Source organism: Pristiophorus japonicus, chromosome 13, assembly GCF_044704955.1.
Source record: "Pristiophorus japonicus isolate sPriJap1 chromosome 13, sPriJap1.hap1, whole genome shotgun sequence".
Taxonomy (NCBI): Eukaryota; Metazoa; Chordata; class Chondrichthyes; family Pristiophoridae; genus Pristiophorus; species Pristiophorus japonicus.
This window is the reverse complement of record NC_091989.1, coordinates 150,531,812-151,108,527: the sequence shown is the minus strand read 5'-3', so window position 1 is coordinate 151,108,527 and position 576,716 is coordinate 150,531,812. Positions and strand designations below refer to the sequence as shown.

Sequence of the window (576,716 nt, the reverse complement as noted above, 5' to 3'; positions counted from 1 at the left end):
GGTCGGGGAGACTAGAACTAGGGGGCACAGCCTCAAAATACGGGGGAGCCAATTTAAAACCGAGTTGAGAAGGAATTTCTTCTCCCAGAGGGTTGTGAATCTGTGGAATTCTCTGCCCAAGGAAGCAGTTGAGGCTAGCTCATTGAATATATTCAAGTCACAGATAGATAGATTTTTAACCAATAAGGGAATTAAGGGTTACGGGGAGCGGGCGGGTAAGTGGAGCTGAGTCCACGGTCAGATCAGCCATGATCTTATTGAATGGCGGAGCAGGCTCGAGGGGCTAGATGGCCTACTCCTGTTCCTAATTCTTATGTTCTTATGTAATATCAAACACAAATTTGGCCCAGTGGAACTGAGTGTTGAGCAGTTGAACCAGGGGCTCATTAAAGGACCTGCTGCACAACATCCTGGAAACTCTAAGAAAAGCTATGGCACTGATTTTTGTGGGGTCAAAAGTGCTCCATCTGGCTGTACAAAGATCTTATCCAGCACTGCTGGTTCCTCCGTGTCACCGCCCAGCTCGGTTCCTGGGAGGAGCCAGTGGATTCCCCCTCAGATTGGCGAGCTGTCAGTCAGTCGCAAGTTGAGCACTGGCAGTTCGGCAATTCCATTCTAATAAGGTCGAACCATGAAAATGGTGTGGGTCTCCACTGGTGCCAACGAGTAGGTGGCACGATTGCTCCGTCCATCGCCCGCCCAGCGTGCACCCATCCTGAAAATCAACTCCAATGTTTTTTCACCCAGATATTCGATTCTAAATATGCTATCAGATGTAGAAAATGCAGTAGACTCTTCAGTTCTCACTCAAACATTGTAGGAAATGTAATATGGGACAGTGCAATGGTTGCGGAGGAGGTTGGGGGTGGGTGGTCCCTTGTACTTACTAAAGGTCTCCTTTTACACTATGCGGTTCTGGATTGTGTGGGGGTGAGTCACACTTCCAGCTGTATCTCAGCATCTGCATGGACACTTGTACCTTCATTTATCTTAGTAACATGGTGAGATCATTGAAATATTTCCAGCACTGAAAAGCTGTTTGTGGGATTGCAGAATTGGCACTGCCTACCAGTGTCAACTCCTAACAAACTGCCTATACATCCTTCTTCTGGGACATGTCTCCCTGGGCAGCAAAGGGACTTCATTTGCTTACTCTTATCTCTGCAGGCATTATTTTTACAGCTGTTCCTGAGAATTTTGAGGCCTTGCTTATTGCAGATTCCCCCACAGATGGTGCTCCTACTTCTGCCCATCATTTTTCAACCTTCTCAACGCAGTTCCAGCACACTCTCGTTCCCACTTCTGAGTCACCTGCTGTGATTCTGGCTGTTGCAACAGCCTATTAAATACCCGAGCAAGCCCTGATTCCCCTCCCTACCAGCAGGTGAGATCCAGCCCTGCATATTAAATTAGCTTCTCCCCACCCCAGAAGAAAAATGTAGTCAGGTGTCAGCAGGATCACATGGGTGGACAGAAGTCCCACCCTACTATTCTCCTGACAATCTCAAGAAAATACAGTGCATTCAGTCTTAGACTCAGGCGGCTTTCCGTTCTCCCTACCCCCCAAGTGGTAAACATCCCGCAGACAGTCACTATATAAGCTTACATGTGAAATATAGCCACCAGGGCAAGGTACTGGATGGAGGGTTGCTGATGTCTGTGAAATTGCGCCATAGCAGGAGTCAGCACTTCAGGAGAGGGAGCGAGGGGGAGAAAAACAATCCCTAAAAGGGAAATGCTTTGCAAAAGAGTTGTGACTGCTTTAAAGATATCTTCAGCTTCCAATTCTGTCACAATTTCAGTCAGGGAGCTCGTTCAAGAAAATGTGGAAGAATCCCAACTTTTTCCCTTCAAGTTGGAGAACATTTTAGTACAAATTAATCATATTTTTGATATTCTTTAAATGGTAAGAATCCATATCACTCAATCAAAATGTGCAACAGTAATTATTTTAAACTGGAGTTGTTAGGTAAAGGTTGAAAAGATTTTTTTGCTAAACTGCAGAGTATGGACAAACAAGACAAAAAGGACTTTTGTCTTGTTTGTATATGTTTTTAAAAGCTGTTGTCAGAGTACTCAACCTAAAGACCTGATGGAAGACTCTTAATAAATATATATCCAATGTGTTGTACCTTTCGCAGCAGAAAAAAAACACTCCAAAACACAGACAGTCATCACTGGCTTTGAGGCCAAGCTGTGAGCAATGTCTGTATGCTAAAATGTTTTGTGCATTAACATCAATCTCTGTTTCAGTCACTTAAAGCAGGGAGTAAACTTTTTTCAATATTCCTTTGCAGGAATGCAAAGGCATTTTTGGCTGCTTTAGGAAGGAAAGAGTGAATTAGTCAACTATAATGGGGCCTGTGTCACCATGGAGATTAGACAACAATTTTTACAACCAGTATTTAACTCTTCCTTGGTTGTTATTTTCTCTCCCTTCCTCACTGTTTATTTACTATTAATTTGTGCTCGTTATTTCCAGCTGTTACACGTATTTTCACTTTTAGGATTCTAAATTTGTTTTAACATTTTTTAAACTTTGATCCTGTTTTAGTTTGGAATTAGGAATACTTGTTAAGCTGTAATGCCATACATGTGACAATTTATTTTGAAAAATAGTCAATTGAAAACTAGAATTCCACCATAATAAAGCACTAGAACATGACAAATTAAAAAAAATTTAATCTTGTTTCTTGACATTAATTCTACATGCATAAAAATCAGAGAACTCCTAAATTACATTTTGTAATTTTATTTTAGGATGGTAGGATGAACTGCGAGTACAGTTAGATCACTTTTTAATATTAATATAGCTCCCACAGCCATGTGCTGAGGAGTGGAAGCTGATGGGCTTGAGGCAGGGCAGGATGTGATTGGTCCAAACTGACCACTTAGCCTATAATATTGCATGTTTTGCATGGACCAATCAACAATCCTGCAAGATGTTTACCATGATATGCATCCCACAATCACATTCCTACGAACACAAAACTTTTACATAGTAATTTATGTCAATTGATTACAGACTGCAGCAGACCTCCTGACATACTGTAAGTCTGAATAATGTATTAGTAATGAATATTTTTCAAAATAAATGCTGAGATTGATCCCATTGTGGTACGATAAGCATTTTTACATTTATTTTGTACTTGTCTTACAAATGGAGATGACAGCATGTGTTTTTAAACTTCAAATTATTCTTTGGTGGGATGATACAGATACATCAATAAACTGTTGATGCAAGGAAGCAATCAGACCAATGACTTCCATGGCATTAGTGCCTTTTTAGCCCACTACAAGGCGGATTCAACCACTTCAGCTACCGAATCGCACAAACCAATCATAATTATGAAATCAGTTGCAAAATGACTGAAACTGCATATGTCTTCCAGCTGTACTGACATTTAAACCAGCTGGTAAACTCAAAAAATTCCTTAACATTTACTTTTTAAACAGCAGAAAACACAGAATTCTAGCAGAACGTATATAGACAGACAAAATCTGAAACTTCATTTATTCAACGAGTTTTTGCTCCTGACAAAAAAAGTTTGTGGCTTTGCCACTGCAGGGTTTGGAGTTTTTCACACTAAATTCTTCTGCTCCGAAAGAAACATCTTTGGTGTGCTTCAAATTAATGTGTCATTTTCAGCTCTGGATAACTCAGCTTTGATCATGTTTTCTAGGTCTCAAGAATTATCTGCTATTTCCTCCACACCGAAGAAGCAGCATCATAAACATGTTTACTATTTGTGTTCTTAAAATCTCTTTAAAATACCAGTAACAATTAAAAAAATATTCCAGTTCAACCTTCATTTCCATCTGGTTAGTTATTAGTAAGACAGTTTATCTAGTTTTTGAAGTGAGTTAGCAAAATTATACATTACTGTATTTACATTTACCAAACTCTGATGATAGATGGATAATCTGAAGTTTTGCAAGGTTTCATTTGGGAGAGAGACAAAGAAATAAGTATAATTCATCAGAGCTGTTTAAGGATTTCACCTTCCTCCTTGGATATCTAGCATTGAACAATAACAGCTCTATTCAGTCGGATTTCCTCTTATTGATAGTAAGAGATGACCAAAATATCTTCTCCCACTGTCTCCCCACCCATAATGCTTCACAAGTTGTAGAAGTCATTTAAAAAGCAGAAGGAAACATACTCAAAAATCAATGTAAAATAAAAGGCCACTGATTGGGAAAATACTTGTTTTAGTGTAAACATATTTTAGCTTGAAATATATTTTTGCTAGTTTAGCATTTATATGTTATTTTTGAAGTGTAGTCTACATCAGCATAAAATGTTTGGGTACTTTTGCCAAAGTGCAGATTAGTGTTAAATCTCACCATATGTTCAAGGTCCAAGTACCAGTTAAATTCTAGTTTGGTGAAATAAAAGGAATCCAAGCCATCCGAATCAGATAGTGTGTTTGCGTAGTAATGGCTGTGTTTTTACTGAGTTAGCGTAGTACTGATGATCTGCCACCAGATGTGACTAGAAGATACTATTTACAAAGTATGCTAAAGATATTTCACAGCAGAACAATATGGCTGCTCTGTACTCCTCAAATCCAAGACATCATTGGACTGCTCCACCCCCTCAATTTTTGTCCTGGTATCTCCCTATCTCTTCTAAAGCCAGTGAGCCATGCAGGAGTACAGTTCAACAGACCTCCAATAGCCTATGAAACCACTCATTCAGACATCAGCCTGAACAAGCTGTCTGCAGATCACTTGAACACAGCCATCACAACTGGGCTAAATCCGGTTTTCACCCTGCCCACACATATGGAGTTCCAGTAGGAATTGATAAATAGCAATCAGGGAAAACAACCCTGGTCATTTTGCTCCTCCTTGCACTGAAGAAACGGAGGCTAATTGTATTGCCCACAGTGCCACCCAGCTGACATCAGGCAAATTACACAGACTGGGACCTTGCTGGTCTGTGTGGCCTAGCAGGCCATGCATTTGTCCTTGGATTCATTAGAAAGCTGCAATATTGGTCTCTAAATGTTCAATGTCTGACACTTTCCAAACTTCTAATTTTAGAAGCTTAGATCTAACCACAGGATGTAATTAGAACAAAATGTGCAAAAAAAAGTTAGCACCATGCTCATTAAACCAACTGAGTGTCCTATTAAAGAAAATTACTGAGTTTGACTAAAGTCTGGACTTTACTTTTCAAACACACAAATATGGATGAGTACTTATACTTTGTTTGGAGCCCAATGTGACTGGAACAGATGTCATTTCAGGTCATTGTGCTGTGGCCAAATTTGGACCATTTCAGATTTGGGTTGTAAAATATCTGTGTGTGCCTCTGTAGTACCATTTTCCAACCTGCTGTGAGTTTCCTGCTTTGACTGCCAATGAGCAGACTGTGTCTGTGACAGAAGCTGTTTTAACAATGACACATGTTGTGTGCTTTATACATGAGATGGCTGTCTCATTGACATCAGTTTACTGAGGGAGGAGAGGGGGGATGATTTCCTGATGGTCCAGAAAGGTCTGAATACCAGTCACTAGAATCTTAATCAATTTTCAGCTACATAAATAAATGATTTTCTTTAGCATCCAAAAGCTAAACCTGAAAGCAACATTCATTCTTAGTCACAAATCAATATTTATGTACAGTATGGTTCGCAGCTCATCCACGCTCTTGACCCTGCTGCATTCGCCAATCTTAAAATATTGGACACGTGCGGAGTGATGGAATGTTGGGAAAAGGTGCTAATTAACAATTAATCCATGGTGAGCATTGTTCCAAGCATTTCCACCCCCTCAACAAAGGCATAACAAAGGCTGAAAAAGGATGAAAAATTAACTTGTTTGGAATTAAATGTCATTGATGCTAAACTGAAGTGACATTCCACATCAAAAAGTGCTTATTTCGCTTTAAGTTAGGACTAAATGGGGAAGCTTTCAAAACTTCACCACTGTAGTGAGAGAAGTGAGCAGTGCAAAGGAGTTTTCTGTCGGAGAGCATGGGGATAGTGGACCTAGGTGTGTCAACTGCAGAGAAGAAGATGGCCTATGTGATCCTCATTCTAGCCAGAGCATCCAGTCATGGAGAGCATATTTTCCCCCTCTGTTACTTATCGCTATGCTTCCTGCCTACTTTGCATGTGAGGCGACTGTTTTCCTACAAACAATATGCTCACATCAAAAAAAATATGGTCACATCTAATATTATGTCTTCCAGCACTTGCAGGTTTTCATTACTGAATTGGCTTTTTGTCTTTTGGCATTCAGATATTTTCATTTAATGTTGTATATATCCACAGCTGGATTAACAAAGTTATGAACGGCTATACCAGTGCTCAACTGCCTTAAAAACATTACTGAACCATTTTTGCAGGAGTACCAGGATTGGCTGTTACTTTTTCACTGTCACTAATATTATTTCACACGAATCACATATTTTCAAACTGTTGCTTTAGTCAGAAAGAGGAATATCAGCTGCTATCAAAAGAACTGGGGCTGGATTTTTCTCTGCTATCCTAGCCCAAATTGAGCGGGATAGCAGCAGGAAAATGGGTAGTGGGGCATACCACTTTCCACCCTGTCCTACTTGGATTTTCTGTTCCCCTACCCAGGCTCATGCAAATCCCAGTGGAGAGACAGGTCCAAGTTCCCGGCGGATTTTCCTTCCTCCTGTCCCTTTTACCGCTACGTGAATGGTGGCTGTAGACCTGAGATAGCGCCTTAAAGTCTCATCAAGAGGGAGAGCCTCATAGAGGCCTTCAAATGGAGTCTAGAACTTATCTTTGTTGTCCTCAGTCTTGGCTGAGGCTGACCGAAACTGCAGAAAGAGGGAAATCCAGGCCCAAACAATCCAAAGGGAGGTGGTTCCTCAACAAGTTTCATGAAAATACAATAAACCATCTTTAAACTATTGACATGCCCATTTAGGATTTATAAACAGACAATAACTTACAGACAAGTTCTATTTTATAATTCCCCCGTTGTGTTATAACTCAAGGTTCTAGCAGAACGGGAATTTAAAATAGATCAAACAGCTGTGTAATATAATCTACTTCTCCAAGTTCTAGCACAGCAGAGATTTAAAACAAATCAGACAACAATGTAATATAACTGCTCTACTGTTCCAGGACAGCAGGGATTTAAAAATGAGCAGATCGGACAGCAGTATCATATAATCCCCAAGTTCCAACACATCAGAGGCGTAAAACAGACCAGACAGCAGTGTAATATATCGCCCCCCCCCCCCGCCCCCCCGCCACTCTCAGTTCTTGCACAGGAGGTATATAAAAACAGATCAGACCATAAAATATAGTCCCTCCTCATTTCAAACAGTGCAGAGGTTTAGAGATAAACAGATTAGACAGCACCGTAATATAAATCTTTGAAGCTAAAAATGCAAGTTGATTAAAAATGAATAGATCATAACATAGATGCAGATGCTCTATAAATATTCATAGTATTTTACTGCTTTTTATTGACCTTGATTCAATGCTGACAAATATTACAGAGGAACATGTATAAGCTGTATTATTACCTGTATTATTACGCAGTACGGTAAATTTGTACATTGTGCAGATGCTCCTGTTCAGGTATTAATGGTGAACTGTCTCGAGCAGCGGGCAATTTCTTTCTTTCGTCTGCAAAACAATTAGTATGTCTGTGCTCGAGACTACAGTATTATTAATAAGAAACCAAACATCTGGTTTTACTTCTTTTCTTCAAATCAGGACTTAATGGTTGAATAAATGTGTGATTTATGCAATTCTATGGAATTGCATGTGGCAAACAGATGGGGGCATTACACACCAAACTATCCCAAATGTGAGCTGTGCTGCTTTTATTATTGGACTGTGTAAATTTTCAAAGTTACAGTAGTTGAAAAATAACATTGTTTTTGATAGGTTCCAAATTTATTAAATGCATTTTGTTTAAACACATTATGGGGTCAATAATATGATTGTTGGTGCCTGAACTATAGCATATCGCATGCCTACTCCTTGCACTATTGGGAGTTTACAAAATACCATAATCCAAATTTGAAGCACAATATCAGTGTGCACAAGGCTGATTAAGGCCCTGATGAGCATGCAAATTAGGGAATAGCCCCACAATTCAGTATTCCGTGCGCATTTGTAATGGATCTTCAAAGGGAGGCCTGCAATGAAATTGACATACTGCCTCCCTCCACATAGAAAGAAAAGAAAGATTTTATATAGCGCCTTTCACAACCACTGGACGTCTCAAAGCGCTTTACAACCACTTAAGTACTTTTGGAGTGCAGTCACTGTTGTAATGTGGGAAACGTGGCAACCAACTTGTACACAGCATGCCCCCACAAACAACAATGTGCTAATGACCAGATAATGTGTTTTTGTTATGTTGATTGAGGGATAAATATTGGCCAGGACACCGGGGATAACTCCCCTGCTAGAGTCACATCTTATTGCAGGATCTTCTGCACCATGGACTGCCTCTGATAACTGATCAGCAAAATGGGCCTTTTTTTGTGGAGACTATTTTTTAAACAAAAAAATTAAGCACTGCTTCAAGAGCAGGCCAGCTGCGCCACTCGATAACCCATTCCTGACACCTGGCACTGTGTGTTGGAGTGTTCTCTAAATCTCTTAATGAAGCGACCTCGCACTGTGGGGCAAGATCAGCTATGTAGAGTGTAAAACTATGCAGCAGCTGAGGAACAGCAATTTTTCACAATACATATCCATGGAACGATGGATAAATATTGCACAGTAGCAACCTCCAAGATTCTGCTGTTCACAACCTAGGAGTGGGGGAACAGACCAGGAGGCTATTCGGCCTGGGCTAGGGGCGGGACCGGCAAGGCACTCGGGGCTGGGGGGGGGTGGGTAGCGGGACCGACAAAGCACTCGGGGCAGGGGGGTGGGAGTGGAACCCGCAAGGCACTCGGGGCTCAGGGCGGGCGGGAGAGCTGGAGTTGGACCAGCACCGGCAAGGGGCGGGCTAGGGAAGCAGACCGGCAAGCCCTTCGGCCAGGGCTAGGGATGGGGGAGCGGGCCGGCACCGGCAAGGGGCTGGCAGGGGAAGCAGACTGGCAGGCTCTTCGGCCTGGGATAAGGGCGGGGATCAGTAACGGCATCGGCGGTGGGGGACTTTAATAATTGGAGGCAAGTTGCTGCAATATATTTGAACGTGTTTTTAAGTTGATGCAATGTGTTTTTAATGTGTTTTTAAGTTGATGCAATATGTTTTAATGTGTTGTGAGCTGGCTGTATGTTTCACTTTCCAGCCTCAGCTCGCATTGTGTCCCTGATTACCGTGGCAACCCGATCTTTTTGGCGCAGATCAAGGCTCCACCCCCAAAACTAAAGGACAGGTTAGGCTGTACTTGGGCCCCAAAAAACAGGTGTAATTCTTCAAGTATGCCAAAAAAAAGTTTTGGGGAAAATTGAGCCTTAAGTTTGGAGTATGGTACAAAGCAGTGACATGATCACTGCGACATTACATGAATGAAGCCCAACTGGCTTCCGAACTCAGCTTCACCTAAGATTGTGTTACACTATCCATTCCAGTGATTATTTTTATTGCATTGGCACATTCTTCGTTGGGACCGTTCAGGATTAATTCAGGTAGGCATGTTCCAGAGCAGTTGCAGCCATTGTAATGTAAGTACTCGCATCTGGACAGTAAGAGAAGGTGAGATACTTCCTTTCTGCAGTATGTTCCCCTGATTACCGGTAATTCACTCTATACACATTGTAAGAATGTTCTGCTCTTTTACTAGTGCTCAGCTACATTCATCAGCTTTCCTGCACCACCCTCTGCAAGTATAGCTTTAATATCAGTTACCTTGACTATTGACAAACCCAAATTGTTACTTGAAAGTAAAGTGGCTTCTTTAAAGAAAAATGTGCGCATGACTTCAGTTGCAGTAGTAAATAGCTTAAAGAGGATTTGTACTAACAATACTTGAGATGTTGATATAAGTCCTTTATTAGTACATGAAATATTAGCCCCCATACATGTCTGGGATTTGTCCAAGTTAATTATATTAACCGTTGAACTACTCAAAGCAGTTTTAGCTTGATTCATAGCCTTCACAAAACAAACATTTTTGCATATATGATTTATAAAACTGAAACAAAGCAGCATTTTTGAACAGAAAATTAGCCTGAAGTACAGTTTTAAAAATCAAAATGTTCTTGAAACAAACATTGTAAAGTTACATTGCAGCATTTATTTGGTTGTCAAAATGCTACAGTAAAGCAATAAGGGTTAAATTTACTCCCATCAATGGAATGCACAGATCATCATGTTGAAACCCACAGAACAATGACAGCATTTTCAAAAATTCTGCAGCTTAATTGTTGCAACTTTCTGCAAGACCATTATTTTCAACAGAATTGTGATGACATTCAGCCATTTACATCTCGGTAAGTAATACGCGCAGTGGATGTTAATGATGTGACTGTCATAGTTACAAAGCAGACACATAATCTACAGAATAGCAGAAAACACATCAGCAAATTGCAAAAGTCAACTGGAAAAAGTCAGTTTCAAAAATGCACGACTTAAACCCACTGGATTCTTGGGTAATGACAATTCATAAATTAATCAGGGACAACAATCCCCTAATATCAAAGATTTTAAAAGAGATTTAGTGTACCACTGGCCTTAGTTGCAGATCATAAGCATCTTGCAACTTTTTTGCTACTTTAACCACAATAAAACAGTAACAGTGGGGCCAAGTTTAGAATGGAGTATCTTAGAAATTGCAATTCTCGGCATTTAGTTTGCTCCAGTTCTAGTCAGTTAGAACAGTTTCAGTTTGGAACAGATTTTTTTTTTCAAAAGGGGGCGTGTCCGGCCACTTACGCCCGTTTTGAAAGTTTAGGCAGTGAAAACATACTCCAAACTAACTGAGAATAGAGTAAGTGTAGATTTTTGTACGCTCAGAAAAACCTTGTCTACACTTAGAAAATCAGGCGTAGGGAATGGGGGGGGGGGTTTAAAGGGAAGTTTACAAACATTAAACACTTCAGTTTTACAAATAAAGAGCCATCATCAATAATAAATGATAAATACATTAATAAATCAACCAATAAATCAATCAAAAAAAATTAATAAAAATATTTAAAAAAATTAAAAAATCAATAAATAAAACATTTTCTACTTACCAACTGCAGCACCGGGAGTCCTCTAACAGCATGCTGGGACGGCCCCCCCAGTGTGTCTCTGTCAGTGTCTCGATCTCTCTGTCTATCTGTGTGTGTGTCTCTCACCCTCTGTCTATCAGTGTCTGTGTTTCTGACAGCGAGCGGAGGGGGAGGAGGGGGGTGGGGGAGGAGAGGGGGAGGAAGGAGGAGGGAGGTAGAGGGGGGTGGGAGGAGGAGAAGGAGGGAGGGGAGGAGAAAGGGGGAGGGGAAGGGGGAGGGGGGGGAGGGGAGGGAGGGTAGGGGGGAAAGGAGGGGGAGGGAGGAGAGGAGAGGGGAGGGGAGAGAGGGGAGGAGAAGAGAGGAGAGGGGAGAGGAGAGGGGAGAGGGGAGGGGAGAGGGGAGGGGAGAGGGGAGGGGAGGGAGAGAAGGAGGCTGAACGGCCAGGCCCAAGACTTCGGGATGGATTTACAGGTAGGTGGCGTCGGGTCTCGGGTCCGGGGGGGTGGGGGGGGATGTCGCGGAGGGTCGCGGAGGGGGGATTCGCGGAGGTCGGGGTGGGGGGGGGGGAGAACAGTCACGGAGGTCGGGAGTCGTGGAGGTCGGGGGGGGAGGGAAGAGTCGCGGAGGTCGGGAGTCGCGGAGGGGGAGCGGAGGTTGGGTCGCCGTGGGGGGGGGGGGGGGAGCGGAGGTCGGGTCGCCGCAGTGGGGGGGCGGGGGGGGAGCAGAGGTCAGGTCGCCAGGGCGGGGGGGGGGGGGGAGAGCGGGGGTCGGGTCTGGTCTGGGGAGCGGGAGTCAAGTCGGGTCGGGTCCAGTCGGGCAGGAGGTGAGCTTTAACCACGCAGCCCCAGTGAGGCCATTCGGCCAGGGCTAGGGGCTGCGTGCTTCGGGCCCCTCCCACAGTTTTGGGTGCATGGAGCTACTGCACATGCCGCCCACTGTAGCGCGCATGTGCAGAGGTCCCGGCACTGTTTTCAGCGCAGGGACCTGGCTCTGCCCCCCCACAGCTCGTGCTGCGCCGCGTCCAGCTCTAGAGGGCCTGCAGGGAACCGGAGAAGAGGTGAGTTTTTTCAAAGCGCACTTTGTGATGCGAAAAACGGGCGTCCAAGTCCGGGCTGCGCCGTTTTAGGCGCAGCCCGACACTTGGGCCCATAAGGATGCTTTGCAACTGAACTGTGAGTCACAAATGGCTTTGAAATTAATTCTGATTAAATAGGCTCTTGTGTTCTTTACCAGAATTAACTTTAAGTGTTCAGTATTAGTGTTTGGCAGACATACTTTGCAGTTTGCAAAGAACTGCAGAAAACAAAACTCAACAAAATGACTACTTGCCTTCACCAGGAGAATCCCTTCCATTACAGCGAAGGACTTTGTGTGAATAAAGCCACCCAAGAGGACAAACAGTTAATTGTAGAACTATGCTTCTTCTTAGCATGATTCTTTCAGATTACAGGACCAGTTGCAACAGTGAAACAAAATCAGGTCAACGAATTAAAAAGTGCTTGAAAGTTCTTACTGGACAGTTAGAATTTAACCCCTACTAATATTACCATCGATTTCCACATATTCCTGACATTCAAGTGAGTACAAGATTACTGGAATTTCACCAGGAGACACCTGTTACCTGCTGTATGGGTGTTCAAACAGTACCTGAATGTGTTGTCATTTTAATACTAGTTTGTAGGCAGCACCATGGTGGAGCATTACTTCTATGAAATCCCACCCTTTCAGTTCATGGTCCTGGTCAGTCTATTATAGACATGCACCAAGCATAAGCGGGTGCTAGACCCTCGAGAGGGAGAGTTATTCCTGGTTGCACTTACCTACCGCTTAATGGCTAGATTCAGTGGCCATTGGTAGAGGTCAAGGAGCAAATTGGCTGTTTTCCCGATCAGTTGTGCTGTTTGGTGCAGCAACATACAGAAATGGGGTAAAGGAAAAAAAAGTGGGACTTTTGCACTATGTTAGTATGACTCCACACTATACTGCAATTTCAAGAAAATTCATTGTATGCTGGCTGTAGGTTAAACCTGGAATTCAATGTGTGGCCAAAGAGAGGAGGTGGAATGAGTAGACAGAGGGAGACAAAAAGGAGGGAGGCAAAAGCAAAAGACAGAAAGGAGATGAGGAAAAGTGGAGGGCAGAGAAACCCAAGGCAAAGAACAAAAAGGGCTACTGTACAGCAAAATTCTAAAAGGACAAAGGGTGTTAAAAAAACAAGCCTGAAGGCTTTGTGTCTTAATGCAAGGAGTATCCGTAATACGGTGGATGAATTAACTGTGCAAATAGATGTTAACAAATATGATGTGATTGGGATTACGGAGACGTGGCTCCAGGATGATCAGGGCTGGAAACTCAACATCCAGGGTTATTCAACATTCAGGAAGGATAGAATAAAAGGAAAAGGAGGTGGGGTAGCATTTCTGGTTAAAGAGGAGATTAATGCAATAGTTAGGAAAGACATTAGCTTGGATGATGTGCAGTCTATATGGGTAGAGCTGCAGAACACCAAAGGGCAAAAAACGTTAGTGGGAGTTGTGTACAGACCTCCAAACAGTAGTAGTGATGTTGGGGAGGGCATCAAACAGGAAATTAGGGGTGCATGCAATAAAGGTACAGCAGTTATAATGGGTGACTTTAATATGCACATAGATTGGGCTAGCCAAACTGGAAGCAATACGGTGGAGGAGGATTTCCTGGAGTGCATAAGGGATGGTTTTCTAGACCAATATGTTGAGGAACCAACTAGGGGGGAGGCCATCTTAGACTGGGTGTTGTGTAATGAGAGAGGATTAATTAGCAATCTCATTGTGCGAGGCCCCTTGGGGAAGAGTGACCATAATATGGTGGAATTCTGCATTAGGATGGAGAATGAAACAGTTAATTCAGAGACCCCCCCATGGTCCAGAACTTAAAGAAGGGTAACTTTGAAGGTATGAGGCGTGAATTGGCTAGGATAGATTGGCGAATGATACTTAAGGGGTTGACTGTGGATGGGCAATGGCAGACATTTAGAGACCGCATGGATGAATTACAACAATTGTACATTCCTGTCTGGCGTAAAAATAAAAAAGGGAAGGTGGCTCAACCGTGGCTATCAAGGGAAATCAGGGATAGTATTAAAGCCAAGGAAGTGGCATACAAATTGGCCAGAAATAGCAGCGAACCTGGGGACTGGGAGAAATTTAGAACTCAGCAGAGGAGGACAAAGAGTTTGATTAGGGCAGGGAAAATGGAGTACGAGAAGAAGCTTGCAGGAAACATTAAGGCGGATTGCAAAAGTTTCTATAGGTATGTAAAGAGAAAAAGGTTAGTAAAGACAAACGTAGGTCCCCTGCAGTCAGAATCAGGTGAAGTCATAACGGGGAACAAAGAAATGGCAGACCAATTGAACAAGTACTTTGGTTCAGTATTCACTAAGGAGGACACAAACAACCTTCCGGATATAAAAGGGGTCAGAGGGTCTAGTAAGGAGGAGGAACTGAGGGAAATCTTTATTAGTCGGGAAATTGTGTTGGGGAAATTGATGGGATTGAAGGCCGATAAATCCCCAGGGCTTGATGGACTGCATCCCAGAGTACTTAAGGAGGTGGCCTTGGAAATAGCGGATGCATTGACAGTCATTTTCCAACATTCCATTGACTTTGGATCAGTTCATTTCGAGTGGAGGGTAGCCAATGTAACCCCACTATTAAAAAAAGGAGGGAGAGAGAAAGCAAGGAATTATAGACCGGTCAGCCTGACCTCAGTAATGGGTAAAATGATGGAATCAATTATTAAGGATGTCATAGCAGCGCATTTGGAAAATGGTGACATGATAGGTCCAAGTCAGCATGGATTTGTGAAAGGGAAATCATGCTTGACAAATCTTCTGGAATTTTTTGAGGATGTTTCCAGTAAAGTGGACAAAGGAGAATCAGTTGATGTCGTGTATTTGGACTTTCAGAAGGCTTTCGACAAGGTCCCACACAAGAGATTAATGTGCAAAGTTAAAGCACATGGGATTGGGGGTAGTGTGCTGACATGGTTTGAGAACTGGTTGTCAGACAGGAAGCAAAGAGTAGGAGTAAATGGGTACTTTTCAGAATGGCAGGCAGTGACTAGTGGGGTACCGCAAGGTTCTGTGCTGGGGCCCCAGCTGTTTACATTGTACATTAATGATTTAGACGAAGGGATTAAATGTAGTATCTCCAAATTTGCGGATGACACTAAGTTGGGTGGCAGTGTGAGCTGCGAGGAGGATGCTATGAGGCTGCAGAGTGACTTGGATAGGTTAGGTGAGTGGGCAAATGCATGGCAGATGAAGTATAATGTGGATAAATGTGAGGTTATCCACTTTGGTGGTAAAAACAGAGAGACAGATCTGAATGGTGACAGGTTAGGAAAAGGGAAGGTGCAACGAGACCTGGGTGTCATGGTACATCAGTCATTGAAGGTTGGCATGCAGGTACAGCAGGCGGTTAAGAAAGCAAATGGCATGTTGGCCTTCATAGCGAGGGAATTTGAGTACAGGGGCAGGGAGGTGTTGCTACAATTGTACAGGGCCTTGGTGAGGCCACACCTGGAGTATTGTGTACAGTTTTGGTCTCCTAACTTGAGGAAGGACATTCTTGCTATTGAGGGAGTGCAGCGAAGATTCACCAGACTGATTCCCGGGATGGTGAGACTGACCTATCAAGAAAGACTGGATCAACTGGGCTTGTATTCACTGGAGTTCAGAAGAGTGAGAGGGGACCTCATAGAAACGTTTAAAATTCTGACGGGTTTGGACAGGTTGGATGCAGGAAGAATGTTCCCAATGTTGGGGAAGTCCAGAACCAGGGGTCACAGTCTAAGGATAAGGGGTAAGCCATTTAGGACCGAGATAAGGAGAAACTTCTTCACCCAGAGAGTGGTGAACCTGTGGAATTCTCTACCACAGAAAGTAGTTGAGGCCAATTCACTAAATATATTCAAAAGGGAGTTAGATGAAGTCCTTACTACTCGGGGGATCAAGGGGTATGGCGAGAAAGCAGGAAGGGGGTACTAAAGTTTCATGTTCAGCCGTGAACTCATTGAATGGCGGTGCAGGCTAGAAGGGCTGAATGGCCTGCTCCTGCACCTATTTTCTATGTTTCTATCTATGTTTCTATCCTAGTGCATCATTAACCTGTACTCTGCAGGCTTATTTACACCCTGTCAAATGTGCTGATGCAGACAGTGAATGCTCTATATTTTATTCTTAAACAATGTACGAAACCTACTGTTTATCTTCAGTTTTGTCACAGATACTTTTAATGATGCTTTCACCAAAACATTAAATTGCCATTTGGATTTTTACAATTTTCTCTGCTTCCAAAAGCTCTGACCCGCACTACATACAGTTCCACAGACTGCTCAATCCTCCAGTACATTATGCAACTGGACATTCCTCGAGTGGAAACGATGAGCAAATGTTGCCGTTTGGTTGAGGGAGGCATCAGTGCAAGTCTGATCTTGCTCACAGATATGACAAACACGCACTGCTCAGCAGAGGCCATTGGATAGCAATAAAGATCGAAGAGCTTGATTGACATTCCCCTCCTTCACTGGGAAACACCATGACAAGTTGTCGCAGCCCCACTGCTGCCTACCTGAAATCAACTAACTCAGTACAGACCCATTACTGAACATGGAACCTTTCTGGTTTGTATAATCCAGTATATTTTGCAACAGAACTCATTATTTAAATCTGAGAAACTAACCATTTTCCCTCGTGGATCAAACCGCTACACCAATATGGATAAGACACATTTCTAATTACATTCTGGGCTCAATTCGGAACTAGTACTTTCAACCACACTAGATAGGTCACTTTATACTACTGTACTAAGCTATTATTTTGACTTACCTCAACTCTTGAAAATATGGCTTAAATATAACTACTGCTGCCTTCATGCACCGTGATCATTTCAACAATAGCATCTGGGAGAAAGAGTCATGCACTGTACAAACCAACTATTTCCCCTACCCGGTCTACATTATCAAATTCAAGGGTGGGGAGGCGGGCGGGTGGGGGGGGGGGTGGATTTTAATTATCAATGGGTTTCCAGTCGGAAACCACTGGTTTCAGTTAGCTTCCCATCCACCCGTGGCAGTATGAGGACACGCTAATTTTAACTGTCAGGCCTCATTAACATTCTGCCAGTCCAAGTGGGCAGAAAGTGGCTCTGTAAGATCAGGCAGTCATTGGGTGCCTGCTGGCATGCAGGTAATTGTGAGGAATGGGATTCTGGGGGGGGTGGAGGGGTGTTGGTTTCATGACAGGGAAGTGGAAGAAATGGGACCCAGCGGGCCCAAACTATCCTAGTCATCATCATAGGCAGTCTCTCGAAATCAAGGAAGACTTGCTTTCATTCTTCTAAAGTGAGTTCTCAGGTGGTTGTACAGTCCAATGTGGGAATTACAGTCTCTGTAACAGGTGGGACAGATAGTCGTTGAGGGAAGGGGTGGGTGGGACAGGTTTGCCGCACGCTCTTTCCGCTGCCTGCGCTTGATTTCTGCACGCTCTCAAGTGTGGAGACTCAAAGTGCTCAGCGCTCTCTCGGATGCTCTTCCTCCACTTTGGGGGCGGTCTTGCACCAGGGATTCCCAGGTGCCGGTGGGGATTTGAGGAGGCTTTTAGGGAGTCCTTGAAGCGTTTCCTCTGCTCAACTGGGGCTCGTTTGTGGTGTAGGAGTTCCGAGTAGAACTCGTGTTGGACATGTGGACGATGTGGCCTGCCCAATGGAGTTGGTCGAGTGTGGTCAGCGCTTCAATGCTGGGGATGTTGGCCTGGGCAAGGACACTGACGTTGGTGTGTCTATCCTTCCAGTGGATTTGCAGGATCTTGTGGAGGCAGTGCTGGTGGTACTTCTCCAGCGCTTTGAGGTGTCTGCTGCATATAGTCCACGTCTCTGAGCCATATCGGAGGTCAGGTATCACTACTATCCTGTAGACCATAAGCTACAGCCTGCTCAGGCCTTAGTTAAAATCGCTGTCAGGACTCTGAGACAACATCGGACTCTGTTTAGCATGTGTGAATTAGGACCCCACTGGCTTTAGGCGGCCGGCTTATCCTCTTGTTCATAAGCAGCCATTAAAATTGGAAATGGAGTGATCCAGGTGGTTTCCGGCTGATGGGTAAGTAACCCAGGGAACTTTATCTGCCCAACCACTTAGAATCTCCCCCGCAGTCTTATTTTAATTGTTGAACATTTTTGTGACTAAACAACAATTATATTCCTTCCACAGCTGACCCACTGCACACTGCAGTGCTGTTTTGTAGAAGCGAACACAAATATTTATACCAGTAACCAACAAAATGAGCTTAGACCAAAAATCTAAGACAGGACGTATCTTTCCATATGATGCTAGGGTCACAATATTTTCTTTGAGGTATCAGTAACAGGATGAATATTGATCGCCTTTGGAATCAACAGCAGTAAAAATGCCTGGAGGTTTTTCAACATAGGTATATACAACTCAAAAGGAAAACTTAAAGCTGTATTGCAGAAAACTGGAGAAGAATTACCGATGAATGGAGTTTCAGATACAAAGATCGGAATGTAGTTGCCGACATGCGCAACTCTCAATGACTCAAGTATGTATACTAGCATTCCAATTCACTTATAGTAAAAGAAATTCATGCAAGTCAGAGTAAAGTTATTACATTAGACTTTGCACTTTACACATTCTAATTCACTGGCTAGCAAGTATAAATCTCTGACAGAGTTGTGCTTCAGAACAACACTATTTAAGTCTGACTGTAACACAACCAATCTATTAGGGGCTATAATATACTCCCACCTCTTGAATATGGATCCTGAAATGATGAATACACTCACCTATCACCTAATCATCTCGCTTCTTCATATTCACATAGAATCTGCCCAGAATACAGCCATAATGATATTCTGTTCTTATTTATTGATTTATTTTGAACAAATGAGCATTTACTGATACATAAGCATAATGGCATTTCAAACCAGCCTGAAGAGTACACAACTGTATCATTAATAATAGGTATCAGAATATGAAGCAACACAACAGTAATTATAATTTCATACACAGCAAAAACACCTGCACAGTTGTCTGCTTTATCTCAAGACATTCTGAACACACACAAAGAAAATCTTTTGGCACAGCAACATTTGGAAAAATTGTAGCGTATTGTATAGGTTAAAAAAAATGTCCAATTGACAAATACATCACCCTAAATCACATGAGATACCACTAATCAAGTTAATTATTAATCAATTTATTTTGTCGTTGTTTCACCAAACTCTCAGAAATTTTGCATGGCACAGTTTCTCTCTGGTGCATGAGTGTAATGAGTCTAACAGGACTGAGAAGCTGTATAAAGATGTGCAAGATGGGGTTCCACCTCAAATGAGCATTCCCAGCCTTAGCTAGCAACATGAAAAAGTTTCCTGCAGACTGACCTCTTTCTTACTGAGCAGAATGCATCTGACCTCCCCATTCACTAGATTTCAATCCCTATGATTGTTTCCTTGAAGATTATCCAGTATGCTTGCACGTGCTGTATATCCCTATATTCTGGAAGACAGAACTAAATTATTGCAGAATCCCAAAAGACGTGATATCAGGAATTGGACACAAACCACAGCCCTCGCAGAGCTGCGGTCATCCATCAAAGCAGAAAATGACTGCAATGTAAGCAGTTGACTGTGCAAACCTAGGGCACCTTTCCTTTAAGCTTGTGAATGCAAATACATCCTCCAGTCATACTTTTCAGAAGACAGCTTTCACTTCATCATTGGTTAATAACATTTTGTTTTTGAAGTTGTGAAAACATTTTCTCCACCTAGTGTAACCATGTAAGATTAAAAATACAGTACAACCAGTGGGTCGCAAGGATGTAAATGTGGTAATAAAGAACATAATTGCAATTGAGAGAATTTTACTGCTCAGCCTGCAACTTCCTGCATTTCTACTAAAATCAAACAACCACCCAGCCTAAATCTAAACACATTAACTTGGGCTACTGTTGGTTTATAAATAATCACCTTCCTTGAAGCTTTGCATTTTCACATATGCTGTTTTATTCCCACATGTGTTATTAACTCTGAGCACTTGATTATAGCCATGTCACATCTCATACAGATTTAAAATAATCACAACAAAATGATGAAAGTAAAAATGAAAACAGCTTTAAATTTCTGAGGGTTTGGTAAAACAACTTCAATCATACTAAAATGTCTGATAGCAGGTCTGACACATTTCCCACATTCCACAGCAAAACAAAAAGGTATTTATTAAATATTCCCTCACCTTGTGTTTTCTGTCACTTATGCATGTTGCTGTCCTACTAGCCTCATCCTACTTCTTGAAAATCTTTACACAGCTTCTCAGTCCTGTTTGGATTCATTAGAATCCAGTCATGCACCAGAGAGAAACAGTGCCGTGGAAAAGCAGCTCAGACATTCCTGTCAGGGATATTGTTTTTCATTAACAGGACTGGAAGGCTAGTTAGTCCTAGTAGAGTTTCCCAGTGAATCAAACCTGGGTTGACTGGAGACACACCTGTGAAGATGTTACCGAGGCCGAATAATATATTGTGTGAAAGAAGCATGAAGAACCTGGGTCTCGTCTGCTGATGACATCATCTCATTACCATCTTACTGACAACAGTGAATGCCTTTGACTGATACATTTGGATCTGTGCACAGAAACACTGGAGTTTAAACAAGCTAGACAAACCAGATCAATTCAACTAGTTTTAACTTTGATCACAAAAGTAAAACAAAATCAAATGTCTATTCACTGATTTTAAGTTTAAAAAAATCCTTTATACAAAGTAGATCAGCCCTTTCAGTCTGCACACAGGAAAAGTTATGACTGATGAGTCATCAGCTGCTGAAGCCAGCAGTGCAATTATTGACTAACTGCTGACATGGCCCACCAAAAAAATGTGATTTACAATTGTTTATCCTTTACAGCTTTATACAATTTGTTCCAAAACTTACAAAGATCCTTTGAAATTCTGTACAATACTTGAGTCGGCTGTTTCGCAGAGATTTTTGGAAGAAACACACTGATTTTATTTGGCTTGATTGCGAGTTATTATGGACAGTACCTTATAAACAATGTGGGTCATTGGATTTGGGACAAAACCTTTTGTTTAAAAATGGTTTCACCAATAAGGACCACTAACACTCAAAACTTTGAAAATGACACAAGATTTACAAGAGCTCACAGGAAATTGGAAAATTGTGCAAGTAGAATTCATGCATATTTTGTTCCTAGTTCCTTTTGTCTCTGAATTTCCAGTCATCTTCTTTTATGTGTTCGCGTACCTCTTTTGCCATAACCACAAAAAAGGGTCAGAATACATGCAAAAGTATTTAAATTAACCTATCATTCAATTTCCCAGATTTTGTGTTGGTTTTATGTTTTGTGTCCGACATCCAATTCTGGATGAGCAGAAATTTTCTTCAATTGAATATTGGGAAGACCGAAGCCATTATTTTCGGTCCCTGCCACAAACTCCATTCCCTAGCCACTGACTCCATCCCTCTCCCCAAATCCTGTCTGAAGCTGAACCAGACTGTTCGCAACCTTGGTGTCATATTTGACCCTGAAATGAGCTTTCGACTTCATATCCACAGAATAACTAAGACCACCTATTTCCACCTCCGTAACATCGCCCGTCTCCGCCATTGCTTCAGCTCAGCCGCTGCTGAAGCTCTCATCCATGCCTTTGTTATCTCTAGAATTGACTATTCCAAATCACTCCTGGCTGGCCTCCCACATTCTACCCTACGTAAACTAGAGGTGATCCAAAACTCGGCTGCCTGTATCCTAACTCGCACCAAGTCCCGCTCACCCATCAGCCCTGTGCTCGCTGACCTACATTGGCTTCCGGTTAAGCAACGTCTCGATTTCAAAATTCTCATCCTTATTTTTAAATCCTTCCATGGCCTCGCCCCTCCCTATCTCTGTAATCTCCTCCAGCTTCACAACCGCCCCCCACCCACCCCCCCTGCTCCCTCCAAGATGTCTGCGCTTCTCTAATTCTGCCCTCTTCCATCCCTGATTATAATCGCTCAACCATTGGTGGCGGTGTCTTCTGTTGCCTAGGCCCCAAGCTCTGGTACTCCCAACCTAAACCTTTCCCACCTCTCTTTCCTCCTTAAAACATACCTCTCACCTGCGCTAATTTCTACTTATGTGGCTCGGTGTCAAATTTGTATCTCATAATACTCCTGTGAACTGCCTTGGGACGTTTCATTACGTTAAAGGTGCTATATAAATACAAGTTATTGTTATTGTTGTATTGCACTTTATGCCCTCAAAGTCCTGGGGAAGATCCACATGTGATGGAGCTCTTAAAGAGAGACAAATTTTGTATGTTTTTGTTGCAATGTTTATAATACTTTTTTAGTATAGAATCAAAGAATGTTACACAGAGAAGGAGGCCATTGTGCCTGCGCTTGTTCTTTGAAAGAGCTTTCCATTTAGTTCCATTTCGCTGCCTTTTCCTGATACCTTTGTACATTTTTGCATTTCCTACTCTGCCCCACCCCTACCTGCCGAAAGTAATCCTACCACAATCAAATGTGCTCCTCAAATGGAAGATTGGGATGCCCCCTTGTCCTTTCCTGAGACTAATGGATCTCTATTGTATATCTCATTCTAGTGAGAGATTGGACCCACTCTCACTCCATTATGCATTTCATACAATGGGGGACTGCAGAAGACTGCACAGTGGCTGTGTTCCAAATCTCAAGTGGAAGATAAGAGGCGCAGCCACTGCCCATCACCCTTCACCATGAAGTTGGGAGCAAATGGGATGGAATGTTCCCACCACACATCTTTCTCCAACTGAAAATGATTCCACTGAAATCCAGTAAATGCTTCTCTTACAGATCTCTTTCAAGTGAATTGGCAAACAATAATGGGCTATTTAAAAGACTCATCATACTAAGTACATAAAATTATCCCTGAACAAAATTATTCATGAACACATACTAATAATAAAAAATTCAGAAATATTGGAACATCTTTATTAAAAGGACAGAAAACAGAGAATAGTTAATTCACGATTTTCATACTGGATACAGTGGTATCTCCCAGGGGTCAGTGTTGGGACCGCTGTTCTTTTCAATACATTATAACTGATCCAGAAGCAAAATACTGTAGATGCTGGAAATCTGAAATAAAAACAGAAAATGCTTGAAATACTCAGCAGGTCGGGCAGCATCTGTGGAGAGAGAAACAGAGTTAATGTTTGAAGTCGATGACCTTTCGTCAAAACATGAAGTTGTGAACAAATGGGATAGAATGTTCTGACGAAAGGTCATCGACCTCAAACGTTAACTCTGTTTTTCTCTCTCCACAGATGATGCCTAACCTGCTGAGTATTTCCAGCATTTTCTGTTTTTATAACTGATCCAGAATTGACTATGGGATGCAATACCCACATTTGCAGATGATCAAAAAAATTGAGAATATGGTTAACTGTGAAGAAGACTGTAATGGACTTTAGGAGGATAGAGATAAGTTAATAGATTGGACAGATAAATGTCAGATGAAATTTAACATGAAGAAATGTGATGTGATACATTCTGAGAGGATGAATAAGAAGAATACATATACATGAAACAGTAAAACTTTAAAAAGGAGTAGAGACTCAGGGGCTCACATACACAAATCCTTAAAACTAGAAAACCTTTCAAAGTAAAAATGCATAAGGAGTTTGGGGGGGCGGGGGGTAAATTTCCGCAAAAATGGGGGTCCCATGATCTTCTGCCAAATTTACAGTAGACAAGCAGGAAAACCTCGGTTTTAGAAGTAGAAGTACAGAATACAAAAGCAGAGAGAGAATGCTAGACCTATACAAATCATTGGTTAAGGAACAGTTACAATATTGTGTCCGGTTTTGGATTCCTTACTTTAGGAAAAAGAAAAAGGGTACAGAAGAGATTCACCAAAATGATATTCAGGAGGAGAAGCTTTACTTCAGCAACGAGATGATAGAAACTGAGGTTCTTTTCAGTAGAACACAGCAGACCGAAAGGAGATATGATAGAGGTGTTCAAAATTTTAAAGAGTTTTGTTAAGGTAAATCAGACAAAATTATTTCCATCTGTTGGTGAATCGAAAACCAGAGGGCATAACTTGTCTTCACCAGAAGAACAAAGGGAGAATTATGATTTTTTTAACACGGAGGTCTGTTAAGACATGGAATGCCCGACCAGAAACTATGGCAGTAGGAGAATCCATAATAGCTTTTAAAAGGGATGTGGATAGATATTTAAGGAAATAAAATCTGCAAAAGAATTAAAAGGGAAAATGGAGAGACAAAATAAGAAAAAATAAGTTAACCCCATCTGGCATGTCACAGCGCTTATTGCAGTAATGCTATGAAGTTCTGACTTATTTTGAGTTAATTTAATGATGTGGTAGATTTGTTAAACAGGGAATTTTAGATTACAACTAGAAGTTAAGTCTTTCGGGCACTGATCCAGATGATTGAGAAGGAAACGCACACAGGCTGATCGGCCAAAATGTTCCTTCATCACTGAAGTTCAAACTGTAACAGAATCTCACAGATTAACCTGGATCAGTTGCAGACATGACATAGTGATCCAGCACTGGTAAAAGCTGCTGGCAAATCCACACATTACTACTTACTCTTTGACCCCATGTATCTAACAAAACAGGTATACTGAACAGAACAGAACAGAATGTAGGTCAGGACTCAGTTACTGCCTTACTGTACTTTGAAGTCAAAAAATAATTTCTAATGATCAAAATATTACACTTCCTTCTCCAACTATTGCTTGATTGATAAAACTATTTTCAACCATTCCCTGCTTAAGGCCCAGATATATTTTCTCACTCTTTCTCTTTTGTGCATTCAGAAGAAGTAGGTGAATGCGACAATCTAAGGTTTGTTTTATTTTTATTTTTTATAACTACGATATTCTACAATCAGTTTCTGATATATTTAGATCCAGACGCAAATTACAATGCCTGCTCAGTACATTACTGTTGCAGTTTCTCTTACCTGCCACTAGAGATCAGCACACAAGCCAGATCAGCACTGCAGTGACTTACAATGGTGGATACCATTCTTTTTACTGGTTATCAAGGTCTCAGAGGGATTCTTCTTTACAAGTCCATGACCCAAATAAGCAGGTAACCAGGTTAGTTAATTGTAGTTGTAACTCAACTTAAATGCTCAGAAAGTTCTGTAAAGTTTCAGCCTCACTACAACAACAACTTGCATTTATATAGCACCTTTAACAAAATAAATTGTTGTTGTTGAAGAGGAACAGCAGAAGAGCATCAGAATAGAGCACAATTTTTGGGGGCATTCGTTCCTGGGTGCGGGTATCACTGGCAAAGTCAGCATTTATTGCCCATCCCTAATTGCCCTTGAGAAGATGGTGGTGAACCGCCTTCTTGAAGCACGGCAGTCCGTGTGGTGAAGGTATTCCACAGTGCTGTTAGGGAGGGAATTCCAGGATTTTGACCCAGCGACGATGAAGGAATGGCAACATATTTCCAAGTCAGGACGGTGTGTGACTTGAAGGAGAACTTGCAGGTAATGGTGTTCCCATGCAACTGCTGCCCTTGTCCTTCTAGATGGTAGAGTTTTCAGGTTTGGGAGGTGCTGCTGAAGCAGTCTTAGTGAGTTGCTGCAGTGCATCTTATATATGGTACACACTGCAGCCACAGTGTGCAGGTGGTGGAAGGAGTGAATGTTGAAGGTGGTGGATGGGGTGCCAATCAAGCGGGCTGCATTGTCTGGGATGGTGTCAAGCTTCTTGAGTGTTGTTGGCGCTGCACTCATCCAGGCAAGTGGAGAGTATTCCATCACACTTCTGACGTGCCTTGTAGATGGTGGAAAGGCTTTGGGGAATCAGGAGGTGAGACACTCGCTGCAGAATACCCAGTTGCCACAGTAGTCATGTGGTTGGTCCAGTTAAGTTTCTGGTCAATGGTGACCCCCAGGATATTGATGGTAGGTGTCATGTATCCTACATAGTTACTGCTTGTACTATCACAAGGTGTGCCACCAGAGGGCACCTCAGTGCAAGGCTTGTAGGTTACCTATACAGGTGTGCCAGGCCTAGTATAAAAGGCAGGCCACCAGGGGTGATCCTCACTCTGGAGTTATCAATAAAGGACTAAGGTCACTACAGTTCAAGTACTACACATTGCCTCATGGAGTCATTATCAGAGCATCTAAAGACACAGCAGGAGGGGATACGGCAATGGTAATGCCATTGAATATCAAGAGGCGGTGATTAGACTCTCGCTTGTTGGAGAAAGTCATTGGGCTAGTTTTTCCACTTTTGTGCATATCACCCAAAAATGGGCATTATTTCCGGCGTGGGCGGTAAAAAACAGTTTTCAGATCGCCGGCTTCTCACCCATTCTCAAAGCACCTAGTCGGCAATTTTTAAAATGGACGTTACAGCCAACGATATGAAATGATCGGTAGCGTTAAATCTTGCTGACCTTCTGCAGTAAAGTGTTGCTGTTATTAGCAACGGCATGGCAACACTCGATTCCCGCGATTCAGGAGGTCAAGGGTCATCATGACATGCGCAGAAGAGGAGACAGAGAGAGAGGGAGCTGAGAGGGGCTGAAGGTGTGTGTGGCTGTGGTGTGTGCTTGTTTGGCTGTTGTGGGAGGCACGAGGGAGATTCACCAGCACCAAAAAGCCTTCTAAGCACCAAGAACATAGCTGGCACCGAGTTTTTGTCCAACAAATAAGATATAACATGGAAGGGATGGTGGAGGCCCTGGAGCTGGTAGCCAGGAACACTGGTGGCAGAGGGCTCCCAGTGGTCCTGCAGCGCAGCACTGGACCCCAAGGTGCTGCACCCCTATTGCCAACCACACGAGAGCCAGCAGTAAAATCTTGCTTCTGGCTCGGAGCACATTTCCACCTCGGGACTGTCCTCTCCATTATCCGCCCAAGCAGCAGTTCGGCCGTCATTCCCCGCGTCCCCCCCCCACCACACCCAATAAAGCATCGCCTGAGGAGCTCCTTGGCCAGGCGACTTGGAGTCAGGAGGAGAAGGGGAAGGGGTAGAGGTAGAGGTAGGGAGGAGAAACGGTTGGGGTGGGGGGGGGGGGGGCGGCGAGAGGGTTGGTTTTTACAGATATACTGATGATTTCAGACAAATGTTCAGTTTAAATGTTTTTTATTTAACAAAACCTTGTTGCACATTGGCTCAGATAGCTACACTGTTACACGCTGGTGATTCCTTAACATCAAAGGTATAATGACACTTAACTTCAATCAACTTAAACTTTAACTGTCACCAAGGTGATGCCCACCATTGATGTATCATCTGCACACCCAGCAGTGTGTCAGCCTTGTAAATAACACCAACGTTCTTTCAGGCAAAGCGATCATTGATGAGCTCCTGACGTAAGGCTCTTGCAGCTATCATGCCACCACGGGCCCTTTTATGCAGTCTACAGGGGAGTGGGGGCATGGCTTCAGCGTCAGCCTGATTGTCTGGGCTGATGTCAGCGTCCACCTCCTCGTCTTCCTCTTCCTCTCTCTGGTGAGGTGGACAGTCAGACTCATCAGGCAATTCTTGTTCCCTCCTGATAGCCAAGTTGTGCAGCATGGAGCACACCACCACGAATTGAGCTACCTGCTCAGGGAGGTATTGGAGGTCGCCTCCTGAGTGGACCAGGCATCTAAAGTGCTGCTTAAGCACTCCAATGGTTTTCTCCACGATATTGCGAGTGGCTCTGTGGCTCTCGTTGTATCGCCTCTCGGCTTCGGTATGAGTGTCACGCAGGGGTGTCATTAGACAGGTGGCGAGGCCATATCCTTCATCACCAAGCATCCAGCATCGACCTTGTAGCTGATTGTTAACCACGCAGGATCTGAACATCATGGATGCTGCCCGGAAATTGAGCATTCACGGCCAGTATAATTTGCTGGTGGTCGACAACGAGTTGGACATTCAGGGAGTGGAATCCTTTGCGGTTCCTGAAAACCTCTGCATCCTGAAAAGGTGCTCGCATCGCGATGTGCGTACAGCCTATTGCTTCCTGCACCTTGTGGAATTTTGCAATTCTGGAGAATCCTAGAACCCTCACACTCTGTGCGTTCCTGGTCATAGGGAAGTTGATCAAGTCTCTCCTGCATGCGTACAGGGCTTCAGTGACCTGTCTAATGCAGCAATGTGTGGCATGCTGAGAAAGTCCGCAAATGTCACCAGCTGTGGCCTGAAAAGAACCCGAGGTGTAGAATGGCAATGCCGTGGCGACTTTGACCTCGACAGACAGTGCAGTACTGATGGTGCTGGCAGGCTGCAGATCTCCCCTCATCAGCTGGCGTACCTCAGTGATAATCTCTTTGTGGAAGCGCAGTCTGCGAAGGCAGGTGGTGTCGGGCAAGTCAAGGTAAGACTGCTTCTCCCTGTACTTGCGGGGGGTGTAATGTCTGGTCCTCCTCATCAGTCTGGCACGTCATACATTGGGCACATAATGCTGTGGAGTGTACCTTCAGCGATCTCGAGTCTGCTGCATGTAATTGGTCATCAAGAGAGGGTGAGAAAGGACAGGCCCCATTGCAATAGCTCTCTGTTTTCCACCGATTGGACACAAATAAGGAATGTCCCGACAAAGACACCGAGTAAATTCCAATTGGCCACAGTCTAGTCAAGATGTTTGTAGAGATGTTCACATGAACTCCAACAATCTCCAGAGTACATCTGAACTCCCCCGAGGTTGAAGCACAGCAGCCTTTTAAAGGATGCGATATGATATAGAACATGGCGTCCATAACGCTGCCACTTTTTCTGGGTGAGCGATATTGTGGGCGATGTGTGTGCGAGGTGGTGAAAGTGACGCTGGGCGATCTCAGGGCCGTTAGTTTTGGTAAATATGCTCTTTCCGACAAAAAAAAGTGGGTGGGCGGTATTATTGAATCTCGGCGTTACATCAGTGCGGAAATTAACACTGAGCGATATTATGGCCGTTGATTTCGCCCATTCTGATGATTCTGCCCAAAAAAAGGGGGCGGGCGGTATTATTTTTTTCCTGGCGTTAAGCACATGGGAAAAGTAACGCTCAGCGATAAGTTTCCGAAAAATGCCCGTCAGTTTTCATTTTGTGGCTAAATGGGCGTTATCTGGGCGTTATACGTCATTTCAGCGGTAAAATGGGCATTAAGTGGGTGTTAAGCATGCAAAAAAAGTGGAAAATCTAGCCCTATGTTCCTGAGAGCAGATGATGGAGGTCTGACTTTTAAAAATCTGCCTCCGGGGGGGGTGCGATAACGGGTCGCTAATGACTTACTGACCGGGTGTGGCGAAATAAACGACTCCCTCTAAATTGCCCAAGAGGTTTGCGAGGCTGGTAACCCCTTACGCCACAATTTCCTGCACTTGAATATCGTGACGTCATCGTCCTGCGCATCACCCCGGTAGAGCCTTAGACCCGAACTTCGGTTCCGCAGCCTGCATGATTTCACTGGGCGACAACAGCGACAGCTGCAGGAGGCATTGTTTAGGAGGCTGGGAGCATGGGGGGGGGGGGGGGGGGGACGCAAGTTAAAGCGGATGTTGGCACGGGAAACAAAAAGGGTTTGCAAATGCATAATGGCAATTTTTCCGCATTTTCTTCGGCCACGATCAATTAGTCCGGCACTCTGCTAGAGTGCTTGGGGCTGATCGGGCCGGATCGCAGTTACCATCATCTACAATCTAACTCATTTCAATGCAGAGCTTGCAGCAATGGCCCTTCCCTTTAACGGAGGGAAGGAGTCTTGGATCGCGACAGCACTGCACGGTACATTGCGCAGCGCTGCACCACTACCACCCCGCCTGCATCCTTTAGCGCTCCAGGAAGTTCATGGAGCACTTGATTTAGCATGCAAAAAAAGTGGAGGTTCTAGACCATTGCCTTTCACTTGTGTGGCCACTTATCAGTTCAAGCCTGAATGTTGTCCAGGTCTTGCTGCATACGGGCATGGACTGCTTCATTATCTGAAGAGTTGCAAGTGAACACTATGCAATCATTAGCGAACATCCCCACTTCTGACCTTATGATGAAGCAGCTGAAGATGGTTGGGCCTCGGACACTGCCCTGAGGCACTTCTGCAGCAGTGTCCTGGGGCTGAGATGATTGACCTCCAAAAATCTTCTTTTGTGCTAGGTATGACACCAGCCAGTGGAGAGTTCGTCCCCCCTCGGCCAGATTCCTACTGACTTCAATTTGACTACGGCTCCTTTATGCCACATTCAGTCCAATGCTGCCTTGTGTCAAGGGCAGTCACTCTCACCTCACTTCTGGAATTCAGCTCTTTTGTCCATGTTTGGATAAAGGCTGTAATGAGGTCTGGAGCCGAGTGGTCCTGCTGGAACCCAAACTGAGCATCAATGAGCAGGTTATTGGTGAGCAAGTGCAGCTTGTTAGCGTTGTCAAAGACAACTTCCAACACTTTGCTGATGAATGAGATGGGGCAATAATTGGCCAGTTTGGATTTGTCCTGCTTTTTGTGGACAGGACATATCTGGGCAGCTTTCCACATTGTCGGGTAGATGCCAATGATGTAGCTGTACTGGAACAGCTTAGCTAGAGGCGCGGCTAGTTCTACAGCAACTCTTCAGCACAACAGCCAGGATGTTGTCAGGGCCTATTGCCTTTGCTGTATCCAGTGTGTTCAGCCGTTTGTTGATATCACGTGGAATGAATCGAATTGGCTGAAGACTGGCTTCTGTGATCGTGGGGATCTCAGGAGGAGGCCAATATGGATCATCAGCACTTCTGGCAGAAGATGGTTGCAAATGCTTCAGCCTTGTCTGTACACTCATGTGCTGGGCTCCACCATCATTGAGGATGGGAATGTTCATAGAGCCTCCTCCTCCCATTAGTTGTTTAATTGTCCACCACCATTCACGACTGGATGTAGCAGGACTGCAGAGCTTTGACCTGACCCGTTAATTGTGGGATCGCTTATCTCTGTCTATAGCATGCTACTTCTGCTGTTTAACATGCATGTAGTCTGGTGTTGCAACTTCCCCAGTTTGCACCTCATTTTTAGGTACGCTTGGTGCTGCTCCTAGCATGCTCTTAAGCACTCCTCATTGAACTCCCTGGCTTGATGGTAGATTGAGGGATTTGCTGGGCAATGAGGTTACATATGGTGGTGGAATACAATTCTTCTGTGACAAAAGACAGTGGCGCACTCACTATTAGTCATATTGGTGTTGCTTCATTTACGTTTGTTTTATGCCAGTTTTGTGTTCTGATGTAGGGAAATGAGCTCTGGAGGAAACTGTGGCCCATGTTCCTGTCTGGAGAAACCAGTATCAATTTTGGCATAACTGTGATCCACGATATTCGGGGCCAAAGTACTTGGATATATGTGTATCCCTTGATGCTGATCAACTGATCTCCACTTATAAAAAATAAAATTATTTTAAAGCTCCAAGTCATCAGTTTTTGTGGATCTGCTCCTTAGTAGAACTGAAAAGGCGACTGGATTATGTTCCCCAAGTCTCAGATCCCATTTATGCAAGCAAAATTCTGCCATATGGTAGGCCTTCATTTAATTTTCATTCTGGCCAATAACTAAAAGTAAAATATACTGCTTTAACTTTAATTGCACACCACATAACATTCTAGTGCAAAGATACACAAAGCTAGACCCAGCTGTGGGTTCAATACAAACTTGTACTTAAAATAAAAACAGATAATAAAAGCTGAGGGTTGGATGCATAGACACTTCTGATGGTTTTAATTTTACATTTTCCACTTACTTGCATGTTTTGTTTATTTTACACACCCCAAGAAGGAACATCTTGAACTGTTCCAAAAATACTTCCTTTGCTCAACTGACACGCTTGTAGACTTTTTCTCATTTATTGCTAAGGCTTTGGGCGACTAGTGCTCCAGCTGTCCAGGCCCCAAGCTCTGGAATTCCCTCCCTAAATCACAACGCATCTCTACCTCTCTTTCCTCCTTTAAGATGATCTATAAAACCTACCTCTTTGACCAAGCTTTTCCTCACTTGTCCGAACATCTCTGTACATGGCTCGGTGTTAATTTTATTAAAGGCATTGCTCCTGTGAAGTGCCTTGGGACATTTTACCATGTTAAACATGCTATATAAATGCAAGCTGTTGTTGTTGAGTAGAGATCCATGGCCGATGAGCACAGCTCTCTGCCTTCCACTATGTCTGTGTTTCCCAGCATTCACTGGAGGGGCAAGAGAAGGAGCTGATTGTTTTCCATGCCTCCACTCTTAGAAGCCATGAAAACTGCAGCTTTTGTCAGAGGTATGAAATTCTTGCTTATATTATAACGCACTAGTGGGAGAGTACTGCAATTCTGCCATCAACAGCACTCTGTCAATGCATAAGAAGTGTGTCCAGACTCGATGGTCTGGCCATTTGTTGGGGCGGGTTACATAGGTGGGGGCGTGGAGTTTCGGAAAGGAAACCAGGAAGTCTGGGTTCCCTTGCATATTGTGGAGTTTTAGCTCCACAGCGTGCATCTTTTGGCCGATAGGTTCCCTGCCAGAGGTCAGTCTGATTGACAGTCTTGGTTTCCAGTTGTGTAGGGAGCACTCCCGAGGCCTGGGAAACTCAGCTGCCCTCAGTAAAACCTGCAAAGCAGGTTAAAGCAGAGGCTGCCAGCCTCATTAACATATTTAAAATGCCAACCCTCCTCCTGAGTGTGAGTTAGCTGCCCATCCCTTGTCCTGCCTCAGTAAAACCAGAAGTTGGCGGGTTGGAACCGGCTTCCCGACGCACTCGGAATTTTTCCCTATTTAACCTCTCACCCGCACCCAATCCCACATGCTCACCCACGTTAAAATTCACCCTATATCATTCTCACCCATGGTGGACTCGCTTAATGAAACTACAAATCATCATTCTAAAGCTTTTCAAATTAATTATCATTGTTTTTCTTCCTTAAAGGAATTTCATATGTACAGATTCACATTTTGTTTGAAATAAAAATAAAAAATACACTGAGAATTCTCTAACTGTATATGAACTTTCTCTCAACCAGTCTTGATACAGTTCTCAGTGGACTTGACCCATAATGTAGAGTTAATCCTGACATAAACGGTAACCAGTTGAACAGTCAAATATCATGAGAATGTACATTGTGGTAAACAGAAAAGTGACACCAGTGCACATGCGTGTCAACCTAGGTATACCAGCAACAGCTGACTAGTACTTTCAAAAAAGCTGACACAGATGATCCCCAACTGATGATGACGCAAGAACAGCCAAGATTTATAAGTCTATTACATAGGCTTTGTAACTTAAACTGCCAATCCTCCTCCTGGGAGTGAGTTAGCTGCCCATCCCTTGTCCTGCCTCAGTAAAACCAGAAGTTGGCATTGTAACTTAAACTGTGATTGGCACAGAGAGGTCTTAAACGAAGTGGAGTTAAACAGAGTGCTTTATTCTGGAATTTGGAAAGAGTGGGAATTCGGAGAAGAGGGGAAGATTAATTAAAAAATTACAAATAGGTAAGTGATATTTCACAGAGGCAGGGACCTGCGTGGGAGCAGCAGTGGGAGCTGAGGCGGAGGCTTAAAAGGCAAGGCTCAACAGGCAACATTCAAAAGGGACGTCAAAATTTAAAAGTGACGTCGGCACAAGGGAAGTAGCTGATTGGTGAGTGGGTTTTTTTCTCTGTTAAGTTAAGGCAGCGGCTCGATATTCCAGAGAGCAGCGCGAGCAGGTTGGTGACTGTGACGAAGTGGAACTGGGCGATTACATTAGATGTCACAGGAAAGCAGAGAAGCGATTGGCTGGTGAGTTCTCTCTTCTTTCTTGCTTTTCTTGCTTAATTATTTAATCAACTGTTTTCTAAATAGCAGCAGTGTGTGTTTTACTAAGGGTTAGAATTCTGTGGCATTGGTGGGACTAAATAAAACCCATAATTAATTAATTAAATACATTAAGATGGCAGAACGGGTGATGTGTCAGTGCTGCAACATGTGGGAGCTGGTGGACCCTATTGAGGTCCACAGTGGCCACGTCTGTGGTAAATGTCTGTAGCTCGAGGAACTTCGGCTCCGCATTGATGAGCTGGAGTCCGAGCTGCAGACACTACGACACATCAGGGAGGGGGAGAGCTACCTGGACACTGTGTTCCAGGGGGTAGTCACAGCCCTTAGGTTAACTAACTCAGATTTGGCTAGCGGTCTAGGACAGGAGAGTGTGACAATGAGTCAGGAAGGTATGGGGATCCAGGAGGCAGTGATGGAAGAGCCTCGACCCTTGCTCTTGTCCAACAGGTTCGAGGCTCTTACTCCCTGTCTGGATGAGAGCAGGGACTGCCGGGAGGATGAGCAAACTGACCACAGCACTATGGTACAGGAGGCCATTCAAGCGGGAGGAGTAAAAAGAAACATTGTAGTAATAGGGGATAAATACAGTTCTCTGCAGCCGTGAACGTGAATCCCGAAGGCTGCGTTGCCTGCCCGGTGCCAGGGTTAAGGACATCTCCTCAGGACTGGAGAGGAACTTGGAGTGGGAGGGGGAGATCCAGTTGTCGTGGTCCATGTGGGTACCAACAATATAGATAGGACAGACAAGAAGGCTCTGCTAAGGGATTATGAGCAGCTAGGGGCAAATTAAAAAGCAGAACCATAAAGGTAATAATCTCTGCATTACTACTCGAGCCACGAGCAAATTTACATAGGTTAAATAAGATCAGGGAGCTAAACTTGTGGCTCAAAGACTGGTGTGGGAGAAATGGGTTTTGATTCCTGGGGCACTGGCACAAGTACTGGGTTAAGAGGGAGCTGTTCTGTCCACTTGGAACGTGCTGGGGCGAGGGTTCTGGCAAATCGAATAACTAGGGCTGCAGAGAGAGCTTTAAACTAATTAGTGGGGGGGAGGGTTCAGGTGAGCAGAAACTTAAAAGCTCAAAGAACAAGGTGAAGGCAATAGAGCAGGGTAGCATTGGGGGAAACAAAAACCAGAGCATGACAGAAAGGGACAGAATCTATAAACATAAGAGTGTAACAGAAACTGGGGTCACAGCAGGAGAAAATGGTAAGAAAACACATTTAAAAGCTCTTTATCTGAATGCATGCAGCATTCGTAACAAATTAGATAAGCTGTCAGCACAAATAGTTACAAATGGGTATGATCTGGTAGCCATAACAGAGACATGGTTGCAAGGTGACCAAACTGGGAACTAAACATTCAGGGGTATTTGACAATTTGGAATGACAGACAGAAAAGAAAAGGAGATGGGGTAGCTCTGTTGATAAAGGATGGAATCACTGCAATAGTGAGAAATGATATTGGCTCAAATGATCAGGATGCTGAAACAGTTTGGGTGGAGATAAGGAATAATAAGGGGAAAATGTCACTGGTGGGCGTAGTCTATAGGCCCCCAAACAGTAGCAACTCTGTTGGTCGGAGTATAAACCAAGAAATAGTGGGGACTTATAAAAAGGGAACAGCAATAATCATGGGTGATTTTAACCTCCATATTGATTGGACAAATCAAATTGGTCAGGGTAGCCTTGAGGAAGAGTTCATAGAGTGCATAAGGGACGGGTTCCTTGAACAGTATGTAACGGAACCAACCAGGAGGCAGGCTATCTTAGATCTGGTCCTGTGTAATGAGACAGGATTAATAAACAATCTCCTAATAAAGGATCCCCTTGGAATGTGATCATAGCATGGGTGAATTTCAAATTCAGATGGTGGGTGAGAAAGTTGAATCTCAAACCAGCGGACTAAGCTTAAATAAAGGAAACTACAAAGGTATGAGGGCAGAGTTGGCTAAAGTGGACTGGGAAAATAGATTAAAGTGTTGGACGGTTGATTAACAGTGGTGTACATTTAAGGAGATATTTCATAACTCTCAAGAAAAATATATTCCAGTGAGGAGGAAAGAGTGTAAAAGAAAGGATAGTCATCCATGGCTAACTAAAGAAATAAAGGATGGTATCCAATTATTTGCTGTACCTGCATACTAAACTTTTGTGTTTCATGCACAAGTACCCCCAGGTCTCGCTGTACTGCAGCACTTTGCAATTTTTCTCCATTTAAATAATAACTTGCTCTTCTATTTTTTTTCTGCCAAAGTGCATAACCTCACACTTTCCAACATTATACTCCATCTGCCAAATTTTTGCCCGCTTACTTAGCCTGTCTATGTCCTTTTGCAGGTTTTTCATGTCGTCCTCACACATTGCTTTTCCTCCCATCTTTGTGTTGTCAACAAACTTAGCTATGTTACACTCGGTCCCTTCATCCAAATCGTTATGATGGTATCCAAACCAACAAGGGCATACAAAGTGGCCAAAACTAGTGGGAGGACAGAAGATTGGGAAGCTTTTCAAAGCCAGCAAAGAATGACTAAAAAATGATTAAGAAAGGGAAGATAGACTATGAAAGTAAACAAGCATGAAATATAAAAATAGATAGCAAGAGTTTCTACAGGTATACAAAAAGGAAAAGAGTGGCTAAAGTAAATGTTGGTCCCTTAGAAGACGAGACGATGGAATTAGTGATGGGGAACATGGCAATGGCAGAAACTCTAAACAAATATTTTGTATCAGTCTTTACGGTAGAGGACACTAAAAATATCCCAACAGTGGATAGTCAAGGGGCTAAGAGGGTGAGGACACAATCACAATCACTAAGGAGGTGGTACTCAGTAAGATAATGGGACTAAAGGAGGATAAATCCTCTGGACCTGATGGCTTGCATCCTAGGGTCTTAAGAGAAGTAGCGGCAGGGATAGTTAATGCAATGGTTCTAATTTACCAAAATTCCTTGGATTCTGGGGAGGTCCCAGCAGATTGGAAAACTGCAAATGTAACGCCCCTGTTTAAAAAAGGAGGCAGACAAAAAGCAGGAAACTATAGACCAGTTAGCCTAACATCTGTGGTTGGGAAAATGCTGGAGTCCATAATTAAGGAAGCAGTAGCAGGACATTTCGAAAAGCATAATTCAATTAAGCAGAGTCAGCATGGTTTTATGAAAGGGAAATCATGTTTGACAAATTTGCTGGAGTTCTTTGAGGATGTAATGAGCAGGATGGATAAAGGGGAACCAGTGGATGTGGTGTATTTGGACTTCCAGAAGGCATTTGACAAGGTGCCACGTAAAACGTTATTGCGCAAGATAAAAGTTCACGGGGTTGGGGGTAATATATTAGCATGGATAGAGGATTGGCTAACTAACAGAAAACAGAGAGTCGGGATAAATGGTTCATTCTTGGGTTGGCAATCAGTAACTAGTGGGGTGCTGCAGGGATCAGTGCTGGTGCCCCAGCTATATACAATCTATATTAACGACTTGGATAAAGGGACCGAGTGTAACATAGCTAAGTTTGCTGATGATACAAAGATGGGAGGAAAAGCAATGTGTGAGGACGACACAAAAAACCTGCAAAAGGACATAGACAGGCTAAGTGAGTGGGCAAAAATTTGGCAGATGGAGCATAATGTTGGAAAGTGTGAAGTTATATACTTTGGCAGAAAAACTGAAAGAGCAAGTTATTATTTAAATGGAGAAAAATTGCAAGTACAGTGAGACCTGGGAGGGTCTTGTGCACGAAACACAAAAAGTTAGTATGCAGGTACAGCAAGTGATCAGGAAGGCCAAAGGAATCTTGGCCTTTATTGCAAAGGGGATGGAGTATAAAAGCAGGGAAGTCTTGTGACTGTTATACACGGTATCAGTGAGGCCACACCTGGAACACTGTGTACAATTTTGGTTTCCATATTTAAGAAAGGATATTCTTGCTTTGGAGGCAGTTCAGAGAAGGTTCACAAGATTGATTCTAGAGATGAGGTGGTTGACTTATGAGGAAAGGTTGAGTAGGTTGGGCCTCTACTCATTGGAATTCAGAAGAATGAGAGGTAATCTTATTGAAATGTATAAGATTATGAGGGGGCTTGACAAGGTGGAAGCAGAGAAGATGTTTCCACTGATAGGGAAGACTAGAACTAGAGGGCATAATCTTAGAATAAGGGGCCACCCATTTAAAACTAAGATGAGGAGGAATTTCTTCTCTCAGAGGGATGTAAATCTATGGAATTTGCTGCCTCAGAGAGCTGTGGTAGCTGGGACATTGAATAAATTTAAGACAGAGATAGACAGTTTCCTAACTGTTAAGGGATTAAGGGGTTATGGGAGCAGGCAGGGAAGTTGACCTAAGTCCATGATCGGATCAACCATGATCGTATTAAATGGCAGAGCAGGCTCGACGGGCCATATGGCCTGTTCCTGCTTCTATTTCTTATGTTCTTATGTAAACTGCAGGCACACCAAATATACCTGATCTTCGGAAAGGGAGGAAAAAATACAGGAAAACCTGAAGGGGAAAATCCAAATAACAAACGCTCAAAATTGTTGGTGCATTTCTGGGATCTGCAGGGGCATACCCATCTCCACATTAGCCCTTTGAACGGACACTAGAAAGCAACCAGCCTAACACCTGTTTTTAGTAGCTGCTATCGCCCGACCCAAACGAGGCGTTCGGGCCCCCGGCGGTGTTCAGGCCTCTCCGGCGGCGACCAAGCGTTCGGGCCCCTGGTGGCTTTCAGGCCTCTCCAGCAGCGACCAGGCGTTGGGGCCCCCGGCGGCGTCCAGGCGTTCGGGCCCCCTTCGGAGACGACTTGGCCTTTACTTCCCCGCAGTGCTCCAGGTGTGGTCTAGCCAGGGCTTTGTGCAGCTGCTGAGGCTTGGCAGCGCCCATGGAACAGTGCCAAGGGAGGTAGCTTACTACTGACTTTCATTTTAAACTTTTAATCAACTTGGGAAACGTTTAAACCACTTGGGAAAACATTTAAAACTTCGGGAGAAACTTTTAAACAACTTGGGAAAACTTCTTTAAAAATTCAGGAGAAACTTTTAAAACTTCTGGAGCAACTTTTAAAACTCTGAAGAAATTTTTAAACAACGTGGAAGAACTTTCAAGAATTATTTTCTTTTAAACATTTTTATGAAAGGAATTGAATACTGTACCCCAATCTAACTAGAAAATAGTTTGGTGTGTTTTATTAGCATCATTTTCAATCATTTGAAAACGGGTTACTCACGATGATGCCCGGCGAGCAGTTGTGCCTCTGACCAGGCGACCGGGACATCACCTCCCCACCCACCCCCCCTGCGGCGGGCCTATGTCCCTCCAACGGTGGGCTCTCATCCCTCCAGCGGCAGGTCTACATCCCTCTCCTCTTCGACGGCTGGACCTCTCCTTCCCCACTGGTGACCGGGCCTCTTCTACTGGTGAGCATCACGGCTATGACTCTTCCACCCTCTCACTCCTTTCTGACCTCCCACTCGGAACTCCAGCGGACAACTGACCTTCCTAATGCTGCCCCTAACCAAGCCTCGGGCCACCTACCATCGAGGGCGCTACTCGGCTCCGAGCTTGCGGCCAACATCTCGCCGTAGGCAATTAGTCTCATACAGCAGTGCCTGGTCTCCAGTCGTCTTGGACCTCCTTGCCACTGGACCAAGACCTTGTTCAGCTAAACCCGTGTGGTGGCCGGTGTGCAACGGCCACCCCACGTTAAAAGAACTCACGCACAGACATCTTTCACCCTTCATAGACAACTCCAACAGCAACAGGCCGGAACGCCGCACCGCCATAGTTGTCCGGGAATTTAGACACTTTGACATCGACATCGCGCCCTAAGCGAGACCTGGCGGGCAGGGGAAGGCCAGCTCAAGGAACAAGGTGGAGGTTACACCTTTTTCTGGAAAGGGAAACCAGAGGAAGAACGCCACCTTCATGGAGTCGGCTTTGCCGTCAAAAAATAAGCTGGTCGACCACCTCAAAGATTCCCCCCGTGGGGTTAACGAATGCCTCATGACTCCTTGACTCACCCTATCCCGGAATTGATGCGCCATAGTCATCAGTGCGTACGCCCCAACACTCGATTCAACGGATAAGACCAAAGAGAGTTTTTATTCCAACCTCGAAACATCCCTATTCAGGGTCCCCGCGGGCAACAAACTGATCCTCCTAGGTGACTTCAACGCCAGGGTCGGCAAAGACAGCCCTCTGGGGAGGCGTGATAGGCAGAGAGGGGGTAAGGAAAGCCAAATCCAGCGGTACCCTACTCCTGACAAAATGTCTAGAACATGAACTTCTCATCACAAACACTCTTTTCTGCCAAAGGGACAAATTATTGTGCATGTATAATATAAGTATACACCCTGTACACTCAATATACAGTTACATAAGACTACTGGATGTATCTTCACACTGTATACACTATGCTTGTACCACCACAGGGTGCAACTGGTGGAGACCTAGGGGTCAGCTGTACACTACAGGTAACCAGGTATAAAAGGGAGCCCACCATGCTGTACCCTCACTCAGGAGCTGTAATAAATGGACTAAGGTCACAACAGTTCAAGTACAATACCTTAGCTTGTGAAGTCATTACTAGAGTGCTTACAGACACAATAACTGGTGACGAGATTACGAATTTCCACGCGAAAAATAGCTAACCTTGGCACGTTTCAACAATTTGCCGATGGAGAAGATTGACAGGCCTTTGTGGAAAGGCTCGAACACTTTTTCATTGTGAACGACCTGGCGGGAGACATACCGACCTCACTGTAGCGCGCATGTGCAGAGGTCCTGGCACTGTTTTCAGCGCAGGGACCTGGCTCCACCCCCCACAGCTTGTTTTTTTAGGCGCACTTTGTGGCGCGAAAAACGGGCGTCCAGGTCCAGGCTGTGCTGTTTTAGGCGCGGCCCGAAACTTGGGCCCATAATAAGGATTGTTGGATGTACCCTTTACAATAAGGATTGTTGGATGTACCCTTTACAATAAGGATTGTTGGATGTACCCTTTACAATAAGGATTGTTGAATGTACCCTTTACAATAAGGATCGTTGGATGAACCCTTTATAATTTATTGTTTAAAATTTTGATGGGTTTAGGCAGGTTGGATGCAGGAAGAGTGTTCCTGATGTTGGAGAAGTCCGGAGCCAGGGGTCATGGTCTAGGGATGGGGGGTGTGCCATTTGGGACCGGGATGGGGAGAGGCTTCTTCACCCGGAGAGTGGTGAACCTGTGGAATTCTCTACCACAGAAAGTTGTTGAGGCCAGTTCACTAAATATATTCAAAAAGGAGTTAGATGTAGTCCTTACTACTGGGGGAATCAAGGGGTATGGCGAGAAAGCAGGAATGGAGTACTGAAGTTGCATGTTCAGCCATGAACTCATTGAATGGCGGTGCAGGCTCGAAGGGCCGAATGGCCTACTCCTGCACCTATTTTCTATGTTTCTATGTTTGGCCGATCATCTGAACTCCAGCGACGATGAAAAGGGAGTCCATGAGGCAGCTCAGCCCCACGATGAGGTGTACGGAGTGTTTACCTGCACCACCGAGAGCTCTCCGTTGAAAATGGAAGTCGAAATCAACGATGTTCCAGTTACGATGGAGATGGACACAGGGGCTAGCCAATCGCTGATGAATCAGGCGGCCTTTGAGAAACTCTGGGACAATCCAATCGAACGACCTAAAATGATCCCGATCCAAGTGAAGCTGCTCACCTACACAAACGACACCATCCCAGTCGTTGGCAGCACGGATGTCCAGGTGTCCCATGGCAACATGATTCACAAGTTACCTTTATGGATCGTGGCTGGTGATGGTCCAACGCTGCTAGGAAGAAGATGGATGAAACAAATCCGTTGGAGTTGGGAAAACCTCCAGTCTCCAGCAATCAACGTCCTACGCGGCCCCATATTTGGATCTAGCACAACACCTGAGAAACCAGCCGCTCAACTCGACTGCGTGGAGACGACACAGACCGTTCCACACAACGGCGAGATGATCCAGCCAAAACGACCCAACCTCATCTTCCAAGCTCCAGTGGCAGGACTCCGGAGGAAGAAAATCGGCGCAGAAGGTAACTTCCCTGCTTCCGTGGCAGAAGCTGGGGAAAAAAGGATCACCGCAGCCTACCTTGTGGAGAGAAAGAAGATGGCGCCCGCACCACGAGGTGAAGCGCTTGAAGTAAAGATGGCGGCAGCCAGACCACGAGAGGCAGTGTTGAGGGAGCAACACGTGATGCCGAGCAGCGAACTGGATTGGGGTAAAGATTGCAAGGCCCTCTTAAAGGAGACTGGCAACCCATCACAATTAAAGGGACCATTCCACTCTTTATACAGCGATGCCGGTGATACACATGTAAACAATGTAATTGATAAATGCAAGTATGTAAATGTAATTAACCATGTTAAGTCCAGCGATCATGGTCAGAACCAATGTATTATGACAGTCAATGAAGTAATTATGTGCGACGCTGACAAAACCAAGGGCAACCTCCTGTTGGAAGCACCCAGGTCCAGCCGGCTATCTGATCATGTAGCCTGCGCCTCTGGGACCAATGTAATGCCCCAGGGAGCGTGGCCATACACAGAGGGAGCATACCAGCTGCAGGGCCAGCGATCAGCGGACGGCAAAGGTACCGGTACGCTGCCCCTGATCGGCTCTACCTCTCTGGCCACCAGGGCCAGTGCCAGGAGCAAGAGGCTAGCACCCTCCAGCCCTCCCAACGGGACCTGGGATGGCCAGGCTCCCACTATTGCTGAAGGGCAACACCGCAACCCTCAAAGGAGGACAGGGAGGCCACACACTCCTGTGGCTCTGCCCACCACGAGGCAACGGCAAAGGCCCTGGGACTCAGCCAAGTGAGCGATCCGAGCCCACCCAGCTGGCAGGAGGCGCAGTGCTGGCAGGAGGCGCAGTGCTGCCATCAGACAACCTGGACACAGTCCGGGCACTCTGGAACTAGCGTCCTCACCCACCTGCACCTACACGACCCAGGGGCAAGACTGTGATACCACGTATGTACCTTACCTGAAAAATGTACTTGTTCCACTACAGCAGAACCCAAACAGTGATGTAATTAATCCTATGTTTTTTTTTCTTCTTTCTTTCTGTACATGTATGCATATGCAGGTGTTGAGCCACACACATGGTCTATGTATGGGGGGGGGGGAAATGGATGTCATCATCATAGGCAGTCCCTCGGAATCGAGGAAGATTTGCTTCCACGCTTAGCATGAGTTCTTAGGTGGCTGTACAGTCCAATAGGAGAACCACAGTCTCTGTCACAGGTGGGACAGATAGTCGTTGAGGGAAAGGATGGGCAGGGAGCCTGGTTTGCCGCACGCTTTTGCTGCCTGCGTTTGATTTCTGCATGCTCTCGGCGATGATACTCGAGGAGCTCAGCGCCCTCCTGAATGCACTTCCTCCATTTAGGGCGGTCTATGGCTAGGGACTCCAGGTGTCAGTGGGGATATCGCACTTTATCAGGGAGGCTTTGAGGGTGTCCTTGCAATGTTTCCTCTGCCCGCCTTTGGCTCGTTTGCCGTGGATGGGTTCCAAGTAGAGCACTTGCTTTGGGAGTCTCGTGTCTGGCATGCGAACTACGTGGCCTGCCCAGCGGAGCTGATCAAGTGTGGTCTGGACGAGGACGCTAACGTTTGTGCTTCTGTCCTCCCTGGGGATTTGCAGGATCTTGCGGAGACATCGCTGGTGCTTTTTCTCCAGCGACTTGAGGTGTCTACTGTACATAGTCCATGCCTCTGAGCCATACAGAAGGGTGGGTATTACTACAGCCCTGTAGAACATGAGCTTGGTGACAGTATTGAGGGACTGGTCTTCAAACACTCTTTTCCTCAGGCGGCCGAAGGCTGTACTGGCGCACTGGAGACGGTGTTGGATCTTGTCGTCAATGCCGGCTCTTGTTGATAAGAGGCTCCCGAGATAGGGGAAGTGGTCCACGTTGCCAAGGGCCATGCCGTGGATCTTGATGTCTGGGTGACAGTGCTGTGTGGCGAGGACAGGCTGTTGTGGTCTATGTATGGGGGCGGGGAAATGGATGTATGTAGCCATGGACACACATGGATCACACCCAGAACCCACTCGACCCCTACTGCTGACCATTTCCCAACGTTGTGGCAATAAGGACTTGGGGGTCAACAGGGAGAGAACCAAGCCAAAGCATAGACAAGGTGCCAGGGATTTGGGCACTCAAGTCTAGGGCCAGAGCACACAATGCAAAGGCCAGTGGCACAAGACTTAGGGGAGAGTGATATTGTGTTTGAATAATATAAGTATACATCCTGTACACTCAATGTACAGTTACATAAGACTACTGGATGTACCTTCACACTGTGTACACTGTGCTTGTACCACCAGAGAGTGCAACTGGTGGAGACCTAGGAGTCACCTGTACACGACAGGTAACCAAGTATAAAAGGAGCTTAGTATACCCTCACTAAGGAGCTGTAATAAATGGGCTCAGGTCACCACAGTTCAAGTACAATACCTTGCCTCGTGGAGTCATTACTAGAGTTACAGATACAATACAAATACAAGGCAACGTGGCAATACCCTCGCTCTAAACACTGGCACCTGCTCGACTATGTCATCAGCCAAGCCAGGGATTGCAAGGATGTGCGCATCACCCGCACCATGACAGGAGCTGACAATTGCTGGACAGACCACCGCCTAATCCGATCCATCATCGGCATCAACATAGCCCCAAAGCGGAGGGGACAGCAGAAGTAGTGCCGCAAAAATGTCAATGCCGGGGCACTTAAAGACCCAGCATAAAGAGCCATATATAGCTAGCGCCTCACAGCTATCCTGGCGTACCTTGATGACCCTGAGATGCTGAATGCCCACAGTGCTTCATCTGCCCTCCAGGCCTCCATAACCAGTGCCTGCAAAGAGACACTTGGTCACTCAACCAGAAAACACCAGGACTGTTTTGATGAGAATGATCAGGAGATCCAAGAACACAAGCGCAGAGCATTTCTGAGCCTCAAGCAACAACCCAACTCAGGAGCAGCAAAGCGACATTACAGGTGGCTCAAGGCTGAGCTCCAACAAAAAACCGAGGGCCTAAAGAACAGATGATGGATGGAGAAAGCACAGGAGCTACAACAATTGGCCGACAGCTATGATGTGCGAGGATTCTTCATCGCAGTCAAGGCCACCTACCGTCCAAACTCCCAAGGCCCCACCCCACTGCTGGCCAAGAATGGGGAAACACTCATCAAGAACACCGAGGCAGTCAGGGCCCACTGGAAGGAGCACTTCGAAGATCTCCTCAATCGAGACTCTGCCTTTGACTCGAGTGTTCTCGACTCCATTCCGCAGCATACGACCCACCACCACCTCAGTGAAACCCCAACGTTGCACGAGGTAGGAAAAGCCATAAGACAGCTCAAGAACAACAAGGCTACAGGAGCGGATGGAATCGCTGATGAGGCGCCAAAGTATGGCGGAGAGGCGCTGTTGGCGTGGATACAAGACCTCATCTCTCTCATCTGGAGGGAGGAGAGCATGCCGGGAGATCTCAGAGATGCAGTGATCGTGACCATCTTTAAAAAAGGGGACAAGTCCGACTGCGGCAATTACAGGGGAATATCCCTGTTATCAGCCACTGGAAAAGTTGTCGCTAGAGTCTTCCTCAACCGTCTTCTCCCTGTGGCCAAGGAGCTCCTCCCGGAGTCACAGTGCGGATTTCGTCCACTCAGAGGCACAACGGACATGATCTTTGTAGCGCAGCAGCTGCAGGAAAAATGCAAGGAGCAGTGCCAGCCCTCCGTTTCGGATGCCCCCAAAAGTTTGTCAACATCCTTCGCCTGCTCCACGATGACATGCAGGTCGTAATGCTTACCAACGGATCCATTACAGACCCAATCCACATCCGGACAGGGTCAAACAGGGCGGCGTCATCGCTCCAACCCTCTTCTCAATCTTCCGCGTTGCCATGCTCCATCTCACAGTCAACAAGCTCCCTGCTGGAGTGGAACTAAACTGCAGAACCAGTGGGGAGCTGTTTCACCTTCGCCGCCTCCAGGCCAGGTCCAAGATCACCCCAACCTCTGTCGTTGTGCTACAGTACGCGGATGACACCTGCGTCTGCGCACATTCTGAGGCTGAACTCCAGGATATAGTCGACGTATTTACTGAGGCATACGAAAGCATGGGCCCAACGCTAATCATCCGTAAGACAAAGGTCCTCCACCAACCTGTCCTCACCGCACAGCACTGCCCCCCAGTCATCAAGATCCACGGCGCGGCCCTCGACAACGTGGGCCATTTCCCATACCTCGGGAGCCTCTTATCAACAAAAGCAGACATTGAAGAGGAGATTCAACACTGCCTCCAGTGCGCCTTCGGCCGCCTGAGGAAAAGAGTGTTCGAAGACCAGGGCCTAAAATCTACCACCAAGCTCATGGTCTACAGGGCTGCAGTAATACCTGCCCTCCTGTATGGCTCAGAGGCATGGACCATGTACAGTAAACACCCCAAGTCGCTGGAGATATATCACCAATGATGTCTCCGTAAAATCCTACAAATCCCCTGGGTGGACAGGCGCACCAACATCAACATCCTCGACCAGGCCAACATCCCCAGCATTGAAGCACTGACCACACTCGATCAGCTCCACTGGGCAGGCCATAGAGTTCACATGCCAGACAAGAGACTCCCAAAGCAAGTGCTCTATGCGGAGCACCTTCATGGCAAACGAGGCAAAGGTGGGCAGCGGAAACATTACAAGGACACCCTCAAAGCCTCTCTGATAAAGTGCGACATCCCCAATGACACCTGGGAGTCCCTGGCCAAAGACCGTCCCAAGTGGAGAAAGTGCATCCGGGAGGGCGCTGATCACTTCGAGTGTCAGCGCTGAGAACATGCAGAAATCAAGCGCAGGCAGCGGAAAGAGCGTGCAGCAAACCAATCCCACCCACCCCTTCCCTCAACGACTATCTGCCCCACCTGTGACAGAGTCTGTGGCTCTCGTATTGGACTGTTCAGCCACAAAAGAACTCACTTCAGGAGTGGAAGCAAGTCTTCCTCGATTCCGAGGGACTGCCTATGATGATGATGACCTCCCTCCAGACAGTTTTGCATTCAGGTTAATTCGAAGCACTTTTATATTGACAGCAAAAAGTGACTTTTAGCTTTTCAACGGACATCGATTCCACAAAAGCTGTTGCAACAGTCACACGCCCATGTTCAAATCTGCATGTGGTCTTCCCAATGTAGAAAAGACCGAATTGCGAGCAACAAACTAAATTGGAAGACGTACAAGTAAATCGCGATTTTCACCTGGAAGGAAAGTTTGGGGCTCTGGACGGTGGGACAGAAGGAGGTGAAAGGGCAGGTATTGTGTCTCCTGAGCTTACAAGGGAGGAGAACGAGGGAGAAGAGAATGAGGAGGAGGAGAACAAGGAGGGAGAGGATTGGAGGGAGGTACGTGTTGTGCCTCCTCCCTCCACATAGTGCGGGACACTTGTTGTGAGGGCCTCCCGTCAATTGGCGGGTACAGGACCATTTGCCTTCTCTCGACTGTGAAAAGCAAAGCCTCCAAAGCTTCACTGGAGAATCTCTAGGCTTTCTCCCTGGGGCGACGATCTGCCATTACGATTTATTAGTAACTGATTCCTATTCTTCTTCATTGTCGTCGTCGTCATCTTGGGGCAGCTGCACACCCCAAAATGCTAAGAATGAGGTGCTGCAGCACTAATGGTAGTTGAAATTAAATATTTACCTAAAACACATAGGGCTAGAATTTGCACTCCATTTCCACTCCATTTCACAAAGAGTTCCGCCAGCGGTTTCGGAATATCGCTTGGGAGCGGACTGCCGGCATGCACCACCGAAAAACACCCTACCGCCCAAGCTTGGGCTCAGTGGTGACCCGTCGGTAAGATTTTTTAAAACGCCCACGAAAAGCAGCCGGAGCTGGGCAGTAGGTAAGTAGCCTTGCAAAGAAAGCTAAGTTGGAGTGTTTTTTTATAATTCTTTTTAAATTCTTTTACAGCGATTAAGTTAAAAAGGGTCTTGAGAATGTTTTCTGATTTTCAATTTTTTTTCTTGGAAAAAATATTGTGTGTTTTCTGCCCCTCCCTCGGCCAATCGTAACCTTGGTCTAAATTTGAGTAATTATCGCCCACTTTGATTAAGAATCGGCCAATTTGCCCAGGATCGCATTTAACCGGTGAGAATCTGCATGTAAGATCCATTTTCTCGCTGGGTGGTATTTTTTCCTTTTTTTGTGGAATTTTTCGCCGCGTTAATTTAAGAATCTTAGCGTTTTTTTCGGGCAGCAATCCGGCGGTGGCGGGTTTTATGGAAATTCTAGCCCAAAGCACGATAAGTATTGGAGGCAAAAAGCAGCAGCTCCTTCCTCCTCTGCTCCGAATTCCCACTCTCTCCAAATTCTCAACTTTAACACTCTGTTGAGAAGCACCCTGTTTAAGATCACTGTGCAGACCACTCTGAAGTACTCTTGCTCTTCTTGGCCCACAACATGTGCTGAAAAGGCAATCAACTGTACCATCCAGCCTCTCTCTCACCAACCTACAACTGCCGGCTTTCCTCAGGAAACCCAGCCTTCCAGCATTAAATCTGGAACAGAGATAAAATCTTAGGCACACAACCTCATTAAAATATTTTAATGACCAGCCCACCTCCAAAGAGCAGGTTAATCACCCGCCCCCCAACCTGCCTCTGTTCAAACCAAAAGTGGCCGTGTTGGAGGCAGGTTGGGGTTGGGTTTCTCATTTTTTTTTGTTTTTAACCCTCCCATCTCAAAATGAGCACAAAGATTTTGTCAAGGAAAGCATCACTGAAACATTCATAAAGAAACTGTTTCTGTATTATCAGTTCATTGGATGTGGGGGAGGTTGTGGGATACAGCTGCAAAGGTCTCCTGGGAGTAGTGACAGTGGTATGTAGAGATCTGATGTGGGTGAAGAGCGGTTACAGGGTTGGCAGTGGTGGAAGGGTGGTGCAAGGATGGGCTGTGGGATTTTGGAGTAGAGAAGTTGCAAAGTGACATACTGAGGAGGACTTTGTGGGATGTGGTAGTACAGAGGGTCTGGAGTGTAGCAGTATTGGATGGAGGGGAATCCCAGTGTATAGGAGAAGTTGAAAAGCAATCCTGAGATGTCAGAGTAGTGGGAGTGGTTCCTGGTATTTATGAACAGTGGGAAAGAGATACTGTGGCGTGGGAGGAGATGCTGGGGTTCGGGAGCGTGATAGATAGTTTTAAACACTGGCTATCCCTTTAAATCCAATCTGTCTATATATATATGGCGTTAATAAAAAAAGGCAACTGTAGTTTAGATCTTTGTATCAAGCTCATTTTGATACACCTGTTTTTAGAATGATTTATCTCCCAGTGCTGCCAGACTTAGTAAGTACCTTCCCCTGTTGCTGCTAAACCCCGAGAACTCTACCTCCAATGCAGCCAAACCCTTATCCGTGTAACTACTACCCACTTCCTCGTGTTATAAGACCCGAGGATCCTGCTCCCCAGTTATGACACACTTTAGGGATCCCTCAATGTTCCCTCCTTAATGCTGTCACATTCGGAGATATCTCAGTACCTCCCCAACCACAGAACTCCCACCCCAATGCTCCCAATGCTGACATGCCCGGAGAACTCTTCCCCAATGTACTAATATTACATTTCTGAGAGTTCTGCTTGACACACTATCAAGCTTCTGCACAACATCAGCTGCCTAAGTGTAAAACCTTTCAATATTTTCAGTTCAAAAAAATTATCCACCTTTTCTGGAAATCAAAGGGACTGTGTCAGGTTCAATCAGATGTTCTTTGCTTGATTTCACATTTAAGTAATTATTTCTCACCAAAGTGCTGAACAAAGTCTTTTCCCTTTTACTCGTTCAGAACAGACATGTTGGCAGCACCTGCACGTCCCTCACAAAGACAAGCAACACCTTTGCTCAGAGCTTTTTTGGTATCCTTGAAACTATCATGTTTAAACATTTTTTGCACGTGTGGGTGAGGGGGGGCGGGAGAGATGCGGGGAGACTAGGGGATGAGGAGACAATTGATACAGGAGCTCTGGCTGAAATCTCCCTTTAAAAAACACAGCCAGTCAGTGAAAAACATAGACGTGTAAGGAATAGTTACAGAAAACATAATACGATTTGAAAATTGATGGAGGGTGGGGGGATATGTGACAATTTTTTAAAAACTCTTGATATAATGATGGTGTAGTCACTTGGAAAGGATAGATACATTGTGGATAAAGAGTTCATAAAGGAATGGCAAAGAAAACACAGGATTTTGTGGCGATAACTGCAATAGGGTTTCATTATTTAGCTTGTTTTATGCTACAATTATAAATATGTATTAGTTATGAATTTCTGGTGGATGCGCTCCCCAACAATTGCTATGAATACTGCTCATCTCCCATCATGCCTTTGATCCATAATGGGTTGTAAACTCATATTAATCCAGCATAAACAGCTTCATGGGGCTCTCTGAGTGCTTGAAGACCAGAAAAACTGTCAGGCAATGTGTTGGGGAAGTAATTTAATATCTTCTGGCGCATGAACTGACTGGAGGGCAGTCGCTGGTTTGAACTCAAACGGACTACATTCAGCTCAGGTCATCACGACCTAAAAGGAATGTGATCATGCGGGACTGAGAACTTACAAAATAATGAAGCATCATTATGAAATGGACTTTCGTGTTTTAAAAACTTATCCAACAGATTTTGTGTAACTATGGTGAGAAATAATATTTTGACTTTTCTGACAATTATCTACCATGAATTTGCCCTTGTTACACTTAATGTACCTACACTTCATGCAATCATTTATTATTTGCAGTATGGTTATACAGTTTAGAAAATTGGAGCGATGAAAATGGGAACATTACATTTTTCAAACATCCATTAAAGTGAAGTTATTTCACATTTGACGTTAAATCTTTTATAATTACATTTTTAAAATGAACATCTATTCCGAACCGTGATGAGCACAAAATTCACAAAAAGCTAGTAACTTCAATTGCCCATGAATGCTGTCATTGCCACATTAAATACAATAAAATATTTTACAGGCACATAAATTAAAAAAGGAAGGTCGGGATGGGAATAGGGCCACTAAGGGATGGAGAGGATAATACCACAGGCAGCAATAGAGAGATGGCAAAGATATTAAATAATTAAATAATAACTTTGCTTCAGTATTTACCAGGGAGAGAGAACAGATGGAGATGCCATCAAATGATGAGATTATTAATCAGTTAACTGCATTTAAATAAAACGAGGAGATATACTAAAAAACTAATGAAACTCAAAGAGCAAAAAACCTCGGGTCCGGATGCATTACATCCCTGCATTTTAAAAGAATCCAGCAAAGAAATAGCAGAGGCTTTGTTGTGTATCTGTGAAGTATGCACTCCAATGTCCCGCCACCAGGGAGCGCATCCCCTGAAGTCCCAAGGGATCCCAGCATTCCTTGGGAGCACTGTATATAAGCTGGCCCCGAAGGCCTGTTCCTGACTCTGGAGTGTCTTAGTAAAGACTGAGGTCACTGTTACTTTAACCTCTCTGTGTGCAGTCTCATCTGTGTTGGGAACACAACAACTGGCGACGAGCACACGAATCCAACGCAAAGATGCAGCAAACTGTGGGCATCCTGGAGAAGTTCTTGGAGGGTGAGGACTGGGAAGCCTATGTCGAACGGCTAGACCAGTACTTTGTAGCCAACGAGCTGGACAGAGAAGGAAGCGCTGCAAAAAGGAGAGCGGTCCCCCTCATGGTCTGCGGGGCACCGACCTACAGCCTCATGAAGAATATTCTGGCTCCGGTGAAACCCACAGATAAGTCGTATGAGGAGCTGTGTACACTGGTTTGGGAGCATCTTAACCCGAGGGAGAGCATGCTGATGGCGAGGTATTGGTTCTACACGGCTCAGCAATCTGAAGGTCAGGAAGTGACGAGCTACGTCGCCGAGCTAAGATGACTTGCAGGACAATGAGTTTGATGGCTACCTGGAGCAGATGCTCAGAGACTTTTTTGTACTGGGCATTGGTCACGAGACCATCCTATGAAAACTTTTGACTGTCAAGACACCGACCCTCAGTAAGGCCATTGCAATAGCGCAGGCGTTTATGTCCACCAGTGATAACACCAAACAAATCTCTCAGCACACAAGTGCTAGCAATGTTCATAAATTAACTGGAACTGTGTTTGCGAGCAGAAATGCACAGGGCAGAAACCACGAGTCTGCAACTGCCAGCAGGCCGCAGGTGACGCAGATGACTGAGTCCGCAACAAAGAATGAATGCAAGGCAATTCACACCTTGTTGGCGTTGTGGAGGCTTCCATTCAGCCTATTCATGCCACTTCAAAGGGTATGTTTGCAAGAGCTGTGGAACAATGGGGCACCTCCAACGAGTTTGCAGATGAGCTGCAAGCTCTGCAAAACCTGCTAACCACGTGGCAGAGGAAGATCGGTCCATGGTGGATCAAAGCAATTTCGAGCCTCAGAGAGAGGAGGCAGATGCTGAAGTACACGGGGTGCACACATTTTCAACGAAATGTCCACCTATAATGCTAAATGTAAAATTGAATGGCTTACCCATAGCTATAGAACTGGACACTGGTGCTAGCCAGTCCATCATGAGTAAAAAGATGTTTGAGAGACTGTGGTGCAACAAGGCACTCAGACCAGCCCTGAGCCCCATCCACACGAAACTGAGAACTAATCATTGTCCTCAGCAGCGCCATGGCCAAGGTCACCTACGAGGGCACAGTGCACGAACTGCCACTCTGGATTGTCCCGGGCGATGGCCCCACACTCCTTGGAAGGAGCTGGCTGGGCAAAATCCACTGGAACTGGGATGACATCCGAGCGCTATCACATGTCGATGAGGCCTCATGTACCCAGGTTCCTAACAAATTTCCTTCCCTTTTTGAGCCAGGCATTGGAAACATTTCCGGGGTGAAGGTGCGGATCCACTTGGTCCCAGAGGCACGACCCATTCATCACAAGGCGCGAGCGGTACCTCACATGATGTGGGAGAGAGTGGAAATCAAGCTGGACAGGCTGCAACGCAAGGGCATCATCTCCCTAATGGAATTAAGCAGGTGGGCCAGCCCGATTGTTCCAGTACTCAAAAGTGATGGCACGGTCAGGATTTTCAGCGATTATAAAGTAACTATTAATCGTTTCTCGCTACAGGATCAATACCCGCTACCTAAGGCAGACGACCTATTTGCGACGCTGGCAGGAGGCAAGACATTCACCAAGCTCGACCTGACTTCGGCCGACATGACGCAGGAGCTGGAGGAGTCTTCGAAGGGCCTCACCTGCATCAACACGCACAAGGGACTGTTCATCTCAACAGATGCCCGTTTGGAATTCGGTCGGCTGCAGCGATCTTCCAGAGAAACATGGAGAGCCGACTCAAGTCGGTACCATGCACGGTGGTTTTTCAGGACGACATATTGGTCACGGGTCGGGACATCGTTGAGCACCTACAAAACCTGGAGGAGGTCCTCCAGCGACTGGATCGCGTAGGGCTGTGGCTGAAGAGGTGAAAATGCATCTTCATGGCAACAGAAGTGGAGTTTTTGGGAGAAAGATCGCGGCGGACGGCATTCAGCCTACAGACGCCAAGACAGAGGCTATCAGGAATGCGCCCAGGCCACAGAACGTCACGGAGCTGCGGTCGTTCCTGGGACTCCTCAACTATTTTGGTATCTTCCTACCGGGGTTAAGCACCCTCTTAGAGCCCCTACATGTGTTATTGCGTAAAGGTGAGAACTGGGTATGGAGGAAAAAAACCAAGTAATTGCTTTTGAGAAAGACAGAAGCATTTTATGCTCCAACAAGCTGCTTGTATTGTATAACCCGTGTAAAAGACTTGTGCTTGCATGTGATGCGTCGTCATATGGAGTCGGGTGTGTATTACAACAAGCTAACGTTGCAGGGAAGTTGCAACCTATGCCTCCAGGAGCTTGTCCAAGGCTGAGGGCCGACAGCATGATTGAGAAAGAGGCATTAGCGGGGTAAAGAAAATGCATCAGTACCTGTTTGGCCTCAAATTTGAGCTGGATCACAAGCCCCTCATATCCCTGTTCGCTGAAAACAAGGGGATAAATACTAATGCCTCAGCCCGCATACAAAGGTGGGCACTCGCACTATTAGTTTATAACTATATCATCTGCTATAGGCCAGGCACCGAGAACTGTGAGGATGCTCTTAGTCGGCTACCATTGCCTACCACGGCGCAGCCCGTAGGCTTGATGATGGTCATGGAAGCGTTTGAAAATGATAAATCACCTGTCACGGCCCGCCAGGTTGGGACTTGGACCAGCCAAGATCCTCTGCTGTCCCTAGTAAAAAACTGTGTACTGCATGGGAGCTGGGCCAGCATCCCCGTTGAAATGCAAGAGCTAATCAAGCCGTTCCAGCAGCGAAAGGATGAGCTGTCCATTCAGGCAGACTGCCAGTTGTGGGGTAACCGCGTAGTGCTACCCAAAAAGGGCAGGGAGACGTTCATCTCGGATCTCCACAGCACACATCCGGGTATAGTAATGATGAAAGTGATAGCCAGATCCCACGTGTTGTGGCCCGGTATCGACTCTGATTTAGAGTCCTGTGTACGGCAATGCAGCGTGTGTGCTCAGTTGAGCAACGCGCCCAGAGAGGCACCACTAAGTTTGTGGTCCTGGCCTTCCAGACCACGGTCGAGAATCCATGTCGACTATGCGGGCCCGTTTCTCGGTAAAATGTTCCTGGTAGTGGTGGATGCTTTTTCAAAATGGATTGAATGTGAAATAATGTTGGGAAGCACCACCACTGCCACCATTGAAAGCCTGAGGGCCATGTTTGCCATCCACGGTCTGCCTTACATACTGGTCAGTGACAACGGGCCATGTTTCAGCAGTGCCGAATTTAAAGAATTCATGACCCGTAATGGGATCAAAAATGTCACCTCAGCCCGTTTAAACCAGCCTCCAATGAGCAGGCAGAGCGGGCAGTACAAACCATCAAACAGAGCCTTCAACGAGTCACAGAAGGCTCACTCCAAACCCTCCTGTCCCGAGTACTGCTCAGCTACCGCACGAGACCCCACTCGCTCACAGGGGTGCCGCCGGCTGAGCTACTCTTGAAAAGGACACTTAAAACCAGACTCTCGCTGGTTCATTCCAACCTGCATGATCAGGTAGAGAGCAGGCGGCAGCAACAAAATGTGAACGATGGTCACGCCAATGTGTCACGGGAAATTGATCTGAATGACCCTGTGTATGTGCTAAACTATGGACATTGTCCCAAGTGGATCGTGGGCACGGTGATAGCTAAAGAAGGGAATGTTTGTAGTCAAACTGGACAATGGACAAATTTGCAGAAAGCACCTGGACCAAATGAGGCTGCGGTTCACAGACTGCCCTGAACAACCCATAGCAGACACCACCTTTTTTGAGCCCACAACACACACCCAAAGGATCAACGACACCACGCCGGACCAGGAAATCGAACCCATCACACCCAACAGCCCAGCAAGGCCAGGCTCACCTAGCAGCCCTGCAGGGCCAACAACACGCCAGCCCAGCGAGGGCTCAGCCAACACACCAGAAGAGACATTTGTACCGAGGCGGCCCACTAGGGGAAGAAAGGCTCCCGACCGCCTCACCTTGTAAATAGTTTTCACTTTGACTTTGGGGTGTGACGTTCTGTATCTGTAAAGCATGCACTCCCATGTTGCGCCACCAGGGAGCGCATCCCCTGAAGTCCCAAGAGATCCCAGCATCACTTGGGAGCGCTGTATATAAGCCGGCCCCTAAGGCCTGTTCCTCACTCTGGAGTGTCTTAATAAAGACTGAAGTCACTGTTACTTTAACCTCCCTGTGTGCAGTCTCATCTGTGTTAGGAACACAATAGGCTTTACTACACATATTTAGTAATTCTTTAGAAAAAGGTGTAGTGCCAGAGGAGTGGCGGACAGCTAAAGTAATATCTATATTTAAGAGGGAAGATAGAACATGTCCAGGGAACTATAGGCCAGTCAGCTTAACATCGGTGATAGGAAAAATAATGGATGCCTACTAAAGGAGAAGATAGAAGAACATCTCGAAACCCAAAATATAATAATAAATAGTCAGCATGGATTTTAAAAGGGAAAGTCTTGCTTGGCCAAATTCATTGAATTTTTTGAAGAGGTAACAGAGAAAGTAGACAAGGGTAATGTAGTAGATGTCATTTATCTAGATTTTCAAAAGGCCTTTGCTCCGGTATCACATAAGAGACTAATGAACAAGGTCAGGGAATGCGGAATCAGGGGACAAGTAGAAGAATGGATAGCTAGCTGGCTTCAAGACAGTAAGCAGAGAGTAGGGGTAAAGGGTAGCTGTTCAGAGTGGCAGATGTTGGGAAGTGGTGTTTCACAAGCATCAGTGCTGGGACCACTGTTGTTAACAATTTATATTAACGATTTAGCCTTTGGAATCAAAAACACAATTTCTAAATTTGCAGACGACACCAAATTGGGGGGGATAGCCAATACTGAGGAGGACTGCAACAAATTACAAGAAGACATGAATAAACTTGCAGAATGGGCATATAATTGGCAAATGAAATTCAACGCAGATAAATGTGAGATATTAAGAAAAATAGTGAGGTCACATATTACTTGGGAAATAAGAATCTAAATGGGGTAGAGGAGTACAAATACACAAGTCACTAAAAGTATCGATACAGGTTAGCAAGACCATAAATAAGCAAACCAAGCACTCGGGTTTATTTCTCGAGGGAAAGAAGTGAAAAGTAGTGAAGTTATACTAAACTTGTATCGAATCTTGGTTAGACCACATTTGGAGTACTGTGTGCAATTCTGGTTGCCATATTATAAAAAGGATATAGAGGCGCTGGAGAGAGTGCAGAGAAGATTTACAGATACCAGAAATGCGAGCGTATACCTATCAGGAAAGAATGAACAGGCTGGGTCTCTTTTCTCTTGAAAAGAGAAGGCCGAGGAGTGACCTAATAGTGATCTTTAAAATTATGAAAGGTTTTGATAGAGTAGATACAGAATGTTTCCACTTGTGAATATTTCAGATGGGGTTCAAGTTCTGAAGATGGTTCTGTATCTTGAAACATTCATTTGCATTTTCTCTTTCAGATTCGAATGGACCTTTTGTGTATTTGCAGTATTTTCTGTTTTTTAATTTTTAGATAACTTTTTAATTTCACATAGCCTCAGTCCCCCCGTCCCCCACCCCCGCTAAATATAGGCTACTTTCTAAATGTTTCTTCTTTTCTTCCGGTTTTTAATTTATTTTTAAAATGATTTCTCCAATAATTTGAAGCTTTGTTTTTCTAATTAAATGACTCCTCGCCTCATGTGGAATTAAGAAGCCAGACATTGTTATCTTGACTTAAAAACAGAAAATACTGGAAATATTCAATTCTCTCTCTCCCCACAGATGCTGCCTGACCTGCTGAGTGTTTCCAGCATTTTCTGTTATTATTTCACATTTCCATTGTTGTCTGACAGCTGCTTCAAGCCAACTTACTGAAACAAGTTTTAAAAAAAATAATGACAACATCACTGCAAAAAGTTAATTTTATTTCAGTATCAGAGGAATATACGAATTGCTCGATGAGAAAAGTCCATCTATGTTCGCCTTCTCCCATTCTGGTAGAGTCATAAAATATAATCACAGAATCGTTGCAGCACGGAAATGGCCCGTCGAGCCCGTGTCAACTCTCAGCTAGTCTCACTCCCCTATCCTTTCCCTGCAACCCTGCAATTGTTTTTTTCTTCAGATAGTTATCCAACTCCCTTTTGAAAGATAAAATTGAGTCTGCTTCCACCACCCTTTCAGGCAGTGCATTCCAGATCTTAACCACTCGCTGCATAAAAAAGATTTTTCTTACATCGCCTTTAGTTCTTTTGCCAATCACCTTAAATCTGTTTCCTCTGGTTCTCGACTTCTGCTAATGGGAACAGTTTCTCTCCATCTACTCTGTCCAGACCCCTCATGATTTTGAACACCTCTATCAAATGCCCTCTCAACCTTCTCAGCTTCAAGGAGAACAACCCCAGTTTCGCCAGTCTATCAATGTAACTGAAGTCCCTCATTCCTGGAATCATTCTTGTAAATCTTTTCTGCACCCTCTCTAAGGCCTACACATTCTTCCTAAAGTGCGGTGCCCAGAATTGGATACAATACTCCTGTTGGGGCCGAATCAGTGTTTTAGATAGGTTCATCATAATTTCCACACATTTATATTTTTATTTATGAAGCCCAGAAACCCAGAAGCCTTTTGTCATGTATGTAAGCTTGGGGTTACTAGCCACCAGGTGGTGCCACTGTCGGAGATCATTGGGCTGTACGCACGTCAGTGCCAGCCCAAGTATAAAAGGCAGGCCATCTTGTAATGTAATCACTTTGAGCCCGAATAAAGCAGAGCCAGGTTTGTACCTATGTTAGTTTACAGTATTCAGTCTATCGAGTTATTACATACACAACATTTGGCGACGAGGTAACTTAAGAACCTTTGCATGCAAAAATGAGCTCAATTGGAATTCTGGAGAGATTCGTGGAGGGAGAGGACTGTGCAGATTTTGTAGCTCGTCTGGACCAGTACTTCATGGGCAACAAAATGGAGGCACTCACTGACGCAGTTAGGCGCAGGTCGGTCTTCCTCACGGTTTCCGGTCCAAAAATCTATGGACTCAAAGAATCTGCTCTGGCCTGCAAGTCCAACGGACAAGGACTATGAGGAATTGTGTGCTCTGGTATGTGACCATTTCAAACCAGAAGAAGGCATCATCATCTCACGATATCGATTCTACAAGCACGTTCGTTCTGAGGGCCAGGATGTGTCGGAATTCGTTGCCGACCTAAGACGTCTAGCTGGACCGTGTAAGTTTGAAAACACATTGGGAGACATGCTGTGGGACTTCTTTGTAATCGGCATCAACCACGAGGTGATCCTGCATAAGCTACTGGTGGCGGAGAGGCTGGATTTGAGCAAGGCCATCACGATTGCCCAGGCATGCATAACGACGGACAAACACTTGAAGCAGTTATCATCGAAAAATCGGAACTCGACAAGTACTGTAAACAAGATTGTATCGTCGTTTGGCAGAACTGCATATGGCAGGGCCTACTCAACTGCGTATGCGAAACCTGTGGCTGCTCAAAGTCCGCCAACGGGAATGAATCTGACTTCACTGTGTTGGCGTTGTGGGGGCAATCATTGGTCTCATCAGTGTCGGTTTAAACAGTACATTTGTAAAGGCTGTTCGAGGCGGGGGCATCTCCAGTGTATGTGTCCGCAACTGAGCAAACGTGCTGCAACACACCACGTGGAGGATATGCAATCCGAGATCCAGAAGAGGAAGTGTATGGACTGTATTCGTTCCGAACAAAGAGCCAACCAATAATGATTAATGTGAAACTTAACGGTGTGCCAGTATCGATGGAATTGGACATGGGTGCAAGTCAATCAATAATGAGCCAGAGGACATTCGACAAGCTGTGGGATACTAAGGCTGTGAGGCCTAAGCTGAGCCTAGTCAATGCCAAGTTGTGTACGTATACTAAAGAACTCATAACGGTGATTGGCAGTGCAGTAGTCAAGGTGTCGTATGATGGTGCAGTTCATGATTTACCGTTATGGATTGTTCCAGGAAATGGTCCAACGCTGTTCGGCAGGAATTGGCGAGAAAAAATGAAATGGAAGTGGAACGGTATCAAAGCGTTGTCGTCGTCGGATGATACTGGTTAGGTGAATGGGCAAACGCATGGCAGATGCAGTATAATGTGGATAAATGTGAGGTTATCCACTTTGGTGGCAAAAACACGAAGGCAGAATATTATCTAAATGGCGGCAGATTAGGAAAAGGCGAGGTGCATCGAGACCTGGGTGTCATGCTACATCAGTCATTGAAAGTTGGCATGCAGGTACAGCAGCCGGTGAAGAAAGCAAATGGTATGTTGGCCTTCATAGTTAGGGGATTTGAGTATAAGAACAGGGACGTCTTACTGCAGTTGTTACAGGGCCTTAGTGATGCCTCACCTGGAATATTGTGTTCAGTTTTGGTCTCCTAATCTGAGGTAGGACGTTCTTGCTATTGAGGGAGTGCAGCAAAGGTTCACCAGATTGATTCCCGGGATGGCAGGACTGACATATGAGGAGAGACTGGATCGACTGGGCCTGTATTCACTGGAGTTTAGAAGGATCTCATAGAAACATATAAAATTCTGATGGGACTGGACAGGTTAGATGCAGGAAGAATGTTCCCGATGTTGGGGAAGTCCAGACCAGGGGACATAGAATAAGGATAAGGGATAAGCCATTTAGGACTGAGATGAGGAGAAACTTCTTCACTCAGAGAGTTATTAACCTATGTAATTCCCTACGCAGAGAGTTGTTGATGCTAGTTAATTTGATATATTCAAGAGGGAATTAGATATGGCCCTTACGGCTAAAGGGATTAAGGGGTATGGAGGGAAAACAGGAAAGGGGTACTGAGGTGAATGATCAGCAATGATCTTATTGAATGGTGGTGCAGGCTCGAAGAGCCAAATGGCCTACTCCCGCACCTATTTTCTGTGTTTCTATACTCCATGTGCTCAAGTGCTGAGCAAGTTCCCCTCGCTGTTTGAGCCACGCATCAGCAATTTCGCGGGAGCCAAGGTGCAGATCCACGTGGACTCGGATGCAAGACCCGTCCATCATAAAGCTCAGGCCGTTCCGTACATGAGGGAGAAGGTCAAAATTGAACTGGACAGACACCAGCGTGAAGGGGTCATATCGCCAGTCGAATTTAACGAGTGGGCCAGCCCCATTGTTCCTGTGGTGAAGAGTGATGGCACTGTCACGATTTGTGGAGACTACAAGGTTACGGTCAACCGAGTTTTGAAACAGGATCAATACCCGTTACCGAAGGCCGATGACCTGTTTGCAACGCTAGCCGGGGGGGGGGGGGGGGGGGGGGGGAAGTAATTCAATAAACTGGATCTGACGTCGGCCTACATGATACAGGAGCTGGTCGAGACGTTGAAGAAACTTACGTGCATCAACACTCATAAAGGACTGTTTATCTACAACAGGTGTCCTTTCGGAATTCACTCAGCTACAGCCATATTTCAGAGGAACATGGAGAGTCTACTGATGTCTGTCCCTAGAACCGTCGTGTTCCAAGATGACATCCTGGTCACAGGTCATGACACCGCCGAACATTTGAACAACCTGGAAGAGGTTCTACATCATCTGGACAAAGTGGGACTCAGACTGAAACATTCAAAGTGTGTCTTCATGGCACCGGAAGTCGAATTCCTGGGGAGGAAAATTGCTGCTGATGGCATCAGGCCTATGGACTCGAAAACCAAGGCCATCAAAAATGCACCCAAGCCTCAGAATGTGACGGAGCTACATTCGTTCCTTGGTCTACTCAACTACTTCGGTAATTTCCTACCTAGATTGAACACTTTATTGAAGCCCTGCACATGCAGCTAAGAAAAGGCGACAACTGGGCTTGGGGTGCGTCTCAAGGTAGAGTTTTTGAGAAAGCTACTAATCTGCTTTGCTCTAACAAGCTGCTGGTACATTATGATCCGTGTAAGCGTCTAGTATTGGCCTGTAATGCTTCGTCATATGGAGTTGGTTGCGTGCTCCAACAAGCTAATGAGTCGGGTAAACTACAACCTGTTGCGTATGCTTCTAAAAGTTTGTCAAAGGCAGAAAGAGCCTACAGCATGGTAGAAAAAGAAGCATTTGTCTGTCTGTATGGGGTTAAAAAGATGCGTCAGTACCTGTTTGGTCTTTGGTTTGAACTGGAAACAGATCACAAGCTACTCATTTCATTATTTTCGGAAAACAAAGGTATCAATACCAATGCATCGTCTCACATCCAGAGGTGGGCGCTGACATTATCTGCCTATGATTATGTCATTCGCCATAGACCTGGCACCAAGAATTGTGCCGATACACTGAGCCGTCTGCAGTTGCCGGAGGTGGAGACGCCACAACCTGCAGACCTACTGTTAGTTATGGATGCTTTTGAAAGTGAAGAAACCCCTGTCACGGCTCAACAAGTTAAGACCTGGACCAGCCAGGACTTGATATTATCGGTTGTGAAATGTTGTGTCCTTAGAAGTGATTGATCTGCCATACCCAAGCAATTGGGTGATGAGACCAAACCTTACAACCATCGCAAAGACGAACTATCCATTCAGTCAGATTGTTTACTGTGGGGTAATCGTGTTGTTATGCCTAAGAAAGGCAGAGAGAAATTTATACATGATCTACATAGCACTCATCCCGGTACTATCATGATGAAAGCCATTGCCAGGTCTCATGTATGGTGGCCTGGAATTGACTCTGATCTGGAATCATGTGTGCATCAGTGCAACTCTTGCATGTAGCTAATTAAAGCACCAGCGGAATCGCCACTGAGTCTGTGGTCGTGGCCATCTAAACCATGGTCCAGGATCCATATTGACTTTGCAGGTCCTTCCTGGGAAAGATGTTTTTAGTTGTGGTGGATGCATATTCCAAGTGGATAGAGTGTATAATCATGTCATCCAGTACATCCACAGCTACTATTGAGAGCTTTTGTGTCATGTTTGCCACTCATGGTCCGCCCGACATCATTGTAAGTGACAACGGACCTTGCTTCACTAGTCTGGAGTTTCAAGAGCTCATGAAACTCAATGGTGTCAAACATGTGAGGTCAGTACCATTCAAACCCGCATCTAATGGTCAAACAGAGCGTGCTGTCCAAACCATTAAGCAGAGTATGAAACGTGTAACTCAAGGTTCATTGCAGACCCACTTGTCATGCATATTGCTTAGTTACAGGATAAGACCCCACACGCATATGGGGGTCTCCCCTGCTGAACTACTGATGAAGTGCGGTCTCAAGACCAAGCTCTCTCCTGTCCACCCAGACTTGAACGTTCATGTTGAATACAGACGTCAAAGTCAGCAGTGGTATCATGATCGCGCTGCTGTGCCACGTGACATTTCTGTTAACGATCCTGTGTGTGTACGAAATTATGGTCAAGGTCGCAAGTGGATCGCCGGTACTGTTACAGCCAAAGAGAGTACCAGAATGTTTATTGTCAAGCTCTGGAATGGGCAAACATGCAGGAAACATGTTGATCAGATAAACCTGCGGCACATGGATGAACCGGAACAGTCTGAGGAAGACACAATCAGTGACCAACCAACCTACCCTCAGTCATCAGAGGACTCCGCTGTCATCAATGAATCTGGACTTTCAATCCCTGACATGGTCACTGCCACTCCCATCAGATCGGCTACCCAGTCCCCAGTCGTAACAGACTCAGAACGTTCGCCCAAGGCTGGAGTTGAACTGAGACAATCAACTCGGGAGCAAAAAGCCCCGGACCGTCTCAATTTGTAAATAGACTGTTACTAATATCTTAACGGGGGATATGGTCATGTATGTATGCTTGGTGTTACCAGCCACCAGGTGGCGCCACTGTTGGAGATCATTGGGCTGTACGCACGTCTGTGCCAGCCCAGGTATAAACGGCAAGCCATCTTGTAATGTAATTACTTTGAGCCTGAATAAAGCAGAGCCAGGTCGGTACCTGTGTTAGTTTACAGTATTCAGTCTATCGAGTTATTACATACACAACATCTTTTTAACTACTTTCTCAACCTGCCCTGCCACCTTCAACGATTTATTCACACATACCCCCAGGTTTCTCCATCTGTGCACCCACTTTAGGATTGTAGTCACATGATACAACGATAATGGAATTGTTGATCAATCCCAGCAATCGATCTCTATCAATGAGTCTACAACAGACCCAAAGATGAGGTGAGGAAAATCCTCAGTGGTGGAGAGCTTTGGGAACCTGTTCCTCCCGAGCACGCAGCGCTCACCACACGTCACGTCCCAAGTTACTCAGATACCGAATCCCAAATAGCTGGTTCCACATCCCTTCGAATCCGCTGACTGGGAAAGTGGGCCATGTGGATATATCCAGGGGTAGCCTGTTCAACACGGCCAGTGCTTAGTCTCTGCACATTGAAGCTGCCCATATTGTTAGCAACAATGTCGCTCTGAGCCCCTCCCCTACTATAAATTACCGTAGAATTTTCCACATTATCGCGCTGTCGTTTATACTCAACAGGAGCCTCCTCCCATCCCTATTGCAAAGTCTTTATTGCAAGGGGGATGGAGTATAAAAGTAGGGAAGTCTTGCCACAACTGTACGGAGCGTTGGTGAGGCCACACCTGGAGTACTGCGTCCAGTTTTGGTCTCCTTATTTAAGAAGGGATATACTTGCGTTCGAGGCAGTTCAGAGAAGGTTCACTAGGCTGATTTTTGAGATGAAGGGGTTATCTTAAAGAAAGATTGAGCAGGTTGGTCTGATACTCAATATTAAATTGGAGATGGACAGTTTTTGAAAGGTAAGAAAGTCAAGGATTATGGGTAGAGGGCAGGGAAGTGGAGTTGAGGCCAGGATCGGATCAGCCATGATCTTCTCGAATGGCGGAGCAGGCTCGAGGTGCCACATGGCCTACTTCTGCTCCTAATTCTTATGTTCTTATACTCATTGGAGTTTAGAAGAATGAGAGGTGATCTTATTGAAATATATTAAGATTATGAGGGGGTCTGACAGAGTAGGCAGAGAGGATGTTTCCCCTCGTGGGGGAATCTAGAACTAGGGGGCATAGTTTCAGAATAAGGGATCGTCCATTTAAAATGGAGATAAGGAGGAATTTCTTCTCTCAGAGAGCTGTGGAGGCTGGATCATTGACTATATTTAAGGTGGAGATAAACAGATTTTTGAACGATAAGGGAGTCAAGGGTTCTGGGGAGCGGGCAGGGAAGTGGAGTTGAGGCCAAGATCAGATCGGCCATGATCTTATTGAATGGCGGAGCATGCTCGAGGGGCCAAATGGCCTATTCCTGTTCGTATTTCTTATATCGGCGTATCCTTGTATTCCTTTCTCCCTCTTTTGATTATCCAGCCTCCCTTTAAATGCATCTATGCCATTCACCTCAACCACTACAATCTACTTATGGAAAACTAGCTTCTCACTGCGATCACAGGACAACAATGTGCGAAGAAACCCTGAATTCCAAATCCCTATTGGCCATCCCGTCAACAAAACAAAAAGGAAAGGAGGGAAAATTCAGAAGAAGAATCACTCTGGCTCGACTCTCCCGCATCTCCTCACGTCAGACTGTAGACCAACATTAGCAGTGGCCACCATTGGCGGCCGTGCCTATAAGCAGTCTGGGCCCTAAGCTCTGGAATTCTATCCCTGAACCCCTCTATCTCCCCACTTCTCTTTCCTCCTTCAAAACCCTCCTTAAAGCCTATCTCTTTGACCAAGCTTTTGGTCATCTATCCTGTCTCCTTCTTTGGTTTGGTGTCAATTTTTGTCTGATTACGCTCCTGTGAAGCGCCTTGGGATGTTTTACTATGTTAACGGCACTATATAAATGCAAGTTGTTGTTGTTGTTGTGGGGAAGAGCATAACTAGAGACCATCAATATCAGATAGTTACCAAGAGATCAAATAGGGAATTCAGAAGAAAGGTCTTCACCCAGAAAGTGGTGAGAATGTGGCATACGCTGCCACAGGAAGTAGTTGAAGCGAATAGTATGGATGCATTTAAGGGGCGGTTAGACAAGGGAGTGAAGAGTCGAGAATATTTCATGGACTTTATGGAGTTTTTTTTCTGAGGGTACTTTCCCTGTGATGGGGTCACCCTGTGCAGATACGTGAAAAGGCTGCTTTGTTAAAACTCCAGAGACCACATGGCAGTTGGCTGTGACAAAGAACTGTCAGTTATCCAGAATGTACGGGTTCGCCCTAGCAAAAGGAAAGGGGCTCAGATATCTGAGGCATGCATAAACTATTGGAAAACCACTCTAATATGCAAAGGCACTTCTCACCTCCATCTCAGAAGAGAAGCAGAACAATGGACCCACTAGCCTGGCCAGACTAAGAGGGGCCAGTTCTTCCCCACACAAAAGCCAAGAAATATCCCAGACCCAGGGCCATCAGTCCAATACACATGGGTATGATGGCCCATCACCGACTAAGCACCGAAGTACTTAGAAGCAAAAGGATTTCAAAGATTGGCGGGAGAGATAACGGCAGCAGGACACCTTTAAAGATAGATTCTTTTCCACCATTCCCTAACATTCTGGAGCGTTCTCCAGCGTTCCCTCTCTCTCTCTCTCTTTCCACCAAGACCGACGTGACAAGAAGAAGGACCAGCTGAGCGATCGAGACCAACTGGTGAGCATGGTCGCGAGTGTCCCAAGCCGATAACCAGAGAACCAGGCGAGCTGTGTGGGGTCTAAAGGGCTCAGAGTTTTCTTGGAAGTGAAGCTTTTTTGGGCTATTCTGGGGAGGGAGCTTCATGCGACTGGGTAATTCACTGGAAAGGGGGAGTTAGACTCCACGATAGCAACAAGGAAATTACTACATGTCACTGGTCCTCAGTGTTATATGTTGTTTTAACCTGGATCTTATTCTCCACAGAGACAGTGATTTTGGTTAGTAGTGCATGTTTTAGCCAGTGTATGTTACACCAAATAAATAAGTGCGATTTTTAACCGAAACATTCCTGTCCGTGACTTATTCCATTTACACTCTGAATAATAATCCCCGGGTATAGAATTCTCGTAAGGCGGGGGCGTTTCGAACCGTCCATCTAGCCATTGGACTCGGATCAAAACCACTTACATCTCATGGCGACCACGAAGGGACGCGGGTTAAAAGAGTGTAAATCAGTCATGGACAGCGCTTCTGGCAAAAAATCCCAAATGCAAGAAGGGATTTCTTCATATGTATTTAAAAAGGTTAACATCACCAAGAAGTGGGTGCTCGGTTTGTTGCGTGCTGAGCATCCAGCGGACGCAGCGGCAGAATGGACGGAGGGCAAGGAGCCTTGGCGCAGTATTGAAAAGGCGATATGGCTCGTCTATCTACAAAGACAAGTCCAATTGCTAGATGAGCAGGTTGGTAAGTTAGAGGCAGAGCTCAGGGAGTCCGAGGCAGTCAGATGCAAGGGCTGTAGTGGGGAGCGGGTTATGCATGCAGCTAAGGGATGAGAAGAGGGGAAGAATAAGCCAGGAGGAAACCTTCCGTAACCATACAGAGTTCCTGCAATGCCAGGTAACTGAGCCAAAGGGGATCGAGAGGGTGGTTAGTGGGGAGAACGCTCGCTTGTCGAGTGAGGTAGAGGCACTGGAAGAGCAGTTGAAGGATATTCAGGTGGCATACAGAGTCGCCAGCACTAGAGGGTTTGATGCGGGTAATCATGGTTCTTGCCAGGAGCAGATCCGGAATTTAACCGATGCTCTATCTAAGGCCAAAGGGATGGTCTGCTTGGTAGCTCCACTAATGTTATTGAGGAAGAGCAGGGGAAAGATAAGGAGGACTGTGAGGCAGAGGAGGACACTTGAACATCGCCCGAAGTGCCAGGGCCAGGACCCATGTGCCCTGTCCGGCAGCAGAAATACGGTGCGCCCGTAGGCAGTAGAGAGCAAGGACCACTGCAGTGTGATTTCGTGGTCCCGTATACGACCTCCCAGCTGCAGGCAATGGTCTCTAACCTGACCAAACTGACCAGCAAAGGGGACCCATCTGTCCATTTTACAGATGTGGAGCAGGTGGGGGGGGATCAATAATTGTAACGAAGCTGAGTCAGCCAAATTACTTTTGTTTTCTCTGGATAGTAGGTTGTACCAGTCGCTCTCAGCAGGTAGCAAGAGGGGGCAGGGTACGTTAGAGGGGATAAAGGATGACATCCTAGAGGCTATGGGCCTCAATGATGGAAGTTCCTTCTCCCGAGTGGAAAGGACATTGCAGTTAGCTGGGGAGGCACCGCAGGCTTTAGCGGACAGGCTTTGGGCCGTCTACTGGAGTGCCTGCGCGGGGGTGCCCGATTGGGCGCAGCTGCAGGGGGAGCCTAGGGCTCACTTGCTGAGGACCCTGGTAGCGAACAGCCTGCCCAGGATCAAGGCCAAAGCAGAGGGGTGGTTCGATTCCAGGGATCCCCAGACCACAGAAGAGGGGGTGATCTGGCAGTTAACTCTCTTTTTTAAGAATGATAGGAGTGAGGATGACAAACCAAAGGGCAGAGTGCATGAGTTAAAGCCTAATGGAGGCAACGCTAGAAAAGAGTGGCGCCTGGAAGGGGTTAGCTCAGAGAAGAAGCAGGGTTGTTATGGGTGCGGGAGTAAAGGGCACTGGAGGAGAGACTACCCAGACCCTGACAAAGGGAGCGGGAAAGGGGATCCTCCAGCGCCAGCGCGGAAAGCCGCAGCTGTGGCGGGAAGCAGCACTGATCCATTCACGGTATTAGTGGCTGCTCTCCACGCAGTCTTTCCGGCAGGGTAGGGTAGGGTGGACGTGCCAGCAGGCAGCGTACTCCCATCTGTCCCGTACAATCCCGACCCATGACTAGGGGCTTCTCAGCCCATTTACCTGTGCCCACTAAGTTATGATGCTTGGAAAAAACTGTGTGTGAAGATGGGGATGGAGAAGATGCAAGGGACCTAGCTGCTGGACACTGGAGCTTCAAGCACTATTGTCTATGCAGATAACCCAGCCACATCACCTCTATCGAACGGGGTCCCATATAACTTAGTAGGGTTCACTGGGAATGAACGAACTGGGTCTTTCTTCATCCCACTAGCCATCGATCTGGGGACACTCCATACGGAGTGGAAATGTGTTCTGATGCGGTGGGAGCGTGAGGGAATAGGCATTTTGGGGGCAGACTGCATACTGGCCCGCAAGATATTGGTGGATTTCCGGAATCACTGTCTATGGGGGGCAATATGCACAGGAAAAGAGAAGGAGGTGGTAGTTATACCAGGGAAGCAAGGCAAGGGAACTGTGTGTACGATGAAGCCCAAGGGTAGTTATGACCTTGAACTTTTGGTCACTTCTACCCGGCGGAGTACAGAGCGGATGTGCGAGTTAACCTCGCGGCATTCGCTACACACAAGCACAACTGCGGGAGGGTAGCAGGGGTGGAGGTCAGAGTAGAAGGAGACCCCAAGGCCCGACCACAGAAACAGTACAACTTCCCCAGAGAGGCAGAGGCAGCTTTAGAAATGGCGTTGGTATCACTGGTTGAGCAAGGTGTGTTGAGACCCATAGCGACCCATGAGAACTCTCCGATTTGGCCGGTTAGGAAACCGGACAATTCGTGGAGAGTCACTATGGACTATCGGGTTCTTAACAAGAACATCCCACAGCCTGTGCCCGCATCATCGCAGCCGTAGTCAACCTGATCAGGAGTATGCCAGCATCCGCGAAAACATTCACGGTGCTGGATATTTCTAACGGATTCTGGTCTATCCCTCTCAAAAGGGAGGACCAGTACAAGTTCGCATTCACTTTCAAGGGTCAGCAGTACACTTGGACCTGCCTTCCCCAAGGGTTCCATAACAGTACTTCTATTTTCCACCAATGTATGGCCAATTGTTTAAAAGGGTTCAACAGACCACAGCAGCTTGTGCAGTACGTGGACGACCTGCTTTTGTTCTCCGACAAGAGGGAGGAGCATGGCCCACTGCTGGCTGAGCTGCTGAGTCTGTTTAAGGAAGCTGGGTTCAAGGTTAATCCCAGGAAAGCACAGATCGACCAGCAGGAAATAAAATTCCTCGGGCTGACCGTGCGTGCTGGGGAGATGGCCATCGATGAGGCGTGGAGGAAGGTGGTACAGGAGCTACCCACCCCGACCACGGCAACGAGGGTAAGATCCTTCCTGGGACTCACAGGGTACTGCAGGTATTTCATGGAGGACTATGCCGCTATGGCAGCCCCTCTCCTCCGGCTCCTCCACAAGGGAGTGGGCTGAAGACTGCAAGGCAGCTTTTAGTCGTCTCAAGAGAGATCTGCAGACCGCACCGGCTTTAGGAGCAATTGATGGGGGAGAGGAGTTCTTTTTGGAGGTAGCTGCCACAGGGAACAGTTTAAGCGCAGTGCTGCTCCAGGAGCGGCATGGCAAGCTGAGGCCTGTGGTATACTCATCAACAGATATAGAGAGGGGATACTCCAATTGTGAGAGGCACCTGCTTGCCACACATTGGGCCGTGAAGAGATCACAAATCTTCACGGGGGTGTCCCCCGATAACTCTCCTAACCCATCATACGCCCACTCAGATGCTTCTGGATGGGAGGATAAAGGACGACATGGTGAGCAGTGCACGCTTTGCTCACTGGACTTTATTGCTCTCGCAGATTAATTTGAGTGTGAAAGGCCTCTGTGAGCCCAAGCTCGCCGCAAATTTGATCTACCCAGGGGTGGCTCACAAATGTTCTGTTAAAGGAGTATGGGACGTAGACATAGGGTTTTGGGCTGGGATCCATCCCACGGGTCGCGAGATCTACGTAGACAGGTCCGGTACAGTGGTGGCAGGGGAGCGACTCACTGGATGTGGGATTTTTGACCCAAAGGCAGGCATTGCCAAGGCCATTAAACTCCCGAGCACCATGAGTGCCCAGCACGCTGAACTGTCGTCGGTGGTGTATGTGGTTACCCACCCTGAAGAGTTCCCTACACCCTACACGATTTGCTCGGACAGCATGTTCACTTGCAATTCATGTACAGAATATTTGGCCAATTGGTCTCGTCGTGGGTTCACATCTGCAGACGGGAAACCCCTAGCATTGTTGCAACAGATCATAACATCGATAGGAACTCAAGGGGATTTCTATATCCACAAAGTCAAGGCCCATTCTAAGACAGAACTCCATGCGGAGGGCAATCAGCAGACCGATGCACTAGCCAAGGAACGGGCACGTTTTGGGATCCTTATGGGTCGAGTCCGGTAGCCGCGATCAGAGACAGAGGTGGGACACAAGGGAGTGCAGGGGCAGCATTAGCCCCGAACCTAAAGATGGTCCAGATACAGGATCCTGTCCTAAAGACTGTTCTGGAGACGCTGGCTAAGGGAGATAAGGTAGAGGGTCCATACGGAGTGGCAGGCATTACGGTAAAGGAAGGGATGGTTTTCAGAGGGGAACAGTGGGTAGTCCCGCAGCAGCACTGGAGAGAGTTCCTTCAGTTGGCCCACGAGGGTCCAGGAGCGGGGCACCCCAGGCCGGAGACCACCTGGCGACGGGTGGAACAGGCAGGATTGTGGCCGCAACAGAGGGAGGACGTCCACGACTTCTGCGCGGATTGCTTGCAAACAACCTGACCCCCAGAAAAGGAAGGTATCCATGGGACACACTCGGAGAGTGGAGGGACCATGGCAGTCCATACAGGTTGATTATACTGGGCCATTGCCCACCACAAAGGGGGGGTTACATGTACCGCCTGGTCCTGGTAAATGTGTTCTCTAAATGGGTAGAAGCCTTCCCTGGCCGAACAGCCACAGCTTTGGGGACCGCAAGGATTCTAGTGGGAGAAGTGTTCTCTAGGTGGGGGCTATTACATTATGTGGAGTCCGATCAGGGAAGTCACTTCACAGGGGCAGTCATGCAGGTGACACTGAAGATGCTAGGTGTAGAGGATAAATGGCACGTTGCCCACAACCCGCAGTCATCAGGGATTGTGGAGTGAATGAATAGGACCATGAAGGAAAGGTTACGAAAGGAAACGGGAGACTCACCTAGATAATGGGTGGAGGTCTTGCCGTTAGTTTTGATGGGGGTCCGAGCGAGCCCGTCTAGAAGCACAGGGTATTCCCCGCATGAGCTCGTGACTGGCAGGGTCATGAGAACGCCCAGCCTTGTACTGGCACCAGTTCTCACAGAAGGTCAGTTGAAAGAGGTGAATCGGGAAAGGTTTGTGAAGAATCTGTTTGAGCATCTCAAACAGATCCTTTGGCAGGCTGCCAGTAACATGGGGAAGCAACATCGTAGAAATCGTTTATTGCTTGAGCCTCAGAGGCACCACGAGTGGAAGGTTGGAGATCAAGTACTGGTCAGAAACTTCACCAGGGTAGGGACTTTTGAACCGCTATACATGGGACCGTACAGTATCGTGGATAAGGCAAGTCCGATGGTATATGCGGTCAAAATGCCTCGACGCACTAAGTGGTTCCATATCAATCAGTACAAGCTTTTCAACCCTGGGGAAAGAGCTGATAACAGGAGGAAACAGCAGGGAGTGGTGAGCTGCATGACAGATATGAGTCTCCAGCCCATAATCTGGAACTGTGAGGAGCCCACAGAGGGACCAGCCGTTCCGCCTGTGGGGGCAGGAGTGAGGAGGAGTGCTAGAGTCCCATGGCCCAGGGCACTATGTACACCTCCTTACACGCCGGTTGTCATGTATGTAACCATCATGCAACGGTAATCTTCAAGTAACTGTAACCTTCATGCAACTCCTGTACCCTACTTATACCCTAGAAATGCACACCCTGACCACAGGGGGTGAACTTGTGGGAGACACTCCTCACCTGGGTTTCCAGGTATAAAAGGGGAGGTCCCACCCAGGGTCAGCACTCCTTGGTCCTGGGAATAAAGGTGAAGGTCACGTAGTGACTGTGCCTGCAGTACATGCCTCGTGTGAGTTTGTAGTACGGTGCAGGAACACCACATTTGGCGACGAGAAACGGGAATCATCGAACCACGAGGATGGCCGCCGCTAGCACAGGGGAACGTTACTGTGTGGATGAGGATTGGGACGACTTTGTGGAAAGACTCCAGCAGAGCTTTGTCACGAAGGACTGGCTGGGAGCGACAGCGGCTGACCAGCTGCACTGATGAAAGACCTGCTCGCACCCCAAAAGCCAGTGGGCAAGTCCTTTGAAGAGCTCAGCCAGCTGATCAGTGAGCATCTCAAGCCAGCCGGCGAGTAGCGTACACATGGCCCGGCACCGGTTCTACACACACCGGCGTCGGGAGGGACAATACATCTCGGACTTTGTTGCAGACCTGCGGCGCTTGGCCAGTCTCTGTAAGTTCACAGACGCCTGCAGAGGAGAGATGTTAAGGGACTTTTTAAATTGAGGACATTAATCATGCCAGGATTTTCAGGAAGCTCATAGAGGCCAAGGACTTGGCTTTAGAAGGGGCGGCATTGATAGCTCAGACCTTCATGGCAGGGGAAGAGGAGACCAAGCTAATTTACGCGCGCAGCCCTGGTCCCTGGACCAGGGAGTTAACATTGTAAACACGGCTAGGGACCCCGCAGGCAGGCAAGGGCATTTCGAAACCGCCCAGGCAGCAACAGACTCTAGGGTGGGCCCACAACAGGGACAATGGAAAGGGGATAGGCAATTCACGCCATCATGAGGAACAATGCGTCCCGCGATGGGACCATTAATACCCACCATCAGAGTGCTTAGAAACAACCAAATGGGCAATCAGAGAGGAATGCCTGGTAACAGTCCCTTTGTTAACAACAATCTCAGCTCATGCTGGAGATGCGGGGGTAGACATACTGCGAAAAGCTGCAGGTTCCAGCAATATACCTGTAGGATTTGTAACGTCAGTGGACACTTGGCCAGGATGTGCAAAAAGGCTGTGGCGAGGCTAATCTGTGAGACAGAGGAATCAGACGAGGGGTCTGCAATGCAGGTTGATGCCTGGGGAAAAGCCATGGATGCTGAAGTTCAGCGGGTTCATGTGGCTGACATCCACAGCTCATACACTAAAACGCCACCCATGATGAAAGTTTTATTGAATGGCATCCCGGTGCGCATGGAGCTGAATACGGGAGCTAACCAGTCACTTATGAGTGCCCAACAATTTGAGAGACTGTGGCCACACCGAGCTAGCAGGCCCAAACTGGAATGCATTGACACGCAGCTACGGATGTACACCAAAGAGATCATCCCTGTGCTAGGCAGTGCAAACTTGGTGGTAACACATAATGGATCACAGAACCGGCTGCCACTCTGGATCGCCCCAGGAAATGGCCCCGCGCTCTTGGGGAAGAGTTGGTTAGCCGAGATGAATTGGAAATGGGGGGATGTGCACGCCATTTTATCTGTGGAGCAAAGTTCCTGCTCACAGGTCCTACAAAAATTCGGGTCACTGTTTCAATCCGGTGTCGGAATGTTCAAGGGCACTAAAGTTATGATACGCATCACTCCGGACACCAGACCAGTGCACCACAAAGCCAGAGCGGTGCCGTATGTGATGCGTGAGAAAACTGAAAGTGAATTGGACAGGCTGCTCAGTGAGGGCATAATTTCGGCTGTTGAATTCAGTGACTGGGCAAGTCCCATCGTTCCTGTCCTTAAGATTAGTGGGAAAGCGGGTTGTGTAGAGGACTCAGAGAGGCTGCAAGGAGATTTGGATAGGTTAAGCGAATGGGCTAAGGTTTGGCAGATGGAATACAATGTCGGAAAGTGTGAGGTCATCCACCTTGGGGAAAAAAAAACAGTAAAAGGGAATATTATTTGAATGGGGAGAAATTACAACATGCTGTGGTACAGAGGGACCTGGGGGTCCTTGTGCATGAAAGTCTTTTGGAGTCCTTGTGCATGAAACTCTTTTAGAGTCTACCTATAAAACATAAAACATTAAACCGTGCCACCCGACCTGGATGACACACCAGACATTTACAAGGCCCTTTTTTTTTTTGTGTTTTTCTTTTTTTGGGGTTTTTTTTTTGGGCACTAAAATCACCTTTTTCGCCAGTGCCCCCTATAAAAGGGAAGGGGACACTAAAAACACCGGCAATTAAAACAAATTAAACTTTAAAACGTAAAATCAAATTAAAATTTGGTTGCCGGGCGTGATGATGCACTCCAGTCCCTCCAGTGCCCACCTCTCGCGGAAGGCCGCGCATGAATCCCAAAAGGTTAGTTTGCAGGTGCAGCAGGTAATCAAAGCAAATGGAATGTTGGCCTTCATTGCGAAAGGGATGGAGTACAAAAGCAGGGAGGTGTTGCTGCAACTGTATAAGGTATTGGTAAGGCCGCACCTGGAGTACTGCGTGCAGTTTTGGTCACCTTACTTAAGGAAAGATATACTAGCTTTGGAAGGGGTACAGAGACGATTCACTAGGCTGATTCGAGAAATGAGGGGGTTACCTTATGCTGATAGATTGAGTAGACTGGGTCTTTACTCCTTGGAGTTCAGAAGGATGAGGGGTGATCTTATAGAAACATTTAAAATCATGAAAGGGATAGACAAGATAGAGGCAGAGATGTTGTTTCAATTGGTGGGGGAGACTAGAACTAGGGGGCACAGCCTCAAAATACAGAGGAGCCAATTTAAAACCGAGTTGAGAAAGAATTTCTTCTCCCAGAGGGTTGTGAATCTGTGGAATTCTCTGCCCAAGGAAGCAGTTGAGGCTGGCTCATTGAATGTTTTCAAGTCAAAGATAGATAGATTTTTAAGCAATAAGGGAATTAAGGGTTATGGGGAGAAGGCGGGTAAGTGGAGCTGAGTCCACGACCAGATCAGCCATGATCTTATTGAATGGTGGAGCAGGCTCGAGGGGCTAGATGGCCTACTCCTGTTCCTAATTCTTATGTTCTTATGTTCTTATGTTAAAGCAGATGGCTCGGTCAGGATTTGTGGCGACTACAAAGCCATCATCAACCGAGTGTCGCTGCAAGACCAATACCCGCTCCCGAGAGCGGAGGACCTTTTTGCCACGCTGGCAGGTGGCAAGCTGTTCATGAAGCTGGACCTCACTTCGGCCTACATGACTCAGGAACTGGCTGAAGAATCCAAACTTCTGACCACCATCACGACGCACAAGGGATTATTTATCTACAACAGGTGTCCGTTTGGCATTCGTTCGGCGGCAGTTATCTTTCAGCGGAACATGGAAAGCTTGCTCAAATCCATTCCTGGAACAATCGTATTCCAAGACGACATCCTTATAATGGGTCGAGACACCGAGGAACACCTCCACAACCTGGAGGAGGTGCTACGCAGACTGGACTGGGTAGGCTTGCGGCCGAAAAAGGCCAAGTGTGTGTTTTTGGCCCCAGAGGTCGAGTTTTTGGGCAGGAGGGTTGCCGCAGGCGGGATCCGGCCCACTGAATCAGAAACTGAGGCGATTCGCTGGGCGCCCAGGCCCGGCAACACGTCGGAGTTGCGATCATTCCTGGGGCTTTTGAACTATTTCGGGAACTTTCTGCCGAACTTAAGCACATTGTTGGAGCCGTTACACACGCTCCTGCGTAAAGGTTGTGAATGGCTTTGGGGGGACTGTCAAGAACGGGCTTTCAATAAGGCAAGGAACCTGCTGTGTTCTAACAAACTGTTGACTTTGTATGACCCCTGTAAAAAAACTGGTTTTAACGTGCAATGCATCGTCCTACGGGGTTGGGTGTGTGTTGCAGCAGGGTAATAAAGATGGCCGACTCCAACCGGTGGCTTATGCCTCCAGGTCACTCTCCCAGGCAGAGCGTGGATACAGCACGGTCGAAAAGGAAGCACTCGCTTGTGTTTACGGTGTGAAAAAGATGCACCAGTACCTTTTCGGTAGACGGTTCGAGCTCGAGATGGACCACAAACCGTTAACATCCCTGTTTTCCGACAGCAAGGCTGTCAATGCCAATGCGTCAGCTCGCATACAGTGATGGGCTCTCACGCTGGCTGCGTATGACTACACCATACGGCACCGGCCAGGCACCGAAAATTGCGCTGTCACGCTCAGCAGGCTCCCACTGGCCGCCACCAAGGAGACGGTGGAGAAAAGCGCTGAGATGGTCATGGCCGTTGAGGCTTTTGACACCGCAGGCTCCCCCATCACAGTCCGCCAGATCAAACTCTGGACCAACAGAGATCCCCTCCTATCCATGATAAAGAAATGTGTCCTGACTGCGATTGGGCGCCCGCACACAGGGCGTGCCCCGAGGAGGTAAGACCGTTTCAGAGACGGATGGATGAGCTCTCCATCCAAGCCGACTGCCTGCTATGGGGCAGCCGGGTAGTCATGCCCCAGAAAGACAGGGAAGTGTTCATCAGGGAACTCCACAGCAAGCACACTGGCATCGTGTTAATGAAGGCCATTGCCCGGTCACATGTATGGTGGCTGGGGATTGACTCAGACCTGGAACACTGGGTTCGCAGGTGCACGACGTGTGCCCAGCTGGGCAATGCCCCCAGGGAGGTCCCACTCAGCCCATGGCCCTGGCCCACCAGGCCATGGTCATGTATTCATGCAGACTATGCGGGCCCGTTCATGGGAAAATGTTCCTGATCGTTGTCGATGCATACTCGAAATGGATCGAGTGCATCATATTAAACTCGTGCACGACATCCATCACCATGAAAGGTCTACGTATGGTTTTTGCGACCCACGGCTTGCCGGACATCCTGGTCAGCGACAATGGCCCGTGTTTCACCAGCCATGAATTCCAGGAGTTTATGTCGGGCAATGGCATCAAACACGTCCGGACAGTGCCGTTCAAGCCAGCTTCCAATGGCCAGGCAGAACGTGCGGTCCATTCATAAAACAGGACATGCGACGCATCCAAGGACCCTCCCTTCAGTACCGCCTATCGCACCTCCTGCTGGCCTACAGGTCCCGCCCGTACTCGCTCACGGGAGTCCCGCCAGCGGAACTCCTCATGAAACGCACACTTAAAACATGGCTGTCCCTCATACACCCAGCCCTGGCAGACATTGTTGAGGGCAAGTGCCAGTCCCAAACCGAGTTCCATGATCGAAACTCAAGGGGGAGGTGTATAGAAATGGATGACCCTGTATTTGTTCTTAACCATGCTTTGGGACCCAAGTGGCTTGAGGGCACAGTAATTGGCAAAGAAGGGAATAGGGTCATCGTGGTCAGACTAAACAATGGGCAAATATGCCGCAAACACTTGGACCAAGTAAAGAAAAGGTTCAGCATAGACATGGAGGAACCTGAAGAAGAGCATGAGATGTCACCCACACCACTGCCAGTGGACGAGCAACAAGGACAATCCACAGCATGCACAGTCCCTGCGGCCAGCCCGGACAGGCCGGAATCACCTCAGGTGACAGAGACACATGCCGAGGCTCAACCACCAGAGCCACAACTGCGGCGCTCCACAAGAGAGCGTCGACCATCTGAAAGACTCAACCTTTGACACAAAAAGACGTAAGGGGGGAGGTGATGTCATGTATGTAACCATCATGCAATGGTAATCTTCATGTAACTGTAACCTTCATGCAACTCCTGTACACTGTACTTATACCCTAGAAATGCACACCCTGACCACAGGGGGTGAACTTGTGGGAGACACTCCTCACCTGGGTTTCCAGGTATAAAAGGGGGTGTCCCACCCAGGGTCAGCACTCCTTGGTCCTGGGAATAAAGGTTAAGGTCAAGTAGTAACTGTGTCTGCAGTACATGCCTCGTGTGAGTTTGTAGTACGATGCAGGAACACCACACCGGTGAATGAAGGAAGCCGGTGTCATAAGAGGCCCAGGTCAAGGAGATCTAGTATGGCCACCGGAAACAGGTGGCACTGTACATAACTTCTTTCTCTCCTGTCTGTTGCCTTAGCTTGTCTGTATATTCCGGTTACCAAAGGTAATCGTGTGTAGCTGCGTCTGGAAAGGTGTGGCATCAGCCCAAGGACAACGATGTCTTCTGTGTGTTTTCAGGGAATGCCTAAGAACAAGATGAAGTCAGTCATAGTAATTCTGATCATCATGATTGAAGCCAGCATGAGTCGCAGGGACAACACTGAGGAATCGGTTGTTTTTGGCTGCACCGGCGGAGATGGACCGACCGTGACTACTGGAGGTGGCTCGAAGGATGGGGCGAGCATCTATCTCCACAAGGGGAGATGGCCGGGATGGCTGGGGTCGAATTCCACCCAGTATTCCAGCCATGACAAATTCACCTATGGTGACGCATCCATCCCATGCCCGAGAATAGGGGTCACTACCTCCCGGATTAGGGTAACGGAGGGTAAACGGGTGTGCCTTAGCTGTAGGGGACACATTCCACTGGGAAGGTGGTGGTGGCTCAGGAAAATGAGCATGGACACATGGACAGCTGACTGGGAAAGACTAAGTAATGACACGTACCGGATGATCACGGGTTCTCAGGAAGGAGTGATTGTGTGTTGGGATAAGTGGTGGGACTCCGAGGAAGGGATTTGTGTGTGTATGTGGGGTTTGGAAAAGATCTGCCCAACGGGTATGTCGATCGCGTTTAGCAGGCGATGGCAGGACGCCGGGGGTGGGATCGGTTGGGATCGGAGTGTGGACTCCTGTGTGATCCCAAATCCCCCAAACACCATCAACACCACAGTGCTCATTTCATACACCAGGAAACCCCCGCCCAGAGCCCTGATGATACAGAAGACTGTAGATAGGTGTCCCACCACCAGGGGTCCAGGGAATGGGTTGGTGTTAAGCCCCACTGAAAGGTTTTGCACAACACCGTGGCATCCGTGATCTTGAACCTGACTGAAGTCCATCTGCCTGTGTGGTGCCCGAAGACAGAGAAGCTTTATGAAGCTCTGCTAAAAGTGATGTTTCAGGAATTTTATGAACTGGAGTATGGAAATGTAGATAAAGAAAAGCTTTATGGTCTGAATGTTGAGAATAGTGTGGGGTCCGGGAGGCAGAGAAGAGGGACCTGGAACGATGTAGCCACAGTGTTCAGTACAGGAATGGGTATTGTTAATAGTATGGATGATGTACAACTCCAGATGCAGATCACTGGGTTAAAGAACCAACTGCGTAAGATTCTAGGGAAAGAATACAGTGGTGGGTTCAGAGCTTCATGAGGACCAGGCAATGACCGTTCATCTAAAGGAGGTCATTGCGGAGCTGGAGAGGCACTCTAAAACTGTTAATGATTTGATACAGGAGGACAGGAACACCTCGGAGCAGGCTGCACGGAATGAAGTGTGCGTGTTGTATGGAGCATGGTTGCTGGGTGAGGGCCGCAGTAACCTGGAGGACCTGAGGCAAGGTCGTGTCCCTTCATGGATAAGCAACAAGCATCTCGCCACGCTGCACCCATATAGCAATTTGCTGAGCCCGTGCCAGCTTCGTTTAGCCTCTGAAGTCTACCCTGTCCCTGTAGATTGCGGGTGGTCCAACCATGCAGTGCTGAGAATTGTAGTGAGGATGCTGGTAATGGGCAGGTCATCCCGGCCAGCACCGGTATACAGGGTTGAGAATATCGGGGTCATTCGAGGAAGAGTGCATGTTCATTTTAAAGCAGTCCCACCGTATGTCATAAAGTGGGAGCATGCTATGACGGGCACTGACCTCTCCGGATGCCAGAGCCGGGGAGCACACGTAACACTGTGTCCCCAGTACTTGAATGCTTTTGCTCGATCAGAATGTGGGTTTGCTTCTGCAGGCGCGGAACCTATCAATTGCACCATGGAAGTGATGGCACCAGATCACGTACCTCCACAGGTAGCATACGTGGGGAGTGGGACATACTGTGTCACCACAAGTGCACTCCACTACCGGTACAGCCAGGACATGTGGTGTCCGGTGAGCGACAGCAGTTTTTGTTTCAAACCCAAGGCGGAGGTTCAAGTGCCACAAGAACGAATTACTCCCATCCCCGAACCCTCGACCATTCACCTCACTGTAAACGAGACCTTCACGCATCTCCAGGACTATACGGAACATTTCGGGTACCTGAATCCTTTTCTGCCGAAACACCTCACTGAGCTCTCCCAGAAACATTTTTACACTGTAGAGCAAAAGACAGTGGAAGTGGGGGAGGAGATCAAGGGGATTGTCTCGCCACCGTGGTGTGACATCGGTCTGAATGTAGAGATTCCCCCCTGGATCCGCGTCTGATCCCATGCATTAGTCATCATTCAATTGTTGCTTGTAAGCTATTTGTTTTACTCCAGTTGCAGGCGACGGAGCCAGATGGTCCAAACGCAGTGGCAAGGGATGTTAGATTGACTCGGAGAGGTGTCATTGTTGATGATGGTTTCTCCCTGCCAAAACTTGTAAATTACCAAAGTTCTGTAAACAAGTGTATTATATTCTGGTTATAGTTTCACACTCTTTATTGCACGATGTGCACTGTTGTAGTTTTTGTAATGTGTCACCACCTGTCAATGCTGTACTGTGTGATGTGCACGGTGATTATATATTTTTTTGGTAACGTCTTGTGGATCTTATATGTGAAGAAGCCATTTTCTTATATTTTGACTCTGTGGAAGGGATCTGTGACACGCCGTAAGAGATATAGCTCTGGGGTTTTAATACATAAAATCAGGGGAACAGCTTCACTTGTGGGAGACTTCGGCCTTTGCTCTCTCGTCGAGTGATGTGTTATGGAAAGAAAAAGCATCAAACGGGGGACTGAAGAGATCGCAAAGTCTCTGTTTAAAGAATGGACTCAGTCGAGAATATTTTGTGGACTTTATGGGTTTTTTTTTCCTGAGGGTACTTTCCCTGTGATGGGGTCACCCTGTGCAGATACGTGAAAAGGCTGGTTTGTTAAAACTCCAGAGACCGCATGGCAGTTGGCTGTGACAAAGAACTGTCAGTCATCCAGAATGTACGGGTTCGCCCTAGCAAAAGGAAAGGGGCTCAGATATCTGAGGCATGCATAAACTATATGAAAACCACTCTAATATGCAAAGGCACTTCTCACCTCCATCTCAGAAGAGAAGCAGAACAATGGACTCATGAGCCTGGTCAGACCAAGAGGGGCCAGTTCTTTCCCACACAAAAGCCAAGAGATGTCCCAGACCCAGGGCCATCAGTCCAATACACATGGGTCTGATGGCCCATCACCGACTAAGCACCGGAGTATTTAGAAGCAAAAGGATTTCAAAGATTGGCGGGACAGATAAGGGCAGCAGGACTCCTTTAAAGATAAACTCTTTTCCATCATTCTCTAGCGTTCTGGAGCGTTCTCCAGCGTTCCCTCACTCTCGCTCCACCAAGACAAGAAGAACGATCAGCTGAACGATCGAGACCAACTGGTGAGCATGGTCGCAAGTGTTCCAAGCCGGTAACCAGAGAACCAGGCGAGCTGTGTGGGGTGTAAATGGCTCAGAGTTTTCTTGGAAGTGAAGCTTTTTCGGGCTATTCTGGGGAGGGAGCTTCATGCGACTGGGTAATTCACTGGAAAAGGGGAGTTAGACTCCACCATAGCAACAAGGAAATTACTACACGTCACCGGTCCTCAGTGTTGTACTGTGTGTTGTTTTAACCTGAATCTTATTCTCCACAGAGACAGTGATTTTGTTTAGTAGTGCATGTTTTAGCCAGTTTACGTTAGACCAAATAAATAAGTGCGATTTTTCACCGAAGTATTCCTGTCCGTGACTTATTTCATTTAAACTCTGAATAATAATCCCCGGGTATAGAATTCTCGTAAGATGGGGGCGATTCGAACTGTCCATCTAACCATTGGGCTAGGATCAAAACCGCTTACAGGAGAAGGGGTTATGGTGATAGGGTTAGATGAGGAAAAACGAAGGGTGCTCGAGTGGAGTATAAGCACCGGCATGAGCTGGTTTGGCTGAATGGCCAGTTTCTGTGCTGTATAACCTATGTAATTTGCCAGATACTGTAGTTAAAATACCAGACTCAACTGTTAAAGTCATTACTGTATTCAAGATAAGTACTTTTTCTGAGAAAATCTGAATAAGTACATTGATCTGTGCAAAAAGCACAATTTTATAAACAGATGATTTTAATTTTGAAAAAAATATTGATAAATGTGAAAAGACTGACAGTTGATTATATTCCTATTTCACTACGAACCACATCAAGCTACAAGCCCGCAGAATTCTTATTGCAAGGCAGCTGGTGACATCTACGCTAGAAGGGAGACAAAAAGCTAACAAAAAAAATCTTCCACAGGTCACTTTTTCCAGTCACACCTGCTTAGTTACTTATCCTTCAGGCTTCTCTGGGCACTTGCTGCAGCATGTATTACACATGCAACTTGAGACATGCAAACTCAAGGGAATAAAAACAGCCAACTCAGTTAAGACAGCAACCTTACCCCATTTACTGCCCACAGGGCAATTTCCATATTCAGTATTTGACAGATCTCCTGGAAGATCTACATAAAGTGTCTAAATCATCGATGAAATGTAATTGTGCATTCATTTTTTTAAAAAAATGTGCTATATCTGCCTAACAGGTACTACATTTTCTGAAAGGACAATGAGAATTACACATCATTAAAGCCTAATTATATCTTAACTGGAAGCAATTGGTGGATGCAGTTCTAAATAAACTCTCGGAGTTAATTGCAGAACATTTATTCATAGGTTTGTGGACAAATTCCTTGTCATGCCAACTTAACCCATTCTCTTGCACCATCAACATTTATCAATGCCTGTTTTTAAAAATCAATTCTTGGGTTTCTGAGCCTTTCATAACTGCGGAAAAATTTAACTGCTTCTATGCAGGGAAAGTTTTATTTATAAAAGTAATTCAGATTGCAAGGATTAAATGCCATGTTTTGAACTCTCTGCTTCAGGGTGTGAATGTTTTAATTATACAAGATTATGTTTTATGCAAGATTTAAGAAAGAAAGAAGAAAGAAAGACAAATTTATAAAGCGTCTTTCACGACCACCGACGTCTCAAAGTGCTTTACAGCCAATGAAGCATTTTGGAGTGTAGTCACTGTTGTAATGTGGGAAAGTAAGCATTTTTAAGTACTTGAAAACTTCCAATACTCCACAGAAATTTAAAATTTTGCATTTTTCCTCAAATTTGAATGGACTAGTAACTAACGCATCTCATTCTCTGTTGTTGTTTCAAATAACCTCCATGTTGGATTCAACTTGAAAAACTCAGCATATATAATCCAAAATTAAATGTTGGTAAATTTTAGAAACTTTCAGTCATTTCAATCACTGTTAAAATAAAAAGTAAAGCTTACAATCTATATGAAATATTTCTGTAGTCAATAACTATGCAGTATTACTCCCACAAAACTACTCAGCGCTTCAGATCAATAAAAAAGAAAGTGTGATTATAAAGAGAATGGTAAAAAGATGGATACGCAGACAAAAAGATCAAGAGGAGAGGAGAGGAAACGACAAACTAGAATGCAAATGATTTATATTAACATAGTTCACATTATAGAGAGAAATACATGGAAAGAGACAGAAGGGAGAAGATTAAAGTATAAATGAAAGCTGCTGAAACAGACCTTACCATTAACAGGCCGTTGCCCAGATTGTTATTTCTAGAAATACATTATCTCTTAAAATTATTTCACATTTAAATATAACTTATGAACTTAACTGTGAGCAGATGCAATACAGCAGAAATATGCAGAAGGAATGCACAGTGAGTTATGAGGTCCAAATGCTTACAGATAATAACAGTGTAAGGACCGTTAGCATTGCGCATGACCGTTCCTGTTTTAGTGAGAAAGCAAGTAATGTGGCAAGAAAGATTAGGGTGAAATGAAGGTAAGGACAGTGGTTACAGTTCTAGACTTGTTCCCAATGGACGTGTTCAGATTTTTTACATACTGTTTTATTACAAAGATTTTTGGTCACGTATTCAGTATACATACCCCTGGTTCCAGATCACAGTTTGATGTTAAGAAGCTGTGTAAATGATACACCAATTAAATTGTTTATGGTTGTGTTCAAATGCACATTTTCCTGTTGAGAATACCTCTCCATTTGGTGTTTGAAATGCATATGAAAGGCCACAAAACAATTGTTCTTCAATGAGCAATTCTGGTCATTTGATCTGGATACTGAAAGTTATCAACAAAATCTGTACTGGCGGCATCGGTCACCCAGAGTGTTACTAATGTCATCCCAAATATCTATTATTAGTGTGGTTAGAACAAAACTTCCTATATATTTTCTTTTGTACATACACTTAGCTAATTAGTCTTGGTCAACATAATTCAAGTTAGCTTATACATCTTCTAATGTTTTACCCACTTATATGACTAGATATCAATTGGTATCAGAGCAAACAACTATTGAGGGAAGCCAGTTTACATCCAATGTTCTCTCTAACTATTTTTTCCCTGCCCGGGCCCCTAAATTTGCTGGGCATCTCTTCCAGTGGAAAGCTGGTGAGTGGTCTGCGCAGGATTTTGTGCTCAGTGTGCGGCCGCACACCTTAGGGGAAACGTTATTTGCATCTATACCCTACTGTGCTCAATGATTTGTAATAAACCAGTTTTCAGTCTGTGCCCTGTACAATGGATTATAAAGCAGAAAATGTGATTTTACTTAAGAGAACAGTTATGCAAGAGTTAAATTCAAATAGTGCATTTTTGTAAGGAATTAGCCTCACTCGATGGCTGGGGTGGGCATCTTGTGGCATGAGGCATGAGTGGGCTTTTTTCCATCACCCTTCAGCTCCCATTATTTTTGCATCACAAATTACTGGAAGTGCAAATTGGTAACAGCATGCCGAGGTCAACTGCCATCTGATACCTTGATGAACAATGGGTCCAATAGTTTATCTCCCTTAACCTATTAAACTTAAGAATAGAGAAATAAACAGAGATGAAAACAAGGTGACAGAGCCAAATTAGATACAGAAAGAGAAATAAAGAAAGGAAAACAAAAATTGGATTAAGAGAGAGAAGAAAGGAAAAGAAAGAAAAACATTTTTCTTAACAACCTCTCGGGACAATATTTTTTTTAACTCTTGATACAATGATTGTAGGAGTGAAACTCCACTGTTTCAAATCTGCACCTCCAGTTGAGTGGCAAGTCGGAACAATAAATCGCCCAACAGGGTCCTTATTCCGTGAAACAGCAGCCCTAACTTTCTGTGGTAAGATGATTTATATATACGGCGCAAATTCAGCAATTTCTTGACACTCACAGGGAGATTGACGACGAGCTCCCATTTTTCTATGGCTAATGGCGGCAACACTTTGCGGCAATTTGCAACTCATGGTGCATCTCTTCCTCACCACAAATTGCTGGGTGTTTTACACACTAGTAACAGTGAACACACCGTTATTTTTCCAGAAAACTCTAGACTAATGTTGTCTTATCAGCCGCCTTCATTTTAGTTGAAAAAAATGTAACATGTTTTTACTCAATTTTCTCTTACTTCTTATGTTTGCTAAAAGAAATAGCAGTTTTTTGATAAAAAAATCAAACTCTATAATATCAGCTGATCAATAATCCAAATGAAATTTGATTAATTTTATTACGGTGTGCATATCAGCATAGACCCAAACCAGATGTACCAGTCAGTATTAAATTACAGACTGCCACATACGCTATGACATAGCCCAGGGTGGCGGCTAAACGTAAAATGGAAGCAGTATGATTACACCTTGCTATGCTTTGGAGTTTTTTAATATTGAAATGAAGTATTGGCTTCTCTGGATGGTTGTGTAGGGGTACAGTAGCTGGAATAGTAATCAAGAGGCCTGGACTAATAATCTGGAGACGTGAGTTCAAATCTCACCATGGCAGCTGGGGTAATTTAAATTCAGTTAATTGAATAAATCTGAAATTAAAAAGCTAGTATCAATAATGGTGACCATGAAACTACTGGAATGTCATAAAAACCAAACTGGTTCACTAATGTCCTTTAGGGAAGGAAACTTGCCGTCCTTACCTGGTCTAGCCTATATGTGACTCCAAACCCACAGCAATTTTGTTGACTCTGAACTGCCCCCTGAGAGGCCTAGCCAGCCATTCAGTTGTATCAAACCGCTACGACAAAGTCACCACAAGAAGGCAGCTCACCACCACCTTCTCAAGGGCAATTAGGGATGGGCAATAAATGCTGGCCTTGCCAATGATGCCCACATCCCATGAACGAATAAAAATAAATAATTCAGTTGTTTTCCTGAGAAGTGTAAAGCGCGTTATTTCCAGAGAATCCAGCTCCATGCTTGTTGCACTGAAGAGCAAGGGCACCCTGCAACAGATAAGCAGAGCTCCCTCTACTTTCAGCAAAAAGGTGCATTCCCCTACGTTGTAACCCACCCCACAACAAATGTAGTTGAAGCACACTTCTATCCGAATCAGAAACAGTGATTTTGGCCTCTGACTGGGACTGCAGAAATATCAAGAAGTCTGGGACCCATGCAACCCACTTCCCCCTCTCCCCCCGCCCTTCCTCCCTCTCCCCCCACCCGTCCTCCCTCTCACCCTGCTCTGCAGTGCAGCGACTCACTCTTTGGCAGGGACCCCATTGACCATGATTAATAATAAGCATGACCTCTCCCCATCGTGTTTCCAGACCTAAGCTGGCCTTGAGATCAAGAACAAATAAAATGCCTCAATCCTTAAACTCACATTGACCCAGTCCAAGTACTGTCTGAACATGTCAACGTACTCCTCCCATCACAGTGAAGATTTCATCCCATATGGAGCACAACGGACATGCAGCGCGACAGCTGCAGGAAAAATGCAGGGAGCAGCCCCAGTCCTTATACATGGCCTTTTTCGATCTTGCAAAGGCTTTGACACTGTCAACCGTGAGAGCTTATGGAGCGCCTCCTCTGTTTTGGATGTCCCCAAAAGATTATCAACATCCTTCGCCTGCTCCACAGGTTCCATTACAGATCCAATCCACGTCTGGGCCGGGGTCAAACAGGGCTGCATCATCGCTCAAACCCTCTTCTCAATCTTCCTCACTGCCATGCTCCACCTCACAGTCAACAAGCTCCCTGCTGGAGTGGAATTAAACTACAGAACCAGTGGGAAGCTGTTCAACCTTCGCCACCTCCAGGCCAGGTCCAAGATCACCCCAATCTCTGTCGTTGAGCTGCAGTACACGGACGACGCCTGCGTCTGCGCACAATCTGAAGCTGAACGCTAGGATATAGTTGATGTATTCACCGAGGCATATGAAAGCATGGGCCTTACACTTAACATCCGTAAGACAAAGGTCCTCCACCAGCCTGTCGTCGCCGCACAGCACTGTCCCCCAGTCATCAAGATTCATGGCGCGGTCCTCGACAACGTGGACCACTTCCCATACCTCGGGAGCCTTTTATCAACAAAGGCAGACATTGATGCGGAGATTCAACATCGCCTCCAGTGCAGCCTTTGGCTGCCTGAGGAAAAGAGTATTCGAAGACCAGGCCCTCAAATCTACCACCAAGCTCATGGTCTACAGGGCTGTATTAATACCCGCCCTCCTGTATGGATCTGAGTCATGGACTACGTACAGAAGACACCTCAAGTCACTGGAGATATATCACCAATGATGTCTCCGCAAGATCCTACAAATCCCCTGGGAGGACAGGCGCACCACCATCAGTGTCCTCGTCCAGGCTAACATCCCCAGCATTGAAGCATTGACCACACTCGATCAACTTCGCTGGGTAGGCCACATAGTTCGCATGCCAGACATGAGATTCCCTAAGCAATTGCTCTATGCGGAACTCCTTCACGGGAAACGAACCAAAGGTGGGCAGCGGAAATGTTACAAGGACACCCTCAAAGCCTCCCTGGTAAAGTGCGACATCATCACTGATACCTGGGAGTCCCTGGCCGAAGACCGCCCTAGGTGGAGAAAGTGCATCCGGGAGGGTGTTGAGCTCTTCGTATCTCAACGCTGTGGGCATGAAGCGGTCAGGCTCAGGCAGCGGAAGGAGCGTGCGACAAATCAGTCCCACCTCCCCCTTCCCCCGACGAATGTCTGCCCCACCTGTGACAGGGTCTGTGGCTCTCATATTGGACTGTTCAGCCACCAAAGAACTCACTTTAGGAGTGGAAGCAAGTCTTCCACGATTCCGAGGGACTGCCAATGATGATGATGACTCCTCCCATAAGCACGGAGTAATCAAAACATACAACGAAAGAGAATTTCAAAAATCCTTACTTTTATTTGGAAGGATGAGGGGGAGGGTCAGGACTGCAAGGATTGTACAAGTAAGTTCACACCATTTACACATCACAAACATTGCAGAAGAGTATAAATCAAATTCAATACAACAGCTGCAATAAAATTCATTGCAAATTCATTCAAGGCAGATGAGAATGGGGTAGAATTTCTACAGAAATTCCTTGATATCCCATCATAATTTCAGCGGATACCCTGGAGAAATGACGTGGACTGGAGAGGTCTGCGGATATTCCGAACAATTTTTTAATTGAACAGAATTTTTCTATTTTCTCCCCAGTCCCCTGGTCTGGCCAAGGCAACCCACTAGTCAGAGGGACAGCCTACTTCCAGGCCTGAGTCAGTGCCCCAAAGAACAGCAGGGGAGTTATCCCCGGTGTCCTGACCAATATATTTTCCCCTCAATCAACAATATTAAAAAGATTATCTGGTCATTATCACATTGCTGTTTGTTGGAGCTGCACAAATTGGCTGCCGCATTTCCTACACTATAACAGTGTCTACACTTCAAAAGTACTTAATTGGCTGTAAAGTGCTTCGGGACGTCCTGAGATTGTGAAAGGCGCTATATAAATGAAGTCTTTTTTTGGCTCTAATGTCTTTTTCAGTTCATTATCCTTCTCACTTAAAGAAAATGTTTCCGAGATATAATTACTCGTGCAAGCTGTAAAATAATGTTTTTCGCTACTTGAGTCAATATTTTATGCCAGTTAATATTTCTATGTTCAAAAAGATACATTTGACAGAACTATTTGTCCATACCCAACAGGTCCAGTGCAAGACCGTCCAAAAAAAAATGTCCAGTGCTAACTTGTAATAGGATGATATACGGAACTAGTCGAAATATGAAGAGAATTATAATGTGCAAAGCCTTGACTTTTACAGGAATTCATGTTTCCCCAGAGAACAAATCCAAGAATGACCAACATTCATTTTTACTGCGCGGCAACACACACGACTCACTTCCCTCCTATTCTGCTTCTGACGTTACATCTTTTATCCCTCACATGGTAGCAGTATGTTTCCCTAACTTCTGATGGGGTTCAATAGCTCACTGGCACAGTAAATGCCATCATCAGTGTGTCTATAGATAAACTGCTGTGAGCAAATGCTGCTGGGAAATTAAAAGATAGTGTACATTCAACATTTCAACAATAATGTCTGCCATATATAAAAAACATTAAAAAAACAAGAGAAACAAATGGAAAATTCATCCGATTTGTGTCTTTATTTTCCCTTCTTTCCAGTTAATCCTAACATCTCCTTCATAATGTGCGTCCCCCCCTTAGGACTAACCACATATTGGGAAGAAGACGAGGAGGGCTGGTAATTTTACATTGTAGTAGGCAGGACCAGAACAGTCACTAAGAACAGTGTGTGCAGGTACTGGGGCCAGTAAATGACGTACAGGATTCCCCAAAAGCCCAAACTAGCGTACACACTAATTAACCCCTTTAGAATTCAGACAGCCTTTCAGTTTACCCACTCAGCGTTTCTTTATACAAGGTCTGAACATTTCAGAAATATACAGCACCATAATTCATTGCATTCTCGAAATAAAATTTTTAAAATCAATTGGTACACCTTTGGTGTAGAAATTCCACGACCATCCCTAAAGCATTAAGTGCATTCCAATATTATCAAACATCAAGGTGTGATTAGCAGGACAAGTAATAGCACCATGTACACTATGGCTGGTACGAAGTGGTGCAACACTTCCAATTGTTAACAAAAAAAGGAACATGAAATAAATTTCAACATATTATTGATGGAGAATTTGAAACTTCCCTTATTATATAAATGCAAACAATAATCTAAATGTAACCTACATTATTGTAAATTGTGAATTACCTGAATAAAATAAAACCACAGAAGAGGAAATAATTTTCACAATTGTGTTCTGCACTCCAGAATGTGAGTGCATGAATCAAATATGCAGGCTGCCAACTCCCTTCTTCCTCCTGAGGTTGTCATGGAACCCATGGTGGCAAGGGCTGTGCCCTCCTGAAGGCCAAGTTGTGAAGGATGCAGCGGACCACCACAAATTGGGACATCAGCTCCGGTGAGTACACGAGATCTCCTCTCGAGCAGTCACGGCAGCTGAACCATTGCTTTAGCATCCCGATGGTCTGCTCGATGATGGCAGTGGGGTGAGGCTGGGGAATTTTTAACTGTGACATTTATTTAATTATCTAGCTGAGGTGGGTAGGGAAATTGCAATTTATTTTTGCGGGATCAATCAAAAAACACATTTTTCATGGGAAAATCGCTCCAAAACCTCTTTCCAAATGATTTCATTGGCATGGAATTTGCGGTCCTGATGATGGCGAACTGGCAGTGTTCGCCAGTACTTTGGCGTTGAAACTGACTGCAATTTCAGGATTAAGCGCACGTGCAGCCTAACGCGGATATCCTGAAGTTGGGGTCTGTCATTCACGGCCCTTCCGCAGGCTGTGCTTTGGATCCTCTACCCCACCTTCACCAGAGCTGGCAATCAGTGAAAGCACTGATCTGATGAAAACGTCTCCTTTTCGGAACAAATATCACTGTTAGAAACCCCATAAAAAGTTAGACCCATTCAAATGAGGTGTAAATGGGTTTTTAATGGCAATCTGTGTAATAACTAGTGATAAACAAATATTTTGCCCCTGAAAAACAAATTTTTTATTGGTGGAATGTCAAATTTCTCCACTAAGTTAAAAATTATTAGATTTTAAAATTAATTAAAAAATATATAAAGTTTGTTCATGATATTTCAGCTTCTACCTTAACCCAGTGTATGTAAAAAAAATGTAATTTCGCTCTCTGTAAAAATTAGACATATTGACATTGAAGGACAGATTAAACTGAACACAGCTGAAACCGAGCAGCAGAATAATGAAGTGTATGTTATAATACTCTTGTCATTATGAAACAGATCATTCCACCTACCATGAGCAATGTCACAGGAGATCCGCTTGTACATATAATGGGCTCAAGTTTCGGCTTGAGTTGCTCCTATTTTTTTGGAGCAACTACTTTACAATGGGAGTATCTTAGAAATTGCAATTCTCGGCATTTAATTTGCTCCAATTCTAGTTAGTTAGAATAGTTTCGTTTAGAACATTTTTTTTTCAAAAGAGGGCATGTCCAGCCACTTACGTCTGTTTTGCAAGTTTAGGCAGCGAAAACTTACTCCAAACTAACTTAGAATGGAATAAGTGTAGATTTTTGTGCACACAGAAAAACCTTGCCTACACTTTATAAATTAGGCACAGGGAGCGAGAGATGTGGGGGGGGGGGGGAAGGGAAGTTAGAGTGAAGTTAGGGAATTTTACAAGCATTTAACACTTCACTTCTACAAATAAAGAGCCATCATGAATAATAAATGATAAATAAATCAAATAAAAAATAAATTAAATTTTCCTACCTGTCTGAAGCAGCAGCAGCAGCAGGCACTGAGCTGTGAGATGTCGGCAGTTCGGGCAGGGGATAGGGTCGACATGAGGTGAGGGAGAGCGACTTCCACAGAGCCCGGCAGCAGCAGGCACCGAGCTGCGGAAAAAGGTTTGGCCGTTCGGCCAGGGGATAGGGGAGGCGTGCAAATCACCGGGAGGGAGGGAGGGAGAGCCAGCCAGCCAGTTTGAAAGTTTAAAAGTTTAATTTGTCCTTCAAGTATGGGTGCTGCATTATCAACACCACAGATTATGCAATGGTTCTCCATCAATTCACTGCATAGGAGAGAATTGATTAGAGCTCACCGCACCAGGAACGTCATAGCCCATAGGCTGATGGGCAGGAGGCCTTACCCACGTCGGCAATATCGAGCCAGGCGTTTGTACCTGGACATGGAGCGAGGCTGATTGTGTCAAAAGGCTGCGTTTCCGCAGAGAAGCTGTCGTTGAGATCTGTGAAATGCTGAGAGCAGATTTACAGCCGAGAAGCAGAACGCCGACTGCCTTGTTTGTTGAAGTGAAGGTTACAGCTGCACTTTGCTTCTATGAATCGGGATCGTTTCAAACTACAACTGGAGATGTGTGTGCCATCTCTCAACGTGCAATACATGCCTGCGTTTACCAGATCACAACTGCACTGTATGCACAGAGGAATGACTTCTTCAAGTTCCCAATGACCGGCCAGGCAATCCATGACAGGGCTGTGGGCTTCTCCAGGATTGCTGGCTTCCCAAAGGTACAGGGTTGCATTGATTGTACCCACATCGCCTTGCGAGCACCTGTGGAGGATTCCGAGCAGTACAGGAATAGAAAAGGTTTCCACTCCATTAATGTGCAGCTCGTGAGTGACGACAAGCAGCGCATCATGTCAGTCGATACCCTGGCAGCACCCATGATGCGTTCATCCTATGCGACAGCGTTATATCTGACATGTTTCAGCAGCTGAAGGGCAGAGCTGGCTACTGGGAGACAAAGGGTATGGCCTCGCCACCTGGCTCATGACGCTCCTAAGCGCCACATGGATGGAAGCTGACCATCAGTACAACATGTCACACATTGCGACGCGCAGCATCATAGAGAGGACCATTGGCATCTTGAAACAGTGTTTCCGATGCCTGGACCATTCTGGAGGCCACTTGCAATACTCTCCTAAGATTGTCGGTCAGTTCACTGTTGTGTGCTGCATGCTGCATAACTTAGCCATCATGAGGCAACAGGAGCTGGTAGTGGAACCAGAAGGGGAGAGTGCCTGATGATAGTAATTTGGAAGAGCAGGATGAAGATGATGACGACGATCGGGAAAGCATGCAAGTGCCTGATGCTGGAGCACGAGATCAGAGGAGGGCGGTCCATCGTGCTCCTTTAACGATTGCTCGAGCCCTGCGCTAGCAGCTCATCTGTGAACGCTTCAATTACTGATGCCTGAGGGCTCTGCGACAACTGTTGCACATGGACATGTTTATTTTTTGGAGTTGTTCCTATGTTGAGTTGTGTTAATGGAACATGATTCAGTTTTAATGAAAATATATTTTATTGAAAAGTTCACGTTGATGTAATAAAATATTTGTTGTATCAAACTTTACTTTTTAATATGAGTCTTTAAGATCACTTAAAAACTTTAAGATCACTTATAAACTTGTAAAGTTACAAAAGTTACAAAACAATTTCAATGTGAAAAATCTTACACTCTGAAGATCACTGAAACTTCTAGATCACTTTTTAGGTGCAAAATCAAATAAGTTACAAAATGTGAGAACATTTACAGTATAAGATCACTTAAAAATCCTAAGATCAATTATAAGCTGTAAAGTTACAAAATATAGAAACAGAGAAAATAGGTGCACGAGTAGGCCATTCGGCCCTTCAAGCCCGCACCACCATTCAATAAGATCATGGCTGATCATTCACCTCAGTACCCCTTCCCTGCTTTCTCTCCATATTCCTTGATCCCTTTAGCCGTAAGGGCCATATCTAACTCCTCCTTGAATATATCCAATGAACTGGCATCAACAACTCTCTGCGGTAGAGAATTCCACAGGTTAACAACTCTCTGAGTGAAGAAATTTCTCCTTATCTCAGTCCGAAATGGCTTACCCCTTATCCTTAGACTGTGTCCCCTGGTTCTGGACTTCCCCAACATCGGGAACATTCTTCCTGCATCTAATCTGTCCAGTCCTGTCAGAATTTTATATGTTTCTATGAGATCCCCTCTCGTCCTTTTAAACTCCAGTAAATACAGGCCCAGTCGATCCAGTCTCTCCTCATATGTCAGTCCTTCCATCCCGGGAATCAGTCTGGTGAACATTCGCTGCACTCCCTCAATAGCAAGAACGTCCTTCCTCAGATTAGACCAAAACTGAACACAATATTCCAGGTGAGGCCTCACCAAAGCCCTATACAACTGCAGTAAGACCTCCCTGCTCTATACTCAAATCCCCTAGCTATGAAGGCCAACATACCATTTGCCTTCTTCACCGCATGCTGTACCTGCATGCCAACTTTCAATGACTGATGTACCATGACATCCAGGTCTCATTGCACCTCCCCTTTTCCTAATCTGCCGCCATTCAGATAATATTCTGCCTTCGTGTTTTTGCCACCAAAGTGGATAACCTCATATTTATCCACATTATACTGCATCTGCCATGCATTTGCCCATTCACCTAACCTGTCCAAGTCACCCTGTGGCCTCTCAGCGTCCTCCTCACAGCTCACACCGCCACCTAGCTTAGTATCATCTGCAAACTTGGAGATATTACACTCAATTCCTTCATCTAAATCATTAATGCATATTGCAAATATCTGGGGTACCAGCACTGAGCCCTGCGGCACTCCACTAGTCACTGCCTGCCATTCTGAAAAGGACCCGTTTATCCCGACTCTCTGCTTCCTGTCTGCCAACCAGTTCTCTATCCACGTCAGTACATTACCCCCAATACCACGTGCTTTAATTTTGCACACCAATCTCGTGTGGGACCTTGTCATAAGCCATTTGAAAGTCCAAATACACCACAGCCACTGGTTCTCCCTTGTCCACTCTACTAGTTACATCCGCAAAAAAATTCCAGAAGATTGGTCAAGCATGATTTCCCTTTCATAAATCCATGCTGACTTTGACCGATCCTGTCACTGCTTTCCAAATGCGCTGCTATTTCATCTTTAATAATTGATTCCAACATTTTCCCCACTACTGATGTCAGGCTAACTGGTCCATAATTATCCATTTTCTCTCTCCCTCCTTTATTAAAAAGTGGCGTTACGTTAGCTACCCTCCAATCCATAGGAACTGATCCAGAGTCGATAGACTATTGGAAAATGATCATCAATGCATCCACTATTTCTAGGGCCACTTCTTTAAGTACTGTGGCATGCAGACTATCAGGCCCTGGGGATTTATCGGCCTTCAATCCCATCAATTTCCCGAACACAATTTCCCGCCTAATAAGGATTTCCTTCAGTTCTTCCTTCTCACTAGACCCTCGGTCCCCTAGTATTTCCGTAAGTTTATTTGTGTCCTCCTTCGTGAAGACAGAACCAAAGTATTTGTTCAACTGGTCTGCCATTTCTTTGTTCCTCATGATAAATTCACCTGAATCGGACTGCAAGGGACCTACGTTTGTCTTCACTAATCTTTTTCTCTTCACATATCTATAGAAGCTTTTGCAGTCAGTTTATATGTTCCCAACAAGCTTCCTCTCATACTCTGTTTTCCCCCTCCTAATTAAACCCTTTGTCCTCCTCTGCTGAATTCTAATTTTCTCCCAGTCCTCAGGTTTTCTGCTTTTTCTGGCTAATTTATATGCCTCGTCCTTGGATTTAACACTATCCTTAATTTCCCTTGTTAGCCACGGTTGAGCCACCGTCCCCGTTTTATTTTTACTCCAGACAGGGATGTACAATTGTTGAAGTTCATCCATGTGATCTTTAAATGGCCAGCCCTCTCATTGGTTCCTCGACATATTGGTCTAGAAAACCATCCCGAATACACTCCAGGAACTCCTCCTCCACCGTATTGCTACCAGTTTGGTTAGCCGCATCTATATGTAGATTAAAGTCACCCATGATAACTGCTGTACCTTTATTGCACACATCACTAATTTCTTGTTTGATGCTGTCCCCAACCTCATTATTACTGTTTAGTGGATTGTACACAACTCCCACTAGCGTTTTCTGCCCTTTGATATTCCGCAGCTCCACCCACATCATCCAAGCTAATGTCCTTCCTTACTATTGCGTTAATTTCCTCTTTAACCAGCAACGCTACCCCACCTCCTTTTCCTTTCTGTGTATCCTTCTTGAATGTTGAATATCTTTGGATGTTGAGTTCCCAGCCAGCGTCACCCTAGAGCCATGTCGCCGTGATGCCAATTATATCATATTCGTTAATTGCTGCCTGCGCAGTTAATTCGTCCACCTTATTACGAATACTCCTCGCATTGAGGTACACAGCCTTCAGACTTGTCTTTTTAACACACTTGGAAAACAATATCAATTTGAAAAAAGTTACTACAGTTACATTAAGAACAAGAACAAAAGCAGCAAAGAAAACTGCAACCATCTCTCATCCATATCTTGGTGAATGTTCACTTCTTCATGGGGGTGTAATTTGATTGGACGGGCTGTGTGCCCTTATTGCAGTAGCTACCTCACCCAGGCCCTCCCTGATGGCCTGTGCCGTCACTTGCATGCCCTCCCTGATGGCCTGTACCGTCACTTGCACTCCCTCTGACATTCCCTCCCTCATTTCCCGTGTCATTACTGCTATTTCTCCCGTCAGTACCGTTAGCTCTTCACCCACTGCACTGATGCTGCCCACGTGTGATCGGGTAAGGTCATTGCTCTCCACACCCAATGCCACAACCTGAGCCACATCTGTTGCATGCTGCATCTCAGGAGAGCGTGTTTCGAATCTCCTTCTCCTCTTCCTGGGTCTGCCTCGCAGCACCACTCCAGTGGGAGCCACGGGCTGGGATGGTGGGGCCCTGGGTGTTCCAAACGGCACCACTCCAGTGGGAGGTGTGCGCTGGCATGGTGGGGCCCTGGATCTTGCATCCTGCACCACTCCAGTGGGAGCTGTGGGCTGGGATGGTGGGGCCCTGGATCTTGTATGCGACACCACTCCAGTGGGAGGCGCCGACTGGGACGGTGGGGCAGTGGGTATAAACTGCTGCATTACACCAGCAGCACCACTGGGACCTGCAACGTTGGAATCTGTGAAACCATAGAATGTGGAACCAGAATCTATGCAAGGGTTTGAAACACTGATGTCTGTTGATGTGGGCTCATAAATATTAAGTTCTAAGGTCTCCCCTGAAGACAGTTAAGTCAACGCCTGCAGCCACCTTTGGTCTGGATCGTCCGGATCGTCCGCATCTGGTTCTTCTGGATTTTCTGGATCTTCAGGATTGGCATCATTGTCTGCAAAATACATCAGAACAGTCAAATATTTAGCAGCACAGGAGGGGGCAGAATGGGTGGCATGAGTACTCTCACACATAGCAGACCAGGCAGCAGGTTGATTTGAAGGGCCACGATGCATTTTCAGGACTTACCCTCTCCCTCGCGTGTGGGCCCAGCTTGTGCTGTACTGATTGTTTTTCTCCATGTACGACTCATCAAAGCAGTGACCCTCTGTTCCAAGGGTGTCAGTGGATGCAGATTTGACATGCCTCCTCCTGTTCGAGTTCTTTCTCTTTTGTTGTGGGGCAATTTCTTCTGCAAAGATTAAAATATAACTTTTTACAGAGTGCGTGTTTCCGCAGGGTGGGATATATACAGATGGTCACATTTATAATTAAGATTCCATTGAAAAATGAAAATATTACTTACACTAACTACTTGACCAAGGTCATGCCATTTCTTTTTACACTGGCTTCCAGATCTCCTGGTATGCACCACTGCATAGTAATCTTTTGCAACTTGGTTCCAGCGTTTCTTCATTTCTTTGGGTGGCACTTTGTGTAACCTCTGTTGCTGGTATCCAGCTCCTGCCATCTCTGCTCAATGACATTAACAAATGTATCCACTTCCTCATGCAAGAAATTCTTTGTTCTTGGTGGATGTTGTTCCATTGCTGTATTGAATTGACACTCTGATTTTTCAAAACACACAGTCCTTATTTTGCATGCACCTATGCACCACTTGTTCTGGAAGTTTAGCAGCAACAAACAGCACTCACTGATTTCAGCAGGTGATTTCTTCCACAGTACTGCTAAAAGCACTACTTCAGGCACACAAAATTACTCAGAAACCTTTGCACAGCTCCACAAAATCAAAAATCGCTGTTCTTCATGTACCTTTAAAAATGGCCGAGTACCAATGTTTGTGTGCCACTGCGCATGCGCGCACGCTCCAGCGCGCATGCACACGGCTGCCGGCACTAAAAATGATGCTGAGATCTAGCCCCACCCCCCTGCAGGCAGTTCTTTGACGCAACGCCTTGGCCCCGGCCCCAGCCATTCCTGCTGCGCTGCGCCGACCTGGAAAGGGCCCAAAAAATATCGGAGAATACGGAGGTTGGTAATAGGTGTACTTTATGTTCTAGAGGCGCGCCATTCTGCGGGAAAGCCAAAACTTGGGCCCAATGAAACTGACACCTCAAGTGAAAGTGTCACACTTGCAGCTGATTCACTCAAATTTCATATTCATGAAACAGCATCAAATAACAACCCAACAGATGGGATCCTACTCATAAACAAGTAGCATCCTAAGAAAGTATTAACGTAAAGAAAAACAGTCACTTGTTGGTTTCTTCTTACGTGGATGACCTAGCCTGTACTCAAGTGGTAACGATTTACAAACAGCTGTCAAACGTCTCTCACCAACACCAATTAATCTCTAACTTACCTCAGATTTTGTGAGTTGCTGAGTTAGACATAGGTCCACTTAAGCAGCAGGCAGCTTTCCTTAAGGCAGTCCCTCTATACCTGTGAATAAAGTGTATATTATATTTTGCATTGAATAGTATAATGTTTCAGTTATTACAAAACTCTGTATCCTCTGACTGACCATTCACAATGCCAGGCAAAATCTGCTAGCAGTATACAAAATAGCAGTCAACTTGAGGATGAATTACAAAGATAGACTGTGCCTCCAATTAGTTAGAACACTGTAGCGTATGCGTAGTGGTGACTGCTGCATCCAGCTGAAATAATGAGCGGTGACAATATTGATTCATTGTTAGGTTCTCCTCTTGACTGCTCCACACAGCCAATTCCTCACTTCCTTTTCCATTTGGCTCTGATTAGCACTCCCTTACTCATGTTGCATATTGTTTAGAAAGTCAATGCCTGTATTTGACCCCACGCTTTTTGTCCAGAGCAATTCCTGTTTTTGCCTTCACCTCAGCAGTCATGCATTCCTATAATGATGGAAATGCAATTCAGGGCAATATACACATATGTATACTTGGTCTTCTACATGGTGCTTTTGGTTCATGCACATTTTGTGCTACATTTTGTTACAATGGTAATTAAAAAAGAAGTTCCTGATACTCTTGAATCACCTAGACAATATTTTCACACCACAGTAAATAAGGTCAGATATGGACAGTTAACCAGTTTGGAAATAAATGTTATACAGGTGCAACGTCCCGAATCCAGAACTCCGAAAACCGGAATTGTCTAAAAACCGGATATTTTGCGCATGGCTGATGGAGTCTTCCAGAATTATTGTTGTAAAACCAGACATTTTTGAGGCAAAATCCAAAATCCGGCAGGATTCGGTGGAGGATTCCAGACCAGAAAATCAAGTCTGAAATCCGGAATCCTCGACCGAATCCGTGCGGGATTTCGGACCTCGCCACTCAAAACCTGGCATGGATTCGGTCAAGCATTCCGGATTTCTACTATTGATTTTCTTGTCTGAAATCCAGAAAAAAACAAAAACCGGAATGGAGTCAGTCCTAAGGTTATTGGATTTTGGACATTGTACCTGTACTTGAATCAGGAATTACAAGTGACCCTAAAACACTGCTTGGGGCTTGATATTAGTGGGTGCCAGCATATCTCAAACAACAAAATCATTGGCAGTTGTTTTTTTTTAAATTCCTCTCCAAAATCATTGGCAGTTGTTTTTTTTTAATTCCTCCCCCAATCTGCTTCTAAATCATCTTTCCCTTCCTGATGCGCTTTGAAGCCCACATCCCAACATATTTGCTCAGTATCTGTATGTGTTTTTCCCTCCTGCTGTCACAGTGACTGAGACTCAAGGAATACTATTGCTATCCGAAACATCTTTACTCGCCGAAGCTGATCTTTGCTTTGTGTAAGGAAGTGACTAAGTTTAGGGCCAGGGGAAAGCTGGGATATGCTAAACTCCCAGCAGCATTCCCTCAACATCTTTCTGTGAAAAGAAAAAGAGGGAGAAGTGCAGAGAGACACATAAAGGAAGGGTCAGGGTGAAGAACTATTACTCCATTATTTATTATTTTCCCGAAGGAATTACATTTTGGGGTTCAAATACTGTAATGTTACTATTGCACTCTTTAGAGCACGATGTTGATATTCATCAGTTATACCACAATAGTATATACTACAATAGAGAAACCATCAGCTACAGGTCGGGACCATGAAAGGAGCGGAGGTGCGGCGGCCCGGGAGCAGCGTGGAGGCATGCCACTTCAGGGAGCAGCACGAGCTGGTGCAGGAGGGCGACAACTTGGAGAAGGGGGACTGGATTGGACTTCACCAAAATCCTGGTCGCTGATTGCAGCATGGGCAGGTACAGCAGGCGAGGCGGCAAACAGCAGAGGAGCGGTGAGGTCGGGGCAAAGGAGCGGCGAAAGATTGTAAAGCGATGTGCCCCTGGGCCCTCGACAGAAGAGTCGAGGGCACAGGGTTAGCACAGGCCAGTCCACACTGCGACATGTGTTGCGCACTAGGTCTGTGCAGCAGAACTGGTCTCCAGTCGTCTTGGTTAATCCTTGCCACTGGAACAAGACCTAGCTCTGTTAAGCCCCTGTGGTGGCTGGTGTGCAACAGCCACCGCACATTAAAAAAATCCACGCACAGGTGTCCTCCACCCTTCAATGTGTAGTTCAGGATCTGAAATGTCAGGTCCTTCATTGAAACACCTGTGAACTCATCCCTTTTTGGTGTAGAAGCAAGTCATCCTCGAATCGAGGCACCGCCTAAGAGAGATACTACGATAGTCTGATTCATGGTCAAACTTAAAGCAACTCTGGCTTTCAAAAAACTTACAGGTATTATCCAGCAGATTATTAATATATATAAAGAAAACATAACAAAATCTTATATGATTCAATGCTTGTCAAACACTTGTTCCAAAAAAATTAAAAATTTAGATTACCCTTAAGGGATTATTTAAAAAAAAAGAAAATCCTATTGATTCTCTCTAATGAGCCTGCACCACTAACCCAATAAATCATGCATCTGCTTGTTCATGACAAACTTTCTTTTATTTGCTTATCTTCGGCTGTCAGTCCTCAGCTACTCCCAGTTTAACACTTTCCTTCACTGAGCAGCTAGAAAGGTTACGAAATCCCATTAAATTAGAAAAAAAAACATTACTAGCTATAAAAGGTTAAATGGGCTGAGTCATTTGGAACTTCAGCTTTCAAGAGAATAATTAATGTTTGAAAGTATTGTTAAAGGTAATTGCCTGGGGTATTCCAGGCATGCCAGCCCATGCAGCTGAAGAGTCAAAATAGCGCCTTTGACAATTATGTCCATGCAGTGATCTGACATTCCTGAAACCATATTTGCAGTGAAAAGGAGTGGTGTTCAAAGCATAAATGACATGGTCTACAAAGGCCAGGTATGAATACTGCAATTAAAGCTGTAAAGGCATCAAGAGCAGAGGCTAAAACGTAGGAGAAGATGGTCATCTTACTGATAGGGGCAAACATTTTACCAGTGGAGATTGTGATCTTAGGAATGGGGATACAGGCAGGTTTTATCTGCAGTAAACAGAATCAGGCTTTTGTTTCCTGGACTGCTAATAGATTTAGAAGTCTATGTATAATAGGATAACTGTGGGATAAAATGTCTGAATGTTGCGTATAAACTGCGGATGATTGTGCTATGAAGTTCCAAAAGTAAATGAGCCAAGAGGAGCATTCCAGCAGGAGTCCTAAATTCATCTTACAGTACTTTAGGCCTGTCCTTACCGACATCATTGACTCCCACATGGACCCCAATAACTGGTTGCTGTCCCTCCCTTGCACAATCTTCTTAAAGTCTATTCGAAATGTCTCTTACCCTAGCACCTGGCAGGCAACAAAGCATCCGGGACTGTCAATCTGGACTGCAAAAGATCATATCAGCCCTTCTGACTATTGAATCCCCTATCACTACTGAATTTCCAGTTGTGTTGCCCTTCTCTGCCACTTGAGCCATCTGTCATTCATTGATACCATTGATATTGATTTAATGATGCTGCCCAGAGTCTTCTTTTTCTGTACAGGAAATTAGAGCTTCAAATCTGTTTGACAGCAAAAGTTGTTCTAGGCGCTCCTATTCTAACCGTCCCTTTCTGCCTTTCTTTGCCCCTCGGATGGTCATCCATCTGTCCTCCTCCATTATTTGCTCCCTAATAGTGTGACGATCCTCTCAAACTCTCGCTTCAAAAACTGCTCTCACTCCCTGATGTTTTAAATTGTCTCTATTTCAACTTCTGTGATTTTGAGCTTGAGCAATGAGAGTCAGAGAAACTTCTCACAGACATGATTACTTGAGTCAATACTTGGTGCTCAAAATTCCCACAACTTGCAAGAATGACACGTCACCAGCATTAGCTTTATTTAGTTTGTTGTACACTAAAGCTTATATTATTCATAATATCACCACCTTCTCCCTCTGCAGCTAATTCTCACTCTCACTAAATTCTTATTTTAGAAGGCCTTACTCTCACTTTGTTCCCAGGTCACTCTGTTACCAGCTCACTCTGATGATCCTTGGTTAGAACTCAATTAGCTGATCTCAGCCTGAGTAGCTGTTGGGGCTCTACAATTGGTTGCAGTGTTCCTGGGTTAGGGGGAAAAATCAGCCAGGTTCTTTGCTCCAAACTGCTACCCTTTTGTTTCCAATGAAAGGTTAAACTGAGGGTTAGATGGGAATTCAGATTGTAATGGGAAAACAGTACCATTGGTGTTTTAGAAGAGAAATATCAAACATAACCAAGGGCCTTTTTCAAATCTACCTTTCAATTAAGAAAAAGGAACAAGATGACAGCAACCAGCTGAGAGCTAGGGGAACCTGCAGTACTTATAAACATCCTGAAGTTGTATCTGTCAACAAGATTAGGATTAGTTGCACAACTCTCAGAATAGCCAAAATGCAATATATGCAATGCTCTACAGTATATCCTGCAAGGGAGACAAATGCATTTCAGTCAGCAGGGTTATGGGTTTTAATTACATTATTCTTAAATTTACTTGAATTCAGGAGGCATGGAACACCTGGCTTAAACTGGCCATTTGACAAATGAATACGATCCAGATTGGATCAATCATATGATTGCCACCATGAGGCACGTATGCCAATCTACAAGCCAGCTGGGGGAATGTGACCAATTAGGAAAGCATCCTGCTGATCCTACTGATACAACCCATCTCTTTTAAAGACACATTCATCACACATATCAGCTATGTTGCCAAACAGACCATTACACCGTATTGTAAAAAGGCTAAATTGCAGGTCATGCTGGGCAACCTCACACACCATTGTACAGGTTCACTGCACAGATTATTCCACTGCAGTACAAAGTACACACACACGCACGTATTCCTTTTCTCTGCAATTTCAAAATAAAAACGATGGTGTTGAATGTTATCATATGGTTTATGTCGAAAGATAGCAAAATATTTTCAATATAATTCAAGCAGTTACTGAAACGAGTACTTATTCAAACATATGCCAATTGTACCTCATCTGTCCAAAAGATGTTTGAGGAATGACGCAAATCTCCCAAAAAATTAAACAAAGTCTACATGGTGCATGGTCAATAGAAGTTACACCCAGTTAACATCTGTGAATGCATTTAAAATGAGCATACATCACCATTTCTTCAAATGGAAAAAAAATACAAACTTGCCAAAAATGAGAGAGTATTTTTTAATCAAATAATCGCTGATATTTCCGCTTAGAACAAGAATGGGATCAGCAGCAACTTAATTTCCTACTTCATGTGCAAAAGCATTGTCAACATCCTCACAAAGGGAAAATCACATTTCCATGCCAAGTGGTGGGCATTGTGTAAGACAGAGTTATCATCATCATCATAGGCAGTCCCTCGGAATCGAGGAAGACTTGCTTCCACTCCTAAAGGGAGTTCTTTGGTGGCTGAACAGTCCAATACGAGAGCCACAGACCCTGTCATAGGTGGGACAGATAGTCGTTGAGGGAAGGGGTGGATGGGACTGGTTTGCCGTATGCTCTTTCCGCTGCCTGTGCTTGATTTCTGCATGCTCTCGGCGTTGAGACTCGAGGTGCTCAGCGCCCTCTCGGATGCACTTCATCCACTTAGGGCAGTCTTGGGCCAGGGACGCCCAGGTGTCAGTGGGGATGTTGCACTTTATCAGGGAGGCTTTGAGGGTGTCCATGTAGCGTTTCCGCTGCCCACCTTTGGCTCGTTTGCAATGAAGGAGCTCCGAGTAGAGTACTTGCTTTGGGAGTCTCGTGTCTGGCATACGGACTATGTGGCCTGCCCAGCGGAGCTGATCGAGTGTGGTCAGTGCTTCAATGCTGGGGATGTTAGCCTGAGTGAGGATGCTGATGTTGGTGCACCTGTCCTCCCAGGGGATTTGTAGGATCTTGTGGAGACATCGTTGGTGATATTTCTCCAGCAATTTGAGGTGTTTACTGTACATGGTCCATGTCTCTGAGCCATATAGGAGGGCAGGTATTACTACAGCCCTGTAGACCATGAGCTTGGTGGGCCTGGTCTTCAAACACTCTTTTCCTCAGCTGCACTGGCGCACTGGAGTCAGTGTTGGATCTCTTTGTCGATGCCTGCTCTTGTTGATAGGAGACTCCCGAGATATGGGAAGTGGTCCACGGTGTCCATATCTTGATGACTGGGGGGCAGTGCTGTGCGGTGAGGACAGGATGGCAGACATTTCAGTTCCTCACTAACCTCCCTTCTCAACTAACAAAGGCTATTCAGCTTTTGGGACCAGAGTATGCCCTTAAATAGGTTTGGTTACATATAATGAAACAGAACTCAGCTGATTGATATTTATCTTATTTTATGAAAATACCAATATTCTTGAGCAGAGCTATTAATACTACAAACTGAGGTCGCAAGTCCATCGGTCAGTAGTGCCAGAAAATATAACAAACAGTAATTAGTATAAAGACTATGAGTCTGCGATTAACTTGCAGTGATTTAATATTGTAGTAATGGTAACTTTTAACTGTTGTTTCAATGATTCTTAAATTGTAATGCCTTGTAATTATACAGCTGCACAGCAATTTGAAGATGGTGATCACTGAATAGATGAACTGAGACTGTCCCCAGCTGGTTGTTAATATAAAATAATCACCTGCATTAATTGAGAATGAGCCAGTGTGTGTTGGTCTCAAGCTTGAGAAGTGTAAGCACATATACCATATACCATTGAAAGGCCAGAATATCTGTGGTAAACTTAAGCTTCTTAATTAAAGTCTCTAAGGTTGGAGGAAATCACACCACGGAGGGTACAGAATCAAAGACAGACATAGTTAGCCATTTCACTTGGTGGGACAGCAATTAAACGTAACAAGGATGACATAGGCGATGATAACAAAATAGGGAGTTATACTGATTTCGTTATTGCAACAGAAAAGGGGTTTAATGAGTGAAGATTTTGCTAATTAGCTAATTATTGATAAGGTATTCATATTAATAACTTACACGGAGCTGCTTTTGTCTTTTGATATAATTATGTAATGTGGAGACAAGCAGATGATTATGTAGCAGGGGTAAGAGAAAGATATAAAAAAATAGCTAATTGTAATGAGAATATAGATTTGAAGGGTTTGATCAACCTGAATACTGAACCAGAACTGAAACACATTTGAGTTATCCAATCATCAGCTATCTTTCCAAGTACTATATGATTAAGTGAATACACAAGTTGTATTGCAAGTACTGTATATTTAATAAATTTGTGAATGCTTGACCTTAATGTTTCAAGAATCTTAATGATTCCCAAGAATAGATAGGACATCTTACCATAGATACATGTAACCATAAATAAATGTAATCACTAACATCTGCTTTTGGCAAATGTGTCACTCATGACAATCTATTGAATCAGACAAGGTTCTGAACTCACCTTCTCCAACGACTGGCTCACACAAAAAGCATCTGCACTGGCATTCCATTCAGCCACATGGCACTGAAAGAAGCGAGATTGTGGGTCTGCTACTTCATTAATACCTGCAAACAAAACAAAAAGTGAACACCTCAGGTGAGTCTTCAGCCTGCACCAATTTTTTACGGGCAAGATATTTAGACTTGGCCAGTTGCAGCCACCAGCTCACATGCACAACTGCTTTCCCATGATTTTATTCATAGTATGAGATCCAAAGTCCTCATTTCCCAAATTAGACAAAGAGAAAAGAAAAACAACTAATACTCAACAAAGATAAAACCAAAAAACACTATGCACAAAAAAATACCAAACCAGGGAAAACAACAGACTGCGAACAAAATAGACAATTCGATTAAAAAAACACAGACAGAAACACCGACATGAAGATGACACTAACCAGTATGATGTAATATATCTAACTCAATATAACATAGACTCACCATGAGAAACATTATGGGAGATTTGCTATTAAGGTACATTTTGAGAAGCCTTAATCCGCTGGTGCGGAAATAACATTGCAGGTACATTGATGATGATTTTCCATTCATTGAAATCAGTGAAGGGAAAATCACAGGCAGTATGTCTACAATTTTCTAAATGGCTCTGACAGTGAGACTCCTCAGGTAGTGCAGGATCTCAGAAAATTGTACACTTATATACACGTGGACAAACATATTTACTGATGGGCCCCTGTATTACACTGAAGAAATAAAATCCTGCTATTTTCTCTTAAGTTCCATGTTACAACATGTGTATTTAAGCGTTGTGACAGATTTTGGACTACCCTTTTTAATTCATTAGAAATTCTGTATCATATCTTTCCATTTAATTTGTAATTATGTATAGTATTGCAATAACGTAAAATAGATCCTCAAAGAGAGTTCTGTTGCCTTTGGGGGTAAGTTGAACAAATCTAAGCTTGTTGTTTGGTTTAAAAATCCAGTAATCCTGGTCCTGTAACTAATTAGTTGGTGCCTTTTTTGAAAGGTTTTTAATTTCTCTAATAACTTATTATCTGAAGGAAATGGGAATGACTGACATTTTCTTGACCTGTTTGTGACAGCATGATGCTGGAGCTATAAAAGTCCTCACAACACATACTGTTTACTTTGATGTGCAGGCTGGGAAGCTATGCCTTGTCAAAGCATTGATTGGCTATGTAGGACCTGAACAAGGTGGCACCAGATGCCATAGTCCATGTGCACCAACGTATCTCTAATACTCTAATACTAACAGCTCCATATCCAGAGGCCTCTTAGACTGAGGATCAATATAATAAGCACTGGACATTGCTTTAGTTCATCCAGTCAAGTCATATATCAAAGTCATTGTGGTAAGGTGTAATTGCAGAAGCCAAGGTGTGGTCCAAAAAACGTATCAATGTATGTCAAGAATCTGAAACTTATTTGATATGTTGATATTGTAAAGTTTAATGTAGCAATAAGAATTAAGGACTAATCTACTCTGTTAAAAAAATACATCTTATAACGATATAGGTAAAAAAAACAGGATGAGATCCTACAGGCTGAATTTAGGGAGCTAGGAGTTAAATTAAAAAGTAGGACCTCAAAAGTAGTAATCTCAGGATTGCTACTAGTGCTACATGCTAGTCAGAGTAGGAATTGCAGGATAGTTAAGATGAGGAATGGTGCAAGAGGGAGCGATTCAAATTCCTGGGACATTGGAACCGGTTCTGGGGGAGGTGGGACCAGTACAAACCGGACAGTCTGCACCTGGGCAGGACCGTAACTGATGTTCTAGGAAGAGTGTTTGCTAGTGCTGTTGGGGCGGGTTTAAACTAATATGGCAGGGGGATGGGAATCTATGCAGGGAGATAGAGGGAAGTAAAATGGGGGCAGAAGCTAAAGGTAGAAAGGAGATAAGTAAAAGTGGAGGGCAGAGAAATCAAAGGCAAAAATCAAAAAGGGCCATGTTACAACATAATTCTGAAAGGACAAAGAGTACTAAAAAAACAAGCCTGAAGGCTCTGTTTCTCAATGCGAGGAGCATTCGTAATAAGGTGAATGAATTAACTGTGCAGACAGCTGTTAACGGATATGATATAATGGGGATTACGGAGACATGGCTCCAGGGTGACCAAGGCTGGGAACTCAACATCCAGGGGTATTCAATATTCAGGAAGGATAGACAAAAAGGAAAAGGAGGTGGGGTAGCGTTGCTGGTTAAAGAGGAGATTAACGCAACAGAAAGGAAGGACATTAGCTTGGATGATATGGAATCTGTATGCGTAGAGCTGCGGAACAACAAAGGGCAGAAAATGCTCGTGGGAGTTGTGTACAGACCACCAAACAGTAGTAGTGAGGTTGGGGATGGCATCAAACAGGAAATTAGGGATGTGTGCAATAAAGGTACAGCAGTTATCATGGGTGACTTTAATCTACATATAGATTGGGCTAACCAAATTGGTAGCAATATGGTGGAGGAGGATTTCCTGGAGTGTATAAGGAATGGTTTTCTAGATATGTCAAGGAGCCAACTAGAGAGTTGGCCATCCTAGACTGGGAGTTGTGTAATAAGAGAGGATTAATTAGCAATCTTGTTGCGCGAGACCCCTTGGGGAAGAGTGACCATATGGTAGAATTCTTCATTAAGATGGAGAGTGACACAGTTAATTCAGAGACTAGGGTCCTGAACTTAAAGAAAGGTAACTTCGATGGTATGAGACGTGAATTGGCTAGGATAGACTGGCGAATGATTCTTAAAGGGTTGACGGTGGATAGGCAATGGCAGACATTTAAAGATCACATGGATGAACTTCAACAATTGTACATCTCTGTCTGGCATAAAAATAAAACAGGGAAGGTGGCTCAACACTGGCTAACAAGGGAAATTAGGGATAGTGTTAAATCCAAGGAAGAGGCATATAAATTGGCCAGAAAAAGCAGCAAACCTGAGGACTGGGAGAAATTTAGAATTCAGCAGAGGAGGACAAAGGATTTAATTAGGAGGGAGGAAATAGAATATGAGAGTAAGCTTGCAAGGAACATAAAAACTGACTGCAAAAGCTTCTATAGATATTTGAAAAGAAAAAGATTAGTGAAGGCAAATGTAGTTCCCTCACAGTCAGAATCAGGTGAATTTATAATGGGGAACAAAGAAATGGCAGACCAATTGAACAAATACTTTGGTTCTGTCTTCGCTAAGGAAGACACAAATAACCTTCCGGAAATACTGGGGGACCGAGGGTCTAGCGAGAAGGAGGAACTGAAGGAAATCCTTATTAGTCAGGAAATTGTGTTAGGGAAATTGATGAGATTGAAGGCTGATAAATCCCCAGGGCTGATAGTCTGCATCCCAGAGTACTTAAGGAAGTGGTCCTAGAAATAGTGGATGCATTGGTAGTCATTTTCCAACATTCTATAGACTCTGGATCAGTTCCTTTGGAGAAAACAGGGAATTATAGACATGTTAGCCTGACTTCGGTAGTGGGGAAACATAGAAACATAAAAACATAGAAAATAGGTGCAGGAGTAGGCCATTCGGCCCTTCGAGCCTGCACCGCCGTTCAATAAGATCATGGCTGATCGTTCACCTCAGTACCCCTTTCCTGCTTTCTCTCTATACCCCTTGATCCCTTTAGCCATAAGGGCCATGGGGGAGGTGGGACCAGTACAAAATGTTGGAATCAATTATTAAAGATGAAATAGCAGCGCATTTGGAAAGCAGTGACAGGATCGGTCCAAGTCAGCATGGATTTATGAAAGGGAAATCATGCTTGACAAATCTTCCAGAATTTTTTGAGGATGTAACTAGTCGAATGGACAAGGGAGAACCAGTGGATGTGGTGTATTTGGACTTTCAAAAGGCTTTTGACAAGGTCCCACACAAGAGATTAGGGTGCAAAATTAAAGCACATGGTATTGGGGGTAATGTATTGACATGGATGGAGAACTGGTTGGCAGACAGGAAGCAAAGAGTAGGAATTAACGGGTCCTTCTCAGAATGGCAGATAGTGACTAGTGGGGTGCCGCAGGGCTCAGTGCTGGGACCCCAGCTATTTACAATATACATTAATGATTTAGACGAAGGAATTGAATGTAATATCTCCAAGTTTGCAGATGACACTAAGCTGGGTGGCAGTGTGAGCTGTGAGGAGGATGCTAAGAGGCTACAAGGTGACTTGGACAGGTTAGATGAGTGGGCAAATGCATGGCAGATGCAGTATAATGTATAATGTGAGGTTATCCATTTTGGTGGCAAAAACAGGAAGGCAGAATATTATCTGAATGGTGACAGATTAGGAAATGGGGAGGTGCAACGAGACCTAGGTGTCATGGTACATCAGTCATTGAAAGTTGGCATGCAGGTACAGCAGGCAGTGAAGAAGGCAAATGGCATGTTGGCCTTCATAGCGAGAGGAATTGAGTATAGGAGCAGGGAGGTTTTACTGCAGTTCTACAGGGCCTTGGTGAGGCCACACTTTGAATATTGTGTACAGTTTTGATCTCCTAATCTGAGGAAGGACATTCTTGCTATTGATGGAGTGCAGAGAAGGTTCACCAGACTGATTCCCGGGATGGCAGGACTGACATATGAAGAAAGACTGGATCGACTAGGCTTACATTCACTGGAATTTAGAAGAATGAGAGGGGATCTCATAGAAACATATAAAATTCTGACGGGATTGGACAGGTTAGATGCAGGAAGAATGTTCCTGATGTTGGGGAAGTCTAGAACCAGGGATCACAGTCTAAGGATAAGGGGTAAGCCATTTAGGACTGAGGTGAGGAGAAACTTCTTCACTCAGAGAATTGTGAACCTGTGGAATTCTCTACCAAAGAAAGTTGTTGAGGCCAATTCATTAGATATATTCAAAAGGGAGTTAGCTGTGGCCCTTACGGTTAAAGGGATCAAGGGGTATGGAGAGAAAGCAGGAATGGGGTACTGAAGTTGCATGATCAACCATGATCATATTGAATGGTGGTGCAGGATCGAAGGGCCAAATGGCCTACTCCTGCACCTATTTTCCATGTTTCTATAATAATATACAGAATAATACATTTGAATTAATAGTTTAGTCGGAGATACAAGGTCTGTCAGTGTGGTGCTTTCCATTTTCCAGAGGTCAGGGCCGGAATCTTACCAGCCCCGCGAGTGCGGGTTTGGAGGCGGGACAGGTGACAAAATGACCAAGATTAACAGCAGGGTGGGATCCCACTCTGAACCCGCCTCATTGTCTGTTTCCCAAGTATCGGGTCTGTCATTCCTGAACAGACCAGACACCAAGCGGCGGCTCAGCCAATTTAGATCATTACAAACTTGTTCCATGTACTTACCATTTTACCAGGTTTTTAATGAGTTTCTCACAGCACGGTTATTAAGTCAGATAAGTAGGTCAGGTGTTGTCTCAGCATCGAATGACTCACTAACCTGACACAAGGTTCGAAGCAGTTGCTTACTGCATTTAGAAGACGGATTGACCTTTTATGCAGCTAGCAAATGTTTGGAGCAAACTCTATCCCGTGTCAACTCATTGGACAACCTCTCTCACCATTGACAGATCGCTTCTGTCATCTCAACCTCATGTGCCATCTATTGCATCAACATCGATGCCCTTGAAAAAAATCTCACCTTGGTCCTCAGATTCCCAATACCATCAGCTCCAACACTAGCATCACTGGACACACTAGCAGTACCAACGTATATACCAACCTTCTCCGCAATCAACTGATGCTGCACTGGACACAGGACATCATCACCAAAGCACATGCTGCCCGGGACACCAGTGATGGCCTCACCATTTCCAGATTTTCTTCACTTAACACTGTACACCCTGGCTGCCACATGATACGCCAGGTTGGCACCACCCCATATCAGTACCATAAAGCATCCCTGCAATGACCAAGCCATTCCTTTCAAAGGTGCACACAAATCTGTCTAAGAAGGCAAAGTGTTGAAAATAAAGATTTCAATGCTTGACAGAACACTTTAACAGAAACTTTACACAAACATTCGCTGAAGCACCCAAGTGTCTACATGTGTGTTCATAGTTTGAATGATTGGACACGGAAGAAGGTGAACATGAGGGGTGGCTAGTGAGATGAGGAAGTGATAACGTAGATAGAGAAGGATGGCTGGCGGTGTAAGGTAAGTTGGTGTGAGTATGGATGTGCAAGAGTCGGGTAGGGAGGCAGAGTGATGGAGATGTGATGAGTGGCACAGGAGGATGAGGTTGAGTGTGGCTTTGCAGTAACATTTCATGATTTACTGCAAGCATTGAAACATTTTCGCCACTGCAGCCAGGTCCTCTTGACGACATCCCTGCTTGTGTCCTCCTGTGCAATGTGCAACTAGGCTGCGTTGATCACCTGGGGAGATCTCTTCCACCCATTGGAAGGGAGGAGAACCTCCCTGCGTGCTCTGACTGCCTCCATAAGCATCTGGAGGGAGTCATGGGAGAGCCTGGGTGCAGCCGTGCACTTTTGTGCAGTGCTGGTCAATGTTTGCAGCACTGCAATGTTGTATAACACTGACAGCACAACTGTGAAACTAAATTTGCGCATGGTCTCTTTAAGGAAACCGTGCTGATGACGCGTCATCAAATGATGCCATCAATTGACCGGCAAACGCGCTGGGCAAGCTTAACAAGCCCAATTAACGTAAAATCAATTTGGACAGTGGCCTGGAGCCAGCAGCAAGGTCGGGACCAGCCACCGACATCGCCGGCCACAGCCTCGCCGAGGTCGGGCAAATCGCAGCAGTGGTGGTGGTGAGCTATTCTGGGCGGGCGGCCAGCTTCCAGCGCCCCGCCGGGGTTTTCTGGGCTGGTTTCGGCGGGGTGTGGAGCATTACCGTCCAGAAGAGTTGAGCCGGTGTGCAACCCCCCTGGTTGCGACACGGGCTCGCTTTTTGCCTCCCGCCCGACCCTCACGCCCTGCTGTGACCGCCTGTGAAAAGGGGCAGTCCGACCTATACCGGCTGCAGTGAGGAAAGTAATGTCCACCTCTGGTAAGTGTGATTGTTTTTTCTTTTATTTTTTGTGTGATTTATGTTGTGGTGATGTGGGCTATGTATTGGGAATGTTTTGGGTGTTTTTTTTTCAGGTTTTGTTTCTTCCCCCCAGGCCTCTCTTAGAGTGCTCCCGGGTTGGTAGTTTAGCTCGGGGTTTTCGCATGCTCAGCCGACCTAGTGCCCTAAGAGAGGTGTGCACTACCTCCCTTAGCGCTCCACACCACACTCAGGGCCCAGCTGCCCAATTTTGCTGACCGAGGCGCAAACTGTTCCCGGGCGCAAACTTTACCACCCCGCTGCCATTACCACCCCGAAATGAGCAAAGCCGAAAATCCAGCCTAATGTCAGGCAGCAGAGGACGTTAAATTGTTAAAAATGTGAAACCCGACGCCAACCTGCTGTGAATGCACCAACTGCCGGTTTTGCCACCGGCCGAGTAATCCATTCTGGAGAAGCGGATCAGTGATTTTAATATTTAAATGAACCTGCATGCTTCAGAATTTGGCAGCTAAGAATTTAATGAATGCGCGCCGGGTTTATCAGGTCTTAGGAAATCCAGTATCTGAAGGGAGGCTAAGCTACCAGGTTTCCCAAGCCCTGGGAAACCTTATTAAAATATTTAAACGAGTGACCCACCCCCCTGAAAGCGGGTTGGTGGCCTGCCCCCGTTAAAACCAGAAGTTGGCGAGTTCAATGGGGGTTGGATTTGTGTTTGATATTTTTTACCACCACCCGACCCTCACTCACCAGTTTTTGGGGGTTAAAATTTCCCCTAGTAAAAAGTCCAATCGGCAAGCTAGGAAAAAAAAACACTTTGCAGCAACCGCCAACAAACCAATTTTAGCTCTCACAGATTTTGTGCAAAGCAGTGACTATCTGTTGTTCAGTACAGGAAAATAAAAACCCAAATTTTAATTTTGACTTAAATCAATTTAATGCACTTGATTAGTATGTTTTCTACTGAGGATTGACTACACAAATCACATTCTTATGAAAAGTAGGTAGTCTTACGTTACACTAGTTGTTATACACTCCGGCACCATTACATCGGGAAACCCCAAGGATCTATCCTTGGTTCCCTCCTTTTGCTCATCTATATGCTGCCCTTTGACAACATCATCTGAGGTCATGAGGTCAGTTTCTACAACACCATCTTGACCTCTCCATTGCCTCTCTCAATTCTTTCCCTGCCTCTGTGATGTCAGACTCATTTTCCATCATCCAGTCTTGAATGAGCTGCAATTTCTTCCAATTAAACATTGGGAAGCCTAAAGCCATCATCTTTGACCCCACCACAAACTCCACACCCTTGAGGTAGAGTCAGCATGTTTGCAATCCTGACATCTTATTCGACCCGAAGTTGGGTTTCTGACTCCATATCCTTCCCATGATAAAGACCATCCAATCTATCTCTAATGCTCTGTTTGCTGTCATCCCCTCCTCCATGCTCTCTAAACTTTAGCTCATCTTAAAACTCTGGTGCCCATTTCTCATCCTGCACTAAGTCCTGCTCACCGACCGCTTCTGTCCTTGTTGATCGACACTTCCTCTCGGTCCTACAATTTAAAATTCTCATCCTTGTGTTTAAATCTCTTCATGGCCTTGCACTTCCCCATCTCTGAAACCTACTCCCACCTTACAGCGCCCCCCTCCCCTCTCTGATCTCTGCATTCCTCCGACTCCGGCCTCTTGTGCACTCCATCATCCCAAGGCCCCACTATTGACAGCTGTGCCTTCAGTTGTCTAGGACAGAGAGTCTGGAATTCCTTCCCTAAACTACACTGCATTTCCATCTTCCACCTGTTCTTTAAGACCTCCTTTAAAACATACCTCTTTGACCAAACTTTTGATCACCCCTTCTAGTATCTCCTTGTTTGGCTAGGAGTCCATTTTTGTGCGATTATGCATCTGTGAGGTGCCTAAGGAAGTTTTTCTACATTAAATACACTATATAAATGCAACCTGTTGTTGTAGGAAGAGCTTTCTATTATAATCACTCTTGTGCTTCTCATGCCCATTGAAATACACTAGTTAATGCACCTACAAATTATATACAGAAGTGTCTGCAATATGTGGGGTGAATTTCAAAATAACGCTGGACTGGAGATATTCATACACCTTTCTTTCTAAATATCAAAATCCCTTACCTGTAATTAATCAAATATGTGCCAGTGATACTATTAGCTCTTGTACAAAGCGGCAGGAAAAATGCAGGGAGCAGCGCTAGCCCTTACACATGGCCTTTTTCGACCTTACAAAAACCTTTGACACTGTCAACCGTGAGGATCTATGGAGCGTCCTCCTCCGTTTCGGATGCCCCCAAAACTTTGTCAACATCCTTCGCCTGCTCCACGACGACATGCAGATGCAGGCTGTGATCCTTACCAACGGATCCATTACAGACCCAATCCACATCCGGACAGGGTCAAACAGGGCTGCGTCATCGCTCCAACCTCTACTCAATCTTCCTCGCTGCCATGCACCACCTCGCAGTCAACAAGCTCCCCGCTGGAGTGGAACTAAACTACAGAATCAGTGGGAAGCTTTTTAACCTACGCTGCCTCCAGGCCAGGTCCAAGATCACCCCAACCTCTGTCGTTGAGCTACAGTACGCGGACAATGGCTGCGTCTGCGCACATTCTGAGGCTGAACTCCAGGATATAGTCGATGTATTTACTGAGGCATATGAAAGCATGGGCCTTACGCTAAACATCTGTAAGACACAGGTCCTCCACCAGCCTGTCCTCGCCGCACAGCACTAACCCCCCAGTCATCAAGATCCACGGCGCGGCCCTGGACAACGTGGACCATTTCCCATACCTCGGGAGCCTCTTATCAACAAAAGCAGACATTGATGCGGAGATTCAACACTGCTACCAGTGCGTCAGTGCAGCCTTCGGCCGCCTGAGGAAAAGTGTTCGAAGACAAGGCCCTCAAATCTACCACCAAGCTCATGGTCTACAGGGCGGTAGTGATACCCACCCTCCTGTATTGCTCAGAGGCATGGACGATGTACCAGAAGACACCTCAAGTTGCTGGAGATATATCACCAACGATGTCTCTGAAAGATCCTGAAAATGCCCTGGGAGGACAGGCGCACCAACATCAGTGTCCTCGTCCAGGCTAACATCCCCAGCATTGAAGCACTGACTGCACTCGATCAGCTTCGTTGGGCAGGCCACACAGTTCGCATGTTAGACACAAGACTCCCAAAGCAAGTGCTCTATGCGGAGCTCCTTCATGGCAAACGAGCCAAAGTTGGGCAGCGGAAATGTTACAAGGACACCCTCAAAGTCTCCCTGATAAAGTGAGACATCACCACTGACACCTGGGAGTCCCTGGCCGAAGACCGCCCTAGGTGGAGAAAGTGCATCCTGGAGGGCGTTGAGCACTTTTTGAGTCTCGACGCCAAGAGCGTGAAGAGGTCAAGCGAAGGCAGTGGAAGGAGCGTGTGACAAACTAGTCCCACCCCTTCCCTCGGCGACTGTTTGCCCCACTTGTGACAGTCTGTGGCTCTCGTATTGGTCTGTTCAGCCACCAAATAACTTACTTCAGGAGTGGAAGCAAATCTTCCTCGATTCTGAGGGACTGCCTATGATGATGATGATAATGGATGATGTACAAAGCTAAAAGCTATTTACTTGATAACTTAGATATAACAGTAGAATTGTTTACTTTATTTGTGCTCTGTTATCTATATGTTTGTATGTGCATAGTTATATAATCATCAGATGTTAATTGCATAATTTATAATTTTGAATGTTAAATTTTAGCTTGTTCATTCCAGATGTTTTAGTGCATCATTATACATTTGAATGATTTTCAGACTGTTATACTTGCACAATATTTATGTGCCTTTTTACTTTTAGGCATGGTCAGGCACAGTAGCACCATGTACGTCAGTACCAACATTCGAGACCACAAAGTGGTTGGATGTAGCTTTGAATCTGGGATAGAATTTCCATTGGCTTACCGCCCCATTTCTGGGCAGTATTGGCCATTGTGGCGATAACCAGGTGAGCGAGAAATTCCCCGTCTGAGTTACGGCGGCAGTTTCGCGGTACCGCTGGGGAGCGGCATGCCGGCGTGCTCCGTCCTCAGATTGCCCTGGTGCAATATCTGGCTCAGCGGTGACCCGAGGGTAAGTATGAAAAAAAACGCCCACAAGAATCAGCGGAGCTGGACGGTGGGTTAGTAGCTCTGCAAGAAAAAGGTTAGTAATTGTTTTTTTACTCATTATTTTAAAATTCTATTGTGGTGATTTAGGTTAAAAGGGTCTGGAGAATGTTTTAATGATTTTTTATGTTCTGTTTTTTTGAATTTTTTTTTTAGTGTTTTTCTGCTCCTAGGCCCAACCCGTAGCCTCGGGGTAAATTTTTAGTGATTTTTAAATTTATCGTCCATTTTCTTTAGGAACAGCCCAATCGACCCTAAATATCACTTTTTTGCCGAGAATCAGGGTGCAACACCCAATTTTTTTTGCTGGGTGGATTTTTTTATTTTTTCGGTGGAAGTTTTCGCCGGTGATAATCTTAGGAATCTTAGCGGTCATTTAAGCGGCAATCGGGCATTGGCGGGTTGTTAAGAAATTCTAGCTGTTCCTGAGCTCATCTCCAACCTTAACCACACTGCTTTGGGAAAACACTAAGTTGAGGTCAATACTTCCTTTTGCAGCAGGGGATATAAAGGAAAATAAAACAAATATTCCTCCAGGCTACTCTGGTGTGCCTTCTGGCAGCTGGTTAACAACAGCTTTGTAGGAGCTTGACAGCAAGAGGCCCATATTCTGAATGCAGGTGTGTGTGAGGGGAAAAATGTAGAAGAAAGGTACATGTCTTTACAGGAGGATAACATACCCCTCATCAGGTGAAGAAACATTACAATATCGTGCTAATTTCTCCTGGCCAATTCAATAATCATAGTGACAAGCAGCTCACGTGTAACTTCATTTTAGGTGTCCGAAATACCTTATTTGGCATGCAGCGACTTATGGGCACCAATAATTTTTCCAACGAAATGACATATTAACAAGCAGCAGCAGATCCGGGAATTAAAAAAATTCTATGGAATCTGTCAGCAATTTTAAAGTATTGAAATGACAGATGGAGCAATTTTCTAACAGTGTATATTCTGTTCTTTCCTTCACAGACAATAAATAAAAATACTGATTACTTGTTCAGGTTCAAAAATACAAACTTTGGAGACTTTTCCTAATGACTGGTGAGACTAAGAAGAAAGCAAAAATGACTAGCTACAGATGTGCTCTCTTATCCCTCTCATGATCTTATACTAGGTCTTTGATTGAATTACAAATGCCAAAAAGTTTTCCTCCCAATCAGACTACATTACAGCCCTTAAAATACGAATCATTCATGTGCATTCTGCAATTGGGCACAAATTCCAGCTGTAACGTGACCGACATCTTTACAAGGCTTCAGCTAAAAAATACGCTCAACGAAATGTAGCTCCATGATACTTGTACAATTACTCATACTCATGATGGACTGCAGGATAGGCACATCCAAAATCTCACCATTCCTTCTCTGCTTGTAGATGAAGGTTGCCCATAACAGAATGAAATAGATGCAGGTGTGAATGCTCAGACTGCTGCGAAAGGGGCTTTGGGCTCCAAACTATAAACATGTTCTCTTGTTTTGCTTCAACATTGTAGGGAATCGGATAGAGAATTTTACACTGGGCTTCACTGCCTTCATATCTGCCCAGAGGTCTGTTCCAACACAGTTAAGTGGACATGCTGAGCGACTGTTACAAAAAGCTGTATGTTCATGAAAAAACACACAACTTTCTTCTGGGCAGGAAATGAGCTATTTTTAGAGATGGCTCACATATGCACCTTTTTTGCAGATGGTTGGCCAGATGCTACTTTCCTACATTAATTAGTGAATTCTGTCTGCATAGAGAATAGTTGAAACGGTTTGTGTGGCTATATCATTTATCATGAATGGGTCGTTACATACAAACAGGTGCTTACATCTGCCAAGAGAAAGCAAAGTACTGTAGTACCCTGTATAGCTGTTCGAAGTATACCAGACGACAGGGCACAACATGTTTAGGGACAAGGTTAAGTTTATGAATTTTATCTTTATTGATAGTAATGTGACATACATACTGCATTTTGGTGCAAAGTGATAAATTGTACCATATTAATCAAGGCAAAATGATCATGTGTGTAATGAAATGTCAATTTTTATACAATTTGAATTGTATTAATCGGTTCCTTACCAGTTTCTTTCCTGTCTTCTCGTGGAAATTGAGTTCAGGGAAATAATATTGTGACTTGCGTTATGAATTTATATGTGATGTGCACGAGGAGGGAACATGGGGGGAATTTTAAACTGAAAGAGCGTGTGGATTTGGGGGCGGGGGCGGGGGCGGTGTTAAAAGCAGCAAAAATGTCAGCGTGTCGGGAAGCCGGCTCCGACCTGACGACTTCTGTATTTCATTGGAGCGCATTAGGGTGCAACCCCGCTGTAAGAGGCAGATTGCCAATCGGCATATGTAAATCACTCCAGCAAAGCAATATTGATCTAGATTTTTGTGTTTAACGGTGGGTCCACTGGTTTCCTGGGCGCTTAACATACTTCCGCGTTTCCCATGTGGTATCGGACTCCCTACATCCCATGTTTGCAAGTTAAGATCGGATACATAATTTCAATAACACAGAGTAACAAAAATGCCTTGTAAAAGGTAGAAGGATTGGTTTTACTAAGACAGTGCCTTCATCAAAAGAATGTCTATGTGCCACATCCAGATCCACTTGAACCAGCTAAATCTAAATACGTGTAGTTTCTTTTTAAGAACATGAGCCTAATTTTAATCGAAACCGCCCGATGGGGTCTGGGCGGGCAAGTGATTAAAATCCGGAAATTCGGCCTACTGCACCGTTCCTGCCAGAAACCTGCCGACTGCCACTCCAACTCCGGAGCTGACTCAGACGTCGGAACCAGACGAGTGCCTCATTAATAAATTCAAATCGGGATCCTATGACATCATTGAATTTAACTGGGTGGGGTCAGAAGTCCTATCCAAGCGGGATTTGCTTCAGAAACTAACTGACATGACTGGAAGCTGGATTTAAAGCGGCACTCAGCTGCAGGCACTCGGATCATTAGAATCTGTGCGCTATTATGAGCAGTGCATTTCCAAGGCAGATCTGTGTTTATATGCTTGCTTCTTTCTGATTATCTTCCCCCTTACTTACCCTGATTAAGCACTCACACAAGCAGCTGGTCCTGTAAGAAGACAGCAAATGAGGGGAGCAGTTCCTACAGGATCTGTAGGCCAAGAGCTCTGGGATTTGCAGCAGTGGTCGGTTTCCCTTGTGTCTATTGAATAACAGACTGCACTCATGTAGCTACCAGGGCACAAGAAAACAAGCCAGCAGTTTTTGTCAACATGAAGGGGCTTCCACTCCGTCAATGTTCAACTGGTGTGTAATCACAGCAGAAGGATAATACAAGTGTGTGCCAGTTTCATCTAGGAACGTCAAAGGATGGCTGCTAGGGTCAAGGGATGCTCTCTACACACATGGCTGATGACAACTATCCACAACCCCATCATGCCTGAATAACAGATAGAATCAGAGCCCTGGGACCCTCAGTTACATTATGGAGCACAATTGAAGCAAAGGTTCAGGTGTCTTGATCGCTCTGAGAGCTCTCTACAATATGGCCCAGACAAAGTGGGTCAGAGCATTGTAGTTTGCTGCATTCTGCCCCATCTGGCAATGCAAATGGGATTGGAGTTGGATGAGGCACAGCAACAAGAGGAGGCATTATCAGACAAGGACGAATTGGATCAAGGTGAGAGAACCACAGGGAGAGCAGGACAATGTTTTGCGGCTAGAGGGGCCAGGGAGTAGTTGATAAAGTAGCGCTTTCAGTGACTTGCTCAATCCCCTTAACTGAAAAGTGACAAAAAGCTCCTTAGCATTAATAGTCCTCATTACCCCTTCACCACTTCCTTGATACTGCATTAAAAAGCATTGATGCTATTCATCCAAACTCTATATTAATGACATAGTGACAACGCAGACTAAGTAGCTGAAACTATAGACCCAAGTACCAAATGTAACAAAAGTGATTATTTTAGTTCTAAATTGTGGTGAATATTTTTGTCACCCAAGTTTTGCGGCTGGATTTTTGGGTGGTTTGCAACCATTTTTTCGCCGCGTTTTGACCATCCGCGGTGAAAAACTGGGCGCTCAGCTGTTTCTCACCCGGTCGCGATCCTTGGCTTGGTTTTTGCGGCAGTGTCCAGAAGCACCGCCGGGGAGAGCTGCGCCGTGTAACGTCAGGGTTTCCAGACTCACCGACCCGTATGTCTCGGCCCGATGACCACCAGGGAAAACATGGTGGTCAAGCCCTGCCGGCAGCGGTAAGTTGGAAAAACTGAAAAAAAAGTAAGTTAAAGTTTTTATTTTTTTTATATATTGATAGTGATTTGTTAGGTGAGGGTATTCGTAATGTTTTTTGAATGTATTTTTTCCCCTACCAAGGCCTCTCTCGGAGCTCTCCCGGCCCCGCATTAAAGTTGGCGAGGATCCCGTTTTTACGCCCCGAAAATAGTGCTCCTGGCGCAGACCCCTAATGCCGCAAGTTAGGCAATTAATCGGAAATGCTAATTGGGCGGTAATTTTCCCGCCCCACCTCTGTTTTCGCCCCGAAATGGAGAAAGCCGAAAATCCAGCCCTTAGAGTTTTTCTTAAAAGGTTTACTAACTGCTACTCCTATGAGATGCTCCCTCAGTGGCTTCAGCCGAACTGGTGGAAGGCTACTGTTGCTCATCTGGAGACCTTGGAGATGTCTAAAGCAGGTAATTTCTGGAAGCTCGAGCTTCTGTGGGCCTGGTGGTAGATTGCAGCACTTCGGCTGCTACTGGGGCAGTCTGGATGTGATGACGGGTGGTGAGAGTGGGGGGGCAAGTACTCTTGTCATGGGTTGTTGAGTGAGATGGAGAAATGAAGAGCTGTACTAAACCTTGCTACTGCTCTCAGATTATTGAAGCGTTTTCCTGCTCTGCATTTAGGCCCTGATGATCCTGGAGCTGATGATCTCCGATATCTCTGGTGCAGTTGGCGTTTCGGAAACCTCAACCCACTGGCTGGAAAGAGAATTTCCCTCCTTGCCCTGATCTCTTCCAGCAGGACCTGCAGAGTGGCTTCACAAAATCTGGAAGCTTGCCTGTGCCTCATGTTAAAGCACTTTCTTCTGCCACCACTCCAAAGTGAAATCATGCAAAAGAGAATACAGCCTCCCTTTAAGAGGTATATTCCTGCTTTAGCTGGGCTTCTAGCTGTTAAGTTGCAGGAAGGACCCCTCGCCAGCACTATTTAAAGGGATCATAATCTAATTAAAGGTTAGTTGCTGGTTGATTTCTTCTGACTGTTGCTACGATTCTACAAGTACTGGTGCTTACTATACTTGTTTCAAGTTGGAAAATTCTAGAGGTGCTGAAGACTTTTTCCTGATGCCAAGGCTTCTGCACAAATCACTTGGGGTGCAGACATGAGTGCAAGAACGAATTCTCCTTGGAATACAGCATGACTTGGGAAATGAATGGAGGCCACACAGAGCAGGATAAACTGCTGGGAGGGGGAGGAGGGCTCTCAACAGGAGCCATATCTGCCCAAGGTGTTCAGGGAGCAATTCTCCTACCTGAACCTCAGCGAGGAATATTGGGCTGTAATTTGCGGCCCCTACGGGCACATATGAGGTGCGCATGCACCCATAGGGGCTGCGCAAGTTCCGGGTTTAGGCATGCGCTGTGTATTCTCTTGCCAGATTGCATACATCCCCGAGAAAAGGGCCTCTGTGGGTGGAGAGTTCAGTTATTCTGCCCAGCGAATGCCTGTGAAATTCTAACGCGTAAGGCCTGCTTTTACCAGTGCAAGAGTTCTAAAGAACAGAAAAATAAAATGTTATCAATCATTTATACAGTAAAAATCCTGTGCAGTAAGGTAAGCTTATTTTAGCCTCGTTAAAACATGTCAATTTATTGTTCAAAAAATTACATTTTTGTTTTAAATATTTAATTAAATGCCAATTTAATGCCGTTTTAGCTCCACTGCTTGCCACGGCCTTGGCAAGGACCGTCTCCTCCATGACAGTTAGGACATGCAGGTGTGCCTGTCCCCACCAGTTAACTCCTGCTGCCTCTGGTTGTGCACCACCTTGTCCTGTAAGAGAAAGGGAAGTATGTAAGTGAGTATTGTGCAATCTGTTTGGGTGATGTGGCTGTCATGGTTGAATAGATGGCAGTGTATGCAAGCTGTGAGATATGGATATGAGGCTTGCAGATGTGAGGGTAGGATGAAGCTCTGTATATTAGGCATGACTCCTGATTGATAGTGATTGTTGGTAGGTGAATGATGGGATGTGGTGATTTGAGCAGTGGCTGAGACTACTGGAGTAGTTGGATATGGCATTTTAAGATGCATTCACTGACCTTGACCATTTATGTGAGGTCAGTGAACTTGCAGCACTGCATCCAGGTCCTTGGAGCTTAACTTCTGGCATTGACCTCCATGGCTATCTGCTCCAACTGCCTTCGGAGCGTGTGTCTGGAGGGCCTCCTGACTCCCTGTAGAAACATGACATCTCTCTTCCCTTCCATCTCCTCCAGCAAGGCCTCCAGTGCTGGGTCAGAAAACCATGGAGCCCTGTCTCTCCCAAGTTGTTATCATTCTTTACTGTTTCCCAGGTCAGATTGACTTCCTGAACGACCTCCAGCAGTTGCTCCAGCCACAATGCACCTCACTTTTAAGAAGTGCAGGCTAGCTTTAACTGGTGCTAACCTCTCATAATTTTGAAAAAATCAAAATTAGCACATTAGCACGTACCATGCATGAAAGCAGGAATTTTGCATTAGATTTAAATGTGTGATGAAGCTCTTACACATTCTGTGTAAGAGGATGCAATGCTGGAAGGCAACCAGGTCAGGAATATTGCATGAAGCACAGAATGAATGAGAGGTGAATGAGTTGATGAACTTGTGATTTTCTGGACCCCGCTCAGACAGTTCATGCCGACGCAAGTACTTTGATTGGCAAGAATTTCCAGGCAATATAAAGTTTTATTTTTAAAGGGCTGTTTCCTTTTTAAACTATAGATTGTGTTACAATTCCATCTGTATTGGCACACAAGCATAAAATTTTATTGAACTATCAGCAGGATAACAATATAATATGTTGAATTGGCATTGAATTCTGGACAGAAATAATTTTGCGCAAACCGTACACATCTAATCATTTAAAGACGACATTTTTTCTAGTTAGACAATGATCAAAAATTGGAGAAGTACAATAACCAGCTTTAAAAGATAAAGGGGTTAAATTCGATAGCCCTCGAAAACGGGCGTGGGGATTGCGATGCGCGCTTAACCTGCGCCCGTTCAATGTAATGCAACTTTGTGCTGCCTGCTCATTTCAATGATTTCAGCGTGCAGCCAGCATGAACCATGCTGTTGATTGGCTGCACGCATCTTGGCATTAAACGATAGCCAAGTTCTTGCACATTGGAAAGCGATTCCTTAAAGCAGCACAGTGTATCTCTTTTTGCTGCTACATATTTGCCAACTATGGAGATTGATTTTAACACTCCCCTTTCATTGCATTAAATGGAAAAGGATGAAGAAGTGCAAAGAAGGATGCCAAAGATAACAGCGAGAGTCTGACTGTGCACCATCATTATGCCACCAATTGTATTTGTAGACCATTACACAGTTTCCTGCCAATGACTGAGAATTTCTGCTGCAGGCAGGTTCAGAGGGAGGTAGCATCGACCATCACTGCCGGTGAAAGTTTCTGGTAAGCAAGACCCTTAGGGCTGGATTTTTGTATCCTCTCTACTCTGTTTTTCGCCTCAGAGTGGCGGCAATGGCGGTGAGGTGTTTTGGCCGGGCAGTCTGCCTCCAGTGCCCCGCAGCGATCCTCGGGTCCGGTTGAGCGGCGCCGTTGAGCAGCACGGCGGGAAGAGCTGCACCGGGTGTGCAACGCATCTGGTTGTGACACCAGCGCGAGTTTTGATTCTTGCCCGACCCGTACACCTGCAGAATTTACCAATATTTTGCAAAGATTCCTGGTACCTTTCCCCTGCAGAGGAGAAGAACCCCTTTCTGGACTTTTAAAATGGAAGAAAAAAACTTCGGGACACAAATGAGTTTTAAAGGGGGAGATGGAGCCTGCAGGGGATAAAAAGGGGATGCATTCATGGAGACCCCCCACCCAGTGTTTGGACTCATAGGAAAGGGAATTTAATTTGGAACTATCTACCAGAAAGTCTGAAATCCTAAAGTGCACATGGAAGAAACTACGAACTTTAATCAAATTTGGGATTTTTAAAAGATGAATGTTGGGTCGGCAAGAAAAGGGGTGGGGCCCATCTCTAAAGGTCCAGTTTGGACATTGGAGCAATCAAATTGTCTGGGAACTGTTTACTCTCGAAAACTTGCCCCTAGAAAACATTAGCATTCAAACAATTGACCATGGAGAAAACAGTATCACCCCACCCAGAGGATCCAAATGTCACATACATATTCCAACACCTTTTCAACAGGCATAGAAATATCTGGCTCAGGCCAGACTAGCACAATGGACGAGAGCTCACCAACTTCGAAAAGCCTATTAACACCAGATTAAAACCACTTAATCAAGTTTCAGTAGCTGGGCTGCACAATCGAAACAAAGAGCTGAGCCAGATTTGATGGGAGATAAGGAAGCTTTTTTGGGGATATATCTATTCCCAGTTTTACCAGGAAAGGGCACAGACTCGAACAGAACACAGACTCGAAAGGAACACAGACAGACACAAGCAGCCGGAGTAAAGAAATGGAGTCGTGAAGGAACCTACAAGAAATCGTCAAGGACCGACCGAGCACGAGGCCCATGAAATGGAAGGTTGTCAGCAACCAAATTGACAAACCCGGGCTACTACAACCAGCGAAACGACCAACCGAAACCAACTCAGTAAAAACCGAAGAATCGACATTTATTTCCACTCTACAATCTACTCCTGAACAGCCACGGATGAGAAATTACCTAAAAGGACTAACTAAAACCAAAGAAAGTGGGTACTTATCCCATACATCTGAAACGCAATTTACCGCATCAACGGACGCACCCCAACTGAAGACTACACAGTCCGAAGTCCTCTCCTCAGTCCGGGGTACGGCCAAGTGTAGCAAACCCCAAAACCACAATTCACCGGCAACTGTCAAAAGGAATTGGTGAGCATAGCCCCTGAATCCCCAGAGCTATAACTTAGTTAGTTAGGGGAATTGGGAGGGGGGAGGCTGGGATAACTTGAGTAAATGTATCTGCATTCTCCTCTTTATCCCATTTAGAGTTTAAGCTGTATTCTTTTCCCCACAGGCTGTAATTTGACACTTTATTCAATGTGTTGTACCCCTCAGGGTGTATTGGTATTACTATTCTGTGTGTGTTATTAAAGGTGTGCCTTTTTACTTCTTTTTAAACACAATAAAGCCATACCTGCTTCCTACCTTGAAACCGATTGTCTGTCCAAGTCTGTCACAGTCCCTTCATAATTCCAGTGTCTAGAACCAAGAATATGGGAGCGATTCGGAACCGTTCATATAAGGTCAGAAGAGAAAGCTGACCCCCTGAATACCACCCCTTACACACCGCAAAGTGCGCCTCGCACTGACCGCCTGGGAAATCAGGCAATCCAACGATGCTGACAGTGGAGTTGAAGATAATGGACTCCTAAGGTAAGTGTGATTGTTTTTTCTTTTAATTTTTTTTGCTGTGGTGACGTGGGCAATGTTTTGGAAATGTTTTTGTGGGGTTTTGAGTTTTTTTTTCCCCCCCCACAGGCGTCTCTCAGAGCGCTCCCAGCCCGGTTCTTTAACTCGGGAGTTTCCCATCCTAATGCCCAAAGAGCACTGTACAACGTCTCCCTTAGCGCTGCGCCCCCTGATGCAGGGCCCAGCGCCCAAACTTACCTACTGAGGCACAAACTTTTCTGGGTGCTAACTTTCCCGCCCCGCCACCATTATCGCCCCAAAAACATCAAAGCCAAAAATCCAGCCCTCAAAGTTTATGCCTCCTGGCTCCTTCAAGGCTATCATAGGGCATCTGCAGTATCAGCCAACTTGGTGCTCATGGTAGGGCCCAAACCTTCATTTCTTACCCCACTGAATAGGAACAGCAGCACAATAGGTCTGCCCAGTATCTCTGTACTACAGGACTTCCCAAGTATGGAGACAGTGATGGCACCCAAATGGCTATATGGATCCCCAGGCACAATTCAACGTGCTACATAAACAAAAACTCTATCAATAACCACCATTTCATCGAAGTCAATGTCGACTTCCGAGGTGACATCATAATTCTTACAATTTCAGGACAATCAAGCTTATTTGAAGATGAAACCAAACAGAAAGGAGGCTCCACAGAGTCCAACCGTCCACCCTTTTGTCTTGGCTAATGACATCCTTGCAGCAACCAGGAACAAAATCAGAGGACAGGCACAATGAGGGCCACGTAGATGCAGGACCATTATACAGTATACCATTGGCATCTTGAAGCAGTATTTCAGATATCTCAACAGATCAAGAGGTACCTCACAGTACAACTCTGCCAGGTCTCAGAGATTGTCATTTATGCAGTTTCACAACTTTGCAGTACAAAAAAGCCTAATCATAGAGCAGGAGGTCAAACCACAAATCAAGGCCAGAGCTAGATAATGATTAAATGTATATTGCTGCAGTAATATCAGTACACCAGGTATTCATCGAAAAAAACAGCTATCTGCTGCCAGGCTTGTCACAACCAGATTTTCTCTCTGGAGTGTGCTCTTCAGTGTCAGGGCCAGTGATCTGGGCATGAGTGACTGAGAACCCTTCATTATGAAGAAATTTGGCAGGCAAGAATACAACAATTTAAACGGCTGCTGGAGCCCTTTAAATTACTTTCAGCTGTGTAACACTCCCTCAGGCAGCCTCTGTGAATGCCAGAGCTTGCATAGAATATGTACTGTATTCAAATCCCATAAATATTTCGAGCAAACAGCCTCCTGAGGCAGGCAGCAGAAGCACTTTCAATGTACCATTTCCGCCCAACTTGCACCCATTCAGGAATTTTAAGACCAATATATTTTAACATAATTCAAACCAAGGCTATTTTAATTATATATATTTAAATATTTTAAATAGATCATTTTCTGGGCAGTGTACCTTCAGTACCACACATCCTCACCAAAAAATCTGTCTTGGCCACTTGAAAAAATATTACCATTCCTTCTCTAAAGTGAAATCATTATTCCAGGATGATAAAGGAAATCCCAAACACTCTTCTCAACTACTAACCACCTCCTTTGGGCCCATCCTTTTCCTCCAATATCCTCACACCAATGCTGGTTGCGAGTAATTCACGGATTTATTTTCCCCCTAAATTTGAGGCTGTCCAATTATCTGCATCTGCCTCAGCCTCTTCACCTTTCTAAGATACTCCCACCTCACCCCAATTATAATCTTACAATTTTCTATAGCAATTCACTATCTCCACCACAGCCCTCAGAAGACTTGCGTATTCCATGAGGCCCACACCTAATCCCTTCAACCCTTTCCAACTGTGCTCCTGACCACTTAACTGCTCCTCCTTGGCCTGATACTCACAGACATTTTCTGCTGGTCCCTCTCCTCTTGCACTGTACTTTCCCTTGCAAAATTACTGTAATGACTGCACACCTTAAAATGCCTAATTTCAGCCCTTCTGTCCTCTTGAGCTACTGCCACAACTTCAATCTCCCTATCCTGCTTAACATTTTGGAACATGTCACCAGCATCCAATTCGTTATCCATCTCTTCCACTATGCCCTGTTTGAATCTCTGCAGTCTGTCTTCCATCCTACTCATAGCATTGAGACTGCTCTGTTCAAAGTTATTGACAGTCTGTGGGGCTGTCACCATGATGTGAATTCCTGACCTCTCCATGCTCTTGACATCATCAACCATATCATTCTTCTTCACCTCTGTGCTCCACCTCTACTGTGATTACATAATTGCAATCCTACCTGTTCCAACATAGCGAGGTCACCTGCAATGACTTTGCTTCCCATGCCAGCTTACACCATGGTGTTAAGAAATATGTACATTATAGCTGCAGAAATATAATTTCATAGTTTACACAAGGCCTTTCCAGTCTGTAATAGGAGAACTTTTTTAGCTGTTAAGAACCATCCATACAGGCTCAACTCAAATGTCTTTCACACACTGTTGCTATATATTGAAAAAACAAGACTTTGATGCCACAACCACAACACATTTCCACAGCAGTCCTTATAAAATATGAGATATTTTATTTATATAAGGTGCAGATGGCCATGAGAAAAAACAGGAACAAATTAAGAGGGGATGAGACCAAAAGCAGAGTCAATGGGCCCAAGTTTCCACAAGAAAAAAAACGGGCGCCCCTCCGAGCTGGGCACCCGTTTTTCGCGCCTAAAACGGCGCCTAAAAAAATCCTCGGTATTCTCCACCTACTTACAGGTCCTCTGGCCCTTAGTGCAGCCAGCACGAGCTGTGGGGGGGGGTGGAGCCAGGTCCCAGCGCTGAAAACAGTGCCGGGACCTCTGCACATGCGCGCTACAGTCGGCCACGCAAGTGCAGTAGCTCCAGGCACCGAACTGTGTGGGAGGGGCCCGAAGCACGCAGCCCCTAGCCCTGGCTGAATGGCCTCACTGGGGCTGCGTGGATAAGGCTCCTCCCACGGCCAACTCCTGCTCCCCGCCCCCCCGCCGACCAGACCAGACCCGACCCGACACCCGCTCCCCCCCCCCACCGCCGACCAGACACCCGCTTCCCCACCACCCCCCTCTGCCCCGCCCCGACACCCGACACCCGCTCCCCCCCCTCCCCCCCCCCCCCCCCCCCCCCCTGACCCGACTCCCGGACTGGATCCGATCCGACTTGACCTCTCTCTCTCTCTCTCCCTCCCGCTCAGCGGCACGAACGGCTGCAGAATTCTCCCTGGCTGAAGCACTTTCACACAGGTAGGAAGATGGTTTATTTAATCTTTTCTTGGCACGAACGGCTGCAGAATTCTCCCTGGCTGAAGCACTTTCACACAGGTAGGAAGATGGTTTATTTAATCTTTTCTTGGCTTATAAATGTTTATTCAGGTTGGATTTATTTGTAGAAGTATAAATAAGGATTTATTGTCGAATTTAATGAGTTCCCTCCCCCCCCACCTCGTTCTGGACGCCTAATTTGTAACCTGCGCCTGATTTTTTAATGGGTAGAACAGGTTTTTTCAGTTCCACAAAAATCTTCACTGGCTCCATTCTACTTTAGTTTGGAGTACATTTTCACTGTGGAAACTTTCAAATCAGGCGTCAGTGGCCGGACACGCCCCCTTTTGAAGAAAAAATTCTGTTCTAAACTAGAACTGTTCTACCTGACTAGAACTGCAGAAAAAAAAATGTGGAGAATTGCGATTTCTAAAATAGTCCGTTCTCCACCAGTTGCTCCTAAAAAATCAGGCGCGAATCATGTGGAAACTTGGGCCCAAAGAGTTGATACCAGGGCAAGTAGCTACTGGCTGGTCTTCAATTTTAAAATAAAATGCTGAAAATGCACAACAGCTACATCAGCACCTGTGAAGAGAAAAGCTCATGAAAACCTCTGTTATAACAAAGGTACTATACCTGACTTTAACCAATGTTTTCTCTTTACAGCTGCGTATTTAGTAATTTGCTCTCGGGATGTGAGCAACACTGACAAAGCAATATTTATTGCCCATATCCAATTGGACAATACAAAGTGCACAAATATGTAAGAGTGGCAGTACCCTCCCTGAAGGACATTATTAATCCAGTTGGGTGTTTACAAAAACTTAGCAGCTTTCAGTCATTTTTCTGTTGCCAGACCACAAATTACCAGATTGTTTGAATTCAGTTCCACAACCTTTTTGAACTAAAGGCCTCTGGGTTGCTAATCTACTACCAGAACCACAAAGCTACTGTTTATATTTCAGATTTCCACCATTCTCTTTTTATTCGATTTTGTTTTAACTATGTTGAGTTGAAGGAAAAACTCTCAGCACTTGATGTTGAACATGCAGTCTGAGAATGGGGCAGCAGCCATGGATTTGATGATGAAAGCCAAGGGGCAACATGTAAACAATAAAAAAGAGGCTACCAAGAATGGAGCCCGAGGGCATGCAGAGGTGACCATGCAGACATGAGATAAGAATTAGGGGGGTGTAGTGACTACGTGGGGGAGATAGGAGTGGAACTGTGATAGTGTAGTACCAGAAAATGGACTGCAGATGAGAAAAGGTGGAGGAGGATGGAGTGATGAACAGTGTTGAATGCAATAACGAGATTAGGGAGGATAAGTCACAATCCCACAGAATTTCAGTGGTGGGTGCTGTCAGTATTCTGAATCATCATCATAGGCAGTCGCCCGGAATCCCTCGGAATAGCGTGAAGCTCACAATCACAAACATAGTACAACTCTGATGCTTACCTCACAATAAGAGACTGGCTTCCAGATTCACCACTAAATGTGTCACCATAACTTAGAATATATTACAGGAATCAAAACTTGCATTAACACAGCAACTTATCACATTTGTCAGAAATGTCCTGAGTCCTTCTTTTACAATGAAGACCTTTAAATTGAAGTGACTGTTGTCACAGAGACAAGCACAGCAGTTATTTTATACACAGCAATACACCACGAACAACAATGAATTTATCTCTTTTTCCTGATGTGGGTGGAGGGAGGAATGCTTGTTTAAGACATTAGCATAACTCTCTGCTCATCTTTGAATAGTGCCCTGCAATATTTAAAAATTGTCTGGCCTTTGGTTTAATGTTGCACTGAAAGGACAGAATGTCTGACAATCCAGCACTCTGCATTACACTGGAATGATATTAAGAGAAAGGAGTGTCAGAGGATTTCAGTGGCCCCACCCACCCCATAATTTTGATAAATTTAGCTCATACAGACCATTAGAGATATCCCATTATTCCTGCTATAGCTCACCAACACTAATGCAATATATACAATGCTATCACTGTTATCAGCAAGTTTTACTTCAGAGGTGTAAATTCTGATGCATTCAGCTACACTAATGTCACGGTCATGCCACAAGCGAGTCTGCAGCCCAATTTCCTCCTACCCTGGCTCAGTTGATAAATAATTGGTAAAGATGGTACATTGGTGCTACATTTTAAAAGCATCCATTGCACAATGCTACAGAGTGGGACATTTAATGCTGGATCTGGTAGCCAGTGGGGCAGAAGGTCACAGTTGTACTATATTGGTTCAATCCACCATCCTGTTCAATCCTGATCTGAGCCATGCTGCTGAGGAAGATGCAAAGTGAAGATTGGGCAACAGCCTGCAGGGCATGGATGTTCTCATGGTGGTTTACCAATCAAAGAGCAATTGGCTGATGGTCTGGAAAAACGTAACATATTTGTACTTCAGCGTGGCCTTCAGAAGGAGTGTGCAAATCACGGAGTGTAAGCACCTTCAGCTATATGCTGGTTTGATAAAGTGGTTAAATCTTGTTACTCTATGCTACTGACAAGGATATTTAGCAACTAAGAAAACAAAATACTCTAAAGTGAAGTATTTGATAATGTTTGCAGACTCTTGTCATGGTTAGCCTTTCAGCACATTGGGAAGATCTACAAATCAAGATTGTTTTTCTTAAAATAGAGACCAGTGCATGTTAAAACAAACAAGATAAGAAATCTTACTGTTTTGAGCAAGTCAAAGTAACTTATTAAAAATGATATTTGTTTTCCTTAATGTTGCTTCAAAAGAGACAATAACTCAAATGATTTTATTTTATCGGAGTTGCCAACCAATGCAGTTCAGCTACTTCCCAGGTATACTTCAAACGAAGAAATTGCTTTGGAAACCAAAGCTGGTGAAAGATATTTCTTCAGGCAAAACTTCAAACTTAATTTATTGAGCCCGTTCCTTTATAGTTAATCTAAAGGAAACAATCTAGCATTTAGTGAAAGAGAAAAGTTAGAGAAATGTTCCTTCCGTCACAAAAGTTAATTCGACTGGGAATTTGAATAGATGTGTTTATTATTCCTTTTTTTCTGTGCCCTTAACAAAAAGCAGAAATGTGGTCTGAATTGTTAAGAAACCTCCTGGAGCATTCTGGAAAGACATCTTAAATGAGTAGCGATCTCCGATACTGCTTTCAGAGTGAGACACAATAGCAATTCTTCAACCAGCAACATAATCTAAAGCATATGAAAAGGAAAAGGAAAACACACAATAAATGTAAAAAAAAGTTTAAAAAAAGGCTGGAGAGTCTGTGAGCTACTGGAACATTCTCTTTCACTTATTAATGCTGAGTCCTGAGCAGATGGCTTCTAATTAATTACTAAGAACACCTCAACACATCTACCACAGCAATGGTAATTGTAATCATTGTAATCAATGAAGCTGTTCCCAGATTAAATTGAAAATACTAGTTATTGGTGGTCTTTTTGACAACGCTGTTGTTTCTGTATGTAAGAGCTACTGCACAGTTCTTCTCTCTTCATCAGAACGTAAGAACATAAGAAATATAGAAACATAGAAAATAGGTGCAGGAGCAGGCCATTCAGCCCTTCTAGCCTGCACCGCCATTCAATGAGTTCATGGCTGAACATGAAACTTCAGTACCCCCTTCCTGCTTTCTCGCCATAACCCTTGATCCCCCGAGTAGGCCATACGGCCCCTCGAGCCTGCTCTGCCATTTAATACAATCATGGCTGATCTGATCATTGACTCAGGTTCACTTCCCTGCCTGCTCCCCATAACCCCTTATTCCCTTATCGGTTCAGAAACTGTCTATCTCTGTCTTAAATTTATTCAATGACCCAGCTTCCACAGCTCTCTGAGGCAGCGAATTCCACAGATTTGCAACCCTCAGAGAAGAAATTTCTCCTTATCTCAGTTTTAAATGGGCGGCCCCTTAATCTAAGATTATGCCCCCTTGTTCTAGTCTCCCCTATCAGTGGAAACATCCTCTCTGCATCCACCTTGTCAAACCCCCTCATAATCTTACACGTTTCCATAAGATCACCTCTCATTCTTCTGAATTCCAATGAGTAGAGGCCCAACCGACACAACCTTTCCTCATATATCAATCCCCTCATCTCCGGAATCAATTGAGTGAACCTTCTCTGAACTGCCTCCAGTTATATCCCTTCTTAAATATGGAAACCAAAACTGTATGCAGTATTCTAGGTGTGGCCTCACCAATACCCGTATAACTGTAGCAAGACTTCCCTGCTTTTATACTCCATCCCCTTTGCAATAAAGGCCAAGATTTCATTGGCCTTCCTGATCACTTCATATTCCTTAAAGCTAATCTTGAAAATAGTTTCAATAAACAAATAATTTTTTTCTACCACTTTGGATTCCTTCCAAGCCGTACACACCTTCCATAAGAAAGAGGGCTGGCAGGAGTCAGTCTCTCCTACTATTAATGAGCCGATAGTAAGTACACAAGTTGGCTTGCTCTTCAATTACTCTACTCTCCAATTATTTTGCACTCATCTGTGTCCTTTGGGGAAGTACCTTACTTCCACTGAGTATCTTCCCTAGGAATCTTGACTGGTGTACTGAACCCGAATTATGGGATAATTGCTGAGGATAATCTGCATTCTTCCATTCTATAAACCATCTTATTTCTACACAACCAAACCACCTCCATTAATAATAAAAGAAAATCATCCTTGCAGATTAATAAATGTGAACTGGTTACATGGGGCCCAAGTTTCCCCAGGTGTTGCTCCTTTTTTTTTTGAGCAACTTCATTTTTCGGGACTATCTTTTTAGTTGCAATTCTGGCCATATAATTTGCGCCAGTGTAAGTGAGTTAGTTAGGTTTTTTTTTGTTCAGTTTTTTTTCAAAAGGGGGCGTTCCCAGCCACTTACCCCTGTTTTAAGCGTTTGGCCAGCATATAGTTGCTCCAAATTAACTTAGGGCAGTGTACATTGCCACTTCTGTCCGCACAGAAAAACCTTACCTAGAGTTAAGGAATCGGCGCAAGTAACTACATTTAAAGCATCACCAAGCACCAAACAAAGCACAAAAATGAGCAATTAATTAATAAAATAGAAAGAACCCTGCACCTAAAGCACCAAGACCAAAGCAATAAGCAATCAATAAGTAAAAAATAAAAAAAATAGAAGGAACCCTGCACCTAAAGCACCAAAATCAATCAGTAAATAACAAATAAAAAATAGAAGTCCTACCTGAGGGAATGCAGCGGGCCGCCGATGAGGGAGCCCATTCTTCAGGGCTAGGGACGGCATGCTTCGGGTCCCTCCCACACAGCCTGCAGTGCATACTCGCAGATTCGGCCTACCAGGAGCTACTGCACATGCGTGCAGACTCTAGCGCGCATGTGCAGAGGTCCCAGCACTGTTTTCAACGTTGGGACCTGGCTCCACCCCCAATCCATTGAGCCATGCTACGCCACGACTGTAGAGAGGCTGGGGAGCGGCCAGAATACCGACATCTTTTTTCGGCGCGCTTGGAGGTGGACAAAAATGCCTCGGGTGAGGGCACCAGAAAAACAGGATAAGGAAACTCTAGCCCAAAGTTTGGGAGAAAACAATTATAAAATGTATCAAGTATATCCTTAAACTGGTACAAAACATCTCGCAAAAAGTATGGGAACATTCAGCAGCATTCTTGCATATATATATATATATGTATAGATAGATTAATGTGGCAGCCTTTGTGTGAGCAATGTTCTTACACACAGCCATGAGGTAAATTGACAATTTGTTCTTTTTTGTAAAGTGAGGGAGCAATGCTGGCTAGTACGCTCGAACTGTGGAATAGTGCCATAACATCTTATATGTTGACTTAAAGGCAGATAGTGTCTTGTTTAACATCTCATCTACAAGATGGCACCTCCTAATGCAACATTCCCCGAGTACTGCACTAAAGTGTCAATAATTTAGATTATGTGCTGAAGTACTTCAGTGGAACTTGAATCCATGACCTTCTAACTCAGAGCCAAGTGTTACATGTCAGCACTGCATGAGTGTTAGCCTAAATGATGCCATCAAATTCTGGTATTGGACTCAAATTCACAATATTCTGGCCCAGAGTCAAAAGCACTATCAACTGAGCCAAGCTGATACTATGGGGCCGAAATTGCCCACCGCTCAAAATGAGGCACACCGACCATTGCATGGGGCGGCCTATCCATCGAAATTCAGCACTTTGGGAATTTTTTTGGAGTGGGGCGGAAGTGGCCTCATTATGGGGGCAGAAGTGGGGGTACGGCGGAGTGGCCATCACTAGCAAGGTGGGGACGGGGCGGAGTAGCCAAGGCTGTCAGTCATCAGCACTGCGCTGGCATGTCACAACGTCCCTCCCCTTCAGTTAAAGGGGAGGGCCGCTGCGACCTCTGCAGCCACTCTAGAGACAAACACTGGGCCACCAGGGAGGGTTTCGGCTGGGCCAGCGGCTAGGCACCCAAGAGGGGGGGTGCCGGGCTTACCTGTTGGCTGCCCGGCCGAACCCGCGACCGTACTTGTCGGCCTGACCTGGCAGTCGGCTGACAAAAAAAATAAGATGGCGTTGCCGGCAGCAACACCTCCCCTTTAGGGTCAGCCGTGCTGCCAAGCCACAGAGAGTGTACCGACAGCAAAAGGTGTCGGGGGCACCGATCGGCGGCAGGTCTGTTCCCACAGGTCAATTGCGAGAAAGGGGCAATTTCCCGAGGGGCAATTTCATGACTGAGGCCACCCCTCCACCCCCTTTCCCCCCCCCCCCCCCCCCCAGCCCAATCAGTATGGGGTCGGTGCGTGCACGCCACGGCAGGACAACGGGCGGAGCGGTCCCGGGCAATTTTCAAAATGGCTGCACCTCCGCGGACACTCGGTGGCCATTCCACACCAACCCGTGGCCACCGTTTTCAGGTGGCCAGAGGTCTTATAGAAAGGGGCAATTTCGGCCCCCTATTATTTTAAAGAGAATTTTAAAAGATAAATTGTTCAATATTTAAAAGAAAAAGTTGAAAGGAAAGATCATAAAAGAAAACACCCCGTATTACAATCATCGTAAGAGTAGAAAACATTGTACTGGTGTGAAAGTTGATTTACGTTAGGGTTACCCAGAAGTAAAAGCACTTAGAATCATTCAATGAATCCTAAAATGTTACAGCATGGCAACAGGCCATTTGGCCCTTCAAGTCTGCACGAGTATTTTTCTCCTCTAGTCTTATCCCACTCTCCTGTTCGCTCTAAATCGTCTTAATAGTCCTCTTTTTCAGGCATCTATCAAATTGCCTTTTAAAAGTACTAATACATTCGACTTCAACAGCAGCCTGTGCCAATTTTTTGCTCATGCCCACTGCCCCCGCCACAGCACCCCATCTGGAACAATTTCACACATGTAGAACTACATGAGTGTGATTAGCGACGCTAAGTTAAGAATATGGCTGAGCCTTTAAACAGTTATTAACTGGGATGAACAGAAGTTAAGATAACACTTAAGATCAAGAATTAAACTAAGTGGGTATCGAAATGCATGTCTTTCTTTCTTACACCCACAGAAAGATTTTGGAACATTTTTACTCCAAAATACTGCATTGCCGGATTTGGCAATTGAATATTTTCTGACCCTGTCAAAATGAGCGTTTACATGTAAACTCTTAAGTGTACCTGTTGCGCACTTTTTTGGGAGTGTGTGGTATGTATTTATACAAGGTACATGACCACAAAAACAACGGCAACAACTTCAGTTGGATATCTTCGGTCCAGTTGAAGCAGCTCCACAACACCAGCGTTTCCTAGTTGTAGTACATGACCTGCATTCCAAATGGCCAGAAATCGCTACAACAAGTTCGGTGACCTCATCAATGATTGTCACTATTCTGCAACGTATGTTCATGAAGTGGGGCCTCCCAGAGGTCATAGTCACTGACAATGGACCACAATTTGTGTCTGACCAGTTCATGGATTTCTTCATTCGTCATGCCTTACTGCTTAGTGCAATCCTCAAAGCAACGGAGATGGTGAGCATTTTAACCACATCATCAAAGAGGGTTTGAAAGCCAACCTCGCAGCAGGCCAAACATTCGACGAAGCGGTTCAAACCATTCTCCGCACATACCGTTCAACAAAGCACTCGCTAATGGGGAAGACACCCGCTGAGTTCATGATTAAGTGGAATCTTCACTGGCTACCGGACATTCTCAAGCCCCCAGCCAAACCAAGTGCAAAGAGACCAGCAGGATGGAACAAAGGCACCGTTCTGTTTCCCAACCGAAACCTAGAGCAAATACCACAAGCTCCACGCCCTTCTCAGCGTATCAGAACACAACCTGGCTATCTCAAGGACTTTGTCTGTACATAGACTGTGGTTTTAAAAAGGGGGAAATATGTTGTGTTCACACTTTATTTATTTGTTACAGCTGACTGGATGGGTATTTGGACCCTGCAGGAGCTATTCACAGTTGCTGTATTCATTCTGGTTCATAGGAAACATAGAAACATAGAAATTTACAGTGCAGAAGGAGGCCATTTCGGCCCATTGTGTCTGCGCTGGCCGACAAAGAGCCACACGGCCCTCGGTCAGCAGCCCTGAAAGTTACATGAACAATAAACAATGGCGGAAAGGTAAAGAGCATCCGGCCCAACCAGTCCACCCCACATAACTGCAACACCCCTTACACTGAAACATTCTACACTCCAACCCAACCAGAGCTCCTGGGTGAGGCAAAAACCAGATTAAAAACCCAGGCCAATTTAGGGGGAAAAAAATCTGGAAAAATTCCTCTCCGACTCATCCAGGCAATCAAATCTAGTCCAGATCACACTGGCCATATTCGATTCTCTGCAGTATTTACCATTATAACTGCACCGGCCAACAAGAGGTTTATCCAGTCTAATCCCAATTACCAGGTCTAGGTCAGTAACCCTGCAGGTTACGGCGCTTTAAGTGCCCATCCAACCATCGCTTAATAGTGGTGATGGTTTCTGCATCCACCACTCTTCCAGGCAGTGAATTCCAGATCCCCACAGCCCTCTATGTAAAGAAGCCCCCCTCAAATCCCCTCTAAACTTCCACCATCATCATCATCATAGGCAATCCCTCGGAATCGAGGAAGACTTGCTTCCACTCCTGAAATGAGTTATTTGGTGGCTGAACAGTCCAATACAAGAGCCACAGACTCCGTTATAGGTGGAACAGACAGTCGTTGAGGGAAGGGATGGGTGGGACATGTTTGCCACATGCTCTTTCCGCTGCCTGCGCTTGATCTCTGCACGCTCTTGGCGCTGAGACTCGAAGTGCTCAGTGCCCTCCCAGATGCACTCTCTCTACTTAGGGTGGTCTTTGGCCAGAGACTCCCAGGTGTCAGTAGGGATGTTGCACTTTATCAGAGAGGCATTGAGGGTGTCCTTGTAATGTTTCCGCTGCCCACCTTTGGCTCGTTTGCCATGAAGGAGCTCCGCATAGAGCACTTGCTTTGGGAGTCTCGTGTCTGGCATGTGAAGTATGTGGCCTGCCCAGCGAAGCTGATTGAGTGTGGTCAGTGCTTCAATGCTGGGGATTTTAGCTTGGATGAGGACACTGATGTTGGTGCGCCTGTCCTCCCAGGGATTTATAGAATCTTGCGGAGACATCGTTGGTGATATATCTCCAGCGACTTGAGGTGTCTTCTGTACATCGTCCATGCCTCTGAGCCATACAGCAGGGCAGGTATTACTACAGCCCTGTAGCCCATGAGCTTGGTGGTAGAGTTGAGGGCCTGGTCTTCGCAGGGGGAGTCTTTGAGGCGATCGACCAGCTCAATTTTGATAGCGAAGCCGACTCCGTGATGGCGGTGTTCTTCCTCTGGTTTTCCTTTCCAGAAAAAGGTGTGACCTCCACCTTGTTCCTTGAGCTGGCCTACCCCTGCTCACCGGGTCTCGCTTATGGCGACGACGTCGATGTCAAAGTGTCTAAGTTCCCTGGCAACTATGGCGGTGCGGTATTCCAGCCTGTCGCTGTTGGAATTGGCCATGAGGGTCCTGATGCTCCAGGTCCCGAACTTCACGTCAACGAAGTGGAAGATGCCTGTGCGTGAGTTCTTTTAACGTGGGGTATCCGTTGCACACCGGCAACCACATGGGCTTAGCTGAGCAAGGTCTTGGTCCAGTGGAAAGGGGGTCCAAGACGACTGAAGACCAGGCACTGCTGTATGAGCCTAATTGCCTACGGTGAGATGTTGGCCACAAGCTCGGCGCCGAATAGTACCCTTGATTGTAGGTGGCCCGAGGCTTGGTAGGGGGCAGGCATTAGGAAGGTCAGTTGTCCGCTGGAGTTCCGAGTGGGTGATCAGCAAGGAGTGGAGGGGGGGGCGGGTGGAAGAGCCATAGCGTGATGCTCACCAGTAGAAGAGGCCAGGTCACCAGTGGGGAAGGAGAGATCCAGCAGTCGGCGAGGAGAATGATGTAGGCCCGCTGCTGGAGGGACGAGAGCCCATCGCTGGTGGGATGTTTTAAAAGTTTCTTCCAAAGTTTAAAAAAAAAAGAAAAAAAGTTTTCCAAAGTTATTTAAAAGTTTCTCCAGAGGTTTTTTTAAAAATAAAATTCTCCAAGTTGTCTAAAAGTTTTCCCAAATTGTTTAAAAAGTTTCTCAAGTTGATTAAAAGTTTAAAAGTTGATTAAAAGTTGATTAAAAGTTTAAGATGTAAGTCAGTAGTCGGTTACTCCCTTGGCACTGCTCCATAGACACTGCCAGCCCTCTGCAGCTGCACAAATCCCTGGCCAGACCACACCCGGAGCACCCCGGGGAGGTAGAGGCCCAGTCATCCCCCGAAGGAGGCCCGAACACCCGGACACCGCCGGGGGGAGGCCTGGACGCCGCAGGGGAGAGGCCTGGATGCCGCCGGGGGCCCAGACACCTGGACGCAAGCTGGGTGTGTTGAGCAGTAGTTTCGGGTAGTTTCCTGTGTTGTCATGTGTTGTTTGTTTGTGGTGGGTGCCGCTGGCGGGGTTGCGGTCCCGGTCTCCGGACTCCGGTCTCAGTTGCCAAGTGATTACATGGCTTGTGCTGGAGGAGAGGAGGCCAGGTCATCAATGGGGGAGGAGAGGTCAAGATGGCGGGGGTTGGTGGAGGGGGGGTGGGGGGGGCAGAGGGTGGAGGCCCGATAGCCAGGTTCAGCCGCCCAGTCACCGCAGGAGGCCCAGATCGCGACCTCTGTTGCTGAAGGGACCACAGGTTAGAGAGATACAACACGGCATGGCCAATTCTTCCACCCCTGCTCCCATCGAGCGCAGATCCTGGCTGGGAATGAGGTAACGATGGAACGAGCCTCCCTCTACACTGTCCCATCAAACTCCCAGAGCAGGTACAGCACGGGTTAGTTACCAGGTGATGTTGAAGCTTCCCAGCCCACCCAGGCGTCCAATCCCTCCCCTGCGCCCACAATCTGGGCTGAGGCCAGTGTCCATTAAGAGCGAACCACCAACCACCTTAAAACTATGACCCCTCGTAATAGACCTTTCCACCAATGGAAATAGGCCCTTACTATCCACTATATCCAGGCGCCTCAATATATTGTACACCTCAATGAGGTCTCCTCTCAACCTCCTCTGTTCCATTGAGAACAAACCCAGCCTATTCAATCTGTCCTCATAGCTAAGATTCTCCATTCCAGGCAGCATCCTAGTAAATCTCCTCTGCACTCTCTCTAGTGCAATCACATCCTTCCGATAATACAGTGATCAGAACCGCATGCAGTACTCCAGCTGTGGCCTAACCAAAGTATGATACAACTTAAGCATAACCTCCCTGCTCTTATATTCTATGCCTCGGCCAATAAAGGGAAGCATTCCGTATGCCTTCTTAACCACCTTATCCACCTGGCCTGCTACTTTCAGGGATCTGTGGATAAGCACTCCAAGGTCCCTTTGTTCATCTACATTATTAAGTGGCCTTCCACTTAATGTGTATACCCTTTCCTTATTAGCCCTCCCAAAGTGCATTACCTCACACTACTCTATTAAATTCCTTTTGCCACTGCTCCGCCCACCTGACCAGTAGATTGATATTCTCCTGCAGCCCATGACTTTCCTCTTCATTATTAACACAGCCAATTTTAGTGTCGGCTGCAAACTTCTTAATCATACTCCCTATATTCAAATTTAAATCATTGATATATACCACAAAAAGCAAGGGACCCAGTACTGAGCCCTGCGGCACCCTACTGGAAACATCCTTCCAGTCACAAAAACATCCATCAATCATTATCCTTTGCTTCCTACCGACAAGCCAATTTTGGATCGAACTTGCCACTTTGCCCTGGATCCCATGGGCTTTAACCTTCATGACCAGTCTACCATGTGGGACCTTATCAAAAGCTTTGCTAAAGTCCATATACACTACATCGTACGCACTACCCTCATCGACCCTCTTGGTTACCTCCTCAAAAAATTCAATCAAGTTAGTGAAACACGATCTTCCCTTAACAAATCCCTGCTGACTGTCCCTAATTAATCCTCGCCTTTCCAAATGTAGATTTATCCTGTCTTTCAGGATTTTTTCCAATAATTTTCCCACCATTGAAGGTAGGCTGACAGGCCTGTAATTACTTGGCCTATCCCTTTCTCCCTTCTTAAACAAGAGTACTACATTAGCAGTCCTCCAATCCTCCGGCACCATGCACAAATCCAAAGAGGACTGGAAAATGATGGTGAAGGACTTTGCTATATCCTCTTTTACTTCGCTCAACAGCCTGGGATGTATTTCATCCGGGCCTGGGAAGTTATCTACTTTCAAAGCTGCTAAACCTCTTAATACTTCCTCTCTCACTATATTTATTTCATCCAGAATATCACTCTTCCTCAATAGCAGTATCTGCATTGCCCCTTTCCTTTGTGAAATGTGCAAAGTATTCATTAAGAACCCTACCGGCATCTTCCGCCTCCACACAAAGATTACCCTCATGGTCTCTAATAAGTCCTACCCTTTCTTTAGTTACCCTCTTACTCTTAATATATTTATAGGGTTTTCCTTAATTTTACTGGCCAAGAATTTTTCGTGCTCTCTCTTCGCATTCCTAATATCCTTTTTAATTTTGCCTCAACTTTCTATATTCCTCTAAAGATTCTATAGTATTTAGCCGTTGGTATATGACATAAGCGTGCCTTTATTTCTTTATGCTCCCCTATAAATCCCTAGACATCCAGGGGTTCATAAATTATTATTCCCACCCTTTTTCTTTAAGGGCACATGTTTGGCTTGCACCTTCCGGATCTCCTCCTTGATTGCGTCCCACTGTTCCGACACTGATTTACCCACAAGTTGCTGTTTCCAGCCGACTGTAGCCAAATCACTCCTTAACTTAGCAAAATTAGCTTTTCCCCAATTCGGGACTTTTATTTCAGGCCTATCCTTGTCCTTATCCATAACCAACTTGGATCTGACTGAATTATGGTCACTGGCACTCAAGTGTGCTCCCACTAATACCCCTTCAACCTGCCCGGCTTCATTCCCCAAAAATAAATCCAAAACCGCCCCCTCTCGTGTTGGGCTTGCTACAGACTGACTAAAACAGTTCTCTTGAATGCATTTCAAGAATTTCGCACCCTCTATACCCTTCACACTATATTTGTCCCAATCAATATTTGAATAGTTAAAATCCCCTACTATTACTACCCTATGATTTTTGGACTTCACGGCAATTTGCCGACATATTTGCTCCTCTATCTCCCTCCCATTGGGGGTCTATAATACACGCCCAGCAGTGTGATCGCCCTTTTTTATTTTTCAATTTGACCCCTATGGCCTCATTTGATGATCCCACTAACATACCGTCCCCCCTCACCACTGTAATAGTTTCTTTAATCAGTACCGTGATGCTCCCCCCACTTTTTTACCCCCCTCTCTGTCTTATCTAAAAATCCTGTAACCAGGAATATTGATCTGCTAAGCCTGCTCCTCTTTCATCCATGTTTTTGTAATGGCCATAATGTCATACTCCCAAGTGTCTACCTGTGCTCTTAGCTTGTCCGCCTTATTCGCTATGCTCCTTGCATTAAAGTATGTACCATTTAACACAGGAAGACACCCTTGATTGCTACTTCCTAACCCTTGTTTTCTCTGTCTTACAGATTCGCTTTCTAAATTCTTGCTATCCACTTTCTGCTTTACTTCCTTCCCTGTTGAATTTGTTCTCAGGTTCCCACCCCCTGCCAAGCTAGTTTAAACTCTCCCTAACAGCATTAGCAAAACTCCCCGCGAGGATATTGGTCCCGGCGCTGTTGAGGTGCAACCCATCTGGTTTGTACAGGTCCCATCTCCCCCAGAAGCGGTCCCAGTGCCTCAGGAATTTAAAGCCCTCCCTCCTACACCAACTCTCCAGCCACATGTTCATCCTCTCTATCCTTCTATTCTTGTACTCATTAGCACATGGCACCGGTAGTAACCCGGAGATTACTACCTTTGAGTTCCTACCCTTTAATTTTTTTCCGAGCTCCCTGAATTCTGCCTGTAGGACCTCATCCATCTGTTTACCTATGTCATTGGTCCCAATATGGATCACGACCTCTAGCTGTTTACCCTCTCCCCCCAGAATGCCCTGCGTCCGCTCTGTGACATCCTTGACCCTGGCACCAGGGAGGCACCATACCATTCTGGAGTCATGTCTACGGCCGCAGAAACACCTATCTGTTCCCCCAACTATCGAATCCCCTGTCACTATAGCTCTTTTATTCTTTGGAAGGAGGGAGTGATTGCGTGGGGGCGAGTAAGAAGACATTGTGGGAGGAGAAGAATGAAGAAATCACAAGGGTGGGGTAGGAAGAGATCACCAACGTGTGAGCGTCCGAGTTTTCTGCAGGAGTAGGGGCAAAAGAGATCGCTGGAGAAGGATGAGATAGTGATCGCTTGGGGGGGGGGGGGGGGAGAGTGAAGGAGAGATCGCGAGAGGAGGTGGACGAGATCGCTGGAGGAGTGGTTGGCTGCGGCATGGAAGGAGTTTGCAGGGGACGGAGGAGAAAGAGATCATCGGAGAGAAGGGAGAAAGGGATCGACCGGGTAGTAGTCAAGGGAGGGCATGTTGTGGTGCGAAATAGAGATTTCCATTGGTGGGGGGGAGGGGGCGGGGAGAGAAGTGATCACCGCTTGGGGGGCGGGGAGAAGAGATCGCTGGGAGATGGAAGGAGAAAGGGATCGCTGGGGAGGTGGTGTGCAGAAAGAGATCTCTGGGAGTTGGGGCAGGGGGAGAAGGAGATTGCAGGAAGGGAGACAAATCGTGGCAGGTTAGCTGGGGGGGGGAAGTGGCGTGGGGGGGGGGGTGGCGGGACAGGTTGGGGAAGCATTCCTGCTTCACCTAGTCTCCAAGCAGTGCTGGGAAAGCAGTGATTAGAATTAGGGCTCATGGTCTCAGGACTCAGGATAAGGGATCGGCCATTTAGGAACAATGTGAATCTTTGGCATTCTCTACCCCAGAAGGCTGTGGATGCTCAGTTGATGAGTACATCCAAGACTGAGATCGAGAGATTTTGGGGCAGGAAGGGAATATGGGGAAAGGGCGGGAAAGTGGAGTTGATTTAGAAGTTCAGGCATGATCTTATTGAATGGCAGAGCAGGCTCTAGGGGCCGTATGGCTTACTCCTGCTGTTATTCCTTATTCTTTTTAAATTCAAATGGCTGTGAATATCTGAGGCACGCAGCTTGTTAACATATTGTACTTGCTGACCTGCCTCATGAGAACTGGTTACTTGCCCGCCCTTACCCAACCTGCTCACGTTCGTAGCAGGCTGGGGTCAGGTTTCTCATTTTTAGGAATTTCACCACTGCTCATCCTGATGGGTTAAAATTTCCCCTCTGGAGTCCGGTCCCAGCTGCACGAGCAATCAGGCGCAATTAGCCCTGGATGTACCAGTAATGGTGCTTGCAGCATTTATGCTGCCAATGAAAGGCTGCAAAAACAATCCTGATTTTTTTTTTTGATCTTTCTCCTCCAGGCTACTTCTGTCCCAGGCGCTCCCTCGAGAAGTTACAACCCTCGAAGGGAATGAGTTGAGTGCTGCTGCTGCGTGCAATTGCAATGTGGTTTGGGCGGAGGGAGGCAGGCTGAGGTTTGGTTCTGGTCTCACTGAGAAAGAAGTTCAAATACAGCTGAACTAAAGATGTTCTCGGGAATTCCCAATCCAGCAAATTTAAAAAGGATGAATTTATGGGAAATAGGCATCCAAAGAAATTACACACTTTGAAAAGGCTGGTTCATTGCCACATGCAAAGATTAACCCTGTAGATTGGTGATGGAAGATGCTTAGGGGCCGAAATTGCCCTCTGCCTGAAACGGGGCGCACCTACTGATTTTGAACGGTTGGGGCGGACAATCCGGAGAAATTCAGGTAATGGTGTTTTTTTTTTGAGCAGGGCGGAAGTGGTCTCATCATCAGGGAGGAAGTGAGGTTGGGTCGGAGTAGCCGCCACTACCGGGGCAGAAGTGGGGGTGGGTCGGAGTGGTCGACGCTCCAAGTCATCAGCGCCACGCTGATGACGTCATCACGCTGGCGTGTCACAACATTCCTCCCCTTCAGTTAAAGGGGAGGGCCACTGTGAACTCTGCAGCCACTTTAGTGGGAAACAGAGGGCCACCAGGAGGGTTTCGGCCAGGCCAAGAGGGGGTGTCAGGCTGCCTGTTGGCGGCACGGCCAAACCCGTGGGCATAATTGTCGGCCTGACCTGACAATAAAACATAAAATGGAGCCGCCAGCAGTGCCTCTTCCTCTTTAAAGGCGACCGCAGAAAGGGTACCGACAGCAAAAGCGGTCAGTGGCACCGACTGGCTGCGTCGCCGCTCCTGCGGGGCAATTTTCCCTCCTCTCTTGAACATCTGGCTTTTCCACATGGCAGCCAGCCAGTCTCTCAATCTGGCCAGCTGCCTGGCGGAAAACTGAGTACAAAAATTCCCAAATGAGGTTATGCCATTAACTTTGGCAGGACCTCTGCCTTTCCTGTATTTCCAGGTTTCCCAACAGCAGCTAGGTGTCCCCGCGCTCTCCCCGTAACTATCGGGGCCCATGATGCCCAGCAATCACCAGACACTGGGAAGTTGCATCTCCAACCTTGGGGATAAATTTTCGCCACCATTCTGTGCCGTTTTTTTTGGCATCCGCTGTTTTTTTGGAGCAAACTAAAATCTACAAGTTTTGCTAAAGTTTCTGTGCCAAGATAAACTACTTACGGCCGATTTTTTTTAGTTCCGGATTTTTTGATGTCGCTGCCGGCAGCGCCATTTCTGGCCAGTTAAGTGAGTTTGGCTAACTAGGATTTTTCAAAAACGGTGCAGTGTACCATTCTGAAAAACCTTACCCAAACTTAAGAAAATCGGCGCAGAGAAGATAAAATCGGCGCAGAGAAGATGCCATTTATCTTAGTAGAGCTGAGTTAGGTTTTGGAGGGAGGGAAGAAGACACGGCACCGGGGACGGGGGACCTTTCGGCCTGGGATAGCAGTGGCCCCGGTGGGCCATTCGGCCAGGGATAGCAGAGGCACCGGGGCTCTACAATTGCTAATGTCTTGCTGCATCTTGTATGTTTCACTTTGCAGCCTCAGCCCTTCAGTGTGTCCCTCGTTACCCCGGTAACCTCAGTTTCTCGGCACAGACCTTAAGCTCTGGTCACCACATTACAGGAAAAATGTGATTGCACTGGAGAGGGTACAGAGGAGATTTATGAGGATGTTGCCAGGGGACTGGAGAACTTTAGCTATGAAGAAAAATTGGATAGGCTGGAGTTGCTTTCTTTGGAAGAGAGGAGGCTGAGGGGAGGCCTAAATAGAATGGATAGGAAGGACCTATTTCCCCTAGCAGAGAGTTCAATAACCCGGGGACATAGATTTAAAATAACTGGTAAAAGGATTAGAGGGGAGTTGAGGAGAATTTCTTTCACCCTGAGGATGGTGGGGGTCTGAAACTCACTGCTTGAAAAGGTGGTAGAGGCAGAAACGCTCATCACATTTAAAAAGTATTTGGTTGTGCACTTGAAGTGATGTAACCTACAAGGCTATGGATCAAGAGCTGGAAAGTGGAATTAGGCTAGATAACTATTTTGGCTGACACAGACACGATGAGTTGAATGGCCTCCTTCTGCGACGTAAATTTCGATGATTCTATGAAGCACTGTGGGACATTTTACTATGTTAAAAGCGCTATATAAATACAAGCTTTTGTTGTTGTTGTCCCGACTCCCACAATCTCATCACCCAATCCCCGATTCAGGCCCCAATCACTGATGTACAAAATGCAGAAAATTTATAAACGCATGAAAAGTCAAAAAATGCATTCAAACAAATGCTATAATCTCCACATTCAAGGTTAACTATGAATGATGACGAGGACAAAAGATGCTGTCTCTAGACACTTTTCAGTGATTTTCTTTTCAAAAGTATACATGGAGCGACACATATTTTTCTGTTAGTTAAGACTATATAAAAATCTAGGCCCATAATTTGCGGTCAGTGGCGAAGTAAAGGTGCTCGTCGCTGACCTTGAAGAAAGCTAGCCACAGAAACTTTGCAATCCCCGTAACGTAAACTTGAGGTTTCTCTTTGTGAGTTTATCAATGTGTAATTGATTGCAACGATGTAAATAAGGGTTATCTAGTATGATGCAGCAGTGATATCATCAATCTGTCTAAGCAGCCAATCACATTGAAGAATTCTCAGACATCAAACCAGGAAATAAAAAGCAGCTTTATTCCTTACTTTTAAAAAATGTTGCAGGGAGTGAAATATAGATTTGGACTTTCACACGAGGATAAGGTAGAAGCTGAAATATCATGAACAAACTTTAAAAATAATTAAAAAAAAATAATTGTAATTTTTATCAGAATTAAGAAATTTGACATTGCACAATTCTAAAAATTATTTTTTGGGGCCAAAACAGTTGTTTTGCAGTTAACACGCTGTTAAACTGCAGTTACACCTATTCCAACAACACAACATTTAATAGGGTATTTAACAGTGATATAATTGCGGAATAGCTCAAATCTTCGTCTATTCCACTGATTTCACGGATTGCCAGCTATGGGGCCAGGGGGTGGGGGTGTCCACAGCTCAGCCTGTATCGGAGCAGTGAATGACTGACCCCAACTTCAGGATTTGCGTGTTTAGATGTGCATGCGCTAAATCCTGAAGTTGCAGTCAGTCTCAGAGGGGAAATGATGGCAAACAATCCGGCCCATATTCAAATTCTAATATGTACCCCATAAATAGGAGAGCAGAATATCACACATGGAAAGTCAGAGGCAAAATTCCATTAATGAAAAACAGCATTAGCTGTGTTTCTTTTTAGAAATTGTTTAACTTGCTACGAATCACATGGTAGTGGGATCGAGGCAGCAGTAGTCATTGACATAAATTACATGCAGAAAATTTTAAAGGAAAGTAAATACACTCCCAGATGTGAAGGAGTTCTGAATAGCCGTTAAACTGTCATTTTGTTCTGAACCTGTGTAACAAGTAGGGAGGAGCAGGACTTGTCATTAATCACCAGTGCTGTGTATATCCATTGCTCACTGATACTCCTTAGAATTAACCATTCAAATTGTCTTTGCATTCTTTTAAAGTCCACTTTCCGATGGTAAAATACATTTTAATCTTCATTTGTTGGTTGTAGTTTTTCCCATGTATCATTTGAAAATAAAACTACAGAGAAAGATCTCTGAATGATATTTTCATGATACTGACATCAAGAGGTGAAGGCCTCAATTCTCCTATTGGTCAGTTTCCGGTGGGGAGGGGGTAGCGGGGAGGGGAGGCTCCTAACATTCACCAATGTGAAACTGGCACTAACCCACTGTAATTTCCTCCGAGAACCCTCGTTGGCCATGAAGAGCAGTTTGGAAGCTAGAAAGCTGCCCGTCATTGGCTTGTTTCTACTGGGAAGGAAGAGAATTTAGTTCTTGTGTAGTCTTGAAAGAGCAACAGGATGGCAGAAGAAGCAGCAACATGGGGGTGTAAGCAGCAGGAAGTGCCACCAGACTTTCTGATGTGCCAGTGGAGATGCTACTGGAAAACATGAGGGCCAGGAGGCACTGTCTGAGGGATACTGAGAGCAGGATGTATCATAGGTGAATGGTGCAGGCTGTCATGAGGAAGATGAGAGAGGCAGTCAGTGCAACCTGCATCACCCAGAAACTGCAACACAATGCAGAAAGAGGATCAATGATCTCACAAGGACGGTCAAGGTAAGTCAAGGCTCCGGTCTGGTGCCAATACAGGTGTTGCACTGGTGTGCCACTGTTAGGAGAATATTTAAACCTTGGGATTGAAGTAAATGCACACATACTTGCTGTAAAGTCCTGTCCCCTCAGTACAGATTCACACGAGGCATGTAGTGAAATCAAGGTCAGTCTGGACCTGCACCTTTATTTCACAGCTCTGGAATGCTGCACTTGCCTGAGACCTGTGCTTATATACCTGTCTCTTGCAAGTGCACCCCTGGTGGTAAGGTATGCTGGTGGTTACAGGTCATATCTTATTACAGTCATGTATAGCATGTTAGGATACAGTTATATATAATAATGTAAGATACATGACATCACCCTCCCCAAGGTCTTATTGTCTTTATAGGTTCAGTCTCTCAGGTGGTCTACGCTCTCGCGTGGAGCGTCAGAGTTGTGGTTCAGTTGTTTGCCTTGGTGTCTGTTTTTCTTTGGGTGTGGTTGCTGGTATCTCGCCTGGGCTGTCTGTTTCGATTGGTGTGATTGTTGTTGACTCGCCTGGGCTGTCTGTTGGGATTGCCCTTTCCTCAGGTTGTTCCCTCTGTCTGTCCACCAGGTGTGGTGCGAGTTCCACATTGTAGTCTGCCTCTGGTTCCGCAGTGTTGTTGGTAAATCTGCTTTTGACTTGGTCTACATGCCTCCAGCAGGTTTTGCCATTGTCCATTTGTACTACCAGTAGCCTGTTTCCTTCCTTGCCCGTTACTGTCCCTGCAAGCCATTTGGGACCCCTGCCATAGTTTAGTACAAACACTTTGTCCCCTATCTCATTCCATCTCCCCCTCGAATTTCTGTCATGGTACTCAGTTAGTTTACGGTGCTTTGCCTCAACGATTTCATGCGTGTCTGGGAGGATTAATGAGAGCCTTGTTTTTAAAGTCCTTTACATCAACAATTGCGCGGGGGGGGATCCCAGTCAGTGAGTGCAGACGAGATCTGTATGCCAGCAGCAGTTGCGACAGGCGACCCTGCAGCGTGGGACCTTGGATTTTAAGCATGCCTTGTTTAATGATTTGCACTGCTCTCTCTGCCTGACCGTTGGAGACCGGCTTGAACGGTGCTGTCTTGACGTGATTTATGCCGTAGTCAATTATAAAGTCTTGGAATTCTGCGCTGGTGAAGCACAGACCATTGTCACTGATCAATCTGTCAGGGATTCCGTGCGTTGCAAACATGGTTGCGAGGCTCTCCACAGTGGTGGAGGTTGTGCTCGAGTTTAAAATGGTGCATTCGATCCACTTTGAAAATGCATCTACAACTACGAGGAACATTTTGCCCATGAATGGGCCTGCATAGTCTACGTGCACTCGCGACCAACGTTTAGTAGGCCAGGGCCAGGGGCTCAGTGGAGCCTCCCTGGGGGCATTGCTGCGTTGGGCACAAATGGTGCACTTCGGACGCAGAGCTCCAAGTCCGCGTCAATACCAGGCCACCAGACGTGGGATCTGGCTATGGCCTTCATGAGAATGATCCCCGGGTGGTTGCAGTGGAGCTCCCGGACAAATGCCTCTCTGCCTTGCAGAGGCATGACTACTCGGCTGCCTCACATCAGGCAGTCTGCTTGTAGTGATAGCTCATGCATGCACTTGTGAAAGGGTTTTAATTCCTCGGGGCAGGCATCGCGAGCCTCTGCCCAGTCACCGGTTAGGACACATCTTTTTACTAAGGATAACGTGGGGTCGCTGGCCGTCCAGGCTCTGATTTGGCAAGCCGTCATTGGCGAACCTGTGGACTCAAAGGCATTGATTGCCATGACTATCTCTCAGTCCTGTTCGTCAGACCCTTCCGTGGTCGCCAGGGGTAGCCTGCTGAGCGCATCGGCACAGTTGCCTGGGTCAAAGAAAGTCAAAACACTGTTGGAACACAGAAGGTTGCGTGCCTTATTGAAGGCGCGTTCCTGGGCGTCCTCCCAAAACCAATCGCACCCCTTCCTGAGTAGCACATGGAGAGGGTCCAGCAGCGTGCTTAAGTTCTGCATAAAGTTCCCAAAGTAATTGAGCAGCCCGAGAAAGGCGCGCAGTTCTGAGACATTCCAGGGCCTGGGTGCCAGGCGAATTGCTTCTGTTTTGGATTCTGTTGTCTGTGCTGGTCTGTGCCTTATGGTATAGTCGTAGGATGCCAGCATGAGTGCCCACCATTGAATTCGCGCCGAGGCGTTGGCGTTTATTGCCTTGCTCTCAGATAGGAGGGACGTGAGGTGCTTGTGGTCGGTTTCTAACGCGAACTTGGCCCCGAAAAGGTATTGGTGCATCTTTTTGACACCGTACACGCATGCGAGCGCCTCCTTCTCTACCATTCCGTACCCGCGCTCCGCCCGCGAAAGTGACCTGGAGGCATAAGCTATGGGTTGTAATTTGCCCGCACTATTGACATGTTGCAAAACGCACCCGACCCCATACGCTGACGCATTGCATGTGAGAACTAGCTTTTTACCTGGGTCAAAGAAAGTCAAAACACTGTTGGAACACAGAAGGTTGCGTGCCTTATTGAAGGCGCGTTCCTGGGCGTCCCCCCAAAACCAATCGCACCCCTTCCTGAGTAGCAGGTGGAGAGGCTCCAGCAGTGTGCTTAAGTTCTGCATAAAGTTCCCAAAGTATTTGAGTAGCCCGAGAAAGACGTGCAGTTCTGAGACATTCCGGGGCCTGGGTGCCAGGCGAATTGCTTCTGTTTTGGACTCTGTTGGGCGGATTCCATCAGCGGCAATCCTTCTGCCCAAAAATTCAACCTCGGGTGTGAGAAACAGGCACTTGGATTTCTTGACTCGTAGGCCTACCCGATCCAACCACTTTAGTACTTCCTCCAAATTACGGAGATGGGAGTCGGTGTCCCTGCCCGTGATAAGTATGTCGTCTTGAAATACAACCGTCCCCGGGATGGACTTGAGCAGACTCTCCATGTTGCGCTGGAATATGGCAGCTGCCGACTTGATGCCGAATGGGCATCGATTGTACATGAAAATGCCTCGATGTGTGTTGATGGTGGTGAGTAGCTTGGATTCCTCGGTCAATTCTTGCGTCATATACGCAGATGTGAGGTCTAATTTTCAGAAAAGTTTACCTCCAGCCAATGTGGCAAATAAGTCCTCCCTCTGGACAGCGGGTACTGGTTCTGTAGGGAGACTCTGTTTATGGTAGATTTGTAGTCCCCACAGATTCGTACGGATCCATCAGGCTTCATGACTGGGACGATGGGACTTGCCCAGTCGCTAAATTCCACAGGTGATATAATGCCTTCCTGCAGAAGCCTGTCTAGTTCGTGTTCAATCTTTTCCCTCATCACATAGGGTACAGCTCTGGCCTTGTGATGGACTGGTCTAGCATCCTGTGTGATGTAGATTTTAACTTTGGCCCCTTTGAAAGTGCCCACACCTGGCTGAAAGAGATGTTCAAATTGCTTTTGTAACTGTTGAGCAGGAGGTCCGTTCCTCTGATGACATGGCATGGACATCATCCCATTTCCAGTTTAGTTTTGCCAGCCAGCTTCTCCCCAGCAGTGCTGGGGGGTCTCCGGGGACAATCCACAGGGGAAGTCGGTTCACTGTCCCTTTGTGTGTGACTGAGAGCATGGCGCTGCCGAGGACTGGTACGATTTCTTTGGTATAGGTCCTTAGTGTGGTGTCGACCCTTGTGAGTTTTGGTCTGTCTCTTTTATGCGGCCACAGTTGTTCAAATTGTTGAGCGCCCATGAGAGATTGACTCGCTCCCGTATCCAGCTCCATGTTGACAGATATCCCGTTGAGTAGGACCCTCATCATTATAGGAGGCGTCCTGTTGTAGGAGCAGCGGCCATTTATCGTGTTGACCCGCTGTACAACCGTTGTCCCGGGTACTGTCCCCACCATCTTCTGGTCCGCTTTCCGACCCATCTGATTCATATACCAGCCGAGCTGCCGTTTCTTTGCACATGCGGGCCAAATGCCATGTATATTCACAATTTCTGCAAACAGCCTGCTGATATCGACATCCCCTTGACCTCCACACCTCCAGCACAGACCTGTTCCATTGTTCAAAGAGTTCCCAAAGAATGAGCTGCGTCTGGCTGATCTCTCTTGAGCTTCTCTCAGTTTGTAGTTGATTGCTCGCATTGTGGGTTGATGAGGTGCGAACGGCCGTTCCTGCGGCGCTTGATGGCCTCTGCCTGCTATCGAGAGCCTGTTCTCCTGGTTTTGTCTGTGCGTGGGGGTAGCAGCTTGATGGCTTCTGCCTGCTGTCGAGAGCCTGTTCTCATAGTTTTGTCTGTGTGCTGGGGTAGCAGCTTGTTTAGTGCTGTGAACTTCTTCTTCCGATATTTCATTAGTTGTCGTACCTGCATTGTAAATCAACCTCGTTTCTTCTTCCCCAGCAAGAATGTCTGTGCAACCAGTACTGCTGCCTCTAAGGTCAGGTTCTTAGTCTCTATGAGCTTTCGGAATATGCCTACATGGCCTATTCCTTCAATGAAAAAGTCTCTCAGCATTTCTCCTCTCAGTTCATCGGAGAACTCTCATAAACTAGCCAACCTCCGAAGTTCTGCCACGAAGTCGGGTATGCTCTGGCCCACACAGCGTCTGTAGTTGTAGAACCTGTGTCTGGCAATGTGTAGGCTACTCGCTGGCTTCAGGTGGTCTCTTACCAGTGTGCTCAATTCTTCAAACGACTTGCTTGCTGGTTTCTCGGGTGCCAACAGATCCTTCATTAAAGCGTATGTTTTTGAGCCACAGCTGGTCAAGAGATGTGCTTTTCTCTTGTCTGCCTTATCGTCGACTAACCAGTCTTTGTTTATAAAGCTTTGCTGGAGCCTTTCTATAAAGTCCTCCCAATTGTCTCCCGCATTGTGCTTTTCATCTGATCCGTTGTTCGCCATTCTGTGGATTCTGAAATCCCGCAACTTGTCGCCACTGTAAAGTCCTGTACAAATTCACACGAGGCATGTAGTGAAGTCAAGGTCACTCTGGACCTGCACCTTTATTTCACAGCTCTGGAATGCTGCACTTGCCTGAGACCTGTCCTTATATACCTGTCTCTTGCAAGTGCACCCCTGGTGGTAAGGTATGCTGGTGGTTACAGGTCATATCTTATTACAGTCATGTATAGCATGTTAGGATACAGTTATATATAATAATGTAAGATACATGACACTTGTTACACCACTGAAGAGTACCTGCAAGGATACAGATATGCCACAATCCTTGTGCTCTCACTTGATATGTATAACTGTATTTTGTATCATGTTTTTCTATCACCTGTTATGCATTTTCAGAATTTTATTTTATTACTAAAAGCTAGTTGTGAAATGTAAGAATCCACAAAACTGGTAACCCTGATGACAATAATCCTCAAAATTGGTAACCTTAATGAAACTGAACTCTCTTTAAAACAACCTCGAGGGAAAATCTAATCATCATGAACAAGGAAGAGAGTTGGATCATTTGTGAATGTCTGAGTTGTGCTAAGTCTCATTGTTGAAACTGTGATAATTGGAACATATGACTTAGAAATTAGTCCACACAGCACCAGTTTATAGCCCAATGTGCCAGGCAGGAAGCGTACACACATTTCTAGTCCAAAGTGCACAAGTGGCGTCCTTATCCATGCCTGGAACAGGTGTCAGGCTCTTTGCAACAAAGAAAGTAAGCAACTTACCTGAACGTGGAGTAAAGAGGAGCAGGAGTGCTCCTTCCAACCCCAACATGAAAAGACCCAATCGCCTCTCCCAACCCTTCCTCTATCGCTGATCGCTGAGACCCTATGTCTGCGATCTCCCCTTTGCTCCCATCCCGGCCCCCACGATCGCAGGCCCCGATCATCGACTCAGGCCCCAATTCCCGGCAACATTTACCCGAGGACTGCTGCGACACTAGCAGCGGCCCAAACTTAGACTCCTCTTCAGCAGTGGGCTCTTCACGTTTCGCTGGAACCACTGAAGTGAGTCCCATGGCCCAAAACCTGGAAAGCTTCAGGTCTCACCATTCAGGCACGGGGGTGCAAACTATGCCCTCCCACGTGCCCAAAAATGTTCGCTGCCCAAGTTCTAGGCCAATATGTCTGAATTAAGATAAAGCGGACTAGACTGTCTCGGTTGGCAGATGTTTCTAATAAAGAAATGGGACATGAATAGAGCTTTCCATCCCAATGGAAAATAGCTAACCTCCGGACCTTTTGAAGGAAAAAACATCAAAAGATTGTGCTCTAGCTTGAGGAGAAGTGACCCCCAGAGAAATTAGGCTTCAATTCCAAATTAAACCAGTGCTATCAACCCTGTTATGTTTGTAATATATTTATGAATGACTCCATGAGGCAATGTGTTGTACTCAAACTGTAGTGACCTTGGTCATGTAGTCGTAACACCAGAGTGAAGCAGCCATATGGTGGCTACCCTTTCAACAGCCCCTGCCACCAGGGCAGGAAACCCCGGTCTCCACCAGTTGCACCCTCTAGTGGTGCCAGCACGGTATATACACAGTGTAAACCTTATTGATAGCACATCAGGTAAACAAGTCATTGAAACATAGAAACATAGAAAATAGGTGCAGGAGTAGGACATTCAGCCCTTTGAGTCTGCACAACCATTCAATAAGATCATGGCTGATCATTCACCTCAGTACCCCTTTCCTGTTTTCTCCCCATACTCCTTGATCCCTTTAGCCGTAAGGGCCATATCTAACTCCCTCTTGAATATATCCAATGAACTGGCATCAACAACTCTCTGCGGTAGAAAATTACACAGGTTAACAACTCTCTGAGTTAAGAGGTTTCTCCTCATCTCGGTCCTAAATGGCTTACCTCTTATCCTTAGACTGTGTCCCCTGGTTTTGGGCTTCCCCAACATCGGGAACATTCTTCCTGCATCGAACCTATCCAGTCATGTCAGAATTTTATATGTTTCTATGAGATCCCCTCTCATCCTTCTAAACTCCAGTGAATATAGGCCCAGTCAATCCAGTCTCTCCTCATATAACAGTCATGCCATCCCAGGAATCAGTCTGATGAACCTTCGCTGCACTCCCTCAATAGCAAGTACGTCCTTCCTCAGATTAGGAGACCAAAACTGAACACAATATTCCAGGTAAGGCCTCACCAAAGCCCTGTACAACTGCAGTTAAGACCTCCATGCTCCTATACTCAAATCCCCTAGCTGTGAAGGCCAACATACCATTTGCCGCCTTTACCGCATGCTGTACCTGCATGCCAACTTTCAATGACAGATGTACCATGACACCCAGGTCTCGTTGCACCTCCCCTTTGCCTAATCTGCCGCCATTCAAAAAATATTCTTCCTTCGTGTTTTTGCCACCAAAGTGGATAACCTCACATTTATCCACATTATACTGCATCTGCCATGCATTTGCCCACTCATCTAACCTGTCCAAGTCACCCTGCAGCCTCTTAACGTCCTCCTCACAGCTCACACCGCCACCCAGCTTAGTTTCATCTGCAAACTTGGAGATATTACACTCAATTCCTTCATCCAAATCATTGATGTATATTGTAAATACCTGGGGTCCCAGCACTGAGCCCTGTGGCACCCCACTAGTCACTGCCTGCCATTCTGAAAAGGACCCGTTTATCCCGACTCTCTGCTTCCTGTCTGTCAACCAGTTCTCTATCCACGTCAGTACATTACCCCCAATACCATGTGCTTTAATTTTGCACACCAATCTCTTGTGTGGGACCTTGTCAAAAGCCTTTTGAAAGTCCAAATACACCACATCCACTGGTTCTCCTTTGTCCACTCTACCAGTTACATCCTCAAAAAATTCTTGAAAATTTGTCAAGCATGATTTCCCTTTCATAAATCCGTGCTGACTTGGACCAATCCTGTCACTGCTTTCCAAATGCGTTGCTATTACATCTTTAATAATTGATTCCAGCATTTTCCCCACTGCTGATGTCAGGCTGACCAGTCTATAATTACCCGTTTTATATCTCTCTCCTTTTTAAAAAAGTGGTATTACATCAGCTACCCTCCACTCCATAGAAACTGATCCAGAGTCGATAGACTGTTGGAAAATGACCACCAATGCATCCACTATTTCTAGGGCCAGTTCCTTAAGTACTCTGGGATGCAGACTATCAGGCCCTGGGAATTTATCGGCCTTCAATCCCATCAATTTCCCTAACACAATTTCCCGACTAATAAGGATTTACTTCAGTTCCTCCTCCTCACTAGACCCTCGGTCCCCTAGTATTTCTGGAAGGATATTTGTGTCTTCCTTCGTGAAGACAGAATCAAAGTATTTGTTCAACTGGTCTGCCATTTCTTTGTTCCCCATTATAAATTCACCTGATTCTGACTGCAAGGGACCTATGTTTGTTTTCACTAATCTTTTTCTCTTCACATATCTATAGAAGCTTTTGCAGTCAGTTTATATGTTTCCAGCAAGCTTCCTCTCATACTCTATTTTCCCCCTCCTAATTAAACCCTTTGTCCTCCTCTGCTGAATTCTAAATTTCTCCCAATCCTCATGTTTGTTGCTTTTTCTGACCAATTTATATCCCTCTTCCTTTGATTTAACACTATCCTTAATTTCCTTTGTTAGCCACGGTTGAGCCACCTTCTCCGTTTTATTTTTTACTCCAGACAGGGATGTACAATTGTTGAAGTTCATCCATGTGATCTTTAAATGTTTGCCATTGCCTATCCACCGTCAACCCTTTAAGTATCATTCGCCAGTCTATTCTAGCTAATTGACGTCTCATACCATCGAAGTTACCTTTCCTTAAGTTCAGGACCCGAGACTCTGAATTCACTGTGTCACTCTCCATCTTAATAAAGAATTCTACCATATTATAGTCACTCTTTCCCAAGGGGCCTTGCACAACAAGATTGCTAATTCGTCTTTTCTCATTACACCTCACCCAGTTTAGGATGGCCAGCCCTCTAGTTGGTTCCTCGACATATTGGTCTCGAAAACCATCCCTAGTACACTCCAGGAAATCCTCCTCCACTGTACTGCTACCAGTTTGGTTAGCCCAATCTATATGTAGATTAAAGTCGCCCATGATAACTGCTGTACCTTTATTGCACGCGTCCCTAATTTCCTCTTTAACCAGCAACGCTACCCCACCTCCTTTTCCTTTCTGTCTATCCTTCCTGAATGTTGAATACCCCTGGATGTTGAGTTTCCAGCCTTGGTCACCCTGGAGCCATGTCTCAGTGATGCCAATTATATCATATTCGTTAATTGCAGCCTGCGCAGTTAATTCATTCCCCTTATTACGAATACTCCTCGCATTGAGGCACAGAGTCTTCAGGCTTGTCTTTTTAACACATTTTGCCCCTTTAGAATTTTGCTGTAATTTTGATTTTTGCCTTAAGTTTCTCTGCCCTCCACTTTTACTTTTCTTCTTTCTATCTTTAGTTCTTCTTTCTATCTTTAGCTTCTGCCCCTATTCTACTTCCCTCTGTCTCCCTGCATAGGTTCCCATCCCCCTGCCATATTAGTTTAACCCCTCCCCAACAGCACTAGCAAACACTCCCCCAAGGACATTAGTTCTGGTCCTGTCCAGGTGCAGACCGGCCAGTTTCTACTTGTCCCACCTCCCCCAGAACCGGTTCCAATGTCCCAGGAATTTGAATCCATCCCTTCTGCACCATTCCTCAAGCCACGTATTCATCTTACCTATCCTGCCATTCCTACTCTGACTAGCACATGGCACTGGTAGCAATCTTGGGATTACTACCTTTGAGGTCCTACTTTTTAATTTAACTCCTCGCTCCCTAGATTCCAGGTTGTAGGACCTCATCCCATTTTTTACCAATATCGTTGGTACCTATATGCACCACAACAACTGGCTGTTCACCCGCCCCCTCCAAAATGTCCTGCAGCCGCTCCGAGGCATCCTTGACCCTTGCACCAGGGAGGCAACATACCATCCTGGAATCTCGATTGCGGCCGCAGAAACGTCTATCTATTCCCCTTAAAATAGAATTCCCTACCACTGTAGCTCTCCCACTCTTTTTCCTGCCCTTCTGTGCAGCAGAGCCACCCACGGTGCCATGAACTTGGCTGCTGCTGCTCTCCCCTGATGAGTCAACCCCTCAACAGTACCCAAAACGGTGTATCTGTTTTGGACGTGGCTGACCGCAGGGGACCCCTGCACTACCTTCCTTCCACTGCTTGTCCTATTGGTCACCAATCCCCTATATGGCTGTGTACCCATTATCTGCGGTGTGTCCAACTCACTAAACATACTATTCACGACATCCTCAGCATCGCGGATGCTCCAGAGTGAAACCATGCACAGCTCCAGTACCGCAATGCGGTCTGTCAGGCGCTGCAGCAGGATACAATTCCTGCACATGTAGTTGTCAGGGACACTGGAAGCATCCCTGAGTTCCCACATAGCACAGGAGGAGCATGACACGTGTCCGAGCTCCTGCCATGACTTAACCCTTAGATTAACTTAATTTGGCAACAATGATAAAGGTTACCTGCTGACAAAGGAAAAGAAAAAGAAGAAAAACTAATCACCAATCACCAGCCAATCACTGACCCCTTTGGCTGTGACGTCACCCTTCGATTTCTTTCTACTTCTTTTTTGTCTTCTCTCCCTGCACCAGTTGGCCTCCTCGATCTCCCATGCCGCCTCCTCCTCGACTGTCGATGCTCCCCGACTGGTGGGTCTTTATAGGCCTCCTCGAACTCCCGTGCTGCCTCCTCCTCGTCTCCATCTTATGCAACTATACAGTGACTACACAGAGAGTATATCTATAGTCTGCATATTTAACATCACTCTCCCCAAAGTCCTTTGTGCCAATTACCTTTGCACTATGTGCCCTGGCTTAGCTCTCCCCAGACTTAAGTGCGAATAGCTCTTAAACCTTGGCTGTGCTTTGTCTTGGCTCTCTCCCTGTTAACCCCCAGGTCCTTTTGCCACAACGTTGGGTAGTGGTTACCAGTTTGGATGGTTCGATGATGCAGTGGAGGTTCCAGCGGGTTCTGGGTGTGATCCATGTGTGTGTCCATGGCTACGTACATCCATTCCCACCCCCCCCCCGCCCCGCCCACCCCCATTTGTGCGAGGCCCCTTGGGGAAGAGTGACCATAATATGGTGAAATTCTGCATTAGGATGGAGAATGAAACAGTTAATTCAGAGACCATGGTCCAGAACTTAAAGAAGGGTAACTTTGAAGGTATGAGGCGTGAATTGGCTAGGATAGATTGGCGAATGATACTGAAGGGGTTGACTGTGGATGGGCAATGGCAGACATTTAGAGACCGCATGGATGAACTACAACAATTGTACATTCCTGTCTGGCGTAAAAATAAAAAAGGGAAGGTGGCTCAACCGTGGCTATCAAGGGAAATCAGGGATAGCATTAAAGCCAAGAAAGTGGCATACAAATTGGCCAGAAATAGCAGCGAACCCGGGGACTGGGAGAAATTTAGAACTCAGCAGAGGAGGACAAAGGGTTTGATTAGGGCAGGGAAAATGGAGTACGAGAAGAAGCTTGCAGGGAACATTAAGACGGATTGCAAAAGTTTCTATAGATATGTAAAGAGAAAAAGGTTAGTAAAGACAAACGTAGGTCCCCTGCAGTCAGAATCAGGGGAAGTCATAACGGGGAACAAAGAAATGGCGGACCAATTGAACAAGTACTTTGGTTCGGTATTCACTGAGGAGGACACAAACAACCTTCCGGATATAAAAGGGGTCGGAGGGTCTAGTAAGGAGGAGGAACTGAGGGAAATCCTTATTAGTCGGGAAATTGTGTTGGGGAAATTGATGGGATTGAAGGCCGATAAATCCCCAGGGCCTGATGGACTGCATCCCAGAGTACTTAAGGAGGTGGCCTTGGAAATAGTGGATGCATTGACAGTCATTTTCCAACATTCCATTGACTCTGGATCAGTTCCTATGGAGTGGAGGGTAGCCAATGTAACCCCACTTTTTAAAAAAGGAGGGAGAGAGAAAGCAGGGAATTATAGACCGGTCAGCCTGACATCGGTAGTGGGTAAAATGATGGAATCAATTATTAAAGATGTCATAGCAGTGCATTTGGAAAGAGGTAATATGATAGGTCCAAGTCAGCATGGATTTGTGAAAGGGAAATCATGCTTGACAAATCTTCTGGAATTTTTTGAGGATGTTTCCAGTAGAGTGGACAAGGGAGAACCAGTTGATGTGGTATATTTGGACTTTCAGAAAGCTTTTGACAAGGTCCCACACAAGAGATTAATGTGCAAAGTTAAAGCACATGGGATTGGGGGTAGTGTGCTGACGTGAATTGAGAACTGGTTGTCAGACAGGAAGCAAAGAGTAGGAGTAAATGGGGACTTTTCAGAATGGCAGGCAGTGACTAGTGGGGTACCGCAAGGTTCTGTGCTGGGGCCCCAGCTGTTTACACTGTACATTAATGATTTAGACGAGGGGATTAAATGTAGTATCTCCAAATTTGCAGATGACACTAAGTTGGGTGGCAGTGTGAGTTGCGAGGAGGATGCTATGAGGCTGCAGAGCGACTTGGGTAGGTTAGGTGATTGGGCAAATGCATGGCAGATGAAGTATAATGTGGATAAATGTGAGGTTATCCACTTTGGTGGTAAAAACAGAGAGACAGACTATTATCTGAATGGTGACAGATTAGGAAAAGGGGAGGTGCAAAGAGACCTGGGTGTCATGGTACATCAGTCATTGAAGGTTGGCATGCAGGTACAGCAGGCGGTTAAGAAAGCAAATGGCATGTTGGCCTTCATAGCGAGGGGATTTGAGTACAGGGGCAGGGAGGTGTTGCTACAATTGTACAGGGCCTTGGTGAGGCCACACCTGGAGTATTGTGTACAGTTTTGGTCTCCTAACCTGAGGAAGGACATTCTTGCTATTGAGGGAGTGCAGCGAAGGTTCACCAGACTGATTCCCGGGATGGCGGGACTGACCTATCAAGAAAGACTGGATCAACTGGGCTTGTATTCACTGGAGTTCAGAAGAATGAGAGGGGACCTCATAGAAACGTTTAAAATTCTGACGGGGTTAGACAGGTTAGATGCAGGAAGAATGTTCCCAATGTTGGGGAAGTCCAGAACCAGGGGACACAGTCTAAGGATAAGGGGGAAGCCATTTAGGACTGAGATGAGGAGGAATTTCTTCACCCAGAGAGTGGTGAACCTGTGGAATTCTCTACCACAGAAAGTTGTTGAGGCCAATTCACTAAATATATTCAAAAAGGAGTTAGATGAAGTCCTTACTACTAGGGGAATCAAGGGGTATGGTGAGAAAGCAGGAATGGGATACTGAAGTTGCATGTTCAGCCATGAACTCATTGAATGGCGGTGCAGGCTAGAAGGGCCGAATGGCCTACTCCTGCACCTATTTTCTATGTTTCTTTGTTTCTATGTTTCTATAGCGTGATCAAGCAGCTGGCCCGTTAAATTAACATACAGGATCAGACACAGTGCAAGTACAAAGAAAGGAAGAAAAAAAAATGTTTTTTATTTTGTCTCGTGACATCTTGGTTCAATGACTTACACTTGTTACATTTTACGGTCGTGCGCCAGGATTGGGTAGATTGCATTCATGGTTCAGTCATGGTACGTACTGAGGTAGCAGTACAGGTATGCGAGGACGCAGGTTTCAGAGCAACCGGACGGGGTCCTAGTCATCTGATGATGGCGCTGCGCCCCCCGCTAGCGGGGTGGGCTTGGTTCACTCACCTTGCCAGGACTCAGAGCCTTTGCCGTTGCCTAGTGGTGGGCAGAGCCATAGATGTGTGTGGCCTCCCTGTCCTCCTTTGAGGGCTGCAGAATCTTCTGCCTGCTCTCTCACGGTGTTGGGAACCTGGCTGTTCCAGGTCCCGTTTGGGGAACTCGTTGGTTCTGACCTTTCGCTCCCGGACATGGCCGAGGTAGTGACTGGGTCTGTGGGGGCTGCACCGTCTCCACCCGGGTGGTGGGCAACGGTGGCCGACTGTGCGTATTGGCGCCGGTTTCGTTTTCAGGTCCGTGGTGAATAGTGCCATCGGGTGCCTGCAGCGTGGGATAGTTCTGGGGCAGGGTATCAGGACCAGTGCCTTCACCCTCCTGAGGTCGCTGGCCTATAACTTGTGGGGACACCTGGGGCAGGGCATCAGGATCAGCGCCTTTACCCTCCCGAGTTTGCTCGCTTGCTACTTTTGGGGACACTCTATTCCCGACATCTTGCAACAACATTTTGTTCTTTACCTTAGGAATAGTACCGACATCTCACAACAACATTATGTTCACAGTCTTAATCAGTTTGTTACATTGATTGCCATGCATACAATGTCTCTTTAAGTTCAGTTGGTTGCATGTCTCCTTTAAGAGAACCCTGCTGGCTTTACCCCAATCAAATCCTTTGTTAGACACCACGTGTTGGTCCCTCAGCATTGCACCTCGTGGAATGGTTGTGGCCATCTTTTTTTTCAGCCACGCTGCACCTCGCTGCAGCAGAGACGCCATCTTGCCTCTGACCTCGAGGTCGACTGCGTTGATCCTTCTCTCCCGCGATTCTGCCACAAAAGCTGGAAGAGTGGCTGTGAATTCGATCTTCCTCCCCAGGAGTCCTGCCACTGGAGCCAGGAAGGTACTTTTAGATCGTTCCGGTCAGATCATTGCCACATTGTCATGATGGATGGTCTGTGCCTCAGGTGCTGCGCTGGTCTGTTGTCTGGTGCCTGGCCCAAGCGAAGGTGAGGTTTTGCTCTGCCTCTGAGCACGGGGGACATCGATTGCTGGAGTGAAGAGGTCTTCCCATTTCCACTGGATCTTCCCCATCCACCTTCTTCCGAGTAGCGTTGGACCATCACCTGCAACAATCCACAGGGGTAACTTGTGTACCACGCCACTATGGATTACAGTCACATCCACACTACCGAGGACTGCGATCAGCTCCTTGCTGTAGGTGCGCAACTTTTCCTGTACTGCAACCAGCTCGGGTAATTTTTCATTCCATAGCCTCTCAAAGGCATCCTGGCTTATCACTGACTGGCTCGCTCCTGTGTCCACTTCCATGAAGACTGGAACGCTGTTTATCTCAACTTCCATCTTCACTGGAGTACAATCGGTGGTGCAGGTAAACACTCCATACACTTCTTCTTGGGGCTGAGCTGCCTCTCTGGCCAAATCATCATACTCCCCGCTGGATTCAAAGTCATCAACCGACTCCTCTGCTAGACGGCGAGTCGTATTTCTTTTTACACATACGCTGGAGGTGGCCCTTCATGTTACAGGCTTTGCATTTGTACTCAGCAAACTGACACTGGTGAGCCCTATGATTTCTTCCGCAACGCATGGTGCTTCTCGATTAGCACCCCTCGGTGGACTCTGAGTTCTGGAACCCTGAGGTCTGTGCTCTCTGACCTGGGAAGAGCCATGTTCTACAGTCTTGCCTGTGAAAGGCACCATTCTGTGCCGGGTTTGAGTCCACAGGATGAATAATTTGCTTGGTGCTGCAGGTTGAGGTCATGAACGTCTGACTGATGCTGACGGCCTTCTGCAGAATGACTGTGGTGTCGACAGACTAGCTTGTGAAGGAGGCCCTCGTGGCCAATTCCCATAACGAAGATGTCTCGCAATGCTTCGTTGAGGTGCGTTCCAAAATCACACGGTGCCGCAAGTCTTGTGAGGTCGGCAGCATATTTTGCAATCTCCTGGTCCTCAGGTCTGCGGTGAGTCTGGAATCTGTGCCTGGCCGTGAAGATGCTCTCTTTTGGTTTTAGTTGGTCGCAAATTAGTTCAGTAAGCTCATCGTATGTCTTATCCTTGGCCTTCGTAGGTGCCAGCAAATCCCTGATGAGGCGGTAGACCTCAGACCCACAACTGCTTAGCAGTATAGCCTTGCACTTCTCCACCAATGCGTCCATCTCCCCTGCCAGGTCGTTTGCCACAAAATATTGCTCGAACCTTTCCGTGAAGGCATCCCAATCATCACCTTCTGCTAAGTCTTTTAGTGTGCCAAAGGTAGCCATAATCGCATGAAAGTCCGTATGCTCATCGCCGGTTGTTATGTCTGTAATGTACTTATGAATGACTCCACAAGGTAATGTGTTGTATTCAAACTGTAGTGACCTTGGTCCTTTATTCGTAACTCAAGAGTGAGACAGCCGCATGGTGGCTACCCTTTTATACAGCATCTGCCACCAGGGCAGGAAACCCCGGTCTCCACCAGTTGCACCCTCTAGTGGTGCCAGCATAGTAAATACACAGTGTAAACCTTATTGATAGTACATCAGGTAAACAAATCTCCATCTTATGCAACTATATAGTGACTACACAGAGTATATCTATAGTCTTGCATATATCACAAATCCCTTTTCTAAACCTGTACTACACCTCGTCTATATTGGGTTCAAATAGTTTGGGGAGATACCACCAGTCAAAGAAGAAGACTTCACTTCCTATTATACCAGCATTATCTTGAAATTCTCTGTTTATCAACTAGTGAAACATATATATCGATCAAATAGTTTGTAATCAAATAAGCATCATATATTTAAAGTAAAATTAAAATTCCTCTATGGCCCCATATTTACGGGGAAGGAGCAGGGATATGTGTTTGTGGGAAATATGGATATACCGGGGACACTGGCAGATCGTGAGGGGAGAGCCAGATCGTGGCAGCGGGTTTGCTGAGGGGCCAGGGAGAAGCATTCCTACTCCTCATCCTGGCCCACAAACAGGGCTCTAAATAGCACTTCATTGCATGCAGTCAGAAGCTTTGGTTTATCTTCAGCTGCTGCATTTCTGGGTCGTCCAACGGTAAATTTAAATGGCTGCCAAAATTGCACCCAAACCCACCATGGTTAAACTAGAAGTAGGCACATTCGCGGCAGGGTGAGGACAGTTTCACATCTTTACCAATTCTGGTCATAAGGAGGTTAAAATTACCCCCTATCTTTCTGTCTCCTCTGTTCTCAGGATCCCTTTTTCTCAACCTTTACGGGTCAATATTAGTTCAGTAATGTTATTCTATCTTAACAGATTTAGAAATAGTTTGTAACCCACTCAAAGCTCATCATCAATGTGAACTGATTTGCCTGAAGGGTTCACTCCAGTAATTAGGATGACCTGAGTTAATTCACATTGTACCAGTTCCAACAGTTATAGTGAAAACAGCATGTCATGAATGCAGTCAAATCACATCTCCCAAGAGTCTGACTAGAAGCACAACATAGGCACTTAAAGCAGTATACTTTGATGTTTATACTACCAACTTACTGTCAGATTTATGCCATTCAGACTATCTGGCATCAAATTGGTAACATAAAAAACAGCATGGATAACACAAGATTGAGTATCTCTGCATCAGTACTACTTTGGTCCTGTAACTATAATCTGGAAGGCTATCTGGAAAAGGCAAATTAAAGATTTATGATCCATTTGTGGTAGCTTATTTTTTATTGTCATGAATGCATTAATTTTGGGAAGAGAGTCCCATTTTGGTACAAAGCCAATCAACATTCCACACACATAATAACGCTTAAGTACCATTAAATGGTACAATTATAGGATGCAGTTTCTATTTAAGGTTATCATACAAAGTCATGTTATTTTGGAGCTCAGAATGTACACTACCTACTATCATTATTAATCATCAAGGTCTAGAGCTTCTGTGCAGGTATCAATATAACAAAACAGTTATTCAACTAAAATCAATTATTTTGGTTTTATTTTTTGGCATCCAAGAGTGAGTTTTAAAAATGGCTCTTTTCTAAATTAAGTCAAATATTGAACAGAGATTTTGCCAGTGGTGGTGTTCCTTCCTTTCATGTAAAAAAGCCCCTGTAGCTAACAAGGCCCTGCAGGTGCAACAAAGTGGGGAAACTCAATTAATTGATGTCCAAAACCTTTGTCATCCCAATCGTTGTAATTAATATATTTTCCACAAATTGAACATTATATGGAAAGTAAGAATGGTCAGTAGAATATCAATCATCTTCGATGCAATAACAATTTGCATTTATTTATATCGCATCTTCAACATAGAAAAATGGCCCAAAGTGCTTCAGAGTTATTTCTGGATGCCAAACCAAAGAGGGAGAGATTATGATGGGTGACCCGCAAAAGCTGAGTCAAAGAGGTGAGTTTTCAGGAGGATTTTAAAGGAGGAGTGACAGATGGACAGACAGAGGGATTTATGGAGAAAATCTCAGAGAGCGGGACTGAGGTGGTTCAAAGTGCGGCAGTCAAAGATGGGGCAAAGGGAGGGAGGAGCTGGATGTAGTCAGAGGAACAGGGGGGCAGGGCGGGGGAACGTTGTAGGATTGGGGGAGGTCATAGAGATTGGGAGTGATGAGGTCATGGAGGGATTTAAGCACAATGATAAGAATTTTAAATTTGGATATTGAGGGACTGTTGCTCAATGAAGACTGGGGTTATGGGCAAATGAGACTTAGTTCGGCAAAGGATAGAGGCAGCAGTGTTTTGGGTGAACTTAAGTTTATAGAAGGAGAATAGGAAGCCAGTAAGGAGACCACAGGAGTAACTGATTCTGGACGTGACAAAGTGATACATAACAGTTGCAGTGGAAGTTGGTGATGAAGAAGATACATGGCCAGAATCTCACTTCAGTGTTGAACAGGGGGCCTAAGTTGTGAACAGTCTCCTATGATCATTGCTAAATAGATGTTCCAAAGTCTACAGATATCATTGGTGGCATCCTAGTGGGTTCAGCCAAACAGAGCACAATGACTGTTGGTCACCCTGACTTGACTTCTTCAATGCCGTGTCACCGAAAACATGACAATGTGTTAGGGATACTTTCATGGAAATATCCAATGGCCAAAGCAAGTTGCACATGTGGGTCTGCAGGTACCACTGGACACTGAGCACCTCTTGTACAGCCTTACCTGTTGGTCCTCTTCCTCTTCCAAACACATGAGACAGTATGAAATCTCATTGGGAAATCCAATGGTACCATTATGGTAGGGGAGCAAAAATTAGGCTTATTGGCAGAAAGGGACATGAGACTCTTAAGTAGCAGTAGATTAAAAACAAAAAAAAATTGAAGGAAAATATTCAATAATTGGCTGAAATACACATTACTATATCCTTTCCATGACATTTCAAAAACGTACGATTACCTAGTGCTCCCGACGAAGAGACTCAAAGTGTTCGGCGCCTTATCGGATGATTCTCCGCCACTTTGAGCGGTCTTGGGCCAGGGATTCCCAAGAGTCGGTGGGGATGTTACATTTTTTCAAAGAGGCTTTGAGGGTGTCCTTGAAGCATTTTCTCTGCCCTCCTGGGACTCGCTTGCCATGACAGAGCTTGGACTAGAGTGCTTGTTTCAGGAGTCTAGCATCGGGCATGTGGACAATGTGGCCCATCCATCGAAGCTGATCGAGAGTGGTCAAATGCCTCGATGCTGGGGATGTTGCCTGAGAGAGAACGCTGATGTTGGTGTGCCCATCCTGCCAATGGATTTGCAGGATTTTGCGGAGGCAGCATCAGTAGTACTTCTCCAGTGCTTTGAGGTGCCTACTGTTCATAGTCCATGGGCTGGATTTTCGTTTTTAGTATTCCCGGGCGCAATTCGCGGCGGGGAGCAAAAGTTAGCACCGGGATAACGGTAGTACCAGAGCGAGGAACTTTCACTGAATAAAAGCTCCCGATGAGCATTGGCATTAAGTCCGGCATTGCACCACAGACTCTGTGCATCGGAGGCAAAATTTCCGGCATTGACGGAGGAGGCCATTTTGCACATGCGCTTTTTCCCCCCGTCCTTCCACCTTCTGGTTTACATTCCTGACGCAAACGCTAATGCAGGGTGTGGCACCTGCCTGCAAGCATGCGCATTTAAACTGGAGCAGTTCAGCCATTTCTGCAGAGATAATGGAGGAGGAGGAGGGAAGACAGTGTGCCAGGCGCTTCAGCCAGGAGGCCAATAATGCGTTGGTGGAGGCTGTCGAGTGGAGGTAGCAGGAATTTAATCTTCGAGGTGGTTCAAGACCACTGCCCACTATTTTTAAGCGAATCTGGAGGGAGATAGCAGAGGAAGTCTCTGCCTCGGACACAGTGACCAGGAAGAACACACAGTGCCGAAAGAAGTTTAATGACCTCACCAGGGTCATCAGAGTGAGTACCATTTTCATTCATGCACACATCCAATACTTCAAGGATAAATCTAAGACACTATTTGTTCTCATGCTGTTGGTGCTTCTCAACACTTTGTAAGTTGCCTCCCACAATGCATAACACATAGGTAGGCTATTTGCCATGAATGATCTTTCCACATTAATAAGATCGCTCATCGCAATGCACTTAAACTGCTCCTATCGCTTTCTGAAAGATCTCATAAACACCTCATCTTAGATGGCTCCACACTTCAATGTCCTCCTGATGAACCACATGCAACATCCAAGGCCATTAAACAGAGGACCCTAGTACATTCAGACAGTATGGCATAAAGTGCTTTGGTGGCCATCTGTGCCACAAGAGCAGATGGACCCTCTTGGAACCATTCCAATTTTCATCATTTCAGGCAAAGAAGTCACACAATCAGCAGGAGCAGCTGCGGACAGGTGGCGGTCTGCCTCAGACTCTGCCACGGACCGACATTGAGGTGAGAGTGGCAGGCCTCATCGACGCCACAGGTCAGACAGCGGCCAGTGGGGACGTTGAGTCCCCCTTGGATACTGAGGGTAAGTACGTGGATCGCGCGACTCAAAAGACTACTTGAGAGATATAATGGAGTAGCTGCGGTCCTTCAAATAACCTTCCTCATTTCACCCTGCCCCTCCCCTGCTGCTAACCACTCATCTGTTGCTTTCTACTTCCAAATGACCAGCCACGCATCCTTCAAGGGACCCCACCAATTCAGGCCATCGTGTGGAGGAGGAGGAGGAAGATAAGATGGAGGAGCCAACTCCAGGGCAGCATCAGAGACCCCCTGTTCACCATCAGGACTCAGCTCCTCTGGGGACGACGGACTGTTCTCTGGTTTTGAGGATTGGGAGGCTCCTGGGCCCAGTGGCGTGCAGCAACGCAGTGCTGGGGTGGAATTCCGCAGGCCATCTCTCCAGAGGGTGAGTCGGTAAGGTAGGTCTGCTAACAGACAGGCAGACGTAGAACTGGACATGGTGGAAATGTCCAGGGATAGTATCCAGATCAGCTGTCAGCTCCTTGATGCTTTGGGACAGATTCCCATGAGCATCGTCAATCTGAATGCGACAATTATGGAGGTAGCATCGCAGATTGTCACTGCGAGCTGTGATATCAGCAAGGCCATCATTGCCCACACTCAGAGGTTGGTGGCCTCCAGCAGTGACAGTGGAGTCCCGGAGCGTATGGCGCGTGCCCTTGACCACATTGCAGACTCGGGCACATCATACGCACAAGCTCTGCTTCAGCTTGGGCAGGTGATGCAGTCCATGTCTGCCTCCATACTCTCTGTGTTCCCCGTTGTCTCACAAGGAAGTGACAGTCCCAAAGCAGGCAAGTAAGGTGTTCTTTTACATCGTGCTCTGGTTGCTAGGGGTCAGCTCTGTCGGCGACAGAGTGGCCCCAGGGATATGGGAGCTGGTGTCATTCCTCCGGATGATAGCATTCTGTCTCCCCCCACTCATCGACGGTTGACACCCAAATTACCTGTGACTGGCAATGTCGAGGAAGAGGCTAGCCAGTTGGGAGTCGAGTTTTCAAGGCCACAAGCTGTTCCAGTGCATCCCCAGACATCGTCTCCATTGTCTCTGCCCTCCAAGACAGCAGCACTCTGGCAGCCTTCCTGCACGCCCTGGTGCCACTTTGATAAGAAGCAGCAGGGGAGGGGGTTGAAGGGAAGCGGGGCAAAAATTAGTGGGGCAGCCAACCATAGACTGGAGTTATGTTGTGTATTTTTCAATCTGCAAGATGCAGATGATTACTTTGTTTATGTATCACAATGCTGGATGCAGATTATTTTGTGCATTTATCACAATGAAGGATGCAGATGATTATTTTCTTTATTTATGACACTGCAGGATGCAATGTTACAATGTTGAATAAATGTTTACTTCACCTTAACCATTCTTGTCTAGTGTCTCATTTGCAGAGTAAGTGGAAGAATAGTCAACATGGTGGAATAAAGAAGCCAGGCAACGCTCAAACCTGCAGTTCACTCTTCAAGCAAAGCATTCAATTATGAGTTGCTGACGTAAGACTTTTGCAGCGGCCAAATCTCCACGATGCCTCCCCTTGTGGTTGTGGTGATGGTGGTGGCATGGGTTCCTCACCAGGCTCCTCTTCCTCTTCTTCCTCCTCCTCCTCCGAAGGTGGTCCTGCAATCCCCATTGGCAATTCCTGTCCCCTCATGATGGCTAAGTTGTGTAGCATGCAACACACCACAATGCACTCAAGAGATCTGCTGAGGGAAGTATTGTAGGCAGCCTCTAAAGTGGTCCAGGCATCAGAAGCGCTGCTTCAGCACTCCAATTGTCTGTTCAATGATGTTGCGGATGGCTGCATGGCTCTCATTATAGTGATGCTTCGCTTCTGTCTGAGGGTTCCAGAGGGGCGTCATAAGCCAGGTGGCGAGGCCGTAACCGTTGTCCCCAATCAGCCAGCTCTGACCTTGTGCTTGACGCTGGAACATGCTTGAGACATTGCTCTCACACAAGATGAAAGCATCATGGATACTCCCTGGATATTGGGCATTGACTGCAATGATGCGCTGAGTGTGATCAGGGAGTGGTATCCCTTTCTGTTTCAGAAAACCTCTGGATTCTGAGTCGGTGCTCGCAAGGCGATGTGCGTACAGTCAATGGCACCTGAACCTTGGGGGAAGCCAGCAAATCATCCAAAACCTATTGCCCTCTCATTTTGGATCTCCCTGGTCATTGGGCAGTTTATGAAGTCCATCCTGCGTGCGTTCAGTGCCTTTGTCACTTGGCGAATGCAGCATGTGTAGCATGCTGCAAGATGGAGCATATGTCCCCCACTGATACCTGGAAGGAGCCGGAGCATAGAAGGCAAGTGCAGTCCTGTTGCCGCTGGTAGGCTGTAGATCTGCCTGTAGGAGCTGGCATATCTCTGTGACCAACTCTTTTCTGAAGCGCAGCCTTCGAATGCACTATGCATCAGAAATATATCGGTAGGACTGATGTTCCCTATAAACCCGTGGGGGGGTAAGGCCTCCTGCCCAAATGTCTGTGACCTCTCGATTCCGTTGCAAACAACTGACAATAAGCCTTCTAGCTTGAAGCCGTATGGCAATAGCATGAATGGCTCTCGACCTAGCATGGCCCCCATTCTATTCTCTTAATGACCTTTCAAACAAACTAAAAACTCACATAAAAGTTCCCAATCAAGTGTGCAGTAATGCAGCGTTCTTCTCCCGACCATCGCAGTCTTTCACAACTGCGACATCCACATTTCCCTTTAAACATTGCGCCTACAGTGCCTGGTGCACCCTGGGTATGTTTGATTTTTCTGGGCGGGTCCTGGGGCGGACACTAAATCAGGCGAAATGCACGAAAGTTCCGCCCGGGGCGCTAGTGCGGCAATTTGACATCATCCTAACGGTCACGACGGCGGGTGGGGCGGTAAGTTTTAGCGCCGCTGCAAAACTATTGTCGACAGTTCCGCCCGGGTGCAAAATCTTGCGTGCCCCGTTTGACGCCCAAAAACACCTTTTTGCGCCCCGCTGAGGCACTAAATGGAGCGCAAATTAACCAAAAAGTCAGACCCATGTCTCTGAAGCATATAGGAGGGCGGCTATCACTACTATTCTATCGACCATGAGCTTGCTGCCAGGTTTGAGATCCTGGTCTTCGAACACTCTTTTCCTCAGGTGACCAAAGGCTGCACTGGCACACTGAAGGCGGTGGTGGACTTCATCATCGATTTAGAAATGATAGACTGCATGCCAGGAAGCTGATAAATAGTAGATGGATATCCCTGCCGTAACTTAATATTAAATAAAGTTCTTGCCTGTGACAACTGGTGTTCCTGCCAAGCAACACAAAAATGGGTGGCAATCCAAAGTAATGGATCTCCACCCACTTTTCCAATTGTGATTGCCTAATGTGCTCACAGACAAACCTTTCCAATCTAAATGTTTTTATTTTGTGCAGTAATTTTCATAAGTTAAGACCATATTATACAACTTTTGGAGACATGCAGAAATTATATCACTAAATAGAGCAGATTAATTACTTCAAATTTAATGGGTCCAATTTTCCCCAAAGCTTTTTTTTGGCGAACTTGAAGGGTCACGCCTGTTTTTTTGGGGCCCAACTACGCCAAAAAAAAATGTTGGACGTTTCCCAGTTGGATTTTTTCATTTTGGTGTGGCCTAATCTGTCCTTTAGTTTCGCGGGTGGAGCCTCAATCTGTGCCAAAAAGATTGGGTTGCCACGGTAACCAGGGACACAATGCAAGCTGAGGTTGGAAAGTGAAACATACAGTCAGCTCGCAACACATTAAAACACATGGCATCAATTTAAAAACACAATAAAACACATTGCATCAACTTAAAAACACGTTAAAATATATTGCAGCAATTTACCTCCAATTATTAAAGTACCCCCCCCACCCCCCCCCAACCGCTGCCGATGCCGATTCCCGCCCCTATCCCTGGCCGAAGAGCTTGCCTGTCTGCTTCCCTAGCCTGTCCCAAATCCCTTGCCGGTGCCGGTCCAGCTACACACCCCCCCCCCCCACCCTCCAGCCCCAAGTGCCTTGCCGGTCCCACCCCTACCCCAGGTCAAGTGGCTTCCAGGTCCGCTCCTCCATCTCCATCCCAGGCCGAGTGACCTCCCGGTCTGCTCCCCCGCCCCTATCCCAGGCCGAATGGAACCCTCCCTCCTGGTCCCCTCTCTCCCCTCCCCCATTCCCCCCTTCTCTCTCTTCCCCTCGCCTCCTCACCGCCCCCTTTCCTGCTGATGCTGTCCGGGCATCTGCTGTATTTACCCTGCACCGATTTCTTTAACTCTTCAGAAGGTTTTTCTGCAGAGGTCACATACGCTGGCCTAAGAAAAATTGGAGAAACTCTCAGCTGGTCAAACTTGCCTAAATGGCCAGAATTGGCACGGGTGGCAGGCTGAAAAAAAAACTTACCTAAAAAAATTGTAACTGAGTTACACCGGTGCAAATTGATTGGGGAAACTGTTTTTTTAAAAATTTAGGACAAAAAAAGCAGCTTGCTCCGAAAAAATGCCGCAAATCACTGGGGAAAATTGAGCCCTACGTATCTTATTCTAACTTTGTTCAAATGCTATATACCGATATGAAAATTTGCAACTTACCAGTGAGGCATGCAAAGCTGTTCATTAAAACCCTCTAATTAACACATGCAAAGTAATTTAATGAGCATCGCAGCAAAATAAGTCAGTTTGTCCTTGCTCTAAATTAATATAGGAAATATGTAAGAAAATAGACCACAGCTCCCTCCCCTGCAGTTATTTGGTTTGGTTTCTAAACGATAAGTAGACACAGCAGCTTTTAAAAATAAATTGAGGCTGTATTGCAAAGCTTTACAAGTGATAAAAGAGATACATTTTTTGAGCAAGGTAAGTTTTTAAGAACAGACTTAAGAGAAAACGTCATTTTAATGTGAGGCAGATGCACATGGACATAATTTTTGTTTGCTGTGGCCTCTGGCTGAACCCCAAATATGACAGCTGATTTGGCTGGAGGCTCAAATTGAAACTCCTTTCAACCAGTGGAAAAATATTATATAATGTCTGTTGAGTTTTATCAAGAAATCATTATACCTTCTCACAGAAAGTATAAGATAATATATACATATTTCAACCCTTACTTCCTAACACATCTAAAACGATTAAGTAAGTATCCTAACATTCAGATATTGATCAAATAGCTAATGCAGTTTAAACATTTTACTACCAATTTAACTTCATAGTGGTTAAGTACTGTTCTTTCCACTAATATAGAAACTATAGAATCAAATATTTTATCAAACATTTTTCAACTTAGCAACAGTCCTAGCAATCATTGCAACCATTGGTCTCAGGTTGTGATCATCATCATAGGCATCACAGGCAGTGATCAGTCAGCAGACCAGATACTACTCAGTAGCGATCACTCGGGGTTGAATGATCAAGAAGCTCTGATCTTGGATGCTTCAATACACGCATAGAGCTCTGAACCCCACCAATCCTTCAACACCCTGAGATTATTTTTAAAATTTAGTAGTGCCCAGGACAGCTTTGCAGCAGGCCAGAGTTACGCTGTAACCATTCAAATTCAAAGATCTTTGAGTGGGCCTCACACCAATGGCTTCAATGTTCTTGGGACTCCGATCGGGACCTTATTCTCAAGTTCTACTGCCACTTTCTGTCAAGTTATCTAGCCATTTGTGTGCCAACGTCAGTATAACTGCAGCCTTAGTAAACCAATGCAATGAGCTAATATTGTTGGTGGCCATTATACCATCTATTTTACTCAACGTCTGACTATTTCTGATGAACTAGTGCCAATCCGGATGATACTAATTTAGGTCTGATCCATTTAATATGATTACTCTGAAAGGAAACAACTCGGGGAATTTCGCTTTTTACTGGATAGTCCATTAATCATGATAATGATACTTAGTAAACACCATATTGAGACAATTATATTTGATTCAAACTTCACTTTTATATTTATAGTCAATTATGAATGCTTGCCAAGATAAAAGTAATTAGAATAGTTTCAAGTCATGATTTGCTATTGGCTTAAATATATACTGTGTAAAATACAATGCTGAATTCCTACACTGGAAGGCTGCAACCCTATGATGAGTTTCCAGGTCATTAAATTTTTTGGAAATATAATACTTTAAAGTACAATCCCATCACGTTTGTCTGAAGAAGTCATGCTAGAACTTGGCTAGTATCCTAGTCTAATACAGTATTAAATGACAACAAATACACAAAGGAATCTTCTCCACTTTTTAGATGAGACATTGAGCCATCTGCCCTCTCAGGGGATGTAAAAGATCCCACGGCACTATTTGAAGAAGAGCGGCGCAGTTCTCGTCCTTGGCAATATTTATTCATTAATCAACATCAATAAAACAAATGATCTGGTTATTATTCATTGCTATTTGTGGGACCTTGCTATGTGCATATTTGCTGAAAAGGGCTGGTGGACACCCTGAGGCCATGAAAGGCACTATATAAATGTGAGGTCTTTCTTCATAAAATTTACATCAGAAATGAAAGGATTTTCACAGTTATAATGGAGGATTTTTGTTCCATATCACTTATTAAAAACCTTGTGCTTTTAGGTTCCTCCACTCAAGGATCAAACTATATGTTAGGATAAATGTTAATGCGATTCCTATATTTAAAAAGAGATAGAACAAGTCCAGGGAACGATAGACTAATTAGCTTAACGGGGGTGGGAGGTGAGATAATGGAATCATTACTCAAAGATGTAATAGAAAACAATCTAGAAACTAAAAATATAATAAAGAGTAGTCACCACTGATTTCAAAAGGGAAGGTCAGACTTGATCAACCCTATTAAATTCTTTGAAGAAGTAACAGAAAGAGTAAAGGTTAAGTAATAGATGTAATATATTTAGATTTCAAAATGACCTTCGATAAAATTCCACATAAAGAAAGGAGGAGGAAAGACTTGCACTTATACAGGGCCTTTCAGGAACACTGGACATCTTAAAGCGCTTTTCAGCCAAAAGAAATACTTTTGGAGTGTATTCATTGTTGTAATGTGGGAAACGTGGCGGCCAACTTGCGCACAACAAACGCCCACAAATAGCAATGCGATAATCTGTTTTTGTTGTGTTGATTGAGACATAAATATTGGCCAGGACACTGAGGATAACTCCCCTGCTCATCCTCCAAATAGTGCCATGGGATCTTTTACTTCCGCCTGAGAGAGCAATAGAGCCTCGGTTTAACATCTTATCCTAAAGACGGTACATCTGACAGTGCAGCACTCCCTCAGTATGGCACTGGAGTGTCAACCTAGATTTATGCTTGAGTTCCTGGAGTGGGACTTGAACCCACAACCTTCGGACTCAGAGGCGAGGGTCCTACCCACTGAGCCACAGCTGACATAGTAGATGCATGACTAAGGTTAGAATATGTGAAGTCAGGGGACAAGAAGCACAATAGTTAGCAAACCGGCTGCAAACAGAAAACAAAGAGTCGGGGTTAAGGGTAATTACTGACTAGCAAAAAGTGGGAAGTGGTGTTTCCACAAGGATTGATGCTGGGACCACTGTTTACCATTTATATAAACAATTTAGACTCAGGAATCTGAAGTGCAATTTCAAAATTTTAGGCCAACACCAGATTGGGGAATATAGTTAATACAGAGGAGGACTGCGACAAAATACAGGAATACATTAATAAACTTGCAGAATGGGTACGTAATTGGCAAATTAACTTCAATATAAATAAGTGTGAGCTGGTACATTTTGGTAGAAAAAATAATGAGACCAAATACTTGGAAAATAAGTGTCTAAATGGGGTAGAGGATCAGAGTGATTTGGGGTGACAGATAAACAAATCACTGAAAGTAGCAACACAGGTTAAGTGGCCTTAAAATGAGCAAACAAAGCACTGGAGTTCATTTCTAGAGGAATAGAATTGAGAAGTTATGTTAAACTTGTATAGAACCTTGGTTAGTCTATACTTGGAGAACTGTGAACAGTTCTGGTCTCCATATTATAAAAATAATATTGAGAAACAGGAGAATGTACAAAAATGATTTACTAGAATGATACTAGAATTGAGAGGTTACATCTATCAGGAAAGATTGAACAGGGTGGGGCTATTTTCTCTCGGAAAGAGAAAACTGAGGGGTGACCTGATAGAAGTCATTAAGATTATGAAAGGATCTGATAGAGTAGACGTAGAGATGATGTTTCCACTTGCGGGTGAGACCAGAACTAGGGGCCTTAAATAGAAGACAGTCACTAATAAACCAATAGGGAATTCAGAAGAAACTTCTTTACCGAGAGAATGGTTAGAATGTGGAACTTGTTACCACAAGGAGTAGTTGAGGTGAACAGCATAGAAGTATTTAAGGGGAAACTAGATAAGCACTTGAGGGAGAAAGGAATAGAAGGATATGTTGATGGGGTTAGATGAAGAAGGGTGTGAGAATGCTCGTGTGGTGCATAAACACTGGCATGGAGACGTTGGGCTGGGTGGCCTATTTCTGTGCTGTAAATACTATGTACTATATATACTAAGTATAAAAATGAAGTTGGATAAAATATTGCATCTTAATTTCCCATTGGAAAGAAAGGGTTATTATAGTGTGATCGGATTCTTCTCCAATAGGGAAATGAGTTTAAGAATTTAGCACAGTTGAGGATGATGCATACGTTGAGTAAAAGTGTCATGACAGGGACAGGAAAAATAAATGGAAAGTTTGCCTTCAAAATTATTGATAGGCAGTTCAGAATGTATAGCTGACAATTTCCAAATTTCTATTTCACAATCATCTACAGATAAATTATTGAGTATCCCATTTCCTAAAAGATCATTTTGATGATTTTTTTTGTGAAAGGAAGCATACGCGTCAGTCCTGGCTCAGTGCTAGCACTCTTGCCTTAGAGTCAGAAGGTCGTAGGTTTAACTCCCACTCCAGAGACATAAGCACATGATATAGATGTTAAACTGAGACCCCCATCTCCCCTCTCAGGTGGACATAAAGGATCCCATGGCACTATTTGAAGAATGGGAGTTCTCCTGGAGCTATCCTTCAAGCAACAGCACTGAAACAGATTATCCGGTCATGTATTTCATTGCTGTTTGTAGGACTTTACTGTATGGATATTGGCTGCTGTTTCCCTACATAGAATAGTCACTACACTTCAAAAGTACTTCATTGGCTGTAAAGCACTTTGAGATGTCTTCAGGTCATGAAAGGTGCTATATAAATCCAATCATTTCCTTTCCTAATTGTGAGTGCACTACACTTGTGCTAGGTGGTATGCTACTACATTCTGTTTTTCTGGACAATTTTCTCTCTCATTTCCTCAATCAGTGGCAAAATATCTATAGGTTCTAGATATGGCACTTAGTATCTCCTTTCTTGTTACTATATGATATACTACGGTTTTATTTTCTGTGAAAATTACTTCTCATATAGAAAGAAAACATGAAAGCTTATAGATCTTGACAGTTACAAAAGAAATTACTAGCATGAATTAACTGCAAGTACAATATTATTTCTGCAAGACAATCAAGAACGAAATAAATAAATGTAAAAAATATTCAACTGTCAGATCTAAACCACAAATTGAGCCAATGCATGAACACATTTTGGAGAGCTGACTGCATTTCAAAGTAACATTAGCTGACATCCCAGAGGCTTAAGCTGCTTTATCAATAATGTGTCTCACCAGTTGAAATTTTATACAATATTAAATACATATGTATATTGGCTGAAACGTAATACCATATGAATAGTTCATTAGTAGCAAACAACTCTGAAGTTCTATTTTTAAGAATATATGACCCATATGTTTTGTACTTAACTAATACCTCAGAAACACTCCATAATATAACATATAATAATTGAAGTGTTGGGAAATATTTAAAACATTTCCACATGATCCTTCCCGTTTCAACACCTTGTAAAGTCTTCCAATAATCTTAAAAAATACCATAATTCTCTCTCGAATAACATTGGACAATCTCAAAGTTTTTCATACATATATATTTATTAATGATGTGTGGCTCACCAAAACTAGAGAGAAACATATGTTATTACAAGCTCTTATTGGAACAAATATTTTCTCAAGTTCTGACAGAAGTTCTATTACACTCAGCAGAGGAAGTTAAAATTAGTTAAGGTGAATATCTGATAATCAGAGATCCTAACATTACACCATGAGATAGTACTGTACAAACAGCAATGCATCTGTCTGAAATTCCTCCCTCTGTTATTTTAGCTTAAGCATTAATCCACTTAAATTAAGCGTTAACATCGCCACTAAAATAGCAGATCTGGAATTTCAGAGGAATGGCTTATTTATCTGCTAGTATCACATGGTATTAATTTCAGGACCTAAGTTACTCCCTGCAAGTTTATAAGAATAATGCTTGACTGAGTTTGATATATTACTGCTATAGAAATAGCAATTCAGAGAAGAAAAGGTTAGATAACTATGAATCCATAAATGTTGCTGTGTTAGTTCAAGAATCCCCAGCTCAAGCAAGGATATCGAAGATATCTGCAATCATCCTTTGCAAGGCATTCTAATTCAACTTACTTGTGGCGAAGGAGGGTTGACGTAGCTCTTCAAGACGACATTCACAGATGTGTCCAGCAATGCAAGGGTTTGGTGAGTACCTTGACACCAAGCACCAATACTCAATGCTGCATCTTTTCCAGGGGGATCTAACTGAGGTAGGGAATGTCCTTGCGGGGAGAAAATGTATACTCCATATTTCTGCATTTTTCAGCAGCTCAGTTGGGAAACTGTTAAAAATGATGATGTATTTCCACACATATCAGACACTTGGCTGACCACCAAAAACTTGCTTAGCAGATATAGTAAATTTTACTCGATATTCATCGTCATCCAAGATGAGAACCAAAATAATTTCCAAATCATCAATACCTCAGCATCCTCAACATCAAAAGAAGCTTGCAATTTTAAATTCATTGTCGCATGAACTGCCTCTATCAGCTGCCATCGAGGGCTGACCCCAACAGAATTTGCAGGGTCAGCAGGAGGGCAACTCATTTACATGAGACAGGCGGGCACAGATGCCACTTTCGGTACATTTTAAGCACTCATCCATGACTGATGAAAACTGCCTGCCTTTGAGGTGCAGAGATTGTCCGGGCTCCCCATGACTCTGCCATGCTTCCTTTCGCCCTGTCCAAATATTTTTTTTAAATTCCTATTCTTCCAGATGGCTTGATTAGCCTGGATCTCACCGGCAGGTCTACCATCTGCCCTTGCGAAGACCAGTACACCTCATCTCACTGGTCGTACTGTCCTCCACACAAATACCAGATCCCAACTGAAACTGAGCAGTGGGAACTCCCAGCATAGGGAGTCTCTGGCTCCAGCCCCAATACTTCCTGTGCCTTTTAGGCCTCCTTGCAGAATGACACATTTTGTAAACGTAATCTTGTGAATGAGGCTTAGACAGGTGAGACACTATCTGCAGCATAGCTGGAGCATGTACAGGTGTTGGTGCCACTCCCAATTCCTTAGATGATCATTTTCCATTTTTGCCTTTAAACTACTAGTTAACTGCAGGAAATAACGGGCCCAAGTTTCGGCCTCAGTTGCTCCTGATTTTTTGGAGCAACTGGTGTAGAACGGAGTATCTTAGAAATTCAAATTCTCAGCATTTAGTTTGCTCCAGTTCTAGTCAGTTAGAACAGTTTCACTTTGGAACAGAATTTTTTTTTTCAAAAGGGGGTGTGTCCGGCCACATGCCTGTTTTCAAAGTTTTGGCAGTGAAAACTTACTCCATACTAACTTAGAATGGAGTAAGTGAAGATTTTTGTACGTTCGGAAAAACCTTGTCTACACTTTAGAAAATCAGGCGTAGGTTACAAATTAGGCGAAGGGAATGGGGGGGGGGTTTAAAGGGAAGTTTACAAACATTAAACACTTCAGTTTTACAAATAGAGAGCCATCATCAATAATAAATGATTAATATATCAATAAATCAACCAATAAATCAATCAAAAAAAAATAATAAAAAATAATTTAAAAAAAAAATCACTAAATAAAACATTTTCTACTTACCGACTGCAGCACCGGGAGTCCTTCAACAGTGTGCTGGGATGGTCCCCCCATTGTGTCTCTGTCAGTGTCTCTATCTCTCTGTCGGTCTGTGTGTGTGTCTCTCACTCTCTGTCTGTCAGTGTCTGTGTTTCTGACAGCGAGGGGAGGGGGAGGTGGGGGGAGAGGGAGAAGGGAGGTTGGGGGGAGGGGGAGAGAGAAGGGGGGGAGGGAGAAGGGGGATGGGGGGGAGAAGGGAAGTGGAGAAGGGGAGAGGGGGAGGGGGTGGAGAAGGGGGGCGTAAGGGAAAGGGGGAAAGGGGGGGAGGGGGAGAAGGAGAGAGGATGTAGGGAGGGAGGGAGAGAGGAGGGAGGGAAGGAGAGAGGGGGGAGGGAGAGAAGGAGAGAGGGGGGGAAGGAGAGGGGGTGGGAGGGAGAGAAGGAGACTGAACGGCCGGGCCCAAGACCTCGGGCTAGATTTACAGGTAGGTGATGTGTGGTGTCGGGTCTCGGGGGGGTGGGGGAGGGGGAGAGAGAGTCGCGGAGGTCCGGGGGGGGAAGAGAGAGTCGTGGAGCGGGAGTCGAGTCGGGTCGGGAGGAAGCAGGAGCTGGGCGTGGGAGGAGCCTTATTCACGCAGCCCCAGTGAGGCCATTCGGCCAGGGCTAGGGGCTGCGTACTTCGGGCCCCTCCCACACAGTTTTGGGCGCCTGGAGCTATTGCACATGCGCGCCCACTGCAGTGCGCATGTGCAGAGGTCCCGGCACTGTTTTCGGCGCAGGAACCTGGCTCCGCCCCCAACAGCTCGAGCTGCGCTGCGCCCGGCTGCAGAAGACCTGCAGGGAGCCGGAGAATCTGTAAGTTTTTTTTAGGCGCACTTTCTGGCGCGAAAAACGGGCGTCCAGGTCCGGGCTGCGCCGTTTTAGGCGCGACCCGAAACTTGGGCCCAACATTTCTAAACTCAATGTTGACTAAAACACCTCACACTCACACACAGACGTAGCAGGTTTTGAAAATAATTCTATGACGTGCAATATTAATACCAGAAGAGAATTAATACCTTTAATAATTGCTGGATCAGAAGAGGGACATGGTGTTTCTGACCAAAAAAAAAGGAATACATATAAGAAAAACCATGCTGAAACAAGTATACCGTACTTATATAGATCATTTCTGTCCATTGTCATATATAATTACTTCCACCAGAAGATTTTGCACCAACTTAGGTCAAATATAATTCTAATTTGCTCCCTGTCCTATTACAACTTAGTGAATGTTTAGTCAAGGCAGTAATTGTCATAAACAAGATCATCATCAGAGACAATTAGAGTGAATGGAAACAGGCCACAATTCTTTAAGACTCCATCCATATATGTATCAGAAATCAACAAAATATGTGATGACATTTTAAAGACAATATGCTAAACATTATGCCTCATGCACTTACATTAACAGACTGCTTGTCTGACATCCAGTTCTGGATGAGCAGAAATTTTCTCCAAAAGAATATTGGGAAGACCAAAGGCATTGTTTTGGATCCCCGCCACAAACTTCGCTCCCCAGCCACTGACTTATCCCTCTCCCTAACATCTGTCTGAGGCTGAACCAGACTGTTTGCAACCTTGGTGTCCTATTTGACCCTGAAATGAGCTTTCGACCACATATCCGCAGCATAACTAAGACTGCCTATTTCCACCACTGTAACATCGCCTGTCTCCGCCCTTGCCTCAGCTCATCTGCTGCTGAAGCCCGCATGCTGATGAGCTGAAACCCTCATCCATGCCTTTGTTACTTCTAGACTTGACTATCCCAACACACTCCTGGCAGGCCTCCCACATTCTACCCTACATAAACGAAAGGTGATCCAAAACTCAGATGTCTGTGTCCTAACTCCCACCAAGTCCCGCTCACCCTTCACCACTGTGCTCGCTGATCTACATTGGCTTCCGGTTACGCAATGCCTCGATTTCAAAATTCTCATACTTATTTTCAAGTCACTTCATGGCCTCGCTGCTCCCTATCTCTGTAATCTCCTCCAGCCCCAGAACCCTCTAATTCTGCCCTCTTGAACATCCCTGATTATAGTCGCTCAACCATTGGTGGCAGTGTCTTCTGTTGCCTCGGCCTCAAGCTCTGGAACTCCCTGCCTAAACCTCGTCGCCTCTCTACCACTCCTTCCTCCTTCAAGACGCTCCTTAAAACATACCTCTTTTGACCAAACTTTTGGTCACTTGCGCTAATTTCTACTCATGCGGCTCGGTGTCAAATTTTTTATCTCCTAATACTCCTGTGAAGCGCCTTGGGACGTTTCACTACGTTAAAGGCGCTATATTTGAATTGTTGTTGTTATAACACAAAAAGTTTAAAAATGTGTTGTGTAATGTGTAAACTAAGAAACCAAAGAAAGTTTCACCCTATGTATACTTGGAAATTTGCCCCAAAATACACTTCTTGTGATTATTGTACCATTTGACTTATTCAGCTGTGTTAGCAGGTCCAGTTGACAAAATGTTCAGAATGCAACTTGTTGTAGACATTAGGCACCTGCTGAATATATCTAAACTCATAAGTTTAAAACAGCCACATATAAAATGGCTGCCCAAGCATGATGGGAACCCCGTTAGTCAAGTAAGGAACTGGGACTGACCGAGCAATGACCGAGCAATGACCCTGTGAGGCCCACTACCAGGAATGCCTTGGATACAATGAACCAGTGATTTCACACAGCCGAAGTCCAAGGAAGAGAGATAAGGGGAGAATCTGCCTCACATAACGAGGTCATTAATCAGCCCGAGCTGACAAAACCCGAACATGCAGTTCCTGAGGTATCAGGGAAATTCTATTGGTTTAAAGAAACTGATATGTAATCTATAATCGTTATGATTGGATTGTGTCCAGCCGAAGTGGGCTGAGTAACTGTAAAGAACTATTGTAAAACATATAAATATCGATGAGTTTCTTTGTTCGGCGGAGAGAAGCCTGGATCCAGTCCTGTGACTTCCTCCCCGCTGGTGTCAATAAAGGCCGCACTGGCATTGGAACCGACTCTGAGTGTTGAGTGATTCTTCTGATAAACACTAACACTAACAAACTTTTATGTTAGCAAACATTGTAAATCCATTACAAAGAACATTGAAGTTATATTTTCACTGCAGACAGAGCCTCCATTAAAGGCTTGCATAATTCTTTGGTTGAGATTTTAAAAAAAGGAATCTTACAGTGAATTCACATCAGTGGAAAGCAGTCTCAGCCTAATAAAAACACTAAATTTGTGAGTGCAAATCAGGTGGCAGGGCCCAAACTGATTCTGAAGGGAAGTGGAGTGACATTACTTTGTTTGGGTAGTCTCATTCCTCTCCATAGGAATTGCTGGATTAACAGCAACAACATTTTGTGGTCTCTCTCATTTCGCCTTTGCAACCAGGAGGACAGGAATGGTATGATGGGGATTTGGTGAGCAACGGGGATCTGTGATTTCATTCATTTGAATCACAGTCTGATGAGCCGGTCAGGAACAGCCCGATCGGAAGGCCGATTGTCCCGCTGCCTCCTCCCTCCCACCTGTTCCTCCTCCTCGTCATCCTCTTCCTCCTCGTCCTCATCCTCTTCTGCATCGTCCACATCCTCCTCCTGAGGTGGTCCTGCAATTCCTGCTGGCAAGCCCTCAGATGGCCAAGTTGTAGAGCATGCAGCAGACCACCATGAAGTGGGACATCCGCTCTGGCAAGTACCGGAGGGTAACTCCCGAGCGGTCAAGGCAGAACGGAGCTGTTGCTTCAATAAGTCGGTGGTCTGCTCGATGATATTCCTAGTAGCAACATGGCTTTCATTATATGAGTGCTGGGGTTGTGGAGGGAAGTCATGAGCCAGGTGGAGAGCGGATAGCCCTTGTCTCCGAGCAGCCACCCTCGAACTTGATGTGGTGGCTGGAAGAGTGCTGGCACAATGGTCTGGCACAGGATGAAGGCATTATGGCTGCTGCCAGGATAGAGGGCATTGACATTGAGGATTCACTGTCTGTAATCGCACACCAACTGCACATTAAGTGAGTGAGTGATTTTTAGCAAATGTTGTACTTTGAAGCCTTTCAAAAATGAAGAGGGAGTTTTGTACTTGTCAGAACATGGATACCAAAGAACCTTCAAATTATTACGGAAATCTCTTCCAGTAACAGGAGGTAGAACACAGCCACTCAAACTGCAAAACCCTGACAGGTGCGAGTGATTCGTGAGGATGTCTTTAAATATTGTCACTGCTTCCTGCTGCTGCTGTTTTTGCTTTCTTCAGCTGGTAAGTACAGTGGCTAAAATGAAGTTGGGAGATCGGGCATCCAGTGAGCGTTGCACAATCACTGACGTCACGATCTCCACCATGGCAAGCTCCCTGGTGACCGAGGTAACCAGCAGCACTACTGGCAACGCCAATATGGCGTGCGGCGCTAGAACTGGCATCATTTGTTGTTATAGCTGTCAATGGCACTTTAGCTGCACCTTCCGGTGCTAACGTGTGGCGCAAGCCACACAAATTTCTCCCCCATAATATCCTGGGACATTTTTTGATCGGCCTCCAACGCTCCGTTTAATAATGCTGGTTTGGCCACTCAACAACAACTGAGCCATCATTTTTACAATATTTACAAATTGTGCATATCATATTTACAATATACATTAATGATTTCGACGAAGGAATTGAATGTAATATCTCCAAGTTTGCAGAGGACAACACTAAGCTGGGTGGCAGTGTAAGCTGTGAGGAGGATGCTAAGAGGCTGCAGGGTGACTTGGACAGGTGAATGGACAAATACATGGCAGATGCGGTACAATGTAGATAAATGTGAGGTTATCCACTTTGGTGGCAAAAACACGAAGGCAGAAAATTATCTGAATGGTGACAGATTAGTAAAAGGGGAGGTGCAATGAGACCTGAGTGTCATGGTACATCAGTCTTTGAAAGTTGGCATACAGATACAGAAGGCGGTGAAGAAGGCAAATGGCATGTTGGCCTTCATAGCGAGAGGATTTGAGTATAGGAGCAGGGAGGTCTTGTACAGGGCCTTGGTGAGGCCACACCTTGAATATTGTGTACAGTTTTGGTCTCCTAATCTGAGGAAGGACATTCTTGCTATTGAGGGAGTGCAGCGAAAGTTCACCAGACTGATTCCTGGGATGACAGGACTGACATATGAAGAAAAACTGGATTGACTTGGCTTATATTCAATGGAATTTAGAAGAATGAGAGGGGATCTCATAGAAACAAATAAAATTCTGACGGGATTGGACAGGTTAGTTGCAGGAAGAATGTTCCCAATGTTGGGGAAGTCCAGAACCAGGGATCACAGTCTAAGGATAAGGGGTAAGCCATTTAGGACCGAGGTGAGGAGAAACTTCTTCACTCAGAGAGTTGTGAGCATGTGGAATTCTCTACCACAGAAAGTTGTTCAGGCCAGTTTGTTAGATATATTCAAAAGGGAGTTAGATGTGGCCCTTACGGCTAAAGGAATCAAGAGGTATGGAGAGAAAACAGGAATGGGATGCTGAAGTGCATGATCAGCCATGATCATACTGAATGGTGTTGCAGGCTCGAAGGGCCGAATGGCATACTCCTGCACCTATTTTCTATGTTTCTATGTTACACATTCCACCCATTTGTACTTGAATTAAGCAATTGGGGTCCTACAACTGGCATAGGACCGTAATTTGCATTTTAATGGCCTTATGCCTGTTCAGGCAGACAGGCTGCTTGTACATTTGTAGGTCCACCTGAATATTGCAAAAGGGATCAATGGAGTGGCCGAGGTGCCCCTTCAGATTTTCAACTGCTGCTGGTATGTTTCTCAGACACAAAATTGACAACCGTGAGTTGAAGTTCTTCCCAATGTGTCGATAACTTAACCCAGCACAATCTACTGAGAAGTTTTGAACCAGCTTACTGTACCCTTTTTATGTCCATGTCAGAAGGAAGATTAGAACACAATACAAGCTTAAACCATCTGCTGTCTGCATAACTTCTTAAAGCAGATACTTTTCAAGCTGTCTTAGGAGTTTAGCTACTGATGTAATACTGATTATTTTAGCGAGTTACACAGACCACCAGGAAGGAGTGGAGAGACTTCTGGAGTTTTTCAAACATGTGGATTGCTTCTGATTTTGACTCGATTCAGTTTCTTCCATTTGGGATGATTTGATGGGACTGACATGTCTTTTGAAAGTAAATTTACGGTATTTGCAGTCTAAGACAAATCTACATTTAAAAATAAACTTTGCACCAACTACAGTTACACTACAACTTGTTCCGATGAAGAGAAGCAAGAATACCTCTTTCTTTGCTTTCTCCAACACCAGTCTACATAGCATTGGCAGCAAAGAAACATTGCAGTGATAATCCAAGTTATTTTCATTGGGACTATTTCAGTTACTTTGGAACAAACCAACTAGGGTAAGTTATTCAGAGGTCAGCTCTCAATTGGCTTATTCTTTTATTATTTCTCCCTGACTTGATCTACATTGAATGATTTTCAATACAAATATTACATTGGTGGTCCAATAGTGACTGTAATGTCTCTCTCGTGTATACACTGGTGAGGTGCGGGTGAGGTAGTTATGCCTGCTCCCTACTGAGATACCAATATTTTACTTTTTTAGTCATTAGATTAATGTACAACATAAGAAAATGTAATGTTCAAAACTATGAGCAGTGTGTAAGAGGACAACATAACTAATAAAAAAAGTAAATGCTGGAAAGAAATCAACAGGTCAGGTAGCATCTGTGGAGAAATAAACAGTAAATGTTTCAGGTTGATGACCTTTCATCGGACTGTTGAAAGGTCACTGACCCGGAACAACGGCCCGGATTTTATGGGGCCTATGACGGCGTACGCAGCGTATACAATTGTACGTGCCCCGCAAATTCCGGGTTTCTGCATGTGATGTGCATGCGTGAAAACCCAGAACTTGCGATCTGTCAAGTTTCTGATTTACAGACTGTACGCATCATTTAAACATTCGCTAGCACACAGTTTCTGCCCAATGAATACCCTCCAAACTCTTACGCTTGGTAAAGGCAGGCGCAAGACCTTCTTTTTAGTAACCCTTACATTTAAAATTAATTTAGGTTACTTTTGTCCCATTTAAAAATGTTTAAATTTATTTTTCAAAAAAAATTATTTTTATTTTACATGTTTAATTAAATGGTATTTGAATTAATTTTGAACCTGTGATGATTTATTTTTATTTCAGTGCTGTAAAAATGTATGTTTTAGGTGATTCCTATTACGCTTATGAGGACTACATACGCAAGTGGAATCCTCTTTTGTTATTGGTTGGGCTATCTCACGCGATCCCAAGGACGCTTGTGAACCACATGCATCCCTGAGATGCATGGGCCTTTATGCAGGCGTACGCCTGCAGGCCTAGAAGCGTGAGTATTCGAAGATCCGAAGCAATCAGGTAGGTTCGGAGTTTCCTTGCAGTTCGGAGGTGTTCGTCCGCATCACAAATCCAACCGCAATTTCCACCCCGTTAACTGTGTTTTTCTCTCTCCACAGATGCTGCCTGACCTGCTGAGTATTTTCAGCATTCTGTTTTTATTTCAGATTTCGAGCATGCTCAATATTTTGCATTTATATAACTAATAAAGAGTATCTTAATAAGTGTGAAATGTACAAGGCCTTGGCGAGACCACACCTGGAGTTGTGTGCACAGTTTTAGTCCCCTTATCTAAGGAAGGATATACTTGTCTTAGAGGCGGTACAAGGAGGTTCACTAGATTGATTCCTGGGATGAGAGGGCTGTCTTATGGTGAGAGATTGTGTAGGATGGGGCTATACTCTCTGGAGTTTCGAAGAATGAGAGGTGATCTCATTGAAACATACAAAATTCTGAAGGGGATTGACAGGGTAGATGCTGAGAGGTTGTTTCCCCTGGCTGGAGTGTCTAGAACTAGGGGGCACAGTCTCAGGATAAGGGGAAGGCTATTTAAGTCAGAGATGAGGAATTTCTTCACAGAGCGTTGCGAATCTTTGGAATTCTCTGTCCCAGAGGGCTTTGGATGCTGAATCTCGGAATATATTCAAGGCTAGGGGAATCAAGGGACATTGAGATCAGCGGAAAATGGAGTTGTGGTCGATGATCAGCCACGATTTTATTGAATGGCGGAGCAGGCTCGATGGGCCATAGGACCTACTCCTGCTCCTATTTCTTATGTTCTTATGATAGTGATAGAAGATTATTTTAACTTGGTCTGTGAGTGCAGAACTACACGAAAAAAGTCTAAAATTATTATGCATTTAGTAAGACTTGTGACGACATGGAAACCTTTACGCCGGATTGTGGTTATCTGGTGAGGCCATCAGGAAACAGAAATAAATTGGAATATTTTACAGAATACATACAGAACCTTGCCAATATCTATGGAAGGTTTGCTCTAAGACTGAGCAGGAAACAGTTCTACTAAAAATGATTAATATTCTCTAATGGCAAGACTCCAATCTTCCACTTTTATTTGGGGTGTTGGAGCCAATATCTATTGAGTCAATTCTCAATTGTACTAGTTTAGAGAATAAGGAGCACCCTCTGTGATTTAAGCTCGGGAAGATGTAACCACTCTTTAGAGATGACTAATTCTGATAATTCACCAATTCAATGGGTATTTGGAACGGTATCAAATAATTTGTGGATATGTGTATGCCAATGTATCTGGCTGTTGAATTAGTGCATAGCTTGCTGCCTTGTTTATAGATTTATATATTCCCCGAGCATCTGGACTGGTGTAGGTTTTATTATGAGTTCTGGATCACTGCTTTCATATGTATTGAATATTCATTTTTTTTGCAACAAAATCAAAGACAGGGATTAGAGGAAAATAACTATTTGGTTGACTTACTTACCCTGTAATTCTAAAGCAATAAGAAACAGATCAAGCCTATGCAAGACGTCTTTTCAAAATGTTCTAAATACCAGGTTACGACACGTCAGTATGAAAGCGCATAAACTTGGTAACTCATTTCTTAATTGTTACTATCCATGTTTATTTCAAATACCACAATTTTTTGATGTAACCATTGACATACCACACAGCTTAAGACAGGCAGTGAAAGAGAAGTTAAACTAATGGACATAAAAAGCATTTAGCGTTTCAGATGTCTAATAAAAGATTATCCCAAATAAAACATTGTAGTGGCACTTCATTTGCGTAACATGCATTGTGACAGTAGAGAACAATATGCAAAACATTTAACACCACATTACAACAGTGACTACACTCCAAAAGTACTTAATTGGCTTTAAAGCGCTTTAAGATGTCTGGTGGTCGTGAAAGGCGCTATATAAATACAAGTCTTTCTTTCTTTAATATGATAAAAAGGGTTTATGTGGGACTATTTTTTTAAATCTTAAATGTGACAGTTCCAAGCATCCTAGCCCAGCCATTTTCCCCATGTTTACAGCTAACATGCTGGGATACTGAAACAAGCCCCGATTATGTTACAAAAACAAGGCAATCACCTATTGCGTTGCTCTTGTGGGGTGAAGCTGAAATGTAATGTTTGGGTCGAGAAGAGCAATAGGACAATGGATAAATTAGACCCAGATAGAGGGAAGGGGGAGTAGGAAGAGATAATTAAAGAAATTGGGATGGGCAAGAAGGAGGGTGGAGAGGTGGGAGGAGAGAAAGGAGGTGGGAGGTGAGAAGAGGAGAGAGGAGAGAAGGCAGGTGGGAGAAGAAAAGAGAGGTGGGAAGGGAGAAGACTGGAGGTGAGACATCTGATGGTGGATGGAAAGGGAAATGGGGAGAGGGAGGAGATGAAGGGAATAGGGAAAGGGAACAAGAAAAGAAGGGGAGTGAGAGAAGAAGGGAAGGGAGACATGGAGAGGAGAGAAGTGTGAGGAGAGAAAGGAGAGAGCAGAGGACAGCAGGGAAAGTCGTGGAGAGGTAGCGGAGAGAGAAGGAGGGGAGTGGAGATGGAGACGAGAGCAAGAGAGGGGAAGGACAACAGGGTTGGGGAGGAATGGAGAGGGAGAGGAGGACAGCAGTGGTGAGGGGGGAAATTGGCCAGTAAAGACTGAAAATCTCTCTCACTCGGGCTGGGTTCTGAAATTTCATCAGCAGGAGAGAGGAGGAAGCCTGCCATTCCCTCATTCAATCTCCATTTTTTTTGTTGCCAGGCATCAGTTGGTTACAATAGTAAAGGGAGGGTAACTAGTAAAGTATTTTTTAGCTCGAACTGATGGGGAGGAGAGAGGGGGAGGGGAGAATCCAGGATTAATGGATAACAGGGGATGAAGGTGAGTTGGAGTGGATAATTGTCTGAACTGTTAATGGAACTTGACAAGATAGCTGTCTATACAATGTTTAGACATCCCAAACAACTAGTACTAGCTTCTATTTTCAAGGTTTTGAGATTCTGAAACCTTCAATGTGTTGACCTGTATCTAGTCTTGGAGTAAGTCAAGAACCACTCCTAGATTGGAAGTAGCAATCAAATCCTATTTCAAGCTATTTGTCAAACACATTCTATTTCAGACCCATTCCTAAATTTTCAACTCTAAAATTAAAAGTAATTTGGTGTGGTCCTAACTCTGCCAACTGAAAATTACCAAGCAGAATTTTTTGTAAACAAGATCTTCAGTAAAAATTCTATTCCTATATGAAACATACGCATATTTTCATCTTTGAGTTACTGACACATTAAAAAGTAAATTGAAAGAAACAGGAAACAATTTTAGATTAGATCTATCTAGTACACTTGGTGATATTCTAAAAAAAAATCTTCCACCTCTTTTTGTATTATTACATTATCCTTTAAATGCCACAAATGGAATAATGCTCTCAAGTGAATTCTTTCTCTATTGTTCTATATTTGTTAGCATGGGATGGTGTTGTTCTTGAGTACAGCGTCAAGAAATGGAACGTTTGTGCCCCGTGAGCTTGCAGCCGTTAAAGAGTCCATCAACATGGGTGGAAATTAGACTGGAACCTAGTGATGCTGGGTCCTGGCTTAGTGCCAATGCCTTGTGAGAGCAGAACCTCCACCCACCACTGACAAGAATTTTTTTCTTTAACGTTCTGAAGCAGCCTCCTTTGCCGAGAAGCCTCGAAGACAGCTTCAGGTTTCTTCTCGAAACCCGACAACCCCCCGGTTCAGGATTCTTCCGTCATCTTCTCTTTGTGGAATATAATAGGGATATGATAATGGAGGGGGGGGGGGGTGGGGGAGGCGAGGGGAGGGAAGAATGGTGGCATCTCCTGGGGGATTATATATGCTGCACTTTCACCAGATGATAGGGTACATTACTGCAGTAATGCACATATATATATATATACAGGATGGAAAGGGGACCAGAAATCTGTAGCTGCAATTTGGGATGGAAACAGTTAACTCTTACTTATTACACTGCGCGAGGAATATTGGTTGTTCGGGGGAGTGAAGAAGGTTTGACCTGTGAGGAAGGGGTATGGAATAATGGGCAGGAGACTAAGTGCTGACCCAGGAAAAGAAGGCATAAATCCAACTCTAGAGCGAGAGAAGAACTGGAAAAGACTGGCCTAGACAAAGATAGAAAGAAAGACTTGCATTTATGCAGCGCCTTTCACGACCACCAGACATCTAAAAACGCTTTACAGCCAATGAAGTACTTTTAGAGGGTAGTCACTGTTCTAATGTAGGAAATGCAGCAGCCAATTTGTACACAGCAAGCTCCCACAAACAGCAACATGATAATCAGATAAATGTTTCCAGTTGTTTCAGTTTCCAGTTGTTCCAAGACTGTTGGAGAACTAACAGTCCTAGGACATAAAAGATCCAATAGCACAATTCAAAAAGGGCATGGAAGTTCTTCTAGGTTTCTAATCAACATTATTCTTCGGCCAACAGATTAATTGATCTCATTGTTGTATCTGGGATTTTGCTGTGGGTAAATTGACTGCCCACATAACAGTAGTAACCATGCCAATAAAAAGTGCTTAAAAAATTTCAAAGGACATAAAAGGTGCTACCAAAAGGCGAGTTAGTTCTTTATTTCTTATTGTTACAGCATGATTAGGTAAAATACTGGTCAGGATTTTTCAGTCAGTGGTAAAGTGACCATCTCCACTGACCTTGAAGAAAGCTGCCTACAAAATTTTAGTGGGTTCTGTGTCATCCATTTCACTTTTTACAACATGACTTTCCATCTGGCACCATCTGTAGGGGATCTGTGTCATCCAGCAATAGTAATGTCATCAAGTAGGCTAAGCAGCTAATCACATTGAAGAATTCTCACAGACAGCAAACCAGGAAGTAAAATGCAGGTTTTATCATGAACATTTTAATAATGTTACAGAAAGCAAAATAAAAATTGGACATACATACAGAATTAAATAGGAGCTGAAATATCATAAACAAACTTAAAAAAAATTAAAAAGTAATTTTATTTTAAAAATCTATAGCATTTTTGTTTAATCTTGTAATGTAGAAAATGACACTCTACAAATATAAAATTAGTTTTTCAGGGATAGGATTGTTCAGCAGTAATTATGACTCAGTATGCCGTTAAAAACTCAGTTACACCTATTCAACAAAACTTAACTTTTTCAAAAAATTGAAGATCATGACAATTCTATTTGATTTTCATTTGTAAGGACTGCAGCAGCGCACTATGTAGAGCAGCAGCGTATTGCTGACAGCAACTTTCAGATTTCTGCGTTTAACTGTGCATCTGCGAACTCCAGAAGTTGCTGTCAGTTTCACCGTCATTACAACCGCAAATTTCGTGCCATTGTAACGTACACCGTCACCCTGTTATCTCATGCTGTATGCAACCAGAGGTAAACACAGACTCAATAAGTGAATTAAATTGTAGAACATGTATAATTATACATTTTATATAGAAATCCTTATACATGTGTGGGCATCACATTAAGAGAAGTAAGTTCCTCGAATTTAAACTGAAGTGATAATTATCCACAGCAAAAGGTATTTAAGTTTTATTTCATAGAATCTTATGATATGCAGTGGGCTTCAGGAGAAAATTTCAAGACAGACACTTGTCTGAGTGGTTTAGATAATCTAAAATCAAATCATTGCCAGTGGGCTGAGATCAAGTTGAAACTGCCCCAGCTAATTTAAAGAAAGACATTCTTCATTCAATCTTCCCAATGGGAATAGATTGAACCTTGGGTAAAAGGCAACATTCTACACCATGACCATCTTTACTCCCCAACATATATACATACATACATAAAATACTTTCCTAAAATTTTACATGAAAATAAATAATTTACGTAATATGTCTGCTTAACTCTCAATCAAATATATTTTTGACTTATTGCCAGAAAGCTTTAGTACTTTTGTTTAACCCAAACCACAATAAACCAAACACTCCCAAGAAGTAATGTGTACATGACATGTTCATCACTCCTTAGAAAACTGCCAAAAGCATACATCTGTATTCAATTTACACATGAATGTTATATCACTAACGATGACCTTTTTTTGGACTTGCTCTAACTACTGTCATTTCTAATATAACCAAATTGAACACATTAAAATTGGCTGTTTTTAGCCATGAGTCACTTCATGTAATTGATCAGGATACTTCATTGTATACAGCTTTCCAGGCCTATGCAATTCAGTACTGCAGTAATATACCGTATCATCTGGTGAAAGTTGCTGGATCAAAAAGCAAGTTTTCTTAGTCACTTTTTTTGCCTGTTGCCAATCATATTTTTTCTTACATAACCTAAACCTAGATCATCATCCATTTTAAAACCAATTCTGCTTAGCCTAGATGTTACAGTATTAATATCTCAGATATTATACGATGATTTATTTTTATGAATAATGCACCATTGAAGTGAGGAATGATAATACTGTGGAATAGAAAACATCCTTTCATGCTGCTAGTGTCAGTATTGGTTAGATGCAGGAAAGATACTCTGGCCCCAACAATATGCCTCTGTCCCAACCTTAAAATACTCATTATACTGTATTGTACTAATGTGCCAATTTCTATGTTAGGCACCAATGGCATTTTTGAATGGGTTGGCCAATTTAGAGCCATTATGGGGTAATTTTGCACTGCGAGCCTAAACTCACTAGATAATGGATTTAGACTGCCCACACTATTTTTGCACAGGTCCTTTACAGTCAGAAGATAGAACATCTGAACTAATATAAATGTTAAAGTAAAGGAATAAAATAAAACTCTGTTGTAATCATATTTCATTTCTCAAGGCAGTTGGCATTTCTATCACATTGTATTATGAATAAATTATTTCATTTATTAAGTTTTTGGTGCTCACCTATGGACAAACTTAGGTCAAAAGCAAAAATGAACATTTCTCAGCAATCCATTACTATTTTTTTCAACTGCTCCTCTTTTAGTTAAATGTGAAATAATCTTACAATATTTTAAATCTATGGTACTTTGTAATGGGTTTTGCTGGGTAGCCACCCAGGGAGCTACTGTTTATGAGGTATTCAATCTCAGTAATTCAGTGGATAACTGGTTTTCACATCAAAACCTGATTTTGCACCTTTATTAATCCTTCATGATTTGACAGCCATTTAGAAAAGTTCACCTTAAATAGGCATGAATGCTGCAATGAAACCCCAAATTTCACAACATACCCGTGATGCCATAAACAGGTCTGAAAAGGCTACAGCCCTCTTCCGTGTAAGTAAATCAAAGTAACCTTATGGTTCAGACTCAGCATTGCCATAGGTCATTTATATCAGTTGCTGGCTTGTCAGTCCTTACTGGTGCGCATTACAAATATGCACCTTCACACATCTTACTTTTTAAAAATCAAATAAATTATATCTACATGAGAAGCATGCGTATTTTTTTAAAGGGCTTGGGCCACCAATTCCTCCGAGACTTGAGGATCTAAGTGAAGTCTGCAGGATTCCTCGAAGGCTGTTAAGACACGTTTACATTACAGGAGCGCAGCTGACAATAGACAAGGAGCTCTCCCTCCTATGGGCCCAAATTTGGCCAGGAGTTGCTCCGCTTTTTTTGGAGCAACTTGATATTTTTTGAGTATCTTAAAAATCGCAATTTTGCACATTTAATTTGCGCCAGTGTAAGTGAGGTAGTTAGGATTTTTTTTAGTTTCGTTTTTTTTCAAAAGGGGACTTTACCAGCCACCTATGCCTTTTTGTCCATTTAAGCTAGTTTGGACAGCTAATAGTTGCTCCAAACTAACTTCGGCCATCGTATGTGGCTACTTGTGGCCCGCACAGAAAACCCTTGCAGAGAGTTAAGAAGTCAGCGCAGGCAAGTACATTTAAAGCACCAAGCACTAAACAAAGCACAAAAATAAGCATTCAATAACACATAAAAAATACAAAGAAGCTGAGAGGACCTGCATCTAACACCAAGACTTACAAAGTACTAAACAAAGCACAAAAAGTAATAAGCAATTAATTAACAAATAAAAAGTAGAAGGAACCCTGCACCTAAAGCACCAAGACCAAAGTAATAAGTAATCAATCAATCAATAACAAATAAAAAATAGAAGTCCGACCTTTATGTGAAGGGAAGGCAGCGGGCCGCCGATGAGGGAGCCCATTCGGCCAGCGATAGGGGCGGTGCGCTTCGGGCCCCTCCCACACAGCCTGCAGAGCACACTCACAGATTCTAGTGCGCACGGTCCAATTGCCATGCAGCGTTACCATCGAGGAGAGGCTGGGGAGCGGCCAAACTCGGCCTGAAGATTTTTGGCGCCCTTGGAGTTCTACAAAAGCGACGCACCTCTGTACTGGCCAAATTTGGGCCCTAAGTATCTGTATGAGTCTATGGATCTGCCATTATGTGAAAGTAAATGCAGTGAGTAACCTCCCCCATCCCCACATCATTTGCACCCTACTAAGCAATTGGATCTCCACATAAAACATTCAAGCCCATCAGCAGTACTGAGACTTGCATATGTCGGAGAAAGAGAGCGGCATATGGAGGTGCCTTTCTTGAGACACAAGCAATTTTTAGATAGTGCATAAATGCCTTTAAATTCCTTCTTCCCTTATCCAAGAACCCAGGTTTTTAATCTAGGAATTCATTTCTGTTAGCATACTCATGCAGGCGTTAAAGACTAACTCATAAATAACAGCGTGCTTATAATAGTGGTGTAATTAATGGCAGTTGTTTTACCTTCCAATTCATTAAATGTTGACCACCTGCAGTCAATGGTCTGCAACATAACTGTTAAAATATAAGAGAAAGTCGAGAACTGCTTTCTCTCCATGGCTATATAAAACACATGGTCTGCTATGCATTACAAAGCAGTAACATATCGAGGGGTCAAAATGTCAAACCGTAAGATTGAAACTAAAATGCTTTATTGCTTACCACACTGTAATTTTTGCCTGTGGAGAGGGGATATTACGGACACCACCAGAATCGCAGCCTCCCACCCCACAATTAAATCACAAGATTTGATCAGAAATGATACGACCAAATGATTTGACAAAAATAAATTTTGGCATGATTTTTAACTTGATGACACAGGGGAATATCACAACGTCAGTATAAGAATTCTGAGAAATTTTAAGAAAGGTGATATGGTATTTAACAAAGCAATTTTTCACACAAATTTGAACAACAAGCTTAGAATCTGTTCCCAACAGAGCACTTGTAATAATTACATTATTATGTAATAATGGTACAACAAACTTGGGACTTTAGTGATTGCATCACACACACACAGCAAGGAGTATGTTCATAATCATCAGCACTAAAAGATTTAGCATCCAATAAATAATTCTTCAAGTCACTAGTGTAACACTACTTACCTATGCAGTGAGTGCATATGGTGCACCCTGGAAATCAGTCAGACAGCCCTCTCCCATGCAGATCAGTAAATCCTACTGGATACCCAAGCAATGAAAATAGATTTGTTGACAATTAAAAAGCTGAAAAAGAAAATATAAAGCTTTTTTTTAACAATGCAGTAAATTAGTCATTTGCCAAATTAATATTTTTGTTTTTTGATGATAAAATAGCTTCTATTTAAATACAAGTCTATTTTATCCATAATTAGCATGGGTAACATAAATCATTCATACTTATGAGCTTAAACACCACAGTTTAAATCTAATCTGGAACAGTTATTGTGATCTCCATCACTAAACTGGTCAAATCATCTACATTGACAAATTTAGATAAATACGAAGATAATAAAAAAAATCAGTTATTTATAGATAGGTAATTGATTTAATCTGCTAACCTTAATAGAACACTTTGCCTATCAGGCATTCAATTGATTGAAATCAATTGCTCATTTTCTATACAGTTTCTAAGCTTTATTTTTAAAGTTAATTTAATAACATTAAAAATACTAAAAAGGTCACACAAACACTTAAAATTTTTCCCATTAAAAATCCATGCATCAACTCTGCATATTCCCAGCCGATGCAGACGTAGAAGATTTTAAGGATAGTCATAATCAAATTCAGTAATTATTAATAAAACAACTTTAAGTGTTTAAAACAAATACACATTTTAACTGCTGGCTTTGAAAATCAGCCAGGATCCTATTGTGCAATGTCCCGAAGAAAGTATCTAGAAAGGAAAGCTATGCCAAAAAAAAGCCTAGTTTTGGTTTCAAAATAAAGAAACCATATAACAAAGGCACCAACGGGGAAAGATTTGGTACCGCGACACTCGCGAGGCGTGAGAATTTGTGCCAGGTGCAGAAGTCTCGCCTCTCGCAAGAAATTGGGTTTACTGCCCCCGAAAGGAAGTGGAGCGCAAAATGAAGTGCTCCATTTTCTTTCTGGGACGCTACGGGATACCGCTGCAGCTAAATTCCTGCCGAATTTAGCGGGCATCGTTAGCGACGCCGCACCAGGTCGCAAAGTCGTTTGCGTCCCGTCAGTGCTCCCGGGGGCACTAATGGGACGCACAAATGACCCGAATTTCGAGGCCCATGAGTTTAAATGCATACACAGTTCTGATTTCACGGAAATCGATACATTTCTCAAAATACGAGAATTTTCACACTTTTTACATACTTATCCAGCACTTAACTGGAGTACATATGAAATCTAACTGTAGATTTTTCGATTTGCCAAAAATATGACTGTAAATGTAGGTGAATTGCACTTTTCCAAGCCGTAGACAACCATATCACCCTGCGGCCAAATCCACTCCTTCTGATCATGCTTTGATTTTTTAATTTGACAGAAGCTAATCTTGCAAATTTTAAAAATCAGGATAGAATCATAGAATGGTTACAACACGGAAGTCGGCCATTCAGCCTGTCGAGCCCTTGCCAAATCTCAGCTAGTCCCACTCCCAGGCCCTTTCCCCGTAACCCTGCAGTGTTTTCTCCTTCAGATACTTGTCCAACTCCCTTTTGAAAGATATAATTGATTCTGTCTCCACCACCCTTTCAGGCAATGCATTCCAGATCTTAACCATTCGCTGTGTAAAAAAAGTTTTTTCTTATGTTGCCTTTGGTTCTTTGCCAATCGCCTTAAATCTGTGTCTTCTGGTTTTTGACCCTTCTGCCAATGGGAACAGTTTCCCTCTATCTAGCAGACCCCTCGTGATTTTAAACATCTCTATCAAATCTCCTCTCAATCTTCTCTGCTTCAAGGAGAACAACGCCAGTTCTCCAGTCTATCAATGTAACTGAAGTCCCTCATTCCTGGAATCATTCTCGTAAATCTTTTCCGCACCTTCTCTAAGGCCTTCACATCCTTCCTAAAGTGCAGTGCCTAGAATTGGACACAGTACTCCAGTTGGGGCCAAATCAGTGTTTTATACAGGTTCATTATAATATGCACACTTTTATACTCTATACCGCTATTCATGAAGACTAGGATCCCGTAAACCTTTTTAACTACTTTCTCAACCTGCCCTCTTCAATAATTTATGCACACATACCCATAGGTCTCTCTGTTCGTGCACCCCCTTTAGGATTGTACCATTTCGTTCATATGTCCTTTCCTCATTCTTTCTACCAAAATGCAGCACTTCACACTTTCCTGCATTAAATTTCATCTGCCGTGTGTCTACCCATTTCACCAGCCGATGTCTCCCTGAAGTCTATAACTCTCTTCCTCACTGTTCACTATGCTTCCAAGTTTTGTGTCATCTGCAAATTTTGAAATTGTGCCCTGTACACACATGTCCAAGTCATTAATATATATCAAGAAATGTAGGGGTCCTAGAACCGACCCCTGGGGAACACCACCATATACCTTCCTCCAGTCCGAAAAACAACCATTCACCGCTACTCTCTGTTTCCTGTCACTTAGCCAATTCTGTATCCAGGCTGCCAATGTCCCTTTCATTCCATGGGATTCAATTTTGCTGGCAAGCCTATTATGTGGTACTTTGTCGAACACCTTTTGGAAGTCCATGTACACTACGTCAACCACATTACCTTCATGAGCCACCCCGACTTGCGAGAGAACACCACTGCAGGTCGGGAGTATAAGAGCTGGAGCATGCCACTGCAGCTTCCAGCGCGAGCTGCTCCAAGTATGCGACGGCTTCGAGGTGGGCGACTGGGTGACATCATCAGGACCTAGGACCCAGAAGCATCGGCTGGGCCCTGATAAAGCAGAGGAGCGGGAAGGTCGTGGCGGTCTTGCGATGAGAGATCGGGGCGGAGGAGCGATGAGGGATCGTGGCTGAGATTTGATGGGTGATCGTGACGGAGGTTCGGCGAATGTTTGGTGCGGAAGTGCGGCGGGAAATTGTGGCGGAAGTGCGGTGAGTGTTTTTGTGGCAGAGGAACGATGAAGGATCGTGGCGGAGGTGCGGTGAATTTTTGTGGTGGAGGCGCGGCAAGAGATCGTGGCGGAGATGTGGCGAATGAGGATAGAGCAGGTCTACAATCGTCCTGGTCAACCCTTGCCACTGGATAAAGACCTAGCTCTGTCAAGCCCGTGTGGTGGCTGATGTGCAACGGTCACCACGCGTTAAAAAAATCCACGCACAGGCATCTTCAACTGGAGTTCAGGACTGGAACATTGGGTTTTTCATTGAAACATCTGTGAACTCATGTGGAAGCAAGTCATCCTCGCCTATGATGATGATGATGATGATTAGCGTCATCAACCCGCTGTTACCTCATCAAAAAACTCGATCAAGTTGATTAAACACGATTTGCCTTTAATAAATCCATGCTGGCTTTCCTTAATTAATTCACCCTATCCAAGTGACTGTTAATTTTGTCCCTGATTACGGTTTCTAAAAGCTTCCCCATTACCGAGATTAAACTGACTGGCCTGCAGTTGCTGGGTTTATTTGCTGGGTTTATCTTTATATCCTTGACATTATGCTTTGCATCAGTACATAATTTCCCACCGACCAACAGGCAAGCCAGTGAGTAACACAATTTTACTTGAGTTTCCTTTTATTTTACGCCAGATATTTGCTTTACGCCCTGATTGCATGCGCTCCTGGCCACAAATGCACAGGAACCTGCACTCTATGGCTGTGATTTCACCATGTGTGGCGAGACCGGGGCGGCCGGCATCACTGGTGTGTGGAAAACCTGCTCTCGGTTCAATCCCGTCCTCTCGAAGCAATCTTCCCGAGATGGGGCTTGTTAACCCCACCCTGCGAGGTTCCCAGCCAAGTAACAGGAAGCGGGTCTGATGACATCATTTGATGACGCGTCATCAGCCGGTTTCCTTAAAGGGACCATGCCCACATTAATTTTGACAATTCTTCGATCGGTGTTCGACACCACTGAGCTGCTGCAGATTCTGACAAGCTCTGCATAGAGGTGCACGGGTGCACTCAGGCTCTCCCATCACTACCTCCAGATGTTTATGGACGGAGTCACAGCACGCAGGAAGGTTCTTGTTATATATGTGGACTTGTATTTACTCTGTACAGCCACCAGAGAGCTCATTCTCCGGAGTCCCAAGGGATCCCATAATCCCTTGGGAGCACAGGTATTTAAGAAGGCTTCACAGGTTGGAGAGGCACTCTGGAGACCTGCAATAAAAGACTAAGGCCACACTTTACTTTGAGCTCACAGTGTTCAGTCTGACTCTTTCTCCATACACTACAACTGGCGACAAGATACAGATAGCGAACCCAAAGATGCAGAGAACAGTGGACATCCTGGAGAAATTTTCGGAGGGAGATGATTGGGAAACTTTTGTGGAGCGACTCGACCAATACTTCGTGGCCAACGAGCTAGATGGGGAAGAGAGCGCTGCCAAATGAAGGGCGATCCTCCTCACCATCTGTGGGGCACCAACGTATGGCCTCATGAAGAATCTGCTCACTCCAGCGAAACCTATGGAGAAATCGTACGACAATTTGTGCACACTGGTCCAAGAGCACTTGAACCCGAAGGAAAGCGTTCTGATGGTGAGGTACCGGTTCTACACCTACAAAAGATCTGAAAGCCAGGAAGTGGCGAGTTATGTCGCTGAGCTAAGACGCCTTGCAGAACATTGCGAACTTGAAGGACATTTGGAGCACATGCTCAGAGACTTTTTTGTTTATAACAGATGTCTGTTTGGAATCCAATCAGCGGCGGCGATATTCCAGAGAAACTTGGAAAGTTTACTGAAGTCGGTCCCACACACTGTGGTCTTCCAGGACGACATCTTGGTCACAGGTCGGAACACAGTCGAGCATCTGCAAAACCTGGAGGAGGTTCTTAGTCGACTCAACCACGTGGGGCTCAGGTTAAAACGCTCAAAGAGCTTTTTCCTGGCACCTGAAGTGGAGTTCCTGGGAAGGAGGATTGCGGTGGAAGGCATCAGGCCCACCAACGCGAAGACGAAGACAATCGAGAATGCACCGAGGTCACAGAACGTGATGGAGCTGCGGTCATTTCTGGGACTCTTGAACTACTTTGGTAACTTTTTACCGGGTCTCAGCACGCTGCTAAAACCACTGCTTTTCTTACTATGAAAAGGGGGCGAATGGGTTTGGGGCAAAAGCCAAGAAAATGCCTTTGTAAAAGTGAGAAAATTGTTATGCTCAAACAAATTGCTTGTGTTGTATGATCCATGTAAGCGTTTGGTACTAGCATGTGATGCGTCGTCATATGGCGTCGGGTGTGTATTGCAACAAGCTAATGATTTCGGGAAACTGCAACCGGTTGCTTATGCATCCAGGAGTCTGTCTAAGGCCGAGAGAGCCTACAGCATGATTGAGAAAGAAGCGTTAGCATGTGTCTATGGGGTAAAGAAAATGCATCAATACCTGTTTGGGCTAAAATTCACATTGGAAGCTGACTATAAAGCCACTTATATCCCTGTTTTCCGAGAGTAAAGAGATAAATACCAATGCATCGGCCCGCATCCGGAGATGGGCGCTCACGTTGTCCGCATACAACTACGCCATCCGCCACAGGCCAGGCACAGAAAACTGCGCCGATGCTCTCAGTAGGCTGCCATTGCCACCACGGGGGTGGAAATGGCGCAGCTCGCAGATCAAATGGTATGGAAGCATTTGAGAGTGAGCAATCACCCGTCACTGCCCGGCAGATCAAAACCTGGACAAGTGAGGACCCCTTATTATCTCTAGTCAAAAGCTGTGTGCTTCAAGGGAGCTGATCCAGTGTCCCAGTGGAAATGCAGGAAGAGATAAAGCCATTCCAGCGGTGCAAAGATGAAATGTCTATACAGGCAGACTGCCTTCTGTAGGCCAATCGAGTAGTGGTCCCCAAGAAGGGCAGAGACACCTTCATCAATGACTTCCACAGTACCCACCCAGGCATCGTAATGATGAAAGCGATAGCCAGATATGGTCTTGGCCCTCCAAACCGTGGTCTAGGATGCATGTCGACTATGCAGGCCCGTTCTTGGGTAAAATGTTCCTTGTGGTTGTAGACGCGTACTCCAAGTGGATTGAATGTGAGATAATGTTGGCTCGTACGTCCACTGCCACCACTGAAAGCCTGCGGGCCATGTTTGCCACTCACGGCTTACCCGATGTTCTGGTGAGCGACAATGGGCCATGTTTTACCAGTGCTGCGTTCAAAGAATTCATGACTCGTAATGGGATCAAACATGTCACATCTGCCCCGTTTAAACCAGCGTCCAATGGTCAGGCAGAGAGAGCAGTGCAAACTATCAAGCAAGACTTGAAGAGGGTAACTGAAGGCTCACTGCAGACTCGCCTATCCCGAGTCCTGCTTAGGTATCGCACGAGACCCCACTCATCTGCTGAACTGCTCATGAAAAGAGCACTTAAGACAAGGCTCTCGTTAGTTCACCCTGATCTACATGAACAGGTAGAGAGCAGGTGGCTTCAACAAATTGCATACCATGACAGCGCAAATGTGTCACGTGAGATTGAAGTCAATGATCCTGTATTTGTTTTAAAGTATGGACAAGGTCCCAAGTGGCTTCCCAGCACTGTCGTGGCCAAAGAGGGGAGCAGGGTGTTTCAGGTCAAACTTTCAAATGGACTCATTCACCGGAAACACTTGGACCAAATCAAACTCAGATTCACGGACCACCCTGAGCAACCCACCTTGGACCCTACCTTTTTTGATCTCCGAACACACACACCAGTGGCAACCGACACCACAGTTGACCATGAAGCATCCACAGCAGCCCTGCAGGGCCCAACACACCAGGCAGCCCAGCAAGGCCAGCTGCACAGCAGCCCAGCGAGGGCCCAACAAATGATTCAACAACACCAGCTTTCACACCGAGACGATCAACCAGGGCAAGAAGGGCCCCAGAATGACTCACAATTTAAATATTTACACTATTGACTTTGGGGGGGATGTTGTTATATATGTGGACTTGTATTTACTGTGTACAGCCACCAGAGGGCTCATTCACCAGAGTCCCAAGGGATCCCATAATCCCTTGGGAGCACAGGTATTTAAGAAGGCTTCACAGGTTGGAGAGGCACTCTGGAGACCTGCAATAAAAGACAAAGGTCACACTTTACTTTGAGTTCACAGTGTTCAGTCTGACTCTTTCTCCATACACTACAGTTCTCTTCCCTTCCAATGTGCCATTCATCACATCCCCATCACTCTGCCTTCCCTACTCTACACCTGGACATCCTTACTCACACCAACTTACCTTGCACCTCCACTCATCCCTCTCTCTCTATCTACATTATCACTTCCCCATCTCAGTAGCTGCCCCTTGCACTCACCCTCGTCCTTGTCCAATCATACCAACTAACACACAAGGATAGGCACTTGGGTTCTTAAGTCAAAGTTCATGTAAAGTTTATGTTGATGCGTTGTCAAATATTGAAATCTTTATTTTTAACACTTTGCATTCTTGGACAGATTTGTGTGCAACTTTGGAAGTGGCTTAGTGAGTTGTAGTGAATGGTGGGACATAACTGTATCCCCCACAATGGTGATGAGTGTAAAAGAAATGGCTTGGGCATTACAGAGATGTTTTATGTAGCTGGTGTGGGGTGGTGCCAACCTGGCGCATCATGTGGTAGGCAGGGTGCACAGTGTCAAGTGAAGTAAATGTGGCCATGCTGAGGCCATCCCTGGCAGCATTGTGGTCAGGAGCTGATGTCCTGTGCAGCATCAGTTGATTGTGGAGAAGGGGTTGGTGTTGTTGTTCTTGGTGCTGGTGTGTTTAGTGATGTTGGTGTTGGGGCTGATGGTGGTGGGATTCTGAGGACCAAGGTGAGATTATTTTCAAGGGCAGTGATGCTGCTGGAATAGATGGCAGGTGAGGTTGAGATGACAGAAGCGATCACTCAGTGGTGGGAGAGGTTGCTCCAAGGAGGTGACAGTGAATAGAGAGTTCACTGCAAACACTTCCAAACTGCATACAGCTCAAAAATTTCTTCCAAATCCCAAAGGCTTCAGCTTCCGATATTGGAAAGTGAACAGCTGTGAAATGGTAGCTTTTATACCACTTTTGCAGCAGTCAATTAGCCAAAGTAATGGGAGTCATGCAGAACCTGACTCCACTTACCTGGAGTGTTCCCCATGGGCCAGCAAACTCGTCAAAAGGCTGGTAAAATTGTAAGTATCTGTTTTTAACCCTCTTAAGTAGCATTCAACTACCTGTTAACTACCTTAATTAACTGGCCAGCCGCTTGATGTCGGGTCTGTGATACACAGGGAGAAAGTTGAGAAACTTACACGGATGTGGGTTCAGAGCGGGTTTTGCCCCGCTGTCAATCGGGATCATAAGTCCAAAGCTAAAGAGATCCTACAGGAAGTGGAGGACCTGGTGGAAATTGTTCAGCTTGTTGGAAAAGCATCTCTGACGGAGACCAACAAAATAACTTTGGAGGAGGCAAATTTGATAAAGGTACCAGAATGGATACACTCCTGACCACCACTTTTGCCAGTTCTACAAAACTGTTGGTATGCAGTCAAATATGATTGGCTTCCATGATATGGCTTGTCGTGCAATGGAGCGACTGCTCAAAGTGATAACAAGATCACGTGGTCGATTATACGAGAGCACTTGGGTGAGATTCTGTACAGGCTGATTGCCATAAAATTCAAGAACCTAGTAAAGGATGGAGAGGCAAAACTCAAGGCAGACTAGGTACAACATTTTGAAGACATACAAACTCCATTCCGTAATTTAGAAGACTAAAACTAGGAGTCTCTCTTGAAACGAAACCCGGTTTGCCCAGTATTTATAGCTGTGTTTTCTTTCCTCCAAACCCACACTCGTAGGGCTGGGAAGATTCCAGCCTATGTATCTAATTTACTGGTCTGCCCCCAAGTTTAAATTATGAGTTGGAATGTTGACTGCAGTCAGAAGTCAGGAGCAAGCATTACTATTTGCTGGCAAATATCACACCAGTGGAGAGGATGTCCAGTAAGAAAAGACAAATTAAGTGAAAATTCAACTCTTACTGTGGTGCCATATTGTCCAGCATGTCAAGAGTGGATATAGAGTAATGGACCTGTCTAGTTTTGTCCTGGCTCTTCTTCTCTAACTCAGCCATATTTAAATTGTAAATGCCCTGGTTTGTGAAAATTATAATTATGGTGTAGATCACCAATAGATTTGTAGAGGAGTTCTCAAATTGCTTCTTATATGTGACTATAAAACTATATAAATTACATTCAAATTATTTTCTAGTATCTCGTGGAACATTAATCTGACACATCTGCATGTGATGATATTAGGGCTAAGCATCTGAACCAATTTAGAAGCAAAATTACAATCAGTATTGAAAAATTGACCCAAAAAGATATTTATGTTGTGCCAAAAATCTACTTGCTGAGTTCATAAATCAGTTCCATTATAATTAAGAAACAGTCAACTCCAATTTATGTGAAAATATAAAAGCAGTAAAGTTTTATTTTCCCTCTTCCACCCTCTAAATCTGCTGTCACTCATCTGAATCACTCACTACCCAGATACTAGTTTTGGCTCTCTTCCCATCTCCCCCCGCCCCCCCACCCCACAAACCGCAATAACTAATATGCATGCAATCCTATTTTCCCAGGTTAAAAAGAGTTGAATAGAATTATATACAACCATTTCATTCCTGCTCCAATCTTCCTGATGATGAAGCACCAATATTTCAATGGATCATATTGCTAAGATCCCACATTCAAACTATGCTCAAGCATTCACAGCAAGGAAGGTATTACAAATTAAGGAAGAAATGTGCACCAAACTATGTCAAAAAATAAATATTTTGGCAGTTCTAACAGCCTGGCACAACAGGAAAAGTTAACTTTCCACTTAGCAGAACAGACTTCTGCATAATTTATTAACATTTCATAGGAAAAAATTGCTCCAAACAAAAAAGTCAAATGTTAATCTTATTGGTGAGTATTTCATGCTGTAAACCATTTCGAGATCAACCACAGGTATTGGCAACTTTTATTTCTGCCATAGTCTGCTTATTCTGCCTTATTATTTGATTTGTTGGTTTAATAAGAACATAAGAACATAAGAAATAGGAGCAGGAGTAGGCCATACGGCCCCTCGAGCCTGCTCCGCCATTCAATAAGATCATGGCTGATCTGATCATGGACTCAGCTCCACTTCCCTGCCCGCTCCCCATAATCCCTTATCACTCAAGAAACTGTCTATTTCTGTCTCAAATGTATTCAATGTCCCAGCTTCCACAGCTCTCAGAGGCAGAAAATTCCACAAATTTACAACCCTCTGAGAGAAGAAATTCCTCCTCATCTCTGTTTTAAATGGGTGGCCCCTTATTCTAAGATCATGCCCTCTAGTTCTAGTCTCCCCCATCAGTGGAAACATCCTCTCTGCATCCACCTTGTCAAGCCCCCTCATAATCTTATATGTTTCGATAAGATCACCTCTCATTCTTCTGAACTCCAATGAGTAGAGGCCCAGCCTACTCAACCTTTCCTCATAAGTCAATACCCTCACCCCCGGAATCAACCTAGTGAACCTTCTCTCAACTGCCTCCAAAGCAAGTATATCCTTTCGTAAATATGGAAACCAAAACTGCACGCAGTATTTCAGATGTGGCCTCACCAATACCTTGTATAGCTGTAGCAAGACTTCCCTGCTTTTATACTCCATCCCCTTTGCAACAAAAAACAAGATACTATTGGCCTTCCTGATCACTTGCTGTACCTGCATACTATCCTTTTGTGTTTCATGCACAAGTACCCCCAGCTCCCGCTGTACTGCGGCACTTTGCAATCTTTCTTCATTTAAATAATAACTTGCTCTTTGATTTTTTTTTCTGCCAAAGTTCATGACCTCACACTTTCCAACATTATACTCTATCTGCCAAATTTTTGTCCACTCACTTAGCCTGTCTATGTCCTTTTGCAGATTTTTTGTGTTCTCCTCACACATTGCTTTCCTCCCATCTTTGTATTGTCAGCAAACTTGGCTATGTTACACTCAGTCCTTTCTTCCGAGTTGTTAATATAGATTGTAAATAGTTGGGGACCCAGTACTGATCCCTGCAGCACCCCACTAGTTACTGGTTGCCAATCAGAGAATGAACCATTTATCCCGACTCTCTGTTCTCTGTTAGTTAGCCAATCCTCTATCCATGCTAATATATTACCCCCAACCCTGTGAACTTTTATCTTGTGCAGTAACCTTTTATGTGGTACCTTGTTAAATGCCTTCTGGAAGTCCAAATACACCACATCCACTGGTTCTCCTTTATCCACCCTGTTTGTTACATCCTCAAAGAACTCCAGCAAATTTATCAAACATGACTGCCCCTTCATAAATCCATGCTGACTCTGCCTGACCAAATTTTGCTTTTCCAAATGTCTTGCTCCTGCTTCTTTAATAATGGACTCCAACATTTTCCTAACCACAGATGTTAGGCTAACTGATCTATAGTTTCCTGCTTTTTGTCTGCCTCCTTTTTTAAATAGGGGTGTTACATTTGTGGTTTTCCAATCTGCTGGGACCAGAATCCAGGGAATTTGGTAAATTACAACCAATGCATCCACAATCCCTGCCGCTACTTCTCTTAAGACCCTAGGATGCAAGCCATCAGGTCCAGGAGATGTATCTGCTTTTAGTCCCATTATCTTACTGAGTGCCACCTCCTTAGTGATTGTGATTGTGTTAAGTTCCTCCCCCCCATAGCCCCTTGACTATCCACTGTTAGAATATTGTTAGTGTCCTCTACCGTAAAGACTGATGCAAAATATTTGTTCAGAGTTTCTGCCATCTCCATGTTCCCCATTACTAATTCCCCGATCTCATCCACTAAGGGACCAACATTTACTTTAGCCACTCTTTTCCTTTTTATATACCTATAGAAACTCTTGCTATCTGGTTTTATATTTTGTGCTAGTTTACTTTCATAGTCTATCTTCCCTTTCTTAATCATCCTAAAACATTCATTTTTAGGAAAAGTAGGTTTGGGAAATCTTCAGATAAGATACATAATTCGGGACATACTCTGCAGCAGCTGCTGAAGGTGGAAAAGTTCATAAGGTGACAGAAATTTATTTTAATTAATATTTTTATTCCTCCTGTTCAGTTTCTGTGCACTAGTCAGTCGAGCTCTGATGGACTCCTTTCAGAGCCAGGATCATTTTGTTTTTCTGGACATTGTGAATGTAATCTAATGAATTTCCAACTTTCTGTTTTAGGTTGTCCAGTTTATATGTTAAAATACAATGTAAAATTGCAATCACTGAACAAAATACAGTTGTAAATCTGTTAATTTCATCATATTTTCAACTAAACAGTCTCAGGTTCTTACACATCTTTGCACTGCAACGGAGTGTGTTGTTTACACTGATGCCTTGAATTATTTATTTAGCATATGTACTGAACTATTCTCATGATACTGCTGTATTACTCCGTTTCAAAATTTAATTGGCTAGCTGCCAGAAACACACAGCTCAAGAATTCTACAAAGTTAATCTGTATTGGGGAAAAAGACTAAAACATCAGAAACTAACTTAGACTTGTTTTAAAATTTTTGTACATGTCAGCCCTCAGAGGACAGGTGTGATCTAATGACAATGATGGCTCTTGCAAACATGCTTTCAATATGTTTGAATCTGGTTGCAACAGGCCAATGTTTGCGGTGATGGGAAATGGAGCAGCGAAGAGGATTTGTTCAAACTTACACATCTAATCCGTCACATGGCAACAATCTCTTAAATATTTTGACCCGCTGATTTAAAGATTATGGTACATGCAAAATGTATGATGTTTACACAAATGTTTCAATGTATTCTTTTTGATAAAGCACTGCAATTCATGATGTGGTAGTACTGATTACCCTATGCAACTATTGTAGTTCACACACATCTGTGCTTCTCACCCAAAAGTCAGATCCTGAAAATTCATGCTCCATTTCCACACTGCATATTTCTGCCAAAAGATTTCAATACAAAATGATATTTTGTCTGGCTGATCAATTCCATACTGGACACCAGAACATTTTTAACATTACATTCCTGTCAAATTTTGAAACACACCCCATGTGAATCTGTGCAAATAAGCTGTTACTAAATAACAAAACATTCCCATAGGCCAAGTTAATCCAAAATAGTCACTAAATCATTTTCCAACAGATGTGAAAAGCTGCAGAGCTCATAAGAAAAGATTACAATGGAATCTTTATTCCATAGTTCTCATCACTAGACCTGTTGGATATCATTTTTTTTAAAAACAGGATTACTTCCACGTCCCCCACCTGCTACATTGCATATATATATATATTTTGAGTAAAAATAATTCAAAACTGAGTAATAAATGAAACATGCCTCAACAAACCACGAAATAGAATAAGAAACAAATGGTTCTCTCTTTTCTTTTGATATTTATACAACTGTGAACTCAGTATCAAAGTGGTCTAAATACTTTGGCTGGAATCTTACCAGCCCTGAGAGTCTAAGTTTGGATGCAGGCCTGCTATCAAAATGGCCGTGATTGATAGCGGGGTGGAAGTCCAATCTGAACCCGCCTCCTTGTGAATTTTTCAAGTGCCAGCTCTTCCTGCGGTTTGCAGACCCGGCACTAAGTGGAGAGTCAGGCAAGTGACATAGTTAAGAAGCTGCTTAAAGCTATTTAAGCAACGTTTTACAATGTCCTAACCAGTTTACCAAGTTTTTTTTACGAGGTTTCCATCTCTCGGGGATCACGGCAGGTAAGTGTGTTGGATTCTCAACATCTCTGGATTGGTTTGACTGGTTGACAGCTACAAATATGGTATAAAAGCTACCATTTCACAATCAAAGAAGCTGGAGCCTTCAGGATTTGGAAAACACTTTTCAGCTTTATGGACATTTGAAGTGTTTGCAGTGAACTCTATCCAGTGTCACCTCCTTGGAGCAACCTATCTCACCATTGACAGATCGCTTCTGTCATCTCAACTTCAGCTGCTACCCATCCCATCTGCACCCTTGAAAAAAATCTCACCTTGGTCTTAAGAATCTCACCTCGATCAGCCCCAACATCAACATCACTAGGTTCACCAGCATCACCAACAACAACACCAACCTTCTCCGCAATCACCTGGTGCTGCACAGGATACAGGGCATCAGCACCCGACCATATTGCTGCCCGCGACGCCAGGGATAGCCTCACCATGGCCAGATTTACTTCACTTGGCGATGTACACCCTGGCTGCCGCATGATGCGCCGGGTTGGCATCACCCCACACCAACATCATAAAGCATCCCTACAATGCCCAAGCCATTTCTTTCACACTCATCACCATTGGGGGGGACGGGGGTGGAAGGTGGGTACCGCTATGTCTCACCATTCACTGCAACTCACTCAGCTACTTCCAAAGGTGCACACAGATCAGTACAAGAAGGCAAAGTGTTGAAAATAAAGATTTCAATGTTTGATAACACATTAGCAAAAACTTTACACCAGCATTAGCGATAACACCCAAGTGTCTATACCCTTCTGTGCTATTAGTTAGTATGATTGGACAAGGATAAGAGCAACTGTGAGGGGTTGCTAGTGACTTGGGGATGTGTTAAAGTAGATAGAGGGAGAGGGATGGGTGGAGGTGCAAGGTAAGTTGGTGTGAGTAATGATGTGCAGGAAAGGCAGAGTGATGGGGATGTGATGAGTGGCACAGCAGGATGAGGTTGAGTTTGGCTTTGCAGTAACATTTCATGATCTACTGGGAACATCGAAAGGTTTGTGCCACTGCAGCCAAGCCCTCCTGACGACATCCCTACTTATGCCCTTCTGTACAATGTGCAACCAGGCTGCGTTTGTGTCCTGGGGAAATATCTTCCGCCCATTGGAAGGGAAGAAAACCTCCCTGCGTAATGTGACTCCCTCCATAAACTTCTGGAGGGAGTCATGGGAGAGCCTGGGTGCAGCCGTGCACCTTTGTGCAATGCTCGTCAGTGTTTGCAGCACCTCAATGCTGCAGAACACTGATAGCAGTACTGTCAAAATGTATGTGAACATGGTCCCTTTAAGGAAACTGGCTGATGACGTGTCATCAGATGATGTCATCAGACCCGTTTCCTTTTAATTGGCCAGGAACCTCGCAGGCCCAGATCGACACAGCTGTGGGGTCAGGACTCGCCAAGATTGGTAAAATCCAGCCCTTTGTCACATTTGTTATCAATTCAATCCAACCATTGGTATAAAAATATAAAACAGTTTTTCGCCCTGTTTAGGGTTCTTGTGTCATGCACCTTTCTCAAATCGGGTAGGTGCGCAATGCCACTGCTATGCCATTACTAAGTACAAAGTGTGCATGAACCAAGAAGGATAAATCCCTTGCTGATTTTATTCCCCTTCTTTGGAAAAGCACCTTGTCAGATGGTCTGGCTGAGATCCGTACTGCTGTGTGAAGAACTGTGAATTTGGACCAATAGACCAAATTTGAACCCTACTATCCATGGCAAAATATCAGCACACAAGTGCACTGTATCACTGGACGTACGTTTACAGCTCTAATTTTGGCAGAGGTAGCAATGGCTAAGGACAAGTGTTCAGATAAGGAGTTACTATTTCAAAAAGACAGTTAATATGCTTAAGAATGTGTGAACAGATTGTGCTTTTTGACAACTGTCTAAGATAATCTTTGTACTTTATTGAGCACTTTTCACCTCTTAAAACCAAAAATATTAAGAATACACAGCAGGTATATTCTTAATATATGATCGTACAGGATAGGCTAATGTTTCAAATAGAAATCACTCATTGGAACATTCATTTGGCTATGGTTTCAAACTTATCTGTTTTCTTTTTGCACACCAACGGACCTGCAGTAGATTTCCAACATTTCTGATTCATATTGCAGATTTTCAGTCTTTTTTAATTCTATGGGAGAGAAATTGGTATGTATTGCGCACTTTCTTTGGATGTAAAACAGGTGCAGCGCTGACCAATTTAGCAGGGGAACATCCTGCGCCCAATCTGCGCAAGCCCACTGCCAAATTTGTGGGGCCCATTTTTTTTTTAAGGTGTTCCAGGCAGCTACCTTAGTCAGGTGCTAGGCCTCTTGCATAAGTATATTAGGGGCTGAATGCCTGTTAAAGGACTCCTGTGCCAAACTGAGCTGCCCCAAGCGGAGTAAGAGCCAGGTCTGCTCCATTCAGATTTTTTCAGCTGGCATACGACCTCGCAAATAGCCCCAACCGAAAAGATGAGTTAATTATTTTTTTTAACCTTTTAAAGTGGAGCTGGAAGCAGTCCTGCCCCACCCAGCTCCACAGTACTCCTGACCACCGCCCCCACTCCAGCCGACCTCAACCCCCCTCCTAGAACACAGCTGAGGGCCGCTGCTAGCAAACTTGGCAACCCAAAATTGGATTCTTCAATTGGGCGAGCTGCCTTTGGAGGTGTGACAGGAGCTGGCAGCTCGCTCTGAATATGTAGGCGAGGCCTGAGGATCAATTTCTAACAATCCTGGAGCCTCCATCTTTGGGCACAGGGACCATTCCTGCAACCATTTGCTGCTTTAAAAATGGCCTAAAGAAATTTCTAGGCCTATATGTCTGCGTCCCTCACATTGTTGCTGGTCAAATCAGTAGAGGTGGGTCCAAAGATTGGAATATCTGCATCAGTTTCCTGATGGGGGAGATCTGTGCTATCTGATAGGCCAGATTTGTGTGTCACAGTTCTCTTCTACATGGCAGTAAGAGTCGTTTGCTGTCAACAGTGGCATAAGTTTTCTTTGTGCTAATTTGTAGAATGAGCATGCTGAACCTCTGGAACAGTAGCATGGTGGCTATGTTACTGGACTAGTAATCCAGAGATGTGAGCTCAAAACCCACCACAGCAGCTGGGGGAATTTAAATTCAGTTAATTAAATAAATCTGGAATAGAAAGCTCGTATCAGTAATGGTGATCATGAAACTACTGGATTGTTGTAAAAATCCATCTGCTTCGCTAATGTCCTTTAGGGAAGGAAATCTGCCATCCTTATCTGGTCTGGCTATATGAGACTCCAGACCTACTGCTATGTGCTTGACTCTTAACTGCCCTCTGAAATGGCCTAGCAAGCCACTAAGTTGTACAAAACTGCTAGGAAAAACTGCAATGGTTCAAGAAGGCGGTTCACCACGACCAATTAAGGATGGGCAATAAATGCCGGCTTGCTAGTAACACCCACATCCAATGAATTAAAAAAAATATCTGATCAACTTAAAACAGGATGCTTTATGACAACTAATAGTTTGCTGGAAAGTCTGTCATTCACAATTTATAAAGTTTTCTGCAATCAGAGATGGTATTAATCAGTATAACCTTCAAAGTTCACATTGTATCTCTTAGTAAGTAGTCTTAAAACTATACTTCCTGCAGTTTTCCACTTTGCAGAATCTGACCTCTTATCAGATTTGAGTGACATCTTATTGGTACACACACCATGTTTAAGATTATCTCCATCCAGCTCCTGCATGTCAGGTAAGCAGGTCGAGAATTGTGTTACCAAGAAATGATCTCTTTATTTGACTGCTGCAAATGTGCTATAAAAGCTCCCATCTCACAGCTATTCACTTTCCAAGCTCTGAAGTTTATTGCATTTGGAAGACAGATTGAGCTTTCTGCAGGCTGCAAGTGTTTGGAGTAAACTTTCTATCCTGTATCACCTCACTGGAACAAACGCTCCCACCATTGACAAATCACTTTTGTCATCTCAACCTCACCTGCCATCTATTACATCAGCATTGGTGCCTTTGAAACTATCTTACCTTGGTCCTCAGAATCCCACCACCATCAGCCCAACATTAACATCATCAGGCACAACAGCAACACCAACAACACCAAGCTTCTCTGTAAGCAACTGATGTTGCACAGGACACAGAGCATCAACACCAACCACATTGCTGCCCGGGAGGCTAGGGATGGCCTCACCATGGCCAGATTTACTTCACTTGATGCTGTACACCATGGTTGCCACATGATGCGCCAGGTTGGCACCATCCCACACCAACACCATAAAGCATCCCTACAATGCCCAAGCAATTTCTTTCACACTCACCACCATTGTGGGGGTACAGTTATGTCTCACCATTCACTGCAACTCACTAAGCCACTTCTAAAGGTGCACACAAATCTGTCCAAGAAAGCAAAGTGTTGAAAATGAAGATTGCAATGTTTGACAGCACAGTAACAGAAACTTCACATGGACATTGGCTAAAACACACAAGTGATGAACCTTATGTGATGTTAGTTGGTATGATTGCACTAGGATGAGAATGTGTGTAAGGGGTGGCTCGTGAGGGGGGATGTGATAATGTAGATAGAGAGAGATGGGTGGAGGTGCAAGGTATGTTGGTGAGAGTAAGGATATGCAGGAGTAGGATAGGGAAGGTAGAGTGATGTGGATGTGATGAGTGTGGTTTTGCAATTACGGTTGGTGATCTATTAAGATCGTTGAAAGGTTTGCACCACTGCAGCCTGGTCCTCCTGACGACATCCTTGTTTGTGCCCTCATGTGCAATGTGCAACCAGGCTACACTGATCTCCTAGGGAGGTATCTTCCACCCATTGGAAGGGAAGAGAACCTCTCTGCGTGCTGTGACTCCCTCCATTAGCATATGGAGGGAGTCATGGGGGAGCCTGGGTGCAGCTGTGCACCTCTGTGCAGTGCTTATCATTGTTTGCATAGCTCAATGCTGCAGAACACTGACAGCACAACTGTCAAAATCAATTTGCACATGGTCCCTTTAAGGAAACTGGCTGATGACACATCATCAAGTGATGTCATCTGTAGTATTTGGCCGGTGTGTGTATGAGCCGGAAGGATTTCTGGACTTTTAAAATGGATCTGTACCCTTTTAAAATGGAGATGCACATGTGCTGCGTTTCAAAGTGGAGTTTGGACTTTTAAAGGACTGATGTTTGGTTTCTGTGAAGTAGAGCAGGAGCTGTCTGTCTTTTGCCATGGGACCAGTCTCAACACTGATAGCATGAAAGGCAGCGGCCTTTTCATTTCGAACTTTGTGTGATTTGTGGAAAAACACCTTTTGTCCATGGGGCCGGGATGTCTGGATGGACAATGAGGTTTGCAGGACAAATGTAACACCTCTGGACTCTTTCAATAAAGTAGCAGTCAAGAACTCAACAAACAGTTAGCACTTCGAGAACTGCTCATTTACTGAAATGGCCTATCATTGTTTTCATTAAGATGACCGATCCAGGACAGAGACGTCACCAGGAAGACCAAATAGCATCTCTGTGACCATGGTAACCAGGAATCGCCCAGCCAGCTTTGTGTATTGTACGGGGTATAAATCTGCTGAACTTTGGGGATTCAGGGGCTTACTTTTCCTTCACCATCTGGAACAGGGTTTCCCACATGGCTACGCATTTGTCAACTCTCCAGGAACGCCCGAAGCGAGTGCCTCGCCGTACCGGCTGAACGTAACTCTCTAGGCCTCATCGCATGCCTCTGTTAGGCACGGTTTTGTCTTTAGAGTTAAACGGACCCAGGACCGCGTGAATCAACAACAAGGGCTGGTAATTATATCCAGCATACACCTCTGGAAATCTCCAAGACCGCCAGCGTGTTTAGCTGCTGAGGAACTGCAAGTGTCCAAGACGCAGGCTAACACATGTGTGTGTGAGGAGGCTTCTAAGTGTGGGATCTGACCAAACCGGGAGAGGGGTTTAGTTCGAAGGGTTTCCATTATCTAAGCTTAGATTCTGGGAAGGAGGTTGGTTCGGCGTAACCGACAGGGTGGGTATTTAGTCTAAGGTTTTAAGCAAATATCCAGTCACCTACTCTTTAAGCCGTAAGCGAGAGGAGTAGTAGGGGTTGTCGTTTTGTGAGTGTAACAAAAGGAATCGATCTTTGACCAACCTGAACCATTTTGTTTTGTCTGAGTCAATTATAATCTATGCATAGTAACTCCTTGGGTCCGAACTTGGAGGTTGTGGGGCTTGTGGTTCGCGGTATAATTCGGAAGACCAACTGGGTCGCATCCGCTCATGGCCAGGTTACACAGTAATCCTGCTGGGGACGATGCGCAGCGGGCATAGGAGAAGACCTATCTGACCTTGGCCTCCCTCTCTCTCTGTGGGATTACCCGATAATCGACGGGACAGGCAGGAACTATTGGCGAAAGCTCCTGCCGTCCAAAGGGAAACAACCCGAACCGGGGAGTTTTAAAGCACGGGTCGACTCAAGTGAGAGTCATAGAGACACGGGGCACACAAAACACCCTACATGTCAGATCCGCTTCCTTCAATTGGCCGGCAATTGCAGTGGGAGGGCTTACCAAGCCCAATCAGTATAAAATCATTCTACAGAGCAGGCTAGAGCCAGCAGCGAGGCTGGGTATGGCCACTGACCCTGGCCACACCGGACCCGCCGAGATAGTGGAAATCGCAGCCATCTTCTCTACGTCTACTCCATCAAACCCTTTCATAATATTAAAGAACACTATCAGGGCACTCAGCCTTCTCTTTTCGAAAATCAAGAGTCCCATTCTGTTCAGCCTTTCCTCATAAGTATATCCTCTCAGTTCTGATATCATCCTTGTGAATCTTTTTAGCATCTTCTCCAATGCCTTCATATCCTTTTTATAATATGGAGACTAGAACTGGCCACACCAAGAGCCCAAGTTTTGGCTTTCCCTTCGAACGGCATATCTCCGAGAGGCACGTCTATTTCCTAGAACAAAAAGTGCGCCTATTACCTACCTCCGTTTTCTCCGATATTTTTCGGGCCCTTTCCAGGTCCGTGCGGTGCAGCAGGAGCTGCTGGGGGTGGGGCCAAGGCATCGCGCCGAAGACCTGCCAGCACGGGGGCGGGGCTAGGTCACAGCATCATACTTAGTGCCGGCAGCCCTGCGCATGCACGCTGGAGCATGCGCGCATGCACAGTGCGCACAAACATTGCCACTCGACCATTTTTAAAGGTACATGAAGAACAATGCTGTTTGCTTTTGTGCTGTGCAAAGGCTTATGAGTGATTTTTTGTGCCTGAAGGAGTGCTTTTCGGAGTACTGTGGAAGAAAGCACCTGCTGAAATCAGTGAGTGCTGTTTGTTGCTGCTAAACTTCCAGAACAAGTGCTGCATAAGTGCATGCAAAATAAGGACTGTGTGTTTTGAAAAATCAGAGTGTCAATTCAATACAACAATGGAACAACGTCCACCAAGAACAAAGAATTTCTTGCATGAGGAAGTGTAGATGTTCGTAAACGTCACCGAGCAGAGATGCAGGAGCTGGATACCAGCAACAGAGGTCGCACAAAAGTGCCACCCAAAGAAATGAAAAACGCTGGAACCAAGTTGCAGAAGATTACTGCGCAGTGGTGCATACCATGAGATCTGGAAGCCAGTGTAAAAAGAAATGGCATGACCTTGGTCAAGTAGTTAGTGTAAGTAATATTTTCATTTTTCAATGGAATCTTAATTGTAAATGTGACCATCTGTATATGTCCCACCCTGCAAAAAGACGCACTCCTTAAAAAGTTATATTTTAATCTTTGCAGAAGAAATTGGCCCACAACAAAAGGAAAAGAACTCGAACAGAAGGAGACATGCCAAATCTGCATTCACTGACACCCTTGGAACAGGGGGTCACTGCTTTGATGAGTCGTACATGGAGAAAAGCAATCAGTACAGCACAAGCTGGGCCCACACGCGAGGGAGAGGGTAAGTCCTGAAAATACATCGTGGCCCTTCAAATCAACCTGCTGCCTGGCCCGGTATGAGAGTACTCATACCACCTATCCTGCCCCCTCCTGTGCTGCTAAACATTTGACTGTTCTGATATATTTTGCAGAAGATGATGCCAATCCTGAAGATCCTGAAAATCCAGAAGAAGAACCAGAAGAACCAAATGCGGACGATCCGGACCAAAGGTGGCTGCAGGCGTTGACTGAAATGTCTTCCGGGGAGACCTTAGAACTTAATATTTATGAGCCCACATTAGCGGACATCAGTGTTCCAAACCCTTGCATTGGTTCTGGTTCCACATTCTATGCTTTCACAGATTCCGACATTGCGGCTCCCAGTGGTGCTGCTGGTGTAATGCAGCAGTTTACACCCACTGCCCCACCGTCCCAGCCTGCCCTACCACTGGAGTGGTGCCACATGCAAGACCCAGGGCCCCACCATGGGATTGAAGGCCGATAAATCCCCGGGGCCTGATAGTCTGCATCCCAGAGTACATAAGGAAGTGGCCCTAGAAATAGTGGATGTATTGGTGATCATTTTCGAACAGTCTATCGACTCTGGATCAGTTCCTATGGACTGGAGGTTAGCTAATGTAACACCACTTTTTAAAAAAGGAGGGAGAGAGAAAACAGGTAATTATAGACCGGTTAGCCTGACATCAGTAGTGGGGAAAATGTTGGAATCAATCATTAAGGATGAAATAGCAGCGCATTTGGAAAGCAGTGACAGGATCGGTCCAAGTCAGCATGGATTTATGAAAGGGAAATCATGCTTGACGAATCTTCTGGAATTTTTTGACGATGTAACCAGTAGAGTGGACAAGGGAGAACCAGTGGATGTGGTGTATCTGGACTTTCAAAAGGCTTTTGACAAGGTCCCACACAAGAGATTGGTGTGCAAAATTAAAGCACATTGTATTGGGGGTAACGTACTGATGTGGATAGAGAACCGGTTGGCAGACAGGAAGCAGAGAGTCGGGATAAACGGGTCCTTTTCAGAATGGCAGGCAGTGACTAGTGGAGCAGCAGGGCTCAGTGCTGGGAACCCAGCTCTTTACAATATACACTAATGATTTAGATGAAGGAATTGAGTGTAATATCTCCAAGTTTGTAGATGAAACTAAGCTGGGTGGCGGTGTGAGCTGTGAGGAGGACGTTAAGTGGCTGCAGAGTGACTTGGACAGGTTAGGTGAGTGGGCAAATGCATGGCAGATGCAGTATAATGTGGATAAATGTGAGGTTATCCATTTTGGGGGCAAAAACACAAAGGCAGAATATTATCTGAATGGCGGCAGATTAGGAAAAGGGGAGATGCAACGAGACCTGGGTGTCATGGTTCATCAGTCATTGAAAGTTGGCATGCAGGTACAGCAGGTGGTGAAGAAGGCAAATGGTATGTTGGCCTTCATAGCTAGGGGATATGAGTATAGGAGCAGTGAGGTCTTACTGCAGTTGTACAGGGCCTTGATGAGGCCTCACCTGGAATATTATGTTCAGTTTTGGTCTCCTAATCTGAGGAAGGACGTTCTTTCTATTGAGGGAGTGCAGCGAAGGTTCACCAGACTGATTCCAGGGATGGCTGGACTGACATATGAGGAGAGACTGGATCAACTGGGCCTTTATTCCCTGGAGTTTAGAAGGATGAGGGGGGATCTCATAGAAACGTTTAAGATTCTGACGGGACATAGAAACATAAAAACATAAAAAATAGGTGCAGGAGTAGGCCATTCGGCCCTTCTAGCCTGCACCGCCATTCAATGAGTTCATGGCTGAACATGCAACTTCAGTACCCCATTCCTGCTTTCTCGCCATACCCCTTGATCCCCCTAGTAATAAGGACTTCATCTAACTCCCTCTTGAATATATTTAGTGAATTGGCCTCAACAACTTTCTGTGGTAGAGAATTCCACAGGTTCACCACTCTCTGGGTGAAGAAGTTTCTCCTCATCTCGGTCCTAAATGACTTACCCCTTATCCTTAGACTGTGACCCCTGGTTCTAGACTTCCCCAACATTGGGAACATTCTTCCTGCATCTAACCTGTCTAACCCCGTCAGAATTTTAAACGTTTCTATGAGGTCCCCTCTCATTCTTCTGAACTCCAGTGAATACAAGCCCAGTTGATCCAGTCTTTCTTGATAGGTCAGTCCCGCCATCCCGGGAATCAGTCTGGTGAACCTTCGCTGCACTCCCTCAACAGCAAGAATGTCCTTCCTCAGGTTAAGAGACCAAAACTGTACACAATACTCCAGGTGTGGCCTCACCAAGGCCCTATACAACTGTAGCAACACCTCCCTGCCCCTGTACTCAAATCCCCTCGCTATGAAGGCCAACATGCCATTTGCTTTCTTAACCGCCTGCTGTACCTGCATGCCAACCTTCAATGACTGATGTACCATGACACCCAGGTCTTGTTGCACCTCCCCTTTTCCTAATCTGTAACCATTCAGATAATAGTCTGTCTCTCTGTTTTTACCACCAAAGTGGATAACCTCACATTTATCCACATTATACTTCATCTGACATGCATTTGCCCACTCACCTAACCTATCCAATTCACTCTGCAGCCTCATAACATCCTCCTCGCAGCTCACACTGCCACCTAACTTAGTGTCATCTGCAAATTTGGAGATACTACATTTAATCCCCTCTAAATCATTAATGTACAGTGTAAACAGCTGGGGCCCCAGCACAGAACCTTGCGGTACCCCACTAGTCACTGCCTGCCATTCTGAAAAGTACCCATTTACTCTTGCTCTTTGCTTCCTGTCTGACAACCAGTTCTCAATCCATGTCAGCACACTACCCCCAATTCCATGTGCTTTAACTTTGCACATTAGTCTCTTGTGTGGGACATTGTCGAAAGCCTTCTGAAAGTCCAAATACACGACATCAACTGGTTCTCCCTTGTCCACTCTACTGGAAACATCCTCAAAAAATTCCAGAAGATTTGTCATGCACGATTTCCCTTTCACAAATCCATGCTGACTTGAACCTATCATGTCACCTCTTTCCAAATGCGCTGCTATGACATCCTTAATAATTGATTCCATCATCTTACCCACTACCGATGTCAGGCTGACCGGTCTATAATTCCCTGTTTTCTCTCTCCCTCCTTTTTTAAAAAATGGGGTTACATTGGCTACCCTCCACTCCATAGGAACTGATCCAGAGTCAATGGAATGTTGGAAAATGACTGTCAATGCATCCGCTATTTCCAAGGCCACCTCCTTAAGTACTCTGGGATGCAGTCCATCAGGCCCTGGGGATTTATCGGCCTTCAATCCCATCAATTTCCCCAACACAATTTCCCGACTAATAAGGATCTCCCTCAGTTCCTCTTCCTTACATGACCCTCTGACCCCTTTTATATCCAGAAGGTTGTTTGTGTCCTCCTTAATGAATACCGAACCAAAGTACTTGTTCAATTGGTCTGCCATTTCTTTTTTCCCTGTTATGACTTTCCCTGATTCTGACTGCATGGCACCTACCTTTGTCTTTACTATCCTTTTTCTCTTTACATATCTGCAGAAACTTTTGCAATCCGTCTTAATGTTCCCTGCAAGCTTCTTCTCGTACTCCATTTTCCCTGCCCTAATCAAACCCTTTGTCCTCCTCTGTTGAGTTCTAAATTGCTCCCAGTCCCCGGGTTCGCTGCTATTTCTGGCCAATTTGTATGCCACTTCCTTGGCTTTAATACTATCCCTGATTTCCCTTGATAGCCACGGTTGAGCCACCTTCCCTTTTTTATTTTTACGACAGACAGGAATGTACAATTGTTGTAGTTCATCCATGCGGTCTCTAAATGTCTGCCATTGTCCATCCACAGTCAACCCCTTAAGTATCATTCGCCAATCTATCCTAGCCAATTCATGCCTCATACCTTCAAAGTTAGCCTTCTTTAAGTTCTGGACCATGGCCTCTGAATTAACTGTTTCATTCTCCATCCTAATGCAGAATTCCACCATATTATGGTCACTCTTCCCCAAGGGGTCTCGCACAACGAGATTGCTAAGTAATCCTCTTTCATTACACAACACCCAGTCTAAGATGGCCTCCCCCCTAGTTGGTTCCTCGACATATTGGTCTAGAAAACCATCCCTTATGCACTCCAGGAAATCCTCCTCCACCGTATTGCTTCCAGTTTGGTTCGCCCAATCTATGTGCATATTAAAGTCACCCATTATAACTGCTGCACCTTTATTGCATGCAACCCTAATTTCCTGTTTGATGCCTTCCCCAACATCACTACTACTGTTTGGAGGTCTGTACACAACTCCCACTAATGTTTTTTGCCCTTTGGTGTTCTGCAGCTCTACCCATATAGATTCCACATCATCCAAGCTAATGTCCTTCCTAACTATTGCATTAATCTCCCCTTTAACCAGCAATGCTACCCCACTTCCTTTTCCTTTCATTCTATCCTTTCTGAATGTTGAATACCCCTGGATGTTGAGTTCCCAGCCGTGATCATCCTGGAGAGGTTAGATGCGGGAAGAATGTTCCCGATGTTGGGGAAGTCCAGAACCAGGGAACATAGTCTTAGGATAAGGAGTAGGCCATTTAGGACTGAGATGAGGAGAAACTTCTTCACTCAGAGAGTTGTTAACTTGAGGAATTCCCTGCCGCAGAGAGTTGTTGATGCCAGTTCATTGGATATATTCAAGAAAGTGTTATATATGGCCCTTACGGCTAAAGAGATCAAGGGGTATGGAGAGAAAGCAGGAAAGGGGTACTGAGGGAATGATCAGCCATGATCTTATTGAATGACGGTGCAGGCTCGAAGGGCCAAATGGCCTACTCCTGCACCGATTTTTCTATGTTTCTATCCCAGCCCACAGCTCCCACTGGCGTGATGCCGGATGCAGGACCCAGGATCCCACCATCCCAGCCCGCGGCTGCCATTGGAGTGGTGCCGCGTGGCAGACCCAGGCAGAGGAGAAGGAGATTGAAAACACGCTCTCCTGAGATGCAGCGTGCAACAGATGTGGCTCAGGTTGTGGCATTGGGTGTGGAGAGCAATGGCCTTACCCAATCACTCGTGGGCAGCGTCAGTGCAGTGGGGAAGAAGTAATGGTACTGATGAGAGAAATGAGGGAGGAAATGTCCAAGGGAGTGCAAGTGACGGCACAGGTCGTCAGGGAGGGCATGCAAGTGATGGCACAGGCCCTCATGGAGGTAGCTGCTGCAATAAGGGCACACAGCCCGGCCAATCAAATTACACCCCCATGAAGAAGTGAACATTCAGCGAGATGTGGATGAGAGATGGTTGCAGCCTTTCTTTGCTGCTTTTGTTCTTGTTCTTGATGTAACTGTAGTAACTTTCTTCCAATTGAAATTGTTTTGTAACTTTTGTAACTTTACAACTTATAAGTGATCTTCGGGTTTTTAAGTGATCTTATAGTATAAATGTTCTCACATTTTGTAACTTATTTAATTTTGCACCTAAAAAGTGATCTTGAAGTTTCAGTGATCTTCAGAGTGTAAGATTTTTCACATTGAAATTGTTTTGTAACTTTTTAACTTTACAAGTTTATAAGTGATCTTAAAGTTTTTACGTGATCTTAAAGAGTCATATTAAAAAGTAAAGTTGGATACAACAAATATGTTATTACACTAACGTGAACTTTTCAATAAAATATTTTTTCATTAAAACTGAATCATGTTCCATTAACACAACACAACATAGGAACAACTCCAAAAAATAAACATGTCCATGTGCAACAGTTGTCACAGAGCCCTCGGGCATCAGTAATTGAAGCTTTCACGGATGAGCTGCTGGCGCAGGGCTTGAGCAATCGTTAAAGGAGCACGATGGACCGCCCTCCTCCTTGTGCTCCGGCATCAGGCACTTGCATGCTTTCCTGATCGTCGTCATCATCCTGATCCTGCTCTTCCAAATTACTATCATCAGGCACTCTCCCCTCATGTGGGTCTTCTGGTTCCACTACCAGCTCCTGCTGCCTCATGATGGCTAAGTTATGCAGCATGCAGCACACAACAGTGAACTGACCGACAATCTGAGGAGAGTATTGCAAGTGGCATCCGGAATGGTCCAGGCATCGGAAACGCTGTTTCAAGATGCCAATGGTCCTCTCTATGATGCTGTGCGTAGCAATGTGTGACACGTACTGGTGGTCAACTTCCGTCCGGGTTACGCGTAGGGGCGTCATGAGCTAGGTGGCGAGGCCGTACCCTTTGTCTCCCAGTAGCCAGCTCTGTCCTTCTGGCTGCTGCTGAAACGTGTCAGATATAACGCTGTCGCGTAGGATGAACGCATCATGGGTGCTGCCAGTGTATCTCGCATCGACTGACATGATGCGCTGCTTGTCGTCACACACGAGCTGCACATTAATGGAGTGGAAACCTTTTCTATTCCTGTACTGCCGGAATCCTCCACAGGTGCTCGCAAGGCGATGTGGGTACAATCAATGCAGCCCTTTACCTTTGGGAAGCCAGCAATCCCGCAGAAGTCCACAGCCCTGTCATGCATTGCTTGGCCGGTCATTGGGAACTTGATGAAATCATTCCTCCGCACATACAGTGCAGCCGTGACCTGGTAAGCGCAGGCATGTATTGCACGTTGAGAGATGGCACACACATCTCCAGTTGTAGCTTGAAATGATCCCGAGGCATAGAAGGAAAGTGCAGCTGCAACCTTCACTTCAACAGACAAGGCAGTCAGCATTCTGCTTCTCAGCTGTAAATCTGCTCTCAGCATATCACAGATCTCAATGACAACCTCTCTGCAGAAATGCAGCCTTTTGACACAATCACCCTCGCTCATGTCCAGGTACGAATGCGTGGCTCGATATTGCCAACATGGGTAAGGCTTCCTGCCCATCAGCCTACGGCCTATGATGTTCCTGGTACAGTGAGCTCTAATCAATTCTTTTCTATGCAGTGAATTGATGGAGAACCATTGCATAATCTATGCAGTGAATTGATGGAGAACTATTGGGCTAGACTTTCCACTTCACATCGCCCATCTATGGCCCATCTATCACCCAAAACGGACCTCTATCGCCCATTTTGAGCAAAAAGTGTAAACTCGTTCCAAAACATTGCTGGAAAAATAAGCCCCCAAGTTTCTACTTGGATCGCCGAGATGATCGCCCAAATGATCGCCCATCCCAAGTTTCGGCACCGAGCATGCACTTCGCTGGGCCAATGCAAGGCCCAAAAGAGTGCTGAGAAATAGTTGCTTTTTCAGGGCTTAAGAGAAGGAAATGGTCACTACGGACGCCATTTTTAATTTTGGAGGAAGGGTGAAGAATTATTTGTGAGTTATTTAGAGAGTAAAATTGAAGAAAATTGTACTCAGAAATTTGGGACAGGGAATATAAATAGGTATTATCAACTTATTTATGCTAAATAGATCTCATATATTGGAATTATTTAGTAAATAGCTTTTACATAGTGAAGTTATTTAATGATATTGTTGGGGTCTATCAAACTGACTGGTATACAGCTTAGAGAGTACAGAGAGGGCAGACTACAGTGATTAGAGAGTAGAGAGATTATTAAAATTAGTGAAAGTAATTATTGATAGTGATTATGGGGCCTATGCTTTCCCTGCCTTTAATTGCAACTGCTCACACACTGGTTACTGAAAGGATCAATCGAAGAGGTGGCAGAGTAATGCGTAGACGGAGACGAAGACAGAGGAGGAGACCGTATAGCCAACGAAGGTACTTGGAAAAGCAATCCTACCTGAACTTGTCTGAAAATGCTTGTCTTAGGAGGCTGCGATTACGGAAGGAGGTCATCGATGTGATATGTCAACTCGTCAAGGATGATCTGCAGCCTTCCAGCAGCATCAGAACCGCACTGTCCGTTGAGGTGAAGGTTACTGCTGCCCTGGCCTTTTACGCATCGGGATCTTTTCAGGTTTCAGCTGGCGACATCGGCCACATCTCTCAGCAAGCTACACACTGCTGCATTCGACAGGTGACTGAAGTCCATACCTCGCAGGATGGACTTCATAAGCTTCCCAATGACCAGAGAGGCACAGACCGAGAGAGCTTTGGTTTTCTCGAGAATAGCAGACTTCCCCAAGGTGCAGGGAGCAATAGACTGCACGCACATTGCCCTGAAAACACCCTTAAAGAATGTGGAGGTTCCACTAAAGAAAGGGGTTCCACTCATGAAATGTGCAGCTTGTTGTCGATCACAATCAAACAATTCTGACAGTAAATGCTACATTTCCTGGCAGCATCCATGATGCGCACATCTTACGTGAGAGTGCTATTCCTGACCTGTTTGCCAATCAGCCAGTAGGTCATGGTTGGAAGCTGGGGGATAAAGGATATGGGCTTGCCAGTTGGCTCATGACCCCTCTGTGTAATCCTGTCACTGAAGCATAGACACGGTATAATGAAAGTCACGTTGCGACTCGCAACATCGTTGAAAAGACAATTGGAGTCCTAAAGCAGCGCTTCGGGTGTCTGGATCATTCCGGAGGCAGCCTCCAGTACCACCCTGATCAGGTAGCAGAGTTTATTGTGGTGTGTTGCATGCTGCATAACCTAGCTATAAAGAGAGGACAAATAATGCCAGATCATGCTGCAGGTCCACCTCCAGAAGGAGATGAGACAGAAGAGGCAGCCGGCGAAGATGAAGATGAGGAACAGGCGGGAGAGGACGCGGGCGAGGACATAGGGGAGCTTAATCAGCCTGGCGATCCAGCACCGGTACCACCTCACCTTTCCCGAAGACCGGTAGCCAGTGCCAGTTACACGGCCGCTAAGCTTTTGCGGCAGCAGCTCATTAATGAACGCTTCGCATGAACTATTATTGTTGATATTTAAATGTTCAATTACAGTTACGGTTAATCAAAAGTTTCATTTCCGTGGGGAAACAGAATAAACAAACAAATATGCATGAAAAACTGTACGTTGTAAAACTTATGTAACTAAGAGAGAAGGCACAAAAGTTGTCGAAACATTTTTTTTATTAAGAAACAAAAATTTTTTTGAGAACTAATGAACAACACCCTCCCTCCAACCCCCCACACCAACCCACCCTTCCCTCAAAATCCCCAAAACGTTAGAAGAAGAAGAAATTGAACATTTAAGTTTTAAAGAACAAGTGGCCATTTAAGTAATGAAAGCAAGTGACCATTTCAGTGATGATAACAAGTGACCATTTCAGTCATGCTAACAAGTGACCACTTCAGTAACGATAACAAGTGACCATTTCAGAAAGAATGGAAAGTGAACAGTTAAGTAATGATAACAAGTGAATATTTAAGTATTGAATACGTGCTCAATTTAGTAACAATAACAAGAGAATAATAAAGTGATAATAACAAGTGAACATTTTAGAAACAAGTGAACTATTGAGAAGCACTCCCCCCTCCCTACCTGCGGTCACCTTTCCCTCCAGATCCTGTCCCACGCCGTGTTCGCACCCCACCCACCCGTTTTGGTCTACGCAGACTGACACCAAGACGTCATGCAGAGTGGGATGGCAAGACTTTCTGCTGTGGTGGAGGTAACGGAGCAGAAGCAGAAACCTCAGGCTCTACTTCCGAGTCAGGAGGAACTGTGTCCTCCGTACTCGCTTGTGTGCTTGGGGTCTCGCTGCGAGTGTACACGACATCTTGGGGTGCAGCACCGTGTCCAGCCAGCAAGGCGTGCCGTAGGGCATTTGTTGCGGCTGTCTGCTCCTTGATCGCCTCCAATGTCTCCCAAGCAGTCTGTGACTGCTCAGAAGACCAGCTGGAGAAGCGCGAGCAGAACTCGCTCCAGATTGTGGAGAACTGGCTCCAATTGGCTGAGAAACCCGCGAACCCCTGGATAAGGTCACGACTGATCGCGAACGTCTCCCTACACAGGGAAAGTAAGCTCTCCGTCTGGTCCTCCGTGGCAGGCGAGTGCATATCACGCTGACCGGAACGCCGTGAGGTCACGCGCCTTGGCGTCACCACCTGAACACCGCTTGGTCCTGGTGCCTCATCTGTCTCAAAAGAAATGTCCGCAGGTTGTTCTCCCCCCACAAAAAAAATCTCCTGTTCCTCCTCCTCCTCCTCCTGCTCACGCACAGCCGCGGCAGGAGTCTGCACTGGCTCCTCCTCTGGCTCTTCCTCCTGGGAGTTTCCTGATTGCTCAGTTGACCTTTGAAAGAAAAATGGAAGTTATAAACAACGTTTAACAATGCAAATCAATTTATCTCAATTTTTCAAGAACTCAAAACATTACCATTAGCCCAAATGCACAAGCGGTCACCAGGCCTAACATGACCTCATTTGAAGATCAATAGTACATCTCAATAGTATAACTCAATTATATATCAAATTAAAGTATCATTGCATAGGATTACCCGTGTAACAAATATTTACTTTGATTCACACATTGCACAGTGCACAGTTCTCATTACTCACGTGACTCTAGGGTGGGTTCGGCCACACCACGGGTTGTGACTGAACGGCTTTCTGACCCCACCAAGGCCACTGCAAGCTCCTCGTAGGCGGTGAGCGACTGCAGCATGGCACAGCCCCCGCACGTCCTGCGTTGCTCTCACTGGTTGATGGATATCTTCTTCTGTAATAGATAAGGTAACATTGCACACCATAAGCAGATGGATTTGGCAATAAACATTTAGGATGACAGATTTATAAGTTCAATTTCAAGTTTTCACTACATTGCATCGGAATAAGATATTTCATAGTGTAACATTCACATTTATGTTGTGGTGCATAAATGTAATCATAATTTAATCCTAATTTAGTTACTTAGTCATGCTTAAAGATTACGAGATAACACTGCAGATTCTAATTAGATTTTCCATACAACATTAAATAATAAATATGGATGATGTCAAATTTAAATTTCAACTTACTCTTGCAGCCGCCAGTAGACTGTTCCAACATTTGTGGCATTGGTCCGGTGTCCGGGCTTCATTAGATGCTGACGTGACCACGTCGGCAATCTCTGCCCAAATCCTCCGTTATGCACGTGGTGGAGGTTTCCCATGTCCACCCCGTGTCAGATCCTCCCATCTCGCGCTGATACTGTTCACTCGGGCCTCATTGGTCTCCTCGCTGAAGAGCTTGGCCCTTCGCTTTCCTGCAGCTCCCTCCATTCTTTAAATTTATCTGATGTTAAAGTTGGTCAAAATACCTGCTTCCTTTCTCCTCTCTCTCTCTCTCTCTCTCTCTCTCCCAGACCCACACAGAGCTTCTGAGCATGTGCGAAGACCCTTGACCTCTCAAAACATGGGAAGGAGCATCAACCTGAAAAAAAAATCAACCTGCACATGCGCAGTACTGCGTTGCGAGGGAAGCTTTTTTTTTCATTCACTTCCGTTTTCTTTGAGCGATCGTGAGATCGCCGAGAAATGACATCGCCCATTTGACATCGCTGGGCTAAGGTCGAGTGGAAAATCGCAAAAAAAAAGGGGCCTTGAGCCGATGATCAGCACAGACGATATGTCTTGCATCGCTGGAACAAGGCCCATTTTTTTCGGCCTTAGCCACCAAGTGAAAAGTCTAGCCCATTGATGATAATGCAGCACCCATACTTGAAGTAAAAATGTAACTTTTAAACTTTCAAACTCGCTGGCTGGCTGGCTGTTCCTCCCGGTGCTTTGCACACCTCCGCTATCCCCTGGCCGAACATCTCTCCGCATCTCTGAGCCTGCTGCTGCTGGGCTCTACTGACGTCACTCTCGCCTCACCCTGCCCCTATCCCCTGGCCGAACAGCCAAACTTCTCTCCGCAGCTCGGAGCCTGCTGCTGCCGGGCTCTGCTGACGTCGCTCTCACGCCGCCCCTATCCCCTGGCCGAACAGCCGACATCTCACTGCTCAGTGCCTGCTGCTGCCGCTGCTTCAGACAGGTAGGAAAATTTTATTTATTTTTTATTTGATTTATTTATCATTTATTATTCATGATGGCTCTTTATTTGTAGAAGTGAAGTGTGAAATTCTTGTAAAATTCCCTAACTTCACTCTAACTTCCCCTCCCCTGCCTCCCCATCTCTCGATCCCTATGCCTGATTTATAAGTGTAGGCAAGGTGTTTCTGAGCGTACAAAAATCTACACTTACTGCATTCTAAGTTAGTTTGGAGTAAGTTTTCGCTGCCTAAACTTGCAAAACAGGCGTAAGTGGCCGGACACGCCCCTTTTTGAAAAAAACTGTTCTAAAATGAAACCATTCTAACTCACTAGCATTGGAGCAAACTAAATGCCGAGAATTGCAATTTCTAAGATGCTCCATTCTAAACTAGTTGCTCCAAAAAAATAGGAGCAACTCGAGCCGAAACTTGAGCCTCAAGTGTGGACTAACCAAGGTTCTGCACAAGTTTAACATAACTTCTCTGCTTTTCAATTCTATCCCTTTAGAAATGAACCCCAGTGCTTTGATTGTTTTTTAAAAATGGCCTTATTAACCTGCGTCTCTACTTTTATTGATTTGTGTATCTGTACCCGTAGATCCCTTTGCTCCTCTACCCCATTTAAACTCTTATTATCCAAGCAGTATGTGGCCTCCTTATTCTTTCTACCAAAATGCGCTACCTCACACTTACCTATATTGAAATTCATTTGCCAATTACATACTGACTCTGTAAATTCATTGATGTCTTCTTGTATTTTGTCACATTCTTCCTCAGTATTAACTATATCCTCACCATTCCCCCCTCCCCGCAAACCCCTCAATTTTGTGTTGTCCACAAATTTTAAAATTGTACTTATTTGGAGCTCAGTATGAAGAATTCCAGCCACCAGTGACAGGTCTACCCTCCAGGTTCCTTTAGTGAACCAGACTGGTTAGTCAATTATTAACAGTGCCTGCGGATCTGCCTGATTCAGAAATTGGATTACAGCGGGTTGACTTAATCCTTAACTTCCATTGCCAGGTGTGTCATGTTGGAGTCACGACAGCTACAGAGACGAAGACAAATGTGTATAGTGCCTCTTATAATCTACACAGAGTCACATTTCTTACTGTAATAGCATGACATTTTAAAGTTAAGAACAGTATTAAATTAAATAGGCTTGAATAAAAGAGAGAGGGGGATTCAAGTACAATACCATTGTCCAGCACCTCTCAGTTTGAAGAGATAATCACATTTTGATCATGAACAATATTCAGTGCTTGTTTTCTCCATTTAAAACTAAAAGCGAACTGACTGTTTTTCTGCCAATTAACATTGATTTTCTCAATATTCTTGAGTAACTCATTTGAAGGAGTTACTACATTACTCTGGAATAGCATAACATACACATTTCAAATGATAATTCATGACCCATCCTAGAATTTTACTGTTAGTTTACTTCTCTGCTCTCAGCACGAATTGCAGCAAAGAAAATCAGTAGCAATCTAATTCCAGGTTAAGGGCATTTTTAGCACTGTTACATTTTGTCTAATATCTACAGTGTGTTCTGAAAGTACTAAAAAAATTCAAACCAAGATTGTTGAAATAAGTCAAGGTCTTGTTAGGGGCCATTTAAACAACACACACCAATTTCTTCTGAGTGAAGCAGTAGTGGTTGTTCCAGCTCAAACTGGTCACTACTGCTGACATCAAAGCATGAACATTCAACAAATACTGCAGAAGAGTTTAGCAGTCCACATAACAATTAGTCCACATTCCGATTGTCTATATGAAGAATTCTCTTCGTGTGTCGGCCAAAACTTTCCCTCAACCAAAAATAGATTAACAAGCAACGAACCTTGTTCATGGTCAAAATGGGATGTATATCTTCAAAACAGAGTCTTTTTTGGTGTTTGGCTGATGATTTCAATGAATAAATTAGGTTTTGCTACTTTCTTGCATTCTCAAGGGTTCTTGGTAACCATGATAATGCTCTTACTGGGAGCATGTTTCATCTCTGAATGGGTAATGAATGCTGGGCCAAATCTTCCTTATCCTGTAGTCACATATTCCCGAGCATATTTAGGCGGTTTGTTCACACTTTGTATCCAACAAATTACTTTCAGGTGCAGATGATATTGCTATGTAGGCAAATGCAGAAACCATCTTATGCACAGCAAAATCCCACAATGATACGAAGAATCAGTTAATCTGCTATTTGTTGAGGGAAAGTTTTAGCCAACATATAAGGAGAGTTCTTCACACAGTCCATGGGAATGTGGACTAATTCTTACGTGGATTGCTCAACTCTTCTGCAGTATTTGTGACATGCCATTGTCAAAACAATGAATGCTCATGCTTAAATGTCAGCAGGAGTGACCAGGTTAAGCTTGAGCTACCACTACTGCTTTGCTCTGATAGCAGGGTGAGTGATGGTGCATCTCCAGAATAAGTGCAGGGGGAGGAGTGGGGCTAGAAAATGGCGTGGAACCCAGGACTACTGTGATTCCATCCTGTGGAGAGAAGACCTGGAAATTCCAGTTGGGGTGGGTGAGGGGGGGGGGGGGTGATGGAAGAGAGAGGATCTTTTGTCTGCAATCCTATATCAAGGAAGTGTGTCTGGGAGAGTTCCTGGGTCAACCCTGAGGAATTCCCTCTCACATACCAATCATAGGTTCTAATAAGGGACTAGAAAAGGCCACAAAATACTTCAGGTAAAAAAATAATTAACTGAAGACAGGATCAAGTACGTTTAGAGGCCTATCCTGATGCCACTTTGGGATGTAAAGGAAAATATTCCTACTTATTTGCTCCACCTGCTTAGAGCTTCTGACTCTAAACGGAAGATAGCAGGATGAAAATTTTCAGAGATTTTTGAGTTAACTAGCCATTACGCCCACTGGTAACATGAAGGAAACTAATAAAACATTCAAATAAGGATCAATTAAAGTTGTTAGGACCCCCAACACCATATTTGTTTTCAATCAGCGCCACCACCACCTCAATGCACCCACAAACACAATTCAGCTTGATGGGGCAGCCAATAGTGCCAGCACTATTTAAAGGACCATTAGCTACAGTCAGGGAACGCTTTAAATGAGACTTGACCACCAAAATTGATAGGGCTCCCCACCTATGTCATCAGATGGGCCCTCCCGATCTGTGCTATACAACACCAACCACATAGTCTTTTGCTTGTAGCGAGAAAATCCTATTGGTGCATGGTGGGAGGTTGCATGCCACACACGCTCAGACTGCAGCACCTCCCTGAGACTAAAAGTAAATATAATCTAAAACATTTAAATTGACACATTTATTCTGTCTTTTTAAGAGATCAATGTAGCACAAACATACTCAACGTGACCTATATATATATACAAATACATATACAAAAAACATATACAAATATACAAATAGTAGCATTACTAATAACCATGTGTGCAATACCATGGGAGATTTATATCTTAAAATGTATACATAGTAGCAGATCTCCGATGTTGTAGCTCAAGGGTCTGGAGCATAAACATGGCCAGTACCTTGAAGGCCACTGATCTATAGAAGCAAATTCAGCTACCTATAGCTACTTATAAATTGCTGAAATCAATCAGATGGCAGTTGCAATTGCTTGTAAATATCAGCTCCAGGTCAGTCACTGTCTTTCCCTTTTTTGATGATGGTTTTGTATCTGAAATGAAGTGTGACGCGAGCATACCAGATGAGATTGGAATATAGACATTAGTGGAAACACAACTGAAGATAAATAAGATTCTATCATATTTTGTTAATATACAATAAAAGTTTGTTTGATTTACAGAAACCAGTTTTTCCAGAACATATTGTCAAAGGCCTGAAAATTGCGGTCAGAGGCTTGCCATGGGCGAACGCCTTCTGAACCACAAGAAAACTCTATATTACCTGCTGCCTACAAACCTTCGAACACGTGTGCTCAAGGGCCTACAGGCATACGCCTGCATAAAGGCTCATGTATCCCAGGGGTGCATGCGGTTCGCAAGTATCCCTGGGATCACATGGGCCAGCCAAACCAATGACAAAGGGGGATTCCTATTATGCTTATGGGGATTCTAGTTACGTACGGAATCCCCATAAGCATAATAGGTATCACCTAAAAAATACAATTTCAATTTGAAATAAAATTAAATAATCACAGGTTCAAAATTAATTAAAATACCATTTAATTAAACGTTTAAATTTTTTGAAAAATAAATTAAAACATTTTTAAACTGAACAAAAATAACCTAACCTCATTTTAAATGTAAAGGAATGCTCAAATCATTACAAAAAAATCAACATTTATTTAAGCCCTTACACTGGTAAAAGAAGGCCTTATGCCTTCTTTTACCAGGCTTAAGGGTGTGGTGGGTATTGGCTGGCAGTAGTTGGGCAAATAACCCAACTCTGCAACAGCGAATGGCCATTTCCTACGGATAGGTATGATCTTTCAAGCAGAATGTTGACAGATTGCAAGTTCTGGGTTTTTGCACATATGCATCACCTGCGAAACCCGGAACTTGCGGGACGCTTACAACGGTGTGCGTACGCAGTCACAGGCACTATAAAATCCAGGCCACGGTGTTGGTATTTTGACTTTAAATGTTCCAAATGCATTTCTAGAAGTTATTAAGTTATGAGTGCCAATGATATCATTAGCAAAACTGCTTTTCAGAAGATACCCTGCCAGTAAGTTGGGGGACTTGAATAAAGATACACAATATGATCACTGAAGATCCTAAGGATAATTACTGTGTCCACTGATACGAATTCACTTCTTTTTCATTATTGCACTTAGTGATTCCTACCTGCTAACCCATGGTGATGATAGCATCAACACCAAATATTTAAAAATAAATAAATATTCAAAAACTCCCAATGAACTAAACGAAACGCTTAGTTAATTAAACAGAATATTTTGAGAATGTGATTGAGGTTAATTCAGCTTTGTGACACAGAAAAGAGCACTGTAATACTGCTTTTGTAAGTGGGAAATATGATAAGACCCCTCCCCATCAACAAATGAAGTTGTGAATTTAATAAATATTCACTCACAACACTTACAACTGCATAAATCTACATTTCTCTTCCAATACTATCAGACCAATTACATCAGTCCACAATCAGTCTACTAATGAGGGGATTTTCTTTCGTGTTTTTCCTCTCACTTTAAGGAGATATTTTTCCTCATTTCCCACCTTTGTTTTTTCTTAGGTCTCACTAAGTGACATTGAGTAGAATGGGCCTATACTCTCGACTTTAGAAGAATGAAAGGTGAGCTGTGAGGAGGATGCTAAGAGGCTGCAGGTTGACTTGGACAAGTTAGGTGAGTAGGCAAATGCATGGCAGATGCAGTATAATGTAGATAAATGTGAGGTTATTCACTTTGGTGGCAAAAACAGGAAGGCAGAATATTATCTGAATGGTGGCAGATTAGGAAAAGGGGAGGTGCAACGAGACCTGGGTATCATGGTACATCAGTCATTGAAAGTTGGCATGCAGGTACAGCAAGCAGTGAAGAAGGCAAATGACATGTTGGCCTTCATAGCGAGAGGATATGAGAATAGAAGCAGGGAGGTCTTATTGCAGTTGTACAGGGCCTTGGTGAAGCCACACCTAGAATATTGTGTACAGTTTTGGTCTCCTAATCTGAGGAAGAACATTCTTGCCATTGAGGGAGTGCAGCAAAGGTTCACCAGACTGACTCCCGGGAATGCAGGACAGACATATGAGAAAAAGACTGGATCGACTAAGCTTATATTCACTGGAATTTAGAAGAATGAGAGGGGATTTCATAGAAACATATAAAATTCTGATGGGATTGGACAGGTTAGAGGCAGGAAGAATGTTCCCGATGTTGAGGTAGTCCAGAACCAGGGGTCACAGTCTAAGGATAAGGGGTAAACTATTTAGGACCGAGATGAGGAGAAACTTCTTCACTCAGAGAATTGTGAACCTGTGGAATTCTCTACTACAGAAAGTTGTTGAGGGCAGTTCTTTAGATATATACAAAAGGGAGTTAGATGTGGCCCTTACAGCTAAAGGGATCAAGGGGTATGGAGAGAAAGCAGGAGTGGGGTACTGAAGTTGCATGATCAGCCATGATCATATTGAATGGTGGTGCAGGCTCGAAGGGCCGAATGGCCTACTCCTGCACCTATATTCTACGTTTCTATGAAACATATAAAATTCCGAGTGGGCTTTACAGGGTAGATGCCGAGAGGCTGTTTCCCTTGGCTGGAGAATCTAGAATTAGTGGGCATAGTCTCAGAAAAAGGGGTTGGCAATTTAGGATTGAAATGAGAAGAAATATCTTCACTCAGAGGGCTGTGAATCTTTGAAATGCTCTACCCCAGAGGACTATAGATGCTCAATCATTGAGTATATTCAAAACTGAGATTGATAGATTTTTGGACTCTGTGGGAATCAAGGGATGTGAGGATCGGGCGGGAAAGCGGAGTTAAGGTCAAAGATCAGCCATGATCTTACTGAATGTCGGAGCAGGCTCGAGGGGCCATATGGTCTACTCCTACTCCTATTTCTTATGTTCTTGTGTACTACATCACACTCAACTTCAATCTAGAAGGGAGAAATACAACCTCCTGCCAGGAATCACCAATGCTGCTTTGAAGCAACCAAATATGGAATATGATCAGGGATGGATATTGCTCCAATTTCCCTATTTCTGCCCTCTATATGGGGCAGTGCTTTGCTACCACTTCCTGTTTCCTCAAAGCAACATGGCTCACTTGCATAACTCCAATATGCAGTACCACTGGGCTGCCCTGAACTGGAAGTACTGATTTTATGGCGTCAATTAAATGCCTGGCTAAGAAAAAGTTCAAAAGCGAAAGTCTCCTGCACACAAATGAGCTGGCTTCATACTATAAAGCTCTTTAGAATATTTAAATATTGCTCCTAGCACATTGCTCATGACTTGCTGGGAGAGCACCGAGTTTACACGGCTGGGATTTCCTGCACCAACAACATATAAATGGCTGTTGGAATCTACAGGGGAAGTGGACCTTTTTCTGATGAATAAGGGTGCAGGAGGACAGTGCCTGAGCAAAATCGAGGTTCTGAGCTATAACAGTTCAGCTTAGGTAACCTGGGTGGACCATGTGGATGATCAGGGCCATCTACGAACAAAATGCTCAAATTTCACCGTGACCCTCATTTGCAACATGCTTTAGAAACATAGAAACATAGAAAATAGGTGCAGGAGCAGGCCATTCAGCCCTTCTAGCCTGCACCGCCATTCAATGAGTTCATGACTGAACATGAAACTTCAGTACCCCCTTCCTGCTTTCTCGCCATACCCCTTGATCCCCCGAGTAGTAAGGACTTCATCTAACTCCCTTTTGAATATATTTAGTGAATTGGCCTCAACTACTTTCTGTGGCAGAGAATTCCACAGGTTCACCACTCTCTGGGTGAAGAAGTTTCTCCTCATCTCGGTCCTAAATGGCTTACCCCTTATCCTTAGACTGTGACCCCTGGTTCTGGACTTCCCCAACATTGGGAACATTCTTCCTGCATCCAACCTGTCCAAACCCGTCAGAATTTTAAACGTTTCTATGAGGTCCCCTCTCACTCTTCTGAACTCCAGTGAATACAAGCCCAGTTGATCCAGTCTTTCTTGATAGGTCAGTCCCACCATCCCGGGAATCAGTCTGGTGAATCTTCGCTGCACTCCCTCAATAGCAAGAACGTCCTTCCTCAAGTTAGGAGACCAAAACTGTACACAATACTCCAGGTGTGGCCTCACCAAGGCCCTATACAACTGTAGCAATACCTCCCTGCCCCTGTACTCAAATCCCCTTGCTATGAAGGCCAACACGCCATTTGCTTTCTTAACCGCCTGCTGTACCTGCATGCCAACCTTCAATGACTGATGTACCATGACACCCAGGTCTCGCTGCACCTTCCCCCTTCCTAATCTATCACCATTCAGATAATAATCTGTCTCTCTGTTTTTACCACCAAAGTGGATAACCTCACATTTATCCACATTATACTTCATCTGCCACGCATTTGCCCACTCACCTAACCTATCCAAGTCACTCTGCAGCCTCATAGCATCCTCCTCGCAGCTCACATTGCCACCCAACTTAGTGTCATCCGCAAATTTGGAGATACTACATTTAATCCCCTCGTCTAAATCATTAATGTACAATGTAAACAGCTGGGGCCCCAGCACAGAACCTCGCGGTACCCCACTAGTCACTGCCTGCCATTCTGAAAAGTACCCATTTACTCCTACTCTTTGCTTCCGGTCTGACAACCAGTTCTCAATCCACATCAGCACACTACCCCCAATCCCATGTGCATTAACTTTGCACATTAATCTCCTGTGTGGGACCTTGTCGAAAGCCTTCTGAAAGTCCAAATATACCACATCAACTGGTTCTCCTTTGTCCACTTTACTGGAAACATCCTCAAAAAATTCCAGAAGATTTGTCAAGCATGATCTCCCTTTCACAAATCCATGCTGACTTGGACCTATCATGTCACCATTTTCCAAATGCGCTGCTATGACATCCTTAATAATTGATTCCATCATTTTACCCACTACTGAGGTCAGGCTGACCGGTCTATAATTCCCTGCTTTCTCTCTCCCTCCTTTTTTAAAAAGTGGGGTTACATTGGCTACCCTCCACTCGATAGGAACTGATCCAGAGTCAATGGAATATTGGAAAATGACTGTCAATGCATCCGCTATTTCCAAGGCCACCTCCTTAAGTACTCTGGGATGCAGTCCATCAGGCCCTGGGGATTTATCGGCCTTCAATCCCATCAATTTACCCAACACAATTTTCCGACTAATAAAGATTTCCCTCAGTTCCTCCTCCTTACTAGACCCTCTGACCCCTTTTATATCTGGAAGGTTGTTTGTGTCCTCCTTTCTTTGTTCCCCGTTATGACTTCCCCTGATTCTGACTGCAGGGGACCTACGTTTGTCTTTACTAACCTTTTTCTCTTTACATACCTATAGAAACTTTTGCAATCTGCCTTAATGTTCCCTGCAAGCTTCTTCTCGTACTCCATTTTCCCTGCCCTAATCAAACCCTTTGTCCTCCTCTGCTGAGTTCTAAATTTCTCCCAGTCCCCAGGTTCGCTGCTATTTCTGGCCAATTTGTATGCCACTTCCTTGGCTTTAATACTAACCCTGATTTCCCTAGAAAGCCACGGTTGAGCCACCTTCCCTTTTTTATTTTTACGCCAGACAGGAATGTACAATTGTTGTAATTCATCCATGTGGTCTCTAAATGTCTGCCATTGCCCATCCACAGTCAACCCCTTAAGTATCATTCGCCAATCTATCTCAGCCAATTCACGCTTCATACCTTCAAAGTTACCCTTCTTTAAGTTCTGGACCATGGTCTCTGAATTAACTGTTTCATTCTCCATCCTAATGCAGAATTCCACCATATTATGGTCACTCTTCCCCAAGGGGCCTCGCACAATTAGATTGTTAATTAATCCTCTCTCATTACACAACACCCAGTCTAAGATGGCCTCCCCCCTAGTTGGTTCCTCGACATATTGGTCTAGAAAACCATCCCTTATGCACTCCAGGAAATCCTCCTCCACCGTATTGCTTCCAGTTTGGCTAGCCCAATCTATGTGCATATTAAAGTCACCCATAATAACTGCTGCACCTTTATTGCATGCACTCCTAATTTCCTGTTTGATGCCCTCCCCAACATCACTACTACTGTTTGGAGGTCTGTACACAACTCCCACTAACGTTTTTTGCCCTTTAGTGTTCTGCAGCTCTACCCATATAGATTCCACATCATCCTAATGTCTTTCCTAACTATTGCATTAATCTCCTCTTTAACCAGCAATGCTACCCCACCTCCTTTTCCTTTTATTCTATCCTTCCTGAATGTTGAATACCCCTGGATGTTGAGTTCCCAGCCCTGATCATCCTGGAGCCACGTCTCCGTAATCCCAATCACATCATATTTGTTAACATCTATTTGCACACTTAATTCATCCACCTTATTGCGGATACTCCTTGCATTAAGACACAAAGCCTTCAGGCTTGCTTTTTTAACACCCTTTGTCCTTTTAGAATTTTGCTGTACAGTGGCCCTTTTTGTTCTTTGCCTTGGGTTTCTCTGCCCTTCACTTTTCCTCATCTCCTTTCTGTCTTTTGCTTTTGCCTCATTTTTGTCTCCCTCTGTCTCCCTGCATAGGTTCCCATCCCCCTGCAATATTAGTTTAACTCCTCCCCAACAGCACTAGCAAACACTCCCCCTAGGACATTGGTTCCGGTCCTGGCCAGGTGCAGACCATCCGGTTTGTACTGGTCCCACCTCCCCCAGAACCGGTTCCAATGCCCCAGGAATTTGAATCCCTCCCTGCTGCACCACTGCTCAAGCCACGTATTCATCTGCGCTATCCTGCGATTCTTACTCAGACTAGCACATGGCACTGGTAGCAATCCCGAGATTACTACTTTTGAGGTCCTACTTTTTAATTTAGCTCCTAGCTCCTTAAATTCTTTTCGTAGGACCTCATCCCTTTTTTTACCTATGTCGTTGGTACCAATGTGCACCACGACAACTGGCTGTTCTCCCTCCCATTTCAGAATGTCCTGCACCCGCTCCGAGACATCCTTGACCCTTGCACCAGGGAGGCAACATACCATCCTGGAGTCTCGTTTGCGGCCGCAGAAACGCCTATCTATTCCCCTCACCATCGAATCCTCTATCACTATCGCGCTCCCAATCTTTTTCCTGCCCTTCTGTGCAGCAGAGCCAGCCACAGTGCCATGAACTTGGCTGCTGCTGCCCTCTCCTGATGAGTCATCCCCCCCAACAGTACTCAAAGCAGTGTATCTGTTTTGCAGGGCGATGACCACAGGGGACCCCTGCACTATTTTTCTTGCACTGCTCTTCCTGATGGTCTTCCATTCCCTATCTGGCTGTGGACCCTTCTCCTGCGGTAAGACCAACTTTGCAACAGGCACTGAACAATGGAGCACTTTTCTGCCACATCAACCATGTTATGGGATCTTTGTGACCCATGCTTCGGAAGCCATAGGCCATATTATCATCCATAGGGAGTTGTTGATAACATTAATATATAATACTAATATAGACAAACCCAATGAAATTAGCAAATCCAGGGAACTCCAGGATCGTTACCTCCTTACATTTTTATCCTGTTCTTACATTTTACTCGGTAAGTACTCACCTCATCATCAATGCATATTTTCCCCCCACATCCAGATATTCTCTCTGAAATGAATCCATCTATTGTTATTTCTGATTAGAGTGCATTCTTATTTTGCATAAACACATAACTTAATGAAAATCTACACTGTGCACTATATATAAGACAGCACAAGCAAAACATAGAATTCATCCAGGTATTTTTAATAACTTTCAGGCCAAGTTACATACACAGATCAAATTTAATGAGAAAAATGCTTACATTAGTTGTAGGCTTCTCTTGCATCCGAGATCCTTGTAAGCAAGTAATTGGCACAAAAGCTTAGTACTGACACAATTTCGATATAAAATAAGATACACTCGGGAAAAGCCTCTAATCGCAGGAAAGAGATATGGGATTTTGAACATTCAAACCTGCCGTTGTGTGCATTAACATAAAATATATGCAACTGAATTCTCAAATGGGCTCTATTTGAATCCTACATGAGGAATGTGTTATCCTGAAGTTCATTAAGAGGATCCTTGACCATGGTTATTCACAATAAAGTAAATTCAGTGAGAATGTTGAAAACAATTGTGTTTTTGACTCCATTTGTAGTTTGAAATGCAGCTTTGTAAATTAACTGACATGCTCCTTAACATCCCACAGAAAAATAGCTGTTGGGATGTACAAAACAATTGGCAAAGTTCTTTTGCAGCATCCTCTACAGCTGATACATAACAGTATTAGTGAAGCTCACTGAAATGTCCCTGGCTGGTTGCCTGTTTTGGGAAGATACAAAGAGGACAAGAGGAAAATCAGGACTTAATGATAAAACGTAAGAAATGTAAGACACATGGGGGTAAGTGCAATTTCCCCCCCCCCCCCCCCCCCGCCAAGTTATCATGTAACACTCTGTCTTTTTTTTTTTGCAGCATATCATTTTTCAATTCAAATTTGATCGTTTTGTCATCTGTTAACAAACTCAAGGTGGTTTGTCAAAAACAATTTAATGGTGCTGATTTTTCTTCAATAAAGTATTTTAACAACTTACAATGATATTGTGGTTCCCTGCTTGCGAATAACTGTACCACTCCCAAAAAATATCTACAGATGCAGTAACTGGTCTTCATATTATTATAGTACTTTTCTGAGTAAATTATATGATTCCATTACAGACTAGTAATCAAGTCCAGCATAAAGTTCTAGTTTGAGGAAATGAACACATCTCACAGCCATTAACTATAGCACTAAAACACAGACAAATGGAAAATGTTAAATTAAAGCTAAGAAGTGGACTTCAAAGTATTATTCAAGCCAAAAAAGTGATTTTTACTTATCTAAAAGAAATTTAAGTACTAAAACAAATGTTCCTCTCTTTTCAATTGACAAGTATTTCCTAATTAGGCACAGAGTTAGAGACACTATAAACACACTGGAGCTCCTTAGCCAACTCCATGTAACTACATAATTTGTTCCCTTCAGTCTGAAATGTTCCAGAGCAGTAGCAGTCAGACAGGATATGAAGGAAGACAGCAACATGAAATATGAAGACATTGTAATTATCACAGCACTACCAATTCTGAAGACTGAACAAAAGAAATTCAAACACTGCATTATGCATTGGCTCGGTAATGGAATCTCATAGTCTTCATCATGGAGCTGAAACACCTAGAAGGACAAGGGCAGCACATTCACCTTCAAGTTACACACCAAATCAAACATTATCCTGATTTGGACATGTATCGTCATATCTTCACTGCTGCTCGGTCTACATCCTGGAACTCTCTTGTAAACAGCATTATGGGAGCACTGTCACCATACAGTTCAAGAAAATGACACACTACCACCTTCTTAGGACAACTAGTTATGGGCAATAAATGCAGGCCTTGCAAGTGACGCCCACATTACGAGATTAATATTGAAAAAAAAAGTTTCCGCGCCTCAATGACATAATCGGAGCCTAATCTGCATACTTTAAGAAGGAAACCATTGATTTTCAACATTCCTGTCTGTTCAGAAAAGCAGGTTAAAATTGGGACCTTCAGAAAGAAAGCAAGACGTCAGTGAGTAAGTCCGACAGGCGATTTTAACTGTGTACACGTTTTCCACCAGCTGAAAGTGACTTCTTTCTTTCTTTCATCTTCTTGACTACATCAAGACCAAATTTCTCCCTCCCATCTCCCCCTTCGATTATAGAATGTGACATTTATTTGGCAACATGTGTTTGCATAATTCAAGCATTTCTTGAAAGAGCTTGCTACTACATGATCTATTGCTATTTGAAAATTATATTTATGGCACCTTCATTCCAGTGTTACTTCTGGTTTTCAATAATTCATATTAAGATGCATTCCACTTACAAAACTGCTTGTTTCAACTGGTGTGGCATTATGATCTGATATTACATTTTGTAGGGCACTGTGTTCGAATGAACTATGTAGTTTATAGCTTAAATACATGCTTCATTCAACCTCTAGCATAGGACAGCATCAAAGTTAAAAACAGCAGAAAAGAAGGAAAAGTCAAATAAGTACTAATGATTAAATTATTCTAATTTTGTGACTATAGGTTGTAGGAGGAAAGAAATACACAAATAAGTGAATAGTTTCCCAGTTTTGAGGTCCTAGAAAAGAATGAATTAAAGCAGGAGATGGATTTCCATTTCAACTGTGTAACAATGCATAAAGGAAGATAGTTGTCCATGACAGAGGTTAGTAGGGACGAGAAAGAAATCTTCAGAGGAGCAATGACCATAATTTTGGGAAGAGACACAGAGAGAGGAGAGAGAAAGAAAAGGATGTTGAGAGAGAGAGAAAGAAAATAAAGTAATATCACAACCGAGGAAGGAGTTAGAGGCCAGAGGTGAGAAAATAATTGCTTATTAGATAACAATCTAATTATTAGCTGGTAATTGGCCTGTAAGGACTGTGTAAGTTCCGAGTTTTCATGCCCAAAGTGCATGTGCAAAAACCCAAAACCTGCGATCTGTCAAGAATTTACTTGACATATCCAATGCATCTCTGGGAAAAGAACATTCGCGGGTGGTGAGTTGGGCTAACTTCTGCCCAGCGAATACAAGTGAAATTCTAACACCTGGTTAAAGCAGGCAAAAGGCCTGCTTTACCAGCGTAAGAGTTTTATCAATCAGTTATACATTAAAAAACCTGAAAACTAAGGTAAGTTTATTTTTAGCTCCTTTAAAACATTTACATTTATTTTTCAAAAAATTACATTTTTGTTTTAAATATTTAATTAAATGGCATTTTAATTAATTTTAAATATATAAAAAAATATATTTGACGTGTAGATGTATTTTTTGGAGTATTCCCATTCATGCTTATGGGGATTCCGTACATATGGAATCCCCATAAGCATGAATGGGGATTCCCTTCTTTTATTGGTTGGACTGGCCTACATGATCCCAGGGGCACTTGTGAACTGCATGCGCCCCTGAGATACATGGGCCTCTACCTACAGGTACCCAGAGAGGCTCAGGACCATGAATCTCTGTACCTCCCAGACCACCAGGTACACAGGCATTTTATTTGCGATCCGCGCAGGAAGCCTCCGATTGCAAATTCGGGGCCATTGTATTCTCTCCAGGTGTATGAGAGAGGAGCTGGAGGAGCCTCTCAAGATATTGATGTATTATTAGTCTTGTTCAAATATCATTTGTTAAGTGTTCGAAGTTGTTGAGCGAAAAAGGAAATTGAGTTTCTTAGAAGCAGCGTTGCAATCGAGGAGATGGGAAATTGTATTTGAGATAAGAGGGATAGTGAAAACAAGACTTTTAATAGAGGATGAATAAATAAGAGTTGAATCATTAAAGGCCAGAAATTGTATAGAAACATAGAAAATAGGTGCAGGAGTAGGCCATTCGGCCCTTCGAGCCTGCACCGCCATTCAATGAGTTCATGGCTGAACATGCAACCTCAGTACCCCATTCCTGCTTTCTCGCCATACCCCTTGATCTCCCTAGTAGTAAGGACTATATCTAACTCCTTTTTGAATATATTTAGTGAATTGGCCTCAACAACTTTCTGTGGTAGAGAATTCCACAGGTTCACCACTCTCTGGGTGAAGAAGTTTCTCCTCATCTCAGTCCTAAATGGCTTTATCTACTGGTTGGACTTGCGAAAGACATTAAAAACTGCATTCAACGAACTGTGCTATCTAAATGAATGGAAGAGCTCAAAATGTGGTGATTCAACTGTTGCATCAATTTTGTTTGCATGAGTTTGCAATTTTAAGGAAGTTTGAGTGAAATCATTAGTAAATGTGTAAATAGGGTCGGATGCGGAGAGGAGGAATCATAGACTCATAGAATGGTTACAGCACAGAAGGAGGCCATTCGGCCAGTCAAGCCTGTGTTGGCTCTCTGCAAGAACAAGACCAAGGAGGTCACAGACATGGTGAAGAACACAGTGCAAGGAAGAACAGATCCTAGTGCTTCCTGAGTTGAAGGGAAAGAGACAGAAATTTAACCATTAACCAAAACACAGATAACACGACTTTGAGGAAATTAGATATTAAGATAACATTTTATTCAAGTGCATGGAATCAAACCCTATTAAAGGCTTCAACTTATCCAAGAAGATAAATATGTTCAAGAACAGTACTCCATGTGTGTTACATATGCAAAATAATCACACGTAAAATAGCCATGAAGATAACCATAGCGACAATCTTGGATAATGCCAGAGCTTTCAAAGCAATGGATAATTTAAGAGTAAACAATAGTTCTCAGAATATCATAAAGTGCAGATGTAAGGGCAGATGTGCAGATTAAGTTTGAAAGGCAAAAGTATTATTTAAAACAACTGGGCCACTGAGTTCCTAGAATGCATGTTTCCCTTTAACAGAAAGAAGCCTGTTTTGAAGAGTGGCGTATTTAGCACCATCAATCAAATCTAAGATTTGTAATAAGTTTCAAAGTGCTTAACGTAAAATATTTGAATTATTACCAACTTGATTTTATTAATATAGATCAGAATTTCATTTCACAATTGTCGAGTGCCAAAACTGTAAAAGATAATTTCCCAATTGAATGCATAACTCATTTTTCATAAGGTGAGGTCACCAATTATTTTATATAAGCAGTCAAGAAACAATGGTTTTTGTTTTTCAAGTGTTCACCAAAAACTTATTAAATGAGAAGATACAGGTAGTAATTTGCTTTCCTGGTGGAAATAGTATTGAGGTTGGATGATTAATAGCACAAAGAACCAATATGATATATAGTAAAGGCAAAAGACGATCGCATCCAACATCTTAGGAGGAAATTTCTTGTGTTTGTTTTATCAAGTTTTACGATTTTGTAACACATGGTGCACAGGGGAATTCTGAGCTCCTTATCAGAGACTCATGCAGCTCCAAGAAATCAAGAGAATGTACACAGCCATTGAAAATATATTTGTTTACGATTGTGGATAAATATTTGTTACATACCATAAAGACCCTCTCAAACAAGATCTGAACTTGTCAAACAATTACACTTGTTTTCCCTCAAAGAACATAAGAACATAAGAATTAGGAACAGGAGTAGGCCATCTAGCCCCTCGAGCCTGCTCCGGCATTCAATAAGATCATGGCTGATCTGGCCGTGGACTCAGCTCCACTTACCCGCCCTCTCCCCGTAACCCTTAATTCCCTTATTGGTTAAAAATCTATCTATCTTTGACTTGAAAACATTCAACGAGCTAGCCTCAACTGCTTCTTTGGGCAGAGAATTCCACAGATTCACAACCCTCTGGGAGAATAAATTCTTTCTCAACTCGGTTTTAAATTGGCTCCTCCATATTTTGAGGCTGTGCCCCCTAGTTCTAGACTCCCCTACCAGTGGAAACAACCTCTCTGCCTCTATCTTGTCTATCCCTTTCATGATTTTAAATGTTTCTATAAGATCACCCCTCATCCTTCTGAACTCCAACGAGTAAAGACCCAGTCTACTCAATCTATCATCATAAGGTAACCCCCTCGTTTCTGGAATCAGCCTAGTGAATCGTCTCTGTACCCCCTCCAAATCCAATATATCCTTCCTTAAGTAAGGTGACCAAAACTGCATGCAGTATTCCAGGTGCGGCCTTACCAATACCTTATACAGTTGCAGCAAGACCTCCCTGCTTTTGTACTCCATCCCTCTCGCAATGAAGGCCAACATTCCATTCGCCTTCCTGATTACCTGGTGCATCTGCAAACTAACCTTTTGGGATTCATGCACAAGGACCCCCAGGTCCCTCTGCACCACAGCATGTTGTAATTTCTCCCCATTCAAATAATATTCCCTTTTACTGTTTTTTTTCCCAAGGTGGATGACCTCACACTTTCCGACATTGTATTCCATCTGCCAAACCTTAGCCCATTCGCTTAACCTATCCAAATCTCCTTGCAGCCTCTCTGAGTCCTCTTCACAACCCGCTTTCCCACTAATCTTAGTGTCATCTGCAAATTTTGCTGCACTACACTCTGTCCCCTCTTCTAGGTCATCTATGTATATTGTAAACAGTTGTGGTCCCAGCACTGATCCCTGTGGCACACCACTAACCACTGATTTCCAACCGGAAAAGGACCCATTTATCCCAACTCTCTGCTTTCTGTTTGCCAGCCAATTCTCTATCCATGCTAATACATTTCCACTGACTCCGCGTACCTTTATCTTCTGCAGTAACCTTTTGTGTGGCACCTTATCGAATGCCTTTTGGAAATCTAAATACACCACATCCATCGGTACACCTCTATCCACCATGCTCGTTATATCTTCAAAGAATTCCAGTAAGTTAGTTAAACATGATTTCCCTTTCATGAATCCATGCTGCGTCTGCTTGATTGCACTATTCCTATCTAGATGTCCCGCTATTTCTTCCTTAATGATAGTTTCAAGCATTTTCCCCACTACAGATGTTAAACTAACCGGCCTATAGTTACCTGCTTTTTGCCTGCCCCCTTTTTTAAACAGAGGCGTTACATTAGCTGCTTTCCAATCCGCTGGTACCTCCCCAGAGTCCAGAGAATTTTGGTAGACTATAACGAATGCATCTGCTATAACTTCCGCCATCTCTTTTAATACCCTGGGATGCATTTCATCAGGACCAGTGGACTTGTCTACCTTCAGTCCCATTAGCCTGTCCAGCACTACCCCCCTAGTGATAGTGATTGTCTCAAGGTCCTCCCTTCCCACATTTCTGTGGCCTGCAAATTTTGGCATTGCTTTTGTGTCTTCCACTGTGAAGACGGAAGCAAAATAATTGTTTAAGGTCACAGCCATTTCCACATTTCCCATTATTAAATCCCCCTTTTCATCTTCTAAGGGACCAACATTTACTTAAGTTACTCTTTTCCGTTTTATATATCTGTAAAAGCTTTTACTATCTGTTTTTATGTTTTGCGCAAGTTTACCTTCGTAATCTATCTTCCCTTTCTTTATTGCTTTTTTAGTCATTCTTAGCTGTTGCTTAAAATTTTCCCAATCCTCTAGTTTCCCACTAACCTTGGCCACCTTATACGCATTGGTCTTTGATTTGATACTTTCCTTTATTTCCTTGGTTATCCATGGCTGGTTATCCCTTCTCTTACCATCCTTCTTTTTCACTGGAATATATTTTTGTTTGCGCACTATGAAAGAGCTCCTTAAAAATCCTCCACTGTTCCTCAATTGTGCCACCGTTTAGTCCTTGTTTCCAGTCTACTTTAGCCAACTCTGCCCTCATCCCACTGTAGTCCCCTTTGTTTAAGCATAGTACGCTTGTTTCTGACACAACTTCCTCATCCTCAATCTGTATTACAAATTCAACCATATTGTGATCACTGGGATCTTTTACTAGGAGATCGTTTATTTTTCCTGTCTCATTACACAGGACCAGATCTAAGATGGCTTGCTCCCTTGTAGGTTCTGTTACATACTGTTCTAAGAAACAATCCCGTATGCATTCTATGAATTCCTCCTCTAGGCTACCCCGTGCGATTTGATTTGACCAATCGATATGTAGGTTAAAATCCCCCATGAATACTGACGTTCCTTTTTCACATGCCTCCATTATTCCCTTGATTATTGCCCGCCCCACCGTGAAGTTATTATTTGGGGGCCTATAAACTATGCCGACCAGTGACTTTTTTCCCTTACTATCTCTAATCTCCACCCACAATGATTCAACATTTTGTTCATTGGAGCCACTATCATCCCTCACAACTGCCCTGATATCATCTTTTATTAACAGAGCTACCCCACCTCCTTTCCCTTCTTGCCTATCTTTCTGAATCGTCAGATACCCCTGTATGTTTAATTCCCAGTCTTGGCCACCTTGCAACCATGTTTCTGTAATGGCCACCAAATCATACCCATTTGTAATGATTTGTGCCGTCAACTCATTTACTTTATTTCGAATGCTGCGTGCATTTAGGTAGAGTGTTTTCATCCTAGTTTTTCAACCATGATTTTTAGTTTTGACCCCTCCTGCAGCCCTTTCATATTCAGTGGCCCTTTTTGTTTCTTGCCTTTGGTTTCTCTGCCCTCCACTTTTACTCATCTCTTTTCTGTCTTTTGTTTGTGTCTCCTTTTTGTTTCCCTCTGTCTCCCTGCGTTGGTTCCCATCCCCCTGCCATATTAGTTTAACTCCTCACCAACAGCACTAGCAAACACTCCCCCGAGGACATTGGTTCCGTTCCTGCCCAAGTGCAGACCATCCAGTTTGTTCTGGTCCCACCTCCCCAGAACCTGTTCCAATGCCCCACGAATTTGAATCCCTCCCTGTTGCACCACTGCTCAAGCCACGTATTCATCTGTGCTATCCTGTAATTCCTACTCTGAATAGCATGTGGCACTGGTAGCAATCCCGAGATTACTACTTTTGAGGTCCTACTTTTTAATTTAGCTCCTAGCTCCTTAAATTCGTCTCGTAGGACCTCATCCCTTTTTTTACCTATGTCGTTGGTACCAATGTGCACCACGACAACTGGCTGTTCTCCCTCCCTTTTTAGAATGTCCTGCACTCGCTCGGAGACATCCTTGACCCTTGCACCAGGGAGGCAACATACCATCCTGGAGTCTCGGTTGCGGCCGCAGAAATGCCTATCTATTCCCCTTATGATTGAATCCCCTATCACTATCGCTCTCCCACTCTTTTTCATGCCCTCCTGTACAACAGAGCCAGCCACGGTGCCATGAACTTGGCTGCTGCTGCTCTCCCCTGATGAGTTATTTCCCTCAACAGCACTCAAAGCAGTGTATCTGTTTTGCAGGGGGATGACCAGATGGGACCCCTGCACTACCTTCTTTGTACTACTCTTCCTGCTGGTCTTCCATTCCCTAGCTGGCTGTGGATCCTTCTCATGCGGTAAGACCAACTCACTACATGTGCCACTTATGTCATTCTCAGCATTGTGGATGCTCCAGAGTGAATCCACCCTCAGCTCCAATTCCGCACCGCGGTCCGTCAGGAGATGGAGGTGGATACACTTCTCACACATGTAGTCCTCAGGGACACCGGAAGCGTCCCTGAGTTCCCACATGGTACAGGAGGAGCATAACACATGACCGAGCTCTCCTGCCATGCCTTAACCCTTAGATACACTTAAATTGGTAACAACAATGTTACAGTTTACTTACTGATATAAAAAAGAAAAAGAAAAGTGACTCACCAATCACCAGCCAATCACTTACCCCCTTGGCTGTGACGTCACCTTTTGATTCCTTTCTACTTCTTTTATGCCTTCTCTCCCCGCTGTAGCTGCACAAGCCCCACCTTTATAGGCCGCTCCAACACTGCTCCCGCCTCTCACCAACTGCCGCTGCCTGTGGAACACCCGCTGGGCCTTTTATAGGCCGCTCCGACATTGAATCCTCATCATCAGCTTGAAATTCTACTCTCCTTGAAACCGATTGTCTGTCCAAGTCTGTCACAGTCCCTTCATAATTCCAGTGTCTAGAACCAAGGGTGTGGGAGCGATTCAGAACCGCTCATATAAGGTCAGAAGGGAAAGCTGACCCCCTGCAAACCACCCCTTACACAACATATATTGATTTTTTTTTAATCGATGGCAGTTTAAAAAAAATCAACACCCGTTGGCAAAAGCTGATGTCAGTCGGCAAAAGCTGACGTCCGTTGGCAAAAGCTAACGTCCGTTGGGAAATCAATATCTGTTTTAAGGAATGGCTACAAATGATGGTGTTTCCTACAGTATTACCTGTAATAGCAAATTCCCAAATGACCTTTGGTCAAAGTGTTGTTAACATAGTCATCCAAACATAATGTGTCACAGATAATGTTTTATTTTAGATATGGGACACGATTCATGCAATCAAATAGAGCAGTGCAAAATAATTGGTACATTCTGTGCATTACGTGATAAAAATGTAGGTACCTGCTGAAAACCAGGTATTAATTTGTTTGTAAGGAATTAGGCAGACTGAGTAGTCATCAATTTACTTAATGTGTTAAAAGTTTCTTGGAAAATAAAGGCTTCATAATTATAAATTCACTCTCAGAAAACATGGGGCTAGACTTTCCACCAGGTCGCTAAGGCCGAAAAAAATGGGCCTTGTTCCAGCAATGTGGGAGGTCTCGGCTTTGCTGATCGCTGGTACAAGGCCCATTTTTTCTTTGCGATTTTCCACTTGGCCTTACCCCGGCGATGTCAAATGGGCGATGTGATTTTTCGCGATCTCACGATCGCCCTCTGAAAACGGAAGTCAAAGAACAAAAAAGCTTCCCTAGCAACGCTATTCTGCGCTTGTGTGGGTTTTTTTTTAGGCTGACTGGCTTTGCCACATTTTGGGAGGTCAGAGGTCATCATGCATGCTCAGAATGCACAGGGAGGCTAAGAGAGAGAGAGAGAGTGGAGATAGAGCCAGAGAAGGAAGGCAGAGATGCAGAGGATGGAGAATTGTGATTTTGGAGTTGTTTGCAGTTGTTTGTATCAAAAAATGTTACTTTTAGTTATAAAAATTTATATTGTTAGTGTTGAAGAGGCCGGACATCGAAAAAATTTAGATTACACTTGAATATTAAATTTAATATATTAAATATATTGTAATGGAGAGAGAATATGAAAGGAAAAGGGCAAAACCCTTCAGCAATGAGGCAAATGAGGCCCTGGTCAATGTTGTGCATACCAGATGGGACGACTTGACACAGGGTGGGCATGGGAAACCTCCACCCAGTGTCGACAGAAAAATCTGGCAGGAGATTGCCGACATAGTGACGTCTGCATCCCATGAGATGAGAACACCTGACCAATGCCGGAAACGACAGAATAGCTTGTTGGCAGCAGCAAGAGTAAGTTGCATGTTATATTTAAAATGCTATATGTAATATTTTAATGATGCATGCAAATTTTAATTGGAAGCTTGAACTTCTGGCATTACATTTAAGTTTTTCTTTCTTTATTGTATTAATTAATTAATTTATGAATTAATTTATGCATCCTAACAGTAAGTTGCATTTTTCATTAATAAAATATTGTACTGATGCAATGCAAATTTTTAATCGAACATTGCATCTCCTGCTGAATTTAAGTCAGTCAGTCTTAAATGTTTATTACCAAGTCCATTACCTTATGCCATGCCATTCTCTCTTCTCATTTGTAGAAGAAGATATCTATCAACCGGTCTGAGCAGAGGAGGACGGGGAGGCGGCGCTGCTCAGCTCCAAACACTAACCGAGAGTGAGGAGCTTGCGGTCGCGCTGGTGGGACATGACAGCCGTTTGGTCACGGCCGAACTCAGCCTCGAGTCTCATGAGTAATGGGAACTGTGCAATGTGTCAAACAGTATTAAAGACATTTTTAAAGTCTATCTTAGTTACGCATGTAATGTCCTGTAATTATAATGCAATATATTTGTGATGTACTCTTTGTTACGTTCATAATAAAGTGATACAACTGTGTGCTAAATGCAATGAGTAAGTGTGACCTTAGCTCTTTTAATTAAACTCCAGAGTGTTGGTACAGCATGGGAGGCCCTTGGGACTCCAACGGGTAGGCCCTCTGGTGGTGGTATGATACAGGTTGCCAAGGGTTACATACATAACATCACTCCCTCCCAAAGCCAATAGTACACTTATTTACAGGGTGAGGCGATCTGGGGCTTTTCGCTCCCTTGTCGATCATCTCGGTACAAATGCAGGTGTGGGTGAGTTGGTTGGTTCTTCGCTGGGCTGCTGGCCTTGCCGGACTGCTGGGGATGGTGAGTTCAGCTTCGTGGTCAACCATGATGTCAGTTGTCACTTGTGTGTGTGTTGGAGGGTCAAAGTTGGTGGTGTCCTCTTCGGGTTGCTTGTGGCTATTTGTGAATCGCAATTTGGTTTGGTCCAAATGCTTTCTGCACGTCAGTCCATTGGCCAGTTTGACCTGAAACACCCTACTCCCTCCTTTGGCTATAACAGTACCAGCAAGCCATTGGGACCTTGTCCATAGTTGAGTACAAATACAGGGTCATTGACTTCAATATCACTTGACAAGTTTGCGCGATCATGGTACATGCTTTGTTGATGCCGCCTGCACTCATGGATGTGATCATGGAGATCAGGATGGACAAGAGAAAGCTTTGTTTTGAGCGCCCTTTTCATGAGCAGCTCGGCTGGGGGACCCCCGGTGAGCGAATGGGGTCTGGTGCGGTAGCTGAGCAGGACTCGGGACAGGTGGGTCTGCGGGGAGCCTTCCGACACACGTTTCAAGCTTTGCTTGCTTGATGGTTTGGACTGCCCGTTCTGCCTGGCGATTGGATGCAGGCTTGAACGGGGCAGATGTGATGTGCTTCATCCTATGGCTGGTCATGAATTCCTTGAATTCAGCACTGGTGAAACACAGCACGTTGTCGCTGACAAGTACATCAGGCAAGCCGTGTGTGGCAAACATAGAAACATAGAAAATATGTGCAGGAGTAGACCTTTCGGCCTTTCGAGCCTGCACCACCATTCAATATCATGGCTGATCATTCACCTCAGGACGCCTTTCCTGCTTTCTCTCCATACCTCTTGATCTCTTTCGTCGTAAGGGCCATAACTAACTCCACCTTGAATATATCCAATCAACAACTCTCTGCAGTAGGGAATTCCACAGGTTAACAACTTTCTGAGTGAAGAAGTTTCTCCTCATCTCAGTCCTAAATGGCTTACCCCTTATCCTTAGACTATGTCCCCGGTTCTGGACTTCCCCAACATTGGGAACATTCTTCCTGCATCTAACCTGTCCAGTCCTGTCAGAATTTTATATGTTTCCATGAGATCCCCTCTCGTCCTTCTAAACTCGAGTGAACACAGGCCCAGTCGATCCAGTCTCTCCTCATATGTCAGTCCTGCCATCCCGGGAATCAATCTGGTGAACCTTCGCTGCACTCCCTCAATAGCAAGAACGTCCTTCCTCAGATTAGGAGACCAAAACTGAACACAATATTCCAGGTGAGGCCTCACCAAGGCCCTGTACAACTGCAGTAAGACCTCCCTGCTCCTATACTCAAATCCCCTAGCTATGAAGGCCAACATACCATTTGCCTTCTTCACTGCCTGCTGTATCTGCATGCCAACTTTCAATGACTGATGTAGCATGACACCCAGGTCTCGTTGCACCTCCCCTTTTCCTAATCTGCCGCCATTCAGATAATATTCTGCCTTCGTGTTTTTGCCACCAAAGTGGATAACTTCACATTTATCCACATTATACTGCATCTGCCATGCGTTTGCCCACTCATCTAACCTGTCCAAGTCACCCTGCAGCCTCTTAGCATCCTCCTCACAGCTCACACCGCCACCCATCTTAATGTCATCTGTAAACTTGGAGATATTACACTCAATTCCTTCATCTAAATCATTAATGTATATTGTAAATAGCTGGGGTCCCATCACTGAGCCCTGCGACACCCCACTAGTCACTGCCTGCCATTCTGAAAAGGACCCGTTTATCCCGACTCTCTGCTTCCTGTCTGCCAACCAGTTCTCTATCTACATCAGTACATTACCCCCAATACCATGTGCTTTAATTTTGCACACCAATCTCTTGTGTGGGACCTTGTCAAAAGCCTTTTGAAAGTCCAAATAGACCACATCCACTTGTTCTCCCTTGTCCACTCTACCTGTTACATCCTCAAAAGATTCTAGAAGATTTGTCAAGCATGATTTCCCTTTCATAAATCTATGCTGACTTGGACCGAGCCTGTCACTGCTTTCGAAATGCGCTGCTATTTCATCTTTAATAATTGATTCCAACATTTTCCCCACTACTGATGTCAGGCTAACTGGTCTATAATTACCCGTTTTCTCTCTTCCTCCTTTCTTAAAAAGTGGTGTTACATTAACTACCCTCCAGTTCATAGCAACTGATCCAGACTGTTGGAAAATGATCACCAATGCATCCACTATATCTAGGGCCACTTTCTTAAGTACTCTGGGATGCAGACTATCAGGTCCCGGGGATTTATCGGCCTTCAATCCCATCAATTTCCCGAACACAATTTCCCGCCTAATAAGGATTTCCTTCAGTTCCTCCTTCTCACTAGACCCTCGGTCCCCTAGTATTTCCGGAAGGTTATTTGTTTCTTCCTAGTATTTGTTTAACTGGTCTGCCATTTCTTTGTTCCCCATTATAAATTCACCTGGATCTGGCTGCAAGGGACCTACATTTGTCTTCACTAATCTTTTTCTCTTCACATATCTATACAAGCTTTTGCAGTCAGTTTTTATGTTCCCAGCAAGCTTCCTCTTATACTCTATTTTCCCCCTCCTAATTAAACCCTTTGTCCTCCTCTGCTGAATTATAAAATTCTCCCAGTCCTCAGGCTCATAGGCTTTCGATGGTGGCAGTGGATGTGCTTACAGACACTATTACACATTCAATCCATTTTGAATAAGCATCCACAACAAACAAGAATATTTTACCAAGGAATGGGCCTGCAAAGTCAACGTGGATCCTAGACCACGGTTTGGAGGACCATGACCACAAACTTAGTGGTGCCTCTCTGGGTGCATTGCTCAGTTGAGAGCAAGTGTTGCATTGAGTCGATGCCGGGCCACTACACATTGAATCTGGCTACAGCTTTCATTATTACTATGCCTGGATGGGTAATGTGTAGGTCGCGTATGAACGTTTCCCTGCCTTTCTTCGGCAAAACCACGCGATTGCCTCACAAAAGGCAGTTCACCTGTATGGACATTTTGTCTTTGCGCCGCTGGAACGGCTTGATCTCTTCAAGCATCTCCACTGGGACGCTGGACCAGCTCCCATGCAGGACACAGTTTTTTTACAAGGGACAGTAAAGAATCCTGGCCGTAATGGGTGACTTTTCGTTTTCGAATGCATCCATCACCAAGAGCAAGTCTGCAGGCTGTGCCATTTCCATCCCGGTGGTGGGCAATGGTATGGTAGCCGACTGAGAGCATCAGCGCAATTCTCTGTGCCTGGTCTGTGGCGGGTTACATAGTTGTATGCAGACAGCATGAGCGCCCATCTTTGGATGCGGGCAGAGGCATTGGTGTTAATCCCTTTGCTCTCTGAGAATAGCGATATGAGTGGCTTATGGTCAGTTTCTAGCTCAAACTTGAGACCAAACAGACATTGGTGCATTGTTTTCACCCCGTAAACGCATGCCAGAGCTTCTTTTTCAATCATGCTGTAAGCCCTTTGGGCCTTGGACAAACTCCTGGATGCATAGGCTGCAATGTTCCCGATTCGTTAGCCTGTTGTAACACACACTCGACCCCGTATGACGATGCATCGCAAGCTAGCACTAATCGTTTACACAGGTTATATAGAACAAGCAGTTTGTTGGAACATAACAGATTTCTAGCTTTCTCAAAAGCAGCCTCTTGTGATTTCCCCCATATCCAGTCGTCTCCCTTGCACAGTAGCACATGTAGGGGTTCGAGCAAGGTGCTTAACCGGGTAGGAAATTACTAAAATAGTTGAGGAGTCCCAGGAATGACCGCAGCTCCGTCACGTTCTGTGGTCTCGGTGCGTTCTTGATGGCCTCCGTCATGGTGTCAGTGAGTCTGATGCTGTCTGCCGTGATTCTTCTTCCTAAGAACTCGACCTCTGGCGCCAGGAAAATACACTTCAAGCGGTTCAACCTGAGTCCCACGCGATCTAGCCGACTTAGAACCTCTTCCAGGTTCTGCAAGTGTTTGATGGTGTCCCGACCTGTGACCAATATGTAGTTCTGGAAGACCACGGTGTGTGGAACTGCCTTCAGCAGACTCTCCATGTTCCGTTGGAAAATTGCCGCGGCCGATCGAATCCCAAATGGGCATCTATCGTAGATGAACAGACCTTTGTGCATGTTGATGCAGGTGAGCCCTTTCGAAGCTTCCTCCAGCTCCTGCGTCATGTAGGCCGAGGTCAGGTCCAACTTGGTGAACGTCTTTCCTCCAGCCAGGGTCGCAAATAGGTCGCCTGCCTTGGGTAGCGGGTACTGGTCCAGTAGCGAAAAACGGTTATTCGTTACTTTATAGTCCCCACAAATTCTGACTGTGCCGTCGCATTTGAGAACCGGAACAATCGGACTGGCCCACTTGTTGAAATCCACCGGCGCGATGATGCCTTCTCGCTGCAGCCTGTCCAGCTCAATTTCCACTTTCTCTCGCATCATATATGATACCGCCCGTGCCTTGTGGTGGATGGGCCGTGTACCGGGAACCAAGTGGATCTGCACCTTCGCCCCCGAGAAACTTCTGATGCCCGGCTCAAACGACGGAAACTTGCTCAGAACCTGGGCACATGAGACGTCATCGACGGATGAAAGCGCTCGGATGTCATCCCCGTTCCAGTGGAGTTTTCCCAGCCAGCTTCTGCCGAACAGTGTGGGGCCATCTCCTGGCACAATCCACAATGGTAGTTCGTGCACTGCTCCATCATAGGAGACTTTTACTTCTGCACTGCCAATAACAGGGATCAGCTCTTTGGTGTAAGTTCTTAGCTTGGTGTAAATGAGGCTAAGCTTGGGCCTGTGTGTCTTGTTGCACCACAGCCTGTCGAAGGCCTTTTTGCTCATGATAGACTGACTTGCACCCGTGTACAGTTCCATGGATATTGGAATTCCATTCAGTTCAACTTTTAACATGATCGGTGGACATTTTGTGGTGAAGGTGTGTACCCCATACACTTCTGCCTCCTCAGTTCGAGTCTCTAGTTCGGCCTGATCCACCATGGATCGATCTTCCTTTGCAACGTGGTGGTTTGCAGGGTTTGCAGCTTGTCTGCACATTCGCTGGAGGTATCCCATTGTTCCACAGCCTTTGCACGCATAATGTTTGAAGCGGCATTGATGGGCTCGATGATCACCTCCGCAGCGCCAACAAGGTGTTAACTGCTTCGCATTAATAATTGATGGCAGACTCTGGGTCATCTGATGTCGTGCAGCTGCCAGCATGTACATTCTGCCATATGCATTCTTGCCTGAAAACGACGTTACTTTGTGTACAGTACAAGCCGAAGCCTCTTTATGCTGCGAAATTTGTTTGGTGTTATCGCTGGTGGACATAAATGCCTTGGCTATCATTATAGCTTTGCTCAGATTCGGTGTTTCAACAGTCAATAGTTTGCGAAGGATAACCTCATGGCCAATGCCAAGCACAAAAAAGTCTCTTAGCCTTTGCTCAAGGAATCCATCGAATTCGCAATGTCCTGCAAGGCGCCTTAGTTCGGCGACGTAGCTAGCCACTTCCTGGCCTTCAGACCGTTTACACGTGTAGAACCGATACCTTGCCATCAAAATGTTTTCCTTCGGATTTGGGTGCTCCCGGACCAGCGTACACAGTTCTTCATGTTGGTTTCACCAGAGCTAGAAGATTCTTCATAAGGCCCCACAAACGGTAAGGAGGATCGCCCTTTGTTTGGCAGAGTTCCCGTCCCCTTCCAGCTCGTTAGCCACGAAATATTGGTCGAGTCGCTCCACGATGGCCTCCCAATCATCCCTTTCTGAGAATTTCTCCAGGATACCAACAGTCCTTTGCATTTTCGCGTGGTTGTTCGTTATCTCGTCGCCAATTGTTACGTTCATAATAAAGTGATGCAACTGTATGCAATAAGTAAGTGTTAGCTCCTTTAATTAAACTCCAAAGTGTTGGTACAGCATGGGAGGCTTGCTTATATACAGTGCTCCCAAGGGATGCTGGGATCCCTTGGGATGCCAACAGGTAGGCCCTCTGGTGGTGGTATGATACAGGTTGTCAAGGGTTACATACATAACACTCTTGATGTACGAATGATGTCATGGCAGCCCTGGTGCAGCCCTTGTGCATATGGGGTAGTGAAAAGTATTGATATGTAATGTTTCTGAGTAATCATCACCGTTAATGTTCTAATAAATTATTTAAAAATGTCATTCGTGTTTTTAAGGTCAACTTGAGGAGGTAGTGGAGTCAGTTCCCAACAACCTGGAGGCAGTTCAACACGAACTTCTTCAGCTGGTCTTCCGTGCAAACGGAGAGCACGGAAGACCTTGGAGGCAATTTGAGAACAGACCGCCGCAACCAATGCCCTTCGGCATGCGTTGCTGGCTGGACAGAGTGCTGCACCCCAAGGTGTCATGTCGGCTCGGAGTGAGACCCCTAGTACTCAAGCGAGTACAGAGGATAGTGGAGCCTCAGGCGTCTGCATCCACTCCGTCGCCTCCACCAAGGCAGGAAGTCGTGCCGTCCCATGCTGCACACCACGTTCGTGCCGTCCCACGCTGCACCCAAAACGGGTGGGTGGAGTAAAAACACAGGGTGGGAAAGGACCTGGAGGGAAACGTGGCCGCAGGTGGGGGGGGACGCGGGGGGCGGTGTTTTTCAATTACACTGATAAATTGTTAATATTTTTACAAGTTTGGTATTTTGTTCATGGTTGTTTGGGGTTGGGGGTAAAGGGTGGGTTGGGGGAGTGGGGGGCGAGGGTGTTGTTAAAATTTTTAAAAAATAATTCATTGTGTTAATAAAAAAAATTTATTGAGTTCAACAATTGTGCCTTCTCTCTTAGTTACATTAAGCATAACATATTTACAGTTGTTCAGCACTATTTGTTCCGTCTTTTATTATAGCCTCATTTTACTTAAGCTAAGCATCAATGCAGATGCCAGGCCAGTGCAGGCAAGGCAAAAATGAAATCCCATGCAAATGAAACTTTTGATTAACTAACTGTAAGTGCAAATGTGAATATCCACAATGTAAGTTCACGCAAAGCATTCATAAATGAGCTGCGGACGCAGCAGCTTATCGGCCGTGTAACTGCCAACGGATACTGATCTTCGGGAGGGAGGTGGTGGTACCGGTGCTAGATCGCCAGGCTGATTGCCCTTCCCTAGGTCCTCGCCTGCCTCCTCTTCTGCCTCTTCATCCTGGCTGGCTGGCTCTTCCGTCTCCCCTCCTTCTGGAGGTGGACCTGCAACCTGATCTGGCATTACTTCTCCTCTCCTTATAGCTAGGTTATGCAGCATGCAACACACCACAATAAACTCAGCGACCTGGTCAGAGTGGTACTGTAGGCTGCCACCAGAATGATCCAGGCACCTGAAGCGCTGCGTTAGGACTCCAATTGTCTTTTCAACGATGTTGCGTGTCGCTACATGACTTTCATTGTATCGCTTCTCTGCTTCAGTGACGGTATTACGCAGAGGGGTCATCAGCCAAAATGGCAAGGCCATATCCTTTATTCCCCAGCATCCAACCGTGACCTTCTGGCTGACTGACAAACAGGTCAGGGATAGCACTCTCATGTAGGATGTGCACATCATGGATGCTGCCAGAAAATGTAGCATTTACTGTCATGATTATTTGGTTGTGGTCGACAACAAGCTACACATTTAGCGAGTGGAACCCCTTTCTGTTACGAAACACCTCCATGTTCTTTAAGGGGGCTTTCAGGGCAATGTGCGTGCAGTCTATTGCTCCCTGTACCTTGGGGAAGTGTGATATTCTGTAGAAACCCAAAGCCCTCTCAGTCTGTGCCTCCCTGGTCATTGGGAAGTTTATGAAGTCCATCCTGCAAGCGTTAAGGACTTCAGTCACCTGTCGAATGCAGCAGTGCGTGGCGTGCTGAGAGATATGGCCGATGTCGCCAGCTGAAGCCTGAAAAGATCCCGATGTGTAGAAGGCTAGGGCAGCAGTAACCTTCACCTCAACGGACAGTGCAGTTCTGATGGTGCTGGAAGGCTACAGATCACCCTTGAAGAGCTGGCAAATCTCATCAATGACCTCCTTCCGGAATCGCAACCGCCTAAGACATGCTTTTTCAGACAAGTTGAGGTAAGACTGCTTTTCCAAGTACCTTCGTTGGCTGTACGCTCGCTTCCTCTGCCTCCTCTGTCTCTATCTACGCATTACTCTGCCACCTCTTTGATTGATCCTTTCAGAAACCAACGTGTGAGCAGTTACAAGTAATGGCAGAGAAAGCATAGGCCCCATCACGATCAATAATTACTTTCACTAAATTAAACTAATCTCTTTACTCTCTAATCTCTCTGCACTGTATACCAATGAGTCTAATAGGCCCCAACAATATCAATACTCTGTTCATTATCTATAAAAACACTTTTCACCAAAAAAATGCTTATACAATACCTATCAATATATATACCATAATATAATATTCTGAGTTGATCTATCTATAAATAACTCTCTAAATAACTCACAACTATTTAGCTCGTTTTTTTCTGTTGCCTCCATCCTTCCTCCGATCTTCAAAATGGCGTCCGTAGTGCCCATTTCCTTCTGTAAAGCCCAGGAAAAGCAACTATTTCTCAGCGATGTTTTTGGCCTTCCATTAGCCCAGCGAAGTGCCGGCTATGTGCTGAAAATTGGGATGGGCCTTGTGTGGGTGATCAGTTCGGCGATCATTTCGGAGAAGTGAGCCGAAATTTGGGGGCCTATTTTTCCAGCGATATTTTGGGCCTAGTTTCCATTTTTTGTTGAAAATGGGCGATAGAGGTCCATTTTAGAGGATAGATGGCCTTAGATGTGCGATGTGAAGTGGAAAGTCTAGCCCATGATAAAAAAATGCTCACAAAAAACATGAGAAACCAAACCGCATCCTAAAGGGCAACGAGTTTTGCAACTGCTTTAACCAGAAGAATTGTTACTGCTGTTCACCAAACAAAGTTTACAAGACAGTCTTGTTATAACAATTCAAGTTACTCTTGGTCAACATGCGTCATATACATTATTTTAAAATAATTGTTGAGTTTTTTTAAAAGCTTTGCCTATTTATTTACTAACCAAATTACTAAATAATCTTGCCCACACAAGAAAATGTAAATTCTCATTCTGCAATCTGTGAGAAACAGCTGCATACACTTCAGCATTTAAAATTTTGTCATAAATCTTCATAAATAAGCAGCTGAGGCAGCTTCAGATTTTGCTTGGACCCCAAAACCTCTCTTTGAATCATTGTTAAATACAGATGTCTGGAAAATATTTGTCAAGGGCATTCCTTTCAGAACATTGTGTGGCTTTAGCTAACATTTGAGGTTTCTATTGAATGTATTTCAAATTATTAGCCTCTTGTTGAAAGATCCTGCTGGGGGACCAATGTTCTAACAAGCCAAGTTGCAGATGATAATTTTTCACTATGGAATGCAATACTTCAACAATTTTCATCAACTCTAATATTTACATAACTCGCATCAGCTTAAAGAAATCTGAAAAAAACTTTTCAACTTGAAAATGAATACTAAGGAACACAAATCAATGCACCTTTTCTTGTCTGACACTACAAAAGTCAAATCTATGGGCTAGACTTTGCATTGGTGTCCAGATCCCCCAAAAGTGGGCGGTATTTCCGACGTTAGTGATTATATCTTTTTTTGTGATCGTCGGAATATTGTCCACTTTAAAACCCGCTAGTTTCCACTTTTTAATTTGGGCATTAGCCGTAGCGATGTGAAATGGGCGTTAGTGATTTAGTCCATCGTGCAAGGCCGGCTTAAGAACATAAGAACATAAGAATTAGGAACAGGAGTAGGCCATCTAGCCCCTCGGGCCTGCTCCGCCATTCAATAAGATCATGGCTGATCTGGCCGTGGACTCAGCTCCACTTACCCGCCCTCGCCCCGTAACCCTTAATTCCCTTATTGGTTAAAAATCTATCTATCTGAATTCCCTTATTGGTTCAAAATCTATCTATCTTCCATAGCAACAGTCTTTTCCCGCATTTCAGGAGGTTAGGGGTCCTCTACTCATGCGCAGAAGAGAGTGAAAGAGAGAGTGAGAGAGACAGAAGAGAAATGTAATGGAGATTATTGTTGGTGTGGTATTGTTATTGGTATATTTGGTGAGTTTATTTTGCAAAATGGAGAATATAGAAGTAATGGAGGAGGTAAATGTGAGTGAAGAGGAGGAAGTGGCCGAAGTGGGTGAGGTGGGTGGACGAAGGCGCTCAAAGCGCTTCAGTGAAGAGGCCAATACTGCCTTGGTCTCCGAGGTGGAGAATAGATGGGCCCAATTGACCCGGGGTGGTCGTGGGAAACCACCCCCCAAGGTGTACCAGTGCATCTGGACAGAGATAGCAGAGGTCATATCGTCGACGACACACGAGGTGAAAGAGCCGAACCAGTGCCGCAAATGCTGGAACGATCTCGTGACTTTCGTTGTAGCACTTCTCGGCTTCTGTCTGGGTCTTACGCAGGGGGGAGAGTCATGATCCAGGTGGCAAGGCCATATCCTTTATCCCCCAGCATCCAACTGGGACCATGTGGCTGACTCTTAAACAGGTCAAAGACAGTGCTCTCATGCAAGATGTGTGCATCACGGATGCTCTCCAGAAAATTAGCATTTACTGCCATGATTATTTGCTTGTGGTCGACAACGAGTTGCACATTCAGGGAGTGGAATCCCTTTCGGTTCCGAAACACCTCTATATCCTGAAAAGGTGCTTGCATGGCGATGTGTGTACATGGTCTATTGCTCCTTGCACTTTGGGGAAGTTTGCTATTCTCGAGAAACCCAAAGCCCTCTCAGTCTGTGCCTCCCTGGTCATAGCAAAGCTTATAAAGTACATCCTGCATGCGTAAAGGGCTTCAGTCACCTGTTAAATGCAACAATAATAATGTGTGGCGTGCTGAGAGATACCACAAATGTTGCCAGCTGAGGCCTGAAAGGAGCCCGATGCATTGAAGGAAAGTGCCGCAGTAACCTTGACCTCAACGGGCAGTGCAGTCCTGATCGTGCTGTTAGGCTGCAGACTTCCCTTAATGAGCTGGCATATCTCACTGATGACCTCCTTTCGGAGGCACAGCCTCCTAAGGCACGTGTTTTCAAACAAGTTCAGGTATGACCGCTTATCCCTGTAAGTGAATCGGGTGTAAGGTCTCCTCCTCCTCAGCAGTCTGCCACCTCTTTGATTGGGCACACAATGCTCTTCAATATACCTTCTCCCATCTCTCATCTGCAGCATGTGATTAGTCATCAATACTGGTTGAGAAATTACAGGCCCCATTACGATTACTAAATACCCTATTTATATGTATTCAGAATGATTAAATTGTCCTCTAAAAGCTCATTAAAAATATAAATTCTCCACAATATGATTGATGGTTGTCAAGAGATTTTAAAACCACCTTATAAGCACTCATGAATTACATTAAAGCTCCCATGAAGTTGAAGCAGCCTTTTATGAAAAGTCCTCTGAATTACAAAATGGCGTCTATACCGCTGGGTTAAGGTCAGGTGAGTGCAGCTTTTTTTGAGCAATTTTTTGGGCGATCTATGGGCGAGATACCGAAAGTAACGCTCGACGATATTCTGGGAGTTAGTTTCCATTATAAACAGTCTTCTGGGCGGTGCACGATTGTTGACGTCATAATTTAAAAAAAAAATATGGGCATGCAGTTCAGCTAATTCTTGGCATTAACTTTATGCCGAAACTAACGCTGGCAATAAATGGACAATAATTGGGTGTTAGTTTCCACTTTTATTGAAATATGGGCGTTAGACTAAATCTTAGCGGTTAAATGGGCAGTAACTGGACGGTAGCAGGGCAAACCCGATGGAAAGTCTATCCCTATATGACGCAAGTTACTGTAGTGTACCTGAAATTTATAACTGTACAAACGTTATTGGCCAGATCTTACCCAATGATCAATGATGAAAAATCAGCAAGACTATTTACTGTTTCTGCAATGAAACTCGGATTCAAATCACAATCTGTCTCTGTGTTAAGTCTTCCATGTTTTAATCACAGTACAGACTCTATTAGTGGTAAAAACAATAATTACTGATCTGAAAACTACAGTTTACTTCAGTGAGGGCTGAAATGTATTCCATGCATTTTGGGTTAGGGTTAGGATTAGAGAAACTAATGGGACTAAAAGCCTACAAATCCCCTGGACCTGACGGCCTACATCCTCGGGTTCTAAAAGAGGTGGCAGAGAGAGTGGATGCATTGGTTTTTATTTTTCAAAATTCCCTAGATTCTATAATGGCCCCAGCAAATTGGAAGGTAGCAAATGTAACACCGCTACTCAAGAAAGGAGGGAGAGAGAAAACAGGGAACTACAGAACAGTTAGCCTGACATAAGTCATAAGGAAAATGCTGGAATCCATTGTTAAGGAAGTGGTATCAGGGCACTTATAAAATCATAACATGATTAGGCAGAGTCAACATGGTTTTATGAAAGGGAAATCCTATTTGACAAATTTCTTAAAGTTTTGTGAGGATGTAACTAGCAGGATAGATAAGGGGGATCAGTGGATGCGTATATTTGGATTTCCAAAAGGCATTCGATAAGGTGCCACATAAAATGTTATTACATAAGATAAGGGATCATGGGATTGGAGGTAATGCATTAGCATGGTTAGAGGATTGGTTAATGAACAGAAAACAGAGATTAGGGATAAACAGGTCTTTTTTAGATTGTCAGGCTGTAACTAGTGGGGTGCCGCAAGGATCAGTGCAAGGGCCTCAGCTATTTATAATCTATATTAATGATCTAGATGAAGCAATCGAATGTAACGTATCCAAGTTTGCTGAAGATACAAAGCTAGGTGGGACAATAAGCAGAGAGGAGAACACAAATCGTCTGCAAAGGGATATAGATAGTGGGCAGTAAGGTGGCAGATGGAGTGTAACGTAGAGAAATGTGAGGTCGGAAGAAAGAAAAACAGAATATTTTTAAAATGGTGAGAAACTTTTAAATGTTGATGTTCAGAGCCTAGTGCAAGAAACACAGAAGCTAGCATGCAGATACAGCAAGCAATAAGGAAGGCAAATGGCATGTTGTCCTTTATTGCAAGGGGGTTGGAGTATAAGAATAAGGAATTTTGCTACAATTGTACAGGGCCTTGGTGAGACCACACCTGGAGTACTGTGCACAATTTTGGTCTCCTTATTAAAGGAAGGATATACTTGCCTTAGAGGCAATGCAACAAAAGTTCACTAGATTGATTCCTGGGATGAGAGGGCTGTCTTATGATGAGAGATTATTTAGAACGGGCCTGTATTAAAACTGAGTTAAAATCAGGCAATTTGTAAGCATCTTTGAGATCATGTGGGCCCGGTCAACCAATCAAAAAGGGGAATTCCTATGATGCTTATGGGGATTCCATTTATGTACAGAATCCCCAGAAGCATATTAGAAATCCCCAAATAAAAATAAATTCACACCACTTAAATAAAATAAATGTTCCCAAGTTCAAAATTAATTAAAAGACCCTTGAATTAAGCATTTAAAATGAAAATTTTATTTTTTTGAAAAATAAATTTAAACATTTTAAAACGGGCCAAAATTTACCTAAACTAATTTTAATATATGTGTATGTTTTAATCATATAAAAAATTTGATTCTAACATTTATTTTAACCCTTACTCTGGTAAAAGGCCTCACGTCTGCTTTTACCAGGCGTAAGGGTTTCGTGGGCAGTAGTTGGGCAAATAGCCCAACTCCGTGCCAGCAAAAGGGTTTTGCAGCAGATGCGAGTTCCAGGTTTTTGTGCATGCGCAGCGTATGTGGAAACCCGGAACTTACGGGGCCATTTTGAGGATTTACGACGGCGTACATGTATGCCGTCATTGGTGCCATAAAATCCGGGTCATTATGTGTTTTACCAGCAAAATATATTTTACTGCCTCCATGTTATCAGTCTGCTTGTACAATTTCTGCACCTGGCTGAGCACAATTTCCTCCAAATAAACATTGAGAAGACCAAAGCCATTGTCTTCAGCCCCTGCCACAAACTCTGTTACCTCACTACTGATTCCATCCCTCTCTCTGGCCACTGTATCAGGCTAAATCGGACTGTTCGCAGCATTGGCATCTTATTTGACCCCGAGCTGAACTTCTGACCCCATATTGTCTCCACCTCCGTAACATCAGCCATCTCCGTCCCTGCCTCAGCCCATCTGCTGTTGAAATCCTCATCCAGACTCGACTGCTAAGAATATAAGAAATAGGAGTAGGCCATACGACCCCTCGAGCCTGCTTCACCATTCAACAAGATCATGGCTGATCATTGACCTCAACTCCACTTTCTTGCCCAATCTCCATATCCCAGATGCATAGGAACACCAACATCTGCAAGTTCCCCTCCAGGTCACACACCATCCTGACTTGGAAATATATCGCAATTCCTTCAGTTGCTGGGTCAAAATCCTGGAACTCCCTCCCTAACAGTACTGTGGGAGTATCTTCACCACATGGACTGCAGTGGTTCAAGAAGGTGGCTCACCACCACCTTCTCAAGGACAATAAATGCTGGCCTTGCCAGTGACACCCACATCCCTTGAATGAATTAAAAATCATCCTTTTTTGTATTTAAGAGTGGTAACCTGGTGCTGTTTTATTCATTCAGCTAAAAATGGGTTTCTCACCAAAAATAAGCATTTTTAATGGGCCCAAGTTTCCACATGATTTGCGCCTGATTTTTAGGAGCAACTGGTGGAGAACGGACTATCTTAGAAATCGCAATTCTCCACATTTTTTTTTCTGCAGTTCTAGTCAGGTAGAACAGTTCTACTTTGGAACAGAATTTTTTCTTCAAAAGGGGGCGTGTCCGGCCACTGACGCCTGATTTCAAAGTTTCCACAGCGAAAACGTACTCCAAACTAAGTTAGAATGGAGCAAGTGAAGATTTTTGTAGAACTGGAAAAAACCTGTTCTACACATTAAAAAATCAGGCGCAGGTTACAAATTAGGTGTCCAGAACGAGGTGGTGGGGTGGGGGGAAGGGAAGTCATTAAATTCTACAATAAATCCTTATTTATACTTCTACAAATATTATACAAATAAATCCAACCTGAATAAACATTTATAAGCAAAGAAAAGATTAAATAAACCATCTTCCTACCTGTGTGAAAGTGCTTCAGGCACGGAGAATGCTGCAGTCAGCCTGAGGCGCCCGTTCTTCCCGCGGGGGGGGGGGGGAGGCCCCTGTTCTTCCCGCGGCGGGGAAGGGGAGGCGCCCGTTCTTCCCGCGGGGGGGGAGGAGGCCCCCGTTCTTCCCGCGGGGGGGGGGGGGGGGGGAGGCGCCCGTTCTTCCCGCGGGGTGGGGGGGGGAGGCGCCCGTTCTTCCCGCGGGGGGGGGGAGGCGCCCGTTCTTCCCGCGGGGGGGGGGGAGGCGCCCGTTCTTCCCGCGGGGGGGGAGGAGGCCCCCGTTCTTCCCGCGGGGGGGGGGGGGAGGCCCCCGTTCTTCCCGCGGGGGGGGAGGAGGCCCCCGTTCTTCCCGCGGGGGGGGAGGAGGCCCCCGTTCTTCCCGCGGGGGGGGGGAGGCCCCCGTTCTTCCCGCGGGGGGGGAGGAGGCACCCGTTCTTCCCGCGGGGGGGGGGGGGGAGGCGCCCGTTCTTCCCGCGGGGGGGGGGGGGGGAGGCCCCCGTTCTTCCCGCGGGGGGGGAGGAGGCCCCCGTTCTTCCCGCGGGGGGGGGGGGGAGGCCCCCGTTCTTCCCGCGGGGGGGGAGGAGGCCCCCGTTCTTCCCGCGGGGGGGGAGGAGGCCCCCGTTCTTCCCGCGGGGGGGGGGGGGGGAGGCCCCCGTTCTTCCCGCGGGGGGGGAGGAGGCCCCCGTTCTTCCCGCGGGGGGTGGGGGGGGAGGCGCCCGTTCTTCCCGCGGGGGGGGGGGAGGCACCCGTTCTTCCCGCGGGGGGGGGGGGGAGGCGCCCGCTCTTCCCGCGGGGGGGGGGGGGGGGAGGCCCCCGTTCTTCCCGCGGGGGGGGGGGGGGGGGGGGAGGCGCCCGTTGCCGGCAGGAAAAAAACTAATTTAAATAGTACCTGCCCCCTCCCACTTACAAAATCGGCGCGAGTGTAAGCTCCGCCCCCCTGGGCGCCGTGCCAGGCAGACAAGGAGCTGCAGGGCGCTCCAGAATTGCAATTTTTTTTTTAGGCGCCGTTTTAGGTGCGAAAAACGGGTGCCCAGCTCGGAGGGGCGCCGGTTTTTTATCGTGTGGAAACTTGGGCCCTATAAGTGTGTCCAGCAATATCCCTGCAAGCTCCCACAATGCGCGGCCCATTCAAATGTTTGCACATGCGTGGTATTTACAATGTAAAGGCTGGTGAGCGGCCTGCGTGGGTCCGTTTAAACTACTGTGCAGCTGCTGTGCACGCACCTTAGAGGGAACTCTGATTTTCAGTGATCCACCGATGCGTAGCGCCACCACACAACGTGGGGATACACAGAGTCAACTCTAATGGAGAAGCTTCACTGGAGAATAAATTCCTCCTTTTTGACGCCAAAGATCGAGGTACGTTCAAAGTGGCAGAGATAATAACACAGGCCTATGTTTCCTCTCTAAAGACAGCAAAGGAAACTCCAGAGCCGTTCTTGATAACTTCCCCAACAGTCAACACAGGCCCTAAATCATCAACGTTGACATCAAAATTCCTGTCATGACATCAGCAACGGAACCACGATGGAACTTCAAAAAAGCAGACTGAGAAACCTTCCAAAGATCAGTTGACACCAACATCAGGTGGATTCCGCCAACCAATAATGCCTTCAACAGATTTATAAGAATGATTAAAGCTGCCACAAAACACAATACACCTCAGGGGTATACCTTGCAGTATACCTTGCTGGATGGAAAAAAGTGAGGCTCTTTACCAGGTGTATTCGCTGAACAAGAACCCAGCCACAGCAATGTTGGAGTCCTTGAACTTAGCAAGACGTGAAAGGTAGAGTAGCCTTGCGGAGAATTCTAACTTCACTCACTCCAGCAGGAAGGCATGGGCCCTGTTCCGTCAATTTGGTGGGGCAAACCCCATCTATAAACACATAGACATCAGAGCGGACGTCATTGCAATCCAAATGATACAAACATCAAAGTCTGAACTGGACAAAGGATTTCGATGGCAGGTGAAGCAGCAGCTTTCAACAAACTTGATGGTGGCATCAAGATCGTCAACTATATCTGACCCTTGGAGGAACTAAACACAGTCCTGTCGACAACCAAATCTGGAAAAGCTATTCGTCCAGATGATGTTTAACCAGAATTCTTAAAAGACCAAGTTTATGGTCAACAGGGCTGTAGTGATACCCACCCTCCTGTATGGCTCAGAGACGTGGACCATATACAGGAGACACCTCAAATCGCTGGAGAAATACCACCAGCGATGCCTCTGCAAGATCCTGCAAATCCCCTGGGAGGACAGACGCAACAATGTCAGTGTTCTTGATCAGGTCAACATCCGCAACATCGAAGCACTGACCACACTCAACCAGCTCTGTTGGGCGGGTCACATTATTCGCATGCCTGACACGAGACTCCCAAAGCAAGTGCTCTACTCCTACACAGCAAGCGAACCTCAGGTGGGCAGAGGAAACATTTCAAGGACACTATCAAAGCCTCCTTGATAAAGTGCAACATCCCCACTGACATCTGGGAGTCCCTGGCCAAAGGCCGCATAAGTGGAGGAAGAGCATCCGGGAGGGCACTGAGCACCTCGAGTCTCGTCACCGAGAGCATGCAGAAAACAAGCGCAGGCAGCAGAAGGAGCCTGTGGCAAACCAGACTCACCACCCACTCTTTCCTCCAACGATCGTCTGTCCCACCTGCGACAGAGACTGTAATTCCCATATTGGACTGTTCAGTCACCTGAGAACTCACTTTTGGAGTGGAAGCAAGTCTTCTTCGATTTCAAGGGACTGCCTATGATGATGATAAAAGCACTGGGAACCAAAGCGAAGAGATGGTTGATCTCCTTCTTCTCTGAGCTACTGGCAACTGGTAAAATTCCATCTATTTGGAGGGAGACTAAAATAATTGCCTCCTAAAGCAGTGGAAGAATGCTCGAGAAGCCTGAAGCTACCACCTGATCTCCTTACTTTGCAATTGTTATAAAGTGCTAGAGAGGCTATTACTCCACAGACTAGCCCCCATCATCAAGCTAACCATTCCTAAGGAGCAAGCAGGCTTCCGGAGCTGCCGTAATTGCTGCGACCAAGTAGTAGCTTTAACAAAACACATTAAAGCAGGCTTCCATCACCAGCTCAAGATCGCTGTAGCACTCGTGAACCTGTCAGTGGCATATGGCACAGTATGGAAACATGGACTGCTTTTCAACCTCTCCACCAGTTTATCTTGCAGAACAACAATCCATCTTCTCAACTCCATGCTTATCAAGCGACACTTCCATGTGTACTCTGGCACCCAGAAGAGCAGATATAGGACATTGAATAATGGACTCCCATAGGGTTCTGTCCTGGTACCCATATTATTCAATGCTTACATCACCGAAACAGAGTCCCACAAGTTCGTATATGCTGATGTCTTTGCCTGGGCCACGCAAAACATGAATTTGTCCATCACCGAGGATAACCTGATCAGTGATTTGTATATACTATAGATACTCTGACCAGTAGACCCTAGAGGCCTACTTCCGCTGATGGTGACTTCGGCCAAACCCGCAAAATATCATCACCTCGATATTCCACCTCAACACCCATCAAGCAAACCAAGCTTTGAAAGTCTCCTTTTGTGGCGCAGGGGTAAACCATACCAAAAAATCCTTCTATTTAGGTGTCATGCTTGATCGCACCCTGTCATATAGACAACATCTCCAGAACCTTGGGAACAAACTAAAGAATAGGGTCAACTTGATCAAGAAATTCACCGGATCCACATGGGGTACAGACGCTCAAACCCTCCGTACGGCAACACTTTCCCTGGTGTACTCTACAGCGGAGTACTGCCCTCCGGTATGGCTATCAAGTCCACATGTCAAATTCATTGATATGCAGCTGAATTCTATTATGAGAATTATCACCGGTACACTTTTATCGACACCAACACCTTGGCTGGCTGTGCTTGCAAACATCACATCACCACACTATGCCGCAAATATGCAGTCTCCAGAGAATACAACCGCTACACCAGCAAAGACATGCCGATCCAGGTCCATCATCATCATCATAGGTGTGATGTACTTGCAGCCATACTCGACACCATGCATTGTACCATGTAATTACATGTAATAGCCAACAGATGGGGAAAGCCCGGGAGGCACACATTACTCGTGCTGCCTCCCTATATAAAGCAGGCTCCTCCTGTAGTGTTCACTTTTGGAGTTTACATTAAACCTAAAGGTCACAAGGTGATCAGCTCCAGCCTGGGCCGCGTGTGATTTATTATAGTGATAAACATACATAGCAACTGCCGATGAGACTAGGATACTAACATGCAGCTATGGCCACTGTTGACTACATCGAGCGATATTGTGTCGGGGAAGACTGGGATGACTTCACTGACCGGCTGGATCAATGCTTTGTCGCGAAAGACTTGGAGCGAGCCGCGAATGTCAGCAAACACAGGGCCGTCCTCCTCACGGTCTGCGGATCATGGACATACGCACTGATCAAGGACCTACTGGCCCCAACGAAACCCGCTGAGAAAAGTTACGAAGAACTGTGCGGGCTAGTTCAAAATCACCTTAAGCTGAAACGCAGTGCACTCATGGGGAGCTACCGTTTCTACACCCACCGGCGCGGAGTAGGCCAAGACGTGGCAGCGTTCATCGCTGAGCTAAGGCGTCTTGCTGGGCCATGCAAATTCGGGACAGTTCTTGAAGAAATGTTAAGTGACTTCTTTGTTTTGGGAATCAGGCACGAAGGGATTTGCCACAAATTGCTAGCGGAGGAAGACTTGGACTTAGCCAAAGCCACCCTAATTGCTCAGGCATACATGGCCAGAGAGGAAGAAACAAAGCTACTTTACTCAAAACTTCGGAATCAACCGGAGCCAAGCACCGGGAATAAGCTAAATTTGTCGGCAGGCAGGAGAAGTGCCCCCAGCTGGGCTAATGCGACCTCTGCTCGACCTGAGATGACTCACTCACCACAACAATGGACTAAGGCGAAGAGATCAGTAACTGTGACAGCAAGTCCATCAGCAAGCTGTTGGTGCTGTGGAGGGGCTCATCGAGCAAACCAGTGCAGGTTCAAACAATATGTCTGCAAGAATTGCTCAATGATGGGGCACCTCCAACGAATGTGTAAACGTGCTACAACTCGATACGTAGCGGAGGATGGGAGGTCAAGCGTAGATCCTGAGGATCGCGCAGAGATGACCGAGGAGGAAGAGGTACATGGGGTGCATGAAGTGCACACCTTTACCAACGAGAGTCCCCGATTATGATGAACGTTAAACTGAACGGCATACCGGTACCGATGGAACTGGACACGGGTGCGAGCCAATCGATCATGAGCCAGAAGGCCTTCGAGAAGTTATGGGCAAACAAGGCATACAGGCCCAAGCTGAGCCCGATCGACCCGAAGCTGCGCACCTACACTAAAGAAATTATCCTGGTCCTCAGATGTGCAATGGTTCAGGTGCTGTATGATGGTTCTGTGCATAAATTGCCACTATGGATTGTTCCCGGTAACGGGCCCACGCTGCTTGGCAGAAGCTGGCTACGGAATTTTAACTGGAAATGGGGCAATGTAAAAGCATTATCGTCAGTGGAGAAAGCCACGTGTGCGCAGGTCTTAGACAGGTTTCCGTCACTGTTCCAGCCTGGCATCCGCAGCTTCACAGGGGCCAAGGTGACAATTTAACTCAGCCCAGGCATGAGACCCATTCACGCACGAGAAAGTAGAAGTCGAGCTAGATCTGCTTCAGTGTGAAGGCATCATATCACCAGTGGAATTTAATGACTGGGCCAGTCCCACTGTCCACGTTCTTAAAAGTGATGGGACAATTAGAATCTGTGGAGATTATAAAGTAACCATAAACCGAGTATCGTTACAGGACCAGTACCCACTACCCAAGGCGGAGGATTTGTTCGCGACCCTGTCGGACAGAAAGCTGTTTTCGAAATTGGATCTCACCCTGGCGTACATGACCCAGGAGCTGGCGGAATCGTCCAAGAAGCTGACGTGCATAAATATACACAAGAGGCTGTGAAAAACTTTTACAATATGCCTATTAGTACCTGTTATATATGTGGACTTGCATTTACTCTATATAGCCACCAGAGGGCTTATTCCCCGGAGTCCCAAGGGAGCCCATAATCCCTTGGGAGCACGGGTATTTAAGAAGGCTTCACAGGTTGGAGAGGCACTCTGGAGACCTGCAATAAAACACTACGGTCACACTTTACTTTGAGCTCAGTGTTCAGTCTGACTCTTTCTCCATACACAACAACTGGCAACGAGATACAGATAGCGAACCCAAAGATGCAGAGAACAGTGGGCATCCTGGAGAAAATTTCGGAGGGAGATGATTGGGAAACTTTTGTGGAGAAACTCGACCAATACTTCATGGCCAACGGGTTAGATGGGGAAGAGAGCGCTGCCAAACATAGAGTGATCCTCCTCACCGTCTGTGGGGCACCGACGTATGGCCTCATGAAAAAACTGCTCACTCCAGCGAAACCCACGGAGAAATCGAACGATGATTTGTGCACACTGGTCCGACAGCATTTGAACCCGAATGAAAGCGTTCTGATGGCAAGGTACCGGTTCTACACCTATTAAAAGGTCTGAAGGCCAGGAAGTGACGAGTTATGTCGCCGAGCTGAGACACCTTACAGCACATTGCGAATTTGAAGGACATTTAGAGCACATGCTCAGAGATTTTTTCATACTTGGCATTGGCCATGAAAGCATACTTCGCAAACTTTTGACTGTAGAGACCCCAACCTTGAGTAAGCCCAGGCGTTCATTGCCACCAGTGACAATACTAAGCAAATCTCTCAGCACACAAGTGCTGCTACAAGTACTGTGAATAAAGTGATGTTGTTTTCAAATCGTAACGTACAGGGCAGGTCACACATACTTGCAGCTGCACGTACGCAGATGTCTCAGAGTCCACTATCAAGGGTGATGAATGCAAGGCCATTAACACCTTGTTAGCGCTGCGGGGGTGATCATCGTTTCCATTCATGCCGATTCAAAGGATACGTTTGCAAGGGCTGTGGAACAATGGGACACCTCCAGCGAGTGTGCAGGCAAGCTGCAAAGCCTGTTAAACCTGCAAACCACCATGTTGCAGAGGAGGACAGATCCACGGAGGTGCACCCCATGCACCTCTACCTCAGATAGAGGAGGTAGAGGTGCATGGGGTGCACACATTCACCACGAATTGTCCCCGATAATGCTGAATGTTGAACTAAATGGACTCCCGGTGTCAATGGAGCTGGACACGGGCGCGAGCCACTCTATCATGGGCAAAAAGACTTTCGAAAGGTTGTGGTGCGGTGCAACAAGGCCTCAAAGCCAGTCTTAACTCCAGTTCGCACGAAACTAAGAACTTACACGAAAGAACTGATTCCCGTAATCGGCAGTGCTACTGTAAAGGTCTCCTACGATGGGACGGAGCAGAAGCTACCACTCTGGGTGGTACCGGGCGATGGTCCCATGATGCTCGGCAGGAGCTGGCTGGGAAAGATACGCTGGCACTGGGACGACATCCGAGCGCTATCGCCCACTGACGACACTTCGTGTGCACAGGTCTTAAACAAATTTCCTTCGCTGTTCGAACCAGGCATCGGGAAATTCCAAGGAGCAAAAGTGCAGATCCACCTAATTCCGGGGGCACGATCCATCCATCACAAGGCGAGAGCAGTATCGTACATGATGAGAGAAAGGGTAGAGATCGAGCTAGATTGGCTGCAACGAGAGGGCATAATTTCACCGATCGAGTTCAGTGAGTGGGCCAGTCCTATTGTCCCAGTTCTCAAGGGAGACGGCACCGTCAGAATCTGTGGCGATTACAAAGTAAGTGTCAATTGTTTCTCCCTGCAGGACCAATACCCACTACCAAAAGCCGACGACCTGTTTGCAACGCTGGCGGGAGGAAAGACATTCACGAAGCTGGATCTGACTTCAGCCGACATGATGCAAGAACTGGAGGAATCATCGAAGGCCCTCACCTGCATCAACATGCACAAAGGTCTTTTTGTTTATAACAGATGCCCATTTGGAATCTGATCTGCGGCGGCGATATTCCAGAGAAACATGGAAAGTTTACTGAAGTCGGTCCCACACACCGTGGTCTTCCAGGACGACATCTTGGTCACAGGTCGAGCACCTGCAGAACCTGGAGGAGGTTCTTAGTCGACTTAACCGCATGGGGCTCAGGTTAAAACACTCGAAGTGTGTTTTCCTGGCACCTGAAGTGGAGTTCCTGGGAAGGAGGATTGCGGCGGACGGCATCAGGCCCACCAACGCGAAGACGGAGGCAATCGAGAACGCACCGAGGCCACAGAATGTGATGGAGCTGTGGTCGTTTCTGGGACTCTTGAACTACTTTGGTAACTTCTTACCGGGTCTCAGCAACCTGCTAGAACCACTACATGTCTTACTACGAAAAGGGGGCGAATGGGTTTGGGGCAAAAGCCAAGAAAATGCCTTTGTAAAAGTGAGAAAATTGTTATGCTCAAACAAATTGCTTGTGTTGTGTGATCCATGTAAGCATTTGTTACTAGCATGTGATGTGTCGTCATATGACGTCGGGTGTGTATTGCAACAAGCTAATGATTTCGGGAAACTGTAACCGGTTGCTTATGCATCCAGGAGTCTGTCGAAGGCTGAGAGAGCCTACAGCATGATTGAGAATAAAGCATTCGTGATAGAGAATTCAAGCTCTGCAGCCTGGCTGCAGTTTTGAGAAAACACAGACCACACTGCATTAAGTCATCAATCAACTTGACATTTTAGGACCTTTGGGTAGCGAGCCAATTAAAGGTTAACAGACTATTAATTGAGTGAATAAGGTCAAAAAAGGCAAGTTCTTTTCTGTAAACTGATCAGGTATATAAACAGCCATTTTGGCCATGTGGTCTCAGAAGGACAAAGGCCTGGCTTAAAGCCAAGAGCTTGTTGCTGCTGCCAGAATAAAATTACATTAAAACTACAACCGGAGTTCTTATTTCATTGGAAATTAAGAGATCTAACAATTTTGGCGTCACGAACAGGATTGCTGAGGGAAGAAACTGAATTTTGGACATTGGACCTACATACTGAGGTAAGGACTCCTCTTTATAAATGTTCTCAGTCAAAAGTCTAAATTTGCCTCTCCTTCTACGCAATTCCGAAAGCCTCTGGTTTGCGAACCCTCCGGTTGGTAGTCGGCTCGAGGTCCCATAGACGTCTAACTTCGGCGGTGTGTTAGTTAATTAATCACCGACCTACTGATCGGCTGGAAAGCCTACGACTCGAGACCCCAGTAAAGAAATCAGTATTATGGCAGCAGGAGATAAAAGCAAAGAATTGCCTACAACTGTTAAAGGTGGGCGGGCACCACCTGAGGTTTCGATAGATGAAATCCTCCAACAGTTGAAAGAATACATAGAGCAACAATTTAACTTATCTAAAACCTGTATTAAGATCGAACAAAAATACGGTACCTCCAAAGGACAATGGTCCTTGGACGAGATTAAAAGGGTCTGGGGAAAAACGACCCGTATGAAAAATAAAGAGCAAACTAGATGCTCTCTAGCCGTTATGGGACAGATCCGAAAGCGGAATGAAATTATAATGCGTTCCCAACATGATCGAGAACTGACCAGTACAAAGGACCAATTGCAAGCTGTTTGTGCACAGCTGCGACAGACAAGACTTGAACTTGAAAAATCGGAAGCGAAAGTTACAGATCTAAAAGGTGAAATTAAAGAATGGAAAAAATCATTCGGTCAAGAGACAGTAATAGGAAAAGGAAAATGTATCGGTCAATTCCCAGGGTACCCATGTTTGGATAAATTAAAAGCGCAAACCCGAAGACACGACCAAGGAATATATACGGATTCTGAATCCTCTGACGATACAGGGTCGGAGGATGAAGAATTAGGGGTGCGCTTTGCCCCGTTTAAAAAAAGACGAGTTGTAGTCAAATCAGAAGAGACTGCGGATGAGGGCGGAACCAAAAAACTGAAGAAAAGGGTGTATGCAGAATACTTATTTCATGATCCGGCAGACCCAGCGAAAATTGATAAATGGTCCAAGGAATTGCCCAATCCAAAGAAAGGGGGAGTGAAAACGTGGGACCAATTGGACCGCTTAAGAAATATATATCAACTTCATTCCTGGGACGGAGTGCAAATTTTGACCATAATGGTGCCAAAAACACAGGGAAGAAAATTGCACGACAAGGTAGAAGAAGCTTTGGGACATATGAGCAAGAATTAAACGCAGGATGAGAGGCGATTAAACACTGGCTGCAAGCCTTCAGTCCAGCTAAGACAGACTGGGGAAAAATTGCAGCCTGCCAACAGAAAGGAACAGAGGAGGTCCTGGAGTATGACGAGCGGTTTAGATGCACGTGGCTAGAACATTCGGGCATGAATAATACGGATGAGGAAATGGATGAACAAGCGTTTGGACCCCTGAAAGCAGCTTTTGTGGCAGGTCTAAAGCCAGAACTGTCCAAAATGCTTAAGGTAGTGTTACCGGACTGGGAAGGTAGAGGAACTACCTTTGCAGCATTGGTGGATTGATGTAACCAATTAGATCGGGATATGGGAGCTAAAGTACGAGCTGTACAGGCTATGGGATGGAAATCCCAGGATTCTGACAGTTATTTGGAAAATTACCCGGAAAATGTCATTATTGTGGGAAAGAAGGTCACTGGGCCAAGACGTGCAGGGCAAAACAGCAAGGTCGTGGCTGGGGAAGAGGACGCAGCCAGGGATACAATTCAGCCAACAAACCAGGCTTGTCACAAGATAACGACCTTACAGAAGCATTTAAGCGACTGACAATACAACAACAGAAGGAGATACTTGGGATAGCAAAAAAAACGATTAGAGCCCACCCTGGCCCCCCTCCTCACACTAATACAACAGAGGGGAGATGGGATATATATAACTGTGAGGGTGGGCGATAAGGATGTGGACTGTCTTTTAGACACAGGGGCGGAATTAACATGCTTACCCCTACAATATGGAGACTTTTTGCCGTTGGATGGTAGGGCACGTACAGCCTATGGAGTTGGGGGCCATAAAATGGAAATTAAAAGGACAACACCGGTACTTATTGGGCTGGGTCCACATGAACTAACCACGCCGGTCTGGATAGGCCTAGCAGATCAACCCCTTTTGGGAATGGACGTTCTAATCCAAGTAGATTCATCGTTGCATTTTGAGGATGGTCGGGTGACATGGTCAATTAGAACTTTGAAGAAAGAAGAATTGAAGGAACACCCGATATGGACTAAAGATAAGAACGATTGTAGCCTACTCCAGATGGAGCCTGCGTCATTTACTGGGACCAAGCCTCCATGCACTAAACAGTATCCCATCAGTCCAACTGCCATTGCGGGAATCTTACCGGTTATTCAGCAATTGGAGAAACAAGGGGTGCTTATTAAAACGCATAGCTCCTCCAATAGCCCCGTGTGGCCGGTACAGAAATCTAATGAGACTTGCCGTTTGACTGTCGATTATAGGAAAGCTAACCAGTGTATTGATCAAAAAGCTCCTTTGGTCGCAGATCCCTCCACCATTTTTAATGCCCTCAAACCGGAACATAAATATTTCTCGGTTATAGATATGGCCAACGGATTTTGGTCGGTGCCTCTGGCACCGGAGGTTCGACAGTGGTTTGTTTTCACGGTCCAAGGACAACAGTATACTTGGACCCGATTACCGCAGGGTTTCCACAACAGCCCTAAGGTATTCCACCTGGCTTTACAAAGCCATTTGCGAGAATTACCTCCCCTGTCATCCACAGTCATCCAATATGTAGACGATATCCTGCGAGCTTCAAACACGGAAGAACAGCATGAACAAGATTTAAGAGCTTTGTTGGACCACCTTTGGCTGAAAGGACATAAAGCCAGCATCGACAAAGCACAAATATCCCAAGAAGAGGTTTTATACCTGGGACGAAAGATTTCACAAGGAAAGAGAGAACTTACCCAGGATAGAACTGTAGCCATTCGGGCTGCTAAAAAACCCACCACTATTCAGGAACTAAGGTCTTTTTTGGGATTGTGTAACTTTAACAGAAATTGGATTGACTCCTTCACACAGCTTGCTCAGCCACTGAATGATATCTTAAAGGGGAAACGTGCCTCTAAAGAAGCCATCACCCTCACTAAGGAACAGCAAGAGGCCTTCCTGAGTTTGAAAAAGGCTTTGTGTTCGGCACCGGCTCTTGGAATCCCCGACAGTGGTAAGCCATTTGCCCTGTTTGTCCATGAGAAAGAAGGATACATGACAGCTATACTGATGCAAGAACATGGGGATCGACAAAGACCAATTGGCTATTATTCGGCAAAACTGGATACGGTAGCCCTCGGATGGGGAAGTTGCCTAAGGGCCATGCAAGCTACATGCCGAGTGGTAATGATCACTACGGGTTTAGTCCTCGACCAAAAGCTGATTGTCAAGTGTCCCCACACCGTACATGCTTTGTTGTCTATGAATAGAATGTCTCAGGTGACGGCAGCTGGATGGACCTGCTGGACAGCAGTTTTGGAAGCTCCTAATCTCCATATCGTCCGGGCCAGCCCGGTTAATCCTGTAACTATGCTCCCGATGTCAGAATCGAGGGAGCAAGAGGGGGGAGAATGTGAAGAGCATGACTGCGTGGAGATTTTTAAAGAAACAGAAGAAGCAGCCTTAGCAGCAGAGGAGCCTCCGCACAACCCAGACCCCATCCTGTTTACAGATGGTTCCTCCTTTGTTGACAATGGTATCAGAAAAGCAGAATGGGCAGTTACAACCTTATATGAGGTCGTGGCAAAAGGATGTTTACCCTCAGGAACGTCAGCACAACAGGCCGAGTTACGGGCCCTGTCAGAAGCATGTCGAATAGCAGAAGGACAGACAGCTAATGTCTACACAGATTCGCGTTATGCTTTTGGAGTCGCTCACGACTTTGGTCTGTTATGGCGGAAAAGAGGATTCCTCACTGCTGCTGGTACACCTATCCGAAATGGAAAAGAAGTCCGAGACTTACTAGAGGCCATACAATTACCTCAGGAAGTGTTCATCCTGAAGTGTAAGGCCCATACCAAGGAAAATACCACGGAAGCACAGGGAAATGCCCTAGCCGACCAGGCAGCTAAAGATGCCACCTCACAGGGCGTTCCCCCAGAAGAACCAACACAGATGTGCAGATTGAAAGCACTCAGGTCTCTGACACGAGACCTTCAAACAATGCAAGGCGAGTGCTCCCGAGAGGAAAAATGGACATGGATTGAGGCAGGAATTAAGCTATGCAAAGATGGTGTCTGGAGACAGAGTTACCGACAAGCCAGTCGCGCCACAAGCGCTTATGCCTTTTTTAGCCCAACAGATCCACTCGTGGGGACATTTGACCTCACAACAGATGACGGCACGGTTCCAGAAAAGCTGGTGGGGTCGGGGATTTAAAAAACACGCCCAGCTGGTAGTAGACCCTGGTCTGCCAGAAAAGTAATTCTGGACCCATCACGGTAATGCCCCAACTGAGGCCCCCTGTCGGACCTTTCCAGCATCTGCAGGTTGATTATATATCTCTTCCTTCATGCCAAGGATACACTAACATTCTTGTCATGGTCGACAGATTCTCTAGATGGGTAGAAGCTGTCCCAACTAAAAGAGCCACAGCCAATCACACTGCAAAGGTCTTGTGTAAGGATTACATTCCCCGATGGGGAGTCCCGAGTAGCATTGACTCAGATCAGGGAACACACTTCACAGGTGTTGTCTGCCAAGAAGTCTGTAGGTTACTGAACATTACGTGGGATTTACACTGTCCTTATCATCCACAATCATCAGGACAAGTAGAGCGAATGAATCGAACTCTGAAACAACAGATGCCAAATATCACCAAGAAGGAACACCATGGCCCCAGGCACTACCAATAGTGCTATGTAGTATTAGGGCAACCCCGAAGAGAACTACAGGTCTAAGCCCATTTGAAATTATAACAGGAAGACCCATGTCGCTGCCAGGAACTATTGATTTACGGAAAGCTGATGTTCACTTAATGAGTGACACTTTGTTATCATACTGTCAGAACCTAACCAATGCTATTAGTTCTGTTTTCCGACAGGTATCGGCAGCTTGGGGTAATCCGAAGGAGGACACGACATCATCCCAGGAGTCTGGGTGTATGTGAAAAAGTTGCATAAAGAACCTTTGGGTGCCAAGTGGGAGGGACCTTATCAAGTGTTATTGACCACCCAGGCAGCTGTTAAAGTCTAAGGAAAGAAAGCCTGGATCCACGCTTCACACGTTAAACGAGCACCTGTAACTGAAGCTGAAATCTAATAAGGACAATTACTTTTTGCCAAAATGTATAAATTTACTGTATTACTGATTGTAGGTATTCGAGGCATAGGCCTACTTCTTACTAGCCGACCCTCTGCACCAAAGGGAAATAGTAGGGTAGCAAGGGGATTATAATAACTGCTCCCGGAATTCTGAAAAGGGAGGTACTTGCGCCCTACTCGGAAATGAGTGTTGCACATCTAAGCAACCCCCATCATTCAATTTGTGGAGCGGAGCCACTGAATGGCTAGGTTCTATAGGAACTTCATTGGTGGAAGGTTTAATTCTATTTGTTGTAATTGTTTTACTTTTATATTGTTTGTTTATGTTGCTTAAATGTTCTTGCGACCAGGCGGCTGCAGCTGCTGTTCCACGGGTGAGATACCTTGCAGGTCCCAGCAGACTATCTGTAAGTGGCACAGGGGTATGTTATGCTTAAGGGAAGGTTGTTTACTGGTTGAATTAAGATATTGATTTGGAGTAAATTGGAATAAGGTTAATCAACCTACTAAAACCAGACTTCCATTGTGGCCATGATGGAATTCGGGTTGGTGTAAATTTGTGTGGAAGCTACTAGTCCGGACATGTGGCGAAACACATCAACAAATTTCAGCAGGAAACTCGACTAACATGTATGAAATTATTTTGTAGAATGTTTAACCAGTGATACCTGATGTTTTATGATTCAGTTTGTGAAAGAATCAAAGGGGGGATTGATAGAGAATTCAAGAGACGGAGGCAATCGAGAGTGCAATGAGGCCACAGAACGTGACGGAGCTGTGGTCGTTTCTGGGACTCTTGAACTACTTTGGTAACTTCTTACCGGGTCTCAGCAACCTGCTAGAACCACTGCATGTCTTACTACAAAAAGGGGGCGAATGGGTTTGGGGTAAAAGCCAAGAAAATGCCTTTGTAAAAGCGAGAAAATTGTTTTGCTCAAACAAATTGCTTGTGTTGTGTGATCCATGTAAGCGTTTGGTACTAGCATGTGATGCGTCGTCATATGGCGTCGGGTGTGTATTGCAACAAGCTAATGATTTTGGGAAACCGTAACCAGTTGCTTATGCATCCAGGAGTCTGTCTAAGGCTGAGAGAGCCTACAGCATGATTGAGAATAAAGCGTTAGTGATAGAGAATTCAAGCTCTGCAGCCTGGCTGCAGTTTTGAGAAAACACAGACCACATTGCATGAAGTCATCAATCAACTTGACATTTTAGGACCTTTGGGTAGTGAGCCAATTAAAGGTTAACAGACTGTTAATTGAGCTAATAAGGTCAAAGAAGGCGAGTTCTTTTCTGTAAACTGATCAGGTATATAAACAGCCATTTTGGCCATGTGGTCTCAGAAGGACAAAGGCCTGGCTTAAAGCCAAGAGCTTATTGCTGTTGCCAGAATAAAATTACGTTAAAACTACAACCGGAGTTCGTATTTCATTGGAAATTAAGAGATCTAACAGTTAGCGTGTGTCTATGGGGTAAAGAAAATCCATCAATACCTGTTTGGGCTCGAATTTGAATTGGAAACTGACCATAGCCACTTATATCTCTGTTCTCCGAGAGTAAAGGGATAAATACCAATGCATCGGCCCGCATACAACTCACGTTGTCCACATACAACTACGCCATCTGCCACAGTCCAGGAACAGAAAACTGCGCAATGCTCTCAGTAGGCTGTCATTGCCCACCATGGGGGTGGAAATGGCGCAGCCTGCAGATCTAGCCATGGTTATGGAAGCATTTGAGAGTGAGCAATCACCCGTAACTGCCCGGCAGATCAAAACCTGGACAAGCCAGGACCCTTTATTATCTCTAGTCAAAAGCTGTGTGCTTCACGGGAGCTGGTCCAGTGTCCCAGTGGAAATGCAGGAAGAGATAAAGCTGTTCCAGCAGCGCAAAGATGAAATGTCTATACAGGCAGGCTGCCTTCTGTGGGGCAATCGAGTAGTGATCCCCAAGAAGGGCAGAGACACCTTCATCAATGACCTTCACAGAACCCACCCTGGCATCGTAATGATGAAAGCGATAGCCAGATCCCACATGTGGTAACCCGGTATCGACGCAGACTTAGAGTCCTGCGTTCACAGATGTAATATATGCTTGCAGTTAAGCAATGCACCCAGGGAGGCGCCGCTAAGTTTTTTTTATCTTGGCCCTCCAAACCGTGGTCTCGGGTACACGTTGACTATGCAGGCCCGTTCTTGGGTAAAATGTTCCTTGTGGTTGTAGGCGCGTACTCCAAGTGGATTGAATGTGAGATAATATCGGCTAGTACGTCCGTTGCCACTACTGAAAGCCTGCGGGCCATGTTTGCCACACACGGCCTACCCGATGTCTTGGTGAGCTACAATGGGCCATGTTTTACCAGTGCTGTGTTCAAAAAATTTATGACCCATAACAGGATTAAACATGTCACATCTGCCCCATTTAAACCAGCATCCAATGGTCAGGCAGAGGGAGCAGTACAAACCATCAAGCATAGCTTGAAGAGGGTAACTGAAGGCTCACTGCAGATTCGCCTATCCCGAGTCCTGCTTAGCTACCGCATGAGACCCCACTCACTCACTCGGATTCCACCTGCTAAACTGCTCATGAAAAGAGCACTTAAGACAAGGCTCTCGTTCGTTCACCCTGATCTACATGAACAGGTAGAGAGCAGGCGGCTTCAACAAAGTGCATACCATGATAGCGCAAACTTGTCACGCGAGATTGAAATCAATGATCTTGTATTTGTATTAAATTATGGACAAGGTCCCAAGTGGCTTCCCGGCACTGTCGTGGCCAAAGAGGGGAGCAGGGTGTTTTGGGTTAAACTTTCAAATGGACTCATTTACCAGAAACACTTGGACCAAATCAAATTCAGATTCACGGACTACCCTGAGCAACCCACCTTGGACCCTACCTTTTTTGATCCCACAACACACACACTAGTGGCAACTGGCACCACGTTTGACCACGAAGCAGAACCCATCATCCACAGCAGCCCAGCAGGGCCCAACACACCTGGCAGCCCAGCAAGGCCAGCCCAGCGAGGGCCCAACAAATTATTCAACACCAGCTTTTACACCGAGACGATCAACCAGGCTAAGAAGGGCCCCAGATCGACTCACATTGTAAATAGTGACACTATTGACTTTGGGGGTTGGAGGGGAGGGGCGGGGGGGGGGGGCGGGGAAGTGTTGTTATATTTGTAAACTTGTATATACTCTGTACAGCCACCAGAGGGCTCATCCCATGGAGTCCTAAGGGATCCCATAATCCCTTGGGAGCACAGGTATTTAAGGAGGCTTCACAGGTTGGAGAGGCACTCTGGAGGCCTGCAATAAAGACTAAGGTCACACTTTACTTTGAGCTCACAGTGTTCAGTCTGACTCTTTCTCCATACACTACACACATCTCCCCTATCTTTCCTCACAATAAATCAGATTATATGCCATTTTATAATGACAGTAATATATCATGCATCGTCAATGCTGCCAAAAACATAGGTTTGGCATTTTATGTTGGTTGCAAAATTATCTGGCGTACTGGTTTTAACATAAATGTAACTGTAGAAAGCCAACTTTTTAATCTTCAAACGCAAAGTTTAAAAATGACTTAGATGATCTACTGAACTGCCTTCAAGTTTTTAAGAAAAAAACGTATTAGTGCTGTATCAAGTTAATCAATATATGCCAAAGAAACTTGCGTAAAATGAATTACATTTACTGTTATGAAGCCAAGTAGGACAGCCAATTTGTGCACATTAAATGAGATGAATGACCTGTTAATGAGTAATTTTATGATTTTGGTTGAAGAAATAGTGTTCACCAGAGCATGGAGAAACTTACTGCTCTTTGAATAGTGGCATGAGATCCTGAACATTCACCTAAAGCACAGGGACAAGGAATTGGCGCATTCGTTTAACATCTTGACTTAAATACGTCATCTCTGACAATGCAGGGAATTCAGAAGAAACTTTGTTACCCAGAGAGGGTGAGAATGGAACTCGCTATCACAGGGAGTGGTTGATGTGAATAGTATCGATGCATTTAATGGGAGCTAGATAAGCATACAAGGGAGAAGGGAACAGAGGGTTATGCTGATAGAGTTAGATGAGGAAAGACAGGAGGAGGCTTGAGTGGAGCATAAATGCTGGCATGGACTGGTTGGGCCGAATGGCCTGTTTCTATGCTGTATATCCTATGTAATGCTATGTGACCTCAGTATTGCATTGAAGTGCAAGCCTGGATTAAGTGCTCAAGTCCTGGAATGGGATTTTAATCGAGATTCTTCTGACTAAAGTTAAACATAGAGTGATCAGGCCTGCTGCTGCCCTCCAGCCTTGAGCCTGCTGGAGTTTGCAAGTCAACAGGGGAGGACTGTATCAGTATGGGACAGGCAAGCGCAAGCACCACTTCACAAACTTATAAGCTGCTGCTGTGCTCACAACAGGCCAATGGTGTAGGCAGGGTTGTTTTTCCAGCGGGTGTTTGAATATGAGCTTGCCAGACCAAACATAACTCCTTCAAGGGGTCTATTTTTCAAATAGGAATTTCACAATAAGGTTGCAAAAGAAACATTTAGTACTTCCATGAATCTAACAATTCAAATGAGGCAAATGAAAAAAAAAAGTATTTTGGGCTAAAAACCCTAAAGCACAATGTCATAGCATCACTTATTTGTCACTAGTTTATCCATAACTTTGCTTCTATTCATTGCAATATCCCAGTGAATATTTAGAAGCACAGGCCGAACTAAATGGTTTTCATTAGCCGGATTGAGGAGCTGACTAGCTGTGGATGAACATCCATTGTTTCTGTGTTCTATCAAGTGATCTGAAGCACATTCTTTTGAAAGAAGGAGTGGTCCAATAAAAATGACAGGTATTTCGAGCAGGTGGGTGGGAGGTGGCTCAAATCCCTGAACATCCCCCTGCCTATGACTCTGCAACAGGCACAGGCAGCGTTCTACTTTCATCAGGTACCAACGAGAAAGTTTTTCACTCTTTTAATTGCTGGCAGATGTAGAATGCAGACACTTCCTTGCAACTTACCGTCTGACCATCCTGTCAACTGCTTGCTGCTTCTCCCTCTCAGCATTCACATAAATCCATCTCACACATCTACACAATCCTTTACTGATGTCAAAAACTAATTCACACTCCGCCATTCTGCAAGACAAGCTGTTGCTCAACTCTAGTGAGAGGACCAGAACTGGAAAGGTCCAATCTCCTTTCAAGCCCTCATACCAATGGATCAGGATGTGTTGGAGAAAATGGGGACCAGACAAGGAACATCATGGACAGAGAGGCTAGAGGAATTGTTCAGCAGGTTGTCTGCCTCTTTCGCTTACCGTTTCTTTCTCCTGAAGCTGAAACACATATAACAGCATGGCAACCTAGTGTTGCCTCACCTGGCCATCTATCTGCTGCACCCTAACCTGCCCATTACCTTTCCTATATTACAACAGTGACTACACTTTACTGGCTGAAAAGCGCTTTGGGACATCCTGAGGTCATGAAAGGTACTATATAAATGCAAGTCTTTCTTCTCTACCTGCTGACACTTGTTCCCTTCTCGTTTTTGCAAGTTTTTGCAGAACTTAAAGAAGGGTAACTTTGAAGGTATGAGGCGTGAATTGGCTAAGATAGATTGGCGAATGATACTTAAGGGGATGACTGTGGATGGGCAATGGCAGACATTTAGAGACCACATGGGTGAATTACAACAATTGTACATTCCTGTCTGGCGTAAAAATAAAAAAGGGAAGGTGGCTCAACCGTGGCTATCTAGGGAAATCAGGGTTAGTATTAAAGCCAAGGAAGTGGCATACAAATTGGCCAGAAATAGCAGCGAACCTGGGGACTGGGAGAAATTTAAAACTCAGCAGAGGAGGACAAAGGGTTTGATTAGGGCAGGGAAAATGGAGTACGAGAAGAAGCTTGCAGGGAACATTAAGGCGGATTGCAAAAGTTTCTATAGGTATGTAAAGAGAAAAAGGTTAGTAAAGACAAACGTAGGTCCCCTGCAGTCAGAATCAGGGGAAGTCATAACGGGGAACAAATAAATGGCAGACCAATTGAACAAGTACTTTGGTTCAGTATTCACTAAGGAGGACACAAACAACCTTCCGGATATAAAAGTGGTCAGAGGGTCTAGTAAGGAAGAGGAACTGAGGGAAATCTTTATTAGTCGGGAAATTGTGTTGGGGAAATTGATGGGATTGAAGGCCGATAAATCCCCAGGGCCTGATGGACTGCATCCCAGAGTACTTAAGGAGGTGGCCTTGGAAATAGTGGATGCATTGACAGTCATTTTCCAACATTCCATTGACTCTGGATCAGTTCCTATCGAGTGGAGGGTAGCCAATGTAACCCCACTTTTTAAAAAAGGAGGGAGAGAGAAAGCAGGGAATTATAGACCGGTCAGCCTGACCTCAGTAGTGGGTAAAATGATGGAATCAATTATTAAGGATGTCATAGCAGCGCATTTGGAAAATGGTGACATGATAGGTCCAAGTCAGCATGGATTTGTGAAAGGGAGATCATGCTTGACAAATCTTCTGGAATTATTTGAGGATGTTTCCAATAAAGTGGACAAAGGAGAACCAGTTGATGTGGTATATTTGGACTTTCAGAAGGCTTTCGACAAGGTCCCACACAGGAGATTAATGTGCAAAGTTAAAGCACATGGGATTGGGGGTAGTGTGCTGACGTGGATTGAGAACTGGTTGTCAGACAGGAAGCAAAGAGTAGGAGTAAATGGGTACTTTTCAGAATGGCAGGCAGTGACTAGTGGGGTACTGCAAGGTTCTGTGCTGGGGCCCCAGCTGTTTACATTGTACATTAATGATTTAGACGAGGGGATTAAATGTAGTATCTCCAAATTTGCGGATGACACTAAGTTGGGTGGCAGTGTGAGCTGCGAGGAGGATGCTATGAGGCTGCAAAGTGACTTGGATAGGTTAGGTGAGTGGGCAAATGTGTGGCAGATGAAGTATAATGTGGATAAATGTGAGGATATCCACTTTGGTGGTAAAAACAGAGAGACAGACTATTATCTGAATGGTGACAGATTAGGAAGGGGGAAGGTGCAGCGAGACCTGGGTGTCATGGTACATCAGTCATTGAAGGTTGGCATGCAGGTACAGCAGGCAGTTAAGAAAGCAAATGGCATGTTGGCCTTCATAGCGAGGGGATTTGAGTACAGGGGCAGGGAGGTGTTGCTACAGTTGTATAGAGCCTTGGTGAGGCCACACCTGGAGTATTGTGTACAGTTTTGGTCTCCTAACTTGAGGAAGGATGTTCTTGCTATTGAGGGAGTGCAGCAAAGATTCACCAGACTGATACCTGGGATGGTGGGACTGACCTATCAAGAAAGACTGGATCAACTGGGCTTGTATTCACTGGAGTTCAGAAGAGTGAGAGGGGACCTCATAGAAACGTTTAAAATTCTGACGGGTTTGGACAGGTTGGATGCAGGAAGAATGTTCCCAATGTTGGGGAAGTCCAGAACCAGGGGTCACAGTCTAAGGATAAGGGGTAAGCCATTTAGGACCGAGATGAGGAGAAACTTCTTCACCCAGAGAGTGGTGAACCTGTGGAATTCTCTACCACAGAAAGTAGTTGAGGCCAATTCACTAAATATATTCAAAAGGGAGTTAGATGAAGTCCTTACTACTCGGGGGATCAAGGGGTATGGCGAGAAAGCAGGAAGGGGGTACTGAAGTTTCATGTTCAGTCATGAACTTATTGAATGGCGGTGCAGGCTAGAAGGGCTGAATGGCCTTCTCCTGCACCTATTTTCTATGTTTCTATGTTTCCCATGCCTTAGGCCCATCTGTGTATGTGTGGGATTGATTCTCAAGAAGATGCACTGCCACTCACTCCATGATTCCCAATAACCAGCATAGAAATCAGGATCCACAGTGGGAGAGATGGTGAGTTAAAGAGGTCTTCACAGGGTGGAGCTCATGTGAGCAGCATCTGGCAAGAGTGGAAGGAACAGCAATGGACACAGCAGTTGGAGAGCAATCGGGAATCTGGATTCTGCAAAAAAAGGCAGTCTTACAGACATCAGTGGCCCAGAATTTAAGACGACAACTTTCCAGGTGGAACAGCCTATGATCAAGGTATTGGGCACTGCCTTGGATGTGCAGTGTCATGTTTGAGAGTCTACCTCCATCGTGTGTGACATTCTGGCATAAATCATGAGTATTCTGCTTTTTAACATCAATCTCCTCTGTGGATGCTGCAGTTGGGGTCCTCACTTCAGTGGCTTGTGGCACCAGCTATAGCAAAGCTCAGACTGGTGTCATTCAGGCTCTACTATCCTGAAACGGCTGGGCAATGCCTAGATAGGTGTTTTAATCATCACAGAGCTTCTACAGTCTTCTCACCACAGATCAGTGGAACTGCTGACTAATGAGATTGGTCCTCTCCCAGGAGGCTCGCCTTTCACCGAAACATTGCATCTGGGTCTTATCTCATAGGACTCTGATTTGGATACAATTATAAGGCTCCTGCTCGAAACAGGCTGGCGTCTTGGCCACCCTTCTCAGAGCACTGCACAAGATGGCATTTATACATTCACGGGATGTGGTCGTCACCGGAAAGGCCAACATTTATTGCCCATCCACAATTATCCTTGAGAAAGTGGTGGTAAGCCGCCTTCTTGAACCACTGCAATCCGTGAGGTGAAAGTATTCCCAAAGTGTTGTTAGGTAGGGAGTTCCAGGAGTTTGACCCAGCAACGGTGAAGGAACAGCGATATATTTGTGAGTCAGAATGACGTGTGACTTGGAGGGGAAAATTGGAGGTGGTGGTTCTCCCATACACCTGATGCCATTGTCCTACTAAGTGGTAGAAGTCTTGGGAGGTGCTGTTGAAGCAGTCTTGACGAATTGCTGCAGTGCATCTTGTAGATGATACACACTGCACCTGTGGTGGAGGGAGTATATGTTTAAGATGGTGGATGGGGTGCCAATCAAGCGGGATGCTTTGTCCTGGATGATGTTGAGCTTCTTCAGTGTTGTTGCAGCTGCACTCATCCAGGCAAGTGGAGAGTGTTCCATCACACTCCTGATTTGCTCCTTGTAGTTGGCGGAATGGCTTTGGGGAGTCAGGAGGTGGGACATTCACCACAGGATATCCAGCCTCTGACCTGCTCTTGTAGCCACAGTATTTTTACAGCTGGTCCAGTTAAGTTTCTGATCAATTGATGGTGGGGGATTCGACGACAGTAATGCCATTGAATGTCAAGGGGAGGTGATTAGACTCTCTCGTTGGAGATGGTCATTGCCTAGCACTCATGGGGCATGAATATTACTTGCCACATATCAGCCCAAGCCACAATGTTGTTCATGTCTTGCTGCATGCAAGCATGGACTGCTTCATTATCTGAGGAATTGCAAATGGAACTGAACACTGCAATCATCAGCGATCATTCCCACTTCTGACCTTAGGATGAAGAGAAGGTCATTGATGAAGCAAGTGAAGATGGTAAGGCTTAGAACACTGCCCTGTCGTTTTAAGTGGTAGAGATCATGGGTTTGGGATAGCTGTCGAAGAAGCCTTGGCGAGTTGCTGCAGTGCATCTTGTGGATGGTACACACTGCAACCACGCTGCGCCGGTATGGAGGGAATGTATGTTTATTGCCCATACAATGTTTTTGTCCCGGACACGGTAATCTCTCCAGCAACTCAAATTGGACTCCTTCATTTGACTGGGAGGAGGATTGGAGATCGAGATTGCAGGTGCGCACAGAAATTTTTTGGGGAGAGGAGGGGTAAAATCTGCAGTGGCAATGAATGCCTAGAGAATGCATTTGAAACAGGAATACCACTGGCGAGGTGCACCAACAAGCCACAGACTCAGAAGAAAGATAGCTAAGAAAATGGCCAACAAACCATGCACAGCTTGATGTTTTCAGAAGCTCCGTTTATCAATGCTGCAGTGTTTTTTAAATGTTTATTCCACCTGCTTGTGCTGGTCTTTGTGGTCCAGTACTGCAATTACTGGATTCTATCCTGGGGGTTATCATATAATATTAAGTATCACGTAGCATTATGTTTAGCGCATCAACTACTGGCGCAGTACCATTATCATCATAGGCAGTCCCTCGGAATCGAGGAAGACTTGCTTCCACTCCCAAAGTGAGTTCTTTGATGGCTGAACAGTCCCATATGAGAGCCACAGACCCTGTTACAGGTGGGACATACATTCGTCGAGGGAAGGGGTCGGTGGGGCTGGTTTGCTGCGTGCTCCTTCCGTTGCCTGCGCTTAGTCTTTTCACGCTCTTTGCGTTGAAACTCGAAGAGCTCAACGTCCTCCTGGATGTACTTTCTCCACCTCGGGCGGTCTTCGGCCAGGGTCTCCCATGTGTCAGCGGTGATGTCGCACTTTACCAGGGAGGCTTTGAGGGTGTCCTTATAACATTTCTGCTGTCCTCCTTTGGCCCGTTTACCATAAAGGAGCTCCGCATAAAGCATTTGCTTAGGGAGTCTCGTATCTGGCATGCGAACTATGTGGCCTGCCCAGTGAAGCCGATCGAGAGTGCTTCAATGCTGGGGATGTTAGCCTGGTCGAGGACACTGATGGTGGTGCGCCTGTCCTCCCAGGGGATTTGCAAAATCTTGCGGAGACATCGTTGGTGATATATCTCCAGCGACTTGAGGTGCCTTCTATACATCGTCCATGTCTCAGATCAATACAGGAGGGCGGGTATTACTACAGTCTTATAGACCATGAGCTTGGTGGAAGATTTGAGGGCCTGGTCTTCAAACACTCTTTTCCTCAGACGGCCAAAGGCTGCACTGGAGGCGATGTTGAATCTCCGCATCAATGTCTGCCTTTGCTGATAAGAGGCTCCTGAGATATGGGAAATTGTCCATGTTGTCGAGGGCTGCGCCGTGAATCTTGATGATTTGAGGGCAGTGCTGTGTGGTGGTGACAGGCTGGTGGAGGACCTTTGTCTTATGGATGTTAAGCGTAAGGCCCATGCTTTCACATGCTTCAGTGAATACACTGACTATTTCCTGGAGTTCAACCTCTGAATGTGCGCAGACGTAGGCATCGTCCGCATACTGCAGCTCACCGTCAGAGGTTGGGATGATCTTGGACCTGGCCTGGAGGCGGCGTAAGTTAAACAGCTTCCCACTGGTTCTGTAGTTTAGTTCCACTCCAGCGGGGAGCTTGTTGATTGTGAGGTGGAGCATGGCGGCGAGGAAGATTGAGAAGAGGGTTGGTACGATGACGCAGCCCTGTTTGACCCCGGTCCGTACGTGAATTGGGTCTGTAATGGATCCATTGGTAAGGATCACAGCCTGCATGTCATCGTGAAGCAGGCGAAGAATGCTGACAAACTTTTGGGGGCACCCGAAACGGAGGAGGACGCTCCATGTACCCTTACGGTTGACAGTGTCAAAGACCTTTGTAAGATCGAAAAAGGCCATGTATAAGGGCTGGCGCTGCACCCTGCATTTTTCCTGCAACTGTCGCGCTGCAAAGATCATGTCTGTTGTGCCCCGTAGTGGACGAAATCCGCATTGTGATTCCGGGAGGAGCTCCTCGGCCACAGGGAGAAGACGATTGAGGAGAACTCTAACAACAACTTTCCCAGTGGCTGATAGCAGGGAGATTCCCCTGTAATTGCCGGAGTCGGACTTGTCCCCTTTTTAAAAAATGGTCACAATCATTGCATCTCTGAGATCTCCCAGCATGCTCTCCTCCCTCCAGATGAGAGAGATGAGGTCATGTATCCGCGCCAACAGTGCCTCTCCGCCATATTTAGCGCCTCAGCAGGGATTCCATCCGCACCCGTAGCCTTGTTATTCTTGAGCTGTTTTATGGCTTTGCCTACCTCGTGCAACATTGGAGTTTCACTGAGTTGATGGTGGGTCGCATGCTGCAGGATGGAGTCGAGAACACTCGAGTCAAAGACAGAGTCTTGATTGAGGAGATCTTCGAAGTGCTCCTTCCATTGGGCCCTGACAGTCCCAGTGTCCTTGATGAGTGTTTCCCCATTCTTGGCCAGGAGTGGGGTGGGGCCTTGGGAGTTTGGACCATAGGTGGCCTTGACTGCGATGAAGAATCCTCGCATATCGTGGTTGTCGGCCAGTTGTTCTATCTCCTGTGCTTTCTCCATCCACCATCTGTTCATTAGGTCCCGGGTTTTTTGTTGGACCTGAGCCTTGAGCCCTCTGTAATGTTGTTTTGCAGCTCCCGAGTTGGGTTGTTGCTTGAGGCTCAGAAATACTTTGCGCTTGCTATCTATTAGATCTTCGATCTCTTGATCATTTTCATCAAACCAGTCCTGATGTTTTCTGGTTGAGTGACCAAGTGTCTCTTCACAGGCACTGGTTATAGAGGCCTGGAGGGCAGACCAAGCGTTGTGGGCATTCAGCATCTCAGGGTCATCAAGGCACGCCAGATTGGCTGTGAGGCACTGGCTGTATAGGGCTCTCTTAGCTGGGTCTTTAAGTGCCCCGGCATTAACTTATTTGCAGAACTGCTTCTGCTGTCCCCTCTGCTTTGGGGCAATGTTAATGTTAATGATGGATCGGATTAGGCGGTGGTCCGTCCAGCAGTCGTCATGGCGCAGGTGATGCGCACATCCTTGCGATCCCTGGCTCGGATGATGACATAGTCGAGCAGGTGTCAGTGTTTGGAGTGAGGGTGTTGCCACGATGCTTTGTATTTGTCTCTCTGGTGGAACAGGGTGTTGGTGATGAGGAGTTCATGTTCTAGACATTTTGTCAGGCGTGGGGTACCGCTGGAGTTGGCATTCCCTACCCCCTCTCTGCCAATCACGCCTCGCCAGAGGGCTGCGTCTTTGCCGACCCTGGCATTAAAATCACCCAGGAGGATCAATTTGTCGCCCATGGGGGCGCGGGACAAGGATGTCTCGAGGTTGGAATAAAAACCCTCTTTAGCCTCATCCGTTGCATCGAGTGTAGGGGCGTACACACTGATGACTGTGGTGCATTGGTTCCAGGATAGGGTAATACGAAGAGTCATGAGGCGTTCATTAACCCCGCAGGGGGAGTCTTTGAGGCGGTCGACCAGCTCATTCTTGATGGCAAAGCTGACTCCATGAAGGCGGCATTCTGCCTCTGGTTTCCCTTTCCAGAAGAAGGTGCAACCTCTACCATGTTCCTTCAACTGGCCCGAGGCTTGGTTGGGGGGCAGGCATTAGGAAGGTGACTTCCAAAGTTATTTTAAAAGTTCAAAGTTGATAACGATTCCCAATTTGTTTAAAAAGAATCTAAGAGTTGTTAAAAAGTCTAAGATGTAAATCAATAAAAGTTTATAAAAGTTTCCCCAATTTAAAAAGTTTCTAAAGGTTGTTAAAAAGTCAAAGATGTCGATCAATAATAGATGTTTAAAAGTATTTCGATTAAAAGTCTAACATTTAAGTTTTGCAAGGTCTCTCAAATTGTTTAAAAAGTTTAAAAGTTGATTAAAAGTTGGTTAGGAGTTTAAGATGTTGGGTTGAACACCGCCGCCTTGGTCCCTTCGGCCGGTTCAGCGCCAGTCCGGAGTCCCTTCGGCTGGTTCGATATCCTCGGAGTCCCTTCTGCCGGTTCGACGTCCCCGGAGTCCCTTCGGCTGGTTCGATATCCCCGGAGTCCCTTCGGCTAGTTCGATATCCCCGGAGTCCCTTCTGCCGGTTCGACGTCCCCGGAGTCCCTTCGGCTGGTTCGATATCCCCGGAGTCCCTTCGGCTAGTTCGATATCCTCGGAGTCCCTTCTGCCGGTTCGACGTCCCCGGAGTCCCTTCGGCTGGTTCGATATCCCCGGAGTCCCTTCGGCTGGTTCGATATCCCCGGAGTCCCTTCTGCCGGTTCGACGTCCCCGGAGTCCCTTCGGCTGGTTCGATATCCCCGGAGTCCCTTCGGCTGGTTCGATATCCCCGGAGTCCCTTCTGCCGGTTCAACGTCCCCGGAGTCCCTTCGGCTGGTTCGATATCCTCGGAGTCCCTTCTGCCGGTTCGACGTCCCTGGAGTCCCTTCGGCTGGTTCGACGCCCCCCGAATCTGTCAGCACAATGAACAGCTGATGTGCGACCACAGGGACAGGCATAGGCAGGTGTGGAGTCCTTTCGGCCCGGGATGGGTACAGGCCGGTGCAGAGTCCTTTTGGCCCGGGATGGGTTTTGGGCCAGTGCAGAGTCCTTTTGGCCCGGGACCGGCATGGAGTCCTTTCGGCCCGGGATAGAAGTGGGCCAACATGGGGTCCCTTCGGCCCGGGACAGAAGCGGCCGGCGCGAGGTTCCTTCGGCCCGGGACAGAAGCGGCCGGCGCGAGGTTCCTTCGGCAATTACAAGGTGTAGGATTCAAAAATTCTGGGACCCCCTACTTAATGGACATGTGTCTGGAATTTAAAAGGGAACTGTGTTGGACTTTTGGAGGAGAAATGTGGACAGAAATATCTCACTATTAGGCGCCTTTGGACTGAACTAGGGCCTTTTAGATTGCGTTTGGACATTTTAAATTGTATGCTGAGTCTGCATAGGGAAATGGGATCCTTATAGGTCTGCTAACCCACCTGGGAGGCAGGCCCCAGGGAGACATTAGCAGTCTAACAAAAGCCCACTTACCAGGGACCCAGATACATACATATTTTAATAGTTCTTAAAACGGCTATACAGAAAAACCCTGGCATCAGCAAAACACGCAATGGACAGTATCAAGACCTGATTACATTCTAACAGCACCATTCGAAAACCCCATCAACACCTTTGGGAATCTTGTATCATGCTAATGCTCAATCAGCCCACCAACATTCTCACAAAGGGATCATATTAGAGTTGATCAGCCTGCCAAAATCACACAAAAGCAGTCATCAAAAGTCAATTGTGCACCCGAGTTTTGGCGCAAAAGTTTAAGCAGCCTCTCAACTGGGGGCCTTGCTGGTAACTTGGATAGTAACCTTTGGGCTGAGGAAACACTTTTTGAAGAAACGTACCCGAAAACACTCTGGAAAAGCACTTGGACTCTGGGATCTTTGACTCTGGCTTTGAAACATCTAACTTGCCACACGAGGTTACAGCAACGCAACAAGAAAAACCTAACAAGATGCCTCGGAGTCACTGAAAAACCAACAAACATCCAGCGCTGACTCAAGGAAAAAACTTATTTACCATCAAAACGTCGACCAGTGATAATACCGAAGACAGCGCAACCAGCCAAAGAATCCACAAGATTGAGGAGAGAGAAAGCAGTGTGCAACTGGTCTAAACTGTGGAGAAATCCTTTGGTGAGCATAGTCCCTGCAATTTCAGAGCCTAACTTAGTTAGTGTAGTGGTGGGAGGTGGGTTTTTTTTTCACTGCATAACCTCTGTACCCGTTGCGTATATGTTTTCCCCCTTTTTCTGTACATTTTGTTATATGCTATTAAGTTAATTAGTGTGGTGTGCTATTTTCTAAATAAAGTATTTGTTCTTGCACCAAACAGTTGTCTGTCGACATCTATCACATCCCCTAAATAATTCCAAGCCCTAGAACCAGGGAGTGGGACGATTCGAACCGTCAAGGCCAGAAAAGGCTGACAAACCCACCACCCCCTACAAAGGTAATGTTTATTTGTTGTCCCACTGGGCTGCTCGAGGCCCGCTGTGTGTTGTCCCGCTGGGCTGCTCAGGGCCCGCGGAGTGTTGTCCATTATAAAGTACCATTATAATCGGGGGACAACTCATCATTTTTAATAAATAGATAATATGTGAACAGCGGAACACTTACAGTAATTTTTAACAATCCACACAACATAGAAAATAAAGTTCGCCAAACCGTCCGTGTTAGCAGCTGAAATACATTATTCTGATAAATTTCTCTCAAACTACAAAATACTTACAGCACAGAAACAGACCATTCAACTCAACAGTTCAATGTTTATGCTCCATATGAGCCTGCTTCCACCCTTCTTCATCTAACCCGATCAACATTATCTTCTACTGGTTTCTCCCTAATGTGCTTATCTCGTTTCCACTTAAATGCATCTATACTATTTGCCTCAACTACACATTGTGGTAGCGAGTTCCACATTCTAACCACTCTCTGGGTAAAGAGGTTTCTCCTGAATTCCCTATTGAATTTATCAGTGACTCTCTTAAATTTATGGCTCCTAGTTCTGGTCTCACCCACAAGTGGAGACATCTTCTTTACATTTAGTCAGCACTAAACTTAAGTATACAGTTATCACACTGGAGTCTCACTTTCTTACCAAAGATGTGTGTGGATGTGTGTGCGTCTGTGTGTGTATATGAGTGTGTGTATATGAGTGTGTGTGTATGTGTGCGTGCGTCTATGAGTGCATGTATGTGTGTGTATAAGTGTGTGTGAGAGTGTGTGTCTGCGTGTGCTTGTGTGTTTGTGTGTTCGTGTGTGTGTGTGTGTGTGTTGCTTGGATTGGACCAGGGATCGGCAAGATCCCTGCATGCAGCAAGATCTGGACAACATTCAGCATGGGCTGATCAGTGGTATGTGACATTCGCGCAACACATGCGCCAGGCAATGACCATCTCCAACATGAGCGAGTCCAGTCAATTCCCCTTGACATTCAACGACATTACCATCATCGAATTCCCCACCTTCAACATCCTGGGGGTCACAATTGACCAGAAACTTAACTGGATCAGTCACATAAATACTGCTACAACAGCACGTCAGAGGCTGGGTAGTCTGCAGCGAGTGACTCACCTCCTGACTCCCCAAAGCCTTTCCACCACCGACAAGGCACAATTCAGGAGTGTGATAGAATACTCTCCACTTGCCTGGATGAGTGCAGCTCCAACAACACTCAGGAAGCAAAACACCATCCACCACCTTAAACATTCACTCCCTCCACCAGCGAGTCTGTCATCTCAACCTCACCTGCCATCGATTGCATCAGCATCAGTGCCCTCAGAATCCCACCACGATCATCCCCAACACCAATATCACCAGTCACACCAGCAGCACCAACCTTCTCCACTTCTAAGCAAAATTGTGGTTAAAGAAAGGGAGTATGAATTCAATGGTAAAATCCTGATTCTGCACAGGGATGGCCTCACCATGGCCAGATTTACTTCACTTGACACTGTACACCCTGGCTGCCGCATGAAGCGCCAGGTTGGCACCACACCACACTCACACCATAAAGCATCCCTGCAATGCCAAAGCCATTCCTTTCACACTCATCACCATTGTGGCGGGTACCCTTATATTTGACCATTCACTGCAACTCACTAAGCCACTTCCAAAGATGCACACAAATCTGTCCAAGAACGCAAAGTGTTGAAAATAAAGGTTTCAATGTTTGACAGCACATTAACAGAAGCTTTACATGAACTTTGCATAAAACACTCAAATGCCTACCCTTGTGTGTTGTTAGTTGGTATGATTGGGCTAGGATGAGGGTGAGTGTGAGTGGTGGCTAGTGAAATGGGGAACTGATAATGTAGATAGAGAGAGAGGGATGGATGGAGGTGCAAGGCAAGTTGGTGTGAGTAAGGACGTACAGGATTAGGGTATGGAAGGCAGAGTGATGGGGATGTGATGAGTGGCACAGCAGGATGAGGTTGAGTGTGGCTTTGCAGTAACGTTTCATGATCTACTGAGATCATTGAAAGGTTTGCGCCACTGCAGCCAGGTCCTCCTAGCAACATCCCTGCTTGTGTCCTCCTGTGCAATGTGCAACCAGGCTGCGTTGGTCTCCTGAGGATATCTCTTTCGCACATTGGAAAGGAAGAGAAGCTCCCTGCGTGCTGTGACTCCCTCCATAAGCATATGGATAAAGTCAAGGGAGAGCCTGGGTGCAGCCGTGCACCGCTTGTCGGTGTTAGCAGTACCTTAATGCTGTAGAACACTGATAGCACAACTGTCAAAATCAATGTGAACATGGTCCCTTGAAGGAAACCGGCTGATGACGTGTCATCAATTTATGTCATCAGACCCACTTCCTTTTAATTGGCCGGGAACCTCGCTGGGCAGGCTTAACAAGCAAAAGTCAAGGTAAAATCACTGGTGGAAAGTGGGAGAGAACCAGCAGTGGGCTAGGACCTCACTACAGACTCTGGCCACCTCGCTCCCAACCTGATAAGATAAAATTTCAGCCAAAGATTAGTATAAATTCAATGGTAAGATCCTTAAGAGTGTAGAGGAAAAGAGAGACCCAGGGGTGCAAATACATAGGGGCTCCTGTTAGTGCCTCCAAGGGGTGCGAAACTCTTTTCACCTGGGGGAGGCTACCGGCCCCCTTAAATCATACGGGAGTTAGTGGAGGCACAGACACAGTAGTGCCACAACCCGCCTGTAGCACCCCAGGCCACCGCGCAACAAGCAATGACGTCATCGACCCCTTAGTGCCGTGCAACCACATCTTTCCACCCCATGGTGGAAATTGGCCAGTGCCCCGCGAGATTCCCGCAAGCGGTGTCAGCACCAGCCTCGTGGGTCGCAAACCAGGCCGCCATCCGCTCGCGGGGAGGAAGTTAGAGGGGAGGTGGGGAGTGCCGCGCGCCACCATTTTGTAGGTTTGGCCGACTCACCGGTTGGCCCATCTTGGTTCTCCATTGCATGGTCTGGGTCCGTGGTACAGCATTCCGTTTGGGTGCCGGGTTGCGGCCTTGGCATCACATTGCCCTGGTAGCCCAGTGGAGGTCATTAGAGGCCGTGCAGAGTGTGCAACGACCCTCCCCTTTAACGGAAGGGGAGGGGCGTTGAAACGCGTTTGCGCTACACGGAGCAGCCGCATAGCGCTGGCGAACGCGCCCCCGAACCTGCCCCAACAGGAAGCAGAGCACGCGCTGTGAGGGCGGTAACTGCAATTGCGCGGCTGGGGTGGGACTTCTGCGCCCGGCACAGGAAGATCAGCCCCTACCTGGTTACCACCTCCAAATGGGGCGCTGGGGAATTTTTGCCCCCATAATTCCTTGAAAGTGTGTGATAAAGCCATAAAAAGCGAACAACATTTTTGTTTTTATAAATAGGTACATAAAGTGCAAGAGCAAAGAGTGTTTGCATAAGACAATTGTTCGTACTTTGTGCAGTTTTGGGCACCTCATTATGGAAAGGACATTAAACTCTAAAATGACGTGCAGTATAGATTCAGCAGCGATGTGAAATAATAGTTATGATGAGACGCTTGAGATACTGGAATTATTTCCACTAAAGCAAGATGGCTAAGAGACCATTTCACAATGCTTTTTAAAATTTTGATCAATTTGATAGGGTGAATAGGGAAGGGATATTTCTGGTTGGGGAGTCAATGATTGTTTCAAAATAGTCACTACAAAAGTGAGGCCAGAAAAAAAATGTTATGCAAAGAATATGGAATGCTTTGCCACAGGGAGTAGTTGAAGCAAACACCATTGCTGCTTTTAACAGAACAATAAATAAACATATGTAGTGGCGGAAGGTACAGGGCTATGGGGAAAGCAGTGTAGTGGACTTGGTTTTGGATTACTATAGCAAAGGGCTGGCACAAAAACAATGAGCTGAATGGATTCCTTGGGAGTTATGAACTTCTTCGGATCTAGGAACATAGGAACAGGAGTAGGTCATTCAGCCCCTCGAGCCTGTTCCACCGTTCAATTAGGTAATGGCTGGTCCGTATCTTAACTCCATACATCTGCTTTGGTTCCTTAACCCTTAATATCCTCACCTAACAAAAATTGAACTTTGTATTTTGTATACTATCCCCCAAGTTACAAAATGTGATAAACTTGGTACTTTACATCATTGGCAGAATGCCACTGTTGATAAAATTACATAAAACGGTAATACAAGCAAGATGTTCCTCAGGTTTTTTTCCCCCCTTGAGGCTGCTATTCATCTAAATGACAAGATACTTGTGAAAGTAAGCCCTCTCATAAAATTGTTCTCTTTTTAAGTTTTGTGTGCGCCCTGGCTTGCATTCTATGGATAACATCCACGCCCACCCTCCGACCTCCCATGAATAACGTTTTCTTGCTACATTTGCTTTTAAATTCATCCAACGATTCTGGATCCATAATAGTGGAAAAGTTGGCTGGAATTTTGCCAGCACTCAGACGACGGGATTGTTGGTGGGTCAGCTGTTAACTTTAAAATGATTGACAGTGGGTTAGGACCCCGCTGTCAACTCGCTGCCACACTAGTTTCCCAAATCTAGGGTCCGTAAATGCTGAACAGACTCGACACGTAGCAGTGGGGGAGGCAATTTAGGTCATTATGACCTTGTTAAGAGCCTATTAAAAAGTATTTTGAGCTGAACTTACCATTTTACCAGGTTGTCCATGAGGTTCACACTGCTCGGAGATAACATCAGGTAAGCCGTCAGGTGTTATATGACCATGAATTCATTTCTTTACTTGACAGTTGCAATTGTGCTATAAAAGCTCCCATCTCATAGCTGTTCACTTTCCAAGATCTAAAGCTCTTGCTTACTACGTTTGGAAGGCACATTGGGCTAGAAATTCAGCACCATTTCCGCTGGGTTTTTCGGTGGTATTCTTAGTTTTTGGTGATAAACCACCTGGCAGGAATTTCTTCGAAGAGTTCCGCCGGCGGTCTCGAAATACCGTTGGGGAGCGGACCGTTGGTGTGCACCACCGAAAAAACCGCTACCGCCCAAGTTTGGTCACAGCTGTGACCCGTAGGCGAGTAGAAAAAAACGCCGGAGCTGAGCGGTAGGTATGAAGCCCTGCAAAAAACAGTAAGTAAAATTCTTTCACAGCGATTAAGTGGAAAAGGATCCCAAGAATGTTTTCCAATTTTTTATTTTTTGTAAAAATAGTTTGTGTGTTTTCCCCTCTCCCTAGGCCCAACCCGCAGTCTCGGAATAAATTTGAGTAAGTACCACCCAATTTGACCAGGGCTGTGTTTTTTGCCGAGAATCCACGTGTAAGATTGATTTTTCCCACCGGGCAGAATTTTTTGTTTTACATTTTATGATCAATTTTTCGCTGGCTTTAATTAATAATCTTAGCGGTTTTTTGGGCGGCAATCCGGCAGTGGCGAATTTTGTTCAAATTCTAGCCCATAGAGCTTTATGCAGGTTGCAAGTGCTTGGAGCAATCTCCCTATTCAGTGTCACCTCATTGGAACAACCTCTCTCACCATTGACAGATCGCTTCTGTCATCTCAAGTTCATCTGCCATCTATTAAATTAGCATTGGTGCCCTTGAAACTATCTCATCTTAGTCCTCAGAATCCCAGCACGATTAGCCCCAACACCAGCAGCACTGGGCACGCCAGCAGCACCAACAACAACACCAACCTTCTCCGCAATCACCTGATGCTGCACCGGATTTACTTCACTTGACACTGTACACCTTGGCTACCACATGATGCCGACGTTGACACTACCCCACACCAACACCATAAAGCATGTCTACAATGCCCAAGCCATTCATATTCATCACTAATGCCCTTATGGCTCGCCATTAATTGCAACTCACTAAGCTACTTCCAAAGTTGCACAAAAATCTGTCCAAGAACACAAAGTGTTGAAAATCAAGGTTTCAATGGTTGACAGCACATTACAGAAACTTTACATGAACACTGGCTAAAACACCCAGCGCCTTGTGTGTTGATAGTTGGTATGATTGGACTAGGATGAGGATGAGTGTGAGGGGTGGCTTGTGAGATGGGGAAGTGATATTGTAGATAGAGACGGACAGTGGAGGTGCAAGGTAAGTTGGTGTGCAGGAGCAGGGTAAGGAAGGCAGAGTGATGGGGATGTGATCAATGGCACAGCAGGATGAGGTCGAGTGTGGCTTTGCAATAATGTTTTGTAATTCACTGAGATCATTAAAAGTTTTGCGCCACTGTAGCCTGGTCCTCCTCATAACACATCCCTGCTTGTTTCCTCCTGTACAATATGCAACCAGGCTGCGTTGATTTCCTGGGGAGGTCTCTTCCATCCATGGGAAGGGAACGGAACCTCCATGCATGTTGTGACTCCCTCCATAAGCATATGGAGAGAGTCATGAGAGAGCCTGGGTGCAGCCATGCAGTGTTTGTCAGTGTTTGCAGCACCTCAATGCTATAGAACACTGATTGCATAACTGTCAAAATCAATTTGCACATGGTCCCTTTAAGGAAACTGGCTGATGATGTGTCATCAAATGACGTCACCAGACCCGCTTCCTTCAATTGGCCCGGGAAACACGTCCAATAAATGGGAAATCATTTCTACACAGCGGGCTGGAGCCAGCAGCGAGGTCGGAACCCACCACCTACCCCAGCCATATCGGACCTGCCGAGATTGGCAAAATTTCAGCTGTTATTTGTTGATGAGGGTGATTCTTCTTAAAAACAAGTTTATTACTGTAAAACCTTACTGACACTTTAAAAGAATTGATAGTATATAGGACGATATCTTGCGTATTGTGAAATGCCCAGTTAGAATCTATTATGATCAATAACATCCAAAATTAGCATATTGCATCAAAAATGCTCTGAATGTATATATAGGGTGTGATTTCATCCTGTGAAAGAGATGAGGATATTCATAGAATGATAGAGGCTATTTGGCCCATTGTGTCCGTGCCGGCTGACAAAGAGCTATTCTGCCCAATCCCACTTTCCAGCTCTTGGTCCGTAACCTTGTAGGTTACGGCACTTCAGGTGCATACCCAAGTATGTTTTAAATGCTATGAGGGCTTCTGCCTCTACTACCCTTTTAGGCAATGAGTTCCAGATTCCCACCATGCTCTGGGTGAAAAAGAATTCTCCTCAAATCCTCTCTAAGTCTTCTATCAATTACTTTAAATCTATGCTCTCTTGTTATTGACCCCTCTGCCAAGGGAAATAGGTCCTTCCTATCCACTCTATCTAGGCTCCTCATAATTTTATACACCTCAATTAGGTCTCCCCTCAGCCTCCTCTATTCCAAAGAAAACAACCCCAGCCTATCCAATCCTTCGTCATAGCTAAAATTCTCCAATCCAGGCAACATTCTCACAAATCTCCTCTCTACCTTCGCTAGTGCAATCATATCTTTTCTGTAATGTGGTGATCAGAACTGCACGCAGTACTCTAGCTATGGCCTAACTAGTGCTTTTTTTGCATTTCAAGCATAACCTTCCTGCTCTGATATTCTATGCCTCAGCTAATAAAGGCATCATCTTAATAAAGGCATCTTCGTATGCCTTCTTAACCACCTTATCTACCTGTCCTGGTAATTTCAGGGATCTGTGGACCTGCACTCCCTCTGTTCCTCTACACTTCTCAGTGTCCTACCATTTATTGTGTATTCCCTTGCCTTGTTAGCCCTCAACAAATGCATTACCTCACACTTCTCAAGATTGAATTCCATTTGTCGCTGTTCTGCCCACCTGATTAGTCCATTGATATCTTCCTGCAGTCTACAATTTTCTTCATTATCAACCACACGGACAATTTTTGTATCACCTACAAACTTCTTAATCATAGCCTCTACATTCCAGTCTAAATCATTGAAATATACTACAAAAAGCAAGGGACCCAGCACTGAGCCCTACAGAACCCTATTGGAAACTGCCTTCCAGTCACAAAAACACCCATCAACCATTACCTTTTTCTTCCTGCCTCTGAGCTAATTTTGGATTCAACTTGCCACTTTGCCATGGATCCCATGGGCTTTTACTTTCGTGAGTAGTCTGCCATGTGGGGCCTTTTCAAAAGCCTTGCTAAAATCCATATGCACTACATCAAACGCACAACCCTCATTGATTCTCCTGGTTACCTCCCCAAAAAATTCAATCAAGTTAGTCAGATATGACCTTCCATTAACAAATCCATGCTGACTGTCCTTGATTAATCCGTGTCTTTTGAAATGAAGATTTATCCTGTTCCTCAGAATATTTTCCAATAATTTTCACACCACTGAGGTTAGGCTGACTGGCCTGCAATTACTCGGTCAATCTCTTTCTCCCTTTTTAATCAACGTTAGCAGTCCTCTGGCAGCAAACCTATAGCCAGAGAGGATTGGAAAATGATGGCCACGAGCCTCTGCTATTTCCTCTCTTGCTTCTCTTAACAGCCTGGGATACATTTCATCTGGGCCTGGGGATTTATCCACTTTCTAAGATGCTAAACTCATTAATACTTCCTCTCTAACTATGTTTATTTCTCCTAATATTTCACATTCCTTCTCCCTGATTGCAATGTCTGCATCGCCTCTCTCCTTTTATGAAAACAGACGCAAAGTATTCATTAAGAACCATACCCACGTCTTCCGCCTCCACACATAGGTTACCTTTATGGTCTCGAATAGGTCCCACTCTTTTTTTTTAGTTCTCCTCTTACTCTTAATGTATTTATAAAACATCTTTGGGTTTTCCTTGATTTTACTTGCCAAACTTTTCATGCCCTCCCTTTCCTTTCCTAATTTCCTTTTTAATTTCAACCCTGCAATTTCTATACTCTATGGTTTCTGCAGTATTGAGCCCTTGGTATCTGTCATAAGCTTTCCCTTTTTTCTTTATCCTACCCTATATGCCCCTTGACATCCAGAGGGCTCTAGATTTGTTAGTCCCACCATTTTTCTTTAAGGGAACATACTTGCTCTGAACCCTCACTATCTCCTCCTTGAATGCCTCTCATTGCTCTAACACTGATTTACCTTCAAATAGCTGTTTCCAGTCCATTTTGGTGAAATCACATCACAGCTTAGTAAAATTGACATTTCACCAATTGAAAACTTTTATTCCTGGTCTATCTTTGTCCTTTTCCATAACTACCCTAAATCTAACTGAATTATGATCACCACCACCAAGATGCTCTCCCACTGATATCCCTTCCACCTGCCCAGCTTCATTTCCTAAAACTAAGTCCAGAACCGCCCTTTCTCTTGTTGGGCTTGCTACGTACTGGCTAAAAAAGTTCTCCTGAATGCATTTTAAGAATTCTGCTCCCTCTATACATTTCACACTAATTCTATTCCAGTTAATATTAGGGTAGTTGAAATCCCCTACTATTACTGCCCTATTGTGTTCGCACTTCTCAGAAATTTGCCGACATATTTTCTCTTCTATCTCCCTCTGAATGTTTTGGGGTCTATAGTACACTCCCAGCAGTGTGATTGCCCCTTTTTTTGTTCTTCAGTTCAACCCATATGGCCTCATTTGATGATCCTTCTAACATATCATCCCTCTTCACAGCTGTTTTCCAGATGTTTACAAGATGTTTTCCAAATAGATACATACCAGGTTTACACTTTGTCGACTTTATTATAAGTATATTCTAAAATGAAATTGTAAAACAGTAATTCATTTGAAGTTTAATAATTAGCTCACTCTAATTTATATGAAACACATGTTGAATATTATAAGTTAGCATTAATGTGAGAAGCCCATCTGCTCTTGTTTATTCTGCGGTATCTGTGCCATCTTTAGTCCCAGGAATTTCCTTATTGGCTCTTACGCATATAAGTCATCTCCATATATAATAAAACTCCTCTGTTCTCCCTATTTCAACAGAAACTATTGTGCAGTTACAAAAACGTTTTTTTTAAAAAAAAGGATTAACACTTGAATTTTCCCACATTTTGTCTCCTTGGGAAAATCAACTATGGTCAAATGCGGGTGGGCAAGGCTCTCCCAGGTCATTCTGAAATTGGCTGAGACTTCCATTTGGTATTGACCCACAGTAATGTGACTCAGATTGGGAACTCAGTGGACTGAGGAAAATCGAACATGCGGCGCAGCTTTATCACCTTGCCGACCCAACTTAACATAGACTATTAATCTTGTACGTGACCAATTTAAGAAATTATTGGTCCTTTTCAGTACAGGAACAACTCAAACTCTTTTATATTTTTAAAAGATCGACACATTGAAAGTGCATTGCTGACTGAAAAATATTGCAAATACTTGCAATGAAAAAAGGACAGCAGACATTGTTTGACTTTCAATATCATCTTAATATGGGAGTACTCTGAATTAAGATTCAGTAAAACGGTCATAAATGTGGGTTGATAATAACTAAAAATGGCTGACTCTCTGTTTATTATAATTGGGAGATTGGCGAGGACTAGAAACAACTATCAATTAGAACATCAATTAACACAATGGATTACACAGGAAAATATTTCTCAAAATTTCTGTTGGATCCTTCAACCAATACCATTCCCGATTTAGATAGAGTTAAACTTATTTTCCTCAGAATTCCACAACTGTGGAACAGAAACACTTTATAGCAGTTAGAAAACCCAAATATTGCACAATCAACTCTATTATTAGAAATATTATCAATGATGACCAAAGTATGGTAATATAATGCGGCATTGCTGTGGTAAGCTTCTTTGTGCCACTAATAGCAAGATTTTAATTCAAGATATTTGCTACCTCCTCCACACTTGAAAATGTTCAAATACTTAAAGAGGCCGAAATTGGTGGACTTACCATCCGCTGCCACTGAGTTTTCTGGGCAATCTCCACTCCGAGCGAGATTGGTGGTGGCTTCCCGCCAACGGGGAGAGAAGACCGCTGGGGACTGCCCGCTGACGTCCGCTGGCGTGCAACGCGCAGAAGAGTCCTCCCGCCCGCTGAGCTGCCAGTTTGGTCTCGCCTGTCCTCCGCTGCAGCAGGGGAAAAGACCGCCGCATGGAGGCAGGTCTAATCTCAAAGGTAAGTATGAAGAGCTACAAAACAAGGTCGGTCCACTTCTTTTCATTATTTGTTTTGCAGGGATTCAGGAGGATGAAGGATTTTTAGTGTTTGTTTTAAAATTTTTGAAAATCTTTAATTTCATCAGTTCCCCCCTCCCTGGGCCCGACTCAATCCTCGGTGGTACTTTGCTGAGGATTGCATTTGTCGCCGAAAATGGGAGCTACTGCCCGCAGACGCCCAGATTCAGCGCGTAAGTCCCATTTTTGCCACCGGGCGGTCTTTCCAAGATTTTTCCATGAAACTTCCGCCGAAAGTACCGTCAGGATCTCAGCGGTCCTTTGGCCAGAACTTAGTTTCCACCAATTTCGGGCCCATATGCATTTCTGTCATGGTCTGAACAGGATTATTTATATGCCTTTTACACGCATGATGCTACTCCTAGCAAATAGCATCAACGAGTACAAGCCACAGAAAGTGATGTCAGCAAGCAGGTTCCATCAGTCATTAACTACATCGCAACTTCAGTGAAAATCTTAATTGTAGTATTCTTATAAATTATTTAATTATTTTGAAACGCGAGTACACTGGGGAATTTAGTGGAAACTTTCAACATGGGCTTGTGAAGGCTTTCAGTGAGAAGGACACTGGAAAAGAAGTTGTGTCACTAAAGCTCAGCTCATGGAATCCAAAACCAAATGCCTAAAATTGCATGGGTGGGCAGACGGGCTCTGCCTCTAAACCTGCCTAAGTTTGTAAGCCCTTCTTCTAGTGGATTGAAGGCCAGTACATCTCTTCGACCTTTGGCATATCTGCCTCAAATACTACACACACACCTGTCAGCTGAAGGTGCAGTAACTCAGCCTAACCCGATCTGATCAGAGTGCCCAAGCAGGAGCTGGATGGAGATTCAATCGGGTCTCTATCAATTTTCTGCAGAGTTTTACTAGTCTCCCACTGGAGTTATGATCTGACAGCAGCAGAACCGCCAAGGAATTTTGGCCCTTATGTATTCCTCAATGTAACATAAAATTAACAGAAGCTGTTGCGAATCTAACTTTTTGGACAAATATATACTTCATCTAAACTTATGCAAACACTTATTAAAAACAGGCAAAAGGAGCCAATCAAATCACATAGCTATTACACCATCTGGAATATTGTGCGCGATTCTGGTCCCCTCTGGTGGGAGATACAGAGGCTCTGAAAAAGGGTCAGAGGAGGACATTGAGATTAAAATCTAATTTAAAAGCGTTTAGTATAGAACAGGTCAGAGTATAGAATGGGTCTTCTTATTCTAGAAAAGCATAGATTTTGGGGAGACTCTACCGAAGTATTTAAAATGATAAAGGGTCTAAGACTGTGTACATAAGAACATAAGAACATAAGAATTAGGAACAGGAGTAGGCTATCGAGCCCCTCGAGCCTGCTCCGCCATTCAATAAGATCATGGCTAATCTGGTCGTGGACTCAGCTCCACTTACCCGCCCGCTCCCCGTAACCCTTAATTCCCTTATTGCTTAAAAATCTATCTATCTTTGACTTGAAAACATTCAATGAGCCAGCCTCAACTGCTTCCATGGGCAGAGAATTCCACAGATTCACAACCCTCTGGGAGAAGAAATTCTTTCTCAACTCGGTTTTAAATTGGCTCCCCCGTATTTTGAGGCTGTGCCCCCTAGTTCTAGTCTCCCCCACCAATGGAAACAACCTCTCTGCCACTATCTTGTCTATCCCTTTCATTATTTTAAATGTTTCTATAAGATCACCCCTCATCCTTCTGAACTCCAAGGAGTAAAGACCCAGTCTACTCAATCTATCATCATAAGGTAACCCCCTCATTTCTCGAATCAGCCTAGTGAATCGTCTCTGTATCCCTTCCAAAGCCAGTATATCCTTCCTTAAGTAAGGTGACCAAAACTGCACGCAGTACTCCAGGTGCGGCCTTACCAATACCTTATACAGTTGCAACAACACCTCCCTGCTTTTGTACTCCAACCCTTTCGCAATGAAGGCCAACATTCCATTCGCCTTCCTGATTACCTGCTGCACCTGCAAACTAACCTTTTGGGATTCATGCACAAGGACCCCCAGGTCCCTCTGCACCACAGCATGTTGTAATTTCTCTCCATTCAAATAATATTCCCTTTTACTGTTTTTTTTCCCAAGGTGGATGACCTCACACTTTCCGACATTGTATTCCATCTGCCAAACCTTAGCCCATTCGCTTAACCTATCCAAATCTCCTTGAAGCCTCTCTGAGTCCTCTACACAACCCGCTTTCCCACTAATCTTAGTGTCATCTGCAAATTTTGTTGCACTACACTCTGTCCCCTCTTCCAGGTCATCTATGTATATTGTAAACAGTTGTGGTCCCAGTACTGATCCCTGTGGCACACCACTAACCAACCGGAAAAGGTCCCATTTATCCCGACTCTCTGCTTTCTGTTCGCCAGCCAATTCTCTATCCATGCTAATACATTTCCTCTGACTCCGCGTACCTTTATCTTCTGCAGTAACCTTTTGTGTGGCACCTTATCGAATGCCTTTTGGAAATCTAAATACACCACATCCATCGGTACACCTCTATCCACCATGCTCGTTATATCCTCAAAGAATTCCAGAAGTTAGTTAAACATGATTTCCCTTTCATGAATCCATGCTGCGTCTGCTTGATTGCACTATTCCTATCCAGATTTCCCGCTATTTCTTCCTTAATGATAGTTTCAAGCATTTTCCCCACTACAGATGTTAAACTAACCGGCCTATAGTTACCTGCCTTTTGCCTGCCCCCTTTTTTAAACAGAGGCATTACATTAGCTGCTCTCCAATCCGCTGGTACCTCCCCAGAGTCCAGAGAATTTTGGTAGATTATAACAAATGCATCTGCTATAACTTCCGCCATCTCTTTTAATACCCTGGGGTGCATTTCATCAGGACCAGGGGACTTGTCTACCTTCAGTCCCATTAGTCTGTCTAGCACTACCTCCCTAGTAATAGTGATCATCTCAAGGTCCTCCCTTCCCACATTCCTATGACTAGCAATTTTTGGCATGGTTTTTGTGTCTTCCACTGTGAAGACGGAAGCAAAATAATTGTTTAAGGTCTTACCCATTTCCACATTTCCCATTATTAAATCCCCCTTTTCATCTTCTAAGGGACCAACATTTACTTTAGTCACTCTTTTCCGTTTTATATATCTGTAAAAGCTTTTACTATCTGTTTTTATGTTTTGCGCAAGTTTACCTTCGTAATCTATCTTCCCTTTCTTTATTGCTTTTTTAGTCATTCTTAGCTGTTGCTTAAAATTTTCCCAATCCTCTAGTTTCCCACTAACCTTGGCCACCTTATACGCATTGGTCTTTGATTTGATACTTTCCTTTATTTCCTTGATTATCCACGGCTGGTTATCTCTTCTCTTGCCGCCCTTCTTTTTCACTGGAATATATTTTTGTTGCGCATTATGAAAGAACTCCTTAAAAGTCCTCCACTGTTCCTCAATTGTGCCACCGTTTAGTCCTTGTTTCCAGTCTACTTTAGCCAACTCTGCCCTAATCCCACTGTAGTCCCCTTTGTTTAAGCATAGTACGCTCGTTTCTGACATAACTTCCTCATCCTCAATCTGTATTACAAATTCAACCATATTGTGATCACTCATTCCGAGAGGATCTTTTACGAGGAGATCGTTTATTTTTCCTGTCTCGTTACACAGTACCAGATCCAAAATGGCTTGCTCCCTTGTAGGCTCTGTTACATACTGTTCTAAGAAACAATCCCGTGTGCATTCTATGAATTCCTCCTCCAGGCTACCCCCTGCGATTTGATTTGACCAATCGATATGTAGGTTAAAATCCCCCATAACTACTGCCGTTCCTTTTTCACATGCCTCCATTATTCCCTTGATTATTGCCCGCCCCACCATGAAGTTATTATTTGGGGGCCTATAAACTACGCCCACCAGTGACTTTTTCCCCTTACTATCTCTAATCTCCACCCACAATGATTCAACATTTTGTTCATTGGAGCCAATATCATCCCTCACAACTGCCCTGATATCATCCTTTATTAACAGAGCTACCCCACCTCCTTTCCCTTCTTGCCTATCTTTCTGAATCGTCAGATACCCCTGTATGTTTAATTCCCAGTCTTGGCCACCTTGCAACCATGTTTCTGTAATGGCCACCAAATCATACCCATTTGTAATGATTTGTGCCGTCAACTCATTTACTTTATTTCTAATGCTGCGTGCATTTAGGTAGAGTGTTTTCATCCTAGTTTTTAAACCATGATTTTTAGTTTTTACTCCTCCTGCAGCCCTTTTATATTCAGTTGCCCTTTTTGTTTCTTGCCTTTGGTTTCTCTGCCCTCCACTTTTACTCATCTCTTTTCTGTATTTTGTTTTTGTCTCCTTTTTGTTTCCCTCTGTCTCCCTGTATTGGTTCCCATCCCCCTGCCATATTAGTTTAACTCCTCACCAACAGCACTAGCAAACACTCCCCCGAGGACATTGGTTCCGTTCCTGCCCAAGTGCAGACCGTCCGGTTTGTACTGGTCCCACCTCCCCCAGAACCTGTTCCAATGCCCCACAAATTTGAATTTGTACATGTGGACAGGATGGCTGTTGTGGGTGTGGAACACTGGGAATCAAATTGCCTAATTGCAACACGGTTGAATGGGAAAGACTTACTAGAGCAGCTTGTCTTTTTCTGTTTATCTTCTTCAATTCAATCTTGATAATGCAACTGCTTTGGTACACATTGCCACACAATGGCTGTGCCTAGGTTTGTGCCTGTGATTCTACATGTGGTGAATTCCCCACTTTAGCAATGCCATAAGGGGAGGCGCTGATCAAAGATTGAGAGCTTCCCCAAAGGGACGGAAGAAAAAACTTAAAAGTTATGTCTTGCACTTCAGAAACAGTGCCAAGTTTGACTCTGGCAGAGCCATGGGAACTTGCCATGTGCCTGAGAGTTCAACAAAACAAATGGAAAAAGGGATTTGAAAATAAAGTTTGCAATGTCCCTTCGTGCAGCCCACTTCTTACAAACATCATTCTACATGCACATTTGAATATACAGCATTACAAAATATATTTCATACCAACAATCTCAAAATATTTTTTGTATGTACAATGGTAAATTAATAATTCGCCAAGTACATGCAGAAAACAATTGCAGGCAGCGAAAGAAATGCGTGACAAGCCTGTCCCACCCTCCCTTACCCTCAATGACTGTCTGTCCCACCTGTGGCAGGGACTGTGGCTCTCGTATAGAACTATTCAGCCACCTAAGGACTCATTCTAAGAGTCTTCCTCGATCCCGAGGGACTGCCTATGTTGATGATGATGATGATGATTTATTTAATCAGAACCCAGTTCAAAGGTATTAATAAAATGGCTGGATAGGCAGAGCAAATTCGTGGCACATAATGATGAAAAATACTTGTATGGAAACACCAGCAGATACTGAAGATAATGCCCAACCATTAGCTGTCACGAGAAAAATTGAATTTTTCAGTGAGATTTTATTTATTTAAAAAGATGTTCTGGTCAAAGCAAAGTGGTGGACATCAGTTGCATCATGTGGAAGCATGTGCACTCATGATCTATTACAGAATATCTTTATCGCCAACAAAGTGACAGTCTGTATATTATTTCCAGCCATGTTTATCCAATGTTTCAAAAGCAGACTCAGACAACCTAAACAAAAAAGGATTACCCTAGAGTTAATAAACATGGTGTGGATTAATACATTTTCACAAAATACTTATATCACAGTCGCACATGGCAAAATGTCAGACATCAGATAGTACTTGGTTCAAGAAAAATGTTAAGAAGGCTTTGACATATGGAAGGGAAGAGGCAAAATGCAATGCAAAATATACCTTCGCCCTTTTATTGCTCACAAGCAAAAGATTTGAAAATATCATAACTGCTTGGAGGAAGCCTGGTTTATTTGCTGGATGTGCATAAAGTTAAAAAAACAACACTTGGATTGGGATTTTGCTTACAAGACACTTAGCTGCCATCAGTCATGGATTCAATCACCAAGCACGTCTATAAAATCACCACAATTCTTTTATCTCTGGGCTCACAATCTGAAATAATGAGTCTTCTGAATACACTGCTGACTGGGTACTTATAAATAAAACCATAATCCCCTTTAATCTACATAATTGTTGAAACTCCCACTTTTATAACAACCACCAAAACATGCTTTCTCTTACAGCCTTGGTGATTGTCCCAAAATCAAAAAAAAAGAAACTAAGTAATCATTGTGCTTGGCACAGAAGGGTTGAAAAGGGAAAAACATGAAAACAAAATGAGAGAGAAATTGAAAGGAATAAAAGCACTTCAAAAAATGCAATTTGAAATCTTTTATTTTCTAACCTTGTGTCACAGGGAAGAACACACTTTCACTTTCCGCTGTGAAACAGGAGATATCCATATGGAAAGTCTATTTCCTTCAAGAACACTGGTGGTTTCATCAAGGCTAGACCAACATTGCTAGCTTTAATGGGGCTGAATTTGAGGCCCCTGTGGGTGCGTACGAAATGCACACACACTCGTAGGGGCCCTGCAAGTTCCGGGTTTAGGCATGCACTGTGCATGCGCTGAAACCCGGAACTTGTGATCTGTCAAGAATCTTCTTGACAGATCTTACGAATCCAAAAGAAAAGGGCACATGCAGGCGGAGAGTTGAGCTATTTGCCCTTTGAAATTCTTACACCTGGTAAAAGCAGGCATAAGAATCTTAAAAATAGAAACATAAAATGTTATCACTCATTTATACATTAAAAATCCTGTCCAATAAGGTAAGTTTATTTTTAGCCCCTCAAAATTCAAAAAATTTAATTTTTGTTTAAAATATGTCATCAAATGGCATCAAATATGTAATGTTATTTTTAATTTCATGTGTTCATGTATTTTTCAAGTGATCCCCATTCATACTTATGGTGATTCCGTATGTACAGAATCAACATAAGTATGAATGGAGATGAACGTCTTTTATTGGTTGGGCAAGCCCACGTGATTCCAGGGGCGCTTGCGAACCGTATGCCAGACCACCAGGTAAATTTGTAGATTTTTTGCAGGTCGGAAGCATCCGATCGCGGGAAGCCTCCGACATCAATTTCTACCCTATTATCAAATAAGCAGACAGATAATAAAATAGGCAATTACACCAAAAGAATGAGTCTCAAATATAATATAAAACTTGACCTCTATTACATAAACTGGAGAAGACGACTCAGGATATAGTTCCATATTTTAATCAAGGTTTTCTTTTTATTGCTAGACACAGAATTAAACATTAATATTCTGCATTAAAGTTCCTTCTATTTCCATAATGATTAGAACTATCAAATATAATGGTTTGAGCAAATAGAATACAGCAGCTCCGACCTACAATATCGAATAAGCACACTGTTACATCAATTTTAGGGTACAGGTTTTTATACTGAGGACTAAATATGATAAAGATTAAATTATTTTGCAGCTTTCTTTCATTCCAAAATATCCCTGCAACAATATTTCATGTGACTGAAAGAGGTGAGCTGTTTTTATGATGATGGTGCTATATAAATACAAGTTGTTGTTCTGCTGAAGTACAGGTTGAACCTCTCTGGTCCGGCACCCTCGGGACCTGACCGGTGCGGGTACAGAGAATTTTCTGAACCACAGGAGGTCACGCCGAGCCTAGGCGTACCGGTACCTGTAGACAGTGCCCAGGCACCTGAACACCTCCACCACGCTCCACTCAGGCTGTGAAACTCGGGCTTCGCTCTCTCTCTCTCTCCGCAGCAATAAACACCGAGAGCCGAGAGCGGGAAACCGGGACGCCACCCACGCAAAGCGGCAGTTGCACACTGATCACTGAGAACAAGGAAGCACGGGAAACCAATGCCGAAGCCGAACCATGGATGCTTCTGGACCAGAGAACCCTGGATCAGAGAGGTCCAACCTGTAGTATGATTAAATTCAGGCCTTATATTTGCCCATTCCAAACTTGAATAATAGTACATCCTACCAGGATTGCCCTCTTTTACGTGAACCCTTTTTCTGCTGCTTTTTTGTATTCTCTTTTAGATACACCTAAATAAACGAAATGCTGCTACCCCAACCTCTTAGAACACATTACACAATAAACATTAAATAGTGTCAAAATTTCAAATGCAAAGTTTTATTTGGATGCGGATACCTTAAGAGTGACAATTTTATTTCACTTTCTTTTGGGACATTCCAACTCACATGGATATAAAAGAAAAATATAAATAGTATAAAGGATCAGTCGTGGAGCAAAAAAAGATTGGTAATTTGTGGGTAATTTTAAGCTAACCCGCCGGGCAGGAAACAGGCGGGTTAGGGTCAGCCACTCAATGGAGTGCAGACTCAGACAGGGTGTACAAAGGGCGGTGTTGCGTATGAAATAACTCAATAGCCTTATTACTGTGAACTCAATCAGGTGCTACCTGACTCTACTTTATTAGCTCTCAAAATGAGGATTAAACATGGAGGCTTTCTTTATATACAAGGGCTGCACATGTGTGTCTGTGGCCCAATGACCTCTGACTGTCGCTCCCCCTGGTGGCAGGTAAACCCAGGCATACATACATTACATCATTTCCCCCCCACCCCTCATCCCCCGCTTGATATTGGTATCAGTCCTAGTTACAATTTGAGACGATCCAGGGCTTTCCGCTCCCTAGTTGATCGTCTCAGTTCAATTCCAGATCTGGGTGAGCTCTCCAAGTCATTCATGACTTGAGGCTGGGTAGCCGATCTAATGGGAGTGGCAGTGTCTATGTCGAGGATTGAAGGTCCAAATTCATTGACAACAGCCGGGTCTTCTGATGGCTGGATATGAATCGATTGGTCATTGATGGTGTCTTCTTCAAGCTGTTCCGGTTCATCTGTGTGCCGCAATTTCGTCTGATCAATGTGCCTCCTGCATGTTTTCCCATTAGTGAGCCTGACAATAAACACCCTGTTACCATCCTTGGCCATATCAGTGCCAGTGACCCACTTCGGGCCTTGACCATAATTTAGTACATACACAGGATCATTAATAGAGATGTCACGTGACAGGGCAGTGCGATCATGAGATCACTGCTGATGTTGTCGTCTGGTTTCGACGTGATCGTTAAGATCAGGATGGACAAGCGAGAGCCTGGTCTTGAGACCTCTCTTCATCAACAGTTCAGCAGGGGGGACCCCGGTAAGCGTGTGGGGTCTCGTCCTGTAACTAAGCAGTATGCGTGACAAAAGAGTTTGCAAAGAACCGTGAGTTACGCATTTCAGGCTCTGCTTGATGGTTTGGACGGCCCGCTCTGCTTGACCATTGGACGCGGGTTTGAAGGTGCTGACCTTACATGCATGATACCATTGAGTCTTATAAACTCTTGAAACTCCAAACTCATGAAGCACGATCTGTTGTCGCTCACAACGATGTCGGGCAGACCATGAGTGGTGAACATGGCACGAAGGCTCTCAATGGTGGCTGTGGATGTGCTCGGTGACATGATTACACATTCTATCCATTTGAAATACACATCTACCACCACCAAAAACATTTTTCCCAGGAAAGGACCCGCATAGTCGATGTGGATTCCCGATCATGGTTTGGATGGCCATGACCACAGACTTAGCGGAGATTCCACTGGTGCATTGCTTAACTGAATGCAAGTGTTGCACTGATGCACACATGACTCCAAATCAGAGTCAATGCCAGGCCACCAAACATGAGACCTGGCAATGGCCTTCATCATCACAATACTGGGATGGGTACCGTATAAATCCTGTACAAATCTCTCCCTGCCTTTCTTGGGCATAACAACACAATTACCCCATAGCAAACAATCAGATTGAATGGATAGTTCATCTTTGCAATGGTTGTAAGATTTGGTCTCATCGCACACTTCCCTGGGAATGGCCGACCAATCACCACTAAGGACACAACGTTTTACAACTGATAAGATCGGATCCTGGCTGGTCCAAGTCCTAATGTGTTCAACAGTGACAGGCGACCCTTCACTCTCAAAGGCATCCATGACCAACAGTAGGTCTGCAGGCTGTGGCGTTTCCACCTCCGGCGTGGGCAACGGTAAACAGCTCAGTGCATCGGCTCAATTCTCGGTGCCAGGTCTATGGCGAATGACATAATCCTAGGCAGATAATGTCAGCACCCACTTCTGGATGCGGGACGATGCATTGGTAATGATACCTCTACGCTCCAAAAACAAAGATATGAGCGGCTGGTGATCGGTTTCAAGCTCGAAACGAAGCCCAAACAGATACTGGTGCATCTTTTTAACCCCATATACGCAGGCTAAAGCTTCTTTCTCTACCATGCCATAGACTCTTTCCGCTTTAGACATGCTTCTCGATGCATACGCAATGGGTTGTAGTTTTCCCGACTCATTAGATTGTTGGAGCACGCAACCTACCCCATATGATGAAGCGTCACAGGCCAATACTAAACGCTTGCACGGGTCATAACGTACCAGCAATTTGTTGGAACAAAGCAGATTTCTAGCCTTCTCGAAGATCCTGTCTTGAGATACACCCCAAACCCAGTTGTCTGAGCAGCATGTGCAGCGGCTCTAATAATGTGCTCAATTTAGGTAAGAAATTACCGAAGTAGTTGAGAAGACCAAGGAACGAACACAGCTCCGTCACATTCTGGGGTCTGGGTGCATTTTTGATGGCCTCTGTTTTTGAGTTCGTAGGCTGATGCCGTCTGCAGCAATCTTCCGTCCCAGGAATTTGACTTTCAGATGCACTTCGAACGTTTTAGCCTGAGCCCCATTTTGTCCAGATGACGTAGAACCTCTTCCAGGTTGTGCAGGTGTTCGGCAATGTCACGACCTGTGGCCAGAATGTCGTCTTGGAACACCACGGTTCTAGGGACGGACTTCAGTAAACTCTCCATGTTTCTCTGAAATATGGCTGCAGCCGAGCGAATTCTGAAAGGACACCTGTTGTAAATGAACAGTCCTTTATGCGCATTGATGCACGTAAGTTTCTTCGACAATTTGACAAGCTCCTGTGTCATATAGGCCAACATCAGATCCAATTTAGTGAACAACTTTCCCCCGGCTAGCGTTGCAAACAGGTCATCAGCCTTTGGTAACGGGTACTGATCCTGTTTCGAAACTCGGTTGATCGTAACCTTGTAGTCTCCACAAATCCTGACAGTGCCGCCATCACTCTACAGCACAGGAACAATGAGATTAGCCCATTCATTAAATTCGACCGGTGAAATGACCCCTTCACGTTGGAGTCTGTCCAGTTCGATTTCGACCTCTTCCCTCATCATGTACAGGACCACCTGGGCTTTGTGATGGATGGGTCTTGCATCCAAGTCCAGATGGATCTGCACCTTGGCTCCTGTGAAGTTGCTGATGCCCGGTTCAAACAATGAGGGAAATTTGCTCAGCACTTGGGCACACGAAGCATCATCCATCGATGACAAAGCTTTAATATCGTTCCAGTTCCACTTTATTTTTTCGAGCCAACTCCTGTGAACACATTGGACCATTGCCTGGAACAATCCACAGCGATAGATCATGAACTGCCCCATCATACGATACCTTGACTGCTGCACTGCCAATCACTGGTGTGAGCTCTTTGGTGCAGGTACACAATTTTGCATTTACTGGACTCAGCTTGGGTTTCATAGCCTTGGTGTCCCACAGCTTTTCGAAAGTCCTTTGGCTCATAATTGACTGACTCACACTCGTGTCTAATTCCCTAGATACCGGCACGCCGTTCAATTTTACATCAATCATTATCGGTTGGCTCTTTGTCAGGAACGAACGTACACTATACACTTCCTCCTCGGGTATCTCGGGTTGCATTGCCAGATCCGCTCCGGATCAGTCATCATCATCCACGTGGTGTGTCACAGCACGCTTGCTGAGCTGCGGACACATCCGCTGAAGGTGCCCCATTTTCGCACAGCCTCTACAAATATACTGTCTGAAACGGCACTGATGAGGCCGATGATTGCCCCCACAACGCCAACAGGGTGAAATCGGATTCGTGCCCAATGGCGGACTTCGAGCAGCTACAGGTTTCGCAAACACAATCGGGTAGGCCCGACCAGATACAGCTCTGCCAACGACCCAATCTGGTACATAGTACTTGCCGTGGAGTTCCGACTCTGCGAGGATATCTGCTTTGTACTATCAACCATGGTCAGGCAAGCCTGGGCGATCGTGATGACCCTGCTCAGATCCAGTGTCTCCGCAGCCAGCAGCTTCCGTAGGATCACCTCGTGGTTTATGCCTATTACAAAGACGTTGCGCATCATGTCTTCCAACGCGGTTCCAAACTTATATGGCCCAGCGAGATGTCTCAGGTCGGCAACAAATTCCGCCACGTCCTTACCCTAGAACGCACATGCTTATAAAAGCGATATCTCGTGATAATGATGCCTTCTTTAGGTTTGAGATGGTCCCGAATCAGAGCACACAATTCTTCATGTGTCTTTTCCGTTGGACGTGCAGGTGAGAGCAGATTCTTTATGAGGCACTGGTCGAGGCGATCTGTAAAATCCTTCCAGTCTTCTCCCTCCACGAATCGCTCCAGGATTTCAACGGTGCTCATTTTTTTTTGTGTGTGAAAGTTCGTATTGTACCTCGTCGCCAAATGTTGCGTGTGCAATAACTCAATAGGCTTAGTACCATAGGCGTGAGCTGACTCTACTTTATTAGCTCTCAAAGTGAGGATTAAACATGGAGGCTTTCTTTATATACAAGGACTGCACATGTGTATCTGTGGCCCAATGACCTCCGATAGTCGCTCCCCCGGCAGGTAAACCAGGCATACATACATTACAGGTGGCTGACCCGCTATCATCAGTTTCCGACTGGTTAAAATCTATCACCCCATGTATCAGTTTGCAGCATGCCGCTAGTACAAATGGCGTGAAGATAATTTGACGCCAAATTTCACAGGAGCTAATTTCTATAGTACACTTCGTTTATCTTGCAACTTTAAACTGGCACAGATTTAATACTGCTTTTGACGTGGTATACACATGCTGGTATGAATTGAGCATTGCTTGTTGCGAATGAGATGTACACTGAGTTTATGGATTACCTCAGTCATCTAATCACTTTGCTGCATATCTGCAACAATTTGGTTTGTTTGACACTAAAAATGGTGAGAGTTTTCCCACAGGTAAAAATGATGGCCCTGAATTCACGGTTGGCAGTGTAGCTAAGGAGTACGCTGCCGACAGTCAAAGGAAATCCATACTTACCTCGTGCAAACTCCCCTTCGAGAACTTGCTTTCAAACACTACAGCGTCGTGTGCAGCGTAGTGGCCCACGGAGCCCAGGAGTGCACTGTTGTGCGCATGCGAACCTGGGATCACGTAGGGCAGTTCACTTCCTGACTCTTAGCCAATCAGGAAACAGAGAAGATTGCTGATTTGCCCACAACTCTTACTAAAAGGCTATTAAAACATGCATGCCATTCAGTTACAGAAATGAATAGTTCATTGTACAAATGTATTAGAAAAGATGTAAATTGTCCGTTAATAAATCGTAGTGGTGATATTAGTCCTATTCAATTTTCTCAAGCTATTTTCTATCCAGTACCCAAGATAAGATGTTACCATTATTTCTAAAAACAAAACACAGCTGTGATAACGGACAAAATCCCTTTCTTTCAGTATGAATAACCCAATTTGCTGGAAACAAATTTGCTATGTGTTTATCATTACAAATCATCCAAAGAGCTCCCTCGATATATCGTATATGGAAGAAATGGGAGATGAAATACAAATTGGCCTTTGTGTGTGACAGCGGCAATGTTTGGAACAAGTAGCAGCACATCGACCTTTATATTTTTAAGGTAAATCAATTTCTGTATCAAATAGTTATTACCATATTTATATCTGCTAAACATGGGAAAGGGGAAGAGAAAAGGATAATAATGGGAAAATCCTAGGATGCTGTAGTAAAATAACAATTGTGAGAGGAATAGAGGGGATGTGTGTGTGCGCACATATGTAAAGCGCACACACATACACACTGATCATTAACTTCTCATTAAAAAAAGGTTACAAACCACTCATTTAATGTTTTATTCAGAGTGCTTACAAACACTTGATTATGATAAGCTCTTAAAACAAATCTCACATTATAGCATTGCCTTGTTTCAGATCTTTTCGTAATTTTCTCATCTGATCCCTGTACGCTGTGCAACAAGCTTCCTCCACCTGTTTGCACCAAACGTAAACATTTTCAGTGTAATTACTTCGCAGTAAGTGGGCAATTAGTTCAAGTTTTTGCCAGCACGTTCTTTTGTATGAGGAGGTGAAAGTCGCAGCTAAGCATCTGTTTATTTGGAACTTGTCAGATCACAAGTTCGGGATTGCGGAAATCCCGAAAATGTGTTTAATTTCAAAGGCGGTACGACGTCGTACTCTGAGAGTATGCCGTCATACCAACTGCGAATTCAGGCCCAATGTTTTAAATTTGGCTGATTATACAGGCACATACATTTTAAAAATTTTATATGGCGCTTCAAAATATTTTGGCTTCTACCCAAATGAGGAGTTGAGCTGGGGTTGAGCCACATGGGCCAGGAATATCCCTAATTCAATCACTGGACTGTTCAAACTCTGCTGATCTCAGCTGGGACAGTGGTAAGGATGCCATAAGTGGCTTCTTTATTCCTGGTTTCGGAAAGGCTGGGCAACGACGGGGGTGGGTGGGGGGGAATTTAACATGAATTTCCGTTTGTGATCCCAACCCAGTGACTTCTATTGAAAGTGTGCGTTTGTGGATGAGGACAGGGCTTGACTCAGTTGTACACTTGCATTTACTCTGTACAGCCACCAGAGCGCTCATCCCGTGGAGTCCCAAGGGATCCCTCTGCAGCACATCTGCCTGAAATCAAGGTTCACAAATAAAAATGGACACTTGGTTAAGTCATGGAGAGTGTAGTGTATGGAGAAAGAGTCAGACTGAACACTGTGAGCTCAAAGTAAAGTGTGACCTTAGTCTTTTATTGCAGGTCTCCAGAGTGCCTCTCCAACCTGTGAAGCCTCTTTATGTACCTGTGCTCCCAAGGGATTATGGGATCCCTTGGGACTCCACGGGATGAGCGCTCTGGTGGCTGTACAGAGTAAATGCAAGTATACATATATAACACTGCCCTTCAATAGTGTAACTATTTACAATGTGAGTCAAGTTGGGGCCTTTCTTGCACTGGTTGATCGTCTCGGTGTGAAAGCTGGTGTTGTTAAATAATTTGTTGGTCCCTCGCTGGGCTGCTGTGTAGCTGGCCTTGCTGGGCTGCCTGGTGTGTTGGGCCCTGCAGGGCTGCTGTGGATGATGGGTTCTGCTTCGTGGTCAACTGTTGTGCTGGTTGCCACTGGTGTGTGTGTTGGGGGATCAAAAAAGGTAGGGTCCGAGGTGGGTTGCTCAGGATAGTCTGTGAATCTGAGTTTGATTTGGTCCAAGTGTTGCCGGTGAATGAGTCCATTTGAAAGTTTGACCCGAAACACCCTGCTCCCCTCTTTGGCCACGACAGTGGCAGGAAACCACTTGGGACCTAATCCATAATTTAAAACAAATACAGGATCATTGATTTCAATCTCGCGTAACACATTTGCGCTATCATGGTATGCACTTTGTTGAAGCCGCCTGCCCTCTAACTGTTCATGTAGATCAGGGTGAACTAACGAGAGCCTCATCTTAAGTGCTCTTTTCATGAGTAGTTCAGCAGGTGGAATCACAGTGAGTGAGTGCGGTCTCATGCGGTAGCTAAGCAGGACTCGTGATAGGCGAGTCTGCAGTGAGACTTCAATTACCCTCTTCAAGCTTTGCTTGATGGTTTGCACTGCTCTCTCTACCTGACCATTGGACGCTGGTTTAAACGGGGCAGATGTGACATGTTTGATCCCGCTGCGGGTCATGAATTCTTTGAAACATGGCCCGTTGTCGCTCACCAGGACATCGGGTAAGCCGTGCGTGGCAAACATGGCCCTCGGGCTTTCAGTGGTGGCAGCGGACCTTACTCTACAGTATGAAACCACATGAGGCACATTCTGGGGACACGGTCACTCTGTGACCTGAACTCTTTAATCACAGGACTCCAAAGACAGTGACCCTGCGTGGGACCTCCCTTTTTATACCTGAGTGATCAGGTAAGGAATGTCACCCACAAGTTCACTCCTTGTGGCCAAGATGTGCATCTAGGTTGAGTGTATACAGTAATTCAGTGGTGTTACATTGTGGTTACATACATGACATCACTTCCCCCCACAAAGGCTTATTGGAGTCATAGGTGGTCAGGTGGTCTTTCAGGTGGTCTACGCTCCCTCGTGGAGCGCCGCAGTTGGGGCTCTGGTTGTTGGACACTGACATGAGTGTCTGTCACCTGTGGTGATTCTGGCCTGTCCGGGCTGACTGCAGGGACTATGCATTCTTCTGATTGCTCTTGTTGCTCGTTCACTGGCGGTGTTGTGAGCTCCATCTCATGGTCTTCTTCAGGTACCTCCGTGTTGATGCTGAACTTTTTTTTACTTGGTCCAGATGCTTACGGCAAATCTGACCATTGTTGAGTTTTACCACGATGACCCTATTCCCCTCTTTTCAATTACAGTGCCCTCAAACCATTTGGGCCCCATGGCGTGATTGAGGACGAATACAGGATCATTTATTGCTATGCATCTCCCCCTCGCATTACGGTCATAGTACTCGTTTTGTGACTTGCACTTGCCCTCAACTATGTCGGTCAGGACTGGGTGAATGAGCGACAACCAAGTTTTGAGGGTCCGTTTCATTAGTAGCTCTCCAGGCGGGACATCCGTGAGCGAGTGCGGTCGGGATCTATAGGCCAGCAGGAGGCGCGATAGGCGGCATTGTAGGGAGGTCCTTGAATCCTGAGCATACCTTGCTTAATGTTTTGGACCGCACATTCCGCCTGGCCATTGGAGGCCGGCTTAAACGACGTAGTCCTGACGTAGTTGATGCCATTGCCCGACATAAACTCTCGGAATTCGTAGCTTGTGAAACATGGGCCATTATCACTAACCAGGATGTCCGGCAAGCCATGGGTTGCAAAGATCGCACGTAGGCTTTCCACGGTGGTGGATGACGTGCATGAATTCAGAATGATGCACTCGATCCATTTCGAGTACGCATCTACCATGATAAGGAACATCTTACCCATGAACGGGCCCGCGTAGTCAACATGAATGCGTGACCATGGCCTGGTGGACCAGGGCCACGGGCTGAGCGGGGCCTCCCTGGGGGTATTACCCAGCTGGGCACATGTCGTGCACCTGCGAACACAGTGTTCTAGGTCTGAATCAATTCCAGGCCACCAAACGTGTGACCGGGCAATGGCCTCAATCAGCATGATACCTGGGTGCTCGCTGTGGAGTTCCCTGATGAATGCCTCCTTGTCCTTCTGGGGCATAACTACCCGGCTGCCCCATAGTAAGCACTGGATGGAGAGCTCATCCATCCATCTGTAGGACGGTCTGACCTCCTCCGGGCATGTTTCGTGTGCGGGTGCCCAATCCCCAGTCAGGACACATTTCTTAATTAGGAATAGGAGGGGATCTCTGTTTATCCAGATTTTGATCTGGCGGACTGTGATGGGGGAGCCTGCGCTGTCAAAGGCATCGATGGCCATGACCATCTCGGCGCTTTGCTCCGCTGCCCCCTCAGTGGTGGCCAGTGGAAGCCTGCTGAGCGCGTCAGCACAATTTTCAGTGCCGGGCCAGTGCCGGATGGAGTAGTCATAAGCAACCAGCGTGAGAGCCCATCGCTGTATGCGAGCTGATGCGTTGGCATTGACAGCCTTGCTGTCTGACCACAGGGATGTTAATGGCTTGTGGCCCGTCTCTAATTCAAACTTCCTACCAAAGAGGTACTGATGCATTTTTTTTATACCATAGACACATGCAAGCACTTCCTTCTCGACCATCCCATATCCCCGTTCTGCTTGACAGAGCGACCTGGAGGCATAAGCCACAGGTTGAAGTTGACCCTCAGCATTGCCTTGTTGCAACACGCACCCAACCCCATAGGACGATGCATCACATGTCAGAACCAATTTTTTACAGGGGTCGTACAGGGTCAACAACTTGTTTGAACAAAGTAGGTTTCGCACCCGATCAAAAGCCTGTTCCTGACAATCCCCCCAAAACCAATCGCAACCCTTACGCAGTAGCACATGTAGCGGCTCCAACAACGTGCTCAAGTTCGGCAGAAAGTTCCCGAAATAGTTCAACAGTACCAGGAATGAACGCAACTCCGATGTGTTGCTCATCGAATCGCCTCTGTTTTGGATTCGGTGGGTCGAATCCCATCTGCAGCAACCCTCCTGCCCAGAAACTCAATCTCAGGAGCTAAGAACAAACGTTTAGACTTTTTGAGTCGCAGGCCTACCCGGTCCAGTCGGCGTAGCACCTCCTCCAGCTTGTGGAGGTGTTCCTCGGTGTCTCGACCTGTGATAAGGATGTCATCCGGGAATACGATTGTTCCAGGAATGGATTTAAGCAGGCTTTCCATGTTTCGTTGAAAAATGGCGGCCACTGATTGAATGCCAAACGGGCACCTGTTATAAATGAACAGTCCGTTGGGCGTGGTGATGGTGGTCAGTAGTTTAGATTCGTCGGCCAGTTCCTGGTCATATAGGCTGAAGTGAGGTCAAACTTGATGAACAGCTTGCCGCCTGCCAGCATGGAAAAAGGTCCTCCGCTCTCAGGAGTGGGTATTGATCTCGTAGGGACACCCGATTGATGGTGGCCTTGAAGTCGCCACAGATCCTGACAGAGCCATCCGCTTTTAGTACGGGAACGATGGGGCTCGCCCAGTTGCTGAATTCGACAGGCGAGATGATGCCCTCTCTCAACAGCCGGTCCAGTTCGCTCTCGATCATTTCCCGCATCACATGCGGCACTGCTCTGGCTTTGTGGTGCACTGGCCTGGCGTCCGGGGTGATAGGTATCACTACTTTAGTGCCTTTGAAAGTCCCGACGCCAGGTTGGAATAGTGAATCGAATTGTTGTAGGACTTGTGAGCACGAACTTCGCTCCACAGATGACATTGCGTGAACATCCCCCCATTTCCAGTTCATCTCGGCTAACCAGCTCCTCCCCAACAGTGCGCGACCATTGCCCGGGACAATCCAAAGCAGTAGCCGATTCACTAACCCATTGTGTGTGACAGCCAACATTGCACTGCCTAGCACTGGAATGATTTATTTCGTCTAAGTCCGTAATTGTGTGTCAACACGTGCTAATTTGGGTCTACTGGCTTTAAATGGCCATAGCTTCTCAAATTGCCGAATGGCCATGAGTGACTGGCTGGCCCCAGTGTCCAGCTCCATGCATACAGGAATACCGTTTAATAAAACCCTCATCATCATGGGTGGCATTCTGGTGTATGAACTGTGAATACTCGCCACATGGACCCGCTGCACCTCGGCGTCCATCGATTTGCCCCAGAGGTCATCCTGCCTCAAAGAACCCTTTTATGGTCCATCCACCTCATATATTAGACTGGTTGCAGGCTTCCTGCACATTCGAGCTAAGTGGCCATTGAGATTGCAGTTCCTGCTGACAAACTGTTGAAATCTTCAAGATCTAGCTGAGTGTTTTCCCCCACACCTCCAGCACGAGTTAAAGTTTCCATTGTTGGGAACAAAAGGGCTATGGCCAGGCATTCCGCGTTGACTATCCCTTTGACTGCTCTTAAGTACCCTATTAGTGGGTGTCAATGGCCCCATCCCGAGCTGCATTGTCCACTATGATGGCGTAAATGTCCGTTCAGCCTGCCATTTTCTCTGTTGAAGTCCTGCTCTGGGGTCTATTGCTTCGGACTGCCCCTGCCTGCCTGCGGGGCTCTGAGTCGCATTGATGAAGTTGACCCCCTGATCCATCGCCGTGTTAGAGGCAGAATTGCGCATGTATATTATTTTCGTCTCTTCCTCCCCCGCCATGAAAGTTTGAGCCATCAATGCCGCCACTTCCAAGGTCAAATCCTTGGTCTCAATTAATTTGCGGAAAATTCCCGCATGACCGATGCCCTCGATAAATAAGTCCCTTAGCATCTTTCCCCTGCAGGCGTCTGTGAACTTACAGAGGCTGGCCAAATGCCGGAGGTCCGCTACGAAGTCCGGTATGCTCTGTCCTTCATGACGTCGGTGGGTATAGAATCTGTGTCGGGCCATATATATGCTACTCGCCAGTTTGAGGTGCTCCCCAATCAATTTGCTAAATTCTTCAAAGGTTTTGTCCGCCGGCTTTTCAGGTGCTAATAAGTCCTTCATGAGCACGTAAGTCTTTGGTCCGCAGCTGGTCAAAAGATGAGCCCTTCGCTTGTCGGCCACTGCATCCCCCAGCCATTCTTTCGTAATGAAGCTTTGCTGAAGCCTCTCGACAAAATCGTCCCAGTCTTCCCCAACACAGTACCGTTCCTCTGTGCTACCGGTGGCCATTCTCGTGAGTTGTGAATTTCTGTTTCTCGTCGTCAATGTAAAGTCCTTACTCCACAGTATGAAACCACACGAGGCACATTCTGGGGACAACATCATTCTGTGACCTGAACTCTTTAACCACAGGACTCCAAAGACAGTGACCCTGCGTGGGACCTCCCTTTTTATACCTGATTGATCAGGTAAGGAGTGTCTCCCACAAGTTCACCCCTTGTGGTCAAGGTGTGCATCTCGGTTGAGTGTATACAGTAATACAGTGGTGTTACATTGTGGTTACATACATAACACATTCAATCCACTTGGAGTATGCGTCTACAACCACAAGGAACATTTGACCCAAGAACGGGCCTGCACAGTCAAAGTGTACCCTAACCACGGTTTGGAGGGCCAAGACCATAAACTTAGCGGCGCCTCCCTGGGTACATTGCTGAACTGCGAGCATGTATTACATCAGTGAACGCAGGACTCTAAGTCCGCATCGATACAGGGCCACCACATATGGGATCTGGCTATTGCTTTCATCATTACGATGCCTGGGTGGGTACTGTGGAGGTCATTGATGAAGGTGTCTCTGCCCTTCTTGGGTACCATTACTCGATTGCCCCACAGAAGGCAGTCTGCCTGTGTAGACATTTCATCTTTGCGTCGCTGGAACGGCTTTATCTCTTCCTGCATTTCCACTGGGACACTGGACCAGCTCCCGTGAAGCACACAGTTTTTGACGAGAGATAATAAGGGGTCCTGGCTTGTCTAGGTTTTGATCTGCCGGGCTGTGATAGGTGATTGCTCACTTTCAAATGCTTCCATAACCATGGCTAGATCTGCGGGCTGTGCCATTTCCACCCCCGTGATGAGCAATGGCAGCCTGCTGAAAGCATTGGCGCAGTTTTCTGTGCCTGGCCTGTGGTGGATGGCATGGTTGTATGCGGACAATGTGAGCGCCCATCTCTGTATGCGGGCCGATGCGTTGGTATTTATCCCTTTGCTCTCGGAAAACAAGGATATAAGTGGCTTATGGTCAGTTTCCAATTCGAATTTTAACCCAAACAGGGATTGACGCATTTTCTTTACCCCACAGACACACGTTAGCGCTTCTTTTTCAATCATGCTGTAGGCTCTATCAGTCTTGGACAGACTCCTGGATGCATAAGCAATTGGTTACGGTTTCCCAAAATCATTAGCTTGTTGCAATACACACCCGACGCCATATGACGACGCATCACATACTAGTCCCAAACTCTTACATGGATCGTACAACACAAACAATTTGTTTGAGCAGAACAATTTTCTCGCTTTTACAAAGGCATTTTCTTGGCTTTTGCCCCAAACCCATTCGCCCCCTTTTCATAGTAAGACATGTAGTGGTTCTAGCAGTGTGCTGAGACCCGGTAAGAAGTTACCAAAGTAGTTCAAGAGTCCCAGAAACGACCACAGCTCCGTTACGTTCTGTGACCTCAGTGCATTCTTGATTGCCTCCGTCTTCGCGTTGGTGGGCCTGAGGCCGTCCGCCGCAATCCTCCTTCCCAGGAATTCCACTTCAGGTGCCAGCAAAACACACTTCGAGTGTTTTAACCTGAGCCCCAGGCAGTTGAGTTGACTAAGAACTGCCTCCAGGTGCTGTAGATGCTCGGCTGTGTTCCGACCTGTGACCAAGATGTCGTCCTGGAAGACCATGGTGTGTGGGACCGACTTCAGTAAACTTTCCATGTTTCTCTGGAATATCGCCGCCGCTGATCGGATTCCAAATGGGCACCTGTTATAAACAAAAAGACCTTTGTGCGTGTTGATGCAGGTGAGGGCCTTCGATGATTCCTCCAGTTCCTGCGTCACGTAGGCTGAAGTCAGATCCAGCTTCATGAACGTCTTTCCTCCCGCCAACGTTGCAAAGATGTCATCGGCTTTTGGTAGTGTGTATTGGTCTTGCAGGGAGAAATGATTGATAGTTACTTTATAATCGCCACAGATTCTGACTGGGACTGGGACAATAGGACTGGCCCACTCACTGAACTCAATCGGTGAAATGATGCCCTCTCATTGCAGCCGGTCTAGCTCGATGTCTACCCTTGCTCTAATCATGTACGGTACTACTCTCGCCTTGTGATGGATGGGTCGCACCCCGGGAGTTAGGTGGATCTGCACTTTTGCTCCTTGGAATTTCCCGATGCCTGGTTCGAACAGCGAAGGAAATTTGTTTAAGACCTGGGCACATGAAGTGTCGTCAGCAGGCGATAGCGCTCGGACGTCGTCCCAGTTCCAGCGTATCTTTCCCAGCCAGCTCCTGCTGAGCAGCGTGGGACCATCGCCCGGTATCATCCAGAGTGGTACTTTGTGCACCGCTCCATTGTAGGAGACCTTTACGGTAGCACTGCCAATTACAGGAATCAGTTTTTTCGTGTAAGTTCTTAGTTTCGTGCGAACTTGAGTTAAGACTGGTCTTGAGGTCATGTTGCACCACAACCTTTCGAAAGTCTTTTTGCCCATGATGGACTGGCTCACCCCCGTGTCCAGCTCCATTGACACTGGGAGTCCATTTAGTTCAACATTCAGCATTATCGGGGGACAATTCGTGGTGAATGTGTGCACTCCATGTACCTCTGCCTCCTCTAACTGAGGCTCTGGTTCGTAGTAATCCTCCGTGGATCTGTCCTCCTCCGCAACATGGTGGTTTGCAGGTTCAACAAGCTTAGCTGCTTGCCTGCACACTCGTTGGAGGTGTCCCATTGTTCCACAGCCCTTGCAAACATATTCTTTGAATCGGCATGAATGGAAACGATGATCATCCCCGCAGCGCCAGCAAGGTGCTGATGGCCTTGCATTCATCACCCTTGATGGTGGACTCTGAGATATCTGCGGACGTGTAGCTGCAGTTATGTGTGACCTGCCCTGTACGTTACGATTCGAAAACAACATCACTTTGTTCGCAGTACTTGTAGCAGCACTTGCGTGCTCAGAGATTTGCTTAGTATTGTCACTGGTGGCAATGAACGCCTGGGCTATCGCTATGGCCTTACTCAGGGTTTGGGTCTCTACAGTCAAAAGCTTGTGAAGTATGGTTTTGTGGCCAATGCCAAGTACGAAAAAGTCTCTGAGCATGTGCTCCAAATGTCCTTCAAGTTCGCAATGTGCTGCAAGACGTCTCAGCTCGGTGACATAACTCGCCACTTCCTGGCCTTCAGACCTTTTGTAGGTGTAGAACCGGTACCTTGCCATCAGAACGCTTTCCTTCGGGTTCAAATGCTCTGAGACCAGTGTGCACAAATCGTCGTGCGATTTCTCTGTGGGTTGCGCTGGAGTGAGCAGATTCTTCATGAGGCCATACGTCGGTGCCCCACTGACGGTGAGGAGGATCGCTCTGCTTTTGACAGCGCTTTCTTCCCCATCTAGCTCGTTGGCCACGAAGTATTGGTTGAGTCGCTCCACAAAAGTTTCCCAATCATCTCCCTCCGAAAATTTTTCCAGGATGCCCACTGTTCTCTGCATCTTTGGGTTTGCTATCTGTATCTCATTGCCAGTTGTGTATGGAGAAAGAGTCAGACTGAATGAACACTGTGAGCTCAAAGTAAAGTGTGACCTTAGTTTTTTACTGCAGGTCTCCAGAGTGCCTCTCCAACTTGTGAAGCCTCTTTATATACCTGTGCTCCCAAGGGATTATGTGATCCCTTGTGACTCCAAGGGTTGAGCCCTCTGGTGGCTGTACAGAATAAATGCAAGTATACATATATAACAGAGAGGATCTGGTATCCTTACCATACCACAGTAACAAGCCAATACCTTCAAAAGAGGTGGAGAAATTGGCGGAATTGACTGAGAACTGTGAACAAAAAAGTAAATATTATATAGTATTACCACTTTCACTCTTTAAAATTGCACAATACTTTTAATATTTTATGGGTTTGTTATACTATTGGAAAGCATATATGTTTGAACTGCCATTCCAATACAAACTAACATAGAATCCATCGAGTCAGAGCCAAAATCAAGTCATTACTTCATATTTTACAATGATATATTGGTTAACAAAAGACGTAAAACACACTGTAAAATGCATCAGAACAAAATGCATTCTGCCATTTAATTTTTTTTAGGTTATCAGCAACCACCCAGGAGATTATGTTGATGCCTGAAGGTGTACTACGTGTCATTTGAATTTCTGCGAGCTTCCTTCAGTGTCCAAGATTTGCAGGAGTCTCCAAACAAGCAGAGGACACTGTAGCCCATTCCCATGAGTCTGCAGTGTGGAGTTGATGGTTCAGCTGAGCCGAAGGATAGAATTAATCGTGTGTTGGTATTTTCTGTTATTGTTTGATACTTATGCTGACATTTAAGCATAGATAGGTTTTAGCAATGCTATTAGCTTAATTAAATGTGTTAATTATTATATGTATACAAGATTAAAGTTAAATCCAAAGTTCTATTTGTGCTTCTATCATTTGCTAGTTTATGTGGCCCTAGAGGTATGGAAAGAGCTGTTCATCATGTTGCTGCCTCATTGATGGATAAATCCTACAATAGAACACGATCCGCAACTTGGAATATATACAAATTATTGGGAACGATGTGTGTTTCCTGAGTGTTCATGATACTAACCTAATTAGCCCACAGAAACTTGGACATTGCTTTCTAATAGCTTCCAGATAATGTATGATCTATAAATTTATCCTCCTGTGCTCTACCTAAGCACTTTACAGATTTTTTCTTGTTTATCTGGTTGTATTTGTCCCACCCCTGATAAGCTGTTCATCTGTAATATCTTCTAGTTCTGATGCAGGTTCCTGCACCTGAAACATTAACCTAATCTATTTCCTTTCTCCAACGATGCTCCCTGACCTGCTGAGTGTTTCTAATATTTGCTGTTTTAAATCCTTTCTATCTTCTTTTCTGTGGTGAGATGGAAGACTTGGAATTTTTTTGATATATAGCAGAGGACTGTCAGGACCAAATTACCATACCCAGATTCTGGGCTTTCTTTGATCTTTTTAAGTCCAGATATTTTTCGTTCTGCATGTCAGACTATTCTCAGCCCGCATTTCCTATGTCCTAGAAAATCTAGCTAAACTTGTAGTGTACCCCGGACTAAAACAGAGAACGGTTTAAACTTTATAGAAACATAGAAAATAGGGGCAGAAGTAGGCCATTCGGCCCTTCCCGCCTGCACCATCATTAATAAGATCATGGCTGATCATTCCCTCGGTACCCCTTTCCTGCTTTCTCTCCATACCCCTTGATCCCCTTAGCCGTAAGGGCCACATCTAACTCCCTCTTGAATATATCCAATGAACTGGCATCAATAACTCTCTGCAGCACGGAATTCCACAGGTTAACAACTCTCTGAGTGAAGAAGTTTCTCCTCATCTCAGTCCTAAATGGCCTACCACTTATCCTAAGACTGTGTCCCCTGGTTCTGGACTTTCCCAACATCGGGAACATTATACCCGCATCTAACCTGTCAGGTCCCGTCAGACTCTTATATGTTTCTATGAGATCCCCGCTCATCCTTCTAAATTCCAATGTATATAGGCCAAGTTGATCCAGTCTCTCCTCATATGTCAATCCTGCCATCCTGGGAATCAATCTGGTGAACCTTTGCTGCACTCCCTCAATAGCAAGAACGTCCTTCCTCAGAGTAGGAGACCAAAACTGAACACAATATTCCAGGTGAAGCCTTACCAAGGCCCTGCACAACTGCAGTAAGACCTCCCTGTTCCTGTATTCAAATCCCCTAGCTATGAAGGCTAACATACCATTTGCCTTCTTCACCACCTGCTGTACCTGTATGCCAACTTTCAATGACTAATGAACCATGACACCCAGGTCTCGTTGCACCTCCCCTTTTCCGAATCTGATGCCATTCAGATAATATTCTGTCTTCGCGTTTTTGCCCCCAAAGTGGATAACCTCACATTTATCCACATTATACTGCATCTGCCATGCATTTGCCCACTCACCTAACCTGTCCAAGTCATCCTGCAGCCTCTGAGCATCCCCCTCACAGCTCACACCGCCACCCAGTTTAGTGTCATCTGCAAACTTGGAGATATTACACTCAATTCCTTCATCCAAATCATTGATGTATATTGTAAAGAGCTGGGGTCCCAGCACTGAGCCCTGCGGCACTCCACTAGTCACTGCCTGCCATTCTGAAAAGGACACGTTTATCCCGACTCTCTGCTTCCTGTCTGCCAACCAGTTCTCTCTCCACGTCAGTATATTACCCCCAATACCATGTGCTTTGATTTTGCACACCAATCTCTTGTGTGGGACCTTGTCAAAAGCCTTTTGAAAGTCCAAATACACCACATCCACTGGTTCTCCCTTGTCCACTCTACTAGTTACATCCTCAAAAAACTCCAGAAGATTTGTCAAGCATGATTTCCCATTCATAAATCCATGCTGACTTGGACCGATCCTGTCACTGCTTTCCAAATGCGCTGCTATTTCATCCTTAATAATTGATTCTGATATTTTCCCCACTACTGATGTCAGGCTAACCGGTCTATAATTACCCGTTTTCTCTCTCCCTCCTTTTTTAAAAAGTGGTGTTACATTAGCTACCCTCCAGTCCATAGAAACTGATCCAGAGTCGATAGACTGTTGGAAAATGATCACCAATGCATCCACTATATCTAGGGCCACTTCCTTAAGTACTCTGGGATGCAGACTATCAGGCCCCGGGGATTTATCGGCTTTCAATCCCATCAATTTCCCTAACACAATTTCCCGCCTAATAAGGATATCCTTCAGTTCCTCCTTCTCACTCGACCCTCAGTCCCCTAGTACTTCCGGAAGGTTATTTGTGTCTTCCTTCGTGAAGACAGAACCAAAGTATTTGTTCAATTGGTCTGCCATTTCTTTGTTCCCCATTATAAATTCACCTGAATCCAACTGCAAGGGACCTACGTTGGTCTTCACTAATCTTTTTCTCTTCACATATCTATAGAAGCTTTTGCAGTCAGTTTTTATGTTCCCCGCAAGCTTCTTTTTGTACTCTATTTTCCCCCTCTTAATTAAACCCTTTGTCCTCCTCTGCTGATTTCTAAATTTCTCCCAGTCCTCAGGTTTGTTGGCTTTTTCTGGCCAATTTATATGCCTCTTCCTTGGATTTAACACTATCCTTAATTTCCCTTGTTAGCCATGATTGGGCCACCTTCCCCATTTTATTTTTACTCCAGACAGGGATGTACAATTGCTGAAGTTATCCACGTGATCTTTAAATGTTTGCCATTGCCTATCCACCGTCAACCCTTTAAGTATCATTTGCCAGTCTATTCTAGCCAATTGACGCCTCAAACCATTGAAGTTACCTTTCCTTAAGTTCAGGACCCTAGTTTCTGAATTAACTGTGTCCCTCTCCATCTTAATAAAGAATTCTACCATGTTATGGTCACTCTTCCCCAAGGAGCCTCACACAAACAGATTGGAGAACTATATTTTTTACACACATACTTGCGCAGTTCAGTCCGACAATGCTTCGATTTTAACATTCCTGTCATTGCTTTCAAATCCCTACAAGGCCTCACCCCTCCCTATTCTCTGTAATCTCAAGCCTACAGCCTACAGCCCTCTGACATCCCTGCGCTCGGCCAATTCAGGTCTCTTATACAGCTCCGATTTTAATCACACCACCATTAGCAACCATGCCGTTAATATCCTGGGCACTCAGCTCTGGCATTATCTCCCAAAGCTCTTTTCTCCTCCTTTAAGACGTTCCTTAAAACTTACATCCCTGTCCTATCATCTTATGCGGCTCTGTGTCAAATTTTGTTTGATACCATTTCTGTGAAGTGACTTGGAATGTTTTACTAAGTTAAAGGCACTATATAAATGCTAGTTGTTGCAGTCATTTTTGCTGTCTGCAGAGGAATTGCTATTTTGCATTCAATGGGCTAAAATTTGGCCCTTCGGTTAAAACGGCACACTTGCCTGAGGTGCGCCAACTTTGTACTCCAAAAACAGCGCCGAAAATTTACCTCCTTATTCTCCCCGCTCCGTGGACCGTCGTAGGTCTTGGCGTGGCATGGCAAAAGCAGTGGGGGGGCGGAGCCCTGCGCCGAAAACAGTGCCGGCAGCTGCGTGCATGCGCAGTGGAGTCTACGCGCATGCGCAGTAGCTCCTTACCCTCCCAGCGTGTCCTACAGGCTGTGAGCCTGACCCGATGCTCACTGCCCCTATCCCTGGCCGAAGGGACGACCCGATACTCTTCAACAGCACTGCACTGGTAAACTATGCTGCACAACACAGAACCATGGTTGAAGTAAGTTACGGGTGCTAGCAGGAGTGGTATGTCTATCAGACAGGTTCCCACGGAGTTCATGGAACCCTGTTGCTTAGAAGCACCAGCAGCCATAGTGAATCGCTTAGCAGAGTGTGCACAGTTGCATACACGAGTCGTTGGGACTCGCGTACAAGGAACTTTTTTATAGCCGGGTGGGAGGGGTAGCATTTTGTCTTTAAAGAAAAGTCCAGTTCTGATGCAGTTAAACATATTTCTGCAATATTACATTCAGAATTTTCGTAACAATAAGCTAGCAGCATAGAGTGAGGCTAGTGGTGATCTGAAACGTTAATATGCTATCCAGAGATGGAGGTCATAGCTAGTCCAAAGACATGCTGGCATCGATGCTGCTTAATTTCAGTGAGAAACTCTCAGGTCAATCCATCGTTTAACTAGATTTTGGGTGTCAATATATTGAAATGGACAGAGCATTTTAGACTATGAAAGATAGTTTTCATTTAATGTTGATAGGATAGCCAATGTGTGTTGTTTGGCCCAGCCTTGAGCCCTTGGTGACTTAAGTTTTACTTTTTATTTATTTATTTTTTATTTATTATTGATGGTTTTTATGCTTCTTTAATGTTGTTTTGAAAATGTTTAGTGCTTTGCAAGGACCTATAATTTCCCTTAACCCCCTCTATCTCTGGCTACCTACACTGATTTCTTACACTCCGCAAGGGTTTTCTGTGCGGCCATAAGTGGCCACATACGCTGGCCTAAGTTAGTTTGGAGTAACTATTAGCTGTCCAAACGGGCTTGAATCGGCAAAATGGGCATAGGTGGCTGGTAACACCCACTTTTGAAAAAAAAACTAAACTAAAAAAAAATCCTAATTAACTCACTTACACTGACGCAAATTAAATGTGCAGAATGGGGATTTTTAAAATAGTCCAGAAAAATCAAGTTGCTCCAAAAAGAACGGAGCAACTCCTGGGGAAATTTGGGCCCAATGATTTGGCTGACACCACAATCTATTCCCTATTCACTCAATGAGATGTTGTCATAAGTATTTCATCTTTTGCTCACAGCACAAAGATTGCAGTCAGCTTCCTATCCTCTTCATACAAGAACGTGGAAGTTGTTTTTTTACATTCAATCGGGTGAAAATCAGGACTGACCACCTTCTCCATAATTTAGTGTTCTCTCCTTTGTAATTGAAACTTATTCTTTAAGTTTGATCTACAGCTTTCAAAATGTAAATGTTTTATGCCACTGTAGCATAAGTGGAGCTTTCCTCCTTCAGAAAATACTATTAATGGATAGAGATACACCCCTCTGATAAACCCTTTGCTGGAATTTTCCAGTCTCCAGTTGCAGCAAATTTGCACATTAATATTTCCAGAACCGCAAGGAACTGCAGCAACTGATGCAGAGGCTTCTTGCAACAGAAGAAATTTGAATCTGCTGATTTTCACTTCTATTACAGAATGAAGCCTGCCTGTCGCTATCATTGGACAGCGCACCTCAGTCCTGCTCTCCCAATATTTCGCGCAAGTTGGCACCTTTGCTTTTTTTGTTTATATGTAAGACCAAGAAGATTACAGTTTAGATAGGAAAGAGAAGCTTCTGTCACAACATTTCTGGTTTCAAACATTTAGATAGTTCAATGCCAAAGTATTATGCCTCAGGGTGATCAGGTACGTAGATTCCTCAAGTCAACTATCAATGGATTTTTAATACTGAGAACATTTGCACAGGAGGGTAGGGGTGAATAAAATAATGACATTTGCCAAGGTAAAGATGCAGATGGGCTGGGGAGCTAGTGCAGGAAGTTATGGATGAACGGGATGTTTAAAGTCCAACCAGAATCAAGTATTTTTCCCCAATTGAGAACACACACTAACCCAATAAATGACAAGAGAGAGTACACATTAAATAAACCTATACAAATATTTCTCAATGTGCATTTAAATTAATATCCAGCTCAAAGATATATATATAGTACAATAAAGGTTTACTACAGTGTTCTTGCTGAGTGCTTCGATGTGTACATTAATCTCCAAAACATTTATACTTTGGCAACAGTTACCCTCAGACTGCTAGTCTCAGAGTGATATAAAGCATGCAGCCATCATAATATTTCACTGGATCAGTTTCAGCAGTACCACAGTATATTATATATATTCAACAATAAATTATATTGGAGCACAAAGCTCTATTAGTACAATTTTAAGACTAAATGATTTGAGTCCTTTATTTATGATAATAAATGGCCATGAGAACAACTTCAAAAATCAAACACAAATTAAATCATACAATATACTAGCATGCCAATAAAGCTGTGCAGTACTTGATTTTAAGGTTACAGTCAATAACAAAACTGTCATGTGCGAGTTCGAAACAAATAAACTGATTTTAGCCAGTTAAAGAATACTGTTATATTACTTTGCTATTAAATCATAGATTTTTAGCAGAGGTTGTAGTAGTATAAACCTGTTTACAGCCATATGTCGCTTATATCTGAATCAGATGTGCTGAAAGACAATAGCCCAACTACTTCAAAGCTAACATCACCAACATACTTCAAACAATGCGCCAAATGTGTTGAGCAAAAAATGTGGTATGCCAAAACCAAATTTCTTGCATTGCATCCATACATCAAAGGAGGATGGCTGGTAACAATTTAGGACCTTATTTAAAAGAATGAAAGTCTATTCAATTATATAACAATACACCCTTACTTTGCATCTGTGAGCCACAGCTGTTATGTATGATCTGAGCTGAAGTGTTGTGTGTGCAATGACTAAAATAACTCCAAAGCTGTTATCAATCAACGATATGAAAGAATAGTTAAACAGTTTACTTGACAAAAACAAATATGACACAAATCCGAATTAAGAAGGAAGTAAAAGATCATTAAAGTGCAAACTTCCTTCACTATAATTGAAAAGTTCCACTCAATGTTTGTATTGCTGGATCCTTCTGAGGTAAATTATGCATTTTAACTATCTTTATGTAAATACAGTGCATGATTTTAGTTTTTCCAGATCTGTACCATAAACTGATCCCATATGTATGTGTTGTGCTTTTCTGATTACATTTCACATTCAAAACCTCTTCAGTTTTTAATTATTTGCTTCATTAATCTTCACTGTAAACAAAGTGCTTTTTCTCAGAAAACCTGCCAGACTCATTTATTATGTCACACTTTATTGTTTTGTCAAGAAAATATAGAAATGATTAAAAAAGGAATCTTAGCCTCTGACCTCTCCAAACAGAAACCTTTTCAAAGAATTATAACCATAGTAAAATTACTTTTTTGTTGTTTAAATGAGTTTTATGTTGTTTAATAAATGCTGATGGATATTGGCTTAAAATAGTGAGGCTGATTATAATACAAATAAATGGTGAAGGTACAATCACAAACCCAGGCATAATTCATTTGGCTCCCTCATACTCTTCCAACTGCACCTCGAAAAGATCAGAGAAACATTTTTTTGAAAATAAACCATTTTTTGACCCCTTGCAGAGACCAAACATGGAAATACAGATGTTATTGTGCAGTTCCCTCACATATTATCTACAAATGATTTCAACATTACTATCATGTGGTCTTTTATGCTTAATGAATAAAGCATCTTTTGCTATTAAAACCTTTGCTGCCCATATCTTATCCTGCACCATTTCCTGCTGACCTACATTGGTTCCTGACTCCCCAAGATCTCAAATTTAAAATTCTCTTCCCCGTGTTTAAATCCTTTATGGTCTTGCGCCTCCCTATCTCTGAAACCTCCTCCAGCCCTACATCACCATCATAGGCAGTCCCTCGGAATCGAGGAAGACTTGCTTCCATTCTTCAAATGAGTCCTTAGGTGGCTGAACACTCCAATACGAGAACCACAGTCCCTGTCACAGGTGGGACAGATAGTCGTTGAGGGAAAGGGTGGGTGGGACTGGTTTGCCGCAGGCTCTTTCCGCTGCCTGCGCTTGATTTCTGCATGCTCTCGACGATGAGACACGAGCCTTCCAACCCCTCCAGGACATCATATTCCTCTGACTCTAGCCTCTTGTGCATCTCAAACCTCCCTGAACTCTGCCATAGGTGGCCATGCCTTTGGCCATCTAGGTCCTACACTCTGGAATTCCCTCCCTAAATCTCTCCACCTCCATCTCCACATTTAAGACTCCCTTTCATACCTGTCACTTTGCTCTAGCAATTGGACACCCCTCCTATGGCTCTGCATCCATTTTTGTCTGATTATGCTTCTTTGAAACACTTTGGGATGTTTTTTTATGTTAACAGTATAATATAAATGCAAGCAGTTGCTGTATATATTTCATTCTTCATTTTACCAAAGAAAATATTGATCCTTTGTCCATACTTAAAGAAAGTTTATTGGAAGAATCCTTGGAAATGTTCAAAACTGTAAAACATGAAAACTCATCTACTCAGAATTACTGTTAACAAACTGTAAATATTGCAACATAGGCAGATCTTGATCATTAGTATGTAGGGAGTTATCATAACTGAAAAATGCTCATGTGGCAATTACAAAAAAGTAACATTTTTAGTAAACAGAAAAGCATTATCTTGTACTACAATGTGTTATGAGTGCAATTATTTTACATTTATATATACAATAATAATGTATTTATAAAGCGCCTTTAACATAATGAAACGTCCCAAGACACTTCACAGAAGTGTTCTGAAACAAATTTGACACCGAGCCACAATGGGAGAAATTAGAGCAGCTAACCACAAGCTTGGTCAAAGAGGTAGGTTTTAAGGGGTATCTTAAAAGAAGAAAGAGAATTGGAGAGGCAGCGAGGTTTAGGGAGGGAATTTCAGAGCTTAGGGCCTTGGCAGCTGTAGGCATTGCCACCAATGGTTGAGCGATTAAAATCAGGGATGCTCAAGAAGGCAGAATTAGAGGAGTATAAATATCTCGGAGGGTTGTGGGGCTGGAGGAGATTACAGAGATAGGGAGGGGCGAGGCGCTGGAGGGATTTGAAAAGGTTGAAAATTTTGAAATCGGGGTTTTGCTTAACCAGGAGCCAATGTAGGTCAGCGAGCACATAGGTGATGGGTGAACGGGACTTGCTGCTCCTTAGTACATGGGTTGCCGAGTTTTGGATAACTTCAAGTTTATGGAGGGTAGAATGTAGGAGGCCAGCCAGGAGCACATTAGAATAGTTAAATCTAGAGGTAACAAAGGCATGGATGAGATTTTCTACAGCAGATGAGCTGAGGCAGGGCGGAGTCAGGTGATGTTACAGAGGTGGAAATAGGTGTCTTAGTCATGGCGCAGATAAGTTGTCGGAAGCTCAATTCAGGGTCATAAATGGCACAATGGTTGCGAATAGACTGGTTCAGCCTCAGACAGCTGTTGTGCTAGGGAGATGGATGGAGTCAGTGGCTAGGAAATGGAGTTTGTGGCGAGGACCGAAGACAAAGGCTTTGGTCATCCCAATATTTAGTTGGAGGAAATTTCTGTTCTTTCTGTACTGGATGTCAAACAAGCAGTCTGACAATTTAGAGATAGTTGGAGGAGTCGAGTGAAGTGGTAGGTAGAGCTGTGTGTCATCAGCGTACATGTGAAAACTGACGCTGTGTTTTCAGATGATGTTGACAAGGGCAGCATGTAAATAAGAAATAGGAAGGGGCCAAGGATAGATCCTTGAGGGACACCAGAGGCAACGATGCAGGGGGTGGGGAAGAGAAGCCTCTGCAGGTGATTCTCTGGCAACGATTCGAAAGATAAAAGTGGAACCAGCCAAGTGCGGTCCTATCCAGCTGGACGACTGTGGTGCGGCGTTGGAGGACGATGGAGTGGTTAACCGTGTCAAAGGCTACAGACAGGTCAAGAAGAGATAGTTTACCTTTGTCACAGTCACATATGGGTTTGAGTGTTAATTATCTTACATTGCTTGGAATGCCTATTCAAGGAGGTTGCAGGTGTCAGCTTTGTTTGTCTGAAGTATTTAACAGAAGAGTGTTGTTAATGCATATTTACAGAGCATGTTATTGTAGTTAGAGCATAAACGTAAGGCAATGAGGTTAATTCAGAAATATTGCAAGATTGGAATAGGCAGACATACTTAATAACTGTGAGAAACATTTCTCACTAACAATACTAGCAAAATATTGTTTCAGTCAGTATGGCACTTCACATTTCATTCTGCCAGATCTGGAAAAATATACAGTTTTTGCTTCCCTCTGAAAAATTACATCTCAAACAGTACATGTTGTTTTTTGTTTTAGAAGAGAATAGCTTTATTTATGTACCACTTCCAAATCAATGATTTACATTGTAAATGGTAGCGGCCTCAGCATTTACAACTGATGACATTAAAAACCATTGCTACAATGACCGCAATTATATACACTAAGAACATTGGGGGCAAAATTGCCTCTTTTTATAGCCCCGGGCAGGCGGATGTCAATCTCGGGGGTCGCAAAGCTGGCGGACATCCGCCACTGGGGCGCGCCTTAAAGGGGAGGCCATTAGCGCCCCGGACCACCATCTTTATTTGTCGGGTAATTCTTGTGTTGGCCCGACAATGGCGGCACTCACGTCGACCAGGCCGCCATCGTACAGCCCGGCACTCCATTTTGGGTGCTGGGCTGCTGGCCCAGTCGATCGCGTCCCTGGTGGCCCAGTGGCAACCACCAAAGGGCCATGCAGAGTGCACAGCGGCCCGTCCCTTTAATTGAAAGGGAGGGACGTTGTAGCGTGTCAGTGCTACGTGGAGAATCCGCTGTAGCGCTGGCCAGTGCCCCACTACTGCCCCGGAAGCACCCCTCAAAGGAAGCGCTCCAGTTCATTTGTGGGACATATGGCCCAATTCCGCATCGGGGGCGGGACTTCCAGGCCAGGAGCAGGAAGTCTCGGCCCCGGAAAGTTACTGTCCCCAATTGGGGCAAAGGGCAATTTCTAGCTCATTATCTTCATACACTTCAGTATTCCCAGGCCTGTCTGTGCTCCCAACTGTCATTCCCATAATGGCCTCCTCTAGGGAACGAAGTTATGTTTTCTGCGTGCCAATACCCCCGCCTACATGGTAACACATGTATGGATTTGTTGGCAAATGTATATGCTTGCAACCTTTTGGAGTTGCATGATAGCATATGAAATAGAGACTGCTGGCTAATGAAAGAAATAGGCTGAAGCATTTGACATTGAAGGACTTTTGTAAGGCTGAATGTAGGCGAAGAACAGGTGGTGTGAAGCCACTTTATTTCAAGTGTCAGCTTTCATTCATCGAAAGCACTGGGCTTTAAGTTGTCTTCTCCTATCACTGGCTAATGACAAATCCATACACCCCATCTGTATCCACTTCTTACCAATACTTGAATTGTTCTTAATCTACTACTTCTACAAAGAGTACCAAGTGAAACAAAGTTGAGCCATGGATGAATGGAAAAGTTACCTGGAGCTCGAGAGCCCTAAATTGACTTGCATTTCAATGAAGTAGCTATCCCTGAAGGACCTGCTTCTGGTAGCCTTTCTCTTCCAATATCAAGTGTATGGGACCCAGATCTGAAGGTAACTCGTGTGCAGGCATTAGAGGGAGCATGAAGGAAACAGGCTTATTACAACTCTCCCGACAGAGTGACATCTGTGGGTGTAACTGGTCAGTGTCATTATAGTTGAATAGTCCCAATTAAATCTTGGATTCCCCATGTAACAGTTGTGTTCAGGCTGATCCTCAAAGCATCTCTTGGAGCAGTAGTAGATGACACTCATGTAGCCACCAATACCCTTAGAGGTCCTCCTGGCACGTTGTTGCCGCAGAAATCTCCTGCACTGTCACCCTCTCCAGGGTGTTCTGCAGGTCAAGTAATTCCTGTAATGTATTGCAGATACCTGTAGTGGAATCCGCCCACTTTTCCATCATCTCAATTGTATGTGTGAAACCATCTCCACTGCCTGCACAAAATCTATACTCCTGAATCATCGTTATTTGAAGACAGGGCCCATGAGATTTGCATTCATAGAGTCCTCAGCTGACAGCCATCATTCCTCCATCCTCATGGACAAATGGTATTCTCTGCCTCTTACATTCCCAAGTCCGAATGTTTAAAAAAAATGGTATTTCATCCAGTACAAAAAACATTCTGAAACAATAACTTCTTCCTCCTGAGTGGCTGTCTTCGGGCTGTTGCTGGGGCATGTAAGATGTCATGATGCAGTTGGTGAGATAGGACTTGTAGACTTCTACATGGCAAGATTAGCGAATGTGGAAGGGCTTAAAGGATTACATTTTGAACAAATTTTTGAATAATTTTTCGTGTCAGTTGAGGGGTGATCTAATTGAGGTGTTTAAAATGATAAATGGGTCCAACAGAGAAGCTATTTCCTTTAGTGGGGGAATCAAGAACAAGAGGGCAGAATCTTAAAATTAGAGCTAGGCCATTGAAGAGTGAAACCAGGAAGCATTTTTTCATATAAAGGGTAGTGGAAATGTGAAATTCTCTTCCCCAAAATGCTGTGCACACTGTGTCAATTTAAATTTTCAAGACTGAGATTGACAGATTTTTATCACGTCAAGGTATCAAAAGATATGGATCAAAGATGCATCAATGGAGTTGAGGTACAGATAAGCTATGATCTAATTGGATTGTGGAACAGGCTCGAAGGGCTGAATGGCATACTCCTGTTCCTATACTCGGCTCGTCATTGGTGTGGCTTGGCTCTTCCTCCAAATCATGCCAAAAACATACATGTTTATTGTCTTATTTAGCAATGCAGTGACATTTCCCCTTGAAGAATTGGTGGCTGAGTGCAAATGAATTGAAATACTTTCAGAAAGCACATTGCCTATAATGAGCCTTGGCCAGCCTTTAGCAACCTTCTCATCATTCTGCCTCCAACCTTACCATCTCCCACTGCCTATTCTATCTATCTGCCTATTATCTGCAGTTTCTTTTTCATGCAGACTGAAGTTTTAGTAGAGGTCCTCCAGTTGATTTCTCTGCTGCTGGTAATGCATGACCTATTCCTTCACAAGGGTATGAACATAAGTTTGAAAGAAATGTGCGTGGCACAGACACTTTCTTTCACCCACACGAGGGCATGCATATCATGATGATGGATCCTTTAAATCGACTATCCTTAAAGAATTGCAGAGCCCCTTGCAGCAGGCAATGTGAGTTCAGAGTGATTGCGTTAACATGGTGTCTCACTGTTTCCAGAGGTTTCCTTTTGCATAAGTCAATTTCCTTGACACAGGTGATGACACAGAAAGAGCACGAGAGGTTATGACTGTGAGTTAATCTTCTTATTTGTATAGGACGTCCATTGGAAACAATCCTTCCCATAGCTTGGCCACACTTGTGAGGTCATGAAACCTCTTCATGCAGTGTGGCAGTTTTTTAGGAGGTGGAGGTTACACTGACTGCTTCAACAACCTCCCTCCACAACACTGGAGTCATCCTCTCATGGAGCTTTCTGCTCTCAATCCCCAGGAATCTTTCCCTTACATTAGCCAGTGAAATGTTCACTGATCCACGCAAAAATGTAGGAGCCTTTCTGCTGCTGATTCCACTCATAGCTCCTGTTCCCAAAAATATACATTTCTCAAACGGATGCAGCAGCACTCAATTTCCCTCTCCTCCCCTAGTGACAATAAACCAATGAGTGCTATTACTACTCCTAATCCACCTCACAATAGAACTAGGGCTCCTTGAGAAAAAATGGTTGGCAGCAGAATCTCGTGGACAGGCAGAAAGCCCAAACTGCAAAACAGAGGAAGATCCTGCCCAATAAGTCGGAGTGCTACCTCAAATGTACAAATTAAACTCTTTGGAAATTTATCCTAGTTTTAAAAACCTGCTGAATAACGGATAAAATAGAAGTCAGTAGTTCCGAATATAACTCTGAGTGACAAATAGTTAAGTGTCGATAGAGCAAGAAATCCAATATTAGTACAAGATATTGCTGTGCATCCAGACAAATGCTTAATCCTATTTGACAATCATGCAGTGTGTGGATGTGCAGTGGCCAATACAATGTGCTTTTACAAATTTATTTTCTTATTATGCACCCTGACAACTGATATCCCTTGGCAAATGTTACTATATTATATGATAATATTTTCAATGTCTGCTTCACTGTGACATGTAAATCTTTTTTCTGACCCAGTTTAACAATGTATACTTATACTTGTTATTAGCTTACATTTAAAATGTGTTAAATGTAATTTTCCAAATTGATCAATTCTGTAGATTAGCAAATATTATGTACAACAGGTACTGATGCTTAGGGGCCTCCATTAGTCACAGCTGTCCAGCCAGAACTATTGGCCCTGAAATCCGGTTTTTTCTTCTCGCCAGCGTTCGGCTAAAAATAGGAGTAAAGATGCGCACTTATTGCTCACCAGAGATCCCGGACTCGAGGTCTCCTCTTCTTGCGCAACGGAGCGCGTTCACGTTGGGGCGTCCGTAGGAGTCATGTGGGCCTGGAAACCCAATCACAGTAAAGTATTTTTTCATTCATAGTAACAGGAGTTTCGTAAGTCCGAAACTCCTATCACTTAGAATGAGAAACACCCCCAAACACCACATAAAAAATGTTTTTAAAAAACTCACATAAATATATTATCGAAATTAAAGTTGATAGAAATATATATATTTGCCGATTTTTAAAAACATTTCAATTATGGTTTAAAATAAAATTACCTGAGTGGACAGGGTTTTTAACATAAATATGTATCTTTAAATTTTATTATTATATGTTTTGATATGTTTTTGAACTCTTAAAAGTAAGCTATGCACCTGCCTTTACCAGACGCAAGAGTTTTAAGGACATTGCAGGGCAAGAGATGGGCAAATACCGCAATCTGTGCCGTGGGAATGTCCTTGTTGCTGAGATGAGTGCGATCTGTCAAGCCAGAAACTTGACAGATCGGAAAAGCCGGTTTTCGACACATGCGCATTGCGCGCCGAAAGCCAGCTTTTGCGATGCTTTCCCGGGTCCGTACACACTCCGTATGGACCCGGGGAGGCCGGGATTTCAGGGCTATTACCTTTGATGACCATCCTTTGTTCTGCATTATCTTAGTAATTTAAGATCCAGCTTCTTCCTTGGTCTCTTCTTATTAGCTCTTACTTCAGCTACAAATCTTTTATAAGCAACCTCATTATAATACCTTCTGAAATTCAAGACATATAGCATTATCGCATTAACTTCTATCCACTAATTCTTGTACTGTAAAAATTTCCAATAATTTATTCAATATGACGTTTCTTCAGCTTTTATTGTGTTTGATTCACTGCCATACCGCGATGAGATGCTTTTAATTGTTCTGTTAGAAAGACTGTAAGTCTGTCCACCTCAGCTTACAAGCTAAAAGGCCTGCAATTTCCAACATCATATTGCTTCTGCACTTTTTCGAAGAGTAGAATAACATTTACTGCTTCACAGTTATCAATGCCATCGCTGTCTTCATGAATTCTAATCTTTTTAGAGCAAATAGATCAGCAAAATAAATTGAAAAATGTCATAATATAAAGCAGAAGCAGATGAAAAATGGAAAAGGTCTGGTTGTGAGCAGTGATTAGAAGTCTATCCAAGATCCCAGATGTTCACATAATTCATAAATCTTTTGAAAGAGAGTACGTCTGGTAATATTAACAAATGCTGATTTTTATGAAGAGTATAAAGAAAAGAAAGACTTGTATTTATATAGAGCCTTTCACAACCTCAGGATTAATTCAGAAATAAGTATTATTTTTGAAGTGCAGTCAATGTTGAAATGTAGGAATGCACCTTTGCAGACAGCAGATTCACACAAACATCACCATGATAATGACCAGATAACCTTTTATTATGTGAGGGTTAAGAATAAATATTAGCCAGGACACTGGGGAGAATTCTCCTGCTCTTCTTCAAAATAGTGCCAAGGGATTTTTTACATTCTCATGAGAGGGTAGACTGGACTGGGCCTTGGTTTAACGTCTCGTCCGAAAAACGGCACCGCCGACAATGCAGCATTCCATCAGTACTGCACCGGAGTATCAGCCTCAATTACGTGCTCAAGTTTCTGAAGTGGGCTTGAACTCAGAACCTTTCTGACTCAGAGGTGAGAGCGCGACCACTGAGCCATAGATGACACCAAGGGAAACTGAGTATTCAAATGGAATCTGGACCAATAAATCAATTAGCTTATGGAATAGAAAATGCAGATATAAATGAAGGAAATCCATATTGGGACTGAAAACATCAAGTATGTCTGCATAAAGAAGTAGTGTCTCTGAGGAAAGATGGAATGGGAAATTTGGATGTGACTAAAGGTCTTTTTGACCCTTATTCAGCAAGACTACAGTAATCTACAGCAATGCACCTCAGGAGCATTTGAGTACAAATTAAAACATATGGGGCTAGGTTTTCCCTAAAGCCCCCCACCGCTGGATTGCTGCCCAAAAAGACCGCTAAGATTCTTCAAATAATGTTGCCGAAAAATTCCATAAAAAAAGGAAAAAAGTACCACCCGGCGAGAAAATGGATCTTACACATAGATTCTCGGCAGTTAAACGCGATCCTTGGCAAAATAACCAGAATGGGCGGTAAGTACTCAAATTTAGACGGAGGCTGCGGTTGGACCTAGGGAGGGGGAAAACTCAAACAATAGTTTTTCAATGAAACAAAAAATAAAAATTTAGAAAACATTCTCAAGACCCTTTTTCAACTTAATCATCATGAAATAATTTTAAACTAATTATAAACAAAACCTTTAACTTAACTTTCTTTGCAGGGTACTTACCTGACGCCCTGTTCCGGCAGCTTTTCGTGGGCGGTTTTTTCGATCTTACCTACGGGTCACCGCTGAGGCAAAGCTTGGACGGTGGTGGTTTTCTAGGCGGTGCACACAGGTGCACGTGGGCGGTCTGCGCCCCAGCGGTATTTTGAAAATGCCGGCAGAACTCTTTAAAAAATGAAGTGGAAACTTTCACCGGGCGGTTTTCCGCCAAAAAAGAGCTGTACCGCCGAGAAAAGTGCCAAAAATGAAGAGAAAAGTCGAGCCCATTATCCTAACCATATGTAGATAATTGCCGATGGCACACATACGCAGTTTTTGACACCATACTTCTAAAAGGATACTGAAGAATTAGAGAAGGTTCAGAGAAAAACAAGTGCGATTCAATTTAAGAAAAATGATTTAGAATGCTGCAAAATCTCACTGTTGAAAAAGAAAATGGGACAGGGAGAACAACATGCTTCAGTTCTTAAAAAGCCTTAAGCAAGACATAACAATTATAAGAATAGTGAATTTGTGGAACAGACCCCCAACAAAAACAGTTACTGCTGTGTTTAATGGCTTGAAAAAAGTGAAAATGTATAGTTAAGAATCGGATTGCATATTATTGGAGTACGTACAGGTAAAGTTTATCATCCGCTACACAGAACACAATGGGACTGAAATTGCCCCTTTTGTTAAGGATTCTGGCCGTTGCTTTCCGGCAGCCAGGGCTTGTTGCGGTTTGGCCACGGATTTTCCGTGGAAAGTCCGTTGTTGCACAATTGCCCTGAATCGTTTTTACGGTGGTGGCCATATCTGTCCCGTTCCCCCCCACTGTTGCCGAAGCCTCCCAAGTGCATCATCAGAGCGTGCACTGCCGATGTCCCGTCCCGGAAGTGAAATTCACATCCAAAAGTCTTCCAGCCGCTGTTCAGTGCCCCCGACCGCTTGTTGTGTCGGTGCACTCTTTATTGGTCGACGGCACGGCCGCCCTTAAAGGGGAGGTGGCACCGTCGGTAACGCCATTTTATTTGTTATTGTCGGCCGACTGCCAGGTCGGCCCGACAATTAAGGCCCCCGGGTTCAGCCAGGCCGCCAACAGGCAGTCTGGGACCCTCTCTTCGGTGTCAGGCTGCTGGCCCGGCCGAAAACCTCCCCGGTGGCCCAGTGGATCTAACTAAAATAAACACAGAGTTCGCAGCAGCTCTCCCTTTTAACTGAAGGGGAGAGACGTGGTGACGCACCAGCGCAATGACACCACCAGCCCGGCGCTGATGACTGACTGCAGCAGCTATTTCATCCCGCCCTCACTTCCGCCCCGCTAGTGACGGTCACTTCGTCCTGCCCCCACATCCGCCCCCATTATGAGCGACTTCCGTCCCACTCGAAAAAAAAGACAAAGAGCTGAACTTTGCTGGATAGGGCGCCACAACCATTGCGGCGGCCAGAACACAACAAAAACAGTAGGTGCACCCGTTTCCGGCAGAGGGCAATTTCTGCCTCAATGGTTTCTGTGCTGCCAGAACCAGGGAAACATCTGTGAGAAGCATCCAACCAAGGTTGATTATTGGAGATGAAATAATGGGCCGAAAATTGCGGCCTTACCAGGTCCGTACGAAGTACACACGGAGCCGGTGAGGTCGCGCAAAAGCCGGTTCTCGGGGCGTGATGCGCATGCGCCGAAAAACATCTTTTTCGATCTGTCAACGAATGCATCCCCGCAGGAGAGATTGAGCTATTTGCAGGCACATAGCTTACTTTTACCACCGTAACACTTTTAAAACAGAAAAATTAAATTCAATCACTCATTTTTAGTTTAAAAACCCTGTCCATTAAAGTAAGTTTATTTTAACCCTATTAAAACGCTTTAAAAAAAAATTCCCAAAAATATATTTTTTTCTAAAACATTTAATTACATTTAATTTTAAATATGTGAGGTGTTTTTTTTATTTATTGTGCTATGTTTTGGAATTTTAGGGGGTCATTCTCATTGATAGTAATGGGAACTCCCATTTTTATCAATGAGAATACAGGGTACCACCTAGTGACTGGTGGACCAGGCCCTCGTGATTGCAACATAAACGTCCGTAAGTGAAAGACAGATCCCCGTACACTGCGCAGCGAAGGAAGGCCTCAGACCGGAATCGTACATTTCTCCGGGACCAACAAGTAGGGCTCAATTTTCCCCAGTGATTTGCGCCGATTTTTTTGATCAGGCTGCTATTTTTGGCCTAAGTTGAAAAACCATAGTTTTCCCAATCAATTTGCACCGGCGTAACTCAGTGACGATTTTTTTTAGGTCAGTTTTATTTTCAGCCAAAGGGGGCGTAACCAGCCACCTGCGCCAATTATTGTCATTTATGGAAGTTTGGCCAGCTGAGAGTTATTCCAGTTCTTCTTAGACCAGCGTATGTGGTCTCTGAAGAAAAACCTTCCGGAGAATTAAAGAAATCGGCGCAGGTAAGGAAATCGGCGCAGGTAAGTGCAGCAGTTGCCCGGACAGCAGCAGTAGCAAAGGTAAGACAGAGGGTGAGAGACAGGTGGGGGGAGGGAGAGAGAGGTGGGGGGAGGGAGAGAAGGTGGGGAGAGGCCTTTCGGGTGTAGTTAGGTGCTGGAACCGGGAGGGAGGAGACCATTCGGCCTGGGATGGGGCGGGGGAGCGGGCTGGGAGGCCAGTCGGCCTGGGCTAAAGAGCGGGCCGGGAAGTCACTCAGCCTGGGCTAGAGGCGGGAGAGTGGACTGGGAGGCCACTCGGCCTGGGCTAGGTACGGGAGAGCGCATCGGCAAGCCCTTTGGCCAGGGCTGGGGGGCGGGAGAGCACACCGGCAAGCTCTTCAGCCAGGGATAGGGGCGGGGATGCGGCCCGGGAGACCACTCGGCCAGGGCTAGGGGTGGGGATGCAGCCCGGGAGACCACTCGGCCAGGGCTAGGGGTGGGAGAGCAGACCGGGAGACCACTCGGCGAGGGCTAGGGACGGGGATGCAGCCCGGGAGACCACTCGGCCAGGGCTAGGGGTGGGAGAGCAGACCGGGAGACCACTCGGCCAGGGCTAGGGGTGGGAAAACAAACCGGGAGACCACTCGGCCAGGGCTAGGGGTGGGGATGCAGCCCGGGAGACCACTCGGCCAGGGCTAGGGACGGGGATGCAGCCCGGGAGACCACTCGGCCAGGGCAAGGGGTGGGAGAGCAGACCGGGAGACCACTCGGCCAGGGCTAGGGGTGGGAGAGCAGACCGGGAGACCACTCGGCCAGGGCTAGGGGTGGGAAAACAAACCGGGAGACCACTCGGCCAGGGCTAGGGGTGGGGATGCAGCCCGGGAGACCACTCGGCCAGGGCTAGGGACGGGGATGCAGCCCGGGAGACCACTCGGCCAGGGCAAGGGGTGGGAGAGCAGACCGGGAGACCACTCGGCCAGGGCTAGGGGTGGGAAAACAGACCGGGAGACCACTCGGCCAGGGCTAGGGGTGGGAAAACAGACCGGGAGACCACTCGGCCAGGGCTAGGGGTGGGAAAACAGACCGGGAGACCACTCGGCCAGGGCTAGGGGTGGGAGAGTAGACCGGGAGACCACTCGGCCAGGGCTAGGGGTGGGAGAGCAGACCGGGAGACCACTCGGCCAGGGCTAGGGGCGGGGAAGCGGACCGGGAGATCACTCGGCCAGGGCTAGGGGTGGGGAAGTGGACCGGGAGATCACTCGGCCAGGGCTAGGGGTGGGAAAACAGACCGGGAGACCACTCGGCCAGGGCTAGGGGTGGGAGAGCAGACCGGGAGACCACTCGGCCAGGGCTAGGGGCGGGGAAGCGGACCGGGAGATCACTCGGCCAGGGCTAGGGGTGGGGAAGTGGACCGGGAGATCACTCGGCCAGGGCTAGGGGTGGGAAAACAGACCGGGAGACCACTCGGCCAGGGCTAGGGGTGGGAGAGCAGACCGGGAGACCACTCGGCCAGGGCTAGGGGCGGGGAAGCGGACCGGGAGATCACTCGGCCAGGGCTAGGGGTGGAGAAGTGGACCGGGAGATCACTCGGCCAGGGCTAGGGGTGGGAAAACAGACCGGGAGACCACTCGGCCAGGGCTAGGGGCCTGGAGTTAGGGTTGGAGGTAATTTTCTGTTATGTGTTTTTCAATTCTTTTAATGTGTTGGGAGCTGGCTGTATGCTTCACTTTGCAGCCTCAGCTCGCATTGTGTCCCTGATTACCATGACAGCCCGATCTTTTTGGTGCAGATCAAGGCTCCACCCCCAAAACTAAAGGTCAGATTACGCCAGGCCAAAATGAGAAGAAATCTAACGGGGAAACTTAGAATATTTTTGGGGGGCATACTTGTGCCCCCAAAAATCGGACGTAACTCTTCAAGGACGCCAAAAAAATGCTTTGGGGAAAATTGAGCCTGTAGTTTCATAGATATTTTTCGGATTGGATGCGTTCGTGCGAAGGAAGCCTCCAACCGTAATTTCCCCCCAATATTCTGGTGCTTTGCTCAGTTACCTGCAAGAGTCAGGGAAAAACTGAATAAATTTCCCTCAGGTGATTAAATAAAAGTATGATAAAGTCAATATGATAAATTGAATATGCTCTCTCATGCTTTCAAAGGAGAAATTTTGCTCAGCAAATTTCAATGGGCATTAGTGTAAATAAGCAACAGTTCCGTGGGATTGTTCGAATCAGCCAAAGGTATTAAATATTATATGGAGTCCTTGAAGGCTCAGAGATGAGAAAGTGGATGGAGACCAGCAGCACAGCAGAACCATTATAAATGGAGAAATTTGGAATGGAGTGAGTTGAAAATTACCAATTTTGGGAAGGCATAAATTGTTTGAAAACAATGGAAGAGCTTCAGAATTTGGGCCACAATTTGAATGAGGAAATTGAGGGGGAGAGGGGGAATTAGAACAAAGGCATTCAATTAAGAAAGTCAAATTAAAAACCATATTGGACGTTCCTGATGTTTCCACTTGCACGGTGAATTACTCCAGAATACACTTCTACATTTCTTTTTTTGGCAACCTGACTACAATTAACAGCGTCTGGGAGATGACTAGCTGCCTGCCACCTTGCACAATTAATGGTAGATGTCATAGAGTGAACAGAAGACAGGAGAAAAGTAACAGAAATAGGATAAAATTATACAGGTGGAGCATTATTTGTAATTGAAAGTAACAGTTAGTAAAAAATCCCAAAGTTAAAAAGCAAATATGCACAGTAACAAGAACCTAGCTTTTCTCAAGAACAAATTATTAATCATTTTGAAATATTAAATAGATTAATAATCAACTATTATTATATTGCTTGTTCATACAATTTAAAAAAAAATCCTTCTTCTTGGCCAATGATAGCTTACTGTAAGGGAATAAAAAACAGTTACTAGAGTGGAGACAGACCAATGGTCAAGAATGGAGATACTGAAGGTAGTGAATTGATTTGACACATAAAATGGTCCAGATTAAGAGGACTTATCAGTATTAGGGGATTCTGAGGAATCAGGAATTCTTCTGTCTTGCGTTATGAATTGTAATATTGACCGATTATGTATAACCCACTTATATATGTAAAGCACGCTCATACACTCGCTTACATTGGGCTAGTAAAAGGGAAATAGCAAAGCCTGATGGGTAATGAACCATCTGTTGTATTAACCTTAATACAAATTTACATTCTGAATGAGCAAATCCAACAAGGGCAAGTGGAGAGTCAACAGTCTGGAACATAGATTGTAAACAGCATCTGAATCTCATGAGAAACTAGGACATTATGACTTGGGAACAGGATAAGAAAGCAGGTGTTTTGGGAGCAAGATATCAAACCCTGGAAAGAAAGGTTACTTCACACGTCATGAGAAACTAAGGCAAAGTGACACCATGGAATAACACATTCCAGAAGGGGGATATGTGATGATAGATGGACAGGTGGGGAAGAACCAGTCAGAGCCAGTCTGATAGAAACATAGAAACATAGAAAATAGGTGCAGGAGTAGGCCATTCAGCCCTTCTAGCCTGCACCGCCATTCAATGAGTTCATGGCTGAACATGTAACTTCAGTACCCCATTCCTGCTTTCTCGCCATACCCCTTGATCCCCCGAGTTGTAAGGACTACATCTAACTCCCTTTTGAATATATTTAGTGAATTGGCCTCAACTACTTTCTGTGGTAGAGAATTCCACAGGTTCACCACTCTCTGGGTGAAGAAGTTTCTCCTCATCTCGGTCCTAAATGGCTTACCCCTTATCCTTAGACTGTGACCCATGGTTCTGGACTTCCCCGACATTGGGAACATTCTTCCTGCATCTAACCTGTCTAAACCCATCAGAATTTTAAACGTTTCTATGAGGTCCCCTCTCATTCTTCTGAACTCCAGTGAATACAAGCCCAGTTGATCCAGTCTTTCTTGATAGGTCAGTCCCACCATCCCGGGAATCAGTCTGGTGAATCTTCGCTGCACTCCCTCAATAGCAAGAATGTCCTTCCTCAAGTTAGGAGACCAAAACTGTACACAATACTCCAGGTGTGGCCTCACCAAGGCCCTGTACAACTGTAGCAACACCTCCCTGCCCCTGTACTCAAATCCCCTCGCTATGAAGGCCAACATGCCATTTGCTTTCTTAACCGCCTGCTGTACCTGCATGCCAACCTTCAATGACTGATGTACCATGACACCCAGGTCTCGTTGCACCTCCCCTTTTCCTAATCTGTCACCATTCAGATAATAGTCTGTCTCTCTGTTTTTACCACCAAAGTGGATAACCTCACATTTATCCACATTATACGTCATCTGCCATGCATTTGCCCACTCACCTAACCTATCCAAGTCACTCTGCAGCCTCATAGCATCCTCCTCGCAGCTCACACTGCCACCCAACTTAGTGTCATCCGCAAATTTGGAGATACTACATTTAATCCCCTCGTCTAAATCATTAATGTACAATGTAAACAGCTGGGGCCCTAGCACAGAACCTTGCGGTACCCCACTAGTCACTGCCTGCCATTCTGAAAAGTACCCATTTACTCCTACTCTTTGCTTCCTGTCTGACAACCAGTTCTCAATCCACATCAGCACACTACCCCCAATCCCATGTGCTTTAACTTTGCACATTAATCTCTTGTGTGGGACCTTGTCGAAAGCCTTCTGAAAGTCCAAATATACCACATCAACTGGTTCTCCCTTGTCCACTTTACTGGAAACATCCTCAAAAAATTCCAGAAGGTTTGTCAAGCATGATTTCCCTTTCACAAATCCATGCTGACTTGGACCTATCATGTCACCATTTTCCAAATGCACTGCTATGACATCCTTAATAATTGATTCCATCATTTTACCCACTACTGAGGTCAGGCTGACCGGTCTATAATTCCCTGTTTTCTCTCTCCCTCCTTTTTTAAAAAGTGGGGTTACATTGGCTACCCTCCACTCGATAGGAACTGATCCAGAGTCAATGGAATGTTGGAAAATGACTGTCAATGCATCCACTATTTCCAAGGCCACCTCCTTAAGTACTCTGGGATGCAGTCCATCAGGCCCTGGGGATTTATCGGCCTTCAATCCCATCAATTTCCCCAACACAATTTCCCGACTAATAAAGATTTCCCTCAGTTCCTCCTCTTTACTAGGCCCTCTGACCCCTTTTATATCCGGAAGGTTGTTTGTGTCCTCCTTAGTGAATACCGAACCGAAGTACTTGTTCAATTGGTCTGCCATTTCTTTGTTCCCAGTTATGACTTCCCCTTATTCTGACTGCAGGGGACCTACGTTTGTCTTTACTAACCTTTTTCTCTTTACATACCTATAGAAACTTTTGCAATCCGCCTTAATGTTCCCTGCAAGCTTCTTCTCGTACTCCATTTTCCCTGCCCTAATCAAACCCTTTGTCCTCCTCTGCTGAGTTCTAAATTTCTCCCAGTCCCCGGGTTCACTGCTATTTCTGGCCAATTTGTATGCCACCTCCTTGGCTTTAATACTATCCCTGATTTCCCTTGATAGCCATGGTTGAGCCACCTTCCCTTTTTTATTTTTACGCCAGACAGGAATGTACAATTGTTGTAGTTCATCCATGCAGTCTCTAAATATCTGCCATTGCCCATCCACAGTCAACCCCTTAAGTATCATTCGCTAATCTATCCTAGCCAATTCACGCCTCATACCTTCAAAGTTACCCTTCTTTAAGTTCTGGACCATGTTGATAAGAGTCAACAAATCAATGTAACTTCACGGATAGCAGTAGGCCAATCGGTGGTTTTGTAGGAGGGTCGCATACTGCAGGAAATATGTAACTGTCATTACAAACTGTTGTTGTGGGAAGTGTTCCTCGGAACATTTCCCTTGCATGCTTGAATAAAAACCAGTTGAACCGAAATTTTCGTCTGAGTGATTCCGTGGTCGCTATTAAGATGGTAGGTGTTGATTCCTTATATCAGGAAGTCCACCTCGAGGAAGAGAAGTCTTCCTTCTACCCCAACACTTGCCATCTTCAGATTAATTTTTATTCAATGATTCATTTAATTGATTCAAAATATATTTATGTATACATTTGTATTTAACAACCTGCACGTAGTTCTAAATTATGTACTTTTTTACAAATGGAAATTTGCATCTGAAATTTACACTTGTTTATATATTGTAGTGCCTGGGCCAGTCATATCTTTCATCCCGTGTATCTGTGTATACCTGAGAAATAACAGTAAACCAAGAACAGTAGAAAAAAGTTAATTTGAAAGAGGGAACTCTTGGAAAGGTTAAACCATTATTCAAGTAAGGAAATCGATTATAAAAAAGTCCCGCATTGAGGCAAAAGGATAAACTTTCTCAATCCTCACCACAATGCAAGGACAACTGTGGGTATACTGCCATGATTTTCTGATCCGGTACCATCAGGTTTCTGCTCAGCGGTGAAGGTTAAAATCCTACCCAAGGAGTTGCTGCTTTCTTAGGTGTTTGCAATTTTTTTCCTATTTTAAATGTATTTAATTTGCTTCAAATGTTATTTTCAGGATCATATAGTGGGTTGGCTGAGGAATTATTGTCAACTGCATTTTGGTGAATTTGTCTTTGTTGGAATGTGAGTGGATAGAAATTTTTTGGGTGGAATGCTTTGGCATAAGTAGTAAAAATGCAAAGACTTAAATGCAATCAATGAAGGAGAATGAGCTCGACAGCTAACGTAGTAGACAACAGACAACTTGTACAAGAAAATGGAAATTAAAAAAACATAGGGTAAGCATAGGTTTCACACGGTAATTTCAAACACATAGGTGTGTTAAGAAAACAAAGTAGAAGGTATAATAATGCTAGTAATCAGGACCCTTACATTAATCAGAGATGATTAAATTCTGACAAAGGTACATCAAAGTGAATTTGTGTGGTAACTAATTAGGAATTGTTACATGGAGGCAAAATGGAGGATTTATATACTTGAGCATAAATGGAATGATTTATATATATTTTATTAATTAGAACTTTTAAAAGTACTATTGTATGCCACATATAACATTTTTTTCTTCTGCTCTTCCCTTTACTTTATCCATGACATAAATTACCGTTAGTTTCTGATGCAACTCCAATTAGCTACTTATATTCAATAAGTGTTACCTCCTTTCATATTTTAATATTAACTTACTTGTAAGTAGCATTATCCATTTTTCAGTAAGTCGCTTTCCAGATTTTACATGCAATAAATGTACTTTAACCTCTCTACATTTACTTGTGCATGCAGAAAAAAAACTACCTGTAGCACCTTCACTGGAGGAAGAGTGGATTACAACCTGACAAGTTTACATCGGCAGTTCTCATTGGTCTAGAAATTGTAGCCGGAGGCGTACCTCTGGAGTACCAGTTACAAAAGTATCTCCTGGTGCCCAGGCAGCAAAAAGTTGTGGTCTCAGGCCTCAAGGTGGAGGGCAGCGTAATGGCCCATGGATCCTAGGAACACAGATGGTTCAGAAGCGTACCTGGGATTACATGGGCCAACTCCAATGACAAAGGAGAATTCCATTTCAATCATTTACGAGGGAAATCTCCCAATGATATGCAATGGAATCCCGAAACCGAAAATTTTACAATTTACAGAAGGACGTGCTGCTGCTAATGAACCGAATGTAGTTGCACACGCGCAGTTCCAGTGGGTTTTTTTTTGTTGTTGGCGGACTTCCCAAAATGAGGAATAAAGAAGCGGATTTAGAGAATTTTGTTAAACCGTTAATTTTAAATAAAATTTGAATTGTGAGTTTATGTTAAAAGTAGTTGTTTGTCCGATTAGAACCGTTAATTTTAAATAAAATTCAAAGTGAGAGACCCAATGAATTGTGACAGACGGGCATGGGGCTTAAATATAAATTCAAAGCAAAGATGAGAATTAAATGTATTGAAATCTAACAGAATGAACATTCTGTGAGAATGTAAATTATCCATGTAATCCTATTCCAACCATCAGAAGCAGTACCGCTAATACAGAACTGGAGATGGGACAGGAGACAATGACTGGAACTGAATGATTAGCGGATATTTCAGTCATATAAAGATGTGTATGTGATCTGCCAGGATTTGTTCCTGTACTGTGTAAGTAACCATACAGAGCATTCGGTGAAAACAAAAGCAAATTACAGTGGATGCTGAAGATCCTCCATCTGTGATGGTGAACGCTATTTTTAAATTTGGGACCCGACAGTTATGCGCAGAATGCTTCTGCACAGCTTCCGGTTCATGGTAGGAGTCATTCCGTTTCCAGAAATGGAATTTTATTCATACGTACCTTCATTGCACCAACCAAATGTAATTTTTTGATCATTTTAAACATCATTAAGACTGTAATTCAGGCGAATATTTGCATACATTTGTTTGATAAAGTGTATGTGCATAACGTAGGATATAAAAATGTTTAATTTAAGCCTTGGATGTCCACTTATGCTGATGCAAGCAGGCCCTATGCCTTATGTGAGCAATTGCTGGCCAGCCACTGGGCAAATAGCCCAACTCTCCGCCAGTGATTGCTTTTTCGGAATCCCTGCAGATGGCCTACATGTGCAATATCCGGAACTTGCGGGGCACTCAGAATATGCGTGACAGACACCGCAATTTCAGAGCCATTATAAATGTCGACACAGGAATTTATAATGGGAATAGTTGATACACATAACATTTTCATTCTAAATTATTTCTGCAAGTAATAGATAATGCACTCTTAAGAGTTCTAAAATAATTCAATGTATCCATACACTCACCAGTATTGCTAACATTAAGGTTACTGATATTTGCATTTGAATAGATTAATACTGAATTCTCTTACACTTCATAATGGGTTTGATAGAAAAACAAAGAGATTTAAACAGGACCGATTTTCAAAATAATTCAATCCATCCAATGCAAAAGCTGCATTAAAAACATTTCAAGTGTTTTGAAATTGTCTTATAACACATTATTAAATCTGACTTACAGAACCTTATTCAATTTAACATGTAATCAAAATAATTTGGAATTATTTGTCTGACAGTATTCCATATATTCTGTACCAAACCCCATGAGAAAGTACAGGTTTTCAATTGCCTCCTATATATTTTCTTAAATCACTCAGCTGGATATTAAATTGTCATTAGTGGTTTATTCCCTATTGGCACTAATTCTCAGATGGATGAGATTTATTTATATACTGCTTTTAAAACTTATGTGCTGATGTAGAAAGTAGATAAATATAACAAGACACAGTAGGTTAAAATATTATTCTTTCATCTTCAGGACCTATGATTGCATTTTCAGTGTGACTGAGTGTGTATCAGGAATTACAGAAAATCAGATCTACTCCTGTACTCACTGCTCTCCAGACTATTCCCATGTGAAAATATAAAACCAACTCATTACTAGATTTAAATTATTTCCAACATTTCTCTCCTGGTGCTCCATCCTGTCCTCATCCTTTGATTCTTCTCTGTCAGTCTCTATCAAAAGCCAAAGAGAACGCACAACCACAATGAACTTCTGTGTAAAACCCCTCTCCCACTGCTCCTTCCTGTCTTCCAGATCTTTTTGAGACACAGCTCTCATTCCGACAGCCTCCACTTCCATGATCCTTTTAGTCTTTCACACACATTACTACCGTACATGCATCAAATGTTCCGTTTTTACTGTGATTTGTGTAACTTCAATGGAGACACAGAATGAGTACATAGCTGACCACAGCAGTCTACAACGGTATCTGTGTGCCTCAACTATTGCATATCAAAACAATTTCACGTAAAAATAGGGATGTTAGAAAACAGCTCTGAACAGCAAATAAATGCAGTTTTTGTGACTTGACGCATGATAGAGATGGTTTAATTGACTGCAATTCATTTCTAAGTATGAGAAAATACATCATGATTTTATAAAGGGATCTCATAAAAATTAAATGCACCCTTTGAGTTCAACAGAAATTCAGAAAATGGCAGTCTGGTATTTTTAAATATGTTATAGGAATATTTTTCCAATTAAATTGTGAAGTGTTCATGATTGGGACTAGAACATAGGACAGAAGTAGGCCATTCAACCCCTCGAGCCTGCCTCGCCATTCAATGAGATCATGGCTGATCTGCGATCTAATTCCATATACCCACCTTTGGCCCATACTCCTTAATACCTTTGGTTAACAGATCAAGTGTGGTCAGTGCCGCTGGACAGGCCACATCATCCATATGCCAGACACGAGACTCCAAAAGCAAGCACTCTACTCGGAACTCCTTCACGGCAAACGAGCCAAAGGTGGGCAGAGGAAATGTTACAATGACACCCTCAAAGCCTCTCTGATAAAGTGCAACATCCCCACTGACATCTGGGAGTCCCGAGCCAAAGATCGCCCTAAATGGAGGAAGTGCATCCGGAAGGGCGCTGAGCACTTTGAGTCCCATCGGCAAGAGCATGCAGAAAACAAGTGTAGGCAGCGGAAAGAGCATGCGGCAAATCTGTCCCACCCACCTTTTCCCTCAACGACTATCTGTCCCACCTGTGACCTGGACTGTGGTTCTCGTATTTGACTATTCAGTCACCTAAGGACTCATTTTTAGAGTGGAAGCAAGTCTTCCTCGATTCCGAGGGACTGTCTATGATGATGATGATAGTTAACAGAAACCTATCAATCTCTGATTTAAAATTAACAATTGATCTAGCATCAATTGCCACTTGCAGAATAGAGTTCCAAACTTCTACATCGTTTGTGCGAGAAATTCGGAGACTTTGTGACCGGGTTTTTGGTACGATTTCACCTTTCTTGGCGAAATCCTGGTCGGCGGAAAAATCAGAGACGTTTTGCGTAAGCGGTTTTCAAATACCACTGGAGAGGAGCGCCGCTGTGGAAGACTCGAAATATCGGTTGGCTCACAGCGCACCCGTATTTAGGGCGAAAAGGACCGCCAGAGAAAAAGCTGCGTTGCAGCCCTTGCAGCAGCAGTAAGTATAAAGGCCTGTAAAAAAGGTATGTTAAAGTTTTTATATTTTAATTCTTTTGCAGCGATTTGCTAGATAAGTGTCTTGCAAATGTTTTGTGAATTTATTTTTGTTTTTTTCAATTTATTTTAGGTGTTTTTCCGCCCTCCCGAGGCCCAACTCACAGTAGTATCAGCCTCGGACTAAAGTGGGTGAGGATCGCATTGTGCGCTGTGAATCCTCGTGATACAACGATTTTTACCACTGCGCAAATTAAACCTCGACTTTACAGCCTCATAGCAATAGCGTTGTGATAACGATAATTTTCACGAAAAAATACAGTTATTGCTAAGAACCGAATTTCGAGCCCATGTGTGTAGAAATGTTTCCTAATTTCACTCCTGAAAGGTCTGGCTCTAATTTTTAGACTATGCCCCCTGGTTCTAGAATCTTCACCAGTGGAAATAATTTCTCTCTATCTACCCTATCTGTACCCCTTAATTTCTTGAAAACTTCGTAAGATCACCCCTTAACCTTCTAAATTCTAGAGAATACAACACTAATTTGTACAATCTCTCCTCCTAACTTAGCCCTTGAAGTCCGGGTATCATTTTGGTAAAGCTACGCTGCACTCCCTCCAAGGCCAATATATCCTTCATATGGTGTGGTGCCTAGGTGTGGTCTAACCAGGGCTTTGTATAGCTGTAGCATAACTTCTACCCCTTTGTTTTCTGGTTCTCGAAATATAAAGGCCAGTATCCCATTACCCATTTTGATTATTTTCTGTACCTCTTCATGACATTTTAATGATCTATGTACCTGGTCCCCCAAGTCTCTTTGGACCTCCACTGTTTTTGGCCTTTCATCATTTAGAAAGTACCCTGTTCTATCCTTTTTGGGTCCAAAGTGGATGACTTCACATTTGCCTACATTGAAATTGTTTTGCCACATTTTGCCCATTCACTTACCATGTCGATATCCCGTTGTGATTTTATGCTTCCATCTACACTGCCTACAATGCCACCTATCTTTATGTATTTGGCAAATTTGAATATATGGCTTTCGATGCCATCATCTAAGTCGTTACTAAATACTGTGAATAGATGAGGCATATTTCTGCTCTGAACCCACTGTCAGTATTATCATGTCTGACATGGAGCAGAATAGATAAAAGCTAAGTTGTTTCTTCTCTGCCCTGCTAATGCTACTTGATTTTAGCCTCAGAACACAATTCAGAAGCAGCATTTATTTTGATACTTATCCCAACAACCATTCTTGTTACTGAATCAGTATAGTTTCCTTGAACAGTATGTTGCAGAACCAACCAAGGAGCAGGCTATCTTAGATCTGGTACTGTGCAATGGGACAGGATTAATAAATGATCTTCAAGTAAAGGATCCTCTAGGAATGAGTGACCATAACATGATTGAATTTCAAATTCAGTTGGAGGGTGAGAAAGTTGGATCTCAAACCAGTGTCTCAAGCTTAAATAAAGGAGACTACAAAGGTATGAGGGCAGAGTTGGCTAAAGTCGACTGGGAAAATAGATTCAAGTATGGGATGGTTGAAGAGCATTGGTAGACATTTAAGGAGATATTTCATAACTCACAAAAAAAATATATCCCAATGAGAAGGAAAGACTGTAAGAGAAGGGATGGTATTTGTTGTGTATCTGTAAAGCATGCACTCCCATGTTCCGCCACCAGGGAGCTCATCCCCTGAAGTCCCAAGGAATGCTGGATATAAGCCGGCCCCTAAGGCCTGTTCCTCACTCTGGAGTATCTTATTAAAGACTGAGGTCACTGTTACTTTAACCTCCCTGTGGGCAGCCTCATCTGTGTCAGGAACATAATAATTGGTGACGAGGATGGGATTCGAACCCACGCCTGCCGAGCACAATGCATTAGAGATCCATCGTCTTAACCACTCACCTGCTAACTACCACGTGGCAGAGGAAGATTGGTCTATGGTGGATCAAAGCAATTTCAAGCCTCAGAGAGAGGAGGCAGATGCTGAAGTACACGGGGTGCACACATTTTCGACAAAATGTCCACCTATAATGCTAAACGTAAAATTGAATGGCTTACCGATAGCCATGGAAATGGACACTGGCGCTAGCCAATCCATCATGAGTAAGAAGATGTTTGCGAGGCTGTGGTGCAACAAGTCATTCAGACCAGCCCTGAGCTCCACATCTACACGAAACTGAGAACGTACACCAAATAGCTTATCATAGTCCTGGGCAGCGCCATGGTCAAGGTCACCTACGAGGGCATGGTGCATGGACTGCCACTCTGGATTGTCCCAGGCGATGGCCCCACACTGCTTGGAAGGAACTGGCTGGGCAAAATCTGCTGGAACTGGGATGACATCCGAGCGCTATCACATGTCGATGAGGCCTCATGTACCCAGGTTCTTAACAAATTTCCTTCCTTTTTTGAGCCAGGCATTGGAAACTTTTCCGGGGCGAAGGTGTGGATCCACTTGGTCCCAGACGCACGACCCATTCGCCACAAGGCGCGAGCGGTACCTCACATGATGAGGGAGAGAGTGGAAATCGAGCTGGACGGGCTGCAACGCGAGGGCATCATCTCCCCAGTGGAATTCAGCGAGTGGGCCAGCCCGATTGTTCCAGTACTCAAAAGTGATGGCACGGTCAGGATTTGTGGCGATTATAAAATAACTATTAATCGTTTCTTGCTACAGGACCAATACCCGCTACCTAAGGCAGACAACCTATTTGCGACGCTGGCAGGAGGCAAGACATTCACCAAGCTAAACCTGACTTCGGCCTACATGACGCAGGAGCTGGAGGAGTCTTCGAAGGGCTTCACCTGCATCAACACGCACAAGGGACTGTTCATCTACAACAGATGCCCGTTTGGAATTCGGTCGGCTGCAGCGATCTTCCAGAGAAACATGGAGAGCCTACTCAAGTCGGTACCACGCATGGTGGTTTTTCAGGACGTCATATTGGTCACGGGTCGGGACACCGCCGAGCACCTACCCACCGAAAACCTGGAGGAGGTCCTCCAGTGACTGGATCGCATAGGGCTGTGGTTGAAGAGGTCGAAATGCATCTTCATGGCAACAGAAGTGGAGTTTTTGGGGAAAAAACCAAGTAATTGCTTTAGAGAAAGCCAGAAACATTTTTTGCTCCAACAAGCTGCTTGTATTGTATAATCCGTGTAAAAGATTTGTGCCAGCATGTGACGCGTCATCGTATGGAGTCGGGTGTGTATTACAACAAGCTAACGTTGCGGGGAAGTTGCAACCTGTCGCCTATGCTTCCAGGAGCTTGTCTAAGGCCGAGAGGGCCTACAGCATGATTGAGAAAGAGGCATTAGCGTGTGTGTTCGGGGTAAAGAAAATGCATCAGTACCTGTTTGGCCTCAAATTTGAGCTGGAAACCGATTACAAGCCCCTCACACCCCTGTTCGCTGAAAACAAGGGGATAAATACTAATGCCTCAGCCCGCATACAAAGGTGGGCACTCGCGCTAACAGCGTATAACTATACCATCCGCCACAGGCCAGGCACCGAGAACTGTGCGGATGCTCTCAGTCGGCTACCATTGCCCACCACGGGGGTGGAAATGGCGCAGCCTGCAAACTTGTTGATGGTGGCGCAGCCCGTAGACTTGTTGATGGTCATGGAAGCGTTTGAAAATGATAAATCAACTGTCATGGCCCGCCAGATTAGGACTTGGACCAGCCAAGATCCTCTGCTGGCCCAAGTAAAAAACTGTGTACTGCATCCCCGTTGAAATGCAAAAGCCTATCAAGCCATTCCAGCGGCGAAAGGACAAGCTGTCCATTCAGGCAGACTGCCTGTTGTGGGGTAACCACGTAGTGTTACCAAAAAAGGGCAGGGAGACGTTCATCTCGGATCTCCACAGCACACACCCGGGTATAGTAATGATGAAAGCGACAGCCAGATCCCACGTCTGGTGGCCCGGTATCGACTCTGACTTAGAGTCCTGTGTATGGCAACGGAGCGTATGTGCTCAGTTGAGCAACGCGCCCAGAGAGGCACCACTAAGTTTGTGGTCCTGGCCCTCCAGACCATGGTCGAGAATCCATGTCAACTATGCAGGCCCGTTTCTCGGTAAAATGTTCCTGGTGGTGGTGGATGCTTTTTCAAAATGGATTGAATGTGAAATAATGTCGGGAAGCACCGCCACCGCCACCATTGAAAGCCTGAGGGCCATGTTTGCCACCCACGGCCTGCCTGACATACTGGTCAGTGACAACGGGCCTTGTTTCACCAGTGCCTAATTTAAAGAATTCATGACCCGCAATGTGATCAAACATGTCACCTCGGCCCAGTTTAAACCAGCCTCCAATGAGCAGGCAGAGTTGGCAGTACAAACCATCAAACAGAGCCTCAAACGAGTCACAGAAGGCTCACTCCAAACCCACCTGTCCCAAGTACTGCTCAGCTACCGCACAAGACCCCACTCGCTCACAGGGGTGCCCCCGGCTGAGCTACTCATGAAAAGGACACTTAAAACCAGACTCTCGCTGGTTCACCCCAACCTGCACGATCAGGTAGAGAGCAGGCGGCAGCAACAAAATGTAAACGATGGTCGTGCCACTGTGTCACGGGAAATTGATCTGAATGACCCTGTGTATGTGCTAAACTATGGACATGGTCCCAAGTGGATCGCGGGCACAATGATAGCTAAAGAAGGGAATAGGGTGTTTGTAGTCAAACTAGACAATGGACAAATTTGCAGAAAGCACCTGGACCAATGAGGCTGCGGTTCACAGACTGCCATGAACAACCCACAGCAGACACCACCTTTTTTGAGCCCATGACACACACCCAAAGCATCAACGACACCATCCTGGACCAGGAAATCGAACCCATCACGCCCAACAGCCCAGCAAGACCAGGCTCACCTAGCAGCCCTGCAGGGCCAACAACACGCCCAACTCAGCGAGGGCACAGCCAACACACCAGAACAGACATTTGTACCAAGGCGGTCCACCAGGGAAAGAAAGGCTCCCCACCGCCTCACCTTGTAAATAGTTTTCACTTTGACTTTGGGGGAGGAGTGATGTTGTGTATCTGTAAAGCATGCACTCCCATGTTCCGCCACCAAGGAGCTCATCCCATGAAGTTCCAAGGATAACCAGCATTCCTTGGGAGCACTGTATATAAGCCGGCCCCTAAGGCCTGTTCCTCACTCTGGAGTGTCTTATTAAAGACTGAGGTCACTGTTACTTTAACCTCCCTGTGTGCAGCCTCATCTATGTTAGGAACACAATAGTATCAAATTGAAAACAATGGTAGACAATGTGGCCAAGACTATTGGGAGGCCAGAAGATTGGGAAACTTTAAAAGCCAGCAAAGGACGACTAAAAAAATGATTAAGAGAGGGAAGATTGATTATGAAAGTAAACTAGCACGAAATATAAAAACAGATAGTAAGAGTTTCTAAAGGTGCATAAAAAGGAAAAGAGTGGTTAAGTAAATGTTGGTCCCCTAGTGGATAAGACTGGGGAATGAATAATGGAGAACAGGGAAATGGCAGAGACATTGAACAAGTATTTTGTATCGGTCTTCACAGTAGAAGACACAAAAACATCTCAATAGTGGATAATCAAGGGGCTATAGGGAGGGAGGAACTTAATACAATCATGATCACTAATGAAGTAATACTTGGTAAAATAATGGGATTAAAGGTGGACAAGTCCCCTGGATCTGATGGCTTACATCCTACGGTCTTAAAAGAAGTGGCTGCAGAGATAGTGAATGCATTGGTCGTAATCTACCAAAATACCCTGAATTCTGAGGCGGTCCCAGCAGATGGGAAACCGCAAATGTAATGCCCCTATTTAAAAAAGGAGGCAGACTGTAAGGTATTAAAAAACGGTCACTGGGGTGGAGACAGACCGATGGTCAAGAATGGAGATAATGAAGGGAGCAAATTGATCTGACACGTAAAATGGTCCGGATTAAGAGGGTTTATCAGTATTAGGAGATTCTGAGGAATCAGGAGTTCTTCTGTCTTACGGTATGGATTGTAGTACTGACCGATTATGTATAACCTGCTTATGTATGTAAAGCATGCTCATACTCTCGCTTACATTGGGTTAAAAAGTGGAACAGCAAAACCTGATGGGTAATGAACCATCTGTTGTGTTAACCTTAATACAGATTTACATTCTGAATAAGCATATCCACCAAGGGCAGTGGAGAGCCAACAATCTGGAACATAGATCGTAATCAGTATCTGAATCTCATGAGAAACTAGGACATATGACTGAAGTTCTCTTGGGAACAGGATAAGAAAGCAGGTGTTTGGGAACAAGATAGCAAACCCTGGGAAACAAGGTTATTTCACACGTCATGAGAAACTGAGGCAAAGTTGAACTCATTCCAGAAGGGTGACATGTAATGAGAAATGGACAGGTGGGGAAGAACCACTCAGAGCTAGTCTGATAAGAGTCAACAAATTAATGTAACTTTGCTGATAGCAGTAGACCAATCGGTGGTTTTGTAGGAGGGTCTCACATCTCATAAAACTGTATCATTGTAATTGTAAAACCTCTGATTGAGGAAGTGTTCATCGGAACCTTCCCGAGCATGTTCGAATAAAAACCCGTTAACCGAGGTTTCGTCTGGGTGATTCCGTGGTTGCTATACAATACGAGCAGATGTCGATTCCTTATATTAGGGAGTCCACCTTGAGGAAGAGAAGTCTTCTTTTTACCCCAACACAGACAAAAAGCAGGAACCTATTGACCAGTTAGCCTAACATCTGTCGTTGGGAAAATGCTAGAGTCCATTATTATGGAAGCAGTAGTGGGATATTTGGAAAAGCATGATTCAATCAAGCAGAGTCAGCATGGTTTTATGAAAGGGAAATCATGTTTGACAAATTTGCTGGAGTATTTTGAGGATGTAACGAGCAGGGTGGATAAGGGGATGTGATGTATTTGGATTTCCAGAAGGCATTCGATAAGGTGTCACATAAGAGGTTACTGCATAAAATAAAAGCTCACAGGATTGGGGGTAATGTATTAGCATGTATAGAGGATTGGCTAACTAACAGAAAACAGAGAGTTGGGATAAATGGGTCATTTTCCAGTTGGCAAACAGTAACTAGTAGGGTGATGCAGGGATTGCTGCTGGGGCCTCAACTATTTACAAACTATATATTAATGACTTAGATGAAGGGACCAAGTATAATATAGCCAAGTTTGCTGATAATATAAAGATGGGTGGGAAAGCAAATTGTGGGGAGGACACAAAAAATCTGCAAAGGGCTAAGTGAGTGGACTAAAATTTGGCAGATGGAGTATAATGTGGGAAAATGTGAGCTTATCCACTTTGGCAGGAAAATTGAAAAGCAAATTATAATTTAAATGGAGAAAAATTGCAAAGTGCAGCAGTACAGAGGGACCGTGTGCATGAAACACAAAAAGTTAGTATGCAGGTACAGCAAATAGTCAGGAAGGCAAATGGAATGTTGGCCTTTATTGCAAGAGAGATAAAGTATAAAAGCAGAAAAGTCTTGCTACAACTGCACAGGATATTGGTGAGACCACACCTGGAGTACTGCATACAGTTTTGGTCTCTGCATTTAAGGAAGGATATACTTGCATTGGAGGCTGTTCAGAGAAGGTTCACTAGGTTGATTCCGGAGATGAGGGGGTTGACTTTTGAGGATAGGTTGAGTAGGTTGGGCCTATACTCATTGGAGTTCAGAAGAATGAGAGGTGATCTTATTGAAACATATAAGATAATGAGGGGGCTCGACAAGGTGGATGCAGAGAGGATATTTCCACATAGGGGAAACAGAAACTAGGGGACGGTCTCAGAATAAGGGGCCACCCATTTAAAAGTGAGATTAGGAGAAACTTCTTCTCTCAGAGGTTGTGAATCTGTGGAATTCTATGCTCCACAGCGCTGTGGAGGCTGGATCATTTAATATATTTAAGGCGGAGATAGACAGATGTTTGAGCGAGAAGTGAGTAAGGGGTTATGGGGAGCGGGCACGGAAGTGGAGCTGAGTCCATGATCAGATGAGCCATGATATTATTAAATGGCGGAGCAGGCTCGAGGGGCCAGGTGGCCTACTTCTGCTCCTACTTCTTATGTTCTTAATCAGAATTCCAAATTTCAGATTGAATTATAGGGACATTTGTGTTGGGCACGTGAGGAAGAAGATTGAGACTTCTAAAAGTCTCAGTAGCTCCACTTGTGTTGTTCAGCAACCATGCTCAACAAATGAGACAAGAGATCGTATCAAGCTAAATGAGAAGGCTTACACAAATGCTCGGAAAAGTGGAAATCCAGCAGTGTGGAAGAGCTATAAAAAGCAACAAAGGGATACAAAGAAATTAATAACAGGTGGAAAATTGGAACGAAAAACAAACTTGCAAGGGATATCAAAGCTAATAGCGAATGTTTTTATAAATATATTAATAGAAAAATAGTGGTAAAGGGGAATGTAGGCTCATTAAAGACGGATGCAGGCGAGACTATAATGGATAATAAGGAACTGGCAGATTTGCTAAATGAGTTCTTTGTATCCATTTACACACTGGAGGAAGAGGACAACATACCAATGGTACAAGGGAACCTAAAAATAAGCCAAGGGAGGAACTTTGTGGATACAAGTTAAAAAAATGATAATGGAGAAAAAAAACCTTAAGATAAACAAATCTCCAGGTCCTAATGGTTTCCACCCCGGGATATTAAAAGAAATAGGTAGTAAATTACCGATGCATTACTGAATTCTCCAAAGCTTTCCAGATTCAGGAATTGTACCGCTGGATTGGAAAATTGCTAATGTCATTACATTATTTAAGAAGACAGGGAAGGAGAAAACAGGTAACTACAGACCTGTCAGTTTAACATAAATTGTGGGGAAGTTATTGGAATCTATCATAGGAGACAGTGGATAACACTTGGATAAGTATCAGCTGATCCAAGAGTGTCAGCATGGATTTCTGAAAGGTAGATCATGTCTGACTAATCTAGTTGAATTTTTTGAGGTCATTAGCATGGTGGATGCACGAGGCATTTGATAAAGTCCCGCACAAGAGATTATTAGCAAAAATGAGAGAGCATGGAATTGTAGGTAACCTTGCAACATGGAATGGTAATTAAATAGGGTTTGTTCTCAAGTTGGTGGGATGTGATAAGTGATATTCCCCAGTGATCTATACTGGATCCTCAGCTTTTCACCTTATATATTAATGACTTAGATAAAAGAGAGAATTGTCTATCCAACTTGGCAAATGACACTAAGTTCGGAGGCAAAATAAGTTGTGTGGATTGTGTGCATTGGAGCAGGTTAATTTTACAGTTACAAAGGTCCATAGATAGACTAAATGAGTGGGCAAACCCATGCAGATGGGATTCAATGTGTGGAAGTATAAAGTCATCCATTTTAGATCTGAGAAAGACAAATTGGAATTTTCTTTTAATGGCAAGGGACTAGAAACTGTGGAAGAGAAAAGGATTTACTCGTCCATATGCACAGATCACTAAAAGCTAGTACACAGGTACAAAAAATAATCAAAAAGGATAATGGAATGTTGGCCTTTATCTCAGGGGGCTTGTAATATAAAAGTGAGGAAGTGACCCTATAGTTGTACAGAATCCTGATCAGGTCCCATCTGGACATCGGCGCTCAGAATTGAACACAACCTCAGGAAAGATAAAACTGGCCTTGGAGTGGGTACAGCGCAGATTCACCAGAATTATACCAGAGCTTAAAGAGTTAAATTATGAGGACATAAATGTGGCTTGTGTTCCCTTGAATGTAAAAGGTTGAGGGCTGATCTAATCGAGGTGTACGAAATATTAAAGGGATTCGATAGGGTAGTTATAGAGAAACTATTTCCCCTGATGGGGGGGAATCCAGACAAGGAGGCACAACCTAGGCATAATTAAGAGTGAAATCAGGAAGCACGTTTTCCACACAAAAGATAGTGGAAATGTGGAACTGTCTCTCCCAAAAGGCTGTGGATTCTGGGACAATTGAAATTTTCACGATTGAGATCAATAGAGTTTTGTTAGCTAAGCATATCAAGGGATATGGATCAAAGGTGGTAAATGGAATCGAGGTACAGATTAACCATTAACAAATTGAACACTGGAAGAGAGTCAAAAGGCTGAATGGCCTACTCCTGTTATGGTCTGTTAGAAATCAGTGATGTACAAAATGTATATGGTTATGCGAATTAAACTGGCGCGAAGAATGCTGTGTTGAACTGGAGATGACAAGTCTCCTCAGACTAGATAGATGCTTAGAAATGCTAATGTTTTGGTTCACTGCAGAGATGTTATAGCATTCTGCACTATGACAATCATTATCTATTGTTTTCAAGTTAAGACTTCAACTTTGTTTATGTATCTTTAAGTTAATGTGTTATAGAAAGGATGGAAGTTGGGGAAGAATGGATGAAAGTTGGGGAAGTTAGTGTAAACAATTTGCTACGTCGTAAAGGAGATAACAACCCTGAAGCGAGCAATTTTCTGGTTTGGGGCTCATGACTGCACCCGAGAGGATAGGGACGAGAGAGATAAGACATAAATTCCAAAGGAAGAAACCCTGAGCAAATATAAACAAAAGAGACATGTGAACAAGAACGGGACATCCTTAGGGAGGTCTTTGATTCAAGATCGAGACAAAGAACTCAAAGCCCCATTTGGTATTGAGTTTTTAGGGGAACCTCTATAGGTCAAAAGGTCTTGTCAATATCCCTTTTCAGCAGCCACCCCTAAAAAGAGGATAAAAGGGACATCTAGAGAGCTTTTCAGGGCAGACGGTGGAGGTGAGAGCGATACAGAGGTCGGGCTGGTCGAATACTCTTCAAGAGTGATCCCTTGCTTACCGAAGGGGTTCTAGACAAAAGAGATGCTGCAAGCCAGAGAACTGCTCACGTGGGCCAGTCGTTTGTCCGATCGGATCGATATCTGCTACTTGTCACGGTCATATGTTTTTGCTGTATACTAATGTGTTATATTCAGTGTTAAGCTCTGATTAAATACAATATACCCACCATATTGGTTTACAATTGATCCTGATTATTAAAATGACCAGAGATAGCCTTAACTTGGCTATTTCTCACACTTCCTAATCCTGAGTAATTAGATACAGGAGTCTTTCATTCAATTAGTCTGGATTCAAATCCAGGTCCCAAAGGTAAAAGAATAATGGTCCTGATCCACAACACCAGCAGGTGGCTGAATTTCCTCAGGCCTTCTCCTGCTCTGCCATCAAAGCTTCAGTGGTTAGAGTTTTCGCTTTGGGCGCAATTGTGAATCCTTCCTTGAACCAGTACAGCATAATATAACGTAATTATTTATTCTATTTTCCTTGCATTAAAATTATTCATTGATGTATTGTGGAGTGGTAACCAGGTGCAGCCAAAAATGGATTTATCATAAATATAAGCATTTTCAATAAAAGTCCGTCACCTGTGAGAAACCTGATTTTAAAACACTGAAAATGACTTTAAAAAAAACTATAGTGAAACAATTGCTAGTTTCATTGGTGTACGGTAATCAGCTTCTTAGTAAATTAAATATTATTTAACATAAACCACGCACCATTTTTTATTGCAATTCCAACAGCCTGTCGAGTACTTAGTATTAGAGAAGGGAGAAATTGGGCTACTTTGCACCTCCGATTAGCATCCTAACGGGACACAAATGAGTTTGCAACCAGGCGCGGCAAGAACAGCGCCTCCCGCTAAAGTTGGCGGGTGTTTTGCAGCAATGGTAACAGTTTGCACCCGGCAATGCTGACATCATCACCATGTCCGCCCCAGAACAAAAATTGGCCCTCGCTCCCTGGTTATGTGCCTGGCGCTGACAACAACAGCTTCAGCAGTCAGGTTTCAGTCGGATGTCGGAGGACTATTTAAAGGCGCCAGCATTCGGCTTACTTTTAGTCAGCCAATAATGGCTCCTTCTGAGTTTTACATAGAAAACTGCAGGAAAAATGCAGGAACAGCACCAACCCCTGTACCTGGCCTTCTTCGACCTTACAAAGGCCTTTGACACTGTCAACCGCGAGGGTCTATGGAGCGTCCTCCTCCATTTTGGATGCCTCCAAAAGTTCGTTACCATCCTCCGCCTGCTCCACGACGACATGCAGGCTGTGATCCTTACCAATGGATCCATTATTGACCTAATCCACGCCCGGACCGGGGTCAAACAAGGCTGCGTCATTGCCCCAACACACTTCTCAATCTTCCTTGCTGCCATGCTCTATCTCACAGTCAACAAACTCCCCGCTGGAGTGGAACTAAACTACAGAACCAGTGGGATCCTGTTCAACCTTCGTCGTCTCCAGGCCAGGTACAAGACCACCCAACCTCTGTCGTCGAGCTACAGTACGCGAACGACACCTGCGTCTGCGCACACAGAGGCTGAACTCCAAGTCATAGTCAACATATTTACTGAGGCATACGAAAACATGGGCCTTACACTAAACATCCGTAAGACAAAGGTCCTCCACCAAACTGTCCCCACTGCACAGCACTGCCCCCCCCAGTCATCAAAATCCACGGTGTGACCCTGGACAACGTGGACCATTTCCCATACCTCGGGAGCCTCTTAGCAACAAGCGCAGACATTGACAACGAGATCCAACACTGCCTACAGTGCGCCAGTGCAGCCTTCGGCCACCTGAGGAAAAGAGTGTTTGAAGACCAGGCCCTCAAATCTGCCACCAAGCTCATGGTCTACAGGACTGTAGTAATACCCGCCCGCCTGTATGGCTCAGAGACATGGACCATATACAATAGATACCTCAAGTCGCTGGAGAAATACCACCAACGATGTCTCCGCAAGATCCTACAAATCCCCTGGGAGGACAGACGCACCAACGTTAGCGTCCTCGACCAGGCCAACTTCCCTAGCATTGAAGCAGTGACCACACTTGATCAGCTCCGCTGGGCAGGCCACATTGTTCACATGCCAGACACGAGACTCCCAAAGCAAGCGCTCTACTCGGAGCTCCTTCATGGCAAGCGAGCCAAAGGTGGGCAGAGGAAACGTTACAAGGACACCCTCAAAGCCTTCCTGATAAAGTGCAACATCCCCACTGACATCTGGGAGCCCTGGCCAAAGTCCGCCCTAAGTGGAGGAAGTGCATATAGGCAGACAGGTGTTTTGACCAATTTGAGCGATTTTCAGTTGAAGGAGTATTCTGGCTCATAAAGATTTGTGACTTTCATTGTGGGTAGATTTGAAAGGCCAACATTTATACTGTTTCATGGGGGCTGGGCTAATATTGGACCTCGATCTCCAGTGTCACCGTTGGAGGCAACTGAGGCACAGAAAAAGACTGCAAAATGTGGCCAGAGGGAGGAGGGCCAACAGGACGCTCAACAGGCGGCCTTAACCTCCCAGGGTATTCTGGCAGCAGTGCTCCGACATCAATTTCACTGAGGAACAGTGTGTTTGAAGGCTGCGCTGCAGCAAGGACGTGGTCTCAGAGCTCTGCCACTTCCGATAACCAGATCTCGAGCCTCAGACCAGGGTGAGGCCAGCTCTCTCGGTGGCAGTCAACGTCACCATCACGTTCAATTTCTATGCCAGTGGATCCTACCAGTAGGTAACAGGAGACATCTCTAACATCTTCCAGTTTGCCGTCCATTGTTGCACCCACAAAGTCACAGATGCTCTCTACAGAAGTAAGAGGGACTACATTTCCTTTCCCATCACCAGAGAAAAGCAGCACGAGTGTGCATGTGGCTTTGCCAGGATAGCGGGCTTCCCCATGGTGCAGGGCACCATTGACTGCACCCACATCACTTTGCTGGCACTACATAACAATCCTGAGGTATTCCGTAACCGCAAAGGCTACCACTCATGTAATGTGCAGTTGGTGTGCAATCACACATGTCGAATCCTCACCGTCAATGCCCGCTATCCTGGCAGCAGCCATGGTGCATTCATCCTGCGCCAGACTGGTGTGCCAGCTCTGTTCCAGCCACCACATCAAGCTCGCGGCTGGCTGCTGGGAGACAAGGGCTATTGGCTCCCAACCTGGCTCATGACTCCCGTCCGCAACCATATAATGAGAGCCATACTGCCACCAAGAACATCATTCAGCAAACCATCGGAGTGTTCAAGCAACGGTTCCGCAGCCTTGAGTCTTCCAATATGCTGCATGCTACACAATCTGGCCATCATGAGGGCGCAGCCATTGCCACCAGACATAGCTCCACCACCTCAGGAGGAGGACAACGAGAACGAGCAGGAACAGGAGGAGGAACAGCAGCGACGTAGAAGGCAGGCACTCATTCGGCCTCCTGCAAAGGCGGTCTGCGACTGCCTCATCAGAATTCGGCTCCAATTAATTCCAGGCCACTTCCTGGTTGCTCTGCACGTCCTCATCATCACATCAATTTCTCATTCCATACCACAGTCCCAAAACTGAAATGCGAGACAGCACCAAATATGCAACATTCCAATTAAAATTTTACCCATGAAAATTAACCACATATATAATTAACAATTAACTTTACTATTCACCCTTGTGCAAAACCTTATATCTCCTCTTAACACTGGCTTTACCTATTCTACTGGTCCTACTTATTGTGTTCCTAGTGGCTGTAGCAGTACTGGTGGAAGGTTGCTGAGTGTCAGGGTCAGAAACTACAGATAGCCTTGCAGGGCGCCCTCGACCAGCTCTGGTCCTGGAAGGCCTGGCTGTAGATTGCACCACCCCAGGCTGGGTGGCAGCAGTTTGGGCTGGCTGGATGATAGGCAGCAACGTGCAATGGCGGAGTGGCAGTGGAGGGATCAGGAATGCTGTCATCCTGAGAGAGGACAGCATGTTCCTGCTCCACTGGCCCACTGCCACTCTCCCGAGGCAGCACCTCAGCATCACTAGCAATCTGCGAGAGCACAGATTGGTGGCCGGCTGCGACACAGTAAGATCCCCGGTCGACCTTGGTGGACCGAGCAACGATGGCAGCAGTCAGAGCTCGTGTGGCATCCAGCTGAGACTGCATGCGAGCAGTCTGAACTTCGATGCCAGCAACCACTGTCTGCATTACAGAACTAAGCCGTTGCTTTGCGTTGCTGCAATGGAAGCTGCCACATTGCCCATGACATGCATCATGAGATCTGGGTCCCCAGTCTCTCTGGGAGTCCATCATCGTCTGCAGACTGGAAATGATGGGCTCCATGGTATGCGCAGAGCTCTGTGCATGGTTGGAGGCAGACTCCTCCACGCCCCTTACCATTGCCGAGACGCCTTCAGGCACCCTTGCCATTGCACTTATCATCTCAGAGTGCACGGCCATCATCCTTGTTGTGAATGCCTCCCCATCGAGGTCCTCGCAGAACCTGCGCACAAACTCTCCCTCCTTGGAGCTGGCTCCTGAGCTACCCTTTCCCCTTGGCCTCGCTGCAGCCCGCTCGACCCCGGTGCATCATCCAGTACAGACTCTTCTACTAAGCTTGCCTCTATCAATTGCGTAGCACCAGTCTCTGAGGTGATGCCTGCGGGTGAGAGATGCAGTGACGCAGTGCTTGGATCCTCCTCCTTTTTTCCTTCACCACACTTAGTGATGGGCTCAGGGACAGGCTGGTCATCTGGTTGAGGATTATCTGAAAGCATAAAGGCACAAGACTTGCATGAAGGTGAGGGCAGGGGGGCAGGAATGGAGCAAGGAATGTAGACAGTATCAGGAGCCGGAAAGTGATAAAGACTTTTGGTGTGAGGGGGAAGTGGTTTAAGGAAAGGAGGGGATGAAGATACCGTTCTTGCGCCCAACAGGGTTGACAGTGCCCACCATTTGCTGCTCAATGAGTCGCAGCATGTGCTCTTCTAGGCCTGAGAGCTGCTGCAGCTGAGGTTCACCCCCGCCTGACCACTGCTGCTCCCTCCTATTGTGCGCCATCTTGGCCTGCAAAAGAAACTAATGTATGGCTCGGTATCAAATTTTGTTTTATAACACTCAATTGAAGTGCCTTAATCATAGAATGGTGACAGTATGAAATAAGGCCATTCGGCCTGTTGCGCCTGTGCCGGCTCTCTGCAAGATCACCTCAGCTAGTCCCACTCCACCGCCCTTTCCCCGTAGCACTGCAATTTATTTTTCTTTCAGGTACTTATCCAACTCCCCATTAAAAGCCGTGATTGAGTCTGCCTCCACCACCCTTTCAGGCAGTGCATTCCAGATCCTAACCATTCGCTGTGTAAAAAGGTTTTTTCTTACATCACCTTTGTTTCTTTTGCCAATCACTTTAAATCTGTGTCCTCTGGTTCTCGACCCTTCTGCCACTGGGAACAATTTCTCGCTATCTAATCTGTCTAGACCCCTCATGATTTTGAATGCCTCTATCAAATGTCCTCTGAATCTTCTCTGCTCTAAGGGGAACAGCTCCAGCTTCTCCAGTCTATCCACGCAACTGAAGTCCCACACCTCTGGAACCATTCTTGTAAATCTTGTAAAATGGAACATGCTCTTCAATTGGAACAGTCATTGTACTCCATGAAAGACATACTACCCGCAACTTCAAATTACAGTTGAAGCTATTTGAGAGATTCCCATGCACATGGTCATATAATGGATCTACTGCAACACAAAGGGCATTTAAGGATCTATGATATTTTTTCCTTCTGAAATCTGTGACCATATTATTAAAAAAGGAACAAACTGTTCCTTTGGCAAGTATATTGGCAAAGTTAAAAACAAATTATGTCTGATAAATCGTTCCAAGATTCAGTGTTGTTCAACAGCCACTAAAAATATTTTTACCATTTCATTATGTGTAATCAAAAAATAACCTACAAAATTTGGCATACATAAACGTATTTGGTGAATGAACATATATTTTTACTGCAGAGCGCCTGTGGGTAAATACACAAGTACATTGGGTATACTAGCATGACTATATTGAGGCTGCAGCTATATCCTATCAAGAGTTTAAACAATTTATTCAGCCATGGCCCATGGGGTTCAGTTGGGTTGGAGGCATAAAAGTCGAGAAATGAGCTCCCGAATGCAGTTAGCGCAAGACAGCATATAGACAGCGGAAAATTGGATGTTGGAATTTATGGAGGACATCAAGGAAGGAATTGGAAAAATGCAGTCTAAGGGCACAGGCAGGTTGTGAAGGCAGAATTACAAGGTCTTAGTGACGTGTATGGTATGGGCTTTGAAGCTCAGTTCTAAGTTGAACAGGTTATACACATTTTGATTCAGCCTGAGCGAGCAGCAAAGAGGGGAAGGGAGTCAGTTTATGGCTGAAACTGAAAATGCTGGTTTTGGTTTTCCCGATGTTTGCTTAGAGAAAATTCTGGTTCATCCGCAACTTAATATCAGACAGGAAATCTGACAGCATAGAGACAATCGTGTGGTCAAGGAAAGTAGCGGGGAAATAGGGTGTGTCATTAACATACATTTGGAAGCCTACCCCATTGTTGCAGACAATGTCACTCAAGGACAATGTGTAGAAATGCACTGCTTCTACTTCATGTCCAGGTAGTTGAATCAAGTGTTCTTGATTCACTGCCTATTTACATGCCCCCTATTGTCATTTCTGTTCCCAGGCTACACTTTCCTACTGCTGTACGAATGTGTAAGTAACAATAGCCAATGCATCATGTGGGACCTTCCGATACCCAAATTGGCTACTGCGTTTCCTACATTACAACAGTGACTAAACTTCAAAAGTACTTAATTGACTGTAAACCGTTTTGGGACATCATGAAGTCGTGAAAGATGCAATTTAACACAAGCCTTTAGAAACATAAAAATTAGGTGCAGGAGAAGGCCATTCGGCCCTTCGAGGCTGCACCGCAATTCAATAAGATCATGGCTGATCATTCAACCTCAGTACCCCTTTCCTGCTTTCTCTCCATACCCCTTTATCCCTTTGGCCATAAGGGCTATATCTAACTCCCTTTTGAATATATCGAACGAACTGGCCTCAACAACTTTCTGCGGTAGAGAATTCCACAGGTTAACCACTCTCTGGGTGAAGAAGTTTCTCCTCATCTCGGTCCTAAATAGCTTACCCCTTATTCTTAGACTGTGACCTCTGGTTCTGGAACTCCCCAGCAATGGGAACATTCTTCCTGCCTCTAACCTGTCCCGTCCCGTCAGAATTTTATATGTTTCCATGAGATCCCTTCTCATTCTTCAAAATTCCAGTGGATACAAGGCCAGTTGATCCAGTATCTCCTCATATGTCAGTCCTGCCATCCCAGGAATCAATCTGGTGAAACTTCACTGTACTCCCTCAATAGCAAGAATGTCCTTCCTCAGATCAGGAGACCAAAACTGAACACAATATTCCAGGTGTGGCCTCACCAAGGCTCTGTACAATTGCATTAGACCGCCCTGCTCCTATACTCAACTCCTCTAGCTATGAAGGCCAACATGCCATTTGCCTTCTTCACCGCCTGCTGTACCTGCATGCCAAACTTCAATGACTGATGTACCATGACACCCAGATCTCGTTGCACCTCCCCTTTTCCTAATCTGTCACTTTTCAGATAATATTCTGTCTTCCTGTTTTTGCCACCAAAGTGGATAACCTCACATTTATCCACATTATACTGCATCTGCCATGCATTTGCCCATTCACCTAACCTGTCCAAGTCATCCGGCAGTCTCTTAGCATCCTCCTCACAGCTCACACTGCCACCCAGCTTAGTATCATCTGCAAACTTGGAGATATTACACTCAATTCCTTCATCTAAATCATTGATGTATAATGTAAATAGCTGTGGTCCCAGCACTGAACCTTGCGGCACCCCACTGATCACTGCCTGCCATTCTGAAAAGGACCCGTTTATTCCAACTCTCTGCTTCCTGTCTGCCAACCAGTTCTCTATCCACGTCAATACATTACCCCCAATACCATGTGCTTTAATTTTGCGCACTAATCTCTTGTGTGGGACCTTGTCAAAAGCCTTTTGAAAGTCCAAAGACACCACATCCACTGGTTCTCCCTTGTCCACTCTACTAGTTACATCCTCAAAAAATTCTAGAAGATTTATCAAGCATGATTTCCCTTTCATAAATCCATGCTGACTTGGACCGATCCTGTCACCGCTTTCCAAATGCACTGCTATTTCATCTTTAATAATTGATTCCAACATTTTCCCCACCACGATGTCAGGCTAACCGGTCTATCATTCCCTGTTTTGTCTCTCCCTCCTTTTTTAAAAAGTGGTGTTACATTAGCTACCCTCCAGTCCATAGGAACTGATCCAGATTCAATAGAATGTTGGAAAATGATCACCAATGCATCCACTATTTCTAGGGCCACTTCCTTAAGTACTCTGGGATGCAGCCTATCACGCCCTGGGGATTTATCGGCCTTCAATCCCATCAATTTCCCTAACACAATTTCCTGACTAATAAGGATTTCCTTCAGTTCCTTCTTTTTGTTAGACCCTCGAACCCCTATTATTTCCGGAAGGTTATTTGTGTCTTCCTTAGTGAAGACAGATCCAAAGTATTTGTTCAATTGGTCTGCCGTTTCTTTGTTCCCCATTATAAATTCACCTGATTCTGTCTGCAAAGGACCTACGTTGGTCTTCACTAATCTTTTTCTCTTCACATATCTATAGAAGCTTTTGCAGTCAGTTTTTATGTTCCCTGCAAGCTTCCTCATACTTTATTTTCCCCCTCCTAGTTAGACCCTTTGTCCTCCTCTGCTGAATTCTAAATTTCTCCCGGTCCTGAGGTTTGCTGCTTTTTCTCGCCAATTTATATGCCTCTTCCTTGGATTTAATACTATCCTTAATTTCCCTTGTTAGCCACGGATGAGCCACCTTCCCCTTTTTATTTTTACTCCAGACAGGGATGTACAATTGTTGAAGTTCATCCATGTACTCTATAAATGTCTGCTATTGCCTATCCACTGTCAACCCTTTAAGTATCATTTGCCAGTCTATCCTAGCTAATTCACGTCTCATACCATCGAAGTTACCTTTCCTTAAGTTCAGGACCCTAGACTCTGAATTAACACTGTCACTCTCCATCTTAATAAAGAATTCTACCATATTATGGTCACTCTTCCCCAGGGGGGCCTCGCTAATTAGTCCTCTCTCATTACACAACACCCAGTCTAGGATGGCCAGCTCTCTAGTTGGTTCCTCGACATATTGGTCTCGAAAGCCATCCCTAATACACTTCAGGAAATCCTCCTCCACCGCAATGCTACCAACTTGGTTAACCCAATCTATATGTAGATTAAAGTCACCCATGATAACTGCTTAACTGCTGTACCTTTATTGCACGAATTTCTAATTTCTTACTTTTCTTTCATTCACGCTGTACTTAACTTCTCTGTATTATTTACTCTATCCGTGCTGCAATGATGTGTCAAAATCCTGCCCTTCACTGCCCAGAATTCACTTTTTGTTTACATCTCTGCCTGTTCAATTCAAATTTTTCTTGATTGACCTTTAACATGGTCTTAACAGTTCTCAAGAAGAATTTTTTAAATTAATTTAGCAGATTTTAAAATGAGAGCAAGTCAGTAATGAATGAAAACACTTGGCGCTTTCTTGTCTATTAACATTTAACATTTTCCATTAAAATAGAAACACGGGGAAAATATCCGGAATTTTAGAGCTTGCTCCCATCTTTAAACTGGACAGTGGGAGTGAAGAAATGAACTTAAAAAATGTAAATGAAAGGTTTAGTTTACTATGGATTAGTGAGAAAAGTAAAAAAAAAATACAAAATGTATGATGAATGGAATGGTTTACAGAAGAAAGGAAAATGAGACAACAGGGTGAGGAAAATACAAGTGTTTTCTTATTTCTTTTAGTATTTCTTTTTAAGTTAATGTGGTAGTATTAAAGCTACTTTTGACATTTCAATAGATGTATTAATTTAAAATTAGTCATTGTTTCAATGTCAGTGTGTCAGCTACAAACATTTCCCTGGATGTGGCAGCAGTCGAAGTGTTAACACACGGTACAGGTATTGCGATGAGCCATAATAAAGGATCAGAAGACTTTGCTCTGTCACTTCAATTTATCAACCGCAGGCTTTGGTACATTTTCCATTTATATGATCATTGGCTCCTTTCCCATCTGACACGATGGTGTTGCTATTAATCAAGCTCATATGTTAGCTGCCTGAATACCTGAGTGACAAACCAAAATATTAGCAGCTAATTTATTATTGCCAAATGTTCCATGCAAACATCTGACCTCTTCTTGTGAAGAGAAAAAGACAGTACACATAAAACTTAAAAGAAAAGGTATTCAGAAAACACAAAAAGAATACCCCTAAGGAACGTCTTTGCATTGACAAAATTACATTCATGCAAGTTGATACATTTAACATATGCAGAGCCAAAGAATAAGATTTGTGGATCCTAATTTCTGACTGTCTTGAAAGATGTTATATCTTGTTGGAAATAATCCAAAATGAGTAGTTTCCTTTTTGTCCCAACACAAGTCCGCTTCTCATAGCTAATCACAAGTGTATTATTTGGACCACTACACTATCTAAGCTTGATAAGGCCCTATAATAACAGGAATGCTAATATGGCACAGAAGCAGGTTGGGGGGGGGGGGAGGGGGGGAGTGTAAAACTTAATTTCAAAATGCATAACTACTTTTTTCTGACTGTAGCCCATTACTTCTTGAAATACAAGATATTAGGCTGTGAGAATCATAGCTTTCTTGTAAATGACCCAAGCTGCAAGGCAGCTGTAGTCCAAACAGAAGGGTTCATTCCTTTCTTCATGTGACTTTCATATCAGACAAAATGACAATTTATTACAGGTGATGCCAATGAAACAAAGAAGGGCTCTTCTTCATTAGATTAAACAGCCTTGGGTCTTGAATAAGAACTGGGAATCAGACAGCCTTCTGACTGTAGACATTGTGTAATGAATCTTCATGACTATGCTATCAGTATAACATTATCTTGCTCACAGTTCCTACAGATGATAGCTACATATTCAATGCACTTGAGTGGCTTTAGAAAGGAGTCTGTTGCCAAATTGGCCAGTGATTGGTTAAGTCACATACAGTTTATGTAAATTATGAAGATAATGCCAAGTTGCTGCAGACACATCCTAACTATGACACTAAAGCATCACTGAGGAGAGCAGCACTGTGCATCACCACAATAGACCTGCTACTCAAGCAGAGGTTTATGGTTACGTGCTCATATCATCAGGAGATAGCCTTAATACCAGAGGCCAACAGGGACAATTAATTTTTCAAAATCGCATATTTAATAAGCAGCCTTCTGCTGGAAGCAGGTAGGTGTGATGCTCACCCATTTACAGGCCCATCTGAAAACTGCATCAGACAGAATTTTGGCCAGGTCCATGGGGTGGCCGAGGTACTCCACTCCACCATTGCCTCGCCACACCTGTTTTTCCAATGAGAAACTGACGGCTGGCAGTTGAAATTCACTCTTTCTCTATTTAAACCTGATAAACCAAGATATCATGAGGAAATATAAATGTAATTGTGCCCTACTCCTGACAGCCTTAGCGAGCAGAAATCAGAAAACTGGCCTCTGAATACTGGGCTGACATCCAGCAGGGTACTCTTGTCTGATGGGAGTGGAATGGCAACCTCAACCATTGCACAACCATTGCATCCAGCTGGTCCTCCTGGCAGGGAGTTGTGAGTCACACTAATGACCGATCTACAGAAAAGGGGTCTTTGTTGCAGAAACAATCCCGAGTACAATCCAGAGGAGGCAGACAAAAAGCAGGAAACTATAGACCAGTTAGCCTAACATCTGTGGTTGGGAAGATGTTGGAGTCCATTATGAAAGAAACAGTAGCAGGACATTTGGAAAAACAAAATTTGGTCAGGCAGAGTCAGCATGGATTTATGAAGGGGAAGTCACGTTTGACAAATTTGCTAGAATTCTTTGAGGATGTAATGAACAGGGTGGATAAAAGGGAACCAGTGGATGTGGTATATTTGGACTTCCAGAAGGTATTTGACAAGGTGCCACATAAAAGGTTACTGCACAAGATAAAAGTTCACGGGGTTGGGAGTAATATATTAGTATGGATAGAGGATTGGCTAATGAACAGAAAACAGAGAGTAGGGATAAATGTTTCATTCTCGGGTTGGCAATCAGTAACCAGTGGTGTGTCTTGGCGGAAGGGACCGAATGTAACGTAGCCAAGTTTGCTGACGATATAAAGATGGGAGGAAAAGCAATGTGTGAGGAGGACACAAAAAATCTGCAAAAGGATATAGACAGGCTAAGTGAGTGGGCAAAAATTTGGCAGATGGAGTATAATGCTGGAAAGTGCGAGGCCATGCATTTTGGCAGAAAAAATCAAAGAGATTTTTTATTATTTAAATGGAGAAAGATTGCAAAGTGCTACAGTACAGCGTGACCTGGGGGTCCTGCTGCATGAAACACAAAAGGTTAGTATGCAGGTACAGCAAGTGATCAGGAAGGCTAATGGAATCTTGGCCTTTATTGCAAAGGGGATGGAGTATAAAAGCAGGGAAGTCTTGCTACAGTTATACAGGGTATTGGTGATGCCACACCAGGAATATTGTGTGCAGTTTTGGTTTTCATATTTATGAAAGGATATACTTGCTTTGGAGGCAGTTCAGAGAAGGTTCACAAGGTTGATTCCGGAGATGAGGGGGTTAACTTATGAGGAAAAGTTGAGTAGGTTGGGCCTCTACTCATTGGAATCCAGAAGAATGAGAGGTGATCTTATCGAAACGTATAAGATTATGAGGGGGCTTGCCAAGGTGGATGCAGAGAGCATGTTTTTACTGATAGGGGAGACTAGAACTAGAGGGCATAATCTGAGAATAAGGGGCTGCCCATTTAAAACTGAGATGAGGAGAAATTTCTTCTCTCAGAGGGTTGTGGATCTGTGGAATTCGCTGCCTCAGAGAGCTGTTGAAGCTGAGACATTGAATACACTTAAGACAGAAATAGCCAGTTTCTTAAATGATAAGGGAATAAGGGGTTTTGGAGAGCGGGCAGGGAAGTGGACCTGAGTCCATGATCAGATAAGCCATGATCGTTTTAAATGGCGGAGTGGGCTCGAGGGGCCGTATAGCCTACTCCTGCTCCTATTTCTTATGTTCTTATGTACAATCTGCTGAATGTAAAATTAGGGGAAGAAATGGGTTGCCTCATGTGTCGCTTTGCATGGAAGAAAAAAGTAATTGTATTTATCATAAATTAAAAGTGACAAGTCATTTTCACATAAATTGGCAATATCCAGAGCAGTTAATAATCTTGATTCCTGATCTCTGAAAAAGAATAACATAGAAATGTCTCCAATATGGGCAATCTATGCAGGAAGTTCTTTGTTCAACTTCAGCTCCCTTATAGCTGTAATTTCAAAACTGCTGTACATTGCAAATATTTCACATGGATAACTTATACTCGCAGAAAAACAACCGCAAAGGAAATTGTGGGACCCTACCGGCTTTGAAAATAGTCACAGTCTTAAATGTTTCAGATGTTGAATATATATTACCTGAAAGCTGAAGGAAATACCATAGACTTATAGCGCCTAAAATTGGTGGACATACCGTCCTCTGCTGTTGAGTTTTCTCAGCGGTCTCCCTGGTTTCTGGGCAGTCTCCCCTCCGAGCGAGTTTGGTGGAGGTCTCCCGTCGACAGGGAGAGAAGACCGCTGAGTACCATCCGCCGGCATGCATCACCGGTCGAGCTGTCAGTTTGGTCCAGGCAGTCCTCCGCTGTAGCAGGGGAAAAGGCTACCACGTGGAGGCAGGTCTAACCTCAACGGTAAGTATGAAGACCTGCAAAACAAGGTTAGTCCGCTTTTCTTTATTTTTTTTCCAGGGATTCAGGTGGATGGGGTCCCCTGAAGGATTTCTAGTGTTTTTTTTAATGTTTAGAAATGTTTTTATCTCATCAATTCCCCCCTTCCTGGGCCCGACTCAATCCTCGGCGGTATTTTGCCGAGGATTGCATTTGCCGCCCAGAATGGGAGCTACCACCCACTGCCGTCCAGAATCAGTGCGTAAGTCCCATTTTTGCCACCGGACGGTCTTTCCAAGATTTTTCCATGAAACTTCCGCCCAAAGTACCGTCAGGATCTCAGCAGTCCTTTGGACGGTACTTGGGTGGAACTTAGCTTTCACCAATTTCGTGCTCATAGTCTAGAAAACTTTAAAGGACAAAAACTGGAATATTTAAGTTTGAACCAACTTGAAATAAAGTAAATATATATTCATTAATAAGAAGCTAGGAATACACAGGGAAATAATCTTACCATACCATTCCCTTGCTGTCAGCAACAATTATCACGATGATAAAATGGACACTATAGCAACGATAAATTATAGAAAGCAATTCTTGCGAGTAATTTTTTAAAAATAATATCATTTCAGATTAGAAATAAATCTTTCAAAATTACCCATGAAATCCATAAGCAGATGGAGGGAGTCATGGGAGCGCCTGGGTGCAGTTGTGCACCTTCGTGCAGCCATTGTCAGTGTTTGCAGCATCTCAGTGCTGTAGAACACTGACAGCACAACTGTCAAAATTAATTTGCGCATGGTCCCTTTCAGGAAACTGGCTGATGACACGTAATCAAGTGACGTCATCAAACCTCCTTCCTTTTAACTGGCCAAGCACCTCTCTGGGTGGGATTAACAAGCCCAATCAGGAGAAAGTCGTGTGGGAGGCCGGGATGGAGACAACAGCGGGGCCGGGACCTGCCATCGATGTTGTCTGCCCCAGTCCCGCCGAGGTTGACGAAATCGGGCCCTACTCTCACCAAATTCTAAATTTCCTACTCTTTTCATGATGCACGTAACGTTGTAATTTGTGGTTACACTCTGTGGTGCAGCTCAATCAAACTAGTTCATTAATTACCCCAGCAATCCGGTTATCTGCTGTTTTTCTTCCTGTACGTGTCCAATAGTAGTTACTTGGTCCATCTGCAACTGGTCATGACAAGACTACTGAAGCACCTGGTTTCCAATATATAAGTTAGTTAAGTTGAGTAATTAACTACATAACGATGGTGATGTGCTTTCTCTGTGACATGCACTATTTGCATCTGAGAATAATAATAATAACTTTTATTTATATAGTGCGTTTAATGTAGTGAAATGTCCCAAGGCGCTTCACAACAGTGTTACAAGACAAAACAGATAAATTTGACACCAAGCCACAAACGAAGAAATTAAGGCAGATGACCAAAAGCTTGTTTAAAGCGGTAGGTTTTAAGGAACGTTTTAAAGGAGGAAAGAGAGGTAGAGAGGCGAAGAGGTTTAGGGAGGGAGTTCCAGAGCTAAGGGCCCAAACAGCTGAAGGCACGGCCACCGATGGTTAAGCAGTTATAATGAGGGATGTTCAAGAGGCCAGAATTTGAGGAACGCAGACCTCTTGTGGGGTTGTGAGATTGAAAAAGATTAGAGATAGGGAGGGGCGAGGCCATAGAGTGATTTGTAAACAAGGATGAGAATTTTGAAATCGAGGTGTTGTTTAACCGGGAGCCAATGTAGGTCAGAAAGCACAGGAGTGAAGGACGATTGTGACTTGATGTGAGTTAGTACACGTGCTGTTGCGTTTTGGATGACCTCAAGTTTACGTATGGGAGGCCGGCTAGGAATGAGCTGGAGTAGTCAAGTCTAGAGGTAACAAAGGCATGAATGAGGGTTTCAGCAGCAGAAGAGCTGAGGCAGGAGTGGAGGCGGGCAATGTTACAGAGGTGGAAAAAGGCAGTTTTAGTTATGCTGCGGACTAATTTCAGGGTCAAATATAACACCTAAGTTGTGAACAGTCTTGTTCGCCCTCAGATTGATGCTGGGAGAAGGATGGAGTCAGTGGTTAGGGAACGCAGTTTGTGGCGGGGATCAAAGATAATGGCTTTGGTATTCCCAATATTTAATTGGAGAACATTTCTGCTCATCCAGTACTGAATGTCAGACAAGCAATCTGACAATTTAGATACGAAGCAGGGGTCAAGAGAAGTGGTGGAGAGGTAGAGCTGGGTGTCATCAGTGTACATGTAGAAACTGACTCTCCATGTTTTCGGAAAATATCTCCAATGGGCAGCATATAGATGAGAAATAAGAGGGGGCCAAGGTCAGATCCTTGGGGGACACCAGAGGTAATGATGCGGGAGTGGGGAGAGAAGCCAGTGCAGGAGATTTTTTGGCTACGATTAGATAGATAAGAATGGAACCAGGCAAATGCAGTCCCACCTAGCTGGACGTTGGTGGCGAAGCGTTGGAGGAGGATGGAGTGGTGAACTGTGTCAAAAGCTGCAGACAGGTCCAGAAGGATGAGGAGGGATAGTTTACCTTTGTCACACTCACAAAGGATGTCATTTGTGACTTTGATGAGAGCTGTTTCGGTACTGTGGCAGGGGCGAAAACCAGACTGAAGGGATTCAAACATTGAGAAATGTCAGTTGAGCTGCTCTAAGACCTCTGCTTCCGTTAATCTGAAATTGGCCACGAGGAGAGTAGCGAGCAACAAAGAGACGATTGGCTTTCCTGATTCTCGTATTTCTGTGCGAGAAAGCATCTGCACTTCATTTGTCATATCTACACAGCTCAGTGGCAGTACTGGCTTAAGGATTTTAGGATGCCACCATTTTGGGATACAATCCAAAATGCACAATCTATGCTGCAGATAGATCCAAGAATGGCTGATACTTTACCAGATACCGATCTTTTACTCCCAAGAACAAAGAGAAATTTTTGTTGGACTTTCTTGTAGATCTTCTTGACCAGGAAAACATGACAGCTGCATTCGAAAACCTTATCTTGATTCTCCAAAGCATGTACAACATACTATGGTTAGGATGGTTCAGCTCCCCTTTCTTCACCGTCAATTGTTACTGTCACCTTATAAGAACAAAGCTGCAGTCTATGTACGATCTGAGCATTCACAGCCTCTGCTCCACTTGTTTAAACACCTGGTGAAAAATGCTGCAAAATCCTCGACCTAACCCTTAAAGTTAATTGAGCAAAAGTCCAAAACTTCCATTACTCAACATGGTCTGGTTGCATTCCACAATTTGAGGTTTGGGGTGCAATTGTCAGAACTGCTTACAACCAAAGTCATCAGACGATCATTTTATCCTCAAGTAGAAAGAAAGAGATGTGATGACTGGGAATCGAACCCAGGTCAACTGCTTGGAAGGCAACCATGCTTACCACTGCACCACCATCACACAACATCCCACACCCCAAGAAAGCGACCACAATACACCAACCTTTGTCCCATCAGTACAGAAACCGCTGTATTCTATTTAGCATTTAATTAGAGATTCTCAACTAGAAAACTGAAGTGGAAGGATGATGTTGGTATGTTTTTGTTAACTCAACAAAATAGAGGCAGTAGTGTCAACAGTATGCGTGAAGGCAGGATCACTGGAGATATTTTTCTACAATATATGCAAGTCTCAAATGTGTGAACCTTTTTAATACTTGATGTATGCATAAGAATTGACTTGCGTGAAGCTGCTGCAGTGCCATTCTATTCTTACACACAATCAGGAAAACTGAAAAAAGCAGTATAAACTGATCAATCAAAAATAGCTCTGAAAGCAATAAACTGAGACATTTTTCCAACAGAGACAAAGAAAATAAAGGAAAATCGTGCCAAATATTGGGCCAACTTTTGAGATTTTTCCTGCCAAAGCAACTGATGAGTGGGAAAAAGAATCTGCCAAATTAAGTCTTGGCATTTTGTTAATTATATTTATATTTTAGATTTCATGCGTAGTTAGTTTGTCCAAAAATCTGAAAATGTGGTGACTGGATAAAACACAGCTCCCTACTTCCAAAGGAATAAATCCAACGATGTCTCCATTCTGTCACAATGGATGATTTTGAATTCTCATTTTACTGTTTTTCCAATGGAAACTCTTGGCTCCTCGGCAGAACTTTAAAAAAAATTATCATGCAAATAGATCACATGTGTTTGATCATGTGGGAGTCTGGGACTGTAATACATGAGGTCTATAGTAGTTATTCATTGGCTGAGTCAAGTAAAATCTCATGTGACCATAAAAATGTTGGCATTTGTAAGTTTGTCTGGCTACAGAACAGATGTGTGTTGCAAAACAAAAAAAAGTGGGGAGAGAGGAAGTGTGAAGCAAAAGGAAAGAGTTGCTCAGCTGCCAGTAAGAATTAATTTATTTTAGTTTCTGCAGGTTTTAGAATCCCCAAAGTTTTTTGTTAAATTTTGTTGGACCCAAGTGACAAGGGGATGAGTTATGCCAATTGCTGTTGACTGAAAAGGTCTGTGTTTTTCAAATTTAAATGATGGAATTTGTTGTACTTTATAAATAATCAAAGTAAACCTACAAAACTGTAATTGTGTTGCGTTGGTGTGTGATAAAAGATTCAGAGAAGTCTGTACTGCATGGTTTTATTTGCAGGAGAAAGCTGCATTGCTGTGTGTGCATGTACTAATTTGTACAGGGTTGTCATCATACAGTTTCCCACAGTGCGCGGCAAGATAAGATTAGAATTTTAACCCTCAAAAACGGGTGGGTTTGGGTCCTTCGGCTGTGAAATTTTAAAAGATCTCAAACCTGAACCCAACCCGCCTTGTACCCAGCCCGCATCTGGTTTGAGCAGAGGTGGGACGGTGGGCAGGCAACCAAACCGCTCCAAGGAGGCGGTTTGTGTCATGTATCTGACATTATTATATATAACTGCATCCTAACATGCTATAAATGACTCAAATAAGATATGACCTGTAACCATCAGCATACCTTACCACCAGGGGTGCACTTGCAAGAGACAGGTATATAAGGACAGGTCTCAGGCAAGTGCAGCATTCCAGAGCTGTGAAATAAAAGTGCAGGTCCAGAGTGACCTTGACTTCACTACATGCCTCGTATGAATCTGTATTGAGGGGACAGGACTTTACAGTTTGGACATTTAATTATTATAATGAGGCTGTTTCCCTCAGATTTTATCTGCCTTCCAGTTTTACCCCGGGCCTTTTGAAATCCAGCAGCTAAAGGGAGGCGACGCCAGCTGCGTGGAAGAGGGCAAGTACCTTTCCAGCACTGATTGCGGGCCAGGAGAAGCAGGAGTATTTCCTCCTAGCCCACCAAGCTTACCTGCTTGCCCTCCTCAGCATTGCAGACACCCACCCACACAGGACTGCCAACTTTCCCCCTCAGCATTGCGGACCGTGCTCCAGGATTGGACCACGCTCCCAAATCGCAGCCGCTGCTCCCTCACCGCAGCCCTCCCAGACACACAGGAAGATCGTAGACCACCCCCACCCGCTCCCAGACTCAGGCCTACTCCGGAGCATCTCCCACCCAAAAGCCTGTCAATCAAGCTGGCTTCGGGAAGGAAATCTGCTGGGGAAAAAAGATGCACGAGTGGAGTCAAATCTCCACAGCATGCAGGGAAGCCCTGACTCCTGGGTTTCCATCCAAAACTCCTCGCCCCGCTCAGTCATCCCGCCCCAGTCAAGATCGGGAACAATGCTTTCACTTCTGTAATCTGTGGCCCGGCCATTGTATAAAGTGGGTGCAGATTACTCACTTTGTTATATGTACATGAAGCAAATTACTTTGTTTGGAATTATACAACCAAATCACAACCAACACTAGAGCATTATGGAACGAGATGTTACTGTTTGGGAGAAGTGATAACATTGATAAGAAAAGGTTTGTGGTAATTATGGGGAATTATACTCATTGGAATTCAGAAGAATGGGAGGTGATCTTATCGAAACGTATAAGATTATGAGGGGGCTTGACAAGGTGGATGCAGAGAGGATGCTTCCATTGATAGGGGAGACTGGAACTAGGGGGCATAATCTTAGAATAAGGGGCCATCCATTTAAAACTGAGATGAGGAGGAATTTCTTCTCTCAGAGGGTTGTAAATCTGTGGAATTCGCTGTCTCAGAGAGCTGTGGAAGCTGGAACATTGAATAAATTTAAGACAGAGATAGACAGTTTCTTAACCGATAAGGGGATAAGGGGTTATGAGGACCGGGCAGGGAAGTGGACCTGAGTCCATGATCAGATCAGCCATGGTTGTATTAAATAGCGGAGCAGGCTCGAGAGGCCATATGGCCTACTCCTGCTCCTATTTCTTATGTTCTTATGAATATATTCCTGCAGCCAGAACCTGAAGCCCCAAATGTAGCCATGAAAAGAAACAGAACTGAGTAGGTGGAAAAGATTCTGAAAAGGAAAGGTGAACAGCAAGAAACCGTGACTCATTTTAGAACAAATAACCTTGGAAAGCTGTTAAATTGATGAACAGGGCCTTAAGGATAGTAATTTAGGAATATCCACAGTGCCATCTAAGAAATAATTTGTAAATAAAACATCTTTCACAACCTCAGGACAGCCAGTGAGTTGAGTTTTGCAATGTGGTCAGTATTTTGTAAAAGAAAAGTGGCAACCGATTTGCACACAGCAAGGTCACACAAACCACAACAACTTGTATTTATATAGTGCCTTTAACATAGTGAAATGTTCCAAGGCACTTCACAGGAGTATTATGAGATTTAAAAATTTGACATCGAGCTGCATAAGGAGAAATTAGGGCAAAAGCTTGGTCAAAGAGGTATGTTTTAAGGAGCGTCTTGAAGAAGGAAAGGGAGGTAGAGAGGTGGAGAGGTTTAGGCAGGGAATTCCAGAGCTTAGGGCCTAGGCAACAGAAGGCATGGCCACCAATGGTTGAGCAATTTTAATCAGGGATGCTCAAGAGGGCAGAATTAGAGGAGTGCAGACATCTCGGGGGGTTGTGGGGTTAGAGGAGATAACACAGATCGGGAGGGGCAAGGCCATGGAGGGATTTGAAAACAAGGATTGAGAATTTGAAATCGAGTCGTTGCTTAACTGGGAAGCAATGTAGGTCATCGAGCAAAGGGGTGATGGGTGAGTGGGACTTGGTGCGAGTTAGGACATGGGCAGCCGAGTTTTGGATCACTTTCAATTTATGTCGGGTAGAATGTGGGAGGCCAGCCAGGAGTGCATTGGAATAGTCAAGTCTAGAGGTAACAATGGCATGGATGAGGGCTTCAACAGCAGATCAGCTGAGGCAGCGGCGGAGACGGGCGATGTTACGGAGGTGGAAATAGGCGGTCTGAATTATGCTGTGGATATGTGGTCAAAAACTCATTATCAGGGTCAAATATGACACCAAGGTTGCGAACAGTCTGGTTCAGCCTCAGACAGAAGTTGGCGAGAGGGATGGAGTCAGTGCCTAAGGAATGGAGTTGGTGGCGGGGACAAAAAACAATGGCTTCGGTCTTTCTCCATATTAAATTGGAGAAAACACCAATGAGACGTATGACCAGTTAATCTATCTTTGTGGTATTGTTTGAGTGAGGGATGAATGATGACGAGGAAGTATTTATAAGTAAGAAAAGTAACACAATAAAAACATTGGCCAATGGATTAAGTCGCTACATTAACAAGTATGTGTGCCAATGTTAGTGAAGAATATAACAATTAATGTCTGTGTATTTGCTAAAAGCACGAACACATTGGTTTACAAGACAGTACAAATATTAGGTATCTCCTGAAATGTCAAACTTACTGAATGAAATCACACCTCCACCGATTACTATTCTATTAGCTCTGCCCAATCATCACTAAAGTGATGGAAGAACTCATCAAAATGCCATCAAGCAACATATACTGCCGAAGAATCTGCTGACAGACGCTCAGTTTAGATTCCGCCAGAACCAGTTGGTTCCAATCCTGATTCAAACAAGAGCAGGATGCCAGAGAAAAGGCGAGAGCAGCTGCCCTCGACATCAATGCAGCATTTGGCCAAATATAATATCAATGAGCCCTAGCAAAAATTGATGTCAATGGGAGTTAAAGGGAAATCCCTCCCAGCAGCTGGAGTTATACCTGACACAAAGGAAGATGATTGTGGTTGTCAGAGGCCAACCAGGACACCCAGGGCACTCCAGGAGTTCCTCAGGGAACTGTCCTTAGCCCAACCAACTTCAGTTGCTTAATTCATCATTTTCCTTCCAACACAAGGTCACGAATGCGGGCTTTTGCTAACGATTTCAGTGTTCAGCTCCATTCATAACTCCTCCAATAATGATGCAGCACATACCAGCAACACAGCAGGACCTAAATAATATCCAGGCTTAGTCTGACAAGTGACAAATAACATTCTTGCCACATAAGTGCTCAGTAAAGACCATTTCCAACATGATAAAGACCAAGCATCTCCTCATGATGTTCGATAGCACCATCATTACCAATTTCCTCACCATCAGCATAGTGGATGTCACCACTGACAAGAAGCTTAACTGGCTCAACCGTATCATGCTGGGAGATAGAGGCCCTGATAAAAGGGTGCAGGGAGTCGGAGGAGCAACACACACCGGGAGATCGAGGCCCTGATAAAAGGGCGGGGGGGAGTCGGAGGAGCAACACACGCCGAGAGTTCAAGGCCGAAAGTAAAACAAAGAAGTAAAAAGAAATCGAGTGTGACATCACAGCCAAGTGGGCAAGTGATTGGCTGGCTGATTGGTGAGTAATTTTTCTTTTTTCTTTATCATTTTTCTTTTTCATCAGTAAGAAACCTTTGGCATTGTTGCCAAATTAAATAAATTTAAGGGTTAAGTCATGACAGGAGAGCTCAGACCCATGTCATGCTCCTCCTGTGCTTTGTGGAAAATCAGGGACACTGGAAGTGTCCCTGACTACTGTGTGTGGGAAGTGTATCCAGCTGCAGCTCTTGTCAGACCGCATTGCGGCACTGGAGCTGTGCATGGATTCACTCTGGAGCATCCGTGATGCTCAGGATGTCGTGAATAGCATGTTTAGTGTGTTGGTCACACTGCAGGTAAAGGTTATAAAGGCAGATAGGGAATGGGTGACCATCAGGCAGAGAATGGAGTAGGGAGGTAGTGCAGGGGTCCCCTGCGATCATCTCCCTCCAAAACAGATCTACCTTTTTGGATACTGTTGGGGGAGATGGCTCATCAGGGGAAGGCAGCAGCAGCCAAGTTCATGGCACCATGCATGGCTCTGCTGCACAGGAGGGCAGGAAAAAGAGTGGGAGAACTTTTGTGGTAGGGGATTCTATTGTAAGAGGAATAGATAGGCATTTCTGCGGCCACAATCGAGACTCCAGGATGGTATGTTGCCTCCCTGGTGCAAGGGTCAAGGATGTCTCAGAGTGGCTACAGGACATCAGGGGAAGGCAGCAGCAGCCAAGTTCATGGCACCATGGTGAACAGCCAGTTATCGTGCTGCATATAGGTGTCAATGATATAGGTAAAAAAACGGGATGAGGTCCTACAAGCTGAATTTAGGGAGCGAGGAGTTAAATTAAAAAGTAGGATCTCAAAGGTAGTAATCTCAGGATTGCTACTAGTGCCACGTGCTAGTCAAGTAGAAATAGCAGGATAGTTAAGATGAATACGTGGCTTGAGGAATGGTGCAAGAGGGAGGGATTCAAATTCGTGGGACATTGGAACCGGTTCTGGGGGAGGTGGGACCAATACAAACCGGACGGTCTGCACCTGAACCAATGTCCGAGGGGGAGTGTTTGCTAGTGCTGTTGGGGAGGGTTTAAACTAATATGGCAGGGGAATGGGAATCTATGCAGGGAGACAGAATGAAGTAAAATGGGGTCAGAAGCAAAAGGTAGAAAGGAGATAAGGAAAACTGGAGGGCAGAGAAATCAAAGGCAAAAATCAAAAAAGCCACAGTACAACATAATTCTAAAAGGACAAAGAGCATTAAAAAAAACAAGCCTGAAGGCTCTGTGTCTCAATGCGAGGAGCATTTGTAATAAGGTGGATGAGTTAACTGCGCAGATAACGGATATGATGTAATTGGGATTACGGAGACATGGTTCCAGGGTGACCAAGGCTGGGAACTCAACATCCAGGGGTATTCAATATTCAGGAAGGATAGACAGAAAGGAAAAGGAGGTGGGGTAGCGTTGCTGGTTAAAGAGGAGATTAACGCAATAGTAAGGAAGGACATTAGCTTGGATGATGTGGAAACTGTATGGGTAGAGCTGCGGAACACCAAAGGGCAGAAAACACTAGTGGGAGTTGTGTACAGACCATCAAACAGTAGTAGTGAGGTTGGGGATGGCATCAAACCAGGAAATTAGGGATGCGTGCAATAAAGGTACAGCAGTTATCATGGGTGACTTTAATCTACATATAGATTGGGCTAACCAAACTGGTAGCATTACAGTGGAGGAGGATTTCCTGGGGTGTATAAGGGATGGCTTTCTACACCAATATGTCGAGAAACCAACTAGAGAGCTGGCCATCCTAGATTGGGTGTTGTGTAATGAGAGAGGATTAATTAGCAATCTTGTTGTGCGAGGCCCCTTGGGGAAGAGTGACCATAATATGGTAGAATTCTTCATTAAGATGGAGAGTGACACAGTTAATTCAGAGACTAAGGTCTTGAACTTAAAGAAAGGTAACTTCGATGGTATGAGACGTGAATTAGCTAGGATAGACTGGCGAATGATACTTAAAGGGTTGACGGTGGATAGGCAATGGCAGACATTTAAAGATCACATGGATGAACTTCAACAATTGTACATTCCTGTCTAGCGTAAAAATAAAACCGTGAAGGTGGCTCAACCGTGGCTAACAAGGGAAATTAAGGATAATGTTAAGGAAGAGGCATATAAATTGGCGAGAAAAAGCAGCAAACCTGAGGACTGGGAGAAATTTAGAATTCAGCAGAGGAGGGCAAAGGGTCTAATTAGGAGGGGGAAAATAAAGTATGAGAGGAAGCTTGCAGGGAACATAAAAACTGACTGCAAAAGCTTCTACAGATATGTGAAGAGAAAAAGATTAGTGAAGACCAACGTCGGTCCTTTGCAGCCAGAATCAGGTGAATTTATAACGGGGAACAAAGAAATGACAGACCAATTGAACAAATACTTTGGTTCTGTCTTCACTAAGGAAGACACAAATAACCTTCCGGAAATACTAGGGGACCGAGGGTCTAGCGAGAAGGAGGAATTGAAGGAAATCCTTATTAGTCAGGAAATTGTGTTAGGGAAATTGATGGGATTGAAGGGTGATAAATCCCCGGGGCCTGATAGTCTGCATCCCAGAGTACTTAAGGAAGTGGCCCTCGAAATAGAGGATGCATTGGTGGTCATTTTCCAACATTCTATAGACTCTGGATCAGTTCCTATGGATTGGAGGGTAGCTAATGTAACCCCACTTTTTAAAAATGGAGGGAAAGAGAAAACAGGGGGTTAGCCTGACATCGGTAGTGGGAAAAATGTTGGAATCAATCATCAATCAATTCTTAAAGATGTAATAGCAGCGCATTTGGAAAGTAGTGACAGGATCGGTCCAAGTCAGCGTGGATTTATGAAAGGAAATCCTGCTTGACAAATCTTCTAGAATTTTTTGAGGATGTAACTAGTAGAGTGGACAAGGGAGCACCAGTGGATGTGGTGTATTTGGACTTTCAAAAGGCTTTTGACAAGGTCCCACACAAGAGATTAGTGTGCAAAATTAAAGCACATGGTATTGGGGATAGCATATTTACGTGGATAGAGAACTGGTTGGCAGTCAGGAAGCAAAGAGTAGGAATAATCAGGTCCTTTTCAGAATGGCAGGCAGTGACTAGTGGGGTATCGCAAGGTTCAGTGCTGGGACCCCAGCTACTTACAATATACATTAATGATTTAGACGAAGGAATTGAATGTAATATCTCCAAGTTTGCAGATGACACTAAGCTGGGTGGCAGTGTGAGCTATGAGGAGGATGCTAAGAGGCTGCAGGGTGACTTGGACAAGTTAAGTGAGTGGGAAAATGTACGGCAAATGCAGTATAATGTAGATAAATGTGAGGTTATCCACTTTGGTGGCAAAAACAGGTAGGCAGAATATTATCTGAATGGTGACAAGATTAGGAAAAGTGGAGGTGCAACGAGACTCGGGTGTCATGGTACATCAGTCATTGAAAGTTGGCATGCAGGTACAGCAGGCGGTGAAGAAGGCAAATGGTATGTTGGCCTTCATAGCGAGAGGATTTAAGTATAGGAGCAGGGAGATCTTACTGCAGTTGTGCAGGGCCTTGATGAGGCCAATCCTTGAATATTATGTGCAGTTTTGGTCTCCTAATCTGAGGAAGGACATTCTTGCTATTGAGGGAGTGCACCAAAGGTTTACCAGACTGATTCCCGGGATGGCAGGACTGATATATGAAGAAAGACTGGCTTATATTCACTGGAATTTAGAAGAATGAAAGGGGATCTCATTGGAACATATAAAATTCTGACGTGATTGGACAGGTTAGATGCAGGAAGAATGTTCCCGATGTTGGGGAAGTCCAGAACCAGGGATCACAGTCTAAGGATAAGAGGTAAGCCATTTAGGACTGAGGTGAGGAGAAACTTCTTCACTCAGAGAATTGTGAACCTGTGGAATTCTCTACCACAGAAAGTTGTTGAGGCCAGTTCGTTAGATATATTCAAAAGGGAGTTAGATGTGGCCCTTATGGCTAAAGGGATCAAGGGGTATGGAGAGAAAGCAGGAATGGGGTACTGAAGTTGCATGATCAGCCATGATCATATTGAATGGTGGTGCAGGCTCGAAGGGCCGAATGGCCTACTCCTGCACCTGTTTTGTATGTTTCTATATTTAAGACTATGTCTACAAGAGCAAGGCTGAGTACTCTGTGACCAATGGCTCACTTCATGACCACTTAAATCCTCTCCAACATTTACAAGTGTAGCCGATTGAAACAGGCCTAGGACCCAGTGGTCAATGAGACACACAGACCAGAGCTTAATATTGAAAACAACTGAAATTTATTCATTCATGGCTGTTGTGTCTTTAAGTGCAGAGATGAATGAAACAGTAACAGGGACTACTTTCCAGCATATACATTCTCACTCTTAGCCCCTTCTGCTCCAATATCTCCCAGCTGAACCAAACCCACAAAAGACCATCACCTCGATATTCTACATCAACATCCATCAAGCAAACCAAGCTTTGAAAGTCTCCTTTCGCAGCGCAGAGGTAAACCATACCGAAAAAATCCACCTATTTAGGAGTCACGCTTGATCGCACCCTGTCACACAGACAACATCTCCAGAATGTAGGGAAGAAACTAAAGAGTAGGGTCAACTTGATCCAGTAACTCGCCAGATCTACTTGGGGAGCAGAGATCCCTCCCTCCATATAGCAGCACTCGTCCTGGTGTACTCTACAGCGGAGTACTGCTCTCCGGCATGGCTATCAAGTCCGCATGTCAAACCCGTTGATGTCCAGATTAATTCTACTATGAGAATTACCACCGGTACTTTTTTATCGACACCAATACATTGGCTGTCCATGCTTGCAAACATCGCACCACCACACCTATACCACGAATATGCAATCTCCAGAGAATACAAACTCTACACCAGCAAAGACATGCCGTTCCAGGCCAACTTGAACAACCTACCACCAAACCATTTCAAATCTAGAAGGCCATTTGGGGTCGCTGCCGAAGCCCTACAGCGATCTCCCCTCAGCCTTGATGACCGATGGCGAAATGCTTGGAAGAACTGAGACATACGGAATGGATTCATTGAAGAAGACCCCACAGTACAACCTGAAGGATCAAACCTTCCTCGCAAACAGTAGACAATCATCAACTGCCTCAGAACTGGTCATGATAGATACTGCTACCTTCTCCATAGATGAAAGACGATTAAAGCATCCCCATCATGTGACTATGGAGCTCCCAATCAGACCCTGGAGCACATCATTGAGCACTGCCCTCAGAGGAAATTTGCAGGCAGCCTATCAGGTATCCATGCTGTTACACCGGAATCTTTGGCCTGGATATCTGACTTCGATATTGGCATTTGATTTGCTTTCCTACTACCATACGAAAGACGATGATGACTGAACTATTTCCCTGCCTTTCAACCTACTAGGAGTCATTCCTGATTGACCTTAATTGCCTTTAAGCATTTTCTAAGGCTATACTGCCTTGGCTTGGTCATTCTGGCATTTTATATAATTTCTTAAAGTGGTAACCGTAGAGCGGATACAGAGTTCTCAAAAGCCTATAGCTCACATATCATCCCCCCTCACTCTGTTACACAAGGATCCATTCAGGAATACGATGGAATCCTCACTCACCTAAATGGGTGTAACCACAACACTCAAGAAACTCAACACCATGCAGAACAGAGCAGTTCACTTGATCGATGCCCCTACTACTGAACTCAATGTCTGGACCAAGGGTGCACTGAGGTCTGGAGCTGAGCGGTCCTGGCAGAACCCAAACTGAGTATCGGTGAGCAGGTTATTGGTGAGTAAGTGCTGCTTGATATCACTATCGACGGCATCTTCCATCATTTTGCTGATGATTGAGAGTAGATTGATGGGGATGTAATTAGCTGGATTGGATTTGTCCTGCTTTTTGTGGACATGCCATACCTGGGCAATTTTCCACTTTGTTGGGTAGATGCCAGTGTTGTAGGTATACTGGAACAGCTTATCTAGAGGCGCGGCTGGTTCTGGAGCACAAGTCTTCAGCATTACGGCTGGGATGTTGTTGGGGCCCATAGCCTTTTCTGTATCCAGTGTGCTCAGCCATTTCTTGATTTCACGTGGTGTGAATCGAATTGGCTGAAGACTGGCTTCTGTGATAGTGGGGGCCTCAGGAGGAGCACAAGATGGATCATCCACTTGGCACTTCTGGCTGGAGATAGTTGCAAACGCTTCAGTCTTCTCTTCTGCACTCACATATTAGGCTCTACCATCATTAAGAATGGGGGTGTTCATGGAGCCTCCATTGTTTAATTGTTCACCACCATTCATGACTGGATGTGGTTGTGGGATCGCTTAGCTCTATCTATAGCATCCTGCTTGCACTGTTTAGCATTTACATAGCTTCACCAGGTTGGCACCTCATTTTTAGGTATGCCTGGTGCTGCTCCAGGCATGCTCTTCTACACTACTCATTGAACTAGGGTTGGTCCCTTGGCTTGATGGCAATAGTAGAGTAAGGGATATGCCGGGCCATTAGGTTACAGGTTGTGGTGCAATACAATTCTGCTGCTCCTGATGGCTCATGGATGCCTTGTTTTGAGCTTCTGGACCTGTTCTGCATTTATCCCATTCAGCAGTATGGTGGTAGTGCCACACAACACGATGGAAGGTGCCCTCAGTGTGAAGATGGAACTTCGTCTCCACAAGGATTATGCGGTGGTCACTGCTATCAATACTGTCATGGACAGATGCATCTGGGAAAGGTAGATTGGTGAGGATGAGATCAAGTAGGTTTTTCTCTCATGTTGGTTTTCTAACCCCCTACCGCAGGCCCAGTCTGGCAGCTATGTACATCAGCACACAGCCAGCTCGGTCAGTATTGATGCTGCTGAACCACTCTTGGTGAACAACATTGAAGCCCCCAACCCAGAGTACATTCTGTGCCCTAGCTACCCTTAGTGCTTCTTCCTAGTGGTTTTCAACATGGAGAAGCATTGATTCATCAGTTGAGGGAGGGTGGTAGGTGGTAATTAGCAGGAGGTTTCCTTGCCCACGTTTGACCTGATGCCATGAGACATCATGGGATCGGAGTCAATGTTGAGGACTCCCAAGGCCATTGCCTCCCGACTGCATACCACTGAGCAGTCTGGTTGTACTGTCCTGCTAATGGGACAGGACCTACCCAAGGATGGTGATGGTGGAGTCTGGGACCTTGGCTGAAAGTTATTGTTCTGTGAGTATGACTATGTTAGGTTATTACTTGACTATTCTGTGGGACAGGTCTCCCAATTTTGGCACAAGTCCCCAGATGTTAGTGAGGAGAATTTTGAAGGATAAACTGGGCTGAGTGTGCCTTTGTCATGTTCAAATCAGGTGTCCAGGTTATCAACATTTGTTATAGGATATATAAAAAAACTTCTGAGTGTTTTACATTGGTAGAGGCTCAATGACAGTTCATGTAAACAGATTTATTTATGCAGCTGTAATTGCAATGGATAAAGAGGTAATATATTCATTTATTTTCTAGGAATTATTCAAAAAAGTATTTACTTTACTGTCTCTCTGGTGATCTCGTCTTTCAAAATCTTTCATTGAAAATGCTTACCCTTTCCCCACTTCCAAATCGCAGCTATTCTCCTACCACAGTCATGCAAAACCAACCATCTGACTCAGTGTGAATCTCTCCATGTTAATATATATAAAATATAATGTCTTGTACGCAGCACATACTGCCATGCATGCAAAGTGACAGTCATACAAAATACCCTGCTAGGCTCAGCTACAAAGTTACCAGTAAGATTTACTTGCAGTTATTTCATTTTGGATGAAAGTGATGAGATAATTCCTTTCAATTCCGTTTATCATGCAAGTACATCACACCCCAGCCAACTCTCGCTCCCCAAAAGCTCTCAGCATACTGAAACCTAATTTTTCCCCGACACCCGAGCCCATCTAAATACTCTCACACCCCAACTGCCCGTTTCAGTTGCAACAACACAACCTTGTAATGTGAACAATGCCATGAAAAATCTACTATTAATAAAAGAGTGTAATCTGAAGCCTCACTATAATATTGCAGATAATTTTTCAAACTTATTGCAAAGAGATACTGCCAGGAAAGGTATACATTTCCAAAATTGGTGTATTTGAAATCATCAATTTCAGGCATGAGTTATGTCATTTACTACCATAATTCTGGCAGCCTACAAGGGGCTCTGTAAATGAACTCAATTGTACTACCATAGATATAGCAAATCGCACAGGCATCATAAATACCAACACGGCAACTTTCTACATCAACATTTTGATATGTCCTTACTATACGGTATAAATGCACACGAGGCCCATACTTGAGAGAAGGTCACTCTGTGACCAGTTACCTTTTTATTACCAAGACCTCAAGTGATGAAGGTGAGTGGAACTTTCCCTTTTATATCTGAAAGTCCAGCTTAGGAGTGTCTCCCACAAGTTCACCCCCTTGTGGTCAATGTTCTCAAGGTGTACAACTTAGGTCAGCTTATACATGGGTTACAATGATAGTTGAATACATGACATCACCTCCCCCCCCCCAAAGTCTTATTGGGATCACAGGTTAAGTCTCTCTGGTGGTTTACGCTCCCTTGTAGAGCGCCTGAGTTGGGCCTCCAGTTGTTGGGCGCTGGCCTGAGTGTCTGCTGTTTGCGGTGCCTCAGGCTGTCCGGACTGCCCACAGTGACTGGGCTCTCCTCCACTTGGTTCCGGTGTTCGGTCACCTGTGGTGGAGTAAACTCTACATTGTGTTCTTCCTCTGCTTCTTCTATGGGGTTGCTGAACCTCCTTTTAGTTTGATCCACGTGTTTGCGGCAGATTTGTCCATTGGTAAGTTTAACTACCAAAATCCTATTCCCCTCTTTGGCAATCACAGTGCCTGCAAGCCATTTGGGGCCTGCAGCATAATTAAGGACAAAAACAGGATCATTAACATCAATACATCGCGCCCTTGCATTCCTGTTATGGTAGTCACATTGTGACTGACGCCTGCTCTCAACAATTTCTTTCATAGTGGGGTGTATAAGGGACAACCTGGTTTTGATCATCCTTTACATTAGTAGCTCTGCGGATGGAACCCCTGTGAGCAAGTGTGGTTGGGATCTATTGGCCAACAGGAGGTGTGATAAGCGGCTTTGTAGGGAACCCCCTTGGATTCTGAGCATCCCCTGTTTGATTATCTGCACTGCTCGTTCCGCCTGGCCGTTTGAGGCCGGCTTGAATGGTGCCGTTTGGACATGGTTGATTCCATTGCCTGCTATGAGTCCTGGAATTCAGTGCTTGTGAAGCAGGGGCCATTGTCACTAACCAAAACATCCGGTAGACCATGGGCGGCGAACATTGCCCGTAGACTTTCTACCGTGGCAGAGGATGTGTTTGAATTTAAAATGGCACACTCAATCCATTTGGAGTAGGCGTCTACTACAACCAAAAACATTTTTCCCATGAAAGGACCTGCTTAGTCCACATGGATGCATTACCATGGCTTGGCGGGCCAGGACCAGGGGCTAAGAGGGTCTTCCCTGGGTGCGTTGCCCAGCTGAGCACACGTGTTGCACCTGCGAACACACAGTTCCAGGGGGGAGGGGAAGATGAAGAAGAATGGAAGAGCAAAAGTAATAGGGGATTCGATAGTTAGGGGAGCAGACAGGCGTTTTTGCGGCAGCAGACGTGACTCCAGGATGGTATGTTGCCTCCCTGGTGCCAGGATCAAGGATGTCACCGAACAGCTGCGATACATTCTGGGGGGAGAGGGTGAACAGCCAGAGGTCATAGTCTATATTGTTACCAATGACAGATAGAAAGAGAGATGAGGTCTTGTAGACAGAGTTTAGGGAGCTAGGAGTGAGATTAAAAAGCAGGACCCCAAAGGTAGCAATCTCCAGGTTACTGCCAGTGCCACGTGCTGGTGAGTACAGAAATAGGACGATAGAAAAGATGAACGCGTGGCTGGAGAGATGGTGCAGGAGAGAGGGCTTTATATTCCTGAGGCATTGGGACGGTTTCTGGGGGAGGTGGACCTGTACAAGCCAGACGGGTTACACCTCAACAGAGATGGAACCAGTATCCTCGCGGGAGGGTTTGCTTGTGCTGTTGGAGAGGCTTTAAACTAACTTGGCAGGAGAATGGGAATCGGAGAATAGATTCAGAGGGAAGAGAAACAAAGCTGGAATTGGGCAGCAGAAAAATAGAAAGTGAATTTGGAAGACAGAGGAAACAAGGGCTGGAACATAGACAACAAGGAAGTTTGGCACCACTAAATGGTATATACTTCAATGCAAGGAGTATAGGGAATAAGGCAAATAAGCTGAGAGCACAGATAGACACGAGAGTACGATATTATAGCGACTACTAAGAAATGGCTGAAAGAAGGGCAGGTATGGCAGCTCAACATTCCTGGTTACAGGGTTTGCAGACGGGATAGAGAGGGGGGGTAAAAAAGGAGGGGGTTCGCAGTATTAATTAAAGAAACAATTACAGCTGTGAGAAGGGATGATATGTTAGAGGGGTCATCAAACAAGGCCCTATGGGTTGAATTTAAGAACAAAAAAGGGGCAATCACATTATTGGGTGTGCACTATAGCCCCCCAAAACAGCCAGAGGGAGATAGAAAAACAAATATGTCGGTAAATTGCTGCGAAATGCAAAAACTAGAGAGTTATAATAGTGGGGGATTTCAACTACCCATAGTCCTCAATTAGGGTAAAGCCAATTTTGCTGAGCTAAGATGGGATTTGGCCAAAGTGGACTGGAACTGGCTACTTGATGGTAATTCAGTGTCAGAGCATTGGGAGGCATTCAAGGAGGAGATCCTGACGGTGCAGAGCAAGTAGGTTCCCTTAAAAAAAAGGGTGGGGCTAACAAACTCAGAGCCCCTTAGATATCAAGGGACATACAGGGAAGCTTATGACAGATATCGGGAACTCAACCTGCAGAAACTCTAGAGGAATATAAGAACTGCAGGGGTGCAATTAAAAAAGATATCAGGAAAGCAAAGAGAGCGCATGAAAGAATGCCGGCAAGTAAAATCACGGAAAATCCAAAGATGTTTTATAAATACATTTAGAGACCATAAAGACAGATGTTTGAGCGACAAGGGAGTAAAGGGTTATGGGGAGCGGGTAAGGAGGTGGAGCTGAGCCCAAGATCAGATCAGCCATGATCTTATTGAATGGCGGAGCAGGCTCGAGGAGCCAAATGGCCTACTCCTGCTCCTATTTCTTATGATCTTATGAAAGCTGTGTGTGGAGGCAGAAGACGTGGGTATGATTCTTAATTAATATTTTGCATCTGTTTTCACAAAAGAGAGGGACGATGCAGACTTCACAATGAGGGAGGAGGAATGTGAAATATTAGACGAGATAAATATAGAGAGAGAGAGAGGAAGTATTAGGTGAGTGGGCAAATGCATGGCAGATGAAGTATAATGTGGATAAATGTGAGGTTATCCATTTTGGTGGTAAAAACAGAGAGACAGACTATTATCTGAATGGTGACAGATTAGGAAAAGGGAAGGTGCAACAAGACCTGGGTGTCATGGTACATCAGTCATTGAAGGTTAGCATGCAGGTACAGCAGGCGGTTAAGAAAGCAAATGGCATGTTGGCCTTCATAGCGAGGGGATTTGAGTACAGGGGCAGGGAGGTGTTGCTACAGTTGTACAGGGCCTTGGTGAGGCCACACCTGGAGTATCGTGTACAGTTTTGGTCTCCTAACTTGAGGAAGGACATTCTTGCTATTGAGGGAGTGCAGCGAAGATTCACCAGACTGATTCCCGGGATGGCGGGACTGACCTATCAAGAAAGACTGGATCAACTGGGCTTGTATTCACTGGAGTTCAGAAGAATGAGAGGGGACCTCATAGAAACGTTTAAAATTCTGACGGGTTTAGACAGGTTAGATGCAGGAAGAATGTTCCCAATGTTGGGGAAGTCCAGAACCAGGGGTCACAGTCTGAGGATAAGGGGTAAGCCATTTAGGACCGAGATGAGGAGAAACTTCTTCACCCAGAGAGTGGTGAACCTGTGGAATTCTCTACCACAGAAAGTAGTTGAGGCCAATTCACTAAATATATTCAAAAGGGAATTAGATGAAGTCCTTACTACTCGGGGGATCAAGGGTTATGGCGAGAAAGCAGGAAGGGAGTACTGAAGTTTCATGTTCAGCCATGAACTCATTGAATGGTGGTGCAGGCTAGAAGGGCTGAATGGCCTGCTCCTGCACCTATTTTCTATGTTTCTATGTTTCTATTAAGGGGCTTAGCTGCTTTGAAAGTGAATAAATCCCCAGGCTCGGATGAAATGTATCCCAGATTGTTAAGAGAAGCAAAACAGAAAATAGCAGAGGCTCTGACCATCATTTTCCAGTCCTCTCTAGCTACAGGTGCGGTGCCAGAGGACTGGAGGACTGCTAATGTTGTACCTTTGTTTGAAACGGGAGAAAGGGATAGACTGAGTAATTGCAGGCCAGTCAGCCTAACCTCAGTGGCAGGAAAATTATTGAAAAAAATCCTGAGGGACAGGATAAATCTTAATTTAGAAACACATGGACTAATAAGAACATAAGAAATAGGAGCACGAGTCGGCCATACGGCCCCTCGAGCCTGCTCCACCATTCAATGCGATCATGACTGATTCGATCATGGACTCAGGTCCACCTCCCTGCCCGCTCCCCATAACACCTTATTCCCTTATAGTTTAAGAAACTGTCTATTTCTTTCTTAAATTTATTCAATGTCCCAGGTTCCACAGCTCTCTGAGGCAGTGAGTTCCACAGATCCACAATCCGCTGAGAGAAGAAATTTCTCCTCATCTCAGTTTTAAATGGGCGGCCTCTTATTCTAAGATTTTGCCCTCTAGTTCTAGTCTCCCCATCCGTGGAAACATCCTCTCTGCATCCACCTTGTCAAGCCCCCTCATAATCTTATACATTTCGATACGATCACCTCTCATTCTTCTGAATTCCAATGAGTAGAGCCCAACCTACTCAACCTTTCCTCATAAGTCAACCCCCTCATCCCCCAGAATCAACCTAGTGAACCTTCTCTGAACTGCCTCCAAAGCAAGTATATCCTTTCGTAAATATGGAAACGAAAACTGCACGCAGTATTCCAGGTGTGGACTCACCAATACCCTGTACAACTGTAGCAAGACTTCCCTGCTTTTATACTACATCCTTTTTGTGATAAAGGCCAAGATTCCATTGGCTTTCCTGATCACTTGCTGGACCTGCATACTAACCTTTTGTGTTTCTTGTACAAGTACCCCCAGGTCCCACTGTACTCCAGCACTTTGCAATCTCTCTCCATTTAAATAATAACCTCCTCTTTGATTTTTTTCTGCCAAAGTGCATGACCTCAACATTATACTTCATCTGCCAAATTTTTGCCCACTCACTTAGCCTGTCTATGTCCTTTTGCAGATTTTTTTGTGTCCTCCTCACACATTGTTTTTCCTCCCATCTTTGTATCGAGGACAGTCAGCATGGATTTGTTAAGAGAAGGTCGTGTCTGACTAACTTGATTGAATTTTTCGAGGAGTTAACCAGGAGGATTGATGAAGGCAGTGCATATGATGTAGTGTATATGGATTTTCGCAAAGCTTTTGATAAGGTTCCACATGGCAGACTACTCACAAAAGTAAAAGCCCATGGGATTCAGGGCAAAGTGGCAAGTTGGATCCAAAATTGGCTCAGAGGCAGGAAGCAAAGGGTTGACAGGTGTTTTTGTGACTGGAAAGCTGTATCCAATGGGGTTCCGTAGGGCTCAGTGTTGGGTCCCTTGCTTATTGTGGTGTATATCAATGAGTTGGACTTGAATGTTGGAGATATGATTAAGAAGTTTGCAGATGACACTAAAATAGGCTGTTTGATAATGAAGAATAAAGCTGTGGCCTGCAGGAAGATATTAATGTACTGGACAGGTGGACAGAACAGTGGCAAATGGAATTCAATCCGGAGAAGTGTGAGGTAATGCATTTGGGTAGGTCTAACCATGCAAGGGAATACTCATTAAATAGTACAACACTGAAAAGTGCAGAGGAAAAAAGGGACCTTGAAGTGTAGGTCCACAGATCCCTGAAGGTAGCAGGCCAGGTAGATAAGGTGGTTAAGAAGGCATATGGAATAGTTGCCTTTATTAGTCAAGGCATGGAATACAAGAGCAAGGACATTATGCTTGAACTGTAAAAAACACTGGTTCGGCTGCAGCTGGAGTAATGTGTGCAGTTCTGGTTACCACATTACAGGAAAGATGTGATTGCACTGGAAAGGGTGCAGAGGAGATTTACAAAAATGTTGCCTGGACTGGAGAATTTTGGCTGTGCGAAAGATTGGAGATGCTGGGTCTGTTTTCTTTGGAACTGAGGATGCTGAGGAGAGACCTTGAGGTGTATAAAATTATGAGGGGCCTGGATAGAGTGGATAGGAAGGATCTGTTTCCCTTGGCAGAAGGATCAACAACCAGGGGACTTAGATCTAAAGTAATTGGGGGGAGGTTTAGAGGAGATAGGAGGGGAAATTTCTTCACCCAGAGGGTGGTACGGGTCTGGAACTCACAGCCTGAAAGGGTGATAGAGGCAGAAACTCTCACCACATTTTTAAAATACTTGGATGTGTACTTAAAGTGCTGTAACCTACAGGGCTACGGACCAAGAGCTGGAAAGTGGGATTAGGCTGGATAGCTCTTGGTCGGCCGGAGCGGACACGATGGGCCGAAATGGCCATCTCTGTGCTGTAAATTTCTATGATTCTATGATTTGCTTGGATTGCTTGGATTGCTTGGAAATAATAAGACAAAGGCAAGATTAGTCAATTCATGTCCCAAAAGGTATTAATTATATTTTACACTGATTTCCACTTAGAACCAGGCAGTTTCACAGTACTTTAGGATAAAACCTGGTTTACTAATTGGATCAGGAGGGATAGACCTGCCAATGGGGGCAGGGATTCTTCCCACTGAACTCCAGATAACACTATAGGCCAAAGATATAATGGGTTGGATGGTACTAGCTGAACAGTCAGCAGGAAGCTTACCAGTAACCTGCATGGTTTTAATTAGTTAAATTTCAGCAGGTAAACCCACTACATATTTGAGGGATCCCTCCAAACTGCACGCAGGTCCTCCGGACTTAAGTGGCAAGGTGTTCTCCATATTATGAGAACGAAAATCCTACAAGTAGGTATAAATGTCTTCTTGCATTGAAGACTCTTGAACACAGTGGGGTTTCTGTTCATCCTTACCACCTAGGCGTTAAGCATCACCTAGGTAGAGCACAGAGAGGAAAACTGGAGGGAGAGAATTGCCTGCTCTTAATGGACTGCCTGATTTTGCTTCCTCTGCCATTGATTAAAATAGAAGAAAGATCAAGTGGTTTAATTGGGGGTGTGCAATCTTCCCCGTCCGAATTTCCACTTGCTCTTTGATGAAAATCTAGCTCAGATTGGTTGATATTTTGTAGTTTCCATGTGTGTTAGACATCCACCTGACCAAAAAGAAGCAGTTTTTAATCTGCTACTGTGCCAAATTCCATAGTTCAATTTGCATTTTTCATAATTTCCATTTAAGTTTGGGGCAGCCACTCAGCATTTCACATCGTATGATGAGGTGAGACATTGTTATTTTTTCATGTATAAGGAAATGTTCTTTATCTGTGAGGTTATGAGTCACATAGAAATTAGATTACTAGCTAAAATTTACACACAGTCCCTGTCAACTTTTGCATTTAAATTCCAATGTCCATATTTATAATAGAAACTACCTATGCAAACTTGTTGCGCTGTAATTACATCCTCCCACTAATAACAGGGCTGTACGCTTCAGTTTTGGACCTCCCAGCTTCTCAGCCTGTACCACAGACAAACTTTTAATCTCCAACCATCTCTACTTCTCTCTTTTGAAATTGGTGTCAGATTTACAATGTAACCCTCCATAATGATATAAAATCTAAATATTGGATAAAAATAAGCACAGAATACATGACTTTAAAATGGCGACTGAATATATTTGCACATGCACTAACCCAACTTCACCTGTAGACTACACTCAAAATGACAAAAACGATTGTCTGTGACTCTTTGACAAGGGTGCATTATCCCTGCTTATCCTCACTGCGGCTTTCAACACGGTCATCCACACCATCCTCCTCCAACGCCTTTCGTTTGTTGCCCAACTCAGTGGGACTTCCCTCACTTGGTTCCACTCATAGCTATCTGTTTGATGCCAGAGTATCTCTATTAAGTGTTTCTCTTCAATCTTGCACTATTACCCACCCCAGGATCCATATTTAGCCTTGTCCTCTTCCTCACCCTGGAAGTAGTCTGAAAAATTCTGATAGAAGGGATATTTTAAAAAGAATTTTAACATTGAAATTATTGACATGGCTGTTTTCCAAAATAAAAGGAAAAATCTGTTTTAGAATCAGACATGTGTCAGAAAGCACATTGTATTGAAGGAGTTAAAATGACTTGGAACAATATTGAATACTGAGTGCCTCAATTCCATGTTTATGCATTTCTAAGTGAGTCAGGCATGTAGAATTGGTGTCTATCCAATTTATTTCAGGGAATAACAGGAACAGCCAGACAGTTAAGGCCAACACATAGTGAAAAAATAGTAGCAATCGTACAAAAAATTATGTAGTTCAAAAGGATCAGTCATACCTCAAGAATCTGTACAATTTTTATAAATATATACAACTAAAATCGTGTCTTTAGAATTCTGCTGCATCGCAAAGCCAATTTCTGCCGCAAGCCCAATCAAATTCTGAGGACCAAGAATATAAATTCTGTCCGGGATTTGTGAATCTCAGCATAATGATTTTTAAATACTAAAACAGCACTAAAATTTTGTTCAGAAAAATATGCTTAAAAACAGCTATTGTGCTTAGCCTTCCACGCTCTATAAATTGCTGGTTTTTTTTTAAAGAGTACCAGCTGTTATTTAACACCTAGTTGGTTCATCTTTTCACTTCGCCATCAATTAAGCGACAGGCAATATTGGTAATATCTGTTGTACCAATCTGTGGTGTTCTGAATCTGAATGGTGTCAGTTGGTTTTTAATTTATTAGTCCCCACACATTTCACTATGGACTCAAAGTTCCTGAAAAGCCAGAGCAAAGATCACTGCGGTTAAATAATCCCATTGTATTTCAGACCTTGTACACTTCTGTAGATGAGCTGTGCAACTGTGAAATGTGTGGGGATTCTCGAGTTGGGGAAATGGGGAAACCTTTTGCTTTTCACAGCATCAAGCACCGGGTGCCTTAACTATCATTATACTTAACGCAACCTGAATAAAACATTTGATATGAGGTACATTGAGTCGAACACTGCTATAACACAACATGAATGAACAGCAATATTTATCAGTAGCAGAGAGGGAAACACATTGTTTTACACCTCTATGGTTACAAACTGAGTAAATGCCATTGTGTTAATTATGGACCAAATTCTATTTTTTCCATCGACATTTTCCATCAGATTTACATGATTTTATTTTAATTAGTTAATTTTATTTGGCAACGGGCAACACTTTTTTTTGCCAACTTTCCCCTCTCTTTTCTGAAGGCACTAACTCCAACCAAGGATTATTTTTGTGAGCAACCACAGACATTCAATACCCCAACAATGTAGCCAGGCTTCATGAGTGAATCTTGACAGTGAGTATTGGCATTTGATCATAGAAACATAGAAAATAGGTGCAGGAGTAGGCCATTCGGCCCTACGAGCCTGCACCGCCATTCAATGAGTTCATGGCTGAACATGCAACTTCAGTACCCCATTCCTGCTTTCTCGCCATACCCCTTGATCCCCCGAGTAGTAAGGACTACATCTAACTCCTTTTTGAATATATTTAGTGAATTGGCCTCAACAACTTTCTGTGGTAGAGAATTCCACAGGTTCACCACACTCTGGGTGAAGAAGGGATATCACAGCCACGCCCACTTATGGTCTCCCCTTACGCCCACATGTGCGTTTTCCAGCTGTTGTTGGATAGCAAGAGCATAAACCCTAGCTGATTTTCTGCTCTCTAGAGCAGGCGCACTGAAGCCAATTGCCCCAACTGCTGCCTGCCAAAGATCATGTAACAGGAGGCACTGATGCATTACAAAATCATTGTGAATCTATTTAATTTGTACTCACTTCACTTAGGAATACTGATGTTTTTCTTTTGAAATAAGGGCAGTAACAGCAATGCCAAACAAATTAGGATGTGACAGAGGCAAATTATGCCAACACGGATAACCATCCTTGGCTAATTAAGGAAATAAGGGATGGTATCAAATTGAAAACAAGGGCATACAAAGTGGCCAAGATTAGTAGAGGCCAGAGGATTGGAAAGCTTTTAAAAGCCAGCAAAGAACTAAAAAAAAAATAAAGAGAATGAAGATAGATTATGAAAGTAAACGAGCACGAAATATAAAAACAGATAGTAAGAGTTTCGACAGGTACATAAAAAGGAAAAGTGTTGCTAAAGTAAATGTTGGTCCCCTAGAGGATGAGACTGGGGAATTAATAATGGGAAACAGGCAGAGAATGGCAGAGACTTTGAACAAATATTTTGTGTCGGTCTCCATGGTAGAAGACACTAAAAACATCCCAATAGTGGATAATCAAGCGGCAATAGAGAGGGAGCAACTTAGTACAATCACCATCACTAAAAAAGTAGTACTCGGTAAAATAATGGGACTAAGGGGGACAAGTCCCCTGGACCGGATGGCTTGTATCCTCGGGTCTTAAAAGAAGTGGCTGCAGAGAAAGTGGCTGCATTGGTTGTAATCTACCAAAATTCCCTGGATTCTGGGGAAGTCTCAGCGGATTGTAAAACCGAAAATGTAACGTCCCTATTTAAAAAAGGAGGCAGACAGAAAGCAGGAAACTATAGACCAGTTAGCCTACATCTGTCGTTGAGAAAATGTTGGAGTCCATTATTAAGGAAGCAGTAGCAGGACATGTAGAAAAGAAAAGCATGATTAGATCAAGCAGAGTCAACATGGTTTTATGAAAGGGAAACCTTGTTCGACAAATTTGTTGCAGTTCTTTGAGGATGTAACGAGCAGGGTGGATACGGGGGAACCAGTGGATGTCATGTATTTGGATTTCCAGAAGACATTCAATAAGGTGCCACATAAAAGGTTACTGCTTAAGATAAAGTTCAAAAGTCTGGGGGTAATATGGAGAGAGGATTGGCTAACGAACAGAAAACTGAGTGTCGGGATAAATGGGTCATTTTCCGGTTGGCAAACAGCAACTAGTGGGGTGCCACAGGGATCGGTGCTGGGGCCTCAACTATTTACAATCTATATTAATGATTTGGATGAAGGGACCGAGTGTAATGTAGCCAAGTTTGCTGATGATACAAGGATAGGTAGGAGAGCAAATTGTAAGGAGGACACAAGAAATCTGCAAAGGGATATAGACAGGCTAAGTGAGTGTGAATAAATTTGGCAGATGGAGTATAATGTGGGAAAATGTGAGGTTATCCATTTTGGCAGAAAAAATAGAAAAGCAAATTATAATTTAAATGAAGAAAAATTGCAAAGTGCTGCAGTACAAAGGGACCGGGGGGCCCTTGTGCATGAAACACAAAAAGTTAGTATGCAGGTACAGCAAGTAATCAGGAAGGCAAATGGAATGTTGGCATTTATTGCAAGGGGATGGAATATAAAAGCAGAAAAGTCCTGCCACAACTGTACAGGGTATTGGTTGAGGCCACACCTGGAGTACTGCGTACAGTTTTGGTCTCCGTATTTAAGGAAGGATATACTTGCATTGGAGGTTCACTAGGTTGATTCCGAAGATGAGGGGGTTGACTTATGAAGATAGGTTGAGTAGATTGGGCCTAAACTCATTGGAATTCAGAAGAATGAGAGGTGATCTTATCGAAATATATAAAATAATGAGGGGGCTCAACAAGGTGGGTGCAGAGAAGATATTTTCACTCACAGGGAAACTAAAACTAGGGGACATAGTCTCAGAATAAATGGCCGCCCATTTAAAACTGAGATGAGGAGACATTTCTCTCAGGGTTATAAATCTGTGAAATTCTCTGCCCCAGAGAGCTGTGAAGGCTGGGTCATTGAATATATTTAAGGCAGAGATAGACAGATTTTTGGGCGATAAGGGAATAAAAGGTTCTGGGGAGCGGGCAGGGAAGTGGAGCTGAGTCCATGATCAGATCAACCATGATCTTATTAAATGGCGGAGAGGCTCGAGGGGCCAAATGGCCTACTCCTGCTCCTATTTCATATGTTCTTATGTTTGGTACCCTCAGTTACAGGCAATAAATTTACAGACAAAGGCACTCCAAGAGCTATGCCGATAGATGTTCAGGATGACAAAAGGGAGCAGTGACAGAGCTCTGTGATCTTCTGCAAGGAAACTTGTAGCTAACATGCATTATACACCTCCAAATGTCTGTAACTATCAGTTGTAGCCTCAGGTCCTCTGCGTTCATCTCCTTCCATGCATGCTGCAATGTTGTCATTTGGAGAGAATGCCACAGGCCCACCCTCCTGACTATCAGCTCATTTCCATTTCATTAGAAATCAAACATGGGACTTGCGTATTAGGCCACTCCAAATCCTGATTAAAGACTTGGCTTCCTGCCTCAATTAATTGACCAATCATTTCTGTTACCCAAACAGCCATTGAAATTATTACAATATATATGCATTAAAAATATTAAAAGCTTTTGCAAAGGCTACCAATATATTTGTCCCCATATGTGGCCACTTACCTTTAAGCGGCTGCATCCCTTTACATTCATTCATCACCTCTTGAAAGCAGCCATTTAACACTGCTTGCATAAGATTTTTCTTTCCCCTTCTGGCATACTGCTAACGCAAAGCCCAATATAGCCTAGGAAGTTGAGCCACATTATGCATCTGAACCTGATCCACACAATCGGGCATGGTCAGCTCATGAAGAGTCAACAGATGCCAATAATGCAACAGCTGACTAATGCCCAATTGAAGAAAATTACCCCAAAGTGGTCTCAATATACTAATATTTCAATTGCAAAATTGATTTGTGTTGATGTCCATCAGAACACTTCCTGCTATGTATTTGCATTTTTCCAATCTATGGAATCTGGCAGGCTGTCTCCTTGCTTGACTCATTTGAAATAAGTGCATGAAAGTTGTGAATCTTGTCAGGAATGTCTGAAGGGAATTATCAAAAGCAAGCAGCTTTTAGATCAGAGAGGGATCTTGGGCACATTAGGTTTCCAAACTGCCCACTTTTAGTTTGTCAGTTCTCGTTAGCACGGGAGTGAAACAGAGGAGACCGTGAATAGCTGAGTTCACATTCAAAATTTTCTTCCTTTTCTGTTGCCAAAACTGTGGCTGTTATTAATTCCCAATTATTATTACAACTCCCCTGTATTAATTTCTCATACAGTTTCTGTTGTGTATCTGTAAAGCATGCACTCCCATGTTCCGTCACCAGGGAGCGCATCCCCTGAAGTCCCAAGGGATCCCAGCATCCCTTGGAAGCACTGTATATAAGCCGGCCCCTAAGGCCTGTTCCTCAGTCTGGAGTGTCTTAATAAAGACTGAGGTCACTGTTACTTTAACCTCCCTGTGTGCAGTCTCATCTGTGTTCGGAACACAATAGTTTCTATCTGCATGTTCGCTTTCAAATTACATTCGACAGTAGTTGTTAATTATTCATTTGTTTCTTACCATTACTAGTTTCTACTCATATTTCTGTCTTCTGTTACATATGTTCCCTTACCAATATTCTACCCAGCTTCCATCTACTTCTGTGAAACATGCTACACTGCCTTCTCTTGATAATTTTCTGTTTACAGCAATGTTTCTGTGGCGATCGCAATTTTAGTAGTTGCACATATCTCTAATTCCAATAGTTTACTCAGAGTGATTCTTTGTTTAGTATAAAAACATTTCTTGTCCTTCAACAGCTTCCACAGTCTCTGATCACATCACCTGCAAATCTAAGGGAGGGGATAAATAGGAGGTGGGTGGGGTGGATTGACCCATCCACCTCCACGGAGGTGTGTGGGGGCCTGACCCATCCACCTCCATGGCACGAACCTGGTATTGCAGTACTTCCAGGTGCAGTGGCTCTCGGCCTTTTGGCTAAGAGCATTGGCGCAGAGTGATCCTTGATGTGTGCAAGGTGACCTCTGGCGTTTGTGATTTGACAAAGAATTGGAAAGATTGGCAACGAAAAACTAAAAAAAAAGTAAATGGCTTACTTGCCTCTGTTGCTAAAAACTTAAATCGGCAAAGATTCCATTTGTAACCTTCGCAACCAATATTCTGACTTAAATATTAAATCACTTACAACGGTTTGGATTGTACATATCAAATGCAAGGTTTGGCAGTACAGATATAATTTGTTTTGTAACTTCCAATCAGTCTTTGATAGTATTCTAGAAAAACACTTTTATTTTTAGTGACACAATGCTTTGACACTACGAACAATAACATCAACATTGCATTGGAACACCTTTGACAGTTTTATGAATAATGTTCCCAATTTTTGATAGAGTGCCCATTGGAACAAGTAATTATCTATTTTTACATATGTCAGAATGTGGTAGCTCTATCTAAAATTATGATGTTATATAACACTGCCAAGTGTTTGCTAATTAAATTGATGGTTGCCAATGCTGGAGGCAATGGAGATTTTGATATCAAAGTTTTTCTTGGCAAGTATACCTAAAAAGAAAAAACTATTAGTAGTCTTATTTTCGTGCATGTATGATCAGCTCATTCAAGATGTGATGATAACTTGAAGTAGCACTTCATTGATAAAGATCATTAAAGCATGCATTGCTAAACCAAAATGATTGGACCAAAAGAAATGTCAGCAACCTTCTGCAAATGAATGAGCTAGTCATTAGCCAACATGGTTTACTGAACAGACCAATGCTAAAACATTCAACTACTTGAACTATAAATCTCACATTAAGGTAGTCAAGGTTGCACAGTACATTAATGGACAGTTAGATCACAGCTGTTCATCTCAGACTAGCAGCAAACATCACTGTTGCTCACTGACAACAGAGCTGTGCTCGTGTACTCATGTGTGGCATTTTCACCAGCTTTCCTAATAAAACAGACTCTCCCCAACATGAAATAGATTCAAAATTAAGCTTGAAAGCTTGAAAGCTTTTCATTGAACCCAATATAGGCGGCGGCCCTAGAGCTTAATTGTAATGTTGAAATGAAATGCCATTTTAACAGAAGCATGATTTTTCACTTTGCACACTCACATAGTTCTAATTCACGTTCCTGCCAATTGAAAGTGGGCGCCTCGGATTGCTAGGTACAGATATAAAATCATAGAAATTTGCAGCACGGAAGGAGGCCATTTCGGCCCATCGTGTCCGAGCTATCCAGCCTAATCCCTCTTTTCAGCTCTTGGTCCACAGCCCTGTAGGTTAGGGCACCTCAAGTGCACGTCCAAGTATTTTTTAAATGTGGTGAGGGTTTCTGCCTCTACCACCCTTTCAGGCAGTGAGTTCCAGACCCCCAGCACCCTCTGAGTGAAGGAATGTCCCCTCATATCTCCTCTAAACCTCCCCCCAATTACTTTAAATCTATATAGTTCAAAATGAATTCAAAAACCCTCCCAGATGATTACTATATATTTTCAAATTTATTTTTCTGCAATTCTGACTGAGGTGGTCAAGAGGCAATGTGGCAATTGTTGCCCAATAATATCCAAAGTGGCACAGGAGATGTCCCAATAGAAATCCCCCTTTACTTAAGCTTTTTGAGGAAGAAGAGGATGGCAAAAGAGAGTTGCCAGCCAGGTCAGGTTGCACCAAAGATGTCCTTCACCCAGTCACTGGTACACTCATACATACAGCTGTTGTCAGAGGAGAACATGCCTTGCTTTGTCAGAGAATTTGTACACACAAAGGCTCCTATTCGCAAGGAAAGCCAAAGCAGACCTGATGCAGTGAACACTATCTACAATGGCCTAACTAACAATAATGCCGGATGCCGAATGTATCAATCACAGTATTTTGTGCTTTGAGATGCTACTGCATGAAGGAAGGAATTCAAGGTCATCAATAGCCAACAGAACCTGATTTGCTGCACTTTCCAAGATACCATCAACAATATCTTCCGGCACTGGCATACCTTCCTGCCATCAACCATGGGGAACGGGCTTCATTGGCTCCAAGTCAGTGGAGAGCCAGATGTAGAGCTGTGCCATCAGCTGAAAGGTCACTTGCAGCTAACACGCACCACTAAGCTAGCATAGTCATTGACAGTAATGATTGGTCGCAGATTTAGGTCTGTCTCCCTCCCCTTCAAGGCATGCTTCAGTTCTGGCCTATGGGGATGATGCCCTTGAGTGGCAAGCAGGGTCATCTTCCTTGCAATTATATCATGCAGCACCACCTCCAGTTCATCAACTATCAAATGACAGTTGAGTGCTCAGGTGCTCTGTCACTTGCCTATAAACTCTAATCCAAGGCTGGAGTGTCAGCCGTGGCTCAGTGGGTAGCACACTTGCCTCTGAGTCAGAAGGTTGTGGATTCAAGTCCCACTCCCAGGATTTGAGCATATAAATCTAGGCTGACACTCCAGTGCAATCCAGAGGGAGCGCTGCATTGTTGGAGGTGCCGTCTTTTGAATGAGACGTTAAACCGAGGCCCCGTCTGTGCTCTCAAGTGGAGATAAAAGATCCCATGACACTATTTTGAAGAAGAGCAGGGGAGTTATCCCTGGTGTCCTGGTCAATATTTATCCCTCAATCAACATAACAAATACAGATTATCTGGTCATTATCACATTGCTGTTTGTGGGAGTTTGCTGTATGCAAGTTGGCTGCCGCATTTCTTACATTACAACAGTGACTACACTCCAAAAGTACTTAATTGGCTGTAAAGCGCTTTGAGACCTCCGGGGGTCATGAACGGTGCTATATAAATGCAAATCTTTCTTTCTTTTAATCTACACCTCTATATTGGATTTCCTTCCAATGTATTTTTACTCCTTTTCACTCCTTTCCTCTCTCCCTCTTCAGCAATTACTTTAAAGTGTCTGCACCAATCAAATTTTACCTCAGCCATAATTTTCCAGTCCCTGGCCCTGCCCCTCCCCCCACCAATTAGGCTATCAGATTAGAAACATCAATGTCTGCCTGACAACGGAGGCAGTTCTAGCCTGGAGCAGCTGGAGGGACATTTAAAGATCAGCATCTCCCTGACAACGGAGGCAGCTCGAGCCTGCAGCTATTACAGGTCCTATCAAGAGGAAAAAATGAGAAATAAAAAGTAGTAAAATGATGACATCACAAGGATGGAGGACAGTGATTGGTTCTTCCATATTAATTGAATCACTGACAGAGAATGAATCTTAAAGAAAGCTAACAACTGATTTAATTTGATTCAATTGCTGATTTTCTAATTTAGCTTAATTATTAATTATGGCATATATTATTTAATTTTGTTTAATTATAATTAATCTGATTTTACTATTGTATACTCTTTATTGTATTATTTACAATGTAATTTGAATTTCTTTTTTTAGTTTTTTCGCCTGTGTCTATCTGCGTGCGCATTTTGGCTGCCATTTCAGACCCAAGCCTTTAACCTCTTTTTACATTTCCTTCACACGCTTTTTCTCTCTTTCTCTCAATGGTCAATATCTAATGTGTTGTAAAATTGCTGTGAAGTACCTTGGGACATTTTACTACGTTAAAGGCGCTATATAAATAAAAGTTATTATCATCAAGTCCAAAGCCGCACATGAAGCTATAAATAACTATGCTAATTAGTTGACTACATGAATTTTCATACATTCACCAGCCTCCACTTTTGGTCAGCTATACTCTGGATTTTATCCATCTGTGTTGAACTTCACTGGGACCAGAAAGGTCAGGATCTGGTTTTAAACCGTAGATCATGCCCAAATTATCAGAGGTGAATCAAAACTCATGTTGAACCTGAAATAGCTTCATCTGTAGTATTCCCAGGGCATAATCTTTTCTAGAACAAATTACAGATGAAGCACAAACATGCTGTGTCACTGAACTGTGCTTGTAGATATCTTTGATTCTCACTTTTTATTACTCCATCCAATTGTGAATCTCATATTCAAATAACCCTTTCAAACAGGAGGGCTTGAAGGTCTAGTTTAACTTCACTGATGTCAGTGTCAGTAAAGAGTACAAATTAAATATATACCATAAAGGAATACAAAATTAATATAAACACCTGGATCTAAATGACTATAACATGAATGTTAAAAGTAGTATAAGGAAAATCCAGGTATATTTGAAAAGAATAAGGAAAGAGGAGGGAGTCAGTAAAATATGCAAAACTAATTAAAACCCAGTTCCGTAATGATGCATTGACGTCTTAAGCTATACAGACTAGGTGACATTTTTGATGAGAAAATAAAAAAATACCAATTGCTAAAAAGGTAATCCAAGATTAAAAGATAAGATACAAATGCTAATGGAGTAATAAAACATTTTTCAGATAGTCAGCAATAGTATTTTTTTTAATGTTAAATTACATTTGGAATCATGGAGAAAATAAAGATTAGGTAATTTAATGCGAACTTAAAAAAACTGAAAGCTTGAATATTCATAAGGAAACAGGATTAGATGGAGTGCATCCAAAGTACTTAGAGAAATAGAGATAGAAGCAGGGGAAAGTCTGTCTGATTTTGTTTAAGCTAATTACATACAGAGTCAGTAACATCTGATATGAAAATAGCTAATGTGTTCCAATTTAAGCGAGGAAGAGAATTAAAAACATGCTCGTGGGAATTATACATCCATTAGCCTGACACCTGCATTAGGCAAAACACTGGACTCAAGTGCATTTAATTAGGCAATTATTAAAAGCCAGCATATATTTATGTAGCTCATTTCTATCAAATTTACTGGAATTCTTAGAAAATGTAGCAGAATGGAGGAGGGCAATATGAGGTATATTTTATATCTCATTTATCATTTATCTTTAATTTCAGAAGGCATTTGTGCCAAGATGCAAATAAGCCACATAGCAACATAATGGCACAGAATGCCACTGAGAACACATTAACTTTAAGTTATCCAGTAACATTCTTCTTCTTAGGCAGTCCCCCAGAATCGAGGATGATTTGCTTCCACACTAAAATGAGTTCTAAGGTGACTGATGAGACCAATGCGGGAGCGACAGTCTCTGTCACAGGTGGGGCAGACAGTGGTTGGAGGGATGGGTGGGTGAGGTGCTTGATTTGTCGTATGCTCCATCCGCTTTTTGTGCTTAGCTTCCGGGTGCTTCCAGCGAAGAGACTCGAAGTATTCGGTGCCTTCTCGGATGCTCTTACTTCACTTTGAGTGGTCTTGGACCAAGGATTCCCAAGAGTCAGTGGGGATGTTGCATTTTTTCAAGGAGGATTTGAGGGTGTCTTTGAAGCTTTTCTCTGCCCTCCTGGGACTCGCCTGCCGTGATGTAGCTCAGAGTAGATTGCTTGATTTGGGAGCCAAGCATCGGGCATGTGGACAATGTGGCCCGCCCATTGGAGCCGGTTGAGTGTGGTAAATGCCTTGATGCTTGGGATGTTGGTCTGAGAGAGGACGCTGACATTGGTGCATCTATCCTACCAATGAATTTGCAGGATTTTGCGGAGGCAACATTGGTGGTACTTCCCTAATGCTTTGAGGTGCCTACTGTACATAGTCCATGTCTCTGAGCGTATAGGAGGGCAGGTATCACTACTGCTCTGTAGACCATGAGGTTGGTGCCGGGCTTGAGATCCTAGTCTTTTCCTCAGGCGGCCAAAGGCTGCACTGATACATTGAAGATGGTGTTGGACTTCGTCGTCGATGTCTGCCCTTGCTGATCGTAGGCTCCCAAGGTATGGGAAGTGGTCCACATTGTCCAAGGTCCCATCGTGGATCTTGATAACCATGGAGCAGTTGGAAAGGTAGAAACGATGGCGGCGGCCCCTAGATGGCAGCAGCCCAACGAGCGGGCGTCCCCAATCGGACAACATCGGGCAACGAGAGAGAAGGAAACCGGTAAAAATCGCAAAAAAAATGCGGCACCGTCGGCCGGGGCGTTACTGGCGGCGAGAATTGGCGAGCAGTGGAAATTGGAGGATCGGCGAGCGGCGAGGATCGGAGAAACGGTGGGGATCGGCAGGAATTGGGCGTCGAAGAGCGAAGGATCAGCGGGCAGCGAGGAGAGCCAACAGCGAGGTCGGGTCCCAGGGAAGATTCAGCACGGGCCATCAGCGAGGTGGGGACCCAGGGAAGGCTCAGCATGGACCAGCAGTAAGGTTGGGAGGCCGAGGTCAACAGCGAGGTCGGGACATGAGGCCAAAGCACGCGTGGTCACCAATAAGGAACCAATGACCAAAGCATTTGCAGCTAGAGAGCGGAAAAGCGCAGAAAAGTAACGCATTGGAGCTAGAGCCGGGGTACAGTGTCAGTATTTTATGGACAAATTCGCAAGCTGCTCCAAGATTAATGCGCTCACCTACACTGCAATCTCTGAAAAGCAGGGAGGAAGGACTTGAGGGAGGGAGGGGTTCAGTAGGAATGTGTGTGTGTGTGTGTGTGTGTGTGTGTGTGTGTGTGTGTGTGTGTGTGTATTTGTGTGTGTGTATTTGTGTGTGTGTGTGTGTGTGTGTGTGTGTGTGTGTGTGAGAGAGTGTGTACGTGTGTGAGAGAGTGTGTACGTGTGTGTGAGAGTGTGTACTAGGTCCATGCAGCAGAGCCTGATTTCCAATCGTCTTGGATTACCTTGCCATTGGACCAAGACCTCGCTCTGTCAAGTTCGTGTGGTAGCTGGTGTGCAACGGCTACCCCACATTAAAAGAATTCACGCACAGGCATCTTCCATCACTTAAAATGAAGTTCGGGACCTCGAACATCAGGGCCCTCATGGACAACCCCAACGGATTGTCAAACTGCTATCATTGCTCGTGAAATCAGATGCTACGACATCGACATCGCCGCCCTGAGCGAAACATGGCGGGCAGGAGAAGGTCAGCTCAAGGAACAAAGTAGTGGATACACCTTCTTCTGGAAAGTCAAACTAGAAGAAGAACGCTGTCTCCAGTAACGGAGTGAAACTGTTAGAGGCTAGATCAGAAAGGGAAGTATGCAAACTTGTAGGTTATAGAAATGAATAATATTGAAGTAATCACTTGGCCCTTCAAAATTCAGCTTGCAAATGCTTCAAATGTTACACTACTTCGCCGAACAAATGCACACTGCTGCAACATGCATGTTTCTTTGCAAAATATCTACTAACTTTTAATACAAATGCCAGAATAGTGCTACGTGCAATCAATGGCACATTTTACCTTGCCAATGCCAAATATTTAGAAAAAAAGGATTCTGGCACTCGAGGTACTGTTGTAACCCAGAGGACTACAGAGGAATCTCCCTGCTGTCGGCCACAGGGAAAGTCATCACAAGAATCCTCCTCAATCGTATTCTCCTTGTGGCTGAAGAGCTCCTCCCAGAGTTGCTATGCGGATTCCGTCCACTATGGGATACAGCATGATCTTCACCGCGCGACAACTACAAGAGAAATGCAGGGAACAGCACCAACTTTTGTACATGGCCTTCTTTGACTGTCAACCGTGAGGGATTATGAAGTGTCATAGAAACATAGAAACAAAGAAAATAGGTGCAGGAGCAGGCCATTCAGCCCTTCTAGCCTGCACCGCCATTCAACGAGTTCATGGCTGAACATGCAACTTCAGTACCCCCTTCCTGCTTTCACGCCATACCCCTTGATCCCCCGAGTAGTAAGGACTTCATCTAACTCCCTTTTGAATATATTTAGTGAATTGGCCTCAACTACTTTCTGTGATAGAGAATTCCACAGGTTCACCACTCTCTGGGTGAAGAAGTTTCTCCTTATCTCGATCCTAAATGGCTTACCCCTTATCCTTAGGCTGTGACCTCTGGTTCTGGACTTCCCCAACATTGGGAACATTCTTCCTCCATCCAACCTGTCCAAACCCGTCAGAATTTTAAACGTTTCTCTCACTCTTCTGAACTCCAGTGAATACAAGCCCAGTTAATCCAGTCTTTCTTGATAGGTCAGTCCCACCATCCCGGGAATCAGTCTGGTGAATCTTCGCTGCACTCCCTCAATAGCAAGAATGTCCTTCCTCAAGTTAGGAGACCAAAACTGTACACAATACTCCAGGTGTGGCCTCACCAAGGCCCTGTACAACTGTAGCAACACCTCCCTGCCCCTGTACTCAAATCCCCTCGCTATGAAGGCCAACATGCCATTTGCTTTCTTAACCGCCTGCTGTACCTGCATGCCAACCTTCAATGACTGATGTACCATGACACCCAGGTCTCGCTGCACCTTCCCCCTTCCTAATCTGTCACCATTCAGATAATAGTCTGTCTCTCTGTTTTTACCACCAAAGTGGATAACCTCACATTTATCCACATTATACTTCATCTGCCACGCATTTGCCCACTCACCTAACCTATCCAAGTCACTCTGCAGCCTCATAGCATCCTCCTCGCAGCTCACACTGCCACCCAACTTAGTGTCATCCGCAAATTTGGAGATACTACATTTAATCCCCTCGTCTAAATCATTAATGTACAATGTAAACAACTGGGGCCCCAGCACAGAACCCTGCGGTACCCCACTAGTCACTGCCTGCCATTCCGAAAAGTACCCATTTACTCCTACTCTTTGCTTCCTGTCTGACAACCAGTTCTCAATCCACGTCAGCACACTACCCCCAATCCCATGTGCTTTAACTTTGCACATTAATCTCCTGTGTGGGACCTTGTCGAAAGCCTTCTGAAAGTCCAAATATACCACATCAACTGGTACTCCTTTGTCCACTTTATAGGAAACATCCTCAAAAAATTCCAGAAGATTTGTCAAGCATGATCTCCCTTTCACAAATCCATGCTGACTTGGACCTATCATGTCACCATTTTCCAAATGCGCTGCTATGACATCCTTAATAATTGATTCCATCATTTTACCCACTACTGAGGTCAGGCTGACCGGTCTATAATTCCCTGCTTTCTCTCTCCCTCCTTTTTTAAAAAGTGGGGTTACATTGGCTACCCTCCACTCGATAGGAACTGATCCAGAGTCAATGGAATGTTGGAAAATGACTGTCAATGCATCCGCTATTTCCAAGGCCACCTCCTTAAGTACTCTGGGATGCAGTCCATCAGGCCCTGGGGATTTATCGGCCTTCAATCCCATCAATTTCCCCAACACAATTTCCCGACTAATAAAGATTTCCCTCAGTTCCTCCTCCTTACTAGACCCTCTGACCACTTTTATATCCGGAAGGTTGTTTGTGTCCTCCTTAGTGAATACTGAACCAAAGTACTTGTTCAATTGGTCTGCCATTTCTTTGTTCCCAGTTATGACTTCCCCTGATTCTGACTGCAGGGGACCTACGTTTGTCTTTACTAACCTTTTTCTCTTTACATACCTATAGAAACTTTTGCAATCCTCCTTAATGTTCCCTGCAAGCTTCTTCTCGTACTCCATTTTCCCTGCCCTAATCAAACCCTTTGTCCTCCTCTGCTGAGTTCTAAATTTCTCCCAGTCCCCAGGTTCGCTGCTATTTCTGGCCAATTTGTATGCCATTTCCTTGGCTTTAATACTATCCCTGATTTCCCTAGATAGCCACGGTTGAGCCACCTTCCCTTTTTTATTTTTACGCCAGACAGGAATGTACAATTGTTGTAATTCATCCATGCGGTCTCTAAATGTCTGCCATTGCCCATCCACAGTCAACCCCTTAAGTATCATTAGCCAATCTATCTTAGCCAATTCATGCCTCATACCTTCAAAGTTACCCTTCTTTAAGTTCTGGACCATGGTCTCTGAATTAACTGTTTCATTCTCCATCCTAATGCAGAATTCCACCATATTATGGTCACTCTTCCCCAAGGGGCCTCGCACAATGAGATTGCTAATTAATCCTCTCTCATTACACAACACCCAGTCTAAGATGGCCTCCCCCCGAGTTGGTTCCTCGACATATTGGTCTAGAAAACCATCCCTTATGCACTCCAGGAAATCCTCCTCCACCGTATTGCTTCCAGTTTGGCTGGCCCAATCTATGTGCATATTAAAGTCACCCATTATAACTGCTGCACCTTTATTGCATGCACTCCTAATTTCTTGTTTGATGCCCTCCCCAACATCACTACTACTGTTTGGAGGTCTGTACACAACTCCCACTAACGATTTTTGCCCTTTAGTGTTCTGCAGCTCTACCCATATAGATTCCACATCATCCAAGCTAATGTCTTTCCTAACTATTGCATTAATCTCCTCTTTAACCAGCAATGCTACCCCACCTTCTTTTCCTTTTATTCTATCCTTCCTGAATGTTGAATACCCCTGGATGTTGAGTTCCCAGCCCTGATCATCCTGGAGCCACGTCTCCGTAATCCCAATCACATCATATTTGTTAACATCTATTTGCACAGTTAATTCATCCACCTTATTGCGGATACTCCTTGCATTAAGACACAAAGCCTTCAGGCTTGCTTTTTTAACACCCTTTGTCCTTTTAGAATTTTGCTGTACAGTGGCCCTTTTTGTTCTTTGCCTTGGGTTTCTCTGCCCTCCACTTTTCCTCATCTCCTTTCTGTCTTTTGCTTTTGCCTCATTTTTGTCTCCCTCTGTCTCCCTGCATCGGTTCCCATCCCCCTGCAATATTAGTTTAACTCCTCCCTAACAGCACTAGCAAACACTCCCCCTAGGACATTGGTTCCGGTCCTGCCCAGGTGCAGACCGTCCAGTTTGTACTGGTCCCACCTCCCCCAGAACCGGTTCCAATGCCCCAAGAATTTGAATCCCTCCCTGCTGCACCACTGCTCAAGCCATGTATTCATCTGCGCTATCCTGCGATTCCTACTCTGACTAGCACGTGGCACTGGTAGCAATCCCGAGATTACTACTTTTGAGGTCCTACTTTTTAATTTAGCTCCTAAAATTCTTTTCGTAGGACCTCATCCCTTTTTTTACCTATGTCGTTGGTACCAATGTGCACCACGACAACTGGCTGTTCTCCCTCCCATTTCAGAATGTCCTGCACCCGCTCCGAGACATCCTTGACCCTTGCACCAGGGAGGCAACATACCATCCTGGAGTCTCGGTTGCGTCCGCAGAAACGCCTATCTATTCCCCTCACCATCGAATCCCCTATCACTATCGCGCTCCCAATCTTTTTCCTGCCCTCCTTTGCAGCAGAGCCACCTACGGTGCCATGAACTTGGCTGCTGCTGCCCTCCCCTGATGAGTCATCTTCCCCAACAGTACTCAAAGCAGTGTATCTGTTTTGCAGGGGGATGACCACAGGGGACCCCTGCACTATCTTTCTTGCACTGCTCTTCCTGCTGGTCTTCCATTCGCTATCTGGCTGTGGACCCTTCTCCTGCGGTAAGACCAACTCACTACACGTGATATTCACGTCATTCTCAGCATCGTGGATGCTTCAGAGTGAATCCACCCTCAACTCCAATTCCGCAACGCGGACCGTCAAGAGCTCGAGGCGGATACACTTCCCACACACGTAGCGCCCAGGGACACCGGAAGTGTCCCCGAGTTCCCACATGGTACAGGAGGAACATATCACATGGCCGAGCTCTCCTGCCATGTCTTAACCTTAGATACCCTTAAATTGGTAATAACAATGTTACAGTTCACTTACTGATATAAAAAATAAAAGAAAAGCTACTCACCAATCACCAGCCAATCACTTACCCCCTTGGCTGTGACGTCACTTTTTGATTACTTTCTACTTCTATTTTGCTTTCTCTCCCGCTGTAGCTGCCTTTTGATAGGTCGCTCCCGCGTCTCACCAACTGCCGCTGGCTCTCGATCTCCTGCTGGGCCTTTTATAGGTCGCTCCCGCGTCTCACCAACTGCCGCTGGCTCTCGATCTCCCGCTGGCCTTTTATAGGCTGCTCCCCTCTCACCAACTGCCGCTGGCTCTCGATCTCCCGCTGGGCTTTTATAGGTCGCTCCGCTCTCACCAACTGCCGCTGGCTCTCGATCTCCTGCTGGGCTTTTATAGGTCGCTCCCCTCTCACCAACTGCCGCTGGCTCTCGATCGTCCTCCTCTGTTTCGGCTGCCCTCAAAAGTTTGTCACCTTCCTCCGTCTACTCCATGATGACAAGCAAGCCATGATCCTGACCAACAAATCCACCACAGACCAAATGCAAGCCTGGACCAGGGTCAAGCAAGGCTGCGTCATTGCACCAACGCTCTTCTCAATCTTCCTTGCTGCAATTCTTCATCTCACTCTTAGCAAGCTCCCCACTGGAGTGGAGCTAAATTATCGAACAAATGGGAATCTGTTCAACCTCTGCCACCTCCAGGCCAAATCCAAGGTCGTCCCATCCTCTGTCATTGAACTACAGATGATGCTTGCGTCTGCGCACACTCGGAGGCCGAACTCCAAGCCATTGTCAACACCTTCACGTAGGCACACGAGGACTTATACTAAACATTCGCAAGACAAAGGTCCTCTACCAACCTGTCCCCACCACACAGCACTGCCCCCCTATTATCAAAATGCACAATGAGACCTTGGACAACGTGGACCATTTTCCATATCTCGGGAGCCTACTGTCAGCAAGAGCAGACATTGACAACGAGGTCCAACACCACCTTTCAGTGTGCCAGCGCAGCCTTCAGTCACCTGAGGAAGAGAGTATTTGAAGACCAGGACCTCAAATCTGGCACTAAGCTTATAGTCTACAAGGCAGTAGTGATACTCGCCCTCCTATATGGCTCAGAGACGTGGACTATATAAAGCAGACACCTCAAAGCGCTGGAGAAGTACCACCAGTGCTGCCTCCGCAAGATCCTGTAAATCATTGGCAGGATCGAACGTCAATGTTCTCGCTCAGACCAACATCCCCAGCATCGAAGCATTGACCACACTCGATCAGTTCTGTTGGGTGGGCCACATCGTCCGCATGCCTGACACAAGACTCCCAAAGCAAGCGCTCTACTCGGAACTTCGACACGGCAAACGAGCCCCAGGTGGGCAGATAAAATGCTTCAAGGACACCCTCAAAGCCTCGTTGATAAAGTGCAACATCCCCACCGACACCTGGGAATTCCTGGCCCACGATCACAATGGACTCTTCAGTCACCTGAGAACTCACTTTTAGAGTGGAAGCAAGTCATTCTCGACTCCGAGGGACTGCCTATGATGATGATGTATCCCAGTATTAAATTTGTGTCGGTAGATGTGTGAAGATATAGGGCATCTGTTTCCTGACACAGTGGAATTGGATGGCTTTTGAATGGAATGGTTCTATTGCTGCAGAGAACACTGTAAATACGTGAACCCATGATGCCTATTGCTGGTGTCTAGAAAAACCAAAAGAAATACTGCAATAATGCCATCAAATATTGTTCCTGGGCTACAGTCAAATGTGACAAAAATGGAGTGCGTTGTCTATTGCACATTATATTTTTTCTCCATTCTTTCAAAAGGAACAGTAAGTTATAACTATTCTAATATACACTTGGACCAAAGTATCAACAGTTTTGATGTTTGTCATCACCATTCTCTCCTACATCCTTTAGTTTTTGATTTCTTCCTGAACTGCTTTTGGACTTTTTCACACATAGAATATACAAAAAAGTATAAAATAAATTATATAGTATAAGGTACAGGATACAAGTAAAGTTCGACAATTGAGGAACAAAGCAATTTGAGAACCTTCGAAGCAACAAATAATCCTAATGTTATCTGGTGACTAACAAATCAAACAATCTAGAAAATATCAAAACAGTTCACAGTGGCTACTAGTATTTTCAACATGAAGGCAGTCGATAGAAAATTTCATCAATGGGAATTATTCTTATTCTATGTTCCAATATAATAAATGCATTCATCGATGAATACAGTGATACGCTATCAAAAATTCTCTGCCAGTAGTTTTAAAATCTGCAGTCGTTATGAAATAACATTCTTGTCTAGACATAAAACAGAAATAAACAAGCACACATTTTAACATGCTTCATCTTCCATCTGCATCTCAGTAGGAGTTTTGAGGAAAGCTCTTCAGTACAGCCTTCCCCTTAGATCAATGTCTTTTATAGCCAGTGGCCACGTCCAATATACCATCTCATCTATAAAATATTTCAGCAGCTGCATGAGAATATTGTTCAAATTTATGATCCTGCATCCAGCTGCAGGCTACTTCTGCCGAAGTAAATCCTTTATGTCTTTTGTAGAAGTAGACTGCAGTTGCTGGTGCAGTCATGAATATAAAATTATCATTATTATGGGTTCCTGTTCAGAGAATATTACAACTGCAATTGACATGTGTGTGGAGTTTCATCTGGTTTGAGACAGACTTTGATGAGCTGTAACTTTTCCAATATTCAAAAGCAATACTCCATTTCTCTTACTGACAGTTATGTGAGTAGCATGAGAATGTAAGAGACGGTTAAAAAATACAGTAAGAAGGATGATTCCAGGACTAAGTTGTGAAGAGTCACTCACATAGCCTAATTGTTTTCATGAGACAAATAAAAGTAAGACTAGAAAGTATGGGGCCGATTCTGTGATGCATTGCACCGTGCTAATTGCATATGTGGGAGTCCCCATTATCACACAGGCCTAAGGCCTGATGTTTGCTTAAAGTGCTAACATAATCTGCCAGGACATTCACAGTGAAGCAGAGGGTAAGCACTCAATAAGTAACTGAAAAAAACATCTGCATGAGGTAGGTATTCCTATTATAACGCAATGTCAGCACTGTTTCCATCATTCACTGCAAATATAAAACAGGTGCTTGATGTCTTGAAGGCAAGCTTGATAATTTATTTTGCCACCTGCATGAGTTCATTTTATCATCCTTTGCATGTTTTAATGGTCAGTTTCCATCAAAACTATATCTCCCACTTGGGTGATGTGCCACATTTGCTAATTTTGGAAGAGGAAGGGGAGCAGCTGAAGAGGCAGACAGGGAGAGGTATTTACATCTTATGCCAGGCTTTTGTCTTTGTAGGTCAAATGAAATTAGTGTGCAAAGATTGGTGTGCAAAATTAAAGCACATGGTGTTGTGTATCTGTAAAGCATGCATTCCCATGTTCTGCCACCAGGGAGTGCATCCCCTGAAGTCCCAAGTGATCCCAGCATCCTTTGGGAGCACTGTATATAAGCCGGCCCCTAAGGCCTGTTCCTCACTCTGGAATGTCTTAATAAAGACTGAGGTCACTGTTACTTTAACCTCCCTGTGTGCAGTCTCAGGAACACAATACATGATATTGGGGGTAATGTACTGACGTGGATAGACAATTGGTTGGCAGACAGGAAGCAGAGAGTCGGGATAAACGGGTCCTTTTCAGAATGGCAGGCAGTGACTAGTTGAGTGCCGCAGGGCTCAGTGCTGGGACCCCAGCTCTTTACAATATACATTAATGATTTAGATGATGGAATTGAGTGTAATATCTCCAAGTTCGCAGATGACACTAAGCTGGGTGGTGGTGTGAGCTGTGAGGAGGACACTAAAAGGCTGCAGGGTGACTTGGACAGGTTAGGTGAGTGGGCAGATGCAGTATAATGTGGCTAAATGTGAGGTTATCCACTTCGGTGGCAAAAACACGAAGGCAGAATAGTATCTGAATGGTGGCAGATTAGGAAAAGGGGAGGTGCAACGAGACCTGGGTGTCATGGTACATCAGTCATTGAAAGTTGACATGCAGGTACAGCAGGCAGTGAAGAAGGCAAATGGTATGTTGGCCTTCATAGCTAGGGGATTTGAGTATAGGAGCAGGGAGGTCTTACTGCAGTTGTACAGGGCCTTAGTGAGGCCTCACCTGGAATATTGTGTTCAGTTTTGGTCTCCTAATCTGAGGAAGGACATTCTTGCTATTGAGGGAGTGCAGCAAAGGTTCACCAGACTGATTCCCGGGATGGCAGGACTGACATATGAGGAGAGACTGGATCGACTGGGCCTGTATTCACTGGAGTTTAGAAGGATGAGAGTGGATCTCATAGAAACGTTTAAAATTCTGACAAGATTGGACAGATTAGATGCGGGAAGAATGTTCCCAATGTTGGGGAAATCCAGAACCAGGGGACACAGTCTTAGATAAGGGGTAGGCCGTTTAGGACTGAGATGAGGAGAAACTTCTTCACTCAGAGAGTTGTTAACCTGTGGAATTCCCTACCGCAGAGAGTTGTTGATGCCAGTTCATTGGATATATTCAAGAGGGAGTTAGATATGACCCTTACGACTAAAGGGATCAAGGAGTATGGAGAGAAAGCAGGAAAGGGGTACTGAGGTGAATGATCAGCCATGATCTTATTGAATGGTGGTGCAGGCTCGAAGGGCCAAATGGCCTACTCCTGCACCTATTGTCTATGTTTCTATGTCTATGTTTCTAAATCTCGGGGGCCACACATACAATTACTTCTGCGTTCCCTTCTTCATAAGGTTCATATATCTGAAGCTATGGATAGCAGATTTTTGGTGTTCTGACAAAATTTATCAACCATAAACACAACATCGCCCACAAAATTCAAACAGGACAAATCAGAAAAGAAGATATTGAATCCACATTAGATTGAATTAGCCAATTAGCCAAATTGTCATGACTTGCGGACAGTCATGCAGCAGTATACAGATCTGAGTATTGGACTCCTCCATAATCGCCCGGAAACTTTAAATAGCAGTGGACTGGCTAGATTTTGCATTCAACTGACAAATGAGCTACAGGCCAAGCTCTCTGGGCAAGCTTCAAGTTCAAATTACAGGTAGGGACTCTCATCAAAAAATGTCACTGTTTAGTCCCCCAACCGCCCTCTCGCCACCCCCACAACCAGTCCCGTCATAAATCCACCTGCACTACAGCCATGCACAGCCCCAATTTTGCCAAGATCACAATATAATGTAGCTGCAATGCAGTGCATGCCTGGATGTCCATTTATAAAACAGCGAGTGGGGGAGAAAGATTGAAGGGCAAAAGATGGTACTAGACTGGGAAAAGCCTCTGATCTACTCTTCAATCACTCCCTGTATTGCATCCTGTCCCAAAATCTGAAGGACCCTCTTCTCATAGGGAGTTAATGAGTACAGGTTGGAAGGTTCCTCTCTGTGCAACGTCCCCCTGTAAGTAGATACAAAAGCAACACATGCTGGATTTAGGAGGCGAAGAGAAAGTGCACTCATGTATCTGCCTTACAAACCACCTTATGCAAGTCCATTCACATAAAACATTCAGGTCACTTCTGATGGCAGTGTGGCTGATGTTCTTGTCATGTATCTCACACTACTGTACATAACTGTATCTTACCATGCTATACATGACTGTAACTAGATATGACCTGTAACCACAAGCATACCTTACCACCAGGGGTGCACTTGCAGGAGACACTGTATACCTGTCACACACAGGTATATAAAGGCAGGTCTCAGGCAAGTGCGGCATTCAAGAGCAATGAAATAAAGGTGCAGGTCCTGAGTGACCTTGACTTCAGCATGTGCCTCGTGTAAGTCTGTGCTACAGGGTCAGGACTTTACAGTGGCGACGAGTTACGGGATCACAGAATCCACAGAATGGCGAACAATGGCTCAGATGAGAAATACAATGCTGGAGATAATGGGGAGGACTTTACAGAAAGGCTCCAGCAAAGCTTTGTAACCAAAGACTAGTTGGGCGATGATAAGGCAGACAAGAGAAGAGCCCATCTCTTGACCAGCTGTGGCTCGAAAACATACGCCTTAATGAAGGACCTGCTGGCACCCGAGAAACCAGCAAGCAAGTTGTTTGAAGAGTTGAGCACACTGGTGAGAGACCACCTGAAGCCAGTGAGCAGCCTACACATGGCCAGACACAGGTTCTACAACGACAGACGCTGTGTGGGCCAGAGCATACCCGACTTTGTGGCGGAACCTCAAAGGCTGGCTAGTTTATGTGAGTTCTCCGATGAACTAAGGGGAGAAGTACTGAGAGACTTTTTTATTGAAGGAATAGGCCACGCAGGCATATTCCAAAAGCTCATAGAGACCAAGAACTTGACCCTAGAGGCAGCAGCACTGGTCGCACAGACATTCTTGGCAGGAGAAGAAGAAACGAGGTTGATCTACACTGCGGGTACGACAACTAACGAAACATCGGAACAAGGGGTTCTCAGCGTGAAACAAGCCGCTACCCCTACACACAGACAAAGGCAGGAGAGCAGGCCTTCAACAGCAGGCAGTGGTGCCAGAAGCCATCAAGGGCCACATGAACGGCCGTTCATACCTCATCAACCCACAATGTGAGCAATCAACTACAAACTGAGAGAAGCTCAAGAGAGATCATCCAGACGCAGCTCATCCTTCAGAAACAATGGAAGCGGTCTGTGTTGGTGATGTGGGGGAAGGCACTCATCAAGGGGGTGTCGATTTCAGCATGCTGTTTGCAGAAACTGCAACTATACAGGGCATCTGGCCCACATGTGCAGAAAAACAGCAGCTCGGCTGGTATACGAATCGGAAGGGTCGGAAAGCGGACCAGAAGACAGTGGGGACAGTGCCCGGGACACCGAGGTACAGCGGGTCAACACGATCAATGTCCACTGTTCTTACAACAAGACGCCTCCAATTATGATGAGGGTCCTACTCAACGGGACACCCATTAACATGGAACTGGTCACGGGAACGAGTCAATTTGAACAGCTGTGGCCGCACAGAAGCAACAGACCAAACCCCACAAGGGTCAACACCAAACGAAGGACCTATACCAAAGAAATCGACCCAGTCCTTGGCAGTGCCACGCTCTCAGTCACACACAAAGGGTCGGTAAACGAACTTCCCCTGTGGATTGTCCCCGGAGATCTCCCAGCACTGTTGGGGAGAAGCTGGCTGGCAAAACTAAATTGGAAATGGGGTGATGTTCACGCCATGTCGTCAGAGGAACGGACCTCCTGCTCAACAGTTCTAAGTCGATTTGAACATCTCTTTCAGCCAGGTGTGGGCACCTTCAAAGGGGCTAAAGTTAAAATCTACATCACACAGGATGCTAGACCTTTCCATCACAAGGCGAGAGCTGTGCCTTATGTGATGAGGGAAAAGATTGAACACGAACTGGACCGGCTTCTGCGGGAAGGCATAATTTCTCCCGTGGAATTCAGCGACTGGGCAATCCCCATCGTTCCCGTCATGAAGCCTGATGGATCCGTACGAATCTGTGGGGATTACAAATCTACCATAAACAGAGTCTACCGACAGGACGAATACCCGCTGCCCAGAGCGGAGGACCTATTTGCCACATTGGCTGGAGGAAAACTTTTCTTGAAACTAGATCTCACATCTGCGTATATGACGCAAGAATTGACTAAAGAGTCTAAGCTACTTCACTACCATCAACACACATCGAGGCCTTTTCATGTACAATCGATGCCCATTCGGCATCAGGTCGGCAGCTGCTATATTCCAGCGCAACATGGAGAGTCTGCTCAAGTCCATCTCGGGGATGGTGGTGTTTCAAGATGATATACTCATCACGGGCAGGGACACCGACTCCCATCTCCGCAATTTGGAGGAAGTAATAAAGTGATTGGATCGGGTAGGCCTAAGAGTTAAGAAATCCAAATGTCTGTTTCTCGCGCCCGAGGTTGAATTTTTGGGCAGAAGGATTGCTGCTGATAGAATCCGCCCAACAGAATCCAAAACCGAAGCAATTCGTCTGGCACCCAGGCCCCGGAATGTCTCGGAACTGCGCGCCTTTCTCGGGCTACTCAATTACTTTGGGAACTTTATGCAGAACTTGAGCACGCTGCTGGAGCCTCTCCACGTGCTACTCAGAAAGGGGTGCGATTGGTTTTGGGGGGACACCGAAGAACGTGCCTTCAATAAGGCACGCAACCTTCTATGTTCCAACAGTGTTTTAGCCTTTTTTGACCCAGGTAAAAAGCTAGTTCTTACATGTGATGCGTCAGCGTACGGGGTCGGGTGCGTTTTACAGTATGTCAATGGTGCGGGTAAATTACAACCCATTGCTTATGCCTCCAGGTCACTTTCGCGGGCGGAGCGCGGGTACGGTATGGTGGAGAAGGAGGCGCTTGCGTGCGTGTACGGTGTCAAAAAGATGCACCAATACCTTTTCGGGGCCAAGTTCGCATTAGAAACCGACCACAAACCCCTCACATCCCTGCTATTTGAGAACAAGGCAATAAACGCCAACGCCTCGGCGCACATTCAACGGTGGGCACTCATGCTGGCGTCTTACAACTATACAATAAGGTACAGACAACTGTGCCGACGCGCTTAGCAGACAACCCCTGGCGACCACGGAAGGGACCAACGAATAGGACTGTGAGATGGTCATGGCAATTGATGCCTTTGAGTCCACAGGTTCGCCCATGACGACTCGCCAAATCAGAGCCTGAACGACCAGCGACCCCACGTTATCCTTAGTCAAACGATGTGTTTTAATTGGTGACTGGGCAGAGGCTCGCGATGCCTGCCCCGAGGAGATCAAACCTTTCCATAGGTGCATGCATGAACTATCACTACAGGCAGACTGCCTGATGTGGGGCAGCTGAGTAGTTATGCCTTTGCGAGGCAGAGAGGCGTTCGTCCGGGAGCTCCACCGCGAGCACCCGGGGATCGTTCTTATGAAGGCCATAGCCAGATCCCACGTCTGGTGGCCTGGCATTGACGTGGACTTGGAGTTCTGCGTCCGGCGGTGCACCATTTGTGCCCAACTCAGTAATGCCCCCAGTGAGGCCCCCACTGAGCCCCTGGCCCACCAAACCATGGTCGCGGGTGCACGTAGACTATGCGGGCCCATTCATGGGCAAAATGTTCCTCGTAGTCGCCGATGCATTTTCAAAGTGGATCGAATGCACCATTTTAAACTCAAGCACCACCTCCACCAATGTGGAGAGCCTTAGAACCATGTTTGCAACGCAAGGAATTCCTGACATATTGGTCAGTGATAATGGTCCGTTCTTCACCAACGCAGAATTTCAAGATTTTGTAGTTGACCACGGCATAAATCACGTTAAGATGGCACCGTTCAAGCTGGCCTCCAATGGCCAGGTGGAGCGAGCAGTGCAGATCATTAAACAAGGCATGCTTAAAATCCAAGGTCCCACGCTGCAGAGCCGCCTGTTGCGACTGCTGCTGGCATACAGATCTCGTCTGCATTCGTTGACTGTGGTTCCCCCCGCGCAACTATTGATGAAACGGACCTTAAAGACTAGGCTCTCGTTAATCCTCCCAGACATGCATTAAATTGTTGAGGCAAAGTGCCGGCAGCTAACCGAGTACCATGACTGAAATTCGAGGGGGAGGTGGAATGAGATAGCGGACAAATGGACAATGGCCAAACCTGCCGGAGGCATGTAGACCAAGTAAAAAGTAGATTCACCAACTGCAGAACCAGAGACAGACTACAATGTGGAACTCACACCACACCTGGTGGACAGACAGAGGGAACAACCTGAGGAAAGGGCAGTCTCAACAGACAGCCCAGGTGAGATACCAACAATCATACTGAACGAAACAGGCAGCCCAGGAGAGATACCAGCAAACACACCGAAAGAAAAACAGGCACGAAGGCAAACAACTGAACTACAACTAAGACACTCCATGCGACAGTGTAGACCACCTGAGAGACTGAATCTATAAAGACAATAAGACCTTGGGGGAGGGTGATGTCATGTATCTCACACTACTGTACATAACTGTATCTTACCATGCTATACATGACTGTAACTAGATATGACCTGTAACCACAAGGATACCTTACCACCAGGGGTGCAGGTCCTGAGTGACCTTGATTTCAGCATGTGCCTCGTATAAGTTTGTACTGCAGGGTCAGGACTTTACAGTTCTTATCTCACAAGATTTATGTGCAACAGTAGAATTTTTTAAGTTCTCCTAGCAACAAAATGTGCCCAAAAGCATGGATGTATGTGCATTTGTCAACCAGGTGAACAAATACCCATGGGATATGCATATGATCTATTGTTGGCATTCTTACTAAGATCACCTCTATTCCATATAAAATAATGGAACTGATCATCAGGAATTAACTTGAGGAATAATTGTACAATAATAACCTAGTAAGTAGTAGCAAATATGGATTCAGAAGGGGAACATCATGCCTGACCAACCTCCTTGACGTCTTTGAGGAAGGTACATCCCACATGGACTATGGAAATCCTAATAACAGTGTTGCAGTGTATCAATTTCCAAAAGTCACTTAACAAAGTCCCTCATGAAAGCCTATTAGTCAAACTCAAAGCTGTGAAGATTCAGAGTAAACCCTGGGAATAGATGAGGATAATTGAAGGGTAGAAAGCAACAAGTACTCATTAAAGGAGTCAGGTCAGGGTGAGAGATGTACCGTGATGCTCCAGTGCTAAAAATTTAAATTGCTCATATGTTTGATGATACCAAACTGGGGAAGGGGCAATGGAATCAAAGGAAGCAGGTCCAAAATTACAAACTAAGTGAGTGGGCAGATAAATAGAAGATGGAATTGAATACATAAAATGTAAAGTACTGCATATAGGATAGAAAATAAGCAAGACATGTATTCCATGAATGGTGTTAAAATAGGTAAGGATGAACTGGAAAGAGAGCTAGCAGTCGACTCGATGCTAAACATGCCCAACCAATGCAAAGTAGCAATCAACAAAGCAAATAGAATATGATTCAGAAGTCATAATCAAACTGTGCAGTGTTCTGGTCAGACCACACCTTGGGTAATACAACCAGTTCTGGTCACCAATATTAGGAAGTTCCTTTTCACACAGACTGTGATTAACACTGTAGATATTGACTGAAGGTACAATTTTAAAGACTGGGTAGTGAATAAACTTGCAGGATCACAGCATTTGGATGTTTAGATGCCAAGGTACTGAAACTTGCTGAATCAGATTAATTACAAGAAGATATTTTCCATAAAATTACTACACAGAAAAAGTTGGAAACAAGTCCACCATCACCACAAATCTGATACCAGTCTGTGCTGAGTAAGCAGGTCTCAGTCATGGCAGCAGCTGAGTCACTGCAATTGGCTTCAGCAGCCCTGGGCTGGAGATGGGGGATGGGGACTGGGGGTACGGAGGGGGTGGGCAATGGGCAGACAGCTAAGATCACAGATCCAATGGCCACTGGTGTAAAAGTGGGTACAATAGGATCATGCTAGCCTGTGGTGTCTTCCATTGTTGAGTAGTCTCCAAAACCTCAATATCTAAGCTAATGCGTAAAGAAAGGTCATGTGGGTGAGAAGCATTAAAAAATCATAAAGTCTGTGTTTGGAGATTTATGTAAAGGATAGAATACTCATATTTAGGTGTAACAATTATTCTTTGAAGTAAGGTATACACCACCACGGGTAAGATGACAAGTTCAAAAAGGGATGCCACTGCTATCAATTTCTTTAGGAAATTTCAGACTGGATCCATATGGTCTTCCTGTGATATCTTAAGACACAACATTACAGAGAACTGCACAACATGGCTTACGGGTAAGAACTCCCCTGCACATGGCCTTATTATTATATACATCAGTAGTCCATCAGGTGGCTCTATAACACGTTTCCCTCCTTATTGAATAAATTAATCATAGCAAATAATCATTGTACATGTCTTGCATGGTATACACAACTCTTGGTATACATTTCTCAAATGGAACCCATTTTATGTTTCCAAATTCTAATACAGAATTCTGTAACAAAAACAAAAGATGTAAACTTATTTTCATATTTACAGATTAAACCTAACCACTGGTTTTCTGCTTCGAAGAGGATACTTTCTTTCTTCAACAAATCTTCAACCGATCTTGTTGTAGGACTTTGACTCATTCTAGGCTGAGCCTGAGGAGAGTTTTTCTCCAAGGGCTGACGTTGATCTACATTTCGACTCTCTGCACTTTCAGACTGTTTATCTGCCTGACTCAGACTCAGACTTAAATTCTGGCTTTCTCTTGGACTTGTTTCTGCTGTAGGATTTTCTGCTGGTACTCTACTTGTAACAAGACTATCTGACTCATCGGAATAAATTGAATCATCCCAACTTTCAACTCCTAACACATCTGTAGGTAAGATGTGAACAAACCGAACCTTTCCATGATCAACAACTTGACCAAATATGTGCAAGGGCTACATATGTACACCACTTTCCTGGTAACCACTTCCGAACCATTTATGGTGATGGTTCTTCACTCTAACCTTTTGGTTCAACTTCACACTTCTCTCTCTAACTCTACATTTATCATGACTCTCTTTGTACCAAGTTTGACTTTAACAACGAGAAACTGGTTCGTGGCTATTGTTGGAGAAACAACTCTGCTGGTTTTTCACCAGTAGTGAGGCATGAGGAGTATTCTGATAGTAATCAGAAAATTTGTCAGTTTGTGGTCCAATGACAACTGATGTTTCTTCGGATTTGGAGCCAACATTGACTTGATGAGGGTACATTTTCCAATTTGTACTGTGCTTTCTGCTGCACCATTTGAAGCAGGGTGTTTCGGTGGAACTTTGGTATGTTTCACACCGTTTCTGCTCATGAACTGTGTGAACACTTCTGAACAAAATTGAGGCCCATTATCAGATACAATTTCTTCTGGAAGGCCGTATGAAGAAAACAATCTTCACAAATTGTCTAAGTACATAAGAAATAGGAGCAAGAGTAGGCCATTTGGCCCCTTGAGCCTGCTCTGCCATTTAATAAGATCATGGCAGATCTGAACATGGACTCAGCTTCACTTCCCTGCCCGCTCCCCATAACTCTTTATTCCCTTGTCGTTTAAGAAACTGTCTATCTCCGTCTTAAATATATTCAATGACCTAGCCTCCATAGCTCTCTGGGCAGAGAATTCCACAGATTTACAACCCTCTGAGAAAAGAAATTCCTCCTCATCTCATTCTTAAATGGGCGGCCCCTTTTTCTGAGACTATGCCCCCTAGTTTTAGTTAACCCTATGAGTGGAAATATCCTCTCTGCATCCACCTTGTCGAGCCCCCTCATTATCTTAAATGTTTCGGTAAGATCACCTCTCATTCTTCTGAACTCCAATGAGTATAGGCCAAACCTACTCAACCTATCTTCATAAAGTCAACCCCTCATCTCTGATGTTTTTAGTGTCTTCTATCGTGTATTTTGCTTGTTGTTATTATCTGCATAGGAAACACCTCTACCCGCTTCAAGTGATTATCTATGACTATGAGCAATTGTTGTCCTTCTAGCTCAGCAAAATCTACATGTAACTTTTGCCACACCCTGGGAGGCCATTTCCATGGCAGTAATGGTACTGATCCCGTAACAATTTAGACCTGAACCTATTTGGGATAACCACTATTGCTCCGCACATGATATAATCTTTATCCACTGACAATTCATTCCTACAAACAAAGTATGGATAAATATCTTCCTCTGATTCCTGGTTTGCCCATCCATTTGCTCTGTAATCATACACCTTTGTCATAACTGGGTCACGTTTGGTTTTCCTACCAATCCCTTCGGCTGTGACTGGCAGCTCATCAATGTATGATGAAACAGAACACTTCTTCCCTATTGGGTGTAACTTGTGATGGGGATGGTAACCTGGACATAGCATCAAGATTACTGTGATCTCATACTTGTGGGCAGACATTCGTACAATGTGCTTCTCGAGCTGTTTGAGCACCTCATTCAACCCATTATCATGGATTTGCCAGTTACGGTTTACATAACTGGGGACTTCGACGATACTATTTGGGGTGAAAAACATTTCTAGCCGCTCCGCCTATGCTCCAAAAATCTCTTGGTCATGATGGAACTCATCCAAACGCCCTATTAAACATAGAAACATAGAAAATAGGTGCAGGAGTAGGCCATTTGGCCATTCGAGCCTGCACCGCCATTCAATAAGATCATGGCTGATCATTCACCTCATACCCCTTTCCTGCTTTCTCTCCATATCCCTTGATCCCCTTAGCCGTAACGGCCATTTCTAGCTCCCTCTTGAATATATCCAATGAACTGGCATCAACAACTTTATGCGGTAGAAAATTACACAGGTTAACAACTCTCGGAGTGAAGAAGTTTCTCCTCATCTCAGTCCTAAATGGCCTATCCCTTATCCTTAGACCATGTCCCCTGGTTCTGGACTTCCCCAACACCGGGAACATTCTTCCCGCATCTAACCTGTCAGAATCTTATACGTTTCTATGAGATCCCCTCTCATCCTTCTAAACTCCAGTGAATAAAGGCCCAGTTGATCCAGTTTCTCCTCATATGACAGTGCTGCCATCCCTGGAATCAGTCTGGTGAACCTTCGCTGCACTCCCTCAATAGCAAGAACGTCCTTCCTCAGATTAGGAGACCAAAACTGAACACAATATTCCAGGTGAGGCCTCACTAAGACCCTGTACAACTGCAGTAAGACCTTCCTGCTCCTATACTCAAATCCTCTAGCTATGAAGACCAACATACCATTTGCCTTCTTCACTGCCTGCTGTACCTGCATATCAGACTGATGACAGATGAACCATGACTCCCAGGTCTCGTTGCACCTCCCCTTTTCCTAATCTGCCACCATTCAGATAATATTCTGCCTTCGTGTTTTTGCTCTCAAAGTGGATAACCTCACATTTATCCACATTATACTGCATCTGCCATGCATTTGCCCACTCACCTAACCTGTCCAAGTCACCCTGCAGCCTCTTAGCATCCTCCTCACAGCTCACATCGCCACCCAGTTTAGTGTCGTCCGCAAACCTGGAGATATTACACTCAATTCCTTCATCTAAATCATCAATGTATATTGTAAAGAGCTGGGGTCCCAGCACTGAGCCCTGCGGCACTCCACTAGTCACTGCCTGCCATTCTGAAAAGGACCCGTTAATCCCGACTCTCTGCTTCCTGTCTGCCAACCAGTTCTCTCTCCACGTCAGTACATTACTCCCAATACCATGTGCTTTGATTTTGCACACCAATCTCTTGTGTGTGACCTTGTCAAAAGCCTTTTGAAAGTGCAAACACACCACATCCACTGGTTCTCCCTTGTCCATTCTGCTAATTACATCCTCAAAAAATTCCAGAAGATTCGTCAAGCATGATTTCCCTTTCATAAATCCATGCTGACTTGCACCGATCCTGTCACTGCTTTCCAAATGCGTTGCTATTTCATCCTTAATGATTGATTCCAACATTTTCCCCACTACTGATGTCAGGCTAACCGGTCTATAATTACCCGTTTTCTCTCTCCCTCCTTTTTTAAAAAGTGGTGTTACATTAGCTATCCTCCAGTCCATAGGAACTGATCCAGAGTCGATAGACTGTTGGAAAATGATTGCCAATGCATCCACTATTTCTAGGGCCACTTCCTTAAATACTCTGGGATGCAGACTATCAGGCCCCGGGGATTTATCGGCCTTCAATCCCATCAATTTCCCAAACACAATTTCCCGCCTAATAAGGATATCCTTCAGTTCCTTCTTCTCACTAGACCCTCGGTCCCCTAGTATATTCGGAAGGTTATTTGTGTCTATCTTCGTGAAGACAGAACCAAAGTATTTGTTCAATTGGTCTGCCATTTCTTTGTTCCCCATTATAAATTCACCTGAATCTGACTGCAAGGGACCTACGTTTGTCTTCACTAATCTTTTTCTCTTCACATATTTATAGAATCTTTTGCAGTCAGTTTTTATGTTCCCTGCAAGCTTCCTCTCGTACTTTATTTTCCCCCTCTTAATTAAACCCTTAGTCTTCCTCTGTTGAATTCTAAATTTCTCCCAGTCCTCAGGTTTGTTGCTTTTTATAGCCAATTTATATGCCTCTTCTTTGGATTTAACACGATCCTTAATTTCCCTTATTAGCACACAGTTGAGCCACCTTCCCTGTTTTATTTTTACTCCAGACAGCGATGTACAATTGCTGAAGTTCATCCATGTGATCTTTAAATGTTTGCCATTGCTTATCCACCGTCAACCCTTTAAGTATCCTTTGCCAGTCTATTCTAGCCAATTCAGCCCTCATACTGTCGAAGTTACCTTTCCTTAAGTTCAGGACCCTAGTTTCCGAATTAGCTGTGTCACTCTCCATCTTAATAAAGAATTCTACCATATTATGGTCACTCTTCCCCAAGGGGCCTCGCACAACAGGATTGCTAATTAGTCCCTTCTCATTACACATCACCCAGTCTAGGATGACCAGCTCTCTAGTTGGTTCCTCGACATATTGGTCTAGAAAACCATCCCTAATAGACTCCAGGAAATCCTCCTCCACCGCATTGCTACCAGTTTGGTTAGCCCAATCAATATATAGATTAAAGTCGCCCACGATAACTGCTGTACCTTTATTGCACACATCCCTTATTTCTTGTTTGATGCTGTCCCCAACCTCACTACTACTGTTTGGTGGTCTGTACACAACTCCCTTTGTGCCCTTTGGTATTCCGCAGCTCCACCCATACCAATTCCACATCATCCAGGCTAATGTCCCTCCTTACTATTGAATTAATTTCCTCTTTAACTAGCAACGCCACCCCGCCTCCTTTTCCTCTCTGCCTATCCTTCCTAAATGTTGAATACCCCTGGATGTTGAGTTCCCAGTCTTGGTCAACCTGGAGCCATATCTCCGTGATGCCAATTACATCATATCCGTTAACTGCTGTCTGCGCAGTTAATTCGTCCACCTTATTATGAATACTCCTTGCATTGAGCCTTCAGGCTTGTCTTTTTTAACACATTTTGCCCCTTTAGAATTTTGCTGCAATGTGGCCCATTTTGTGTTTTGCCTTGGGTTTCTCTCCCCTCCACTTTTACTATTCTCCTTTCTATCTTTTGCTTCTGCCTCCATTTTGTTTCCCTCTGTCTCCCTGCATAGGTTCCCATCCCCTTGCAATGTTAGTTTAACTCCTCCCCAACAGCATTAGCAAACACTCCCCCCTAGAACATTGGTTCCGGGCCTGCCCAGGTGCAGACCGTCCAGTTTGTACTGGTCCCATCTGCCCCAGAACCCGTTCCAATGTCCCAGGAATTTGAATCTCTCCCTTTTGCACCACGCCTCAAGCCATACCCATAGGCGCGGCCATCTGGAATCTAGCAATGTTGACAGTTCAGCCATATGTGCTCAAAATTTATCTTGGATTTTTAAGTTTTTCTGCAAAACGAAGAACCTCCAACAGTCCATCCTTCAATTGGCAGGATTATCCTCCAACAATTTCAGCTAGGGAATCCGAAATCACATCCTCATTACTAATTCTGTGATCCTTGAGACACAACATTACAGAGAACTGCACAACATGGCTTCTGGGTAAGAACTCCCCTGCACATGACTTTATTATTAAATACACCAGTAGTCCACCAGGTGGCTGTATAACACATACATTACCCAGCAGGAAGCTCCAACAATTTGCATTTATGTAATGCCCTTAACGTGGTAAAACATCCCAAGGTGCTTCACAGGAATGTAATCAGACAAAAATTCACACCCTTCTTAAGGTTTAGAGATGAGACACCTATTGTTCCATCTCCCTTGGAGAACTGTTTGCATTTAAAGCTATTCAACTTAGGAACACCCAAAGTATTCTTAATGATCAACAATGTGATAACTATTAGAACTAATCCACAACTATCAAGGTTATTTAGATCCAGTCGCCAGCACAACTTAAATTAAACAAGGTCGCTGTTAAGTCCTGACTTTAATGTGCTGACTTACACGAGACACATGCTGAAGTCAAGGTCACTCAGGACCTGCAACTTTAATTCCAGCTCTCCCGTGCTGCACTTGCCTGTGCCTGGTCTGTGCCTTATCGTGTAGTCGTAAGCCGCCAGCATGAGTGTCCACCGCTGAATGCGCGCCGAGGCGTTGGCGTTGATTGCCTTGCACTCGGATAGTAGGGACGTGAGGGGTTTGTGGTCGGTTTCTAATACAAACTTGGCCCCAAAAAGGTATTGGTGCATCTTTTTGACACCATACACGCACGCGAGCGCCTCCTTCTCAACCATACCGTACCCACGCACCGCCCGCGAAAGTGACCTGGAGGCATAAGCAACGGGCTGCAATTTACCCACATCATTGATGTGCTGTAAAACGCACCCGACCCCGTATGCTGACGCATCACACGTAAGGACTAACTTTTTACCTGGGTCAAAAACACTCTTGGAACATAGAAGGCTGCGTGCCTTATTGAAGGCGCGTTCTTGGGCGTACCCCCAAAACCAATCGCACCCCTTTCTGACTAGCACGTGGAGAGGCTCCAGCAGCGTGCTCAAGTTCTGCATAAAGTTCCCAAAGTAATTGAGTAGCCCGAGAAAGGCGCGCAGTTCCGAGACATTCCGGGGCCTGGGTGCCAGGCAAATCGCTTCGGTTTTGGATTCAGTTGGGCAGATTCAATCAGCGGCAATCCTTCTGCCCAAAAATTCAACCTCAGGCACGAGAAACAGACACTTGGATTTCTTAACTCATTGGCCTACCCGATCCAATCGACTTAGTACTTCCTCAAGATTACGGAGATGAGAGTCGGTGTCCCTGCCCGTGATGAGTATGTCATCTTGAAACACAACCGTCCCCGAGATGGACTTGAGCAGACTCTCCATGTTGCGCTGGAATATAGCAGCTGCCGACCTGATGCCGAATGGGCATCGATTGTACACAAAAAGACTCCGATGTGTGTTGATGGTGGTGAGTAGCTTAAACTCTTCGGTCAGTTCTTGCGTCATATACGCAGACGTGAGGTCAAGTTTCGAGAAAAGTTTTCCTCCAGCTAACGTGGCAAATAGGTCCTCCGCTCTGGGCAGCGGGTATTGGTCCTATAGGGAGACTCATAGAAACATAGACATAGAAAATAGGTGCAGGAGTAGGCCATTCGGCCCTTCTAGCCTGCACCACCATTCAATGAGTTCATGGCTGATCATGCAACTTCAGTACCCCATTCCTGCTTTCTCGCCATACCCCTTGATCCCCCTAGTAGTAAGGACTTCATCTAACTCCTTTTTGAATATATTTAGTGAATTGGCCTCAACAACTTTCTGTAGTAGAGAATTCCACAGGTTCACCACTCTCTGGGTGAAGAAGTTTCTCCTCATCTCGGTCCTAAATGGCTTACCCCTTATCCTTAGACTGTGACCCCTGGTTTTGGACTTCCCCAACATTGGGAACATTCTTCGTGCATCTACCCTGTCTAAACCCATCAGAATTTTAAACGTTTCTATGAGATCCCCTCTCATTCTTCTGAACTCCAGTGAATACAAGCCCAGTTGATCCAGTCTTTCTTGATAGGTCAGTCCCGCCATCCCGGGAATCAGTCTGATGAACCTTCGCTGCATTCCCTCAATAGCAAGAATGTCCTTCCTCAAGTTAGGGGACCAAAACTGTACACAATACTCCAGGTGTGGCCTCACCAAGGCCCTGTACAACTGTAGCAACACCTCCCTGCCCCTGTACTCAAATCCCCTCGCCATGAAGGCCAACATGCTTTCTTAACCGCCTGCTGCACCTGCATTCCAACCTTCAATGACTGATGTACCATGACACCCAGGTCTCTTTGCACTTCCCCTTTTCCTAATCTGTCACCATTCAGATAATAGTCTGTCTCCCTGTTTTTACCACCAAAGTGGATAACCTCACATTTATCCACATTATACTTCATCTGCCATGAATTTGCCCACTCACCTAACCTATCCAAGTCACTCTGCAGCCTCATAGCATCCTCCTCGCAGCTCACACTGCCACCCAACTTAGTGTCATCCGCAAATTTGGAGATACTACATTTAATCCCCTCGTCTAAATCATTAATGTACAGTGTAAACAGCTGGGGCCCCAGCACAGAGCCTTGCGGTACCCCACTAGTCACTGCCTGCCATTCTGAAAAGTCCCCATTTACTCCTACTCTTTGCTTCCTGTCTGACAACCAGTTCTCAATCCATGTCAGCACACTACCCCCAATCCCATGTGCTTTAACTTTGCACATTAATCTCTTGTGTGGGACCTTGTCGAAAGCCTTCTGAAAGTCCAAATATACCACATCAACTGGTTCTCCCTTGTCCACTCTACTGGAAACATCCTCAAAAAATTCCAGAAGATTTGTCAAGCATGATTTCCCTTTCACAAATCCATGCTGACTTGGACCTATCATGTCATCTCTTTCCAAATGTGCTGCTATGACATCCTTAATAATTGATTCCATCATTTTACCCACTACCGAGGTCAGGCTGACCGGTCTATAATTCCCTGTTTTCTCTCTCCCTCCTTTTTTAAAAAGTGGGGTTACATTGGCTACCCTCTACTCTATAGGAACTGATCCAGAGTCAATGGAATGTTTATGGTAGACTTGTAATCCCCACAGATTCGCACGGATCCATCAGGCTTCATGACGGGGACGATGGGGCTTGCCCAGTCACTGAATTCCACGGGAAAAATTATGCCTTCCCACAAAAGCCGGTCCAATTCATTTTCAATCTTTTCCCTCATCACATAAGGCACAGTTCCAGCCTTGTGATGGACTGGTCTGGCGTTCTGTGTGATGTAGATTCTAACTTTAGCCCCTGTGAAGGTGCCCACACCTGGCTAAAAGAGATGTTCAAAACAGCTGAGAACTGTTGAGCAGGAGGTCCATTCCTCTGACGACATGGCGTGAACATCATCCCATTTCCAATTAAGTTCTGCTAGCCAGCTTCTCCCCAACAGGGCTGGGAGATCCCCGGGGACAATCCACAGGGAAAGTCGGTTCACCATTCCTTTGTGTGTGACTGAGAGCATGGCCCTGCCAAGGACTGGGACAATTTCTTTAGTATAGGTCCTTAGTTTGCTGTCGAACTTTGTGAGTTTTGATCTGTTGCTTTTGTGCGGCCACAGCTGTACAAATTGTTGAACGCTCATGAGGGATTGACTGGTCCCCTTGTCCAGTTCCATGTTGACGGGTATCCCGTTGAGGAGAACCCTCATCATAATTGGAGGCGTTTTGGTGTAAGAACAGTGGACATTGATCGTGTTAACCCGCTGTATATTGGCGTCCCGTGCACTGTTCCAACCGTCTTCTGGTCCGCTTTCCGACCCTTCCGATTGGTATACCAGCCGAGCTGCTGTTTTTCTGCACATGCGAGCCAGATGCCCTGTGTAGTTGCAGTTTCTGCACACGGCATGCTGAAATCGACACACCCTGGTTGAGTGCCTTCCCCCACAGCTCCACCACAGACCGTTTCCATTGTTTCCGAAGGATGAGCTGCGTCTGGCTGATCTCCCTTGAGCTTCTCTCAATCTGTTGTTGATTGCTCGCATTGTGGGTTGATGAGGTGTGATCGGCCATTCATGTGGCCCTTGATTTTGACGGCTTCTGGCGCCACTGTCTGTTGTTGAAGGCCTGCTCTTCTGCCTTTGTCTGTGTGTGGGGGTAGCGGTTTGTTTCACAATATGAACCTCTTGTTCCGATGCCTCGTTGGTTGCCGTACCCGAAATATAGATCAGCGTCGTTTCTTCTTCGCCTGCCAAGAACGTCTGTGCAACCAGTGCTGCTGCCTCTAGAGTCAAGTTCTTAGTCTCTATAAGCTTTCGGAATATGCCTGCGTGGCCTATTCCTTCAATAAAAAAGTCTCTCAGTACTTCTCTCCTTAGTTTATCGGGGAACTCACATGAACTAGCCAGCCTCCGAAGTTCCGCCACGAAGTCGGGTATGCTTTGGCCCACACAGCATCTGTAGTTGTAGAACCTGTGTCTGGCCAAATGTAGGCTGCTCGCTGGCTTCAGGTGGTCTCTCACCAGTGTGCTCAACTCCCCAAACGACTTGCTTGCTGGTTTCTCGGGTGCCAGCAGGTCTTTCATTAAAGCGTATGTTTTCGAGCCACAGCTGGTCAAGAGATAGGCTCTTCTCTTATCTGCCTTATCGTCGCCCAGCCAGTCTTTTGTCACAAAGCTTTGCTGGAGCCTTTCTATAAAGTCATCCCAATTGTCTCCCGCATTGTATTTCTCATCTGAACTGTTGGTAGCAATTCTGCTGATTCTGTGATCCCGTAACTCGTCGCCACTGTAAAGTCCTGACTCTAATGTACTGACTTACATGAGACACATGCTGAAGTCAAGGTCACTCAGGACCTGCACCTTTAATTCCAGCTCTCCCGTGCTGCACTTACCTGAGACTTCTCTTATATACCACAGTGGGACAGGTATGGAGTGTCTCCTGCAAGTGCACCCCTGGTGGTAAGGTATGCTTATTGTTACAGGTCATATCCAGTTACAGTCGTGTATAGCATGGTAAGATACAGTTATATACAGTAATGTGAGATACATGACAGTAACAAAGTAATTCGTGAAATAAAGGCCTGGAATTTGTGGTCAGCAGTGAAGCAAAGGCGTTTCCCGCTGGTCCAGAAGAAACATAAAAATCTCATGATCTCTGTGGTGAGAAGTTTGTCTTTTTTGACACACAAATGATTTCTGTGCAGTATAGTGGAGATTCCTGACTGCAATCTGCTGTGATGTCAATAAGCTGCCTAAGCAGCCGATCACATTGCATAATTCTCACTGACAGGGAAGCAGGAAATGAGAATCTGCTTTGATGCTGACTTTTAAAACATTTTACAGAGGGCAAAACAAAGATTGGGGCTCTCGCATAGGGATAAGATAGAAATTGAAATATCATGAACAAACTTAAAAACATTTTTTTTTAATTTTGAAATTTGGGGCGGTAACGGGACACTAATGTGTTCCCGACCGGACGTAGTGAAATCGATGACGTCCGCGAATGTCCCTGCGGTTTTGCGCTGGCGCTAAGACTTACCGCCTCGGTCCCTTGCGCCTGACGTCATCGGGTGCGCAGCCCGAGATCAGAAATTCACTCCCGCTCCTTCCCATCAATAACGGCAGCAAGAGGAGGCGGTATGTAGTTGGATCGCCACTAGAGGAGCGGTATTTAAAGGCATCAACATCCGGTTCATTCGTAGTCGGCAAAGAATGCTGCCTTGTCAGTTTGAGATGGGCAAAGAGCCGCTTTGAGCGATATTAATCATTTTTCAGTTTCAGGCGTCTTCTGCCTGATAAAAATTATTCAGTATCATTAAGGTGAGATTTAAAAGTGCAACATTTCCATACATTAATGGGGGCTGTACTGGCACTGGACCTCGCCCTCCAGCATCAACGTCGGAGGCAGCGGAGGCAGAGATAAAGATTGCAAAATGTAGTCAGAGGGAAGAGAGCCAACAGAGCTTTCACCAGGAGACCTTCCCCTCCCAACGTATTCCGGGAGTACTTCTCCTACACCAATTTCACTGAGAAACAGTGTCTTAGAAGCATCTCCTCCTGCAACCAGACCTCCAGACCTCAGACCAGGGTGACCACAGCTCTCTCAGTGGCAGTCAAGGTCACAGTCGTCCTCAATTTCTATGCCAGCGGATCCTTCCAGTGCGCAAAAGGAGACTTATCTAACATATCACAGTTCGCCGTGCATTGCTGCATCCGCGAGGCAACAGATGCTCTCTACAGAAGAAGAAGGGAATAGGTTTCCTTTGCCATCACCAGAGAGAAGCAGGACAAGTGTGCATATGGCTTTGCCGGGATAGTGGGCTTTCCCATGGTGCAGGGCGCCATTGACTGTACCCATGTAGCTTTGTGGGCACCGCATAACAATCTTGAGGTATTCCGTAACTGCAAAGGCCACCACTCATTTAATGTGCAGTGGGTGTGAGACCACACATAGCGAATCTTCAATGTCAATGCCCGCTATCTTGGCAGCAGCTACAATGCCTTCATCCAGCTCTGTTCCAGCCATCACATCAAGCTCGCGGCTAGTTGCTGGGAGACAAGGGCTACCCACTCTCCACCTGGCTCATGACTCCCCTCCATAACCCCAACACTCGTGCGCAACATTCATATAATGAGAGCCACCTCAGGAGGAGGAGGAGGAACAGGAGCACGAACAGCAACAAGGGAAGAGGCAACCACTCAATCGGCCTTGTGGAACGGCAGTCCGCGACCGCCTCATCAGACTTCGGTTCTAATGAATTCAAGGCCACTTCCCGGTTGCTCAGCACTTCCCAATAATTATTTCAATTTTTCATTCCATATCACAGTGCAAAGTTGAAATGAGACACAGCCACAAATCTGCCACAATGCATTAATAAATTTATCCAAATTCAGTACCCACATATATACAAGAATATTAACTAATCACCCTTGTCAAACCCTTACTTCCCCTCTTTACAGTGCCTTTCCTAATCTACTGTGCCTACGTAGTATCTCCCCAGTGGCTGCAGCAAGGCTGGTGGAAAGTTGCTGAGTGTCGGTGCCAAAGACTACAGATGGCCTTGCAGGATGACTTCGACCAGTTCTGGGCCTGGAAGATCCGGTTGCACACTGCACCACCTCAGGATGGGTGGTTGCAGTCTGGGCTGGCTGGAAGACAGGTAGCAACAAGTGCAATGGTGGAATGGCAGTAGTGGGATCAGGAATGCTGTCATCCTGAGAGAGGACAGCAGGTTCCTGCTCTACTGACCCATTGCCACTCCCCCGGGGCAGAACCTCAGCATCCTACCAACTGTGGCGGATCCAGCGACGATGGCAGCAGTCAGAGCTTGCATGGCATCAAGGTGAGACTGCATGAGAGCAGTGTGAGACTCGATGCCACTAACCACATCATGAGGTCTGGGTCCCCACAGTCTCTCTGGAAGTCAACCATCCTCCTTTGTTTTACTCCCGCGACCAATGCCTCCAATACCTGGTTGCGGAAACGGCAAGCTCTCACCCTGGGACTGGGATCAGCCATGAGAATTGCCAGATTCAGTTGCTTGCAGGTTGCCTTCACAGCCAGCCATGTTCATAATGAGGATCTGCACAGTGATGGAACCTCCCCTTAATTGCTGTAAGGAGCCAATGTGAAGGATCATTCCCAATTGCATTACACCTGAAATTCATTATCGCTCTGTTGGTAGAGCCCCTGTAGCGCTCTACTGAGGTCATTATCGCTGCAGTTCTTTCCTCGAGCGCTAACAGCCAATATAATGGAAGCTCAGAATCATTAGCGCCTGCCACTAATTTTTCAACATCTCAAAAATTAGAATTTCTAGTCCTATAATTTTTTATCATGATGGAGAAATTTGACACTTAAAATTAAAATTAGTTTTTCAGGACCATAACGTTTATTTAGCAGTCAATACGCTGTTAAAACCCCAGTTACACCTGATCCAACAAAGCCCAACGTTTAATGTGGTATTTAACATAGATATTACCACAGAAAAGACCAAGTTTTTTCAGTTTCAATGATTACACTGATTGCTGGCGATTGGGTGGGGGGTAAGGAGGGGCACATTGCAGCCTGAGTCAGAGCAATAAATCACTGACTGCAACTTCAGGATGACTGCAAATTCCAGCCAATGACACCTCATGACACATATACTCATACACTGGACTGTCCTGGTGTACCAGGGTTGCATTTAGGATTGAAGTTATATGATTCTCCACATAATTTGGGACATACTTTATTTATTCTTAGCTGCACCAAAACAGATATACCTCAAGAAGATCAGAGGATCTATAGGGACAATTTGCTTTTATTTTTCTTCAAAGATAGAGGGAAACTTTTGATCTAACTCATCTTTGTGTAGAACTTTGAAGAAATCGTACCTACCTTTAGACGTATTCCACACCTGCCTTCACAATGGAGCGAGAGCATTGAATTTTCTTGCAAATCATCCTTCGAAGATCACTGATATAATTTGTACTGTGAAACTGTGGTTGGAAAGATCAGAGATATTTCAGGTAAGCATCCAGAATAGGAAAAGATGTTCAGCAATTGCTGCAGATTTTTTTTAAGTGAAAAACTGAAAAGAGGACATTAATCAAGAAAAAAAACCATTATGTTCCAGCAGAGTGACACATGTTTAACACATCTGTTGCTTTCGTACTATGTTAGGCCAGTGCTAGCACTGCTGGTGCCTGACATATGGGTCCAGTGCAGCCAGCTATATCCCAGTGGGAAAGTTCCTGAATTTGCCTTGTCCAGTCCAGTAAAAATGGCCATCTTGATCATTATAGAGCATGGCAAGTGAAATTCTTCTGGCTCCAGTCTGAAATCCCTCAACCGTTAAGCTGTTAGCAGATCCAGGAAAGTTCCAGTTTCCATGGAATTAATTTTACTTTTCAATTTCTATTTAGACTGAATCAAATAATAATTACAGTAAAAGAAATCTAGTAAAGACAACTCTCTGCAATGTGCTACGGGATAAAAAAAAGTTACTTTCCAACACATGCTCTTGCCCCCAGCCCCCAGCCACATTCGTAAGATAAAATGTAGTCAATGTCACTGACAGGATAGAAGTAATTCTAAATAACCTTAAAAAATTTTTTTGAAAAGCACAATCATTGAAAATGATGGGTACCCCAATGCTTCCATCACTTACTTGCAGAGACTTAAACTGCACCATTATTCCTCAACATAACATTGATACTGACAAGATCGGTATTTATTTACATTGCTTCTCCTCATCTGTACCACTGCTAGCACAAATATTAAATTGCATATTCTGATCAACAATTATCAATGTTACAGTTGTACATCCAAAATATTAAATGAATTAATATAATAAAAAAATTGAATGGAGTTTACTTGCATTTTCCTCCATTTTTAAATATGAGCTTTTCCCTCTCTAAGGTACACTGCAAAATGCATAATTTCACAATCAGGAGAGTGGGGAAAAAAACAACCTGTTCCCACACAACTGCCAATGATGCTCCTTAAACTCCTGCAAGGAAGTTTGGAAAAACTGGCTCACTTTAACTGGGCCTCACTCCTTAAGGATGTGCCTCTTTCGCACTCTGACTTTTTAACAAATGGCCTGACTGATAGGAGGATCTCACTGTGTGCATAATTACAGATGTGAGAAGTTATCATTTTATATTATGGCACCAATGCAGTGCCACCAAACTACAAGTTCTGTACAACTTAAAAGCTGACATCAAATTTAAAAAAGGAGGGAGAGAGAGAAAACATGGAATTATAGACCAGTCAGCCTGACATCGGTGGTGGGGAAAATGTTGGATCAATTATTAAAGATGTAATAGCAGCGCATTTGGAAAGCAGTGACAAGATCGGTCCAAGTCAGCATGGATTTATGAAAGGGAAATCATGCTTGACAAATCTTCTAGAATTTTTTGAGGATGTAACTAGTAGAGTGGACAAGGGGGAGCCAGTGGATGTGGTGTATTTAGACTTTCAAAAGGCTATTGACAAGGTCCCACAATCGAGATTAGTGTGCAAAATTAAAGCACATGGTATTGGGGGTAATATATTGACATAGAGAACTGGTTGGCAGACAGGAAGCAGAGAGTAGGAATGAACAGGTCCTTTTCAGAATGGCAGGTAGGGACTAGTGGGGTACCAGTGCTGGGACCTCAGCTATTTACAATATACATTAATGATTTAGACGAAGGAATTAAATGTAATTGTTATGTATGTAAACCTGTAGTTACCATGTCTAACCACCAGAGGGCTTATCCCCTGGAGTCGCAAGGGATCCCCCAATCCCTTGAGAGCACCTGTATATAAGGAGGCCTCATAGGCTGCAGAGGCATTCTGAGATCTGTAATAAAGGACTACGGTCATACTTACTTTGAGCTTGCAGTATCAAGTCTGACTCCTTATCCAAGACATAACAACTAGCGATGAGATACAGATGATGAACCCCGATGCAACAATGTAGAGAACTCTGGGCATTCTGGAGAAATTTTCGGAAGGAGATGATTAGGAACAACTTGACCAATACTTTGTGGCCGAGCTGGAAGGAGAAGGGAACGTTGCCAAACGAAGGGCGATCCTCCTCACCGTTTGCGGGGCACCAACGTATGGCCTCATGAAAAACCTGCTCGCTCCAGCAAAACCCACAGACAAGTCGTACGATGAGTTGTGCACACTGGTCCAGGAGCATCTAAACCCGAAGGAATCGGTTCTACACGTACAAGAGGTCTGAAGGCCAGGAAGTGGCGAGCTACGTCGCCAAGCTAAGGCGCCTTGCAGGATATTGCGAATTTGAAGGACACTTGGAGCATATGCTCAGGGACTTCTTTGTACTTGGCATTGGCCATGAAGTAATACTTCGCAAACTTTTGACTGTAGAGACCCCAACCTTGAGTAAAACCATAACGATAGCTCAGGCGTTTATCTCCACCAATGACAATACCAAACATATTTCCCAGCACACTAGTGCTGCTGCAAGTACTGTGAACAAAGTAACGTTGTTTTCGAATCAAAATGTACATGGCAGGACTTACATGCCTGTAGCTGCACGTCCGCAGATGACTCAGAGTGCCATCAAGGGTGGTGAATACAATGCAATTAACACCTTGTTGGCGCTGCGGGGGTGATCATTGATTCCATTCATGCCGCTTCAAAGGATACGTTTCCAAGGGCTGTGGAACATTGGGACACCTCCAACATATGTGCAGGCGAGCTGCAAACCCTGCTAATCCTGCAAACCACCATGTTGCAGAGGAGGACAGATCCACGGTGGATCATGACGAGCCAGAGCATCAGATCGAGGCGGCAGATGTATATGGGGTGCACACATTTACCACAAAGTTTCCCCCGATAATGCTGAAAGTTGAATTAAATAGACTCCCGGTGTGCATGGAGCTGGACACGGGTGCAAGCCACTCCATAATGAGTAAAAAGACTTTCAATAAGTTGTGGTGTAACAAGGCTTCAAGGCCAGTCCTGACTCCCATTCATACCAAACTTAGAACATACACAAACGAACTGATTCCCATAATTGGCAGTGCTACCGTAAAGACCTTCTACGATGGAGCAGTGCACGAGTTACCACTCTGGGTGGTACCGGGCGATGGCACCACGCTGTTCGGCAGGAGGTGGCTGGGAAAGATACACTGGAACTGGGACGACGTCCGAACGCTTTCGTCCGTCGACGACACTTTATGTGCCCAGGTCCGAAGCAAGTTCTCCTCGCTGTTCAAACCAGAAATCGGGAAGTTCCAAGGAGCAAAAGTGCAAATCCATTTGATTCCGGGGGCGCGACCCATCCATCACAAGGCGAGAGCGGTACCTTACATGATGAGAGAGGGTGGAGATCGAGCTGGACAGGCTGCAACGAGAGGGCATCATTTCGCCGATCGAATTCAATGAGAAGGCCAGTCCGATTGTTCCAGTCCTCAAGCGAGACGGCACCGTCAGAATCTGTGGTGATTACAAAGTAACTATCAATCATTTCTCACTGCAGGATCAATACCCGCTACCAAAGGCAGATGACCTATTTGCGACGCTGGCGGGAGGGAAAATGTTCACGAAGCTGGAGGAATATTCAAAAGGTCTCACCTGCATCAACATGCAGAAAGGTCTTTTCGTTTACAACAGATATCCGTTTGGGATTCAATTGGCCGCGGCGATATTCCAGAGGAACATGGAAAGCTTGCTGAAGTCGGTTCCGCGCACCGTGGTCTTCCAGGACGACATCTTGGTTACAGGTCGGGACATCGTCGAGCACTTGCAGAACCTGGAGGAGGTACTTAGTCGGCTTAATCGTGTGGGGCTCAGGCTAAAACGCTTGAAGTGCGTTTTCCTGGCACCTGAAGTGGAGTTCCTGGGGAGAAGAATCGCAGCGGACAGCATCAGGCCCACGATTCGAAGACGGAGGCAATCAAAAACGCACCAAGACCACAGAACGTGACGGAGCTGCGGTCGTTTCTCGGATTCCTGTACTATTTTGGTAACTTCTTACTGGGTCTCAGCCCATTGTTAGAACCCCTGCACTCTTTACTGTGTAAAGGAGATGAATGGGTATGGGGTAAAAGACAAGAAAATGTCTTTGAGAAAGCTAGGAAGCTGTTTTGTTCAAACAAATTGCTTGTGTTGTACAATCCATGTCAACGTTTGGTACTAGCATGTGATGCGTCGTCGTACGGGGTTGGGTGTGTATTGCAATAAGCTAATGAATTTTGGAAATTGCAACCGGTTGCGTATGCATCTAAAAGTCTGTCTAAGGCCGAGAGGGCCGACAGTATGATCGAAAAAGAAGCATTAGTGTGTGTTTACGGGGTAAAGAAAATGCATCAATATCTGTCCGGGCTCAAATTTGAATTGGAAACCGAACATAAGCCACTTATATCCCTCTTTTCTGAAAATAAGGGGATAAATATGAATGCATTGGCCTGCATCCAGAGATGGACACTCACGTTTTTTTTTTTTAAAATAAATTCGTAGCCAATCGTTTCCAATTCTTTGCCAAGTCACAAACGCCAGAGGTCACCCTGCACCAGTCAAGGATCACTCTGCGCCAATGCTCTTAGCCAAAAGGCCTAGAGCCACTGCACCGTTCCTGGAAGTACTGCAATACCAGGTTCGTGCCATGGAGGTGGATGGGTCAGGTCCCCCACACACCTCCGTGGAGGTGGATGGGTCAAGCCATCCCACCCACCTCCTGTTTACAAAAATGTAAGCATATACCTTCCTGACCAGGGAGGAACCACCCGGAGGTCATGGCGGCTGGTCAGGTTAGTTATGCAGATCTTAGCCAAAAGGCCGAGAACATAAATGAGCTAGCTGCAAGCCTCACGAGGTGGTCACGAGATGGACACTCACGTTGTCCGCATACAACTACGTCATCTGCCACAGGCAAGGCACGGAAAACTGTACCGATGCTCTCAGTAGGCTACCGTTGCCCACCACCGGGGTGGAGATGGCACAGCCTGCAGATTTAGTTATGGTAATGGAAGCAGTCGAGAGTGAGCAATCACCTGTTACCGCCCGACAGATTAGAACCTGGACGAGCCAGGACCCCTTACTGTCCTTAGTAAAAAAACTGTGTGCTCCACGGGAGTTGGTCTAGTGTCCCGTTGGAGATGCAGGAAGCAATAAAGCCGTGCCAGCAGCGCAAAGATGTAATGTCTATACAGGCAGACTGCCTCCTATGCGGTAATCGGGTAGTGTGCCAAAAAAGGGCAGGGACACTTTCATTAGTGATCTCCACAGTAGCCACGCAGGCATTGTAATTGTTGTGTTCCTAACACAGATGAGACTGCACACAGGGAGGTTAAAGTAACAGTGACCTCAGTCTTTATTAAGACACTCCAGAGTGAGTAACAGGGCTGAGGGGCCGGTTTATATACAGTGCTCCCAAGGGATGCTGGGATCACTTGGGACTTTAGGGGTTGCGCTCCCTGGTGGCGGAACATGGGAGTGCATGCTTTACAGATAAACAACATCACTCTCCCCCAAAGTCAAAGTGAAAACTATTTACAAGGCGAGGCGGTCGGGAGCCTTTCTTTCCCTGGTGGACCGCCTTGGTACAAACGTCTGTTCTGGTGTGTTGGCTGTGCACTCGCTGGGCTGGCGTGTTGTTGGCCCTGCAGGGCTGCTGGGTGAGCCTGGCCTTGCTGGACTTTTGGGCGTGATAGGTTCAATTTCCTGGCCCGGTATGGTGTCATTGATCCTTTGGGTGTGTGTTATGGGCTCAAGAAAGGTGGTGTCTGCTGTGGGTTGTTCAGGGCAGCCTGTGAACCGCATCCTCATTTGGTCCAGGTGCTTTCTGCAAATTTGTCCATTGTCTAGTTTGACTACAAACATCCGACTCCCTTCTTTAGCTATCACCGTGCCCGCGATCCACTTGGGACCATGTCCATAGTTTAGCACGTACACAGGGTCATTCAAATCAATTTCCCGTGACACAGTGGCGTGACCATCATTTACATTTTGTTGCTGCCGCCTGCTCTCTACCTGATCATGCAGGTTGGGGTGAACCAGCGAGAGAGTCTGGTTTTAAGTGTCCTTTTCATGAGTAGTTCAGCCGGGGGCACCCCTGTGAGCGAGTGGGGTCTCGTGCGGTAGCTGAGCAGTACTCGGGACAGGCGGGTTTGGAGTGAGCGTTCTGTGACTTGTTTGCGACTTGTTTGATTGTTTGTACTGTCCGCTCTGCCTGCCCCTTGGAGGCTGGTTTAAACGGGGCCGAGGTGACATGTTTGATCCCATTGCGGGTCATGAATTCTTTAAATTCGGCACTGGTGAAACATGGCCCGTTGTCACTGACCAGTATGTCAGGCAGGCCGTGGGTGGCAAACATGGCCCTCAGGTTTTCGATGGTGGCAGTGGCAGTGCTTCCCGACGTTATTTCACGTTCAATCCTTTTTGAAAAACCATCCACCACCACCAGGAACATTTTACCGAGAAACGGGTCCGCATAGTCGACATGGATCCTCGACCATGGTCTGGAGGGCCAGGACCACAAACTTAGTGGTGTCTCTCTAGGCGCTTTGCTCAACTGAGCACATAAGCTGCATTGCCGTACACAGGACTCTAAGTCAGAGTCGATACTGGGCCACCACACGTGGGATCTGGCTATCGCTTTCATCATTACTATACCCAGGTGTGTGCTGTGAAGATCCAAAATGAACGTCTCCCTGCACTTTTTTGGTAGCACTACGCGGTCCAGCTCCCTTGCAGTACACAGTTTTTTACTAGGGACAGCAGAGGATCTTGGCTGGTCCAAGTTCGAATCTGGCGAGCCATGACAGGTGATTTATCATTTTCAAACGCTTCCATGACCATCAACAAGTCTGCGGGCTGCGCCACTATTAACATGTTTGCAGGCTGTGCCATTTTCACCCCCTTGGTGGGCAATGGTAGCCGACTGAGAGCGTCTGCACAGTTCTCGGTGCCTGGCCTGTGGCGGGTGTCCACCTTTGTATGCGGGCTGAGGCATTAGTATTTATCCCGTTGTTTTCAGCAAGATATGAGGGGCTTGTGATCAGTTTCCAGCTCAAATTTGAGGCCAAACAGGTACTGATGCATTTTCTTTACCCTGAACACACACGCTAATGCCTCTTTCTCAATCATGCTGTGGGCCCTCTCGGCCTTAGACAAGCTCCTGGAAGCATAGGTTGCAACTTAACCGCAACGTTAGCTTGTTGTAATACACACCCGACTCCGTACGAAGACGCATCACATGCTCGCACGAGTCTTTTACACGGGTTATGCAATACAAGCAGCTTTTTGGAGCACAAAATGTTCCTGGCTTTCTCAAAAGCAATTACTTGTTTTTTTTCCCATACCCAGTTCTCACCTTTACGCAATAACACATGTAGGGGCTCTAAGAGGGTGCTTAACCCCGGATGAATGTTACCAAAATAGTTGAGGAGTCCCAGGAACGACCGCAGCTCCGTGACGTTCTGTGGCCTGGGCGTGTTCCTGATAGCCTCTGTCTTGGTGTCTGTCCGCCGTGATCTTTCTCCCCAAAAACTCCACTTTTGTTGCCATGAAGACGCATTTCGACCTCTTCAGCCACAACCCTACACTGGAGGACTTCCTCCAGGTTTTGTAGGTGCTCGACGGTGTCCCGACCTGTGACCAATATGTCGTCCTGAAAAACCATCATGCGTGGTACCGACTTGAGTAGGCTCTCCATGTTTCTCTGGAAGATTGCTGCAGCCGACCGAATTTGAAACGGGCATCTGTTGTGGATGAACAGTCCCTTGTGCGCGTTGATGCAGGTGAGGCCCTTCGAAGACTCCTCCAGCTCCTGCGTCATGTAGGCCAAAGTCAGGGCGAGCTTGGTGAACGTCTTGCCTCCTGCCAGCGTCGCAAAAAGGTTGTCTGCCTTAGGTATCGGGTATTGGTCCTGTAGCGAGAAATGATTAATAGTTACTTTATAATCGCCGCAAATCCTGACCGTGCCGTCACTTTTGAGTACTGGAACAATCGGGCTGGCCCACTCACTGAATTCCACTGGGGAGATGATGCACCTCGCGTTGCAGCCTGTCCAGCTCGATTTCCACTCTCTCCCTCATCATGTGAGGTACCGCTTGCGCCTTGTGGTGAATGGGTCGTGCCTCTGAGACCAAGTGGATCCACACCTTCGCCCTGGAAAAGATTCCAATGCCTGGCTCAAAAAGGGAAGGAAATTTGTTAAGAACCTGGGTACATGAGGCCTCATCGACATGTGATAGCGCTCGGATGTCGTCCCAGTTCCAGCGGATTTTGCCCAGCCAGCTCCTTCCAAGCAGTGTGGGGCCATCACCCGGGACAATCCAGAGTGGCAGTTCATGCACCGTGCCTTCGTAGGTGACCTTGACCATGGCGCTGCCCAGGACAGTGATAAGCTCTTTGGTGTACATTCTCGGGTTTCGTGTGGATGGGGCTCAGGGCTAGTCTGAGTGCCTTGTTGCACCATAGTCTCTCAAACATCTTTTTATTCATGATGGATTGGCTAGCGCCAGGTTCCAGTTCCATGGCTACGGGTAAGGAATTCAATTTTATGTTTAGCATTATAGGTGGACATTTCGGCGAAAATGTGTGCACCCTGTGTACTTCAGCATCTGCCTCCTCTCTCTGAGGCTCGAAATTGCTTTGGTCCACCATGGACCGATCTTCCTCTGCCACGTGGTGGTTAGCAGGTTTTGCAGAGCTTGCAGCTCGTTGGAGGTGCCCCATTGTTCCACAGCTCTTGCAAACATACCCTTTGATGCGGCATGAATAGGCTGAATGGAAGCCTCCACAACGCCAACAAGGTGTGAATTGCCTTGCATTCATCCTTTGTTGGGGACTCTGAGTCATCTGCGTCACCTGAGGCCTGCTGGCAGTTGCAGTCGCGTGGTTTCTGCCCTGTACATTTCTGCTCACAAACACAGTTCCAGTTACTTTATGAACATTGCTAGCACTTATGTGCTGAGAGATTTGTTTGGTGTTATCACTGGCGGACATAAACGCTGTGCTATCGCAATGGCCTTACTGAGGGTCGGTGTCTCTACCGTCAAAAGTTTTCATGGGATGGTCTCGTGGACAATGCACAGTACAAAAAAGTCTTTGAGCATTTGCTCCAGGTAGCCATCAAACTTACATTGTCCTGCAAGTCGTCTTAGCTCAGCAACGTAGCTCGCCACTTGCTGACCTTCAGATCACTGGTACGTATAGAACCGATACCTCGCCATCAGCACGCTCTCCCTTGAGTTAAGATGCTCCCGAACCAGTGTACACAGCTCCTCATATGACTTATCTGTGGGTTTCACCGGAGCCAGAAGATTCTTCATGAGGCTGTAGGTCGGTGCCCCGCAGACTGTGAGGAGGACCGCTCTCCTTTTTGCAGCGCTTCCTTCTCCGTCCAGCTCGTTGGCTACAAAGTACTGGTCTAACCGTTCGACATAGGCTTCCCAGTCCTCACCCTCCGAGAACTTCTCCAGGATGCCCACAGTTTGCTGCATCTTTGCTTTGGATTCATGTACTCGTCGCCAGTTGTTGTGTTCCGAACACAGATGAGACTGCACACAGGGAGGTTAAAGTAACAGTGACCTCATTCTTTATTAAGACACTCCAGAGTGAGTAACAGGCCTTCGGGGCTGGCTTATATACAGTGCTCCCAAGGGATGCTGGAATCGCTTGGGACTTCAGGGGATGAGTTCCCTGGTGGCGGAACATGGGAGTGCATGCTTTACAGATGCACAACAGTAATGATGAAAGCGATAGCCAGATCCTACATATGGTGGATCGTATCGATGCAGACTTAAGAATCCTGTTTGCACAAATGTAATACATGTTCCCAGTTAATCATGGAACCCAGGGACGCGCCACTAAGTTTATGGTCATGGCCCTCCAAACCGTGGTCTAGGGTTCATTTCGACAATGCAGACCCATTCTTGGGAAAAATGTTTTTAGTGGTGGTAGATGCATACACCAAGTGGATTGAATGTGTGGTAATGTCGGCAAGCACGTCCGCAGCCACCATTGAAAGCCTACGGGCCATGTTTGCCACGCACGGCCTGCCTGATGTCCTTGTAAGTGAAAATGGGCCTTGCTTTACCAGTGCCGAATTCAAGGAATTCATGACCCGCAATGGGGTCAAACATGTCACGTCTGCCCCGTTTAAGCCAGCGTCCAACGGTCAGGCAGAATGAGCAATTCAAACAATCAAGTAGAGCTTGAAAAGGGTAACTGAAGTTCTCACTGCAGACTCGCTTATCCCAAGTCCTGCTTAGTTACCGCACACGACCCCACTCGCTTACCGGGGTCTCCCGCTGAACTGCTCATGAAAAGGGCACTTAAGACAAGGCTCTCGGTAGTCCACCCTGATCTACACAAACAGGTAGAGAGCAGGCGGCTTCAACAGAATACATATCATAATCGCGCAAATGTGTTACGCAAAATTGAAGTAAATGATCCTGTATTTGTGTTGAACTATGGACAAGGTCCCAAGTGGATTGCTGGTACTGGTTTGGCCAAAGAGGGGAGTAGGGTCAAACTCACAAATCGACTCACCTGCAGAAAACACTTGGACCAAACCAAACTCAGATTTATAGAGAACAACCCACAATAGACCCTACCTTTCTCGATCCTCTAACACACACACAAGTGGCAACCGACCCAGAAGGAGAACCCATCACCCGCAGCAGCCCAGCAAGACTCATCACCCCCAGCAGCACAGCAAGGTCATCTGCGCAGCAGCCCAGTGAAGGCCCAACAGACGACTCACGAACACCAGCATTTACACCGAGACGATCAACCAGGTAAAGGAAGGCCCCAGATCGACTCACATTGTAAATAGTTACACTATTGTCTTTGTGGGGGAGGAGCGTTGTTATATATATAAAGCTATAATTACCATGTCAAACCACAAGAGGGCTTATCCCCTGGAGTCCCAAGGGATCCCACAATCCCTTGGGAGCATCTGTATATCAGGCCTCACAGGCTGGAGAGGCACTCTGAGATCTGTAATAAAGGACTACGGTCAAACTTACTTTGAGCTTGCAGTATCTAGTCTGACTCCTTATCCAAGACATAACAGTAATATCTCCAAGTTTGCAGATGACACGAAGCTGGGTGGCAGTGTGAGCTGTGAGGAGGATGTTAAGAGGCTGCAGGATGACTTGGACAGGTTAGATGAGTGGGCAAATACATGGCAGATGCAGTATAATGTGGATAAATTTGAGGTTATCCACTTTGGTGGTAAAAACAGGAGCGCTGATTATTATCTGAATGGTGACAGATTGGTAAAGAGGGAGGTGGAACGAGACCTGGATGTCATGGTACATCAGTCATTGAAGGTTGGCATACAGGTGCAGCAGGCAGTGAAGAAGGCAAATGGCATGTTGGCCTTCATAGCTAGGGGATTTGAGTATAGGAGCAGGGAGGTCTTACTACAGTTGTACAGGGCCTTGGTAAGGCCACACTTGGAATATTGTGTTCAGTTTTGGTCTCCTAATCTGAGGAAGGACATTCTTTCTATTGAGGGAGTGCAGCGAAGGTTCACCAGACTGATTCCCGGGATGACAGGACTGACATATGAAGAAAGGTTGGATCGGCTAGGCTTGTATTCAGTGGAAGTTAGAAGAATGAGAGGGGATCTCATAGAAACATATAAAATTCTGACGGGATTGGACAGGTTAGGTGCAGGAAGAATGTTCCCAATGTTGAGGAAGCCCAGAACCAGGGGTCACAGTCTAAGGATAAGGGGTAAGCCACTGAGGACCGAGATGAGGAGAAACTTCTTCACTCAGAGAGTTGTCGGCATGTGGAATTCTCTACCACAGAATGTTGTTGGGGCCAGTTCGTTAGATATACTCAAAAGGGAGTTAGATGTGGCCCTCACGGCTAAAGAGATTGAGGGGTATGCTGAGAAAGCAGGAAAGGGGTACTGAAGTTACATGATCATATTGAATGGTGGTGAAGGCTCGAAGGGCTGAATGGCCTACTCCTGCACCTATTTTCTATGTTTCTGTTTAAACAGTTAACTATCTTCATTTTTATGTATTGTAATCCTTTTTAATGTAAATCATATTTTCCCCACTTACAAAAAAAATCCCTCTCCAAAAGTAGCCCTTCAAAACTTTTTTTTTAATGGCTCGGAATTTTTATAATGCCTCCGGAGTACACCTCTGACCCACTAAAAAAATCCGCGCTTACCTTTGGGCTCCCGGGCTGGTGACACCTACAACTTTCGTGGCGAAGACAAATTTCGAGGCCATCTTTTCTCCTCCCACCCCTGCATTATTACCTCTGGAATCCCACAAGAATCTATCCATACCCCCTCCTCTTCCTCATCTACATGCTGCTCCTCGGTAACGATAACTGAAGACATGGTGTCAGGTTCTACATGTACCCTGATGGCACCCAGCTCTACATTTTCATCACTTGCGTCGATCCCTTCACTTCCTTTTGTCATCCCACTTGACTGACATCCTGCCCCGGAGGAGATTAAATTTCCTCCAGTTAAACATTGAGAAGACTGAAGCTATCGTCTTTGTCCCCGCCACAAACTTGCCAACGATTCCACCCCAGTCACTGGCTCAGGCTGAAGATTACTTTTCACAACCTCAGCGTTCTACTTCACCCCAAGCTGAGCTTCTGACTCCATCTCCACTCCATCACTAAGACCGCCGACTTCCACTGCTGTAACATCGCCATCTCTGCCCCGCCTCAGCCCATCTGTTGCCGAAACCCTCATCCATGTCATTCGCACCTCCAGACTCGACTGTGACAATGATCTCCTGACCAGCCTCCCATCCACTAACCTCCATAAACTTCAACTAATGGAAGATACTTCTGTCCGTATTCTAACCCACTCCAAGTTTCCCTCACCATCTCCCCTGGGTTCACTGAACTACACTGGCCTCCAATTTAAAATTTTGATCCTTGAGTTCAAATCGCTCCATGGTCCACCCCTCCCTATCTCTAACTTCCACCTGCCCTAACACGTCCGTAAACTCTGTGTTCCTCCAATTCTGAATCATAGAATCATAGACATTTAGGGCATAGAAGGAGTCCAATCAGCTCATCGTGTCTGTGCCAGCTGAAAAAGAAGTGAATTCCAGATCCCCACCACCCTCTGGGTGAAATAATTTCTCAATTCCCCTCTAATCTCTCTACCAAACATTTTAAATCTATGCCCACTGGTTATTGATCTCTCTGCTAAGGGAAATAAGTCGTTCCTATCCACTCTGTCTTGGCCCCTCATAATTTTATACACCTCAATCTAGTCTCCGCTCAGCATCCTCTGTTCCAAAGAAAATGACCCCAGCCTACCCAGGCTGTAACTTGTGGGGTGCCGCAAGGATCAGTGCTGGGGCCTCAACTATTTATAATCTATATTCATGACCTAGATGAAGGGACCGAGTGTAATGTATCCAAGTTTGCTGACAATACAAAGATAGGTGGGACAGTAAGCTCTGAGGAGAACACAAAGCGTTTGCAAAGGGATATAAATAGACTAAGTGAGTGGGCAGTAAGGTGACAGATGGAGTATAGTGTAAGGAAATGTGAGGTTATTCACTTCAGCAGAAAGAATAGAACAGAATATTTTTTAAATGGTGAGAAACTTTTAAATGTTGGTGTTCAGAGAGATTTGGGTGCCCTTGTGTAAAAAATATGGAAAGCTAGCATGCAAGTACAGAAGCAATAAGGAAGGCAAATGGCATGTAGTCCTTTATTGCAAGGAGGTCGGAGTACAAGAGTAAGGAAGTCTTGCTACAATTGTACAGGGCCTTGGTGAGACCACACCTGGAGGACTGTGCACAATTTTGGTCTCCTTAGCTCAGGAAGGATATATTTGCTTGGAGGCGGTGCAATAGAGGTTCACGAGATTGATTCCTGGGATGAGAGGGCTGTCATGATGAGAGAGTGTGTAGGATGGGCCTATACTCTCTGGAGTTCAGAAGAATGAGAGGTGATCACATTGAAACATCCAAGATTCTGAAGTGGATTGACAGGGTAGATGCTGAGAGGTTGTTTCCCCTGGCTGGAGTGTCGAGAACAAGGGGGCACAGTCTCAGGATAAGAGGAAGGCTATTTAAATCAGAGACGAGGAAGAATTTCTTCACTCAGAGGGTTGTGAATCTTTGCAATTCTCTACCCCAGAGGGCTGTGGATGCTGAGTCTCTGAATATATTCAAGGCTGAGATAGATAGATTTTTGCAAGTCTAGGGGAATCAAGGGATTATGGAGCTCGAGCGTGAAAGTGGAGTTGAGGTTGATGATCAACCATGATCTTATGTTCCTATTTCTTATGTTCTTATCCAATCTTTCCTCACAGCTAAAATTCTCCAGTCCTGGCAACATCCTCGTAAATCTCCTCTGTGCCCTCTAGTGCAATCGCATCTTTCCTGTAATGTGGTGACCAGAACTGGGCACAGTATTGTAGCTATGGTCTAATTAGTGTTTCATCTAGTCCAAGCATAACCTCCCTGCTGTTATACTCCATGCCTCGGTTAATAAAGGTAAGTATTCTGCATGCCTTCTTAACCACCTTCTCTAGCTGTCCTGCGACTTTCAGGGATCTGTGGACATGCACACCAAGGTCCCTCTGTTCCGCTACATTTCTCAGTATCCTATCATTTACTGTGTATTTTCTTGCCTTGTTAGTCCTCCCCAAATGCATTGCCTCACACTTCTCCAGATTGAATTCCATTTGTCACTTTTCTGTCCACCTGACCTGTCCATTGACATCTTCCTGCATTCTACAGCTTCCTCACTATCAACCATATTGCCAATTTTCGTAACATCTGCACACTTCTTAATCATGCCCCACAAAAAGCAAGGGACCTAGTGCTGAGCCCTGCAGAACCCCCCCTGGAAACATCCTTCAAGTCACAAAAACACCCATCCTTCATTGCCCTTTGCTTTCTGGCACTGAGCCCCTTTTGAGACCAACTTCCACTTTCGCTTGGATCCCATGAGCTTTTACTTTTCTAGCCATGTGGGACCTTGTCAAAAGCCTTGCTCAAATCCATGTGGACTATATCAAATGTGCTACCTTCATCGACCCTCCTTGTTACCTCCTCAAAAAATTAAATCAAGTTAATCAGACACGACCTTCCCTTAAAAAATCCATGCTGACTGTCCTTGATTAATCCGTGCCTTTCTAAATGACGATTTATACTGTCCCTCAGATTTTTTCTAATAATTTGCCACTGAAGTTAGGATGACTGGCCTGTAATTACTCGGTCCACCTCCTTCTCCCTTTTTAAACAAAGATACAATGTTAGCAGTCCTCCAGTCGTTTGGCACCACACCTGTAGCCAGAGAGGACTGGAAAATGATGGTCAGAGCCTCCGCTTTTTCCTCCCTTGCTTCTCTTAACAGCCTGGGATACACTTAACAGTTTGGCCCCTTAAGCAACCCTATTCCCTTAAGCCTATTGACCAGCGTGTCTTCAGCTATCTCGGTCCTAAGCTATTGAATTCTCTCGATAAACTTCTTCACTGCTCTCTCCTCCTATAAGATGTTCCTTAAAACTTCCTCTTTGACCAAGCTTTTAGTCACCCCTCCGAATATCTCCTTTTTGTCTGATTACTCTGTTTTCCTACATCAAAGATGCTTTATAATTCTAAGTTGTTGTTATTTTGCCTCATTTGACAATGAACAGCAGAAATGACACAAAAGTAACAAAGGTTTTTCCTCTTTGAAGAAAATACCTCCACAGGGTTTAGCTGGAAAAAGCTGGTGTTCTTGTATTTCGTTAGCTGAGGTAATTTAATGTACAATTCATGCAATGAATGGGTTTAGAAATATAGGGCCCAAGTTTGCCACCCCCCCCCCCACGGTTAAAACGGCGTCAAAAACTTACCTAGGTATTCTGGCCGCTCTGCTGCGTGTCCCGGGTCCTAGCGCGGCGCTCCTCGTGGAGTGGGGTCGAAGCTACAGCCCTGCACCGAAAACAGTGCAGTCGCGCATGCGCAGTAGCTACTCCCATGAGTGTAATGATGATGCCTGTAGAACGCCTCCCGCCCTTATCCCAGGCCGAATGGCCTACCGCACAGGCCAGCCGCTGAGGGCTGCAAGAAACAGGTTGGTGCAGGGAGACTGAGTTTTGATCGGGGGGAGGAGTATTGTGAATGGTAACTTTTATGTGTAAGAAGAGAAGGAGAAATCACATTAATTTAAGTGATGAATCAGGAAATTTGAAATTGCAAGCCTGTGTTTTCTTTTAATGACTAAAATTTTAGATGCAATCATGTCAATATATGCTTGTATTTTAAAATAAATATTTTAATATTAAGGTAGTTAAAGCAGCTGTATATTAACACTTAAGCAATTTGAACAACCTGTCAATTTTCCCCCCCGCTTTTCTCCTTCACCCTCCCCCCATCCCAAAGTGGGAAACTTTCAACCGCAGGCCCGGTAAGGTAGCTGGATCCAACCTCATCGGACCTCATGAGGATGTAACTAGTAGAGAGGACAAGGGAGAACCAGTGGATGTGGTGTATTTTGACTTTCGAAAGGCGTTTGACAAGGTCCCACACAAGAGATTGGTGTGCAAAATTAAAGCACATGGTATTGGGGGTAATGTACTGATGTGGATAGAGAACTGGTTGGCAGACAGGAAACAGAGAGTCGGGATAAACGGGTCCTTTTCAGAATGGCAGGCAGTGACTAGTGCGGTGCCGCAGGGCTTGGTGCTGGCACTCCAGCTATTTACAATATACATTAATGATTTAGACGAAGGAATTGAGTGTAATATCTCCAAGTTTGCAGATGACACTAAGCTGGGTAGCGGTGTGAACTGTGAGGAGGACGCTAAGAGGCTGCAGGGTGACTTGGACAGGTTAGGTGAGTGGGCAAATGCATGGCAGATGCAGTATAATGTGGATAAATGTGAGGTTATCCATTTTGGGGGCAAAAACACGAAGGCAGAATATTATCTGAATGGCGGCAGATTAGGAAAAGGGGAAGTGCAACGAGACCTGGGTGTCATGGTACATCAGTCATTCAAAGTTGGCATGCAGGTACAGCAGGCGATGAAGAAGGCAAATGGTATGTTGGCCTTCATAGCTAGGGGATTTGAGTATAGGAGCAGAGAAGTCTTACTGCAGTTGTACAGGGCCTTGGTGAGGCCTCAACAGGAATATTGTGTTCAGTTTTGGTCTCCTAATCTGAGGAAGGACATTCTTGTTATTGAGGGAGTGCAGCAAAGGTTCACCAGACTGATTCCTGGGATGGCATGACTTATATGTGAGGAGAGACTGGGATTGACTGGGCCTGTAGTCACTGGAGTTTAGAAGAATGAAAGGGGATCTCATAGAAACATATACAATTCTGACAGGACTGGACAGGTTAGATGCAGAAAGAATGTCCCCGATGTTGTGGAAGTCCAGAACCAGTGGACATGATCTAAGGATAAGGGGTAAGCCAGTTAGGACTGAGTTGAGGAGAAACGTCTTCACTCAGAGAGTTGTTAACCTGTGGAATTTTTGACCGCAGAGAGTTGTTGATGCCAGTTCATTGGACATATTCAAGAGGGAGTTAGATATGGCTCTTACGGCTAAAGGGATCAAGGGGTATGGAGAGAAAGCAAGAAAGGGGTACTGAGGTGAATGATCAGCCATGATCTTATTGAATGGTGGTGCAGGCTCGGAGGGCCGAATGGCCTACTCCTGCACCTATTTTCTATGTTTCTATGTTTCCAAAAACGGGGATTTTGACTCTCCCGGCTATGGCTGGCCTCAACCCAGCCTCAACCTTCAGCCCTGGTCGCCTCTGTCTCTCCAGCAACTTCTGGTTAATGATTTATCCAGCCTGGCACTTAGTTTCTCCAGCGACCAAGTCCGACTTTTGATTAGTGATTTGACCCGCCCCCAACCTCCCCCAGGGCTGAACTTGGGTGTGTCGGTCAATCTCCGAACTCCTTTCAGGGCTAAATGGAGTCGTCTGCGGTCCCTCATGCGAGGGAGCCAAAGCCCCATGCCTCTGCCAGGTTTCAGGCTGCCGTTTTTAAAGCCCGACCAAAAACCCGAAAAATGGGCAAAAAGGGAAAAAACTCCCGCCCGAAAAGGGTTGAAAGTCGGTGGGGCAGCAGCCCTGGTTGATCTCTGCAGACCTTAGTTTCTGCTGCTCTTTCATAAGGAAAGAAGAGGGAACAATGTTTAAACTTATCGCTAACAAATCTCTCAGTTGGTGCTTTAGGTGCAGGATTCCTTCTATTTTTTACTTGTTGATTAATTGCTTATTACTTTTTGCACTTTGTAAGTCTTGATGCTTTCCTTGTATTTTTTATTTGTTACTGAATGCTTATTTTGTGCCTTATTTCGTGCTTTGTGCTTTGAATGTACTTAACTGCGCTGATTTCTTAGCTCACCATGAGGTTTTTCTGTGTAGCCACAAGTGGCCACATACGCTGGCCTAAGTTAGTTTGGAGTAACTTTTAGCTGTCTAAACTTGCTTAAATGGCCAAAACAGGCGTAAGTGGCTGGTAACGCCCCCTTTTGAAAAAAAAACTAAACTTAAAAAAAACCTAACTTACTCACTTGCACTGGAGCAAATTAAATGGGCAGAATTGCGATTTTTAAGGCACTCCAAAAAAATCTAGTTGCTCCAAAAAAAACGGAGCAACTCCTGGGCAAACTTGGGCCCAAAGTAAGCAGTTTCAAATGTGTACTGTTCAAACATTTGTTGCCTTGTAGTATAAAGTTATACGGATATTCAGCTTTTCAAAAACCAGCTCCAAGTTAGAATCATAGGGCTAGAATTTTCTAACAGCCCGACAGCACCCGATTGCTCCCAAAAGACCGCCAAGATTCCCAAGATTATCACCGGCGTAAACTTCCCTCAAAAAAAGAAAAAAAATCCGTCCAGCAAAAAAACTGGCCGTTGCATCCTCATTCTAGGCGAAAAAGTGGAATTTAGGGTCGATTGGGCGGTTCCTAAAGAAAATGGGCGATAAATTAAAAAATCACTAAAAATTTACCCCGAGGCTGCAGAAGAGGTTAGCAGCAGAAAAACATTAAAAATATATTTTCAAAAAACATCACATAAAAATAAAACATTCTCAAGATCCTTTTAACCTAAATCACCACAACAGAATTTTAAAATAATGAGTAAAAAAACAAATACTAACCTTTTTCTTGAAGAGCTACTCACCTACCGTCCAGCTCCTCTGATCCTCGTGGGCACTTTTTTTCATACTCACATACAGGTTACCGCTGATCCAAACAAAATACTTTTGGTTCTTTCAGGATCACAAAATCCCTGAAAAGATGAATCATTTCCTAATAATTATAAAATTTGATTTGGTTCTCATAAATTGTACTTTCTGAATATAATAGTTATCATAAAAACATGAATGATCTTGTTACTTAATTTCTTAACACACACTCTCTCGATACTCTTTAAGCAAATGTAACCTGACATTTAATGTTTTATATACAGCATGAAGCTTTTAAGCATGGGTGATCTGAGGACTGTACACGCCGGCCGTCTGCTCCCCAGGGGTACCTCAAAACCTCCGGCGTAACTCAGGTACCTGGTTCACTCACCTGGTTATCACCCACAATGGCCAATACCGCCCAGAAACTGGGCCAATGGAAACTCTAGCTCAAAAAAACTTACATTTGAACTCCTTTTAATTTAAAATACACTGAACTCAGGTTTTTTTTGAAAAGTAAGCCATCATTCTTTGCATTATTGGCTAATGTCCAATACATCAATTTCTTATAATTAATTGGGAATGTATACCTTCAATATAGAAGTCAATTTAGTCAGAAATATATTTTTTCTATTTGTTTTAACCTTTTAAACTCATAATCTCTGTAACTATTCAATGTTATCTTTGAACATTTAAAAATATACCACTTATAAAAGCTGCTTCTTTCATTGCAAGCATCTGTTTCGTTTTGTGGAAATGTCAGTAATTATTTCTCCACATCCCAATTCCAAAATTGTCAGGCCCATGCTTAAAAGCTTCATGCTGTATACAAAACATGTCAGGTTGCATTTGCTTAAAGAGTCCAGAGAGAGTGTGTTAAGAAATTAAGTAACAAGATCATTCATGTTTTCATGGTAACTATTATATTCAGAAAGTACAATTTATGAGAACTAAATCAAATTTTATAACTATTAGGAAATGATTCATCTTATGATGGATTTTTGTGATCCTGAAAGAACCAAAAGTATTTTGTCTATCTGATGGAGCAGCAATATAACTGTAAAATTCCAGATTATAATATACGATCCCTAAAAACATGACAGTATTTGGCAATCACCAAACAACCACTGCTGGACAGAACTCAGCTGCAGAAAACAAATGTATCCGAGATTCAGCCACACTCTGGTAAAATAGTAAACTCAAAGACCTTTACAGAGTTCAAAGAGTTACAGAAAGTTCTTGGAGAAAATCATTTTGCATATTTTTCAACATACATTTCCTAGGGAATAACCTCATTCAATAGAAGTTTAATTTTTATAAATACACTCAAATGCAGCAATGTTCACTTGGAACACTGCATATGCCACTCATTTTCAAAGTGGTTTTTATTGTGGTTCTCATTTTATTTTTAGAAGATTTGTTTTCTTCCATTTGCCAACAGTCAAAAAAAATAAACACTGAACTTCAAGGGACTTTTGTGTCAGTTATTTCAATTAATTGCAAACAGTTGCAAGAATTTTCATTTAATTTTTCCTTTAACAGAAATTATTCATTCTTGGTCTCTTCGCTCAAGAGTATGTTACGATATAAAGAAAATAATGCTGTACAGAAAATATTGTTCCCACACACAAGAATTAACTTTTTCCTGCCTTGCTAGAGCTCCACATGTTACACATATTGGCCCCAAGTTTCCACATGATTTGCTCCTGATTTTTAGGAGCAACTGGTGTAGAACGGAGTATCTTAGAAATCAGAATTCTCCACATTTAGTTTGCTCCAGTTCTAGTCAGTTAGAACAGTTTCACTTTGGAACAGAATTTTTTTTTCAAAAGGGGGCGTGTCCGGCCACTTACGCCTGATTTCAAAGTTTCGTGAGTGAAAATTTACTCCAAACTAACTTAGAATGGAGTAAGTGAAGATTTTTGTACGCTCGAAAAAACCTTGTCTACACTTTAGAAAATCAGGCGTAGGTTACAAATTAGGCGTAGGGAACGAGGTGGGGGGGGGAGGGGGGGGAAGGGAAGTCATTAAATTCTACAATCAATCCTTAGTTATATTTATATTATACAAATAAATCCAACCTGAATAAAAATTTATAAGCAAAGAAAAGATTAAATAAACCATGTTCCTACCTGTGTGAAAGTGCTTCAGGCAGGCCTTTCATGTTGGAGACAGGCAGCGGTGTGGCGTCAGTGTCTCGACGGCAGTGGCAGCAAGCTTTGAGCTGAGCTGCAGTGCTTGAAGCAGGCCTTCATTCTCTTCGTGGCTGGCCGCGAAGAAGCAGCACCGGACGGACCCGAGGCCATTCGGCCATGAGATATCAGCGGCGTCAGTGGCTGGCCGGCAGCCGAAGAATCAGCGGACCGATGTGAGGCCATTCGGCCATGAGATAGCAGCGGTGTCAGTGGCTGGCCGGCAGCTGAAGAATCAACGCAGGACACACGCAGCTCATTAAGATTCTTGAGGCCATCCGGCCACGCTTTAGGGGCGGCGTCAGTGGCTGGCCGGCAGCCAAAGAATCAGCAGCGGACGGACGTGAGGCCATTCGGCCATAGGATATCAGCGGCGTCAGTGGCTGGCCGGCAGCCGAAGATACAGCAGCAGCCTTCGAGCTGTGAGGGGGACTGAGGCCATTTGGACAGGGAGAGGCAGCCACATCGACAGTTTTATATTTAAATTTGCAGAATGGGTGCTGCATTGTCAACACCACGTAATATTGCAAAGTTGAATTGGCACTCTTATTTCTCCAAACACACAGTCCTTAATTTGCATGCACCAATGCAGCACCGTTTCTGCAAGTTTAGCAGTGAAAAGTTGAACTCACTGATTTCAGCAGGTGATTTATTCAGCAGTGCTGCTAAAAGTACTCCCTCACACACAGAAATATCAAAAAAAATTAAATTACAAGCCTTTGCAGGGGCCCAAGAAACAAATCTTCACTTTTTCTGCAGTATTTTTAAAAATGGGCGAGTGCCAATGTTTGTGTGAGACTGCGCGTGCGCGCACGCTCCAACGCGCATGCGCAGGGTTGCCGGCACCACGAAGGCTAATTTAAATTGTACCCGCCTCCTGCTACTTAGAAAATCGGCGCGAGTGTTAGGCTTCGCCCCCTGCTGCGAAGAGCGCGCCGCGCCAAGCAGACATCGAGCTCCAAGGAGCTCGAGAATATCGGACTTTTTTTAGGCGCAGTTTTCGGTGCGAAAAACAGGCGCCCAGCTCGGAGGTGCGCCGCTTTCGCCGCGGGACGAAACTTGGGGCCTCTTACGATATAAAGAAAATAATGCTCTACAGAAAATATTGTTCCCACACACAAGAATTAACTTTTTCCTGCCTTGCTAGAGCTCCACATGTTACACATATTATCTAAAATAAAATCAGGCCTTTAATAACATCAATCTTGAACCACCTGCTGCACACGAGAGTCTCCCCAAGACTAGCCAGCTGTATATTGGTAAATATCACTTGACAGACCCTATACCACCTTTTCCATGATTTAGTACAAAACTGCAGAAACACACTGCAACACTGGGCTGGCTAATGCAATCTTTCCACTGGCACAAGAGTGAAAAACTCTTCTGTTGATGGCACTAGATATAAAAACTCCTCTCCATGCTGCTGATTCTTAGTTTTTCTCTACAATTGTTTTACTTAGTTAAGAAAAAGATCAATGTGACACACTATTAGGCAGATCAAAGCTCTGCAGTCCTGCCGCATCCAGTCGTGAATGGTGGTGGACAATTAAATGGCACATACTCGCCAATAACCTGCTCATCGATGCTCAGATTGGGTTCTGCCAGGACCACTCGGCTCCAGGCTGCAATACAACCTTGGTCAAAACATGGATGAAAGAGCCGAATTCCAGAGGTGAGATGAGAGTGACTGCTCTTGACATCAAGGCAACATTTGACCGAATGTGGCACCAAGGAGCTCCAATAAAATTGAAATCAATGGGAATCAGTGGGAATAAATGTCCACTGGCTGGAGTCTTAAACAGTGCAAAGGAAGATGGTTGTGGTTGTTGGAGGCCAATCATTTCAGCGCCAGGACATCGCTGCAGGAGTTTTTCAGGGTAGTATCCGTGGATCACCTTCAGCTGCTTCATCAATGGCCTTCCCCTCCATCATAAGGCCAGAAGTGGATACGTTTGTTGATGATTGCAGTGTTACTTTCCATTCACAACTCCTCAGAGAACGAAGCAGTCCATGCCCGAATGCAGCAAGACCTGGACAACATTCAGGCTTGGGCTGATAAGTGGCAAGTAACATTCATGTCACAAAGCACCAGACAATGGCTATCTCCAACAAGAGAAAATCTAACCACCTCCCGGGACATTCAATGGCATTACCGTTATTGAATCCCCCACCATCAATATCATGGCGGGAGGGGGGGGAAGTGGGGGTGGGGGAAGGTGGGGTCACCACTTATCAGAAACTTAACTGGCCACATAAATAGCATAGCTACAACAGCAGGTCAGAGGCTGGTTATTCTGTGGCGAGTGACTCACTTTCTGACTTCCCAAAGACTTTCCACCATCTACAAGGCCCAAGTCAGGAGTGTGATGGAATATTCTCCACTTGCCTGAATGAGTGCAGTTCCAACAACACTCAAGAAGCTCAACAACATCCAGGACAAAGCAGCCTGCTTGATTGGCACTTCACCACCACCAGCGCATCGTGGCTACAGTGCGTACCATCTACAAGATTGTAGCAAAGGTTTCTTCGACAGCACCTCCCAAACCAGCGACGCCTACCACCTAGAAGGACAGGGGCAGCAGGCACAAGGGAACACCACCATCTGCAAGTTCCCCTCCAAGTCATGCACCATCCTCACTTGGAAATATATCGCCATTCCTTCATTGTCGCTGAGTCGAAATCCTGGAACTCCCTCCCTAACAGCACTGTAGGAGGACCTTCACCACATAGACGGCAGCGGTTAAGGAGACAGCCCACCACCACCTTCTCAAGTTCAAGTAGAGATGGGCAATAAATGCTGGCCTTGCCAGCGATGCCCATATCCCGTAACATTCTTGCTACTGAGGGAGTGCAGTCAAGGTTCACCAGACTGATTCCCGGGATGGCAGGACTGACATATGAGGAGAGACTAGGTCAACTGGGTCTGTATTCACTGGAGTTTAGAAGCATGAGAGGGGATCTCATAGAAACATATAAAATTCTGATGAGACTAGACAGGTTCGATGCAGGAAGAATGTTCCCGATGTTGGGGAAGTCCAGAACCAAGGGACATAGTCTAAGGATAAGGGGTAAGCCATTTAGGACTGAGATGAGGAGAAACGTCTTCACTCAGAGAGTTGTTAACCTGTGGAATTCCCTACCGCAGAGAGTTGTTGATGCCAGTTCATTGGATATATTCAAGAGGGAGTTAGATATGGCCCTTACGGCTAAAGGGATCAAGGGGTATGGGGAGAAAGCAGGAAAGGGGTACTGAGGTGAACGATCAGCCATGATCTTATTGAATGGTGGTGCAGGCTCGAAGGGCCGAATGGCCTACTCCTGCACCTATTTTCTATGTTTCTATGTTTCTATAAAAAAATGTAGCATAATGGCCCATCTGATTGCTTTTCAATACAGTCATCAATTTATACTTAAGGCAATATCCTTCTTGGATAATTCAACTGTTCAATTATTCTTTTCATTACCTTTCCTTAATGCAGGATGCTTACGGTTATTTAAATTTGGATAAAACAATGGCTAAGGTTCAAGACTCTACTATACAAGAAGTTATTGATGAACTTATAAGCTGGTAAACTATCTCTTTTCTCCATTTCTGATCTGCTCTGCACATAGATGCAGTCAGAACTTTGTAACATTATAATATGGATAACATGATAGAAGAATTCATAAACAAGCCTCAAATAAATACTTAAGAACCCAGAAGTCAGAATTGAGAAGACTGCAATTGGAGTGTGAGTGTGACCAGAAATCTATTTTTTTAATGTAACACTTTAAATGTAAGTTTAACTCCAAATTTTATTACAGGGACAAGTACAAAGAATGATGTATACTTATCCCTACATAAATCTTGTGCCAGTAGTTCTGTTTTAAAAATATATATATTTGATGATAAAATAGCAAACAGTAAAGGAAAGTGGGAAGTAGAAAAGTAAAATAGAGATGGTTGGAGCATAGAAGTTCCTTTACAATACAGGCTGAGTAGTTTGGAGACATCACTACTGGGAGGTGTGATTGCAGTGCATCACCTCCACGCTAGATCCAAGGACGTCCCATCCTCTGTCATCGAACTACAGTACGTGGACGACGCTTGCGCCTGCGCACACTCAGAGGCTGAACTCCAAGCCATCGTCAACGCCTTCATCAAGGTGTGTGAAAGCATGGGCCTTATGCTAAACATCCGTAAGAAAAAGGTCCTCCACCAACCTGACCCCGCCACACAGCACTGACCCCGGTCATCAGAAATACATGGCGAGGCCTTGGACAAGGTGGACCATTCTCCATATCTCGGGAACCTACTATCAGTAAGGGCAGACATCGACGACGAGGTCCAACACCGCCTCCAGAGCGCCAGAGCAGCCTGAGGAAGAGTGTTTGAAGACCAGAACCTCAAATCTGGCACCAAGCTTATGGTCTACATGTCAGTAGTGATACCTGCCCTCCTATATGGCTCAGAGACGTGGACTATATACAACAGACACCTCAAAGTGCTGGAGAAGTACCACAAGATCCTGCAAATCCACTGGGAGGATAGATGCACCAACATCAGTGTCCTTGCTCAGGCCAACATCCCCAGCATCGAAACGTTGACCACACTCAACCAGCTCTGTTGAGCGGACCACATCGTCCACATTCCCGACACGAGACTCCCAAAGCAAGTGCTCTACTCGGAACTCCTACACGGCAAGTGAGCCCCAGGCGGGCAGAGAAAACATTTCAAGGACACCCTCAAAGCCTCCTTGATAAAGTGCAACATCCCCACCGGCACCTGGGAATCCCTGGTCCAAGACTGCCCAAAGTGGAGGAAGCGCATTCGGGAGGGCGCTGAGCACCTCGAGTCTCGTCGCCGAGAGCATGCAGAAATCAAGTGCAGACAGTGCAAGGAGCGTGCGGCAAACTTTCCTTCAACCACTGTCTGCCCCACCTGTTACAGAGACTGTAATTCCCACATTGGACTGTACAGCCACCTGAGAACTCACTTTTAGAGTGGAAGCAAGTCTTCTTCGATTTCGAAGGACTACCTATGATGATGATGATGCAGTGTACTAAGTTTTCATCGGCATTTTCCATAATAAATGTGGACAAAGGACTTTATAATGGAAAAAGTTTACACAAAAGTGACAAAAATTGAACAACTGGAAGTAAAGTTTTTGCAGACAAAAAGTGTGTGCAGCCATAAAACCTTTACTATATTAAAGACAAGATGCTCACAAGGAGGAGGCTCATTATTACCTCTGGGCTTTCATATTCTATATCTCCCATAAATACCTTTTTCTCTATTTTTACAGCCTGATCAACCAGAGGTGTTGCCTTTAATGTCCTGCGAACCTACCCTTTCTCCTTTTCTCTATTTTCTCCCTTCTAACCACTTTTTAATCCAGTTTTAAATGCTCCCCCTAATCCCATACCATTTAATCTTCTCTAGTAATCTCCTATTATGTTCAAAGACTTTGTTAAATGGCTTTGGATCAATGTACAGGCAAACTTTATCCTTTGCTTTTATTAACATCTTCATTGAAGAGTCACAATCAGATCATTCTCGAACGCCCCCACCCCCTCCTCCATCATCATTTTCTTATCGACACCCATTTGGCGTCATATGAAAATCAATGGCCTCAATTTTAATGGGGATGTGGGTTGGGAACAGAGTGGCTCCGAAGCGGTCTGGAAACCCAGAAGAATGATCGGGGGCTGGAAGCAGCATGGGGGGGGCGGTGGGTTGGGGGAGGGCGGGGGCTGGCGGGGGGGGGGGGAAATGGAGGGTGTGCTAGGCAAGGACTCTGGATCCAGTAGATAAGTGAAAAGGCACTTACCTCCTGGATCCAATAGCCCTCGCCTTAATTTAGCTGGTGGGTTTCAGGAGACCTCCAAAACCTGACTAGCTACAGCTAAATTTAAAATGGAGGTTAAATCTGAGGCCTGACGGCCTCATTATAATAAGCCCTGAATTTTCAGTCGACAGCGTAGCTAAGGAGTATGCTGCCGATATCTGAACGATATCCACACTTACCTGGTGTGAAGTCTAAAGCAAAACTTGCTTTGAAATGCTGCAGAGTTGTGCAGAGCGAGGTGGCCCACAGATCCCAGGGCCCACCAGTGTGCGCATGCGAACCTGGGATCACATGTATCCTGTATTCAACTATCATTGTAACCCATGTATAAGCTGACCTAAGTTGTACACCTTGAGAACATTGACCACAAGGGGGTGAACTTGTGGGAGACACTCCTAACCTGGACTTTCAGGTATAAAAGGGGAAGCTCCACCCACCTTCATCATTGGAGGTCTTGGTAATAAAGGTAACTGGTCACAGAGTGATCTTCTCTCAAGTATGGGCCTCGCATACATTTATACTGTACGGTTAAGTCCTTACTGTATAGTAAGGACGTATCATTGGCGACGAGAAACTGGGATTTAAACCACGCGAGCATGGCCACTAGCAGCACAGAAGAGAGGTACTGTGTTGGTGATGATTGGGACGACTTTATTGAGAGACTACAGCAAAGTTTTGTCCCTAAGGAATGGTTGGGACAGGATTCGGCCGACAAACACAGGGCTCATCTCCTGACGGTTTGTGGATCCACAACATACTCCCTGATGAAGGGATGAACGACCTTCTAGCATCAGAGAAGCCGGCGGACAAGATGTTCGAAGAGCTCAGTAAGTTGATCGGGGAACACCTTAAACCGGCGAGCAGCATGCACATGGCGAGACACCGGTTTTACACGCACCGGCGGCAAGAAGGGCAAAGCGTTCCAGACTTCATGGCAGATCTCCGGCAACTGGCGAGCCTATGTAAGTTCTCAGATGCATGCAGAGCGGAGATGCTGCGAGACTTTTTTATTGAGGGCATCAGGTACGCTGGGGTTTTCAGGAAACTTGGAAGCAGCGGCTCTGATAGCCCAGACATTTATCTCCGGGAAGGAAGAGACCAGAATGATGTATGATAAAAATCTCGGCTCAAATGTGGCAAACGACCAGGGAGTCAACATTGTTATGCGGCACACAATTCTCTAGGCAGACAAGGGCAATCGGACATGCCCCAGCATGTAGTCGAACCCAAAGGGGGAATTCAACAGAGACAATGGCAAGCTGAACGGCGATTCATGCCATCGCAAGGGACAATGCAGCCAGTAATGAGGCCATCAACACCTGTTAATGGTGCGCTTAAGGACAGTTACAGAGACAGTCAGAGACGATCGACTGGTAATGGACCTTTTGTTTCTAACAACGGGGCCTCCAGCTCATGCTGGAGGTGTGGAGGCAAACACCCCCAGCCAGAACTTGCAGGTATCAGCAATATACCTGCAGAAATTGCAACGTCAGCGGTCAATTGGTACGTATGTGCAGGAAGCCTGCAGCCAGGTTGATGTACGAGGAGGACGGGCCCGATGTAAGCCCTACGAGGCCAAATGAATACTGGGGGAAATCACTGGAAGCTGAAGTTCAGCGAGTTCATGTGGAGCACATATACAGTTCATATACCAGGACGCCACCGATGATAAAGAAAGTGCTCCTCAACGGCATCCCAGTATTAATGGAGCTAGACACAGGGGCCAGCCAGTCCCTGATGAGTATCAAACAGTTCGAAAGGTTGTGGGTGTCCAAGGCCAGGAGGCCAAAATTATTGCCGATTGACGCACAGCTACGGACATATACAAAGGAGATCATTCCGGTGCTAGGCAGCGCCATGGTAGTCGTGACCCACAAAGATTCGGAGAACAGGTTGCCACTCTGGATTGTCCCGGGGGATGGTCCCACACTACTGGGGAGGAGGTGGCTTGCTGTCATGAACTGGAAATGGGGTGATGTCAATGCAATTTCTTCTGTGGAGCGAGTATCATGCTCACAGGTCCTGGACAAATTTGACTAATTATTTCAACCCGGCATCGGCACTTTCATGGGGGCCAAGGTAGTGATTCACAGAAACCCGGATGCCAGGCCAGTACACCACAAGGCCAGAGCGGTGCTGTACGTGATGCGGAAAAAGATAGAATGCGAATTGGACCGCCTGCTGAGGGAAGGCATCATCTCGCCAGTTGAATTCAGTGACTGGGTGAGCCCGATCGTGCGGTGCTCAAGGCAGATGGGTCGGTCAGGACATGTGGCGATTACAAGGCCACCATCAATCGGGTGTCACTCCAAGACCAGTACCGCTACCGAGAGCGGAGGACCTCTTTGCGACACTATCCGGTGGCAAACTTTTTTCAACATTGGACCTGACCTCAGCTTACCCAGGAGCTGGCGAGTGAGTCGAAGAAGCGGACCACCATCATGACACACAAGGGGTTGTTTGAGTATAACAGATGTCCATTCGGGATTCGTTCGGTCGCCGCGATCTTTCAGCGAAATATGGAAAGCCTCCTCAAGTCGATTCCAAGGACGATGGTTTTTCAAGACGATATCCTCATCACGGGTCGCGATACTGAAGAACACCTCCACAACCTGGAGGAGGTGCTATGCGGACTGCACCGGGTAGGGCTGTGACTGAAAAAGGCGAAGTGCGTCTTCTTAGCTCCAGAGGTAGAATTCCTGGGGAGGAGGGTAGCAGCAGACGGGATCAGACCTACTGCGTCCAAAACGGAAGTGATCCAGAGAGCACCCAAACCCCGTAACATGACGGAGCTGCATTCGTTCCTGGGGCTTCTGAACTATTTTGTTAACTTTCTTCCCAAATTGAGCACGCTGTTAGAGCCGCTACACGTGCTCCTACGCAAAGGTCACGATTGAGTCTGGGGGGACAGCCAGGAAAGTGCTTTTGATAGAGTACGCAATTTGTTACACTCCAACAAACTGTTAATGTTATATGACCCGTGTAAGAAACTTGTTTTAATGTGCGATGTGTCGTCCTATGGGGTCGGGTGTATGTTGCAGCATGTGAATGCCAATGGTCTGTTACAGCCGGTAGCTTATGCCTCCAGAAGTCTGTCCCAGGCAGAAAGGGGCTACAGGATGGTAGAAAAGGAAGCGCTAGCATGTGTATATGCAGTAAAAAAAAATGCACCAGTGCCTGTTTGGCAGGAAATTTGAGCTGGAGACAGATCACAAACTCCTAACGTCCCTTTTGGCTGACAACAAGGCCATAAATGCGAATGCATCGGTCCGCATACAGAGGTGGGCACTCACGTTAGCCGCCTATGACTACACAATTCAGCACAGACCGGGCACTGAAAACTGCGCTGATGCACTCAGCAGGCTCCCACTAGCCACCACTGAAGGGGCAACTGAGCATGATGCTGAGATGGTCATGCCTGTTGAAACTTTCGAAAGCAAAGGCTCACCTGTGACAGCCTGTCAGATTAAAGTATGGACAAATAAAGACCCGCTACTGTTTTTAGTCAAGAAATGTGTCCTGAATGGGGACTGGGCAGCCACATACGAGGCATGCCCTGAGGAATTTAAACCGTTTCATAGGCGCAAGGATGAACTCTCGATTCAGACCGATTGCCTACTGGGGGGAAACCGAGTAGTCATGCCCCAGATGGGCAGAGAGGTGTTTATCAGAGAACTTCACAATGAGCACCCGGGCATTGTCATGATGAAGGCAATTGCCAGGTCACACGTTTGGTGGCCAGGAATAAATGCAGACCTGGAACTTGGTGTTCGCAGGTGCAACACGTGTGCTCAGCTGGGCAATGCGCCCAGGGAAGCCCCCCTTAGCCCCTGGTCCTGGCCCACCAAGCCATGGGCATGCATCCATGTGGACTACGCAGGTCCTTTCATGGGAAAAATGTTTTTGGTTGTAGTAGACATCTACTCCAAATGGATTGAGTGTGCCATTTTAAATTCAAGCATATCCTCTGCCACGGTAGAAAGTCTATGGGCAATGTTCGCCGCCCATGGTCTACCGGATGTCTTGGTCAGCGACAATGGCCCGTGCTTCACAAGCACTGAATTCCAGGACTTCATAGCAGGCAATGGAATTAACCATGTCAGAATGGCACCGTTCAAGCTGGCCTCAAACGGCCAGGCGGAACGAGCAGTGCAGATAATCAAACAGGGGATGCTCAGAATCCAAGGGGGTTTCTACAAAGCCGCTTATCACGCCTCCTGTTGGCCAATAGATCCCGACCACACTCGTTCACAGGGGTTCCACCCGCAGAGCTGCTAATGAAAAGGACGCTCATACACCCCTTATGTATCCCTTATACATCCTACTATGAAAGAAATTGTTGAGAGCAGGCGTCAGTCACAATGTGACTACCATGACAGGAATGCGAGGGCGCGATGTATTGATGTCAATGACCCTGTTTTTGTCCTTAATTATGCTGCAGGGCCCAAATGGCTTGCAGGCACTGTAATTGCCAAAGAGGGGAATAGGGTTTTGGTAGTTAAACTTACCAATGGACAAATCTGCCGCAAACACGTGGATCAAACTAAAAGGAGGTTCAGCAACCCCATAGAAGAAGCAGAGGAAGAACACAATGTCGAGTTTACTCCACCACAGGTGACCGAACACCGGAACCAAGTGGAGGAGACCCCAGTCACTGTGGGCTGTCTGGACAGGTCTGAGGCACCGCAAACAGGAGACACTCAGGCCAGCGCCCAACAACCGGAGCCCCAACTCAGGCGCTGTACAAGGGAGCGTAAACCACCAGAGAGACTTAACCTGTGATCCCAATAAGACTTTGGGGGGGAGGTGATGTCATGTATTCAACTATCATTGTAACCCATGTATATGGGAGTTCGTGGCGACTCGGGAGGTGCGTGGAGGAGCAACCTATAAAAGGCCCAATGCGTCGCTGAGGCTTGGGAGTTCGTGAGAGGCATGCTTGTGCAGCTGCAGCAGGGAGAGAAGGCAAAATAGAAGCAGAAAGAAATCGAAAGGTGACGTCACCGCCAAGGGTGTAAGTGATTGGCTGGAGATTGGTGAGTAGTATTTCATTTTCTTTTCTATATCAGTAAGTAACCTTTAGCATTGTTGTTGCCAATTTAAGTTAATCTAAGGGTTAAGTCATGGCAGGAGAGCTCGGACACGTGTTATGCTCCTCCTGTACTATGTGGGAAGTCAGGGACGCCTCCGTGTCCCTGACACTACGTGTGCGGGAAGTGTATCCGCCTCCAGCTCCTGACAGACCGCATTGCGGAACTGGAGCTGCGGGAGGATTCACTCTGGAGCATGCACGATGCTGAGAATGACGTGAGTAGCACGTTTAGGGAGTTGGTCTTACCGCAAGTAAAGAGTACACAGCCAGATAGTAAATGGGTGACCAACAGGTAGAGCAGTGCAAGGAAGGTAGTGCAGGGGTCCCCTGCGGTCATCCCCCTGCAAAACAGATACACCACTTTGAGTACTGTTGAGGGGGATGACTCATCAGGGGAGGGCAGCAGCAGCCAAGTTCACGGCACCGTGGCTGGCTCTGCTGCACAGGAGGGCAGGAAAAAGAGTGGGAGAGCAATAATGATAGAGGATTTGATTGTAAGGGGAATAGATAGGCGTTTCTGCGGCTGCAACTGAGACTCCAGGATGGTATGTTGTCTCCCTGGTGCAAGGGTCAAGGATGTCTCGGAGCGGGTGCAGGATATTCTGAAAAGGGAGGGTGAACAGCCAGTTATCATGGTACATATAGGTACCAACGATATAGGTACAAAACGGGATGAGGTCCTACGAGATGAATTCAAGGAGCGGAGCTAGGAGTTAAATTAAAAAGTAGGACGTCAAAGGTAGTAATCTCAGGATTGCTACCGGTGCCACGTGCTTTTCACAGTAGGAATCGCAGGATAGCTCAGATGAATACGTAGCTTGAGCAGTGGTGCAGAAGGGAGGGATTCAAATTCCTGGGCATTGGAACCGGTTCTGGGGGAGGTGGGACCAGTACAAACCGGACGGTGTGCACCTGGGCAGGACCGGAACCAATGCCCTAGAGGGAGTGTTTGCTAGTGCTGTTGGGGAGGAGTTAAACTAATATGGCAAGGGGATGGGAACCTATGCAGGGAGACAGAGGGAAATAAAATGGAGTCAGAAGCAAAAGATAGAAAGGAGAATAGTAAAAGTGGAGGGCAGACAAATCCAAGGCAAGAAACAAAAAGGGCCACATTACACCAAAATTCTAAAGGGGCAAAGTGTGTTCGAAAGACAAGCCTGAAGGCTCTGTGCCTCAATGCGAGGAGTATTCGGAATAAGGTGGACGAATTAACTTCGCAGATAGCAGTTAACGGGTGTGATGTCATTGGCATCATGGAGACATGGCTCCAGGGTGACCAAGGCTGGGAACTCAACATCCAAGGATATTCAGCATTGAGGAAGGATAGACAGAAAGGAAAAGGAGGCGGGGTGGCGTTGCTGGTTAAAGAGGAAATTAATGCAATCGTAAGGAGGGACATTAGTTTGGATGATGTGGAATCGGTATGTGTTGAACTGCGGCATTCCAAAGGGCAGAAAACGCTAATGGGAGTTGAGTACAGACCACCAAACAGTAGTAGTGAGGTTGGGGACAGCATCAAACAAGAAATAAGGAATTTGTGCAATAAAGGTACAGCAGTTATCATGGGCAACTTTAATCTACATATTGATTGGGCGAACCAAACTGGTAGCAATGCGGTGGAGGAGGATTTCCTGGAGTGTATTAGGGATGGTTTTCTAGACCAATATGTCGAGGAACCAACTAGAGAGCTGGCCATCCTAGACGGGGTGATGTGTAATGAGAAGGGACTAATTAGCAATCTTGTTGCGCGAGGCCCCTTGGGGAAGAGTGACCATAGTATGGTAGAATTCTTTATTAAGATGGAGAGAAATTGATGGGATTGAAGGCCGATAAATCCCCGGGGCCTGATAGTCTGCATCCCAGAGTCCTTAAGAAAGTAGCCCTAGAAATAGTGGATGCATTGGTGATCATTTTCCAACAGTCTATTGAGTCTGGATCAGTTCCTATGGACTGGAGGGTAGCTAATGTAACACCACTTTTTAAAAAACGAGGGAGAGAGAAAATGGGTAATTTTAGACCGGTTAGCCTGACATCAGTAGTGGGGAAAATGTTGGAATCAATCATTAAGGATGAAATAGCAGCGCATTTGGAAAGCAGTGACATGATCGGACCAAGTCAGCATGGATTTATGAAAGGGAAATCATGCTTGACGAATCTTCTGGAATTTTTTGACGATGTAACGAGCAGAGTGGACAAGGGAGAACCAGTGGATGTGGTGTATTTAGACTTTCAAAAGGCTTTTGACAAGGTCCCGCACAAGAGATTGGTGTGCAAAATCAAAGCGCATGGTATTGGGGGTAATGTACTGACGTGGATAGAGAACTGGTTGGCAGACAGGAAGCAGAGAGTCAGGATAAACGGGTCCTTTTCAGAATGGCAGGCAGTGACTAGTGGAGTGCCGCAGGGCTCAGTGCTGGGACCCCAGCTCTTTACAATATACATTAACGATTTAGATGAAGGAATTGAGTGTAATATCTCCAAGTTTGCGGATGACACTAAACTGGGTGGCGGTGTGAGCTGTGAGGAGGAAGCTGAAAGGCTGCAGGGTGACTTGGACAGGTTAGGTGAGTAGGCAAATGCATGGCAGATGCAGTATAATGTGGATGAATGTGAGGTTATCCATTTTGGGGTCAAAAACACCAAGGCAGAATATTATCTGGATGGCGGCAGATTAGGAAAAGGGGAGATGCAACGAGACCTGGGTGTCATGTTACATCAGTCACTGAAAGTGGGCATGCAAGTACAGCAGGCGGTGAAGAAGGCAAATGGTATATTGGCCTTCATAGTTAGAGGATTTGAGTATAAGAGCAGGGAGGTCTTACTGCAGTTGTACAGGGCCTTAGTGAGGCCTCACCTGGAATATTGTGTCCAGTTTTGGTCTCCTAATCTGAGGAAGGAAGTTCTTGCTATTAAGGGAGTGCAGCGAAGGTTCACCAAACTGATTCCAGGGATGGCTGGACTGTCATATGAGGAGAGACTGGATCAACTGGGCCTTTATTCATTGGAGTTTAGAAGGATGAGAGGGGATCTCATAGAAACGTATAAGATTCTGATGGGACTGGACACGTTAGATGCGGGAAGAATGTTCCCGATGTTGGGGAAGTCCAGAACCAGGGGACATAGTCTTAGGATAAGGGGTAGGCCATTTAACACTGAGATGAGGAGAAACTTCTTCACTCAGAGAGTTGTTAACCTGTGGAATTCCCTGCCGCAGAGTGTTGTTGATACCAGTTCATTGGATATATTCAAGAGGGAGTTAGATATGGCTCTTACAGCTAAGGGGATCAAGGGGCATGGAGAGAAAGCAGGGAAGTGGTACTGAGGGAATGATCAGCCATGATCTTATTGAATGGCGGTGCAGGCTCGAAGGGCCGAATGGCCTACTCCTGCACCTATTTTCGATGTTTCTATAAGCTGACCTAAGTTGTACACCTTGAGAACATTGACCACAAGGGGGTGAACTTGTGGGAGACACTCCTAACCTGGACTTTCAGGTATAAAAGGGGAAGCTCCACCCACCTCCATAACTTGAGGTCTTGGTAAATAAAGGTAACTAATCACAGAGTGACCTTCTCTCAAGTATGGGCCTCGTGTGCATTTATACTGTATAGTAAGGACATATCAACATGGAGCAGTGCTCCTTTCACTGCCTGAGTCTTAGTCAGTCAGGAAGCATAGGAAATTGCTGATTTGGCCACAACTCATTTAAAATAATTTTGCAGCCATAAATGCTATTTATTAATAAATTACATCATTGCAATAATATTTAATATATAAACCAAGAATTCAACATTAATAGAATTTGATCATACACTTGCGATACTTTTTACTGAAGGCATCTATCAGACCATAAAACTTGAATAGAATGCTTTTGACAGGTTGTAACATCATCTAGCTTATTGAGGTTAAAATTCCCCCCAATGTTGTACTTCTTTTTCTTGGGGTTTCTGATACTGTTGCTTCTTTTCACCAGCAACTTAATTTGTTTTGTTTAACATGAGCAGTGAAGTTTTAAGCGTCCTGAAGCTCTCTGCCACTTGGATTGAATACTATAGACCGTAATTTGCAGCCCCTACGGTTGCGTACGAGGTGTGCGCACGCCCGTAAGGGCCACGCAAGCTCCGGGTTTTCACGCACGAAAACCAGAACTTGCGATCTATGAAGAATTTTCAAAGGAATCCCTGGGAAAAGGGATTTTCTGTCGTAGAGTTGGGCTATTTGCCCAACTTCTGCCCAGCGAATGCCTGTGAAATTCTTATCCTGGTAAAGGCAAGCCTTTTGCCTGCTTTTCCATGAATAAGAGTAAGAGTTTTTTATAAATATAAAAATAAAATGTTATCAATAATTTATACATTAAAAAACCTGTGAAATCAGGTAAGTTTTTTTTTAGCCCCTTTAAAACATGTACATTTATTTTTCAAAAAATTAAACATTTGCTTCAAATATTTAATTAATACCATTTTAATTAATTTTAAATATGTGATCATCATATTAATCTCGGGTTGTAACACTAATGGTGGCATTACAGTCTAGCTGAAATCTGATTTACTGAAATACAAGCACATTGGCGTATAATTAATTTGCATATAATCCGATAAAGTTCCAACAGCTTTTAGTGAGAGAATATTCATCTGAGTCACAATTAGCTTCATCTACAATCTGTAGCTAATGTTTGCTTTTGTTTCAATTTCTGCACTTTGGACACTTGACCCCAAAAACTACATGGTTCTCTCTTTCTGACATGACATTTTACATAAAACGTACCATCTATTTCATGATTTCCAAAATTTTGTATGTGTTTCATTAGTTTTTTCCAATACTAAAATGGTTTTAACTTGGTGAAAACGCTGGATCAGTCTAGTCTTCATCTTCTTAAAAATGAAAACCAGCAAGTATTTTAGGTGCCTCACTGTCCCTGTAGATAATTGCTGAATCATTTCAGACAGCCTTTGATTGCTTAATGAGATGTGAGGCAATCTCATAATTGCCTAAAGTTCCCATAAAACTCTTCCAATTGCTGGCTACATTTCATGACATCTATAGTTCTGCTGGGAATGATACACTTTGAATAATAGATTTGCAGAACTATACAGTGGCTGCATTCACTATGCTTAACGTTTTAATTTTGTGTTTTAAATGGGCTTTTCACCTACAGCATGATACAGACAAGCAAAAACAATATTTTACCAGGTCCAAAGGCTCTTTCCAAGTCTTTTACGAGGTTCACATCCCTCAGGTATCACGTCAGCTAAGTGTCTTCTCAAGAACTCTGGATTTGGTTGACTAGTTGACAGCTGCAGAAGTAGTATAAAAGCTACCATTTCACAGCTGTTCAATTTCCAATCAAAGAAGCTCGAGCCTTCGGGATTTGGAATGGATTTTTCAGCATTATAGAGATTTGAAGTGTTTACAGTAAACTCACTATCCAGTGTCACCTCCTTGGAGCAAACTCTCTTACCATTAACAGATCGCTTCTGTCATCTCAACTTCACCTGCCATCGAATTCCATCAGCCTTTGACAAAATCTCACCTTGGTCCTCAGAATCCCAGCACGATCAGCCCCAACACCAACATCACGAGGCATCATCAACAAAACACCAACCTTCTCTGTAATCACTTGATACTGCACAGGACACAGGGCATCAGCACCCGACCACATTGCTGCCTGGGACACCAGTGCTGGCTTCACCATGGCCACATTTACTTCACTTGTCGCTATACACCCTGACTGCCACATGATGCGCCAGGTTGGCATCACCACATATCAACACCATGGGCTGGACCTTCCCCTGATGATCGCTGGGCTATCGCCCATCTTTCGCCCAAATAGGCAGGCTATCGGCCATTTTACTTTAAAAATGGAAAGTTGGGCTGGAACATCGCCCAAAGTTCGCCGACCCAACTTTCGGCACACAAGAATTTCACATCGCCGAGGTGATTGCCCACCGCAACTTTTGCCACATCACCCACACACCGCCAGGCTGATCACTCACCGAGGAGTTCACTGGAGAAAAGCTGCTGACAAATGGCACTGTTCGCAGGACTCGGCACTACGGACGCCATTTTGAACGTCGGAGGAAGTGAGAGGCTGCTTGAAGAAGGGGCTTATGAGGAGAATTAATTTGAGAGTTATTTTAAGGGCCTTACTGACTCTTTGGCAATCATCTGCTCACATTTCCATTTATTGAGGACAAAATTTAGGGCATTAATAGCAATAATGATGGGGTCTGCAACTTCTCTACCATTATTGGTGAATAATCACATGCTGCAGACTGAAGATGGGAGATGGTGTATTGAAGAGCATTATGTGCCCTATCAAAGAGATGGCAGACTGCGGAGGAGGAGACCTTACACCCGACAAACTTACAGGGAAAAGCAATCATACCTGAACTTGACCGATAACACGTGCCTTAGGAGGCTGCGCTTCTGAAAGGAGGTCATTGCTGAGATATGCCAGCTCATCAAAGGAGATCTGCAGCCTACCAGCACCATCAGGACCACACTGCCCGTTGAGGTTAAGCATGCTGCGGCATTTTCCTTCAACGCATTGGGCTTCTTTCAGGCTTCAGCTGGCGACATTTGCAGCATCTCCCAGCACACCACACATTGCTCCATTCAACAGGTGACTAAAGCCCTTTACACTCACAGGATGGACTTTATAAACTTTCCCATGACCAGGGAGGCACAGAACAAGAGGGCTTTGGGGTTCTCGAGAATAGCAAACTTCCCCAAGGTGCAGGAAGCAACAGACTGTACGCACATCGCCCTGAGAGCATCTTTATAGGATGCGGAGGTGTTTTGTAACCGAATGTGCAGCTCATTGTCAACCACAACCAAATAATCATGGCAGTAAATGCAAATTTTCCAGGCAGCATCCATGATCGCACATCTTGCGTGAGAACATTGTCTCTGACCTTTTTAAGAGGCAGCCACAAGGTCACGGTTGGATGCTGGGGGATAAAGGATATGGCCTTGTCAGCTGGCTCATGACCCCACTGCGTAATCCCCAGATAGAAGCCAAGAAGCGCTACAACGAAAGCCATATAGCTACACACATATAGCTACATGCCTGGACCACTTTGGAGGCAGCCTATAATACCACCCTGACCAGGTCCTGAGTTTATTGTGGCATGCTGCATGTTGCATAACTTAGCTATAAGGAGAGGACAACAATTGCCAGATGGGGCTGCCGGTCCACCTCAGGAGAGAGGACAAGCGGAAGTCGAGGAAGAGGTGGGTTGTCATGTATTCAACCAGCATTGTAACCCATGTATAAACTGACCTAAGTTGTACACCGTGAGAACACTGACCACTAGGTGGGAGACACTCCTAACCTGGACCTTCAGGTATAAAAGGGGAAGCTCCACCCACCTTCATCACTTGAGTGCTAAGGAATAAAGGACAGGTCACAGACTGACCTCTCAAGCATGGGCCTCGTGTGCATTTATACTGTGTAGTAAGGACGTATCAATGGCGACAAGAAACTGGGATTTAAACCACGCGAGCATGGCCACTAGCAGAACAGACGAGAGGTACTGTGTTAAGGAATGGTTGGGATAGAGATTCAACATTGTTAAAGCAGCACACAGTTCTCCAGGCAGACAAGGGCAGTCAGGCATGTCCCAACATGTAGTCAAACCCAGAGGGGGAGTTCGACAGAGACAATTGCAAGCTGAACAGCGATTCACGCCATTGCAAGGGACAATGCGGCCAGTAATGGGGCCATCAACACCTGTTAATGGTGCACTCAAGGACAATAACAGGGGCAGTCAGGGACGATCGACTGGCAAGGGACCTTTTGTTTCAAACCGCAACTCATGCTGGAGGAGTGGAGGCATACATTCAGCCGGATTTTGCAGAGAAGAGCAAAATACCTGCAGAAATTGCAGAAATGGACACTGGGGGAAATCGCTGGAAGCTAAAGTTCAGCGAGTTCATGTGGAGCACGTATACAGTTCATATACCAGGACGCCACCAATAATGATGAAAGTGCTCCTCAATGGCATCCCAGTATCAATGGAGTTAGACACGGGTGCCAGCCAGTCCCTGATGGGTATCAAACAGTTCGAAAAGTTGTGGGCATCCAAGGCCAGGAGGCCAAAATTATCGCCGATTGACGCACAGCTACGGACTTACACAAAGCAGATCATTCCGGTGCTAGGCAGCGCCACGGTAGTCGTGACCCACAAAGATTCGGAGAACAGGTTGCTACTCTGGATTGTCCCAGGGGACAGTCCCGCACTACTGGGGAGGAGTTGGCTTGCTGTCATGAACTGGAAATGGGGCGATGTCAATGCAATTTCCTCTGTGGAGCGAGTATCATGCTCACAGGTCCTGGACAAATTTGACTCATTATTTCAACCCGGCATTGGCACTTTCATGGGGGCCAAGGTAGTGATTCACATAAACCCGGACGCCAGACCAGTACACCACAAGGCCAGAGCGGTGCCGTACGTGATGCGGTAAAAGATAGAAGGCGAATTGGACTGCCTGTTGAGGGAAGGCATCATCTCGCCAGTCGAATTCAGTGACTGGGCGAGCCCGATTGTGCCGGTGCTCAAGGCGGATGGGTCGGTCAGGATATGTGGCGATTACAAGGCCACGATCAATCGGGTGTCACTCCAAGACCAGTACCCGCTACCGAGAGTGGAGGACCTCTTTGCGACGCTATCCGGTGGCAAACTTTTTTCAAAATTGGACCTGACCTCAGCTTACCTGACCCAGGAGCTGGCGAGTGAGTCGAAGAAGCTGACCACCATCACGACACACAAGGGGTTGTTTGAGTACAACAGATGTCCGTTCGGGATTCGCTCGGTCGCCGCAATCTTCCAACGAAATATGGAAAGCCTCCTCAAGTCGATTCCAGGGACGGTGGTTTTTCAGGACGACATCCTCATTACAGGTTACGATACTGAAGAACACCTCCACAACCTGGAGGAGGTGCTACGCAGACTGGACCGGGTAGGTCTGCGACTGAAAAAGGCGAAGTGCGTCTTCCTAGCTCCAGAGGTAGAATTCCTGGGGATGAGGGTAGCAGCAGACGGGATCAGCCCTACTGCATCCAAGACCGAAGCGATCCAGAGAGCACCCAGACCCCGTAACACGACGGAGCTGCGTTCGTTTCTGGGGCTCCTGAACTATTTTGGTAACTTCCTTCCCAATTAAGCACGCTGCTAGAGCCGCTACACGTGCTCCTACGCAAAGGTTGCGAATGGGTCTGGGGGGACAGCCAGGAAAGGGCTTTTAATAGAGCACGCAATTTGTTATGTTCCAACAATCTGTTAACGCTATATGACCCATGTAAGAAACTTGTGTTAACGTGCGATGCGTCGTCCTATGGTGTCGGGTGTGTGTTGCAGCATGTCAATGCCAAGGGTCAGTTACAGCCGGTAGCTTATGCCTCCAGGAGTCTGTCCCAGGCAGAAAGGGGCTACGGGATGGTAGAAAAGGAGGCGCTCGCATGTGTATATGCGGTAAAGAAAATGCACCAGTACCTGTTTGGCAGGAAATTTGAGCTGGAGACAGATCACAAACCCCTAACGTCCCTTTTGGCCGACAACAAGGCCATAAATGCATACGCATCAGCCCGCATACAGAGGTGGGCACTCACATTAGCCGCCTATGACTACACAATTCGGCACAGACCGGGCACCGAAAACTGCGCCGATGCACTCAGCAGGCTCCCACTAGCCACCACTGAGGGGGCTACCGAGCATGGTGCTGAGATGGTCATGGCTGTTGAAGCTTTCGGAAGCGAAGGCTCACCCGTGACAGCCCGTCAGATTAAAGTCTGGACAAATAGAGACCTGCTATTGTCTCTAGTCAAGAAATGTGTCCTGAATGGGGACTGGGCAGCCACGTACAGGGCATGCCCTGAGAAATTTAAACCATTTCACAGGCGCAAGGATGAACTCTCGATTCAGGCCGATTGCCTACTGTGGGGAAACCGTGTAGTCATGCCCCAGATGGGCAGAGAGGTGTTCATCAGAGAACTCCACAATGGGCACCTGGGCATTGTCACGATGAAGGCAATTGCCAGGTCACACGTTTGGTGGCCTGGGATAGACGCAGATCTGGAACTTTGTGTTTGCAGGTGCAACATGTGTGCCCAGCTGGGCCATGCGCCCAGGGAAGCCCCCCTTAGCCCCTGTCCATGGCCCACCAAGCCTTGGTCACGCATCCATGTGGACTACGCAGGTCCTTTCATGGGGAAAATGTTTTTGGTTGTAGTAGACGCCTACTCCAAATGGATCGAGTGTGACATTTTAAATTCAAGCACATCCTCTGCCACGGTAGAAAGTCTACGGGCAATGTTCGCCGCCCATGGTCTATCGGACATCTTGGTCAGCGACAATGGCCCGTGCTTCACAAGCACTGAATTCCTCGACTTCATGGCAGGCAATGGAATTAACCATGTTAGAACGGCACCGTTCAAGCCGGCCTCAAACGGCCAGGCAGAACGAGCAGTGCAGATAATCAAACAGGGGATGCTCAGATTCCAAGGGGGTTCCCGACAAACCCGCTTATCACGCCTCCTGTTGGCCTACAGATCCCGACCACATTCGCTCACAGGGGTTCCACCCGCAGAGCTACTAATGAAAATATCGCTCAAAACCCGATTATCCCTTATACACACCACCATGAAAGAAATTGTCGAGAGCAGGCGCCAGTCACAATATCACTACCATGACAGGAATGCGAGGGCGCGATGTATTGATGTAAATGATCCTGTTTTTGTCCTCAACTACGCTGCAGGGCCCAAATGGCTCGCAGGCACTGTGGTTGCCAAAGAGGGAAATAGGATTCTGGTAGTTAAACTTACCAATGGACAAATCTGCCGCAAACATGTGGATCAAACAAAAAGGAGGTTCAGCAACCCCATAGAAGAAGCAGAGGAAGAACACGATATAGAGTTCACTCCACCACAGGTGACCGAACACCGGAACCAAAGGGAGGAGAGCCCAGTCACTGTGGGCAGTCCAGACAGGCCTGAGGCACCGCAAACAGCAGACACTCAGGCCAGCGCCCAACAACCGGAGCCCCAACTCAGGCGCTCTACAAGGGAGCGTAAACCACCAGAGAGACTCAACCTGTGATCCCAATAAGACTTTGGGGGGGGAGACTGGGTGACGAGGACCTCAGGGAGGACAATCAGCCTGGCGATGAACCCATGCCCCCATACCCCCACGCCCCGTCACCCCCCCGCCCCCCCACCATCCCCCAGCAAAACTGGAAAAGCCCCGTGGGAGTTACGCAGCTATAAAACTCTTGCGTCAGCAGCTCATAAACGAACGCTTTGCATGAACTTACATTGGTTACAGTTACAGTTACGGAAAGACAACAGTTACGGTTGCATTACGTTTCATCCATGCCTAACCTGGCCACTGTTTTCTAGCAATTGTATTCATGTTTTACCTTACCTTACGTTATTTTCAGACACTGCACAATAATTGTAAAATGAAATAAAATATTTTAATAATATTTTTTAACTCTAACACCATCCACCCCCCCCCACCTGTCACCCAACAATATATTTAAAATACAACAACAAGAACAATAACCCCTCCCCCTGCCCCCCCACCTGCAGCCACGCTTCCCTCCAGATCCTAATATACCCCACCGTACCTTAGCCCCCCCCCCCCCCACCACCGTTGTAATCGGGTAACGGGACCAGGTTGCAGTCGGCGACCTCAAGGCCTGGTGCTGTAGGGGTGGTGACGGTGGTAGAATCCTTTCAGGGGGTGGAGGAGGAGAAGACGTTTCGGATGAAACGACTTCCGAGCCAGACTCACATCTGTGCTGGCGGTTGGTGGGACGGCACCTCGGGGTGCAGTGCCATCTCCCGACAGTATCGCATGCCGCAAGGCATGGATGGCGACGGTCTGTTGGCGCATTTCCATAATCATCCGCCCCATACCCTCCGATATGCGAGCGGACATCCTGCCAATGTTCCTTGTCAACCCACCAAATGCCTGGAGGAGCTCGTAACTTATGGCGACGCTCTCCCTGCACAGTGTGGCCATGTCCTCATTGCGATCTGCCAATCGTGGCGCGTACCGACCTCGCTGACTCAACCGCCGTGGGGTCGGCCTGGGCACTATATGCCTTGGAGTCACCTGCTGCAAGTTGCTTGGGCCCGCTACTTCTTCTGTCGAAGACAACAAAGTGGCCGCATTTTAAACATCCATAGGGATGCAAGGGACATCCTCCTCTGTTTCCATTATAACATCTCCTTCCTTCTCTGGCTCGGTGCTCTCCTCCTCTTCAGCACCCATGGTGATGACCACCTGCAATGTGGCTGGTGCAGGTGCGGCCTCCCTTTGCGTCTCTGGAGCTGGGTGACCTGCAAAACACAATTGCGCTTATTAGAACAGAAGGGTACACGTGATTCTTGCACTGCGCTACATACGTAGGAGGAGCAGCTTTACTACAATAAATGTCACCAAGAGACGTTACATATTAATGCATCATATGGTAGTACACCTATGTGGAATTCACTGGCCCAGAGATCTGTGGAGGCTGGATCAGTGACTATATTTGAGGCGGAGATAGACAGAGTTCTGAATGATATGGGAGTGAAGGTTTCTAGGGAGCGGACAGGGAAGTGGAGCTGAGCCTGACATCAGATCAGCCACGATCTTATCAAATGGCAGAGCAGACTCAAGGGGCCAGATGGCCTGCTCCTGCTCCTATTTCTTATGTTCTGATGTTGTTAACCTGAGAGTAGCACAGAAGCTGCATGCAAAACATGACATCATTCATATATTATAATGAAATGATGTTACATTACTTTGATTTAACACTGCTTTACACATTACTCACGTGACATAAGGGAGGGATCTGCACCACCACGGGTGGTGGCCGAGCGACTGTGGGTCCCCACAAGTGCTGCCGCACGTTCCTCAAGGTCAGTGAACAGCTGTAGCTGAACAGGTCCTCCTCCGGTGCACCTCTGCTCCAATCGATTCTTAGATATCTTCCTCTGCAAACGTGACAAGCGCATGGCATAAGCTAACTGACTAGGTACTATCATGGAAAGACAACAGGTTCCAACGTTATATGCTCACACGGTTTGTATCCACAATTGATGCATGGTTATAACATCTACATTCAGATAAAATATTTCATAAGATCGTGTTTAGGATCTAAGGCTTGACACTAAACATCTCGACTACAATCTCCATGAGGGCCCCCGGGGGAGTGGGGAGGTAATCAGGACCGCTGGTGAGCTCGGGAATGACAGGAACTAATGTCCGAAAGTGTCCCAGGGCAGACAGTGAGCCAGGGCAGCTCTCCCCCAGTCCAGGCTGGCTCACTGTATAAGTGACAGCAGCCGGAGAAACTGACACAGTCTGGGTAAAGGTGACCGGACCCCTCATTGCTCAGTCGTGCCCCATCCACCAATGTAACCCAAAAGGAGACGGTGCCAAATTTAGACTTACAAAGACTTAAAAATGGCACAGGTTCCGAGCACTGCCCAGATCTTAGCAGGGAATATATACAAGAATAACCAGCTTAATTTCAATCCGGGAGATTTACATATTATGTGGATCATTACAATTTAAAATAAATGTAATACTTACTCTTGCCAAAGGAACCAGGCTTGCGACACTGGTCGGATCCCCTCACCTCGTGGGATGCCGATGAGACCACGTCGGCAATCGCGCTCCAAATCTTCCGGTAGGCCCGGGGTGGAGGTTTCCCACGTCCAGCCCGGGTTAATTGGCCCCACCTCGAGTGCACCGCACTGACCAGGGCCTTGTTCGCTTTGTCTGAAAAGGGCTTTGCCCTCCTCCTCCCCTCCACATCGTGCCCACTTTGATCTGATCTGCTATATTTCTCTTTCTCTCTCTCACTCTCTCTCCTCTCTGACTCTCCTCTCTCCCACCCTTTGCCTTCTGCGCATGCCTGGATGACCCCTGACCTCCCGAATCGCGGGAAACCTTCTTTGCAAAAAAAAAACACATGCGCAGAAAGGCTGTTGCGAGGGACGCCTTGCCTTCCATATCGCTGCGGCCCATTTCACATCGCTAAGGCCCAATCCACATCGCTGAGCTATCGCTGGGCTATTGTCGGATAGAAAATGCCGAAAGTTGCGATCTGAAAAATGGGCGATCTTCCAGCGATCCTGAGAGCTGAAACATTGCCCATTTTTTGGGCCCTCGTGATCGAAGTGGAAAGTTGAGCCCCATAAAGCATCATTACAACGCACAAGCCATTCACACTCATCATCATTAGGGGGGTGCCGTTTTGTATCACCATTCACTGCAACTCACTACGCCACTTCCAATGGTGCACACAATTCTGTCTAAGAAAGCAAAGTTTAAAAATATAGATTTCAATGTTTGACCACACATTAGTAGAAACTTTACATCAGCATTGGCGCTAACACCCAAGTGCCTAGTTGGTATGATTGGACAAGGATGAGGGTGAGGGTAAGTGTGAGGGGTGGCTAGTGAGATGGGGATGTGATAATGTAGATAGAGAGAGAGGGATGGGTGGAGGTGCAAGGTAAGTTGGTGTGAGTAAGGGTGTACAGGAGTCGGATAGCGAAGGCAGAGTGATGGGGATGTGATAAGTGGCACGGCAGAATGAGGTTGAGTGTGGTTTTGCAGTAACATTTTGTGATCCCCTGAGATCATTGAAAGGTTTGCGCCACTGCAGCCTGGAGCTCCTGATGACATCCCTGCTTGTGGCCTCCGGTACAACGTGCAACCAGGCTGCGTTGGTGTTCTGGGGAGGCCTCTTCCATTGAAAGGGAAGAGAACCTCCCTGCGTGCTGTGACACCCTCCATAAGCATCTGGAGGGAGTGATGGAAGAGCCTGGGTGCAGCCGTGCACCTTTGTGCAGTGCTCGTCAGTGTTTGCAGCACCTCAATGCTGTAGAACACTGACAGTACAATTGTCAAAATGTATGTGGGCATGGTCCCTTTAAGGAAATTGGCTGATGACGCATCATCAGATGAAGTCATCAGACCCGCTTCCTTTTAATTGGCTGAGAACCTCGCAAGATGGGCTTAACAAGCCCGATGAAGGTAAAATCATGTCGGAGGCCCGGATCAACACAGCTGCGGGGTCGGGATCCGCCAAGCACGTCGCCCACCCCAGACCCGCCCATAATGTCTGGAGAACCTGAAGTTAAAGAGCTATTAATGAAATCAGTTGAGCATGTTCTAATCCAGACTTGAAGGAAGGAATGTAGTAAGGCTGTAAATTTAGAATGCCCAATGGAATCATTAGAATTTCTTTGAAATGTACCTGTAAATTATATAGCATTAATTACTCCAAATCCTGACCTAAAGATAGCATAATATCAAAATACAGCAAATCAAAAGTCCAACTCAGTTTAAAAAAAGACAAAGGATATACAATGTTGCCTGATTTCAATAACACAGGGCCCCAAAATCTGACGATGTTTATAGCTTTATTTTTATGTAAACTCGTAGCATCTTTTCTGTTTAGATTCAAATTCGATCTTCACCTGTTTCCAAATACGATTTGGTCCTACTCTGTTTGTTGAATCTCTGGTCAGTTCATTTTGACATATGCTAACAAGGGCCAGTGGCACTGCATCACTGAGTTCTCTGATTTCATGCAAACAATACACAAGGGATAAGTTAGAAAGAAGGAACAGCTGCTGGCAAGACCAGCTGAGACAGGTGAAAGTCTAGAGTTTCTGCCTGAAGTGTGTGGAGCGTTTGAGAAGCAGCTTAGAATGATTTTCTGGAAATCGTGCAAACTTGTTCAAATACAAGTTGCTTTGTGTTTGAACCCTTAACAGAGGAACTTGATTTTTTTTTACTCATCTCATTTATTAAAACATTAGTTTCCTGTCAGATGCACTTGTTACCCACTGTTTGCCCAATCAGCTTCAGCCATGATAGTATCTTAACCAGTAGGAAATTAATTTATTGGCTCTAAAAGGGATGAACTATCCAGTAATCCAGACAGTTGATTGGAGCCATAATAGCGACAGCTCACAAAAGTGCATTGAAAGTTAATGAAGTATACTGGATAAGAGGATATTGATCACAAGATCGATGAGGAAGGTAATTGGGCACATTTGTGTTCATCCTTCCAGGAAGACCCTAAAGTCCCATCACTACAGCATCCAATTGGTTCATAAAATGTCTTTTGGTCTCTACAACTTTATTTGGAAGTCCATTCCATGCACTAATCACTTTTGCCTTTTACTGGCTTGAACCAGTGGCTCTATGCCCCACTCTCACAATTTAAAATGAACTAACTTTCCAGATTTACCATTGCCATACCATTATATCAGATACCACTGAGATTACTTCGCTGACATCTTCTTTCAAGGCTCAAAAGCCCAAGCTTCTCCAATCTTTCTCAGACTTTCAACAGTAACGATCATACTTATGACTCTTCTCTGCACTAATTACAGCATATTTGACTCAGAAGTATTCCTCCCAATCTACATACCAGAAAACAATCATGGGGAAATAATCACTTAGGTGAAGATGCTATCTCCATTGTTCTATCAGAAAAAAGTAATAGTCCCCAGGGAAATAAATGCCCAGCTGTACTGTTGCCAGGGGGCACGAGTGTGCCTCCATGTATCCATGGCTACACAGGAAAAAGACCACAAAGCATACATAGCAGGTATATCCATATTCAGAATGGTTTTTCCAAAACACCATTATTGTTCTATTATATGCACATCTGACTAAACATTAAGACACCACTAAATTTAGGTATACGTTACATAGGATATACGACACAGAAACAGGCCATTCGGCCCAACCAGTCCATGCCAGCCTGAATGCTCCATTCGAGCCTTCTCCCGTCTTTCTTCATCTAAATCTATCAGCATAAACCTTTATTCTCTTCTCCCTCATATGCTTGTCTAGCCTGCCCTTACATGCATCTGTACTATTCACTTCAACCACTCCCTGTGGCAGCAAGTTCCACATTCTCACCACTCTTTGGGTAAAGAAGTTTCTACTGAATTCCCTATTGGATTTCTTGGTGACTATCTTATATTGATGGCCTCCAGTTATCCTCGTCCCCACAAGTGGAAACATTCTCTCTGTATCCACTCTATCAAGACCTTTCATAATTTTAAAGACCTCGATTAGGTCACCCCTCAGCCTTCTCTTTTCAAGAGAAGAGACTCCCAGTGTGTTCATCCTTTCCTGATATGTATACCCGCTCATTTCTGGTATTATTCTTGTAAATCTTCTCTGCATCCTCTCCAGTCCCTCTATATCCTTTTTATAATATAATGACCAGAACTGTACGCAGTGTGGTCTAACCAAGGTTCGATACAGGGTTAGCATAACTTCCCTACTTTTCAATTCTATAGCTCTATAAATAAATCCTAGGGCTAAGTTTGCTATTTTTTTACAGCGTTGTTAACCTGTGTTGCAACTTTTAGTGATTTGTGTATAAATCACTAAATACAGCGACTGCAACAAAGGTGCAATATTGCAAGTTTTTTTTATCCTCTAACTATTATATACAAGTATTTGCGATGTTTCGTGTGACTTGGCAACACTAGACTGATCTTTGAAGTTTCTCACTGTTGCACAACAGATTGATTTTGCTAAAATAGATGGTAAATCAAATTTCCCCTAACATGTTAAGGCACTGAGACTTCCTCTTCTATTAGTATAGATTGTTGGACATTCTTAGTCATCAGTGGCCTTGGCATAGGTGTGATCTTGTGGAAAATCTTCGAAATGGCAAAGTTTTGTAGCAACTGCAATTAGTCTTTACACTTTTCTGGATCATAATGCAAAGTCACTCATTGATTAAGGTACTGAAACTGCTTCTTTTGAGCCACAGATAAATATTCGACAGCTGCTTTTTGTGTCTGGTTGAATGTATGGTGGAAAACAATTAGGATCACTGTATAGACTTCAGGAGGACATAGTGTAGCAAAATGGATAGGCAGGTGGCAGATGCAATTTAATGTAGAGAAGTGCGGGTCAATTTATTCTAGGAGGAAAAGCAAGGAATGAAAGTATACTTTTGTCACATTTCAGGATTTTGATCCTTTTTCCACACAAGGGGATTGGTGACATTTATATTAAAATGCTACTTTTAAATTAAATTTAGCTTGCAAGGGGTTTGATTCGCAATGATCCTGGGATTATCAATCAGAAGTCAGAAGAATCGTCTATCTGGATTAGTTTTGAATTCCTCTAGTGAAAAATAAGGAGAGTACAATGGGCTGAAAAGTCACCTTCTGTGCTGTAATCTTATATGGTTCTTCAGGTGTCTGTGAGCTGTGCAAATGAGAATTATTTCTTGGAACATTGCTCAAATATTTTCACCTTGTTCATTCCTCAGAAACGACGAAAGCTGCTGTAGTTGAAACAAGTCAATGTCGCTGTCCCCAACGTAAATTTGGTAAAGTACAGGTGCAGCGTCCCGAATCCGGAACCCTCGGGACCGAGGCCATTCCGGATTTTGTGTTTTGCCGGATTTTGGAACATCTTTCTGATGTCACGAATCCGGAAACACCCGAGCCCAGGTTCGGGTATTTCTGGATTTCGGAACGTCAGAAAGTGGGGAGGGGGGGTGTGCTCGTCGATGAGTTGTTCGACGCCTCACTGCCGTGGAAGTGTTCGGGCGGAATCCCGCCGCCGTGGAGTTGTTCGGGCGGGCCCCGCCGAAGAGGATCTGATTGGGCAGGCCCGCCGCCATGGAGGAGTTCCTTGTCTGGCCCGAAGTAGGTGCGGTCGGCCAGCTGAGGTAAAGGGGAGGGAGGGAGGGAAGAATGGAAGGTGTCTGGGGCGAAGTCGGGCCGGGCCAAGGTCGGGGCAGGGCGAGGTCGAGGCAGGGCGAGGTCGGGCGGGGCGAAGTCGGGCCAGAGCGAAGTCGTGCCAGGGCAAAGTCGGACAGGGCAAGGTCGGGCCGGGCCAAGGTCGGGGCAGGGCGAGGTCGAGGCAGGGCGAGGTCGGGCGGGGCGAAGTCGGGCCAGAGCGAAGTCGTGCCAGGGCAAAGTCGGACAGGGCAAGGTCGGGCCGCCCAAGGTCGGGGGGGGCCGAGGTCGGGCCGCGCGAAGTCAGGGCGGGCCAAGGTCAGGGTGAGGTTGGGCCGCGCGAAATCGGGGCAAAGTTGGGGTGGGCGAAGTCGGGCCGGGGGGCGAAGTTGGTTCGCCGAGGCATGGGGAGTCCGGGTAGCGGAACATTTTCCGTTTTCCGGACGACCCCGCCACGGATTGGCCCGGGGTCCAGAATCCGGAACATTCTGGATTCCGGAACTCCGGATTTTGGAGGTCGAACCTTTATTTGTTGAATTAACAACAGCTCTGAGCTCAACTTCTAACTGCCATGTATGCAGACCATTTAATTTATAAGTAAGCTGCAATGTGGCTACTACATTTAATTGGATCCACCCACTAATTAGTGGCCTTAATTACTCTTTTCCTTGCAACGTCAGAATCCCTTCACTGACCTTTTAACCTTTGCAAAAAATGAGGAAAGACTATCCAACTGGTCAACTGCTTCATGGCACCTTGCATTGCTTTTCCAGGTGATTTTAAATTCCAAATTTCCTATAGTTTTTCTCTATCTGATACTTTTCAGATATCCATCATTAAAAAAGGTTTTTAAAAATCAGCAACTTTCTCATGTTCTTAGAGGCATAATATTGTCCTCCAGCTAATTTTATTTTTCAAGTCTGTACATTCTACACAAAGTAAAATACCATTGGGGCGATTCTTCAAAATCATGCACTCAGCAGGAAAGCCATGCTCATGTGGTGTATTGACAGAGACAAGGCTAGAACATTTCAGTCCTGATTCTCCAAACTGTGGGCACTGCATCATGAAAACACCCTTCTATCACAACTCACAATTTTTGTTTAAACACTAGATTCAGAACTGCCAGGCTTTCTTTTGTTGGTAGAAAACACATTTTTCAAAAACATATACAATGCTAAATATTGCAGAATGCAAGTAAAGACAGCTAGAGCGCTTCTAATTGTCTCACTCGCTCATGCTTTGCAACTGGAGACATCAATGTTATATTATTTTGGATGTGATGAAAACATATATTTTTGATAGTTGTAAAATGATTCAAGCCCTTCCAATCAACCGTTTTCTTTGTCTCTGAAACTCACAACACTGCCCGAACAAGATTACACAGCATTACTTCCTGTTGCTAAGACTGGAAAATTTTTACATTTGCAACTCGTTCCTTTTAAGATTGTGAAACTATTTGCCTTTTATGTTTTCTCCCACCAGTTTGGAACATTCGTTAACCTCATCAGTCAGAGAGGTCGATCTTTAGGTGAAATTACAGTGAGATTTCCTGATCTAATCAATTTTAAAAATTACAGAATCCATCAACTTTCTAGTGAGGAAAACAAGGGGCAGCCGCATCGATGTATATCAAATATTAAATGGCAGATGAGGCGAACATAAAATATTATCTTAAGGTCAACCAGAGCAGTACAACAAGAGGATATGGATTTAAATTCATGAAAAGGTAATTTAAAACAAACAGAGTTAAGAAAAAAATTACTTCACTGAAAAATTTGGAACAATCTACTAGTGTCAGCTGTGGTTCAGTTGATAGCAACCTCACCTCTGAGTCAGAAGGTTGTGAGTTCAAGTCCCACTCCAGAGACTAAATCACAAAAATCTAAGCTGACACTCTACTGCAGTACTGTCGGAGGTGGCGTCTTTCAGATGAGACATTAAACCGAGGTCCTGTTTGCTCTCTCAAGATGTAAAAGATCCCATGGCACTATTTTCGAAGAAGAGCAGGGGAGTTATCCCCAGTGTCCAGGACAATATTTATCCCAAAATCAACATCGCCAAAACAGATTATCTGGTCATCATCACATTGCTGTTTGTGGGAGCTTGCTATGCTCAAATTGACTGCCGCATTTTCAATATTACAACAGTGACTACAGTTTAAAAAGTACTTAATTGCTTATAAAGCATTTTGGGACGACGAGTTGTCATGAAAGGTGCAATAGAAATGCAAGTCTTTCTTTTAGGTAAGCTTGTTGAATCAAAGGCGTTAGGAGACTTTGTCTCCACTTCAGCTTCCGAGCAGGCCGGGGAGCGAAAGGAGCAGAGTGGCGGCCTAGTCCAGCAGTCTGTGCGGCCCCCAGCCAGCGATAGACCATTGGAGCAGGCCTGGGAGTGGAAGGAGCAGCGTGACAGCCTAGCCGAGCAGTCTGTGCGGCCCCCGGCCTGCGACCGCCATCGGAGCAGGCCTGGGAGCGGGAGGAGCAGGTTGGAGGCATACCACTCCAGGGAACAGCACGTGCTGGAGCAGGAGAGCAACGGTAGTGAAAAGGGACATCACCAAGATCCAGGTCGGTGATTGGAGCGTGGGTAGGTACAGCAGGAGCGGCAAGGTCGGGGCGAAGGAGCGGCGAGAGATTGTAGAGGGACGTAATCGGGGCCCAGGAGAGGTGAGGGCCCAGGGGCAGCACGGGCCAGCCCACACTGCGATATGTGTGCGCACTAGGTCCGTGCAGCAGAGCAGGTCTCCAGTCGTCTTGGTTAATCCTTGCTACTGGACTAAGACCTAGCTCTGTCAAGCCCATGTGGTGACTGGTGTGCAACGGTCACCACACGTTAAAAAAAATCCAAGCACAGGCATCTTCCGCCCTTCAAGATTTAGTTCCTATTGTCTTCCTAACACAGATGAGACTGCACAGAGGGAGGTTAAAGTAACAGTGACCTCAGTCTTTATTAAGACACTCCAGAGTGAGGAACAGGTCTTAGGGGCTGGCTTATATACAGTGCTCCCAAGGGATGCTGGATACCCTTGGGACTTCAGGGGATGCACTCCCTGGTGGCGGAACATGGGAGTGCATGCTTTACAGATACAAAACATCACTCCCCCCCCCCCCCAAAAGTCAAAGTAAAAACTATTTACAAGGTGAGGGGGTCGGGAGCCTTTCTTTCCCTGGTGGACCGCCTCGGTACAAATGTCTGTTCTGGTGTGTTGGCTGTGCCTTCGCTGGGCTGGCGTGTTGTTGGCCCTGCAGGGCTGATGGGTGAGCCTGGCCTTGCTGGGCTGTTGGGCGTAATGGGTTTGATTTCCTGGTCCGGGGTAGTGTCGTTGATTCTTTGGGTGTATGTTGCGGGCTCGAAAAAGGTGGTGTCTGCTGTGGGTTGTTCAGGGCAGTCTGTGAGTGAGTGGTGTCTCGTGCAGTAGCTGAGCAGTACTTGGGACAGGCGGGTTTGGAGTGAGCCTTCTGTGACTCGTTTAAGGCTCTGTTTGATTGTTTGTACTGCCCGCTCTGCCTGCCCATTGGTGGCTGGTTTAAACGGGGCCAAGGTGACATGTTTGATCCCATTGCGGGTCGTGAATTCTTTAAATTCGGCACTGGTGAAACATGGCCTGTTGTCACTGACCAGTATGTCAGACAGGCCGTGGGTGGCAAACATGCCCCTCAGGCTTTCAATGGTGGTGGTGGCGGTGCTTCCCGACATTATTTCACATTCAATCCTTTTTGAAAAAACATCCACCACCACCAGGAACATTTTACCGAGAAACGGGCCCGCCTAGTCGACATGGATCCTTGACCATGATCTGGAGGTCCAGGACCACAAACTTAGTGGTGCCTCTCTGGGCGCGTTGTTCAACTGAGCACACACGCTGCATTACCATACACAAGACCGGGCCACCACACGTGGGATCTGACTATCGCTTTCATCATTACTATACCCGGGTGTGTGCTGTGGAGATCTGAGATGAACGTCTCCCTGCCCTTTTTGGGTAGCACTACGCGGTTACCCCACAACAGGCAGTCTGCCTGAATGGACAGCTCGTCCTTTCGCCGCTGGAATGGCTTGATTAGCTCTTGCATTTCAATGGGGATGCTGGCCCAGCTCCCATGCAGTACACAGTTTTTTTACTAGGGACAGCAGAGGATCATGGCTGGTCCAAGTTCTAATCTGGCGGGCCGTGACAAGTGATTTATCATTTTCAAATGCTTCCATGACCATCAACAAGTCTGCGGGCTACGCCACCATCAATAAGTTTGCAGGCTGCGCCATTTCCAACCCCGTGGTGGGCAATTGTAGCCGACTGAGAGCATCCGCACAGTTCTCGGTGCCTGGCCTGTAGCGGATGGTCGAGTTATACGCTGATAGCGCGAGTGCCCACCTTTGTATGCAAGCTGAGGCATTCGTATTTATCCCCTTGTTTTCAGCGAACAGGGATATGAGGGGCTTGTGATCGGTTTCCAGCTCAAATTTGAGGCCAAACAGGTACTGATGCATTTTCTTTACCCCGAACACACACGCTAATGCCGTAGGCCCTCTCGGCCTTAGACAAGCTCCTGGAGGCATTGGCGACAGGTTGCAACTTACTCGCAACGTTAGCTTGTTGTAATACACACCCGACTCCATACAACGACGCATTACATGCTTGCACACGGGTTATACAATACAAGCAGCTTGTTGGAGCATAAAATGTTTCTGGCTTTCTCAAAAGCAATTACTTGTTTTTTTCCCCATACCCAGTTCTCACCTTTACGCAATAACACATGTAGGGGCTCTAAGAGGGTGCTTAACCCCGGTAGGAAGTTACCAAAATAGTTGAGGAGTCCCAGGAACGACTGCAGTTCCGTGAGGTTCTGTGGCCTGAGCGCGTTTCTGATAGCCTCTGTTTTGGCCTCTGTGGGCCGAATGCCATCCGCCGCAATCTTTCTCCCCAAAAACTCCACTTCTGTTGCCATGAAGACGCATTTTGACCTCTGCATCCGCAGCCCAAAGCGATCCAGTCAGTGGAGGACCTCCTCCAGGTTTTGTAGGTGCTCGGCGGTGTCCCGACCCATGACCAATATGTCGTCCTGAAAAACCACCATGCATGGTACCGACTTGAGTAGGCTCTCCATGTGTCTCTGGAAAATTGCTGCAGCCGACCGAATTCCAAACGGGCATTTGTTGTAGATGAACAGTCCCTTGTGCGTGTTGATGAAGGTGAGGCCCTTCGAAGACTCCTCCACCTCCTGCGTCATGTAGGCCGAAGTCAGGTCAAGCTTGGTGATCGTCTTGCCCCCTGCCAGCGTCGCAAATAGGTCGTCTGCCTTAGGTAGCGGGTATTGGTCCTGTAGTGAGAAATGATTAATAGTTACTTTATAATCGCCGCAAATCCTGATCGTGCCATCATTTTTGAGCACTGGAACAATCGGGCTGGCCCACTCGCTGAATTCCACTGGGGAGATGATGCCCTCGTGTTGCAGCCTGTCCAGCTCGATTTCCACTCTCTCCCTCATCATGTGAGGTACCGCTCGCGCCTTATGGTGAATGGGTCGTGCCTCTGGGACCAAGTGGATCTGCACCTTCGCCCTGGAAAAGTTTCCAATGCTTGGCTCAAAAAGGGAAGGAAATTTGTTCACAACAAGGGTAAATGAGCGTCGGCGGCAGTCGGGAGCAGCGTCGAGGAGGTGCGTGGTGAGGCCTATAAAAGGCACAGCAGGGAGTCCGGGGCCAGCGTCGGCGGCAGTCGGGAGCAGCGTCGAGGAGGTGCGTGGAGAGGCCTATAAAAGGCACAGCAGGGAGTCCGGGGCCCAGCGTCGGCGGCAGTCGGGAGCAGCGTCGAGGAGGTGCGTGGAGAGGCCTATAAAAGGCACAGCAGGGAGTCCGGGGCCAGCGTCGGCGGCAGTCGGGAGCAGCGTCGAGGAGGTGCGTGGAGAGGCCTATAAAAGGCACAGCAGGGAGTCCGGGGCCAGCGTCGGCGGCAGTCGGGAGCAGCGTCGAGGGGGTGCGTGGAGAGGCCTATAAAAGGCGTACTTGTGCAGCTACAGGGAGAAGGCAAAAAAGAAGTAGAAAGAAATCAAAAGGTGACGTCACAGCCAAGAGGGTAAGTGATTGGCTGGTGATTGGTGAGTAGTTTTTCTTTTTTCTCTTCTATATCAGTGAGTAACTTTTAACATTGTTGTTGCCAATTTAAGTGTATCTAAGGGTTAAGTCATGGCAGGAGAGCTCGGTCGGGTGTTATGCTCCTCCTGTACCATGTGGGAACTCAGGGACGACATCAGTGTCCCTGACGACTATATTTGCAGGAAGTGTGTCCACCTCAAGCTCCTGACGGTCCGCGTTGCGGAGTTGGAGCTGAGGGTGGATTCAATCTGGAGCATCCACGATGCTGAGAATGACGTGAGTATCACATGTACCGCAGGGAAAGGGTCGACAGCCAGATAGGGAATGGAAGACCAACAGGAAGAGCAGTGCAAGGAAGGTAGTGCAGGAGTCCCCTGTGGTCATCCCCCTGCAAAACAGATACACTGCTTTGGGTACTGTTGAGGGGGATGACTCATCAGGGGAGGGCAGCAGCAGCCAAGTTCATGGCACCATGGCTGGCTCTGCTGCACAGGAGGGCAGGAAAAAGAATGGGAAAGCAATAGTGATTGGGGATTCAATGGTGAGGGGAATAGATAGGCGTTTCTGCGAACGCAACCGAGACTCCAGGATGGTATGTTGCCTCCCTGGTGCAAGGGTCAAGGATGTCTCGGAGCGGGTGCAGGACATTCTAAAAAGGGAGGGAGAACAGTCAGTTGTCGTGGTGCACATTGGTACCAACGACATAGGTAAAAAAAGGGATGAGGTCCTACGAAACGAATTTAAGGAGCTAGGAGCTAAATTAAAAAGTAGGACCTCAAAAGTAGTAATCTCGGGATTGCTACCAGTGCCACGTGCTAGTCAGAGTAGGAATCGCAGGATAGCTCAGATGAATACGTGGCTTGAGCAATGGTGCAGCAGGGAGGGATTCAAATTCCTGGGCATTGGAACCGGTTCTGGGGGAGGTGGGACCAGTACAATCCGGACGGTCTGCACCTGGGCAGAATCGGAACCAATGTCCTCGGGGGAGTGTTTGCTAGTGCTGTTGGGGAGGAGTTAAACTAATATGGCAGGGGGATGGGAACCAATGCAGGGAGACAGAGGGAAACAAAAAGGAGGCAAAAGCAAAAGACAGAAAGGAGATGAGGAAAAGTGGAGAGCAGAGAAACCCAAGGCAAAGAACAAAAAGGGCCACTGTACAGCAAAATTCTAAAAGGACAAAGGGTGTTAAAAGAACAAGCCTGAAGGCTTTGTGTCTTAATGCAAGGAGTATCCGCAATAAAGTGGATGAATTAACTGTGCAAATAGATGTTAACAAATATGATGTGATTGGGATTACGGAGACGTGGCTCCAGGATGATCAGGGCTGGGAACTCAACATCCAGGGGTATTCAACATTCAGGAAAGATAGAATAAAAGGAAAAGGAGGTGGGGTAGCATTGCTGGTTAAGGAGCAAATTAAGGCAATAGTTCGGAAGAACATTAGCTTGGATGATGTGGAATCTATATGGGTAGAGCTGCAGAATACCAAAGGACAAAAAACGTTAGTGGGAGTTGTGTACAGACCTCCAAACAGTAGTAGTGATGTTGGGGAGGGCATCAAACATGAAATTAGGGGTGCGTGCAATAAAGGTGCAGCAGTTATAATGGGTGACTTTAATATGCACATAGATTGGGTTAACCAAACTGGAAGCAATACGGTAGAGGAGGATTTCCTGGAGTGCATAAGGGATGGTTTTTTAGACCAATATGTCGAGGAACCAACTAGGGGGTAGGCCATCTTAGACTGGGTGTTGTGTAATGAGAGAGGATTAATTAGCAATCTCGTTGTGCGAGGCCCCTTGGGGAAGAGTGACCATAATATGGTGGAATTCTGCATTAGGATGGAGAATGAAACAGTTAATTCAGAGACCATGGTCCAGAACTTAAAGAAGGGTAACTTTGAAGGTATGAGGCGTGAATTGGCTAGGATAGATTGGCGAATGATACTGAAGGGGTTGACTGTGGATGGGCAATGGCAGACATTTAGAGATCGCATGGATGAACTACAACAATTGTACATTCCTGTCTGTCGTAAAAATAAAAAAGGGAAGGTGGCTCAACCGTGGCTATCAAGGGAAATCAGGGATAGCATTAAAGCCAAGGAAGTGGCATACAAATTGGCCAGAAATAGCAGCGAACCCGGGGACTGGGAGAAATTTAGAACTCAGCAGAGGAGGACAAAGGGTTTGATTAGGGCAGGGAAAATGGAGTACGAGAAGAAGCTTGCAGGGAACATTAAGACGGATTGCAAAAGTTTCTATAGATATGTAAAGAGAAAAAGGTTAGTAAAGACAAACGTAGGTCCCCTGCAGTCAGAATCAGGGGAAGTCATAATGGGGAACAAAGAAATGGCGGACCAATTGAACAAGTACTTTGGTTCGGTATTCACTGAGGAGGACACAAACAACCTTCCGGATATAAAAGGGGTCGGAGGATCTAGTAAGGAGGAGGAACTGAGGGAAATCCTTATTAGTCGGGAAATTGTGTTGGGGAAATTGATGGGATTGAAGGCCAATAAATCCCCAGGGCCTGATGGACTGCATCCCAGAGTACTTAAGGAGGTGGCCTTGGAAATAGTGGATGCATTGACAGTCATTTTCCAACATTCCATTGACTCTGGATCAGTTCCTATGGAGTGGAGGGTAGCCAATGTAACCCCACTTTTTAAAAAAGGAGGGAGAGAGAAAACAGGTAATTTCAGACCGGTCAGCCTGACATCGGTAGTGGGTAAAATGATGGAATCAATTATTAAGGATGTCATAGCATTGCATTTGGAAAGAGGTAATATGATAGGTCCAAGTCAGCATGGATTTGTGAAAGGGAAATCATGCTTGACAAATCTTCTGGAATTTTTTGAGGATGTTTCCAGTAGAGTGGACAAGGGAGAACCAGTTGATGTGGTATATTTGGACTTTCAGAAGGCTTTCGACAAGGTCCCACACAAGAGATTAATGTGCAAAGTTAAAGCACATGGGATTGGGGGTAGTGTGCTGACATGGATTGAGAACTGGTTGTCAGACAGGAAGCAAAGAGTAGGAGTAAATGGGGACTTTTCAGAATGGCAGGCAGTGACTAGTGGGGTACCGCAAGGTTCTGTGCTGGGGCCACAGCTGTTTACACTGTACATTAATGATTTAGACGAGGGGATTAAATGTAGTATCTCTAAATTTGCGGATGACACTAAGTTGGGTGGCAATGTGAGCTGCAAGGAGGATTCTATGAGGCTGCAGAGCGACTTGGATAGGTTAGGTGAGTGGGCAAATGCATGGCAGATGAAGTATAATGTGGATAAATGTGAGGTTATCCACTTTGGTGGTAAAAACAGAGAGACAGACTATTATCTGAATGGTGACAGATTAGGAAAAGGGGAGGTGCAAAGAGACCTGGGTGTCATGGTACATCAGTCATTGAAGGTTGGCATGCAGGTACAGCAGGCGGTTAAGAAAGCAAATGGCATGTTGGCCTTCATAGCGAGGGGATTTGAGTACAAGGACAGGGAGGTGTTGCTACAATTTTACAGGGCCTTGGTGAGGCCACACCTGGAGTATTGTGTACAGTTTTGGTCTCCTAACCTGAGGAAGGACATTCTTGCTATTGAGGGAGTGCAGCGAAGGTTCACCAGACTGATTCCCGGGATGGCGGGACTGACCTATCAAGAAAGACTGGATCAACTGGGTTTGTATTCACTGGAGTTCAGAAGAATGAGAGGGGATCTCATAGAAACGTTTAAAATTCTGACGGGGTTAGACAGGTTAGATGCAGGAAGAATGTTCCCAATGTTGGGGAAGTCCAGAACCAGGGGACACAGTCTAAGGATAAGGGGGAAGCCATTTAGGACCGAGATGAGGAGGAATTTCTTCACCCAGAGAGTGGTGAACCTGTGGAATTCTCTACCACAGAAAGTTGTTGAGGCCAATTCACTAAATATATTCAAAAAGGAGTTAGATGAAGTCCTTACTACTAGGGGAATCAAGGGGTATGGTGAGAAAGCAGGAATGGGGTACTGAAGTTGCATGTTCAGCCATGAACTCATTGAATGGCGGTGCAGGCTAGAAGGGCCGAATGGCCTACTCCTGCACCTATTTTCTATGTTTCTATGTTATCGACATGTGATAACGCTCAGATGTCACCCCAGTTCCACCAGATTTTGCCCAGCCAGCTCCTTCCAAGCAGTGTGGGGCCATCGCCTGGGACAATCCAGAGTGGCAGTTCGTGCACCGTGCCCTCGTAGGTGACCTTGACCATGGCGCTGCCCAGGACAGTGATAAGCTCTTTGGTGTACGTTCTCAGTTTCGTGTGGATGGCGTCAGGGCTGGTCTGAGTGCCTTGTTGCATCACAATCAAACATCTTTTTACTCATGATGGATTGGCTGGCGCCAGTGTCCAGTTCCATGGCTACGGGTAAGCCATTCAATTTTTCATTTAGCATTAAAGGTGGACATTTCGTCGAAAATGTGTGCACCCCATGTACTTCAGCATCTGCCTCCTCTCTCTGAGGCTCGAAATTGCTTTGATCCACCATGGACTGATCTTCCTCTGCCACGTGGTGGTTAGCAGGTTTTGCAGAGCTTGCAGCTCGTCTGTAAGCTCGTTGGAGGTGCCCCATTGTTCCACTACTCTTGCAAATATACCCTTTGAAGCAGTATGAATAGGCTGAATGGAAGCCTCCACAACACCAACAAGTTGCGAATTACCTTGCATTCATCCTTTGTTGCAGACTCTGAGTCATCTGGGTCACCTGAGGCCTGCTGGCAGTTGCAGATTCGTGGTTTCTGCCCTGTACATTTCTGCTCGCAAGCACAGTTCCAGTTACTTTATGAACATTGCTAGCACTTGTGTGCTGAGAGATTTGTTTGGTGTTATCACTGGTGGACATAAACGCCTGTGCTATCGCAATGGCCTTACTGAGGGTCGGTGTCTCTGCAGTCAAAAGTTTTCGTAGGATGGTCTCATGGCCAATGCCCAGTACAAAAAAGTCTCTGAGCATTTGCTCCAGGTAGCCATCAAACTCACATTGTCCTGCATGTCGCCTTAGCTCGGCGACATAGCTTGCCACTTCCTGACCTTCAGATCGCTGGCACATGTAGAACTGATACCTCGCCATCAGCACGCTCTCCCTCAGGTTAAGATGCTCCCGAACCAGTGTACACAGCTCCTCATATGACTTATCTGTGGGTTTCACCGGAGCCAGAAGATTCTTCATGAGGCTGTAGGTCGGTGCCCCACAGACCGTGAGGAGCAGCTCCTTTTTGCAGCGCTTCCTTCTCCATCCAGCTCATTGGCTACAAATTACTGGTCTAGCCGTTCAACATAGGCTTCCCAGTCCTCACCCTCCAAGAACTTCTCCAGGATGGCCACAGTTTGCTGCATCTTTGCGTTGGATTCGTATAATCATCGCCAGTTATTGTGTTCCTAACACAGATAAGACTGCATACAGGGAGGTTAAAGTAACAGTGACCTCAGTCTTTATTAAGACACTCCAGAGTGTGGAACAGGCGTTAGGGGCCGGCTTATATACAGTGCTCCTAAGGGATGCTCGGATTCCTTGGGACTTCAGGGGATACACTCCCTGGTGGCGGAACATGGGAGTGCATGCTTTACAGATACACAACAATTCGGACCTGGAATTTTAGGTCCATCATTGAAACACCTGTGAAATTTTTGACGTGGAAGCAAGTCATCCTCGATTCGTGGGACTGCGTATGATGAAACAGAAGAGTTAAAAATGCAGTTAGATGATAAGCTGAGTGGCCTTTTCCAATCCTTGAATTTTCTTATGTAGCTATAACCTTTGTAAAACTTAAATTATAAAGACCATAGCCTAGATTTTATAATCAGGTTCATCCAGTTTACAGACTGCGTGTTGCACATGCATATCTGGGCCAGAAAACTGGGAAAGGAAACTCCAATCTGAAACATATGGGAGCTCATTTTAATACAGAAATCAGGGAATTACATAATTTCCTCCTGCATGCTTTTTCTCTTGCGCGATGTTTGCACCAAATGAAATCTGGGTATCCAGGGGTGTTACCGGATCAGCTGTCAACTGTAGGATCCATTCCTCCCTCTGCCCCCCCCGCCCCACAATGGTAAAAATTGGACTATGAACTATAAAAATTCAGAACTGCATTACAGCCCGTAAAAGAAACTGGACAGTAAGGGGTTAATTCAGAAATTGCAGCTGAAAACCACAAACTCTCAAAAGACTGGACAATCCACAATGGCACAGATTGCTATAGGAATGTTTTCTGTCTGGAAAAGATACAAGAATATTCACACGTTCATTTACCTTCAGGGGTTGCATTGTTAAAAGACTGTACTGCGGACCATGGCCCCAGACAGGCTGGTATCAGTGTAGGCCCAGACAATTGGCCGGATCCATGATCCATTTGAATACGAATGCTACTAGAAATCAACATCTGCACATGCAGTCACCTTGGGAAGGTTGCATTGTCAGAAAGACCAATCATACAGACAGGCTGTGGTCAAGGTAATCATCGACAATGACCCTAAACGAGGGTCAATTAGCATCAAGAGTATTTCTACATTTAATACTGCCATCATGTTCACATGAGGGCAACAGGAAATCTGTTTCAAGATATTGCAAGTTGGATTTTGTATAAAGAAGAGCCACTTCGAAGAGGGAAGAGTGTTTGGACAGTCGACAAGAAGGACGCAAGCTGGTAACTACGGTTCAGGCCTACAATCAACATCAGAAAACAACCGAAGAGTGGGTGATTGTATGTTTCAGTCAATCATAAAAAGGGTTTTAAGAACATAAGAAATAGCAGCAGAAGTAGGCCATTTGGCCCCTCAAGCCTGCTCCGCCATTCAATAAGATCATGGCTGATCTGATCGTGTACTCACCTCCACTTCCCTGCCTGCTCGCCATAACTCTTTACTCCCTTATTGCTCAAAAATCTGTCTATCTCCGCCTTAATTTAATCTGAATTTTATATGTAACAGTTGAATGGGTTTAACTGTGTCATATTGTGTCAATGCAAATTACCCTTGTGCAGTGGTTTGTATTTTGAGTTTTGTTATTCTAATCTAAATCGTAGGGATTGATACTGGGGAGGTAATTGTGTGTATGTTTAATAAACGAACGAGTCTACAGTTGAGCCAAAACCCTATTTTGTTCTTATAAATCCTGAAGCCAAAGAACTGTGTGTAACAAGGGACTAGTATCAGAAACCCTTACACAACCCAAGTTCATTTAAAGGCCTAAGCAAAAAGATGCAGTTAACAGTTTTATGGCCCTTCATTGTTTTCTCTTTCTGTTGTCATGAATGAGCCTTTGCTGCTTCCTCCCCTCACCACCAATAGCACTACAAGTGTACCATTCACAGGCATCGCCCTCTATCTGAGCTTCTTGCAGATGACTTGGCTAACAATAATGGTTATTCAGAAATACCTCAAATCACAGTATAATATGCTTTAAGTGATACTGCATGAAAAAACAAATTCCAGGTTTTCAAGAGCAACAAAGCCTGATTGCCAAAGTGTCCCCAACTATATCTGCAGGCCTGGACATGCTTCCCGGCAATGACTGTGGAGACTCCAGATCAGGAGGCAGCCAGATACAGCGATGTCCCATCCAATGCAAGGACACCTTGCATCTAACATGCAGCACAGGACTAGCACAGCCAGTGATAGTAAGTTAGCTGTGACTCGACCCTGTATCCCATCCCCCCTTCCAGATATGCTGCAAGTTTGAACTATGGGGATAGTGCCCTGCGGTGGAAAACACAGCCATCCTCCGCACAACTATCTCATGCAGTATCATCGACACCTCACCATCCTCAAACAGAAAATCAGGTGCTGGACTGCTTCATCACTTGCCTCCTGACGCATGCCTGTACATTGGGTTACCTTTCACTTCATTTTTTCCCTGTTCATTTCTTAGCCCTCAACCCATTCAGCCATGGGTTTAAATGTCTTTTCGGCCTTCCCTAAGCTGCAAGAGTTTTGGTCCTAGTTTTCCCACTTCCTCTAAATGTCTGTATTAATTAAAATTTCACCTACCCTTCAATTGTCTGGTCCAACTCCTAGGTCACTTCCTTCCACACATCCAAATTTACCCCAAATGGAATTATGGATAATTATGATAATAAGCTAACCATAGAAAATTGCATGCAATCAGCAAACCTCTGGAGCTCTGCACCAATTTCTAAACATTTAGGAGTAAATGGCACCCATGTCAGAAAATTTTGGGTGGTAGGACTGGGTTCAGATAGATTATGCTGTTAAGGTAGATGGGCTAGTGCTCACATTCCGTACTTGTATCAATGTCGCCCATTGTTAACTTGGATGGCCTTCAGAGAGATTGACAGAGCACACATGTATGAGGAGGAGATCCAATCTAGAACACCAGGGAGTTTCACTGTTATATTCCCAAGTCCTGCTACTTTGGGAGTAGATATAGGACAGTGGGAGTCAATTTCACAAATATCAGAGCTACATTAAAAATTTTTGGGACCCTGGGCTCCAAGAACATTCAGGGACCATTCGCACGCTCCACACACAAAACCCCTCCCGTTCCATTAAAATACAAATAGTAAATGCTCATAGAATGTTTACACACTGCATTAGTAATGAAGGAAATGAAACATATTTGCACAGAGCCTTGGGCAGAGACCCCATATTTGGTGGGACCTAAGCATTAATCTGTCCATCCATTCGTTGCAGGCGACCAGACCACGTAAGGAATTGACTGAACCACTGAATCAGAGTAGCTATTTACAGCAGATACAAATCTGAAACAAAAGATCTAATTTATCACAAATGTTGCCCATAATGGCACTTTTGCTAGAATGTTCCTATGAGTATTCAAATATTTAGGTTATTCTCAGAATAAAAAACATTACTTTAGTTTGCCAATGTTTTATTTTTAGTGTTTAAGAACAAGGAAAAACTGATAAAGAAATTGGATCCCAAAAATCCAGAATAAATTTGTAAATTAGCGCTCCTAATACAGAGCTTCACGAGACAGGAGGGCACATTGGGAATTTGGACATGGAGATCCATAATCCTGATTCATGGCCAACATAATTTTCCATCCATATAATGAATGGAAAATTGTGCAGGCTGTGAATTGGACATGCTGAATTCATACCCGAATTCTTGACATGCACTCCCTTTCACAAAGCTGTGTCTCGAGTATGTCAGCATAAAATGTACTCTTGATTCTCCTAGAGGCCAATCACACTTGCTGTTTAAATCCTTTTTTCCAACATTGACTTGGAACATTTTGCTCTTGCAAAATATAATAATGTCTATTGAGAGGAGGGCAGAGTGAATTAAAAAAACATGGGCACCTCCCACTAAGCTAATGCAGAAATGGAGGCAGTCTGCACCCAGCATAAATAAATGATCCTTTCCATTTTCCCCCAGGAGTTTGATACTTGCCATTTGTTTCCACTCCCTGTATAACAATAATGTTGCCCTACTAGTTAGATGCACCATTTCCATCTAAATCCAGCATCCCCCTTCCAAAGCTGTGACTGCTTAAGTTATGTTGTAACTTTGTTGAAATTAGCATCGATGCTTTTATTCCCTTGAAGCCAGCTATTCTGCCAAAGGCTGAAAATGCATGTCAATTACACCAATGTTGAGTTTCAGTTTAGACTGTAATGGGCCAGTTCCTATTCCCCTACTTCATAATTACATTATTGGAGAGGATGCAGCAGAAGACAAGAAGATTAATACCAGGACGTAATGGACTGAACGGTGAAGGGCAATTTGTACAAAGGACTTTCCTCTCAAAAACAAAAGACTAAGTAGAGACCTGAAAAGTATCGTCAAGGTCAAGATTTGATATGTTTTCATGCAGAATTCCAGAACAAGGAGAGAAAGATTAAGGAAAACAGATGAATAGGCAATTTCGACAAAAGTTTCTTCAGGAAAATTATGATTAGATACGGAACAAATTGCTCGTCAGGTACTAGAACAGGAAACTTTAGAAACATAGAAGCCTAGAAAATAGGTGCAGGAGTAGGCCATTCGGCCCTTCAAGCCTGCACCACCATTCAATAAGATCATGGCTGATCATTCACCTCAGTACCCCTTTCCTGCTTTCTCTCCATACCCCTTGATCCCCTTAGCCGTAAGGGCTATATCTAACTCCCTCTTGAATATATCCAATGAACTGACATCAACAACTCTCTGCGGTAGGGAATTCCACAGGTTAACAACTCTCTGAGTGAAGAAGTTTCTCCTCATCTCAGTCCTAAATGGCCTATCCCTTATCCTAAGACTGTGTCCCCTGGTTCTGGACTTCCCCAACATCGGGAACATTCTATCTGCATCTAACCTGTCCTGTCCCATCAGAATCTTATATGTTTCTATGAGATCCCCTCTCATCCTTCTAAACTACAATGTATAAAGGCCCAGTTGATCCAGTCTCTCCTCATATGTCAGTCCAGCCATCCCAGGAGTCAGTCTGGTGAACCTTCGCTGCACTCCATCAATAGCAAGAACGTCCTTCCTCAGATTAGGAGACCAAAACTGGACACAATATTCCAGGTGAGGCCTCACCAAGGCCCTGTACAACTGCAGAAAGACCTCCCTGCTCCTATACTCAAATCCCCTAGCTATAAAGGTCAACATACCATTTGCCTTCTTCACCACCTGCTGTACCTGTATGCCAACTTTCAATGACTGACGAACCATGACACCGAGGTCTCATTGCACCTCCCCTTTTCCTAATCTGCCGCCATTCAGATAATATTCTGTCTTCACATTTTTGCCCACAAGGTGGATAACCTCATATTTATCCACATTATACTGCATGTGCCATGCATTTGCCCACTCACCTAACCTGTCCAAGTCACCCTGCAGCCTCTTAGCATCCCGCTCACAGCTCACACTGCCAACCAGTTTAGTGTCATCTGCAAACTTGGAGATATTACTGTTATGTCTTGGATAAGGAGTCAGACTAGATACTGCAAGCTGGGGTCCTGCGGCACTGCACTAGTCACTGCCTTCCATTTTGAAAAGGACCCGTTTATCCCGACTCTCTGCTTCCTGTCTACCAACCAGTTCTCTATCCACATCAGTATATTATCCCCAATACCACGTGCTTTGATTTTGCACACCAATCTCTTGTGTGCGACCTTGTCAAAAGCCTTTTGAAAGTCCAAATACACCACATCCACTGGTTCTCCCTTGTCCACTCTACTAGTTACATCCTCAAAAAATTCCAGAAGGTTTGTCAAGCATGATTTCCCCTTCATAAATCCATGCTGACTTGGACCGATCCTGTCACTGCTTTCCAAATGCGCTGCTATTTCATCCTTAATAATTGATTCTAACATTTTCCCCACTACTGATGTTAGGCTAACTGGTCTATAATTACCTGTTTTCTCTCTCCCTCCCTTTTTAAAAAGTGTTGTTACATTAGCTACCCTCCAGTCCATAGGGAATGATCCAGAGTCGATCAGACTGTTGGAAAATGATCACCAATGCGTCCACTATTTCTAGGGCCACGTCCTTAAGTATTCTGGGATGCAGACTATCAGGCCCCGGGGATTTATCGGCCTTCAATCCCATCAATTTCCCTAACACAATTTCCCACCTAATAAGGATATCCTTCAGTTCCTCCTTCTCACTAGACCCTCGGTCCCCATTACTTCCGGAAGGTTATTTGTATCTTCCTTCGTGAAGACAGAACCAAAGTATTTGTTCAATTGGTCTGCCATTTCTTTGTTCCCCATTATAAATTCTCCTGAATCCGACTGCAAGAGACCTACATTTGTCTTCACTAATCTTTTTCTCTTCATATATCTACAGAAGCTTTTGCAGTCAGTTTTTATGTTATCGGCAAGCTTCTTCTCGTGCTCTATTTCCCCCCTCTTAATTAAACCCTTTGTCCTCCTCTGCTGAATTATAAATTTCTCCCAGTCCTCAGGTTTGTTGCTTTTTCTGGTCAATTTATATGCCTCTTCCTTGGATTTAACACTATCCTTAATTTCCCTTGTTAGCCATGGTTGAGCCACCTTCCCCGTTTTATTTTTACTCCAGACAGGGATGTACAATTGCTGAAGTTCATCCATGTGATCTTTAAATGTTTGCCATTGCCTATCCACCGTCAACCTTTTAAGTATCATTTGCCAGTCTATTCTAGCCAATTCATGCCTCAAACCATCGAAGTTACCTTTCCTTAAGTTCAGGACCCTAGTTTCTGAATTCACTGTTGTCACTCTCCATCTTAATATAGAATTTTACCATGTTATGGTCATTCTTCCCCAAGGGGCCTCCCACAACAAGATTGCTAATTAGGCCTTTCTCATTTCACATCACCCAGTCTAGGATGGCCAGCTCCCTAGTTGGTTCCTTGACATATTGGTCTAGAAAACACTCCAGGAAATCCTCCTCCACCGCATTGCTACCAGTTTGGTTAGCCCAATCAATATGTAGATTAAAGTCACCCATGATAACTGCTGTACCTTTATAGTATGCACCCCTAATTTTGTGTTTAATGCTGTCCCCAACCTCACTACTACTGTTTGGTGCTCTGTACACAACTCCCACTAGCATTTTCTGCCCTTTGGTATTCCGTAGCTCCACCTATACCGATTCCACATCATCCAAGCTAATGACCTTTCTTACTATTGCATTAATTTCCTCTTTAACCAGCAATGCCACCCCGCCTCCTTTTTCTTTCTGTCTAACCTTCCTAAAGGTTGAATACCCCTGGATGTTGAGTTTCCAGCCTTGGTCACCCTGGAGCCATGTCTCCCTGATGCCAATTACATCATGACCGTTAACTGCTATCTGCGCAAGTTAATTCATCCACTTTATTCCGAATACTCCTTGCATTGAGTTACAGAGCCTTCAGGCTTGTCTTTCTAACACACCTTGCCCCTTTAGAATTTAACTGGTGTCTAAAGAGAATAGAGAAGTTCCTGGTATCTAAAAGGAGTCATAATTGTAATATTTTATAAATTACAGTAATATTTTACAGGAAAGAAATTGGATATCAACTGTGTAGCTAAGATAGTCTTCTCTCTGAAATATTGTTATTAAACCAATTATGATGACATAGAATGATATCTATAACTCTGGAATAAACCATTTTATTATTATAATAATCATGTTTTATTTTGAAGACATATGTGCGTATATATTTTTAAAGTCCGCATTCGTTCTCCAGATAGCTCAGCTGGTTAGCCACATAACCTAATAAGCTCCCAGGTTTGATCACAATCTATACTGACTAAGCTCTCAGCCAAGCAACTAAACAGGCACAGAATTAGCCTCAGGATCTGTGTTCGGGAGAGTTCCCACTCCTAATCACTCTCCAGTGACTCCTGCAAGATATGAGCATGTATGTCTTGAGGACAGGATTCTGGTCAGTGTTGATGCTCCATATATTGAATTGCATAACAATGTACAACTTTATGACTTCACACGTATAGAATGATCACACAGGTAAGGTACGACAGGGTACAGGCATCAGTGGAATCATTACCCAGAAAGGAGTAAATTGGCAAACAATGAGATAGAAAAAGTTATGGTTCAATGAGTTGGCAGCTTAGTGCACAATGGTTCAATTCAATCCACAAGGAATGTTGAGACACAAGTTTACATCCATCATTCCTTACATGGCAAGTTTTGAGTATCTTAAGGAGGCCAGCTTCCTCCCCCAGAGGAAAGGAGAGACATTTAATAGCCTGTCCAATATACCTCGGAGCAGACAGGTACATAAGAACATAAGAATTAGGAACAGGAGTAGGCCATCTAGCCCCTCGAGCCTGCTCCGCCATTCAACAAGATCATGGCTGATCTGGCCGTGGACTCAGCTCCACTTACGCGCCCGCTCCCCGTAACCCTTAATTCCTTTATTGATTAAAAATCTATCTATCTGTGACTTGAATACATTCAATGAGCTAGCCTCAACTGCTTCCTTGGGCAGAGAATTCCACAGATTCACAATCCTCTGGGAGAAGAAATTCCTTCTCAACTCAGTTTTAAATTGGCTACCCCGTATTTTGAGGCTGTGCCCCCTAGTTCTAGTCGCCCCGACCATTGGAAACAACCTCTCTGCCTCTATCTTGTCTATCCTTTTCATTATTTTAAATGTTTCTATAAGATCACCTCATCCTTCTGAACTCCAACGAGTAAAGACCCAGTCTACTCAATCTATCATCTCCGGAATTAATCTAGTGAATTGTCTCTGTACCCCCTCCAAAGCTAGTATATCCTTCCTTAAGTAAGGTGGCCAAAACTGCACGCAGTACTCCAGGTGCGGCCTCACCAATACCTTATACAGTTGCAACAGGACCTCCCTGCTTTTGTACTCCATCTCTCTCACAATGAAGGCCAACATTCCATTCGCCTTCCTGATTACCTGCTGCACCTGCAAACTAACTTTTTGGGATTCATGTACTGAAGAAACTTGGGGGGTGCCAGGACCGCCCTCCGGGAGCTGCCTGTCTTTTACAGGGAACTCATCAGGGTCTGGAACAAAGTCTCCACCAAGCGCAGCTCTCCGCCGGCTGGAGTGGCGGCCGTCCTGCAGGAACCGCTGCTCGGGAATCCGTACCTCCACGGCCGAGGCTTCATGTGGCGGTCGGAAGAGAGGGCTGTGGCTGGTGAGGTGACCAGGGTCAGGGACCTGCTCGATGGCGGAGGAGCGGGCTGGATGGCGCCAGTCACGCTGGCGCGGCGCCTAAATTCTGCCAACGTCCGCCGCGCGGCCGATGCCATCGAGTCGCTAAAAACAGCTCTGGGCCCTGACTCCGTTAGGTGTATCGAGGAGGCTCAAGCACGTGGGGAGATCCCGTCCGAACTGACCCCCGTCCGGACGGAATTCCTCATCGGCGCCAAACCCCGGAACCTCCCTCGGGGGCCGGCGCCTCACAACTTGAGCCGCCTCGGGGAAATCCCCTCCGTGCCTTTCAGTTCCGCGCGGAGGGGTTTCCTGTACGGGCTGCTCCTGCACACCCTCAACTTTGCCATCCTCGCCGGCCGTCCGGACACGCCATGGCGTACCATCTTGCCGTCCGGAGGAGGCGGGGGTTCCCGATGGAGGGCACTCTACGCAGGGGTCCTCCCACTATTCATCGGGGACTTGGCCTGGAGGGTGGTGCACGGAGCAGTGCCGTGCAACAAATTTTTAAGCCGGTTCACGGACTCCCAGGCCGCCTGCAATTTCTGCGGTCTGGAGGAGTCCGTGTTCCATGTTTTTATTGAATGCACAAGGTTGCAGCCCCTGTTCCACTATTTGAAGGGGCTGCTCCTGAAATTCTGGCTGCACTTCAGTCCCACTCTCCTGATCTTTGGGCACCCTGTGCGGAGGGGAGCGGGTAGGTCCGAGGGCCTCCTCGTAGGACTGCTCCTGGGCACGGCCAAGGGTGCCATCAGCCGGTCCAGGCAGCGGGCGGTCGAGGGGGTCGTTCAACCTGACTGCCTGCCTCTCTTCCGCTCTTACATCCGATCCAGGGTGTCCTTGGAGATGGAGCACGCGGTGTCCACCGGTACGCTCGCGGCCTTCCGCGAGAGGTGGGCACCGGAGGGACTGGAGTGCATCATCACGCCCGGCAACCAAATTTTAATTTGATTTTACGTTTTAAAGTTTAATTTGTTTTAATTGCCGGTGCTTTTAGTGTCCCCCTCTCCTTTTATAGGGGGCACTGGAAAAAGGAAAAATTTGATTTTAGTGCCCCAAAAAAAAAACACAAAAAAATAAATAAAAAAGGGGCCTTGTAAATGTCTTGTGTGTGTCATCCAGGTCGGGTGGCACGGATACATGTTTTATGTTTTTGCAGGTTAACTCAAAAGAGTTTCATGTACTGAAGACCACTGCTTGAGACGTTCTAGTCTCTGCACCTACCTTAAAGTCCTGCTGTCAAAACACCCTTATCCATGTCTTTGTCACTTCTAAACTTAATTTCGCCAGCTCCCTCCTTGTCAGAAATCCCCACTTCCATTAATTCCAAATTGTTCTACTGACCACAATCTGTCATCCACTAAGCCCCACTCCTTCATCTCTACCAGTCTTTGCTGGCCTACATTGACTCTTCTGTCTATCAAAGGATACAATTTCATATCACAAGAACATAAGAAATAGGAGCAGGAATAGGCCATATGGCCTCTCGAGCCTGCTCCACCATTCAATAAGACCATGGCTGATCATCGACCTCAACTCCACTTTCCTGCCCGATCTCCATATCCCTTGATTCCCCATGACTCGAAAAATCTATCTATCTCTGTCTTGCATATACTCAAAGACTCAGCATCCATGGCCCTCTGAGGCAGAGAATTCCAAAGATTCACAACCCTCTGAGTTAAGAACTTTCTCTTCATCTCGGTCTTAAATGGCTTAATCCTTATCGCGCAACTATGCCCCCTAGTTCTAGACATTCCAGCCAGGGGAAACAACCTCTCAGCATGTACCCTGTCAATCCCCTTCAAAATCTTGTGTTTCAATGAGATCACCTCTCATTCTTCTAAACTCCAGAGAGTTCAGTCCCATTCTACACAATCTTTCATCATAAGACAGCCCTCTCATCCCAGGAATCAATCTAGTGTACCTTTGTTGTACTCCTTTCAAGGCAAGAATATCCTTCCTGAGATAAGGAGACCAAAACTGTGCACAGTACTCCAGGTGTGGTCTTACCACGACCATGAACAATTGTAGCATAACTTCCTTACCCTTATACTCCAACCCCTGGAGTATTGTGTACAGTTTTGGTCTCCTTACCTAAGGAAGGATACACTTGCATTGAGGGAATGCAATGAAAGTTCACCAGACTGAATCCTGGGATGGGGGATTGTCCTATGAGGATTGAGTAGACTAGGCCTATATTCTCTAGAGTTTAAAAGAATGAAAGGTGATCTCATTGAACCATACACAATTCTTACAGGGCTTGACAGGGTAGACACAGGGAGGATATTTCCCCTGGCTGGGAAATCTAGAACCCAGGAGTCACAGTCTCAGGATAAGGGGTGGCCATTTAGGACTGCAATGAGGAGAAATTTCTTCACTCAGAGGATTGTGGAAGCTCAGTTGTTGAGTATATTCAAGACAGAGATCAATAGATTTTGGATATTAAGGGAATCAGGATATAGGATATGGGGATAGTGCAGGCAAATGGAGTTAAGGTAGAAAATCAACCATGATCTCATTGAGTAGCAGAGCAAGCTCAAGGGGCCAAATGGCCTACCCCCACTCCTATTTCTTATGTTCTTATGTAACCCCTTTGCAATAGAGGCCAACATGCCATTTGCCTTCCTTATTGCTTGCTGTACCATGCTAGCTTTCCGTGTTTCTTGCAGGAGGACACCCATCTCTCTCTGAACACCATATCCTTATCCTCATCGACAAAACATTTCCATGGCCACACCTCATCCTGACTCTACAGCCTTCTTGTCTTAGGCGACGTCTTCTGACCCAGTAGTTCTGGTCTCCTAATGAACTGCACCCCCCACCCTATCTCTTAGCTCCTCCATCAGTTACAGAGCCTGCAGCCACCTTTATCTTACTTTCAGGACCTTCCTCCCTACCTTTAAAAGCCTTCTTAACACCCATCTCTTCAACCAAGCTGTTGGTCATCTCTTCCAATCATCTCACAAAAGCTTAGCACCAACTCTTATTTTGCTCTGAAGCATTTTGGGACATTTTTCTACACAACAGACACTAATTAATAGTAAGCCTGATTACTGTATAAGGAAGATCTAGCAAGAGGAACAAGAAAAATTAAATGTCGTACTTTAACAAAATAAATGGCTCACGACTTAAACAGCAAAAGTACCTAGGCCCCCACTATACCTGGATTGAAATAAATTTCCGCTTGTGCAAACACTTCACTCTTCTCCCAAGATAAATATCAGCACAAGACTTGTCAGCCATTGGAACAGCATACTTTTGAAACACTCTCTCTGGTGTGGTAATGGGCTGACAGCACAAGACATACTAATCTCCATTTATTGGATCCAACCAGAATGGAACATGAATGTGGTTGAGGCAGATGTAATTGAGAGAAGTGAGTATTTGTATATCAGCAGTTTGGTCCTTCAGAGACAGTTTTAGGATTTGGTTTGAGTGAGAGCAAGTGCTTGTGCCTTTGGACAATTTTGAGTCTTTCAATGGAGTTTTGCTTGGGCATGGTCTGTTGGTTCTGTTAAACTTGTTCCTCATATTGGCATTCTCAAATGGAGTTGGTAAAAAAGGAACATTTCTGAAATTAAGCTATCAGATAGGTTCCCTCCCCAAAGAGTTACATCCAATGAAGTGAAAAGGTAGTGCCTAACTTAATTGATTTTTACAGCAATCACATTAATGACAGCACCTATTTAATGAGAGCAGTGATGAGAAATCCACACAAGGTAGTATTACCATGCAAAGTAAAAGGTAAAACATAGCTGTTAACACATTTAATGCTAAAATGTAAAGGTTAATGTAGAGAATCTCATAAGCTGAATTTTGATTAATATTCAAACTGTTAAATAGTCTGTCGTTGTCCAGTATTAAATTTGAGGACGATGGAATATTCCCACTTTTGAAACCCAGCTAACTGCAATCTCAGAAGATCAATTCCTACTGCTGCAATCACTATTTTTCCATTTGCCAAATTGTTCTTATGGCAAATTTGCAATGTACTTTTATCTAGGGTCTTTAACGTCAAGATGGTTGAAGGCTCTGCCACCAATGGTGGATCAAAGGGAGGGGGATATAGGGGGAGACTTACGCCTTCATTTTCGGCGGTTTTCTCAGCGGGGGTACAGCTGTTTTTCTGAGCGAAACCACCCAACGAAAGTTTCCCCCTTACCTTTTGAATGGGACCACCCAGATCGCGAAATGACCGCCGGGAGCAAAACCGTCGACATGGACGTGTGCACCGCCGAGAGAAGCGCCAGGGCGTAAGTTTGGCCTCAACAGAAGCCCGTCCAGATCGCCGAGGGAACCGCCGATGGGAAGCAGCCTGAAACAGGGCGGTAGGTGAGTACTCTGCAAAGAAAGGTAAGTGTAGAAAAAAAAATGTTTAGTAGAGGGAACCTAATTAATCAGAGGGAAATTAATCAAGTAAAGTTAAAACCATAAGCGAGGTTTACAGAAAAGACAGAAATGACATGTGTTACTGAAATCGACACTCTGAGAACAGAATGCTGTGCTACCTCTGCACTCATTAATCGGTATGCTGTTATCAAGGCTAGAACAAAGAGCAAAGCAAATGAATTCTCCTTAGAAAGTGTCATAGCTGAGATCAAAGAACTCTCAGGAAGATAGATAATTTTATCTCAATATAAAGCAGACAGTTGGGAAAAATACACTCCAAGGCTAGGTCACATGGGGTGGTAAGAGATTACGGGAAACAAAAGACGATTGAAAAACATCCCAATTGGTTGAAAGCGGTTAGGCCAAGAGAAGAAGAGTTCACAGGAATGATGTGGCACATAACTTATCAGATAAACGGCGCACAGTGGAGGTAACGAAGTTTGCTGTCAATATAATTGTATTAACCAATTAATTATAGTAGGCAGGTGAAAAGATGGTGATGTGGCAGGGAAACAACAAATGGAAAGCCTCCGCGTGGAACTTCATGATTTTGTATGTATTTTGACTGTATAAAAACAGTAACCCAAGATTGTTCGGAGAGAACGGCTGGTTTGGGTCACCAAGTTACTGAACTCGTGCAGAAGCTGTTTCTCCCTCAATCGAATAGTTTATAATAAACAATTCTTTTCTCCAAAACAGGCTTCTGTTGAGTATCTTGTAATACTCCACGATAGTAAGTTAAAGGTTCTTTATTTTTTTTAATTGTAAAATGGTGATTAGCTTTAAAACTGTCTTGGGAATGTTTTTTAACTTTATTTTTTTTTAGGGTGAAAAAATATTTTAAAAGTTTTCCCCCCTCTCTACGCCCAACCGCAGCCTCGGATTAAATTTTTAAAAACATTTTAAGAACCGCCCGTTCTCGCTAGTTTCAGCTGTAACCGCCCAAAAACCGCTGAGAATCTTGGTCTAAGAACCATTTTCTCGCTGGGTGGTTTTACTTACCTCATTAATGGAAAGTTTCACTGGCGTTAATTGATGAAGCTTAGCAGTCTTTTCTGGGCGGCAATCGGGCGGTGAGGGCTTTGGGGAAAGTCTAGCCCATACAAAGTGTCAATTAGAGGACTACTGGCAATTACTACTAAACAATAAGCATATTTTGTAAAATAAAACCTGTTACCTCTCTAATATTTTCCAGTTCTGATGAAAGGTAGTCGACCTAAATCGTTAACCGTTTCTCACTCCACAGATGCTGCCTGACCTTGCTGAATATTTCCAGTGTTTTATGTTTTGATAGAAAATTTTGTAAAGGGATTGAAATTGGTCTAAGCTCAGTTCATTTAGTACCCTCATATCCAGCAGATGACCACCAATCATTCTGGGTTAGATTCTAATTTTAGGGGATAAAATTCAACTTCAGCAGGGACGCAAAATGCTTGGGAGCAAATTAACTGCTCGTTGTACGTTCAGCCTAGTTCCTTTCTTTTGAAGTAATGTAAATTAAAATCAGACAGGGTGTAGAACAGGCAGCCGATCCGCTACCGGCTTTTCACACTCCTGCCAAAGTTTAATTTTATCCCCACGGTCCCAGTAGTAGAAGGGCAGGATTCAGCCCACTCTCCTGGACCAGCTGCTTCGCTACAATTACATACAGAGAAATAGTCAAACAATCAATTGTTTTTTCGTGAAAGCCATTCAATTCTAACAAATTAGTTCCTTCCATCAAAAATGCGAAAATATTATATCACACAATCGAAAGTCATTACAGATACGTTCCAGATTCTCAACTACTTTTTAGAATGCCAAGAGTTTTCATCTGTGTGCTAAAATTACAGCTTCCAAACTCTGAAGCAAAGTTTGCAGGGTTTTTTGCTTATACTTTATGCCTTCTTACATACTGTTCTAGACAGTGCCCATCCAAATCCGAAATAGCAGCTCTGTCTTGACAAGCTCAACTTCCAATTCCAATGGACAGAGGGACGCCCAAGGATATGTCTGTGATAGTTGCAGCTATCTAAGAAGGAAAACAGGCTGCATCTCCTGAATGTTGACACAAATATTGGGCAATGTAGCTACAGATATTTTGTTTAAACAAGACTTGCTTCCAAAACCTCTGGTTAGAAATTTAGCTATATGCTGTACAACCAAATCCATTGTGCACCCTCTAGCTTTCAGGCCACTGAAAAGACCAGCTAAAGCTCTGTAACACCGAACAGTACCACTGGCAACCTAGGAGAAAGCCTGCACCATACCAAATGTGACTCAGGCTTTGTTGGCTGTCTCCATTGACTGTCATGCCATACCTTGAAGGCACTTGTGTCAAGAGCCTTATTCTGGAGGCAAGCTGCTCTACAATAGCCAAATCATGCCCCAAACATCACACCATCCCACAAGATTTCTTCCACTAGAGTCAGATCTAACACTATCTTCAGGATGCAGAGATGGTACATAAAACTAGAGCACAACAAACCTTATTTAAATTGGTCCTCTACAGCAAAGGGCTTCTAGGAGATGGGGCCAGCTCATAACTCCTCTCCATACCTCAATCTACCCAAATGCTAAAAATTCCACCTAGCCCCTTCAGACCAGTGCTAGCAGAATTGTGGCCATAAAGGAGGCTCCAAAACATTTACCCTGGCTCAAGCCCTTCTGGAAGGAAGTCTTGGAGGCTACCACAGCTGGTCTTTCCACCCTGCTAGACCCAACATTATGCCTATCAGTCCTATTGCAAGTTAGGCAAGGCACCCCTTATCATTTTTGCAGGTACACCCAGCTTCTTCTCCAAGCAGCTCTACTATGTGGATGAATGATCTGTGGGACATGGCCCAACAGAACAAGTGAAGTACAAACTGCTACTGAAGCACAAATTGAAATTAAAGCAAGGAAGACAGCAGAAGGCATTGATCCCTACCCCGTTCTCTCGGCCCATTTCTGAATGGACACATTGCCATTGCTCACCAAACACCTCCTGTCTGTAAATACCAAATGCTACCCTAATCCAACAACCATGGAGGTCCCTCACTGATGTCAATAGAAAATAAAATTGAGCGGTGTGTAAAATGGGTGCCAATTTGGTCCCGTTATTTTCCCATTAGGCAGGTTAGATTAAAATGATCCCCAAGATATTCATCGTCTACAGGTACTATTTCTGTTTCACTATACCCTACCACCAGAAGGACTAATATCACATTTTCAGAAAGCTTACTTTGAATTAATCTAATCCTTAAATAAATTATTCTGTTTGATGGCAATGAATTAAGTTGATTGGTTCACAAATCAAAACTCTTCCACAAGGTTCTGAAGACTCAAAGATGTTAAGCTTTGGCACCTATTTGAACAAAAAACACTCTGGAGACCGTCTGCGGCATGGTTTCAAGCTTTATTCAAAATGTCAGCTTCATTCTCTTAATATATGAGTCCAATCTTCCTCTCCTGACCATGTCTGGATTTTCAGGTTCAAGTCATTAGAATCGCCTCAGTGTGGCCCAGTGCAGAAAGCTAACCCGAATTTAGGCCGCCAGCTATTGTCTGACGAGTACCTGTATGAAAAAAAAGGCCACTTACTTTTTCGGCTTCATGACCTTGCTGCCTGCCACTCTCAGACTGTTAATTCTGAGGGGACCAGGTGCAAAGGCTAATAACAGCTCCTTCGGGTCCTCCTCCAAATGGGCATCTAACCCAGAGGAAAATAGGTTGGGAGGCTCCACCACATCTCTCCTCCCTCACTTCCATTCAATTTTAATGCATGTGCCTGCTGTAATCATAGGTACCCTTCTCTCCTTTTGGGCAAAACCCCAGAACCAAAACAAGGGGGTTGGAAACTAGGCATCATCAATGACTGCCCATTTTTCTTCACCACTGCATCCGACCAGTCCTCAGGTGCATAGGTGAGCAATATTAGGCAATAGTGTTCATATAGCAATTTAATCTCCGTCTCCAAGATGGCAGCTTAAAACTTTTAAATATGATTACACAAAAAGGGAAAGCAACGCCATCAATTATTTCTTGTCATTCAAGATAAACTTTGGTTTAAGTTAAATATGATACAAATCAAACTGGGAACTTGTGCTAAAATTGGGAGAACTGTCCCACAGACTAGTCAGGCAACAGCCAGACATAGTCATACTCACAGAATCATACCTTTCAGCCAATGTCTCAGACTCCTCCATCACCATTCTTGGGTATGACCTGTCCCAACAGCAGGACAGACCCACCAGGGGTGGAGGCACAGTGGTATACAGTCTGGAGGGAACGGCCCTGGGAGTCCTCAACATTGACTCTGGACCCCATGAAATCCCATGGCTTCAGGTTAAGCATGGGCAAGGAAACCGCCTGCTGATTACCATCTACTGCCCTCCCTCAGCTGATGAATCAGTACTCTTCCATGTTGAACATCACTTGGAAGAAGTACTGAGAGTAGCAAGGGCACAGAATGTACTTTGGTTGTGGGACTTCAGTGTCCATCAGCAAGAGTGCCTCGGTAGCACCACTACTGACTGAATCCTGAAGGACATAGCTGCCAGACTAGGCCTGTAGCAGGTGGTGAGAGAACCCACACGAAGGAAAAACTTACTTGACCTCGCCCTCATCAATCTACCTGTCGCAGATGCATCTGTTCATGACAGCATTGGTAGCAGTGACCACTGCGCAGTCATTGTGGAGACGAACACCCTCCATTGCGTTGCGTGGCACTACCACTGTGCTAAGTGGGTTAGATTCAGAACAGATCTAGCAGCTCAAAACTGGGCATCCATGAGGCGCTGTGGGACATCAGCAGCAGCAGCAGAATTGTATTCCACCACAATCTGTAACCTCATGTCCAGGCATATCCCTCATTCAAAAAAAAGAATTGGATTTATATGGCGCCTGGATGAGTGCAGCGCCAACAACACTCAAGAATCTTGACACCATCCCAGACAATGCTTCCCATTTGATTGGCACCCCATCCACCACTTTCAACATTCACTCCCTCCACCATTGATGCCCTGCAGCAACTCGCCAAGGCTTCTGCAGCAGCACCTCCCAAACCCGCGACCTTTACCACCTGGAAGGACAAGGGCAACAGGCGCATGGGAACATCACCACCTCCATGTTCCCCTCCAAGCCACGCACCATCCTGACTTGGAAACATATCGCCGTTCTTTCATCGTCACTGGTTCAAAATCCTGTAACTCCCTCCCTAACAGCACTGTGGGAGAACCTTCACCACAGATTGCAGCGGTTCAAGGCGGCAACTCACCATCACCTTCTTCAGGGTAATTAGGGATGAACAATAAATGCTGGCCAGTGACGAATTTTTAAAAAGCTGCAGCCCTGCTTCCTCCACGATAAAGACTAGAAGAAAGCATCAAAACGGAACGTTTGCTTTCAAGTTCTTGAGCGGAAGTATTGATCGCATGGTGTGAAGTCAGATCCCGAGGTGGCAGGGCAATGTTGCAATCCATTGCAGCCTAAAAATATCATACTGAAACTTCAAATAGATGAATCAATTTCTTTCCCATCTCATTAATTTGGTTCACAAAATAAACATGATTTGCAGCCTTACAACATACTTTCAATACCTTCATCTCCTAATTTACGCACAAACCTTTATAAATTCTGGTACTTTTCCCATAATTTAACAGACTGTTTAATATTATTTCTGTTAAGTTCATTCAAAACCATTTAACCATAGGAGCTTATACAGGAAACAGTCCTCTGACCCATCATATCCGTGCTAGCTCTTTGCTTGAGAAATCCAAAACTAATGGATTTGGATTTTGATAGAGCAAGAGGGGGAGAAAATGTTTCCTCCAGCAAGTGGATCGATAATCAGAGGTCAAAAATTTAAAATAATTGACAAAAGAATGAGAGGGGAAATGAGGAGACATTTTTTCACAGCGGGGTGTTAAGATCTGGAATGCACTACCTGAAAGGGTGCTGGAATCAGATTCCATAGGAAATTTCCAAAGGCAATTGGACATGTATTTGAAGAGGACTAATTTGCAGGATTTATGGGGAAAATGTTGGCGTGTGGGACTAAATTAGACAGCTCTTTCAAAGATCCGCACAGGCACAACAGGCTGAATGGCCTCCTTCTGTAATGTAAGATTCAATTCTAATTCCACTGCTCTGCTCTCTCTTTATAGCCTTGTATCTTTCTGTTTCACAAATTTATCTACTCTCTCCTTAAAAAAATGGAACAGTCTCTGCCTCCATTATTTTGTACAGCAAAGCATTCTGCACTTGGAAAAACTCTCCATACAAGAGAAACAACTTTTCTTCGTGACTATTTGAAATTGATAGCCCTTCGTGACTATGAGCCCAAACAGAGAAAGTAGTTTTCCTATTCACCCTTTCAAAAGGCTTAACTTTTTTAAAAAAATGTCTAATTAATATAATTTTAGTTTTTTCTGCTACAGTTTAAATATTCTCAGTATTTCAAATCTCTCCTCATAACTGTAGTTCCCCATGCCTTGCACCATGCTGGTGAATCTACATTGTATGCTTTCTATGGCTCTGATGTCTCTTCTATAATGGGGGACCCAAAACTGCACACAGTGCTCTAACCATTATCTTGTATAAATTCATCAAAACCTCTTCAATCTTGTCATCTATGTCCCTATTAATGAAACCCACATTGCTACTGGCATTTTTCTACCTGCAAGCGCAGGCTTTTATCTGCCTGCACTTGCACTTTCTAGATAAATTGTTCTCACAGAAACTATTCTGCAGTAGGTCCTAGCCATTCTTACTCCTCATAGAAAAAATAAATTATTTCATTTGCATACTTAAAATGTATTTTTGTCACTGGTATCTGAATCGATGGGTTACAAATTTCCTTTGGTTAAAAGCAATATACTGAATTAAAGTTGAAAGAAAATATCTATTTAACAAAAATGCAAGAAGCCTTAAAATGAAAAAACTTAAACAGTTCTTGATTGAATTTTCAACCATGCAGTTTGCAAAAGAAATCTCGTATAATTAAAAGTTACATTATTTGTTAAGTTGCTACGGTAACCCAAATTATATCACATCTGGAGTTTGGTGCCAAAAGCTACAGGCAATAAACTGCAATCTCAGCAAATTCTTGAATCAATTGTTGGATTACATCTCCTGCCAAGCAAGTATGTGCCAATGTACTCTGTCATTAGTATTTACAGATACAAGTACTGGAAAACTGGCAAGCAAGTCACAGTTGGTTACTCTCTTGCACACCCTCTAGTGGCGCACTCAACAGTAGCACGGGCAGAAGTCAGCTGGGAAACAGAGCAGCAACTTGGAATGAATACAGTAATGTCAACATTCTGTTGATTTTACACCATTGCTTTAATGCATATAATTCATGGAAACAGAAAGGGGGGGGGGGGGTAGAAAAAGAAAGCGAGAGATTTTTTTCTCACTCTCCCTTCTAGGTCCATGGATCACACTTAAATTGTGCAAAATTAACAAACTGTTGCTGAGATCCAAAACATTTGAAACACTGGAAATAAAATATACTTAAAAAAGGAAAGGAGTTATCTGAAGTAGTTCAGTATCTTGTTCATGAACAAACAACTGAATCTATAGTGAAACTAAGAGGAATGGCAGGCCTTCAACACGGAGATACTTCGGGTACAAACCAAGCATATTCCCATAAGGGCATCCAAAGCTAGAGCTCCTTGGATGACAAAGGAAACAGAGGTTACAATAAAACAGTAAAATTAGGTTTATAACAAAAGTCAGGTACAGAATACAGTAGAAAACTAGGCAGAATACAAAGAGTGCGGGAGAAATTGAAAAAGGATACAAGAGCAAAGAGTATGAGAAAAGATTAATGGTAACACAAAAGGGAACCCAAAAATCTTTGATCATTATGTAAAAACTAAAAGGATAGCTAAAGGGATGGTGGGGAAGGTTATGGACAGAAAAGGAAATCTTCTTGTGGAGGGTAGGGAATGACTAAGGTGCTGAATAAGTATTTTGCATCTGTCTTCATAAAATAATGGAGGAGCAATATTGGATACTATAAAAATAGATAGAAAAGAGGTACTAAATAGGTTAGCATCACTCAAAGTTAAAAACTTACCTGGTCCAGATTGTATGCATCTTAGGTTGCTGAGGGAACCTAGGATGGAGATAGAAGAAGTTCTGTCCACCATCTTTCAATCCTCCTTTGATGTGGGAGTAGTGCCAGAGGACTGCAAATATTACACACATGTTCAAAAAAGGGAATAGAGATAAGCCTGGTAACTACAGGCCAATCAGTCTAACGTCAGTGGTGTGAAAACTACCAGAAACCATTATCAAGGACAAAATTCATTCTCACTTGGAGAAGCATGGGTTAATAAGGGATAGCTAGCACGGATTTGTTAAAGGCAAATTGTGAATGACCAACCTGATTGAGTTCTTTGATGAAGTAACAGTGAGGGTTGATTAAGGTAGTATGAAAGATTTTGATATTCACACACAAAATCTTCCAGTGAGTGCATCCTCTTTCGGTCAGAGGGGCAATTCCGGCTTCTATATCGGAGCCGAAATTGCCCTCCAACCAAAAGGGGGCGCACTCACTGATCTGGAAGATTTTTTTCCAACGCAATCCATGGGGCGGAGAGTAGAGCAAAATTCAGTTCTTTGATTTGTTTTGGGGTCGGGGCGGTGTTTGGGGCAGCTGCAGGACACAAGTGTCCTTGGAGCAAAGCGGACGTCGCGTGGAGTCATCAACACGACGAGGACTTGCCACGTCACACTGATGCATCACAATGCCCCTCCCCTTCAGTTAAAGGGGAGGGCTGCTGCAAACTCTGCAGTTAGTTTAGTTTGGCCCACTGGGCCACCAGGAAGAGTTTCGGCTGGGCCAGCAGCCCGATACTCAAGAAGGGGTGCCGGGCTGCCTGTTGGGAAGTTCAGCTGAACTCATGGGCACCATTGTCGGGCTGACCTTGGAGTCGGCCGAAAATTCAAATAAAATGGCAGCCGCAGCAGAGCACCCTCCCCTTTAAGGGCGGACACGCCGCCCAGCAGGGGAAAGCTGACGGGGGCACTGAGCAGCAGCGGAGTAATTTCCCACGCAGAGCGGAAAGGGGTCGTCGCCGGTCGGTGGGGGTTCGGCCCGACGGGGCGGCAACAAGGCAGGCGCGGTGGCAATCACTGCTGAAAAACAAATGGAGGGCAATTTCATAAATATCAGTGACTCCGAGCTGACTCTTTGAGGAGGTCACGGCTCTTAAAATAAGGGGCAATTTCAGCCCCATAGACTTTCAAAAGGCATTTGATAAAGTACCGCATAACAGGCTTATTCGGAAAATAGAAGCGCATAGTATTAAAGGGATAGTGGTAACTTGGGTACAAGTTGGCTAAATGATAAGAGGCAGAAAGTAGTGGTGAACTATATTTTTCTGACTAGAGGGTAGTATGCAGTGGGGCTCCTCAGGGGTCAGTGCTATGACCATTGCTTTTCTTGACTTGTAATTCTTAGATTCTAATTCTAAGATAACCACTGGTGGTTTGTTTTTAGTTGCAAGATTTAAAATATCTTCTACTACACCAAATTCTTGTTTAGAAGTATATACAGTTGCCAATATTAATATGCAAATACAGTGACACTTGTAATAATTATGAATACTGGTATTTGAAATATTTTTCAACAAGTGATAATCTCCCCACATTTTTCAGCAAAAGTGTCAAATTCAACCTCATGAATTGTAAACAAATGGAAAATGTTAGTTGCTCATCCATCTTCATTCTTAGAAAGAGTATTATTTACATACTTATCATGAATTTCAGTACTGTTGGAAAGAAACCATATTGCACATTTAAAATAGATGTAATTTGATGGCTTAATCCAGTAGCCTAGTGGTTATGCCGATGACTGCCTATGCTTAGGACTGCCAATGATGAGTGGTTATGTTATTAAACTGGTAACCTAGAAATTGTGAGTTTATATTCCATCGTTGCAAGTCAGTAAAATTGAATTCAATAAATCTGATAATTTGTGGTCTTGCATCAGAAAAATAACCATAAAGCACAACTAGTTCATTAATATCACTCCCCCACCTGATCTACATGACCCCCACCTGATCTACATGTCCCACACAACCGGATTGACTCTTAATGTTCTCTGAAGTACCAAGCCCCCCAGCTACACAGTTCAATAAGAAGAAAATCATTCAGACCTACTGGCAATGATCCACACATTGTATTAGGATAAGACTACAGCTATCTCAGGCCAGTTTACCCTGTAATCCTTCCTCACTAACATCTCGGAGCTGGTGCCCAAGTTGAAAGAGCTGTCCCACAGACCAATCAAGCAACAAGCCTGACAGGCTTGACTTCAAAATATCTATCTATCAACCAACATCCCAGACTCCTTCACCATTCCTGGATATGTCCTGTCCCAACAAAGGTAGCAGCATAGCAACATACAGTCAGGTGGGAATGGCCCTGGGAGTCTTCAATATGGATTCCAAACCCAATGTCTTCAGAGCAAACAAGGTAAATGAAACTGCATTGCCACTTACTATCCCAAAAAACAAGTCAGTATTTCTCCATGTTGAACATCACTTGTAAGGAGTTCTGAAAATAGCAAGGGCACAGAATGTACTCGGGGTAAGGACTTCAAATATCCACAACCAAGTGATTCGGTAGTACTACCACTGATTAAGCTGGCTAAGTACTGAAGGACACAGCTGCTAGTCTGAGCCCGCAGGTGTGAGGGAACCATACTGAGGAAGTAGCCTACTTGACCTCATCCTCACCGACTTATCTGTTGCAGACAAGTCTATCCATTATTGTGCAGTTAGAAGTGACCACCTCATAGTCCTTGGGAAGACAAAAGTCTGGTCTCCAATGAGAGGACATCCCCAATCATGCTAAGTGGGACAGACATAGAAACATAGAAAATAGGTGCAGGGGTAGGCCATTCGGCCCTTCGAGCCTGCACTGCCATTCAATGAGTTCATGGCTGAACATGCAACTTCAGTACCCCAAAGGACAAATGACATATCCAGCGACTCAAAACTGAGCAACAGAAATGTATACAACTCTAATCTGTAACTTCATGGCCTGGCACATTCCAAGTCAGGAAAACCAACCCTACTTCAAAGCTGATTATAGAAGGGCATCCCAGGAACAGAACCAGGCATACCCACAAATGAATTACTAACCAGATGAAACTACTACACAGGGCTACCTGCATGCTACACGTAAAAAGTAGTTGACTACAGACAGGGATAAGTCACATGTACCTTCAGGCGAAAGTGCCAGGTGGATGATGCTATTTTGCCTCCTCCCAGTATCCCCACTATCATATATCAGTGTGCAGCCAATTTAGTTCACTCCATGTGGCTAAGTGTACTGAATACAAAGACTGACAACATCTCAATGATAATGTTGAAGACCTGTGTGCCACATCTGGCTGCTCCCCTGGTCAAGCTGTCTCAGTACAGCTATGAGACTGGTATCTACCCAACTCTGTGGAAAATTGTCCAGGTACATTCTAAATATACAAAAAGAAACAACCAGCATATTTTAATCCTGAACACCTAGAGACAGTTGCTGCTCCAAGCTATCATCATGACTGATGCTGTAGTGTCATATCAGAAACTGAAATAATCAAGCCCTGTGATCTGGAAACACTGGGAATGGAGCCCAGTGGCTGGCAGTACTAGGATAGGATGTAGCAGTTCTCTGAGGGAAGACGGGAGTGGGAGTTGGAGGGGTGGGAAGCAGGGGGTATGTCCCAAAGTCTGGAATAATTGGGAGAGGGGTAGAGTGTGAGGGAGAAGGGCTCGGGGAATGGAGACAAACATCCCTTGGTCCCTTTCAAATTATTAGCTGCCACCCCAACCACATACCCACCTGTCAGCTTACAATCCTGATCTGTTCGCAGCCCCTTTTGCGGCAGTAGCACCCACTATTTTTCCATTACCTGTCTGTACATTTCTGTCCTGAAGTATTTAGCGCAGTGTTAGTGAGAAGTATTGAGTGCCGTGTTAGTGAGATTGTCAACTTATATAGTCTTTAGTTAACACATTTCCATAACAAACAAAAATGACTTCATGAAATATAGAACAGTTCACTGTTTTTATGGACTTTTTTTCAAGTTTTCAAATTAGAGGTGAATAACACTTTTTTTTTAAATCAATTTGAGGAACAATCTCTTCATTTTCTTTGCCAACCATTAATAAAGAGACCATGATCACAGGTGCTGCTGTTCATAGAGGTGGTAATTTGAGTAGTTCATTAACAGGATTTGCTAATAAATTGAATTAAGTAACTGACTTGCCTGAAGTAAAGCTTTTGAGATTCCAATTTTGGCTACTTTCAAATACTTTTCTGGTAAGTGGTGTTGTGCTGAAATTCTGCCAAAGTCACGATGGCAGAGCAGGAAAAGTCTCAAGAAAACTTAGTTCAATGCTTTTGAGGGAGGCTGAGGCTTTCCTGTAAGCCAACAACTTGCATTTATATAGTGACTTGCTGCAATTGTATAGGGCTTTGGTGAGAACACACCTGGAGTACGGTCTCCTTACCTAAGGAAGGATATAATTGCTTTAGACGGGGTGCAACAAAGGTTCACTAGATTGATTCCTGGAATGAGAGGGCTGTGCTACGAGGAGAGATTGAGTAGAATGGACCTATATTCCCTGGAGTTTAGAAAAATGAGAGGTGATCTCATTGAAAGTTATAAGATTTTTAGAGGGCTTGACAGGGTAAATTCTGAAAGGCTATTTCCCCTGGCCATAGTCTCAGGATAAGGGGTCGGCCATTTTGGACTGACATGAGGAATAATTTCTTCATTAAGAGCATTGTAAATCTTTGGAATTCTCTAACCCAGAGGGCTGTGGATGCACAGTCGTTGAGTATATTTAAGACCGAGAGTGATCAATTTTTGGGCACTAAGGGAATCAAAAGATTATGGGGATAGGACGGGAAAGTGGAGTTGATGTAAAAGTTCAGCCATAATCTTATTGAATGGCAGAACCAGGTCGATGGGCCATATGGGCCTACTCCTGCTCCTATTTCTTACATTTTTATGTTCTTTAACATACAAAAACATCCCAAAGCGTTTCATGGAGGCATAACGAAAAATGGACAGGGAGCAAAACAGAGAGATTAAGAGATGTGACCAAAAATTTGGTCAAAGAAGAAGTTGCAGAATTATTATTTTTTGTGCTTGTATTGGAATTCAATTGTAATCAAATTTATGTTGCAGCTCTTTTGTTATTAACACTGCATTCCAGCACTAATATGATCTAGTGCAAATCAAATCCACCTGGTTGGAAAACCATCTGTTTGGTGTGACCAGCAGTTGAACTGCAAAATTATGTAATGTCCAAAATTGCCTGTTGTTATGGTATGCTCCACACCAATCATCAATTCACTGTGACTGCTTATCTGTAGGATTCTGTCCATGGAATCTGTGAGCCATATGTGCTATATTCATATTTGGCTTACAAAAGAAGGTGTAACTTCTTGGGGAATTTTCTAAGCTACATTATAAACCTAGTAACAGCAAAATGTGCATTTCGACTGCACATTTATTATTGTGTGCTACTTTAAAAAGACTAACTAATTGGGGAAAAAAACAGTAGAGATGAGTTTTTATTGGATATTACTTTCTTTCTAAATCGTTTTCAATTATAAATGTCATAATTAATGAACAGATATTCTGATGACTTCAGTTTCCTTGAAGAGTTCATTAGGCTCTTTCTGAACCATCAAAAATCTTGGCTACTGTTCAATTTTGCCCACTACCTGTAACAGTTTGAGTTAAAACTCAAGTTTTAGGGAGATTATATTGTAAATGTAAAAACTTAGCTCATTTGAATATTTAGATTTACACATGGGGTGATAAAATAAACTTCTGCAACTATACTCCAATTTGATAATGGTATCTGTAACGGACCAACTACACATTAGTCCAATGCTATAAATGTACCATTTTGAAATGTTTTACACAAGTAGTACTGAACTTACTACCAGCTTTAAATACTGAAGTGGCAAAAAAAAAAATCACTTTACAGCATACTACAGTAGACAAATTATTTGACAACCTGTCCAAGACTTTTGTTTTTGTATAGAACCATGGAGCTAAATATTTGTATTAGCTCCATGACTCGCTCATTAGAGTAGTAATTTGCAGAGCCAAAGTGACCTCATGAATTTAATACTTCATTCCTGCAAAAGACTTTTTGCAATAATGGTTAGGTGTGGCTCAAGAGGAAAAGCAGACTGAACTTTGCTGATTAAATAGACAGTATCCTCTGTGTTTCTAATAATTCCCATTAAATTGCTGTGGAGCTCCTGTTATGCATATCGAATCTCGTCGTAATACCCGCCCTCCTGTATGGCTCAGAGACATGGACCACGTACAGTAGACACCTCAAGTCGCTGCCGAAATACCACCAATGATGTCTCTGCAAGATCCTACAAATCCCCTGGGAGGACAGACACACCAACATTAGCGTCCTCGACCAGGCCAACATCCCCAGCATTGAAGCACTGACTACACTTGATCAGCTCCGCTGGGCAGACCACATTATTCGCAGGTCAGACAGGAGACTCCCAAAGCAAGCGCTCTACTCGGAACTCCTTCACGGCAAACGAGCCAAAGGTGGGCAGCGGAAACGTTACAAGGACACCCTCAAAGTCTCCCTGATAAAGTGCAACATCCCCACTGACACCTGGGAGTCCCTGGCCAAAGACCGCCCTAAGTGGAAGAAGTGCATCCGGGAGGGTGCTTAGCACTTCGAGTCTCATCGCCGAGAGCATGCAGAAACCAAGCGGAGGCAGCAGAAAGAGCATGCGGCAAACCTGTCCCACCCACCCTTTCCCTCAACAACTATCTGTCCCACCTGTGACAGGGACTGTGGTTCTCGTATTGGACTGTACAGCCACCTAAGGACTCATTTTTGAGCGGAAGCAAGTCTTCCTCAATTCCGAGGGACTGCCTATGATGCATATCAAAATATTAAATTATATTCCCATTTCCAATCTAAATCATTTTAATATATTACACATTACTCAAGATTGCATAATGTTTTGTAAAATTATAATTATTTAAATCTTAGTATTGAAATTATTTTTTGGAACAAATCGCATTTCAATAAAAAATTTATTATTTTGTTAATAGCAGCGCTCTGAAATCTAATTTTAGGAAAGTGATACTCTTTAGTTCAGCAATGTTGGTGGCAGTTTGCTAATATTGTAAGTCTGTCAACTATATATTCTTTATAAATAATTAGAAATAATTTAAAGTACAGTAGCTCTTTTGTTACCCTATCAGGGCAATCAGACTAAAACTACACATCACAAACCGAAAGAGCAGCTTGCAGCCTACAGCGTTTCTCAGTGTAGAGATAGGTGCCGAATCGGTTAAACCACAGTAAGAGTCCCCATTACGGAAAGCATTTTGGAGACATTGGAGAAGTGTTGAAAGGATATAGATATGGTGAACGACTTGGAAAATGGTGCTGCTTTCGCTACAGCAGAGAGGTAATGGCAGGGGACAATAGAAGTATTCAAAAAGTTGAGAGGCTAAGTAGTGAAATATTATTTTCACTGTTAGGTGAATCAGCAACAAGGAGTTGTAAACTTAGAATTAATACTAGAAGCATAAAGGGAGAGTGACAAAAATTAGCTCTGTCTAGTTTTGATTTAGTGGCCTTCCCTTTAAATATTGTTATAGTACAGCAGTTCCTAAACTGTCAATAATACAGGTTTGTATGCAACCTTTATGAACTACAAGCTGGAGATAGAAATAATTTCAACTTCAACAATACAGTATAATTGATCCAGTTTGTATATGGGTGACAATTACTTTTTAAATTCGAATGATCAGATATTCAATCCCAAGAAACTCCCAGTCACTTTTTTGCAGGATATAAAAGGGAGTTTCCCTGTTGTCATTGGAGAGTCTGTTTGAAAGCAACTTATCAATGTGAAAATCCTGAAAGGAAAGGAATAAATATTGGTGTAAATTTTTAAGAAACAATGTGAATTAGTTAGGGTCCCTCAGTGGTAAGAAAATCAAGGGAAAGAAACACTTTTATCTTAAAATTATTTACAGAGTTTGCTTAGTTCTTAATGTTGTAATCTTTTTATTATTTTATTGCCTCAGAGAGTTAGGTAAAAGACTGACTACCATAATTATAACAATTATATGACCGTAACATATCTGCTTATTTTCTTTAGTTTAATGAACTTGCATATAATTTTTTACTTAACACAAGATCGGATGTGGTGCTTTATTGTTGCAAAGACTGGAATACGATCTTATTGAGATGCAAGATAAGCCTCTTAGATAAAAGCAATTACCAGACAGAGTTTGTTGCTCATTTTCCCAGGAAAGTTACTGAAAAATTACCTAGATTTTAAGGCAAAGATAAAAAATTTCAAAGGTACGGAGAGTTGGGGTTCTCCAAAGAAACTGATCCAAGATGTAAGAGCTGAAATAATGCAGAAAGGACTCCAATACAAAATAGGGACATTAAAAGAAATGTTATCACGCAAAGGGCAATTAGAATAAAAATGCATCAGCACAAGTGGCTACTGAAGCTGAATTAATTACAAAAGAAACGGGGTTCTGTTTTAAATGTGCAGATCGGGTCCGATTATGTCATCAGGACCTATGTTATCTGCAATATCAACCAGAGGCTTAAACGGGGGGGGGGGGGGGGGGGCAGGGGGGCAGATCCTGGGCCAGAAGAGGCCCAGAAGCTAATTTTATATTTTTCAGTTTCTTCATGGATTAGGAGTGCTCCAATGGGCCTAAGTAAGCTTTTGGCCTTCATTGCACTGAGGTACCCCCACTTGACCCCCACCAGCCCCCCGGCCCCTCCCATTGCAGGCAGGTCCCACCCCTAATCGTGGCCCGACCCTCCAACCGTGGAAAAATCCCTAGATCACAGCAAGATCCCCGCACACCAGCCTCCCACGCAGCCCCCCCACCCCCCCACCCCCACCGCCTCGATCATGGCAAGAATCCCCGATCGCAGCAAGAACCCCCACTAATAGGGCCATTCCTACAAATCTCCGCTCCGGCCCGCCAGCCAGGCTCTCAAGTTTGCTGGCTGTCGGGATGGAGTTTGCAGCAGATTATTTAAATAAGGCCCTGCCATTAACATCGATAGGGCCTCCATGTTCCCAGCCTTGCTGAGTGTTCCCCCACACCCTCCCCACCTCCCTGTAAATACTGGGGTCATTGTGTCTGTAAAACTTCTACTTCCCGTTGTCTTGTTTTGAAATCGCATTTTTGTGTTAACTTTTCCCATTACAAATTCTAACATCCACATTTATAATGCAAACTGCCTATGTACAGTTGTCACACTATAATTACTTTCTTGCTACTGTGTCTCAGCTTGGTATCTCCCAGTTCCTGAGTCTGCACTAGAGAGAAACCCTTATGGTCCAACCAACTCTGCTTTCAAAACTGCTCCAAGTCTTGCTATTTAATTACAAGTAATATTCAAAGTGTATAAAAATAAGGACATAAAGAATGACTCAGGTTGTAGAGTTAAAATTGTAATTGGGTCCCAATTGCATTAGCGGGACCCAACATGCATATGTTAAAAAGACCTTTGGGCAGATATCCTTGCCTCCTGCTTGGGAGAACAGGTGAAAAACACAACCAGTTAACTTATTGCACTTCCAGGGTGGGTAAGTAAGCTGGACGATTAGAACTGCTTTCCCACCCAATTTCTGATGGGGAGCTGGGGTTAAAACACCCCTTTTGATTTGACCCACCATGTGCAGTGATAAACGAACATACGAATAATGATAGACAGGTAAAGACTCTCTGACCCATCGAGATTGTCCCACACAATTGTGATACCTTGCGTATCACAATATATACACTCAAGCCCACTCAAAACCATGTGCTCTCCTAGGAGACGCAGAATTAAAAAAAAAAAACAATTTGGGGAAATAATCTGGGAAATTCCTCTCTGACCCATCTAGGGAATCAAAACTAGTCCAGGAGATCACTCTGGTCCTGAAATCACTGCAATAGCTACCGTCTGTAAGCGGTGATATCTGCCCCAGCCAGAAACAGGTCCAGCTCTCGAAGGGATTCAGCCAATCAGCATCCAGTATATGGGGGATTCACTAGTGGTATTTTTATTTTATGTCATGAGTGAGGAAAATAACCATCAGAATTATTCGGTCTTTACTCGTGACATAAACTGGGTAGTATACTGTTTGCTATTGTGTATAACCTCTATTTGTAGTTTCTAATGTGCAACCTCAAAAATGCACAGGATAATATGAATACTATGTTTCCATTTAACAATGCAATTTCCAAGATCCTGTAACATCAGCATTGTAAAGCGAAACATATTTTGGCACATGTAAGCTGACGACATCCAGCTCTACCTCTCTACTACCTCTGTGATATCAGCCTGCTTGACTAACATCCAGTGCCAGAGGAACCACAATTTCCTCCAGTTAAATACTGGGAAGACCAAAGCCAGTGTCTCTTGCCCCTGCCAAAAACTCTGTGCCCTTGTCACTGATTCCATACCCTCCCTTGCTACTGTCTCAGATTGAACCAGACTGTTCGCAACCTGAGCATCCTATTTGTCCCAAAGCAAGAGTTTCCATCCACATATCCACCTATCATTGCACAACTCTTCCCTGCCTCAGTTCATCTTCTGATAAAATCATTATCATTGCCTTTATCAACTCCAGACCCAACTATTCTAATGCTCTCTTGGCTAGCTTCCCATCCTCTACATTCCATAAACTTCAGTTCATTCAAAACTCTGCTGCCCATATCCTATCCTACACCATGGCCGGAATCTTCCCAGCCCTGCGAGTACTGATTTGGAGGTGGGCTGGCTGTCAAAATAGCTTTAATTGACAGTGGGTTGGGATCCCGCTCTGAACCCGCTTACGTTTGAGTTTCCCAACTATCAGGTCGGCGTTCAGATAGCAGACCCGACAGCAAACGGTGGGACATAAGAAATAGGGGTCTGAGTAGGCCATTTCGCCCCTGGAGTCTGCTCCGCCATTTAATTAGATCGTGGCTGATCTGATCATGGACTCAGCTCCACTTCCCTGCCGCTCCCCATAATCCTTTATTCCCTTATCGCTCAAAAATCTGTCTATCTCTATCTTAAATATATTCAATGACCCAGCCTCCACAGCTCTCTGGGGCAGAGAATTCCATAAATTTACAACCCTCTGAGAGAAGAAATTTCTCCTCATCTCAGGTTTAAATGGGCGGCCCCTTATTCTGAGACTATGTCCCCTAGTTTTAGTTTCCCCTATGAGTGGAAATATCCGCTCTGCATCCACCTTGTTGAGTCTCCTTATTATCTTATATGTTTTGGATAAGATCACCTCTCATCCTTCTGAACTCCAATAAGAATAGGCCCAATCTACTCAACCTATCTTCACAAGTCAACCCCCTCATCTCTGGAATCAACCTAGTGAACCTTCTCTGAACAGCCTCCAATGCAAGTATACCCTTCTTTAAATACGGAGACCAAAACTGTACACGGTACTCTAGGTGTGGCCTCACCAATACCCTGTACAGATGTAGCAGGACTTCTCTGCTTTTATACAATATCCCCCTTGTAATAAAGGCCAACATTCTATTTACCTTCCTGATTACTTGCTGTAACTGCATACTAACTTTTTGTGTTTCATGCACAAGGACCCCCAGGTCCCTCTGTACTGCAGCACTCTGCAATTTTTCTCCATTTAAATTTTAATTTGCTTTTCTATTTTTTCTGCCAAAGTGGATAACCTCACAGTTTCCCACATTATACTCCATCTGCCAAATTTTTGCCCACTCACTTAGCCTGTCTATGTCCCTTTGCAGATTTTTTGTGTCCTCCTCTTTCCCACCCATCTTTGTATCATCAGCAAACTTGGCAACGTTATACTCGGTCCCTTCAACCAAGTCATTAATATAAATTGTAAATAGTTGAGGCCCCAGCACCGATCCCTACGGCATCCCACTAGTTATTTGTTGCCAACATGAAATGATCGATTTATCCTGATTCTCTGTTTTCTGTTAGTTAGCCAATCCTCTATCCATGCTAATATATTACCCCCAACCCCGTGAACTTTTATCTTGTGCAGTAACCTTTTATGTGGCACCTTATCGAATGCCTTCTGGAAATCCAAATACACGACATCCACTGGTTCCCCCTTATCCACCTTGCTTGTTACATCCTCAAAGAACTCGAGCAAATTGGTCAAACATAATTTCCCTTTCATAAAACCATGCTGACTCTGCTTGATTGAATTATGCTTTTCCAAATGTCCTGCTACTGCTTCCTTAATGATGGACTCCAGCATTTTCCCAACAACAGATGTTAGGCTAACTGGCCTATAGTTTCCTGCTTTGTCTGCCTCCTTTTTTAAATGGGGCATTACATTTGTGGTTTTCCAATCCACTGGGACCTCCCCAGAATCCAGGGAATTTTGGTAGATTACAATCAAATGCATCCACTATCTCTGTAGCCACTTCTTTTAAGACCCTGGGATGTAAGTCATCAGGTCCAGGGGACTTGTCCACCTTTAGTCCCATTATTTTACTGAGTACTAGTTCTTTAGTGATAGTGATTGTATTAAGTTCCTCCCTCCCTATAGCCCCTTGATTATCCACTATTGGGATGTTTTTAGTGTCTTCTACTGTGAAGACCGATACAAAATATTTGTTCAACGTCTTTGCCATTTCCCTGTTCCCCATTATTAATTCCCCAGTTTCATCCTCTAGGAGACCAACATTTACTTTAGCCACTGTTTTCCTTTTTATGTACCTGTAGAAATTCTTATTATCTGTTTTTATATTTCTTGCTAGCTTACTTTCATAATCTATCTTCCCTCTTATTATTATTTTAGTCGTTCTTTGCTGGCTTTTAAAAGTTTCCCAATCCTCTGGCCTCCCACAAGTCTTGGCCACATTGTATGCCCTTGTTTTCAATTTGATACCATCCCTTATTTCCTTAGTTAACCACGGATGGTTATCCCTTCTCTTGCAGTCTTTCCTTTTCATTGGGATATATTTTTATTGTGAGTTATGAAATATCTCCTTAAATGTCTGCCACTGCTCATCAACTATCCCATACTTTAATCTATTTTCCCAGTCCACTTTTGCCAACTCTGACTTCATACCTTTGCAGTCTCCTCTATTTAAGCTTAAGACACTGGTTTGAGATCCAACTTTCTCACCCTCCAATGGAATTTGAAATTCAATCATGTTATGGTCACTCATTCTTAGAGGATCCTTTACTAGGAGATCGTTTATTAATCCTATCTCATTATACAGTACAAGATCTAAGATAGTCTGTTCCCTGGTTGGTTCAAGGAAACTATCCCGGCTACACCCTATGAACTCTTCCTCAAGGCTAATTTGCTTTGTCCAATCAATTGGTAATTAACATCATTAAAAGGTACTTAAATGCTAGTTAAGAGGCTAAGAAGCAGGCACTTACAATTTTACCAACCTTTTGACTTTTTTTTTTAAAAAGAGTCCCTCAGGTTTCATGTCAGGTAAGTGGAGTCAGGTTCTCAATGACTCTCTATTGCTAGTTAACAGCTGCAGACGTGGTATAAAAGCTACCATTTCACAGATCACTTTCCAATGTCAGAAGCTGAAGCGTTCAAGGTTTGGAAGAGATTTTTCAGCTGTATACACTTTGGAAGAGATTGCAGTGAACTCTCTATTCACGGTCACCTCTCTCACCAGTGACAGGGCCTTCTGTCATCTCAACCTCACCGGCCATCTATTCCAGCTCACCTTGGTCCTTAGAATCTCACCATGATCAGCCCCAACACCACATCACTAAACACACCAGCATCACGACCAACAACACCAACTCCTTCTTCGCAATCACCTGATGCTGTATAGGACATCAGCACCCGACCACAATGCTGCTCAGGAGGCCAGGGATGGCCTCACCATGGTCAGATTTACTTCACTTCACACTGTACATCCTGACTACCACATGATGCACCTGGTTGGCACCACCCCAAATCATCTCCATAAAGCATCCATACAATGTCCAACCCAGTCCTTTCACACTCATTACTATTGTGGGGGGTACCCTTATGTCTCATCATATACTACAACTCACTAAGCTAGTTCCAAAGTTGCTCAGACATCTACATTAACTACAGATGAACATTGGCTAAAGGACCCATGTACCTACCCTTGTGTGTTGTTAGTTGGTATGATTGACAAGGATAAGGGTGAGTGTAAGGGGTGGCTAATGAAATGTGGAAGTGATAATGTAGATAGAGAGAGAGAGAGGGATGGATGGAGATGCAAGGTAAGTTGGTATGAGCAGGGGTAGAGTAGGGAAGGCAAAGTGATGGGGATGTGATGAGTGGCACAGTGTGAGTTGAGTTTGGCTTTGCAGTAACGTTTCATGATCTACTGAGATCATTGAAAGGTTTGCACCACTGGTCCTCCTGACGATGTCCCTGCTTGTGCCCTCCTGTGCAATGTGCAACTAGGCTGCGTTGGTGTCCTGGGGAGGTCCTCTCCACCCATGGGAAGGGAAGAGGACCTCCCTGCATGCTGTGACTCCCTCCATAAGCACCTCTGTGCAGTGCTTCTCAGTGTTTGCAGCACCTCAGTGCTGCAGAACAGTGACAGAAGAGCTGTCAAAACCAATGAGGGCATGTTCCCTTTATGGAAATCGGCTGATGACGCGTCATCAATTGACATCATCAGACCAGCTTTCTCTTAATTGGCCGGGAAGCCCGCAGGCCGAACTTAACAAGTCCAATCATGGTAAGATTCAGGACAGAGGGTGGGCTCGAGTCGGGAGCGGGTTTTCAACACAACACCAACCCCGGCTGCATCAATCACGCTGCGTGAGGAGAAATCACGGCCCAAATCCCTCTCACACATAGCCCTTGTGTTTGCTGACCTATACTGGCTCCCAGTCTCCCAATGCCTCAGATTTAAAATTCTAATCATCCTGCACAAATCGCTTTATGGCCTTGCCCTTCCTTATCCCGCAACCTTCTTCAGCCCGACAATCCTCCGAGAAATCCGTAGAAAGTATTTGACTGAATAGGACACTGAATGTGTGCTATCTAATTTTTATTATATAATTATATAATTCCAGTGATGGATTGTTTATGAGTCAAAGAGTATGCTGTTTTATAACAATAGAGAACCGTGGAACTCTTAATGTATTATTCTCAGGGTGACTGATTGATGGTGACAGAAACAAGTCAAATAGCATTTTTATTGCATGGCCTTTTTAGATTTCTATCTGTAATTTGGGGATCAAATACTATTGTTGTGTACTAAATTCTTCTCTCCTACCATTTTCAGTTAGGTACCTGGAATTTAGCAGCAGTTGATTTGGAAGAGTGTTGTAGGGCTAGCAGTGCTAGTGGTGTCCCTGGGCTTTGGTAAATCTGAAGCTTGGCAGTACTGAGATAGGTATCTGGGGTTTTGCAATGAAAATAAATAAATAAAGACGGACATGCATTTACATAGCAACTTTCACAATCTCAGGACATCTCAAAGCGCTTCACAACCAATTAAGTATTTTTGAAGTGTAGTCACTGCTGTAATATAGGAAACTAGGTGGAGGTGGAGGGGGGAAAGGAGGGGTGGGGGTCCTGTGGTCTGACAGCAATGAAAACACGGTGGACTAGGAAGGGAATAGAAGGGACATGGGATACGGGAGCACTATAAAGAGTGAACCCAGAATGTGACAAAACTGGATGGCGGAATTTCGCTCAGCGGGTGGGAATGAGGTTTAGCAGTATTGTGGGATGAATGCAAGAGTTTGTCAGAACTGGGAGTTAGATTCTGGGGTTTGGCTCACTAGGAATTCCTGCAGTATGGCAGCATTATTGGGTGGGAAGTACAAGAATGTTGTAGTGCTTTTGGAATGGCATTTCTGTAAGAGACAAAAAGATCTATAGCATCTGGAACACTGCTCGAGTTGGTCAATTGCATCAACATGCAAGCTTTCAGAACCATCATTTTAATAATTAGTGGAGCATTAAATTTCATTGCTAGCAGCTTCAATATCTTGTTATGCAGTATGCACAAGTAAATAAAGCTGTTCAGCTAGCATCTTATATCATTAAGAAGTTCTCACCAAATTAACATTTTGCACAATGATGCAGCGCTGGAATTTTGCTGTAATGTTTGTGGTAAATGCTTTTAGTGAAAACAACAGATCTGATGTGTGGGAATGTTCAGTGTACCCCAGATATCTATATCATTTATTTAAACTGTTTCCATCCAGTGATGCTTTTACCAAATACACAAAGTAGATATGGTAACAATTGTTTTTACATATACAACATTTCAAATCAATCTGAAAACACTGGCACAGTTTCATTCGCAAGCATCTTTCTTTGCTCTTGGCAAAATTCCTTTTATCTGCTTACAAGGTGCCAACAAGATGACTTATGTAGAGTTAACAACATGGAAAACTACCAAACTATATTCATCATGTAGTCGGTAGTTAGTCTTGAATGAATACCTGTGTATATTCTGCCAAAACACGTATCACTGACAACCTGGACGTGATTGCATTTTGAATAATTACAGTATAATCCCAGAACTATCAACATCAAACATATGCTTTGCTCCTTTTTTCCTGTTGTAATTAGAAACTGGGTTACAAGTGTCTTCTATTAAAGCAATTACCATTCATGACTTGGCTCATAAGCAATAATGTTAGAGATGAAAGACGGGAAAGAAGTTCAATTTATTTGTTAATTAGTGCTTCTGAAATAAGTTCAGTGACGGTAATTTGTACTACACATGTGGTCTTCTTGATATTGAGGTATGTTCAGCAAGTTATTCTACAAATAGAAATAATGTTGCCTGGGTTTATAGTTTCAGCTGGATCTCTTTTTCTAAAAAAAGTCAAAAGTTTTCCACTGTACCAACATGTGCTCTATACCATTAGTTCTAAATGTCAACACACTAAAAATGTTTTTGGAACAACATTGGAAATGAAAGTCATTTAACATCAAGGCGCAGAAAATCTTCCTCTGAAGAAATGCTTCTTACATCAGAGTGAATGACCTGAGATTTTTATTTAGATTGGTTTGTTCACCCTTATAGACAAGAGTACTGAAATTCTGCAGGTGTCCCATTGGTTTCTGCTGTACTTCCAGCAGGAATCCAGTAGAATGCAAACGGCCCAGTTTGGGGCCCCCTGATCTCACCGAGGTAACACCACTAATGAAACACTGGGTCCCTCAGAGCTAGGGAGAGCGGTAACTCTCCTTGACCCCTTCCGCATCAATGGTCTTCATTGGAGTGGGTAGAGGCTCTGTCCCCAATAGGAAACTCCCAGGAAAGGTTGAGAGCCAACACAGATGTCATGTATCCGACATGGTTACTGCTTGTACTGTTACAAGATGTGCCACCAGGGGGCACCTCAGTGGGAAACTTGTAGGTTACCTGTTCAGGTGTGCCTGGCCTAGTATAAAAGACAGGCCACCAGGTGTGATCCTCACTCTGGAGTTATCAATAAAGGACTAAGGTCACTACAGTTCAAGTACAACACATTGCCTCGTGGAGTCATTGTCAGAGCATCTAAAGACATAACAACAAGGCCCCGGCCTAATCTACAGCCCTTCTGGTGCATTGAAAGAGTCACATATGTTCAGCCCCACGGCATTTACCGGAGACTGAGCTAATATTCTAATCTACATCCTTGTACAAGTGTAATCGGTAACACCTTGTAGCAAAATTCTCTTCTTGACATCATCATCATCATCATCATAGGTAGCCCCTCGAATCGAGGATGACTTGCTTCCACGTCAAAAATGTCATGTATGTATGCTTGGGTTTACTAGCCACCAGGTGGCGCCACTTTCGGAGGTCATTGGGCTGTGCGCATGTGTGCGCGGCACAGGTATAAAAGGCCAGCCATCTTGTAATGTAATCACTTTGGGCCCTAATAAAGTCGAGCCAGGTTTGTACCTGTTCGGAGTTTACAGTATTCAGTCTATTGAGTTATTGCATACACGACAAAAAAGTTCACAGGTGTTTCAATGAAGGACCTAAAATGCTAGGTCCTGAACTAAATCTCAAAGAGTGGAAGATGCCTGTGCATGGATTTTTTTAACATGTGGTGGCTGTTGCACACCAGCCACCACACAGGCTTGACAGAGCTAGGTCTTGGTCCAGTGGCAAGGATTAACCAAGATCTCTGGAGACCAGTTCTGCTGCACGGACCTAATGCGCACACATATCGCAGTGTGGGCTGGCCCGTGCTGCCCCTGGGCCCTCGCCTCTTCTGGGCTCCGAACTCGCGCCACTCCTGGACCCCGATCACATCCCTCTACAATCTCGCGCCGCTCCTTCGCCCCGACCTCACCGCTCTTGCAGTACCTGCCCACGCTTCTTGACAATGACAAAAATAACAACTGTGCTGATGTGTCAGCATCATGTGAGCCCAATTAAAACTTAGCTTATATTATGGTGTTCAAAGTATCAGCATTTATCATTGAGATAAGAGACAGAAGTTAACTCATGGAGGTTGGCATCCTTTAGACATACAGTTCGTCTGGTCAGGCGCAGTGCTGATCCATGATTTAGGAATTCTACACATCATCCTTTGAAAACTTTAAAATTTGATAATTTAACCATTAAAAATCCAATAAATGACGATGAATATCAGCTGTGGCTCACTGGGTAGCACACTCGCCTCTGAATCAGAAGGTTGTGGGTTCAAGTTCCACTTCAGGGACTTGATCACAAAAAAAATCTAGGCTGGCACTCCAGTGACTACATTCCAAAAGTACTTAATTAACTGTAAAGCATTTTGAGACGTCCAGTGGTCGTGAAAGGCGCTATATAAATCCAAGTCTTCCTTTCAAATACAAAGGCAATACATTTTCAAAGTGCATTTCTGCTGCAACACATCTGAATCCCATTTGTTCAGAACACATAATGATCAATTATTGTGTCCGTCTCCTGGCTGTGCTCTACACTACCGAGCACTGACTACCATTCTCCACCTTCTGCAACTGCACAAATCAAAGACTGCTGCAAAATGTAAAGCTGAACACATTTTCTACCTTCTTTTGATATATTCCCTCCTCCACACATCGTTCTCCTTATGCAAATAACTTGTGCTACATATTAAATAAATTTCGCTTGAAAAAAGTACATTTCCCAGCACAGTAACATTTAAACATGTTACTTGTTCACAGATAGAACAAATGGAAATTAAGAACTTCTTTTGTGTAAAAAGAGGAGTGCTCAAGTTTTGTGTAGAAACTTGCTTAGACAGGTGAGATATTTTATCAGAGGTTTTTGGAATTCAGAAATAAAGAAAAATGGAAAACCATTTTCAAAAGAAATCAGGACCGCGATGAATACGGACAGATTTAGCTTTGATCCAGGGTGTAACTGATCAATTGACGGTTGCTTATTACCTGTATCAAGAACATTTTCATTAATTTTGTTTTTAAATCTAAAAAAACTGGCTAAAACAAAGACACATAGGACAATCCTGTAAAAACAATTTGTGACTACATTGTTTCTGAAAACGAAGCCAAGTTGGTGGCACACTCATCTCTGTATGAGTCCCATGTGAGGATCTAGGCACCAGTCCAACCAGACTATGCACTACGTCCAACCAGTGACCCTAAGTCCACACGTAGCTCTATGGCCAGACAATTCAGCCTTTGAAGCCCAAGCAACTCAGTTCTTTTTGCACGTATTTTTTTTATTCGTTAGCTCCTCCTGTTTGAATTTTTTTGGCTTAATGTTGGAAAAGGCTGTTGCTTCATTGGTGGATAAATTCTAAATCAGAATGTCGAGATCTGTTAGTACCAGCAACTCAAGATATGTGCAAATTAATGAGAATAGGGATTAAAATTTTACATGACTCCTAGAGACTCTGGTATGCACCTGCAGAGCCCATGAAGCCAGATGAAAGCCATAGATTTTCAAACTAAAACTGTGGACTCTGAAGGATAAACAAGCTCATCACATTCCTGTGTCTTTCTTTATTTGCCGAGTTATTAGTATATTAATTATTTTACTGCAAGTTAATAAGAATGATGCTGCAGTGCCGTACGGTGACGAACAAGGCGGCAGAAATCCCGGCCTCCTGGGCCCGTATGAAGTTTCTATGGACATGGGAAGGCATTGGAAAAGCCAGTTTTCAGCGCGCAATGCGCATGCACTGAAAATCGGCTTTTCCGATGAGCTTGACAGATCATCCGCAGATCGGGAGCGAGGATATTTGCTTGGGCAAGATTGCAGGATTTACGCACATGTCCCAGCAAATGTTCTCAAAATACTTGTGCCTGATAAAAGCAGGCTATATATACATAGCCTGCTTTTACAGAGGCAAGTGTGTTAAAACATCCATAAACACAATAAAATTAAATTAAATAAACACATTTTATTGTTTTAAAAACTCTGCCCACTGTGGTAAGTTTATTTAAAACCATAATTAAAAATCTTTTTTTTTTAAATCGGATAAATTTTTTTTTATAAGACATTAATAACTTTAATTTAAATGAATCTTAAATATGTGGTGTATATTTTCTATTTTTTATTAGTGTTTTGGATGTTTGGGGGGGGGGGTTATTCATAATAATGGGAATTCCAATTTATGGAGTTCCCATTATTATGAATGAGAAAATACTGTTCCTTGATTGGCTGCCCAAAGCCATGTAGCTAAAGCTCCAGCTTACGGACGTCCCAACATGCACGTGCTGCAATGCACAGGGAGTGAAGGCCTCAGGACCGGGATCTCGAGTGGGCGCAGCAGGAACAGGTAAGTGCGCATTTTTTTTCCTTTTCTCAGTCGTTTGCCCGTGGGAAGACCTCGACCGGGATTTCTAAGCCAAGGAGTTTCACAGCATTTTGAATTATATGAAAGTAATTTTTTTTAAATATCTATTGAGGACAGGTGGCTCATCACTTCAAATCTGTATTGCTACAGACCAGTTATTGAACTGGGTATAATTCACATCCTGTATGTGTGATTGGGGGATGCAAGGAATCTAGATAGTCTGAGTGTTAATATATTTTTAATTACAAGCTATTAGAGTTGATGGCCTAGAAATTTGAGCACGAACAAAAATGGGCTATGGGAGCATCCCCATGCCTGAATGGATAAGCCCGAGGCTATTGGGTCTCAACCCTCATTATCATCAAGTCAACGAGATGTGGACACCTATTGGGCATCACCAGGCAGCTCATCAGAGAAGATGACTCAAAGATCGGGCTGTTGCAACATAAAGGAGATCGGGAATGGGGATGATCACAAGGGAGGTAAAGGTGGGAAGCGAGGGTAGCATTCGGCAGAGAAAGGGTAGGCGGGGTGGTTGAAGTTGTGAGCGTGGGTGGCAGTGGTGCCGATCGGGGGTGGGGCTGAGGCTGAGGGGAGCTGTGGCCAGCAGTAGCCCACATGGTTGGAATATGGAGCTGGGAGGAGCAGAGATAAGTATATTTTAATCATTTACCTTGTGGATTGTGCAGCAGTCCCCTTTAAGGAGTGCCTGTTAGGCCACATATAGACCTGGTTTTCCTGAATACAGCCAACCCAGTGGTGACTGCATGCAAGGAAACCCAATACTACAGAGTGGGCTTCAAACCGATGTAGGCCCCTTATTTGAATATGCAAAGGGAGCAATGCCTGTTTCAGGCATGGGCCCTGGGCAACAATTTTCTTGTCTGCACCAATAAGGCAGGCAATGAAGTTTCGACCTGTAATGAGCCTGCGTTTTCTATCTGCCATTTTGGAGTCTAAGTTGGCCGTTTTGGAAGATGTGCAGTGAAATTTCCAGGCCAATGCCTCCAGCAACATTTCCTGTTAAGTTTTGCACAACGGTTAGTCTAGTGACTCTGGAAAATTACGTAGAGATTAAAAAAAGGAAACAGGCCATTCAACTCAACCAATTCGTATTGATAGCTTGTCACCTTGTTTAGCTTACAGCAGTCTGGGAGGCCAGCTTTCAAACCCCATTTCAATTGCAAGTTATACCTGTTTTTGATTTTCTTAGCTCTGGAAATAGATGAAAGATTTGAACTGAAATAACCCTATTATCCCAGCGGTGGAGGACAGGAGTCCGACAGGTTAAGGTGAGGGATTGTTTGACAACTCTAAAGCGAGGTAGAAGTATCTCTGGTACCAATTTGTTCACTCACCAACTCTTCTCGTACTACTTTCTTGCAGTCTGTGTGAAACTAATATGTCAAGACTCAGTGGATCGTACAAATCCTCACACAAAAGTCAGAGATCAAGCACTTGTTCAAATTTAGTATTTTTGTCGAATTAGTAAGCGTTGATTTAAAATTTTTTTTTATCATCATCATCATAGGCAGTCCCTCGAAATCGAGGAAGTGAGTTCTTAGGTGACTGAACAGTCCAATACAGGGACCACAGTCTCACAGGTGGGACAGATAGTCATTGAAGGAAAGGGTGGGTGGGACTGGTTTGCCGCATGCTCCTTCCGCTGCCTGCGCTTGTTTTCTGCATGCTCTCAGCGACGAGACTCGAGGTGCTCAGCGCCTTCCCGGATGCACCTCTTCCACCTAGGGCGGTCTTTGGCCAGGGACTCCCAGGTGTCGGTGGGGATGTTGCATTTTATCAAGGAGCCTTTGAGGGTGTCCTTGAAACCGTTTCCTCTGCCCACCTTAGGCTCGTTTGCCGTGTAGGAGTTCCGAGTAGAGCGCTTGCTTTGGGAGTCTTGTCAGGCATGCGAACAATGTGGCCCGCCCAACGGAGCTGGTCGAGTGTGGTCAGTGCTTCGATGCTGGGGATGTTGGCCTGATTGAGGACGCTAACGTTGGTGCGTTTTTCTTCCCAGGGGATTTGCAGGATCTTGCGGAGACATCATTGATGGTATTTCTCCAGCGATTTGAGGTGTCTACTGTATAAGATCCACGTCTCTGAGCTATACAGGAGGGCGGGTATCACTACAACCCTGTAGACCACGAGCTTGGTGGCAGATTTGAGGGCCTGATCTTTGAACACTCTTTTCCTGAAGGCTGCGCTGGCGCACTGGAGGCGGCGTTGAACCTCGTCGTCGATGTCTGCCCTTGCTGATAATAGGCTCCAGAGGTTTGGAAAGTGGTCCACGTTGTCCAGGGTCACGCCGTGGAACTTGATGACTGGGGGGCAGTGCTGTGTGGCAGGGTCAGGTTGGTGGAGGACCTTTTGTCTTACGGATGTTTAGTGTAAGGCCATGCTTTCGTACGCCTCAGTGAAGATGTTGACTATGACTTGAAGTTCAGTCGCTGAATGTGCGCAGACACAAGCCTCGTCCGCATATTGTAGTTCGATGACAGATGTTGGGACGGTCTTGGATCTGGCCTGGAGACGTCGAAGGTTGAACAGCACTTATTCTGTAGTTTAGTTCCACTCCAGCGGGGAGCTTGTTGAGTGTGAGGTGGAGCATTGCAGTGAGGAAGATCGAGAAGAGGGTTGGTGCGATGACACTGCCCTGCTTGATCCCGTTCTGTACCCGATAAGGAAGTGTCAGTTAAAAGTTTTGGAAAAACAGTGTAAACTACTTTACAAATCTATTCTGTAGTTTACAGCTTAAAACCATGGACTGATGAGTGTGTATTCTACTGCTTTCTGAAGTGCAAGATATAGCCATGGAACTCGTATCACATTCAGTAAACAGAGGAAAAGAGTTTTTCTGTTCAACCCTTGGGCAAAACTACATTTCCAGATATCAGTGCCACGTGCTAGTCAGAGTAGGAATCGCAGGATAGCGCAGATGAATACGTGGCTTGAGCAGTGGTGCAGCAGGGAGGGATTCAAATTCCTGGGGCATTGGAACCGGTTCTGGGGGAGGTGGGACCAGTACAAACCGGACGGTCTGCACCTGGGCAGGACCGGAACCAATGTCCTAGGGGGAGTGTTTGCTAGTGCTGTTGGGGAGGAGTTAAACTAATATGGCAGGGGGATGGGAACCAATTCAGGGAGACCGAGGGAAACAAAAAGAAAGCAAAAGACAGAAAGGAGATGAGGAAAAGTGGAGGGCAGAGAAACCCAAGGCAAAGAACAAAAAGGGCCACTGTACAGCAAAATTCTAAAAGGACAAAGGGTGTTAAAAAAACAAGCCTGAAGGCTTTGTGTCTTAATGCAAGGAGTATCCGCAATAAGGTGGATGAATTAACTGTGCAAATAGATGTTAACAAATATGATGTGATTGGGATTACGGTGACGTGGCTCCAGGATGATCAGGGCTGGGAACTCAACATCCAGGGGTATTCAACATTCAGGAAGGATAGAATAAAAGGAAAAGGAGGTGGGGTAGCATTGCTGGTTAAAGAGGAGATTAATGCAATAGTTAGAAAAGACATTAGCTTGGATGATGTGGAATCTATATGGGTAGAGCTGCAGAACACCAAAGGGCAAAAAACGTTAGTGGGAGTTGTGTACAGGCCTCCAAACAGTAGTAGTGATGTTGGGGAGGGCATCAAACAGGAAATTAGGGGTGCATGCAATAAAGGTGCAGCAGTTATAATGGGTGACTTTAATATGCACATAGATTGGGCTAGCCAAACTGGAAGCAATACGGTGGAGGAGGATTTCCTGGAGTGCATAAGGGATGGTTTTCTAGACCAATATGTCAAGGAACCAACTAGGGGGGAGGCCATCTTAGACTGGGTGTTGTGTAATGAGAGAGGATTAATTAGCAATCTCATTGTGCGAGGCCCCTTGGGGAAGAGTGACCATAATATGGTGGAATTCTGCATTAGGATGGAGAATGAAACAGTTAATTCAGAGACCATGGTCCAAAACTTAAAGAAGGGTAACTTTGAAGGTATGAGGCGTGAATTGGCTAGGATAGATTGGCGAATGATACTTAAGGGATTGACTGTGGATGGGCAATGGCAGACATTGAGACCGCATGGATGAACTACAACAATTGTACATTCCTGTCTGGCGTAAAAATAAAAAAGGGAAGGTGGCTCAACCGTGGCTATCAAGGGAAATCAGGGATAGTATTAAAGCCAAGGAAGTGGCATACAAATTGGCCAGAAATAGCAGCGAACCCGGGGACTGGGAGAAATTTAGAACTCAGCAGAGGAGGACAAAAGGTTTGATTAGGGCAGGGAAAATGGAGTACGAGAAGAAGCTTGCAGGGAACATTAAGGCGGATTGCAAAAGTTTCTATAGATATGTAAAGAGAAAAAGGTTAGTAAAGACAAACGTAGGTCCCCTGCAGTCAGAATCAGGGGAAGTCATAACGGGGAACAAAGAAATGGCAGACCAGTTGAACAAGTACTTTGGTTCGGTATTCACTAAGGAGGACACAAACAATCTTCCGGATATAAAAGGGGTCAGAGGATCTAGTAAGGAGGAGGAACTGAGGGAAATCTTTATTAGTCGGGAAATTGTGTTGGGGAAATTGATGGGATTGAAGGCCGATAAATCCCCAGGGCCTGATGGACTGCATCCCAGAGTACTTAAGGAGGTGGCCTTGGAAATAGCGGATGCATTGACAGTCATTTTCCAACATTCCATTGACTCTGGATCAGTTCCTATCGAGTGGAGGGTAGCCAATGTAACCCCACTTTTTTTTTTAAAAGGAGGGAGAGAGAAAACCGGGAATTATGGACCGGTCAGCCTTACCTCAGTAGTGGGTAAAATGATGGAATCAATTATTAAGGATGTCATAGCAGCGCATTTGGAAAAAGGTGACATGATAGATCCAAGTCAGCATGGATTTGTGAAAGAGAAATCATGCTTGACAAATCTTCTGGAATTTTTTGAGAATGTTTCCAATAAAGTGGACAAGAGAGAACCAGTTGATGTGGTATATTTGGACTTTCAGAAGGCTTTCGACAAGGTCCCACACAAGAGATTAATGTGCAAAGTTAAAGCACGTGGGATTGGGGGTAGTGTGCTGACATGGATTGAGAACTGGTTGTCAGACAGGAAGCAAAGAGTAGGAGTAAATGGGTACTTTTCAGAATGGCAGGCAGTGACTAGTGGGGTACTGTGCTGGGGCCCCAGCTGTTTACACTGTACATTAATGATTTAGACGAGGGGATTAAATGTAGTATCTCCAAATTTGCGGATGACACTAAGTTGGGTGGCAGTGTGAGCTGCAAGGAGGATGCTATGAGGCTGCAGAGTGACTTGGATAGGTTAGGTGAGTGGGCAAATGCATGGCAGATGAAGTATAATGTGGATAAATGTGAGGTTATTATCTGAATGGTGACAGATTAGGAAAAGGGGAGGTGCAACGAGACCTGGGTGTCATGGTACATCAGTCATTGAAGGTTGGCATGCAGGTACAGCAGACGATTAAGAAAGCAAATGGCATGTTGGCCTTCATTGCGAGGGGATTTGAGTACAGGGGCAGGGAGGTGTTGCTACAGTTGTACAGGGCCTTGGTGAGGCCACACCTGGAGTATTGTGTATAGTTTTGGTCTCCTAACTTGAGGAAGGACATTCTTGCTATATGAGTGAGTGCAGCGAAGATTCACCAGACTGATTCCCGGGATGGTGGGACTGATCTATCAAGAAAGACTGATCAACTGGGCTTGTATTCACTGGAGTTCAGAAGAATGAGAGGGGACCTCATAGAAACGTTTAAAATTCTGATGGGTTTAGACAGGTTAGATGCAGGAAGAATGTTCCCAATGTTGGGGAAGTCCAGAACCAGGGGTCACAGTCTAAGGATAAGGGGTAAGCCATTTAGGACTGAGATGAGGAGAAACTTCTTCACCCAGAGAGTGGTGAACTTGTGGAATTCTCTGCCACAGAAAGTAGTTGAGGCCAATTCACTAAATATATTCAAAAGGGAGTTAGATGAAGTCCTTACTACTAGGGGGATCAAGGGGTATGGCGAGAAAGCAGGAATGGGGTACTGAAGTTGCATGTTCAGCCATGAACTCATTGAATGGCGGTGCAGGCTAGAAGGGCTGAATGGCCTACTCCTGCACCTATTTTCTATGTTTCTATGTATAAAGTGCCAGTTACTCACTTAGGGGAGTGTTGTTTCACTCCATATACGAGGCAAATGTCTGGGTAAAACCCTCAAAGACTAACAATGCTGTTTTGCTCTTTTGGGTAGTCTATTGGAAGGTAGTGTCCCCAAAAGTACATTGGTATTTGCAGTGCAACCTCCACACAGAAAAGTTTGAAAATTGCTGATCAAGGCTGAGACTACAGTGCCGTATTGAGGGAGTGCGGCGGCATCAAAGGTGCCTTTGACAGATAGGGAGATGTCATTTCAAATTATATAAAAGATTGATGGGGGGGGAAGAATTTACACAACTTGAAAAATTGAAATTTATGGAACATTTGAACCTACTATCTGTGGCTCATAACTATGCAAAAAAAACAACTTTGAATTCCCTCCCTTCTAAATTGTTAATTATATTTGAATCCAAGAGAACTGCAGGTAACAGCACCAACCACTTGGCTTTCTTTGACCTCACAAAGGCCTTCGACACTATCAACCATGAGGGATTATGGAGCGTCCTCCTCAAATTCGGCTGCCCTCAAAAGTTTGTCACCATCCTTCACCTGCTTCACGATGACATGCAAGCCGTGATCCTGACCATCGGATCCACCAGACCCAATTCACATTCGGACCGGGGTCAAACAAGGCTGTGTCATCACACCAAAGCTCTTCTCGATCTTCCTTGTTGCAATGCTTCATCTCACCCTCGGTAATCTCCCCGCTGGAGTGGAGCTAATCTGTAGAACAAACGGGAAACTGTTCCACCTCCAGGTCAGATCCAAGGTCGTGCCATCCTTTGTCATTGAACTACAGTACGCAGACAACGTCTGCGTCTGTGCACACTCAGAGGCCGAACTCCAAGTCATCGTCAATACCTTAACCGAAGCGTATGAGAGCTTGGGCCTTACACTAAACATCCGTAAGACAAAGGTCCTCTACCAACCTGACCCCGCCACACAGCACTGCTCCCCGATGATCAAAATCCACGACGAGGCCTTGGACAACGTGGACCATTTTCCATACCTCGGGAGCCTACTGTCAACAAGTGCAGACGTTGATGACGAAGTCCAACACCGCCTTCAGTCGCCTGAGGAAGAGAGTGTTTGAAGACCAGGACCTCAAACTTGGCACCAAGATCAAGGTCTACAGAGCAGTAGTGATACCCGCCCTCCTATATGCTTCAGAGACATGGACTATGTACAGCAAGAACCTGAAAGCTCTGAAGTACCACCACCAACGCTGCCTCCGCAAGATCCTGCAAATCCATTGGCAGGATAGGCGCACCATCGTCAGTTTTCTCGCTCAGGCCAATATCCCCAGCATCGAAGCATTGACCACGCTTGATCAACTCCATTGGGTGGGCCACGTCATCCACATGCCCGATATGAGACTCTCAAAACAAGCACTCTACTTGGAGCTTTGACATGGCAAGTGAGCCCCAGGTGGGCAGAGGAAACACTTCAAGGACACCCTCAAAGCCGTTTGAAAAAGTGCAACATCCCCACCGACACCTGGGAATCCCTTGCCCAAGACCGATCAAAGTGGAGGAAAAGCAGTCGGGAAGGCACCGAACACCACGAGTCTCTTCGCCGGGAGCACGCGGAAACCAAGCACAAACTGCGGAAGGAGCGCACAGCAATCCAAGCACCCCACCTACCCGTTCCTTCAACCACCGTCTACCCCACCTGTAACAGAGATTGTAGGTCCCGCATTGGACTCATCAGTCACATGAGAACTCAATGTTAATATGGAAGCAAGTTATCCTCGACTCCAAGGAACTGCCTAAGAGAAGAATTATTATATTTGAAAAATATATGCAAGATTAGAGCCAGATAAGTAGACTGGAAGCTATTGTTCAACTTGCAGTCTATTCAGATGTCAAACAGTTACATCTGATCTCAGGAAAGGAACAAAGCTAATTATTTGCGATTGGGATGGAGACCAAAGGCTGAATCTGTTGCAGCAGGCAATCTGTGTTTTAAATTCTACGGGTGATTGACCGTTGGGTTTAATTATGAAAGATACTTTTTGGTGTCCTTTGCCTTTGTGGGAGGAAGGGATTTATTGACAGCTCCTTTCCCAGGCAAAGATGTGTGTTCAGCAACTTCCTGCCAGTTCAGCAGATCTTCCTGTTCTACAGTACTGCAGCCAATGCAGAGATGACTCCACAAAGGGTTCATGAGTGGCTCATTGTGACATATAAATTCATATTACAGACGATAGTCAAAATTCTATGTTGTTGGGTGAACTAATTAAGTGCTGCATCCGGAGTTGTAGCTTAACTGTAATCTACTAGTCTCTGTTGTATTGATCGTATGCTGCCATGTTTACTGTTCGATAAACCTAATTCATAGATTATAGCCTAAGTCACATGATTTCACAAAGTGATTATTCGTCCACTATCTGAAGACTAGAATAACCAAAGCACAGTAGCAAGGGTGTTCTGTTCAACCTTGGGCAATGTTATGTTGATGGCTATTGTGCATATAAGGTCACACCTAACTTCATAGGGAGCATTGGTTTATTTATAGGAGCGGCCCTTGCCAATGATCATGAGTGCAGCTTAAAAATTCTTTTGTATGGGACCTTAAATTGAGGCGCCACAACCATGTTCAAGTGGACATTAAAGATACCATTGAATTACGTAGTGGAGCCAGGTAGGTTTGCCTTTTCTGGCCAATATTCATGTATTAACTGGTCGTAATCTAATATGATGCAGAATGGGTGCTGAGCTTGCTTACATAATAACAGTCAATGCACTCCAAAAGTAATTCATTCGATGAAGCACATTGGATATTTTTGTTATTGAAATACATTTCTTTCATTATTCTCAATAGTCCCAGGCATTACTAGTCTGTAATACAATAATGTTGCTGAGCATTAAAACTCACATTGGAACTGTGTTTAGAAAATCACATGGTATGTACAAATCCATTCACTCACCTGCAGTAGTTGTCCTCTGTAGCCAATATCAGGATCCGCAGTCCCACTTTGACTTGGGCTTCAGCTAAACAATAGATCCTTGGTTTTGATTGATGTGTTTTGGATTTCGTATTACCCAAGATACAGGTGATTGATCAATGGAACTCACAATTCTTCAAAATCTAAAACATTGAACACAGTCCCAGTCAGTAACAAAATGAACATTACAAGTAAATATCAGAAGAGGAAAGTAAAATAAAGAAAATGTGTCTTTATGTTGTCATTTTAGTTGTGAAGCTGATAATGGTGTAGAGAACATTTTTCCTCTCATCTGAGATCAGTTACTGCACATAGCAGCAACACAGTCACCATAGCAATGAAACTTTGACCTAAACTTCAGACCAGTAACTCTTACACACTATGGCCCAGATTTTGATGCCAAAATAACAATGAATTTAATGGCACTCACCATTATTGAGTAAATCGAGGCGAGGAAGAGATACCCTATGAATTGCGAATAGCCACAAGTTGCTGGACGATTTGCGCCGCTCCTCCATTAACCTTGCGAAAATAGCAGCCCGCCCTCAACCTCCCCATGAGTTTCAAGAAATTGCTACATTTGCACATTAATTGCCAATTAAACTCACCGCAGGAAGTTAGGCACTTGCACTGTTCAGTACTAGCCCTTTTTAATGATGAGATTTATGCAATGCTACTAAGCCTCTCCAGCCGAGAAAGGGAACAATTGAAACTGTGGAGTCTCATTTCTACAGGTTGTAAATTATTGTTAGAGAGATTTAAAATTTAATATTTTTTTTTCTTACTTTTCCATTCTGTCTCTTTCTCTCTCATTAATCCAATCTTTCTTTCCCTCTATTATTCTTTTTGAAGCTGGTTTGACTCTAATATCCCCTATTTCCTCCTTCATCGTTCATTTGTTTCTTTTACAATCCTTAAATCTCTGGTTAAGGAGATGGACTCCTTTTATCATTATTCACCAGGGTCCCAGATACCCTGTTGCCCTCACGCTTCCAGCAACTTACAGGGCAGAAATGTTGACTTAGTTAGACTCTTCCCCTCACTCCTAAGAGGGGCACCCCGTGTGATGCCCCGCTCCAGCAAAATCTGGCTGTCATCTCTATTCTTGATTCTAAAACGAGTCAAAAATGAATCAAGGTCCACTGAGCAAGAAATGTTTACTGCTCCCAAATGACTGATATGATATGGGTAAAAGAGGCAGTTTATCAAGGCTACTTAATTTATATAGCTGCTTTATGGAACTACAAAAGTAGGATACCTTAAAACAAAGTTGTTCACAATAGTGATTTTACAACTAATATATTTCCTTCATTTTTCCATGACATTTTCTCCCCTTAGTCCCTCCTCCTTTTAAGGCAGAATTTAACTGTGCTAGAAATTGGTCTTTTGGTGATAGCGGATTTTCCCTGGCATTTTTCCCCCAAAATACCATTAAAAATAATGCTATTTTTTAAAAGGGTAAAATTGGCAACAAAATGCGCCTGACAGTAAAAATTGGCATTGCACGAGGATTCGTGGTGGAAACCGCAGTCCTCGCCAACTTTAGCCCGAGGCCGATTGCCGCTAAAAAAACAGGCCCTGGGAGGAGGGCAAACACACAAAAAAAATTGCAAAAAACAAAAAATAAAAAATCACAAAACATTCACAAGACATTTATCTAGCGAATCGCTGAGAAAGAATTAAAAAATAAAAACTTGAACTTACTTTTTTTGCAGGTCTTCATACTTACCGCTGTTTCTGGGGTTACAACGCAAGGTTTTCTCAGGTGGTTTTTTCCCCTAACTACAGGTGTGCCGAATGGCCAATTTTAAGTGGTCGCATTTTTTCTGGTGTTGCACGCCGGCGGTCCGCTTTTCAGCGGTATTTCAAAACCGCCGCCACACAACTTTGGCCCATTTAGATGAGTACCTTTTACCATCAAAAAAGGCAAAATATATCTGAAAAAATGTACGCAAGGCTCGTCAATTTCTAGCCTTTAGTGTTATTCTTAAAGACAAAATTCCAAATCCCACTAATTAAATTGTGTCCATGTCAATTATTCATCAATCTTTTCCAAGACAACCATTTTGGGGAAAAAAAAAGGAAAATATGTCCATACATGCAGAGACCTGCAAAACATTTGCAGTCAAATTAGTATCTTTATTGCAACAGTACTTGTTTAGACTGTTATCATCTTCGTCTATCGAATCAACACTGATGTCCTCACTTTCTCACTCCCCCCCCTCTCCCTCCTCTTCCTACCCTCTCTCTCCCTCTTTCTATTTCCCTCCAGCC

At 44.8% G+C, this 576,716-nt stretch overlaps 1 long non-coding RNA gene, 1 other non-coding gene and 1 pseudogene across 2 annotated transcripts; all 3 read right to left on the bottom strand.

Moving 5' to 3' along the window:
• Positions 1-199,974: 199,974 nt before the first annotated feature.
• On the bottom strand, positions 199,975-536,498 carry LOC139278315 (uncharacterized). The gene is made up of 3 exons (XR_011596244.1): positions 536,392-536,498; positions 460,465-460,565; positions 199,975-200,045 (listed from the first exon to the last, which is right to left on the bottom strand). It is a non-coding gene; the product is annotated as an uncharacterized lncRNA (long non-coding RNA).
• On the bottom strand, positions 395,569-395,640 carry trnag-ucc (transfer RNA glycine (anticodon UCC)). Its single transcript has one exon. It is a non-coding gene; the product is annotated as a tRNA-Gly (tRNA).
• LOC139279193 (U2 spliceosomal RNA) lies at positions 465,145-465,375 on the bottom strand (annotated as a pseudogene).
• Positions 536,499-576,716: the final 40,218 nt, after the last annotated feature.